Source organism: Leptonotus elevatus, chromosome 20, assembly GCF_054856555.1.
Source record: "Leptonotus elevatus isolate MCC_2025b chromosome 20, RoL_Lele_1.0, whole genome shotgun sequence".
NCBI classification, from domain to species: domain Eukaryota; kingdom Metazoa; phylum Chordata; class Actinopteri; order Syngnathiformes; family Syngnathidae; genus Leptonotus; species Leptonotus elevatus.
Genome location: NC_141258.1, coordinates 5,275,395 through 5,837,629, shown reverse-complemented (window position 1 = coordinate 5,837,629; position 562,235 = coordinate 5,275,395). Strand labels below are relative to the sequence as shown.

The 562,235-nt window shown below is 40.5% G+C and overlaps 44 protein-coding genes and 3 long non-coding RNA genes across 100 annotated transcripts in view; 27 read left to right on the top strand and 20 right to left on the bottom strand.

The window, feature by feature from the left end:
* The window catches only part of LOC147156621 (myosin-binding protein C, fast-type-like), a 28,102-nt gene extending 7,508 nt beyond the window's left edge, over positions 1-20,594 (bottom strand). The window contains exons 1-17 of one of the 2 annotated variants that reach the window (XM_086064096.1): positions 20,374-20,594; positions 15,330-15,347; positions 8,252-8,314; positions 8,017-8,165; positions 7,802-7,919; positions 7,663-7,711; positions 7,431-7,490; positions 6,356-6,516; positions 6,116-6,248; positions 4,921-5,045; positions 4,720-4,825; positions 4,448-4,617; positions 3,254-3,419; positions 3,065-3,171; positions 2,944-2,973; positions 2,681-2,823; positions 204-363 (exon numbers count right to left, since the gene is read on the bottom strand). In XM_086064096.1, coding sequence (XP_085920222.1) covers positions 204-363; positions 2,681-2,823; positions 2,944-2,973; positions 3,065-3,171; positions 3,254-3,419; positions 4,448-4,617; positions 4,720-4,825; positions 4,921-5,045; positions 6,116-6,248; positions 6,356-6,516; positions 7,431-7,490; positions 7,663-7,711; positions 7,802-7,919; positions 8,017-8,165; positions 8,252-8,314; positions 15,330-15,347; positions 20,374-20,395 — 1,780 coding nt within the window. In that variant the 5' untranslated portion in view covers positions 20,396-20,594. Of the gene's footprint in view, positions 1-203; positions 364-2,680; positions 2,824-2,943; positions 2,974-3,064; positions 3,172-3,253; positions 3,420-4,447; positions 4,618-4,719; positions 4,826-4,920; positions 5,046-6,115; positions 6,249-6,355; positions 6,517-7,430; positions 7,491-7,662; positions 7,712-7,801; positions 7,920-8,016; positions 8,166-8,251; positions 8,315-9,892; positions 10,219-15,329; positions 15,348-20,373 lie in introns of those variants that run through there. The other variant, XM_086064097.1, reaches the window with a different exon arrangement.
* Positions 10,518-36,664, top strand: LOC147156619 (tripartite motif-containing protein 16-like). 5 transcript variants are annotated; one of them, XM_086064099.1, is made up of 7 exons: positions 10,518-10,754; positions 12,373-12,580; positions 23,736-23,840; positions 26,292-26,481; positions 34,534-34,596; positions 34,697-34,839; positions 34,996-36,664. In XM_086064099.1, exons 4-7 carry the CDS (start codon positions 26,403-26,405, stop codon positions 35,401-35,403), a joined length of 693 nt encoding a protein of 230 aa, XP_085920225.1. In that variant the 5' UTR covers positions 10,518-10,754; positions 12,373-12,580; positions 23,736-23,840; positions 26,292-26,402; the 3' UTR covers positions 35,404-36,664. The 5 variants fall into 5 exon arrangements, with proteins under 5 accessions (XP_085920225.1, XP_085920226.1, XP_085920227.1 ...); XM_086064100.1 differs by having other exon boundaries at positions 12,373-12,584; XM_086064101.1 differs by lacking the exon at positions 12,373-12,580.
* On the bottom strand, positions 24,083-26,498 carry LOC147156620 (stonustoxin subunit beta-like). The gene is made up of 5 exons (XM_086064098.1): positions 26,289-26,498; positions 26,170-26,211; positions 26,034-26,096; positions 25,810-25,952; positions 24,083-24,846 (listed from the first exon to the last, which is right to left on the bottom strand). Exons 1-5 carry the CDS (start codon positions 26,338-26,340, stop codon positions 24,430-24,432), a joined length of 717 nt encoding a protein of 238 aa, XP_085920224.1. The 5' UTR covers positions 26,341-26,498; the 3' UTR covers positions 24,083-24,429.
* Positions 36,665-38,971: 2,307 nt separating the features above from the next.
* On the top strand, positions 38,972-53,618 carry plekha4 (pleckstrin homology domain containing A4). 6 transcript variants are annotated; one of them, XM_086065118.1, is made up of 25 exons: positions 38,972-39,073; positions 39,144-39,205; positions 41,949-42,018; positions 42,098-42,196; positions 42,283-42,355; positions 42,443-42,543; positions 43,624-43,742; positions 43,808-44,002; positions 44,062-44,329; positions 45,126-45,185; positions 45,257-45,361; positions 46,181-46,231; positions 46,326-46,406; positions 46,486-46,638; positions 46,720-46,818; positions 47,494-47,602; positions 47,699-47,775; positions 48,621-48,731; positions 48,798-48,879; positions 48,975-49,030; positions 49,430-49,561; positions 50,489-50,830; positions 50,968-51,089; positions 51,590-51,657; positions 51,749-53,618. In XM_086065118.1, exons 3-25 carry the CDS (start codon positions 41,950-41,952, stop codon positions 52,615-52,617), a joined length of 3,441 nt encoding a protein of 1,146 aa, XP_085921244.1. In that variant the 5' UTR covers positions 38,972-39,073; positions 39,144-39,205; position 41,949; the 3' UTR covers positions 52,618-53,618. The 6 variants fall into 6 exon arrangements, with proteins under 6 accessions (XP_085921244.1, XP_085921247.1, XP_085921246.1 ...); XM_086065121.1 differs by having other exon boundaries at positions 39,014-39,205; positions 42,288-42,355; XM_086065120.1 differs by having other exon boundaries at positions 39,014-39,205; positions 48,624-48,731.
* On the bottom strand, positions 42,702-49,248 carry LOC147156618 (uncharacterized). Its single transcript, XR_015091833.1, has 3 exons — positions 47,688-49,248; positions 47,484-47,580; positions 42,702-44,297 (listed from the first exon to the last, which is right to left on the bottom strand). It is a non-coding gene; the product is annotated as an uncharacterized LOC147156618 (long non-coding RNA).
* A 904-nt stretch (positions 53,619-54,522) lies between the features above and the next one.
* On the top strand, positions 54,523-73,721 carry LOC147156616 (liprin-alpha-3-like). 3 transcript variants are annotated; one of them, XM_086064709.1, is made up of 31 exons: positions 54,526-54,740; positions 58,657-59,407; positions 64,311-64,412; positions 65,281-65,445; positions 65,601-65,675; positions 65,787-65,846; positions 66,012-66,140; positions 66,398-66,490; positions 66,717-66,769; positions 67,199-67,427; positions 67,562-67,645; positions 67,743-67,874; positions 68,209-68,271; positions 68,393-68,472; positions 68,558-68,744; positions 68,834-69,024; positions 69,119-69,362; positions 69,434-69,573; positions 69,652-69,800; positions 69,879-69,975; positions 70,076-70,157; positions 70,237-70,437; positions 70,533-70,595; positions 71,581-71,607; positions 71,731-71,906; positions 71,986-72,083; positions 72,172-72,347; positions 72,450-72,518; positions 72,780-72,942; positions 73,269-73,338; positions 73,431-73,721. In XM_086064709.1, exons 2-30 carry the CDS (start codon positions 59,054-59,056, stop codon positions 73,319-73,321), a joined length of 3,735 nt encoding a protein of 1,244 aa, XP_085920835.1. In that variant the 5' UTR covers positions 54,526-54,740; positions 58,657-59,053; the 3' UTR covers positions 73,322-73,338; positions 73,431-73,721. The 3 variants fall into 3 exon arrangements, with proteins under 3 accessions (XP_085920837.1, XP_085920835.1, XP_085920836.1); XM_086064710.1 differs by lacking the exon at positions 65,787-65,846; XM_086064711.1 differs by lacking the exons at positions 71,986-72,083; positions 72,172-72,347; positions 72,450-72,518; ... (1 more) ...; positions 73,269-73,338; positions 73,431-73,721 and having other exon boundaries at positions 54,523-54,740; positions 71,349-71,607; positions 71,731-71,890.
* Positions 73,722-76,441: 2,720 nt separating this feature from the next.
* On the top strand, positions 76,442-78,673 carry fgf21 (fibroblast growth factor 21). Its single transcript, XM_086064828.1, has 4 exons — positions 76,442-76,780; positions 76,871-76,948; positions 78,075-78,178; positions 78,303-78,673. Exons 1-4 carry the CDS (start codon positions 76,639-76,641, stop codon positions 78,591-78,593), a joined length of 615 nt encoding a protein of 204 aa, XP_085920954.1. The 5' UTR covers positions 76,442-76,638; the 3' UTR covers positions 78,594-78,673.
* A 640-nt stretch (positions 78,674-79,313) lies between these two features.
* Positions 79,314-84,166, bottom strand: LOC147156614 (potassium voltage-gated channel subfamily A member 7-like). Its single transcript, XM_086064587.1, has 3 exons — positions 83,919-84,166; positions 83,036-83,734; positions 79,314-80,613 (listed from the first exon to the last, which is right to left on the bottom strand). The coding sequence occupies exons 2-3, from the start codon at positions 83,669-83,671 to the stop codon at positions 79,717-79,719; spliced, it is 1,533 nt and encodes a 510-aa protein (XP_085920713.1). The 5' UTR covers positions 83,672-83,734; positions 83,919-84,166; the 3' UTR covers positions 79,314-79,716.
* On the top strand, positions 81,042-139,659 carry pigp (phosphatidylinositol glycan anchor biosynthesis, class P). 2 transcript variants are annotated; one of them, XM_086064589.1, is made up of 9 exons: positions 81,042-81,100; positions 84,225-84,447; positions 88,543-88,602; positions 95,372-95,534; positions 114,547-114,600; positions 138,915-138,999; positions 139,102-139,174; positions 139,257-139,375; positions 139,472-139,659. In XM_086064589.1, exons 5-9 carry the CDS (start codon positions 114,577-114,579, stop codon positions 139,585-139,587), a joined length of 417 nt encoding a protein of 138 aa, XP_085920715.1. In that variant the 5' UTR covers positions 81,042-81,100; positions 84,225-84,447; positions 88,543-88,602; positions 95,372-95,534; positions 114,547-114,576; the 3' UTR covers positions 139,588-139,659. The 2 variants fall into 2 exon arrangements, with proteins under 2 accessions (XP_085920715.1, XP_085920716.1); XM_086064590.1 differs by lacking the exons at positions 81,042-81,100; positions 84,225-84,447; positions 88,543-88,602; positions 95,372-95,534; positions 114,547-114,600 and adding an exon at positions 138,454-138,709.
* Positions 86,403-130,493, bottom strand: LOC147156613 (voltage-gated potassium channel KCNC1-like). Of its 5 annotated transcripts, none has more exons than XM_086064582.1 (6): positions 129,926-130,493; positions 122,706-123,422; positions 105,205-106,186; positions 102,980-103,174; positions 100,951-100,971; positions 86,403-94,788 (listed from the first exon to the last, which is right to left on the bottom strand). In XM_086064582.1, the coding sequence occupies exons 2-6, from the start codon at positions 123,324-123,326 to the stop codon at positions 94,634-94,636; spliced, it is 1,974 nt and encodes a 657-aa protein (XP_085920708.1). In that variant the 5' UTR covers positions 123,327-123,422; positions 129,926-130,493; the 3' UTR covers positions 86,403-94,633. The 5 variants fall into 5 exon arrangements, with proteins under 5 accessions (XP_085920708.1, XP_085920710.1, XP_085920709.1 ...); XM_086064584.1 differs by lacking the exon at positions 100,951-100,971 and adding an exon at positions 102,079-102,207 and having other exon boundaries at positions 86,403-91,808; positions 129,926-130,491; XM_086064585.1 differs by lacking the exon at positions 100,951-100,971 and adding an exon at positions 102,079-102,207 and having other exon boundaries at positions 94,693-94,788; positions 129,926-130,492.
* rexo4 (RNA exonuclease 4) lies at positions 134,821-138,452 on the bottom strand. Its single transcript, XM_086064588.1, has 8 exons — positions 137,976-138,452; positions 137,512-137,819; positions 137,294-137,437; positions 137,018-137,211; positions 135,886-135,974; positions 135,728-135,802; positions 135,573-135,647; positions 134,821-135,391 (listed from the first exon to the last, which is right to left on the bottom strand). Exons 1-8 carry the CDS (start codon positions 138,171-138,173, stop codon positions 135,236-135,238), a joined length of 1,239 nt encoding a protein of 412 aa, XP_085920714.1. The 5' UTR covers positions 138,174-138,452; the 3' UTR covers positions 134,821-135,235.
* A 771-nt stretch (positions 139,660-140,430) lies between the features above and the next one.
* Positions 140,431-142,441, top strand: LOC147156610 (putative nuclease HARBI1). The gene is made up of 2 exons (XM_086064257.1): positions 140,431-141,231; positions 141,324-142,441. The coding sequence occupies exons 1-2, from the start codon at positions 140,568-140,570 to the stop codon at positions 141,698-141,700; spliced, it is 1,041 nt and encodes a 346-aa protein (XP_085920383.1). The 5' UTR covers positions 140,431-140,567; the 3' UTR covers positions 141,701-142,441.
* Positions 141,872-150,547, bottom strand: LOC147156609 (receptor-type tyrosine-protein phosphatase H-like). The gene is made up of 16 exons (XM_086064258.1): positions 150,160-150,547; positions 149,630-149,738; positions 148,957-149,544; positions 147,559-147,810; positions 147,247-147,477; positions 146,902-147,165; positions 146,730-146,823; positions 146,588-146,638; positions 145,009-145,090; positions 144,839-144,929; positions 144,691-144,761; positions 143,517-143,651; positions 143,313-143,435; positions 143,068-143,231; positions 142,794-142,929; positions 141,872-142,732 (listed from the first exon to the last, which is right to left on the bottom strand). Exons 1-16 carry the CDS (start codon positions 150,226-150,228, stop codon positions 142,592-142,594), a joined length of 2,601 nt encoding a protein of 866 aa, XP_085920384.1. The 5' UTR covers positions 150,229-150,547; the 3' UTR covers positions 141,872-142,591.
* Positions 150,548-151,058: 511 nt separating this feature from the next.
* LOC147156608 (ferritin, lower subunit) lies at positions 151,059-152,585 on the top strand. The gene is made up of 5 exons (XM_086064362.1): positions 151,059-151,247; positions 151,347-151,451; positions 151,692-151,838; positions 151,924-152,049; positions 152,242-152,585. The coding sequence occupies exons 2-5, from the start codon at positions 151,350-151,352 to the stop codon at positions 152,386-152,388; spliced, it is 522 nt and encodes a 173-aa protein (XP_085920488.1). The 5' UTR covers positions 151,059-151,247; positions 151,347-151,349; the 3' UTR covers positions 152,389-152,585.
* A 2,353-nt stretch (positions 152,586-154,938) lies between these two features.
* Positions 154,939-160,367, top strand: syt5b (synaptotagmin Vb). Its single transcript, XM_086064256.1, has 9 exons — positions 154,939-155,106; positions 156,139-156,342; positions 157,141-157,316; positions 157,378-157,476; positions 157,563-157,730; positions 158,473-158,640; positions 158,723-158,837; positions 159,011-159,144; positions 159,383-160,367. Exons 2-9 carry the CDS (start codon positions 156,144-156,146, stop codon positions 159,590-159,592), a joined length of 1,269 nt encoding a protein of 422 aa, XP_085920382.1. The 5' UTR covers positions 154,939-155,106; positions 156,139-156,143; the 3' UTR covers positions 159,593-160,367.
* Positions 160,368-160,734: 367 nt separating this feature from the next.
* On the top strand, positions 160,735-163,918 carry dnaaf3l (dynein axonemal assembly factor 3 like). Of its 2 annotated transcripts, none has more exons than XM_086064611.1 (9): positions 160,735-160,979; positions 161,450-161,556; positions 161,643-161,736; positions 161,798-161,952; positions 162,009-162,191; positions 162,271-162,661; positions 162,728-162,842; positions 163,497-163,571; positions 163,684-163,918. In XM_086064611.1, exons 1-9 carry the CDS (start codon positions 160,898-160,900, stop codon positions 163,826-163,828), a joined length of 1,347 nt encoding a protein of 448 aa, XP_085920737.1. In that variant the 5' UTR covers positions 160,735-160,897; the 3' UTR covers positions 163,829-163,918. The 2 variants fall into 2 exon arrangements, with proteins under 2 accessions (XP_085920737.1, XP_085920738.1); XM_086064612.1 differs by lacking the exon at positions 160,735-160,979 and adding an exon at positions 161,216-161,387.
* A 348-nt stretch (positions 163,919-164,266) lies between these two features.
* On the bottom strand, positions 164,267-169,177 carry LOC147156605 (troponin T, slow skeletal muscle-like). 2 transcript variants are annotated; one of them, XM_086064094.1, is made up of 13 exons: positions 168,987-169,177; positions 166,448-166,477; positions 166,348-166,361; positions 166,244-166,266; positions 166,110-166,144; positions 165,860-165,920; positions 165,632-165,748; positions 165,476-165,553; positions 165,279-165,392; positions 164,868-164,977; positions 164,618-164,708; positions 164,488-164,528; positions 164,267-164,405 (listed from the first exon to the last, which is right to left on the bottom strand). In XM_086064094.1, exons 2-13 carry the CDS (start codon positions 166,468-166,470, stop codon positions 164,360-164,362), a joined length of 753 nt encoding a protein of 250 aa, XP_085920220.1. In that variant the 5' UTR covers positions 166,471-166,477; positions 168,987-169,177; the 3' UTR covers positions 164,267-164,359. The 2 variants fall into 2 exon arrangements, with proteins under 2 accessions (XP_085920220.1, XP_085920221.1); XM_086064095.1 differs by having other exon boundaries at positions 166,110-166,128; positions 166,243-166,266; positions 168,987-169,172.
* Positions 169,178-169,349: 172 nt separating this feature from the next.
* On the bottom strand, positions 169,350-181,166 carry LOC147156604 (carnitine O-palmitoyltransferase 1, liver isoform). Of its 2 annotated transcripts, none has more exons than XM_086064960.1 (19): positions 180,999-181,166; positions 178,836-178,988; positions 177,748-177,887; positions 177,490-177,661; positions 177,287-177,388; positions 176,838-176,975; positions 176,601-176,678; positions 176,258-176,365; positions 175,833-175,920; positions 173,918-174,113; positions 173,645-173,833; positions 173,401-173,506; positions 173,191-173,307; positions 171,890-172,054; positions 171,673-171,801; positions 171,453-171,608; positions 170,519-170,632; positions 170,350-170,442; positions 169,350-170,250 (listed from the first exon to the last, which is right to left on the bottom strand). In XM_086064960.1, exons 2-19 carry the CDS (start codon positions 178,974-178,976, stop codon positions 170,125-170,127), a joined length of 2,358 nt encoding a protein of 785 aa, XP_085921086.1. In that variant the 5' UTR covers positions 178,977-178,988; positions 180,999-181,166; the 3' UTR covers positions 169,350-170,124. The 2 variants fall into 2 exon arrangements, with proteins under 2 accessions (XP_085921086.1, XP_085921087.1); XM_086064961.1 differs by lacking the exon at positions 175,833-175,920 and adding an exon at positions 175,385-175,469 and having other exon boundaries at positions 180,999-181,156.
* Positions 181,009-183,187, top strand: LOC147156603 (uncharacterized). The gene is made up of 2 exons (XR_015091802.1): positions 181,009-181,185; positions 182,810-183,187. It is a non-coding gene; the product is annotated as an uncharacterized LOC147156603 (long non-coding RNA).
* Positions 181,829-197,657, bottom strand: brsk1a (BR serine/threonine kinase 1a). 9 transcript variants are annotated; one of them, XM_086064954.1, is made up of 24 exons: positions 194,938-197,654; positions 194,084-194,179; positions 193,856-193,934; positions 193,593-193,653; positions 192,345-192,939; positions 191,774-192,299; positions 191,593-191,687; positions 191,243-191,328; positions 190,853-190,993; positions 190,093-190,209; positions 189,923-189,956; positions 189,758-189,826; positions 189,523-189,669; positions 189,097-189,128; positions 188,823-188,987; positions 188,021-188,118; positions 187,727-187,874; positions 187,581-187,641; positions 186,306-186,939; positions 186,120-186,168; positions 185,915-186,038; positions 185,368-185,578; positions 185,154-185,240; positions 181,829-184,073 (listed from the first exon to the last, which is right to left on the bottom strand). In XM_086064954.1, exons 6-24 carry the CDS (start codon positions 191,856-191,858, stop codon positions 183,859-183,861), a joined length of 2,598 nt encoding a protein of 865 aa, XP_085921080.1. In that variant the 5' UTR covers positions 191,859-192,299; positions 192,345-192,939; positions 193,593-193,653; positions 193,856-193,934; positions 194,084-194,179; positions 194,938-197,654; the 3' UTR covers positions 181,829-183,858. The 9 variants fall into 9 exon arrangements, with proteins under 9 accessions (XP_085921080.1, XP_085921078.1, XP_085921082.1 ...); XM_086064952.1 differs by having other exon boundaries at positions 191,774-192,939; positions 194,938-195,070; positions 196,653-197,654; XM_086064956.1 differs by adding an exon at positions 187,285-187,311 and having other exon boundaries at positions 186,306-186,582; positions 191,774-192,939; positions 194,938-197,640.
* prr12a (proline rich 12a) lies at positions 196,777-212,971 on the top strand. The gene is made up of 15 exons (XM_086064949.1): positions 196,777-197,869; positions 199,391-199,548; positions 200,318-200,479; positions 200,729-205,350; positions 205,681-205,902; positions 206,024-206,690; positions 207,780-208,312; positions 208,659-208,775; positions 208,846-208,979; positions 209,293-209,738; positions 209,819-209,938; positions 210,337-210,434; positions 210,763-210,894; positions 211,483-211,578; positions 211,662-212,971. Exons 1-15 carry the CDS (start codon positions 197,787-197,789, stop codon positions 211,794-211,796), a joined length of 7,725 nt encoding a protein of 2,574 aa, XP_085921075.1. The 5' UTR covers positions 196,777-197,786; the 3' UTR covers positions 211,797-212,971.
* On the bottom strand, positions 199,211-212,347 carry LOC147156601 (uncharacterized). The gene is made up of 3 exons (XR_015091803.1): positions 211,624-212,347; positions 207,227-207,428; positions 199,211-199,649 (listed from the first exon to the last, which is right to left on the bottom strand). It is a non-coding gene; the product is annotated as an uncharacterized LOC147156601 (long non-coding RNA).
* A 118-nt stretch (positions 212,972-213,089) lies between the features above and the next one.
* irf3 (interferon regulatory factor 3) lies at positions 213,090-217,816 on the top strand. Its single transcript, XM_086064965.1, has 11 exons — positions 213,090-213,259; positions 213,953-214,119; positions 214,957-215,128; positions 215,483-215,550; positions 215,626-215,674; positions 215,752-215,817; positions 215,984-216,226; positions 216,400-216,490; positions 216,604-216,890; positions 216,962-217,086; positions 217,246-217,816. Exons 2-11 carry the CDS (start codon positions 213,955-213,957, stop codon positions 217,354-217,356), a joined length of 1,377 nt encoding a protein of 458 aa, XP_085921091.1. The 5' UTR covers positions 213,090-213,259; positions 213,953-213,954; the 3' UTR covers positions 217,357-217,816.
* On the bottom strand, positions 217,508-250,630 carry LOC147156596 (chaperone Ric-8A). Of its 3 annotated transcripts, XM_086064962.1 has the most exons (22): positions 250,558-250,630; positions 248,797-249,032; positions 247,184-247,254; positions 240,960-241,086; positions 239,679-240,495; positions 235,857-236,018; positions 233,582-233,813; positions 233,103-233,213; positions 224,658-224,838; positions 224,347-224,441; positions 224,225-224,272; positions 223,830-223,847; positions 223,166-223,255; positions 221,957-222,519; positions 221,705-221,840; positions 221,190-221,378; positions 220,914-221,008; positions 220,572-220,722; positions 219,996-220,091; positions 219,776-219,920; positions 219,298-219,577; positions 217,508-218,834 (listed from the first exon to the last, which is right to left on the bottom strand). In XM_086064962.1, exons 10-22 carry the CDS (start codon positions 224,434-224,436, stop codon positions 218,702-218,704), a joined length of 2,034 nt encoding a protein of 677 aa, XP_085921088.1. In that variant the 5' UTR covers positions 224,437-224,441; positions 224,658-224,838; positions 233,103-233,213; positions 233,582-233,813; positions 235,857-236,018; positions 239,679-240,495; positions 240,960-241,086; positions 247,184-247,254; positions 248,797-249,032; positions 250,558-250,630; the 3' UTR covers positions 217,508-218,701. The 3 variants fall into 3 exon arrangements, with proteins under 3 accessions (XP_085921088.1, XP_085921089.1, XP_085921090.1); XM_086064963.1 differs by lacking the exons at positions 233,103-233,213; positions 233,582-233,813; positions 235,857-236,018; ... (3 more) ...; positions 248,797-249,032; positions 250,558-250,630 and adding an exon at positions 226,909-226,982; XM_086064964.1 differs by lacking the exons at positions 223,830-223,847; positions 233,103-233,213; positions 233,582-233,813; ... (4 more) ...; positions 248,797-249,032; positions 250,558-250,630.
* On the top strand, positions 228,935-230,396 carry LOC147156598 (uncharacterized). The gene is made up of 4 exons (XM_086064969.1): positions 228,935-229,057; positions 229,137-229,218; positions 229,301-229,453; positions 229,990-230,396. Exons 1-4 carry the CDS (start codon positions 229,012-229,014, stop codon positions 230,150-230,152), a joined length of 444 nt encoding a protein of 147 aa, XP_085921095.1. The 5' UTR covers positions 228,935-229,011; the 3' UTR covers positions 230,153-230,396.
* Positions 230,588-248,050, top strand: LOC147156597 (transient receptor potential cation channel subfamily M member 4-like). The gene is made up of 28 exons (XM_086064950.1): positions 230,588-230,851; positions 232,480-232,541; positions 232,619-232,796; positions 233,022-233,202; positions 233,624-233,793; positions 234,232-234,409; positions 235,695-235,759; positions 235,860-236,093; positions 238,385-238,487; positions 238,575-238,696; positions 238,777-239,058; positions 239,141-239,242; positions 239,698-239,826; positions 239,933-240,062; positions 240,260-240,405; positions 240,479-240,591; positions 240,994-241,107; positions 241,588-241,637; positions 241,731-241,969; positions 242,424-242,539; positions 244,058-244,190; positions 244,287-244,461; positions 245,158-245,323; positions 245,430-245,611; positions 245,695-245,827; positions 246,494-246,566; positions 247,399-247,492; positions 247,606-248,050. The coding sequence occupies exons 1-28, from the start codon at positions 230,789-230,791 to the stop codon at positions 247,626-247,628; spliced, it is 3,756 nt and encodes a 1,251-aa protein (XP_085921076.1). The 5' UTR covers positions 230,588-230,788; the 3' UTR covers positions 247,629-248,050.
* Positions 248,156-252,701, top strand: LOC147156595 (uncharacterized). 3 transcript variants are annotated; one of them, XM_086064967.1, is made up of 7 exons: positions 248,156-249,062; positions 249,436-249,981; positions 251,630-251,733; positions 251,808-251,879; positions 252,015-252,069; positions 252,176-252,212; positions 252,333-252,701. In XM_086064967.1, the coding sequence occupies exons 1-7, from the start codon at positions 248,924-248,926 to the stop codon at positions 252,352-252,354; spliced, it is 975 nt and encodes a 324-aa protein (XP_085921093.1). In that variant the 5' UTR covers positions 248,156-248,923; the 3' UTR covers positions 252,355-252,701. The 3 variants fall into 3 exon arrangements, with proteins under 3 accessions (XP_085921093.1, XP_085921092.1, XP_085921094.1); XM_086064966.1 differs by having other exon boundaries at positions 251,627-251,733; XM_086064968.1 differs by having other exon boundaries at positions 251,627-251,733; positions 252,176-252,257.
* Positions 252,702-258,556: 5,855 nt separating this feature from the next.
* Positions 258,557-269,470, top strand: LOC147156594 (carbonic anhydrase 15-like). 3 transcript variants are annotated; one of them, XM_086065293.1, is made up of 17 exons: positions 258,557-258,683; positions 259,020-259,068; positions 259,609-259,647; positions 259,730-259,906; positions 260,138-260,289; positions 261,020-261,109; positions 261,178-261,244; positions 261,428-261,591; positions 263,051-263,156; positions 263,947-263,976; positions 264,087-264,263; positions 265,354-265,508; positions 265,595-265,684; positions 266,651-266,698; positions 266,812-266,902; positions 267,505-267,668; positions 269,035-269,470. In XM_086065293.1, the coding sequence occupies exons 1-17, from the start codon at positions 258,672-258,674 to the stop codon at positions 269,188-269,190; spliced, it is 1,767 nt and encodes a 588-aa protein (XP_085921419.1). In that variant the 5' UTR covers positions 258,557-258,671; the 3' UTR covers positions 269,191-269,470. The 3 variants fall into 3 exon arrangements, with proteins under 3 accessions (XP_085921419.1, XP_085921420.1, XP_085921421.1); XM_086065294.1 differs by lacking the exon at positions 259,730-259,906; XM_086065295.1 differs by lacking the exons at positions 259,609-259,647; positions 259,730-259,906.
* Positions 269,471-272,384: 2,914 nt separating this feature from the next.
* On the top strand, positions 272,385-275,450 carry LOC147156593 (carbonic anhydrase 4-like). Its single transcript, XM_086064185.1, has 9 exons — positions 272,385-272,511; positions 272,823-272,898; positions 273,225-273,251; positions 273,339-273,509; positions 273,816-273,964; positions 274,034-274,129; positions 274,213-274,288; positions 274,369-274,532; positions 274,620-275,450. The coding sequence occupies exons 2-9, from the start codon at positions 272,823-272,825 to the stop codon at positions 274,821-274,823; spliced, it is 963 nt and encodes a 320-aa protein (XP_085920311.1). The 5' UTR covers positions 272,385-272,511; the 3' UTR covers positions 274,824-275,450.
* Positions 275,451-275,487: 37 nt separating this feature from the next.
* mmp25b (matrix metallopeptidase 25b) lies at positions 275,488-282,645 on the bottom strand. The gene is made up of 11 exons (XM_086064173.1): positions 282,579-282,645; positions 282,393-282,475; positions 281,584-281,716; positions 280,963-281,104; positions 280,470-280,774; positions 279,516-279,698; positions 278,740-278,824; positions 278,070-278,152; positions 277,840-277,992; positions 277,463-277,756; positions 275,488-276,356 (listed from the first exon to the last, which is right to left on the bottom strand). Exons 2-11 carry the CDS (start codon positions 282,465-282,467, stop codon positions 276,097-276,099), a joined length of 1,713 nt encoding a protein of 570 aa, XP_085920299.1. The 5' UTR covers positions 282,468-282,475; positions 282,579-282,645; the 3' UTR covers positions 275,488-276,096.
* A 1,366-nt stretch (positions 282,646-284,011) lies between these two features.
* Positions 284,012-293,386, bottom strand: pax10 (paired box 10). Its single transcript, XM_086064175.1, has 8 exons — positions 293,220-293,386; positions 292,476-292,704; positions 292,095-292,322; positions 288,373-288,455; positions 287,828-287,984; positions 287,577-287,650; positions 286,411-286,543; positions 284,012-285,168 (listed from the first exon to the last, which is right to left on the bottom strand). The coding sequence occupies exons 2-8, from the start codon at positions 292,579-292,581 to the stop codon at positions 285,068-285,070; spliced, it is 882 nt and encodes a 293-aa protein (XP_085920301.1). The 5' UTR covers positions 292,582-292,704; positions 293,220-293,386; the 3' UTR covers positions 284,012-285,067.
* Positions 285,323-303,001, top strand: LOC147156590 (prostasin). Of its 2 annotated transcripts, XM_086064187.1 has the most exons (10): positions 285,323-285,529; positions 286,367-286,551; positions 287,525-287,674; positions 293,111-293,197; positions 295,102-295,172; positions 300,657-300,769; positions 300,981-301,057; positions 301,843-302,114; positions 302,229-302,380; positions 302,503-303,001. In XM_086064187.1, the coding sequence occupies exons 6-10, from the start codon at positions 300,725-300,727 to the stop codon at positions 302,758-302,760; spliced, it is 804 nt and encodes a 267-aa protein (XP_085920313.1). In that variant the 5' UTR covers positions 285,323-285,529; positions 286,367-286,551; positions 287,525-287,674; positions 293,111-293,197; positions 295,102-295,172; positions 300,657-300,724; the 3' UTR covers positions 302,761-303,001. The 2 variants fall into 2 exon arrangements, with proteins under 2 accessions (XP_085920313.1, XP_085920312.1); XM_086064186.1 differs by lacking the exons at positions 285,323-285,529; positions 286,367-286,551; positions 287,525-287,674; positions 293,111-293,197; positions 295,102-295,172 and adding an exon at positions 299,889-300,331.
* A 180-nt stretch (positions 303,002-303,181) lies between these two features.
* On the bottom strand, positions 303,182-308,936 carry mapk7 (mitogen-activated protein kinase 7). The gene is made up of 7 exons (XM_086064163.1): positions 308,590-308,936; positions 307,735-308,009; positions 307,161-307,326; positions 305,051-306,468; positions 303,805-304,889; positions 303,587-303,717; positions 303,182-303,487 (listed from the first exon to the last, which is right to left on the bottom strand). The coding sequence occupies exons 2-7, from the start codon at positions 308,003-308,005 to the stop codon at positions 303,340-303,342; spliced, it is 3,219 nt and encodes a 1,072-aa protein (XP_085920289.1). The 5' UTR covers positions 308,006-308,009; positions 308,590-308,936; the 3' UTR covers positions 303,182-303,339.
* A 574-nt stretch (positions 308,937-309,510) lies between these two features.
* Positions 309,511-311,272, top strand: vkorc1 (vitamin K epoxide reductase complex, subunit 1). The gene is made up of 3 exons (XM_086064190.1): positions 309,511-309,772; positions 310,475-310,584; positions 310,847-311,272. Exons 1-3 carry the CDS (start codon positions 309,588-309,590, stop codon positions 311,056-311,058), a joined length of 507 nt encoding a protein of 168 aa, XP_085920316.1. The 5' UTR covers positions 309,511-309,587; the 3' UTR covers positions 311,059-311,272.
* Positions 311,273-313,438: 2,166 nt separating this feature from the next.
* On the top strand, positions 313,439-327,674 carry LOC147156587 (uncharacterized). The gene is made up of 37 exons (XM_086065176.1): positions 313,439-313,493; positions 314,461-314,481; positions 314,568-314,730; positions 314,800-315,068; positions 315,151-315,296; positions 315,377-315,671; positions 315,762-315,924; positions 316,002-316,270; positions 316,361-316,506; positions 316,586-316,835; positions 317,608-317,770; positions 317,851-318,119; positions 318,214-318,359; positions 318,457-318,911; positions 318,990-319,258; positions 319,362-319,507; positions 319,583-319,877; positions 320,222-320,384; positions 320,455-320,723; positions 320,818-320,960; positions 321,024-321,318; positions 322,360-322,522; positions 322,603-322,871; positions 322,966-323,111; positions 323,209-323,663; positions 323,742-324,010; positions 324,114-324,259; positions 324,335-324,594; positions 324,760-324,791; positions 325,136-325,298; positions 325,377-325,645; positions 325,744-325,889; positions 325,969-326,257; positions 326,434-326,596; positions 326,675-326,943; positions 327,032-327,177; positions 327,264-327,674. The coding sequence occupies exons 1-37, from the start codon at positions 313,439-313,441 to the stop codon at positions 327,672-327,674; spliced, it is 7,986 nt and encodes a 2,661-aa protein (XP_085921302.1).
* A 55-nt stretch (positions 327,675-327,729) lies between these two features.
* Positions 327,730-336,770, bottom strand: LOC147156586 (integrin alpha-M-like). The gene is given in 31 exon segments (XM_086064162.1): positions 327,730-328,022; positions 328,025-328,105; positions 328,188-328,298; positions 328,362-328,475; positions 328,556-328,666; positions 328,743-328,823; positions 328,901-328,999; positions 329,082-329,151; positions 329,223-329,309; positions 329,391-329,470; positions 329,712-329,810; positions 330,590-330,731; positions 330,799-330,872; positions 330,937-331,062; positions 331,124-331,278; positions 331,349-331,491; positions 331,579-331,712; positions 331,834-332,043; positions 332,128-332,274; positions 332,370-332,506; positions 333,260-333,371; positions 333,454-333,530; positions 333,744-333,894; positions 333,975-334,125; positions 334,222-334,364; positions 334,436-334,563; positions 335,879-335,993; positions 336,059-336,129; positions 336,205-336,302; positions 336,383-336,485; positions 336,603-336,770. Coding segments are annotated over 31 exon segments (3,429 nt in total). The 5' UTR covers positions 336,640-336,770; the 3' UTR covers positions 327,730-327,980.
* A 2,799-nt stretch (positions 336,771-339,569) lies between these two features.
* aldoab (aldolase a, fructose-bisphosphate, b) lies at positions 339,570-344,703 on the top strand. Its single transcript, XM_086064179.1, has 7 exons — positions 339,570-339,671; positions 340,443-340,561; positions 341,618-341,884; positions 342,034-342,194; positions 342,826-343,084; positions 343,567-343,766; positions 344,330-344,703. The coding sequence occupies exons 2-7, from the start codon at positions 340,450-340,452 to the stop codon at positions 344,420-344,422; spliced, it is 1,092 nt and encodes a 363-aa protein (XP_085920305.1). The 5' UTR covers positions 339,570-339,671; positions 340,443-340,449; the 3' UTR covers positions 344,423-344,703.
* Positions 344,704-345,810: 1,107 nt separating this feature from the next.
* Positions 345,811-349,442, bottom strand: LOC147156584 (serine protease 28). Its single transcript, XM_086064183.1, has 6 exons — positions 349,348-349,442; positions 348,635-348,652; positions 348,395-348,557; positions 347,400-347,668; positions 346,518-346,666; positions 345,811-346,441 (listed from the first exon to the last, which is right to left on the bottom strand). The coding sequence occupies exons 1-6, from the start codon at positions 349,400-349,402 to the stop codon at positions 346,112-346,114; spliced, it is 984 nt and encodes a 327-aa protein (XP_085920309.1). The 5' UTR covers positions 349,403-349,442; the 3' UTR covers positions 345,811-346,111.
* Positions 349,443-354,803: 5,361 nt separating this feature from the next.
* On the top strand, positions 354,804-366,511 carry LOC147156583 (uncharacterized). 2 transcript variants are annotated; one of them, XM_086064168.1, is made up of 13 exons: positions 354,804-354,949; positions 356,623-356,928; positions 358,546-358,839; positions 360,244-360,549; positions 361,080-361,190; positions 361,831-361,992; positions 362,259-362,573; positions 362,655-362,705; positions 363,541-363,795; positions 363,871-364,215; positions 365,363-365,623; positions 365,698-365,988; positions 366,124-366,511. In XM_086064168.1, the coding sequence occupies exons 1-13, from the start codon at positions 354,898-354,900 to the stop codon at positions 366,150-366,152; spliced, it is 2,778 nt and encodes a 925-aa protein (XP_085920294.1). In that variant the 5' UTR covers positions 354,804-354,897; the 3' UTR covers positions 366,153-366,511. The 2 variants fall into 2 exon arrangements, with proteins under 2 accessions (XP_085920294.1, XP_085920295.1); XM_086064169.1 differs by having other exon boundaries at positions 362,343-362,573; positions 366,124-366,510.
* Positions 366,512-367,356: 845 nt separating this feature from the next.
* Positions 367,357-372,295, top strand: LOC147156582 (uncharacterized). 2 transcript variants are annotated; one of them, XM_086064172.1, is made up of 6 exons: positions 367,357-367,525; positions 369,393-370,862; positions 371,528-371,729; positions 371,815-371,858; positions 371,946-372,037; positions 372,107-372,295. In XM_086064172.1, exons 1-6 carry the CDS (start codon positions 367,394-367,396, stop codon positions 372,165-372,167), a joined length of 2,001 nt encoding a protein of 666 aa, XP_085920298.1. In that variant the 5' UTR covers positions 367,357-367,393; the 3' UTR covers positions 372,168-372,295. The 2 variants fall into 2 exon arrangements, with proteins under 2 accessions (XP_085920298.1, XP_085920297.1); XM_086064171.1 differs by having other exon boundaries at positions 371,940-372,037.
* A 385-nt stretch (positions 372,296-372,680) lies between these two features.
* LOC147156581 (lymphoid enhancer-binding factor 1-like) lies at positions 372,681-376,746 on the top strand. 2 transcript variants are annotated; one of them, XM_086064188.1, is made up of 8 exons: positions 372,681-372,797; positions 373,632-373,948; positions 374,028-374,072; positions 374,242-374,300; positions 375,242-375,404; positions 375,482-375,589; positions 376,122-376,164; positions 376,572-376,746. In XM_086064188.1, exons 2-8 carry the CDS (start codon positions 373,664-373,666, stop codon positions 376,697-376,699), a joined length of 831 nt encoding a protein of 276 aa, XP_085920314.1. In that variant the 5' UTR covers positions 372,681-372,797; positions 373,632-373,663; the 3' UTR covers positions 376,700-376,746. The 2 variants fall into 2 exon arrangements, with proteins under 2 accessions (XP_085920314.1, XP_085920315.1); XM_086064189.1 differs by having other exon boundaries at positions 372,700-372,797; positions 373,635-373,948.
* Positions 376,747-377,848: 1,102 nt separating this feature from the next.
* Positions 377,849-383,733, top strand: LOC147156580 (uncharacterized). 4 transcript variants are annotated; one of them, XM_086064167.1, is made up of 10 exons: positions 377,855-377,992; positions 378,311-378,409; positions 378,813-381,520; positions 381,710-381,755; positions 381,845-381,988; positions 382,728-382,814; positions 382,904-383,026; positions 383,140-383,238; positions 383,458-383,529; positions 383,608-383,733. In XM_086064167.1, the coding sequence occupies exons 3-10, from the start codon at positions 378,911-378,913 to the stop codon at positions 383,640-383,642; spliced, it is 3,216 nt and encodes a 1,071-aa protein (XP_085920293.1). In that variant the 5' UTR covers positions 377,855-377,992; positions 378,311-378,409; positions 378,813-378,910; the 3' UTR covers positions 383,643-383,733. The 4 variants fall into 4 exon arrangements, with proteins under 4 accessions (XP_085920291.1, XP_085920293.1, XP_085920292.1 ...); XM_086064166.1 differs by having other exon boundaries at positions 377,855-378,006; XM_086064165.1 differs by lacking the exon at positions 378,311-378,409 and having other exon boundaries at positions 377,849-377,992.
* A 302-nt stretch (positions 383,734-384,035) lies between these two features.
* On the top strand, positions 384,036-391,603 carry eif3c (eukaryotic translation initiation factor 3, subunit C). Its single transcript, XM_086064170.1, has 23 exons — positions 384,036-384,182; positions 384,770-384,887; positions 384,965-385,030; positions 385,123-385,312; positions 385,509-385,634; positions 385,806-385,857; positions 386,006-386,124; positions 386,276-386,406; positions 386,531-386,678; positions 386,750-386,853; positions 387,405-387,546; positions 387,649-387,771; positions 387,857-387,950; positions 388,027-388,214; positions 388,346-388,570; positions 389,029-389,220; positions 389,291-389,462; positions 389,531-389,690; positions 389,772-389,837; positions 390,703-390,790; positions 390,914-391,079; positions 391,253-391,294; positions 391,370-391,603. The coding sequence occupies exons 2-23, from the start codon at positions 384,790-384,792 to the stop codon at positions 391,447-391,449; spliced, it is 2,772 nt and encodes a 923-aa protein (XP_085920296.1). The 5' UTR covers positions 384,036-384,182; positions 384,770-384,789; the 3' UTR covers positions 391,450-391,603.
* A 191-nt stretch (positions 391,604-391,794) lies between these two features.
* On the bottom strand, positions 391,795-396,823 carry prodh2 (proline dehydrogenase 2). Its single transcript, XM_086064174.1, has 10 exons — positions 396,728-396,823; positions 396,246-396,648; positions 395,056-395,246; positions 394,805-394,931; positions 394,516-394,668; positions 393,583-393,726; positions 393,312-393,478; positions 392,608-392,718; positions 392,310-392,398; positions 391,795-392,240 (listed from the first exon to the last, which is right to left on the bottom strand). The coding sequence occupies exons 2-10, from the start codon at positions 396,489-396,491 to the stop codon at positions 392,044-392,046; spliced, it is 1,425 nt and encodes a 474-aa protein (XP_085920300.1). The 5' UTR covers positions 396,492-396,648; positions 396,728-396,823; the 3' UTR covers positions 391,795-392,043.
* Positions 396,824-398,589: 1,766 nt separating this feature from the next.
* On the bottom strand, positions 398,590-401,990 carry tbx6 (T-box transcription factor 6). The gene is made up of 8 exons (XM_086065175.1): positions 401,921-401,990; positions 401,251-401,470; positions 400,904-401,171; positions 400,316-400,459; positions 400,162-400,232; positions 400,018-400,076; positions 399,616-399,913; positions 398,590-399,526 (listed from the first exon to the last, which is right to left on the bottom strand). Exons 1-8 carry the CDS (start codon positions 401,988-401,990, stop codon positions 398,590-398,592), a joined length of 2,067 nt encoding a protein of 688 aa, XP_085921301.1.
* A 2,111-nt stretch (positions 401,991-404,101) lies between these two features.
* On the top strand, positions 404,102-500,819 carry fbxl15 (F-box and leucine-rich repeat protein 15). Of its 11 annotated transcripts, none has more exons than XR_015091640.1 (10): positions 404,102-404,165; positions 404,493-404,646; positions 405,012-405,514; positions 405,752-405,929; positions 414,376-414,474; positions 424,568-424,733; positions 437,730-437,782; positions 451,262-451,350; positions 489,788-489,919; positions 500,694-500,819. XR_015091640.1 is itself a non-coding variant. In XM_086064180.1 (5 exons), the coding sequence occupies exons 1-5, from the start codon at positions 404,107-404,109 to the stop codon at positions 413,325-413,327; spliced, it is 984 nt and encodes a 327-aa protein (XP_085920306.1). In that variant the 5' UTR covers positions 404,102-404,106; the 3' UTR covers positions 413,328-413,500. The 11 variants fall into 11 exon arrangements, 3 of the variants coding, with proteins under 3 accessions (XP_085920306.1, XP_085920308.1, XP_085920307.1); XR_015091639.1 differs by having other exon boundaries at positions 451,256-451,350; XR_015091641.1 differs by having other exon boundaries at positions 404,137-404,165; positions 404,490-404,646; positions 451,256-451,350.
* LOC147156576 (paired box protein Pax-2a-like) lies at positions 434,826-462,903 on the bottom strand. Of its 3 annotated transcripts, none has more exons than XM_086064177.1 (10): positions 462,455-462,903; positions 461,508-461,673; positions 460,506-460,703; positions 457,890-457,969; positions 457,628-457,747; positions 448,817-448,992; positions 445,396-445,510; positions 438,086-438,187; positions 437,098-437,184; positions 434,827-436,135 (listed from the first exon to the last, which is right to left on the bottom strand). In XM_086064177.1, exons 1-10 carry the CDS (start codon positions 462,495-462,497, stop codon positions 436,023-436,025), a joined length of 1,200 nt encoding a protein of 399 aa, XP_085920303.1. In that variant the 5' UTR covers positions 462,498-462,903; the 3' UTR covers positions 434,827-436,022. The 3 variants fall into 3 exon arrangements, with proteins under 3 accessions (XP_085920302.1, XP_085920303.1, XP_085920304.1); XM_086064178.1 differs by having other exon boundaries at positions 434,828-436,154; XM_086064176.1 differs by lacking the exon at positions 462,455-462,903 and having other exon boundaries at positions 434,826-436,135; positions 461,508-461,719.
* Positions 500,820-562,235: the final 61,416 nt, after the last annotated feature.

Sequence of the window (562,235 nt, the reverse complement as noted above, 5' to 3'; positions counted from 1 at the left end):
TGTGATGTCATAATGCGCGCGACCTCGTGTTGACAAATGATGCATTGTGGTGACATAGCAGTCGCCAGTGTGGGCTTTCTTTATTGTGTCTCCCCAAAATGTTACCCTCGTGTCTCACTCACAAGTTTGAATCAATTGAAAAATGCCTTAGAACAGAAAAAGTGTAAAAAAAAAAAAAAGAAGCAAATATTGCATTTACTTACCAATGACCTTTATATTGAGCACAGCCTTGTCTTGACCGGCGGGGTTGGTGACGACGATGGTGTAGTTGCCCTCATCCTCCCGCTCTGCGCCCTCAATGACGAAGCAACTCAAGTCCTTCCTGTTCTCTACCCTCACGCGCCCAGACGTCTCTGTGATTGGCTAACGTACAGGAAATAACACTGAAAAGGTTACCTTTATTTTCATCATTATATATATATATATATTAGGGGTGTTCTGCAATATATCGTGATATTACAGCGCACAATTCTCGTATTGATTCAATATGCAGCCGAATCGATTTTTAAAGATCAATTTTTGATGGAAATACTCAACAAAATCTCTTAATTAGAGTTAGGGTTCACACTTTACGCATGGAAGAATGTTATATTAATGGAACATTAAGCCTTAAAATTTGATTTGATTGTTTGTTAAATACGGCGGACCACAGTTTATAAGCCTGAAGTACATTTTCATACAAATCTTACAGTGTACATGAACAAGTTTATTGATTAGTATTTTCTAAATTTGAGTTTAAAAAAAAAATCACAATAATTGACTTACAGATTCGTATCGGGATTAATCGGTATTGAATCAAATCGTGACCTATGAATCGTTATACAGATGGAATTGCAAGCTAATAGGCAATTTACACCCCTAATATATATATATATATATTTGTATTTACATTTTTGTAAATTAATTTTTACTGTCATTCATTTATTTAGTCATTTATTCATTTTCATTTTTGGCAGTTTTGGTCCTCCATAGTAATGGATGCAGTTCTACATTCAGCAGAACTGCATCCATTCTATTTAGTACAGGCAGACATGATCACTATTGAGTTTCTGGTAGTCTCTGACGGAGACGAGTGAAAATACCATTTGTAAGGTTAGAAGCGGGGCTCATGTTTTCTCCTAAAGCTATTTCAGAGCGGCTAACCAAAAAAGCTGGAGGGCAGATCAACTTTGTGTTTATGAAAACTGAATTCGCTTTGCCCTGACCCGCTGGCAGGTTCGGTTACACAAGCTGTCCATGTAAGCAGTGTGAGAATCAGATGTAAGGCTTAAAAGTGTTGCAGGACATACTGTAAAGGCAAACTACTGTATGTTTGCAAAAAAAAAAATTGCATCATATCCATAATCGATAGACTAATCTAAGAAAAAAGAAAAAGAAACTCGGGCTGCAGCTATCAAATATTTTAGACTTGATTATGCTACCGATTATCCCATCGATTAATGGAGTAATCGAGTAGGAATTAATACTACATTATCAAAATGTGTATCTGAGGTGCCGCACCCAATAAGAAAGAAGTTGGCAGAGCGATTTCAGAGTGCTAACGGCGGAATTGTACAATAAACGACATGGAGAAAATCGAGGAAGTCATTTGGGACACAAAAGAAATAGGATTCATACGGTCTAATTCATGTCAAGGCCTTGAGTGTGTGTCGCTTTAAAAGGTGAGGCCCGGTCTGGTGAGTGACGTGGGTGTCAGCGTCAGAGAGCGTACACTTGGCTTGTTCTGTGGTCAAGTGAGCGGCTGGCAGCTAAATGGCTAACTGTTAACCAGCCTGCGTGTTGAATGAGTGCTTGTGCGTCGGTTGTGGCCTGAGCAGTTTATTTTGTTTCCGTTTGTTCAATAGTTCCTGGCAGCTGTGTCTTTACTTGACGAAATACAAAAGACTCTAGCGTCGGTAGGATATACTATTAGCTAACATCGGTACCTTGTGTTGGCAATCAGACTTGTTATTGTGGAACGTTAGATATGTTATGCAGTAGCACACAATACATGTTTTTAAAGGATATTCTCTCTTTCTTACATTCTTACTTCCTAGCTCGCCGCTATCACGCTAATGCTAAAGTTTCTTTTATTTTATTTTTTTGGGGGACCGAATCAATCAATTAATCACCCTATGGAGGGAAACCTCGACATGATTCAATGCAACTCTACACTTCTGTAGACTATGATGCCAAAATTAATCGATGAGTAATCGATTATCAAATTAATCGGCAACTATTTTAATAATCGAGTAAACGTTTGGAGCCATTTTTTTAATTTGAAATGGTCCAAATCTTCTGATTTCAGCATATCAATAGTAATTGTTCTGTAGTCCTTCACATGTTTAATCAAAATAAGACATTTGCAAACATCTGTTTTTATTTGGGAAAACAATGACCAAAGCGGTAACATAGTATAACATCAATCCCCACTTTTGTTTTGTTTTGTTCACTATACGAATACGAAGTACGAAATAACCACCAATAACTGGTTAATAAACATGAGTCCGTTCTTGTAATACACTTGAATGGAAAATGAAAATGAATCAGATGAGTCGATTAATCGCTTGAATAATCGATAGATTAATCGATTTTAAAAAATATTCGATGGTCACAGCACTACTATGACCAATGATTCAGTATCTTCTGAAATGAATACGGGACCTAATGTTTTTACCAGCGTGACCTGTCACATCCTTACCTTGTCTGCTTTGGACCAGACCACTGTTGGCGCTGGTTCTCCAGTGATCTCCACGTCCAGTCTCAGCTTGTTGCCAGCCACCAAAATGATGGTGTTTTGTGAAACCATGTTTCCGGTGGTGTCCAGGTGGATCTTTGGAGGATCTTAAAGGGTTTGTTTGGAGAAAGCAAATCTTTTTGTTTTTTTACAATGCGATCTATGCATGAGAGTCGTAAAAAGCTTTTCCGATGACTTAGAAGGAGAGGTAACTAAAGTTTATTTACCCTGCCTGGGCACATAGTCGATCTTGATTTCTGTATCAAGAGAGAAAAAGAGAAGGTTTAATGCTGTCTACTGATGATGAATGTTTCCACATCACCACAGTAATGTTTCTGTTTCCCTCACCCAGGAAGTTGAGTTTGGCCGAAAGCGACAGAGCGTATCCATCAGGAATGAAAGTGTAGTCTCCGGCATCCTCTGGCTTCACATCGTTAATGACCAGACGATGAAACCTGAAACGAGCCGCAGAGACGCGCCGATGGAAGGAAAATTCTTTTGAGGTGCGCTTTTTCTTTTCACATCTTTACGCTCTACCTTCCGACGTGTGTCATTTTGATGCGGTCGCTGGCCATCACTTCCACTCCGTCCTTGAACCACTTGCCTGTGACCTTGTCATCAGACACCTCGCACTTGAACAAAGCCTGGTCGCTTGCCTTCACCGTCAGATCGGCGATGTCCTGCAGCACCAGCAGTTGCTTTTCTGGACGCAGTGGAAGTCGCGTGGAAAATGTTTAGGACCATATGAAAACAGTTGTTAACACTTTATAACATAATATCCGTTATAACTAGTTAATAGATCATTAGTAAACTGTTAATTAATGAGTTATTTACTAACAGTTAATGAGGAATAGCTGCAACTTAAGAATAATGTTCCAATAACTTTCCAAGTCACTAGTAAATTACTAATAGCTTGTTTATGATCTATTACTCATTTAGTAGGTGATAGTTATGAACCATTGACTATAACTCATTACCTAACAGTTGATTAATGATATATTAACTATCTACAAGCATCATTAGAAATCCTTAAACTATTAACTCAAGTGCTCCCAAAAACGCATAAATAGGTTCTATTTTAAATATGATCATGCTCCCAAAGACGTATTTATAAGCTTTAATGTTGTTGCTGTTTTTTTTTATGCTAGAGCATACAGAAGGGTTTGATGTAGCCTCTCAACTGAAAAGAATGCTTGAAGCATGCTGGTAGTTATTACAAAAACGGCCAGCAGGTGGCAGCAGAGTATAAGAGATCAGCCAGGGCCATGTTGCAACAAGCTCTTTCCCCCACTGTTTAAAACAGATTTGTGAATAATAATGAAATTTAGCTATATTCTAATGCTAATTGCTGCAAAACGGAAACAGATAGAAATATATATTTTTTTCCTCATGAAAGAAGAGACTTTAATCTTTATTTTGGTAGGTTCCATGTTTTTATAGCAATAGAACAGAATATTCTGTGGGCCTTGCAAAAATCTGTCAAAATCCAGCAAAACAGCCGGGAGCGATGGGGGTTGCTTCAGTGAAAATGTCTGGAAGCGAATGAGTTAACACACATGTCATTAATGATTCATTAACAGTTTACTAATGATCTATTAACTAGTTATAACAGATAGTGGATCATGTCCGGCAACATAGTGGTCTTGAGTCACTGCCCAGTGGGTCCACTAGTGTAGATTATACTTTTGAAAGAACTCCGAAGAAATCAAGTGAACATTTTCCCTTTCGTACCTTCCACCTCCAGCTCTCCCTTGGTATGTCCCCCATTTGTCCAAGCATGGTACATTCCAATGTCCTCGAGCGTGGCTTCCTGGATGATGAACGTGTGCTTCTTCCCGTCTTTCTTGAAGCGATATTTTGTGGATGCCGATTCTTTTACAATTTCCTCATCCCCGTAGAACCTTGAAGAACATAACAATACGATAATAATGTCAGAAATTAAACAGCGCCAATAAACAGTATATGATCAAATTCATCCTCCCAACTCGTATCAAGCTACTGACCACATCACATGGGCGCCCTCCTCCGAAACCTCAATCTCAAACTCCACTCTCTCCCCGACCACCACGTGGTAGTCATCCATAAGCTTGGTGATGGTGATGGGCGGCTCTGGGTGTAAACAAGAGAGTTTTGAGCTTCGACGTGGATCTTAAGAGTCAACAAGGATTGCCGTTTTTTTTGACGAGAAGGCAACGTCGACGTACCTTTGACGAAAACCTCAGTGAAGCACTTGTCTTCGCCAATCACACACTCGTATGCAGAGTCATCAGCCAGGGTGGTCTTGTTGATGGTCAGCGTTCTGATGTTCCCGTTGGTCTCCATCACGTACCTTGAAAATAACACGGTCGGTATGTTATTCGTAGTGGTGTGCCTGGAGGCCTACTCAAGAAGATTTTTCAGGTTTTTCGTATATATATATATATATATATATATATATATATATATATATATATATATACGTATATATATATATATATATATATACGTATATATATATATATATATATATATATACGTATATATATATATGTATATATATATATATATATATACGTATATATATATATATATATATATATATACGTATATATATATATGTATATATATACGTATATATATATATATATATACGTATATAAATATATATATACACATATATACGTATATATATATATATATATACGTATATAAATATATATATATACACACACACACATTATTGAAGTCATGCGATTAATTACGATTATAAATTTTAATTGCCTGACACCCCTAGTTTTATGCCAGCCTAAAAACCAAAAACTTTTGAAATGTATTAATTATTCATCCAATCTGAAAAATCTTGTCTTGTGCTAGCGTTAGCATTGGAGCTAACGGTATTAACGACAGTTTACTGTTAAACCGGACATTTAAAAAAATGTGTTAAACGTTAAACAGATGTCATGCAAGCTTATTGGTTACAAATGTTACCGTTTAACAGAGCCACTGATCGCCGAACCTCGACAATATTGACGAGAACGTTCTTATCGCGTGCATTTTCTTCATGCGTTCAAGGCTAAATGTTGAATTGCAGGTCTTATTTTCTCAGCATTAGCCTACATAAAGGCATAAATGTCTTGGCAGTGTGACTTATTGAGCCCTGCGGGAGACTTCTTACGATGGCCTAAAAATAAAATGTGTGGATGGCAGCATCGGTCCAAACTTTGACTTTGCGGAGTCGATAATTTTAGCTGCGCATTTTTCAAACGCTCTCTATCATCCGAGCTCAGTGGCTAATTTACAACCTAATTTTGCTGTCCGTCTCTGAGTATATTTCCTGCTCAGTCTAAAAAAAAAAAAAATGGGACTAATAAAAAAAGGCATACAACACGATTGAGTGCGTTGGCGCTTTTATGTATGTACTTGGCAGAGGGTTTGATCTCTTGGCCGTTCTTCAACCATTTGACCTGGGCGTTGGGATCCATCACCTCACACTTAAGAACGATTCTCTTGCCTTTGTCCACCGTGTAGCAAGATTCCAGCTTTGTCAGGAAAGCTGGGAAGAAGCGGAAAATGGGAATTCAATTCTCTAAGTTTCTCCTCCGGCTGTCCTTCATGGTATTGCGCCTACTTCAGGTGCTCTCGTCGCGCCACCCGACTCACCCTCGGTGTGCTTGGGCTCCACCTTCATCTTTTTCAGACGTTTCAGCATGCCCCGCAGGTCGGTAATGCCGTACTTGAAAGCGATTTTCTCATATTCGCTCGGGTGGGCAGCCTTCAGCAATTCCCATACGTCGATCTCCTCCACCTTTTCAGTTTTCCTTCTGTCAGTCATAGGAAAAAAAAGGCATTTTAATAAAAACAATTGTATAGAATGTGGGGATGCGCTTGCTAGTGTAAGCAAAGATTATTTTACAGAAACGCGCTATTCGTGTCGTTTTTGGATGTGGATACAGAGACCACACTAATCCAATATTCATACTTAACTGAAAACGTTCAAATAAAATGAATTGATGGAGTTTAACCGCCTTAAAATAATTTACAAAGCACATCATGAAATCTTACCAATTACAAAAAAAAATAAAAAAATACAAATGAACTCATTTACTGCCATTGACGGCTATAGACGTCAAAAATTCATTTGAACTATTTCTATTAGTTTAACATTTTTTTCCTACTTTTGTTAACAAGAGTATGAAAACTTAGGAAAAAAAATATTGTACATTTAGACCAGATATAAAATTTGTGAGTAATCGTGAGTTAACTATTGAAGTCATGCGATTAATTACAATTAAAACTAAAACTAAACGAATTAATTGTTCTGATTAATCTTGATTAATCACAAATTTATATCTGTTCTAAATGTATATTAAAAACTTTTTTCTAGCTTTTCATACTCTTGTTAAAAAAGTGGAAAAAATGTTAAACTAATAGAAATAGTTCAAATTAATTTTTGACGTCTAAAGCCGTCAATGGCAGTGAATGAGTTAAGAGGAACAGATATTAGATATAGGTGTCAGTTTGTGGAACAATCTGGATTATGAAACTAAATCATCTCAGTCTGTTTGTATGTGTTTTAAAAATGTATAAAAGCACAATTACTGGAAAAATATATTTAGCACAAGGTAATTAGGAATTATTTTTGTTTAATTAATTAATTAATTTATTTATTTTTCTTTTAAAGAATGAATTATTATTTTTTGAATGGAATTGAATTGAATTGAATTGATGTTCTCACTTCTTGGCAGCTTTGAGAAGAGCGCTGAAATCCAGGTCACCATCATCCTCGCCGGCATCCCTGCGTGGAAGGAATACTCTCATAACGGTGGACTTGAGTCACATGACTTAAGTCGATTCAAATGAAGTCGCCAATTTTCAGACTTAGCTAAAACTCGACACAACAACTTTGACTTTGACTTTGTATTCATGAGATTCGACTTCATTAGACGTGACGTGTGAAATGCACTTACGATCTCTTGAAGGTAGACAAAATGTCCACATGCTCGTCCTGCTGGGAGGCTGAAATGAGAGAAGTTGCCGAGTTGGCACATTACAGCCGGATCAAACCAGAACATCAGCGTACGTGGTCCCGTCTCGGCTTTCGCTCACCCTCCACGGACATCTCAAAGCTGGAGCTGTCACATTTGTCTTTGGACGTCACCTCGCACCTGTAGCCGCCGGCGTCTCCAGGGACCACTTTGGTGACCAGCATCTCATAAGTGTAGATCTTTTAAGGGTAAATAAAACAAAGATGGAAAGGCTCTATAATCATTGTATGGTGCAAACTAAACGTTTTTTTTTTTTTGTTCATATCTCTGACGCACCTTTGTATCCCTGTCATAGGTTTCTTTGAACTGCATGTGTTTCCCAGCCTTGCTGCTCAAGTCCAGCCATTTTCCCTTCAGCCATTTCATGGTAGGTTTCTTTGCCAGGGCGCTTGAGTCAACCTTTGCGACGAGAATCAAATCCGTTCCTGTCGTCAACAAAGCCCAGTCAGTAGTGTCAACATGGGACAATATGCTCTGCAGTGGGTTCTAGTCATCCGTTTGCAGGTCGAACCTGTGACAGCGGTCACTTGATCTGGCGGCTTCTCCAGGAAGAGCCCGGCGAGCTCTGTCGCCTCTGAAAAAAACCAAAAACATTATTTTATATGATTACAGATAGAGATGTCAAACTTAATCGATTAATCGACAAGTAATCGATTATCAAATTAGTCGGCAACTATTTTAATAATCGAGTAATCGTTTGGAGCCATTTTATTATTTAAAATTGTCCAAATCCTCTGATTTCAGCATATCAATAGCAATTGTTCACATATTTTTGTAGTCCTTCATGAAAGAAGACTGCAGGTTATAATCAAAATAAGACATTTGCAAACATCTGTTTTTACTTTGAAAAAAAAAAAAAAAGACCAAACCGGTAACATACCACAACATAAAAAAAATCATTATTTTTTTTATCACTATACGAATGCGAAGTACGAAATAAACACTGGTTAATAAACAGTAATCAGGGAATAAATTAGTTGATTAAACAATTGAACAATCGATAGATAAATCAATTCTAAAAATATTCGATAATCACAGCACTAGTTACAAATGTACTGTATATGGACTATGGAAACACAAACCCCTGAGAAGACAACACTAACATTGGCGATGACCACACTGTGTGCAACAATCCAAAGTGCAGCAAAAAGGACCAAAAACACAATTACAACATTAAAACTGAACATCTGATAGAAAGCACAACATAGATAGTTACAGAACATATAATGACATAATTAGCAGCATTTCATCTTATATGCTGTTCTACCACTTCACTATAGGCAGTTTTACTTTATTTTCTTTTTTTTAAACAAATATTACAGGACTGGTTCTGTGTAATAGTAGAGATATGTCGATAAAGGCAGACAGTATAATTTAATATCAATCATGGGCTGCAGTGTTTAACTAACCAATTATGATGGAAAATTTTGCGATTTAAGTTGGGAACAAGTTCCTTGGTCTTGATTAGCGATGTAAAAAAAAAAAAAAGATGAAACGTGCACAAAATAGAACATTTCGTTTGGAAGCATTCAGGATTAAAGTTCAACAACTCACACGACATATTTAACATTGAAATAAAACACAATCCACGTGTAGACGCCACCTGTGCAACATAAAACATTGGATGAAGATGCTTAAAAAGAAAAAGGAAAAAAAAAAAGGGCATTTGCATGCGCTGATAATGTAACAATGCAAGTGTACCCTCCCCAACAGCGTTCACGTTAGCTGGGAGAGAAACAATTTGCAGTTATACCAGCGCTAAGAGGAAGTGTGACATTTTATGAGTGAATGCACCACACAGTGACAGCTAACCCCGTCACAAACATAAATAAATAAAGATGTGTGCTCTTGGAGGCAATCATGACTGTTACAGGTCAGAACACAAAGGAATCAAGCAGGTTTCATTTTCTACGCTTTCTAATCATCACATTTGGGATAAAACATGTATTTGAAATGACCTTGAATACTTCTGTCGGACTGAGGTTGGTAGCTGAGCCTGTAGCATTACTAGCAGTTGTTTATTTGCATAGTGAATCAGTTATAGCGCAAACTGTACGTTTTAATTTGAGCTTAAATAAGTTGGCAGTTGCTTCCTGCTTCATTAGCCAAACCGTGGTTAAGAATAATATAACCTCTCAACTCACATACTTACACTTTAGCCCCGCGGGAAAAGCTTTAAACAACCTTGGTATGTAAGGACTTCCAACTGTCCGCCCTGAGGAACACAAGCACTGACGGCTGGTGCAATTACTACTATGGAGATCAAACAAACGTAGCACAAGATGGGGAAATCCTCCTACGTGGAGCGTCGAGAGTGACGAAAGAACATCTCCCTGACATCAAGCTACATTTATATATTTAAAAAAAAAAATCTATTTGAAGTGCCGCAAAAGTTAGACACAGTTGTCACTGGCTCAGCCAGCTCTTTCCAATTGCTGCTGTCATTCAGCTTTCATACCATTTCACTCAGAATACGTTAACATGTACACTATTGGACATATGGTCAGAAAATTATTATTTATCTATCACAAATAATGCATATTTGTTCATTTCGGATTGGTTGGTGTGTGTGGGCGGGGACAAATACAAAGTGCCCATTCACAGTCGATAACATTCTGAGATAACATGTCAAGGAAGCTGAAACATACTCAACGTAACAGGCTAAAAGTAACTTCAGAATAAAGTTGACCAAATACAGTAATACATTGACGGCGAAGCAAATAGCCTTAGTATACTTTTATTTTGAAGTTGGCCGACGTCGTGACATAATGGCTAGCTTGACTTCCCTTTTAGCCATTTCTTTATCGTAGCTGATTGACATGGTTGTTGCGACTAACATCAACACAAGACAAAGCTATCCCGAACTCATGTTCAATCGCTACTTTAGGACGCTAAAGAAACTGCTAAAGAACGTAATTAATTACGCCTTCATTGTATGAAACGGCAGAAGTCTCCGAAGTAAGTGGCTAGCGGCTAGCTGTTAGCATGACCAACAAGTGTCTGGCTGCCGGCTGGTAAGTTTGACAGCTGATTTACTTTAATTGTTTTTCAATTTTCTGCACCAAGGCTATTTTGTAACTCACTCTCCATGTTTAAAGGAAGGGAATGTGGTTTAAATTGCACGTTGAGGTATTTTCATTATTTAAAAAAAGAAGATAAATAGAACTTTGTCTTCATTTATTTTATAAAACACTTTTGCCCATTAAAAAAGAAAAACATTCAACTCAAAATGTCAAACCTAGCTGTTTAGATTATAGGAAAACAACTTTAAGACATCAATATCTTGTTATTTTACACATGAACCATGTTAAAATAAGAATGTTTTAAAAGTTGTGTTTCTAAATCATACACGGCTTTATTTGACATTTTGAATAGTTTTTTTTTAATTTAATGAAAAAGTCGCTTTACAAAATAAATGAAAGCAAAGTACTTTTTATATTTCTTTCTTTTCCTTTTTTTTTTTGCTGATCAAAAAACGATCCGATCCGTGACTCAAATCCATGATCCGATCCGAACCGTGACTTTTGTGATCCGTTGCACTACTACTGTAGACAGACCGTTCAAATTTATTTGTAAAGTCGTTCGAATATCTTGAAACTTGTCTGTAAAACGTAGGCTAAATGCTAAAAACATTTTCAGTACGTTCAAACAACGTTATCAAAACGTTTGTATGACTTTGCAGTACGTTCGAACGACAGCCCAGTCAAAACGGTTTACTCCCCACTGGCAGTTCCACGCTACCGTAAAAGTAAAGTCAAATGAGATTATTTTCAATAAATGTTGGGAAACATTGTTCTAGACCAGCAAACTCGGTCCTCGAGGGCCATGACATGAATATTGCTATATTGGTTAACAAAAACACTTTTCCAGAGACGCTCTATTTCCCAAAGCAAGACAAGGTTGGCAACACACCGAAGCACCCCCCCCCCCCCTCGTTAAGCGGCGAATGCCACTTCTTGGGTTTCGCTTGTAAAACCTGAACTGAGCACGTTTGAGATGTCTGACTTAGCGCAGCTTGCCTGCAACTCACAGTAGCAAGTGTCTACTTTATGTCTCGTCTTCTTGGCCTTTGGAGCGCAGACAGAAGGACACAGAAAAACAACGCGTCTGATGTTCTGGGAGTGATTCTCAGGAGCACTCGGCTTCCTGAGGAGTTTATTAATAGGCCGTAATGTTCAATTGAGGGCAAAGTTGGGATATCAAATGGCGCCGTGTCTACTGGCAGCACCTGTTATTTGTTCAACAAGTGAGTCTTAGCTGCGCTTCAACTCTTTATTATTTAAATTGCCAAAGCAGCAGAAATGAAACGAGATGGTGATATTCCTCAAGTCTTGTCAACCCCCCCCCAAAAATGTTTTGTAGCGCAATACACAACATAGTTTGGCTTGAGCTCATGTTACAGCACAACTTTATTATTACAGTCCAAATAGAAGTATTACGATTTTTCAAATCACTAAATACCCAAAAGTCGTACTATCTAATATCTATTGTAGACCAGAGTCGGCTCAAAGCATATGCAAACAATTTATTTTTTTTCGCATTAAATTTTTTGTTTTTTTTACAAAAAAAACAAAACAATGGCACATATACTATAAATCCATAGTATACTTGTTTTATTTTTGTTACTTCTAGTGCTTTATCATTCGGCCCCATGGAGGTGTGAGCCGACTCTGACTACGAGAGACCTCAAGAAGAAAAAGTAACGTTCCAAACAACCATCCCAGTAGCATCGACGAATCGACGAGTTCTTTTCCTTACCATCCCAGTTGGGAGTCGGAATCTGCCGCAGACAAAGCGAGAAGCAGGAGTGAACGCAACAAAAAACGACAAGGAAGCAAAAGCACGTATGCTGCGCAACAGTTGACACACGCGCGAGCTCTTTTCATGCTCATAATACACAACTTGCCTCATTTTCAGACAAAAGAATATATGACCAAAATGAGCAAACGGCAATAGGCACAAGATTCTGGACACTTCATTAGGCACACCTGCACAATATAATCAAATATGAGCGATGATAAATTCTTCCTTTTTGAGTGACGTTGAGAAGTAGTAATTTATCAATGTTTATTAATGTGATTGCCTGTTAAACTCATTCACTGCCATTGACGGCTAAAGACGTCAAAAATTAATTTGAAATATTTCTATTAGTTTAACATTTTTTTCCACTTTTGTTAACAAGAGTATGAAAACCTAGAATTGTTTTATTGTACATTTAGAACCGATATAAAATTTGTGATTAATTGTGAGTTAACTAGTGAAGTCATGCGATTCAATTACGATTAAAATTTGTTATCACCTGACGCACATAATTTTTAATAAGCTTTTCTTTTTTTAAATCGCGTCAGGCGATTAAATTTTTTAATTGTAATTAATTGCATGACTTCAATAGTTAACTCACGATTAATCACAAATTTTATATCTGTTCTTAATGTACAATATTTTTTTCTAGGTTTTCATACTCTTGTTAAGAAAAGTGGGGAAAAAATGTTAAACTAATAGAAATAGCTCAAATGAATTTTTGACGTCTATAGCTGTCAATGGCAGTGAATGAGTTAATATTCAGGCAACCTCAACATTAAACATATTTGAACGTGACAGATTGAGTAAGGTGGTGTACGTAATGATATGCATTGTAGACTCTTCTGAGAAAATAAATTTATAAATAAAAATGCAGACACTGTGGGGAAACAAGTCAAAATATCCAGGGAACATATTCATTTGGTGACTTTAGCGAATCATCTGTGGCACACCTGCAAACAAGTGATCACGGGCACACGTCATGCTGAGAGAATCATCATTTCCACACGGAGAGGCCCATGTATGCACTTCTATGTGAATACATTAACAGGCTTACGTGGACGGGCATAAGGAACGGTCATGTACTGTACATACCTCCATTTGCGGGGGGTACGTCTATAGAAAACGAACGAGAATTAGCCAACGCGTATTCTGTTATCTTGTACTGTATGTGGCCAGAATTTTAAAAAAGCTGCGAGAAAACGTGTCATTATGTTTTTCCTGGAACGTGCCGACCATCTGCTTCCTGCTGTGGGGCGGCTGTGTAAACAAAGACGATGGTTATAAGGAAACAAGTGTATGGTGAGAACTACTCGACAGTAAAAAGTATTTATAATTAATATGAAAAAATAGATGTATAAATAATATTAAAAAACAAACATTTGCAATTTCTGGAGAAATTGCGTGTGAAGGCTTAAAGGCTAAATTAAAAAACATTGTATCATATGGAATAATTTGGAATGATATTGAATGACATGGAATGAGCTGAATATGTTGGGATGGTTTTAATCTGTCAATATATGTGGAAACTGGAGGTGAATATTGTAAATATTTGGAATTTGGGGCTTTAGAAATGTTGAAAAATGTTCATAAAGGGAATTCAGCAAAATGATTTCAATTTCAAATGGAAACCTGTTATTTGGAAAGTGCCAATGGAAATGAACGGTAAATAAGTATTGGGGGACGTTCAGCCTTAATTGGAATGAATGAGTCATGGGAAAAACATAACATTTTTGAATGAAGAAATAAAAGCCCCTATAATGTGATTTTTAAAAATATGTTGAAATGAGAATCATATGACTCGGATGAATTACGTGGAAGGAGAAGCCCGTCAAAAAAAAAGTGGCCTTCAGCCCTCACACCATAATTCCTTACATGCCTGCAATGAATGACAACAATGCAGTGAGAGGATAAGAAGAAACTCCACCCAAATATTTTTATATTCGCCTCTGCTTCATTCCTCTGTATTGCAAGCATGCTAAAAAATAAAATAAAAATAAATGATGCAAAGTGAAGACAATACAACACAATGGGATAATAACAGAAATCGTGCAAGCAGTCGACGCGCTCAGAAATGCAAACATGCGGAACCAAAGTGGCACCGTCGCTGTATTATCCCCTTCAGCGGCAAAGGGAGCGATTGACCTTTGCCTCTACGCTCTGTAATTTACTCAACTTATCGGCATTATTCAAAATAATTACCGTGACTGATTAGTTCAAATGCTTTTGGAGCACTCGATGCGTCTCAAATATGAATACCTCTCACTCATGTTGTACAGAAAAAGAAACAAAAAAAAATAACAGGCCCTCACCCTCTTCGGCTGGTTCCTGTGGGGCTAAAATGAGCAGATTATTATAAAAAATTTTTTTAGTAAACACCGCAATGCAAAGCAATGTGGAAAACACAAGTTAAGAGGCTACAACAGCTGAGCAAATAGTAGTAATAGTACAAGGAGAACACGCACACAAAAATAAATAGAACATCTCGCCAAGTATCACACGAGGCTTAGCAACATTTGTGTCACTGGGCCGACTGTTTTGCTACCGCCACATTATGATACTTATGTCTTTAAAGTCTGACAGATTCACTGAACAGGAGGAATAAAACCACGAGCGCGGACATAAACAACATTGGTGGCAGTCAATTAATGCGGTCAGAGGCCACCGATGCGGCCGTGGTGACAAAAGTGCAAAAGTGAAAATGTGCGAGAGATAATCGAGCGACGGCGTGATAATGGGAAAGGCACACAAAAGGTCAGGAGGTCAATGGAGGCGTGCGGCTCACTTACCGTGCACCTCCGCTGGCGCTACGGGAGGAGAAACAGAGGCGACGCATGATTAGAAAGCAGTGTTTATGCACGCTAATGCTATAAAATGACAACAAAGGCAAATCATTTTTAGTAGCTTTCATACAAAGCAAACCAATTCCATTTTGGATGCCCAATTACAAATGGGAAGAATCTTTAATTGTCTCCCACTCCCCAAAAAATATTTGTATTAACCTATAAATGCCACAAGATGGCGACAGGGCTCTTTTTTTCCTATTAGACATGGCCATGTCCTGACTCAATAAAGCTTCTCCGTACGCTGTCCTGGTTCCAAGATGGCACAAAATGGCGCCACAGCTTTTCAGACATGGCTTGAGCACATAAAGGCAATAAATAAACACATATATATATATAATCCAACTGATTTGTAATTGGTTATGCTAACACAGATCTGTTTATATTTTGTTCCACTTTACCCAAGAGAGCCAATGCCATCCTAAATCGGATATGCCGGTTTCTCAAGGTTTGACATGTTCATATCTTGAATAATGTGACGCTCAAATGAACGCTGACATGGTATACGCCTGTAAATCCAGTGGACATTCTATAAAATGTTCACTTTTCATAGCGTCTTAACCTTTGACACGAATCTATACAACGGCTCGTCGTGAACTGGGCTCCCGTGACTTGAGGATTTTGGGCGCTATCCTTTTAACGCATTAAACGCGTAACAGTCCATTGCAACACGGCGGGCGCGACTGTCGAGGCTTAAGTAAGCTGGAATTGGAAACATATTAAATACCAAAGTCCCCTCTGAGGGGTCAGAGCAGCAGCCGTAAAGGTCAGGGACGGTGTCTCATGACTTCCCTAAAGACAAGCTGCGCTTATTTTTTTTTTGGACCGTTTCTTTAAATAGCCGCACAAGTTTGAATTCGCTCACGCTTAAATTTAAATTTACGCCTTTGCGGTTTGCAAAATGGCCGAAGTGAATTTGAACTATGCCGATCGCCTGCCGTCATGTTTCAGGTGGAGCAGCTGCTTGTCATACTGATGTGCAGAATGTTCTCCTTTGGGGCGCATGTGTTTGTATTAATGGAAGAAAGAGAGAAAGAAAAAGTGCTGTGTTTGGAGACAAATTTAAGAAGAGCAAATATTTTCCATTTTCTTGCATAGCGTGTTAGCATGAAGCTGAAATGACTTGTTAGCATGAAGCTGACTTCCTGGTTGTTTTAAGTGCACATCTAATTGTCTCTGTTTAATGTCTTGTTTGACAGTGAACTTGAGCTTGAAGCCGCTTTTTTTGAGAAAGTGTTCACTATTTGCTAACCTGCTGTTTGTTGCGAAGTGAGATAAGCTCACTGCCGCCATACCATGTTCGTTTCTCAAAATGAGTTATAAGAGGGTGAAAAAGCAACATGACACTGCTTTAGTGTTCTTTCTTTTTTTTTGCATTGTTTGTTAGCATTTAGCAAGCTAAAATGACTAGTTAGCCGACGTTAGCTCGGTGTTTTTTTTAAATACACATCTAACTGTTTTTTTATGTTTCGTTTAACGTTAAACTTGCGCTTGAAACTGCTTTTGTTCGTTCACATTTTAAGGCGCCACCTTATTTTTCTTTTTTTGGGGTGGTTGGTGTTTAATATGCTACATTTAAATTAGCTAGCTTTTCTGCCTATGCCTTTGTTCTAATACTGTAATCTTTGTCCTTTTCTCCGCCCCAATTAAAATGAATAAGCATTGTATTTAGAAAATATTTTATGCCTATGTGAACGCAACATTAGCAACAATGATAGCTACAATAAAAGATTTGGAGTTGTATATTACCGTATGTACAGTATAGTGTGGTGTTACTTTATGAAGGGAAGCCCATTGTACCACACTTCATGAAACCGCCGCAAAGTTTCCCACAAACAATTCTTATCCTGTCAGGATGTGAATGTGCTCAACAGATATTAAAACCTCACTCTTGTTATGATGCATAGAGTCCATCTCTTATTTTAATGTGCCCTTTCTGAATTGTATGGAAATGCTACAACCATTCATGCAGATTTTTTTTTTTTTTTGTCGTTGTGGGCCTTGAAGGTCGCTTTTATACCTCGGCGACATATTTTGTCTTTATTTAGTGAGACCGTCAAGGCTTTAGCTTTTATTCCTGTTTATGAATATGTTTGCTAAAAATAACAAAGCATTCCTAAGATTTTTAAATAACCAGATTTATAATACTGTTCATTTGTTAAAACTTGATATGCTATTTAAATGCATTACAAAAAAATTGATTCGAATAGAAACACTGTAAATTTAAATGTTTTGGGTTGATCGGATGAACGGACTTTACTTGCAGTGTATTGAGCGTAAAGGGACCTGCTGATAGTTGACTGGAATTATTAAATAGGAGTTAATTGCCTTTCTATTTATGCCTCATTTTGAAGTACGGCCAATTTAAGGCTCAGCTGCGGGCGACGCTTTGTGGACTAAACAAATGAAGGCGCTAATGCAATTTGACATTGTGGGGCTTAATGTGAGAAAATGAATTTCACTTAAAATGATCTTCTTAATCATCTAAATATAGATTTACATCCAACGCTGGCTTGAGTGTGGCAAGCGGGAAAGTGTTTCCATTCTCTTATATGTTCTACTTGGTTAAGTATAACAGCAATTTTTTTGCGCGCTTTTATGTAGCGCACATTTCTGAAAGTTGAATAATTATTTAACGAGGGATGAATTCAAGCCCTGTTGAGCTCGACGGGAAACTTCCGAGCCGAGAATGATATTTTACATCCTGATTTATCTCAGCCGTGAGTGCGCAAGTGCTACAGTAGCTAATACGCTGGCGTGTGTGAAACTCTATCAACTTAAGAGGACGGCGAGGGAGGAAAAGGTCACGGGTTACTGGGGATTATTTTTGGTCGCGCCTTGAGGGTCGGAGCTGGCTGCAAAAGGAAGGAAGCAAAAAAAAAAAAAGAAGAAGAAAAAAAAAAGTGAAACATGATACAATTCTCATACTAATTAAGCTAATCTTTTGGTTGAATATCACATTTAGTGCATATGTAAAACATGCATGTGGGAATCAAACATTGGCTCTTGATCGGTGGGCGGTGCACGTGTGCAATCAGCTAAATTCAAACTCACTTGGCTCGACGTGGTTAGTAAAAGCGCATGCTTATATTTCCGAGATCATTATCAAACGAAATGTATCAAGATTACAGGAAAGTCCAGGGGGAAATAATGTGTGAAGTCCATTATCATAGCGGAGCGGATGTGGAGGGATTAGATTTGAAGGAGGGGCGGGGGCGGGGGGGGGGGGGGGGGGGGGGCTCGGGCGGTGTTAAAGCAACCTTGGCCTGTAAAACTGGCATCATACCCCACTTGACGATTTCTCATATTGGATGATTTAGATTCTCTTTGGGTCAAAGTGCTGGCGGCCGCAATAAGGCGAAGGACAACAGATGACACTTTGAGAAAGTAGCCCTTGTCCTAGGAAGCGTCGGAGAATATGTCCTTTACGCACTTAACTACAATATCAGAAACTTGCTGTCCCCCCCCCCCCAAAAAAAATTCTAGAACTATATATATATATCGCAATTTTCCTTTAAAATTGCACGATATTTACTCCTAAATTCTGAAAATAAGTATTCTGACATTTCTTAAAACTCATTCACTGCCAATGACAGCAATAGACGTCTAAAATTTATTTGAACTATTTTGATTAGCTTAACATTTTTTTTTCCATTTTTGTTAACAAGAGTTTGAAAGCCTAGAATTTCTTTTTTTTTGTACATTTAGAACAGATATAAAATTTGTGATTAATCGTGAGTTAACTAGTGAAGTCATGCGATTAATTATGATTACAAATTTTAATCACCTGATTCCCCTAATTTTTACTAATCTTTTCTTAATTTTTTTTTTAATCTTTTTTTTTTTTTTTTTTAAGAAAAGATTAGTAAAAAATTAGGGCCGTTAGACGATTTAAAAATTTTAATCGCATGACTGCACTAGTTAACTCACGATTAATCACAAATTATATCTGTTCTAATGCAATAAAAAAAAATCTAGGTATTCATACTCTTGTTAGCAAAAGTGGGGGAAAAATGTTTAACTAATAGAAATAGTTCAAATGAATTTTTGACGTCTATAGCCGTCGATGGCAGTGAATGAGTTAACAAAACAAGTGCAAATTTTTTGCATCTAATCCAGGAACAACCAAATTTCAAAATATAATTTAAGTGGTCGTCAATGCGCCCTCCAGTGGACAAAATTAGTAACAATACTTCATTTGAATAAAAAACTGCAGTTTGTGTTCTGTCTTAACGAGCCAGATTGGACCCACCTAAGGGCTGGTTCTGGCCCACGGGCTATATGTTTGACCACCCCCTGCTCTATAGCATTAAGCAGAATCAAATATAGAATTAAATATGGCTGGTTTCACTCTCAGATTATTAACTTTGCATCCTGTATATGTAAACATCTACAATAATTAGCATTGCAGGAATTAGTCTGTAAAACGCAATATGTTGGATCTAACTTGATTAGACGCCAATTAATTTAAGTCATTTTGTTATTATCATGCTATTAATGCTTAATATACAATACTTTTTTTCTTTTTTCTTTTTACAATTCATGCCAGCATTTAATACACTTTTTCACCAAATTAGAAATGGGCTTCCTACCATACTCAACAAAAATACTATTCTCATAACCTAAACATGAACTAATGCTCAGCAACACAGAAGACACGACTCCACTCCAACTAAACATCACTCACAAGTCACTTGCATTTGTGTTTTCTGATCCATAAAATTCCTTACAAAAATGTATTCTGACAATCAGCTATAAAAAAATCGACCTATTTTGGGCCCCAAGCCCAAGTTTGGGAAACACTAATTAATTTCATGGCAGCAGTACATTTTTGCTACCAAAACACTTAAATGTACTTTTATACGTTAATATGATTGTGCTGACTTAAAAAAAAGTTTACAGCAACAACCTGCAATATTCAAAGTTAATAACTTCCCAAAAGCATCTCAGACACCCAAAATGTAAGCAAAGATTCTGCACGTCGGCGTACCTGCAGGGACCGGCTTAGGCATGGTTTATTCCTGTGTCTTCTCTTTGCTGCCGGAAGACTGGACGCGGGCGGCTAGCTTTATTCCTTTTTATTTGTCCCCCCTCGCGCTGTTATTCAAAGCTCTCGTGGCACTTGAGTCACCCACACCCCCACGCTGTAAGTGAGAAGCGAGGAGCAAGGAGGCTGGCGTCACCTAAAGCACTTTCAAGTGGAGACGCGCTCAGACGGAGAGCACAGGAAAGGTGCGCTGAAAAAGGGGGGGCTGAGGGTTGACTGCGGAACGGGGGGGGGGGGGTGGAGGCTGAGGGGGTACTCGAGCAAAGTCCTCAAATCTGTCAAGAGGTTCAGACCAAAGTTTATGGACTTAATTATTTAAAACCGCAAATTCAAAAATGTTTTCCTAACCCACTTGTTGGGTTGGATTTGGAGCAGATTGGGTTTACTTTTATCCAAGTTTGGGTTACACTCTAAAAACGGTTGGGTCTAAAATAACCCAACTATGGATCAAAAATGGACTGATCCTCTACTTAGGTCAAATTGACCCAACTTTCTGGGTTTTATACAAAATGTTTTATACAAAATGACCCAATATCTAGGAGTTGTTTTACACAAAAAAAAAACATTTCTTGACTCAAAGTTGGGTCAAATTGACCCATAAAGTGGATCGGTCCATTTTTTATCCATAATTGGGTTACTCTTGACCAGACTGTTTTTAGAGTGTAGTTATTTTTGAACCAGCAGAAAACAACCCAATTTTGGACGTTTGCATGTACAAAAAATAATAATAAAATAATATTTTGAAGTGGAGGATTTACACAAAAAAAATAAACCCAGAAATTTGGGTCAAATTGACCCAAGTAGCAGGTTCATACTTTTTTTTTTTTAAGTCTATATTGAAGTATTTTTGACCCATCAGTTTAAAAATTTAGAAAATGTTGGTGGCCAATGGATGGGTTGTGTATAACCAAATACAGTCCACCTTTAAAATAAAAAAAAATCATTTGCTCTACAAATATGACCATCATGATCAGAATTAAAAGTAGAGGAGGCTTAAAGAGTACTGTAAAAATAGGCGGGTTAAAAAAATGATCCAATTTATGTCAAAATGGTGACCACTCGAGTCAATTTTCATGTACATTCTGGGTTGTTTTACACAAAACAACTTTAAAAAATTGAATAATTTTGTACAAAAGGAACCAGGAAGTAGGTCAGTCACTCCCTTTTTGACCTAAATTGGGTGATCTTTGACCAAACTGCTTTTAGAGTGTTTATTCCTAATATAATTATTTTGTGTCATTGGAAGCCACGTTAGCAATTTGCATAACATAATTTCTTGAAAATGGGCCGACTATAGGAACACCTGCCGCCCTGTATATATTGGGAAACTTGTCATGTCAGCCATCTCCTGCTGCCTCTCTTCATTACCTTTTGTCGTCCCCTCTTTACTTGTCACAAATGTGCACGTGTCAACAGTCCAAGTGGGAGACAAGCAGCCTGACACCGGAGGGGTCAGAGGTCAGAGTGTGAACCTGTGAAAGAGGACGAGCGTGTCACATGCAATACAGTCCGTCAATATGTCACGAGTGACTCGAGATTGGACAATTGGGGGAATTTGTACTCCTAAACAATTGGCCAGCTTGTAAACTCTTCCTTTGGACAGCAAAGTACAAATACACTAATTATATAGATGTTTGTTTATATGCTCATAATTTTTGACATTGGGGGGGGAAAAAGCGCATTCTTGAGTTGTCTATTTATGTGTACATGGATCCTACTGAGATTTTATTGTTCCATAGTCAACAGTAAAAATACAATTTATCACGCTCGCAGGCGTTCACGTTTTTTTTTTCTTCTTTCACAAGGAGACTTGACCAAGCAAGGTGTTCGGGCCCTTATTGACACGGCGCAATAAATTGCCGTGCTTTACAGCCTGCTTACAAATCCGTGCCATCATCTGATAAGGATGTTGAATTGGAGGACAACTATAAATATCCAGGGACTTTTACAGATAGCAAATGTAAGAGGCAGACAGAGATAATTTGTAGCCAAGTGCAGCATTTTGTTTTGCCCACAGTAGCAATAATCTACACGTTGACCTTGTTTTCACAGGTTTTACTGTCAGGCATCTTGGCTTTCTGTCTGCGCTGAGCTATATTTAAATCAGGCGGTGAAATGTAACTTTAATAAACTGATATTATTACTAGATTGACAGTGTATTTTGCACCCTGAATTCTCTGAAATGATTTAAAAATATATATCATTTTAAACATTTTCCTGCAAATATTATATGTACTTTTCTTTTTTTTATCTAGAAAGTGTAATAACGCTGCAAAGGCATCTTTTAGAAATAACAATATAACCACATCAATGCATTATTTTATGTGGGAAGACGGTAACGTCTTCTTCTCCAGAGCCATGATTTTAATATCTGACGTTATGCTTCCCTCTAGTGGTTGTATATATTTATTACATGAGTTATAATTTGTACAATGAGTCCTCAGTTAACGATGGAATTTCGTTCCTGCGTTGGCGTCTTTGATGGAATTCACGTATGTCGGAACCCTCGTTAAACCTGATGACCATAACAACTAATACAATATTTGCCAATGCTAGATGAATGAATGAATAAGTCCAGTTCAATCATGAATTTACTTTTGATTGGACTGGATTTGCAACACATGCATGTTATTGTAAAGATAGACAGCAGGGGGAGACAAAGACCATATCACGTCTCACAGACGATTGAGGTTGAAAGTGAAATTGTTTTTAATTGTAGTAAAGATGCTTAATTTAAAACACGCACACACACACACACACATCTATGGTTCATTGATATCGTGTGTGCGTGCGCGCGCGTTATTTCAGTAGACTGACTGGTCCGATCCTTTTGTATATGGCAAATAGCTTTTAAAAAAGAAAAGAAAAAAAAAAGCTATTGTGTCTATTACATTGTGTTTTTGTTGGTGTCTTTCTTTAAAGAGGTAATATTTGAGTGTTGAACAAAACTCGTTTTTATCACTAGCTTTATATTTAGCTCCATTGTATCAGTATGCTAAGCTAATAGCTTCAAAGTTTGCAGCGGAAAAATACTAAATAGGTCTAAATAGGTTGAAATAACTAAGTTTTCCGTTAAATCTACCTTTGCTACATGCTAAGCTAATAGCCTCGGAGCTGGTACGTATTGGAGAAAGAGTCAATATTTGACCTCATAATAACAGTGGCACCAATTGCAGGTTTCCATAAAAATCTCTATACATTTCTACAAATGCAAAGAATAATTTGTATGTCATGAAGTTTTGATCTGCAGTTTTTTTTTTTATTAGAGTTTTTAATTCTTCATTTCTCACTTCATTGTTTTGCAGTATGAAGTTTGTTGCCAGCAGCCTAATCCTGCGGGCACCCACTGACCGCCCATGTGAATCTTTAACTGGATAAAGTCACCAATAAAAGTTGGAGAGCAGCTGGAGGTAAAGTGTGATGGATTCAAAATGCCTCATATGACACTGATGGATCACTTGTCGTCTTTATAAAGCACCGCTTATCACCTCGGCGTTACACAAGCGCAGCGTTGCAAATGCTGCTTTAATGTTTAAGGCATGTTTGGCATGCATGATTAGCTCATTTATTAATACAGAAAAGCAAACAAACAAGTGAAATAGTCTTTAGTAAAGAGTGATCATTTTATTGTCGCATAAAATAAACAATGTCGCCATAAAATACAATCCAAATGTACTTTTTTGCTGTTTAATTGGTGTGAAACACAAATCATGTAAAAACACACTGACGAAAATAAAACAAAACCAGTTATTTTATGCGCTTACAAAAACACAAATAGCTTCTTGATTGATATACATTTGTATTTACAACCTTTTGAATGAATCTACATTTTTCTGCATTCTAACTAAATTGTATCAAATGCTAAATATACATTAATCTTGAATCAGTATTCAATGTGTTTACAGCTTATACAAGTATATACAAGGTTTTACACGTTTTAGCATTCATCCCCAATTATTGTAGACTGAAACGTATGAAAATGAGACCCTGATGAGTTCCTCATTCCTTCAAAGTGAGCGTGCATGAGGACTTTTGTCCAACCCAGAAACCAGGCATCATCCTCCCCTTAAAGGAGCTTTTAACCCGCCACAGGAGTCTCACCTCCCGCCTGCCCTCGCACCCCTCCGCCTCCTCGACGGCGTAAAAGTTGACCACCCCCGCCGGCTGGTCCAGGTACACGCCGATGGTGCTGGACTGGGGGATGTCCCAGATTTCATTATTGATGCCGTTGAACCACACCTGGTAGTGGGATCCTCCCCAGCCGAGACCCCAGGACTGGTCGTTCTCCCCCAGGCCGCAGGGTCCGTCGTGTCCCCTCCGCCCGGCCCCTTCGTGGGTGACCCCGGCCACCACCCAGCCGGAATACTTGATCTCCCAGTATGCTCGGAATCCTAAGATTCCTTCTTTGCAAAGAACCTTAGGTTGGGAAAACAACGCTATTATGTCAATCTTAGCATTAAGCTAACACGTGCGATTCTTTTTGATTCATCTGACAGTTTAAGTCTTAAAATTTAATTTCTTAAAATTGTTCACTATGTGACAAACTGATACTTGTGAAGTGAGTTGAGTTTGTTGACACCATGAGTTTGCTCGTATGTATCAATTATGCTAGGAAATCATAGCGAAAACAACTCCAAGGCTCCACCACGGGACGTCCCGTTTGAGCCTTGTGTCCCTTGTTCCAGCGGATTTTACCAGCCCCACTTTTACGCAGGTCCCATTCCAGCGTCTCAATTTTTTTTTTCCTTTTTAAGTCCAGTCTGCAAGCCAATTGTTAAGGCCATGTGTATGTCAAATCAATCTTGAACTGTCAACCAAGATAGCATTTAGCATTAGCTAAAGTAATACTGCAACCACCGGTCACCAGATTGACTAGCAATTCAACTTTTGTTATCAATGTTATACTGTTATAAATAGTCTTTGGTGATAATTTATTATTTATTTGATTTTCAGTGAAATGGAAGTGTCCCGATTTTTTATTTTGAAAATCTGGTCACCCAAAACCACCATACAAAAAAATTTAATAAATAAATGAAGCATGGAATACAATCTAACAGATTGGAGCAAATAAAATAGTTTAAAAACACAAAAATTTGCAAGTTAATCTAAAATCATTTAGCATAGTAGCTAAAGCTGCTAGTAAGTACAATACAGTTGTATTAAAAAAAAAGAAAAAAAAAGTAGAATTTTAATTTCACAATATTATACCTTTTAACTAAATCATTATTTTAAATTCAGTTTTTTAAACTTTCCTATATTTAATGCAATATTTTAATGCATTAAAAATGAAATACTGGATTAAATAAATATAAAAAAACAAACAAATAATACATACATTTAATAAATATATTGTCATATTGTCAAAGTGTTCAAACCAACCTGCGGTGTATGTTCATATCTCTCTGGCCTGTCGAGTACCGGACAAGTGACATCATCAGTCATTCGGGACACTTTGGAGCCTCCCTCTGTTATCCACAACATCTTATTGGCTGTCTTATCCTCAAAAGAAAGTTTGATCCAGTCTGCGGGAGTACATACAAACTTCCCAAATTAAAAGCAGATTTTTAAACCATCATCGTCCTTGCTTAGAGGATCATTCTTACATTTAAGGAGCTCGTCTCGACATGTTGGTTCCAAGATGTTTGGGTCGTAGTCAGGAATTTTGTCTGAGAAATAAAAACGCTCATATAAGAAGAAGAGGAAATAAAAAAAAAAGAAAGCCTTTTGTTGCAAACTCACCTTGAAGAGCAGCCACATTTTTAGGCTTCTTCCCTATTTTCTCTATCAAAAAATAAACCAACACAAACCAGTTTATTATCCCGGCGCATTACTAATGATATTGCGTGTGGTCTAATTACCAGGTCTGCGGGCTACGCGCAGGATTCTCGTACTTGGCGTGCCGGTTGGCATCTTGAAGGCCTCTGGCTGCTGCGTTAACTACCTTCACGTCTGTCAGCGGCGCTCTTATATACATGCAGGACAACACTCCCTCTCCGGAAAGACACTTTTGCTGGGCTCCCTGGGGGGTCTCCAGGCTGACATTTTGGGAAGGTATGTCCAGATAATGAGGTCACTAAGCGTGCGTGTCACACGCACTGCCAAGGCGGGATCATCACGTCAACGCCGACGCCTGGCCTGATGACCCATATTTATCTGATTAGGCTGTCACGCGCATCTCTTTGAATCTTGGAAAGTGGGTGTAGTGCATAATAAGTGGGTGCAAATAAACTTTGAGGCTTCTTTGGACAAATGTGCTGTAGCATAATAATAGCGCGTCATGATCAATCATCAGACGGGAAATTATCCACATTTTCTTCAATTGGGCTCCAGATGATTATTTATTTACTGTTACTATGCCACTAAATACATCGTGATGATATCAGCATATACTTTTTGTGACATTTGTTTGGAGGTATGCCGTAAAGGTTGGGAAACACTGCACAAAACTCCTGCATATATTTTAACCCAGTTGCTAACCAAAACAGCAACTCCTACTGTTTCAAGCGTGTGATCGAAAAATCTCACAAATTTGAGTAAAATTGGGTCATTTATAACAGCACAGTAGTTGGAAAAGACTGCCCAATATGACACACAACCCCTAGGGGGCGTAATAGATTACATTACGAGTACATTTCTAGAGGCGCAACAATTACTTGATTACTTGTTGATTATCAAATGAATCCACAACTATTTTTGATAATCAATCATTATTAAGCTACATTTTTTTAAATTATTTTTGTAGTCCTCCATGAAAGCGGACTGATTGTTTAATTTTGGTTCAAAACAAAGATGGTCGCTTTTACTTTGGAAAACAGTGATAGACATTTTTGCAGATTTTCCTCACAAAAAACACACCAACCCAGTCACTTTATCCAACGTAAATTTTGACGTAGACGTGTCTTCTGGAATTCCCCCAGTACAGGTTTTCCATGTAAGGGAGCGGTCATTAATTGCGCGTAAAAAAAAAGAAGAGGAACTTTAAATTAACTCAAAATGAACGCACTCATTTTGATCTTTCTATACCAGTGATGTATACTGACAGGCAGAACAATTAACTCATTTACTGCCAAGAATTCATTAAAAAAAAAGATAATTAAAAATTAAAGGCAAAAGGGGATACCATTTTTTTACTTGTATTTAATCGCATTACTTCACTAGTTAACTCACGATTAATCACAAATTTTACATCTGTTCTAAATGTACAATAAAAAAAGTCTAGGTTTTCATACTCTTGTTAACAAAAGTGGGAATTTTTTTTTAACTAATTCAAATAGTTCAAATGAATTTTTGACGTTTATAGCCGTCAACGGCAATGAATGAATAAAAATAAAAATAAAAGATTATTAAAAATTCGGGGCGTCAGGCGATTAAAGTTTTTAATCGTAATTAATCGCATTACTTCACTAGTTAACTCGCGATTAATCACAAATTTTATATCTGTTCTGAATGTACAATAAAAACAAATCTAGGTTTTATACAATTGTTAACAAAAGTGGAAAACAATTTAAACTAATAAAAATAGTTCAAATGAATTTTTCACGTTTATAGCCGTCAATTGCAGTGAATGAGTTAAACACCAAAACAGCGTAATAGCAAAACTGATCAGATTATTTCATCGTTGACTCATTTAAAGGCATTCATTTCAAGTGATGATATCGATTCCAAAGTCCTGGCCTTCACCACCCCGAGCAGCAAGAAAGCAGGTCAAAGCGTTTGATCCCGGATCACCTCAACTGTCAACAGCGCTTCAAAAAGTGCGTGTGCTCTCCCGAGCAACCTATAAAAGGAATAAACCCACATCGGAACACATGCTTTCCTGCTGTTAAAACATTCCTGCGAGCTCAGCTTTGCATGTCATGTTTAGCATGCTGCTGTCATGTGCGCATCCTGAGCCCGGGCCGGCCTCGGAGGCGCAGGCCGGCCTTGACTGTCAACGTGCCAAAGCTGTAATAGGGCCGGCCAGCGCAACCTAAAGAGGAGCGTTTACGACCGGGGCGCGTGTTCCTCGTGCGCTCGGGGGGGGACATGAAAGCGGCGGGACCATAAACGGCTGACGTGATTATGTAGGTCGAGATCTCGTCACTTTTTTTGTCGTGTGACTCGCGCTTTGTGACGACGAGTTTTTGGGTGATGTAGATCACGCATCTTACATGCACATGGATGGAGTCAGATATACTGGACAGTAAAACCTTGGCTATACTTACTGTATGTGGGGGGTTATTTTATTTATTTATTTTTGAAGAATTACCTGTCCAATATAGAGTCATGGTTGATGGAAATGAACCTGACAGTTATGTTTTCAGATTGAGGGAGTAAACCCACATAGGTAGTGATTTATTTAATTACTTATTTATTTGTTACCTTTCCTGCTATTCATTGAAAATCTCATCTATTTCCTGTTTTGGTTTTTGCTTATTTGTATTGCTTTATTGGTGGCGTCTGGTGGCATCTTTTTGCCAAGCAACTACTTTTTAGGGATGTTCGATACCACTTTTTTTTGTAGACCAATACCTACAAGTACAAGTACTCAACTCTTGAGTAGTCACATATAATTTTGGAGAAAGACCTATATTTCCCATTATAGCAGTTTTTCATTAACTCTTGCCTGCCAACACATTTTAAATATATTTTGGACGTGTATAACCGTTATTGGCAGTGAATGAGTTAAACTTTCTATTATATATTTTTTTCCATTTCTTAATAAAATACATATTTTATATAGAATATACAATAACAATAATCAATTAATAAATAAACAAAATGAAACTAATAATCCATTGACCAGAAAAAGTACCAATCAAAATTTGTGGTTACTGCAAGTACCAATACCTTGAAATAAGGCCGAGTATCGGCCCGATGTGAGTTGAGGAGCTTTGTTTACGATAGAATAAAGTACTCCTTCGTGGCATTTAAAGACAATTATAGAATAGTGCAAACCTTAGTGGCAATTAATTACTGGCAGATTTTCGTTTTTCGCAGCCCTCTTTCGAAATTCTACACAGAACTTGCCATGATGAAAAAATTATTTATTTATTTATTTTTTATGATCAAAATGATTACAAGTAAAGAACAAAAAAAAAATCAATGCAATTCAATTTAATTGACAATTTACTATTTGTAAGGAATATTTATTAAAAAAAACCACTTTATATTATAAATAGCTTTAAGACGTCATTGTGGAGTGAAGTCAACAAGTAAACTGGTCGAAAGTCACTTCCCAATCCCTCCATTGATGTTGAATGGAATTCAAATCTGGCCTTTGGCTGGGCTACTCAAGGACACTCACTTGTCCTGAAGCCACTCCTTTGGTATGTTGGCTTTCGTTGTTTTGCTGAAATCCGAACCGCCTCCGCAGTCTGAGGTCAAGCAGCCCGTCGGACACCTTTTTATCCAGGACATCCAGTGTTGCTACAGTAACCTTTAAAAAGTAATTGAGTTACTTGCTTTAAAAAGTAACTGAGTTAGATTACAAGTTACTTTATTTAGCAGATAATAATAATGCATCAGATTTATATAGCGCTTTTCTGGACACTCAAAGACGCTTTACATCGGATACATTATTCATGCACTCACACATCACCCTGCTTAGCATAAAAATGACACCCAATTTGGCACCCAGTTTTTAACAGTGATGTTTATTAAAAACGTTTGTTTTTATTAAGAATAAAACAAACACAGTAACCTTTTCGACTTATAATAATTTTTTATTAATTATAAAAAATAATTAGTCTTTTGAGGATTTCACTTAAAACATTTGCTACTTATTTTGGATAAAAAATCAATCAATCAAAGTACAGTCTTTCTAGACTTTCACTTTTCTATAATAAAGGTGTTATTTTATATTTAAGTATTAATGTTTTAGTAGAACTCAACATTCATAATGTACATTGTTTATCAGGGCCCGAGCAGTGACTTCTGCGAGGTCCCTATTGTTTTTGTTAGAATTATTATTATTATTATTATTATTATTATCATTATTATGGCCCAAGTAGCGAACGCTGCAAGTACCCCAAAGTGGCCCGGGCTGCTAGGGCCCATTATAGCTGCTCGCAGCTCTAGTTATTATTATTCTTTTACGTAGTGTTATTTTACCTATGTAGAAAACTGTGCAACAAACCTTAATATTTTCGGTTTTTAGCCGCTGCAAACTCAAAATAGTGACTGTAATCGCTAACATCTTGAAAAGGCCAATTTTCCTTCCGTCCTTGCTGTTTGTGAACATTCGGGTCACACTGCGCTGAAAACGATGACGTCACTCTCTCAGACGTGAATGTTAATTTGAATACTCCCACATAGTTGTACATAGCACTTTGCGTGAGCAGTGTGCTGTTCATTTAGGGCCAATTGTCAATTCTTTCTCATTAGCGCCTCTCGCAGGCAGCTAAGTGTAACTACATGTGGTACCAAAAAGTGTCACTCTCAAATACTGATGTTACTTACATATAGAAGCAAATGTATTGATCAAAGTAACTTACAATGATATCAAAAGAGTAACTATAGTCTGATGACTTGACTGGAAATAGTAACTAATGCGATAAATTAGTCGTTACTTAAAAATGTCCACATTTTAGAGTAACGCGTTACTTCGTGCCGGCATTACTGAGGACATTGCGGCATTCACTTTCCCTGTAATCCTACAGTCTCCCAGTTCGTTCACCGCACAGCGTGACGCTGTCAACACCGTCACGGCCGAGCTGAAGTCTATCCCAGATGACTTTGGGGGAGAGGCGGGGCACACCACGGACTGGTTGCCGAACCACTTCAGAAAAAATAATGAAAATGTGACTAAATAATCAAACACATCTTACTGTTTGTATTTGGTTGTGTGTTTATGTTTTGTTTGTGTCGTCGGGTGCTCTCACGCGTACCGAAGTCATCCCCCTTGCGTTCGTGCTGATCGAGTGCCACGTTTAAAGGTCGGTGATGCAGCAAAGCGCGGCTCGGCCGCGTCGGGTATTTTGGCCCGGCACAACGGGATGCCCTCACATCCAAGCATCCGTGTTTCCGTTTTAAGAAAACCACATTAAAACCCCGATCCGGTTACACGCCTCTCGGTATTATTCCCAATTCTGATTATAAGTCCGCACCGCCAACCGTGACTGCGTGGCCTGTGTTGGCGCTTTAAAGGTATATAAGACCTGTCACTCAGCGTAGACCACGGACACGGACGGTCAGGATGCCTACCACTGACACAATCATGTCAGACAACTGGAGGTCAGGCAGTGGTGAGCTGGATTTTCTGCTTTTCACATGATTTTAAAGACTATTTATCACAGGTTGATTTCATGCTTGTCATTGTGAGGACGACCTAATGCTTTCCTTTACTGGCCGTATCATGCATATGCTGAAAGGATTTGGCAACAAAAAAAAAAAGAGAGAGAAAGAAATTCCACAATGTAACATTATATTTGGTTGTTTTAGAGCGTTTTTTGCAATATATATATATATATTAGAGCTATTAAAAACATTTTTTTTATCAGATTAATCACATCTTAGAATTTTGATTAATCATGATTATTCGCTTAATTAAAAAGGCTTTTTTTTTTAAATCAACATTTTTTTGAAGAGCACCTCTTATCTGTTAATTTTTTTGACATTTAGTTTTATGAGGACGTCTTCAACATTTTTTGATCCACCGCACCACTCGCACTCCTCTTTTTCTAATCAGTTAATTACTTGCATAATTTAAAATGGGGGGGGGGGATGACCCCGATAGTTTGACATGATATAATATTCTGAATGTCATACGCCAAATATTTATTAAATTATTTTCTTCAATTAATTAATGAAACGCACAATATTCTGTGATTGATCGTGTTTTTTACTACTATTTTCTACTAAGCTTCTTACAGATATTTGCTTTAGTAAAATTTTGGAATTCATGTAAAATCATCAAGTCCTTGACAAAAAAAAAAAATTCCAATGAGTTTAATACAAGAGCTTATTATGAAGTATCAGTTGGATTTAAAGTATAAATACTATACTGAGAGACGAGTCTTATGTGACTGTAACGAGTAAAATACATTCAAAGCGGCTCATGCGTGGATAACGACAATCACAATATAAACGATCAAAGTGTGTTCATCGGAACTGAGGCGGAATATTTGCTATCGTATTGATTTCCTTTCCTTATTTCCATTTCATTTCATTTATTCATCCATTAGATTGTGAATGTGTTCTGTTGACGTTTTAAATGAAGTCGGATCGTTTCATCGTCACTCGGTGACCAGAAGGCGCCTGCCGCGGTTCATGCGAGGACAACCTCAAGTTATTCTCATCGCTTTGACAGCAAACAGGTGTCTTGCAAGATAAATATCAGCTCGCACATGCGTTCCGTAAAAGAAAAAAGAAAAAACGATAGAAAATGATGAGGAGGTTATTCATGTTGGCTCAGACCGCGACTCTCGTCTTTTTATCATCGTGAGTCATATTTATTTTTTTCCTGGAATCACTGCTCAGAGCTGGTGTGAATGTTGGGACACTTCATATTGGATGCCGCGGCGTGAGCTGGTATAAATACAATTTATTGTCGATGTTGACATCTTAATACTGTCGGGATTATATGTCTCCGCTTCTTAATCTCCCATCAACAGAAAAACGGGGCTGCGAAAGCACTTGATTACGAAACCGTTATTAGCACGGAGCTCCTTGCGTAACATTGTATAAATCTTATCGTGAATGTCATCAGGCATAATATGATCCCTTTTTATATTAAATTATGGGATTAACACTTGCATGGTCCTTGGAATATTATATTAAAACATTTTGATTCACAAATGAAAATAATTCTACTAACCTCGATAGAAAAGTATTTGACTAATTTCCCATCATCAACAAACACAAAAATGTGTCGCGGCGTGTCATAAAATAATTGCTGGCAGCCATCAAAAATGGGCTCCGCTTATAAATGTAGTGGATGTGTTGATGTGACACAGACAGATGGCATTTTGTAAGCATACATTGGCTCACCTTCCGCCATCTGTTGCGATATCAAACCAAATGATTCTTCGAGCCAAGTATATTGACCTTAAGCGACTCTCAGGGTGAGTCGTATCTTCAAATAACCCCGCGGTGCCTGAGAATCCTTTTGGGATGGTACGTCGTCATCGCCATGACAGCCACATATCAGCAATTTTTTGCTGAACATGTACTCGCATTCCGTATTTAAGGAGAAGTACACATTACGTGTGTAAACTAAATAATATACTGGTGTCTTGTATGCTATCAAAATAACATTTCCGTAGCTTTGCTAGCACTGTGAACTGACTAACCAACGATGCTAAATTAGCTAACGGCAGAACCAGTTTTTAAGACGGCACAAGACGCAATAAATTTGCCACAAATCATTCTTGGAAGTAAAGCTGACAATGACAAACAGTTAAAAAAAAAAAAAAAAAAAACTCACAACCCCCTTGGGAAAATCTTGCTTCTTCAAATGTGTTGTGTTATCATTGATCATTGTTAATACTCCCAGTTTTTTTTTACGCCTTAAAAGTCTCCAAGATCCATTAAGAGATCATGTTTATGATCAAATCAGGAGAAAGAGAAGAAAAGTTTGTAACTCAAAGATAAGAGACGTAACGACTACGAAATTTAGCTCCATCCATCTTTGTAAAACCCACAGACTGGTTAGCTATGCTAACCTCAGAGTTTTGCTAACAGATATGGTAGCCCGCCAAACATTACGCTTCATGCTGGTTATTTATTTATTTTTTGTAATAAAAAAAAAAAAAATAATAATAATCTTGGCAAAACAGTAAAGACAAATACAGAGACTGGGTTTGGAAACATTAAGAAGTTATGTGATTACGCATGTATTAGTGCAGCTAGCTAACGCATGTACAGAGTACAGTTTAGCTAACCATTAGCTGGTTAAACATGAACCCTGGCATTTTGGTTAGATTATTTTGTTTATTTAAAAACAAAAATTGAGAAAACAATAATGACAATACAGAGACTGATTTTGAAAGCATTAAAAAAAAACTGTGAATGCATCAGTACAGCTAACTATCATAAGTAGCTAATGTGACTGAGCAATATTTTGCAATTTTGACAATATGTGAATAAAAATAAGGATGTCTTCTCTGTAACGTCCCCTCTCAGAAAAGACCCCAGCCTCCGAGCCCGATATGCCCGAGCCAAAGAGCAGAGCTGATCTCATCAAACGTAGGGACATTTTTTATTTTTATTTTTTTAATTCCAAAAACGATTTTTTATTTTTTTTTTTACTTGACAATGACAACAAAGTATTTTCTGTATCTGACAGACTGGATCAACCTTTCGTTCGATGCACGGACGGCCAACAAGATGCTGTGGGTAGCGCAGGGGGGCGCTATGGTGTCTCGCAAAACCGATGACGTCACTTGTCCCGTCTTGGATGGACCGGAGAGATTTGAGTACATGCCGCAGGTACTTGGCTGTCATGGCCAAAACTGCTCAAATGTCACCAGCTGAAGCCAAAGACCTTTAATTTGTTACTAAAAGTGGATTGATGAACGTGCCATGATTCCAAAACACATGCAGCAGATTTATTTTTATTTTTATTTATTTCCCGCGTTCCAAAAGGTGCTTTGCAAAGAGGGCATCCTGGGTTCCCGGGCCTACTACGAGGTGCAATGTTCCGGCTGGGTGGTGGTCGGGCTGGCCAGCGAAGGCGCCGGCAGGAGGAACAAAGATGGCTCCTGCGGCCTCGGGGACAACGAAGACTCGTGGTGCCTGGGCTGGAGCGGTACCAGTTATCACGCCTGGCACGACGGTCACATATCGGAAATCCGAGACGTTCCCAAGTCTTCGGTGTTAGGCGTGTACGTCGACCACCCCGCCGGTATTCTCAATTTCTACGCCGTGGGGGAGGAGGAGGAGGAGGAGGAGGTGACTCTCCTGCAGCAGATTAAGAGTCCTTTTTATGAGAAAATGATGCCAGGTGTCTGGTTGGGGATGAATTCAGACTGCGTCATCCGAAGCTGTAACTGACTTGACGGATTAAAAAAAGACAGTTGTTGTCTTACTCTACTCGCAAAGAGTTTAGGGATGGTCGGCTTGCAGGCGACATTTCAGGATAAACTAAAAACCCGTTTGAGGAAAAATACACAGTTCATTCTGTACAGTAAATTTGACTCTATTTAGAGCCGGACCAAATAGACTCCGTTTTAGGGTAATATTTACACTTGGAAGAGAATTGGAAAAAATAAAAAAAATTAAAGTCACTCAAGGGTTGAGGAACAAACTCACGACCTTCTGAAGGTTGTGATTTACACCTAACAACAGCTGTTCATACCGATATATAAATACCTACTCAATTTGCAGTCATTGTGAAAACGTGACTGCAGAACATGACTACTGTATGTGACGAGCACGAGCCAACATTACAAAAATTGCATATCACAGGAATTATTATCAGTAGAATTAATCATTTAAAACACTGATTCTAACCGCTGGGGATTGGATCTAAAATAATTATCTATAAATGATGCATCTTTGCTCATCGGTCTCTGCCAGTTTACAAGTACACTCCAAAAACAGTTGGCTGAAAAGTAACCCAATTATGGATAAAAAATGAACCGATCAACTTTATAGTTCAATTTGACTCAACTTTCTGGGTTGTTTTATACAAAATATCCCAATGTATGACCCAAATTTAGGTCAAATTAACCCAAGTATAGAGGCTCTTACCCAACTTTATGGGCTGCTATATACAAAATGACTTGTGTTTTTTACGCAAAGTTGGGTCAAATTGATCCAAGTAGAAGATAAAACCCAACTTTCTGGGCTTTTTAATAAAAATTTAAAAAAGACCCAATTTTTGCCCCAAAGTTGGGTCAAATTGACCAAAGTAGAGGATCTGTCCATTTTCGACCCATAATAGGATTATTTTATATAGATTAATATCACAATTAGTTGCCATTATAGTCACAAAATGGTGGCGTTCCACAAGGCTCACTACTCAGTCCCCTATATTTTTGTCTTTCTTTAATTACTGTAATTATGACTTTGCTATTGCATTTTTATACCATAATGGTAGATTTGGGTTTTACGGAATATTTGCGAGTAACTTTAGATGAGCTAATCATTTCAGTATACTGTATAAAATGTTTGTTTAGAAGGTGTGAACCATGAGATTTTACTCATGGTACAATAACGTTTGCAATACAATCATCTAAAAAAATGAACGTACATGATGATCTTGTATTGGGAATTTGTGGAATATGAATAAAGATGATCAATCAAGTGTTCACATTATTGTTTTGCGTATCAATGTTTCAAGCCAACACAAGCTTGATGACTTTGATTCAATGGCTGGTTTTGAAATGACATCTTTCCGCTATGTGCTCCTCCTGTGTGTGTTGTTATTATTCCCATCTTGGCCAACAGCATCCCTGATTGGCAGCCTCATTAATCCTGACACCTTTGGTTTACTGTCAGGAATACAAAGTCAACCATTTTTCTTTGCCTTTTTGAGTATGTGCATCCAATTTAATTATTCAGGTATTTTTGAAAATTTCCCAAACATTTATTCCACATGTTTTGGTGCTTGTCACTTTCGATAATAACTTTTTCTGCAACAAAAAAGAGTGTATTTCTGTTTTGATAATAAGTCATGCTTGCATTTTAATAGCCTCTGTCATATGCTGACAGCCTAAACTTGAACCACAACTATTAAATGGCTCCCCCTGCTGGAAATTTAAACTGTCACAGCCAACACGAATGTGGTATATAATGCACCACTTTTATAATAATAATAATGATAAAGTTATTTGTTTATTATCTATTAGTTATCTTCAAAAAATATTAAGTTATTTATTTACATATGTATGTATTTATTTATGCATCTATCTATTTTTGAATCTGTTTATTTAGTTGGCGGTGGTGTATAACTGCACTTCATCACACTGATAAGTGATGGGAGTTATGATGATTAAAAAAAACTACATTACCCATGAGCGCCATGGGCTGGCTTCCTGATTGAGAACGCCAAACACATGCTGTGCAAAAAAAAGCATCCGAGAGGCAGCAATGCAGCTGTCAGTCAACATGCTGATTGTGGCAAATGTTAACAAGGCAGGAGCGGGTCATAAATATCGAGAGAGGGAGAGAGAGAGAGAGAGAGAGAGAGAGAGAGAGAGAGAGAGAGAGCGAGAGAGAGAGAGAGAGAGAGAGAGAGAGAGAGAGAGAGAGAGAGAGAGAGAGAGAGAGAGAGAGAGAGAGAGAGAGAGAGAGAGAGAGGTTTTCCCGACCCGCTGAGGTCGTAACCTGTCTGCCCCAAAACCAAATGGCCCGGACATGTGAGCCACTAATTACAAGACGACATGGTAACTAAATTTTGTGGCTTTTTAACAGGATGACGGTGCACCGGTGTGGCTAAATTTAGCATTGGCGTCATCTTATCTAAGCACTTAGAATGCCTTTGATAGCTTCCTCTTGTACGACAATGACAGCAGCTCTCCGGGGAATATAACAGCACACGACGAGAATCAACTTTCAATTTAATACTACAAGATCTCTCGTACTGGTTCAAAAATGCTGCCGCTTGCTTCTTAACCGGAAGACGTAAGAGGCAGCGCTTAATTCACATTCTGGGCTCCCTCTGTGCACTTTTAGAGTTCGTTTTAGGATTCTGGTCCCAAACTATGTGATGTCCTACACTTTTAATTCCTTGGCGTTCCACACAGCATGAGACGTGAGCCCTTATATTTGTGCCTATTTTGTTTTCATTGTTTTTAACTTTTATTATCTTCTGTTTAATGTTTTATTTTGAGATGACCACATTGTTAAAATTTTGAAACGGTTTTCTTTACTAATGTTATTGTGTCATCTATGAATAGATGAATGTTTCATGTTGTCATATTTACTTACTATTTATTTTTTATTTATTCAATGAATCAAGCTGAACCTGTGGGTTGGCCTTTGGGTTTGTCGAAGAATTTCCTCTCCGGTACTGTATGTATGAAATGTTTTGGTGGGTTTTCTTCAGTAATTTAGCAAAACGTGGTGGCTAGCCTGCTAGCTAACAGGTGTACATTATATTAAAGCACACTATACATTTTTTGCATCAAAAGAGCACTTTGATGCCATTAATCTGAAGAATAGAAGAGTCAATTATTAGTTAGTCAGTCACTTAACGACCTTCACAGTGTCTGAATGGCCTTGGCCACCTGGGGGCAGTATAAGACAGATGACTATAGAGTTCATTGAGAAATAACTCTACTAAAATCATCAGTACGGTGCTAATAATAGTTTTCTATGCAGAGGATAAAGAACATATGACTGTGAGTTCACAATGATTAATGTCATTAAACTTCAGTTGGGAGCAAAAAAAAAAATGCTTGAAGCCTCTTTTTTTGAAGAATTGTTCGCTATTTGCCAAACTGCTGCACAGTGAGTTCTCCATGGAAGCTCCAAGATGACAGTTCAACAAAGCAACAGGCCCCAAGAGCGGACCGACCAGCTGTTTTTTTTGTTTTTTTTTCTTCTTCGCCCATAAATTCCTCAGTCACAAGCCCACGCTCCGCAAAAGACAAGAGAGGCTGTGGCCGGGCATGCCGGGAGGGTTGGAGAAGCCCGAGAAGGGGTAGTAGGGGAGGGCAAAGGAGGAAAGTGCTGGCAGCGTGTCGAGAGCGAGGAGAGATGAACAGACGCCACGCAGGTAGAACGCGCAGCCAGGGAGTTTGTACGTAAAGACAGATTACGCAGTGTGTTTTGTTGGACAAAAACAGGAAGTGGACCAGCTCAACGTGGGATGCTGTGAGTGCGCCTGCCAAGTGGCCCCATTAGTCAGGTACGACAATATGGCATTTTTTATTTTCATTTTATACTATTTTTTATTATATATTTTATTATTATTTTTTGTTTTTTAATGGATATTTTATATAATAATTTTTGGAGCAATTAAGTGAATTTATGATAATTCACCTTTACACAAGAGTTAGACTACATTTGACTAATTCTTAATACTGTACTTTTGTTTACGTTTAACTATAGTGAAGCTTTACGTCACATTCACGACGCACAATGTAGATTGTTTTCGCGGTTATCCATAGTTTGGCCAATGAAGGTCAAATGCGCAATGATGCTTGACTTGACTGTAAATGTCGGCGCAGCGTGTAGGAGACATGCAAATGTTTCCAAGTTCACAAAGCTCACTCTGTGTGGCGCGCACACTCGACGTTTGTCCTCCCCTCCATCGACGCCATCATCATCATCTGGCTTTTGCATTTCAAGTCGTCTCTCCCACGCCAGCATTTTGACCCCATCGTTTCGCTTCTTCTCCTCACTCGTTATCAAGAAGATGCCGCAAAACTCCAACAATAACACCCCCAGAAGGGTTGGGAGGGGTGGGGGTGATGTTGGAGATGATTCTCATCTCTTTGACTTGACAAAGATGTGATTGTTGGCATTCATTTAGTCCGTGACTGACTTGAAAGGAGGTTGTGGTTGGCGATCAGCTGGTATGGGAAGTAGGGAGGCTGACGCTCAGATTTTTCCTTCGGGCTCATCTTTTTCATCTGCTGTTTAAACAAGGTCAATAGTGCAGGAATAGATGTATACTGATCATCAGTATAGGAAGAGAGCAATGTGGAATGTATGAAAGCCATTGAGCAACTGAACAAAGACTCATTGAAATTGCCACATGAATAATAATAATGTAAGTTTTTTTTTCCTTTTTCTTTTTTATAGTCATGATGTATAAGGACTTTCTTAAAATGGGGAAATGCAGTTTATGCTTGCATGCATATATATTTATAAATAAAAAATGTAGAAAGCCATGATGTATAGTAAGGTTTTTTTTTGTTATTAAAATAGTCATGATGTATAGTACAGCTTTTTTTTTTTTTTCAAATAAAAAAATAAACTATGTATAGTCAAGCTTTTTTTTTTAAGCCATGATTTATATAAGGATTTTTTTAAATTGGGAAATGCAGTTTATGCTTGCATGCATATATATATTTATAAATACAAAATGTAGAAAGCCATGATGTATAAGGTTGTTTTTTTATTATTAAAATAGTCATGATGTATAGTACAGCTTTTTTTTATTTTCAAATAAAAAAATAAACTATGTATAGTCAAGCTTTTTTTTTTTAAGCCATGATTTATATAAGGATTTTTTTAAATTGGGAAATGCAGTTTATGCTTGCATGCATATATATATTTATAAATACAAAATGTAGAAAGCCATGATGTATAAGGTTGTTTTATTATTATTAAAATAGTCATGATGTATAGTACAGGGGTTTTAAAAATAAAATTAAATAAAAAAACAAAACAGCCATGATGTATACTAAGGTTGTTTTATTATTATTAAAAAAGCCAGGATGTATAGTACAGCTTTTTTTTTTCAAAATACAAAACCAATGATGTATAGTCACGGTTTATTTTTTTTTTATTTTTATTTTTTTTTTTTAAAGCCATGATGTATATATAGACTTTTTTAAATTGGGAAATGCAGTTTATACTTGCATGCATATATATTTATAAATACAAAATGTAGAAAGCCATGATGTATACTAAGGCTTTTTTTATTTTTATTAAAATAGTCATGATGTATATAGTACAGGGGTTTTATATATATATAAAAACATTATTGTATAAGTAAGGATTTTTTTGTATAATTAAAAAAGCCAGGATTTATAGTACAGCTTTTTTTTTTTCAAATTTAAAAAATCAATGATGTATAGTCAAACTATTTTTTTTCTTCTTTTTTTTTTTAAAGCCATGATGTATATAAGAATTATTGTTTAATTGGGAAATGCATTTTATGCTTGCATGCATATATATTTATAAATAAGCTTTTTATAAATAAAAAAAAACAAATGTATAAGTAAGTATTTTTTATATACAATTTAAAAAGCCATGATGTATGTATAGTCAAGCTTTTTTTTTTTTTTTTTTTTTTTTTTTTTTTTTAAAGCCATGATGTATATAGGGACTTTTTTTTTTTTTAATTGGGAAATTCAGTTTATGCTTGCATGTGTCGGCAGAAACAAATGTGGTGACTGGTTACACATTTGTCTCCTCCATCTTTAGTTGGAATTTGATTCCTCAGCACTCCCCGTCCGCATTCCTTCAGTTTAGGACACATATTCCTTGTCGTCCCATGCCGGGCGACCATTCGCCTGCCACTGCCAGATTGTTTTTTTGTTTTGTTTTTCAAGCACTCCCAGCCACCATGCAGCCATGCAGCCATGCAGCTGTCACCTGTCACTTCTGCAGTCATAGTGGACATGCTGGGTGGCCCAGAATAGAATAAGAGGGAGAATGTCGCTGCAAGTGGGTGAGGGCAAATGAAAAGTTGACATGGGAGGAGGAAGGGCAAGACATAAGGGAATTCGGCCGGCGTGTTCGGAGGCTTCGGGGGTGTTGAGCGTGGGAATGATTCCGCGTAGCGAGGTTGTGGTAAGGCCAGGCACACTTGATAATGAATAGTGTTCATTCATTTGAATGCAATATTAAACATAGATCGAGGCTACAGTTGAGTACGCTGTTTTTTTTTGTTTTTTTTCATTAAATGTCCTCTGCAGGATGGATGAGCAGGACCGAGTAAGCCAAGCATCCAGCGTGGCCACCATTTCATACTTTCCTGTCAGAAGGGTTGGTTTGAATCTATTTGCTTATTATTGTAGTATTTATCCATTTCAAAATGCAACTTTGTTATCATCAAACTGTGCAGGAAAGCGATGGCAAGTTGCAAACATTTGGCAAAAGATGTCAGGCAGCCAAGAGAGACCCCAACCGCCCCGTGGTCATCAGAGGATGGCTCAACAAAAAAGTTGTTAACGTCTTTTTAAAATATATAAATTAATCATTGCTATTACCAAAAGGCATTCATCTTTATTTATCATCGTTCCACAATAGGACAGCTCCGGTTTGAAATTGTGGAAGCGAAGATGGTTCGTCCTCTCCAACTACTGTTTGTTCTACTATAAGGGTAAACATTTGTTATCAGCGCTAGACTTTCTTATTTTTCTCCATGAATCTCGTTGGCTTTTGTTGACTTGTTTTGCGTCCCAATCAGACAGCAGAGAAGAACCCGCGCTGGGGAGCATTCCGCTGCCCAGCTACAAAATCTTATTCTGCACGCCGAGAGAATGCAAGAACAGGAAGTTCACCTTCAAGGTACCTTTATTATTATTTTTAATTGCTCTTTTGCGTATATGTGTTGATTTAAAAATAATAATAATAATACATAAATAAATAGTGCACCGTGGATATAAAAAGTCTACACACCTCTGTTCAAATGCAAGGTTAGCAAAGAAAATTATATTATGCTCACTAAAAATTTTCACTATTAATGTAACTTGTAACCTGTATTCTTTTTTCAACTATATTCTTTTTCAGAGGGTGAATAAAAATAAACAGTTAAAAAGGGTGTGCACACTTGTGCAACCACATTATATCAAAGATGTAACTTTGTTCAAATTTAACCAAAACCACATTCAATCTCATGTTAAATGGGAGTCACAACGCTTATAAAGTGTCTCTGATTAACCTCAAATCAATTTCAGATGTTCTAGTAGGCTTTTCCTGAAAATTTTCAACTTTATTGGACCACAACACATTTTTTCCTAAATGCATATCAAGATTGATGAGATTGAAACCTTCAGGCTTCACTTAGAATTAGGGATAGGTGAGTATATCGGTATTGGGCCGATACTGGCCTTATTTGAAGTTATCGGGTACTCATAGAGGCTGCTGATACCAGCCACCGACACTTAAGGCAAAGATACAAAGCCATTGTGTCAAATGAAATTTTATTTATCAAAAGTACTAGAGGTATCGGTACTCAAGGAGTAAATACTTGTATTGGTCTGGGGGATAAAAAAAAGTGGTACTGTACATTCCTAGTTAAAATAAAAATATTAGGAAAAGTCCACTTGAACAGCTGAACTTTCTTTTGGGTTAATCAGAGGCACCTTAAATAGTGGCAATTTTGTGCTAACTCACTTTTAATATGAGTGCGAATGAACACATCCACATCACAGTTAAAAAGGGTGTGCACACTTGTACAACCATATTATTTTTCTCAAAAATATGTTTTTTTTTCAATTGAGGTTATCGTTCATGAGTTTGAAAATGATTTATTTGGGGCTCATTGTTTATACCACAAAAATCTGGCATTTAAACAGGGGTGTGTAGACTTTTTATAACCATCACAACTCACAACATTAACACTGGGTGGTGTTATTCATGAACAAGGTAGTGCACCAGGGGATGCGGTCTTATTACTTCAGCGCCGACACTCAGGAGGACATGCTGGGTTGGGTCCGAGCGCTCAGTCAGTCTGCTTCCATGGAGACGGACGGTTCTATGCAAAGGTATGTGACGGTCTCACAAAAGGTAGATATCATTGTGGAAATTTTCCAATTCCAATCTTTCGCAGGCGCTGCTCAAGCTACCAAGATTTCACTCAGATAGGCGGCAGCACCGAGTCGGTGGACCTCCCCGAGGAGACGTGTCCAAAACCGAGACACGTCAGCAGAACTCTCAGCGAGCAGACTCATCTGAGCGGAGGAAGGATTGTGACGTCGAACCCGGAGCTGAGAGGCAGGAAGGGCGCTCGTCAGAGGAACTCAAGGTTTGTTTCCAAAGACTCCCTCCTGCTTCCGTAGTTTCACTCGTTTTGCTTTTGCGCAGCCCACCAGCTCGAACCCCTAGCCCTTGGGGTCCGAACCGGGAGGCGGATTCTCTCCCTTTCATCGCATCGCATGCGGAAATCATCGGCGCGGGTTCTTTGACCTCCCGGAGTCAGCTGGGGTCTCGCTCTCACACGCCGTTGGGAAGGGTTGACATTCGACCCCAGGATGGCTCGGGCACGCTGTACTACACACCTGCCTCACCCAAGATGGAGTTCAAATCCACTCCCGCCAGTCCTGTCACAGAGAGGTGGCCGAACATCGCCAAGGTTAGCGTAGCGTTTTTTTCTTCCAATTGCATGAAATGAATGGTCCTTTTCTACGCTTCCAATGTCTGATGGCTAATTCCTGATCGTAAAATGGCCACAAGAGGTTAAAGAGGGGGCGGAGTTTTATGACACTTCTTCGACAGTTCAACTGTCCAAGAGATTTGTTGTCATTCTTTTTTCTTCTTTTTTTTTACACTTTGACGCATGTAAGTGGCAGATGACGTGGGGGCAGACCAAAAGTATCCATTTGTGAAAAATGTGAAATTGACCATATTTGGACATATCATATAATAACTATTATACAATCAAAATTTGATGTGGTTCTGTGGTCCCTCTGTACAATTTTTAAGTATTTTAATTAGCGTTGCCAAGTCAAGTAGCTTTTATCTGCCCTAAAAGTCACTAGAAGTTGCTAAATGATGTCATCGCCTAATTTGCATAATTGGCAATTTGCATGTAATTGTAATGGGTGCTGTGTGAGAGAGGAATAACATTGAAAACAAAAAACACACTAAATATGTTTAGAACTACAAATGAGCTTTGATTTGTCGCTTTTGACACGCACACACAAAAGTCGCCAAGAATCTATTTGTAAATCCGCTACACTAAATTGACAAATGTAATTAGTGGTGATGAAGTGCTGCATCAACCAGTGAAAATACACCATGGTATAATTGACATCTTTTGAATTGGATATTTTGCAAATACATGTTGAATATGTCAGTATGTAAAGTGTATAATTAAATTGGACTTTGACAAGCATCTTATATGACATATATCACATCTGTGTTTGTAGCCCACGCCGATATATGGATCTGTACGTCACGCCCCCACTGGGCGAAGACCTTTAGGAAAGGTGATTGCGAAATGCATACAAACCTGCTTTTTAATGTCTTCTGATTTATTTAACGTTGCCTCTTTCTTTAGAGCTACTCGACAGGGGCCCACTCGGACCTGCTGCCCCCTTTGCCGCCCTCATCCAGGGTTGCACATGGGCACCAAACCCAAAACCAGCACCGCAGCCACTTATCTGTCAGTATCCCAACAATATTGAGTTTCTATAGTATATACGGAGAAGTTGTGTGTGTTGGTTGATTTGTATATTGTTGTTTAAATGCAAAAATGTGTTGTGATGTCATAAATTCATTTTTTTTTTGGGCAGCACAAATGATTATACTTAAACAGTGAGAGTTATGTAACAATCTGATCTGAACACAATTTATAATTTTTCGTTGGTTTGTGATGCAAATTTGTTATTGCCATGGCAACCGATCAGCGTTCTAAAATTGGGATGGCCCCGCCTGGACATCTCTGGTGTTTTGTTAGCACATGTTAGCAACAGGGTTATATAGTTTGTAGATTTTCCATGATAATTAGTTTTTATTTAGTTCTGAATTTAGTTTATTATTATTATTATTATTATTATTATTATTATTATTATTATTTTATTGAGTTAGTTTGAATTTGTTTATATAATACGGTTGTTATATGCTTTGTTTTAGTTTCGATTTTATTAGATTTAGTATTAATTTATTGTTTTTTTAAATATATATATATATGGAGTATTTGTTGGGTATAAGATAATTTAAAAAAAGTAAATAAATATATTTAAAATAAACCCCGAAAGCTCATGTGTGAAAAGAAGAAAATGACAGACATTTTCACTATAATTATAGTTAGTTTAATTAATATCATCTAATAATAAAAATATTTTTTTTTTAAATGATTTCACATATATATTTTTTTATATTAATATATTTAAAAAAATCATCTTCACTTCCACATATATTTTCTTTGGTGGTGCGCCGCAAGATTTTTCTGATATAATCCTCCATCATTTGGATTTTCCAGCCTCCAAAGTCTGACCCAAGGCCAATCAGACCTCTAGAAAGTGACGCGGACGTAAGTAGCTTCAATACGTGAACGGCGCTATACGAGCAGCGATAACGTGCGTCCTTCTCAGCTCAGATTGTCATTTTTTTTTTCTCATTTCCAGGCTGTGTTGACAAGGTTGTGTGGGTGCGACAAGCTTCTGCAGTCTTTGTCCGTTGAACTCTCGCAACTCCAAATGGAAAAGGTCGCTAGCGCAATAGTTGCTAACGGGAACACATTTCTATGATAAATATATTTTTTTAGAGTGAATTTTCTCTTCACAGGAGAGTGTCCAGTGTGCTTTAGAGGTGTTGAGGCTGCAGCTCGAGGACTGGAGCAGCCAGGGACCCCGAGCTCAGGAAGAGGCTCTGACCCAGAAGGTTTTGCTGCAGGAGGAACTGGTCACAATCCGGGCCAGGATGTGCGACGTGTCATTGGTATGCAAAAAGTTTAGGGAAGCAGGATTGCAATTATAATTTCATCTCACATTTATAGTCGCCTCTATATTTGTCTTTTAGGAAATGGAGGTTGTGTGGAGTCAGTATGAGAGAATGGAAAGTGAACTTTGCGTTTTTCGCTCGCACCTGCAGCACGTTTGCCACTTTGGAATGCCGCAGGTATGTTTGCATAAAACAAAGGCAATTACAAGTTAAGCTTTGATAATTATGTTTAGCTTCATGCTAGCAAACTTCATAGAAGGGCTAACGAAGAGCTTCAATGGCATATATTATTTATCCTCTGACAAGCTTCATGTATATCAACTTGTCTATTATACTGCCCCCAAGTGGCCAAGGTGCATATGTACAGTACAACATATGCAATTATTAACTCATTCACTGTCATAAATTCATAAAAAAACAAAAACATTCTAGGTTTTCATACTCTTGTTAGCAAAAGTGGGAATTTTTTTTTAATCAAATAGAAATTGTTCAAATGATTTTTTGACGTTTATAGCCGTCAATGGCAGTGAATAAATAAAAATAAATAAATAAATAAAGATTATTAAAAATTTGGGGCATCAGGTGATTAAAATTGAAATCGTAATGAATCGCATGACTTCACTAGTTAACTCACGATTAATCACAAATTTCATATCTGTTCTAAATGTACAGTAAAATAAATTCTAGCTTTTCTTACTCTTGTTAACAAATAAGGAAAACAAATGTTAAACTAATAGAAATAGTTCAAATGAATTTTTGACGTTTTTAGCCGTCACTGGCAGTGAATGAGTTAAACACACCCCCAAAAAAATTCTTCTTTTTTTCTTTCTGTCTTTCCTTACTTGCTTCCAGGAGCAGTCTCAGGCCCAGAGGGAGCTCTGGATGATGGAGGACATTCTCGCAGGGTTAAAGGTGAACAGGGACCACTTCCGCTTCCTGCTGGGATTACACAAACGCCACAGTTAGTATCTGTGCCTCTCCAACATATTATCTACAACTTAGTTTTGTCATTTTGCGAAATTAAACTGACCTAACTTCAAGCTTACCTTGTGTTCAGGGTTCGAGTCCTCAGGCCCGCATCCTGGATCTCCTGGTTCTCCTGGTTCTGCCACAGAGATTCCTCACGTGCCAATAGTAAGGCCACTGTGTTTCTGTCAACTGTCCGGCTTTCTATGAGAGTATTTTTCTGTCAATCTGCTCAACAATGAAAAATTAAGATTCAAGGAGAACTAAGTGGTCATGTGCCTTAAACCGTAATCTGAAACCCAAACCATTGTTTAAAACCCTTAAAATCCTCATTTGAAATCCTGGTCCTAGTTTAAAAACCCTATTTTGAAACCCGAGCCCCAAATTTAAAACACACCTCGTGTCTGAAATTAGGGTTTTTAAACAAGACCTCAAATGAGACTATAGGTCTTGTTTAATAAACGCTATTTTGAAACCCTAACTCTAGTTTAAAACACTCAGATGAGACCCTACATTTTATTTAGAACCCTGATATGAGACATTAGGCCTTTTTTTTAAATCCTACTTTGAACCCCTAAAACTAACACCAGTTTAAAATGCTACTTTGAAACCCTAACTTTAGCTTAAACCCCTAACATAAGATCCATAGATCTTATTTAAAACCGCAATCTGAGACTGTAGGTCTGCTTTCGAACCCTATCTCTAGTCTAAAATTCCATTTTGAAACCATGGCCGTAGTTTAAAACCCTCATTTGAAGCCCAAGCCATGGTTCAAAACCCTACCTTGAAACATAGCGTGCCCTAATTTGAACCCCTACTTACACATTCCGAGGGTTGCATCCCTCATCCATAACTCGAACCGCTGTTATAAACTGAGACTATTTTGAAACTTGAAATTGGAAACCCAAACCACAGCACAGTGGATCCCAGTTCTGATGCCAAAACCCGAGTCGCGTTACTTATGTGCGAAATTAAGGGATATATGACGGCCATGTCACATGTTTGAACCCCAGCAGAATGTGGAACAAGAGCCACCGCCAGTCCGCCCTCCTTTACCTCGGGAGTTGCTGGAAAGCATTCCGAGCAGGAGCCAGGACCTCGGCTGGACCGATTCCTCGTATGATGTGAGGATAAAACGTTTCGCAAGCCAATTGGACACTTTTTGATGAAAATCTGTTGTCGCCTTTCAGGGGATCTACGCTGATCACAAACACAGAAGAGGCAAAAGTCAACCTGACCTCCTCCTCGCGCAACCGCACCAGGACGCATCTGGTTTGCGCTGATTCCCGTTGAAAATAATGACACCTTCTCCTCACTTTAATGCCTCTTCTTTTTATACCATTTGTCATGTTTATTTACCTCGCTAGCATCTCAGGGGATGACGAAGGGGAACGCGGCCGATACAACGTCCCAATTAACCAAGGTTGGACTCCTCTTATTTTCCACTGCGCTGGTTTTTACCCCGGCTAATGTGTTCCCAAACACGCAGCCAAATATAGATCCGCTCCAAAACTGATTTTTTACCTCTTTGCTATCGCAGCCAAATGAAAAAAGTCTTTGATTCTGTCATCTTCCCTGCAATTAGGGCATGTTGCATTACTCGCTTTGGCCGACAGGGGAGAGCAGGAGCTCACGCCTCAGTCGAGCAGCACCCCCCCCTCACTCCCCCCCCCCTATCCCCTTCTGGCACCTATCATACTTTTCTCACATGCATGCACACATGGATACATTCGCACGCATGCACAATCACATGCTAACGCGGGAATATCTGCACTAACAAGTGTGATGTTCTAAGTCGCCCCGTGTCGCCTTTTTTTTTTAGAAGATGAAGATGAGCGAGGAGGAGCAGATGGAGAGGATGAAGAGGAACCAGGAGAGGATGACTAATAGGAAGAAACCTCCCATACGCTCTCCAGCTGCCAACACCCAAAGTCAAAGTTCAGAAACGCAAGAGGTTTGTAGGCTGATCGCAAAACAAATCTGATTTTGTGTCGGTGCGCAAGCGCACGCTCCGATAAATGCTCTCATAAAGCGGAACCTCAATTTTAACGGTGTGACTGGAGGAACGAGTCGTCCATTTTAGCTGATTGTCCACAAAACACCCAATACAGAACAAAGATCATTGTAAATAAATAAATAAATAAATAAATACAAATCTTGAAAATTATTTTAAAAAAAAGTTGACCCAAACTTATCTGAGCCACGATGTTAGCGCTTTCAAAAAATAGCATTTTTTGAGAGGAGTGTGTAACTAGCGGCTGATTTAAAAACAGCCATAGATATGAACAGGTAGATACGAAAGCTCCTTTTTTGAGCTGCGTGCGTACACGATGCTAAGCTATATGTCCATGCTTCCCGTTACTCTTAAAGTCAACCTTAAACATTTCTTGACAATAATATGTCATATGTGACCTCACTCGTCTAAACATGACGTTCTGATTAATATTCCATTTGTGGAATGTGAGTCATGCTGCAAAATCCAGCATTTTTATCCATCTCAGGCGGCGGCCATTTTGTCACTTGCCGTCGACTTCAGATGACATCACAGCTAACCTGTTTAATGAAGCTGAGCTGTGATTGGTTGTTACCTGAGACCTTACGCTACAGCAAGTGGCTAAATGGCCGCCTTCTGATATTGATTAAAATAAAATAAAAAAGCTTGATTTTGCTGCTTAACTCATATTCCACTAACAATAATAACCAAAATAGACGAGAGGGGCTGCATAGAACATACTATTGTCAATAATTTTACCTTTTAATGGGAACATCGCCACTGCTAACATGGCCGCTACCTTTTAGCCTGCTCTACTATAAATCTGTGACTCAAAACTATTTTCTGTCCGTTGAATCCAACTGTATATTTATTTACTCTCTTCCTCAGGCCCCCTTTCCTTTAAGGGTGACGCGAGTGGTTACCGCTGTGCTGCCGTCTTCCCTGGTGGCCCGGCGTGTTTCCGTGGAGGATCCCCCGCCGGAGCTCGAAGCCCCGCTGCCTGAACAGGTCTCGTCTGAGGCGCAGCGACGGCTGCCGGAGCCCGGCGAAAAATCCAGGCCGACTCAATTCTCGGCAGAGAAGCCCCGGGAGCATCTTGTTATGAAGGCAAGCCGACGAGCAGCCAGGAGCTCTGAAATGGACTCGGACGTCAGCAGAGCTGCTTCCGCAGAGATTTCGGGGACGCAGCCAACGGAAGCTCTCACAGATGGTCTCGGCTCTGAAATTAAGGTTATTTGAGTTAATGGCGGGATTAAAATATAATATTCTGGATTATTGCTTCAAAACTGTCAAAAGTAACCCAAATTAGTTGAAATGGCTAACCCAAGCAAATGCCATTTGCCCTCTCATTGCAAATGCGCGCACAGGCTGTCGAAGAGCCTTCTTCCCACTTGACCACTGACATGGAGCCTAACCTCTGTATGACCCCTGAGCAGCGCGAGGCCAAACTCAGACGTGTGGAACGCATCCGGCAGCGAGTCATACAAAGGTACAATATCATATAGTACAGCGTGTTTTATTACAGTACAGTAAAAAAAGAAAAAAAGAAGAATAAAAAAAAAGAACAAAAGTCTAAGGCTACCGAGATTTGATTTAGGCTGATCCCTTTTCATAACATTTAGATTTTAAATGATGTGAAAGGGATCATTTAGAGTCTGAATTATGGGATTCGACTAAATAGAAGCTTGGAGTAGTGACCCTTAGATTTGTTTTTATTTTTATTAAATAATGCGAAGAAAAAAAAAAGTTTTTAGCTAGCTAGCTACTTAGCTATCTAGCTATCTAGCTAATTAGCTAGCAACAATATTGATACACTTTCTCTATTTCTGTTATTTAGCTAGCTCACAATTTACCAAGCTAAATGCAAACTAGTCATTCCATTCTACAGTATTGTAACACCTAGTATAAAAAAAATACAATTTTATATATATATATATATATATATATATATATATACACAGTATATTTATCTATCTATCTATTTGTCAGTGCCATTACACCGGTCAAGCGGGAGGATCGTCTCCATGACACATCAGGAAAGCAAAGAGCAACATCGGGTAGGCCTACTTATTTCGTATCTTGCTATTTTGTTGCAGATGAATTGATATTCCTCTCCAGTTTGATGAACGGTCATTTCTGTTCTTTTAGATCATGAATCGAACGGCCCAGAGAAGACCTTCAGAACTTCTCTGAGCTGTGTTCCTCCGGATTCTCCGATCTCCGATGCGACCTCGCAAGTTGAAAACAAACAAAAACAGCACGCAAAGGGTCCCATAAAGTTCGGGAGCAGAACGCAGCATAAAAGTTACAGTCGCAGGGCAGGCGTTGCCACTAAAATCAAACGGCCGCCGTCGCCGCATCACGTCACGTCGATGACAGTCTATCAGAAAGATGGAGGGTGGATGGAGGATGGAGACAAGCGAGAGCTTCACGAATCTGACGACAGGCATAATCCATCTTCCGATTTGAGATCCAAGTGGTTCCTCTCCACCAACCACCGTCTTGAATTCCGACCACTGCACATCCCTGATATTGACATCAAGGACGACCGCCCCGCTTGTTCCGATGAAGGCGGCGAGTCCGGTATGATGTCGTCCGCCGTCATTCAGAGCTTGGAAAAAATGAAAGAAAACCACTCGCTGTTCTATAAGATCGCCTGCGACATCAGCATCTCCGACACGGACATCGCCAAGAATGACGGCCATTCGCGAGAGGAGCTCGCCATCGCCGAATCTGTGGTCAGAAGCGCATCTGACACTGAAACGGACCAACTGGTAGCTAACACGGTGGACGCACTCAGGTTGTACATCGAAGAATCGAAACACGGAGATCCAGCTCAACACACGGCTTACGATCAGGCCTTGGAACGTGACCGAGAGGAGGACGGTGGGACCAAGAAGTCCGAGGAAAGGAGTTTGGGCCAAGACGGAGCAGAGGACCAGGGAAACTCGAAGAGCGTCAGTCGGACCGCATCTCTCCAAAAGCCGAAAGTAACCGTTTTCAGGACCAGTTTGTAGGAGGAACCGTTGCTTGAATGATCTTATTTGTCAAAGTGACTGAAGTGAAAAATATCTGTTGGACCAGAACTTTTCAACACACGGGGTCTCGGGCCACCATTAGATTTATAATAGTACGCTCACCAAACTTCAGAGTACCTAACTATTGAGGGTAGACCACCTTTATTGACAATTTTTTTGTTCATGGTGGCCAGTAGAAAATGTACAGTTGATGCCGGCGACTTTCCTGACATTTTCATGTGGATGCAGTATCCTTAGAGCTCGCTGGATACTCTGACACAATTCATTCATATTAACTATATAATTAAACAGTCAATTTCAAATTGATTTGAAAGCAAATAAAAAATTTAAAAAAGTTTAGAAAATAGCGTTTTTTTACTTACATTTTTTACTTACACACAAGCAAGCAACATTTACCATACCATCCACAGGATATAAAATACACACATAGCCAGAACGATCTAGTTCTCAACAAACGAAGTAAAAAGCAGCATTTAGAATTGGGAAGAATGAAGACATTTTTGTGTCTGTGCTTTTTAGTTTTGATGTGAATGAATGGGGGGCGGGGGGGGGTGTTTATGTAGTAAATTGAAATCAGCAAAATGTTGCTTTTCACTCAGACTTGATTTTTCTTGTATTATGGGTGTGTTGAGCAAAGTTTTGGATATGTATAGTTCATGAAACCATGATAAACAACGACCTCACCAGCCTCATCACCTTACGAGCTTGCTAAGGCCACCCCACTGAAAGTTTTCTAGCTACGCCCCTGCTCAGGTTTTTTTTTTCCAGAGATTAAAAAAACATGTTTATTAAAAAAATTTTTTTTTTAAACATTACTGTGTACATGCAAGATGCACACATGCAAATTGTTCTTGTGACCCTGAGGATAACAAATGAATGGATGGATATAACTGTCGGCAAATGACAAAATGCTCCTGTGTTTTGTATCTTAAACATCCTCATTAATAAAGATGCCGTGCTCGACATGGAAAGCCCCTCCAGCTCCTGATTCATTTGCACATTATATCTTTTTTTTTTTTTTTTTTTTAATTTAAAGGACGTCCCCGGGTGCTTCTGCTGCTCTCTGAAAATACCTGACGCAGAATTTAGACGGAGCCCCACAAAAAAAAAAAAAAATAATAAAATGCCTTTGTCACTTTAAATCCTTGCCGAGTCTTAGTCGATGACATCATTGTCTGCGAACACATTACATCATCCCTTCCCAGGCTTGCTCTCTTAAAGACAACGCCACCTTATGTTTACCCAGCCGCACACATAAAGTCGCACCAAAATGATAACAACATCAGCATATTGAGAGCCGGCGTGAGGTTATTAATAGATCGTTTGCACGCGCCGGGATTTCTTTTTGAACATTCGAAGAGATTAAAAAAAAAAAAAGGGGAGGATTCAATATAGCTACATTTTTACATGTGATTTCTATTATTAAATATAATTGTGGATCATTTTGAATACAACTCTCAAATGGAGACCTACGCGAAAAGAAATAGCCTTTAAAGCGGGATTGTTGACACTATTCAAACAGTTATAATGAATATTATGGGATTGCAACACCACATTATTTTACAACCCCCCGTCCCCCCGCCCACCCCCGTCATAGTGTTTTAATGGGGTTGTGCACAGGGCGCCCCACTGCAATGCATTATCGTTTGTTTGCAAATAAAATGTCTGTCACTCAATTTGCCCCCCCCCTCCACCCCTCACCCAACCCTCTACGCCGCATCAGCATCGGCGTGCGCGTGGTTGGCCCACGCGTGCACGCGCATAAATCACAGAGATGCGGAGAATGCTGAGAGAATGTTTCTTTAAGACCCATTACCTTCCAATCCCACCGAGAGGGGGGGGGGGGGGGGGGGTCTGTGCTAAGGTGGCGTAACGTCACTCTCCCTCCCTCCCTCCCTCCTTCCCCGCTCCTCTTCCTCGTCGTCGTTTACATGTGGAAAAAAAGAGAAGAGGAGGGAGGGGGGGGAATACACACGCACACGCACACACATACACACACGTTAAGAAGAGTAGGGCTTTTCTCGGATCCGGATGAGGGGCGCCGACCCACGCAAAAATGGACCCGAGGACTATTTAACGCCAAACTAAACACGGCGGCGATGGTAAGGATGCAACTTTGCAGCGAGAGACAAAACAATGGATGCATGCAAAAGGCAGGAAGGAAGACTATACCTAGCGTGCGTGTGTGTGTGTGTGTGTGTGTGTGTGCTGTCACCAAACCAGTGACAGGTGTGCTGTGTGCACGCTTTTTGCGTGTTAACAGCCAGCCAAAAGCTACTTAAATGATAAGCAGCTAATATATAGCAATTGTGTTTGGAGAGTGGTTGAAAGCCGGCTTGAATGCTGGTATAAAAAAAAAATTCGCGACATATCAATTGAGGCTGTGGCTTTTGGTAACATGAAATTAAATGCATTGTAATTTTTATTTTTTATGCATTTTTGGGCCACCTCGTGACGCGCGGAGCAGGATGCACGACATGCATGCATGCATGCTTTTATCGTGTCATGTTTGCCATAAAACGCTCGTTTAAACACCCCCACGCACACATTGGATGTTTTACTAGAAGAATGCATTCGAGGGCTGCTTCCTCCATTTATCCATACAACGACTGAGATCATCGTCGACCTGTCATATCGTCATTTTTTCCCCCCATTAGTGCGTGCATGGCCGTGGATTCCAGTGGAAATGTTTATTTAATTTTTTTATTTTTTTCAAAAAAGGCGTGTTTGGTTCGGTTCCGGATGTTTTCATCCCCGCAAAGCAGCTGCCGACAGTCACTTATCGATTCCAATGATGCGTTTCTTCACCCACGGGTGGAGGGAGTGGGGGTGGAGATGGGGAGGGGGGGGGGCGTTTAATGGCATTAAAAGTGGACTAAAGGGGGTTCGTTACTAGTTGTTGTCATTTAGGCTACTGGTAGTGGTCATCTTGTTGGCTCTGGCAGATTGTAAACCCCCCCCCCCCCCCCCCCCCCCACACACACACCTCAATGTTTACTGAGCATCCCCACCTCTTCTGTCTTGTAGAATTTTCCCAAACATTTCACCGTACAGTCCATTTGTAGGCCATTTAAAAAAATATATTCTTACTTAATGATGAGTACTGTACTGTACGTTACTGTAGGATACTGTACTTTGCACACTGCAGCTTGAAATGGAGTTGTATGCTTAGATAAAAGTACAGACAGAATTGGCAACCCTCAAATATTCTGCTTTTTTACAGTTGATTTTTACAACTTGGCAACATAAGCTGTGCATGGCTAACTTTATGTACGATTGCTATGCCAACTTGCCAATACAGTTATACACAATAAGAGGAGGAAATTATCCTATCCCGTAATTGTTTGGAAATGTGTTTATTTTATTAATTATTTGTTTAATTATATTTTTAATGGTGGGCCTATATTTTACATGAAAACTACAAAATAAAATACAATAAAAACGGGAATAAATATTATATATATATATATATATATATATATATATATATATATATATATATATATTTATATATTAAACTACAATATAAAATAAAAATAAATATTTTTAAAATAAAATAAAAACAAAAATAAATATATTTTATATATATTTAACTACAAAATAAAATGAAAAATATTTGTATTTTAGTTTATTTTGTAGTTTTCATGTAAAATATAGGCCATGGCTCAATAAAGACTGGAAAACACAATAATAATAAAAAAGGCTAATTAGTGACTACCATTCCCTTCCAGTAGGGGTGTGAATTGCCTAGTACCTGGCAATTCGATTCGTATCACGATTCATAGGTCCCAATTCGATTCAATGCCGATTAATCCCGATGCGAATCTATAAATTGATTATTGCGATTTTATTTTTTACTCAAATTTAGAAAATACTAATCAGTAAACTTGTATGAAAATGTATTTATTTATCTGAAAATTCAGGCTTATAACTGAGCCACTGCATTTAACAAACAGGTTGGAGTCAGTTTCATGTGTGAACAGCCCTGAAATAAAATATCATGGCTTAATGTTCCATTAACATAGCATTCTTCCATGCCTAATGTGTGAATCCTAACCCTAAGCAAAACGTTTTGTTGAATATTCCCATTAAAAAAAAAATCGGCCGCATATCGAATCGATTCGAGAATTGCGCGCTGTAAAATCGCGATATATTGCCGAATCGATTTTTTTATAACACCCCTACCTTCCAGGACTAAAAAGGTACAGGTTATGTTCCCAAAAGACAAGAATCAACAGGGATATGACCCAATAAGACACAATAAGATAAACAGCATTGTATGTTTGAAACACATGAAACATAACACCCCTAAAGTAGGAAAAGTACGAAAAGAAAATGGCATCCAATCTACTTTTCGATGAAGACTGGGTTTGAGATCAGGTTTCCTTTATGAACATTGCTTTGAAAAAAGGCTCTGCCCTAAACAATTCCCACAATCAGTCATCGAGGTCACCGTAATCCACCAAAGTCGAATTGGGACAACTGGACGGAAAGACGTTTCCCCTTTAAACCTAAAAAAGCTTCTTCGGTTCTAAATTTGAGGTGTTTCCCGGCGTGGCGAAAGGTGAAATACTGTCCTGCATTGCAATCAGCTGCTCACTTGCCTGCTGGCAAAACAGCTGGTTGGGGCGACTCCTCCTCTGGAATGAGACAAACGGGAGGGATGTCACAAAACTTCCTCCTCTCTTTCGAGACAACTTTTCTCGTTTGGCATAGATGGCTTCTTTTCCAACCAAAATGCGGACATCATTGCTCTTCAATGTCCTTCTTCTTGAAGTGCAATTGAAGTAAATGCAGCCAATGCAAGCTCTGTTTTGCACCCGTGACCATCCATCACTGGGACGTACAGTGAAGATGCCAAGTACTGTTAGCAAGCGCACCAGCATGAGAAGCTAGTAACCGATGAACAGTTCTGGTCTTCTGATGTTGGTTGGCGAGTGCCGACCAGGCGGGGGGGGGGGGGGGGGGGGTCTAGAAAATGGATTGGACGCTGAATAAGTAGAACGGTCTCGTGGATGAGACAGTGAAATATAAGAGAGGAAAGAATAACACAGTCCATTAATGTGCAATCTATTGCATTTTTTGGCCGCGGGTTCGCACGGTGACACGGAGGCCGTAATCAGCGAGAGAGGAAATTCAAGATGGGAGCAATACGCAAGTACTGTAAGTCACAACAGCAGCGCTGATTAAATGAAGATAAGTGGAGTGAGATCGCGTTTTCAAAGCCCTTACGTCAGATTTTTCATTTCTTGTCAAGAGGAAAATGGGAAGATCAATAGCGTTCTAATGTCTGGCCACGGCTAATATACAGTATGAGGCGGCAGGTTAGCTTAGCTTAGCACAAAAGAGGCAGAGGGGAAGCGCATGCCGTCTGCCTGGGATAGTTGAAGAAACGGACACTGCATTAGGTACACCGGTCAAATCGAACGAGACTTAAAAAAAAAACATTGTGGTTTGCAGTAAGCAGAGCTGCAGCGCATAAGTGACTTATTTTGCTAGCATAGTAATAAAGGCTAAGTGACTAAAAATGAGCATTGATATTAAATAGACTTTACACCAATTGGATTGGCTGGATCGGGATCAGACGATTTTGTGCAAAATTGGTGATTGGCTGTACTGTAATGTATTTGCTAGAGTGATCAATCATGTCATTGATCGGCTCCACGAAATAAGACATTACATGTTACAGTCTATAAAAATTGCACATAACAACGGCAAAAATTGAGACATTTTGTGTAAAATAACCCTAAAAATTGGGTCGTTTTGAACAAAAAGCAACCCAAAAAGTTGGGTCATATTGACCCAAGTAGTGGATCCGGGTTATTTTGAGTGTATATTTAATATTTCTCAGTATTTTTTTAATTAACATTTTTTCACCTGCATTTCAATTTGACCTCACATTTTCGCTATTCGGTCGACTGTGTGAGTAAATATAACAGTTGTTGCTAAAAGTTAGCATGTGATCATTGCAGCATGTTGTTACTTGTGTCTGACATCATACATTTTCTTCTTTTGCAGCCATTGCGCAATGCTGTGAGAAGTGCTACCTTGTGGAAACAGTCAAGGAGCGCATCCCCGCATCCCCGCACCCGCCTTCCGCCCATCCCAGCCGCCCACAGAATGGCTTCCCCGTAGAAACAGCCCTCATAAGCATTCTGATCACTTGCCGTGCAGATTGGGACTTTTTGAAGGAAGAACCCGGCGACGAGTGCAGGTGTGAGGTCTGAGGAGGCGAGGGGGGGCAAAAAAGCAATAACAACAGGGAAATATGCTCACCAAAGGGATTATATTTCAGAAATGTAAAGTTTTACATTTTGAGCATCATATTAGAATTGTACGTACAATCTTGTAGAACCCAAGACTTTTTTTTTTTTTTTTGCAAGCCTTCTATATTTGACACTCGCCCACCGGTCTCATGATGATGTGCGAGGTGATGCCCACCATTTCTGAGGATGGGCGAAGCGGCACGGCCGGGGGCTCCTCCTCTCCCGCCGGGACCGGGGCGGGAGGCCCGGGCGGTGCCGTGGGAGCCGGAGGAGGAGGGGGCGGAGGGGGCTTCGGCGGGAGGGATATCCGAAGCGGGGGGGACGAAGGGGGCAGCACGGGCAACCTGGAGTCTCTGATGGTCAACATGCTGACGGAGAGGGAGCGGCTGCTGGAGAACCTGAGGGAGACGCAGGATTGTCTGGGAACGGCGCAGCTCCGCTTACGCGAGCTCAGCCACGAGAAGGAGTCTCTTCAGAGGCAACTCTCGATTGCCCTGCCACAGGTACGACACATCATTATAATAGGACTGGAAAGTGGGTTTCCAATTAATGAGGGTACGATGCAATTACTTTTCACTACAATATTTCATTTTTTGCCAATATTTCAAAGCGGAACAATTCGATTCTGTTCCAAGTTGAGTGCGGAAGAAGGTCTAATCTATTCAAAATAGTCTCTACTCTTATACCGTCTTGGTCGCCCGCCCACGTGGGGGGACGGTGCAGCCTAGCCCATGTGAAAATGTGTGACCTGATAGTCTGAACTGGTTTCAATTGGATAAGTCGGCCAGAATGCAGAAAGATAAAAAGGCGCCAAGCCAGGACAGGTCAGAGCGGCACAATCATTAAGAGCCCTAATTTAACAATGCACACGACGTATCTATTAAATGAAAACAAAAAAAAATATTATTAAATAAATTCAGTGAGTAAGTGCAGTCCATATCACGTTTCCATTTGTTTGTATTATTGTTGTAATCTGATTTACGACGTACTGACGGTTTACGCCACACTTGTTTAGTATAATTTTTTTTTTTAAGTTTTCATGGTGAATGCATTGTCTGATTTCTCAATTGTTTGGGAAAGCATTTATTTTATTTTATTTTATTTTATTTTGTCTGGTAGTTTTCATGTGAAAATATTTGCCTTGGCTCAATAAAGACCATTTTAAAAAATTATTAGTGCTTTAAAAAAAAAAAGCTTTTACCCTTCCAGGACAATAAAAAGTTTTTTTTATAGTGAATGCATACAGTAAAAGACTGCAAGTCAAATTGTTTTCATATTAATTCATAGTTCATTTTCCTTAGTTTTTAGCGTAAGACTAAAGTATAAAACCAAAGCATTTAAGTATAATAAATCAAATTGTGTTTATTGTAGTACAGATTAATTTATTGTTTGTGTTTTAAAAAAAATTAAGAGGACCTTGAAAAAATAGTCGCATATTAAAATCGCAATCGGAATATTCAGGACACGGAATCGCTATTACATAATTTTTCATGGTCCGATTGTTTATTCTTTCTTTGTTTTTTTAACCTTTCCGCTTCTTTGACTTGTTCTTTTTACATTTGTTATGATTTGAAATGGAGAACACGATTTGCTGTATGGTAGTGTACTATTTTTGAGTCATGACATGAACGACAAAAAAATGACAAATTAAAAAAAGCAAACAGAATTCGCTAGTTGTATTATGCGACACTTTTGCAATAATAAAGTTTTGTAGGCGGACTGTAGCAAATCGTTTCTTTCTTTTTGGAGCGGGACATTATTCCAGCAATGTCTTTGCGTTACTCTTGGCTCGTGCTGTCACTATCGAATATTTATAGAATGGATTAATTAATCTATCGATTATTCAATCGATTAATCGACTAATCAAAATCAATCTAGTTTTTGCATGAAAGCGTATTAAAAAAAACAATTTTCCCCCTGATTACTGTTTATTAACCAGTGATCGGTGTTTATTTAGTTTTTTCGTTATTCGTATAGTGATTTAGGAAAAAAGGGGCGGGGTTGATCTTGTCCTATGTTCCCGGTTTGGTCATTGTTCTCCAAAGCAAAAACAGATGTTTGCTAATGTCTTATTTTGATCAAACACAGAAGATAATCGGTCTTCTTTCGGAAGATTTCTTTAGAAATCAGTGAACAATATTTTTCTAATAGGTTTTTGGTGAGCTAACAAATACATGCACGCACGCACGCACGCACGCACATACACATACTCACCCACATACAAAATATATATATATATATATAAATAAAATAAAAAGCAATGATGATGACATTTCCGAATGAACAATACTTAGCTCTTTAAAAAAAAAGAGAAAAAAAAAAGAAAAAAAAAGAAATCAGTGAACAATTACTGTTGATATGCTGAAATCAGAGGATTTTCACCATTTCAAATTCAAAGATGGCTCCAAACGAGTACTCGATTATTAAAATAGCTGTCGATGAATTGGATCATCGAATACTCGTCGATTAATCGATTAACTTGGACAACTTTAACCTTTTCAAAAAAAGTCCAACCGATAAGTGTTTAGGCTGTGAAAAAAAAAATGTATTAGTGGAATTTGATGACTAATAGTTGTTAGGTTATAAAAACAAATCTCATTCTATTGTGCAGGTGTACCTAATTAGATTGATGGGTACTTTTTGTGTGGATGCCTAAAGGGAGCTCACACCCTGTGAGGTAACTGTTGCTGCCATGTCCTATCACAGTCGAGTGGTGTGTGAGCACTTGGCTGTGAAGTGAGCTCATGAGACAGTAAGCCTTTGCAGTGACAGTTCAAGCAGCAGCGAGCAGCACGCTAAGCGAATGCTAAAAATCCTCCCTGCACCCTCTCCCTAATGTTTCTCTACCGTTAGAGCAGGTTTTGTGTTCATATCCTCTGATTTGCCCCCTTGTTGTGTAATCAGGTGATAAAAAAAACGCCGGGAGATATTTGCTAAATGGTGGAAGCCCAATTTGAATGAATAGTTGATAGTCGAGGAATCCTCCTTAGGTACGCTGGGAGGATTTGCTGATTAATAATGAGTGTTATTTGCGGATTTCCTCCTCCAGCTATGATGAACAGCTTTGGCATTTTCCTCCGGGATCAATCCCCACTTCTGGCTGTGTGTGAGGCGCTTTACAGGCATGTTTACTTTTGCTGTCACACTCTGCTGTCTTCTCAGCTGTAATGCAGAGAAATCCCGCCAAGGTCCACAGAGAGAAACGTGTGAGCACAAGATAGCTCGATCCAGAGTCTTCATCTGCGAGCTGCCAGATTCAAATGCCATATTTGCGTTGTCGATGCTCATTCACTCCCAGCCATTTTCACCGAAGTAACCCCCTTCGCTCCCGGCTGTTTTACTGGATTTTGGACAGATTTTCCAAGGCCCACAGAATTTTGTGTTCTATTGCTATCAAAACAAAAAAAGATTAGAGTCTCTTCTTTCATCAGGAAAAAAAAACACGGTATTTTTAACTATTTCCGTTTTGCAGCAATCAGCATTAGAATATAGCTAAGTTTCATCATTATTCACAAATCTGTTTAGAACTGTGGGTAAATCAGCTTGTTTGCAAAATGGCCCTGGTTAAGCTCTTATACTCTGCTGCCGCCTGCTGGCCGATATTTGTAATAACTACCATTGCTTCATGCGTTCTCTGCAGTTCAGTTCAGTTCATCAAAGCCTTCTGTATGCTATAGCATAAAAAAACGTTTTTAAAAAAAGTATAAATACGTCTTTGGGAGCATGGTACTATTTAAAATAGAACACATTTATACGTTTTTGGGAGCAAATTAATTAAAAAGTTCAAAAACAGATATCTTCATTTTTTGTGAATTTAGTCAAATACATTTTCTTTATTTCTGTAAAAAAAAAAAATTTGGGTTAATGTAAATGTAGATGTTTAATGGAGTAGGGCTGAGCAAATAATCAAATTAAATTGGACATCACAATGTAATAGAATGCAATTATCAAATCACAAAGGCTGCAAAATTTAGTGTAAATTCATTTCAGTTGGTCAATAGGCGTATTTATTTATTTATTAAATTTATGTATTTATTTATTTTTATTTATTGATTTATTTAGTGCCATTGTTTCATGAAACATGAAAAGCTGAAGCCGATAAAGCTCAAACTTGTGATGTGACTTGTGACAAGGGTAGGTAGAAAGTTCCATTTGCGCCGTTGTGGGAGTGCACATTGACAGCTTACTTCCCGACCAATGAAAGCGGCTCCATTCATTCCCTTTAAATGCAGCGCAGGAGAGGCACGCACAGACTTTCGAATTGCGGAAGTAGACGCGTGGGCTCACTGGAGTCCATGCAGAAGATCAAAAACGCTTTATAGGGAACTGCAAGTAGACCTCTACGGGTGGTTGATGTTTAGTTAGCAATAGTGATCAGATCACCGCGGTTGTAGTGTCCATACGTGATAATAAAATAATGTGAGAAATAATCACATAGTAATTGCAATCGTGATATTGAGGACATTTTTTTTTAATGTGTTTTCTACTATTTATAGTATTTTTTCACTTAGTATACAAAAAAAGAGCAAGCCTGCAATTCCCTCCACCATGTTTGCTATTTATCACAGATCGAGCCACGGATCATGTTTGAGTTCACCTATAAAAAAAAAAAGATAGCATGAGATGGAAAAAGACAAAAAAAAAGAACAAGGAGGGCCAACTGAGAATCTGCCCGTCGTCCAAAGCAGAAAACAATCCCATCAGTCCCGAAGACCCACTGTGTCGCCATCTGCAGCCACCTCGCTTTGGCTCCTTTCTCTCTTCTCTCATTGAGCCATCGCTTCTGTCTCCGCTTTCCAAGCACAAAGGATGGAAAACGTCAGATATCACACATAACGCGGCCTTGGATTTTTCCTTTTTTTTTCTTTCTTTTTTTTTTTTACAGCAACATCACTACATTGAGAGATTCATTAATCAAACTGAACAAAATAGATTGCGGTTGCACAAGTTCGCTATGGTTTGTTGTGCGTGATAAGACACAGTGTCCTGTTTCAAAGCTGCTAATGTTTCCTCAATGGTGTTGTAAAATGACACATCGGCACTGTGTTTGTCGGGTTTATATTTGAGGGGTCGGGGAGGGGTGGGGAGGGGGGGGGGGGTCTCTCGTGTATTCCAGTGTCGGGCCATTGTGTAACTCTGTGATGTAATGCATCCATGTGTTCTCAAGGCAAGTGGCGAAAAAGTGTGTCAGTGATTTGCATGATTATTATCTTTTACATCACAGCCTTCCTCCCGGTCGCAGCTGGGCTTTATTTCTCTTATGTTTTTGTGTGTATATCGAACAGAATCGGAATGATATTTTTTACGTTTGGCCCGGGTTGTCTTCATCCCCTAAAACACACATCCAAGCACCGTTGAGATGGTTTTGTTTCGTCGGCCCTTGAACGCGTCTCTTGTGTTCTGCAGGAGTTTGCCGTGTTGACGAAAGAGCTCAACGTTTGCCGGGAGCAGCTTCTGGAGAGGGAGGAGGAGATTGCTGAGCTCAAGGCGGAGAGAAACAACACACGTGTAAGATGGTTTAGCAGCCATTTTGCTACACTCTAAAACAGTTGGGTGAAAAAAAGGGATAGACTGACACTTGGGTCACACTTGGGTCATTAAATTGGGTTATTCGGTTGGGCTGTTCACCCAACCTTTTGGACTACATGCATAACCCAGTATGTAATATCTGATTAGAGGATCAGATCTACACATATATTTATAAAATGTAACTGGGTAACCCAATAACTCAACAGCGGGTTAACTTGACCCAACAATTTTATTACTCACAAAAAAATTTATACAAAAAATATCACACAATACAGGAATTTATGGGTTTGCCATATAAACCCATAAATGGTTCATTTGACCAAACAAATTTGACCCCAAAAATACGACCCAACACAGTCCACACAGGAATTGGGTTAGCATATTAGCCATTCATTCCAAGAAATTTGACCCAAGAAATTTCTCTCTCGGAAGTTTTGACCCAAAAGTAAGACACAACACAGGAAGTAGGTTAACATTTTAGCCATATAAAGCAATAAATGGTTCATTTAACCCAACAATTTGGGTACACAAACATCACAGGAAGTTGGTTAACATTTTAGCCAGACAAATCAATAAATGGTCCATTCGACACAACAATTTGGTCATACTCACAAATAACCCCAAAATTGGACCCAACACAAAAAGCCCATGAATTGGGTTGATGAAATAATGCATCAGCACATTGAGAATTTCAGCGTCATATACCTCACCCTTTGTGATCTTCCATGTTGGCGGGACGCTTAATCACTTTGCTCGCTCTTGTCCCTTTTCTGTTCTCCGTACTTTAATCCGTATCTTCTCCCCTCCTAAACATCTCCTCTCCTTACAACCGCCTCACTCCCGGCAGTTGTTACTGGAGCACCTGGAATGCCTGGTGTCCCGTCACGAACGCAGTCTGAGGATGACGGTGGTCAAAAGGCAAGCCCAGTCGCCAGCGGGGGTCTCGAGTGAGGTGGAAGTCCTCAAGGCCCTCAAGTCTCTGTTTGAGCACCACAAGGCTCTGGATGAGAAGGTGGCTCAAAACACTGCCGTCGTTTTTTTTGTCAATTAAACAAACGATATTTATGTTTACAGTGCTCTCACTGTATAAAAAAAAAAAAAAAAAAAGACTTAGTCACAAACCAAAATTATGACCTCGTTGGCACCATCCCTGTCCCTCTCCTGCAGGTTCGAGAGCGTCTCCGAGTGGCCCTCGAGAGGGTGTCCATGTTGGAGGATCAACTCGCAGCGTCCTCTCAAGAGGTAATGTCTGTCATGCCAATTTGTCTCCATAACTAATCTATATCCCCCCCTGTGACAAACTCATGTTGATTCGTACCCTCTGATGGCCTGCTTTTGTGTCCTTCTTTCTAGGTAATCTCTTTAAGAGACCAAATTAAAAGGCGTCAACAAGGGGTGGACGGCGGGAAAGATGTAAGGGAGGGTTTTATGCATGTTGGTTCCAGTTGTTTTGTTTTGTGTTAGCGACCAAAAAGTCAAGTAGAAACGTAGATGTGTTTTCTACTTCTTATCAAACCTTGCGTTCCCCCCGCACTCACATTTCTTCTTATTTATTTTTTTTTTTTATCGCCACTTCAGCGACTACCCAACGGTCCCGCCTCCGGCCTGGAGGACAGCGAGCTGGAAAGACAGCGGGAAGTAGAAATAGAGCGTCAGAGAGCCGAACTCTCCCAGCTGAAAGAGAGGCTGGCGCTCATGTGCCGGCAGGTGAGTGCTGTTTTTTTTTTTTCATACGCCGTTCAGTCACACTAAGGAATGGAGTCTTCGACAGAAATGCGGGTCTCGCTAACCCAATAAAGTGATCGACTTTACGAATCGACATCTTTTGATCCCGCTCAAGTCAGCTTGTTAAGCTCATACCACTGACCACTATGTGTAAATAACGAATCACTGCCACGATTTATTTACACACGCTGACTCACCTCGGTTATCCGTCCCGGGTCCGTTTTGTGGCGTCTCGTCAGGTTGGCGAAATAGAGGAACAGCTTGCGGCCGCCAGGAGGGAGGTGACAAAGTCGGAGGAGGCCAATCAGAAGCTCCAACGGGAAGTGAAAGAGGTCTGTTGGGCCAGACTGTCCTGTGCTGGCCAAAATCCTGAGCTCCTTTTCACTGCGGGGGTTCCCGATATATACGTACCTGAAAATAATGGGCAGATTGAGAATATCATTCTGTGCATTTTATTCACAGTTAAAAATGTTTGTCATTTGTCTTAAATGAATAACTATTTGATCTGTTGGTATCAATAGATCCATGTTTTTTAAAGATGCATCTATTGCTTTTTAGGCCCTTTGCCAAAGGGAGGACATGGAGGAAAGGATTACAACACTAGAACGCAGGTAACCATCCATTATTGACATCAAATGTGACAGTCAAATGAAAAACAATGACTAACAGAGGGAGACAGGACAGGAAGGACTCAATATAAAGCACCCCAAAATCTTAGAAGGGAGGACGCGAGGGGAGGAGGGGAAAAAAAGACAAGGTTCGAGCCATGTCCCTAAAAGGAGGGGGGCACAGTGTAAGCCTGGAAAAAAAAACATCGCACATGTAGCACATACGGACATTACAACAAATCTCATGATTTGGACATGAAACAGAAAGTTGTCTTCTGCAAACCGTTCCCACAAAATTGTAAGCATAGAATTGTCCAAAATGTTTTGATAAGGTCCAGAAAGGGACTAAGGGGTTTGAGCCACTAATTGAAGAATTGATAGCTCCCAATATTTTGGTCCACATGATCCAATATCATCTGGTGTGGCGTGCAGGTACCTCAGCGCCCAAAGGGAGGCCACGTCCCTCCACGATATCAAGGACAAGCTGGAAAACGAGCTGGCCAGCAAGGAGTCCCTCCATCGGCAGAGCGAAGAGAAGAACCGACAACTGCAGGATCGTCTGGACGAAGCCAAGCAGAAGCTCCAGCAAACCCTGCAAAGAGCCGAGACGCTGCCTGAGATCGAAGCGCAGCTGGCGCAAAGGGTTGCCGCTCTCAACAAGGTGGGAACCATTTTTTTTTTACGTTTAAACTGCTCTTAGATATTTTGTCACAAAAGTCTCGTCACTGGTGTCATAGCAATCCTTTGAAACGAGATTTGGGAACAAATGGTTTTCTGACTGAAATTTTCTTTTAGGCAGAAGAGCGCCACGGTAACTTTGAGGAGCGACTACGGCAAATGGAAGCTCAACTCGAAGAGAAGAACCAAGAGCTACAGAGAGTACATAACATTTCCCTTTTTTTTTTTGTTGGTTTAAGACAATTGAGAATTGTTTCCTGTCCAGTAACTTACAGTTTCTTACTCTGGTCCAATCAAGGCAAGGCAGAGAGAAAAAATGAATGATGAACACAACAAACGACTCTCAGATACCGTAGACAAACTTCTATCAGAGTCCAACGAGAGACTTCAGCTGCACCTTAAAGAGAGGATGGCGGCGCTTGAAGAAAAGGTAACTTCAGCAACGAGGCCAGCCAGTTAAAATGGATATTTCACGTCTATAGCCGTCAATGGCAGTGAATGAGTTTGAAAGGGACAAACTTTATTCATAGAAACATACCCAAAAAAACACACACACACATCTGAAGAAGGTTAAGAGGGGTGTAGAATTATTATTTTTTTTTTTGAAAATAATTAAATATAGCAGATAATTAATTGGTCAATATGGGTGGGGGGGGGTAATCTATCCTAGAGGGGTATAATGTGTCCTAGGGGGTTAATCTGTCCTGTTACCTGTTTGTAGCATTTAGAAGTACCAAATTTGTATTTCACTCTTTACTTTCTAGAATGCTCTCTCAGAAGAACTGGCCAATATGAAGAAAATCCAGGATGACCTTCTTGCTAATAAGGTATTCAGCTGTCATGTTTGAGGCGTTTTTCCTAATCCTAACCAGACTTTCAACATTCTCGCTGAGAAAGAAACATGAAATCGACAAGGTGATATCTACTACTTTCTCCTCTGTATTCCAGGAGCAGCTCCTCGCTGAGCTGGAACGGATCCAACTGGAGCTGGACCAGCTGAGGGGCAGGCCCGGCTCATCGTATTCCAGGTTTGTCATTGTGAACGAGCGGCGAGAAGCGTTTGTCATTTATGAGTATGACGGAATAACAAGATCCTTCTTGGTCTCGCTGCAGGGCGGGCAGCGTCAGCTCACTCCCGTCCACCTTGTTCCGAAGATCTCTTCCGGGGAGCGCCTCAGAGCTGCGGTACCCGCAGGGTGGGGGCTCGCTCCCGACTGGCTACAGCAGCTCCTCCGGCGGGGTGGTGGTCAGGCGGACTCACCGCGGCCGCTGGGGGCAAGCTCGGGACGACTGCAACAAGGTGGTCGTCTCGCGCCGAGACGATGACATCGTGACACAGTCACAGTTGTTTTTTTACTCCTCGCTTCACTTTGCGTTCTCTCTTTCCAGTACGGCGAATGGGATGCTGGTAATATGATGGGTCCCGGGTTTGAGGGCGTGGAGGGAGTCTGCTCTGACGACGAAGATGATAGGGAGACTCTGTTTGGGTCGGAGCTGCTGTCGCCAAGCGGGCAGACGGATGTACAGACTTTAGCCATTATGCTACAGGAGCAACTGGAGGCCATCAACAAGGAGATTAAGTATGCAGGTTTAATTGCACTTAAGGGGAATGTTGAGAAATGCCAGTGCTATTTGGGGACATTTTATAATTGCTCTTTCTGATTGCTCTCTCAGGCTCATCCAGGAGGAAAAGGAGAGCACAGAGTTGCGAGCGGAGGAGATTGAGAGTCGGGTTAGCAGCGTGGCCCTGGACGCGCCCTCAATTCTGCCGTCTTCGCTCGGTGGACGGGACAGTGTCGGTCGGGGATACATGACCCCTTCCATCACCTCCTCCACGTTGGCGTCTCCCTCTCCGCCGAGCTCTGGTCACTCCACCCCCCGCCTGCCACATTCTCCTGCCAGGGAGAATGACAGACAGGTACGAAGCTCGCCGAATCACATTTTCGCAAATGCGGCGGAGAATCCGAACGATCTGTTGCCCCAACGCAGAACAGCAAAGATGGCGAAGAATGCCGAGCGCTAGCCTTGATCGATTCGAACCCTCCCGCTGTACCTCGAGCGCTGCGACTGGACCGGATGACACACACTCACCCGGGAGCAGGCCTCGACGATCACAGGGAATTTCGCAGGTAAGAAATGTGCTTGCCTCCCAAGAAACAGAATGCGGTGGGTTGTTCCTTTCACGCCGCTGCCGTGTTTGCCCGTAGTCTATCTGCTGATGGCGCCATCACCGCGAGCCAGGATTCCCTCCACAAAGCCAGCAAAAAGAAAAGCATTAAGTCCTCTATTGGGCGTCTCTTTGGAAAAAAGGAAAAGGGGAGGATCGGTGCACCTGGACGCGAGTCTACCTCTTTGGGTGTGTGTGTCTTCATTGAAAATGTTTTTGGGTTTTTTTGGTTTTCGCAACTGAACATTATATCTGGAAACGATCCAGCCTCAACTCCGTCAGACGACTTGGGCCCAGCAGACCCATTGGGACTGGCTAAACTCGGTACAGGAACAGTAGAAAAAGACCGTCGGAGCAAAAAGAAGTGAGTTTTTTTCCCCCCCAATTCACCAAAATCACATTATCATCGAAAATTGTTGTGATTATTTTTATATTCCACTATTAACGTTCAACTCCCTCGCCAGGCACGACCTTCTCGAAGAGGCTTGCCGTCAGGGCTTGCCTTTTGCCTCATGGGATGGTCCGACGGTTGTGACATGGCTTGAGGTATGGCTTCCATGTTATGTTTGTTTTTGTCACCCAACAGTTTGCGTGGCCTACAAAACGTTTGCGCTGTTTTACGCAGTTGTGGGTAGGAATGCCGGCATGGTACGTTGCAGCGTGTCGCGCCAACGTGAAAAGCGGCGCCATTATGGCCAACCTTTCCGACACAGAGATCCAGAGAGAGATTGGCATCAGCAACCCACTGCACAGGCTCAAACTTCGCCTCGCCATCCAGGAAATGGTTTCCCTCACCAGCCCATCTGCGCCGGCGAGCACGCGCTCTGTAAGACTTCCGGAAACCCAACATTATTGTTTATCTAAAAACTCAACTGGGTTGTCAAGAGAATGAAGACTCATTTTGAATCCTATCATTTACAGTCGACCAGTAACATCTGGATGACGCACGCTGAGATGGAGTCACTTGCTGCTACCACTAAGCCAGTAGGACTGATTTTATTTTAATGTTGTCATTAGTGTATAAAAAAATAATAATAATCCAAGGACTGAGCTAATTAGGTTTCTCTAACACTCTAAAAATAGTTTGGGCAAAAACAAACCAGATTGGATAAAAAATGAACTGAGCCAATTGTTTTTAGTTATTTAACCCAAAAAGTTGGGTCAAATGAATAACCCACAAAACAACCCAGAAAAATGGGTTGTTTTGTGGGTTATTCATTTGACCCAACTTTTTGGGTTATTTTTTGGGGTCAAATTAAATAACACACCAAGCAACCGAATTTTCTGGGTTGTTTTGTGGGTTATTCATTTGCCCCAACTTTTTGGGTTAATTGAATATCCCAATTAAATTAGCTAAAAAAAAAGAAAAGAAAAGGGTTTTGTGGGTTATTCATTTGACTCAATTTCTTGGGGTTAATTGAATAACCCAATTGTATTGGGTCAAAAATGAACCAGCCCAACTTTTCGAGCTATTTAACCCAAAATGTCGTGTCAAATTACATTAATAACCCAAAAAGAAACCCGTTTTGGGGTTGTTTTGTGGGTTATGCATTTGACCCATCTTTTTGGGTTAATTGAATGACCTACAAAGTTGAGTTGGTCCCTTTTTGACCCAATTTCTGTCAATTTCGATCTAAGTGTTTTTAGAGTGACAGCATTCTATAATAATATCTTCAACCATTTTGATGTTTCATCGACTTGACATGTTTTTTTTTCTTTTTCTTTGTCTTTTATTAGGCCTGTTTGGCTACGCCTTTCCCTTACTGTTCCCTTAAAATCTGTGCAGATGTAGGCTTTTTTTTCCAACTAATTCTCACTAACAAATACTTTTCCTTCTTCTGCCTTCCCTCTCCTCAAATCGTTTCCACCATAACACACACACACACACACTTATACAAATACACACTTTTCCTCTATGTGCACCTTTCCATCTCTCTTTTCTGTCACTGTTTCCCTCTCAAACCACAAGGAGCAGAAAGAGTTCAGCTGGGATCAGGTGAGTTCAAGAGGTCAATGTTTATAGGCTGCCATTGTTTTACTTGTTGCTATATGCTATGATGTGTGTAAAATTCAAGGTACTCGTTTTAGAACTGTAGTTCTTGCTGTTTCCCACTTACAGATCCTGGCTTATGGTGATATGAACCATGAGTGGGTGGGTAATGAGTGGCTGCCCAGTTTAGGTTTACCCCAGTATCGCTCTTACTTTATGGAGTCGCTGGTGGACGCCCGAATGCTCGATCACCTCACCAAGAAAGAGTTGAGGGGCCAGCTGAAGATGGTGGACAGTTTCCACAGGTTAGATTATTGTTGACATTTTCATCTGCAGATTCTTCTCGGTCACTTCTTCACCCGCACACTCTGAATTTTTCCGTAGGGTGAGTCTTCATTACGGTATCATGTGCTTGAAGCGCTTGAACTATGACAGGAAGGAGCTGGAGAGGAGAAGGGAGGATAGTCATCATCAGAACCAAGGTGATGACAACTTTTCTCTTTAGAAAATCGGATTTCATACACCGCATGTCTATTTGGACTTCCTCAGTGTGTGCCTCCCCCCCCTCAGATGTGATGGTTTGGTCCAATGAGCGAGTGATGTGTTGGGTGCAGTCCATCGGCCTCAAAGAGTTTGCGGACAACCTGTTAGAAAGCGGAGTTCACGGGGCCCTGCTGGCTCTCGATGACACCTTCGACTACACCGACTTGGCCCTTCTTCTGCAGATACCCAATCAGAACACGCAGGTATTCGTAAAAACCCGAACTCTATTGAAAGCTTATCCATCTCATCTGCGAGAGGGAGGCTCTGCAGTTACATGATCTAAATCGTTTTTTTTTGGTTTGCAGGCAAGACAACTCTTGGAAAAGGAGTACAATGCTCTCATCTCCATGGGAACAGAGCGGAGGCCAGATGAGGTACTGCCAGTGAATAATCAATTGAGATGATGTGTTGATTTTCAATCCCTCCTTTCTTCTGGTGGCGAAATATCTCTTGGCCTCGCCCTTGTTTGCGTCAGCCATGTTCGCGTCACTTCGAATTGCCAAATCACAGCGTGTCAAATTTGAACCACTGGCGGCGCGTTGTCACAACAAACACCACTTAATCCAGCCTCGCCACGCGACGGAGGCGGCCGTTACAGTTAAATGACTGCCATTACCACTTTGTGTCTTCCGTAGGACGGCACCAAAACGTTCACACGGTCACCCTCGTGGAGAAAGATGTTCCGAGAGAAAGACCTCCGAGGCGTCACCTCCGACTCGTCGGAAACGCTGCCGGCCAACTTTCGTGCCTCTGCAATCTCTACCCCTTCTGTCACCCTGAGGAAAGTCCAGAGTGAAGGTAAGGGGGAGGGACTTTTAGGTTTAGAAAATGTGCTCGCTTGGCAAAGCACAAAAGTAGCTTGGTATTTAATTAGTGTAGAACAGCAATTTATAACATTGAGAGTTTTTTTTATATATTTTGGGTTACCTTATTGAGTTATGTGAGAGGATTAATTGTATATACAGTATATATAAAAAAAAAAAATAGATGCAGTGCAATTCTGGCAATAGACGTTGCTTAACATGCGAGGTCAAATCAGCATTTAAAGTTGTCAGCTTCAATTACAGTCAAAAGAGACTGGCCAGATGGTTGATAAATAACATAATTACCTTCTCGCCCGTTAGTGAACTCGGGTCAAAGAGGAGAGTTGGCGTCGGTGAGAACATATTCCTGCTAAGACAAAAAGCACATCAGGTGAGAGAGTATTCTTTGTCATTTTTAAACACCACCAACAGAAGCTAAGCTTACACTGTAACGTCACCGGTGTGATCAATGTCGCTTTGCAGACCTCTATACCGCCATCCAGACCTGAGAAAAAAACGACACAAATGAAGCCCAGGAAGTGACAAACGACATTCGAGTCAGACATCTCAAAGAATCAAAGACTCTGAGTGAATGAGGTCAAAAGATATTATAATGAATGGATGGCGTTTTAATCATCTCTCTGTCTTTATCTCTCGATCCATTGTTGTGGCATGATGCTGTTTGATTCTGTAGAAAGTGACCAACGCCTATTGTGAAATCGACTTCTGTTTTTGAGTGTGCAATGGCAATACTGACACGTTGAATTTATAGTTTTGTGGGGGGGGGGGGGGGGGGGGGTTGGGGGGGGGGACACTCCTGTTTAGAACAGTGCTCACATTATTTCAGGTGAATTGGATGATAATTTGATCATTGATTACCACCTCTTAGTAACATCACAGTTCAGGACAGATTTTGGTGATAACATGTATGTTCTGAAGCCATAAAAAATAGATGCGAGAGGCACAAATGTGAACAGGAGAGGACAATGAAACAATAAGCTAAGTGCTTTATGACCCTTTGAAAACCGGAGAATAAGAGATAACGCATTTGTGTTCATATGCATGCCAAAATCGACCTTTTTAGAGTGAACGTCAGTCATCTAATGATGTGGAAGCTTGGGTATAAAAACTTTGTAAAATGTGTGTATTTTATTTTTATCATTTTTTTATGACAATTGCTATTGTATGTATGTACAGTATGTATGTGTGTAAACTATATGTTCATTTCATACTTAGTTTTAAGATGGATGGTAATTTCATTTTTAGCTTAACAAAAAGAAATATGTTTTAAATGATGGACAGTCAAGATATGCTACTTGTATGTGTACATTTTGGAAAAACAAATTGTCGTATGGCTTAAGTTGATATTACTGGAGAATAGTGATGATAATTGAATATAATATGATAACAATAATGATCATGATTGTAAAAGCTGTAATTAAAAACAAACAAACCTGTATGACGCTTTTGAAAGTTATTTTAATTTCAAGCTTGAGTTAATGGCTAACAATAAGTGTCCATTTTGGAGAAAATACCATGCATTAAAACATACAGTATACTTAACTTCGAATATTTTTTCTCGACTATTATATTGTTTTTCTGTTAACTACAAATTGTATTGTATTTTTTTTAGCAACTAGCATGTTAGTCGGAAAGGGACATGACTGCTGGAGTTAGCATTCTTAAGCTAACTAGCTTCGAAGCGACTTATGGGTATGGGAAAGGATACTTAGTCATCAGAGAAGGAAATAAATATTTGTGACACTTAACATTTTATTGGACACAAAGTTAGTATACACCCCTGTGAGGGCAGAATGGGTCTTAAAACTGTCTTCCAGAATCTTCGGTAAATCTCTGGAACAACACTGTGGTCATTGTAACATGATAAAAAGCGTTTTAACGATAACGTCACGTCACCAATATACCGGTAGTCACTATTCCTTCTCGGAACTAAGCTTTATATTAACAATTCACTCACAACTCCAAAAACCCATTAAAGAGCTCAGGTCTTTAATGAGCTCTAACCTTAAGAACCTGATACACGCATTTGCAGTAGAGGGAATTTGATAGCTTTCCTGCCTTATGAAATCATGTTTAAAACAATGATGTACGTGACCATTATGGCACAAAATGATTGAATATACAATATTGTAATTTGGAACAGACTTCAGAACCGAAAGGGAACATTGTGTTCTATGGAAGGTTTAATTTAATTAAATTGTGCTTTATGTTAGCACCATCTAATGGCCGAAACACTTACTACCAATATTAAAATACAGTAGTGTAGTAGACTTGAATGTCAAAAACAAGCAGATGTTTTATTTCTATGAAGTAGACTCTAGTCAAAAGTTTGGAGACAATTCTTCATTCAATAATAAGAAAAATTATCATTATTGTAAGTGTTTATTATTCACAGTTTGAACAATAACACTGCGCTTAAAAATAAAAAAATTATAATGTATTGCATGTACACGGTAATTAAAACAGTGTTGTTAAATATCAATTTAAATACGAGCTTTTTTTTAAAAAAATTAATAGAATAAACACAAACTATTGTACTAAAAAGTTAAACACAACTGAAATGTACCTGGGCCACTTTTCTTTCATGTACCACCAGTCGTACTAGTAAGAAAAAACAATCCAGAGTTATTGAACAATGGGCTAATTTGACGTAAAACTAAATGTTTCTTTGAAATACGACACGATAGCAATGAGTCATTTCACATCATTTTCAAATCTACGTGCATCACGGCACATTCATCTTGTAATCTTTGTTCATTCGGGTTTTTTTGCATGGAGGTGAAGGTTTACACAAAAGTCCATTTACCAGCAGACCTGCAAGTCATTGCACAGCTGCACTCACGTAAACACAGAGTGCTCTTGCACTCATGAATCCTTTCGCCCACTCTTCCTCTCGTCATTCTCTAAAACAAACACCCATCAAACTAAGATAAACGGGCGTGAAGTTATAAATGCCATTCGACGTCTTGTAATTGATGCAGCGGATGACGCAGTGGGATGCGTTTGTTTTTCAACAATTTCTTTTCAAGAGAAATACAGGAAACATAAGTTGGTTTCCAATAAATTAGGTGTCTCCTGACTGGACACGGAAAAGGGAACAAAATATGGCGTCTCAGACTTGATTCATGTATGATGATGATGTAGTAAAAAATGGGTAACGAATAGTTAAACAATTATTACTTAATTTCTTTCATTCATCATAGTCAAAATATCATGGATTGGATTCATCTGAAGGAATGCAATAATCAGAAAATGTACAAATAGTGAGCATTCCTAAGTTTTGTTATTTATTCCTACTTTAGAAAAGTGGGAGGAAAGAATGAAAACAGTGAGACGTTACTGGGAATTCTACTTTTTTGAAAGTCTTAAAAAAAAAAAAAAAAAAAAAAAAAAACAAGGAAGCGGGCCATATATAGTAGGAGAAATTCCGCTCACACTTTAAATGCCTGAGTCATGAAGAAGACCCTCCTTCCCTGGCGCCTTTATAAAGGCGCAAACTTCTTTCGAATTATCAGAAAACAACTTGCTTTGCAGGAGCCAAAGCATCTCTTATTTAATTATTTTTGCCCTTTCTTTTGTAATTTATTAATTAATTATTTTTCTATTTATTATTATTATATTTATCAGGTATCTGTCTAAAATATCTTGAACATTTTCTTTTTGTCTCCAAATGTTTTGGTTAGCAAACAGCAATTTTTTGTGCTCTTTTCTCCTCACAATCCTACTTCCTGTCTCTCTGTCTTTCTATCTTGCTGACTCCAACCCAATTTTAGCATTTAGCAGTCAAGTCAGGGAGGGGCATCTTTACACAGGTACAGTATTTCAGATTAGATATCCAAGTCCAATTGAATACACATCAAGCATGTTTATTTGCTGTTTGTTTTTATGTATTCATTTTTCAGAAAATCACAGACGAGGGATATACCTGCAGATCAGCCAGGATGGAAGCGTGTCCGGAAGCGACGTTCAGACCCCTTACAGTGAGTGTTTTGCTGAGAATCTCAACTGGCAGTATGGTTAGCTAGTGGTTGGCACGTTTGCCTCACAGCTCAGCAGTTCAGGGTTTGAAAACTTTGCTCCGGCCTTCTCTTGCGGAGTTGATTAATGTTCATCTCTCTGCTTAACTTCCACATCCCAAAAACATGCATGTTAGATTCACTGATGGGCTTTACTTTGTTTAATAGTATGAATGTGAGTGGAAGTGGTTGTGTAGTGTGTGCCCTGAGATTGTCTCGCGACCAATCAAGGATGTACCTGACCTCTCACAAGTCAGCTGGGATAGTAAGCTAACTCATGACCCTAATAGCAAGTGCGGAAAAGTATTAAATCTGATTTTACACTCTTAAAGCTGCTGGTTTAAAACTAACCCAAATTTTGTGAAAAAGCTAACCCAACGCTGTGGGCGAAAGGGTTATTTCTACCCAGCACATTTAACCCGGCACGTTGGGTAAAGATTTTAATCTAACAAGGGGCAAACAACTACATAAAATTTGCTTAATGCATAACAACCCATATGTGACCAAAATGGCGATGAGTTTAAGCTCTTCAACCCAATCTGATGGGTCAAAAATAATGAATCCTACCTTGGGTAAATATATCTCAATCTGCACAGAATCCACACACCCTTAAAACTGTTGGGTCAAAAATTGGACCAGCCCACTAATTTAAGCCATTTAGACCCAACGTTGGGTCATTTTGTACAAAACAACCCAACTTTGGGTAATTTGTGTATTGTACAAAACAACCTAGAAAGTTGGGTCAAATTAACCCAAGTTAGCAGGTTGGTCAAATGTTGTACCCAAATTGGGTTGTTTTTCACCCAGCAATTTAAAGAGCGTAGGTTAGGAAAATAACCCAGCATTTGTTAGTATAAATTGTGAGATAAGAATGGAAAATTTAAATTAATGTATACAAGAATACAGTAATGTGTTATATTACTTAACTGCTGTACCTACAGTTTAAAAGTATTTAGTGAAATAATGGCATGCATTAATTACTTTGGGGGAAAAAAACAATTTTTATTTGAAAATGTGAAGGAACCCCATAATAAGGATAAATACTATACAAAGGCCTTCACGTTCATTATTGTGTGTGAATTATTTACAGGTGTGCTACAGTTACAGTCGGTGCAACCGGGCCACATCGCCATTAAGGGTCAGAGGTCGTCTCTGTTCCTGTGCGCCGACAGCGGGGGCTCTCTGAGGGGGCAGGTAAGCCAAGGACGGCGTCTGTCTTGAGCAGATTCATCCGGGGTCATCCGCAAAAAGATAAACTCATTGCATGGTCAAACTACCGCTCACACATTTGACATCTGCGGCGTTGTCTCTCACACAGACACACTTCTCAGAGGACGACTGCACCTTCCGAGAGCTGCTGCTGGCAGACGGATACACCCGCTTCCTGTCCCCGCGTCACGGATTTGCCGTGTCGCTGGCTTCCAGGCGTTCCCCGGATCGGCACGCCGTCCCCTTCACTCGGTTCCTGCCACTCAAGGATACCCTGCCGAGGGACACCGCGACCGAGCACGCGCCGGTGAGGGAGACCTACTTCAACCTGGACTCTGATGACCTTCTTGGAATGTCTCAGGATTCCATGCTCAGTCCTCAGTTCTCAGCGGAAAAGTGAAGGGAAGGAAGTGAATTTTTAAGTTAAAACATTCAAAAATGCTACATTTGCCAAACTTCATTTGCAGACAGTGGGCATATTTTGCCGGACTATCATTGAATAGAATAAGCAGTATAGAAAATGGATGGATGGAGTAAAACATGTGAAATGTTTGATCATATTCAACCCATTTTTCTTTGTTGTATGTTTGAAGGTAAATGTTATTGTAGTTTATTTATTTAAGTGTTTGTTTAAAATGTATTTATGAAGGATAAATGTAAAAATTACAGAATGATGTGTTTGTACTGCTCAGGCATTTTGTCAGACTGGAAAACATTTGAGTGAAAATAAACTATTTTTATAACTTTTTGGGGGAAGTCTTTTCGATTCATTTTAATCACTGGCAACTGAGTGACTATATATTCAGTGGCGCCTTGAGAAACCAGTTTAACCATGCGATTGCGAGTGCGACAGTGGCAAACCAGTGCACATGCCTTCCATGGGTCATCACTCTCATACTATGGAAAGAAAGGCTTCAGTGTTCCAGGAAAATGGAGGATAAAAACAGCTGCAGCGCTGGAGCCGTGTGGAAGGTCAGTCATAAAGATGTCACTTAGGGTGTAACTAATAAAGTGGCTGATCAATGTATAATGTATAATTTAACAAAAACCACTGCTTCATTGTAGGTATTTAGTAAAATATATAATTTATTAAGCACATAACAGTAGCATTCACGTCTTCAACAAATCACAAATCTGCTTCATGTCGCATCACAGCACGATGAGGTCAATTAACTCGGGTCACACGGGCCAAAAAAAACGGCATCACTGTGTATGACTGAAAGAATGCCGAGAATGTCAACTTTAGTTTTAACGAGCGGTCTCAATGTGTTTGCAACGTGACCTTTTTCGAAATACAGTTAGAGAACGTCTCAATGTTTCCAGTTGAAAATATGCAAAGTAGCAAAGTAAGACGTCACAGTGGCACATTGTCAAAGTCAAGCAAAAATAAAAAGCTTATTGTATGAGGGAACTTGAGAATATACAAATTCTACACGTTCTAAGACATTTTTTCTGAATTTTAATGATCAAGTAAACATTTTTTCACTTCTTCTTATTTATTTTTGGGGGGGAGAAACTCCTTTTCACACCTGGGTGACCAGCGGTTCCCTTAAATGCATATTTGCTTCAAATTCTGCACTTTGCCCCAGGTTACCGAGAACAGTCCCATTAAGATTGTTATAGGTACCTCCAATGGCATAATAATCCCCCTCAGGATCCAGGTTGCCCTCTTGTGCCTCTTCCCCCTCTGGGTCCTCGTCCTCCCACGGCAAGCTTGTGACATGCTGGTACCGGGATCGATCCTCACATTCCGTCTCCCGGTGGTAGAAGTAGCTGAAGTTGGACACTATGACTGGCACAGGTAGGGAAATGGTAAGTACGCCAGCAATGGCGCACATAGAGCCCACCAGTTTACCCCACACCGTCTCTGGGTACATATCTCCATAGCCCACTGTTGTCATGGTGACCACAGCCCACCAGAAAGCATGCGGTATGCTGACAAAGGCCGTGTCGGTGTGGTCGGCCTCGGCGAAGTAGATGGCGCTGGAGAAAAGAATGACGCCGATAAAAAGGAAAAAAATGAGAAGGCCGAGTTCACGCATGCTTGCCTTCAGCGTCTGACCGAGAATCTGAAGACCTTTGGAGTGACGAGACAGCTTGAAGATCCTGAACACCCTCACAAGACGGATGACTCTGATAATCGCCAAGGATGTGGCTGGGCTGGTTTCGTTTTCTTTGGCTAGCTCTGTTCCCAGAGTGACAAAATAGGGCAAAATGGCGCTGAAGTCGATGATATTCATGACATCTTTGAAGAAGTGCATCTTGCTGGGACAGCAACAAAGGCGCACGATGAGCTCAAAAGAGAACCAGAATATACACACGGTCTCCACTATGAAGAAGGGGTCGTTGAAAATATTGGGGGGTGGAGGCAGGGTCTCGGACATGTTCTTTTCCTGGCCATGGTGCTTGGATAAATATTCCTGAGATGGCAGAAAAAAACACAAATGGGAAACATTGTGAACATACCTTTGAATAGACATTAATTGCTACCAATAAAACAAAATTCTACACACTTTAAAACATAATGGGTCATTTTAGACTACTTTCTTCTAACACTTAAATCACCAGAATTTTTAATAATGATGAACAGACAAAACTTTGAACAAAGGAAATATAGTGAAAATGTTTTAAAGCAAGGTTGCCTGTACCTGAACACACTAAACAATATTTTGCAATCAAATTTCTAATATGTTTTTTTAATAGTAATAATAATAATAATAATAATAATAATAATAATAATAATAATAATAATAATAATAATAATAATAATAAAAATAATAAAAAAAATATATAATAAATAATAAAAATAATAACAACAACAACTTTGAGACGTCATATGTAAAGGCAGGGCAGTAATGTTAGCACTAGCAGGAGTAGTTGCTAACGGCTAGCTAAAACGAGAGACAGGTAAGGGTTATTACTTCAAGGCACTTTCCTCTAAAAAACGCTTCAGTTGAGTAGTATACTCCATCTTTAATGCTCAGAATATGATGTAAATGTAAATATCCTACAAGCTATGTATCAGTTTTTGTGGAAGAGGTGTTTGTATATTATTTCAGGAGAACAGCTAACCTTAGTTAGCTTTAGCAAGTTAAGAGCATATGTCAAACTTTGCTTACGGTACAAACAAATTGTAAAATAAATAAACTCAAACAAATAACACCACAACAAATTGAAAGGCAAACAAAACAGGCAGTTATGGGTTTAAATTATTTTCTAGATGAAACTAATGAAAGACTTGAAAATTTGTACCACTATAGCTTACAATTTTATAACCTGATATGACAAGATAAGCTAGTGTAGGTCACCTTCTCGTCTGACTCGTACCCAGAAATCGAATAAACACGTTTGGCAAAATATTAGATCGTTTCAAAAGCTTGGCTTAGTCGTCTATATTTAAATCCATTTTACACACATCCCCCCGGGAGATCCCTTTTTCTCAGTATTCCGATAACCATAACTTCAATATGTTGTTCACCATCTCATTGGCTGTCACTTTTGGCAGCCATCATAAACCAGTTGACATTTGTGGCTTTACATATCAATCATAGCTGCCCCGATCTCTCTTGCAGTGCACCTGTCTTTCCATTTTGCACGACAGTTAGCGTCACATTCGTGGAAAGTGGCAATTTACATTTAATAATAGGGCCTTAAAATGAACAAGGGAAGTAGATGTATATTTAATATAAGCCAGGATGGTTGTGTGTTTGATACTACTTTACATGCAGTTTGGATAAATGTTTTTCTAAATGACATTCAGTAGTAGGTCAGCGACAGTGTTTATTACTAAAGGTGCGTATCGGGCCTACAGTATGTGGTCATCGCCTCTGAGGGCTCTCCTCAAACTAAATATAACCTTGCGAGATGTCTGAAGAGAAATCCGAGAGTGTCTCGCTCTACCACTTCCCATCCATCTCTACATTCATCGCCATCCCATAGCCCTGACTGCCAGTACGGTTCAGTGGGCGTCTAACTTGGACTGGACAAAGTTACAGTACTTTCCTGGCAGCTCACGCGCACAGGGGCGAGCGGCCTAACGCTGAAGCCCTGAAAGAATGTATTCACGTGACCCGATGCATTCTACTCGTCCTGTGAGACCTTTTAAGCTTCTGCCTAAGCCGGCAGAAGACTTTGGCGGTGCTTCACCTATGTGTCTGGTCACCGTGTGTGACTTTTTTCTGTGTAAACCTAACCCTGCGTATAACTCATCTCCTTTTCGTTGCATCCGGGCCTCACCCTTCTCTCCTTTTACAATTCCTGATTTCAAACATAAATGTAACATCGGTGAGGTATATATGCACAAGTCCAATAGATGTGTCACTATTTTACTCTCACAGAGGAATAAACTCACAATTTATATGTAGAAACAAGAATTTAGTTGCACTACCTTTGGTAGTTTATCATAAAAGTATGATTATGTATAAAATGGTGTGAAAAAGTAGCATTTTTTAAATCTCTTACAGTCCAGGTAAAATTAAAATAAATGTCTACTACGGCTCAATGATAAAATGTATACTACTTTGTTTAGTAGCTTTCATCTCTACATGTTTGAGCCACGTATAAAATATTTGCTTAAAGTCTCCGGTGGATGCAATTTCGGGGTGTTAGCATACCTAGCTAGCTAATTTCACACTGTCGTGGTAGAAAAGGTCCTACAGAATACTGCATTACCACTGATGTGAATCTAGGCACTCAAGTTCTTATATAGCGGGAGAGTGGCAACTAATGCCAAATGCATTCTGCGTTCACTTTGCTTTAACTCAACGCTTCAAGGTCAAATGTCATTAGAGATGTAGCGCACCTATTCATCATCATCATTCTATTTCCATTCACATTCCGTACCTCTCGTGTCTCTTTCTCAACACGGAAGTCCGGCAGCGTCTCCAGGCAGAAGATGAGGATGGACACCACAATGACCATAACGCTGATGATGGCTATGATGCGAGCGGCGGACGAGGATTCCGGGTGTTCAAACAGCATCCAAAGTCTTTTCTGCATTTCGTTGGAGGGCAACGGCCTCTCTTCCTCTTTCGAAAATCCTTCGTCGTCCTTGAAGCGTTCCATGACTTCCTCTCCCAGTTCGTAGAACAATAGCTCATCCATGAATATGTCCAAGGGGATGTTGGCAGGCCTCCGAAGCCTGCCGCCTGACTGGTAAAAGTAGAGGATAGCATCAAAGCAGGCCCGATTTCGGTCCAAAAAGAGTTCATTTCGCATTGGGTCAAAGTAGCGTGACCTTCTTTGGGGGTCACCAAGCATGGAGTCTGGGAACTGGGCTAAGGTGCGAAGTTGGGTTTCATACCGCATCCCCGAGACGTTAATGGCCAGTCTCTCACTCAAAGCCCATCCGCGCCTTTTCTTCTCTTTTTCATTTGTTTTAATCTCCGTCACACCTTTTTCCACGATGTTCAGCTGGTTTTTCATCTCTTTATCTTTCTCTCCTCCTTTTTCCTCATCCTGTTGATCACTGCTGTCCATCCCGTTCGTAGTCGCAAGTTTTAGTCTCTTCTGTGGAACTGCTTAACAGCAAGACTAAATTGCCTGAAAGCAGAGTGATAGTCCCGTGAGTGGATGCGGTTAATTAGCATCGCTAATGACTTTAGAAGTAGAAAAGGAGATGCTGCAACAGAGGGACTTTGTCTATAGTTAAAAAAATATATATATATATATACACACAGACGATTTATTTTGTTATTCATTTGATAGTAGGAACGTTTGTACTCACTGAAATGAAAAATGAACTATCACATTGTTCATCTGTTGTTTGTCCGTCACTCTGTCACCAAGTCCTTCAAATCATTGTCGATCTGTCCTCAATGGAGAACGCCCTGAAGGGTACACTCAGCCCTGCTAAACTCTGACCAGGTTCCCGCGCCGACTCCAGCACCACTTGTTTGCTCAGGGAACATCCACAATCTTGTCCGTCCGTGTTGCCTCATGTTTGTCCAGTCTTGAAATTTTTCGGGAATGCTGTTCTGAGGAAATTCAATCTAAGGTCAACCCCTCCCTTTTCTTTCCCCCCCCATTTTAGCAATGGAGCAACGCAACCTTCCGTCTCCGCTATCGAATGTCAAGTCTGCATGGGACCCCTTGGTGTTGGCTTCACTAACAAGCTCAATACTCTGGCTGGGGTCCCTCACAGCCTTCCTATGGAATCCCCTCCGGATCCCTGGCAGTTTGTTGGCGCTCACTTCCACGCGCCTTCTGATCGTCCCTCAACATGCCTTCCTCAACCTCAACTTCAAGAGTATTAGGTAAAGCATCATGTGTCAGTAGTTGTGAAGTCTTCTTGTACCAGTTCACTGACATCATTGACTACAAAAAAACGATACATTTGTTCAACTAAGTCAATCCAAATAGTTTAGTTTACTGACAACACTCCAAAAACTATTTTTTATTCAAGTGAAAGACAATATTTTGTTGGATTTTTCCATTTCAAGATTTGTCTGTGACACGAACAGCCGTAAAAGAAGTATTCATATATGAATTAAAAATCTTCGGATATCATTAACACTTTCATAAATAAAAATATTACTATCAGTGTAATAAATGCTACTCAGTTAGCATACCATTAATGTCGTTAATAATAGTAACAGTGCTCACTGGGTAAAATAATGAAACCCAGTCTGCAGGCACTATTTGTAATGATACTATGTATTGCAGTGGAGTAAATTTAGTGTCGGTGTGTAAAACATACCTTACAGTCTCTTCATCCCCCTTGAACTCACCTCTGCACACAATTTATGACCACTAGAGGGAGATAGTGTTTTAGATCAAAAGGAGGGAGGGGGGGTGGCTGTGCCAACATTTGCTGCATTTAGTCACAGAAAGAAAAAAAACATTGCAAAATGGGCTGTTGCATTTTATCTTCCATGTCCATACACTTAAATGAAGGTGCTTATACACTAATAGATACGTTTCGTGTAATGGCCGTACTTATGAGGGCTAAAGGTGCATCTGTGTGCTTAAAATGGCTCTAAGAGATGTAATGTTTAGCAAAGCAATGATGAGATATTGTGATTTCATATTATATATCATGGAGTTATTCCCATGATGAAGATATATACGACTCATCAGACCGCAATGCTGCCTAATGTCCTTATCAGGGACATAAAACAGTGACATAGGGATTTGTTGTCATGTCCATTGTTTCTCATTCAAAAAATATTCCCCTTGTCGTAAAAACATGCCATTTAGGATTTGATGTGACAACAGATATGAAAAGTCTACACACCCCTGTTCAAATGCCAACATCGAGACAAATCACTTCCAACTTTTTCCCTCAATGTCACCTATAACCTGTATAACCAAATTGACTTTTTTTATTTATTTCTTTGTTTGAGCCGTTTATTTTGCCCTCACTCCGCTACACAATTCAGTTGTACAGATTATACGTCACTTAATAGTGGAAACAATTTGGAGATGACGTTATTTTTCCACACCCGAAAAACCTGACATTTGAAAAGAAGTATGCTTGTAAAGCAAGTGTATATGTTTAGCCCTACAGTCAATATATAAATACCTTCTCCGTATCGATTTCAAAATGTCATATTGGAATGGTAGCCGGCATCCGGTGTCCATGATATCACTTGCTTCACTTCATCATTCTCAGATATCGTTAGGCAAGTTACAATAAAATCATAAATCAGCGTCACGTGACGTCTTCGGTTTTCAGGCGCTAAAAGGCCCAAATGTGTCTCTGGCTAAAACAGGAGGTCACGCTACAGTAGAAGCTTCTTGGAAATACTGTCATCCGACCGCATTACGCCGTATCCTTTGACTCCCAATTGAATGTGTCATCTTTCACTTTCTTCAAGGACTTCTCATTGTGTTCTCACTTCAAGTCGGATTACATCCATCACCGTGCGTTGGGATCGTGTACCCGACTGGAACGCTTGCTGTCAGCACGCTCACACGTGCCGCAGAATGTGCTCTCACGAGAATTTAGTAGGACGTTTAAGCACTAAATGATTAGTAATTTATGCCTTTTGCCGCAATATTAAGGGTCACTGCACCAGTGAAGCAACATATTTCACAAAAATGTCTGAAATGTTCCACAAAGATGGATAATATGACAGAAATCTGCAGTATTTTAGTAGTGAGGGAGATCAAGCATATAATGTTCTTTCATTTAAGGTCAGCATTATTGTGATATATTTTTGAACAAGGCTTTTCCAGCGGGTCACAAACAAAAGTGGCACAAAGGTCATCAAATTTTCCCCATTTATTTAAGTTCATCTCAATGATTCGAAGCAATTTTCAACGTCTCTGAAAAAAGAAAAGCATCTCATGACTTATAACCAGTTAATTCATTCAAGCTGCTATGGAGATTGGTTTCACATTAGTTCGTATTGACATTCATACATTTTTAAGTCTCAGTAGTAGAAATATGTTAAATTATGACACTTTTATTGATATGTTTCTATTTTCTCACTCTCTCTTCAAAATATAAAAAGATAGATCATGAACATTCCGTTGAAATATACTTTATACAGTTCTCGATGTGTTACGATATTTCAAAAATAAAATCCGGATACCCCAGTGACCACCTTGTCTTCCTATTCCTCCCCCCGCAGATGGGAAACTCTCAGTCCAGTTTCAACTACTAAACAATGAACATACATTTTTTTATCTTTGGAAGTCTTATGTGGATGCATGATGCCGGTCTGCAATAACCCATGTGCGATGTCTGATAGAGAAATCTGTGATTCGATTTCTCTGGGCGCTTTATAATGTAAAATAGACCATAAAGCCAAGACACACAGTCCCAAATATCTGCATCCTAAAGAGCATTACAGTAAGTGTCAATCAGTGGCATTCCTGGTGCAGATTGCATACAGTGTCTTCAAGTGAACAAATCAGAAACAGTTCAATCCAAACAGGCACATAACAAAAAACAGGAATTGTGTGGTTTTCGAGAACATGTTATCATATTCTGAACTTAACATTGTAAAGCATACATAAAAGAAAAATAGCCCATGGCATTCTGTTTGACTTTACAAAAACAAAAAGGTACTGTAGTTATGAAAAAGAAAGACATCTTTTTTTTCCTGGGACCTGGCATTGTTAGAGTGTGACGATATGTTATGGACAAATGTGATGTTAAATAAGAAACAATTCTTGGCCTTAAAACACAAACACACCTGGGTGACGAGTTTCTGCATGCACCATTTTGACCTCTGACACAGTCTTTGACCTCCGTAGCTATAACTGTCTTTTGAGATGGAAACTGTAAAAACAAAACAAAAAAAAACATTAAGTGACACTTAAATAGTGCTTTTCGGACACCCAATGTCCGCTTTTTTTGTTGCAATCAGACCCTGTAACGCCAGCGTAGACTCGTCGAGGTCTACGTGGACACTTGTGAGTGCCGCACACTGGCCAGCCTTCCAACTTGCAACAATATTACAACAGGAATGCAAAGAAGCAGCATTCAGCTACTCGAACTGCATGAGCCCTGAACCAGCAGGGCTGACATGGAAGTCACTCAGAAAATAAATACCAAGGATTAGATCATCAATCAATCCATCCATCTCATCTTGGTGGACACTGGGATCGCCTATCTTCATCTAAACACCACCTGACTGACATCATTTTTGGAAGCTCTGGGTCTCTTTTGACTGTGCTGCGTGTAACAAGTCGATTGGGATGCTGGATGTTCCATGGATGATGCAAGACCGCCTTAAAAAAATATAAAACGATACAAAATAAGACGAGCTACCTTTACACACTGTGAGTGTGTTGCCATTTGCCTCTGGGAGGAAGACGTTTCTGCTCTACGACACAGCACAGTGGTCATCGTTTTTTTTTTGTTTTTTTTGTTTTTTAAGGATTCATGACTAACAGCGGCGGCGAAGAGGCTATGTCAAAACTGTCCCCTTCCTATCCCGCTTTAAGATTATCAGGTCATTATGCATGCGTTTTTTTTTTCTCTACACATCACTGTGGGGTGTTCACATTATTACTAAAATGTATCATGTCAGAAATAAAAGAGCTTAACACCTACTGCACGTCCACACACGCCATCAACACAACCTGAGTCCTTAAAACCAAACTTTGGAATGACAGTTGGTTCCATGCAAACCTGAAATCTCGCCTGACATCTCTTATGATTAAACTGGTGTATACGCAGAGGAACCTCAAAGGCCAAAAAATTCTGACACCAAACATTGTGTGACGACACGCAAGATGTAACGCATCAAAGGACTGATATACTAGATCACAATGTTGGAATGCTATGAAATAATTTATCCTGGTCTAAATTTGTAAAATTGCAACAACAAAAAAACGATTTTTATATCCACTGTATCGTCTCCTGACTGATAAGGATCCTTCTCTGTTGATTTTAGGCTGACTACCAGAAATCTTCAAAGATGCACCACTCTTGGGGGCCAACGTAGGACAAAACTGTAAGTATTCTATCCGAGAATGTGTGCCATTAGTAACAGCCGGTCAGAACTGAGACTGCTTCAATTGTTTTAAATACATATTGACTTTGTACTGGATTTCAATCAATATTTGAAGTTGAACATATGATTTCAATATACTGTATAATGATAAGTTCATCGACAGACGTACGTCTGCGATATAGCGAGAGAAAGGTAGGTAAACATCGACATAATGGGGGAACACTGTCCAGTTCACTGTAAAAAGACAAACAAACAAAAAACACCCCCGAGTAATATTCACTTGAAAAAAAAAAGTTAAGTTTTTTTCACTCGGAAATAGTACATTTTACCAGTTAAAAAAAATAAAGATACTCAAGAGTTAAGGAACAAATCCACAACCTTCAGGTTGGGAGATACCGACTCTACCACCTGAGCCATGCAGCTCCTGCAGGGTGTCAGGCGGATTCCTTTTCCGTATCAAGACCCGTTTTTGGTCTCATTTTGGACACACCAGCATTGCAGTACAATGCCAAACAGCAAGAGTTGCATGGCTCAGGTGGTAGAGTGGCTGTCTCCCAAGCTAAAGGTCATGAGTTCATTTCTTTAGAACTATTAAAAAAAAATGCTCAAATGTACTCAAAATCTCCTTGTAAAATTTACTTTGAATTTCTGAGTGAAAAGCTACTAGGTTTTTTCATTTTAATCTTTTATCTTTTTTTTTTATACAGTGATTGTGATGGGAACAATAGACCGAGAGTGACCCTCTAATGAACAAAATCCCATTTCTCCACTCATTATCTATACCAAAATAGTTTTACGACGCAAATAATTCGGATGTCGACCAGCGTCCCGGATTTGGTTTGGCCTTAAAGGTTACCACTATATACACATCCATCTTTCTCTTTCCGCCAAGTGGAACAGAACCGAGCCTACGAAGAGACTCCAAAGGAATGAAATCTTGAAAGCTACGTCCATTGATCCATGCTACAGTCATGTTTCAACTTCTCTTGTATTATTGCCAAAGAAAAAATGATAACGCAAACTATGAGTGTTACTCAAGCAGTCGAAGTGCAGAGAGCTTTTTTTTGTTTTGAATTTCTGCTGCTGCTGCTGCTGCTGCTGCTGCTGCTGCTACGGTCATTGTGCAAACGGTTCGACTTTGCACGCAAGCTAGCGGTCGGCAAAGTCTCGAATGATGATGACGTTTAATGAGATGTTAGGAAAATATAGCATGTCAAAGTATGGATGCAAAACCCTGGAATGAGGAAAGTAGGGCAGTAGAAGCAGAGAGATTTCATCGAACAAAACAGAGTTCAGGGTGTACGTTGCAAACATACGTTTCAATATTCACATTTTTTTTTAACTTTTAAAAACAAAATATATCTTCTCTTTCATTAGAATCTTTTTTTTTTTTTAAACATGAATTGCATATAACATTTTTTTTTAAATTCATTTTATATATATATGTTTTTGTATCTCTAGCACCCTTGTCTTCAACTAAGGGTTTGCAGAAAAGACAGTCATGCAAAGTAGTCATGCTGGTAAACAAAGTTACAAAAATGCATCATCTTTTTTTCCCTCCCGCCGCCCCTCATTTGGTGAACTTGGGGGTCCATCCGTTCCCCTTGATGCATGAGTATGTCTTTGCTCTGTCTCTCCACTCAGTGCATGTGGCCAACTTAAGTCAGCCACCCTTGCCATTTTTTTCCCGCCGGGATTCTTTGTTTTTTCATGGCAATTTTTCACATTTTTGCATCTGATATTTTTCCTCTCATTCCATCCTGGACCAGCTTCCTCTGCCATACCTAGATTTGTTTTATCAAAATATAGATTTTTTTTTTTTTGTACACTTATTCTATACTTGGTCCGCTTCTGCTCCGCCTGCCGGGCCGTCCTCATTGTGACATCGCCTCGCCAGTGAAGCAGCCCGATGGCAGCAAGAGGTACCACAGAGAAATTTTGGGCAGTATTCATCTGGGGGTTCTTGTGCCTTGTTGGCAGTGTAGGCCTTTGTGTGTGTTAGGGGTTTATTAATCTGATTGGTCCCTTTCAAATTCATCCTTTCCTGCTAATGGGTGTAAAAAGTGTCCTCGTGGCAGGGAACGGGCAGTGTAGAGGGGGAGGGGAGTGCCGTCCATTCTCCTTTTCATTATAATTTAGGCAGACTTGTGATTGGACCAAAGACTGACAAGTTGTCTCCAGCTTCCGTCTCCTTGAGTCTATTTTCCGCTCCAGCCAGAATAGTTCTAATTTTGCTTCAATGTGCTTCACTTAAAAGGCTAGCGGATGCAAGTGGCAGTTGAACCCCAAGTGGACTCATTTCTGTTAATCTAGATGACATCACAGAAGGTCATTCAGCAGGATCCTCCCTTCCCTGACCCCCTCCCCTTTTTGCGGTACATGAGAGAAAAAGTCTTGTAACGTCAGGGCGGCCTGAAGGTCAAACCACGTCGAATGCGGATGCTACAAGGGCTCTATTTAGTCGTAGTAGCTTTTAGGTGATCGCGTTTTATCGATGTGAATGGAAGACAAAGTTTCAGAGGCATGTGCTAAACTTGATCTTTATGCGGGGTCATTCATTTGAATGTAATTCTCCATGAAGGTTAAGACCTATGTCTCTCATGTACTGTCGGGGTGTTTTACTTCTTCACTGGAAAGGATATCAGGAGGACCGTGAGCTCTAAACTGCATCACTCTTCTGTCAGGTCAAGTCGGTTCCCAGCCAACGGATGCTACAGTGTTAGCAGAGATGCTACATTGTTCATTCAGTCCCTTGTGCAGACAAGTTTTGTTTTTTTTTGTTCCACAAACATGTTGATGGCACGGAACAGGTGATGTTTTCGAAGTGATGTCATCTGGAATGTGTCATCGGGAGTCCTTTTTTTTTCCTCCCAAAGTGTGTCAGTGCAATGCTCAGTCAATTGGCCCAAAAAAGGGGTGGAAAAAAGAAGGGGGGATGTCTGTCAGACAGATGTCAAAAAATGTGGTCGTCGGAGTTCCGAGAGGCTACTTTGGTAACGACGTGAGCAGGAGCAGACCGTGTGAATTTTCGGAATTCATGATTAAACGTGAGGCCTCTCGTTCTTTTTCTCTCGTCACCCCAAAGATCTCCTTTAAAACGTCCATCCACGTCACACTCGCCGCCTATGTGGCTCCCGCCGCAAATATGTGTTAACCGCTTAATGACTCCTCGTTACAGAGAGAAGGCCAACGCTAGAAACTTAACACTGTGAAGACAAGAACAGAGAATCATGAATAAGCACACTCAGATAACAGTCAATCGATCATTATAAGAGCAGAAATGTGAAACATTCAAATTACAGGTTGTTAGGTTGGTTTATAGCAGTGTTCAACTAATATAAACCAACCACTGGTTATTTTTTGCCAATTGCAATTTTCACATTGATTTTTTTTTTTTTTGCATGTCAATCAAATAGGGAAGTAATTAGCATTACCTGTGTATACTGCCGTTTAACTGTCAGAATAAAATGCAACAATTTGAAAACTAGGGAAGGGCATCCAGCAAAGTGTAAACTCGGTAACTTGAACAACAACAACACAAACAAACAAACAAACAGTGACAATACATCTGAAGTAACACAATGCTCTCCATTCAGCTATCACCAATAAATTATGTTAACATACAAAACTTTCCTGGAATGTGTGTGTTAGTGGTGGGGGGGGTGTACAAGTGCATATATTTACATTTGAGCGATATTATGAAACATGTTTTCCTGACAGACGGACACACAAATACATGTGATGTTGGTCATGGGCACATAAAAAAAAATCAATTACAAAAAAAAAGATCTTGTGAGATTAAATGTCACCAAATGCAATGACAGGATTCTTAACGTCCCTGCTGAAGATAATAATTACATAAGAGCATGCTTTTTTATAGCGTACAAGGCATGCTTTGTTTACACCGAGATTAAATACGTCTGTAACATTTGTACAATTGATCAAGTCACTATTCATTATTTTCTTATAAACATAATGTATACAATTTGGTCGGTCTTCTTTTCTTTGACTTCGTCTTCTGCCAACGTCGTCTTTGAGGAAAATCTGCTTGGAAAATGCATTCGACCTTGTTGGACAATGGAAGAGTTGACCCCAAGTATATTTCTTTGTACTCATCGTATATTTCTTTGTACTCATCAATTGACTCAAGTTGGTCTGAACTATTTATGGAAAATAAAAAGTAAGTACTGAGAAAAACATTTCAATCCAAAATTTCCAACACATACAATGTGTACATCAAATATATTTCATATGACTTTAATGTAGTCACATGTGTAGATACAGATGTGAACATGATGAATACTACCTACCAGTGTGGTGAGTGTCACTTTGAAAGTACAGTACATATAACGTAGCTAGTTAAATCTAGCTAATTAGTATGAACTCCTAAAATGACATCAGAGCCTCGAGGAGCCTCATAGAGGCACTTACTGTACAACATCTGTCTGTTTTGTTTTGTAGTCACATTTCCCCGCTTTACCAACACAATTCATTTGTCAGCAAATACAAGATCTCTGCAAAAACAAAGTTTCCGTAAAACAAAAACAAGTACAGTAAAAGACACAGGGATATTTCGTTTGACTGCAACATAAACATAAAAAAAAAAAAAGGAACAACAGTGTCACATCCACATTGTGGAAAAAGGGAGTGTTTGTGTGCTAGAACGTTTACAGAGGCTTTTATCCACTGAGAGCAAGCGAGTATTATGTACTGGACTAACAAGGGCATTGAAGCATGGACCCATAGTGCCCATTAGTAGAGTACATTCTTCGTTTTTTTCTGTAACTTAAATCAAATTTGGAAACTTTGCCCCCCCCCCAGAATTTCCTTCCTTTTAGTGTGTGGTGCATCACGTAGCGGATCATGCTTGAACTGCAGAAAGCAGCACTGAGTTTTGTTTTGTTTTCTCTCACGATGATTGTAGACAAAACTAAAACCTGTACATATTTACAATCCTCAGTGATCATACAACTCAGGCATGCATTACTACTAAACGTTCTAAATGGCAAAGTACAACGTTTATTTTGGAAGCACATTGATTTGTCATTTTTTCTAAAACTAAATGCTTGAAATGTAAATATCATCGAACATCGAAAATACCAAATAGAAGACATAAGAAGAGATAATTGGCTCTTTTTTTTTTTACTCTTAACACTGATTTTTAAGTCTGTGCATTTTTTTTAAGATTAAAAAAAGGCATATTTACAAATGTACTTTATGTGCACACATTCTCCAGCATAAAAGAATATTGCACGTTTCTTGCATATGTAAAAGAGTCAATGATTTGACAGTAAATAAACCTGAATGCATTCATATATTTATTATAAAATATAATCTATATTTAATGACCATTTATTGCACTTTCTGAGAGATTTTAGAGATTAATGTCATATTTCATTTGCACGGTTGACTTGTTTAGTTGGTCAAGCGGCCCTATTTTCATCAACGGTGTGCGTCGGAGGCGAGTTCGACCGATATTGCTAAATTCGTGGACAAGCGCATTCCTTTTGAATGTGGCGCAATTGAGAGTCACACAACCCTTGCATTTGAACAGGGGTGTGTAGACTTTTGATACAGAAAGCACGTAATTAATGTGTATCTACTTTTCGTGGTATTTTGGTTTTGTGGCGTGCCATGATATTTTTCTAATGTGCAATAACAACAAAAATTTAGCAAACACTGGTCTCACGTATGCATTTATGTATTCTGTTTGTATGTTTGTCCTCTGTTACGATCTATTTAGTCCACAGTGAACAATAAATCCTTTTTCAGGATGTGATACAATTCCATTGTCCAAACAAAGCGTTTACATTTAGTCTAATAATAAATATAACTTATCCTTAACTTTTTTTTTTAAATCTATTTGCTAACCCGACGCATGCATCAAACCATTAGAATCACAAGACACGAGGTCATTTTGTCTACATTCATTTTCACGTGATCTTATTGCTATCAGTTTTGATCGGAGACTTTTAACGCCAGCCGGGCTCCACGGCCATCTTTTAGCATCCGATCTTGTGCAGCCTTGCCGCTACAAAATGGAGGGGATGGGGGAACGACAACGGCGCATGGGGCCCGGTGCCTCGTAGGTTTCGAAAGGTGGGCTCGTGATGGGTGCCAGCCGCAGAGACGAGCCAGACAACCCTGTTACGTTCGTGAGACTGCGAGATTTCTCGTAGCTTGTAGCTACATTTTACAACATGGGTTTACAACGTGTTTGTGTATGGGAGTGTTTTGACACAAACAAAATAGATGTTGCAATTGAGCATGTTTGGAGAACATTTTCCATAGTCAGTGGTTTTCACACAAGATTTCAACATGAAAAGAAGCACGTTAGCAAAAAGGAAGACAGTAAATTCAACATGTCACGAAATCATAAAGACCCACGAAAGGACAGACAGACACAGACAAGACAGACAAGACAAAACAAGAAAATGCGAGTTATGATATGTCTTTTTTTTCCCAAAACAGAAAAGCATACGAGTTTAATCTAATAGCATTAAAAGGCCCATTGAATAAAGCACCCATCATTGCATTGCATGTATAATGTACAGATGCTTTAGACAACACCGGGCCAAGACAATAGAAAATTGACCACATGAAGTTTCAAGGTAAATACAATCTTTGCCACAAGAACGGGTATTTTTCCCAACTTCTGTTTTTTATTCGCTGTCATTCATAAAAATCCTAAAATACTGACCTTGTTTACATGAGTGTACTTTCTATTCTGTACTATATTCACCAATTGCATTAATATTTCTTTAAATAGAGGTCAGTGATGACGCAGCATCAAGAGCAACTGTGAGTTCAGTATCTTGCTCAAGGACGCGTCAACAAGTATACCAGGGAAGCAGGGATCGAACCCACAGCCGCTGGGTTGGGAGACGACCATCCTACCAGTTAGCCATGCCACCCCAATGCTGAGGTGTAAAGTAAGTAATACTTTAAATTATATATAAAACATGAACTACAATATGTTTCTAGAACATAGGAGGACACCATGCTGCTTATCTTCAGAACAGTGTTTGACTCATTGTCTGTTAATTAAAAAAAAAAAAAGGACATTAAACAAATGGAGCCAACATTTTGCAGTTAGCAATAGCTTAAACTACATTTTGGTATCAGTGCCACTAGCTTACTGGTAACATGGGCTCTCTCTAGTGGTACGAGAAATAATCACTAAATTAAATACAAATAAAATTGACAACATTTAAAACATGCAACATAATCAAACATTTTAGAATGAAGCTTGTTGCTATGGATAATTTTAAATACAATACAATACATTTATTCTTTTTGAACCATTTGATTTTAAACATTGGAGTAAATGTTAAATGAAGCAATTAAGTACCTTTTTGTCTTTATTTGTGCAGTGTTAATGTTCAAACTGTGCATAATGTCACAATATTAAATATACTTAATAAAAAAAAAAATACCCATGTCCGTGTAGCCTCAGATTACAAAATACCACTAAATCTAACCATAGCAATCATTCAACATTTAACTTTTCGATATTGTAAACTTCACGTGGTCAACATTAAACTGAAAACAAAAACAAAAAATACTTCTCACAACATTTAAAACGCATCGAATTCTGGAGAGAATCTGTTACATGGATTATTTTTCACAGGTAAAGTGAAGAACGTCATTGGTACATTGGTAGCCAACCTGGTCTGCGCTAATAAATGAGCCTCAGTGACTGGAGTTCAGTCTTATTTGTAAATGCCTGCTGATATGTATCCTTAGTTCTAATTTAAAGAAAGAAAGAAAAAACGCCATAAAAGTCAACTACAAAAAGTTTTCTCCCAAAAATAAGTCATAGTGTTTTCCGCACTGCAAGACAAAAACAACCACTAGTGCAGCCTCGAGCCCTTCAATGACGCTTTGCTTGACCCGAACAAAAATAAAAGCCCTTTATTTTCTTTTTTAACTCCTTCTTGCTCAAACACATTAGCCAAATGGTGACTCGGTAAAATATTGATGATGCATTTTTTAGGGCTGAACTTTTTTAAATAAATAAAAGCTGTTGCAGGAAGATTTTTGGAACCGCAAGTAGTGACAAAAGGGTACATGTGCATATAAAATATCTACCAGAGTTTTCTATTTTATGCTTCTTCTTTTTTGAAGGTGTGCAGCTGGTTCAACAGTTTAAAATTAAACTGAAAGGTTCGAAGGTTAATTTAGCTCAGGTTTAATTTAAGGAATTGCATTATTCTGTATGCGTTCCAATTATGATGTTGAATTTGAAACACTTGTCAAGTGTGAATCAATGAGGAGTCATATGCGAAACATGAAATAGATGAAGAATGAGGTTGTGAGTGTTTTTACATATACATACATAAATAATTACAGTATTGAATCGTAGTTTCCCAGTGTAAATTAGGACTCAAAGATGGTCCTTCAATGTTTTTATGTATGTATAACGGTATTGGTTAGTGACCAGAAAAGAAGACAACAAAAGTGCTCATCGTGTTACTCAGCCACTGCAGTCTGTCACAGTCAACCCATCACCATGGTTACGAGTGTATTTACTCAGAAACGTCAACACTTCGGTACTTTGGGCTTCTTTATCAGGGGAAATAGTCGCATGTGGCTCATTAACGACGTGACGGCTCAACCCACAGTCACACTGCACTTTACACTAAGGAGGGGAGTGCACGTACCTACCTACAGTCAGACTTTTAAGATACACTTGCACTGCAGTGGCGGCCTGGAGATGGGATGGAAGAATGAGCGTTAATCACGGAAGGTGAAGCTGATGGAGGAGGGAGCACACAGAGGAACAAAAGAGAGGGAAACACTGCAAATAATCTGACCAGACTCATATGCAAAAAAAAAAATTATAATAATCCAGTAGTTCTAAAAGAAATGATACAAATGTCCTAAAACAGCACAGCAGCACGTTCATTTACTTGACTGCATTTCTATTACAATGGCTACTCTGTGTATGACTTTTTTTCCCCAGGCATTTACAAGATTGCCTATTCTGCACCCAATAAAGTCCTATAATTTAGTATGTATGTATGTAAGTATGTGCTTGCTGTTTAAGTCTACTGCAGCGAGGGCCACAAGCTATATCATTCTTACACCAAATCAATTGCCTTTTAAAGATGGTGCAACTCCTGTTACCAATAATTAAAGCAATTGATTTAACCGTGCCCACAATCACAGTCATTGGGTATAATCCAGAGCAGGAAATGAGACCGGTTTATTTGGCACGCCTCACCTGCAATTCAATACTCTGCTGACAAAGCATGGTTCAGTTGTTGACGCTGCCCTAGAGGTCATATTGAAAGTTCATCATATAGGGTTACAGTAGCTGGATGACTTGCATTGAAAAGTACCTGATTTAAAAAAAAATACATTTTGTAGTACAGTAGGTGGACCAATACGTTAAAATGAAAGATTTGTCATAATAAATTGGTTGGATTGGTGAGATGTGCTTTGTAATTGTACTTGGGTTGAATTTTCAGGAATAGTATCTGTACATGACTTGAGCGTTTGTTTTTCAAATTACTTTTTACTTTTACTCCCTACATTGTAATATAGCTCTGCTTGTTCAAACTTTATTTACATTAACAGTAACATTTGTACTGAAGCACACAGAGATTGTGGACACAAAATCATAAAATAATCATATAATGTAGTAGAATAGCATATAAGCTACACTGCTACAGTATGTTGTTTACTTTTTACACGTGTCAATCAAAACTGAACATTACTGTCACAAAATTATTGTATTGGGTCACACACAGATTGAAGATTGAATCGACGCTACTTTTATTTAGCATATTGCTAATTATTGTTGAAATCAACTAAATCTGGCTCAGAAAAAGTAATATTTGCAGTTTGTCATGATGAGGTGATATGACAATGGAGACAAGTGTTATCACTTTAAAATATGTATCATTTACACTTTAAATAAAAAATACTGCATTTGGTTGGTGACTGTTAACATGAACCACTATTGAAACCATGATTTATAATTTACCGAGACTAGATACTACAGAGACCAATAACAACATGGGTCTTAAAGAAAACAACGTAAAAATCTATATATAGTATTGGCTGGCTAACTGGTAAAAATAGACTGTAATATAGAACATATCAAAGTGGAGTTATTTAATACCGTCATATACAGGATTACTGGGAGAGAGAAAAAATGGTGCTCAAGTGGTGCTAAAACTCAAATAAGGACACAAAAAGTGTCTGCACAAAACTCAAGAGTTCAACCAGACAGTAAATAACACCAAAAATAAATATAACTTAGACCTGTAAAAACCTACAAGAAACACATTTAAAAAAAAAAACTACAAATAAAACACCATACAACAACCACGGTAAAAAAAACACACACACACAAAAACAAAATTAAGTTACACACAACTTGTACACAAAATTTAAATAAACATTTTAAAAAAGCAAATAGAAGATAAAATGACATAGACTGCACAGAGAGAGAATTAACGAGATGGAGCTCCTTGTTGTAGAAGGTCTCCAGTAGCCCACTGTATAAAGTTAGCCATGCATATACTGTATTGCACAGGAAGCCAGATGGCACACAATCAAAATTGAAGGAACATGTAAAGCTTTCCAAAAGAACTTGGCAAAGACACCTGAAGCGTTTATCTAGGAAATAAATCATACCTGCAGCACATAAGAATAACTTGGAATCCCTCTTTAAAAACAGGAAGACTCCTCGTAGAATTTTTTCGATTGCATTTACAGTGAACCCTCGCATAGCCGTGGTTTGGCATTCACAAATTTAGAGTTGAATAAAAAAAAAAAAAAAAATTAAAGCTCACAAGAATGTTTGGAAAGTGTTTGTTTTTTTTATTAAGGAAAAATAGTACTGTATAATATTTTACTTGATAAAAACATAATAACGTCAATCGATGCTAATCATTAGCCTGTCCATTGTGTGTTAGCATTAAGCTAGCGGAGGACTTGTGTGGTTGTTAAAAATAATAGTCATTCTCAAGCAGGGTTCACTGTACTGTACTTTTGTTTTGTTTTTACTCAACGAAGACAAAAAATTGTTTTCAAATTTAGTGTTATCAAATCCTGATTTGCTTTAAAGAGGGATTTATTTGCGCTCATGTGTTAATTTTTTTATTTTTACAGAAGAATCATCCAAACGTGTAGCATTGTCTGCGACCTACTGCTTACCTTGTTGCCACTTTTTTTTTCTTTTTCTTTTTTTTCTACCTGCCTGCGTTTCTACTCTTGGACTGTATTGTGCAAAGTCTTTCAGTTACCAAGTGTAGCTTTAAGCTGTATTTCATCGCATTTCTTTCAAGCTGGCAGCACAGGAAGCAAAGAGTTATGAAGCTTTGGGCTACACTTGGCACTGAAAGCTCAGTCGCACGGTCTCGGGAATAGTATTTCCGAAGCATTAAGCGCCAGCGACACCGTGTTCGATCTTCTACATGATGATGATGATGATGATGACGGCAGGAACCTGATTGATGGAGGTCATAAAGCACAAAGCTGAGGTCTTACACTGAATGCATTTAGCTTGTCGTCAGCGTGGCGTCGTTTGCAGAAGTACTATCCCTTTTGACCTTAATGTCTCCCCCTTACCCCAGTGACCTTGGGCCTTGGAAAAATTATACTTTTGAACAACAGAATGCACTTGGAAAGACTAATCAATCGTACATTGTATGGACAAAGGTCCTTGGGCACACTTGATCAGTTAATTAAGGAATCAAGAGTTCTGGAATGTTGCAGAAAGTCTCAGGGGAAGGAAATGGAGTAAACAATGCCATATTTTCATTTTTTAATTCCCGTACAATCTTAAGATGTCCACTGTATATATATATATATATATATATTACCTTTACATTAGTGTTTGTCAAAATGAAAGCTCTTGGGGGGTCAAAACAAGAAAACTAGTAGTGACCTAATGCCAGGTGTCCCAATACTTTTGTCTCTATACTGTACGTTCTATGTAAACGTTTGTTCTAAATAAATACATTTTTGGACTAAATTTTGCAACTATGCACACAAATAACTTGTTTGTTTTTAAGGCACAAATATTGCAAAGTTGCAGTGTGTTTTTCCTGAGGCTGAGGCCCGTGGGGGGAGGGGAGTCACATCGCGAAACACATTGTCGGGGGAAAAATAGGCTTAAGAACCAAAAGTAAGCCACACACGACAACACGAACACAACACTCAGACGGCATTGAGACAGTGTGTGTGTGTGTGTGTGTGTGTGTGTGTGTGTGTGTGTGTGTGTGTGTGTGTGTGTGTGTGTGTGTGTGTGTGTGTGTGTGTGTGTGTGTGTGTGTGTGTGTGTGTGTGTGTGTGTGTGTGTGTGTGTGTGTAACGTGTAGGAAGCCCACATACACACGCGTGATATGACACAACCTGAAGGGAGAGACAACAACAACAACAACAGAGGCACGTCAGACGACAACAATGTGAACCGCTATTTCCCATTTCTTCAAGAGTATGTTTTCCTTTTTCTTTTTTCTTTCCAGACACAGGACAACTTGGGGGGTTTGTGCTATTGCTCTAATGAGTGCAGGGGCGTAACTATCGTTTCAGAAGGGGAGGAGGGGGGGCACAAACAAACTTTTAGGAGCTAATTTTTCATCATTTAATATTTAACTGACCCTCTCTCCATACTGGCCAAAGAACCATAACTGTCAAACTGTGGCTGAGTTAAGTGTTAGCATTAAGCTAGCAGGCTTTTTTAAGTTAAAGTTAATGTGGTTTGGCTAAATAAATCCGACTGGGAGCCACCATTTAATGCTCGGAATTTTAATATTTTACTTGAAACTCAAGGCAACAAAAATAAGCCAAGTAAAGTTACTTGTATGTCAAGATGGTACCATGGTATAACGTTCTTGCGTGCAAGCTTATTGACAAAAAATAAAAGAAAACAAAAAACAACATTTGCTTAACCCTCCATGAAAGCTAAGCATTCAGGACATCAAAATCCTTCCCTATGTTCTGTTTTGAATCACTGTATTCAGAAAGTTGGAGGGACATGCCCCCCGTCCCCTCTGCCAACTACGCCCATGCATTGCATAGACACACATGTGATACCAAAACTGTGCTCTGTTATGGAAAACAAACAAACAATGGATGTGTACTGTATCGGTGTAGTTCACAAGGAGAGCAAACCAGCCATGAGATTGGGCTGAGGTTAGGTTCGATATGGTGAACAATTCAAGGCAACTAATCGACCGGAGTGCGCCCTAACCTCAGCTCAAGAACCTGCACATTTAAGGACACGGGGGACGTCTCATGAGTGAATTCACGGACAAAACCAATGTGTGCACGTGTGATTGCAGGTGTGTGTTGTATGCAAGTGGTGCTGTGCTGCTGCTATAGTTGACATCACTGCAATAGCATGCTACATGATGGAGAGCCAGATGGGGTTGAATGGACACTTGAAGCCGAACCTGTAGCTTAGGGCTCTTTGACTTTTGTATTGATTGATCGATTTGTTTGATTTTGTATTGTTACCTCTGGTCTATGGTTTGATCCAGGAGGAGGTGGAGTTTGCATTGAGGTCCTGCTGTAACAGAGACCCTTCCATCTTATACCAATCCTCAGTCAGAGGGGAGTCTGGGCTGGGTGCCAGGGCTGCTGCCTCTAGTTTGTTGTCAACAAGGGGGGTGTTGAAAAGTTTGGAGGGAGTGCGAGGGAGTGTTCGGGTGCAGGTTGGCGGCAGCGGTGGTTTGATTGCGATGAGTGGCGGGTGGATGGATGGGTGAAGGTGTTAGGTTGTCATGAGCACAAAGATGATGGTCGAAATTAAAAGTGTGTGGGGGGGAGGGGAGGGGGGTTGATGTGGCACAAAGGAGAAAAGGGGATGGAATATGTGGGGCATGGATTTATCCCAGGGAAGGGAAGGGAAGGGAAGGAGGAAGGGCAATGAGGGGAAAGGATAAGGTAGGGTAAAATGACAAAATAAGGGGGGGGAGAGAGAGAGAGAGAGAGAGAGGGAGAGAAACAGAAGTGACGAGAAGTAAATTAATGCATGGTCAACTGTCTGAGTCCAGAAGACAGAGAAAGACTGTTTATGAGCATGGATGGATGCCACAGTACATACAACCAAACGCACGGACACTATGGACAGATGGAGCAAGTCAAACAAGAAGCAAAAACAACAAAATCAAGGACGCACAGAAACCTTCGCGATCAGACATGAATAATCAAACCAAGCGGTGACGACACACGGACAACATTGATGTAAAGAGGCGCTAACAAACAAGAGCAGAGCACAAGAGCTGAGTGTGCATGTGAGTCTGTGATCGGATCTTCCACTTAGTGTGCGCTTTCCTGTCTAAAGCATCCCTGCCAAATGTTGACTGAATGTACACACAACATGTTTGCGTCAGTGGTTTCCGGATGCCAGACGTACCTTTCCGCACATTGCCATCCGTGGCTCGGAATTCCCTGGTGTTTAGCAGGAAGCAGGCCCGGTCCTGCTGGTAGCGTTCCCGGGTGGGACCCCGCCCGATGGGGCTCCTCTCGTCAGGGCTGAGCACCTGGTCGATGGTCGGGCAGTCTTCGTTGGCCAGCGCGGCCGAGGCTGCGTCACCGTTCTGCTTGGAATCTGCACAGGGAAGGGAAGTGTGGGCACAAAATGGATATGCTACATTTTCCAGTACGACTGCATTTTTTACACCGTTAACGATACAATGCAGTCAAGATTATTACAGGCACACAAATGAAAGGCTCTCGCTCTACACACTAATGAAACGCTCTCATGTGCACAACTGAAATGCTCCCACGCAACTATTGCAACGCTCTCACACTCAACTGAGACACTCTCATACACCATTGAAATGCTCACACAAAAACTGAAACACATAAACACACTACAAACCATATCATATAAACAATAACACTCTCAGTACCACGACTGAAATGTTCTCACACACTACTGAAAAACTCTCACACACACACACACTAAGGAAACACTCTCACACAACTGAAAGGCTCTCGCTCTAATGCACATAACTGCAACACTCTCAAATACAACTGAAATCCTCCTACACACTACTGAAATAGGCGTACTCTCATTCACACTACTACATCTCTCACACACTACGTAAACACTTACACAGTACGGAATTTCACACTCACCAGCACTCACCACTCTTATTCACACTAGTGAAACACGTGTCATACGTCCCCGTGAGAGCGTTTCAGTATGTGTGAGGATTTCAGTTGTAAGTGATTGAGGTAATTATGAATGATGTTTAAATTTCAAGCAACAATATATGACAATATATGACAACGTAAGGATGTTTTAAAAATCCTGTGGAATCTTGTACAAGGAGAAACTGTCCTCACCTGGACCGCCAATTTCTACATTTATTTAGCTTATTTTGATTTGTTTGTTTGTTTGTTTGTCAGTTTGCAAATTCAACACATTTTGTGGCTAAAAACTGTATTAGTCTACAGAACAGTAGGGAGGACCTAGTAATTAGTCAAATGCAGTCAAATCCCGATATCCTGTCTAAATAGCTCCTGAATCAGGAAACAAGATTTTTGATGATGCACAGAAAAGCAAAGCAGACAAAATGTCATAAAACGGCTGACGAGGGCAATATTTTTCCGCTCTCTGATGACCAACGTGATGCATTAAAGGCGCACCGACATGTAAAAGGCAATCAAAGATCCAAATTGCCTCCCTTCCTGGTTTTATTGGTGAAACCACAGAGAAAAAATGCGAAGTCAGCGCAATTTGAAAGGCATTAAGCTGTCTTAATAGATAATTGACTTCACTCCCACCAACCATTACATAGCGTTTGTTTGTTCCTGGCTGGCAGATGGGTGCCTGAAGGCAAGCGTGGACCTACCCAGTTGATAATAAATTACACATGAGTTCTGATGGGCCTGGTGATTTCTCCAGGGTGGATCCAGAATCTACTATGCATCACTTCTTGATATTGGACCACCAACTCTGGTGACATTGTGACAAGAATGCACATTAAATCCTGTAGAATAATTTGGACTCTCTTTAGAGTGGGACCAAATAGACTCCGTTTTAGAGTAGGCTAATAATTACACTGGGAAGAGAGTAAAATAAAGAATTGGGGGGGGCGGGGTGGAAACTCACTCAAGGGTTGAGGAACGAACTCACAACCTTCAGCTTGGGAGGCTGCCACACTACCATCTGAGCTATGCTCCACCTGCTGTTTGCTTATCACCAAAAGACCAAAAACATAGTTTTAGCTCTTGGAGTTAGAAAGTTTACATCTGACACGAGTGATATACTAACACACAGCAGGAACTGCTTGGCTCAGGGGGTAGATTGGCTGTCTCCCAAGCTGAGGGTCGTGAGTTTGTTCCTCAACCCTTGAGTGAGTTATTTTTTTCCAATTCTTTATTTTACTCTCTTCCAAGTGTAAATATTACTCTAAAACTGAGTCTATTTGGTCCCACTCTAAATAGTCAAAATTACTCTACAGAATTTAAATGTTTGTGCTTAAGGGTCGATCTTAAAAACGGACAGATGAGCCACCTCTGTTCTAACCCCGTCATCCTGTTAATCTCGTCAGCTGTGCTTGAAAACCGCAAACCGGAAGAACTTTCCGAGAAGTTAATTCTTAAAGAAGAAAAAAAGAAACAGCTCACCTCTGTTGATCTCTATAATTTCTTCCTGGGCGAGAGGGCAGTCACCCCCGAGGCCTCCAGAGCCCATCACTCCACCTAGGACATTTCCCAAGAGCCTTTGCGGTGAAGCAGTAGCCATGGCCAGAGCGTCCGGCTTGCAGTAGTTGGGGGACCCCGGCTGAGGCGCCCTGGGAATGTGTTTGTTCTTCTTTTTGGGCAACTTTTGTTTGGCCATGGCCAGCGAGTAGTACATGCCGAAGTTGTTGACGATGACGGGAACGGGCATAGCGATGGTCAGCACGCCGGCCAAGGCACACAGCGCCCCCACCAGCATCCCCGACCACGTCACCGGGTACATATCTCCATAGCCAAGTGTGGTCATGGTCACCACGGCCCACCAGAAACCGATGGGGATGTTCTTGAAGTTGGTGTGGGCGTTCGCCGCCGGGTCGTCCGGGTGGGCGCCGATCCTCTCCGCGTAGTAAATCATTGTGGCAAAGATGAGGACGCCGAGTGCCAAGAAGATGATGAGCAGGAGAAATTCATTGGTGCTAGCGCGGAGGGTGTGGCCGAGGACTCGCAGACCCACAAAGTGGCGCGTCAGCTTGAAGATTCGGAGTATGCGGACGAATCGCACGACGCGGAGGAATCCCAGCACATCCTTGGCAGCTTTGGAGGAGAGCCCGCTCAAGCCCACCTCCAGATAGAAGGGCAGGATGGCAACAAAGTCGATGATGTTGAGGGTACTTTTGAAGAACTCGACCTTGTCGGGGCAGAAGATGACTCGCAGGAGGACCTCGATGGTGAACCAGATGACGCACACGCCCTCCACGTACGTCAGCCAGCTGTCCGTCACCACCTCGTAGACGATCTCCTCGCGCGTCTGGTTGCCCACCGTCACGTTCTCCGTCTTGTTGAGGATGGTGTTGAAGGCCTCATGCGTCTCCATGCAGAAAGTGGAGATGGAGATGAGGATGAAGAATAGGGAGCCAAACGCCACATACTGGGAGGGGACAAACAAGAGAAAGAGCAAGAGATTACTTGCAAGTCCCAACTAGAGAAAGAAAAACACGCAATCCATATTGAAATTTATGAAAATGACGATTAAAGCAGAAGTCAAGTCAAACATTTTCTTTGTAACGACACGTTGTGTGTCCCAACTAGCCTAAAAACGGTGTTTTGATCAAGACTGTGTTGGAATAAGAACCCGCAGAACAGGTTTGCAATGCGAGCCCGAAGGCACTTTGAACCCAATTTCAGTCAAAATAGTCTAAACCATAAATATACCACAAACTATTACGCTAAAACACTTTATAATACTAATATTATTTCAATCTCTTTTGCGACATTAGCCTTAAAAATAAATCACTTAATAATAATGCATTTCAGCAGAACAAAAACATACATGTGGTGAAGACTCTCCGAAATTATCACCTACAAGCAAGGCTAAATTTAGCCTCTCCCAAACATCATCTTCTTTTCCTTTCGGCTTTTCCCTAAAAAGTGTCAAAATGTGTCACTTAGACTTCATTCGTAAACATCCATTGCTACTTTCCTAATAAGCTGTGTTTCTTTCTTCTTATTGTTCATCTTGGATCCTCCATGATGAGGATGTCTCTTTGTCGTAGCAGGGTTGTTGTTGTTTTTTTTGTCCTTTAGTTAAAATCTATTATTGGGAAAAGTCAACCAAAAATGTGGTGTTTGGGTCTCGTCAGACCACAAACACTCCCCGTCATCCTCTACCTGCCGATTCGACGAACATGGTTACGTTTAGGTGAAATTTTCAGTGAATAACGCAGAAATTCCTGCATATCATGATACAATCATTAGGACCCCCCAAACCCCCCCCCCACCCGATTTGTCAGTTTATATTACACACTTTCTACCCTCAAGAAAGTGAGACATCTCAGTTCACTTGACATGTGCATAAAAGCACTAAACTTGTCCAGGAGATAAGCCAAATCTTTGGACTTCAATTTAATTAGATCGCAGGTGTTGCCTGTGTTATGGTCCAGGGGGAGTGTGTGAAATGGAATTAAAAGAGCAAAATAGAGGTAGAATCGCTCCTAAATCTTTCCATATGCTTAAAGATATTTTTCATGTAATTAATAAGTAAAAAGTTAAAAACACATTTAAAGTAGCACTTTTAATAAAGTCAACAAAAAAAAAGTATTTCATTAGCACAGTTGAACCCCTATAAAGATCTCTTCCCTCCTCGAGAGTTTATTTTCCAAGCATGGAGACTTCTCCCATTACTCATTGAAGGCAATTTTCTGTGTAAACTGCGAGTACACTTTCTATATGTACCGAAGCAATTGTCAATGAATCAATTCCATTGTGTGAGTAGTTACCGCGCAATCTTTCCCTGGTGCAGTCCGTTCCAGTGGGCCGCAGTGTGTATTTATAGATGCAGTATACTTTGTGCTTCATCAAATAAATAATAAAACACAGACATGGCCCAAAGAGCAAAAAGAGAAAGGTAATTCATACTTGAGTGGAGCCCATATATAAGGAGCCTGAGTGCCCTTAGTGTATTGTGCGTGCCACTGTGTATTTTTGACATATCCAGAACAAACTTTCTTAAAAGAGACATAAGCTATTTCATTTTGTTCATTGGAAATCTTATAGACTCGTTTATTTAACGAACGCATGAGCTAACGTTCGTCCAAAAAGAGGTGCCCCTGCAGGAGAGTCGGCCAATGTCCAGTAAACATGGCCTGCAGGTGCAGATGCAGGAGCCCATTAACGTGGCAGTTAAAGGCCGCATTCATGCACGCATTAGTTCAAGTACACCACAATACTCCACTTTTGTAACCCAAAGAATTCCACTTCCTTTTCCCTCTCCATCTCTTTCCTGTACCTCTTTTCTCCTCTGCTATGTCTGACCTACTTTCTCAGATTGCTGCAGTGCTCTCCCCCCTCTATCGCCCAAACACACACACACACACACACACACACACACACACACACAGCTTCTCAATCACCCTCCTCCTACCACTACCCCCATGCCGGTGTGTGTCTCGGGGAAGCAGGATAGCACCAGCGGGACCTGCTCATTACGCGTCCTCATTGGCTGGGAATTTCATACGTACAAATAAGGCCAAGCAGAAGGAAAAGAAGAAAGACCCTGAAGTGCTATACTGTTATTTCTTATGATGACGTGTATGATGTAAGATGTACAGCCAGGTGTCATCTTGGCACAAATAGCACATACGTCAGTCCTTTTTACGTTTGTAACTTTTAGTGTCAGTTCCTTAGTTTGGGGTGCCATATGCCCAAATATGGTCAATTTAATGAAATTCACTTCATTGGTCCCCACACACACACACACACAAATTGACATTATTGCTCTGTGCCAACATTGTTGTTGTTGTTTTTAAACATTATTTCATAAATTTTAAAGTGTTGAAAATAACTTTCTGTGAAAAATGGTAAAACTCGCCGTGCAGCATTATGTCACCTCAAGATTGAAAGTCTGGATTTTTTTCCCCTAGACAATAACAAGTGGAAAATGGTTAGGTTAGATACATTTGCGTAAGTCTGTTTTGTTAAAAATGGACGGACTGCTTAGTCAGTTCACAGTTTTAGTTATTGGATGACCTTTGAACAAAAGTTGAGGAAGATTATAATGATGCTCTTTGTTTGGTTGGGAGTTGGAGTGAGCGTATACTTTTTCAGCGTATTAAATTAGTGATTGAACATGTTGATGTGAATATGATCACAATAGAGTATAGTACCAACTTTAAAAGTGCTGTATTTGGAAAGTCAAGCAAGATGGTGTTTACTTATTTATTTCTTCTTAAGTGGTTATGTAGGAGATGCAAGGAATCCGCGTGACTTATACGTTTATTTTATTCTATTTCACAAAAATACATGTCACATTTTTCTAGATATTATACCTTTTGATGGCTGAACACTTTGCTCCAATATAAAGTAATCAGTAGTTGTTGCCAACAAAAGTGAGTACACCCCTACGTGAAAATGTCAAGCACTGTCTGTCACTAAACATCACAGGCAGACAACTAAGTGAAATTGGATAATTTACTCTCTTAGTTTGTTTGAGTACAAAATTACAACCAAAAGTGAATCAGTTGAACTGCAATGTGTGCATTAGCGCATCTGCAAAAGCTCTTGCTGCAACACACTCGGACCCCACCGCCACAAATGCTATTAATATACAGTAAAATAAAACAAAGCCTTTTCAAGTAACGCCCAAAATAACACAGCTTTCTGCTAATTACAGAGCATTACTTTTTGTACCAAATCCCAACTGAATTCTCAGGAGAGCGGCCTCAACGCGCGCACAAAGGAGAAAAGCGGTGGCCAAGCTACAGTAACACACAAAAGAGAACATAGTGGCAAGGCTACAGTAGCGTCTTCTATGTGGGCTACGCAGGTGGAAGCACAGGAGGGGGCGGACAGGTGGGAGGGAGACCAGACGACGCTCGCGTGGAGATGCATGAAGGAGAAAGTTGACGGGGACAAAAATGCAGTATAAAAATGTGAGCGCGGTGAGGAAATGGAGCCAAAAAAGCTTCACTTGGTGAAAGCAAAGGATGGCGATGTAAAAGGAAAGTCGGCCAGGGGAGGGCAAATAGTGGCTTCAAGTTATTTTCTCACAGAGCGGAGGCGGACAATTAAAATCACTGGATGCTGCATTATTGTTTATGTTTTGAAATGGATGTTGTTTGAAGATGTCGCAGAAAGTTAGGAAATGGACACTGCCGCCAACTTCAGGACTGAACTGTTCATGGGGCTTGTTTAGTTGGAATTGATGAGCAAAAGTGAACAAAAAAAGTCAATTTGGAAGAATGAAATGTTTTTGATCTCATTTTAACAAGGTAGCAAAGCATAATGCTGAGTCAGTAGTTTATTAAATTTATGTAAAGTGCTTGAATGAATTAGGAAAGAAAACCACAGCAAAATTAGTTTCACCGATTTTTCTATTTATAAATATAATGTGAACAGTTCATGAGTTTTGAATGAGCACTTGATGGTATTATGTAAGAAGTATTTTGTTGAGGTTGCATTTGCTTACTTTTATGATATACTTGCTCTGTGTGTACTTGAATCAAATTTTGGGTACGACATGCGTAAGGACTGCTGACGAGCTCTTTGGTGTCAAAGAGGTTTTTACAAAGGTTCGATATGCATCTCGATACACGGGGGTACGATGCAATTCAACGATGGTACATTAGGAAGTGGAACGATTTATTTTTTGTTTGATTCGATGCACTCACATCCGTAAAAAGAAAGAGTTTCAGATTCAAATTGTTTTTTGTTTCACTCCTAGTATTTTGTATTGGTATTATGCATAAAGCTTTAAAATATTATCCAAATCAAGTTTACTATAGTTAATGAAAACTAACAACATAGAACTAAAATTGAAAAGCCATTTTTGTTAGCGGAATGAAAAATGCTCTTGAAAAAAATGAAACTACACGCTATGCGTCTAAAACAAACTACAATTTTAGCAAAAATGCCCTCCATTTTCCTCCTTGTCAATGAATATCACAGATGAGCTTTTAGGGTTTGTTTTAAGTTGATTTATTTCCATATTGTTGATGTCCTAATAGAAGAAGGAAGATCAAACACATAAAACTAATACTAAAACTAATAAAAACTTTAAGTAGCACTAAAGAACTTTTCAACTTTAATAGAATATTTTCATAACTCTTCTGATGAAAAATCGACTTAAAACTAGTTGAATGGTACCTTTGCCATGGCCTGAGGAGGTCTGTATCATTTTTACTGGCACTAAACAACTTTGAGTATGGTTGATGGTGATGACACAAAAAACTACAAATGTGCTGACTGCTTTATGGCATACCTCACTTCCCCCTTTACCCATTCGTGACAAAGACGGAAGTCAATTGGAATGTCGTGAGCTATAAAATGACGCAATGCGCTTGTCCTCATGAGAAACGTGGTCTTCCTTCAGGCATAACGTTACCGACTTTGTCCATATGGTGGCGCCATAATCAATTTAAAACTGAAAGTTTCGTAGTGTTGCTTTAAGTAAGTAAAATGAGGCCTTTTTGCTAAATGACTTTAAAAAGTGAAAAAGAAATAAACACTTTAATAATAAAAAAAAATACAAAAACAATCAAATATATGATCGCTATTGCAAGAGAGCCTGCTTGGAATGTAATCCGCACAATAAACAAGGAACTTTTCTACACCATTAAACAGACAAAACTTTAGAAACACAGGCAGCTCAACAACCTCCAAACTCCTTGCCAACCAGCTAATAATCCAATTGAATACAATTAGACTAGGATGCGATTACAAAGTACAAAATGTAGCAGCCGGTGAGTAGACGACATCCACCCACGCGCACGCAGGTGTTTATGGCTGCGGGCTCACGTAGGTGACCGACACAAGTCAAAACTCAGGACGCCAGCCGGACAAACGACGGTCAAGCGGTCGCCCGACACACACACGCGCACTCACACGAGTGCCGCATTGAGGGGACGGCGGCAAAAGAAAGAGTTGGAGGACGACGATAAAAAGGAGGAGTTGCAATCTGTCATACTTATTTATCCCCACCCCCCCCACCCCCACCACCGCCACCCCCCTCGCTGCGAGCATCCCTGCATCATGAGTGTGTGCATGTGCTGCTGTGAATATACGATCCGGTGGTGCACTAGAATACAGGCGGGGTGAAGCCTATAATGTGCTCAATTCCCAACAGTAAAGCCCGACGCGTGTGACACCTGCAGCCAGAATGACCTTCAAGGCCCGATGGAGTCTCCGTCGCTCGCTAGACTCTCAAATTAGATTCGGAGAGATCATCAACATAAATTTAAAAGGTTGAGAGTCGCAGAGAGAAAAAGAGAGAGAGAGAGAAGTTGATGGAGCGTTGATTGTGTTTGGATGGTGAAAGTGAAAGAGCGGAGGAGAAGGGGGATGGAGAACGCAGACAATGGCGCGCTTCTCGCCGATGTCATGCGAGAGAGGACAACAAAAGGGGGGTAAGCGGCGTTGAGGGTGTACGCGATATAGCCACGTCGAGATGGTCGCCGCTGATTTGCGCGCCGCGCTCTTCCTTAACGGGACCCTTGTGGTGCTGTGTTTACTGCGGCACTATCCAGAAGAGCTTTATCATTACAGTATTACACACAGCACACACACACACACACCCCATCTTCATCCCCATCCCCTGCCTGGCTCTCGGTCGCTATGGCAACCGCTGCGTTAGCCTCTGCTTTCAGGCACCAAGGACAGGACTGAGCCAAATAGTGGTCTAATGCAGCTGCAATGCCGAACCGGTTTGCATGTGCAAGAGCCAAATTAAGAGCCGCTCCCAACATGTCAAATACGAGTGACCTTGACAGAAATGCACATTGAAGACAAAATGACAAAGGAAAAAATGAGGAACATTTGACAATACAGTTTTAACTTGCTACGACAATATCAATAAAAATACATATGGTATTAGGTTGCTAAAAATGGAACGGCTTTATAGATTGTCGGTCATTCAGGTCATGGTAGTCCAAAAAGGTTTAATCGTGGCAACTGGACTCTTGCAGGTTGAATTTGTTGTGTTTTTTTTGGGGGGGGCTGTCAAAGTTAAAGTGTTAACTTTAATTTACATTTTATGAAGTGTTAAAAGAAAAAATAACAAAATGATCTCAATTGTATTTACTTTCTGTGGTAGCTGAGCTTAGAGGAGAATCACTGGCGCAAAGAGACAAATACTGACTTTAACGTACTTTGAATTTTAAAAAAGTTGCTCGACGGCTAATTGGAAAACTCAAAGATAATGTAAACTCTGTAAAGATGACTCCGTTTTGATGATTTAGTTCAACAGTTATTTTACAGGGAAAGAATCGTGTTCAGGAATCAAAGAAAGCTGTTAGAACAGAAAATACATTTTTTTTTGATAATTTTACATTAATTCCACAATTTTACTAAAATAAATATCCATTACCAGCTTGATAGAAAATAGTAGTTGAAAAATGCGATTAATTATGGAAAATTTTGCGATTAATTAGTAAAAAAATAAAATGATATTAAATATTGTTTTCCCAAAAATTTCAAATATGACATAAGAAACTATGCTATTAGGCTAACATTCCTTTAAACTAAACTCACAACAAGTAATAAAATCTCAATAACAATTTATAATACCTTTAGATAAGGATTAAGCAATGAAATGTTGGGAGCAAGTGAAGTATTAACAAATACCAAGCATATTTTGCCTTGATTTAAAATATTTCATCTTGATTCGATTTGAGTTTTTGCCGTGTATGATGCTGCGCAGAGATCAAATGACAATGACGACACAGCGGTGTGAAAAATGAACATTTAAATGATGTGTAATGGAGAAAGCACCCCGACAGCTTGAGGTAGACCGGGACTTTCTGATTCCTCGATTATTTAGGGGCAAACGACGGCATCGCTCACTGAGTCGGACACTTTCAAAGTAGCCTCGCATCTTGCGGCGGAAGTGTAAAGTGGGTTACCAAAATAGCCTTCCCTCACATCATCATCATCATCATCATCATCATCGGCTTCTTTATCCAAGAATAACACATTTACAAGACTAATGTTGAAATCAAGATGAGACCACAAAATAATAGAGGACAGGGGACATTTTAAAAGGAAGACAGGCTCCTTGAGGACGTAGCGTGCCGAGTGGACGAGCAGTGAACTTGAGAAAAGTGCACTGAATTCATATTTCACCGCCATATTTTAAATTATGAATGACAGCTTTTGGCCATTTACGTATCCAAATTGAGTATGAACTGGTAAGGTTCATAAAATACAACCAGCCTAAATTAAACTATAGTACAATTGAGAGTTCCGGGAAGTTGAAAACCATTCTCAGGACATTCAATTCAAACATTAATTTAAAAAAAGTCGTCAGTCGTCTTATTGACTGGCAAAACCAGTCCGGGTTCTACTTCACCTCTCACCCAAGGAAATGTCTCCGTTTTCTTGAAGGGACTATTTGCCCAAGCAATAACTATCGCATTCAACTCAAATTAGATTGCTCTTAGATTGTAGGAATGACATTGCTGACAGATTGTGTTGGCACTGGTATTTCCCCTTTGGCTAATCTTCACAGTCAGCCAAGATCACTTTGCCTTACGCATACAGTTGGTTTTGGACTCAAAATCCCACAATGCAGCCAGATAATAAGTGAATAAAACTACAAATAGACAACAATATTGATATTTGATGTCGGTATAACACAGTGCTGAATGAGATTAAAAAACACGTGGCCACATGGATATCCCCCCCCCCTTTCATTAAAAAAAAAAAAAGAAAATAATTTAGCAGATTCGGTATCTATCAAAAGTTAGTACATCACTCACATTCTGTATTTGTATTTCTTTTCATGTGGCAACACCGAAGAAATGACAGCTACTCAACACACAACCATTGATGTCTCACCCATTGGCAACAAAAGTGAGTACACCCCATAGTGAAAATGCCTGAATTGTGACCAAAGTATCAATATTTTGTGTGGCCACCATTATTGTCGTAAATATCTGTATTCTATCTGTAAATGTGACAACAGTGAAGAAATGACCATTTGCTACATCGCTAATTTACTAATCGCTCATGATTCAATACATAGCCATTAATCTGCTTTTGGTTGGCGCACCAGTCCAGGGTGACTCTGCCTCTTCCCCAAAATCAGATGGGATAGGCTCCAGCACACCCACAGACTTTTAATGAGGATAAGCGTTAGAGAAAATGGCAACAAAAATGAGTACACTCCTATGTGAAACTGCCGAAAATGAACATTTTGTGCTGCCACCATGATTTTCCAGCACTGCCTCTTAGCAAATAGAATGCAGAGCTTCACAGGTTGCCATGGTAACGGTGGATGGGGAGTCTCATAAAGTAAAAAAATAATGCTTAACTTTATTCGTCACTCTCTCTCTCTCTCTATATCTAAATTTGATGAGAAAACAAAAATATGTTTTTGCTGCTACCTGCTACATTGAAATCCCAACAACGCAGACTTCAGTTTCAGAGATTCCCTGAATGACTCAACTCCTTGACACGCTACGGCTGAATCGGCGAGCTCTCTCCCCCACACACACACACACACACACACACACACACACACACACACACACACACACACACACACACACACACACACACACACACACACACACACACACACACACACACACACATACCAGTGTATAACGTCACACTCTTATCAGCGCTGCAGTATTCACAAGCCCCCTCGTCCACCCCCACCCCCACCATTGCATTTGCACTGCAGTCCTGTCAAACATTCGTGAGAACAAATAGTAACAGTGAGATGCATGTGTCCTTTCCCTCTCTCGTCTGCTTTGTATTCAGCACATATTACTGCAGCATATTATGTGCACTTGTCCTTGCGACGCAGCCCCCCTCTTTCTCAGCCAATCCCTCCTTTTCTTTTTTAGCTCCATCTCGCTCGCTCGCTCTGCACCCTTCATCGTGTCCGACACACAACAGGAGAGTTTGGTTATGACATCTTCACAATGCTTTTTTTTTTTTTTTTTTTTTTTGGTCCTGTCTTTGTAATCTGTCTGATAGCCCACCGAAAACACAAATGCAGAACGCATGAGTAGCACATTTGTTTTTCAAGTAGGGCTGTCACGAACAAATCTTTTCAGAATAGATTTTCCTATCGATTATTCCGTCGAATACTCATCAAAGTCATAGTTTGGCGCAATCGTAAGTCCACGTACCACTGTAATTGGTGTCAAGGAAGTAAGTACAGACATTTAGTTTGTAATGGGAGTGGTAAAAATCCATCAGGAAAACACTTAACACAAGAAAATCTACTCAAGTACAATGAAGTATTTATTTGTATTTCCAACTACTTCCTGTTGGTTTCTCAGCGATCCATATACATAGGTGCTGAGCAAGCACTTAATTATTTATTAATTATTCCCAAAAAGGTTGAGTTAAGACTGACTTTGCGACTGAAAACCTCAAGATTGGATGCAGGTCAAAATGGTGAGTCATTGCCGTCCGCTTGGACAGGAGGCACAATCAAGAGAAAGCAGATGGCCGCACAGGAACTGACACACTGATGTCCTCCGACGTACTAAGCAATAACACACCCAATCGGAGGCCTTCTGCTTGAATAACAATTTGTAACCATGTTGTGCTACTTGTCCTAGTACAAAATTGACAAATATTCAGCGTGTGTTTTTAAATTTCATGACAAAATAGGACAATTTATTATATCCTACATGCATTTTTTTTTTTATAAATCAAACGTGAGTATTTATTAATGGTAAAGTGTAAAAAAAAAAAAAAAAAAAAAGTTCACCACTAGATGTCGCTATATCTTAGAAAGCAGCTGAAGTGACTACAGTAACTCAGAGACCAAACTTACCAATTATTATTTGGCGTGAGCGAACGAGCATCTTGGCGAGCGAGCCAGAGTTAGCCATAACAACTAACAAGAGCGGCTTGTGGCAGTTAGCCCGAACCATAGGCTGGATCGAGTGGCTAAAAAAAAAAAGCAGCTAGCGGGGGAGAAGGTAGTAGAAGCTTGTGAGAACAAAGCAGAGAGCGACAAGCGGCATGGCGTGAGCCCGAATCACGGGACTCAGAAACAACCACCCAGTTGTGGAAGGTAAGTGGCGGTCGACCCGTTGAGTCCGACACTAGCTACAAGCTAAGTTGTCCTTACGGCATTCATAGGAGGAAGATGGTGGCGAAAAATGTTAGCCTCTTGTAAGGTGAGGCTATGTAACATAACTAAAAATTACTTGAGAACTGTTTCTCATATTTTGGTTCAGCAAAATCATCTTTTATTATGATGCAAGGCAGTAATTGATCATGTTTTCTAACTTATTGTTTTAGCTAGCTAAATAGCTGTTGCGCTAGTTAGCTATAACTGTATCTATCTATCACTTTCTTTGTAACTCCACGGTGAGAGAATAAGAATGATGAAGAGCCCGGTTATTGTTACTCAGGAGCAGGTTACCTGTTGAAATGTCAAGTTGACTTGTCGCGAATAATTAAGAGAAAAGGGGGGGGAAGGGCTCGAATAAAAGGATTATTTGGGGAGTTGGTTAAAAGACTTGAGTTGGTAAACGGGCGCGCACCTATACGTGCGTGAGGGCGCTCCTCAGGGGTTACACGGGGAGGCGTGTCGAATGCACTGATTTATCCGCGCGCCGTAAACACCCGGCCCTCAGTCGAATGCTTTATGGGCCGCTCCACTTACATAGTACGGGCCAATGTGTAAAGGTGAGTGTACTGAGAAGGATTGATGTCCACTCGGGTGTTTGAAATGGTCAAAAGTGATATGTATTTTGTAATGGAAGAGGATAAATGTGTGTTTGTAGCACTTCAAATCCTTTAGTTACACTATAAGCCTGCATATTCCGCCTGCATAATTCATTGAAGCCAACATGGACCCAAATTCAAGTTTGGTTGAGTAGCAGTCAATGCACCTGCTCTAAGTGGAAACGGATTTTTCACCAGAATCCTAGATTCAGGGTTCCTTACAGGGGGGCACATTTTTCCAAGGGATCCTGAAAATCTTTACCCCTATCAAACTACCATGTGTACTCCAAAAATGTCATAGTGATAAATAAAAAAAAAATGGGCTGTTTTCAAGTTTATGGACCCGTCTTCACATATAACTTTTTAAATAACAGCCAATTATTTTTACTGAGTCCAGTTTGTGATTGGCTGATTTAGAAAACTCCCACCACTGCAATCCACTGTAGCTCCTCCAGGTCCCAAGAACATGGTCCCAATTGACTGCAAGCAGAAGGCTGAGTCAGCACTTAACCAGCAAGGCTAAATTGATCTCGGTGCAGAGGAGGAGGAAAGTACATAAAGATGACACGAGCAGAATTTTGAGTGACAGGAAGGCCAGTTTTTGTCTGAAAATGACTGCGATACTTTGGCGTTTTTTTTAACAGCTCCTTGTCAGGAATAAAAAATGAAATTTGATGTTCATCCGCATGAAAACAAAAGTGCAAAATTCACTTTTTTGTTGTTGTTGATTCAGAGTCTGAGCTTGTCTTACACGCTTAAAACAAAAGAATCGTTTTTGCCAGCCGAGACAGAAATGTAGGCTTCCTTTTCTTCCTTCCCTTTCGCTATGTTCACAAGCGGCCCACAGGGGAGAGGAGCGCGTGTGGGAGTGGGGAGGCATGCGGTCTTCTCAGCCGGGGTTTTCCAACAGGTACAACTGGGAAGCGCGAATACAAGCAAAGTAACCAGTGTTTAATTCCGCAACGCTCGAGCGCACTTCCGCGTCATTGCGGGGGACACTTGAGAGAGAAAGCCATGTTTGCACTCGTAAGAAGAGGAAAGCTGCTTTTTAGCTTCAGGTGGGTTGTTTACCTGCAGTGCAACGGGGGCACGCACAGATCCACAAAGCAATAGAGATCACACAATGTTTACCCCATTCACGGAGAGAGTCAACATACTGTATATGAACTACAGTACAACAACAAAAAGGTTAAATATATGCTTAGGCATGAAAGTATACTTACAGTGAACTCTTCCTCAAACTTGTTAGAAAATATTATAAATGTACTTGAAGTTGGCTGAAAAATCTACATATTGTTGTGTCTGTGTGTTAGATGTGTCTTTAGGAGGCGGGGCCTAGTGGGATGGGGTGTGAACATTTTGAAGCCTCGCAGTGAACATTTTTTCCACATGGACTAGTGTTACTGCAGAAATAAGTTGCCGACCCAACACCCAAATTTGCTAACTTGAGCTAACAACAGACACACTCATTCGTTGACACACACGTCACTCACCAGGCAGGGCCCGGGCCTTTTAAAGCCACAGGCATTCAATGTCACAGATACTACAGTGTAGACTGTGAAGATGGTGGCCCGAAGTGGATAAAAATAATACCTGTGCCTATCAAATGTAAAGTTCTGTATGGTAGTAACCAGCAGATGTGATTCAGACACAACTAATTTTTGCTGGCAAAAGAGGCGGCGATTACAGCTCACTGTTCCTTAAGGGGCATTTTCAACACAACAATGGCATTAAAACAAGTTCAGAACTACTACAAAAGGAAACTGGCAGATGCTCACTGACAAAATCATCAAAATCATCCTCATAACTGAACTGACGACGTGCTTATTTTAAATGCAATGTTTCCGTACGGACAATATTTACAATGTAAATGTTTCATTTTTTTCTTTTACCTTTTGAAAATGGTACAAATTGCACAGTCCATCCCTCATCTGCATGAAAATATATTTTTTTAAAGTATTTGCCAGACACAGTTGGATGTATTTAAACTCTCTTCCCCTCAAGCTGTGTTGACAAAATCCTCTCCAAGGTGATCTTGCTTTTCCCCTTGTCTCGCTGTTCACCTGCCAATGCATCTTTTTTGGGGGGTTCGGTCCACCGCGGTGGTTTTCTATCAGGGGACAGCACGTCCGGGCGTAGGCGTTCTGAGTCAAATTCGTGTTTATGGCAGCAATATGCGCTCCAACATTATGCAGCACAACACAAATAGGGACACAAACTGTTGCAATGATCGCTATGACCTTCAGGGAGTGAGGTCGGTGGCTCAAATGCTGAGATTACGGTGGCCGCTCGATTATTATTTTGGTGGTCATGATGATGATGATGATGATCGCCCTAAATCCTGATTAGCAGCAATCAGAATAGCTGAAGGTGGCAAGGCTAACCGCTATTCTCATCCACTCTGTTTATTTACGTCTCTCTGACTTCCGTATTTTGTCGCTGCTCCATTGAACATTAAAGTCCGGCGACGGCAGCAGATGGGCAAGTCGAGAATCCTTTCTAAACTGGCCGAATGGAAGACGAGTTTCCAAAACTGTGATTAGCAATTTGTAGACTTCAAGCTTTCAACATAATTGCGGAGCAGTAATGTCAACGCGTCGACTAATCGGCTAATGGCTAGCCGGCTAGCTAACGACAACTCGTGGACTAATTGGCTAATGACTACCCTGCTAGCTAACATTAACTCGTAAACTAATCAGCTAATGTTCACTCGCCTGCTAGCTAATGTCAATTTGTGGACTAATTGGCTAATGACTACCCTGCTAGCTAACATCAACTCGTTGACTAATCAGCTAACGATTAACTTGCTAGCTAATATCAATTCGTAAACTAATCGGCTAATGACCAGCCTGCTAACTAACGTCAACACGTGGACTAGTCGTCTAATGATACCCTGCTAGCTAACATCAACTCGTCGTCTAATCGGCTAAAGATTAGCCTGCTAGCTAACATCAGCTTTTTCAGCATCAAAAGAGAACGTCCATGCCATGAATCTGAGCAACAGAAAAGTCAATAAATTAGCTTATCTTTATTGACCCTATGTCTGAATTTGTGACATCTATTTTGAAATGAAATCACCTGGTGAAACCCTTCGAAGCGTGTAGCATCATCTTTTTCGACTGACACTTCAGGCATTCAAACCAGAAGCCAAAAATCATAATTTTGTTTTGTGATATCATCTAGCTATTGCTACTCTAAAGTACGTTTAAGCCAACGGGCGGGTGGCGGCGTGGTACCGTCACTTGCCTGCGATGCAGGTTGGCGTGGGTTCGCTTCCCCGCTTGGGAGACCATGTTTGTATGTGTGAGTGCAAAAAACAAAATAACTCAAAAGCCAATGATGAACAAGTCATGTTGTCGTTCTAAACAGGAGTGTGAATAAGTAACATTAGCGTACAAGGAAACATACACTGAATACACAAAAATACAACTTGTATTTTGGGGGGACAAAACAGTAATTTAAGTTGAATCAACTTTAACAATATAATTGATTGGCATTTATGGCAATAATGTTGGCACAACAAAGCATTTATGAGCAATTGTTGTCATTGGCTGACTCGGAGCAACCACCAAGTGGTTTAATGTATGCAAATCTGATGTGGCTCAATAAGTACATCCAATGCAAATGGCACTGAATTCAAGAGTAACATGGAAGGGTTTTTATTGTTGCAGTCTTTACGAACGTGCGTGTCTTTAAACACACCCACACAAAAAAAACGAGAGAAGATAATCAATGAAATATCAATCGATAAGCAAGCAGGCAAGAGAGCCGAGCTCAGGGGGGGGGATTGGATGGCTCCAGCCTTCAAAGATAATCGAAGATGCAAAGACGAGCCCCCGGCCCCGCCCCCAATCACGTTTGTCACATCCTCCCTTGCTTCCTACCAATTCGCCCCCTTCACTCCATTTTCCCACCGTCTCTCTCCTCTCTCTCACCCCTTCTCCATTTCCCTCTCGCTCTGCCTATCTGCTACCACCCCCCCACCCCCACCCCCACCAGCAGCACCCTCTGCACCTCTTTTCTCTTTCTCCAGTGCTCCCCCCTCCTCTCTCCGGCGTCTACTGCAGCAGAAAAGCCAGCATAGATACCAGCACCAGCATGTGTGTGCGCGCGCGCGCGCGCCGCTACGGTACATCGACGGAACATGAAACGAAGGAGGGGGGTGCGAGGACGTTGGGGGGGTTTAAATGAAGACGTTGATTTGTTTGATTCATCGCTTTTAAATCATTAGACCGATGTCTCGTCTGCTTATCATCTGTCCCTTCGTATCTCTAACATCTCTTCCTCTCCTCGCGTCATTTGCATCTCTCCGGACCAAGAAGGTTCTGTCGGGTCGGAATAGAACGAAGAGCTGGGACGAAACACACAAATGCATCCTGGGCGACGATACCTGCACTGCACTCTGCACAACCCCCCTCCCCAACTTCAATAGTTTTAGCCAATAGCTACACATTCAATATATAACCGAAACACTATAAAGTCTTACTATATGTAGCGAGTAACATCAATCCGATTTTATAGATTTTGTATACTTGAAAAGCTCCCATCAATTCCAGTTTCTATCTTATTTTCTAGCATTTCCCATAGTTGTGCTGCAACATTTAACAAGTGCAGAGGATGACAGTGAAGGCAAGCCACATAGAAGGTGGCTTGATTTGCATTAACTGCCCATCACAGCATCATAACTTCTTCCCTCTTAAAAGTGATCCGAGGCTGCGGCTATCCTAATCTACGTAATCCGTGTTAGACGCGGATTCGGGTGTCCTGGGTTGGGATGATCAAATTCACATTCTCACTCATCTTCACATGCACGATTCCATTTTTTCCCACACAATTATGTGTATTTGTATTGCATGTAAAAGTCACAGAGCCCGCGTGTAACAGTCATGTAGCGTTCAAATGGGACCGGGGGTGGTGGGGGGGGGCAAAATCAATCGAAGCAGCACCAAGGGCAAACGTGAGAAAAGATGAGAGCCGAATCTGCGTGTCGCAAAAGAGGACAAACGTGCGCCGATGATGCGCATTGAAATCGATGGCAGTGAAAACGGCCAATCGGAGCGAATGCGGCGTGAGGACTTTTTGATGTGTGCCATACATAAAGCAGCCTCTTCCTATCGATATGAATTATTCAGTAGCAGAAAGTCTATATCCTGCAATGCCATGCACGCTATACAGTGAGAGACAGGTAGCAACAGCGATGCAGCCCCGATGCGCATGCACAACTTTTGGAAAAAGTTGGTGATGGCGGTTCGACTCACCCGGGCGTATTTGGACGAGTAGGGGTCCTCGAAAAGCGCCCATATTTTGGGCTGCCAGGTTTTCCACCATCCCGCCCTCCTGGCGTCCTCCTGCATGCACAGTCGCTTCAGGTCCCCGTCGGCGCCCCCCAGGGCCGGGTCGTCGTCGGGCGCGTCGGGCTCGGGCGTCTCGAAGCTGTCCAGCGCCTCCTCGGCGTCCCGATGCTGGCGGTAGTTCATCCAGCAGCACGCCTCCACGTCCGTCTCGTCGATGCCCCAGAAGGCGAGCTCCTCCTCGAACAGGGGGCCGCACACGTCGTTGGGACAGTGCAGCTTGCCCGTGCGGTAGTAGTTGAGGATGAAGGAGAAGACGGACGGGTGGCGGTCGAAGAAGAACTCGTCCAATTTGGGGTCGTAGTCAAAGTTGCTGAAGGCGTCCGGCTCGGTGAGCCACGACAGGCGCGTGCCGGGCAAGGTCTTCAGGGTGCTCCGGTACGTCTCATGGCGCACCCCGCCGCAGTTTATCACGATTTTCTCGCTTTCCGACGGACAAGTCATGTCTGCGCTGTAACATGCTTTGTTGGACGACTTGTTCCCACCCTTGCGCCCTTTGAAAGAGGATACACACACCGAACTGAGCATAGAGGACCGGGGGTGGGGGGGTGGGAGGGGGAGGAGGAGGAGGAGGGAGGAGGAGGGAGAAGATGAGAGCAACCGGCGGGAGGCGGGAGGAGGAGTCTGCGGGAAGAGAGAGAGAGAGAGAGAGAGAGAGACGGGAGGGGGGGAGAAAGGGACGCCTTTTAGCCGAATAGGGATTCTCTACCATGTAAAGTAGCACGTTAGCATGGAAAAGGTCAACAAATAACCTTGTTACGTGCATCATGGTAACAAAAAGAGCTCCTCTATCATTTGATTTTTAAAGCCAGCACATCATTCATAGATGAGCTGGGGGGAAAATACATAAATAATAAACGCTACAGTTATAATAACTCCGTTTTACAGTTTACATACAGTGAATATAAGAAAGTCTACACACCCCTGTTCAAATGCTATTTTTTTGTGATATAAAGAAATGAGACCCAGAGATATCATTTTAAAACTTTTCCCACGCCATTAATGTGACTTAAACACAATTCAATTGAAAATAACAACACATTAAAAATAAATAAAAAGTGAGAGAGACATTGTGGTTGCACAAGTGTGCACCCCCTCACATTACTGGATATGTAGATGCATTCAGAATTTGCCAATCACAATCAAACTCATGTTAAAAATGAGTCAGAACACACCTGCCGCAATTTATAGTGCCTCTGACTAACCCAAATAAAGCTCAGATGTTCTAGTAGGCTTTTCCACCCGAAGGGGGGGGGGAAAACAAGGCATGATGCTGTCATCCTATAGCCAAAAAATTCAACCTTTGCTTTATAATTCTGCAAAAACAAGTAGAAAAACGTTCCCAATAACATGTGGAACAATGTTAAAGTGCATTTTGGATGTTCTAGTAAGCTTTTCCTGACACTATTTTTCAAGTAGAGGCCTGAAATGGAATTATGAGCAGTTCCAAATACCAGTCAGTGTTAGCACAAAACGTTCAGACTTCTGCTACACTGGAAAATGTCAGGAAAAGCCTACTAGAACGTCTGAACTTTAATTGAGGTTATCCAGAGGACACTTTCGACGGTGGCAGTTGTGTCATTTAACATGACTTTGAATGTGATTGGTTCATCCTGAGTATTTAGAAGGGGGCGTGCACACTTGTGCAACCACATTATCATTTCATTGTTTAATGAATACATTTTAAGCAATCATTATTAGGTGACAAATACTACACAACTCTTGATATTAAATGCTCGGTGGGCCCGATTAAAGAATAGAGCGGACCGTTTGAGGCCCCCGGACCATACTTGTGGCCCCCACCCTCTCTTCTCTATACATCCTTACGCGTTGCTAATGATGAAGGTCACTTAATTTCCCGGCTCTGTTATGTCTCCCCCTTTTCCCTCACTCATCCCGCAATCTCTAAATTGATCCGACTGATGCTCAAGTCGGTGCTCATTCAAATCCGCTCCCTAATTAGGCCACTGTGAGATGTGCACCCCCCCGCCACCCCCCCCCACCTGCACGGACACACTCGTGCGAGCCAGCAGGAGAAAAGACAACTGGGGAGGAAAAGGAGTGTGGAAAGTGGGGAGGGGTCCATCCCCCTCCATCCCCCATTTTGCCCCTGATCCCGAACGCATCTCTGACGTAAGGCGCCGCAGCACCATGTATGTGTACGGCAGTGTGTGTGTGTTAATTGCCTCGGAGGAGTGTGGCCATGTTTATGTTGTTACACACTTGACTTTAGATTCGTGCCATGCACAATTATCAGGTTAGAAGAAAAAGCTGCTTCGAGAACATGAGGAAAGGGGGGTAATGAAATGCATTTGGAGGGAGGGGAGGGGGTGGGGGGTGCAGTGAGATGCAGCATGGTGGATCTTATTGCTCAGTAATAGAAGGAGGACATGGAAGGGTGCGAGTGTGCCATAAACGTGAATGAGTTGAGCTGCAGTCAACACACACACACACACACACACACACACACACAGGTCACAGCTTGCACCCGCGAGCTGCATGCGTCGTCATTCATAAACAGAAGCGTGTTAACCTCCTCTATTCAAAAAAGAAAATGACCCCCAATCTACCCCCCCCCCCTCGGACCCTTTTTATGAACACCCCCTCCGCTTACTACTCTCTTCTGCACTCGCTCGCTCTCACATTCCGCACAAATGGAATCACCTTTAAGGAGTGAGAAGCAAGACTTCTTCTACTTACCCCACCCCCCAACACCCTGCGCTGTTTTTCTTCCTCATCATCATCATCATCATCCCCGCCGCCACTTTTTTGGGTCAACTTTCTTCTCATAAGGACACTGCAGCAAATCCGCGCTTATTTTTTTTTGTCTTGACGCGGAACAACTTCCGATTTAACAATTTTTACGACAAGTTCTTGGAGGAAAAGCCTAAAATCAGTATGTTGAGATACCTAACTACTAGCTAGCTTAACTAACTAGCGGCTCAAAGTTAAGAAGTAGAAAAGTGGTTTCAGCACCACGGACAGTTCCTCACTTTTCACTTTCAAACAGTCGAACCGTCAGTTGTTTTGGTTGGTCAACTGCTGAATATTTTATACACAGACAGCCACAAGTCTTGCTAAACGCCTTCCGTTCCCCTCCTGGTGTCATGTGTGGTCACTTTATGATTACTGCATGCAGTTCAGAGCATCGAAACAGCTAAATTTAGAGTTGCAAGTGAGTTAAGTGCATTTTTTTTTCCTGAGGTGGCAATTTTAGCTCAAAACGAGTGTGATGTGCACTTCAATGCAGAGGAAAAATTTAAGCTGAATGGGGGGGGGGGGTGTTATGAGCAGTAAAATGGAGGAAGGGTAAAAAAAAAAGCGCGAGGTGAGAAAGGAGGCGGAGTGTTCTACGCATTGGAAAGCGGCGCAAACTGGAGGTGGTGATGGTGATAGGGGGTGTTCTCTCCCTCTCTTTCTCTTTCTCTTTCTCCTGCAGCATTTCCTGACTTGGCCACCGTGTCCTGCCACCAGCCCCCCCCCCCCCATCCCCTCATCCTCACCCACCTCGGACCGAGTGGCACGCTCACCTGGCCCAACGCGCTAACAAACGCAGCCCTAGGTGGGAAGAAGAAGAATAAAAAGGTTCGGCGGAGGAGCGCAAACACTGCGGCGAGAAAAGAGGAATGGGTTGGTGCATATGTGTTGGGGGGGGGGGGGGGCATGGGATTATGGGATGCATTGCCTGCGAGGGGGAGGGGAGAGGAATTCGGAGGAGTGCTGACTATGCGGAACCAACCTGGCTGTTGGCAGGAAACGCAAAAAACAATCACAGAGGGAGGTGACAGGATAGAAGTGTTGGGGGGGGGGGGGGGGGCACATGAGAAGGAGAAAAGGACATTAGGGGATAATTGTGAAAAGGGGGGGGGGGGACTATGGATGATGATAAGTGATTAGAAAAGGGTGTAAAAGCAGGGAAATGTCATGCATGTATGCACGTGTATGAGATGTGTATGTGTGTGATGTTGCCATGCCCCCCACTTCCCTCGCACCCCCCCCCCCCTCACCGCCACCCGCTCCCTCATCAAAGGATGTAACCACAAGGCGTCATGCTGTTCCATCCACATCGCCCCTTTCCCTCCCTCCCTCCCTCCCTCCTCTTATCTGCATCATCACACTCAGTGCACAGGAGACATCTACAGGTTGAGGGAGGTACTGCAGCACTGCGGTCACCCCCCCCCCCCCTCCACTCTATCCCTCAATCCTCCTCCCTCCCCTCAAGTGAGGTGCCCCCTTTTGAATCCTAATGAAGCTTGTTGTTACAAAAAAAAAAATGGTACTCGTGCAAAAAGGGAGGATGTGAAAATCGTCACAATCATCGCAACCGAGCTCGCGCCCGTGGCCAATTCCCACCACATGAATGAAATAGGCAATCAATTAAGCAAGCAGAAAGGAAATGGCCTACTCCAGCCAGCGTGGCGCTCCCCGGGGGCCAACCAATCCAAACACATCATAGCATACAGACCCCGTGGCGAGGGGGTCTTAATCCTTGCGGTCAGCGCGGAGTAACTAAGTACTTCAGTCGATTATTTTCAGCTTTACTGGAGTCGGTATTTTCTGGTGACTTTTTTTTTACAAAATAGGTTTGTTATTTTTTTGCCACCTCAGCAAATGATGACTTCATGTTAGAAAGATATAAATATTGATAAGCACAAAAAACAGCTGAACCAACATTTAAAAGCTACCGTACGTTTGAATATCCAGAAGATCTTTTTTAGGCCAATTTTGATATCTGATATCATTTTTATTTGCCATTAAATTATCTGAGAATCATTAAATGTATATCTATGCCAATGGACAACTAAATAAAAATGAAATATGCGAGTAGAAGCCCAAAGTCAAAAAGTGAGTACATGTTTGGAGTCATAGAGCCACTATTCATATTAAGTAGAATGTATGGAGCATTTTTGTAACCTTAAGTATGTGTGGCTTTATTCCAATATATCAATTATGGTTGCTATCAAAAATTTGACACTAATCATACTGTGAGTTCCGAGATGTCTTGTATTCAGTTCAGGTTATGCAAGGATGACTTTTTTTGGGTAAATATAAGCAAAATTAATTAAAAAATGAATTTAAAAAAAAACGTATTAACCTCCTGCATATTTAAGATCTCTCTGAGGTGGTCTTGTAATTAACAATGGCCTTCCTACATGATTAAGTTCATTATGATCCACTGTTAAAGCATGAGGGGCCACATGCACAGTTGGGACAAGCGAAGAGTAACATTATTAGATTAGGAATTTGCTATTTACTATCCATCCCTCCATCTTCATAACAGCTTATTCCTTTTTTATTTATATTGAAAAAAAAATGATCTGTTGCTGTAAACCGTTTCATTGAGTACCAGCGGGGTTCAAAAATGTGGGACAGTGTGAATGTAAAATGGTTATTAAAAAAAAAAAAAAGTCTACACACCCTTGGCCAAATTCCATCTTTTTGTGGTTTCTAATTTAAAAAGAAAAAGAAAAAGACAAATCATTTCAACGTGTACAATTCAATTGAAAGAATATTTTTTCATCTTCTGTATTAACCAATCACATTCAAACTTCATCATCGTCTAAAGTGCCACGATTAACCGCAAATAAAGTTCAGATGTTCTAGTAGGCTTTCCTGGCTTTATTTTTTATCCATCTGTTATATTTTCTCACATGTTTGGGAGATTCTGATCATTTCTAATGTTTTTTTCTGTATTTTTTCTGCTGGGCCTGAGCCAAGATGGACGGCATTTCCAAATAGCAGTCAGTGTTGGCACAAAAACCTTCCCACAAAAATGTCAAGAAAAGCCTACTAGAACATCTGAATTGAAGTTGTGGTCAATCAGATGCACTCAATGGTGACATGAGTTTTGAATGTGATTGGTTAAAAGGTGAGCACAAGCACATCCCGTAGTTTTTTACTGCCCGATAGCACAGAGAGAATTTTTTACTTTTCTTTTTTTTGGGGGGGGGGGGGGTCCATTATCATTCAATAATTGGCCCTATAGGTTACATTAGTGCAGAATACACCTAAAGGGCTCCAAATGGACTTGTAATGTCGTCTATTTCTGACCGACAAGATAAAAAAAAAAGAAGGGTGCAAGGGAGAGATTAGTCAACAGGGGAGGAGTGATGGTTGGCAGGTGGGGGAGCGGTGAGAACGAACAAACGGGGATGAAAGGTTAACGTCAAGGTCAAGGGTTTGGACGTTTTTGAAGGTGCCGCGCGGACATAGCAGCAGCATGCGCCAACGTCCGCCTTCCATAATTCCGTCATTCGCCTCGAAAATAGAACCACTGGCTCTCTCTCATCCTTTTCAGACGCACCATCTCTACTGCCAGGTGGGCCTCTTTTGGGGTGGGGGTGGGGGGGGGGTGTTTTCTGGGTTACCCTCAGTCTAAAAATAGCACCAGCCGTAGATTTATAATGCAGGACCAGTGGAGAGTGTGTGCGTGTTTGTAAGAGAGCAAAGGGGTGGGGAGCAAATGGAGGAAAGAGAGGCGAGAGCGTTTACGGGAAAGAGAACGACGGAGCCAGTTGGCAGGCGGGAAGTGACGGAAGGAAGCGAGCGAGGGGCGTTATGAAACTGGAGACTTGGCGTGAATGTGTGTGCGTGTGTGTGTGTGTGTGTGATGCTGCGGAATGCAGAAGATGGAGCAAGTTGGCAGAGGTGGAGGTGATGCTGTGTGTGTGTGTGTGTGAGGAAGTCTAGACGTTGAACTGCCACTTTGTACTTCCTGGATGAGATCCCGGCCAATGACGGAGAGTATAGTCAAGTGTGTGCGCGTTTGTGGTACTATGATTCCTTTTATCAAGGCCCTAACACACACGCGTGCGCGTCAAAAAAAAAAGAGTGCAGGAAGCATGCAGGGAAACACCCACCATTAGTGACGTATATACACACTCAAATAAATACATACATATCAACATATAGGTGTGTGCATATATATACATAGAGCGAGAGAGAGACCACGTGACGGCTGTGCAACAGTGTGAGGGGGAAAATCGTGTGAATGGAGCACACGCAAGGACAAAACGCGACTTGTTGAATGTCTCGCCGCTCGTTAAATGGAGGCTGAAATAATAACGCTAATCGTCATCATCAATTGAACGCATGCACGCGCGATGCACGGAGACGTTCATACTCACTTGGCTGGTGCAGGTTGCGTGCGCCAAACCCGGAAAAAAAAAATAGGGATCAATCACCGCGTAGTTTTCTTTTCTTTGTTATCGGAGGATTTCACACAGTATCCAGTCGCTCGCACCCGGTCAGATGATTCATTTTGAGGGGGGGGGGATTTTTCCTTTTTTCTTTTTTTTTAAAGGGGATTTCCCAGAGATTAAGGAAAAAATTGCAGTTTAGATGGCAATGAAGCAGGGGGGTATAAACACAGCCTCCCTTTTTTTTTTAGCTATCACCTTTTTGTATGATTGCCTCGGGATAAATAAATAATAGCCTGCTAGCATTTGTCTGTCTGGTCAAATATATCAATGGAGATGCAGCCCAGCTTCTTTGCCTTGTCCCTCTCTGTGTTCCTTTAGAGGAGCGTCACCTCCTGCACTAGTTTTTTTTTTTTTTAACCCTCCCTCAGACGATACATGTGGGCGGATTAGACCCAAGACGGAAGGGTGGGAGGAACCTGCCCCTATACACGCGCGCTCGTATGGTCAACTTCATCAATACGCAAATTGATACATAAATGAAATGGGGGAAAACACACACGCCGCGGAGGCAGAGAAAGAGAGTCGAGTAAGGATCGTGTTGATTTATTGCCATCTGTTCAGTCGCTGCTTTCTCTTCGTCTCTCTCTCTCTCTCTCTCTCCGTGCCGGATGGATGCACAAACACCATTTTGTCGACAGGTTCCCAGCATTCACATCAACGGGGGGGTGACATCGAGCATAAATTAAAGCAAACATACGATTGTTCTTGGTCTGCTGAAATGGAGCTTTTGGCTTGCTTCAATCATTTAAAAAAAAAATAAACAGAGTTTGAACTCTTAATAAATAAATAAATAAATAAAAAGGCATTTTTTTCTTAAAATGATACGACCATGCAGTAGTAACAATAAATCCAAACTTTCTGGCCCCATCTTGTCCCACTAATTCCATTTTTAACAAAAAACAGCGCCCGAGGAAAAACGACCAATCGTAGAAAGAAGGTATGGCTGACGAGGTGTCAATCATGTATGTGCTGTTACGTTAGGTTCGAGGAGCTTTGCTGAAACTATTATGGAATATCCACCGCCAGTTGTGCGTATATGGTTGGGGAGGGGGGGGCACATAGCCCAGTCCCCAACTGTACATCATCAACTGGGTGTGAACTTCATGGCCCTGTTTTTGATGTCACTTATTAGACCACGCCCCCTTAAAGGCACCCTGTGACTTTCAGCTTCCAACTACTAACATATTACGGATGTTCAATACCATTTATTTTTTTCAAATGAATACCAGTATTCAACTCAAGTAGTCACCGATACTCAGTACCAATACCACTAGAACTTTTGATACATAAAATTTCCCCTCCACGGAAAATCATTGAGATCATTTTTCAAGAAAGACCTACAAAATAAATTGCATGATTTGTGATTTTTATTTCCTTGTCATAAAACGACCACAAGAGGGCGGCCAAAACCGCTATTGCGAGTGCAAAACATTGAAATAAGGCCAGATATCAGTCCGATCACCCATCACTGGTAATTATGCTTCTTTCTTCTTTTTTTTAAGTAGTTTATTTATTCACATTTTCTTCTATAATGTTTTTATAAAGTACATTTGGCAATTTTCCTTATTAAAACTCATTCACTGCCATTGACAGCAATAGACGTCAAAAATTTATTTGAACCTTTTCCATTAGTTTAACATATTTTTCCATTTTTGTTAACAAGAGTATGAAAGCCTAGATTTTTTTTTGTACATTTGGAACAGATATAACAATTTTGATTAATCGGGAGTTAACTTGTGAAATTATGCAATTAATTACGATTACAAATTTTAATCGCTTGATGCCCCTAATTTTTAATAATCTTTTAAAAACAAAAAACAAATGTGATTAAAAAATAAATAAGAAAAGATAATCACAAATTTTACATCTGTTCTGATAAAATAAAATCTATATTCATACTCTTAACAAAAGTGGGACATTTTTTAAATTAATAGAAATAGTTCAAATTAATTTTTGACGTCTATAGCCGTCGATGGCAGTGAAGGAGTTAAAAACATGTAACTTTTTTTGCAGTGGTGGAACAGTCTAATTAATAGAATTTCAAGTATTGATTTGCTAAAAATAAATAAATAAATGAATTGATCAACTTCACGTTGCAACAATGACATATGTGGCGGAAAGGTATTCCTAATATTTTGCTGAGGGTGAGAGCAAAATATTACAAACGCTCGCTGACGTATACATGACGTAAAATATCATAAACTAAATGCAACTCAGCTTTACAGAAGTCCAACAGTCAGCAAGGCTGCTAATGCATTTATTGACAGGAAAGTCCAAGAGTGAGTGCTTCAGATAATCTCATGAAAATTACAGTAGTTGTAAAAGGGGCAAAAGGCCTCGCTAGCATGCGCGTGCGGCCGCAAGTGCACCCGGAGTAAAGATGAGCCGAGGAGACGCCACCAGATCAGTCGGGTTGTGTGTTGACTCAATTAGTGCCAAGCAGCTTGCGTTCTTGTTAAATGAGGCCGTTTAAACAGCTTTGCTTGTACACGTGAAGTCTACAGCGAAAGCTCATTAGGAGAAAGTTGAGGGGGCGGGGCAAAAAGAGTTTGCCGTTGTTCAGTGCAGAACAAAACGGAACAGGTAAAAATGAGGTCAGGTAGATCATGAACGTTACCATATTTCTGTGAATAATGGCTCAATTAGAAGAATAAACCGTGGATGTCACAAAATGGCGGAGGACTATTTTATCTCCTTAATAGTGGCACAAGTTCACCTGTATTTTGCGCTGGTTGCCTAGCAACCAAATGGGAAGTAGCCTGGTTTGGATGTAAAGTAGGCCGCGGCTAGGCGGTACAAATTTGTCAACAACGCATTCCACTTTTGTTAAGAGTATGAAAACCTAGATTTAGAACCGAAATAAAATTTGTGATTGTGAGTTAACTAGTAAAGTCATGCGATTAATTACGATTAAAAACTTTAATCGCCTTACCCCCCACATTTTTTATCTTTTTTTTTTAATTCATTTACTGCTATTGACGGCTATAAACGTCAAAAAATCATTGTAACTATTTCTATTAGTTTAACATTTTTTTCCACTTTTGTTAACAAGAGTATGAAAACCTAGCATTTTTTATTGTACATTTAGAACCGATATAAAATTTGTGATTAATTGTGAGTTAACTAGTAAAGTCATGCGATTAATTACGATTAAAAACTTTAATCGCCTGACGCCCCGAATATTTAAAAAAAAAAAAATATTCATTCACTGCCATTGACATTTGTCATTTTAACTATTTCTATTAGTTTAACTTTTTTTTTTCACTTTGGTTAACAAGAGTATGAAAACCTAGAAAAATTTATTATTGTACATTTAGAACTGATATAAAATCTGTGTAATTTTTAATAATCTTGTTTTTTTATGAATTTATGGCAGCGAATGCGTTAATGGCCTAATTAGCACAACACTTTTTAAGGCCACGACGTTCACAGGAGGGATGTTCACCAGCACTTAGCGGAGGCAACGGCAGCGCTGCGAGTTAAGCAGCTGACTGCGTTTGTTCATCAAGCTCGCATAAATACTGAATGCTCAGCTGGCTTCTTACTCAAAGCGCCGACATTAGTCGACAGACACGCTGCAACTCACGCGCGAGGGAAGCGAACGAGCAGATGACGGCCCGAGCACGCTCACATTTTGGGTGGTCGAAAAATGAGTCTATGAAAATGAAAATAATTATAATATAACCATTTTTGAACACAGATGGAACCTCCTTGGAGGTAAAAAAAAATAATAAAAATGCATGTTTTAGTACCACATTTTGGATTCCTTACCAAAGTGGCGTTTGCTGAAAATGTTGTCACAAGAAGACACAATTTGACGTCATCCTCAAGGAAGCTCGTCGTCTTCTCAGACAAGCGCGTGAGGGAAATTAACACAAAATGGTGGATGCCCTCCATTGTTGTGCTTCTTCTTCTTGGCGGATCGCACAAAATACCAGCAGTACAATATAAATATAGCAGTGACATGAATAAATAGTAACAGGCTCAACATTCACAACTAAAAATGGTGTTGTGATATAGTTTGGGCTAAAAACAAAAGCAGAATTTTAAGTCAAGACTTTTTTTTTTCTGACAATTTGATCAAATTTTGGTGCGGGATTTAGTGCCATCTCGTGGTGAACTAATAGAATGCAATGATTTTGAAACGTGAACAAGCAAGTAGGCTAACTAACAAGAGCAGCTAGCGGACGAAGCTAGCAACAAGCGAGCTAGAGCAAAGCTGTGGAAGGTAAGCGGCGGTCAACCCACGCGATCTGCAAGCAGCGCCAGACGCTGACGAGGTTTGCAAAAGTTCTTCACTTTCAGGTATCCACAGCAAAAAGATGGCGGCAAAACATATCGGCTTCATGTGAAGCACGGCACGGCCATAATTAGCGATTACTAGACCTATGGTTATGCTTTAAAAAAATTAATAATGAGCAGTGGTATTATTGACATTAACTCATTCACTGCCATTGACGGCCATAGACGTCCAAAAATCATTTGAACTGTTTCTATGAGTTTAACATTTTTTCCACTTTTAACAAGAGTATGAAAACCTAGACATTTTTTTTTATCTTTGGGGGGGAAAAATATCAAAAATTAGGGGCGTCAGGCGATTACATTTTTTAATTGTAATTAATCGCATGACTTAACTCACGAATAATCACAAATTTGATATCTGTTCTAAATGTACAAAAAATATATATCGTTTTTTTTATACTCTTGTTAACAAAAGTGGAAAAAAATTCAACTAATAGAAATAGTATTAAATAATTGTGAATAATTGTAAAAGTGAATGAGTTAATTGTGACTTTTTAAAATAAACTAATTACAATATATTATGGATATTTTTGGTTTTCACTTTAATATTTGTCAGTGAGAAATGTATACATTTCAAAATTCAGTGGCGCATTTGGTGTACCGTAAATAATGATTTTATTCAAACTGTACAGATACTGTACAAGTCGAGGCAAGCAGGAAAAGAACACAACAAAACAGGTTTTACACACAAATGAGGGAAAAGCTGTCCCAAATCCACATACACTATTTAAAATGTGTTCATGTAAAAATTCCAGAAACAACGTATGAATATGAAACATATCCCAAAATGCCTTTTCTGTGCCTGCCATGCGTTTTTTGTTTGTCGTGTTTTCCTGAAGTCATCACTTATTTGCAGATTTATTGGAACCTCATCAGAAAATGTTCTTCCGGGTTCCAAGAAGGCAAAAATAAGACGTAAGAGCGTCTTTCGCGTCAGAACGACAAACCTGCGACACGAGGCCTGTTTGCCTGCTTGGGTGCTTTGCGCTTGCGCTTTCCGCGTTTGTCCTCCGTGCCGTTTTTGATGTCGGCCTCCCACCGTTTCTTCACCAGCGTGTACAGCCTCATGGTGGCCTGCGCATCCTGGACCTGGACGACGACAATGGCGGTCAGACTCGGGCGCAAACGTGACGACGAGACGCGGAACGTGGAATTTAAGTTTAACGCGCTACAAAATCGTTCCTATTTTGAGATCGAGCGGAATCGATTAAAATTCGAATAATTAAAAAACGGAAGATTTTCAGCATTGACGCAAAAGTTGACGACTCACCGAGGAATGTTCGCCATGCTGGACCTTGACGTTGAGAATTCGCTGACAAAGCACTTTCAGCGAGGGTCGTTTTCTCTGAAAGAAGTCAAAAAGAAAGAAACGGTCATCTGAGAATGTTTTTTTCATGTGGCGTGGATCGTGTGCACTGCTCGTACCATGACAATCTTCCGGAAGGGTTCATACTTCTGAGTGTCTCGGATTTTCTTTTTCGGGTGATCCAGTAGCAAGATCTTAAAATAAAAAAATGTAAACAAAAACATAAAAGGATGTTCTAAGAACACGGAAAGGATTTTGAAAAATATTCCTTGGCTACCTTCAAGTCATTATGTATCGCGTGGCCGATCAAAATTCTTCCATGCAGGATCTCAGCAACTTCCTTCTGCACGGTCGCTACGGCCTCGCCTGCAATCGGGAGACAAATAGTTATTTATCAAACGTTTTTGTAGATCCAAAATTATGTTTGCCTTTTTTTCTTCTTCTAAGGATGGGCCGATATTCAGCTTTTTGACGAATATCGGCGGCATCAACCATTTTGAAGAATCACACAGTCGCTAATAGATCCATTTAAATGTTCAGGGGAAAAAATATTTAGGGAACTAATTATTGCAATTGTCATTGATGCTTCTGATGCTTTGTTTGAAATTAAAACTAAGATAAGTAAAAAAAAAAAAAAATACTACAGATAGTTTGAAAAATAAACTTGATTTACTTAAGCAAACAACATTTATTTATATTTACTTTACTTAAAGACATGCTACTGCCCTTGGAAGATTTGTAAAACAAAGATGTCTATAGACTAAGATTTTTTTTTTAACACCAATATTTTGCAAACCCTAAACATTGTTCAATAAACATATGCTTAAACATTTAACTCATTCACTGCCATTGACGGCTATAGACGTCAAAAATGCATTTGAACTTTTTCTATTAGTTTAAAAGAATTTCCACTTTTGTAAACAGGAATATGAAAACCTAGAACATTTTTGATTTTTGTACATTTAAAACAGATATAAAATGTGTGATTAATCGAACTATTAAAGTCATGCGATTAATTATAATTAAAAAATGTAATCGCCTGATGCGACTTCAAGTTAATTAAAAATTCGGGGCGTCGGGCGGTTAAAATTTTTCGTCTTAATTAATTGCATGACTATTTTATATCTGTTCTAAATGTACAAAAAATATATATATATGGTTTCATACTATTGTTAACAAAAGTAGGGAAAAAAGTTTAACTAATAGAAATAGTTAAAATGAATTTTTGATGTCAATATTTTCCCTTTTAGGGAATACGAACATCAGCTCCAAATATCGGTTATCGGCGTCCTTGACTACTAATAATCGGTCTCCCGCTGTTTTTTTTTTATGTCTCTTGGACAACCATATTGAATCTCATCGCATCTTACTCGACAATGACAATCAAACGATTCTGATTCCGGACTCACCGTTTACGATGTCATGCGGTCGGATGCCGCTGAACGCCGTCCGGTAGTCCGTCACCGGCTCGCTGGGCTTCACGTACTTGTCATAGACGCACTTCCCAAAATGGTTGACGAGGGACACGCGCGCCAACATGCTGTCCTCCCCGCCGGGACCGACGCCGACCATCTCGCAGTCGATGGCGACGGCTCTGGTGAGGCTGAAGGCGAGCAAAAACGGTTGACGGTCATCTCAAAGTCACAGATACTGCAGCGTCGAATGTGAGGACGGTGACCTCTCACCCCTCAAAAGCTTTTTCCTTGACTAGAGCACTCTCGGTCTCTTTTGTTTGAACGCCATTCCTCTTCCTCATGATCTCCGCCGCCTCTGGACCCGCCGTCGCCTCAATGTCGTCGGGGTCCACGTCGTCAAACCAAAAGTCATCTCTGCAAGAGCGCAAAGCAATCATTAGAACAACGTTTGCATTTAAAGTCAAACCAACGCGTTGTTGTGTACTCACTCTGTAGGTTTGGACTCTTTCGCCTCGACTTTCTGCTTCTTGGCCGCGTCCCCGCCATTTGCTTTTAACTCGTTTTTCCGTTTTTTAACTGCAGCTGGCTGTTTTGCGTCCGACACGACAGGAATTTTAGCCTTGCGGTCAACATTTTTGTGTTTGGCTTTTTGTCCTGAATCAGTCTTAGTGGAGGAGGTATTGTGGCGATATGCACTTTTGAGTGGTTTGCCTTTCTTTTCTCGCGGAGCGCCATTGGGCTGTTGTTGGGACGTCGATGGCTCATTTGTCGTCCTAGCCTGCTCGGACTTTAATTGCTGTGGACGGCAATGGTAGTGTTGAATAGGACATATAGTATGTCAACACTGCTCATTTTCTATTCAATGTAAATTGATGTAAAACATGGTGGAAACGACAGTTCTCTGGAATAACAAAATATACGCATTTGATGGCATGCACACAACAAGGCGTACCTTTTCTAATGCTTTCCAGTTGGCAGAAAACAGTTTGGCATCTTGTGGTGGTTTGACCTGCCTTGGACCCTTTACTTCCTCCACGACTTTCTTCTTCAACTGTGTTTGTATCTTCCTGTGCTTCTCTTTGTTTTTCAAATAGTATTTGTGTTGATCGGAGGAGTGCTGCTTCTTTTTATTCGGCTTCATCTTAGACATTACTTTGACCGGAACACTTTGCAAACCAAGCTCGGTAAGAAGTTAGTTCGTGTCCACGCGGCTCTTGTCGTCCCTACGTCATGGGTAGATTTCTGTGTCACGCTGGTAAAATTGCTTCTGTCGTGTAAGATTACCGAGTGAACTTCAAAAGCGAATAAATTGTTCGAATAAGCGTGGTACGTGCGTGGACAGGCGCTCACTTACTAAAAACCATGCGCCAGACATGCAGAGAATGCGACTTCCGGTTGGTGTATCAGTCAAAAGTGTTCGGCGGAAACTAATCTGAGCTTTGCGAAGACAAACACGCCTCCAGCAATGTATAGCAGATAATAGCTATTCAAAGTTATTTGTAAAATAAAAATTGTAACGTATTTATATTAATTCGAAGTATTTTATTTACCTTTTAAATATAGAACTGTTTGTTGGTAACCGTTTCCCACCGTGTTAAGTATTAAACGGACAAATGTAGACAAAAGCAATCGAGCGACAATACTGAACTCCAGAAAACAAAATGACAACCATGTAAACGAAGACAGGTTTGTTCTGTTTTTTGCTTTGCTTTAAACAGTTTCTTCAATTCAGTTTGTCAATTATCATGTTACGGTTTGATTGATTTCGACTTTTGGGGGTTCATGTGTAAATACATAGCAAAGCGTCTTGGATTATTATCTTAATTCGTTTTATTGCAACGCTTTAAATTGATTTTTTTATCTTCCTTTGTTATTTTGATGTGTGTTTCAGATCATGGTGGAAAACACTCCCTCTCCTCTACCTGAGAGGGCCATCTATGGCTTTGTCCTGTTCCTCGGTTCACAGTTTGGCTTCGGTAAAGAAAATAAACTTCTTGTTCCTGTGTTAGATTTGAGTAGATCATCAAATTGTGTTCGTTATGTCTGTCATTTAATTATCCCAAATTTCCACCCAAAAGTTCTGTATTGCGTGTGGGCATACATACCGGAGGAGTGGCTTCATTCAATCGGACTCACATACTGGCCTCAAAAGTAAACAAGACATTTCATTTCAGTCATTTCTATGCCACATTTTTTTTCTTTTCTTCCCAACAACTTGCATCGTGTCTTGTAGATATTGGGCTCTCGCTGCGCCAATCTATCTGCTGGTCGCAATAACCGTCTCTGTCGTAATGCTATTTGGAATCAATCTGTACAATACGGCACCACTCGACTCTCTGGACAACGTTACAGGTACGAACCTTTTGTATTGAAGCTTTTAATTATGAATTAAAAAATATATATATATATATATCTATAATACATCATCCTCTCTCAACCATATTTTAGATGGGTTTGCACAAAGCCAGATGAGCGAAGTTGCCCGGAAGGGTCAAATACCAAGACTGAAGGATGTTGCTATCAGTGACGTCAATAAAATGTTCTACTTGTCACCCAAGTTGTAAACAAACCATTTGTTTTTAAATGAAAAATAGTAAACATGTGATAGCTCCGATTAAATGACTTTGATTGTGCAATGGTTGTTGTGTTGTTTTTGCTCATGTTGTCTTTTTAACATAAAATTGCTTGACAATTATTCCCGATAATTAGGGGGAAATAATAATTTTATACATTGCTTGGCCTAATTAAGGTCAGGGAATCAAGGTTAATGAATAATATATTTGGAATGTGGAAGGAGAAAAAACAAACAATTACAAAAGAACTTGAGAATTGTAAGACTTACATTTAATTCAAGTGCATGTATTGTGTATGTCACACGTTCTAGTTTGTGAAACAGGAATAGGAACATAGAATTAAAAATTATAAGGCTCATAATGTAAATATAAGAATGGAATTTTGTTGGTGTCCTTTTCGAATGCTGAAAAGCATTCAACATATTCAAGTGACTGTTTACTGCTCAATATTCACAGAAGATAAGTAATGTGCATAAATCCTTTTTACTTTTGTACTTATGACAAGTCCGTTTTTATATAGTTCTTAAGTTGTAGTTGAATCCGCATCTTTACTTTTCACCAAAGTCAGTACTTTTGCCACCTCCGATTTCAACCACAGGAGGGCGATAATGAGCATTTTCAAACGCAACTCTTGCCGACAAAGCGACAATTAAAACAATGATAACAAATATACTTACGAACATTTCGGTTAATACTTTTACTTAAGTAAAGGTGTTGAATTAGTACTTATTTCACCAGATAAAACAAGCACTGTATCTACTTCCACTGGTTGGTGCAAACGGTGCTTTTGCCACCGCTGTTCGCACTCCAGCCACGCAGGGGCGATAATGAGCATTTATAAGCGCAAGTTGCCGACGAAGGAGGTAAACAAAGCTGACATCCGGAACTCGCCGTTCCTGTCATAACCCTCACTTGGATTTTCTAAATGTGTCTTTTTAGTTCGTTCTTAAAGTTCTCTTAGCGGCGAAAAGATGTCGGACCCTCTGCCGGTGTGGTTCGCGGTCCAGGCGGAGCTCGTGGGCCACGACGAGGAGGTGGACTCGCAGTCCCGGAGCTGCTTCGACTGCTACGACGACGCCACTTTGTTCGAGGTGTTCCACCTCACGCGCGCTTGCCTGGAGTTCGTCGCCGACATCGTGCGCATCCGCATGAAGAAATTCCTGCTTACCTCCCTCTCCTTGGACGCGATGATCATGTTGACGCTCAACTTTTACGCGCGCGGCTCTCATTCCGCCGCCCTGAAGAATCGCTTCGACCTGAAGACCAACTGCGACGACATCGTGATCACCGTGTCCGAGGTGCTGGCCGGCCTGTCGGATCAGTTCATCACGTTACCGCTCACGCGCAGAGCCAAAATAGACATGGCCCACATGGTGGAGGACTTCTGCGGGATCCCGGACGTGCTGGGCCTGCTGGCTCCGGCTCACTTCAAGATCACCGAGGGGCCGCTCGAGTTGTACGTCAACTCGCTGGGCTTCACGTCCGTGGTGTGTCAAATCATTTGCGACCTGGATGGCAACATCCTGAGCGTGGAGCAATGTTGCGCGGGCGGCACTCACGAGCAAGATTTGTGGGGCACGTCGTTTAGAGGACGAGAGATCGAGGAAGAACTCTATGGACGATACTGGGTTATAGGTAAGGATGCTGAATGCTGCAGGTGGTTATATTACAGCATCAGTATTTCCGCCCTGAATTGTAATCGTCTTTTGTCCCCCGATGCTTGACAGGAGGCGAAGGCTACGACTTAAGCAAACGAGTCCTGACCCCCGTGCCCCACCCCGTAAACGAGGCGCAGATGAAGTTCAACGCGGCCCACGCCAAGATCCACGAGGTGGCGCGGACCATGGTGCGCTCCCTGAAATGGCGCTTCAGGTCCTTGACCGAACTCGGGTTCGAGCAGCACAAGTTGACGAACGTCATAAAGGCCTGCTGCGTCTTGCACAACATAGCCATGAAGTTCTCGGTCCCCCTGCCGCAAGGACACGAGATGTTTGAGGACCCCCAGCCGAGTAACCCGCGCAGCGAGTTGGCGGGGATTTCCTCGGATGCCCTGAAAGCTCGACAAGATATTATTGATTATAACTTCAGTGGTAGATTTAGTTAAAAAGGAACGAGAATGATGATGTCACATTGAATGGCAATGTTTGTTTGTTTTTCAATGCAGGAAGTAGGATGTTTCTTCTGGCCCATTTTATTCTACACTTATTAGTCACTAGGAGGGCTGGGCAAAAAAAATTACCCCCCCCCCCCCCCCCCCCCCAGTCATTCAGGATGTGTACGATTTGAAATTGATTTTAATCTAACTAACCCAACAAACATATATTTAAAGTTTTAATTTATTCAAAAATAACTCCTGTGCAAAATGTTCAGACCACAATAATGTATACAGATTCCAAATCAGTTTTTAACATAAACTTAACATTCATAGTTTGTGCTTAAATGCCACAATTAAGTATTTGGTAGCCATTTTGAAAACATGTCTTGTAAACCGGCATTCTGCTGACAATAACATTTGGATGTAACGGAACATAAGAGCGACAGCTTTTAATAATCAAGAAGACAAAACTCGATTTCACGATTTAGCAAATTTTAAACGAATTGATTTTTAAAAAATATTAATCGAATTGATTCGATTTATTGCCCGGCCCTACTTACCAGACAATTCATTCGGTACATCAAGATCCAATACAGGAATTTTTCTGCAGATGGTAAAATTATTATATTGGCTCTATCAGCCCCTTTGGTTTCTAATGGAACCTTAATTGTATTTATTATTATTTTTTACATTTTTTGAAAATGTGACCAAAGCTCATGTCATTGTCAATAGAATATTTTTTAAACATTATTGGTTGTCTGGTGTGTTATTTTAATTGAAGGATGGAAATCTCGAGTCAACCGTGCAGTGAATATACACATGGTTTCTTTTATATGACTTAAAAACAAATCACAAATTGATTTAAATAAGATGTCGTAGCAAAAACTGTACCATTCTGATTCAAATTGCCGTTTTGTTAAACTCTCGCAGTGCGGTGGCGTTGGCATAAATGACGTCCGCGTTCTGGTATACGTTTTCATCAGCCTCCTCTTGAGACTGCAGAGAGTCCATGATGCACCGGTGCAGGAAAACATACTGGGACTGGAAAGAGACCAGCGTCAGAATTTAGCACTCGGGTTCGAGGAGCATTAAGCGGCGTTACCTCCGTCTGCACCATGTGCGGCCGGCGCATTCTCATGCTGTGCACGAAGCTGTTGATGCCCACTTCCTTGTCTCCGTGCAGCTGCTGAAGCAGAACATCCAAGGCGATAATGGTGCCCGTCCTGCCCACTCCCGCGCTAAAAGACAAATAGGACACCACAGTAAAGTGCAGATAGGAAAACATATTCATGTCATTCCTCGGAAAATTGGGCACGTCTTCTCGACACAAGGCGAGGCAAGTGAGATTTTTGTGCGTCTTATTTTTGAAAGCATACCTGCAGTGAACCACAGTCGGCGGTGCTCTGGTCCCGTTGGCGTCCATGTGCTCCCTAATGAGTCCCCTGAACTGGATCAGGACGTGCGTGCACTGAGGGACTCCATGGTCGGGCCAGGCAGTGAAGTGGAAATGTTTTACCGTCCTCTCTTCGGTGCTGTTTTTCTATCAAATAATCAAATTGATTCAGAGTAAAAAAAAAAATTTTTTTACATTTGCCATTTTACTGCTAACGCTGCCGTTTACATGTTTCACTCGGAATTCCCTCAACGTCCAGTTGGTGTCTTGCTGTTCAGATGTGGTGGTGATGCTCAGCTCTTGATGAAGACAAGTCTCTCCGCGTGCAGGCCAGTAACGTTCGCATTTAGTCTGGGGAAAACATGACATCATTGGAAATACGTTTTTTGTTAAAAAAGTTAATCTGTGTGACCGTTCAGTGAGAAAACACACCCATCGTCCTTCTTTGCAGTTGGTTACCATGACGACGGCGTTGACTCTCAGCTCCCAGATCATCCTCCAGAAGTCGCCGACCGTGGACGGCAGAGGACCCTGAGTGGCGATGTACTCTCGGCTGTTGTTGTAACCCTGACGAGGTGAAGATGTGTCGTCGTCGGATCAAATGATGAGTTAGCCTTCCACATTGTATTCATGTGCCCCCCCCCCCCCCCCCAAGCCAATACTGTGCCCTTCCCTTATAGGAGCATAATTTGGGACTTAGTTTTCCTCCTTTGAAAATCAAAACCTAGCAGATTTAACAGGGGTGTGTAGACTTTTTATAGCCACTGTAGTGTCACACATTTTATTTAAATATTATATTATATAATTTAAAACCAACTAAAATAATAGAGTAAATAAAATACTAAAATACAAAAAAAATAAAAATGATTTAAAAACAAATTAACTCATTTACTGCCATTGACGGTTATAGACGTCAATAGTTCATTTGAACTATTTCTATTAGTTGAAATTTTTTCTCCCACTTTTGTTAACAAGAGTATGAAAACCTAGGGGGGGAAAATATTGTATATTTAGACCAGATATAAAATTTGTGATTAATCGTGAGTTAACTATTGAAGTCATGCGATTAATTACAATTAAAAAAATTGTAATCGCCCGACGCCCTAATTTTTAATAATCTTTTCATTTTTGAAAAGATTAAAAAAAAAAAGAAGAAAAGATTATTAAAAATTAGGTCGTCAGGCGATGAATTTTTTTAAAATTGTAATTAATTACATGACTTCACTAGTTAACTCACGATTAATCACAGCTTTTATATCTGTTCTAAATTTACAATTAAAAAAAAATTCTAGCTTTTCATACTCTTGTTAGCAAAAGTGGATTTTTTTCTTAAACTAATAGAAATAGTTAAAAATATTTTTTGACGTCTATAGCCGTCAATGGCAGTGAATGAGTTAAAAAAATAAAAAACATACATGATTTAAAAACAAATTAAAAAAGACCCCGAGGACCACCCAATTCACGCTAAAAACGTAAACCCAAGGAATAAACGTTATATGGATGAAAAGTAATAACAATTATGAATGCATTGCATTTATGTATGACAATAATTTCAATAATTGTGATGATCGTGAATTTGCGTTCATCAGTTAAAAGCAGCACCTACTGGCATGTACGAGGCATTTATGTAGGCCGAGTTGCCATTTGTGCTTTGCAGCTTCACTCTGCTCCAATCATCTGTCGCGAGCGAGGGAAAAACGTTACCGCAGCGCCACAAGGGTTGACATTTTGCTCAGCGGCCATCGCGCACTTACACGGCAGGACGTTGGTGAAGCGATTCTTCTCCATGTTTTCAGGCACCAGAGCGGCGTTCTGAGTGTGCTCGATGCCGACAACGGCGAGGCTCTGAATGAGAAGGTGGAAGGGTTACACGAGCTAAACACATTGACTGTGTTTGTTGCGGGGGTTGTTTTTTTTTGAACACCTCGTATTCCTCGCTGAAACCTCTGTTTTTATCCAAACTCAATTTGTGGAAGTGGCCGGGAAAATCCGCAAAGGAGACATCTCTGGAAGCAGAAGAGAACAAGCATTTCACTTTACTGTTGATCAAATAGGAGTAACGGGATCCCATGCAGCGACCATTCAATTGCATGCGAGTGCGAGCGCTGGCTAATGTGTTGCAAAAAGATCACAGCTATCCCCCGCATGTCTCTTAACATTACTAAGGCAAATTGGTTGAGCTTTGAGGCGATGCCATGACATCACTGCTTTTGCGTCCATGAGCTCACGATTGATCCTCAGGAGGGAAAATTGACAGCTTTTAATGGTCTTTTGTCACTGACTTTAAAAGCCAAATCAGAATAGTAATTTTGTACTTTAAAGTATATAATATTTCATTTTACTATTAAAAATTGTTAGGTTTTTTTATATATTGTAATGGCATGATTAAAAAAGTTGTGCACACTACACTACGGTACTTATTTTCCTGCCTAAATGCAGCAGCCAATCATATTGCAGCAGGGCGTGTCCTACTTTTTTTTCTTTATTTGGCTTTTAAATGTAGTAAAATCTTCTGTTGTTCGTTTTTCTTAAGCCTTAAATCATTTTGCCTTTATATGTTTGTTTTGTTTGTTTTCCCTTTAGATGTTGTAGTTTAACCATGGGAAGCAGATTGAGTTATCTTGTGTATGAAATGCACGATATAAATAAAGTTGCCTTTCCTGTGTTAGCATTAGTCTTAAGCTAGCAGGCTAAAAGATTGGCTCTGGGATTGTTTGAAATACACATGTAATTCGCTTTTGTGTTTAGTTTGAAAAAAATGACAGTAAACCTGAACTAAACCGCTTGAACACATTTTTTTATTTATTAATTATATCATAGGTGGGTTTCCTTCCACCTATTTGTATTCGAATTTTCAATAATTGCGAAAAAGAAACTGAATGGAAACGCCAGAAATTCGAAAAAAGGCCCAAAATTCGCAACAACAAAAAAATTACGCTTGGAGGGGTGTTTTTTGAAGCGTATCGAAAAAAGGAAAATGCGCATTTTGGCAATGGAAACAGGTTTTACGAATAAGCGACTACAAGACCGGATATACGTCGCACGTTTGTAGTCACAATAAATGGCGGGTGATAAAATAAGATATGTTTGGGGAGAAAAATAAACACGATTCTTTTTATAATTAATTAGAGAAAAAAAAGCATTAATGCTATTTTAGATGGCTTTACTAACATCAGCTCTCAATGTAACGGCACACTTCACTTACATGCGGGAGGGAAGCCAACAAGACTACTTCCGTTCAGTCCGTCAAAACCAACATTCCCACCTGGAACTCCCCATTGTCCCAAAGTTCCGTCGCTACAGCGTCATCTCGCGGCGCATATTCGCAAAAAAAAAGAGCGGATGGAAGCGGGCATAAGTCGCATGTCCGTTTTGCGCATTTTTACAAAATTCGCATAAACATGTTGAAACATTTGGATGGAAACCTGACTATTGCCACCATACAACATATGCAGCCTGGTCAAACTTTTCAATCTCAGAGTAAGATAATAATAATAACGTACTTGGATTCTTTTGTTGAAACTGTGCCGCCTCCAACTAATGACTTTTTCTTCCTTAAAATAAATAAATAAATAAATACAAATTAAAAAAAATAAAAAGCAAATCTTAGACATTCACACACACCGAGGACAAGCCGGCACCTACCTGATGATATTTTGTCTTTTTGTTAAAACAAATATTGCCAAACCCAACAGGACACTGAAAAGCAGGACGGCGACGACTGACCCTGCAATGACTCCTAGAAGGAACGAAAAACATCATCAAACGCGTTCATGACGACATATATTTGCGATCGCGCTGCAGCAGGCGAACTCACCACGAGGGTCGGTAGAGCACAGAAAAACGTACGGTTCGGACTTCCTCGCAGTCGCCGACAGCGACGACAGAGACACCTCGTACGTTCTCGCGGGTTGAAATCCGCCTATTTTGACATGTCCTTGTTCCATACCCGACACTGTGTGCGTCTGTCCGCTCACATTCACCTCTACGGCAGTCCAAATCCCGTCCGGCGTATCCCAGACGATAAAGACCGAGTAGCCTGAATCCCAGTACTCACAGTGAGCTGTTAAATCCGGCGGAACTAAACAAGTGGAAAGACGTACAGGGTTTTTTTTTTTTTAATGAATGAAGTGACACCCAACTAGATCTGGTCGGTACTTACTGGTTGTCAGTTTGAGCTGACATTGCAGAAAGTGAGCGGAATTTGTTCGGTATTCGAGCCAGACGTTGTAGGTGGCGCCCGGATAAAGGCCGGAAAACGACACGTTTTGACCTTCGGGACTCACGTGAGGGGACGAGCCATTCGAGGCGGTCGCATTTGTGAATAATCCCACAACTGTCCCTTGGATTGACGACGTCGTCACACGCCAGGTCACATTGGCGCAGTTTATGGCTGAAGAAAAAAAACCATTTGAAGATTTTCCTTAAAACGTTCATCTCACGAGACACCAACAGAAATGTCTTTTTCCGATACCTGTTACGAAGAAGCCTTTGTAAGCGGCGCTAGCCGAGCCAGAGAACAACGTAACGACAGTGAATGGATAATCCATTCCAGGTTGCAATATCAACAAACGGGTGACATTCGACGAGCCGTTCGGCGCCACTGTAACGTTTTGTCCGTCGATGTGAAGCAAGTAGCTCCAGTTTGGATTCGTCGTCTCCCACATGAGAGTCACGCTGGTCTCGGAACGCTCGGTCACGTGGACGACAGCCACCGTGGAGGGCACTAATGACAACAAAACAGATGAATAAGAAAATCAATAATAAATAAAATAAAAAAACTGTATTGTCTATTGTTTATCAAAATAGGCTTGTTGCTGGCTACAAAAGTGTGTGTGAATGTGTTATAGCTAAAAGCCACCAGCTTTCAAAATCTCTAAAAACATACTAGAATGTGTTTTTCAGTGGTTAGCTTGAGCTAAATTAGCATTTCATATCGCAAAAGCTATGAGACAACAATTATTTTGATAGTGTCAAAATTGAGCTAAGGCTAGCTCCAGCTCTTAAACAAGATGTGCTAAATGGTGTCATTTTTTGAGTGAGTTAATAAAAGAGGAAAACTATTGAGTGCTGAAAAGTTTTTGTTTGGTTACAGAAACGATTATTGTATATAATTGACAGTAGAGGTTCAACAATTATTTTTTATAGTTTAACATTATTTTGATAGCATAAAAGTAAAGCCAACGCTAGCTAGCTCTTAAACAACAAAATGTGCTGTGTGATGTAATTTTTTTGTGAGTTAATAAAAGAGGGAAAATATTTTGTGTGCAGACAAAGTTTTATTTTTTGTGGCAAGTTACTGAAACAGGTATTGTGTATAATTGACTGTAAAGGTTGAAGGTTTTCCGAATTTTTGTCATCAACGCTAATATGGTAACATATTAGTCAGCGCTAGCTAGCCCTTAAACAACATGTGATTCGTAATGTGATGTTTTTGTTGTTGTGTTGCGTGTAGAATTGTTTTAGTTTTGTTACTGAAACGGGTCATTTGTATAACTGACAGTAGGAGTTGAACAATTTCAGAATTGATGATTAGCAAAATGTTAATTTTATATCGCAAAAGCTAGGAGAATACATTATTTTGATAGCATAAAAGTTGAGCCAACGTTAGCTAGCTCTTAAACAACATGTGATATGTGATTTCTTTTTTTGTGTGAAACTGGTGTATAATTGACAGATTATTTTTTTTCACCAATTTTAGAATTTGATGATAGTCAAGATTATTAATGGATGATGTCATTGAATTTTTTTTTTTCAGATGCCAACTCTTTGTGCATGCTTTTGCCACCAAACACAAGTTCTTTACTTTTTTTTGTTTTTTTAAACATAAGTACCTGTACTTCCCCTTCTCGTATGCTAACTGACATCTTACCTGTGACAGCAACGAGGCTCCTCCCACTGCTGCGGATGTTCTCAAACACGGTGAAAAGCGTAAACGCATATTCGGTCCCGCTTGTGAGTCCTGTGACGGCGTGCGTCACTTCCTGCGCCTCGACGTCTGCCTCCATGTCATCGTACGCAATAGTATAATTGACATTTTCCACCTTTTCCCACTGCAAAGTTATACTGCTGGTATTTCTTTGAATGGATTTGAGGCCTTCTGCATTCGCAGGCGCTGCAATGTAAAAAGCAGACGTCACGAATGTTTGGACTTCCTGAGATTCCAATGAATCAACGAGAGATGACCTACCAGTGGGAGCAAAAAATACAAATCCAGAGCTGTTTGCTCCTTTAAACTCAGCGATGATCCGGAAACGATATTTTCTCCCAGCGGACAAGCGAGCGACCACATGCGTCGCGTACGTCTGATATGCGGAAGCGTTCACGCTCTCCTCCTTCTCACGACCATCGAGGTCGTATAATAGGAAGTATGTGGAGATATTGTTTACCTTATCCCACTTGAGTGTTATACTGGTTTCGTTTTGATCCTGCACAGTCACGTCATCAACATTTTCAGGAGCTAATGAGGGGGCGGGGGGGGGGGGGGGGGTCATAAGGTTAAAAAGGCCAAATATCACCGGTGAGAAACAGCAGCTCGTCCTTACGTTGGTTGGTGGTGATGAGGCTCGTCAAGGTGGGAGTAGAAAGCGAGGTGACGATTGCGTTGCTCACTGTTGTGTGCCATGTTGATGTTTCAAGTGAGTTGGAGGCACCCTGAGAACACAATGCGAGATGGGAATTCCCCGTAGTCACAAATGAGTACTGGATCAACTCATGTACATGTTAAAAAAAATATATATATACTTTTTTTATTATTATATACAATATAAATACAAATACTGTACCTGGAGAGAAAAAATTTACTCGAACAGTATGCAATAAAACATAAACCTCAATTGTAAAAATAAAAAATAAAAAAAATACTCAGGTGTATGTAGGATTTAAAAATAAAAGAAGCACAATAAATTCAGATAACGTACTGTACGTGTTTGTTACTTCCTCGTTTATCGCCTTCTTTCTGTGTCAAAAATATATTCTCAATTAATTGTTGAAATATTTTCAGCCTTATCTTTTTTTTTTTCCCCCCTCAATATAATACAGTATCAATGTTTACCAAAGTGGAAGTGGAACTCACCCAAAGCAGATTCAAGATAACACACAGCAACAGGTGAGCACGGTTTAAATTCTCCACAAACAAAGTCATTTTGTCTAAAGGCAAAACAAAAACTTTGCGGGGAGTTGTAAATAAAAATAAAAACTTAAGCAGCAATTAAGGCTGGCAGTGAGAGTGTCGGTCTTAACTTCATCGCAGCAGTGTTTACTTTTAATTCCGAACCGCGCCCTCCTCTGGTAACCTCTGGTCCCCTGTCACGTTTGCAAGCCTCTGCTTCTGCCCTTTTACAACCACCAAGACCTTTGGCCCGCCTGTTACTTCCTTATTAACGCAACGCACACGTCAAAATCGCTACAGTCTGATTTGTTTCACATCTTTATAGTCATATTGAGGAAATGTGAGCATTGTAAAAAAAAAAAAAAAAAAAAACCGGTTTATTATGTGATTTGATAATCACCGCCAAAGCGTTCAAAATCTGTTCTTCAAAGAGGCTTTTTTTTTTTTTTAAATAGATAGATAGAGTTCAAATTTAGTGTTGTATTGTCACTTGTGAAATAACTTCTTTTTTTTTTAACTACATAAAAATGAATGGATGGATAAGTCATCCTCAATTTTTTTGCGATTTTGTTTTTTTCATAATCAATCATTTGATAAAATAAATCAAACTACCTGTACAAAATGGGTAAAATTATATATATATATATATATATATATATATTTTTTTTTTTTTTTTTTTTTTTTCATACAATACAATACAAAATATGTGCAAAAGTTACCAGAGAAAGGTAAGTGTAGGATGCATTAAGCTTGAGACTGATAAATTTATATATATATATATATATATATATATATATATATAATCTTTATCTTCATCACAAGATGCAATGAGCCCCCCAATACAGCAGGTGGCAGTAGAAACTTACTCTTGAGCTAACCACCAGCTAGCTGCGCAAGGCTACCTGCTCATTTCTTCCCCCTTCCTTTTTGTGTTCGCTTTTAAAAGAAGGGCGAGTCTCACTTGCATTCACGGACCAAAAGGTGGACGCGACGGACGGAACGACGCCAAGCTAAAAGAAGTGAGGAAAAGGGCGAACTATTACAAGTTCTTGGTGAGCCTTTTTTCGATGACTGTATTGACCTTAAGATACGCGTGTTTACGCAAACGTCGATTTAAGCGTGTGTAGTTTTTTTTGTTGTTTTCTTTTTAGGAAATGCAGTCTGTGGTGAGGCAAAACTTCCACGCTGAGTGTGAAGGCGACATCAACAATCTTATCAACCTCAAGCTTCATGCATCCTACACTTACCTTTCTCTGGTAACTTTTGCACACATTTTGTATGAGAAAAATCGAGATGTTCGGCTATAGGCTGAAATATCAGGGGTGAACTTTGACCTTGTCCTAACATTTGAATGCACATGTCCTATTGTTCAACAATTCGGTACTTTTCTCCCAACTGTTAGAACAACAATGTGCAGATCGAGATTCCAGTTGGTGTAAATTCTCATTAAATCCGCACTGAGCTCATGAATCACTCTCTTCTGTTTTCTCTTACAGGGCATGTATTTTGACAGGGATGATGTAGCCCTCAATAAATTTTCCAGTTTTTTCTTGGAGCTCTCTGGGAAGGAACAAGAACATGCCGAGAAGCTGCTCGAGTATCAAAACATGAGAGGGGGGCGCATTTTGCTGCAGGCAGTTGCTGTAAGTTTTCATTTTGTTGTCAGTTTTCATTTTGTTGTCATGTGCGTCAAGTGATGTTTATTCACGTGTGACGCGTATGCTACAGAAACCAACCAAGGAGGATTGGAGAGGCGGCCTGGATGCCATGTCTTTCTCGTTGGACTACCAGAAGGCCATGAACACTTTTATTCTAGATGCGCACCGCAAGGCTGGCACCCATGTTGACGCCCATGTAAGTCCAACATGCTAAAAAAGATAAAGCCATTCTATGGAGTTTTGCATTGCTTGTTAGCATTAAGCTAAGTGGACTTTTCTAAACAACAAAATGATGTGGTTATTTTAAATACACATTTGACAATTTCAACTGGGATTGGGAGTAAAAATTTTGCACCCTCATCGACTCCCCCCTTTTTTTATTCCTTAGTTTTGTGACTTCCTCGAGCAGAACTTCCTCATCGACAGCCACGACACCATCAAGAAGTTGGGCGACTACATCAGCAGCCTGAAACGCGTCACAGCTTCCGAAAACCACGGCTTGGGAGAATACCTCTTTGACAAGCACACCTTGTAAAGTCCATCATCAACCCCGTTTTCCTGGATTTGTTCCGTCAAGAACGCTAAATATTTTTAATAAGTTGAAGGCAAAGTTGTAGCCAAGAATACCTCAAAACCTCGTTTACCAAAATTAGCTACGGTGCTCTGAAGTCACATTTTCTACTTTCCTATGGTCAAATATTGAATAAACTTCACCTATGCCAGCATCTCAAATTTTTTTGGTTGATATTTTTCTTCTCATGACTTTATGTTCAGAAATGTCATAATACGACCTGTTATAGAACACAGTAAAGATAACAAGCGGGACTTTGTTTCGTCACTATTGAGTTAGCCGAAAGTTGGACATTGGGCCGGCAGCACACAAGCCTGCGGTGAGTTTGAAAATCCTACAAAATGACATGTTTCAGCAAAGATAAGAAGGAGGAGGAAAGTCTTTCACAGCCGCACGTTGTAATCTAGTCATGCAAGCGCGCACACACCCTAAATGATGCGCAGACATATTCTACTTTAATACACAGGGAATTGTGCTTTGTCAAAAATACTTTTATTTCACCCACACTTGATGCAATAAATGCTCTATTTTTTTATGGGGGTTGAATAGCTAGCCTGTTTTTTTTCTTTCCATTTTCTTCAAATAAATGCTTGAAAATGACAAGTCAGACAAAAAATGTTCATATTACTTGAACATAAACAGATACTGCTATCAAATATGGCGCCCTCTTCTGGCTGTGATTTAATCTACCGTTGTTTTTATAACACGTTGACCAATTTAAGAGGAAAAACAACCTTTTAAAATGATTTGTTGTAGATTACCGTGCTTATAGAACATACAACTCATATTTTCTGATATTTGTTTTACGCTGCTGTCTGCAGCCTGGTTGGCTTTGCAAATTAGAATATGTTCCCTTGTCCGGATAAATAAAGGTTAGATAAATACAAAATTAGCAAATATGCAGATTAGATACAACTTTGTTATTGCTTCGAAATATTGATTAGCAGAATAGTAAATTCTGGTTAGTTTAATATGAACTGTAAAAACGAATAACTAGAGTTCAAAATGTCATATGCAAAGGGGTCAACATACATAATTGATTTGTAATTTGAATCGATATTAGGTTTGTTTGTTTCATTTGAAGAGTTAATAGTCATGCTTATCTTATAGAGGTGATTCCCCCCCCCCCCCCTCGATTTTGTGGCGCCCTCTGGTGGCCAACCAAAGAAAATGAAAGTTATTCGCTGGTCTCTTTTTTTTCCTCTCTCTTCGGAACTGGATGATTATATTATGTATACAGTACAGTATATCACAATATAACATTATAGACTGTTTCTTTCTTTCCTAGTGAGGATAAGTGACTCAGAGAATGGATTTTTCCAGAAAGCTTTTTTAGAAAGGGTCGGAAAAAAGGCGTCTACACCCCCTGGTGATTAAATTTGGCACAGCATCTAATGGAGCGGAGAGCAATATTTGAGGAAATAGTGTAGCATAAATACTCTGTGGCTCCAATATACATTAACTCATTCACTGCCATTGACGGCTATAGACGTCAAAAATTCATTTGAACTATTTCTATTAGTTTTACATTTTTTTCCACTTCTGTTAACAAGAGTATGAAAACATTTTTATTTTTGTACATTTAGAACAGATATAAATTTTGTGATTAACCGTGAGTTAACTAGTGAAGTCATGCGATTAATTACGATTAACAATTTTAATTGCCTGACGCCCCTAATTTTTAATAATCTTTTCTTTAAAAAAAGAAATGTAATAATTATTATTATTTTTAATTTTAAAAAATTAAGAAAATATTATTAAAAATGAGGAGCGTCAGGCGATTACAATTTTTTAAATTGTAATTAATCGCATGACTTCACTAGTTAACTCATGATTAATCACAAATTTTATATCTGTTCTAATACAATAAAAACAAATCTAGATTTGCATACTCTTGTTAACAAAAGTGGGAAAAAATGTTAGACTAATAGAAATAGTTCAAATAATTTTTTTCAATGGCAGTGAATAGCACAATCACCCGAGTCTATAAAGCTCATAATATTGGGCTTCTTTTGCGACAATTCATTGGCAATTTCAATTAACAGCTTTTTTTTCTTTTTTATCGTTTTATTACAGTTAAATGTCCCTCCGCTGCATGGTGGCCATTGAGATGTCCAGATGTGGCAACGCGCCACTGGATTACATCTCACACAGTTCTAAATGTAGGGATGTACGCAATGTCCAATCGGAATCAAAGTTGTTGTCGGATTGGCGCTCGAGCGCTTGCAAAGCTACGCTGAGGAGATTAGCGAAGGGCTTGGGTGCAATATGAGTGGTCAGTCTAATGGATGAACGCGACCCCAGTGTCATTTTAGGGATGTTTTCCACCTTTTGAGGAAAACAAAAATCATTCAGCGTGTGTGGTAAGAGTGGGGGGGAAAAGCGGAGACTTTACACATGACACATTCAATTGAACCTAAAGCAACAGATGTGTGGTCAGCAATTTTAATACGACAAGGAGGGGAAGTCGTGATGGGGAGGGAGGCGGGGGATTAAGTCCCAATACTGCTCGAGTGATTTGCCTGGGCTTTAGCTTTGATGCAAACGGGCGCGGGGAGTGTGCCAGTCGTGTCGAGGGAATGATGGGCATGTGAGGGCTTCCGCCACCAAAATACAACTTGAATCTCCAACACCCCCCCAAAAAAAAGTTGCATCAAGGGAATAAAGGAATCATTTCTGCAGGTAAAGTGGATTTTGTTTTGTTGTTGAGTTAATCGGGGAAAAAATGGCGAGTGGTTTAAAAGTATGTATCATCTTTAAAAAGTGCTTAATTTTCCAAGTACCACCGAATAGACTTTTGACTTTTATAGCCGTCATTGGCAGTGAATGAGATTAAATACAGGCTGATAAATTAGCATGCATCAAAAATGGATTGAAATAGGGCTGCTCGATTTATGAAGAAAATATTAATCACGATTATTTTGGTCATAAATGAAATCACGATTAGGACAATCTTTTATTTTTTGGTACAAAAAAAAGGAAATGTTTAAACGCAAATCATTTTTAAGACAAATACAATTCTTTGAAACACTATAATTATGCACGTTTTTTGGAATGAAAAATTTACCAAAAAAATTGCAAATGTATCAATTTAAACTCAACTTAAAATTAGTATTAATAATCTTTTTGTTGTTGCAATTATGCCGATTCTGTAATTGTGCATTGTAATAGTTGAAATTGTAATGGAATTTCAATTAGCGGTAATTGCGCAGCCCTCGATTGAAATTTAAGCAACTTAATGAGGCAACTACCACCACAAAAATAACAACATTGCATGACTACTTCTCTGACTGCCAGTCAAAACTCAGCATTATTTTCTTTCTTTTTTTTTCTTTTTTTTTTTAAATGCAAAATTTGGCTTTCAAATTGACGGTGAATAATGAAGGAAGTCAACTTTTCATCTACGCTTTCAGGGATCCAGCGTGTGGATTAATATTGCCAAGTTAAATCCATACGTGCATGCAGAGGGAGCACAAAAGCAGAGAAAACTAGAGGGAGATGTTAGAGGGAAAGTGTGTGTGTGTGTGTGTGTGTGTGTGTGTGTGTGTGTGTGTGTGTGTGTGTGTGTGTGCGTGCGTGCGTGTGTGCGTGTGTGAGGCAAACAGAGGGATTAGGGTCAGCCATGTCGAGCTTCTAGCTTAGAGATGTTCCATGCTCCAGACAGACGCAGGGATTACACCAGTGTACATACGCAGCTGTGCTGTATTTTGGCAGCTGGCATGAGGCTGCTGAGGAGCGCCGGCTTTCGGGCCCGGAGGGCCGCCGAGCAACCCGAGAAGGAGTCCGAGGAGGCCGCGGAGGAAGTTCACCACGAGCAACCCCCCCGCACGGAGCATCACGGCCACACGGAGCATCACCCCGGCCACGACTACAACCACATGAAGGACAAGTTCATGAACGAACTTCACCGACTTCCCAGTGAGCATCTGGCTGGAGTCAAGTCATGATTTACGATAAAAAAAAGTCTACACACCCCTAATTTCCAAATAGCAGCACAAAACTGTCAGACTCCCATTTAGATTGAGTTTGAATGTGATTGGCTAATTGGGAGCACAGCCACAGTCCATTTGGGGTGTGCACACTTTTATCACCTTTGTTCATTTTACTTCCTCTTTTGAAAAGATTTATAAAAAATAAAATAAAAACATCACTTTAGCCACTTAGCACTTCTGTACAAACGAGGTCTGTCACTATCACTACATTTTTAACAATTTATTTAGCAGTTAAAGTGGTTAACTAAACCATTCCGGCGGCCATTTTGCCACTTACCGACAAAATGACATCACAGCTGCTCAGGTGACGGCCAATGTCAGATGACCAAACTCAGAAAACAGGTGAGCCGCGATTGGCTGTTACCTGAGCGCCAAGGAGGTCATTTTCAGGCGACAGCGTGACAAAATGGCCGCCCCCTGAGATGGATAGAAATAGGTGGATTTTGCTGCTGAATTCAAATTCCCCAACTGCAATAGTATTAAAAAAAAGGTGCATAGAATGTATTATTGTAAAGAATATTTTTGTGTTGCCTTCCCCTGGCTATAACTTTTATTATTGTCGGTTGGAGGCGGAATATTTTTGTTTTGTTTCTTTGAAAGAAAAGATGTAAACAGATGGCGAGTGAACCGCTTCAAATTCACGGTTTGGATTTTTGCTGGCATGAATTAGGGGAATGGAAATTTATTGCTGATGGATTATTATTTTTGTTTTTTTGTAACGCAGTTCCCATGTGGGCAGTAGGAGCCATCGTCGTGGTGATCCTGGTGTTGGTGGCGTGCTTCATCTTTTGCGTTTTCAAAAAATGCGTTGGGAAGAAGAAGAAGCCAAAGAAAGTGCGGGAGAGGAAGACGGGCCGCCGCAGGAAGGCGAAGGAAGGCGAAGGCGAGGCAGGAGAGAAGGTACGACGCCGCGTTTTTACATTTCGGACGGCTACTCACTGTGATGGCGGCCTCCCGGCAGGAAGGGGAGGTGAAGAAGGAAGGCGAGGAAGAGGAGAAAGAGCAGGAAAAGTTGGGCAAGTTGGAGTTCTCGCTGGATTACAGCTTCACAGATTCTCAGGTGGCTCTCCTGTGACACAAACAAAATATCTGTCAAACGGAAGAATTCCTTAATAACCTGATGATTTGTTCTCTTTTGCCGTGAAGCTCATCGTGGGAATCCTTCAGGCTCAGGATTTGGCTGCTATGGACATGGGCGGCACCTCAGACCCTTACGTCAAAGTCTTCCTGTTGCCGGACAAAAAGAAGAAGTACGAAACCAAGGTTCAGCGCAAGAATTTGTGTCCCGTTTTCAACGAGACGTTCTTCTTCAAGGTATGGAGAGAGCTTGATTGATTTTTGCTGTTTTTCTTGTTTTCATGTTACTCATTACTAGGGATGTGCCCAAAAAAAAGTACCATTCAGAATCGATTTTAAATGTCCCCAAATCGGTTTTATTTAAATTATGTCTTGCCCTTGTTTGTGTGTGCCTTTATTGAGAGCGATGTTCATGTTGTACACGATTTGGCCACTTAGGGGCAGTGTAGTTCCGCGCATTCTGATACACTGTTAAGTTGTAGCCACATTAGAGTAGAAGGGAAAAAAAGTCACGATCAAGTTATGCAAATAAAAGTAATTTTTTTGCAGCGTAAGAAGAGCATAAGCCGGTAAGTAATGTTAAGATGCTTCTCTGTATACATTCCTGAAGCGTTTTGTATGAATAGCCTTCTTTTTGGGTGATAAAAGTTCCGCGAGGAGCGCGCTAATTAGCGTTAGCGAGTCAACGGCACTTTTCCTTTGTGCGTTAGCCTTGAGCTAGCTATGTTCCTGAAACAAGCTAAACAAACTGCATTTGCATTTAAGTGTGTAATTGTCTTCGTTTTGTGCGTTTAGTACATTTTAAATGTCTCCATTCGGCATTCTGTCTTGCAAAACCCGACTGGATCATCATCATCAATCATGACAATTCTATAAATTGAAGCAGAAATCATTGTCAACCAAATCAACAACAAAAATATCGGAAATCGAATCGCGAGAAGATCCCCATCCCTACTCATGACCATTTTAATCTCTCTAGATCCCATACGCAGAATTGGGAGGAAAGACGTTGGTGCTTCAGGTCTTCGATTTCGATCGCTTCTCCAAGCACGACATGATCGGCGACATCAAGATCCCGATGAACAGCGTCGATTTGGGCCAGCCCTTACAACAGTGGAGGGACTTGGAGAGTGTGGAAAAGGAAGAGGTGACACTATTGTTCCATTTCGTGTGCCTTCATCTTCATTTTTTTAGGAAACCTTCTCCTCGCGTGTGTTTTCTCTCGGCAGGAAAAACTGGGCGATGTCTGCATTTCTCTGAGGTACGTCCCCACCGCTGGGAAACTTACAGTAAACATCATGGAGGCGAAGAATTTGAAGAAAATGGATGTCGGGGGATTATCAGGTCATTTAAACATCTAACACTATTATTGTTCAAAATAAATGGTTGATAAATAAGTGGATTATGTGAGCACAAAAATGTGTTCACCTTAATAATAATACAGCAGGTTCGTTTTTTTTAAGTGACGAATACGAAGGAGATTTTATCGACTTGTTATCCGCCTCTTCCGTTTCAAGATCCCTTCGTGAAGATTGTCCTGCAGCAAAACGGAAAACGTATCAAGAAGAAAAAGACAACAGTCAAGAAAAACACGCTCAACCCTTACTTCAATGAGAGTTTCAGCTTTGAAGTCCCCTTCGAACAGATACAGGTACGGTTATGCACCTGACCATAAGTTTTGGTTCGAGAATGAGTTGATGATAGAAAATTAATATATCAAAAGCGGTGGCATGCATGACTCCAATTCTAGAGCAAATGAATATTTGATGTCTTAGAATGAATTAGTATGCAACTAATTAACATTTTGTGTATATGTTGTATGGATATTATTATTATTATTATTATTATTATAAAGACTGTAGAATTAACATTTATCTTGCCTGCTTCAGAAAGTACAAGTGGTGATCACAGTGTACGACTACGACAAACTGGGCAGCAACGACCCCATCGGGAAGACCTTCATGGGTTACGGGGCAACAGGCGTGGGCCTGCGCCACTGGTCAGAAATGCTGGCCAATCCCAGACGTCCGGTCGCCCAGTGGCACACGCTGTTGCCCGAGGAGGAAGTCGACGCGGCGCTCAAAGCCAAACCTCGCTGAAGAGAACTTGCTCGGTTTATTTGGTGTGTGTCTTCCGTATTATTTTTGCATGTTTGCGTTGCAAAAACTCAAATCGAATCAAGATTAAATGATGTATTTTTTTTTTTTTTCAGACCAGGCAAGGCAGTTTTTCAATAGGTAGTAAATACACTAATTTTAAGAGATCAATGGGTAAACTATGTGTACTTGTTTATAAAAAAAAAAAAAAAAAAACGTTTCCCAGGTCAATCCACGAAGAGTCCAGTTGCCTCAATTCAATTTTTGTTCAGATTACCATAGCTGGACGATTGACAATCCACACAGACATCTTGCCATGTCTAATATTCATGTTCTACTGGCAGATCATTTTGCTTAAATTAAGTAATATATTCTCATTACGTAACTTTTTTTCTGTTGTATTGTTTTCCATGTGAAATGTTTCTTTTATTTCTCAAGTGTAGATGTGAAATAATGATTATTTATATATATATATATATATATATATATATATATATACACACACACACACACACACACACACACACACACTTGCCATTAAGACCTTTTTAACCTTGTGTAGACCTGTATGTCAAACAAATATGTGATATTTTAATTTGTTTTACACTATGCCATAAGAATCTAATTTTAATTCTATAATAAAAAATATATATCTGTAAAGATTTCAGTAGTGTTTGGTGTTACTGTTTTTTAGTGGCCAATTTATGTAAATAAAGATAAAAACGTGGTGGCTTCACTTGAATTGCAAATAAAATTTCCAATGGACATTTTCTCTTGACGTGCTTCTTATGAAGGATTTTTTTTTTTAAAACAATATATATCATCATTTTATTCTAGATCTTACTCCTCCACTCTCCCTCCTATCTCCTACTAATAAAAATGCAATAAAAGTAAATGTGGAAATGGCCACATGGTAGTACATGAAATAACTGACTAAATACCCCTGATTCAATAGAACATACCCCATCAATTGCTTTTGTAATACTGTAAATATATTTTAACAGTAAAAAATAATTTGTTGACAGCCTGTACTAATAAAATGCGGAAAACATGATGACACGATGTCGTCATTCCCTTTTTAAAACACATTTACGCGTTTACTTCCTGGTACCAGACTGCGCATGTGTACAAAACACAGCAAACGGTTGCCCGGCAACGAAAGCATAACTGGAGTTGTGCTAGCGTGTAGGCTTTCTTGCAAGTTCAACTCGCTCCAACACACTCACCGTTGTTTAATTAGCGAGGGTGGCTTGGTCCACGGAGCTTCTGCTGTCACCGAACCTCCACCCGAAGTCTCCCAGGGAAACAATGAGCGCCGGGCGGCCGTCAGAAGGCGCGGGCTGCATCAACTGGTGGGGCTTCAGTCCAGCTCGAGACCTCATTAGTGCAGGTGAGCCTGTAACAACTTTGAAAACACTAACTCTATTTTTTTGTTAATATTTTTTACTCAGCCCCCAATCAGAAGTTTTTCAGAGGGATTTTGACCTGACTGTACAGTTTTATCAGTGTTTGTACAAGTTACTTGAAAAACAAAACAAAAAAACGCCGTCTGAAATCACGTGTGACCAACTGTTAGTGTCGCGATGAACTCTCGCGAGAGTGGGAAAATAAACATGGCGAATGTGATTTTAAAAACGTCAATAAACAAACAAATAAAATCAAGTGGAAACGGCCAGATTGATGAGTCTTCCATTAAAAAAAGTGATCTATATAAAAAAAACAATAAATGTCCTCATTAATTATAGTATTTACGCATGAAACGTACAAAAACAAAAACTCACTTCTAGTGTGTTTACTGGTAGGTGTCCCAATCCATTTCTCCATACAGTTGGACATTTGCAATCTCGCTCTTCTCAACAGGCCCCGTGAGACATGAAGGAGCAGTCAACGTTTTACTGGCCGGCAGTGGAGATCCGAGACATCTCCTGAAGACCGTGTCTGGTCTGAGGGACGAGGACGTCCTTAACGTGAGCCTAACGTCTTGAACCGTAACCCCCCCCCCCCCCCCCCCCCCGAAAGGGAGTGAAGCAAACATCTCTCTGCCTCATTGTAGGTATGGCTGTTTGAGAACCACATGGAGGTGGTCGCCAGACAGATGCTGCTGCTCTACATCGCATTGACGCCCCAGGAAATGATGGGACTCAACGGTGGGTGCACATTTACCCAACATATATTGCCGTGTTGAACGTGACCTTTCCCTGTCCTTAGAGAAAGCAGAGACGTTCCTGGAGGTGTTTGGCAACAGCCTGATCCGCAGTCAGACGGACGAGACGATGAAACGCGCGGCGTCGCAGCTTTTGCTCCACGTCAGCGACGTCCCAGAGGCGGACGCGCACCCCTGCCTCAACACGTCTCTCCTCAAGGTACGAGCATCAGCAGGACTCGTCCGCATAAGTCTCACTCGTTGGAATGCGTCCAGTTTAAGGAGCGGGACGAGCTGGCCAGGATTTTTAAATCGTGGATGCCGCATTCGTCTTCGACCGCGCCCGTCTCCATTTCCAGAGCTTGGGATTACCGCGTCAGGCAGCACCTCGGGACGCGGTACGACTCCAAGAGAGGCTGCTTTGACTGGGATCTTACTATGAAGCTACATGAAAAGGGGGTAAATAACAATAAACAACAACAACACACATCGTCATAAATAAATTCCCTCCTGGATGGTTTTTCTACTGTACCTCCAGTGCAGCGTCATTAACAAGCATCAATATGTCCGGTGGAGGGAGAGCGGCCTGGCCTTTGAACTGCGGGAAGGCGTCTACCAAATGAGCAACCCCAGCTTGCTGTCTTCTCGGGTGTTCAGCCAGAGAGGGGACAGGACGGCCCTGAGGGGCTACTGGGGGGACATCGTGTCCAGTCCTTACCTCGCCTTCGGTATTGAGACTGAAGACAAGAGCTTGCTCAAGACACAGAACGGCCACCACATGAAGACGGCGCAGGATATTTCCTTTGCAAACGTGCAGGAATTGTTCCAGTCCCTGTCCGGGAGACGGGAATGCCAAGCTGCTCCTCAGTCGAGCGCAGAGGAGGAAAATCCGTCCACAAATGTTGAGCAAAATTCGGTCCCAGTCAAAGGTAAGCGGAATCTCGTGCGATGACGACAACGGGACAGTTAAGTCGGGTTTCTTGTCTCGTTTTCAGACCTGATGCGGCTTAAAGGGGTCTCTGTCAACTTCCTGCCTCTGGATTCCCTTCAGAAACTGCCGGAAAAACGGAAATATGCCAATTTCTACGACATCGTCCATTTCTCAGCCAGGTGGCAAACAATAAATACGTTGATCGCTTTCCACTATTCGGTCTATCTTGGAGGTTTTCCAGTCAGGTTTTAAGATTACGCATAGCACAGAGTTAGCCCTCTTTAATGATATCCTCCTGGCAAACGGTGTTCCGCAGGGTTCTGTTTTGAGGCCCCTGCTGTTTTTTTTTTTTAATTGTATTTGCAAAAAGGACGCATTCTCATTAAGGCCACTTCTGTCCTGTCTTCTTATCTAAAGCCAACAGTCTTCGGACAGTGATTTTTTTTCGGGCAAATTGGTGCTGTTGTCAAATCCAGCTTGTTTCATGTTAGGCAGTTGACCAAGGTTAAGCCTCTCCTTATTTTATTACTTATATTTATAAAAAAATAAATAAATAAAATTGTTATTTTGTTTTACCTGTCTTTATTGCATGATTGATTTTGACTCCACGTGCAGCAGCAATGGTGCTTCATAAATTAAATTGAGTTTTTATTATTATTATTATTATTATTATTATTACAGTGGCCATATTGGGCCTCATTAGATTGCGAAGGGTCGGGAGTTCACGGTGTAAATCTGTTTTAATAATACGCAATGCCATCATTTGGATTGCCATCTGACACTGTATGTCGCTGATCATGTTTTTGTGGCCTCTTCTGTTAAACGGCGTGAAGCTGCGCGCACCATTTGGGCCCGAACATCCGGCAGATTGCAGCACCAGACGCTGTGCTCATCGTGGAGTTAGCCAAGTGAGTTTTTTTTTCATTTTGTTCAATTAAATATCATGAAGGCTTGTTTCCATGGTGACAACATAGCCGAATGTAATGTTGCTTTTGCCCCCCCCCCCCCCCCCGCCCCGAGGTACATTTTGGACCTGAACAATGAGCAAGAAGCTGGTTTTGTAGAGCGAGTGTCCACGATGTGCCAGGAAGCTGGATTCCAACCATGTTCTGAGGCGAAGAGTGATGACCTTCATGCTGTTTTTGAACCTCACAAGGACAAGTGACCCCTGTAGTCAAGTCAGTTTTTAGTGCACGGGACATTTTTGCGAGCAGCGGGGTTCAGTGACGGAACGGGTGTGAATGATCAGACCTGTTGACATGTTGTTGTTTTTAGGCTGATATTTGGCTTGAGTAAAATTCCAATAACCAAATAATCGTCTGCTTAAAAAAAAAAAAATAAAAAAACGAATATGAACGAAATGACTTTTTTTTCTTTTAACAATAAAGATACACTACTTTTTGTCCTATAGTATTTGTTTAACTTTAAAAAAAAATTGCCCATATTTTTGGTGATGCAATTTTTTTATGTGAACGGCCATTTTTTTGCCATTTTTTGGCCAATTAAATCTAATCTACTGATCTAAATTAAATCCCTAATTATGATATCCCTATATAAAAAAAATTCAACCGCAAATTTTCATGCAACACAGCAATTTATTCACGTCTGTTCCCAAGTCGTGCGACACCAGAAATGTGCTACTTTTTTTTTTCTTTGCCGCCTTTTTTTTTTTTTTCTGCCACTTGAGGTCGTCGACTTACTTCCAGCGACCTCCAACCTTCCCCTTCCCGTGGCCCTTTTTGCTGCTCCAACACAAGAGAAGATCTTTTGAGTATATTGCCACCGGTCGGTCGTACGTACGCTGCCGTGTGTCATTTAACTCACAACTTTTGAGCGTGTTGGATTCTGTTCAGGAGGACGGTGATCTGGAGTAGGCGGCGGAAAAAGTAAAGAATTTACGATGTGAAATTTGGCCATTTGCTGAAATTCAGTACTGCTTTTTATTTGGACTCACCTCGTACTTTTGCCTCTTCATCTTCTCGGCGAAGTCAAATTTCTCAGACTCTAGCTGGTAGATGCACTCCCACATCTCCCCAGCTCTTTTTCTAAATTTTTAAAAAATATATATTTATATATATAAATAATCAATCCAACTTGAGTAAAAGTAACCCAAAATTACGTCGGGTAATAATTGTCAAACCCGAAAAGTTCATCTCAGTACAAGAACACAAAAAATATATTCATGATTGTAAACATCAAGTGACCTGAGGGCGTCCTCTCTCAGATCTTTAATCGCTAGCGGCTGCTTCCTCTCCGACAGCGTCTTCTTCTTGATCTCCCTCGCCGTTTGCTTCTTGCCCCGCCTCTGCTCCACCTGCAACCATTCAGATTTGGATGACTTTATTGATCCTAAAAGAACAATTCCACCAATCGAAACCCGTCCCAAGAAACATGAAAAAAAAAATGGTGGGAAAAAAAAAAACCTTAAGGGGATTGAAAAAGTAAGGGCGCTTTAAAAAGGGGGGCACAGTGTGAACCTGGAAAGGAACAAAAATTAATACAGTCACATTAAATCACAAACAAAATACCAGCACAAAAAAATTTTTTATATTGCCCCTGATATCTCTTTTTTTTTTTTGTTCAATATTAATAATTTGTCAACAACCCCACCAGACCTTAGCCAGGAATCCTCCAAAGTGAGCCCCCATGTTTGAGAGCACTTTCTTCTTCTTGGCCTCGTCCTCCGCCCTCTTCTTGGCCTCCTCTTCCTCCTTCCTCTGCCTCTCCTCCTGCGGACGCCACAGTTAAGACTTCAACGCCGGGAGTTTTCCCAGGCGGCAACATGTCGAAAGCAAGTTGGTTAATTAATCACCGCAATTCTGGACTGTCGGTCACGCTCTTTTTCCGCCCTCACGCGCTGCTGCTCAGCCCTTTCTGCCCGGCGACCCTCCTATGGCGCAAAAAAACATATTTATCTGGGATTCTGGTTGTGTATTTTATCGTCTGCATGAAAAAAATATATATATACAATTCTTGATTTGAGCCCGATGAGCTCCTCCTCTTCTTTTTTTCTCTGCTCAAAGTGGACATCAATCAGGGTTTGAAGCTCCAGAAGATCTTTCTCCATACGCTTTCTGTGGATATCCTGATGAGAAACCGCAAAAAAAAAAAACAGCTTTTATTCTTCTAAACTTTTTTTTTTTTTTAATTACTAAGCTACAATCTTTTTAAAAATAAAACTATGAGCGGAACATACGTCAAAGTCAACTATTTCGCCTTCGGGGATCTTTGGGGGCGCAAGCTGTGTGGCCAACAGCCTGTAAAACAAAAAACAAAGTCATCGTGGGCCACTTCATTAGGTACACCCGCAGTCTCATCCAGCAATTATTGCATTGTTAAATATTCTTTGGCTTAAATAATGGGAGTGATAAAATCTGTATGGTATCGGATGTGCAGGGGTGCCTAATAAAAGGGATGAATGAACGTGACGCGTATGAGATACTCACTTGTGCTTGGGCCGTTCTCCTTCAACGTGTTCACCAAAACAGGGAAAAGATGGAAATGAATAAGTACAGAAAAGTCAAAAAGCAAAATTTTTTTTTTTTTTTTTTTGAAAGAAATCCTTAAATATATTCTTACCTCCTTCTTCCTGCTCATCTTCTTCTGTGGAGGACAAAGGGGTCAAGAGTGATAAATATTATTATTATTTTTTAATTATTTTCTTTTTTAATGGGCCCGACTTACCTTCCTGGTGCACTCTAGATGAAAACATTAGAAAATAAATAAAAAGTGGAAGATTATGTTTGGCGAACTTGTTGGAATTGAAAGAATGTCGGCTACTCACCCGTGATCTTCTAAATCAGACATTGTGACACTGAAAAAACACAAATAAGAAATTAAATACTGTTGAGAGTTAAAAACTGAGCATCTTAAGTGGTAAAAACAAAAAAACAAAAAAAACTGTCAGTTGGGGGCGGGGGGGGGTTATACAGATATACAGGACATGATGGCTGTGACTTTGTTCAAAGACAACACAGCAAGTCAAAGAGCATTTGTTGTGATTATGATCTAGGAATAGAAGAGAGTGTCACCCAGGGTAAGAAGAGCCCATCATTCTTGTTTAATTTGATTTACTCCAAAGGACGCGCGGCGGACGGCTTAGAACTGGCCGGCCGGCGACTGTTAACACCCACCGGCTCTCCTATTACCGTTTAATCTACTTGCATTGGGGCCGACCTGAGGGAAACTCACACGGTGAACACACTTTTGAGTTTGGAGAATTTCTTTTTTTTTATACAATTGCTGGTCACAACTTTGCTTCAGCAACTAATCCAATGGGATTGATTAATGAGTTTATTTGAGTCAGTGTGCTCATCAGACCTTTTTTTTTTTTTTTTTTGCAATGGAAGGGGCAGAGGAGCTGATGTTGTAGATGCACAGCCAAAATAGAGCTTCGGTACAATTGTAATGATGCACAATCGCCAGCAGATGGCAGCATTACAAAATAATGGAAAATGGTAGACTCAAACTTAAAAAAAAAAAAACACACACACAAAACTGCTGGCAGTATGAAGTAGTCTAGTGTTGATATTTATATATATATATATATATATATTTTTTTTTTTTTTAAACGGCATTCTTTTGTTTGTCACATAGTCCATGTTGACAGTGGTTGCCTAAACGATTAATAAGAGGGACGTATCCGGACACGAGCGCATTAACATGATGGATGAAGGCTCCCCGCATAGTTGAGAGCTTTGGCTAACCATGAAGCACATTCAGACCACGTCAATGAGAATGAACATGGCAAAAGGTCAACGCGCCAGAGCTTGGCCACGGAATTCCTCACGTTGCTCCACCGTTAGTATTTATGGCGCCGAAGTGAGCGATATAGTCATACAGTGGTGGCCTTGACTGAGGAACTTATTGATCTCAAATCATCATTCCCCATTGAAATGAATGGAAATGCCATTAATCCGTTACAGCCTCAATTTTTTTTTGCAACATATATTTTTTTTATACACCAGTATGGTATTGTACTGTATAAACTTACAGAATTAAACAGTTTGGGCATCATGATTTCTTGTATACCATTGTATAGCCCTTAATGATGGAGCACTGCCATTAGTATTAGCATTAGTTGACATAACTTTCACTTAACATGACGGCGTAATAAACACGTTACGCTCCAGTGTGAGTCGTGTGGTGCTAAAACTGTCCCACGAGGAGAAGCTGAAGTAAATAGAACGTTTATTATCACACCCTGACGGGAGAAGCGTGTGAGCAAGGGTGTCAAGCGTTAACGCATGAAGCACATAAGCTGTTAAAGTGGTATAGATGCTTAGTTTGGGGAGCCGCAAAATAACTTGGAATGAATGAATGAATCATTTAAATTCATTCGGTGTAGGGAGCCAAGGTCAATTAAGATCTGTTATCAATGGGAAATACATGAATTAAGTCTTTTTTTCAAATATCCGAAATCTCTCTTTGAAAATTTTTACTTGGAAAACTTGTTCTCATCCAATTGATTTTTTTTTCATTCAGACAAAACAAATCTGTCATCTGTCAAGTTATTTTTTTTTGTTGAAAAAAATATTCCTGCCTAAAATTGTTTTATTTTTTAAAGGCAAAATTTTGTCCTTAATTATTTTTTTTTAGCGATGTTGAATACCACTTTTTACTCAACTCTTGAATAGTCCCTGATACAGATATCCCAAAATACAATGTTTCCTTAAAATTGCATGCAATTCAAATTAGTGGCAATTTTCTATTCTTTAAATTTCCAGTTGCTGATTATAAAATGGCCACAAGAGGGCGACCAATACTGGTGTTGACTACCTACCATCTCGAGTACCGATACCTTAAAATAAGGCTGGAATGAGCACCAATACCGTATCTGAATTGTATTTGTCAAGGTAGTTGATACTTTTCACTATATTATTGTTGTTAAGAAACACTACTTTTACTCCATTACATTGAGCGACATCAGAATTCCAATTTGATATTTTTGCCTATTTGATGTTCATGCTCCAAAAAAACCCCTCCTCATCAGTTACTCCGTACTTAAGTACTTTTTTTGTTTACTGAATTACTTACAGGAGTACTTTTTGCTTTTACTTGAGTCATATTATTTTAAACAAAGTTAAAAAAAAAAAATTGTAGGGGACTTACAGGCAACCCTTAAATGTCACTTCAAATAAATATGCATCTCTCCATTCACTAAATTATGATTACGTCCTGTGTAAAAAAAAAAAAAGAAAAAAGAAAGGAAAAAGAAAATGAATGGAAAACATGCAGTTGCGAGTGCAAAAAAACAATTACAAATAAAGCGATTTAAAAACACACACGATGCATACAATCTAAAGAAAAGTCAGCGTACATACCAGTTTAGTGTCAGACGGACGTAATGAGCGGACTGTGTCGGGCGGTGGCTCTTTTATAAAAGGCTCCGGCGGGGGGGTGACAAGAAGGGGACGCGGAATAAAAATGAGCAAGCGGATTATTGTCGGCTTTTGGGAGCTGAAGCCCAAGTCTGGCAGAGCGGCTCGTGAGCGAGCGCTTCGTTGCTGAGCTCACAGCTGAAACGAGAAGACACAAAAAGACAGGTGGTGGCAGCGCACAACAAAAGAACCATTTTTTCCCTTTTCTTTTAACATCTCAATCTCGAGATCATCGCTGCACGATAGCTTTTTGGCAGTAGAACATGAAAACAAATTGTAAAAAAAACTAAAAAAGCACACAACAAGCACTTATTTCTGTTTATGTTTTTATGTTAACTTGTAACATTTCATTAAAAAGTCAGATAAAACTCAGTAAGCATGTGTGAGAACCAAGGAGCTTGTTTCCACGACACTAAATCCACAATCTGACCTGCACATGTTCAAAAACATATATTGCATTGTTATGGTGCTTGGAAAGAATTGGAAAGATAAAAAACAAACAAAAAAAAAAACACATTTCAAACATATTGATACATACAAGGAGTGGGCGTGCTTATTTAAAATGCCTGACTGGATTTGAAAAACAAAAGCCTTTGGCACATGACAACCATAACATTTTACTGTAGTGCTAATCAAATGTGCTAAATGTTTTAAGTGAAGGAATGTTTCAGGTGTCATATGTGTGTGCGTGTGTGTGTGTTGTCTGCACAACATCCAAGCAAACAGAAGCGCAAATACTAAAAGCGGTCATTGGTATCAAAACATAAACATGCCCCTGTACATCAACCGAAAAATAAATATGAATTTTTTATTTTATTATTATTTTTTTAAACAGGAAAAAATAGGAGTATTAATCCCTAGTGGAACTTTATGACACGTTATTCTGTGGTCAACCTCGGCGAATATATAAACCCACGTAGTAAAAACATCACTTATACCAGATTCCCTCAACTGAGCCGTCTTAGATTTGATTGGCTTATTTATTTCTCCTCAACACGAGAAACATGTCCAGACTTCCCTCAATCTCGTCACAATTTGGTGAAACGTCTTCCCCTTTCAAGGATCCCCTTTCTTTTCTCGTCTACAGGTTTTTCTTGACCCCGGGCCGGCTCTCCTCGCTTTTGCCGGGCTCTTTCTGGCCGGGGCTCATCAGCTCCAGCAGGTCGTGCAAGGCTTTTGCGATGTGAGCGCCGAACTTATGGGCGCCCTTGAAGTGACACACACACACAAAAAAAAAAAAAAAAAAAAGGGCAACTTTTATCATCCGCCTTAAAAGTGTGGATCTCACGCGAGGACGCGAACTCACGGTGTCGGGACAGGAGTGCTTGCAGGAGATGTGGAAGTTGATCAGGCTCTCTCCCACGATGTAGTACGACACTCCGTAACCGTCGTCGGCCACCTGAAAAAGGCAAATGGAAAAACTCACATCTTGATGAACTACTCGCAAATGCTAAGTTCCCAAAAGTAGCACTGACCGGACCAAAGCCTCCGCCGCAGGAAATGTATTCTGGGTGGTTCACAAAGTCAAACAGCTCCACCTGCTGGATGGATGTTTGACTGGTGGACAGCCTCCAGGGCTCTGACAACACCTGAAAGGATCAACAAGACTTTGGGATCTGTACGGTTGAGGAAGCAGATTGCAATGAGCAAAAAAAAAAGAAAAAAAGAGCTGCTTCTTTTAGTTTATTGATACAGTAATTTCACAGTAAGTTAATCATAAAGTTATTTGAAATATCTTACACTGTTAAAGAAGTGTGAAAAATTGAATTTGTGTTGAGGTGATTTTCTGCCTCTAGGTGGCATTAGTGTTTCATGTTGGACATTTGTGAGGCTTTTTTTTTTTGTAAATTAGAACAAGTGACAGTCACTAACCCCCACAAATACATATATGTTTATGACATTTATTATTGCTAAATTGTTTTGGAGTGGCTCCTTTGCACAACGTACGTCAAATAAAGCAAGAACGTTTTTTACATCAATTGGATTTACATTTTTAATTCTTCTGCACATCGGCATTTAAGGCCTTCATTTGAGCAAAATCAATTTATGGACCTGTAATGCTTTTTAAATGGGATCTTTGTGCAGTTTGTCACTTTTTTTTTTATTTTTTTAACTCGTGACTGCCACCTCTGGCCCAAAGCGCAACTGCAACATCTGTGTCAGGCTCGTGCATAGTGCGCGTGCGAGTACGTGCACGATCTTAAAGCGACAGCCACAATTGACAAATGAAGTAAGAAAAACTCCGCCCCTTCCCTCCCCAAAGAAACTGTGGCGTGTGAGGGTCCGCACACTATTATAAAGGGAAGATAAAAGCTGATAGGTGCAGTCAGAGTAAAACAGTCAGGGCTCTTCGTACTCATCTGGGCATTGGTGGAGCATGCATGATATATAATAAAAATTTTTTTTTACCTCTTTCAAGAAAGGCGACTCCACTCCGAGATACTGGGACACGACGTAGAGGCAAAAGAGGTGTCTGTCGATGCCGCCGCCGGTCATCGCCATGCGGCAAAGGTTCTGGTGCTTTTCCGATGCGGCGCGAAACAAACGCCTGCAAACGTCTGCTGACTGGCGGAGAGAAAGAGCAATTTTGAGTTGCATTAAAAACAGGGCTGAACGTTTACGATCTCACCTCTCCGCCCACAAGCGCTTTGACAAAGGCACTGCTCTCATTGCTGCAGGAGCGAATCGTCTCGGTCCTGCCTTCCCTGAACAGACGGGTCATGGAGGCCTCGTAGGTCAGGCAAAACGTTTTGCGATTCTGGAACATCATGACAAGAATCGCTTTGTAGCACACGTAACCCGCGGGGGTCCCCGAGACCCGTCGAGATTGCGGGGTGTTCCTTTACCCTGAAGTAGGCCAACTGAAGAGCCACCTGGATGAAGGCGTCCGGACCGACTCGGCACTTCTTGATCTTTCCCTTGCCGAAGTCTCGGAAAGAGATCACGTGGAAGTCGATGTCGTCGGCCAAGGCTTGGGCTACTGCCAGGGACTGAGAGATCTGCTCCTCGCACTGTGACATGCACATAAATATACAGGGGTCAACATTTGTTTTTTTATTCATCTACTACAAATATTGTATCGTCGTTTGTATACAGTATCTATGGCAGTAACTGAGTGACATCCAGAGTGAGAGCCAGAACCATTCAATTCTCCTCCACTAGAGGGCATAAAGTACAACGTATTCCCCTTTCTACTTCTATTTACTTGTTGCCATTCATACAACAGCATAATAGCTTTGTGTCAGACTCGCTCTCATTTCGGAGGCGGGGCAAACCTGAGAATGAACCAATGAGCGGACATGACGTCAGAAAAGCAACTCGGTGAAGTTTTTTTTAATATATTTTTTTTAAAGTAAAAATCCAAACATGGCTACTAGCCGAAGAGAGACAGTAGTGAATGACTTATGTCATTGTTGCAGGAAAAACTTGAAGAGTGACGTCACGCAAATAGACGAATTTGATTGGCCGGCGCCGAATCGCTGTCTATGGATGCCTCTCCAGACCCATTTCTTTTTCAAGAAAGTGGGTATGGCTTGCCAGACTAGGAGTTATGTGCCAGACCTAAATGCGAAGATATAGAGACCTTCATAAAACTTTTATAACAATAAATTAAGACATAACATAATACTCCCACATGCCGCAATGAATACTTTTACATCCAGATTAACTCATTCACTGCCATTGACGGCTATAGACGTCAAAAATTAATTTGAACTATTTCTATTAGTTTAAAAAAAATTCTACTTTTGTTAACAAGAGGATGAAAACCTATATTTTTAATTGTACATTTAGAACAGATATAAAATGTGTGATTACTTGTGAGTTAACTAGTGAAGTCATGTGATTAATTACAATTAAAAATTGTAATCGCCTGACGCCCCGAATTTTTCATCATCTTTAAGTCGCGTCAGGCGATTCATTAATTTTAATTAATCACACATTTTATATCTGTATTTCTAAATAAAAATTTTAGGTTTTCATACTCGTTAACAAAAGTGAAAAAAACCGTTAAACTAATAGAAATAGTTCAAATGATTTTTTGACGTTTTTAGATTATAGAATACATTGTAAACACATTTCAAAACCAAAGAAACCCCTGATAGATGAACTGCAAAATATTGTGGGATTATGTAAAAGCCCAACTAACCTCTGGAGGAATTTTCCAGGTGAGCTTCTGAGGTTCTGCGAGTGAAGGATCCACATCACCTTTGCAGTGACCTTCGCTGTTGTAACCGAGCTGGAAAGAGTCGGTGGCCAGGACGTACTGAAAAGACAGAAAAAAATAATAATTTCCCCAAAATTGTTGACATTCGGATCCATTGACGAGCAAGCGGCTCTTGGATGCTCCCGCGCTCACCTCCCACAGGTGCGCGATCACCGGCGCGTCGGCCCACGAGTGCTCCGCGTTGATCCCGTTCTTACCGTTCTTGAAGATGACCACTGAGAAAGACTTATCGAACCACCTGTGCGACAGAGAAAAGTTGGATGTTGTGAGGGGAAGAAACAACCCATAGGCCATTTGCATGTTATGTATACAAAAACTACAAAGTGGCGGATACAACATGGTTGCGCGTGCATAGTTGACTTTGGACTCCAACTACCTGTCGTAACATTTCCCGTGCAACAAGGATTTCGCGTAGCGATCCATAGTCCCCGACGGGTCGTCTCCCATCATGCCCTGCTCGTCGTCATCAAGGGCCACAAAGAACGCGGCTTTCTCGATGCAGTCCAGCGAGCGCTTGTTGATCCCGCTGCTGAAGTACTTGCTCCTGGCTTGCGCCCACGGAATTCTAGGTTGAAAAGCGACATTTGAAAGGAAAAATCGCGTTTGTCTTTGAGCTCAAAATAAAAGAGCAGTTGCTTGTCAGACAGACCTGTCGCCGGCGGTCAAGGCGCCAAGTTTGGCTTCTCCCGTGCAGGGCGGCGAAGCGTCGTCGAGGATCCTCTGAATCTGGAATTCGATCTCCCTGGGGGAGAGCAGGCGGCCCGCCTGGTAGACCCTGAGCCGAAAGTAGCGCCCTCTGTGGTATACGGCGACATAGTCGCTGTCCTGCCAGTGCTGCACGGTGTCTTCAAGGGGGGAAAAGCGGAAATGCGTTCTGTTTCTTGCATGCGTCATATGCAGCTCACTATCTTGAGAGGTGTTGCTTGCTTTTATTCAGCATTGTTGACGTTGAACATTCCGCATGGCTGGTTTGATTCAGCACACGCAGCTTTGGTGTGAATGAGCATCCCGCAGAAAAACGGCTGCAGTTTGCCAAAGCCACAAAGTGATTCAATTTACAGGGAACTCGCCTGCATCCAAATATGAAAGGCCAGTCGGGGGATTTCCCAGTAGAACTACAGCATATGTGAGAGAGAAGTCTACAAGAGGAAAGGGGAGGAGCACTGGGCCCGAGTTGAAAGGATGCAATTTGCACTTTGGGTTTCAAATGACATTTAAATAACAAAAAGTGAAAGTGAAATATGCGGTCCATTTTTAGCTATCCACTAAAGTGACACAAGGTTATAACTATACTCGTTAGGGGTCGTGTTCTACATCAGGGTATCTGCAGGTGTTAGCAAATCGAATTTAATGCTTTTTAATGGCATTTTTTAATGCAACTACGTCATAATGCAGATACACACGCACACATATACATACTCACAGTTTAAATATTACGGCTGTCAGTCGATTACAATTTGATTGAATGCAGGATTTCCGTAGTTAACTTGTACAATGTACAATATTTTTTTTTCTCAAGTATTTCACTTTTTTTTTTTAACATGCAAGTGGACAAATATGGTTATCACTGTTACAGTAATTTTATAGTAACTCATTTATTTGAATTTTAAAAAGTATACTTAATAGTTAAAAGGAGTGTGAAACATTGAGTTAAATTTGTGTTGTGGTAATTTTCTGCCACTAGGGGGCATTCGTGTTTCACGATAGACGTTGGTGACAGGAACAGCACATTTTTTCTTTTTCAATTCAGAACAACTGGTATACAATATGGAACAAGAAGCAACTCTTGGGACTCCAGGCCATTTTGTTCATTGTAAATTACAACTCGTCACCAGTCGCCGTAAATGCATATTTCTTAACACATTTATAATTACTATATTATGTCATAGAAACTTCTTTGCACAACATTGTAGGTGAAATAAAGCATTAACGAACAATGTTCTTACATCAATTGTATATAAATGTCTCTCGACATCGTATGCAATGTTGTTGTTTTTTAAGGCCTTCATTTGAGCAAAATCTATCTAATGCGTTTTAATCGCCTGCAGAAACCCTGTAAATCTAAAGCACTAAAATGAGAAACGATCCGGCTTGATAAAAAAAGTATAAACGCTACCTGTTAGCGTTCCGGGGATTCGACACGTGTCAAACATCCTCTCAAACTGATAGGAACAGCAAGGAACTGCAGACCTCAACAACCACTGAGTCGGAAGAAGAAGAAGAAGAAGAAGAAGAAGTGCGCACGGCAGCAACGCCAGTGAGAAAAAAAGATAGAAAACTCAAGAGAATGGAATGGAGAAAGAAACCGAGGGAAGATGAGAGAAGGTGACGTGTGGGCAGATAAGAAAACAGACGTTAGTTATTTAAGACAACGGCCTGACAGAGGTCAACGGGTCGAAAGGCGACAGGTGAGGGATGACAAGACTCACACACAACTTGAAATGCTAATTTTTTTCCCCCCCGACTTGAGCATTGTGGATCCAACATCTGGACAAGAGGCCATTTTGAGGGGATGTTGACACAAATATGTGTGCGTGTGTGTGTGTCCATGTCTGTCTCTTTACCCGTCTCCTCTCCAGGAGTGCGTGTGGTGTTGAACATCCTCTCACACTGAGCCGCACATAGAGGAATGACAGTGCCAGGTACGCGACTCTGAGGGGTGAGGAAGGGGGTGGGGGGTGGGGGGGGGGCAAAGGGAAGACATTTGCAATGAAGGAGTTGGAGGGTGGGGAATGAAGGGGGTAAAAAGAAATACAGTAAAATGGGGGGCGGGGGAGGAAAACGAGCATGATATGAGAACACGAGGGTCTTTGCATACGCATGAAAACAAAAAAAATAAGGACATGCACATTACATGCAATAAAACTCCACAGATGATTACAAAAACAGATATAACCCCCCCCCCCCCACCCGGATTGCATTCAAAACGAATCACAGTTCGCGTTGGCGCCACTCTTGTTGCCTTGGCGACAAGAGTGGCTAAACTCACAGGTTTGAGCTCTTCTCTGTTGAGCTTGCGGCGGTACAGGAGCATTGCGTGGATGGTGTTACCGGCTCTGGCTGCCTGGATAGGTGTGGGGGTCACGTACAGGAAGTCCTTGGGGGGGGTGAGACAGGAAGTTAGGAGATTCACACAAACTTTATGACAGTTGTGGTTAATACAAAAACGAGGGATGTTCGATACCACTTTTCAGATCAATACTAGTACGAAAACTCAATTCTTGAGTAGTCACCGATACAAAAATACAAAATACAAAAAACGACAGATACTTTCAACGAAAAACCTATATATATGAAGTGAAATATATTTGCATCAAAAGGGTAATAAATACCATGCCGTAATAGTTACTGTTGACCATAATGGGGCTCCTTCCTCGCAAATAGACGTATTCCTCCCACCAGTCGCTGACCTAAAAGATATTAAAAAACATTACAGTGAGGAAGCTGATAATATAGCCTGGCCGTGGCCTGCTGAGTCAGCATAAATAATTGATCACAGAAACTCTCAAAAGGCATACATTGTTAACGACATTTTCCAAAGTGGAAGTAGATTAACTGTGGTTACTCACGTAGTTGGAAGCCCAGAGAGATTTGAGTTTGAGGTACCACTGCAGGCGATTTCCAAGGCGGCTCTCAAATTCGCCGGCCAGCATGGTCATACGCTCGTACCGGGTGTCGTCCATCAGCGGACGCACGGACTCCAAAAACTGAACAGGAAAAACAGGCCAGAGAGAGTCATCGATTCGCGTTGAGGTAATTTTCTGCCACTAAGTGGCATTAGTGTTTCATGCTGGACACTAGACTAGATAGAATTTGTATTTGTAACATGAAGCAACTCGTAGACTCCACATTTATTATTGCTAAACTGTATTTCAATTTGTAACGCTTAATTAAGGCTTTTCATGACCGGCAAAGACCCCGTTTTTTTTTTTTTTAAACCGGCACAACTGACACCTAAAATGATAACAAAGCGATCTAAAGCCAGCCACCATTTCCTGTGCGTCACATGGCAACGTACCCCCTTGAGTGTGTCCTTGATGGCTGGCACGGGCAGGTTTGGCAATGAGCCCTGGTAACTGTAGAGCAGAGGCTTTCTGCCAGAGAAGATGCGCACCAGTGCCTGGCATATGGACACAAGTATGTGGTTAATAAAAAAAAAAAATAAAAAAAATGAAATTAAAGATACAAAAAGCACAGAAAATGGAGGAAACCAGCACTGACCACCCAGACTTTAGTGGTGGTGGACATCTTCCCGTGCTGCTCGAAGATCCAGCGGTGGTACGAGAGGAGCTGCTTGAGGCACAGGCGCATGGTGAAGATGAGCAGGAGCCACAATAAAGTACTGAAGAGCACCGCCGATACCACCGTCTGACACTGGGTGCTCATGGATTGGCTGTGAGAGGAGCAGAAACTGTTATTAAAGGAACATTTCATGATCCGAATCATCTACGATGGCAGGTGAGTGTGTTATTTCCTTACCTGACTGGCAGGTGCTCTTGTATCTTGGCTATGAGTCCCATGGAGGGGTCGGAGCGAGTGTACATGGTGGCCAGGATGGCGATGACCACGAAGAGCCAGGAGGACGGGCTGGCGGGATACACGCCTGTGATCACGCTGTTCTACTCGTCGGGGGGGGGGGGGGGGGGGGGGGAGACGACAGATTGATTGTTAATCCGATTCCATCCGCTTTTGGTGTCCACGGTTACAATATTTACATAATGAATAAATTACAATGTTTTCCAAATGTACTTTATGCGTGTATGATGGACATGAGCTGCAAAGTCGGAGTATAATATACACTCTTGGGTAAGTATGAGATGCAGTGTCATTTATTTATATTCTATTCGCAGAGGTAAGGCAATTGAAAACATATTTAAAACAATATTGCAGTTTTTCCATTTGTGGCAGGAGTCTCAAACATTTTGGGTCCAGGGACTAGTTTACAAAGGAACATAAACATGTGCACCCCTAAATGCTATAATAAAGTTGCCTATTTTCAAGGGGGGAACAATTATTGTGTCCCTATATGTAAGTATGCGCTTTTTCCACAATGATGCAACATAATAACTTACTGCATTTATATTTTGTTTTTTTAATCCCTTCAGACTCTCATTTTTTCTTTTTTTTTAAACTAATTTGGACTCTTTTTCCACATAAGAACAACAGGGGGAAAATTGGGGTTATCTCAATAGTATGGCTGTAACGTGTTGTAAACTCACCAAGCTTAAATGGAACATTTTTAACATGATCCTCATGCAAATCAACTTGCGATTGTGATTGGTTAGCGAGGATCCAATCGTGAACCAGAAGTGTTGACATCGTCCATATTATGCATTTTTATTGGTTTGATGTCACGCCCACTCCCTGCAATCCATCTATGGGTCCGAGGGGGCTAAGGCTAGCATAACCGGCTGCTTCATTGATTGACCGTGTCCACAAATGACAGAATGAATGTAAGAGTTCATATTTAGCACAAAGGTTTTATTTACTCTTCTACTCATTAACTTCTGCAGCCAGTAAGCCGGCGCGGCATGAATGACGATGACCTGCGGCGAGGCGAAAAATACCTTGAGTCGAATGATACGCTTCTTCCAGGAGCGGAGGCCCGAGCGGTAGATCTCGGTGAGGGCCTGATGGGACAGCTGCAGATCGATGCCCTCCGGGGTGACGGTGAACTGGAAGGCTACTGCCTGGTGGGCTTCCGCCATGATGACTGTGCACTGAAGAAGAGAGGAGGTTTAGGGCGAAGCTTCTGACAGCGATCACGCCGTGCCCTGGATCGCGACGCATGCAAATTTGACAGACAGAACAATAAACAAGGAGAAAAATGCGATCAGGGCTGAAGGCTGCAAGGTTGATGGTGACTTATCAATGATGTTATTGATTCTCAGTGGGTGAGGGTCTACCAGTCTTACAGGGTGGGAGTACTTTTGCAAGATCGGTCGGGCAACATAAAAGCCATAATATGCACTGCTGATTTTATTAACGACTCATTTCAAATGCAAAGCCAGCTTACTTGAGCTCCATCTAAAAAATGCTGACTGGCTGATGTTATTGTTATTTTCTGTATTGAACTCAGTTTCACCTCACGAATGGGATGGATTCATGTCCATAAATAGGCTATGACATCACTTCAAGCCCTGAGGTCCTGTTCCCATCAGGCAGCACCATAGCAAAAAGCTGTTTTTGGTTTATATACATTTTATCATGGGTTGAGATTAAATGAAGTCCAACTCCAAAAAAGATATCGTGGCGTACGTCCCTTCCTCAAGCACAATACAGAGTCAAACATCAGCGGTTACCACAAACATGATTGATTTTTATCCTGACTGCTCATCTTATGATCAAGTGATAAGAATTAGTGTTTTCATGTAATGGTTATAGGCCTTTAATTTTTTCAAACCCCAGAACAGTCATAAGATCGAACGAAGTACAGTACACACTTTTTTATAGAACAGTTTTTTGTTTAGTTTTTTTTTTTGTGCTCTAACGTCTTTAGGTGTGGCATAAGGAAAAAATTATTTTATAGGTGAGAACACTCCCTCTTTTGTTTGAGCAAATAAAACTACTGACAACCCTTGTGGCCTCCTCTGACATGATCATTACTTACGTTTGTGACAAGAATTTTGTCAGAAATATTATTTTATTCGCACGCTCTGGATACATTTGCAAAAATTTACATGCAAAAAACACAAATGATAAAAAAATAAAATCTTAACAACTCATTTAAAATTTTCTAAATGTGAAATTACAAAATCTGAGGTTCTATTGCATTACAGACAGGACTGCTTCTTTTTATATAATAATAATTCCTCCCAGGCCTACATATATATTTCTGTCCTCTGATTGGGAGTCTGTCTTATCTTGTTAAAGCTAATTTCAACAAACTATTCTTAGCAATCAGCACAAATTAATACTTAAAAAAAATAATTCTTAGATAAATACTATAATTAAATTGAACTGCTCCAGATGATGTTATATTGCATAATTTGTGACAAGATAGTGTTGGCATTAAGCTCCAAGTGGATTACGTGTAAATTCCCACTACATATATATTTATAGGCCCAAGTACCAAATGCACCCGCCCGTCACTGGTATGCAACCACTGTGCTACTTACTACTTAAATGTGTACCAAATAAAGATAATAGGTCAGCTCAAATGGAAAACACGAGTAGACCCCATTAGATTAATAATTTCTTTTTGTCCGTACATTTAAATGGGTCTCCACCTTTGCAGCAATCTTATGATTGAATCCAACGACACACAAAAACCTAAAAAGTTTGAAGTGAAGAATGAGTGACGTAGCAGAGCGAGTAGTGGCGATTTTGTGGGATTTCATAATGTTGCTGCTGGCCAACACTTTTTGAACGGCAAACATACGAAAATATGTTTATTTGCAGGTATGTTGTGCAAATTTCACACAGGCTTTAAATACGTTACTAACGAAAAGACATTTGACGTTAGCTAAAAGCTAGTTCCTGTTTTGCGCTGTGCTTTCCCTTCTTCCTCTCCATACGGACATTTCTATTTCCTCAACATTTCTATTGATGTATTTTACGAGGAATTGGTCAGAATGTAAGTGAGCTAAATGGAGAAAAACTGTGATCGTCATCGGTCAACGCCGAGTCCATTTGAAATGGAACTAGCCCCAGTACTGTGTAATGATAGCCACAGTCGTCACGTCAGCCTTACAGTAACACATTTATGACCACGCTTCGTGTTGTCATACCTTTTGGTCTTTACGGGGTAGAAAAGCGGAAACGCTGGATCAAATATTTCACTTAGAACATCGACAAAAGCCGTCGGTGTATCACAGTAGTCCAGTCGGCCCTCCTCGGCTGCAAACTGTACAACAGAACAGTTTGGACCTGATGATGCCTTCAAGAACTATCGGAAATGTCGACATCGTGTTATGGGTTAGTGAGTTCACTGTTGCCGGAGCCTCAAGTATCCTATACAACTACTTTATGTTTTTATGCTACTTACATAAGTGATCATTTTCAAATGTAAACACTGGCAGGTTTGTAGAAATATTGAAAAGTCATTATCGTGGCAAGTTTCTTCACATAATTCAATATCATTATTTATTAATAAATATACAAACATTATTAATAGCATTTCGAGCAATTCTTGTTATCGCAGATTCAGAAGTGTGTATCTAACTGGTCGCCCTGAGCATTAATCAGTAACGAAGTAGCGCTCAGCTTCAAAAAGGTTGGTGACCCCTGGGTTAATTACCTTCTGCCACCTAGCGGAAGAACATTTAACTGTTCCGCCTGTCACACGTCACTGGCATTGTTGAACAGAAAAGTACCTCAGAAATTAAATGACACACTAGTTTTCATGTAACACTCACCTGGCTTCGATGTAGGCAACAGTTCCCACCTTAGTGACAGTGTGAGTCTGTTGTGTCTTCTGTCTCTATGTGCCCTGTTAACTGGTGAACAGTCTCGGGTGTACTCTGCCTTTACCAAAAAAATCAGCTTGAATAACACTGAACAGGATAAGCAGTACAAAACGCATACATGGATAGACCCCAGAAATGATAGTAGCCACATACACAGATTTAGGGTTTATTATTGTAACCATAACAATAAGGTGGATCTCTCTTTATTTTGACCATCAATTCAATTATAATTGTACTTTTTTTTTTTTTTTTTAAATCACAGGCAATAGTTATAATAGTGCACTTTTTATATTTAAATTATGATACAGACATTTCTTTTTTTTTAACACCTTAGTCTACTGACCCTTATGTATGGAGAATAGTTTACAATCTTGGCCACAGTTGGGTCGATGACGTGATGAACGTGACGTGTAGAAGAGAAAGATGAATTGGATGACGGTGAGCAATCATAAAGTGAGTGCGCACATTGATGCGAACGACGGTTTCTCGCGTGCTGATGAAGGCTACACAACATGTGAGCGGCGGACAAACGGGTCAAAGAACGAAGGGAGGGAGGGGGGGATTAATCAAAAGATGGAGCAAATTGGCAAGTGTGAAGGGCAAAATGACATGCCTGTTAAGGTTCGGTTACGTTCCTACCGATTTGTCACACACACACAGGCTCTGTCTTAAAAGTTCAATCAGCTCATTGTTACTCTGCCATCGACCAATCTCCCACGCATACCAGTGGTAAGCGTGATGAATTAAATATCAGATAAACAAGTATTACTCTGTACTACTTTTAGCGTTTTAAAAAGTGCTAAAAGTAACGTATGGATGAGTTCAAGCAAATGGCGCAAATAAGCTAATACATGGCTGTATAATTAAATAAATATGTAAACAAAAACCTATTAGCACTCTGTTGGTCAACATCCTGCACATTTGTTGCATATTGTGCTGCATGGAAGACTGGTGATGTGAATCAGCTAGTCTATTAAGAGTACTTGAATAATACGACATGAAATGTGTGAGGGGGGGGCAGGATGAGAGACAATTTGCGTACTTCCCCTTTTAAAAAGTCCAGGTCAACCAGGAATGTGACATAGTGAGAAGTGAAATCATGAACAAGTGGATTTTGTGTGTCTGTCTTATAGGAATAGTCTGGCGACAGCAAAGAGAAAAAGTTTGACAAGATGAGGAGGCTTCGGTCTGAAGCTCCGCAGGCCAGGAATGTCATTTTTCAATGTGGGACAAACAGCTGTGATGAGGACATATTCACACATAGCTTTTTTTTTCTTTTCTCTCTCCATAGAGTAATGTTCATATTTCTGTTGAAATCAAAAAATAATTTCCCTCAGAGTAACAGGAGTCCAAATGCATTAGTTCGTCTTGTCTCTGAAGAGAAATGAAAATTAAGAGGCATAGCTTCCTCTTCCCCAGCACTGCCGCGTGGGCAGTCCTTGCTATCGCTGCACGTCCTCAAAGGAAATAAATAACAACCAAATAAAAAAATAAAATTTCACATTCACTTACATAGCTTACTTTGTTGGTTTTCTTTGAGTCAGGGTAGGACGCTGCCTTTCTGAGAAGATCAGGACCTTTTTTGCTCAGCTCGCGCCTGCTCAGTGAGGAGGACGCTTTCAGGTTTCATGTGCCACTGACATACACGATGTCTTTTCAGTCGTTACAGACTACTAGTACTCGCGTGTCACCCTGAGAGTGACATGAACACGCACTGGTTAATTTTCATTCTAATCAGGAGAGCCGTCACAACGCGCCTAATTCTTTTTGGTATCAGATGCTGTAGCACAATGCTTATGGTAGACGAGCTATCGGGTCTTGTCAGCATCCTTTAGCAGGCTGATTTGCTAACTGGCATGCACATTAGCACTTCAAAAATTCCTAGTTTTGAGTTTTGAGAAGCTGTATCTACGGCGGGATACCAAACTACTCATTCGCATGTTTTCATTAAAGGGCGATTCCGTCGCTCTCATCGAAGGGTTGAAATCCGGGTCATCCGAAGGTTCAAGACAATTGTTAAAAACAAAAGCATGATGGGGGAAGGCTCAATTCTTGCTATTATCAAAGCACCTCCGACTTAGTCGAGGAAGGAGCTCGTGGTTTGCAGGGATGCTTGAAGATGAAGTCAAAAGAGTGTGGATGTCGCTCAGGCATCCCCCGGCGCCGTTTTTCCCGTTCTAACCTACGGTTGCGATTGGGTTCCGTTGGTGGACAGCAGTCGGGTTCTCTCCTTTGCCGAGCCTCTGCGCTGCAGAACTCCCCCGCTGCCTCCGATGCCGCCGCCATCTGCTCGGTCGCCCCACTCGCACCTGTCGCCCCCACCCTCTGAGCGCCTGGAATTTTGGCGGGTGGGGGTCCTGTGGGGTCGGCCGTTCTTCTCGTCTGGGAAGGGATCAGGAGACGAGAATGGGGAAAGTCACTCTTACGCGAGACTTTCGGTGATGGGAGAGAATTGCATTTTAGGGATGTTTAAGGGGATAATAAAAATCCAAAGATGAACATGACAACATGGGCAAAAAACAAGTCGGCGTATTAGGGTATAAATATATACATATTTTCAAAGAGGGCTGTAAAATTTTGAAAAAAACCTCACAAATTTATGAGAAAAATTTTGAATATTTGCAACATTATAAAAAGACAAAATTGCAAGAAAAAAACGTATACATTTATGATTAATTTTTTTTTATATAAAATGGCAAATGTTCAAGAAAAAACAAAAAAAATTACGAAGAAAAACTCGCATATTTGTGATATAAAATAGCAAATTTGCAAGAAAAAAACTCACAAATTTATGAGAAAAAAACTCAAATATTTGCGACATTATAAAATGCCTAATTTGTGAGGAAAAAACTCACAAATTTATGAGAGAAAAAAACTCGAATAGTCACATTATAAAATGGCAAATTTGCAAGAAAAAACTCACAAATCTACAAGAAATATAGTCAAATTAAATATCGCAATTCCACATAACACGCCCACAAAATGTCACTTATATCTTGGTAGGGACCCTTCTACAATTACTACCATTAAGTATCTTACCTAATACAGAATGTGGGGAGTTTGTATGGTGCAGAAGCATACTGAATATGTATATATGTACTGTTACACCTCAAGTATAATTTAAGATGCATGCCTGTCAAAATAATGATATTTTTCAAATAAAAGGCAAGTCCAACATGTAATGTTTATGATGGAATTACGCACCTACGGTAGTGACGTAACCCCAAAATTATAAATCAGAACATGCTGTAGTCTACCACTAACCAGTGCTCAAAGTTATTAGTACAGTAACAAATTAAGTGAAAAACAGTATCTAGTGCCATAACTGTGTCATGTGACTACACATTTATATGCCACTGCGCTTAACAGTTCACCGAACAGAACACACCTACCTTCGTAATCTTCGTAACCCTCACCCCCTGTGCGTTTTTTTTCCCCTTTTCTATCTGTCCGCAACATCAATCCCAATCTTACCAGATAGGGCTTGCACCAGGGGTTGATCATGGGAGCTGAGAAGCTGGGCTTGAATCGTCTCCACCACTCGTCTGAACCTGCGACTCGGACCTGAGGATGCATGACGCATCATATTACCATGACCCACGTCCTCAAATAACGCCCGTTGCAATTAATTGCAGATGCATTTCCCGCATCAACAGATGGACGCAGCGTTTCGTATTTTTGTATAACGTACCCGATATGAGGGTGAACGTCACGCTGTAGATTCCCGTTTCCCTCCTGCCGTCCCTCTCGGTCCTCTCCCTGTCCCGCTCCCTCTCGCCCTCGGAGAAGGCAATATCCACCTGGAACTTGACGGGCTTCTGGAAGACGGAAGGGCCGCCGGAGGACTTGTATTCGGCCCTGAAGCTTGTCTGGGAGATGACGCTGTGACTGAGCGACGGGATCTGCGCGGCGGGAAGACAGAGAAGAAGCAGAGAGACCGACAGACTTACGAGGCGGGAGAGGCACGGGGAGGCCGACGTGAGTGCGGGGGAAGGACAAAAGGTGAGGGCGAGGGTGAGGACAAGAAAGAAAGAGAGTGAGCCACAGGCAAAAAAGCAAAAAAAGTGATTCATCAATGTGCCACCAGTGAGCATAACCGAAATAAAAGAGGACATAGAGATAACGACAGAAATGAAGTACGTACATCAAGAGAGTGAATGCGAGTTTGAACATGTGACCTGGAAACAAGCCCGTTGACCTTCGAGATGCATGGCAGACCGAGCGCAGCAGGTACTTACAGACAGGAAGGCGTGGACGATGTCGGCTTTGACAGAACTCAGAGGTTTGTCTCGGATCACCACAAAGATCTGCTCCTCTTTCTCCAGGCCGATGAAGTTCCCAAACCAGGACTTCTTAGCCAGCCTGCCGGAAGCGGACATTGAAGAGGGGCGAACTTTTCGGAGTGCATGGAACTTTTTTCTTAATGCGCAAATGATGACTTACTCAGGGCTGGATTCTGGCGTTAAACTGGACATGTCCTCTGATGTTGGAACTAAAAGAGACAACTACTAAGTAAATACGGTGGCTATTCTTTTTCTCCCTACATTCGATGGATGAACTCAATTTGACATCCTACCTTGTGCAGATATCGGCGCTGTTATGTGAACATCAACATCAACAGCGACTCACCTTGCAGTTTGCGACGATGGAACCGAGGCGAGCCCAACAAGTTGTTCTTAAAAGAATTGAGGCGAGTCCTCCAGTGGGCGGAGCTGCTGGCCGCAATCCCGCTTCCCCCTCCGGGGCTGGAGGGCGGGGTGAGCGACAGAGAGCCCACCCCGCCCCCTCCCTCTGCCCGCGAGGAGGATGAGGACGAGGAGGAGGAGGGCGGGGTGGAGGAAGGGTGGTGGGGGTGGTGGACAGGGGTGCCCAAGGGCGTGGGCAACGGAGAGCCCTGGGGAGTGACCTGCGGCACAGAGTGGGCAGAGTTTGGGTACAAGCTCTTAGTCACGGACTTTAGGACAGAGGACGAAGGGAAGAAGAAACGGGGAATGGGTGAGAGCAGCGGAGAAGGGGAGGGCGAGCGGGAGGATGGGTTGTGCAGAGGCAGGGATTTGATGGGCTGGAGGTGAAGCCGTTCGGCGGCGGGTCCCTTGGTGGGCAGGGTCTGGGTCTTTGGATGGGGGGGGGCTTTGGGTTTGTCGTGAGCCCGTGCTGAGCGAGGTGTCGTGGCGCTTCCCTGTTTGGGCTCCTTTGTTTGAGGGGTAGCGGCAGCCGAGGTGACGTCTGATTGGCTGAAAGTGAAAATGGGGCTTTGATAGGACTGGGGAGCGGGGGTTTTTTTTTGGGGTGGGGTGGGGGGGGGGGGCGTAAATGGAAAACAAGAAAGAGAAGGGATGGAACATGGAGAAAGAAGGATGGAAATGAATATCATGCTTCATGACAAAAGATTGCATCTTGTGAGTCGTGAACATGTCCAGTGAAAGCCAACATACGTGTGCCGAAACAGTCAGAACTTGTAGCGAACGTTAAATACGTGACAAGACACCAAAGTGCAATGATTCCTCTACTTTCCTCAATATCGATTATTGCGCACGCACGTCGCCCATGCAGGATGTGGAAGAGAAGTGACGTGAGGACAGTAAAGAAGTGAAAATGTCACACAAACCTGCCGCGTAAGGTTTACTCGGAGGAGCTTGATTTTGTGGTCATGTTAAAAAAAAAAATGATTAGAGGAGATGGATAAAAAGGATGTTTCTGGGAGTTATGACTGGTGGTTTGATATCTCATAGCACATCTTGGCATTTACCACAAAACACACCAATTGAATATTATTTTTTTGCCCGTAAAACAAATGAACTGTCGACTTTAATAACAAATAATTACAATGAGCAAATTATACCAATACAAGTCATAAATTTAATCTGTTATCGTGTAACTAAAGCAGCAACGGCTGTGTCTTACCCTGGGACTGCTGAGAGGGCTGGAGGAGAGGCCGGTGGAAGCCCCGCTCACCGAGCGAGACCTGGGAAATGTCAACGTCGGATAAAATTTCACTCATCAACATTATCACCGCAGTGCACAAATAAATGAGTTTGATTTTATTATACCTCTGGCTGTGTGCGGCGTCCAGAGCCCGGCGAGGAGGCGTGGGAGAGCCCTGTTCCGTGACGCTCAGCACCTCCAGGCTTTTCCTCTCCGGGCGGCAGCGACCGTGGCGCGTCAGCATGGGCGAGTCCACGCGCTTTCGAGGAGGATCTGCACATCGCCCGTCGGAAATTTAGGGAGTTACAAAAAGGATCTGTGCTTCCATTAAGCACTGATCGATCGATGTTTATGTTTGAAGCAGAAGCTTCAACTGCAGGCTCCCTCGAGTGAAGCTACGCTGCCACCTAATGACTGACCGGCGTCATTGCGTTGAGGCAAGTCCTCGTCCTCGTAGCTGGGGTAGCGCTCTTTCCTGTCCAGCAGTAGGTAATAAATCATCTTTTCCTGGTTTTCTCTGTGGAGCATGAAATGAACACAAGGAACAAAGTGGAAATGAAAATGTAGAAAGGACCAGAAAGCCCAAAATCAAATGTCAAAGCGTGACTTTTAGCATATTTTGAAGACAGCCATTTTGACTCAAAGACACAAATAGCAGCACCACCAATTGTGCCAGCACTTTCAATGTACAACCTGAAAAGATTTTTAATACCAGCGGCGTCTTCTTTCCCACTTTTTGGAACAGCCGCCTGACTCCAAACGGTCATTTATGGCCTCGCCTGTTTCTATCCAAGTCGACGGCTTCTTTTTATTAGCTATTATGTCGGACCGCTTGGCAGTCAGCGTTTTCTTGTGCCGGCTTGAAGCGCGTACTTCTCTTCATCTATAAAAATTCCTTAATCCTATAGAACATGACTGGAAATTAAAACCACAAATTAGCGAGATAGCTGGCGCTTGTAAACAATTCACCCTAGAATGGAATCGACCATAAACTCTGAGTTACGACCTTGGCTAAAGTCCATTGTAAAAAAAAAGAAAAAAAAGTGGTCTTAATGAAAACCAACTTATCAGTTTGGACCAGACCAAAGAAAAGCCAGTTGATTCCATTTGTCCCTGTGCCACACAAACCAAAAAGCATCCTAAAACAATTCATAAGGTCAGATTGGATTTAAAAAAAAAGACACATTTGTCATTTTAGGAGTAAGGGAAAGAAAGGCTTACTCTTCACATTGCAAATCACGTGTAAGCTTGACGCGATCCCTAAAACAGCCCAGTGAGTGCATGCTGTCCAACACATCCGGGTCCAGCTCAGTCAGGGATATGATTTGCCTCACACACACTCTTCTGGGGGGAGGCTGCTCAGGACAAGGCTCGTTACGGCCACCCCTGGACACACGCACACGCACACACACACACACAACGTATACTGTATATTATAAATGTGACTAAATATGATGTAGCATCGTACTCCACAAATGAGTGACGATATACTCACAGATACCAGGCATGTTTCTGAATGGTGTCCAGCTGTAGGACAGACAAAAATGAAAGGAAATTTAATGAGCTTTATTTCTTACTTATTCAACTTTATAGTCATTATCCAAATACAGTAAAAAAAAAAATTAATAATAATTTTTTTTAAGTGTGCCAGAAAACATGTGGTTTTACATTGGAAAAATCTCATAGCAGTAAAGTTAAATTGAATAATTGTAGTACTAATGATTGGAACTGAAAAGACATCAAGCTCATCATCAGTCATATCGTCGACTATTCAAGAGTTGAGTACTAGCACTGGTATCGGTCTGAATAAAGTGCTGTCAAACATCCCGTGTGGGAGTCAATGGGTACGTCTCACTACAGCACTTGAGTCCATATAGCAAATGCGCAGCACGTGAATGCCGGTGTGAGCTCCGCCTCGTACCGTGAGCCGCTTTTCGGGGTTGACATCAATCATGCCCTTGAGCAGGGACTGGCAGTCGGGGGGGATGAAGTGTGGCATGTGGAAGACGCCGCTCTTCACTTTTTCCAGGAGCTGGCGTAAATTGTCATGGTCGAACGGCAGGGCGCCCTGGCGAAGAAAGAGGGCGTATAAAAAAAACAAATGGTCAATAACAAGGGCAAAAAAGTCATCATCCTAGTCAAACTTAATTACTTACCACCAGCAGCGCAAAAAGAATGACCCCACAGCTCCATACATCTGCTCTCCTTCCATCATACTTCTCCCCCTTCCAAAGACAGAATCCCATATGTTCCAGAAAAATCAACATTTACTGGCTCATGTAGCGAAAATGTGTAAATATGATGAAATGCGGCCACTTTACCCGTATGACTTCCGGGCACGCGTAATGCGGTGATCTGAAACGAGAAGATAATCATGTTACATGCATTTCTTACGATTGACGGTTTCAAGGTCTCTGCGGTGAAGCAGTGGGAATTTTTTTTTTTTTTTTAAACATATGATGTGTTTGTGGGCAACACACGGGGCACTCACCCGCAGCTGGTCTCTAACAGGCTGTCGCCCACCTGGAGTGATGCCATGCCAAAGTCAGCGATACGGATGTTGTTCTTCTCATCCAGCAGCAGGTTCTCAGGCTTCAGGTCTCTGTGGCTGCATCAATGCATAAGTGATGATCATAAAATGCTTCCCAATGTATTTATGGGTGCGTAATTTTAAACAAGCCCTAATGAATTATTATTCAATTTACTCATATATATGTATACAGTATAGCTACCGTACTTCCTCATACAGTAGCCAGGACAGTGGCCAGGAGGCCGTTTATCTACTCAACTGCAGTGATACCAGGCATTTATAGATAAGATATCCACAAATAAATAATAGAACATTATCTTATTTCGCTCCCTGTGCATTTTTAAGCCCTTATATAGGTGTGGTGTTTTTAACTTTTATGTGCACATTTATTTTAATTGAATCATTATTTAAGTACTGCACCCCCCCCCCCATATTTTATAATATTGAAGCAGTGTTAATATTCAAATTATGTATAATGTTACAGTGGCTTAATATAATATATCATCAAACAGAGCCTTTTTTTAAGTGGCACATAATGTAAAAAAAAAATGCATTATAGTATTTTCATGTGCATATTTTTTACTCAAGTAGACAACGCACCCACTTTTTATCGAATGCATCTTACAGGACGCTGTCAGAGGAAATACAGCATAAATGATCAACTGTACAAATGACTCAAACCAAAGGCTGCAAGAATGAGCGCTTGGATGTAAGAACCAACCAGATGGAGTGACTGTGGCAGAAATCCAAGGCAGAAATGATCTGCCTGAAAAACTTCCTGGCTTCTTTGGGAGTCAGACGGCCTTTCTTTACCAGGTAGTCGAAGAGCTCTCCTCCTGACACATGCTCCAATACCAGGTATCTGTAGATGAACAGAGATCTGGCCTCAACAGCTAAAAATAAATAAATAAAAATGGTACACCTTTGCACACTAATGAGAGCTAATACAAGAGCTTGATGGAAAAAAAAATGCCCTCAAAAAAGTGAAAGTAAAGAGAAGCCAAAATTCCAGTAACAACTCACATTGTTTAATTAATGCCTCTCAGTATCATTAACTCGTACCTATTGTAAATCTCGTTTTTTTATAAGCGGATGTGCGGTGGGAACTCACAGGTACTTGTTATTCTCGTATACATCATGCAGCTTCAATACGTGCGGGTGCTCGATGAGTTTGAGGATGGCGATCTCCCTCTCAACCTGTTTCGGGCAGAGGCAAAACAACAGCCGTGAGTTGAAAATGAACTGTACAACTGTATAGTACAGTATAATATTGAAGTCAAATCGGGAAATCAAAATATTAGAACCAGGTCTAAATACCGTATGCTGCAGTGCGGTTTTGCACCACTTAAAAAAATTACACTACTCAACTTGCTTGCAAATTGTGTGTTTTTTTTTTTTATATGAGCAGATGTTTTGATATAGCTGAACACCCAGTAACAGTTTTGAAATTCATTAGTGTACCTTCATTAACACAGACTCGGACAGCTTCTCCCTGTTAACAATTTTGATGGCGACCTTCTGACCAGTGATGCAGTGGATGCCGAGCTTGACCAGTCCTAAAAGAGGAGGCAGAGAGGAATACTTTTTTGTGAAGCTAATTCTACAACGAATTATGATGTGAACATTTTCATTTTCTACTCACCTGTCTGTCCCTTTCCCAGCGTTTTTTCCAGCCGATAGGGCCCAACATATTGAGCGGACTGACTCAAAGACAGTTCTTTACTCATACTGCTCTTACTTGAGGAACACTAGACTACACGTACTGCGATTATTGCAATTACTGTAATATTATACAGTTTATCCAGATGTTATTGTGGCATAAACAGCACTCGCATTTGAAAATACTCAGCACACGGGGAGGGAAGTCAGTGAAAGCCTCCATTTAAACCTGACTAGTTAGTAATTCCTCGTCGTTTTTCTGCTTTACGAAAAAAGCTCAGTAGTGATTGAAAAAAAGCAATAAACATGACAAACGGATAAATTCAAACAGAGACTTTAGCTTATTTGCATAATAAACATCTTCTCACATTTGACTGTAGTTTTATAACGGTTAGTCAAAGAGAGGTGTTTTTTTTGTTGTTGTTGTTGTTGTTTAAATGCAGTGTGAATTTGAATGTTATTTCTCTCCCTGTCAGGCCTCACAGGTGCACCGACATGCTAAATGTAGCCTCGCCGCCTCTCTCTCCCACACAGCAGCGAGGCTAGCTTGTAGCTTTAGCTTCGGCGCCTTCACCCAGCGGCCGCCCTGTCAAAATAAGCCCCGCCGCCTCGACTTGTCGGCCACCGAGAAACGCTTGTAACACTGCTCCGACGGACGCCTCATTCTCTCGACGGGTGGATGGAGCGCGTAGCCGGCGTAAAAACAAGCTTTCCGGTGTCGTCTCCGAAGTCCTTCCTTCCTTCCTTCCTTCCTTCCGCCTGTCCTCCCTTCGCCCAGCGCTCGGCTCTACATCCCTGCGAGGAGGCAGCCGATATCACAGCAGCATCTTTTCCAAAGCAGGTGCACAAAAAAAAAAAAAGACAAGTATCCCCTTGTTTAGCGCTACCTCACCCCCCCCGGTTCCTTCTTTAGCTGTCGGTGGTAGTTGGCGCAGGGTTTCTAGGCCGGGTTGTATTACACTCCCTTTGGTTTTCTTGCCGTAAATCGATATTTTTTTTCTCTCTCTCGCTCCCTCTCCTCTTCCTTCGCATCACTCGCATCAGCATCCGGGTCCTTCTGCATCCTCGCGCCTCGCCTCCTCCCGCATCCAGGCTATAAACAGCCGCCACGGGCGGCCAATGGGAAGACGATGCTGAGGTGTTGCACATCTGCTAAGAGTGACAATGCAAAAAAAAAATTAAATTAAATAACACGGTGGATATAAAAAGTGTACACACCCCTGTTCAAACGCCAGGTTTTTGTGATATTAGAAAAGTCAGAGCAATGTTTCTTTTTTTTCTACCATTTACAAGCCAACTGGGCGGTATTATTAAAGTGAAATTACGTCGTTGCATACACCCTCTTATAACATAATGTGTTCGGAATTAACCAATCACATTCAAACTCATGTCAATGCTGTGCAAAAAAAAACAAAAACGTTTTCTCACATTTGTTAAATTCAGAATAAAGTTGATAGTATTACATTAGCAAAAGGATTTGTAAAATAAATAAATAAATAAAAAATAAATTATTGTCCCTGCGCCATTTTGTAGGTAACTCTAATTTGATTTATAATAATCCACAACGCCAGAGGAAGTACAACCAATCAGAGACACAAGGTGGGACCGACAAGGTGACCAGAACTGCAATTGAAGATGCAACAATAGTTCGGAAATTCATCTACATTGCAGATAATGTGAGCGATTCTGTGGTTGTATTAAAAAAAAAAAGTAGGACATTTGATGAATCATTTGGAAAGTGACTGTGCTAAGATCTCAATTTGAAATGTTTTGTATGGGCGGGTAATTCCCCAAAGCTTAACTGCAACTGTGCCAAGATGGGTGATTCTCATGCAGCCAGGATGATTTGCTTCAGTCATGCTGCTGAAATGGAAACAGGCAAGAGACAATTACTAAATTTTCCTCTTTTTTTCCCACCTCCAACCAGTCTGATACTGGCAGACTCCGTTGAAATCAATCAATAATAGAGTGTGTAATTTAAATGATTCAAGTTTATTGTAAAATAGGACCATACAAAGATAGCATTGACAGTCAGTCTATAATGAAATACAGCAAGAATATTTACAAAACACTGCCGGCATTGATGAATACACATGTCTTCCCCTCCAGTTTTTCAGATGGTTCAGTCCACTTCCTGCTGGAAGCTGTAAAAAAAAAAAAAAAAGGTTGAAGTTCACTATTTACCTATATTTTACTGCATTGTGACTAAAATGTGAGTGTACTTTGGAGTCAGCCAGCACACTAATTTTTTTTAAACCAAATTTTAATTTAAAAAAAATGCAGTATTACCCACATGTGTCATGATCAAGATCCTTCAGACAGGGTCTTTGCACAGGCATAAAAAGCGTCTACGAGATCTTTGCAGTCCACTGCTCCCTTCTCTCTGATACTAAAACACAAATCCAGATTACATACTAATCACATTTTAGATCATTTATGTTGTATGCGTCGCAGTATAATACAGCATGATACAAAAAAAAAAGCCCCAAAAATGTTGCATCAACAGAATTTACATCGGATCATCTCTTAAAATGAACCTAAATCGGCATCAAGGATTATTCCAAATCACTGTATTTTAATGTGCATAAAGTGATTACACGTGAGTAAACTGTACACCACTAATCACCTCAGCACGTGCGCATGCAACAAATGTCCCCGGCCCCTTATGTTCATGTACTGTAACACGAACCGGCAGCTTTGAATGTGCAGGGCAGGGTCACACGCGTCAAAGGCTATTTTAAACCTTTTAATACCTCTCAAGACATTTTTGCTACGTTAAGAGTGCAGTGTAAACAAGTGAATATGAATTGCTACATTTACAGTCAATGCAAGTTATAATGAATGGGACATACGGTTCACAATTTACTGTAAAAAAAAAAACTATACGAGATGAGTCATGCAGTGTATAATGTATGAAAACATATTCCTCCTTCCACAATTTAATTTCCCTCAGATTCATCTATGAATGTCTTTATTTAGCTACTCTTTAATAGAACACTGTGCTTTGGTTTGCATGCATAAATAATAACGATTGAAAATGATGCAAGTACAAACACGGCCACTCACAACTCACAAAAAGACTAAGCAAACATAGCAACAATAATGACGCATTCGTATGAACAACTTTTAGTAGTTATCAGAACTCACCACTTGCCGGCGTCCGCTTTGATAACCTGGCATGACGCCGGTGCCGCTTCGTCAGAGCTTGGCATGTTGACAGAACAGCTGCGGTGTGTCGAGCGTGTGCTCCTGCAAGACTTTACGGTCAAGTGCACATCTGCTGTACGAAGACACGAAGAAAGGAGAGACAGCATGGACTGGGTGGGGAGAGGGAAGGCAGACAGTTCTCAAGCGTGACAGTACTGTCAGTTTAGTAAGGGGGGGGGGGGGGGGGGATAATACAGTGGATTTAAAAAGTCTACACACCCCTGTTCAAATAACAGGTTTTTGTGATGTTATAAAAGTTGGACCAGGATTCAAATTTTTTGAATATTACAAAAAGCTTGAACAGGGGGTGTGTAAACTTTTTACATCCACTGTAGCTATACAGGTAAACATGTTTCAGTTTAATCTTCTATTTTGTCCATTTCCTCTCTTATTTATTATTTATCCTCACGCATGGGTACACCCACCCCTCTAATTGAAGGATTATTAAATACTTGAATTCCCATTCTTTTGTTTTGGGAATCTTCTTAATGAATATGCAGATAACAGGCCTTTTGAGGCAAACATTGTGCATTACAAAGGCCCCCTAACGCATCTAAAATACTCTCAGCAGGGGAGCTGACAAAGGGGCTTTTTTTCCTGAGATCGGACTGGAGATCCTGATTCTGTGTCACAGTGGTTTTGTTGGATTAGGATGTTTAAGCATTTGTTTAACCAACAGCCTTGTATTAGCATTGAATATAACATTACAAATGATGCAGCGCCTTTTCTTAAAGACAATGCCGTTTTTTTTAAATTCATGAATAAATATGCCGATTTAGTTTTGTCAGGTTTCTAACATGAGTTGACAATTACACTTGAATTTTCTATCAACTAGTGTTTCCTCTCCACCAGTAATGCAAATTGATTTGTCAAAAAGGCCTAACATGGAGATAGCATACAAGTATATTTTGTCATCAAGATTGCGTTTTTCCCAGACAGAGCCAACGTATGACAAAAACGCTACTGATTCAATAGATTGCAGAAATACCGTGTGTGTGTATTTCATTGATTGGGCAATATGAAAGTTAATAAGACAGATGACTCACCTAAATTAAATAAACAAAGGCAATTTGTCATGTCTAGCCGTTTTCATTTTGTTTCCCCAAAGCAGGAAAAATGATGTCCTAAATATTTCATTTACAATACTGAACAGTTAGGTGGCAACAATTACAATGATTTGATTTATAAAGATAAGGTATTGGATTGTTTATTTTTTGTGGCTGAGAGTCTCAGTTGTCTATGACTATAGCAACAGGTGAATAGATGTTATACTATTTTGACAGTGGTGAGCCGTGCATTTGGTACATGGTCCTTCAGTGGGTACAATTAATGAAGGTCAGTGCTTGTGCCTGAAATTAAGCAGTACTTGTATACTTAAATATTTAGTTGTCGCCCACTGACAGAAAAGACAGCTCTGGAATTGTCTCATATTTCTGCAGGCGTTCTTATTGTTTTGGCCAGTGAGTACAGTAGCTTGGCCGCGCTCCAGTGTGCCGCCTAGTGGCATACATATGAACTGCAAATAGAGTCTCGAAAATTAATGTGTAGTCGCCTGGGAGATACCGCTTCAGTACACTTTGCCCATTTTATGACCACTGTATTTATTAAATTGACCTCTTGTGGAATGTATTTGAGTTTTTGTCTTAACTACATACAAAATTGGATATGCACTCGCACAGATTTGTCCCGGTCCAAATGTTTACCACATCACCTCACATCTATCGTGTTTTGTCTTTAGCATCATTAGCCTAACAATGAGGCGAAAATGTGGAAAAGCATGCAGAGCTGGTTGGCAGACGTTTCGGCGAACGAAGGGGACGTCAGCTCAAACGCGGAGCGGAGTGAACCAGCGAGGAGGAGAGGCGACGATATTAAAAGGGGAGGACGAAGAGAGAGCCGCCTTCAAAAATGGCGTCTCCGGATGAAAATTTGTAAAGATGTATAAAAAAAAACGCGGCCTGCTTTAAAAAAAAAAATCTGCCTCGCTTGCTTTGTTGTTTGTAATGACTCCTGATGCTTCCTCCGTATGTTGTCGCTTTTATTCGAATAAAAGAAGGCTTAAACGCGGGCAGTTGGCATGTACTGAGGGCGGGATAAAGCCATTTTATTCGTATGCGTCGTTCCTGTCCTGACAGCTAGCATCTGCGGCTAGTTGTTAGCATCCAGGCAGAGGAGGAGGAGGAGGAGGAGGGGTGCTCAATGGCGGCGGATATTTGCATGAAAGGGGCAAACATTTAAATTAGCGATTTCTCCGCTCGTTGTGTGCGCGTGTGTACAGTGGACGCACTCGCGACCAATTTGGCCGATATTCCCCTGTCCTTTGACATATTTTTACATGGCGCTTGCAGCGTAGCCTGGGAAAAAAAACTAGCCTAAAGAAAGGGGAGGAGGCACCGTAGAGAGGAGAGAGAGAGAGAGAAAAAAGGGGGACGCGTTGGAAATCAAATGTTCATCAGCGTTTCGCCCATTGGCGGCCAAATCCGCGACATCTTCATCATGAGCGGGACTGGATTCGGACTACCATCGTGAAAAAGATAAACGTGGAAGGAGGAAAATGAGGAAGACTGTCTTTTTTCGATGTGGTTGGATTATAGCCCCGTAGACCCCCCTCTTTTTGCATCCAGCTTTCTCCTCCTCCCCTCCATTTCTCTTTCAATATGCTGTTTTCCACTCCGGAGGACTTGCTTATGAAACCGGGGAAAATAGCCTGAAAGGGAGCTCGGGAAAGACTGGATTTTTCCTCCCCGCCTTGCGACGTCGCTTTCGCACACGGTTGTCCCCCCACATAGATGGATAGAAATTACCCGGGAACAGGGTTCGGCGATTTGGGCGCTGGAGCAGGATGGAGTTACGAGAGATCGGCCAAAGCAAGGTAATCGGTACAAGCCAGACAATGTGCATGCACGCACGCACGCACGCATGCATCAGTGCCTACATAGCCAGGGCACCGTGTTGACCCGTGTAAACACATTGTCGCCATTGGCTTCACGCTACGCACTCGCAACGCCGATGCATTGTCATCCCAAAGAGTTGCATAGTAATAACATTATCAACAGCAATGGAGCGGTGTGCGTGTCGTGGGGGTGGGCGGGGTGGAGAAAGGAAAGGGTTGGGGGGGGATTTGATTATTGAATAGGATTGACAGGCAGACGGTGGATTTTGAGGTAGACCTGGATGTTGGGTGATGATGGATGGGAAGTGGTGGTGGCGTCTCCACAGGTTTTTCACTTTGCAGGCCTGGACATGCTCTGATAAATAAATAAATGGGTTCGAATGCTGCTGCTGCTGCTGCAAAAAAAAAAAAAAAGCTCACAGCAGCCCCCTCCTGACAGACATCAACAAGAATTGGAGGTGCATTTGTGAAGCCATCTTCAATGGTGCATCGTAAAGAAAAAATGAGGGGGGTTAGTTCGATTGCTCTGGAAGTGTCCCCGTTTTTTTTGCAACATTTGGCCCCAGACATGATTGGAGATGATTTGCGATGGGCTCATTTGCATAATGAAATCGTACCATTCCAACCACATTCGATTGTTTCAATAAATATAGCAAGGTCAAGGACACATCAGGATTTGATAATGATCATTATTAGTTTGATGACGACGTAGATTTAATGTGAAAAATGTTGGAATCGTTTACGAGACCTCGGCTACCTTTTACGTTAGCATGCGAGCTAGCTTTGCACGGAAGTCAATTGAGGCCTGCTAGCATCACTTGGCTAGCCGCTTCTAGCACATTTTCCCACCCAGCTACTCGAACTCTAAACACTATTGTGTCCATTTCTAGACCCGATGTTATGTCCAAATGATAGCATAGTTGCTGATGTTTGCAATTTTATACACGTCGATCGGTAGCAGCCGCTTGTTAGCCACACAATGTAGTAATCAATGAATAGCTCGCCTCCTATTAATCGAGATAGCTGTGACTAATCTGCTTTATTTTCACCCCAAAATGCCGACCTTGCACACACATAAGGCCGTGTGTCTACGTTGCGCTCATCGCTACTGTGCACGGTGCTCCCCGCAAACCAACAGTGTTAACATGTTAACAAACGGACAGCCATCAACCACTGCATGTTCTCCTAATGCATTTCATGAGTCACGTGCATTTTTCTTACGATACACCGCCATGATCTCTAGTACTCTTTTATGATACGACTAATGTTCCTCTCAGTGTCATTGACATTGAATGATTGATTGTCAGTACTGCAATGGAATCAGGTGTCTTAATGATTTAATGTGAGGATTTGAGATTTAAACACACACTTGAATGACATGAGATTCTGGAAGGAGGCTGTCACCCTTTATAGGTACCAGCTGATGTTTATGCAAATGTTCTCTGAAATTAATGACACTTCATCGTCCTCCACTCTTCCTCCTCCTCCTCCTCCTCCTAGTCTTGTATATGGGAGTTCCAGATCATCCCACCCTGACTCTGAGCTCCTCCACCGCCAAGCCTACGCCACCCCACACCCTCTGCAGGGCTATGCCACCAATCACCACCCAGGGAGCTCCGGTCAAGGCGGGGCTTGGGGAGCAGCTGGACGGAGTTTGGGTGAGATAAATGTCATACCTACCGTGTCCCCAACATTAGGGGCTGCAGGAATGAATTATGGTGTGGCTGACCGGCCGTGTAAGTCCTAGTCTAGACATGTGCTGGAACAAAGCGCACAACCATAATAAATTCAGATAGGATTCAAAACATAAATAAAAAAATTCAAATAGCAATGTACGTCTTCAATAGAAAACAATGGCAGTATTGCATATTTAATTAAATTAATTTCATGAAGTAATCATAACCGTGATTGTTGAGGTTGTCCAGGAAAATTATGGTAATAGATGTGATTTTCTGTTTCATCATGTCAATTTGTTGAACGATCCACTAAACGAACAGTGAAAATAATTCACTGCTGCTGAATCAGTTTGCAGGCTACAAGTGGGAGTAAAATCCATTACTGAGGCATTGACTTGATAAGTGTAAGTACTGTCCGCTTATAGTTAAAAATAGACAACGCAAAATGGATTGAGTCCGAGGACTAAATTTATCATAAGCTACCTTGTGGCAACAGTTCATTATCAAAGTAGGTGGAATTTCATCACGTAGTACTGTAGAGGAACCTTATGCAAGTATTAACAACTTATCATATCTTGGGCTTTTCTTGTTATGCTCACTCTTCTCTTTGCCCTAACAAAGTTGTAAAGCATAACCGCCAATAATTATGTGTTGATACAATATCTGGGAGAATTATATGGAATTTTTCCTCTTCAAAATATGCTAATCATTATAAAGGCATGTTTCATGGGTGTGTATTTCCTTCTTAAAGGTCTGTCGGGGCTGTTTGACACTGGCCTGCACCACGCCAGCCCCTCGGCCCCCGATGCCTCAGTCATGAATCTGATTTCGGCATTGGAGTCTCGGGGTCCCCAGGCTCCCCCTTCAGCCTCCTCCTTACTCTCCCAGTTCCGCACACCATCCTGGCAGACAGGTGGGACTGTGTTCGCTCTTCCCTTATGTGTTGACATTCAAACATGGCCCACTGTCAATATGACATTTAAGAAACCTCCAGTTGGTTCTATTATCATTCTGCTTGCATTGTGTTGTATGTTGTAATTGTGTATGTGTTTTTTGAATGTGAAGAACAAACAAAGGTTGGTCGGACATGATTCCAATTTGCATTAAGTGGACGACTAAACTAATTTCTCATTTGTTTGTTTTTTGTCCCCCTCTTGAACAGCGATGCACACACCTGCTCCTCCAGAATTATTCATTTCTGGAGCTCTTCCTGGCTCAGGCTCCTTCCCCTCCTCCTCTGCTCTCTCAGCCTATCAGCACCCAGCATCCTTTTCCAGCCGCTCCTTTCCCGGTGCCTCCCTTTCGCTCCAGGACACACCCACGTTTAGCCCCACATCCAATGGTCTGCTCTCCCCACATGACCCCTTACTACACATCAAAGCTCCCTCCCAGTCTAGTCTAGGCTTTGACAGACTCCTGTCCTCGCAAGGGGCTGCTGCAGCCGCCTATAGGGGCAGCCAAGACCCTACGGGAGCCTCATCAGCCCAGGCGTCCTCGGCTAGGCACCTGCAGTCTCACCAGTTTAACCTGCTGTCATCACAGCTCCAGGACCAGTCCTCCCAGCTATATAATGCATCAGTATTCTCTGCCCAGCCCCAAGCTCAGTCCCAGTCCAACTCGGCTCAGGAGCGAGCCGTGCCCAGACAAGACAGCGTTATCAAGCACTACCAGCGGCCCACACCATCGCAGCCGCAGCTCTCATCCTCCGCTGCCCACTCCCTACAGCACTACCTCAGCTGTGGAGGGGCAGGGTACCAACAAATCGCCACCCATCACAGGCATGCTGGACTCTCTTGCAGCCCGCTGGGCGACCAGAGCCCCTCATCCGACCACAAAGCCTCCTCTCGTACAGAGCAATATCGCCCAATCATCCAGCCTCCGTATTCTTCATCTTCGTCCTCCTCTTCTTCATCTGCTGGGAAAGGTACCAAAAGTAGCTCCAGCAGTGGCTACTCCTCTGCAAGTTCAGCATCGTCCTCAAGAACTCCTCTCACACCTCCTTCTGCATCCTCCACCTCTTCATCCTCCTCTTCTTCTTCTGCCACCCCCGGGGCTCACCCTTCCAACTCGATCCCCACCTCAAGCTCCAGTGCACCCCCCTCCAGGCAACAACCCCCCACTCAACCAGCGCCACCTCCCCCCGCCCCTCAGCAGCAACAGCCAACTCCCACCTCCACTTCAACACCTCAATCCCTCCCCAAATCCTGCCTCTCTGGCTATGGTTCTCCTGTGCCCCCTGTAAACCCCCCCACCTCTGCTCTTACTGGTCAGACCCCACCCCAACAGCAGACACAGTCATATTCTCCAAATCAGCCCCCTACTTCTCACCTAGCTCAGTCCTATGGAGGCTTCAGTTCCCCGCAAGCCCAGGACCTGAGCTCAGGAACTGGTGGAAAAGGCTATGGAAGTTTAGGCGGGCGTAGTCAATCATACCCCACTGACATATATGGAGCTGATTCTGCTTATGGATCACTTCCCTCTTCTCTGGGTGGAGCTGGAAGCCCGTCTTTGGGTTATGGTGCCCCAGGCCATTCCCCAGCGCTTTTAAGATCAAGTGGTTCATCGGGTAGTGGAGCATCTGGGGGAGGAAGCAGCAGTGGTACAGCAAGTGGAAACTCTGGGTCAGGAGGAAGTGCAGGAAATGGTATGGCAAGTGAGAGAGGTGGAGGAGGTAGTGGAGGAGGGTCTTATCATATTCCAGATTCTAGTCCCTCCCCATCTGGAAACTCTGGCATTATCCGCCCAGGGCTGCACTCCCCAGTGCCGGCATGTCCCACGCATTCTCCTGGAGGTGCTGGTTCTAATAAATACATCTCCTCTGTTCTCTCTCCTACTTTCCTAAGCTCCCCACAGGGCTACCCTGACACCAGAGGTCCTAGCTCCCAACCTCAGTCTTATCATGCTACCTCCTCCAAAACAAAGGCTGACACGTCAATGCTCGGAGTTGGTTCTCAGAGATCCCAAGAGGAAGTCGATGATGACGATGAGTTCTTGATCCAGCACTTGCTGCAGTCGCAAGCGAGCCCTGCACCCCAGGCTTCTCATCATCATTCCCAGCAGCAGCCTCAACAGACAACCCAGCAAACACAGCCTCAGTCGGGGCCACCAACTTCTGATGCTGGCAAAGGGCTTAGCTATGACATGGGAAAGTCCTCCGAAGAAAGATACCACCCCCAGAGTGTCATACGCACCCATAGTGCCACATCCTCTTCTGGGGTAGGTAATGCAAACTCTGGAGGGTCCATCTCCGGGTTGGACGGCCAACTGGAGATGTCATTGAAGAAACAGCAGCAACATCAACAACAACAGCAGCAGCAGCAACACCATCACCAACAACAACAAAGGAATGAGAGGCCTGTTGGGAGCAGTAGGAGTAGTGGGGGACGAGGCAGTGCTGAACAAGTGCACTCGCACCTTCTTCACCATGACAACTTAGGTTCAGTTGTCCACTATGGACGAGGGGACCCATACACACAACACTCCCTTCCTCCCCAACACTCCTCACATAACCAGCACGTGTCTTCACATTCGCAGATACCACCCCACACCCAGATGGAGCTACAGAAAAAGGAGCGTGCTGAAATCAATTATCCTCGTAAAACGCCGGAGGTCCAGCCACAACATTCACAGCCTCAAAGCACTGCGTCCCTCATGGACTCCCCCACAGATCAGTCCCACCAGTCACCACACCTCTTGCAGTCCGTGTTGTCCCATACGACTCGCAACAAATTGGAGCCTCATACACAGCACCACAAGCTGGACACGCATCAACAACATCAACAGCAACACCACAAAATGGACACACATCGGCAACACCAACAGCACCACAAGATGGACTCGCATCAGCAGCAGCACCACAAGATTGACTCTCACCCCCAACAGCAGCAGCACTCCATTGCTCAACAGCAAGCTGCGATGGAGAGCGCTAGTGCACGACTTGGCTCAACCAAACATCCGGCTCAAACGCAGTCGCAAACAACCCAGCTCCAGCTCCAACTCCAGTCGCAGGCTTTAGAGGTGGCAGCGGCTCATTACAACCATGGGCCCTCGTCACATCAACACGAACAAGGCCAAGTCAAACAAAGCTCAGTGGTTTCATCTTTGGACATGCTGGAGCGCTCTCTTTCCCAGACCTCCAGCACGGACGTTGCGATTGCAGAAGACAGACGTGGTGGACGGAGCGGAGGAAGCGGCGAACGCCACAGACAGCAACAGCAGGAGCAGCAGCAGAGGCAGCACCCATCTCACCATCATACGCAGCCACACTCGGCCCCTGAACTCCACTCCTTCCTCTCTGAGCCTGAAATCGCCATGCACCACCTTTCGCAGCACCACCCTCAGCAGCAACAGCAGCACCCCAGCTCTCAACATCAGCAAGCTCATTCTCACCACTCTCACGCCCAGCCACAGACCCCACACCCTCACCATATACCCCCTCCGTCTGCCCCAGCCCATCCCCAACCTCAGCCTGATCCGCAGCAGCCATTGCCATCCCAGCTCACCCCCCAGCAGAGTCAAATAGACCAACAGCGCTCAGAGCAGCACCAGTTTGACACGGTCAGCCCAGTAGAGAAAGCAGACCAAACCCAACAAAGCAATCGCTTCGTTCCTCTAACATCCATCTGCTTTCCTGACTCTCTTCTCCAGGATGAGGACCGCTCCTTTTTTCCAGGCATGGAAGATATGTTTTGTGCAGAGGACTATAAGTCAAGTTGTGCCGGTGGTGCAGGACCAGGGCAGGAGGAGATGAATGAAAGCCATACCGGGCAAGAAGGTATGGGCTCCATGAAAGCGGGACAGAGTGGCGGTGGACCAGGGGGAGGTAGCGGATCTGGCTATGATATGATGGGTCATCATGGAGATCAGGGTTATGAGCCATACTGTCATAGCTTGGAAGAGCCCAGTAACAACACAATGACTCTTGATCTTGACTCCCTTAAAACACACGAGCTGCCCTCCACTGTTAACACCGAACAGCTTGGTTTAATTCAGTCCCAGGGCCCAGCTATGGGTATGGGCCCTAATAACGCTGGACCTAACAACCCTGCTGCAAAGCTGTCCTCCGGGCCTGGAGGAACAAGTGCAGGAGCAGCTTCTGGAGGCCTCCAATCACCAATATTCTGCTCATCTCGTCCCAAGAAGCTCCTCAAGTCTAGTTCTTTCCACCTCTTAAAGGAGCGCAGAGATCCCAACACACTGCCTAAGAAAAGTTATGCTCAAGAGTACGAGTTTGAAGATGATGAGGATAAAGCTGACCAGCCTGCTGACATCAGGTTGAACAGCCGTAGGCTACCAGATCTTCTGCCAGATTTGGTGTCCAGCTGCAGGAAGGGAGGAGGAGGCAGTGGTTCTCTCAGCCCTATGATGGGTGACATTGACTTCTACCACGCCTCTGGCTACCCACCAATGGGTGCACACTCTCTTTTGCCTCAGGATGGCCCTAAGAAGAGAGGCCGAAAACCTACTAGGCCCAAGAGGGAGGGGCCCCCACGACCCAGAGGCAGGCCTCGCATTCGCCCAATGCCCGAGCCCTTCACACCGCGAGGAATGATGAGCGAGATGGGCGGAACAGCTGGCGGCGGCGGAGGGGGATTCAGTGTAGAGGGGCGAGGCAGGGGCCGAGGCCGTGGGAGCAGAGGAAGAGGAGGTCGGAGAGAGGATATGTACATGGAAATGAGCGGGAAGGAGCAGGAGCAGGTGCATCACCATCACCACCACCACCATCAGCAGCAACTCCATCATCAGTCCCAACAGCAACAGCATGAACCGATTCCACCCTTGAAGGTGAGTAGCTCTACATATCAATTTTTTGAATTTCAAAGGAGTCATTGGATGAGTATTCTTGTTTAGTTGGTATGCCATATTTACAGTAGGAATGCACAACAAAGTAGACATTTCAAATTACTGCAGAGTCCCAAGTTATAGCTTGCAGACTCCATTTTGAGAGCCACAGCTTTAAAAGGCTTAAGCTGTTTAAGTTAATTCAGTTCCATTGATGACCTTTGCAAATCTAAAAGAAAAGATCACCATTCAAGACTGATGAAAGAATTCAGTGCTCACTTGCCTAACATATGTCCAAATTAGTCATCATATTTGTTCTATTTTTTTTAATAGATCAAGTTGCCAATACCCATGTCCTCCTCTGATGCCTTGCTGAGGACCGACTCTCTGTCTGGCACAGACCCTGCTTTGTCTGATGGGTCAGTAGGCTCAGCCCCTTCACTTGGTCTCAGTCCTGGTCCTTGCAGCACTGAAAGCACCAGGGCGCAGGATAAAAACAAGCAGAAAAGCCAGATGATGAATGAAGGAATAGATGGGGACGGTCTGGAGGAAAGGGTAAGAGCTCCTGGTCAATAATGGCTATATTGATTTGAAACACATTTGTGTTGCAGTTGTTTATGCTACAAGTTGTTTTTGAGTAATTTAGGATGAGTAAATCTCGAATTTACTGTTCCAGGGTGATGAGAAGGATCCTGAGTCCAAGGCCGGCTTGGTTGCTTCTTTCTTGGACTTCCTTAAGACAGGGAAGAGACCCCCAGGTTTGGATATTTCCCCTGGAATGGAAGCTGACAATGGTGAAACCTCCCCCTGTAAATCAGGGTTGCGCCCGCTATCCCCAGTGCCTCCTCCACCCCCACCTCCATTTGGTGATGGTGAAGGTAATGGCGGTCTCGCCCTGGGCAGCTGCCCCAGTCCTAAGCGCTTGGAGGACGAGCTTAAGAGAAACCTGGAGACCCTGCCCTCGTTCTCCTCAGACGAGGAGGACTCGGTCGGAAAGAACCAAGACCTCCAGAAGAGCATCTCCTCCGCCATTTCCGCCCTGTACGACACTCCTCAACTGACCGCTAACATCCATCACTCATTACCGTCTCAGCCGCAGCCTTCTCCCTCCCCCCTGACACCCCCGTTGCAGCCCCCAACCCTTAGCCCTCAGACTGACATTCACACGCCCCATGCACTTCACCCCAATGAACCCTGCATCCTCCAGCAAGAAGACGAAAACATGGACGAGAACAAGGATGAGGAGAATGACGAGGAGAGGAGCACCAGAGGGGATGAGGAGAGCGATATGATGGAGGAGAGAGAACCGCAGCTGGAGACGCTAAGTGCCCCTAAGCTTGAAAGTAAGGCTACACACACTCGTACGCAACATGTTTTTCTGACATTCTTGGCATACGTTTTGCTTAAATGTAGCCTCTAACACGGCATTTTTGTTTAAAAATAAAACAGTGGCAGGACAACTGAAGTGATACATTATCACACCCGCGCTTACTTCTCCTTCCTCTGGACTATTGTTTAAAAAAAAAGTAATAATAAAGCAAAGACAATGGCAATGGCCGGTGCGTGCTTCGTGACAGGATCGCGGTTGGCTTGTTGAGCCAAATCAGTTTTTGCTCGCCCCTAACCGTCACTGCCTGAGCAGAATTTTCAGAAGCTTTAGTGTATTCATCTGTGTTTACTTTGAACTATCTCCACCGGCTGACATGGCTTCGACTCCAGTGCTACCTGCGTCGTAGTAGCGGAGCAGTTTTTCAAGTATGATTAGTACTAACTACAGTATCGGTACCGATAGGCACATCCTGAGATATTTATATTAAAACACTGGTAAAAGCAAAAGTGTGCTTGTACTGAGAAGAAAAAAAAAAAACCATTACGTTACCTGTTGTAGTTTAAGGTTTAGCCAGCATTGGCAGGACTTTCCAAACGATGTCTTGACATGACGTGCTAACAGCATCAAGCAATTCTCTTGAATAAAGCCATGGATGGGGAATCTAGCCTTTCCCAATCTGTTGCCGTCATCTCATCTGCTCCCTCGTTCACATTCTTCCATGTAGCTGCGGACTCTTGTGTGTTGTCGTCATCTGTGCAGTTTGAAAAAAGTAAAAAACTAACAAAACATCTGTTTTCCTGAAGAATGATATTCAACCATTCAATTAATATACATTTTACATAATTTTGAGTCCCATTATTCGTATTGAAATGAGGATTTGCTCAAATTAGCATTTTTAAGCAGCAGCAGATGCCATCTAATATTTACCACAAGGGTTTTGCATGCATTTACATCAAGAGTTGGCACATCATTACATTGCCAAGCCTGTATGTTTGTTAAACACACTGAATAATTATGTTCTTCATTTCTAAACAATACGGTGCTTGTACAGTTTTTCATTGCTCTACCAAATGGATCTCAGCCTTAATCTCTTTCCTTACAGTGTCCGTCCTGGAGATTCCTCCTCCTGCAGCCGCAACTCCCCAGCCTCCCTCTGTGCCTCCCTCTCCTGTCTCGTCTTCATCCTCATCTCTGCCTCCTTCCCCTCTTCCTCCTCTCTCTCTGCCCTCGCCTCCTCCTCCCCCAGAGGAAGGAGAAAACTCGAAGCCTTCCAGTCCCATTGCCGCCGAATCTCAGACACCGCCGCCTCCCTTGACTGCTACTCTCGCTCCGCCTCCCACTTCTCCTCCTCCTCCTCCTCCTCCTTCTTCTCCTCCTCCCAGCTCTTTAACCCCACCTCCTCCTGCTCAAGCTTCTCCTCAAAAGGAGTCTCCGACACCTTCCCCCGAGTCGGCCGCCTCTCCTGAAGAAGAGCGGCCACCTCCAAAGAACACGACCTTGCACCTGGCGCAGAAGCAGGAGGATGCGGCCATAGCGGGGGAGAGTGAGGAGGACGATAGCGAGAGCGGCGGAGAGGGCATCTTCAGAGAGAGGGACGAATTTGTGGTGCGGGTGGAGGACATCGGAACACTCAAGGTACATGTGTGTGTAATGTACTACAGTGAACCCCCGATTTTTCGTGGTTCACTATTCATGAATTTGTTTTTTTATTGCAATTTTAGTGCTGTTCATCTGACGCTCTTTCTACACATCTTTTATAGTGTACGGATATTTGCGCACAGATGCTAACAAGCTAGCACTTCACATTAGCACGCACAAGCTACTGTCACTCCCAAGCCCTGCTTTTAAAAAAATGGCATTGGGGTAAAAATTCAACAACTCTACTTGTGTTGTCTTATTGAAGGTTCTATCAATATCTATTCTGAACCTTCGTCACCTTCAGACTGACTTTGAATCCTAACGAAGCTGTGTTTTGCTCCAGTTGGCCTTGCAGACAGGCCGGGAGCCTCCGCCCATCTGGAGGGTGCAGAAAGCCCTGCTGCAGAAGTTCAGCCCAGAGATCAAAGATGGACAGAGACAGTTCTGTGCCACAAGCAACGTGAGTTTACCTCAGGAAGCTGCATCTTGTATGTTGGGACGAACTGATGCAAAATGTGCATCTTCCTCAGTATCTTGGCTACTTCGGAGATGCCAAAAGACGTTACCAGCGCATCTATGTCAAGTTCCTGGAGAACGTCAACAAGAAGGACTACGTCAGGGTCTGCTCTCGAAGACCGTGGCGCAGGGCCACGCCTGCCCTCAGGTACGCAGATTCGTCATTGTGACAATTCAACCGATTTGACTTTCTTCAGCTCACCTTGCAATTATGAATACCACAAGGGAGTAGATGAGAACTCGACTTTGACTTGGGAGGTAAAGACTCTGGACGTAACCTGATCTATTGTTGGAGGTGGCAAAAAGGAGTTCAGGGGGGTTTTTAGTTTTGGGAATGGAAATGCAAAAAAAAAAAGCGGCGTGGAACTTATGATCTTTGCTCACAATTTAATCACAAGCTTTTGTAGAATAGAGATAGCTAAATATTGGGTGTTTTAATACAATTCATCGATGTGTCATAGGCGCCAGTCCTTCCCCAGAATGGCTTCGCCCCCTACAAACCAAGCTCAACCAAAAGAGGAGAGATTGACTCCGTCCAGCCAGCGTGAGAAGGAACAGAAGGAGAAATCGAGAACGACCCCGCCAGCGGCAAAAGAACAACGAGAGAAAAAGGAATCCTCAGCTGCGGCGGCCAAGGCCAAAGAGAAGGAGAAAGAGCCAGTGGCGGACAAAGACAAGCGAGCGCAACCGGCTCAGGACAAAGCGGAGAAGCGCGCCGGCGAACGTGGGAGGGGCAAGGACGAGAGGAAAGCGCCGGAGAGGAAGGAGAAACCTGAGCGCCCGCCGAAGTCCAGACCAGCCAAGGTCAAGGCAGAGCCGCCCCCCAAGAAGAGAAAGAAGTGGCTGAAGGAAGCTCCTTCCTCTTCTGACTCGGACTCATCGGAAGATGCTGCTAGTGAGAATGAAAGTAAGCTCTTACTGATTTGCCAACATCGTCTCACTTTATGTACATTTTGCTGAAAATGACCTTCCGTCTCCTGCACCCAGTGCCCGTGAAAGGTGGCGTGAACAACCGAGCAATGAGGGAAATGTTCCGCAGCTACGTGGAAATGCTCGTCAGCACGGCTCTGGACCCCGACATGATCCAAGCCTTGGAGGACACGGACGGTGAGAATGCTACTCGCTGCCTCCTTAGAATAACACACAGTCGAAAAGATTCACCTTTACTGCTATGACCGCATATCATAAGGCAACAAAATACAGATTGTATCTAACCAGAAGTGTATAGGCAGTTATTAAAGCGTCCTGTACATATGTTATGTAAATGTGTCTATATTTACAGAAAAATCATGGTAACAAGCAAACACCAATGACAATACAGTACTGCATAATCTCCTTTGCGAAAGAGCTGTTATATTTATTGATGTGTGCGACCGAAATAGAATCTGTTGAAAGAATGAGGAGCGATAGAAGAGCCGCCACGGGTCAGCCCCGTGTTATTAAAGCGAGTGGCAGCTTGGCGTACGATGACTAATGACACCTCCTCTACCTTGACTGGCCGCCAGATGAGCTTTACCTCCCCCCCATGAGGAAGATCGACAGCATCCTCAGCGAACAGAAGCGGAGGTTGTTGAGGAGAGTCAGCATGAGCTCTCAGCATCAGGTAATCTGCGCTGGACTGTCCTTCAGGGTGTCTTGCAACGTGACGGCGTTGCTTCTGATAAAGTCAACGCGTGTTTAAACATTTGAAAAGCTCTCGATGTTGGGGTCCTGATGCTCAAAACATATTGAGGCCTCTGAAGTTTAGCATCTATTCAGTGGTTCTGAAACCTTTTACACCAAGTAGGAACTGGTGCAATGAAGTGTTCGCATGTTTAAATCAAGCAAATTGAATATTAAATGATGGGAATGCATGTACCCAGACGTGCAATTAAAACTTATCTCTCCAATGTGCTGCAACTGCTAACTTTTTGGTGCATCCTCTTCCTCAGGAGGTTGTGCATGCATACCCCCAGATCATCGTGGACCCCTTGGACTCGGGTGTGGTGAGGGTGCGGCTCAGCGGCGACGCTTACAACCGCAAGACCCTCAACAGAGTCAAGAAAACCCTGCCTAAACCACAGGTGTGTCATTGCTAATATTTCAAATTAGGGTACCTTAAACCCCCCACCCCCCACCCCCCCACCCATAAAGGTGCTTAGGTACCCATTTTTTTTATTGAATATATATTGGAATGGCGGCAAATTGGACCCCTTCACAGATGCATCTGCTTTTTTTGTTTTTTGTTTTGGCATTACATTTTACGTATTACTGTATTCAGTAAGGAATTAAGGAAACCTCCGATTTTACGGCTGCTTTTTCAAATTTACTATTATTGCTAATTCTTAGGAGTACATAATATTCCGGCCAATTGTCTCCCATTGCAATGAATGGAGATTTAGCTCATTTGTCACATGGTCAAAAACATCCTCACATTTTAACACTAAAATTCCTAAATTAAAAAGGTTTTAGTTTTTTGACATTTACCTCCGCCTTCCACATTGACGGATTCAAACCATTCCAACTTGAAGTCTCTCATTTCTTATTTCAACAATTCAATTAATAACGTTACAGTGGCTCACAATAATAATAATAATAAATAAAATAATAAAACCGTTAAAAATATTAAAGTATGAACCATCTTAATCTGATTCACTCTTCCTTTTCTCCAGGACCTTAAACTGTCATCTGACTCATATCGTATCTACAGTCTGTACCACTCCCTGCATCACTATAAATACCACACCTTCTTACAGTGCAAGAAAGAGGTAAGCTCAGACATGTCCCCTTGCAGAGCTAACCTGCACGCATACTTGAGTCTCAGGGTCTGTTTCTGCCTCCCCCTTTTAAGACCCACACGATCGAGCAGGCGGCCGAGGACCCCGGCCAGGAGGAAGTTGTGCAGCAGTGCATGGCCAACCAGGGCTGGCTGGACACACTCTTCGGCTCCTTCATCGAGCTGCTGACGCTCAGCACCAAAGCCTGAGAGGGATGAGATTAATTAAAGTCGGAGGATATGAAAATGGGGGGAAAAAAAAGAAAAAATTATGAACATGATGGATCCCGCTGTACAGACCCCTTCCTCCCAACCCATCAATTTTCTTCAAATCTCAAAGATCTGAGGATGTATTTTCAAGGCCCTTGATGAACTCGAGGGGGGTCAGGACAATGACCTCTTTTTTTTTTTTTCTTCTTCTTGAACAATGACTAAAGAAATGCGTTTCATTGTGAGGAGTGGGGACCCCACCGGATTAGGGGTCACTTGCGGGTCAAGAGGAATTTGAACACCCGTGTAAGGTTGGAAATTGAGGAGCAACACCAAGTCCACAGAGGAGCCACTAACATCTCGTTAACTGTGCGTCATTAAGACAATAGCTTGAAGAGAAATTATTACTGCTTAGTTTTTACATAAATTATTTTTTTGAAAAGACTAACATTAGCTGTTGGCTTTGGGAAAGACTGAAAGAGGGCGAGAATGCTTTTTAAACTGCGTATGGAGTGTGCCGTGAGCAGCGTCAACATGGACTCGAACCATTAGATGTGTTAATAAATGCTCTCTCTCATCCTGTGCTACGTGAAGGGCAGCACGACTCAGCCGTGTGATAATATATAAACACATTTTTATTATTTATATGAGGAGGTTTTTAACTTAACAAGCGCTGGATTGCTGCCCTAACATTTTAAATACTTTTTATTGTCCACACGTTCAGTATACAATCGTGACCCACATATCCAAGCTGTCTTCCCCTCTACACTTAAGAACAGACATTAAGACCGACATAATGTATCAAATACAGTGGGTGTAAAATAATAAGAATAATTAAAAAAAAATAGAAAGAGTGGGGGGAGTGTATTTGAAACTATACATTGTTGTGCTTCAGTTCAATCATCACTCATGCAGATGCAAAGAAAAAGAAGTAAACTGTCCATTTCCTGTCTGGGAAGAAGGAGTATAAATAAGTAATATTTAAAGAGGAAATAGTCATGTCATTTTTATCATTTTTGATGTATGTGCATACTTATTTTGAAAACAATCTAATTTTCCATAAAAAAAAGGAAAAAAGGCGTGTAAATATTGTACAGTTCTTGATGATATTCTTTGTCATTCTGTACATTAACTCTCCTGTATTTGAGAAACAAATAAAACCTGCAAAGATCAAACTGTTTCACTTCTCTGTCATCTTCTTATGTGAACTTTTAATTTATTATCATTTTATAAGTTTTTGATTTTTAGTTACCACACGTGTAGAGATCCAGTTGTGTGCTTGAGGGCTCAATGGCCAGGAAGTGGAAACTCCCTGTCGGCGTTTGGAAAACGAAACTGAAATCTGCCGAGTTGTTTCGAGTGAAATCACCAGCACTCCGCGCTATATTTAACGTCAGCAACTTAGCGGGCACTAGAAGAACGACGGACACATCTCATCGAAAGGTTGACCTGCAAATTTCCAGGTAAAACATATCGTAATTTAATAGTGGACGGGTATTTGCTATAATTTTATCGTTGGTAGGATTGCAGACAAGCTTTTAGTGTCAGTGCTATTCGAATATCGATATCAAGTTGTTTTCTGTCAACTTTAGCCGTTAGCTTTTAGTATACAGTAATATTTCTAAACGAATAAAAGTAAGCTTCACGACGTGGTTTACAGTTCGTCTTCGTTGCTTACGAATGTGTAATTGCAGTTGTGATATGTCAGTTTAGTTATAAAATCAAGTCACCTGGAGTTTAGAGGTTACGTTAGTCAAATTTGAACTGCGTGTACAGTGTATATAAAATTAGTGATTATTTTATTCTTTGTTGATTTAAAATCCATTTTGACGTCTATGCTACAATGTCGCCCTCTAGTGGTCAGGAATGTTTAGTGGTGTAACATGAAGTGGAAGGAAGATGGATGGTGTCAAAAGTTTATTTTAACAGGGGTGTGCAGACTTTTATTAGCCGCTGTATATAAGATCAGCTCCTTTTTTGTTCCTAGTTGACAGTTTTTTTTTTTTAATTAGAGCCATTTTAGCATACATGGCAGAAGATTAAAATTTTAAAACTATTGCGGATTTCTGTTGTAATGGCAGCTATTGAAACATCACAAAAAGCAACATGTCTGCTGTCCATGCTTTGTTTAAAATGTTGTTTCCTTGCTTTTTTAGAGATGGCTCATTCGAAACCTCTGCTCATCCAGTGGCTTCGGGCTCAGATTGACAGTGGCGCGTACCCTGGCGTCCACTGGACCAACCAGCAGAAAACGGAATTTTGCATCCCTTGGAAACACGCTTTGAGACAAGACGCTTCTGATACTGACATTCTCATCTTCAAGGTACTTACGTACGTCTGTCTGTCCGTCCATCTAGCTCTGTGGGTGTGCATTTATGAGTTTTTTTTTTTTTTTTAAAGATATATGTAATGATTGGATGTGCCTACCAAAATTGACAGATTGGCCAGGTCATTTGTAGTTATTTAAAAAAGAAAAAGAAAAAAAAAGTTTAAATGTGTACCAAAATATATTATTTTCACGAATATTTTTGAGTCATTAATTTTAATTTTAAATTAAAATATTTATAATTAATCTAATGGTAATTTATCAACCAATCAGTTAATAAATTAAATTAGAAATATTAAATGTGTAAGTAAAAGTGTTAATTTGACTAATATTGTTTTCTTTTTTTTTGTTTACAATGAATTAATTAACCAATTATTTGATTAGATAACTATATAAAAAATGAATGACTGCATAAAGTAATTTTTGTGGATGTAAAGTCTACACACCCCTGTTCAAATTACATTTTACATTTTCCCCCACGTCCAATGAAACCAAGGTTGAACTTTTTGGCTGTTATTCCAAAATGTGCTGGTACAAACGCTGCTCATCACCAAAACAACAACAACAACAACAACAAAACACCTTACTTGCAAGTGTGGTGGTGACAGCATCATGCTTTGGGGCTGTTTTTCTCCAGCAGCACCTGCAGACTTTGATAAGGTGAAGAGAATTATTAAAAGCACAAAACATTCAGGCTGGATAGCAAAAAAAAAAAAAAAGTCAGGAAAAGCCTACCAGAACAGATACACTTTAGCTTTTCCCTGTGATCCTGGTCCTGAAGCATAGTTTCTGTCTATTGGGATTGTTTGAATGCATGTCTGTTTCTGCACTTAGGCCTGGGCAAAGGTGAGTGGCAACAACCGCATCCAGGGAGAGTCTTTGGTGTGGAAAAGGAACTTCCGATGTGCGCTGCGAGCCAAAAAGTTTACTCTAATAGCGGACAAAAAGAACGACACGGCAAACCCTCACAAAGTGTTCCGCTGGCCAGACGAGTCGACTTCAGGAGGTGAGCCACGGTCACCGGTCGGTCTTAAATCACCACTCGCGACACTATTCCCCGACGGATGACGTTCCCTAAGCTACCTCCAGTCATCTTGATGCATTGCATGTTTTTTCTCCAACACTAAAAATACTGAGAGACACTGCGAAATTATTCAGCCAGTGAGATTCACTATTAATCTTAAGACAGGAGGGAGGGAGGCAGCGGTTATTAATATTCATTGAACTGCAAATCAAAACAATTCTACTTTGAATGGAGATCAACTTAATCTCAATCTATTTCATAACATTAGGGGCACCTGCATGGCTAATGAGAAACGAGCTGTGTCACTACAAATATTTGATTTATTTTTATTTTTAGACAACTCTTCTGCTGGACCGCCCAGCCAACACGATCTGGATCTCCACAACAGTCCCCCCATACAAGAAGTACATGACCGCGTTGTGTCTTTGCCTTCCTGAAAGACACATTCAAATATTAATGCGTGCATGTCTGCCTTTTAGAGCCACGTTGTCCCGTTCATGGACGAGGGTCTCTATTGTCCCATCCAAGGTGAACGTCTCTCATATTTCTAAGTCATACGACAGCCTCAGAATGCTTCCCTGTTCTCAACTCAAATTTGCTGACAGAATCCACCCCCAGGGAGGACATTCTGGAAACATGTTTGAAGCAGCTCAACATTCAGCCTCAAGCAGGTATTCGCAATTCATTCACCCTTAAAACTACTGCGTTAAAACAACCCAATACGGGTTGGAAAAAAAATCCCCCCAAATGCACCTTTTAGGTACAGCGAGTTTGGGCCTTATAAGGCACCTCACGCTGTAAACTTATTCGATTCCTCCCAACTTTTCCCCCCCGCAGAAGAATCGTCAGCCTTTGAGTTTCCTCCCGAGCAACAGGAGCTCCAGCATGAGCTCGTGATTGGTGGCCGCGCGTTGCCGTGGCAACAGCCGTATCCAGTAGCAGCGGAGGGTGCAGTCGGTGAACCCGGGTCGCCTGGGCAACCGGCGTATCCAATGGAGGGAGCCGTGGGTGGGGCGTGCGAGGGCCAATTAGCGAAGCAGTTTTTACACGACATCAAACAGACCAAAGATAATAATTTCAGTGAGTGAAATTCTATTCAGACTTCGCACTGAAGATGACAAGTGGAGAATTGTTATATAAATGAATAGCGCAAAGTTTAAATGAATCTATGATGACATATACTGCATTATTTACTGTATAGCATATTGTGACTATCAATTAAAGCAATGCAAATTCTCTTTTGCATTGTTCAGAGACCGAATTCAGGATAATTGTGTATTACCGAGGGAAGAAGGTGTCGGAGCAGCTGGTTGCCAACGAAGCTGGATTCCGCTTAGTTTACAGGTAATGTCGAAACAAAGCTCCCAGTAAATGAGGCACTTTAGCTTAACGCTAACACAGGATGGGAAACGCCACAGACGGCTAACGAATAGCATCTTTGTGAACATTTGCTCAAGGCCCGAACAGGCGGAGCCAGTGTTGGACCAGGAGTCGGGCCTGTCTCTGGTCTCCCTGCCGAGACCCGTCAACATCAAGGATCAAAAACAAGCCCAGCTGACCCAGTGCATCCTGGACAAGCTGGGCGAGGGCTTGGTCGTAGGCGCGTCGGGCGACATCGTTTACGGCCAGAGACGAGGCGAAATCAAAGCTTTTTGGAGCTTCTCCCATTTCGACCAGAGCGGACATCCGCAGGAGATCCCAAAACTGCCGCAGGCGCTTTATCCAATGAAGGACTTTTTCCATGGTAGGATTTTTTTTAGCCCCTCATCTCATGTGTGGCGTTTACTTGCCTCTAATATGTGTTGTCTCCTATAGGATTACTGGGTTTTATAGAACTTAAAAGCAAAGAGTGTGGTCCCTGCTCCTTTTTGCTCTGCCTGGGAGAGAAGTGGCCTGACCCACAGAAATCGCCTTGGACCAAGAAACTCATTATAGTGGAGGTGACGTCCGCAGTTACACCTAATACCTGACATTTTTTTCCAAATTCACCTTGATCAGTGTTTCTGAAATTACAACAAGATGCCGTCAAGTTTACTGTATTGAGTGAGAAATGAAGGAAATTGTCCACACCTTTGTCATGATTGGTTGTTTTCCTGCAGGTGGTACTCACGACGTTGGAGCACTTCAAGAACATGGCGATGGAGGGCGGCTCGTCCTCGTTGAAATCTGCTGACCTGCAAATATCGCTGGAAGAGATGATCATAGGATGACGCCAGGCTTTTCTTTCTTTTCTTTTTTTTTTTTTACACACTACACGCTCTTTGGTTGTATTTTACTTGGACTTTTCGCCTTACCTTTACTCGTGCCTCTGCAAATAACTGCTTCGTGCGAAAATGCAATGAAGAAGACTGACAGCCATCCTGTTCTTATCATTTGTTTAATCACTATAATTACACATCACATTTCAGACTTAATCAGATGATGAACGACTTTCGATACATTAACACATAGCGTTTGCTAATTATGGGGTGTGAAGACGCACCTAAAACTATAAAGTCACAACAGGTGTGCGCTGCATTTTCCATTCATCAATTAAGATGAGATCATCATTTCAGTATAAAGTATATAACTGTGTAACATTTCTGTTTGTTGGTGTGACAAGAGTTTTTATTATTATTATTATTAGTTTAAAATATGTGCCTTCCCGCAATAAAGTTTGGGAATCACTGCCATAGTGTACAGTTGTATATCTCCAATGTAATAGCTGAAATTTATAAAACAATAGATAAAGGTTGGTTCTTCTAAAGGGGAGGAAAACATTAAATTAAAAAGCCTAGATATTTAAGCATTAAAACAGGGGTTCTCAAACTTTTGGGGCCAGGGACCCCTCACAGGGGAGAAATATTTCCAAGGGGCCCCTTATGATTCTATCACCAACAAAACATACATACTACCACATGTACCCCCATGAATAAGAATTGTTACTAGTATTATTGTTATTTAAAGGGATATTTTTGTAATTTTATTTTTTACAAAAAATACATTTTGTTGGTATAAAAAGTAACTTTCTTACAAGAACAAAGTCAAAATTTTCTAAGATAAAATCATAATATTATTGATAACAAATTTTAACGAATTAAAGTCAAAACAAATGAATTCCCAAAATATAACTCTAATCTTGCAATACTATAACTTTTTTATTAGGAAAAGGATGCTTTTATACTCTACAATTGGACGATAAAATATCCATGAAAAAAATATCCCTTTGGTTGAAAAAAATAGCATTTCATTCTTTTAATAGCAGGCTACGCCTTTTATAAAACAAAAAAAACTAAACAAATTTATTCATGCAATAATGTCAGACGTATGTGATGATGTCATATATCAGGGCTTTTAATTGGTCCAATAGTAGAGAGCAGTATTTGGTTTATTTGTTTATTTGTGTGCTCATCCGCATATGTAGGCAAGAACCACACTTCATTTCCTAATTTAAAATTATTTTTGACAACCACCGAGTTACGGCTCACAGACCCCCGGGGATCCCCAGCCCTTACTTAGAGAACCACTGCATGAAAAGGATATTAAAAAAAGAAAAAAAGAAAAGAAAAAGGTACTTCATTTATTCTTCTCAACTTCATCTGCATCATTGTCTGAGGTCGATTCTTCGGTGAGGCTGTCCTCCCGCAGTCCTGCCATCGGGACCAGCTTCCCATCTGCGTCCACTCCCATTGGCTGAATGATGTTATCCCTACAGTCATTTGATGTGATTTAATGATACATACATTGAAACTGTCATGGACATTTACTGTATGTAATCTGACAAAAAAAATAAGGTTCCAAAATCCTCCCCACGAAGTGTTCCCCCGTCTGTCTGTGAATGCACTCAACCTCAAATTTGGGGGAGAACCAATCCTGTTATTAGTTGGTTTTATTGTTTTGTTTTTGCTGTTTCCTGAAATGCCCACATATGTCACAAGATGGCGCCAAAGCCATGTCAAATATAGAAATAGGGCTTTGGCATTATTTTGTGGCATATTGGTGGAAAGGAATTATATTGAAGTGAGTGCAAGAGCTTCCATTAGACAGACCAAAGCCCTGGCTGATATAAAAGTAGCACTTTGGCACCATATTTTTTAGGCATCTGTCGGCAATTATCAACGTTTTTCCTACCCCCTCGGAATTATCGGAGGATTTTTGTACTTCATGCAGACCTTGACAGCTTGTTGAAGATTCTAATGAGCCTCTTGGCCTCTTCCTCCTTCTCCTCCTCCGTCATGCCCTCCATGGGGTCCGGCAGCTCCGCTTCCACTCGCCCCGTCACCGGGTTGACGCGGTCTTTAACTTGACGGTATTCCTCGGTATCCGAGTCCGAGTCACTGGAGTAGCGGGTGTCGCTGCAGGAGGTTCTGGATGTCGGGCCGCCCAAAAGGCCTCTGGTGGCCAGCAGACCTGCCGCATTGCCGTAGCCTGTGTACTTGACAAAACGCCTGACTGGAAGGGAAAAGTTGTATATTATGTTATGTTCTCCACCAATTTTTGTATTTGCATTTTTTTTTTGATTTCCACAATTCTCAAGACCTCAAGACTGTTTGAACTTTCAAATACTCATAAAATTCTGGAAAATCAGGCTTGTATTTTTCATACTGGCACACACAGTGTCTTTTCCACATTCCAACATTCCGTAGTTACCATTTTCCTTGCAGAGGACAAAAATGAGGTCAGCGGCACAGTGTTTGAGGTCGGTGTCCAGGTGAGTCATGAGACGGATCAGGCGGCTCTTCACGGTGCAGCCGTCCTCCGGCCTCTGGGAAACATCTCTCAGGGGAGGCAGAACCTGCGGAGGTTGAGTTCATTCGTCAAAGTTTTTGTGTTTTGGTTACCGTTGCCATGATTTTGTCAGCCTTATTACATATTTCCTGATGTAGTGGCGTGTTTCTTTGTGTGCCCGGCAGCTCTCCGTCAGCAGATTGAGGATTGGCGTCAGTTTCTCTTTGATTTTATCTCCCTTTCGAAGAAGAAAAGCACAGTCATGTCACTGCCATCTACACAGCAAAAAAAAAAAGTACTTGAGGATAGAATACTTAACTAAAGCAAAATGATCTGCCAATATATTTTTTTTTAAAGCACCAATGCCTTATCAGTGTATATAAACAACCTGAAGCTAGTTTACGACTAATATTAAAAGAACTACCGCTTCCAGGCGTCGCTCCATAAACAGCAGCAGGGTTTGGTTTTGGTCATTATTGGTCAAAATGATTTTTTTTTTAAAAGCACCAAAGCCTTATCAGTGTATATAAACAACCTGAAGCTAGTTTACGACTAATATTAAAAGAACTACCGCTTCCAGGCGTCGCTCCATAAACAGCAGCAGGGTTTGGTTTTGGTCATTATTGGTCAAAATGATTTTTTTTTTAAAAGCACCAAAGCCTTATCAGTGTATATAAACAACCTGAAGCTAGTTTACGACTAATATTAAAAGAACTACCGCTTCCAGGCGTCGCTCCATAAACAGCAGCAGGGTTTGGACGCAGTCCATGTTGACGCCATGGCATTGCTCCGAGTCGGGCTCCGGCGGTACCAACAGGAGAACATCAAGACACTGGAGGGGCAGCGCTGACAACAGGTTGACTGTGTGACTATGCAACAAAAACAAAAAAAGGATTTTAGACTTGACACTTGACAGTAGAAGATCTCTGTGGGCTGGATTGCAGAATGAATTGGGCCACATACTTTGCTCATTCGCCTTTATTCGCCTATAACCACAGTCGTCATATGAATCTAGCGTACTTTGAGTAGAGACGAGAGGGAGAAAAAAAAAAGGTCTCACCTTTGCAGTTCATCTGTGTCCTCCGGCGTCACGCACTTTCGCATCATGCAGAGACGCAGGATGGCGACTAGGTGGCGGTAGAGAGCTGCATCAGCCTGAAGAGGGCACAACACACGTTCTCAATTAGTTCACGTTGAGTCAAAAGTCAAAGAAGGAATCCGTAGTTGACACATAAAAAAATTGCAAGGAGTGCAGTTCTCGATCTGATCGACATTGAGCGCAAAAACAAAGTGACGATAAATAGTACACGAATTCCCTGACAAGTTTCCAAGTCACCTCAGCAGGCGACTGCCTGTGGGATCTGTGTGTGACGTTGAAAAGGATTTTGAGGATCTCGATGATGCGCTGAGCGGCCTCCAGAGAAATAGGTGGCTCCGCGGGGTCCAGCACGCACTCGTACTGCTCCTTCCATTGCACCTGCAGGCAGCTCTCCAGGGCTGCTGAGAGGATGGAGACGCCTCCCTCCTGAAGGAGGAATTGATAGACAGTTTAAAAATAGAACGAGTGCACTCACTGTTCTAAAATTTTAAGTACAGTAACTCCTTTCTCTTCATTGTTATTTTAGAGCAGTGGTTCTCAGCCCTTTTAACCCGCATCAAGCAATACTAACCAACATTAAAATACAATAACACTAGCATTATGCAATTTGAACATTTAATGCAATGCATGTTGTGTACCATTAGAGGGAGCCTTTGCACCACACTTTGAGAATCATTTTAGTGTATTGATGGGCTTCCAGGCCATTCTTTCTTGAACGCCAAAGTCAAAGACAATAAACAGGTTTTAGTCACCTGTTGAAGCTGAGCGCTGAGCTCAGGTCGCAGTGCAGTAACGAGGAAGGTGAGTCGTAATTCGTAGAACTGAACACTGGAGGGGTCCGAGGAATTGACGTTGGAGGAGAGACGCTCTCTGAGGCCGCATATCAGGCTGAAACACGGAAGAGAAGCTACAGAGGAGCTGCGTGGCGTATGAAGACCACTTGCAGTTTGACATCGCTGACTTATAAATATATGAATATAAATAATAGTGAGGGTAGACCTCACCTCAGAGCGCTGAACCTCTCCTGTGCCCAAGTGCTGTTGTAAACCATATTACACAACACCTTCAGAGCTTCCTTCCTCTGCATCTCCTCTCCCGACCCGCCGTCCTCCTCCTCATCTTCGTCCTCAATTTTGCTCTCTCGGCGGTCTTTCCTCCCTTGCGCCAGCTCCTTGTGATGGATGCTACCTCTGTGCGCTTGGCCAACACTGGGCCTGATGCTGTCCGGATCGCTGCAGAGGTCACTCTTGCCATCGCACCCAAACGTCGAACATTCTTGGTTTGGGTCGTCGTCGTCATCGGCGCCCCCACAACACGGCGGTGTTTTGACCTCCTGGGCGAGGGAAGAGATGATGTTGTCGTAGAAATCTGAGTCAGGCTCGCTGTCATTTGGTTCACTCGTGCTCAGCCCGGCCACTTTGGCCAGAGTGAGGAGAGCGTCGTCGGTCACCAAGGGTCCCAGGACCCTCTTGTCTCTGGAGAGGATCCTCAGGGTACGCAAAGTGACTCGCAGCAGATGACATGGGATTTCTGTTCTTATGAACCTCGCCAGCACCACGGCCAAACTCTGAAGACAAATACATGTATACAGTCAACGCCAGCCTATTCATTAAACTATTCCCTTTTTTGTTTATATATTTGCTAAAAAAAAAAAACTAAACAAAAATAAAAAATAGAAATAGAACCACACACCTATTAGTGCGTTTTAAAAATAATTAATATAATATATATTTTTTTTAACCACACTAAAATAGCTGATTAGTTTGATTGATTATCCAGATGGCAGTGGTTCTCGACTTCCGCCTACATAGATAAATAAATAAGTAAGTAAGTAAGTAAATAAATAAATAAATAAATGTGACGTGACTCCGGACTCCCTTTGATTGACGGGCGAACAGACTTGTAGAATATGCATTTACTGCAATAGTATTGATCATCAACAACAACAATAAAGTGTAAGAACAAGTAAAATCAGTTATTTTAAATTCCAATCATCTGAAAGCTACTTATTTGTTTTAAATTATACTAAAAAAATATATATATATATATTTATAATTTAAACTATTAATATAGGCAATTATAAACACTTTTGGGGGAGTGTCAAATCACACCAGGGCTGATCGATTCCTTATTCACCATAAATAATGGGGGTTTACTGTACTTGTACTGACACCAACATCAAAGATTAAGCAAAAAGTGGGTGTGGTCCAGACCTGTCTGAGAAGGAGGCCTCGGTCTTCCTGGTCATCCTCATTGCAGTCAGAGTCGGAATCAGTGCTCTCCCTCACTTTATTCTTCCTGAACTGGTAAAACAATGAAAGGATTCAAACAACTAGCATTTTTTATACCAGTGGCGCTTTTACATGAACTGAATGGTTATGTAGGTTATACTGTAGGAAAACTACAAATATATAAATGTATTACTATATGTTAAAAAAAAAAAAAACTCATTCCCCTTTCAATAGCAATTTACAGACAATCAAGCTTAGTGTTTCTCTTTTCTGAACCAAGGCACATACATTATTTCAAAAAGTATGCTACCTGTAATAATGAGCATCTCAATTGAATTATCTCATAAACGACTTGGGTCGGTTGAGTTGAACACAAAGCCAATATGGTGAGCAGCAACAGGTGGATTACACAGATTACAAAATGCATCTTTTGCCATCTAGTGGAAGAGCATTGAATTGTTTTGCCAGACACATATTACGCCGCTGCCATAGATAACGGAATCCTTTTTGGACCAATCAAGTGAAATTGCATCATTTAGAGCGACACACCCGATGATGTATTATGGCATAGCGGCTGTGAATCACTGGTAAAATGAATAAATAAATAAATAAATAAATAACATTCTCAAACGTCACCCCTCTGTACCTCTTCTAGTTTTCTTTGCTTTAGACGAGCAGTCAGGCCGCACGTGCAAAGAAGCAGAAGAGAGAAGAAGAAAGAAAACAAGATCAATCAAAGACAGATATTCACACAGCTGAGTGCTGCTCAGCGGTTGCGAGTGACTGGAGAGCGTAGGAAAGATTATCAAGCTCAGACGGTTATGTGTCGGGGGTGCAATCTGCCTGAGCGTGCAAACGGAGAGGATCAGGGACAACTGATACAGCAGAATTACTAATCAGAGATGGAGTGTGGAGGATAGCTGCGGACGGGTTTGAGGAAGAAGGCTGGATGACGTACAGGAAAGGGACTAATAAACGGGAGTGACGTTTTACTGGCGGATGCGGAGACATACTGTAAAAAAAAAAAAAAAAAATGCTTACTTTCCTCCTGTCTCTCTCCTCTGCGTCAAAGAAGAAACACTGGGCGTACTGTTGGAACACAGCCACACGCAGCCATCATTATTATGCACGCTGTCAAATGAGCGTATGCGTGTTTACGTTACCTCTTTGTTGAATTCCTGCAGCTGGGTATGAACGACGTTCGCATCCCCGCGCCTGATGCACCGGATAATCCCCTCCACGTCCACGACCATGCTTCCTACACCAATAATTAAAATGGAAGTTACACAATAATCACAGCGGGGGAGGCGGAGATTATGCGTTAATGGATTGACAAATGGCTGCCGTGCATCTCCAATGTTAAGACAGAACTACTTCAATATGATATTGAAGTGCACGTTTATAGTCAAATGATTTTACTTTACACATAAATAACACATTTAGGCACTAGCATATGGAGTTCGCTTGAACCTACCTTGACGAGTTTTCTTGATCAAAAGAACGGTATTATTGAGGTGTAGTCGCGGCTGCAGAAACTCCCCGTTTTTCTTAGTCAACGTATGTCGTGTGCGGAGTTCGGCTGGGTTCTGTTCAGTTCCAGTGGAGCTCCACTTCCCCACTCAATCTCTCGCTCTCCCTCTTTCTCACTCTCTCTCCTGTTAATCCAAAAGAGATGAAGGGGCCACAGAGTTTATAATCCACTAATGGACTCCGAGTTTATATCTCTGATGACCGGCTAACCTTTTCTAGGTGTTTGCAGGCTCAAACTGCTCTACCTACCTGCCTGCCTACCTAATATCTGTGGAATCATCAAAACAACTATTAACTATTACTAATATCACCTGTTGCGTAATGGCACTATAACTTGAACAAAATTAATAAAACAATGGGGAAACATGAATTGGGAGACTATTATTTACAAAACATTCCAAAATGGATCCAAACATCGCACTAGTGGTTAGTACATCCGCCTCACAGTTCTGAGGTTCTCGGTTAGAATCTGGGTCAGTCAGTTGGGATAGGCTCCAGCACATCTGCGACCCGAAAGAGAAGAAAGAAAGAAGTGGTAGAGGATGGATGGATGGATATTTCAAACTCCCACCAGATGGAGCTATTTTCACAAACTGGGAAAGAAACCTTAGGACCATTCTTGGTTTATGCTTTTAAATATTGCCAGAAAGTGTCTCGTGGCATTATTTCACAGTGGTGCTCCGCCTGTTTACGGAAAACCGGGGAAGAAAAAAAAAAATCACAAGAAGAATTCAGTCGCCTTGATTAATCCTTTGTAGGTTACAATGACCAGGATTATTGAGAAAAATCATTATCATATTGTTTTTTTTTTCTGAAAAATGACTTGAGAAATTTTTCTTTCACCTGATGTGATCTAGGTTTGACAGATTTCAGCTCTCTGCAATCCTGAACATGATACACGGACTAGAAAATGGACGGATGGATGGATAAGGAATTAACCAATTATTCCATGAAAAATAAGATAAATACATGTGTATCAATATAATGTATTCTGTTTTAATTTATTTTATTTGCAATATGTCAACTAATTACTTAAATGAGACAAACGAATAAAGAGTTTGGAAAAATACTGCTAAATGATTGCATCAAACATTACAGGACATCATCAAATCATTTCCCATCAAATGTTCAATTAAGAGGATGTTTACATGTGTGCTCACGAAGGTGTCTTGAGAGCTCCTAAAATTGCCCCGAAAGAAGATAATAATATAAGTGTGAATGACAGGCTTTCCTGGCAGGATGCTCACTGTTGTGCCCAGTGGGTAGAGGAAGCAAGGCCGAGAGGTTCTCAAGTGTCCAACTGGTGCTTACAGCAACAACAGGATGTACACTACGTCAGGGAGAAATGGGAAAAAGGGGTAGACGGGTCCCCACCAAGTGCTCCCAATACATATTTCTTGAAAATGAATAGGACACTTGAGGCAGGATATCAACAAGTCAAAGTTAAAAAAGAGACGGATGACCCTGGGGAATCTTTGAAACAAGCGATGGACGATTTCTACTGATATGCTCCAGTAACACTTAATTTAATGCGAGATTGTGACCAACTGTCACAACACTGGGGACGCCATAATTCACAATGGAACTCCGCCGACCAATGAGATGATTTCAGGCTTCAATCAATTTGACTTACGTAATGTAGCTTTGTGTGGTTCTGTTAGCATTAGGTAATCCATCCATATAATTTCTATACCAATGTGCCAGCCATCTATCATCTTCCTATCTGCCCATCTATCTTCCTATTGACTGATCAATCAATCAACGAACCTAACTCCCTAAATCCACCCATCTATCTATCTTTCCAATGATCAATAAACCAACCAAACAGTAAAGGAAAAATCTGTGTATGTGTACTGTATTGTATTGTACTATAATTTTCGTACCAATCAGTAATCACTAGACTAGTGGTCGTTGGTGGGAATGTAAGTCAGAGTCCAAACTTGACAGTGTGCCGAGGCTTCATGGATCAGTTACACTAAGTGGAAAACTACAGGAAACTTCCTGTTTTTTTATGATGTATTGTTCTATTTTTTGGTAATCATAAACAAACACTCTCTACGGATCCATAATGTAGTGCAATGTTAAGTATCTAACATGTTTTAGTAGGAACATATTAAATTGCCAGATTGACCTGACTTGAACTAATTTATTGCCAAATGGATGAATTTTGTAAAATGTGCGTGTAAATTGCTCACTTTTCTGACAGGATCTGGTCAGCTGAAGAGGGATTCCTTGCATTTAGGCACGTAGCCCTTTCCCTTGCTCCAATGTGTCATCTTGTAAATGAGGAAATTACAGAATTCATAAAAAAACACACGTAATTCCTTCCCAATCATGCGACGTGAGCTTATTATGCTACCCCGTGATGGGGGCGATGACTCAGTGCTGTGACGACACGGCCGGACCAGATGCTACTCACGGTGGCGGTAAACAATAGATTCCCGAAGGGAAGTTGTGCACTGGAGAGATGAAAAGAGGCTGAGTGAAAATGAGTGTGGTAAATGGAAAATGCTGGAGTGCTTCCAGTGCAAAAGACGAATAGAAATATGGCATAGTTTTCTTAGGTGTTGCTATGAGTTCTGAAAAGTGATTTTTTAAATTATTATTATTATTATTATTTTTATTCACAGCTATAATAGTGCTAGAGGAGATTCAGTTAACCATTGTTTACCACAGGGGCTATGCTCAGTGCGACACAGGTACATTCAAAAAGTAACTTAGTTAGATTACCAGTTCCTTTAAGTTACTTAGCATATACTCGGAATATCGCTCACCAGTGATGGGACTTTGTGATTTTCTTGTAATATTGTAGAAGTGACCATTTGAAAATCTAAACACTGGCAGAGTTCTCTTGAAATAGTGTTGTATATTCATATTGACGTGTTTCATTTTCATTGTGAGAATCAGTGTCATCACACAAGTGGAGTTTTATCTTCTGCTGAATGGTCAGGATTTTCCTCTGGTGCCGAGGCTCATTTCCAGAATCTTTCGAACAAACAGAAAGCTTGGGGTGTGGGGGGGGGGGTCATCGTCGAGCTTAAAATGAAACAAAAAGTGTTCTATTACGTTATATTACCAGGCAGCCAATCACAGCCCAAAAGAATGACAATCCTGCACGAGTTCTTAAAGATTTCTTTGTTTTATACCCATATTGACTTTTTACTCCATTTTATCAATACAAGATGTCCCAAAAGCCAGTAGCAGCGCTGACAAATTTCTGCCTGGCAAAGGAGATTTCTGTCCATGACTGCAGGTCAGCACCAGTTTGAGAAGCTCCAAAGAGTCGTTTCAAAAAGTTTCTTGAAAGAGGATCTGTTCTTGGCAAACCAGGCGACAGAAGGCCTGCTACTGATAAAACACTGAACTCTTAGAGCAGGCATTTGCGCAAAGCTAGCAAGAGCCTAGTTGTTAGAGCGTCATAATCTGATGCTGTTCCAGTGCAGTCCTCTGGATAGACTTCTCCTTGGTTTGCGCGGATGCCTGCTCTAAGAGTTTGGTGTTTTTATCAGTGGTGGTATAGTAGCAGGTCTTCTGCCATGTTAGTTTGTCGACAACTGTTTCCCCCACGTCTGTGCAAATTAGACTTGAAATGAAATAGAAAAGTGGATAATGATTTTTGGGACCCCCAAATTTCCTTTTTTACGATTAGCGCGGGAACACCGTCATGCTATAAATGTAACGTTTGACAAAGGTGCGCAAGATCAAGAGGTTGTTTTTCTTCACACTGTATGTGGGGATCGGTGGGAGCGAAGGACGTTTCAGAAATAAACACGGTGAAGGCAAATGTGACTCAAGGGGAAAAGGCACAGGAAAAATAGGGCGATAAAGAAAAGCCCGCAGCTGCGAATCAGCGTTATTTTGGGCCCGTCAGCGCTTCCTGCAGGTGATGGAAAAGAAAGAAAGATTTGTGGAACAATTGCTCAGCAGCAAGTGGACTGAGAGTGGTGGGATGGAGGAGGATGTGGAGGAAAAGGGGGGAGGGGGGGGGCGTATATCGGGGAAAGGGGGGTGGCATTAGAATCAATGTAAACATCAAACAATGTACAAGGTCACTATGAGTATCATCATATGCTCTGGCTGTTACTAAAAGGTTGTTTACATTAACCCATGCAATAAATTAGGATGTAAACTCCTGAATGTCAACAGATGACGAGCATGGGAGTAGGTCTAGAATGACCACGACTGCAGTCCAGTCTGACACACCTCCTTCACCCTATAAAAGGCCCAAAGGGGCAAAAGCATGACAGACTTAAGCGACTTGACAATCACAAAGCGACGACACCACCACCTCTGGATTGATGGTTCACTCCAAAAGCAACAGCGGATTTCTTTATTTTCTTGGTGGTAAGTTTCACCCAGCAATGAAACTTTTGTAAAAGCCTTCTCTTGAAAATAACTTCACTCAATTGTTTCTCTACAACAGAGCACTGCGGTATGGAGATAGCTGTTCTGCTGCTACTGACTGTACCTTTGACCTCTGCCTCGCCACTTAGACCCGCTCTCAGGTGACTTGAAAAGACATCTGCACGCTACCCATCCTTGATCTTCTCTGGTTTTAATTGGGTACCTCATTTTACTGAATCACAGCTTAGACAAAGACGTCTCCATCACAGTGGACACGGTTGAGGCATCAGGGTTGGAAAAGTCAGAGGAGGCACAGGAGCAGCACATTCCATTCCTGAAGATTGTCCCTTTTGGCCCAAGAGACCAACATCTAGACATGGATGCAATCAAACGCAGGTATTAAACGACAATCGTTACTTGTTTTGCTACAGTACAGATTCTACACTACTTTCTGAATTATTTAAACTGTACATGTTACATCATATATGAAGTGGCTTTTTTCCCCAATCTAGTACAGTGCACGGTACAATTGCAATACATTTGCTTAAACAACAAAGCTACACAGTAGGCTACTGTAATAATAATAATAAAAAAGCTCAGTTAAATTGAATTATATCCCAATAGGACATGGGTGGCGAACCATTTCAGTTTTCATTATGAAACGATGTGCTAATATGAGCACATGTGGCTTGTGTTTTTGCTTTTTACATTTTTGATTGTGGATACTGTAAACTGGCTAGTTTCTTTTCATGCTGAACAAATTTGGTATGCTCAGATTTCAGCTCTTAAAAAATATGACATTAACTTTTTTCACAAATGTATGAATATGCTAGTTACGGCCGACCTACAGTTTAAATGTTTTAAACATTATTATTATTTTTACATTATATTCATGTCCCCCCCCCCCCCCCCCCCCCCCCTTTTGCCAACAGCTTAGCTGGAAGACTACTTCGTCAGAGGCGCGCGCCCCAGCCTGGATGCAAGTTCGGCACCTGCCACGTCCAAAATTTAGGAAACACTTTATACCACATCAGCAAAACGAGCGGAAAAGAAAAATCCAAGAATACGCATGACCCCCAGGGTTATGGCAGATAAAATGGACATTGGATGGAAGATATAACCAAATTCCTCTTTGTGTGTTCAGATGGACTGGTACTTGTTATGGATGTAAGCTATCTGCAAGTATATTTTAATCAAGCTTTAAATATACATATATATATATTATTTAATTGTATTTACAGTAATATATTTATGTTCTGATTAAATTCATGACAAAACATGACAGCTTCTGGTGCTGTGTGATTGTACTTCTGCATTTGCACTTTTCCTTCTCTCTACATGAAACCCAGGCTTGAGTGTGATATTTTTAGACCGTGTATTGGTGGTAGCAATTTTGCTCCAAGTTGCTCCTAAGGAGTGTGTTTAACATCAGAAGTGCACTATAATAAACTGAGCTCCCCGAGATCTAGGACCAGGTGTGACATTTGTGTTGCTGTGAGTGACCACTCCTATTTAGAGTTTGGAGGAGGTTCAGTATTTGCCTCTTCCAACCACACCCTCACCTGTGTGCTTTGCTTGCTCTGCACCTTCTTTCCTCCGTCTGGACTGACGGAGAAACTGTGATAAAATCGGAAGGGGAAATAGTCCGTAAATAATGGTTCGAAAAACCCCAAAGCTGGTTGTTTTTCCTGTCATCTTCCTCTGACTCGAGGGAGTGGAAGAAAAGAAACCATGAGAGACACTGGAGACGCGGCAGACGGCGGACACAAAAACATCAAATCTGAGAAGGACCAGGTGAGGGGGAGAAAGTTTTGCAATTGTTGTGGAGGAACTAGAAGTTGTGAAAGTTGGCGGAAAGTTGAGTCACAATGACGCGTCGTCCACGCCTCTGCTAGCATCCATCAAACTATCGGATTTGCACAATTACGTCTTCCTTATCAAACACAAGGGGCAATTTCGTCGTAAATATGTTCGGGCAGACGCTGGCGTTTGGCCAACATGCTTCCAAGTGACAGTTTCACGTTTATCGTGTAAAGCGGCGGAAGTTAGCAGATGGTAGTGTCACATGCTAGCTTAACAATAGCTATCGGAATGTACACGAAACAAAAGTGTTTGTTTTTTGGCCACTTTAATCTGACAACTTATTTCAATGTTGCGTGAGGTTTTCCCTGTAAGATGTCAAACATGGCATGGCGTCCAGTTTTGAATGGACTACATGTTAAAATCAGCGGAAAAAAGTTGACGCCGTGTAACATCAAAGTAAGGGGTAGCCTACAGTACAGTACCGGAGTGTATAATCACAGCGGTCGCGTTCCATGTTGCTTTGACAGGCTAGTTGCTCAGCTGTAGTGCATTGATGTCATCCTGATAGACTCATGTAAGCAACTAAATGGAACGCGGCCCTGTTTGTACTAGTTGTTACTGCACTCCTACTCGCAACATTTTTACACGATGACAATAATTGTTTTCATAACGATAATAATAACAATGATAATTGCTAATTATAATAGAAAATACATGTGTATTATTAATCTATTGTTTTTCTTCATAGCAACACGCACTACCTCACTAGAGTAGGCTATATTGTTACCATATCATGTTACTCATAGCCTTTACATACCTGTAGAAATAGACACGTATGCATGTACTTTTGCATGCCTAACCCGCTGAACATACTGCATGTGCAATTTAAGTAGTGCTTATGTTTTTCTGGTAAGATGCAGTCTACAACTTTTTACATTATTTATCCATCCATCCATCCATTCATTCATCTTTTATACCAATTATCCTCAGTAGGGTCATGGGTGTGCTGGAGCCTGTCCAAGCACTTTGGGCAAGAGGCATGGTGCATCCTGGACTAGGCAACTCGTCCAGGATGCCAATCGGAGGTCACATTTAGACCATCCATTCACACCTACCGACACTTTAGTTCTCAATTTTACTTGCATATATGTTTTTGGAAAACTCCAAACTCATGCAAGCCAGGAAAGAACATAAAACTCCACACAGGAAGGCCGAAGCCTAGATTTGAACTTGCAACTTTCAAACTGCGAGTCATATATGCTAACCACTATTTCACCATGACACAATTTGAAAATAAAAATAAATGATTGTTGATATTATTATATTTTGTAACTTTCCAGCTAAAAAGAGGTTTCTTTTGGAAATTTATAATGTGTTTAACACTTACACATCTCAAGCCTTCATGCTCTCGTCACATACACACACTGGGGCAAACGGCAGCACCTTGCTATAAATCACAGTCAAGTGTTTAAACCCTGCAGCATGCCTCACCAGTGTAATAGCAGCTATTTTCTAAGAACTAAAGCCAACGTGCTGGGGTTTGTCTTTCCATCTCCATCATGCTCAGAATTAAAAGTTTGGTCTGTATTTAAAATCTGAAAATATGATGTGTTTTCCAGAGCTGGATCCCCAAAATCTTCAAGAAAAGAATTTGCACCACCTTTGTGGAAGATTCTTTCAGGTACTGCGACATTAGTACTTTGTGCAGTCCCCATTGGTGCCTTTTTTTATTCACTTTAATTCATCTATTTGTCTTAGTAACGGCGCATTGTGCCAGTGCGGTGAGACAAGAGATACCCATGCCTCTGTGGCCCTCGGCGACTATTTCAGCACGGCCATTGTCAATCACTGGGACAGCGCCCAGCACTCCTCTGAGTACCCGACGGATGCCTTCGGAGAGTTGCAGTTTGCAGGCGCCAGCAAGAGGCACAGCTACGTGGGTCGTTTTCTATCATTCGGATCAGTACTATTACTTCATGAATGTGTCCTGTTTGGCCATTTTTAGGGGGGGGGGGGGGGGGGGGACATGTGTTTCAAAATGCGTTAAGGGCTGCAGAATTACTAACTAAAACATGGGACACTAATCTGTACCTAGCACTAAATTAATCATAACTACCATGTGTACCACTAAACCTTATTTTGTCCCTCATGTGGATTGCAGTTCTTGCGGCTGTCATGGGACACACCGCCGTCTATGGTCTACACCCTGATGACTACCCACTGGGGTCTGCCTGCTCCTAACCTGGTGGTGTCCGTAGTGGGTGGCGAAGGCAGGACCAAAGTGAAGACGTGGGTGCGGGAGGTCCTCAGGCAGGGTCTGGTAAAAGCCTCACAAAGCACAGGTAAAACCATTCTGCAAAACAAGGAAGTGGGGGACACTATAATCACTACTACCTTGAAGACTCATAGCTCAGACTTTTAACAATGCTTTTCCCAAAGATCATGTGAAAAGTGTTTTTTACACATGAAAAAAAAAAAGGCCATGCCAATAAAGTGAGAGCCTCCTTGAGGGTGTGAACCTAATTTTGGAACGACAATGGCCTTTGCTTCCTGACTCGTTTGCCAAGTGCAGGTGGCACGCGATGTTCTCCCGCAATCTGAGGTCATTTCTGTCAGCTTTCCTCTCGGAAGGCCTCAGATCAAAGCAGAAATAATAACACCCGTTCACACTCTTCACATGACACAGTTTTCTTTTATCTTTTTATGCACACTGCATCTTACTGTATGTTGCAAATCCTGAGTTCGTGGCTGAACATTTTTCAGGAGCTTGGATCTTGACAGCGGGCTTGCGTGAAGGAGTCGGCAGGTGCGTTGGCGAGGCGGTGAGGGATCACGCCACTGCAGCTTCTTCGGTCTCCCTCAACAAGGTGGTGGCTCTGGGTGTCACTCCCTGGGGTCTCGTCCACAACCGGCAGCAGCTGGTCAATGAACAGGTTGTCCTCTCGTGCCAAACCTTGTTTTGTATTTGTAAAAAAGTATAATTTAATGTCTTGATTCTTAATTTTCAGAGGTGGCACATCCAGGTCCAGAAAGTAAAAACCCTGCCACAGTTTGGCTTCAGCCTCAGGTGCTAGCTAGCTAGGTCCCTAGCTAGCTCCCATCGTGCTTGTTTACCTGCTAGGGAGCTAGCTAGCTAGCTAGCACCAAGGGCCAAAGACAAACTGTGGCAGGGTATTACTTTGTGGATCTGGATTTGCCACCTCTGTTTCACTTTTTACTACTCAAATATGTCCCCTGACAAACTCTGTTGATCTCAGTTTTCTCTGTCCCAATACCATGTTATCTATCTTGGGATCTACAAAATAGACGTTCTTGACCTTTAATCAAAGAACACCTGTCACAAACTTTTCCCTTGATTCTTCTTTTTGCAGGGCAGTTTTCCTGCCAAGTATTATGTCCACAACACAACCCGGGACTCGTGCTGCCTGGATAACAACTACCAGGCTTTCCTGCTGGTGGATGACGGCAGCATGGGACGCAGAGGTGGCGAGACGGGCTTCAGGGCCAAACTGGAGGACTACATCTCCCACCAGCGCACAGGCATTTGGGGTAACTGCTTTTGTTTGAAATGGGACCCATTGTGTAGGCTGATTTTACGTTCAGTCTGTGAGCTGAAGGTCAGCTGCCTCCATTGTTTGTCGTTTCCCCCATGCTGTTATTTTTGCGAGTATTTTTTTAAACGATACAACTTGAATTAAAAGAAAGCACGGATCTCACTCCCTGATGAATTGCGCCTTACAACCACAACATGTTATGCAGCATTTATTGAGCGCTGTTGTGTTGATTCCTGAGCTAAAGGCATGTGATGATCCTTTGGTATCTACTAGCAGCCATTGCATGCCCAGGCATGCATTTGACACATTGCTCTCGACATGTAAAGTCAAGATGAGTGCAGGGGGCAAAAATGAACAAGATTCCTAAACTGCTTTAACTCTTGCCTGACTAAAAATAAATTGATGCATTGATCATAATTTATAAATAGGACCCATAAGATAGATACAGATTGTTGTAAGACTTATATTGTAGTTTTTATTTTAATTTTTTATTTATCTGTTGGGTAAAGTGGCTATTTAATTGCTACTGGAAAACTGAAATTTATCAGGTACTGTAATCTGTAAATTGTTCATCCTCTTGGTGGAACTGTTCATAATTCCCTCCATTTGAACAAATTAAATTAAATTAAATTAAATAAGATTCAGCACACAAATGCACAATTTAAAGTGCTTTGGATCTGAATTGTGGCCAAAAAGTTCAACCTTGTTTTTATTGGACCATTTAACACATTTTGCCACATGCATTTGGGAGATTTGAAGTGTGTTTGGCAAATTTTGAAACAAATGGTTAAAAACTTCTTCTCTATATTTTTTAGGCAAATTGGAGGGAATTATCAACAGTTCAAAATAGCAGGCAGTGTTAGCACAAAACCTTCAGACTTCTCTAGAAAGGGAAAAAAAAAGCTTCAGGAAAAGCATACCAAACCATCTGAAATTTATTTGGGGTTAAAATGGTGGCAGGTATGTGCTGACTCACATTTAATGAGTTTTATTGTTTTTTATGAGGGTGTCCAGACTTTTGCAAACCCATTATTTTTGTTATTTTACTTTCGTAAAGATTAAATTAATGGCAAGAGAAAAAGCAATACCATATATTTTTCTCATTATGTGTATCATGAAAACCTGGCATTTGAATAGGGGTGTGTAGACTTTTATTACCACTGTTGATAGTTAGATATTTCCTGTGAGGGTCTCAGCAGTAATATTCTCACATGCACTTGTATTAATAAATTCAGAATATTCCTACTGTCTCTTTTTAATTTATTATTTGCTATTTTTAGGCAGCGGCAGTATCGACATCCCAGTTCTTTGCATGCTGGTCTCAGGGGACGCCACTCTACTGGAGGTAAAGCTTTGTCAAAATCGGATTGTGTCATTCACTTTAGTGAGCGGTACAAAGAACAACACACCCTCAAGAAATGTGTCCCGATTTCCTTTCATACCAGAGAGTTGATCTCTCTCTGAAGAGCTCCATGCCCTGGTTGGTGCTTGCGGGCTCAGGAGGCACGGCCGACTTCCTGAGTGACGTCGTGAAGAACCTGTCGTCAGCACCGGTCGTCCCGTCTTCCGGCGAGGGCGACGGTGAGGCGGGTCCCAGCGTGGACCTGAAAGACAGAGTGGCGGAACGGGTTCGCAAATACTTTCCCTCTGAAGCGGACACGGACAAACTTGTTGAGCGTGTAAGTTCAACACCTCTTGTCACACCTTTGTGTTTTTTTGACATGCAGCAAGCAGGAAGGCCCAGCAGTAAAGGTGTGACCCAGGGGTAGGCAAAATATGGCCCATGGGCCAAATAGTACACACATTCTTTGATCCAGCCCAGCGAGCGTTTACATTATTAAGACTCATATTTCTAGCAGTTTTTCCTAAAGTTGGTTAATGTATGTATTCGTGTTTTAGTCATTTATACAGTTAATTATTTACTGTATTTAAACTGGTTATTCTAAAAATTAAAAATGGTACTAAAACTTTATTATATATTGTATTTATAAATAAAAACACGGACAATTGATAATTTTATTCCCCAAAATGTTTTCCCATAAAATATTTATTCAAAATTGATTTAATTAAATAATTGTCTAAATTATAATTCAATTGATTGTGAATACAAATAAAAACAGATTGTTATTAAAATATAACAACAATGTAATAACAAATTAACATCAATCAGTCAAACTCATTCATAGTCTTTTTTTGTCATTTATAATTGATTTAATTTAATTTTAAATCATTTATTTAGTTTATTACAATTACTTTTACTTTAAATAATGAAATAAATATGAACATGGATCAAAATTAAATAGCCAGTTTTAATTACTTGTTTTTTATTTTACATAAAATTTAAAAAATATATAGTTAAATTTCTAATAATATTTAATACTGTTTTACTTATAATTAATTAATTAAAACAAAGTTTAATGTAATTGTGTGTAGTTTATTTATTGATCTGAATTGATTATAAATAAAATAAACAGATAATTTTATTATCAAAATAAACAATTTTACATAAAATACATATTAGTAAAACAAAGAGTTCTGCATTTTTTTAAATTTTAAATTCAAAATTATTATTGTTAAATAGCTTATTACCTAATTGATTGTAATTAGAATAATTAAAAAATGAGCGTCAATTATTGTTTTATTATTAAAATAACAATTTTAAATCTGTCCGCTTTAAGAATGAAAATTGTGATCCATGGGATGCAAAAAATTGCCCACCCTGTTGCAACCTTATGGGCTTACAATAGATGATCTCAGGGTTTTGGTTGACCTTTCTTTTAATGCCGCTGGGCTCAAAATTCCATCGGAGCACAGACAGGATATTCCATAACAGACATGGACCGTTGCCAAGTCATTTGCAGAGGGCATACACGCTCATAAGACGCCCCTCGGTACAATGGCCCCTTACATTTTTGTCTCATGTGCAACATCAGCCAATGAACACTGTTGCGTTTAGGCTATTGAAACAACAAACACTTTGTTAATGGAAATTTTTTTATGTAATTTCACTCCTAAGGATATCTGTACAAGCACATACGACTGTAGTTGGTACACCCAAAAAAGGGTGCAGTACTGATTATTTTGGTGCTCTTCGTGACTTTGTAACTTGGTTTTAGTTACTTGGCTGTAGTTACTTAGTAACAGTTACAAATATGGACTTTTTTTCTTTAGTTTCTGTTACTTAAAGTTACTCAGTTAAAGTTACTCTTCAGCACCCGCCTGCTGCCATTTAAAGTGCTTTTGAGTAACCCCAAATAAAGTTAAGCTATTTCAGACTTTTTATTTTTGTCTTAGTTTATTTTCCTTTAGTCACTTAGTGACAGTTACTTGATTACTGTTACTTGGTAACAGTTACAGAGTTACAAACTGGGGATGTGGCTATGTTCACAATTAACTAATCAAATTCAAGTCTGTTAACTCAATCATTCCCAGCCATTCTCACTGAAGCAATCACCTTCACTCCCGGCTGTTTTACTGGATTTTGACTGATTTCGCAAGGCCCACAGAATATTGTGTTCTATTGCTATAAAAAACAAACATGGAACCTACCAAAAGAAAGAGTGGAGTCTTCTTTAATCATGAAAAAAAAGGATATCTCTATATGTTTACGTTTTGCGGCAATTAGCATTAGAATAAAGCTAAATGTAATAATTTTTCACAAATCTTTCTAGAATTGTGATTACCGGTAATTGCACTTTTTTTTTCGACATGGCCCCGGTTGATCTCTTTTGCTCTGCTGCCTCTTTGCAGCTGAGAGGCTGCATCAAAGCCTTCTGTATGCTCTAGCATAAAAAAAACCCATAACAAATGTATAAGTACGTCTTTGGGACACTTAAAACATTTAAAATAAAACGTTTTTATAGAATACGTTTTTTGGGAGCAAATGAGTTAAGACTGTTAAAAGAAATATATTTCAGAATATTGTGCTCATACTGTGTGCCCCCTCTCTCCTCCATATTGACCTCTCCAGGCTCTGAGCATCTACCAAAACAAGGACTTGATCACCATCTACCACGGAGAGCAAGAGGGCCCCAACGACTTTGACACAGTGCTGCTCAAAGCTCTGGTGGAAGGTATAGTATAAATATTCAATCCACATTAAGAACTTTCGGCATTTTTTCCTCCGGCAGCGTAACTTAAGATGCCGTGTGACTTCTCAGCGTCCAAACAGCGCGTGTCAATCGACCACAGCCCGTACAACGAAGAGCTGAAGCTCGCAGTCACGTGGAACAGGGTGGACATCGCCAAGAGCGAACTCTTCAACGGAGATATCCAGTGGAGGGTGAGCCTCCAGTCAAGTCGAGTCTTTTCTAAGTTTTAGTCCTGAAATCGCTCACTTCCAACACACTCCAATGATTACAGTATGAAGACCTGGAGGACTCCATGACCGACGCCTTGATCAACGACAAGCCTCAGTTTGTGCGCCTCTTCACCGAGAATGGTCTGAACATCCTGGACTACCTGACCTATGGTCGGCTGGAAAGCCTCTACAGATCAGTGGCTGATGGGACACTTCTCTACCAGCTACTCCAGCGCCGCCTGCTGGAGAGACTTGGTACACCCTCGCACATGCGGGAGGCCCCCAGCAAAGGTGCAGCTGAGAACATTCACAGTGGACCAGTGACAGAGCTCAGTCTTTTTGAGGTGATTTTTTTTTTTAAACCCAATCAGGAAACTTTTAAATGTGTGGTGATCATCATTATCTTTTCTTTTCTTTTCTCCTCAGGTGTCAAGAGTACTAGAATTGTTAATGGGTGACATCTGCCAACCATTCTATTATGCACCCTTGGATTTGGACCAGATTATGTCCAAGAGGAGGGCAATTAGGGTATTCTTAAACGCCCTGCAATATTGTATGACGCATTGTATTGTTCAGTGTAAAGCAAAAATGTGATTGTTCATAGCGCTGATTTTTTTAAGGGGTTTTCCGTGTTTTTTTGCCATTAACATGAATATTGTAAATAATTGAAAACAAATATTTTTTAGACTTCATTAGAAGTCAATATATAAGGGAAATAGAATACTATAACACAATAACATAATTTAGTGAATTACTGCCATCTAGGGGAATTTACAGCATACAACACTTTATAAATACTATACAGTATTTTCTATACATTTTATGCTTACAAATTTTTGTGTGTTTCCGAATATGTTTACAAATTATTTTTATATGATCGTTATATTATGTTCTTTCATCTCTGTCTGGAACATAACCCACACGATAAACAGGGATTCACTGTATTCTCAAGTTTATCACCAACCTGTTTCCTCTCTTTCCAGCACGCCAGCAAGCTGCTGCGCGGAGACTGTTTGTATCGGGAGAAGCGCTGTCTCTACCCCTGGGCTTCGCTCTTCATCTGGGCCGTCCTCCAGAACCGAAACGAGATGGCTACTTTCTTCTGGGAGATGGTAGCTTTATAGATCGAGTTAAAAGATGGACTTGTCGAATTAACAAAACATTCTTGGAAATGTCAGTGTTTAATTTCAAGGACTTTTCTACTTTTTCCCATTCTAGGCAGGAGAGTCGGTGCTGAGCGCTCTGAGCGGCTGCAAGATATTAAGGGAACTTTCCAAACTGGAAGCTGAGACCGAAACCAAACTCTCGGTGAAAGACTTGGCTCAGAAATTTGAGAACCTGGCACATGGTAAAAGCCGGAATCTGGTCATACTAGGCTTACTATGCACTACTCACAAAAAGTTTGAGATGTTGAAATTTCAGGATGAAACTAAAATGATTTCAGCAGAACCTTTACCTTCTCTAATAACTGTTCACCTGAAAGCCAAATATCTAAAGTTTTTGTGATTATTGTATACTTTATATACCTTGTTTTCTGAATTTCAGACGTCTTCAGTTCGTGTTACCGTAGCAATGAAAGTCGCTCCTTCACTTTGCTGATTCGCAAATCTCCGGTCTGGGGCGGGACCACCTGCCTCCAAATGGGAATGGGTGCGGACGCCCGCCTTTTCTTCAGCCATGATGGAGTTCAGGTAGCTGGCTTTGTTTCCACGGCGCTCACTTTCAAATGATGCATGTAGTAAATGGCCTCTTTTCTCTCCACAGTCTCTGTTGTCCCAAATCTGGTGGGGTGACATGAAGAGGAACACAGAGGTGTGGAAACTGCTACTCGTTTTCTTCTGCCCTGTCCTCTGCTACACCAACTTGATCTCCTTCAGGTAACGTCAACTCAGTATTCTCATTAGCTACTACAAGATCAGTCTTCCAACAACATTAAATATGTCCAAGAACCTGGAATTTGACATGAACTTTCCAGAAAAATTGTCTGAAGACCAAGAACCAAAATACTCATCAGAATGAACACAATGAGATGGCACACCATTTTTTTTTTTTTTTTACTAAGATTACCAAACCTTACCATACCAAGTGTTAACTTTCACCATTACGGTGTCAGCTGCAGAATACGATGTCTATCTCCTTTGCAACAATCTGAATGGAATGGGAGGCACAGAAAAAAAAAAAAAAAAAAAAAAAACTTCTCCTCATTGAATTCATTGGTAAGTTTGTATGATCTCACACTACTTACTTATATATATCGGGATCTCCGCTCCGTCTTGCAGGGCACCAGAGGAGCACCAGCAGAAGAAAGATGTGAAGCCCAGTGAGGATGCCGTGGGCCGGGACGACAGCCTTTATGGCACCACCATCTTCTCCTTCTCCGACATCAAGCACATGTAATCATATATCTTCACTTATTTATCGCAAAAATCATAAAGAGTGAACCATGTGTATCTAGAGGTGCACAGTACACATTTTAACTCTTCGAGTTTTTGCTATTAGCCGTATCTTATAGTATCTTACTGCTACCAAATAATATTGTCCTTTCATTGTGAGGAAATCAATGCAAATTGATGGGGCTAGTTTGCCGGTGCCATCTAGTGGTGGGGGTATAAAGCACACTTGTACCTAAAATTTTTGCTTATCAAGAGAAATCTAAAAAAAATTCAGGTCACTTGTATCTGAAGGCACCACTGTATTAAAAATAAATAAATATATGTAATCCAAGAAACAAACAAAAAGTAACAGTACGTGAGTTCCACCCCAAAAATCTGGGCTGATACGGCGAGTGAAAGCTGTCGTCCTCATTTATCACGTTTGAGCTTTGTGTTGATAGCTTTCACATAACTGACCTCATGCTGTGGTTGCGCCCCCAGTGAAGAAGACACACAGGGAATGTACACTCCTAGGACTGCTACCATCAAAGGTGAGCCACTATTTCCCTTCCCGTACTGTAAATACTACCCAAAATGCTGAGTCAGGATGTGAGCTAATGGTGTCGTCATATCGTTTTATTCAGGCAGACCAATGTCGCCAAAACCTCCCGAGCGGCCGTTCATCGTGTTGAGATGGCGTCAGTTTTGGTTCGCGCCAGTCACGGCCTTTTTGGGCAACGTCCTCATGTACTTCCTATTTCTGCTGCTTTTCGCGTATGTGCTGCTGGTGGATTTCAAGCTGCCGCCCCCAGCAGGTCCTGCCATAACTGAGCTGGTGCTTTATTTCTGGGTGTTCACCATTGTGTGCGAGGAGATACGAGAGGTAAATGAGGAGAGACTATTCATATACTGTACATCAGGGGTGTCCAAAGTCTGGTCCGGTGGCCATTTACAGCCCGCTGCATATTTTTACAAGCCCGGCATATATTTTTATGCAGTGATGAGCCTCATGTGAAGGTAGTTTGTTAATGTTGATTAATTTATCAAGTAGTCATTTATGTAACATGGGTTCATCATTGTGTACATGCTATAAAAGTATGGTGTTGATGCTTTACGATCCACTCCATTTTGTTTTGTGGGTTCAATTATGGGCGGAGTTTTACTATTCGTAGCTTGATTTCCATATATATATATATATTAAAAAAAAAACTAAACCTGGCCTGTTTAAACGCTGAGCTTTTTCTATTTGTGACCCTTGGTAGAAAAACTTTGGACACCCCAAATATACAATTACAATTTACACATTGATTGTTCTTAATGTGGTTTTTCTTTCCAAGACTTTCTTTTTAGGGACGAGGACTTTGCGCCAGAGAGTCAGAGTGTACATTCAGGATGTGTGGCACAAGTGTGACCTCACCGCCATCATACTGTTCATAATTGGCCTAATTTGCAGGTAATGGATCATCCATGCGTTTGTACTGCAGCGTTTGACAACCTTGATTGAGCCAAGGAACATAATTTAGGTCAGAGAAAATATTTCACGGGCCACGCCGCCAAACAAAAAAAGTCACACCACTACACAGGGTAGTGAGATTTAAATGGTAGATTGTTTAGCACTTTGTGGTACAAAAGCTGCCTTATTAATTCTTTCCAAGTAATGCTGAGTTTTGATTGACACTGTCAGAAAGGTATACATTTAATACTGTTTATTAATGTAGTAGAAGAAAGCTGCCTTTTTATTAATTTTTTATTAATTTTTTTAGATGTTTCTAATATTTTCCCATTTGCTGTGATGACGCTGAATTATTGCCTTTCTATCTTATTTTTATATCCCTGCACACAGTTGTAATAATAGTGAAATCCTTTCCAACTCTGTCACTTTTAATGATTTCCCTGCCACACCAGTTGTTGGCAGCAACCATTTTCAGACTTGGTTCTCTTCCGTCTTGGCTTCGCACCAGTATGCCATTTTGACACCCGCCCTAACTTGGGTGTGATTTTAGTGAAGGATTAAGACAAGCAGACATAATCGTATGCCAGTCTTTTACAGTTCGCCTATGTTTTGCATTCGAAATAATTCAAAAACACATCACAAAAAAATCTAATAAAAATACGCTACACTTAAGGACATAATAGTGGATTATATAAGACGTTGAATTCTATTTAACTTTTACGTTTTTTTTGTTTTTTGTATCATTCACTGCCATTGACTAGTATACTTGTCAATTACGTCTTTTCAACGGGGATGGGTGGGGGAGCATCTGTTTCTGCTCCACTATACATTTCTAACTTTGAAACAACTTTACTGATGCACAACCACCAGTAGATGACATCATTGCCCCATTTTAGATATGAGATCAATGCAGTTAGAGAGTCCATAGGAGAATTTTATGCATTTTATGCAACCTACCCTTTTTCTACTTTTGATTATAAAAGAACGGAAAACAGCAGAAAGGAGAGAGTCTATTTTGTCATTTGGTAGATTCAGTGTATATATAATTATCGAACACAATATCGTATGGGTATTAAACATTTTAAAATGCTCTCAAGTAGCTGGAAGTGAATGAGTTAAACATTTACTTAGGTGCTATTTTTTAATTTAACTTTTGTGCAATACGTTTTCAATAATATAATCATTAATGATGTTGTTTTTTTAATAAGCGCAGTGTTAATGTTGAAACTATGCATAACATTTTGATGGCTTACAATAATATTAAATACACGTTTAGGAATTAAACCACTGCCTTGTTTTTGATGAACACTTGGATATTTGCTATTGGATTATGTTGGCCATTATGGTAGTACTTTGTAGTATTACGCAAATGTGAATAATTTTCCGCCACACACCTTTATGATCTCTCAAGGCACAGTGGTTGGTAATCACTGTGCTTGAAAAGCATGACAAACTTTAACTGAGCACTAGGAGGCGCCATTGCTACGTCTTTTTTAATACAGTCTACCTGTGTTTCAGGATGTTCCACTGGTCCTATGAATTTGGCCGAGATGTTATGTGTGTAGACTACATGGTCTTCACACTCCGCCTCATTCACATCTTTGCCATTCACAAACAGCTGGGACCCAAAATCATCATAGTGGGAAAGATGGTAAGAAAAAAAGTGACAAAACACATCTTGAAGCTACTAAATGAGTATTGAGTATTTCTCACTTTTTTTCTTCTTTTTTTGAAAAATGTTGTTCAGATGAAGGATGTCTTCTTCTTTCTCTTCTTCCTGGGAGTCTGGCTAATGGCTTATGGTGTGGCCAACCAGGCTTTGCTGTATTCCTACGATCCCCAACTTGATCGCATCTTTCGCCGGGTTTTCTATAGGCCGTACTTGCACATTTTTGGGCAGATCCCCGTCGAAGAAATGGACGGTAGGGGCACATATGTACATTGACTTTTATTGTAAAGTGGAAGTAAACCCCCCCCAATTTTTTTGTTGTTGACAAGATTATGTTCTGTGCAGCCCCATTAGTCTAAATATGTTATTCTGTTTTAATATTGCGTAAGTGGAATATGAGTTAAGCAGCAAAATCCAGCCATATTTATCCATCTCAGGGGGCGGCCATTTTGCCACTTGCTGTCGACTGAAGACGACATCAATGTTTCTCAGGTAACAGCCAATCACAGCGCAGCTTCAGAAAACAGGTGAGCTGTGATTGGTCTTTGCCTGAGACCTGAGCAACATTGATGTCATCTTCAGTCGACCGCAAATGGCAAAATAGCCGCCCCCTAAAATGGATAAAAACAGCTGGATTTTGCTTCATTACTCATATTCCGCAAATGTTAATCAGAATGTCATGTTTAGACTAGTAAGATCACGTATAACATATTATTGTCAAGAAATGTTGAAGTTTGACTTCTACTTTAACCCCCTCAACTGCGATCTGAATGTAGCATGTGAATGCATGGTTAGAAACTGTTCATTTGGTTTTAGCATTCCAAAAAAATGCTTTTATCTAATCTCAAGATTTTCTTCTTTTGGACCTGTGAGGAATTCTAGCAATTAGATCTCTTTCAGTGATGAGTTTCTCTGACTGCTTTTTGTCTTTCATCTGCATTCTTCCCAGTGGGGAAGGACTGGGACATGCCGTGCACCAACAACGTGACGCTGATCGATGGCGGTGCGGAGCCGTGTCGAATTACGTACAGCAACTGGCTGGTGGTCATCCTGCTGGTTGTTTATCTGCTGGTCACCAACATCCTGCTCATCAATCTTCTCATTGCTATGTTTAGGTAAATATGTTTTGATGTCTCATCAATCAGGGGTTCTCAAGCTTCATCAGGGGAGGCATTAGTAAATATTTATTTTCACAACCACTGATGTGCTTTGTCTGTGCAGTCACACCTTCTACCAGGTGCAGGAAAACAGTGACATTTACTGGAAGTTCCAGCGGTACAACCTCATCGTCCAGTACCACTCGCGCCCCTCGCTGGCGCCGCCCTTCATCATCCTCTCTCACATCAACCTCTTCATCAAGAGAAACATCCGCAAGGTCTCCTCTTTCAAGATCCACCACTTTGGTCAGTGTTTTCCCTCATTGTTTGAGCTGGGTTCTTGCATAGCTGGCACGGGTAAACGTCCGCTTGTGTTTGTGTCTCACCAGTATTGCAGCTCAAAGGCAAAGCAGCAAACAGACTTATGACGTGGGAAACCATTCAGAAGGAGGACTTCCTGACCGCTCTCAACAAGATCCAGAAGAGTAGCGACTCGGAGAGGCTCAAGCGCATGTCTGCCAAGTGAGGCCTAGCTTTTGGGAGTTGACATTACTAAAAATAATCTCGAGGAGACACTTTGGACACAATTTTGACATTTTTACCTAGGGGTGAACATTTGTTGTCAGTGTTTTAGATATTCAATCAATCCATGTCATGCTCATTCAAACCCCAAAACGTGTAAACATGTTTTTTAATGCTGTGCCCTTAACTCCCAAAAACGTATTTATATGTTTTTTTTTATTTTTTATGCAAGAGCATACAAAAGACTTTGATGCAGCTTCTGACATGAAGAGATGGCTTAAAGCAATGGTAGTTATTACAAAAAAGGCCAGCAGGTGGCAGCAGAATATGAGAGATCAGCCAGGGCCATGTTGCAACAAGCTCTTTTTGCCGGTGTTTTCACCAGGAATGTGAATATTGATGAAACTTAGCTATATTCTAATGCTAAATTGCTGCAAAACGGAAACAGATACAAATATATTTTTTTTTCTTGATGAAAGAAGAGACTATAATCTTTCTTTTGGTAGGTTCCAAGTTTTTATAGCAATAGAACACAATATTCTGTGGGCCTTGTAAAATCAGTAAAAGCCAGTAAAACAGCCAGGAGCGAAGGGGATTGCTTCAGTGAAAATGGCTGGAAGTAAATGAGTTGATTAAAATAGCTTTTTTTTTCTTTCTTTTTTTCAGGGTGGACGGTGTGATGAAACATCTGACTGAAAGCAGAGACTTCGACCACAGGCTCAGGACTTTGGAGAGTGAGGTAAAACTGCAATTAGGAAATGTATTAACTGGGAGTTGTTCCTCTCAATTAGACAGTAAGGAAATAAAACAATTAGAGTTGTGCACACACAAAAGTTAAGGGTATTTGGCTGAACTTAATTTCACTTTCTCTAAACGTTTTAAGTTTTTGCACAATTTGCTGTTCTCTGAAAAGGGGCTAAAAATTCACAACACAATTTTGAACCAATAAATTGTCAGTTCATTTATAAATAGCATCATGAGAACAAAGCAACACCTAACACTTTATTAACAGTACTGATGTCAGAAAAACAGCCAAATTTTGAGCTGAAAATCTGTCCAATTTTCCAATATCAAAAATGTCCCAAAGCCCTTTGAGTTGAAACCTTGTCAATTCTCACAGAAGAAAGAATTTTTTTTTTTAAATCCGGTCATAATGATATGTCTTGTCTTTCTAGGTTTGCTTCCTCATAGTGTTGTATGTAAAAACCAATTTGCTCGCTACAGCATGTGTGAGTCATTGTGTTGTCATGAATAATACTTACTTTCTTTGGCGCCTGATCAACTTTCTCACAAACATTGTCTTTGTTTCGAACAAGTGTAATTATCCTGCAATCCAAAAGTAAAATTGACACTTACCTTGCTGTGTTCTCAAAGCGACGTGGCCAATGAGCGTAGAGGTCATAGTGTCATCAACGGTTTGCAAGAGACTGGAAAAGTGACAGAAATGAAAGTCAAACTATTTTTTTTATGGCTCAGACACCTGTTGTGAATTTTGCTATTGAGCTCCTTGTTAGAGAACGTCAAGTTGATGGTATCTTGAGTAGCAATTCAGTTGTCTGTCTATCTCACAGATGGAATATTGCTCCAGCGCACTAAGCTGGATTGTCGATACTTTGGCGCAAGGCAGCTCATTTAAACCACCTCGGCCTCCCCCAAACCTGAGAGGTACTTCCTAAAATTTAACCACTCAATATTTATATATTACCGTCCTTTCTTACTGCACTTTAAAAACATATATATATATATATATATATATATATATTTTTTTTTTTACACAGATTCGTTTACACCATCTTCTTGATGCCGTGAGACCTTGACTTTGGGTGGTTACGACAAGACATTTTTACCTTGGCTGTTGCTATGCCAACTGTTTGCCAGACCATATTATGGCTGGCCTCAGGAGGAAAAGCAGCCGACACTAGATTGTTACAGTATTGAATACAGTACTTGTATATTTTTTTTGTTTTTTAAAGTGCAATGTTTGCTGTTCAAATGCCAAACTATATTTTAAGTCTACAACTGGTTAATGTATATATTTAACACTGTAACTAAATATGGTGTGACATGAGTGGGGGTTAAATGTTTTGCATGTTAATTCACATTTGATGCTGAATATGTACTATTTGATGTCACTTTATATTGTGCGACACACACTACCTGAGGAAAGGATTCTTTACTTTTACTGTTTCACTGCAGTTGTTTTATAATAAAATGATCAATTTACAGGTGTCTTTATACATGCCACAACTTTGTGGAATTTGGGCCGGTTTAGTTGAACACAAAGTCATTAATCTGTTCCATGAGTGGCAACAGGAGGGAGACAGGTTTATCGTATTTTCTGCCATCTACTGGAAAAACGGCTTGAAGGTGCTTTCCGGGCCAGTTCGTCACAGGTCGACTGAAGGTCGTAATTATAGGTGCCCGAAAGAGTCTTTACTGTAAATAGCCGACAGGGCCACTTGTCAGCCAAGATGTTCTTGTATTGAATAGAGAGAGGAGTTATTTTTAACCTTGTAGTCATTTTATGAAATATTTGTAATCCGCTCACATGCTTTTTTTTTTAATTATTTTACATTCGGCCTGCACATTGGTCTGTAATTTAAATATTTATTTTTAGAAGACAGAGAAAAGTAGCGCTAGCAATACTAAGCTAGCACTGTAAAGAAATCAACATTAACCACGGCGTTTACGTTGGATGCACAATACGACTAAATGCTATCAGTTTGAGAGGTGTTTTTTTTTTTTTTTTTTTAATGTAGAAATAACGTTGAACCTGTTTGACTGCCTTCAAGTTGTATTGCATAACATTGTAACTGAACCTCATTATCATATGTTCTCTGAGCGCACTTTTCTCTACCAGTTAAGCCCCCGGAAACCGCTATCAAGGTCAGCCCCCCACCTCATAAACACACAGGCCTACAGGCATCAGTAGCATTCTTCCATCCTGCACACATGCCCCTGTCACTCACCCGCTCACCCACTTATGTTGCCGCTGTGTCCTCTCGCTCAGTCACTTCTTCTACTTCACCTCCAGCTTTGACCACTTCTGTGGCTTTTAAGCGACCTTAGAGGTGGAATTCAAGTGGATGTGTCAAGATGACACCAGTAAAAAGCTGGGTGGGATGCTTGCTCCTGGTGCTGCTGCTGTTGTGTCCAGACCCGGCCAGGGCTCGAGACCTCGCGGAGACAGCCGCCATTGGCGGAGCTGTGGAAGAGCAGGCTGCGGATGAATGGGGTGATTGTAATGATATGCATTTTTAGACTTCTCAATTTGCACTCATTGTTAAAATGCGGCTTAATGATTAGCACATTTAAATTGTACTACTGTTCAATTTTGCAGTCGAACTATTATGTGGCCATATGCATATTAACAGCTTCATATTGTCAAAAATAATTCGTTTTTACTATCATAGACAATCAATAATACTATACATTGCACAAAGTCTATATTTATTACCACACCAACATCTTAATCTGTTCTTTGTTTTTGTTTAAAGTTCCTTTTAATTCCTTGTCAATGCTGCTCTTTGTTTGTTTTGTTCTGTCAATATTATTAATTTTAAATTCCTCTTACGGGATGAATAAAGTGTCTTGTCTTTGTATCTAAGAGGAGCAGGAGGTGGAAGCAGAGGGAGACTTAGATGATGGGGCTGAAAGGAATGGAAAAGAAGAAGAAGAGGAGCAGGGAGAAGATGAGGTTCAGAATGAAGACGAAGGGGCTGAGGAGCAGCAACCCACTGATGACAAGTCTGAGGATGAAGGCAGTGAGACCGAGGAGGAAGACGACGGGGCTGACGACAAAGATGGCTTGACCGAGGAGGAAGACGATGAGGACGAGGAAGAAGATGACGAGGCCCAGGACGAAGATGGCTTGACCGAGGAGGTAGAGGGCGACGAGGCCGAGGAAGAAGACAGTGAAGCTAAGGAGGAAGCCGCCTTTGCTGAAGAGAAAGATGACGGTGAGGCTGAGGAAGAAGGCATGGAAGAGGCTGATGAGACTGAGGATGAAGAAGCTGCTGACATTGTAAAAGAGGAAGAAACTGAAAATGAGGAGGGGAAGGCAGAAATGGTAGAAGAGACGCAGGAGGATCCCACTGATGAAGATGATGAAGAGCAGGAGCCTGACAAATTTGAGGAGGACATGAGTGATCAAGGTGAATCATGTGTGTACTGTAATCACAAACTGTGACCAACAAGTGTTATGGCTACTATTAGGACATTTCTGAATTGGAGGACAGTTTAGGCACCAATATATATTTTAAAGACTAACCATTTTTTTGGTCCGTTTTTGGTCCTGTTTTCAAGAAAAACAAACTAAACCATCATAATTTGATTTGTGCAGCTTAATGGTAAACCTTTTACATGGTACAGTGCAGTATACTAAGTCACCCCCCCCCCCCCACTAAAAAGAATGCTAAATAAATCCTTTATAATTTAATAAATAAAGGTAAATCTGATTTTTTAATGCTAATTTAATTTTAAGGTCACTCTAGCTACAGAAACAAGAAATGAAAATCAATGCTAACGTTTTTGCTCAGCAGTATAGACCTATATGCTAGCTATGTTAGCTGCTGTGCTAACTGGTCAGAACAAACTTAAAAAAAAAAAAGGAAAAAAACGTTAATATGTACTTTTACAATCAAAGGAGTACAGGTTTATGTTAGTATGAGTGACACACTCTTTTATGACTGGAAATATGGTAAAAATGAAAAATAGAAAAGAGGACTTACACAGTAGGTCTACCATCAGCACAATTAGCTTGTTGATGTCAATTCTGCTAAGGCTAGTAGCTTCACTTCTTCTGGATGGCTAAATATGTTTTACTAACAGAGTTGCATATGTTAAAAGACACAACTTCAAAGCATAATTATATTTAAAGTATGTCTATCATTTCTACTTTGTGACCCCCAACTTTTGAAAAGTGGTGTATATTGATAATCTTAATTTGTTTCTACATTCACATTGTAGTTATATTTTTGCAATGTAAAAAAAACAAAAAACTATTATCATTATTATTATTATTATTATTATTGTTGTTGTTATTATACAACTGCCTTTGGTACAAAAATATATATATATATACTATTATTATTATTATTATTGTTGTTGTTGTTATTATACAACTGCCTTTGGTCCATCTGTTTGTTTTCCAACCTTGACGTAAACAAAAGCCAGTTCAGGAATGTGGTCACACTCACACTCAGTCCTAAAATAAATTGGCTTGTCGTGAAGTCGTTGCCACTGAGTGTTATCTGAACCGTTCCAGGTTTTGCTAGAACCACTGGGATAAAGTGGATCAATGGTAGCCTACTGGAAGGATGTGCACTATACATTGGTGGTTTTCCATACAGCACAGTTAAAAGTCAGCAAATAGCACTTGTATAGCAGAGATGGTGAGTTATTGTGACTTCAAAATGAGGCACTGACTTGATGACATAATTTTTGGGGTGGGAGGGGAGAAATAATTAAAAAAAAAATACACAATACAAGGGCACAACTATGTATACATTAATCAACGATAAGTCGAAAGTTTTTTTTAACACCTACCACGTTTCCATTTCAAAAACCAAAACATTGGTCAAACAGGTTATAATAACCAATAGCAAGCGCAAATTACTTCATATTTTTTCTCTTGATTGTATTCACATTTTCTTTAATAGTATATGCTGTCCCATGATGTTCTATTGTGTATGTAATATTGTGTTCTGTCCAATGTTCATCTATTGTAATACTGACATCATCATTGCATCCATATCTACCATTTAGAACCTGTGTTATATAACTCTGCTGTTGTTTCAGTAGATGAAGATGATGACTCAGCACAACAGCAGAGTGAGGAGGAGGCTTCTAAAGACACACCCCACTTCCACGCTGGCTCTTTGTGCAGCGTTTGCTCCATCTGCGAGGTATACAAACAAAGCAATCATGGTCATAAAACTGTTTATTTATTTTCAAACAACATTTCGTGTCCTGTGTGTAGCACTGTTCTCGTGACTGTGACAAGTGTCCATGTGAGGATGGAGATGTGTCGGACCACTGTGAGATCTGCCAAGTAAGCGTTTAGATACAGTGGATTTAAAAAGTTTACACACCCGTCTTCAAACATCAGGTTTTTGTGATATATTTTATTTATTTATTTATTTTAACATTTCAAACCTCCTTTTTTGTGTGATTTCACATCTTCCAGGAATGCCCCTCCTGTTACCTTTGCCCTATACTGTGTGACACCATTTGCAAACCAGGTACAGGATTCCTTCTTAAAAACACATTCACATTCCAACACATTTGTGACATTTCAGACATTCCTTAACATTTTTAATGTAAACATACCTTTTTTGTTCTTTTCAGGTGGTCTCGTGGATGAGCTTACCGCTTCCATATTTCAGTAAGACTCCTCTCTAATCACTTGTATGCCAAAACAAACAGCTTGGTAAATATACTATACTGTACTGTACATACAATGCAAATCCCAGCTGAGGACTGAAGCTCTCTTGTGCCTTTGCAGGACGGTGGCCTCTTTGCTGTAAACACACTTGCCTGAGTGTTGACTGAGACATGTCACCCCACCCTGGGTGAAATCAGGCACAATTTGTAAAAGGATGGAGAGCATGCCTCACTCTTCATCCTCAACGTGAGCATTGATTATTTGTACAAGACCTCAACAACGGTTGTGACAAATGACACCTATTTAGGTCAGAAATCTTGTTCATATTCATATCTGCTGATTTGTTATTTTTTTAATGGAGTTGTGTAGCAGAAGAGAAATGTCTTTCTTTCTTTTTTTTTTTCTTTTTTTTTTTACACACATGTGTTTATGGATCCTGAAAGACTTGTATTTGAGTTATGACAATGCAAAATAAAAATTATAATGCTCGTTTTTTTATACTGCTTGAAGACAAGCTGTAGTACAAAATAAATTATTAGGGTCACACAGAAAGGAGAAAAATACATTTATAATGTCATAAAGGTAAAAGAAAAAAATCTGAATATTTCGCAAGTACTCTAACTAGATAAAATGGGATGTATATACGCATCAAGGTGAGAATTGTTGGAAATATTGCTAATATTTAATTTTCTTGAATGTATTGGCAGTGTTGCTATAACACTTGTGTAATTTGTAACCATTTTTGTTACTGTAGCTCCAACTATTTTATTTTTGTCAGAAAGAAAAGCAAAAAAGGGCGACAGCGGTCTGCTTTTCGGGGGGCTTTGGAAATTCCAAATTGTGATTAAAGTCAAAGTCAACCCTAAACATTTCGTGACAATAATATATGTGACCTCACTAGTCTAAACATGACATTCTGATAAATATTACATTTGTGGAATATGAGTTATGAAGCAAAATCCAGCCATTTATATCCATCTCAAGGGGCGGCCATTTTGCCACTTGCTGTCGACTGAAGATAAATAACATCAATGTTGCTCAGGAAACGACCAATCACAGCTCAACTGTTTTCTAAAGCTGAGCTGTGATTGGCTGTTACCTTAGACCTGCACATCATTGATGTCATTCATCTTCAGTTGACAAGTGGCAAAATGGCCGCCCCCTGAGATGGATTTTCCTGCTTAACTCATCATCCACTAACACAATATCCACAATATTTAGACTAATGGGGCTGCATAGAACATATTATTGTCAAAAAGAAAATAGGGGTTGACTTCCCCTTTAAAATGGGCACTGTGCTTAATACATGACATTTTGAGTTGAGAAGGCAGGCGCGGTTTAAAAAACAAAACGATTTTGTCTTTAAGCACCTTGATGCCGATGTGCGCAGAGATGCTGGCACTAATGCTTGAGTTAATCCCTACCATTAAAGGAAAATGCTAATTCATGGCCTGCCAAATCATGACCACGTTTGATCATCTGACGTTGGCAAATGAAACATTATATAACACGTTTGGTAATTGTACAAACCGGATAGACTTGTTGAGGCAAGGACAAAGAGGTTACACGCAATGACATCCTGCCTGCCATTTGCAAACTCCGCATCCTCCATCTCTGCTCTGGATATGTTCAAACCATCTCAGTCTGGCCTTTCTGACTTGATCTCCAAAGCCTCGAACATGTGCTGTCCCTCTGATGTACTCATTCCTGATTCTCTCCATCCTGGTCACTCCCAAAGAGAACCTCAGCATCTTCATCTCTGCCATCTCCAGCTGTGCCTCATGTCTTTTCCTCAGCGGCACTATCTCCCGACCAAACAACATGGCTGGTCTCACCACGGTTTTATCAACTTTTCCTTTCATTTGAGCTGAAACTCTTCTATCACACGTCACACCTGACACTTCCTGACCGTTCCAGCCTGCCTGCACACGCTTCTTCACTTCTTTTCCACCCTCTCCATTGCTCTGGACTGTTTTGTTTTTTTGTTTAAATCAAAATTTAAACCTGTTTTAGTTTGTGTGACAATGATTTGCTTTTCAGAGGTCTTGGGAAGATTCAAGCTTCCAATGAATTTATTGGACACGAAGGAATTTACGTTGTGATTTACGACATGACGTTTTCAGTTGAAAATTAGTTGAGTCGGCCATGCGAGGGCACATTGAACCGGTTTGTCGTAGTTAGTGCCTATGTACGTAAGCGATACTGGCACTACGGTTTGAGTACATTCTCATCATGAACTATGCGTCATTAAAAGGTAGGTGGTTCACATTGGCGATTAGCCTCCGGTCCAGTTTACAACGCCCTGTGTTTTCTGTGGTGAAAATTCTTCCAGTGGTTTTGCAAAAATGATAACCAACCAATTGTGGACTTGAAATCACCAACGAACCAGGCAGACCTGTTGATGAGAGGTACACCATGAATTGAGAACATTTTAATGAGTGAGAACATTTGAAGTTTTAATTTATCGTAAACAAGCATGGCAGAGTTTCAGTGACGTGATGACTACATTTGTACTAATTGGTTTCCACATTGTGATCAACAGTGGATACATGCTAACAAGTTCAACCTCATCAGCGTCTGTTCTTTGAGAACGAATTAGAAATTGATTCAGCTCCTTGCCGTGTCCTGTCCTAATAATATGCGTTATGGGCAACCAGTCAGTTAGCTTGTCAGTAGCACTTAGCTTGGGGGTGATGCCAGGGATCAGGTTTTTATATAATGTTTTTTTTTTTTAACAAAATAAAGTGTAATTAAATTGCACATTCACTACAGTAGTGGTGCTTTTATTGTCAGAGAGTGCGCCAAGAGAAAAAGCATGTATGGTGTGAGTTATACTGGCCCAAATACAGACATCGCGATCTTCGCAGCTGCATGCCAATCTCATAAAAAAAAAGGCAAATCCCATAAATGACTTGTAACAGGATGTGATGGTCAATGATTACCAGTGTCTTATTCATTCCCCTCCCCCTCTCAGACTTAAGTTCTTGATTTCAGTGTGTGTGTAAAAACAGAGGTTAGCTTGGCTATATTATGCACATTTCCAATCCATGATGTAGGCTATATGTGAAATTACAATCATCACCCCACTTGCTACCTGGTGTTTACAGTGGAAGAAAGTCGGCCTGCTCTAAAACGGTGTGTTCATTCAGAATATTTAAAACATATGAATGGCGTGAGAAGTGCTGACATGACCAAAAATGATTTACTGTTAAATAATTGAATAATGATTCTGCACAATCTGGCACACTCCCAGGAATGGAATGGAAGGTACAATCTGAGCTGTTTGTGACGTGAAAAACAAATCCCATTTGTTCCTTTTGATACACTCCCAGCAAAACATAAAAAAAGGTACAACCTTTTTTTAACCCTACCCAGTGTGTGTAATTTTGTGGGCACTGACTCACCTCTATGCACATTATTAAATTCCAGTGCTGGCCTACATACATGTCATTTAATTACTTAGGTCAGGTACAGTGCATCAACATTATTTCTCTTTTTCCACATGGTACATGCTTATTCCTATAGTTAAATAAAGGAGCATCATACCTTTGGTCAAATCTGACAATGTGCTCTATTACAAGTAAAATGAATGAATGAATGTAATGAACACATTTGCCTGTAATTTCTAACAAGGAAGATAAAGAGATCCATCTAACAATTTTTTTGTGTCTTCTCAGGAATGGAAAGATGCTTTAAAGTGTAGATAATAAATCATCTTTCCAATTGTTATCATGAAATAAAGTTCTTCTGTTGGGAATAAAGTTGATGCAATTCCTCTTACATTTTTAAATTTGTAATCTGTGAATTTAATTCTAATCCTTCTTTGTTGTTGTTCTAGTCTAATGGGTTCTGGTCTGATGAGTTCCAGACGTCATATTTGGAGATAACGAGGCGCCTCTAACAGTAGTTAAGGGATAGAGAAATATGTTGATGTCCTTGATTGAGCATCTTTGGCGAGATAAGAAATGGCAAACAAACAAACAAACAAACAAAACCTGAAAAAAGAAGGTCATGTTTCCTGTGTGCTCCTTAATCTAACGTAATGGAGTTTGACAGCTGTGCAATTGAATGGACAAAACCCGCCCAAATACAGGAGTGCCAACTTGTGGCGTCATTGCAAAACACTTGTGGCGGTAATTGCTGTCAAATGTGCACCAACAAAGTATTGTTAAAGAGTGTATTACTAATGTACAATTTGTTTTTCATTTTTATCCTTTTATTCGTATTTGCAATAAGTAGTAGACACCTTTCCTAAACAATGTGCCGTCTGGCTTCTTGGAGAAACTGCTAATTTTTCATCTTTGTTTGTTTCAATGTCTTTATTCTTTGTCTGCTACCGGTTCACATGTCACACTCGATGTGTTTTTAGCAACGCACAGGTAAATACGCACAGGACGTGCAGTGATGAGATGATTTGACTTTGCGTGACAGCCAGGCAAACCTGTTTAATTGGTGAATGTAAACAGCAAGTTCTCAACTCAACAAATTACCCTAGCATGATATCAGAAAAAAATGTCATCGCTATAATGTATGTGGCTGTTAGGAGTGTTAAACAAAATCGATTTGGCAATATATATCAATCTTACAGTTCATAAATTCTCGAATGGATTCTAAATGCGGCCGAATCGATTTTTGATGGAAATATTCAACAAAACGTCTTACTTTGGGTTAGGATTCACACTTTAAGCATGGAAGAATGTTCTATTAATGGAACATTAAGCCTACATATTTTATTTCAGGGCTGTTCAAACATGAAACAGAATGCAACCTGTTTGTTAAATACAGTAGCTCAGTTATAAGCCTGAAGTTTCAGATAAATAAATACATTTTCATACAAATCATACAGTGTACATGTACAAGTTTACTGATGAGTATTTTCTAAATTTGAGTTAAAATAAAGATTTTTTTTTTTTAGCAATAATCAATTTATAGATTTGTATGGGGATTAATCGGCATCGAATCAAATCGTGACCTATGAATCGTCAGGTACTAGGCAATTCACACCCCTAGTGGTTATCAAATGTTTTGTAAACAGAGATGATTGTGCAATGTTTGAAACATTGCGCCAGGATTGGGTTTTGAATGACAAAAATAATGAAGACCAAAAATCTGCTAATTCAAAGCATCAATAAATATTACTGGGCTCTTAATAAGGTAAATGTTTGGTTGTTGTTTTATTAGGTCCTTTTCTAATCGCAATGACATGATACAGAACACGGCCTCTTTTCTCAAATGACGCCTGTTATGTTGTTGGGCCTGTGCATAATCCCGAGAGTATCACTTTGCTTCTCAGGTGTCAGTTTACGAAAGAATTTAAAGAGTAGCCTTGTGTTCAAACATGGTCCAATGCACTGGAACACTCGGCTTTAGCGGGACTTCACTGTTTGTTTATGTGGGCTATTGTGGCCTCCTGCCTCAAAGGAAGCTATACCATGTCCTTTATTGTTGTGGTTTACAAAGTCTTTGTCGTTATTTTTGTAGACCACCAAACCGTAACCGGTCAAGTGAGTTTTTGTACAAAATGGAATTTCTAAGTACATTGTGAAACAAAACAAAAAAACCCCAACTGAGCCTACACACAGAGAAAAATGCTGCATCTGATTTTAAGATAAACTTACTTATAATCATTCATCAAAAGTGAAGTCAACCCTGAAAATTGTCTTTACAGTAATATGTCCTAAATAGCCCCACTAGTTAATACCGTTTGTGGAATAATAATTAAATAGCAAAATCCACCAGTTTTTGTCTATCACAGGGGGCGGCCATTTTGCCACTTGTTGTGGACTGAAAATTACATCACAGTTGCTCAAGGCTTAGGTAACGACCAATCACGTTTCACCAGTTTCCTGAGTCTGGTCATGTGACGTTCGCAAGCTGAGCTGTGATTGGTCGTTACCTTTGCCCTGAGCAACTCTGATGGCATTTTCACAAACACAGTATTAATCAGAATGCCGTTTAGACTAGTGGAGGTGGCACGTACAACATATTCTTGTAAAGAATTTTAAGGGGGGTTGACTGCTAGGTACGAATAAATATCTGGCAGATAAAAAAACAAGCAGATTTTGCCTTGTTTAAATGATCATTTTGCTTAACCTGGAATCTGGCTTCCTTCCTCAGATCTTATTTGACTCCTGTACGCAGATCGGCTATAGTTAATGTTTTGGCTACGACGTGTAATTCCATCTTGGGTCATTGTCTCACTTTAAAAAACACTTTATTCTGATAGCAAAGCTCTGGCCGAAAGAAAGAAACAAAATAAAAACCCTGGTCAAGTTTCATGTCTCCCCTATCCAATGTTGCCATTGTACACAGTGAAGGACCCCTCCCTTCAAAATCCCTCCCACTCTATATCACAACCTGTATTGTGACACATCTTCCATTTGGATTTGGATGTGTTTTAGTGTTAATGAATATATATATTATTCTCTATATATTTGTTTAACTATAGGGACTTGAGGCATGATTGTTAAGGTAAGGCGTTGCTCTCTTCAAAGCTTTCAAGTTATTTTTCAAATATAACAATCAGCGCAACAATTCTGATGCAGATTGAAATATTAGGTGTGTAGTGGAATTTCATTGATGGATTGTGTGAAAAAGAATGGGAAAAAAACTCATTGTATATATATATATATATATATATATATATATATATATATATATATATATATATATATATATATATATATATATATATATATATATTATTGATTATAAGCATGACTAAAGCAAGTGTAAAAAGGCTATAAGTGACAATGAATGTATTTTACTCGAATGTCATTCATCTTTCTCTTTCTCTTTCTCTTGAAGATGCACTTCTCCTTTATTGGGCTGTGCCTGAGCGCGGTAATAAATAATGGTGAGTGAAATCCATCTCCATTTAGTAGTTTTATGCAAGAACTTAAATGCATGTTCCATATATTATTCGATGACGTTTTGGGCTTTTTTGTGTGAAAATAACTATTAATGTGAGTTTAAAAAAAATATATTTTTTGCTTTGTGATCACTTGCAGGCAGTTTATGTAAATACAGTAGATTAGGTTCAACTTTCTTGTCATTACACAAGTATCAAATAAAGTATAGCATGAAGTAATATATACAAAAAAATCAGTCCTTTTTTTCTCTCCACCAATAACTGCAATTTCCAATGGCTTCTTTTGAAGTGTGTGTTATTTACAGGTTAAGCGAGCCTAATCATATGCTTTATACTGACAGCGTGCACAGTCTTTCTTTTTGTTTGTTTTGGAATATAACAGCTTTAGAGTATTGTACTGCATTGCAAACAAAGCCAACGCGAAGGCGAAAGAAGCCACATTTATTTTCAGTTACAAGCGGCAGGCAGTTAATGTATTTTCTGTTCTCCCCCCCCCCCCCCCCCACACACAACCCAATAAATCAGCTGCTGCAAATACAGATACATGGTGCTACACGGGCTGTGGTGAGTAAGTACTACTTTGTGACGGAGTAGTTAAAAGGGAAAAGTTTAATGGTTTTTGAATGGGTTCCCCGCCTTCAAACAGATCACACGCCCAACCACTGGCAAGAACTTAATAGCTCTTTCTGCGGGGGTCAAAGACAGTCCCCCGTCAACATACTGAGCAGCCACGTTGAGAGGGACGAAAAACTTGTCAGCTTCTCTTTCGTTAACTTCTCGTCTCAGAATACATTCAAGGCCATTATAAATAATGGACATACAGGTACCATAAAAGCTCGTATGATATTTAAATTTAGAAGGATTTTCAGTAAAAATGACAAATGTGATAAACCAGATGAGACTTCTGCAGTAAATGCACTGCATACTGGTTAATTACAGAAAATGGATGGCATTATATTGCTGGTTTAATTCAATAACCAATTGAAAGTTTATTAAAGTAAAAAAATAAAAATAAATACAATGGTCATGTCTTGCCCGTGCTTTTTTTGCCTAGCTAAATTTTTACTGAAGGACAGCATGGTCGAACTGAGTGGAGGTGGACTCAATGGTACATATTCCACCATCCAACTCCATTTCCATTGGGGCGACACAGAGCACCATCCCGGGTCAGAGCACACAGTCGACGGGCACAGATACCCAATGGAGGTATGTGGTGGTGGGTGGGTCCTTATTTAAATGATGTACACATTTTGTTTAAAAATTAGGGGTGTCAAAATGAGTGCGTTAATTTAAAGTTCCTTTTCCACAAAAAATTTTAACGCACAATTAATGACTGCCCCTTTCTTGGAAAGCCTGTGCTGGGTGAATTCCAGTCGCAACGCAGCAGACATGTCAAAATTTAGCAGGAATACATTTAATAATAATGCATCGATTTGTGGAAACTGGTGTCAGGTTGTATTTTACAATTTCAAAAATGTGCAGAATTTCACAAGTTACTTCATGTTAAAGATTAGATAGTTCTTAATAAGAAAAGAAAAATGCACTGAGCTGTCAGCAATGTCTTACAAATGCAATTATGCCATCTCGTGGCAGAAAAATGACCTCAACACAAATCAATATCACCCTCGCTTTTTACAATAGAGTACATATACATTTTAAATCAACTTAATGAATTATTAATATGAAATTACTGTATCAATGATTAAAAGATGCAGTCGTATTTATATTAGTTTGACATTTTTTTCCTTAGAAAAAAAATATTTTATTGTACATTTAGAACAGATATAAAATTTGCGATTATTAGTAAGTTATCTATTGAAGTCATGCGATTAATTACGATTAAAAATTGTAATCATCGCCTGACACCCCTATTAAAAATTAAATTAAAAAAACTCATATTGTATTGTGTAAAAAAAAAAACTCTGATCCCTTGCAGATGCACATTGTGAGCCTGAAGAAAGGTCTGTCAGTGGCGCAAGCCCTTGAAGATTCTACCGGCATCGCCGTTCTTGGCTTCTTCATCAGTGTATGTGCAGATAAACAGCAAAGTTGTGATTCGGACTCACTAAACTTACTGATGACCGTCCCTCCTAGGCGACTGAAAATGAAGTTTTGTCAAGTCCTTGGAGTGCCTTGACCTCATACCTTTTGAACAACACAGGTACAGCTCAGTGGCTTGAACATGTTGGGGACAAAATATTCATCCTTTTATGATAAAATAAAATGTACAGCTAATTATCTTTGCAAAGATATGGATATTGCAGGGCCATCATAACCAACAACAAAAGGAGGATCATTGTATTTAAAACCTGCCATTGTGTATTTTATTTGCCTTTCACCATAGGAACTGAAGTTAATGTCACACACGCCATCTCCATCAACGACCTCATCGGGGACGTGGACCTCACCAAATACTACCGCTACATGGGTTCACTGACCACCCCCTCCTGTAATGAAGTGGTAGCATGGACGGTATTTCAGGAGCCCATCACTGTAAATAAAATTTTGGTGAGTCAGGAAGACTGATTAGTTGGTCCAAATAAGATCCACTAATCAAGCTTTTAAGGGGATGTTTGCACCAGGGAGCGTGAAAACTGTAATTTTGAAAGTGTGATAAATGGTCACAGAGAACACATATCTAGCTTCAGCAAAGTAGCAGCGCCAGCAAAACTAAGCTAGCAATAGCGCTGTAAACAACCAGACGTTAGCCACAGCTGCTACGTTCATAACATGACCCTTTCAGAGTGGAATGTTAGTATGACAATACATTTTAATTGTTTGAAGTTTTTATTATTATTTTATTTTTTTTAAAGGAGGGGATATACGTACATGTCAAGCAAAAATGTTAATGCTAATTCTGCATTTAGGGTTAGGCTTCTTCAGCAACACGAGTTTCCTTTTTCTTTTTACTAATCTTATGCCAAATTGTTGCATAACAAATGATTGACACTTCAATAGTCACGTCTAATGTCTCTGATTGTTTTTTTTTGGGTGGGGTGGGGGGGGGGGGTGGTAAGGATAAATATCTTGGCAGACAAAGACCTAGCGTATTTTGTCTGACATATTCCATCTTGGTTACCTTTTTTTTTGTCTAGTGCAGTTTTCTTTGCATGCTGATTTTGCTAAGATTCCCATAAGGTGAACAACTCGTGATTGACAGCAAAATGTGGGTGTTTTGACCTCTGTGGGAATTCTTCCTTTTACCCTTAAGAGGCATTTTAAAAATTCCTGAGTTACAACTTTAATCAAAACTAGTCCACTCGCACAATTTGAAATTTCAATCCCAGTTTATTATTCATCTCCAAGAAGTTGCTAGCTTGGAGATGTTCTAATAGTTAGCTGCACACTAAATTCAGAAATTTTAAGATCAACAGGACACGGGAAATTTATTCACCTGCATCATTATGCTGCCTTCTCCGAATTCTCCAAATATTTTCAACCCATCTGGTTTGATCCAGCCCCTGAGAACATACAGTACAGACGCTGCATTAAAGTCAACCTTGATGAGCCGCTTTGACAATTGCTCATATTTATCTCAATAGACCTACTCTATTATGTGAGGATGTGGGTTGACTGTAAACAAAAAAAACAGCTCATTTGTTTATAGCGATACCAGGTGCGATCTTCCCCGTCATCTGATCGTGACGGCTACCTCGGCGTACATGATGCTTCCCTCACACGTGTTTAGGGGCTCGATGGGCACAGAGAAATGTGACCTAAACTGGTTTGACGCCTGCTGTAGCACGTGTTGGAAGCATGTCTGCGTCATAGACGAACAGACACTTTACATATCAAGGCACGGACATTTGTCTTGGGTATTTTGTTGCATTGTTGGATTGCACAGATTAGAATATATTTAAACGTCACAGTTTAGAGATCAGATCACCTGCATGTTACCTTGGGTTCTAATTAAAAAAAAATTGAGTTAAGTTTTATTTCCTCCCACCCCTCTCCCATCTGCTTTCAGCTCGAACAGTTCCCTTTCAAGACGAGTCTTACCAATGTGTATCGCCCGGTACAAGACCTCCATGGACGCCAAGTGTTTTCTTCACCTGCTGTTCTTTTACCTTCCAGTGAGTTGGAATACGTCATTTTTTATTTCCAACTAAAGCAGTTAATTCCAATGTTTAGTGCAGCCAGGGCACAGATTTTCAATTAGAAAATTATTACCACCAAATAGTGTCATAAAAAGACTCTAGACAAAAGAATATCAAATTCATAAAGCTGTTTACACTGTGAAATATTACATATCGACGCCTTCCTTATTAAAATAAGTAATTTTTTCAAATTTTCAGGAAACACAAAAAAATGACTTAGGCAATTATTTTAAGAGGGGCGACGATAAATCCTCTAGGATAAACCAATTGTACTCATATGGGTGTGCAATTACCTCGACATTTCATTAGGCACACCAGCACTTGTGGCACTTAATTAAAGACCCCGTAAAGTGAATGAAGATATTTTTTTTTATGTGAAAAAACAGAAAAAAACATGCAAAACTGAGAATTATGTATTGTAGTACTCATTTGTCGCGAGAGTGCGATTTGACCGGTAGCATGTGGACCGGGGCATTGGACTAGAACAGCCACTTTAGAGCGTCTCGTTGTTGGCCATGGGGAGAAGAAGGCAAAAGAGCAGGGTAATTAAAAAAAAATAATAATAATTGTTTTTTTTTAGAGTGCCTTTTTGTTCTAATCTATCAAATTTGGCAGAAATGTCAACAACACTCTTCTCTGTGGTGTGTGGAATTTAAAAGAACAATTAAGTGTAATTCGGTCATCACACATGATGATCTCTCATGGCACAAAAGTTGGGCATCACTGTTTTAAATACATGTACATGTACTGCTTTCTCTCTTTATAGGTCATGTATGGTGCTATGATGAAGACTGTGGTAAGCCGTCATTTACACTATTCTAATCTTTGATATTTGTGAGCCGAGTGCAAAATGGTCATATAATTAGGAATGTTCGTCATCCTCCAAACTCCCACACCCTTCCATAGAGTTCAGTCCTCCCAAGTGGCACCTTCTGCCCGACTCACATTGTGGCGGCGAGCGCCAGTCGCCGGTCAACATCGAGGCGAAGAACGCCGTGAAGGACGAGCACCTTGACGGCTTCGCTTTCACAAAGTTTGACGACAAACATGTCATCAAGTACATCACAAATACAGGGCATACAGGTTGGAAAATGCTAGTCCCGCTTACTTGAACGTTATGATGATGGTTTGAAAGTATGAAACGTAATTAGCGACAGTGAGGGAAGTGCTACTTTAAAAAAAAAAGTCACACTTTACAAAGATAAAAATTCATTAAAGGTTTAAGGTTCACTTGATTGTGTTTCAAATAAATGCAAGAGCAGTTATTTTAGTATTTTTAAAAATGTGTTTTTAACTAACTAACTAACTAACTAACTAACTAACTAACTAACTAACTAACTAGCTAACTGTTGTTTCCCTTCAAAGATGGCAAATCCAGGTCCGGAAAGTAAAAACCCTGCCACAGTTTGGCATCAGCCCCAAGTCACTGATCTGAACATATGACTGGATAGCCGATAGGCCAAGGCTTTTGAAGCTGAGAGGCCGCCATATTGCAAACATAGAAAAGAGGACTTCAGATATTTTACAACCTCCCTTAAATACGTGTATAAATTATATGCTTAATGATGTTTACAGGAGGAAACTTGTATATTTTTTATTAAAGAATTATAACTGTAATTCAACAAAAGGTGCCGCTGCCAAATCAAATATTGGGGTCTAAAGAACTGAGCGATAAAAGAAAAATAGGGTCTTCAAAGCAGGACATACCGTCCACTTGTTAATTAATTATTATTATTATTTATTTTTACTTGTTAAAAAATAGTGACCACCCCGACACAAACTCCCCACCCCGCCCCCCTGTCTTACTAGCTGCCTACAAGCTGTATATGTCTCATCTGTACGTATACCGTATAGTTTATACAGTAGTCTGCTTGCGAGATGTAATAGTAAGATGGCCGCCCTGTGACTTCAACGACTTGCACGGGCGTGTATGGGCTATCGGCTATCCAGTCATATATTCAGATCAGTGGCCCCAGGTGCTAGCTAGCTAGGGAGCTAGCTAGCTAGCTAGCTCCTCGAGTGCTTGTTTACCTGCTAGCTAGCTAGCATGAGGGGCTAAAGCCAAACTGTGGCAGGGTTTTTTACTTTCTGGACCTGGATTACAACCTCTGAAGGGAAACAACAGTTTATTTATTTATTTATTTTATTATCTGTTATCTGTTTCCCTTTTCAGTAAAGTTTGTACTGAATGAGGGGGTGATGGAGGTGTCCGGGGGCGGCCTGGGTCACGTCTACTCTACTCTCCAGTTCCACTTCCACTGGGGTTCCTTATCCCAGGACTCCAACGGTTCCGAGCACACGGTCGATTCTAAAAGATACCCTATGGAGGTGCTGGGAAATCTCATCATAAAAAATTGCTGCCGTTTATTGTTTTCTGAGATTTTATTTTATTATTTTTTTAACTTTCGTTTTAGGTGCATGTAGTAAACAAAAGGAAGGATTTAAGTCTGGATGAGGCCGTAAACACCACAAATGGCCTGGCAGTGTTGGGATTCTTTATTGAGGTAACATGAGTGTGATTAAAGAGTCTGTTAAACATGGGGGAAACAATAACATTTAACTATAATTGATTTAAAGGTCCTAGAATTTTTTTTTTATAGAATAGCTCTCAGTACAATGCACGGCAAACCACAATCTGAATAAAATCCGTGCCACAAAAGTAAATACACAATGACTACGATGTATAATTTTAATCAGATTATCAGTTTGTTTATAAATAATATTGGAGTAATTGTTTGCTAAGAAACGCGTGGAATTGGTATAAACAAAGTCATTAGAACGCTTTCCCTCCACTCCCCAGCTCCAACCCAGTCACACATTGCAATTGCAGAGTTACGAGCCAAAGGCTTGTTCCTGCAAATGTAATCCGTGCACATAACACAACGTGTTGTCGATAAGAAAGGCAGGTGGCTGACATAGTTTGAACCAGGCACCATTTAAGTTATTTGAAGCATCCTTTGATCAGATAAGAACGTTTGTGCAAAAGTCTTGTCATGCTTTTGACTGAGAAGACAATGATAGTGTAAGATAATTGCCATGACGCACAACATAAAAATAATAATCTTGGTAAGTTTTAACCGCACAAACTGCATTTTGCTTTTTGAGATTTATTCTTTAGCTTCTTTTTCTTCTAGCAGGTCCTCATTAGTCTTTCTGATAGGATTAAATGGCTTTTGTTCTGGGTAAGAGTTAGCTCAAACTAAATATATCACAAGTTTTACAGCTACTGTAGTCTTTTTATTGGGGGGTGAGATTTAAAAAAAATATTCATATACTAAAATTATGTTAATATTGATCAATATAAACCAGGGGTGTCGAACATATAGACCCCAGGAAACAACAACAACAAAATTCCGGCCCACCATAAGCTCAAACCACATGTATGTAATGTTTTTTTTTTAATGAAGTACAGTATTACAGAGTGGTATTTTTCTTCTACATATTTATTTCATGGCGTAATTTCTCTCTAGGCCGCAACAACTACCAAAAGTAGTGGTGATGCTGAGGAACATGGAGACGTGAGTCCAGAGTAACCATTTCTCCACCATATTGTATGACCAAGCCACTGAAAAGGACTACGTTAAAATAGTGTGATGTCTTTTTTTTTCTTAATATTTTTTTTCCAATATAGTCATCTGGCTCCTCTGATAACTCCTCTGATGATTCGAAGACTGGCACCTGGAAAGTACTGAGCAGTTACCTAGCAGAGATACAAAGCATCGGTGTGTATGTCTTTCTTCGGTTTTGTGTGTATAGCCCCTGACTAAAAACAACCTACTATGACTTCAGTTCTGCTATACCCGAGGGCATATTGGGCAATGACATATTTTAGAGAAGAGCGTTCTCAGCAGCCTTTGACAAATTAGAAAAATATCTTTATAAAGAATGTGTATATAAAATGAGGCTTCAAAATCACATCTCTACATGTTGAGTCGAGAAAATATATCCGCTAAGAGGAATATAGCCCTATCTCACTGGGCCACGACGAGAGGCGTTAGCCACTAGCTAGTTCGCAAGCTAGCTCAAGCTTAACTCAAGCTAACTCCTCTCGGCCGGCAGATGGGCACCGGGCTCAAAATGTGGTGTCACTTCCTTGCTAGGGAATTTAAATACTGACCCTGAGCCGCACTGTGAATTTTGCATACTAATGAAGACACATTTTGTGGTGGCTAGTGTTAACTTTGTTAACTCTGCTTCAATTTTGGTTGTAGAGTCAGTTGGGTGGCCATTCTTTGCATTCCTATTGTACTATTCCCTATCTAAAAATTGTAAAAGTAGTAAAAAAACAACAACAACAAAAACAATCATGCTTGCTGGAATACAGGTTCACAGGTGACCGTAACGAAGGAGATGTCTCTGGCTGAGCTGCTCGGCGATGTGGACCTCACCTCTTACTACCGCTACAATGGCTCCTTAACCACACCCTCGTGCAACGAAGCAGTGGTGTGGACCGTCTTTAAAGATTCTATTAAGGTTGAGCACCAACTGGTAAGTATGCCATGAAGGGTGTGGATTTGTTGTGTGGTAATGTGTAATGTGACTGGGAACAATTGATGCAATTATCGGATTAAATGTTAGCATGCCAAGCTGGGGTGTGAAACTCATATTAGCTCAAGGGCCACATGGAGGAAAATATATTACCAAGCGGGCAGGATCGGGCGCATTACGTTTGCGCATGCGTGAAAAGAAAAAAAAAAAAAAGGGAGGCTACCAACTAACTGTCATTTGAATGGCGGAGATTAGAGTGGTGACAGTTTTGCGTAACTGTACACCTTAAAGCTTGCAAGTCAACCCCCGAAGTCAGTAAACCACATGCTATGCATGTTTAAAATTCATTAAATAAAAAACAGTAACTTTCCAGCGGTTGAAATGTTAGAAATCAGAGCTCATTCCATTAGATCCAATTCATTTTCAATGACCGTATTGTAGTTTAGCCTACCCACAATGCACCACGCCGCTACCCATAATGCACCGTGCAGTCGAGATGCGCACTTCGCTTATTATACGCAAATTTTCACTATTTGTGGGTTAGCCCTACATTACAGGGCTCAAATTTAATGATATTGTTCTAAAAAATAAAATGAATGCAAATGGAATGGAATGGAAGTTCCCAGAATGCATTGTGTGGCACAGTTAATGACGTTATAAAGACGTCAATCCTTGTTATATGTGTTTATGTTACCAGTAATTGAATTTGTGTTGTATTTAACACGTTTATGATTTTATTTTATTTTTTTAAACAAACCGTAACTTTAGGTTGTGAGTAAAATAATGACATCCAGGGCAATTCCATGTACAAGTTGCATTGCTCATCTGAGAAATTATGAATTGATATGTTTTGATTGTGGTCAGCTGGTTAATTGGTCCGACTACTAATTTTTTTTAACTTTATAAAATCATCTTGCGGGCCGAATTAAACCCCTTTGCGGGCCTAATCCGGCCCACGGGCCGCATGTTTGGTATCCCTGCCTTAAAGCATGTGTCTTGATACCACTTACACGTGTAAAATGTTATTAATCTTTCTTCATAGCCAGTAATAAAATCTCAATAAGTTATACAATTTTTGAAGATAGAGCAAGTGAAATTCTCCACAAAAACTGGAAATAGTTTATTTTGGTTAGATTTTCGCTTCGCGAAGTGTAGGAGCCATCCGGACAGAATAGCTCATTACATATCTTTAGAAAGTCAGGTCTGACTGGTAAATCTAGTCCACTGCAGTCCCTTTTAAGTTTTCTAATCAACACCTTGAATATAATTAGGAACTTCTGACACTAAAGTGAAAATGTCTACCCTAATCAATATTTCAGAAAATAAACACGTTGACGGTCTCTCTATTTGTCATTCCCGCTTCCAGCTGACGATGTTCCCGAACCGGACCAGCTTCGGTGACGTTTTCCGGCCCACGCAGGCTCTTCGCGGCAGGAAGATTTACACCTCGGCTGGAGGCAGTGCGCTTGCACCCGCTGTAGTCTTCCTGTTGCTGGTTCAATTCTGTGGCTTTCTCCTGTGATTGCGAGCGCGAGCGTCGATCCTGCACTTTTTCTGATTATAGTATTAGAGTATTGCTACTAGGGTTTGTATGTATTCTGGCAGTCCATTTCATACTGCTGCTGGCATTCCATCAATCTAGTTGTGTCAAGATGTAGTGTAAATTATTGTGGCTGTTTGTGCACTTTCTCAAAGACGTCCAACCTGTAATTGTGACTGACCTTTATCAATCATCTGTGTGTGTGTGTGTGGGTTGGTGGACCAGAATCCATGAAATAAATTGCAATGTTGGAAACAAAGTACATATAATGGCAGGGTATTGCCATGTTAAATTTTTACTGTGTCATTTTTCTCTTGACTTCACTGCTTCTGGTTAGAGTTTTTGTCCAATCAGATTTATTCTTCTATGTGTTGCTATGTCAATCTAATCTGCCCAGGGCCTTCAGAATCACCAGTGTTAGCAACTTGACCCACCATAATGTTAAAAATTTTCTGTTTTATGATTACATCTTTTGCAATCTTCACACTTGAATACATTTAATAATCAGCATCTTTGATGAGAAAGATGTTCTATTATTAAGTCAAGTTTGCTAACCTGCACTCACATTAACGTAACAGGTGGATTAAGCGCGGGTTGATTGGTCATGCCTGCAGAGTGAGTCACAAGTTGTGTTACCGTTTTGCTACATTAGTGTATTGACGGAGGTAGCATAATAAGACACACATCAAAATAACAATATAAACGTCTCATCTCTAATCATCAGTTGTACCGCCCCCAACCATCTATTATTTTAATCCATGGTGAATCTCCAAATGAAAATGAAAATGTAGCCTATACAAATAAAGATGAATATCTAGCAGGCTTAACAGATCAGCTGTATTGTACTTTTTATTGAGTACAAAAATGTATCGATCAGTCAAAAGTTCCAGAAAATGAGTGAATCCATGAAGTAAACCAACTTCACGTCTTGTCTCGCAAAGCTGGCATCAGTAGGAGGTGGCTACATCTTCAAAATCCTTTAGCGAATTAAGGTTATTGTGTAGTGGATTTGATCACCTTTTTAGTGTTGCCTTTGTATCATGCCATTATGCAAAAGTAGGCCAGCAGACGTGAATGGTAAAAGCTGTTGTTTCAGTTCCTGTTGACTTGGATAATTAACTTTACAACCTGAGACTGGTGCTATTGGAGTTACTGTATATTCCTGCAAGTATGAAATAGATGAATCATAAATCAAGACAGGGACTAGTTGAAACCAACTAATGATGTTATTTTTCTCGACACAAGAATGTATTTCAGTACTTGATGCACTCATTGAAAGGGACTAACAAAGGAGCTGGAGGGACACAATAAAGGAAGAATATGAATCCTGTGTGTATACTACAAGTTTCTCTGTTACAGGCATGACCGGATTTCTGTTGACTAACACCTGCCTAGACATTAATTGGATTATGATTCATAAACGAAACAGCAAAACAGTGGTATTACAAATTCTGTCAATAGAGAATTCTACAAATATACATTGTAAAACTTTTTAACTATCTAGAGGAAGAGAAAAAAAAAGTAAGCTTGGTGACCATCGAGCTAATTGCTTTGAACAGAGACTTAAATCCTGTCTTCTGTTTTTCAGAATGGTTATTTTTCAATGTGTCACTGAAACCAATTAAACACTACATAAAAAGACATAGGTCTATCCTTTTTTCTTTTTGTAAGTCTGAATTAGGCTTGTAAATTGTAAAAAAAAATTAAAACGTTTTTTTTTTTACCATTATCCACTGAATGCTCTGAGACCGCATACTGCTAAACTGTCAGTCAAATACCAAACGACCTGAAAAAAAAAATTGATGCTACTTCATCTAGCATCTTTCTTACACATGCTAACATGCTCTCGCTGCAAAAAATATATCTACTTAAGTTGTATATGGCTGGAATATATCCCACCAAACGCTTTCCAAACTGAGATAATTGGTGCTAGCTAACAGCTAGCTTGCGCGTAACAGGCTTGGCGTAAGTAGTGACACACACAAATGCACCAGAAAACCACTGATGCATTTTTTTTTAAATATATATAGATATATAGATAAAATCCGCCGTTTTTTTATCCATCTCAGGGGGCTGCCGTAATGCCATGTAAATGACATCACAGTCCCAAGGGCTCAGCTTACGAACGTCACATGACCCAGAAAACAGGTGAGCCGCGAGGGTCGTTACCTGGAGTTTTCTACTTAACTCGTACAAACCCAATTCCAAAAAAAGTTGGGACACTCCACAAATTGTGAATAAAAACTGAATGCAATTATGTGGAAGTGCCAAATTTCAATATTTTGTTCAGAATAGAACATAGATGACAGGTCAAACGCAAACCGGAATGCTTACTGTAAGGGAAATCACAGAAAGGACTCAGCAATACTTCCAGAAAACATTTTCCACCGTGCCAGCCGCCGTTGCCAGATAAAACTCGACAGTACAAAGAAGAAGCCATTTCTAAAGCAGACCAAGACGCGCGGGCATTTCTCTGGTGATACATTTTCTCAGTTTGAACTTTTGACCTGTTCTCTATGTTCTATTCTGAATTAAATTTGGCACTTCCACATAATTGCATTCAGTTTTTATTCACAATTTGTATAGTGTCCCAACTTTTGGGGAATTGTGTTTGTATTGCACAACCATAATATTATTCAGAATATTGTGTTTAGATTAGTGGGGGTGCAAAAAACATATTGTACAGAAAATGATTAACTTGGCAAATTTAGCAAAGCTGTTAAAATATATGTAGGTGCCATGTTGTCTGTTCATTATCCTGTCAGAATTTGGCTTGCGTTAAATGATTTTTCTTTATAGCCCGAGCACAAGTTTATAAGAGAGGGAAACTACTGTGTGTGTGCAGGGAAGTTTTTTTTTCTTTCTAATTTAGTGTTTAATTTCCTTTAGTTAAAAAAGCAAGAAAAAAAGAATAGACCTAAATAAGTGAATAAATAATTAAATAAAACTTTTTTCTCCATTTTTTTAAACTCATCCTTACTTATATTTCTTTAAGCTCACTGCTGCAGGTACTTTCACCTCCTGAACTTTCGGACTGCATGTTATGTTATTAAGCTTGTAACATTTTAACAGTGACATTCAAAGCGTAGCACAGATTTGTATCTCTTGTTCTGGAATCTACATGCGATGCGAACAAAAAAAGGTGTGAGTAGATTCCGCTCGTGTCGAATACTTGTGGGATGGGTTAGGTGATAATAGAGGCGGGTTTTTTTCCCCTCGGCGATCCAAGCATATAAAAAGTGTGGAAGGAAAGATGAAAGGTACAAGTATTCTGGAACACACACGCGCACAGGTGCAGTAAAGGTGAGACGCTTGATGGATTGTTCATATTTGTATGCATTATTAGGTCGTTCGCCCAGTTATGTATAGGCATATTTTAGTTTAGCTGAGAGGGTTTCCTTTTTTATTTTTTATTTTTATTTTATACATTTATTTAGTTAGTTATTTTTGAACGATTTTTATTTCGAAGCGCCTCCAGCATTAACTTGAGTCGACGAGAAGCTGTTGATTTTCATGATCGTTTGGATGCTATATTGCCACTTACGTTCCTCTTTTTTGTCTATTTCTTTTTCTTTTTTTTTCTTTCTTTCTTTTTTTCTAAATCATTGTTTTAGATGAAGTGCAGATTCGTGGTTGCGTTTGCCGCTTGCATCCTCGCGGCGGGTGTCTACTGTGCCGATGACACAATACGTAAGCATTTCTTGACTTTTTTTTTGGTAGCCATCTTTCTTCAATTTTGAATCACTGCTTGTTAATTCACCCCTTACATTTCTATCCAAAAGTATGGTGACTTATCTGAAATCATTGACGCCAATTTGCCACGTTTTAGCACCCTACCAAACGTGCACAAGTGCATCGTTAGATGATGTAGTCATACTTCATGTTCTTTCACTCAATGGCAACTTTTTTTTAGCAACAAATAGCAACATCCCCTGATAGGAAAAAGGTTCCCCACCCATGTTACTTAATGAGTCACTAATTTAAGTCTGTCTATTTCCATTTCACCTTTTCCCCAGCCTGGTGTTATCATGAACCAACGTGCGGTAAGTAGCCAACATTATCTTTTGCTTCCTCATTGCTTCTTCATCGACGTTCATTGATAAGCCTCGACCTGTTGTTTCTGCTTCCAGATTACACCACATGGCCAACGATTGCTGCTCCGTTTTGCAACGGGACCAGGCAGTCGCCCATTAATATTGACACCACAGCGGTCACAGAAGATGAAAGCCTGAACGATTTCAGCTTCACAAACTACGGCAACGCTAACATATTCGACACTATAACTAATACTGGCAAAACTGGTGAGGACCTGACCTTTAACTGACATCCTAAAATGTTATATTTTCTCTATGAGATGATCCTAATTTATTCCCGAAAGCCTGTTGTCTTTATTCCGTAGTGTTTCACTTGGCTGCACTGCTTCCAATATGTTGTTATTTTTTTGACCAATCGGATTCCAGATTCCTGCTAGAGCAATTTAATCTACTCAGGGCCTTCAGAATCAGGAGTGCTAGTCGATATGTCATTGTTGTTGTTTTTTTTAACATGTGAGTACTCGATGAACCTGTTCAGACTTACTGTATTGATCTGATATCTCCCTCTTTCAGTCAAAGTGAACTTCTCGCCCGGGGTGCAGATTTCCGGGGGAGGTCTCAGTGAGTCCTATGACAGCCTGCAGTTCCACTTGCACTGGGGTAACCGCAGCAGCGTACCTGGTTCCGAGCACACCGTTAATGGAGTGCAATTCCCCATGGAGGTGAGCTCTATATTTTCTACACTTGTCTCCTCCCTGCGCAAGTGTGCTAAGTGTCGATTCTGCCCACAGTTACACATCGTGAACATCAAGTCCAGCTTTAATGGGAACACGACGTTAGCGATCGCTGACCCTCTTGGAGTTGCTGCTCTTGGCTTTCTCATTGAGGTGAGATGTGTTTGCAGTGTGATATCCCGATGTACTTTAGAATCCCATTTGATGTCATATTAAAAAAACAAAAACAAACGCAGGTAGACCCGGGCACTACTGATCAACCCGCCAGCTGGAAGACCCTCACCGATTACCTACGCAACATCACATTGGCTGGTAAGGAGACGCTCGACCCAAACTTGACTAAATTCTGCACGTTCCCTGCCAAGTTAGCAACTATCGACCTTTGTCATCAGATGATATTGTCTCTATGATGCCCGGGATCACTCTGGATGATTTGGTGGCTGGAGTGGATCGCACCCAGTATTATCGCTATCTCGGCTCTCTCACCACACCCGGCTGCTACGAAGCCGTGGTCTGGACTGTGTTTAAGAATCCCATTCGAGTCAGCGCAAACTTGGTGAGTTTTCATGGGATGAGCGAGAGGCAGAAAACACACTGCAATCAAACCTCCTAACTTGTCAACGGTTTCCCCCGTCCTTCCTAGATTGACATGTACAGCACATTGCTGCATATCGAAAATACTACCATGTCAGAAATCATGGTGAACGTGTTCAGGGGCGTCCAGAGGTCACAGCCCGTCACCACTCGTGCTTCGGACGACGACACCGACGACACCAGCGACGCTTCCAGCACTTGCGTCTCCCTGGGCCTGCTGGCTCTCAGCCTGGTACTGGCGAGCTGTTACTAAACCAGTTTGTGAACGTTTGCCTGCCCGCGCTGGCACATAATCAGCCCAACTTTTTTTTGTCCTCCAATGTGTGCGTGTCACCTAATCGACATTGAATGATACTGCCTCAATAATTCAGCATGTTTCGATGCGGGATGTACTCTCTTGTATGTATGTAAGCTCAAAATTAGCCAAAATGTAATTTTGGCGACGTTTGATACCACAGGCCTACATAAATTTTTAAAATAAAATAAAAATCAATGACGGATCATTTTAAAGAAAAACTATGTATCCAAAATGAAATGAATGGCAATAGAACATTTCTAGTAATTTATGTTTTTAGCTAAGCTAACATAACATACGAAGCTATTGTTGCATTTATATATTTTGATATTTATGATCTTAAGTTGATTTGGATCAAGTTTGTCCTGTCATGCACTACTTGCACATGTATCGGAACTGTTACAATATGTGAATCTGTGTGTGTTCACTGATACACAAATACAGGAAATAATGAAGGTTAAGGTCAACCACACACGCGTTAATGAAGTCAAATCGGAATCTACACTGAAGCTTTTTGATCATGTCTCAACTGTCAATAAATAATTGTGTGCTCGCAATCTGTGAATAAAAAAAATATGACTAGTATGTGTTTTGATTGGTCACACAGAAAATGGTGTTACTAGGAAATCAACAGTGTATTTATTTGTCGAATGAAGGGTTGAACTATAGAGAACTCTACCATCTTATTAAGCCATTTTGAAGTGGGAGGGACCAGCCTTTTAATGAGTTTCAGTTGTCATCTCATTCCAGTTTCATAAACCCAAATACTGCTTTTGGTTTGTATATATATATATATATTATTATATATATATATTAATCAGTGCTCCTCTCCTATCCAGCCTGCAAGTGAATGTCCTTCGCCAGCACCTTTTGTTAATTGAAGAAGATGTGACGCAGTTTAAAACCTGTTCCATTCTCCTTCAATGATAACATTCACGCTCGGGTTTACATAACTGAATGACATCCTAGAACAAGAGCGAAACAATTGCGGCGTCACAAAGATAATATTGCTCAGGTGTGATTGACACGGATCTATTTAACAATACTGTATGTACAAAATGTGATAATACAAGGGCAAAATATTCAAAATATGTTATATACAGTTGAGAAAAAATTATGAATTCGCCATTTTATGTGTTGCATACTTCTGCTATAGATCATTGTGACATTTTTTTTTCTTTTTAATATCAAATAGTTAACATTGTGGTGACTGAGGGACCCGCTCCAAAACTCAACTTCCTATTTTAAGAACAAATTCCTGAATGGCCAGTAAAACAGACAGCAGGAGGCAGTTGCTTGTTAGACGTGAAGACGATCCCGTTAGGTCGCATTTGCATTTGTGCGGGTCATCGGGATTGACCGGAACGGTCGGAGGCGGAACAGGACAACGGAGCCAGTCCACAGCGATGGATTTCGGATCTACGGCGTCTTGGTTCATGCCTCCGCTCTTGAGCACCCAGTAGTGGTTGTCCTTAAAGAAATAGGCATCGCCTAAGGAGAAAAGACAGCCCTTTGATTGGCTTGTTTGCAATTATATGTTGCATGCGCCCCCACTAGTCTAAACATGGCATTCTGATTAATATTGCGTATGTGGAATATGAGTTAAAGCAGCAAAATCCACCATTATTATTTTTTTAACCTTCGTCTTGTGTTAACTTTCTGTTACCATCTCTTATGTTAACGGGTCGGTTTCGACCCGTGTCTTAAATCAGCTGTAAAATACACTAAAAACAAGTAGATATCATCCAATTTATTTCTCATCTCTTGGTTGGCTTGTTAGGCTTCCTTATCCATGAAAATATTAGTTTGAATGTTTTTGGTGTGGGCTTCTGGGCCTTTTTTGTCAGTATACCCTTCGATTTCATTTTTAAAAAAAATGGTAAAATAAACACCTAGAGAATCATATAAATAAATAAAAGGTTGTTGTGTTACCTGACTATTACTGGGAACACATCTCTTAAATTAATTTGTTTTATTTATTTTTTTATTTAAATCCATCTCAGGGGGGCGGCCATTTTGCCACTTACTGTCGACTAAAAAAGGCATCACAGTGGCAAGAACCAATCAGGGCTCACCTGTGATGTCAAAATAACCGCCCACTGAAATAGATCAAATCGGCTGGATTTTGCTGTTGAACTCATATTCCATTAACACAATATTAATCAGAATGCAGTTTTTAGACTAGTGGGGGCACACACAACATATTATTGAATGTTATAAAAACAAGAAGACAAATTTCTGAGTTTGACCAGAAGGGAAAGGAAAATGGTCAAACAAATTAGGCCTGATATTATAATATATGTGATTTTTTTGTTTTGTTGAACTGCAAAATGTTCTTCCACATTCCATCTACATTATGTTAGCTATGTTGTTATCAGACGACTGGAATGTGATGGCGCAGAACAGACCGTCTTGATGCATAATAGAGGTTATCATTTCTTATCTCGACACCACAGTCAGATGGAAAGATTCCGTCTCAATACTGGTCACGTCTTGGCCATCGCGGCATCTGAATGTCACAAGGTACCCAGCAAAGAATTCCGCTACGCTAACACGGATGGGAACCACCGGTTTAGTCAGGCTGTCAGTGACGTTACCTTCTCCCCAGCTGATAATGTCATCCATGTGGGCGGGAACTCCGGTCCAGAGGCTGTTGTCACGCGGATAGCCCGACTCGGGCTGCGTGGTCCTCTGCTGACCTTTCCGACTCTCGTCGAACCTCCAAAACTCGCCTTGGCTGAACAGGTAGGTCTTGCCGTTATGAGCCCAGATGAAGGCGGCGTCCACTCTGTCCACTAGCACGCCGTTCTTCCGTTTCATACCCCACTCTGAGAGCGGGCGAGGAAAGCCTGTCATGGCCACTGTGTCCTTGAAGACCCAGTACTGAGATCCTGTTTGAGAGGGGATACAAATACTACAAATGTCCATACTTTTATTTAAGTCCCCGTCCTGTTTTTTTGGTCAGATTCCTCACCAATAAAAAAGATGATGGTGTTGTCACTCCTCCTCTCGTACACGGCATCAATCTTATTCGTCCCTGGAGGAAGTCCGATCCAGAAGTTTTTGATCTCAGCCGGATTAAGCGACACCAGCGTCTTGTCTCGTGTGGTCCTCCAGAAATTAGCACCTTTTCCCAGAAGACCACAAAGTGGGCATTGAAGTCACACTTGAGGACATTTTTGGAATTTGAGAGTTTATCTTCACCTTTGAAGAAGAAGACCTCCCCTCTGATGTTGGCCACTGCGTCGAAACCCCCCAGACAACGGTTGTGGATAGAAGGGTCAGACCTGGGACAGCAGAGGGTAAAATAAATCGCTCATGTTGCATTGGACGTAGTTTGAAAGACATCCATAAGAGGGCGCAAGAGACACAGTCAAAGCTACTTCAGGTTAAGAATTTAGTTGGTAGTAGTAATTCTTAGATAGATAGATGGATAGATAGATAGATAGATAGATAGATAGATAGATAGATAGATAGATAGATAGATAGATAGATAGATAGATAGATAGATAGATAGATGGATAGATAGATAGATAGATAGATAGATAGATAGATAGATAGATAGATAGATAGATAGATAGATAGATAGATAGATAGATAGATAGATAGATAGATAGATGGATAGATAGATAGATAGATAGATAGATAGATAGATAGATAGATAGATAGATAGATAGATAGATAGATAGATAGATAGATAGATAGATAGATAGATAGATAGATAGATAGACAGACAGACAGACAGACAGTCGGACAGACTATTCTTGTAGTATAAAGTGAAAAGTCAGGCCTAAATGCTAATTTCTACCAAGAGTAACAGTATGTTTTCACAAATGCAAATAGTTGTTATTGTGTTCACGGTTATTTAACTCACGGTTTTGTCCGTTTGGTCGGATTAGGGCTGGGCAAGCGAGGGAGGTTAGGGTCAACACCTCCTGGTCGTTCACCAACCTTGCTGCCTGTAAAAGAGCAATGTGGGCAAACGTGTTGTCACACAGGATATGCACACCTTGTCATTTCAAAAGTAAAGCGTGCTATAATTGTCTGCGATTTGTGCCCAGCAAAGTTTGACTTGAAGATGTCAATCCTTTCAGTCATACTAACAAGATTACCTATTTGCTTTAATAGGCCAGTAAAGTCATAAAAAGAATATGCTACATAAGCAAATATTTGCAGCTGGTGTATGAGGACCTTTCTAGTTGTGGAAAAATAATCACAAGGAGGCCAGTGAATCATCATGACGAAAGGTGGCAATAACACATGATCAAGATAACATTTGTGGTCATAAAATAGTGATTCAGCAATATTCTATACTTTGCGACACAATTCACAAAAGGGGCCACCGGAAACTTAATAGCTACACAAAGAGGAACTTATTCAGTGTATAGGGAACATATAAATCACCGGCGAGCAAACAGGATCAGCAACTAAGAAGAAAAATGCTGAAAGTGTAAAGAATGGCAATAAAACACGGACTGCCAGAGAATGCCTGACACCTGCAACACCTGCGGCAGCCCGAGCGCGTCTAGACAGGGCCACCTCATCATCGGATGATTCATCGGAATTAACTGGAGACCTCTAATAAAGGCATAGTGAAGAGAGAGCTAAAAAAAAAAAAGAAAAGAAGAGAAAACAAAACTGTTATCCAACCGTAAAGCTGCTGAATGGCCAGTTTGTCATCCAGCGCAAGCTGGTAGTGGAGGATGTCTCCCACGGGACCCTGGTAATACGGCCTCATAATTGAGGGGTCCGAGGAGGAATGAGACAGGCCCAGTGCGTGGCCAAACTCGTGCACTGCCACTGTGAACAAGTCGATGGTGCTGCCGCTGTCCCCTGCAGGCAGAATTATTATATTTATTACACACACACTATATATATATATAGTCATATCAGTGGTGTCAGGCGATTCCATTTTTAAACTGTAATTAATCACATGACTTCAATAGTTAACTCACAATTAATTGCAAATTTATATCTGTTCTAAATGTACAATAAAATGTACAATGAAATATATTTTTTAATTTTTCTTACTCTTGTTAACATGAAAGTGGGGAAAACCTGTTAAACTCATAGAAATATGGCTGCATCTTTTAGCCATTGATACAGTAATTTCATAATCATTCATAAAATTGAGTTAAAATAAAAAAGATGTACTCTACTATTAAAAAAAACGAGTGCGATATTGATTTGTGTTTAGATCACAAGATGGCAAAATTGCATCTGGAAGACGTTGGTGACAGCTCAGTGCATTTTTCTTCTCATATTAAGAGCAATCTAATCTTTAACATGAAGTAACGTGAAATTTAAAAGTGTAAAATATAACTTGACCCAAGTCTCCACAAATATATGCATTATGATTGAATTTATTACCGCTAAATTTTGACGTGGACGTGTTTGCTGAGTTGTGACTGGAATTCCCCCAGGGCATGTTTTCCAAGTAAGGGGCTGTCATTAATCGCGCATTTAAAGTATTAGTGAAAAAAATATATATATAAATAAATAAATAAATAAATAAATAAAGTATTAGTGGTGTTAAAGGAACTTTAAATTAACTCAAAATGAGCACACTAACTTTGACACCCCTATTACTGTACTATACTGTACCTCCATAGCTCCACGGCTCATGGTCATCAAAATGTGTGTCTCCCGACACGTCGTCCCTGCCTGGGAAGAAGGCATGGGCTAGGGTACCCCCTTGCCCGTCAAAGGGGTACCCGTCGTCATGCAGCAAGCGGTTGAAGGACACTCTGATGTCACCGCCGCTTGGTGCGCTCCTGCCGCCACTCTGCAGCTGTCGGAAAGTCAAAGGGGCCGCGTCACTCCAGGCTTTGAAGGCGTGCGTGAAGATGGTGTCCACCAAGTTGGAGGGCAGGTTGGGGGAGGCAGAGGGCGACGGGTAGCTGTGGACGCTGCAGATGGGACGGTTGATAGTGAGTTAGCATTAGGGGCAAGTTGGACAGTGCCCCACCAGATCCAGCAGGTGGCACTGTGGTCTAAAAAGCTTGTTACCTTCCTTCCAGTCGCAAGACATTACAAATACCATTTTGACTGAAATCGCTTCTTCAAACATGTCAACAGCTTCCCATGTCAAACACACCTCCATGTGAGATCGCTCTTGTGCCACTTAAGTCCCGACAGTGCATATCTTCTCCTCCTCCTCTTCTTCAACATGTCCTCGCTCCCGACAATATCGGGAAGGGAGCATCGCGGCGTCGACATGAGCTTAAGAGTTTCGGCATCTGCAGGTTGGGTAGATTTGGTAAGAATGAATACAGATGTTAGCACTGTACAGTTTTCCCGAGTTTTTTTTTTTTGGGGGGGGGGGGGCGTGGCTAAAACGGTTATTAGCAATATGCAGTTAGCTAGCTAGCTACAGCTAGTCTGCTGGCGTGGCCGCTATAGAGTGCCTCATTGTCGGCTGCAAGTAGGGGAAAAATAAGTCTGATCTGACAGTTAATGTTGGACACATGCTTGCGGATAGCGTAGCGCCATTTTATATTGGCCACTTATTGATTTAAAAAAAAAAAAATCATTCATATTTATTGACTGACGTATTTATTTTCACTTCACGGGAACATTAAGTCACTAGAATCCATAACTCTTTGACGTCAATATTTGCACCGAAGGGGAAGTGTGTTTGTTTCGTCCCATACCACATTAATCAGTAGCAACAGAAGCTAACAGGAAGTCAGAGGCCTCATTGCCAGCACCCTTTTACCAAGCACGCCGGTTTCCCGCACACCGCCGAATCTCTGCATCACCCGTATGGCTTTCTCGATGCCCTCCTTGGTCTGCAGCATGCTCGTCCGGGGGTCGGGCGGGGGGAGGTAGCCATACCTGCTTAACCAATCCTGAAGTGTACAAAACAAAGAAGAAGAAAAGAGGAACTGCCATCATGTGTGGTTTCCCCCCCAAACATGCAGACCACAGCAGAATACATGGAAAAACAACAATATGTGATTCCTAAACATGTGCATTATTTCACTTCCTTTCTTAAGGAAGTGAATCTTTCATGTGATTTAATGATGTTATCATACGGGTTAATATTGCATGAGCTGCTCAATATTGTGCCGTTGGCTTTCACCATAACCGAAATGAGCATAACGGATGCCCGGTGTGTGATGTGTTTGTAAATTTCAGTGTGATGTGTTCATGAATTTCTGTCAAAACAGGAAAGATGTGCATCTCTTATGAGTGATTTCGAAACATGCCCTTCCCCTTGCGGTGCCAGCACCAGCGTACATTTGAAAGGAAGCCACACAACCACAATGATATTGTTACAAATGACCATTGTCATATAGTCTATATAAGCACACTTTGATTGACACTTATTAACAATATCCCAGTGTTCAGTTACGTTACATTTTTGTTGTCATTCTGCTGGTTACATTATTTAAAAGTATCGGACGTACTTTGCAAATTAATTCTAATCTGACATAATTGAGCAGTGTTATCATTATGTAAATAAATATAATTTATGAGACCATACATCTCATAGTCCCATTCACATATTTGATCAAAACTCACCACTGCTCTGCTGTACTGCTCTGGCACAGCTGACGTGCAAGCAGCCAAAGTCAAAACCATCCAAATCAGTTCCATCACACCAGCTGCAACACAAAAGAAACTTAAATACTTTTTTTTTTGCCACATCTCATGATTGTTCCTTAAAAAAAACAACAACAAAAACAAGAGGCAAACAACAAAGCTCACCGTGGGGGTCTCCTCTGAAGCTTCAGTCTGCTCTCCTGAGACTAGGATGGGCTGATCAATAAAGCATCCCTCTCTCTCTCTCTCTCTCTCTCTCTCTCTCTCTCTCTCTCTCTCTCTCTCTCTCTCTCTCTCTCTCTCTCTCTCTCTCTCTCTCTCTCTCTCTCTCTGACTCAAATTCATCTGGGTTGGGACAACCCACCTCACCACCACAATCCACCCCACCCAAGTGTGCATCATCCAGAATTGTTCTCAGTATGATATAGCACAGATTTGCAAACTATTCATCACAATAATAAACACATTGTTAATACAGCACTCTCTCTGACGGTGCTCAACATAAAAAAGAATAAAAGCTCAAATATAATATTGAATAAGATGAAATGGTCACAGTCCTTATTTTGGCCGCCTGCAGTTCCACCAATGGCCTGTTGGCGGTCTCATGGTGTTCGCAGTCCTTGAAAAGCTCACTTTAATGTATTAAATTAGGTCAAACATTTAAGGAATTTAATCTTTATGCACCAAAATTACAATATTAAGAGTCCAACTTTGGACATGACTATTATGTAGACTGTTTTGTTTAGATATTTGTGGATATTTTTCCGTTAAAACTAAAAAACTATGCTTTACTTACTGCATTTTATTAGTCTTTCTTTTCTATTGTCATTGTGACCTTTTTTTCTTCTTGAAATGATGACAAGTTCTTGAAAAATACAAATCAGTTCTTGCGATTACTAAATACTTCTCATCAAAAATGTTCCCCTAAAAAGATGTGATTTTTTTTTTCCCCCCTTCCATTTTCAATTCCTGTTAGTGTACTGGACACATGTCCCACTATTTAAATCCATACATTGGCTAAGGTAAACTGATGACGCTGCATTAAGTGGAATGGCTCAGACCTCTCACATTCACATCTCAGAATCCCATTACTGTATGTTATCGGTGTTATCTCCCCTCCCCCCCATCCTCCTCATCTTTAATTCCTCCTCATCCTCAGGGGCCCGTGTGAGTCAAGCATGCCATTAGCACACGATACTGTGCCGCTAATGGTGCACCGGTTTCCGTCATGTCTGAATTAAGTTGACTAACTTGAGCAAGCATCTTAGTGAGAGGTTACTAAACTGTAGGTGAGAAGTTGCTGTCTAAAATGAACGTTTTTTACCTAATGACACTTTGTTTAAATTGTGTGTGTGTGTGTGGGGGGGGGGGGGGGGGGGGGGGTGAGCAAGCATCTTGACAAGAGGGTAATAAAAGAGACATTACAAGGGGTCATAAAGCACTTCACTAATAAATATTACATGAGAGGTTATCAACGATCCTTTGATGTAACGGACAAATTGCATTTCCATTCATTTCAATGGGGAGCGTGGTCTGACGAGTCCCAATTCCCACTTTTCACCATCACCGTGTCTTGTCACAAATAAAGAGCGTTGGACTCGCATGGATGACGCACAGTTTTATTCTCATTAAAGGGATCCAAGGCCTTCACAAAAGGGTTGACTCTTGGCAGCTAAACAGTTCTAACACAACACACACAGCAACAGAAACGACACCGAGGACCTGTGAAGTGAAAAGACAAATAAATAAGATTGCAAAGACAACGGCGCCAGAGCTCAAACTGAGTTGCATCCACAAAAGCCTGCAGTCAGAGGAGAGTGAGCGGCGCATTTTCCACACCAACATTTCCCGATGTGGCTGATTGTCTCATGGTTACGTTTGGTCATGCACGGTTTCTAATGTTGCCATTGCAGTGTTGCAGAATCATTTCACAGTATTTCCTCTCTGCCCTGCTTTGATTGTCAGCCTGAAGTGCACGCAGGCAGTCTCGATTGTCAGCAGCTCATATAAGCTTCACTAGTGATATAAAACGTTTTTTTCCCGTTTATCTGATTTATTTTTTGGTATAGAAATCCCTGCAACTTACTGTATTACATCTGCATATTTAGCGATATAGTTCATTTTGGATGAAGAAATTAGCAGTTATTAGTCCACAAAATGCTACATTCTTCCCTCCAGTAACATCTGACAAAAGTCCACACGTCATCATACACGGCTGTATGAACAGAAACACACACTCTGAGCAAAATGTTGGGATGGAATCTTCTTCTTTTTTTTTTTTTTTTTTTACAATTTTCAAATGACCTGAAGCCAAATTGGAATGTAGTTGTTACCACTGGAACAAGGAACTGAGATTCTACTTCACAATACACTACAGACATTTGCTGGCATTTACTTGCATCCTTCGGTCAAGTGTCCACACCTTGAATGAAATCCAATCCTAAACGATCTAATCCTACGCTGCCAGGCAAGTAAATACTAAGCAAACGGCAGTAGAGTATCACCAAGTGTAACCAAAGCTGCTCTTGGATATGTTTGTAAACATTTGATGCATATCAGGGTCTTCGGCTTATTTTGGAAAGCTCAGTCCTGTGTTATTCCTTATTTCTCTTTCGTCTTCTTTTGTGTTCTTCTTCTATTATGATGGTTGTCGTTCACTGTAATCTGGCCCAGTACTGGCCAAGGTTCTGGCTCATGCCCTGCGGCTCGGTTCCTGGAACCTGCACCGGCACCGAGACGCCGGGTGATATGAGGCCTGGTGGGGAAGGGGCACAGGAAGATGTGGTTAGTGTTCATGACGTCAGTGTGTGTGTGTGTGCGTGAGTCTGTCAAAACGCAACACTTGTTTAACTCTCATGACCACTAGGGGGCCCCCAAGAGCTAGCCAGTCAACAGAGCCCGGAGTATTGAACAAAAGGAATGTAACAGAAAAGTTATAAGGAGAATTTTTCAGGAGCTTTGCTGGAAATATTTCGTAATAAATGGCTAAAATAAAAAAAAATTGCCCATTCCTCATTTGCTAGCAACTGTTTAGACTAGCAAACAGAAGCCGAGCAAATAAGATAGCTGAGAGGATTCAGAAGCAATGTGGAATTATCAACATTTCTGCTTGACAGGTACGTTTATCATGTCTTGAATATTAACTGGTTGTACATTACAAAGAATAAAAGTTGAAACAATGACTGTAGTGTTATAGTAACACTTTATTATGAATAATTCTACCAACGTCGGCTGTCTACAGTGTTAATGCTAGCTCAGTATTGCTAGTTGGTAGCTGTTTTCAATTCAAAAACTTTATTTGTTCGGGCTATTGAAGCTACACAGAGCAGCAGGTAAAAGCAAGCAAACAAAAAAATAAAATAAAAATATGATCAATAATTGTTCATAAATCAGATCATAAATACATCACATTTTTCAACTTTATATTTGTTTCATAAAAATGTTTTTGTCACCAATCTCTGTTTATTTGTATTTGATTCACATCACTACAAATGAGATGTGCGCATTGCTGCTGTCTTTTTAACCGAAAATATTGAACCTGAGGACAGTTTTGCAGGGAATGCATGAATTCACTGTAAATAGTTTGGTCTGCTTTATTATAATAATATTTTTTTTACCTCATAGTCCGGCAAGTAGGCTACGTTTAAAAAATATATACTGACAAACTTTAAAATAAAACAGTGTGTAACATTACACATAGGTTCAACATTAACATTTCACTTAAATTTAGGGAAACAAACAGTTCTTAATTTTAAAGATGAAATACAAATAAACTGAACTTGTACTTAGGCAGTTATTCCTTTATGTACCACTAGAGGGAGCCATCACGTAATAAAAACTGCCAGTGCTGCACAGTTGAGTTTGTAGTAGGTCAGGTGTATGTATGGATGGTCGACAAATAACCATTATTTTATGGCAGAAATAGAGTGTCCAAAAACTGTATTTTTTCTTAGGGCCCGATGGAGGCGTGTATTGACAATCAATCAGAAGCACTCACCGGTGTTGGAGTTGGCCGAGGGCGCAGTCTGCAGGTGAGGTGAGGAGTATGCTGTTGAGTCAAAGCTGCGCGGGGCAGAAGGAGATGGAGGCAACATGCAAGAGTACGAGGAGGCCGACTGCGGAGGGATGGACTGAGAAGGTAAACAGCACAAGGAGAGGGAAGATACAATTAAGTCGCTATATTCTTTGGAAATAAAATCAGTCTTGTTCAATGAGTGGTTCCCTGCCAGTGGGAAATTATCCAATTTCACTTGATTGATCCAATAATTATTATTTATTTAAATTATGCATCTTTGTTCATAGTGACAGGAACAACAATTTAATGCCCTCCCACCAGATGGCAGAACATACAATTAACCTGTGCATTCACCTGTTGCTGTTTGTAAGTGAGTAAAGATAGGATCATCATTTATTTCAGTACTTTTTGTGACATTTTTGTTTGGTGGTGTGCAAATTATGTTTTTTTAATGCAAAATGTGGCAAAAAAAAGAGTTGGGAAACATTGTTTAGTTGATAGTTGTAGTGACACGGTTTTACCTGCCAGAGGGCGCTCGAGTAGCGTACATGGCATCAAGACTACAATACGAGTCACCTCACTTTTGCTATTTCAACCAACACAAGAGCGTCATTTAAAAACATAACTAAAATATGGCTGATTTAATATCTCTCATATTGTGCCACATTTTGTTTTGTTTTTTTCTCTCCATAAAAAGCTTTTGTATTGAATGTAATACAATTTTTGATAATGGTAATTTAATTAGTACTGTACACAGTGCTGGGTCAAAAATAACCTAATTTTGGTCAACAATTGGACCGACTCGCTACTTGGGTCAATTTGACCCAACTTTGGGTTGTTTTGATACATAACAAAATTGGGTCAATTGGACCCAATTTAGGGTTTTGGTTTGGGTCAAATTGAGCCTAATTCAGGTCAGTTTGACCCACCTTAGGGTCGTTACTTGTTATATAACCCAATTGTTCACCAAAATTGGGTTATTTTTGTCCCTGCAGTTCTAAAGGTGTATAGAACTTGATGACGATGATGATGATACCTCCTGTCAATCTCTCTCTCTCTCTCTCTCTCTCTCTCTCTCTCTCTCTCTCTAAACCAGGTGTGCTCTTTGATGATGTTGTGTGTTGCAAAAGTGCTGATGCAGGACTAACCTGGACTCCAGATGTGAAGACCGACAGTGAGCTATAGCTGGGTAGCGACGACTCAGCCTGACTCAACATGGACCCTACAGGAGAAGAGAAGCCAAAGAGTGAGCGCACAACCGCACACGCACACTCAGGGCTCTTTGTAAATATGGGTCAGAGGCCAAAGGTGTCATGCCATTCAAGTCAGGGCTGCACCCGCTCGACACAAGTATAACAGAGCGCTGTGCTTTTTACGTGCAAAGTGAATGAAAGCTTACCTGAACTGCTGCCGTGCTGTTGATGGTAGACAGACGTGTTAAAGGAAGTGGTCAGGGGGGCTTGACTCTGCGAACAGGAAGTCACCCCTGCCGACCTCCTTTGGTTGCGCAGCTTCTCCTCCCGCCTCCACTTGGCTCTTCGGTTGGAGAACCACACCTTGGTCGGGCAGAGGGTTCATCTCATCAGATGATTAACGCTATGATGATGATGATCATCATCATAAAGCTACACCTTAGATTGCTTCTTTTTTTTTTAACTATAATGCCATTTTTTTCATTTCTTAAAATATTCAGAATCAGATTTATTGTCACAACCCGTCTAAGAAACATGGAAAATAAAAATGACCAACAGAGGGAGACATCCCCGAATTTCTTAGATGAAAAAAAGGGAACATGTGGAAGGATGGAGAAAAAAATCAGAGGTGATAAGCACATTTTGGGGTGATCGGCAGCCCTGTAATCCACTAGAAAAAAATCCACCACTCTATTATCTTAGAAAAAATGAGAACCAAAACAAGAGAAAGTTAAGGTTCCGATCCGCTCACCTGTATCCTGGCCTCAGGTAAATCAATCTTATTGGCCAGTCTCTCCCTTGCAAAGACGTCTGGGTAATGCGTCCTTTCAAATTCTGCAGAGGGAATAAACATGTCATAGGGTGCTTTTATGCTTCTAGAAAGGAAATACATTTGTTTTGAAATTCTAATCACTCAGCATTCATCCACGCGGCATCTTTTTTAATTCCCCGCGTCATATCCGTGTTGACTAATTCCACTTTCTGTGGGAAACACAAATCAAGGAGGCTGAGAGATGTATCCTTACAACCATTTTTTAAATATTTATCTGTTGCACTTTATGTGAATTATTGATGGTGATGGAACACGCCGAAAGTTCAAACGAAAGGATTCATGTTGAGAAGCTGCCTAAGCATTTTTAGTTCAAAGTAGGCCGACTTGGCAATCCCCACAGGTTTGAGTTTTGTCGTCAACTTTTATTTACCAAAGTCAGGGTCCCAGATACAAGCGACGATGTATAATTCTTGATAATAAACATTTCCTCCCATATCAAACGCGTTTGCTACTGTATATGAGACCATGGTGACTTCATTCCAAATTGGCAAAGTGCTGACATTGTTGACAAATCCAAAGTGACAGGCTCCATAAGTGTCAAGTTTCAGGTTTGCTGCCATCACGGCCACATCATTAGGTACAGCAACACAATCTAATTAATAAATACGCATATATATATACGCAGTGCGGCATACTAAGAAATGTTTTTAATGTTCTGACCAGCAGATGTTGGCAAGAAAAATGTAATTGGATCTTATTAGTGTACCTAATTATGAAGGAAAAATGTGTTAGCTAGCTAACTAGGCAACGTTTTAGCGCTAGTAGGCTAACTGCGCTACATTGTGGGATGTGGCCGCCATTTTGGTTAGCTATATCTATGTTTAATGGAGACGATGTTGTTGTAGTCACGTGAGTAAAAAGAGCAAGTTAAAATATGAGCATGAAGGCAAGCGGATACCGGGTACCTATGCTAAGTGTCACTGATAAGAAAAGCGCAATATAAATTTGATTATTTTTATTACTTAAGTAGGAGATATTTCCAAAACTGCGCAGCGAGACCTCATACATCATTCTCATATTTAGCTTTACTCTCCTTTTTTTCAACAGTAATACATTTGGGCTAAACTATCACTAGCGGTATTTACTTTCCATGGTGCTTTGGTGAGTACTGTAGAGGAAAAAACAAAGATACTTGTAATATGTGACGCATGGATTAGTACTTGTAGGCTAAATGCTAAAAACTTAGCATTTTTTGCCATGCCACGGGGTATTATTGACTTGCGCATGCACAAGCACACAAAAATTATTATTTAATATTTTTACCATTTAGGCCTGATTATACCAATACATTTGAAAATTAGTTTAAAAAAAATGTTATTCATAATTTTAGGATTTATTATTATGTCTGGAGTACATGATTTCCTTTCATAATTTTTTTCCCCCCATAATGCCACGGGGTATAGACATGTGGAAGTAATACCCCGCAGCTTTCTGCGAAAAATGCTAAGTATTTAGCATTTCGCCGACAAGTACGTTGATTGTTGCTTTATGATTTATGAAACAAAAACAGCGGTCATTTTCCTTCACAAATTTAGTTCATAAACTGAATGGTACACCGAGTTTCCGCAATATTGTTATCATAGTTGAATACGATACTTTTAATGTAACAGATCCGTATTGATAGTAACACAAACCTGACGAATTAAAACTGTCTGGCAAATTGCTCTAATTGGCTTGGTTATAATTGGCGTGTGTGTCAACACATGATTGTTATTGTGCCATGGCCGTGCACTGAGGTCAGTGTACCTCATTAATGTCATTTGCACGGAGTGACCACAGTGATACACTTCCACTCGGCTGAGCAGTGGACATTGCGTCCTTATTTCGCTCAAGGGCCCACTGCAGCCATATTCAGTCAAGGGTGGCGTTCTGATGCCTCTGTGTGTGTGTGTGCGTGTGTGTGCGTGTGTGTGTGTGTGTGTGTGTGTGTGTGTGTGTGTGTGTGTGTGTGTGTGTGTGTGTGTGTGTGTGTGTGTGTGTGTGTGTGTGCGTGCGTGTGTGTGCAAAGCAGACTTATCTGACTGCATAATGCATGCACAATAATGATGCATTATCAAAACTCCACTGTTTATGCAGCCAGGGGCCCTTTTTTGGGATATAGTTGTGGTCTTAATTTGATTTCATCATCTGTGTATAGCAATCAGGGCTCACTGCTACAAAAGGAGGGGAAACACACTCACTGGACACTTTATTAGGTACACCTGTAAATCTAATGCCGTGAAATACAGAAAAAAATTTAATTGTCACTATTGAATATTTTTTTAGAATCAGTTATCGCATCGATTAATCGGATACGATTTTATTTTCACATTAAATTGGATTGCAAAACTATTTATTTACCAATTATTATTATTGATGATTCGGTCATTGCTTGTCAAAACAGATGTTTGCAAATTTCTTATTTTGTATTAAACACCAAATGTTAAGTTGACTGTTGAGAGGCTGAAATCAGAGGGTTGTAAGTAATTGTAAGTTAAGCAATGGCTCTAAATGATTACTCGATTTTTAAAATAGTTGTCAAATTGGTCATCGATTAGCTGTTGATGACTTGATTAATTTTGACACCGAAAGCTCACTTTTGTCTGACAGATGTTCTTTGAAAATAGTTTTAAGTGCACTGCCTTGGACTAAAGAAAAAATATATATAGATATATTTTTAATACTTTGATTGCCTTTATGAGCTACGGTGTAATGCAGTAAAGTTGTACACTACCGCAAAGTACGAAAGCGCTATATAAATAAAGATGACTTGACTTGACTTGGCATGTTATTATCACGATCCTTTTTCTTAACCACATAATTTTGTTAGTTCGGCATTGTACACCTTAATTTGTGTTCGTATTCATACTATAGCCAAATTTGGTGTGGCTACAAAAAGTCTGAATTTCAGAAATTAACTATACTGCAATCTAACTAATTTGCCATCTTAGTAAAGAAATAATAACTCCAGAGTTGTAATGATTCATGGATTACAAAATGAATTTATAATTACTTTTGATAATCGATTAATCATTTAGATACCTTTTTTAATTTTAATGTATGCAAATGTTTCGGAATTTTCAGCTTCTCAACAGTAAATATTGACCCAAGTGGACTGATTATCTTTGTTTTTTTTTAACTTTTACTTTGGTAAACAATGATCAACATTTTTGCCCATTTTCCACACTTTATAGACCACACGACTAACGGCAGTGCATCATAATTCACTCATTCAGTGCCATTGGCGGCTATAGACGTCAAAAATCCATTTTAACTGGACTGGCAGCAATTGAGTACATTTTTGTACGTGCACTGTTGATTTTGGGGAAAATAAAGTCCTATTTTTGAAAAAAATTGATGGAAATGTAATGTCCCCCCCCAATCCGATTAATCAAAAAAGTAATCGACAGATTAAAAAATGACTGAAATACTGGTTTTGCAGCCCTTCCCCATTTTTATTATTGTGTCATCACAAACATTTAATGTAAACTCCCTTCTGATTTCATCCATTTGAAATTTTTGAAACAGTCGTTACTGTACCTAATGAAGTGTCCATAATTGCCCAGCCCCCGCCATTGCCCTTAAACCGAGCCACCGGCCATTCAGCACTACGCGATGTCATGTGATCGCCAGCCTTCGCTTGCGTGCAGGCGCGCCCTGACCTTTCTCCAGCGCCTCGATCTGCTCCTGCGTGAAGCTGGTGCGGTTCCTCTGCAGCTTCCTCTTGAGCTGCAGCCTCAGCTGAGACTCCTCGCCCTCGTCCCGATCCACCGGCACGCCTCCCCCTCGGCCCGCGCCTCCTCTTCCTCCGCCTCCGCCTCCGCCGCCTCCTCTGACGACCGCATCTCTTCCCATGCCGCCCTCCGTGTCCAACAAGCAGCCCTCGGACACTGAGGTGATGTCGTAAAAAAGTCACAAGGAGCTTGAATGTGTGTGTTGTTGGGTTTTTTTTTCAACTCATTCGCTGCCATTGACGGCTATAGACGTCAAAGATGCATTTAAACTGGGCTGGCAGTGAATGTGTGGACAAAAAAAAATCTCACCTGTGCTGTGTTGAGTCTGTACACCAGTGGGATCATGGTACCAGTTGTTAGGCCCGCTCCAGTTGGAACCACTCTGCAGGTTCAGCATGGTTAACTTCTCATACATACTCCAAGAGTCCCAACCACCATGAAGACCAAAGCAGCAGTTCTGCTGTGTGCGTGCTCGCCCCTGTTTACTGTCACTTTGGGCTCCTCGCACCGCCGTCCTTCGATCCTCCACCTCTTCCTCCTAAGGGAAGGAGGAAAAGAAGGAGGGGTTCTTTATATCGCATGAGTTCACACATGGCCGGCATTGTGGCGAATTAGCCTCATGATGACAGACAGAAATGGAGTTAGTTACATGCCGGCTGTCGTGGTGTGTGTGTGTTATACATTGGAATGCTGGTATACCTTTGGGAGCCGAGGTACATTAGAAGCCACTCCGAGAGCCGCGGCATTTATTATGCTACTCGCTTTTAGCTTCGCCGATAACACACACATACAAGTATACATGGAGATGGTGAATTTGGACGCGGCGGAAGTTTGCGCTTTAACAATTTATGCCTGAATGAATACAGTGAGATCCGGAATGTGGTTTATCCTTTACAGTGTTTAATAAAGATTGAAAAATAATACAACTCTGCCATTGTCCTCAGGTCACAGGCCATCCCGACGTTGACCCCTTCGAGAACCGACATTGCATCCATCTCCAAATGTCAGCGACGCAAACAAACAAAAAAACAGTAAGAAAAGTTTTCAACTTACAGAGGTGCGTCGACGCCGGGGGTCCCTCGTTTCCCCCCTCGTCCTTGTTCTCCAGCTTTGTTGACAATACCGCGTAAAGACGAGTGCGGAGGAGAGGGATGGAGGGAGAGACAGAGAGAAAGAGGTGGTGTGTGTGTGTGTGTGTGTGTGGGAGGGGGGGATGCATGGGGGGGGTGCTCTAGAGAGAAATGCGTCTGCGGGCGCTCTTGTCCTCGGAGCGATGGCGAGAGAGAAAGAGAGAGAGAGAGAGAGAGAGAGAGAAGAAGAGGAGGGGAAGGGAGGTAGAGGGCCACAGAGGGGTGACAAAGTGAGTCAACATCAGTGTCAAGTTTGAACTTAATGCCAGGGAGAGGAGGAGGGGAGGCGCACACATACAGAGTCCAGCATGAGGCGCACATAATGGAGAGATGGAGACCATGATAAATACAGGATGGAATCCCGTTTTCAACATAGGAACGCGTGGCAATATTGACAGAGGAGATAATTAAGTTATTTGTTCAACGTCCATGTGTGGATTGCAGCCACTATGGAGTAACTAACTGAACATATAATAAATAATATCCATCGATTTATTAAACCACAAACAACCAAGAATTATTAAATGAACAGACTGTAAATATATTTTTTTTATTATGTAAAGGTCCGTATAACTTTAATTTCATTTTATCCAATTCACTTGAAAAGAACATGGCAAAACAAATCTACAAATTTGAAGGAATAATATGGGGGAATTTTTTTTTTAAAGAAAGCATGCAACAAAAAAAAAACTCTTGAAAAAAACTAATTTGAAAGAACATGCAAAACAAATTCCTACAAATTAAAAAAAAAAAAAAAAAAAAGTTCAATCAGCAGCCCAATACTGTACTGGTAAATAAAATGTTGAAACACACAGAAATATCTTGTGTGTGATCTGGTTCATAAATACAGCGCAGCGTGAGTTGAATTTGTATAATACAAATACATAAATGTACAAATCTACAAATTACATTTAAAAAAATGCACAAAAAAAACTCTGAACAAAAACATCTGAAAAAAAAACATGAAAAATAAACCCTCCAAACTTGAAACAAAAAAACAACATTGAAAAGAAAACATGCACACACAAAAAAGCCCCCAACAATTTTGAAAAAAAAAAACATGACAAAAATTGCTTTAAATTTTTTTTTTTAAAACATGTATTTCATCATCAGTCATTTAGAATTAATTTGTGATTATGAATATATTATATTGTAATCGTACATTCTATTGCGTGAATGGCAAATTAAAATAACTTTTTGTAAATGTGCTAAACATTTAGGACTCACTATCTAATCATTTTAGAGCCGATCCATTGATTAAGCGAATAATTGGATACAATTTTATTTTGCATTTAAGTGCGTTACAAGAAAATTCCCAATTACTTTATCTATTTCTTTATTAACCAATTATTGTTATTTATTTGGCTTCTTTTATTACTTTTTTTAAGCAACAACAATCAGTGAATAATTACAATTGAGAGGTTGAAATCAAAGGATTTGGACAATTTTAATTTAAACAATGGCTCTAAACGATTACTCAATGACTAAAATAGTAGTCAGATTAATTTTATTATCAATTAGTTGTCGATTAATTGATTAGTTTTGACACCTCTATGATAATTATATAATGTGATGGTAGCAATAATAATTGACAGTAAAATGACACTGTACCCAAAATCTAATATCACTACAGTATCTCGTTCATTAAATCTTCATTATCATTTGACATATTTTAATAAATTCACCAAAATGTGTTTTGTTCCAGTAGAACGGAATCATTGTGTAAATTACTCCCTACAATTAATTAATTGCATTATAACAACGGACACATGCAGTAATTACGTCCTTCCGTCTGTCTGCTTCAGGCCTTCATTGTGTGGAGTGTGTGGTGCGACTTCATTCAAATGATGAAAGCAGATGCAGCAGTGAAGTGCAGGTAAAGGTAATGTTTACATTAAAAAAAAATATATATTTTTTTTTTGTTAGTGCAGCCTACTGTGAGAATAAGCAAAGAAACTGTGTAACACACTAACATGTTTAGCAAGCAATTAAGGGACTCATTCTACACTGATGAGGATTTGGGTTTATGGTTTTTAAATGTAAAAAAATTTTTTTTTTACTTTAAAGGCCTTTTGCTATATTATTACTTCAATTGTACACACGCACACACAGTGCCACGTGAAGGCCTGTCATGAGGCGCGAGTAATGACGCAGGTATGACGGTCTGTATATGCGGCAGGAAGCGGCGTGGAAGCGCGGTTTAAATATATCTCTTTGCTGGAAGATGGAGGCAGAGGCTGGAGATGGAGGGAGTGAAGAGGAAGTATGTGACTTTGGGGTGGGTGCAGGGGCTCAGGGATGGGGAGGGTGCCAGCTTGTTTTATTTCCGGTTGACAAGACTTTGCGCTCCCTTTCTCTCTGTCGCTCCCTCTCTCTTTCATACTCGCCTATTCTTTCACCGCCTACCCCCCCCCGCTCATCCCCACCCCTCCCACCCCCCCAATCGTTGCTCTCTTCCACCTCTTTCTCACTTACTCTACTTAGTTAAATCACTCACAAATTATAAAATAAAATAAATATCTTAAGAAATCCAGACTGTGGCTACATTTGAATATTCTACGTCACTATTGCACTTTGTTAATTTATGCGAAATGTAAAGTAGACTAATGCACTAATACACCAAATATCGCCTCAGAAATACGTACCTCTCGTGCCACCGAGATTTTAGATGGAAATTATACAAAGCTTATCTACTTTACTGTTTTCTGTACGCTGTTAAAATTTCAGGGTTCAATTTTTGGACGTTGATTTTAACTCCTTGATGTGTCAATTTAACATTTTCGGAGTTAAATGGTACCCAGCGTAGGTTTTATTTTATATATTTGGTGGAGGTGTGATTAAGCTCTTCTTGGGAAATATTGACATTCAGACAAAATGCGTTTGGGCACAGAAGAGACGCTGGAGTGTTATTTTTGTATTTTCAACTCTGCCCGTGTTAATTTAACACATTCATTAGTTAATATTAGCATTTCTAGTTTTAATGAAAACAAGTTGTTTTGAGTGTTAAAAGTACAACACTACATGGTGTCATATTTTAATCCTACACACTAGTGCAGTGTAAAATCAACACTGACCAGGGTTGTTTTCACTCCATCTCAGTGTAAAAAAATTACATTTTCTAATTATTATTTTTTTTACTTTATTTAATGTGCAGCAGTATATATAGACACTTTTGAAGTGTTAAATTTAACACTGCAGATTTTGCTGTGAATTAGGTCAACGTTGTACATACATTCTCAGAAAACAAACATATACTGTAGATATCTGTATTTTTACTCTTTTTTTTTTTTTAGGCCTCACAGGGCTTTTGTTCCCCTGCCACTTGACTTTTCCAATTTGGGAATATACATGTACAATAATTAGCCCTATGGGATTGATGAGTGCAGATTGTACCTGACAGCTCTGGTTTTATGTGCTCAAAAAGCAGACTGACTCTTTTCAATGTGGTGTTCATATCACTGTTTGCTTCTTTGTTAGTAGGAAAATCGTTAGCCTTAGCATTAGCATAATTGTTAAATTAGTGTTACAAAAAAATACGAACGTGGTTGCTAATCATTGTGTTTTGATAATCCGCTATGGTTGAATCCAGGCAACTGGACTATCGTAGTTTATTGCTTTTTTTCTTCTTGTGCACGCTAAGCTAGCGACATGCAGACTGTGTAACTTTTGATCTTTAACCCCATCCCCTCCAATATTGGTAGTGGTACCGTCCATAAAATTGGGCAGGTCCAGAAATGTGTTTTACTTTTGTAACTTGTTCTCTTAATTCCTCACTAAACAACGAATGATAATGATAGCATTCAGGCATATACAGGAGGTGCGTGTCTATGACACACAGTTTGGTGCTGATCCGAATTAGCATTGTCCAGCCTTGGCGGAGGTCCACATACGAGCCGTGCCGCACAAATTACAGGACAAGCTGAGTTTTGATGCAATGTTGGACTGGAGTGTATTTGTTGATAACGTTAACATTTCCCATGTTAAGCAAGCTATCACACATAAAGAAAAAAACTTTTGTTTAAAGGGAGCTTGAGCTAAACACTTTCCTTTATTCTAAAACGATTGCTGCATCCTATTGTGTTCCAGTTGTTGGAATGTGGCCTAACCTATGTGATCCCTATGTGCTGAGTGCAATAATGTGTGAGCGTGTGAGTGTGTGTGACGGCGCGTGCTTCGCTGCAAAGATTCATGTAGCTCCGGGACATGCTTTTTTCTTTTTCTTTTTTTTTTTTTTTTTAGTGCATCTTGTTAGTTCATTCCTGTCACCTCTCTCTCTCTCTCTCCCTCGCCATCCCTTGCTTTTTCGGCGCTGAAGGGGGGATGCGGAAAGCGGGGTGGACACGGGGAGGGGAGGGGGGGCGGCGTGTGCGTGCGGAGGCAGTCGCCATGGTTACAATGCCACGACAAATATTCATCACGACGTTAAAATACAAACAAACGGGAGTGCATTATAATCGCGCTTACTGACTGGCTCCTGTAATGCATTCATATATAATGAGTGAGGCCAGCAGGTAGGAGGACCGTGTGTATGTGTGTGTGTTAGCGCGCTAACAGCTAACCTGCGGCCACGTGACACGCTCATTCCAACTTGTTGTGCTATTTACCTGTTTATGGAATTCCCTATGAGGACCTCCATGAGACTCTCTTTTCCTTTTGGTCAACCCCCCCCCCACCCCCCAATCCCACCCACCTCTATCTCTTGCTCTTCCGCTACTGTTGTGTAGCCCCAGGCCACAGTGTGATGTGTCCTCCCTCTGTCCCTCCCCTCCCTCTCCCTCTCTCTCTGTCCCTGTCACCTTCAATTGCTCTGTGAAACTAGACACACTGCCTGGGGGCACGAGAGAGCTGGCAAGTGAGGGAGCGGGGCAGGAGAGCAAAAGAGAGGGGGAGAGAGAGAGAGAGAGAGAGAGAGCTTTAAAGACAGACAGAAGGAATAAGTATTGGGTGTCATGTGAATAAAGGAAGTGACCCACAGAACAATTTGGAATAAAATCGGCAATATGTAGGTCTTCCTCGCAAAAAGCCCACCTGGAGAGATTTAGGATGCCGCAGTGCGACCTTGATTTACAAGCTGAAGTGCCATTAATCCGTTCCAGATGAAAAAGGACACCACCATTTTTTTTTTTGTTATGATCAATAATAACAAAAAATAGCTCTGTACAGTATTTTTTAAAGGGATACTTGACTCATTTAGCCATTTTTAGCAGCAAAAAAGTTTGATGATAATTAACGTGATAACTTCATTATTTTCCACATATAAATTAATACTTTTAAAAAACATATTTTGCCATTTGCTGCCAACTGAAAATTACATCACAGGTGCCCCGGTAACGACCAATCACTGCTCACCTCTTTCCTGGGTTTGGTCATGTGACGTTAGCAAACTGAGCCATGATTAGTTGAGACCTGTTTCCTGCGCACGTGGATGTCATTTTCAGGACATGAAAAATAATGAAGTTATCACGTTAATTATCGACAAAATACTATCTTCTTACTGCTGAAAATGGTTAATTGAGTCAAGTAACCCTTTAAAAATTGAATTGAATCATTACATTTAGAAATTACCGTCCTTGAATCGTGAATCAAGGCACCACTGTTAATTATTTGATATATATTTTTATTTTTTTATTTTTTTAAAGGTAACTTTCAGTCAATACATGCTGTGCAGGTTCCCACTCACATGGGGGGTTATACACCCTTACGACACAGGAAACATGAGAAGGGCATTTCGCCATTGTGAGAGGTTAACCTTTAACAAAAGTCACTTGACTAGCTTAGCGGCAATTTTATTTTATTTCAATTTTATGATCTGTAGCAATTCGACACCCAAAAGCATTTTGATTAAATGAAGTTATTTTTTTTTTTAATAAGTAAGTTGACTAAACATAAGCACTATTGCCAAGGCATAAAAAATCATTAATAAATCCATGGCCAATATCTTAATAAATGAAAGGAGGTAGCAATATGCAAAACGCAAGAAAAAAATACATATATATATTTTTAGTACTGCTAATCCTTATTCACACTCGCAATCACAGCTATAGAAAACGGTATCCAGATAAATAATAATAACCATTTTCTTAGTTACTTTCGATTTGTAAGCTAACTTTCTACTGTTTAGCAACTATATTTAGATTTTCTTTAAGTTATTATTATTATTATTATTTTACATAATTTGATATTTCACTATGACATGCTCAACTTATCAACACCCAACGACACACACATGATGAAAATGACAAAATATAACTTTGTGTAAATATTTATTCTACAACTAGCCACTGTCAGCCTCCAGTGAAGAAAGACAAAAATACTGGTTGTAAATTTTAATAGTAGTAAAAACATGAAAAGGTTTTTCTTAGTTACTCTATAACGACAGGGTGGAAAAACAATACAAATTTTAAAATGTTCAACATGATTATGAAAGAAGTATTTTTTATTTTATTTTGTCAAATTATTTTTTGTGGACATTAAAACCAAGTAAACATTTTGCTTTTAAATTTAGTATCTTTTAGCTACTTATCACGCAGACTGGCACTTTTTATATTGACCCAAATCTTTACTGGAACTTTGTTTCATTTCGGGGGAGGGGATTCCGCTTGCATTCCTCGAATTCCATTGGCTCAGGTGGACTCCCAAGGCGACTTTTTATTGGTCCTTAGCTCAAACAGGTAGACGATGCTTGACAATGAAGAGCTAGCGTTTCATTTTGGAATGTGGCCGAAACCGCTTCAGTCTGGACCCGTTACTCGATGTAACTACACCACGAGACAACACAAACGAAACGGGGATTCATCAATCATCTTTTTATTCTGTCTTTAAAACAAAAAGTTGCTCAATTTCTCGCTGAACGGTCACCAGGCGGGAAGGGTCGTCGTACACGAACGCCATTTGCCACGGATTTTTAACTCATTTTAATGCCTGTGATTTTTTGAGTTTTGCTTCCTTGTAAGCTGGGCTACGGTTTGTGACAAAAAAACACGAGGAAAATGTCACTCAAGTCTCAGTTTTTTGCCACTTTGTTGGGCGTTACAGGTGAGTGAACCGTATTTTCTTGGTCGTCGCCATTTCTGTTTCTTTGTCCCACTACCTTTATGCCCGCTCTTTAATAAACAAAAACGGAACAGTTTAACATTTGGAATAACAAATGTAACTTTTTTTTCGTATGAAAAGTATGATTATGCTATATATTTATGTTCCAATATCGTTATATGGTCACTGTTTCAGAAACACTATCGTAAAATGCTATAAGTACAGCACGGGCATATTTTATTACATTTTAAAGATCTATTTTATCTAGCTTATGTTATCTATCTATCTTATCTTCCCAGTTAAAAGTATCCTTGATATCATCATGTAGGTTTTTTGGTCTCCTACGCCCAAGACTGCGGGAGACCGACGTTGCAAGAGAACAGGATTGTGGGGGGGATGGACGCCTCCGACGGGGCGTGGCCGTGGCAGGTGTCTGTACAGGTGGGTCCCAGTAGACCAAGGTGCTCCTCTTCCTCCTAGGCCCCGCCCTCTTATTCTGTATACATACTGTACAGTATGCTGTGTTTCCAAGCGGTGTTAAAGTATCTTGTTTATCAAGCTGACTTGAGGAGAGAGGGATCTGTTTATGATGCTGAGGTGACTCACCGTGTGGGCGTGTGAGAGTTTTTATAATTTCCTCTTTGGCCCCCAGAAAGATAATGTTCACGTCTGCGGAGGCTCCATTATCACGGAGAACTGGATCCTATCAGCGGCTCACTGTTTTCCCAAGTAAGAACACACATGCACATATTTATCAAAAGTTTAGGGGTTCCTATGCAAATATGGAATTTAGTTTGATACAATTTTGGAAATGTGCTGTGTTGATTCCACGAGATAATTAATCCTTCAAAGATAGTACAGCATGTTTGAAAAGGTTCAAGACCTTGTTATAATAAGTTGCCATGCCTAGGTTTGGTCCTAATTTATTGTATGTGCTTGTATGGCCTATCTACAGTTTTCTGGAAATGTAGTGACATAATGGAATGCATATTCAGATTAATGAAAATAAGAGATTAACCTCATGATTGATTCATTCACATAATACACGTCTATTTACAGAAAAGTCACGTAAGTTTTTTTTTTTTTTTTAAGCAGTAGCCTGTTAATTGTTGTCTGGAGAAAGTATGACATTTTGACATTACAAATATGTAGGAAGTTGGAACCCGGGATCTTCACGCGACATCTGTGGCTATGTGTTGACGTCCCTTTTGGACAAGAAGAACATTTATTTAATTACAGGCCATTCATTGATTATCTCTAAAGACGTTTGACACTGATGTTCACCAGATGACAATCTTTCAATATAAAATGTGCACGACAAACAAGGTGCCAAGTCCTTGAAATACAGCCTTATGTTGTCTATTGATAAGAAACACACTGTAAACATAAAATGGCTTCTTTTTGGTTGTGTGACTTGGATGTTTTTGCTCAATAAAGGTCCAATCAAAATTGGTAGTAGCTTTATAAAAGCACGATTTTGGCTACAGTTCTTTACATTGCTAATCTCCTTTCAGTCCATCAGACGTGAGTTCGTACACCATCTACGCTGGCTGGCACTACCGGAACGGTTTCAACCCACACCAGTCAGTGCACCGCATCAACTACGTGGCGATCCCGTCCGGATATGACGAGCCTCGCAGCGGTAAGGATATAGCCCTGGTGCGCATCTCCGGCGCCCTGACCTGGTCCGATTGGATCCGCCCCGTTTGCTTGCCTGCCTCTGGTACCCTGTTTCCGGCCGGCATGCAATGCTACGTCACCGGCTGGGGGGACATCCGCAATAGCGGTGAGGCTCATTTATGTAATTGCATGGATCAGAAATAATACCGCACGTTTGTCATTGGAACAAACCTGTCATTTGAAATGTGATGAAAAGTCTCACATTTGCCTCTCTGCCCAGTCCCGCTGCCAGGGTTGGGGCCTCTGCAGGAGGTGAAGGTGCCGATCATCCCGCAGGATTTGTGTCGTCAGATGTACCAGATAGAGCAAGTGGCCATCTTGTATGATATGATCTGTGCCGGCTTCCAGGAGGGCGGCAAGGACTCTTGCCAGGTACGGTTGGATCAGCTCTTTCCGTTTACACAATTGGCTTCATGTACACTATACAGTAGCACCTTGAATTATGGTACTAGTATATATTTATTTTGACTTGTACCCCCACCCTCTCCCATCAGGGCGACTCGGGAGGGCCCCTCATCTGCCAGATGGTTAACGGGACCTGGGTGCAGGCGGGAGTGGTGAGTTTCGGGCTGGGCTGCGCTGAGGCCAACCAGCCAGGCGTGTACGCCAGGCTCACCAGCTACTCCAGTTTCATCAGCGACAACATACCGGAGGTCAGATTGTACGGCCGAGCTCATCGGCACCGGTTCGAGGGTGCGGCGGCGACGCTGCTCGGATGTTTGTCCGCCATGCTGGTCCTGCATTGGCTATAAGTAAGCTTTGACAAATCGATTTTTGGGGAGGTAAAACCCGGGCCAAATGAAGAAATTCCCTTTACTTGCAATTTGTATGATTATGAAGCAATATGCACCAAGGAATGTAATATAATTTTTTTTTTAATTTGCGGAAGTTGAGTGGAGTGTGGTTCAAAATGTATTTGATACGTTTGTACTTTAAATGGCAACTTGGAGCTGTATTCATGGTGTTTTTTGTAATAAATGTGATTCAATACTATGAGTCTTGTGGGCTAAAAAAAAATAATTTTCAAAGGAACAAAAATATTTAGCCCATACATTTTCATGTTTTTGACCATTACATGTTTCAAATACAGTCATGTTTTATATAGGAGGCAAAAAAATTTATTGTGTGGTGCTTTAAAAAAAAAAGACTTCTTTCTTTTTTTAAATAGAAAACTTAAATTTTAATCATTTATTAACATTCACAGGCTCACAGTTGATTTTGTGTTTTTAGGTCTAGCAGACCCACATAAAAATAAACCACGTAGTAATGCAGTTCATAAAAATAAACATTCAGTCAAAAACAACTACATTCAAACGTGCGCGGGCACTCAGTCAGGCATCGGGTGGAATGGAATCAGAGAGGATCATGGGAGAACCAAGCTGGAGCTCCTGCTGCAGCGATTCCAGGTCGGCCGGCGTCATCCGGTGAACCTCGCTCCAATCGGATAAGAGCGAGGCCGACAGCGGGGCAGAGTCGTAACTGTCGGAGGCGTTTTTAGGTTAAACCTGCTATTTTACCTGAATCCCAATATCCCAAACATTTTTGTGAGTAGCGTTCGGCAAGGATTTGGGAGCTCACCTGTCTCGGTCGCAGTGTTGCAGCTCCGTGAGCGACTGGGTAAGAAGATCGTCCAGGTCGAAGCCCACGCCGTAGCCCGCCCCGCTGCCTTTCGGGGTAACCGAGAACACCGGGGGCAACACGTCCTCAACCTGAGATGGCAGAATACACTCATTAAATTCAACTTTGACCTACTGAGCTGCCTCCCCCCCCCCCCCCCCTCCCCAAGTGAAACACACCTGAGACTTGGAGAGCTGTAGTGTTACTGTGTGGATGTCAGGGGCGATGGCGGGGCCCTGCTCGACCGTATCTGCGAACCCCAAACTGGGATGACCCTGCGAGGGGACCCCTAAAGCCCCGCAGATGGGGTTTGGCACCTGCGGCCTCGATTTGTCCCCGCCGGAGGAACACAGCTTCTCCGCGGGCCCGGCGTTAGCGGCCGAGGGCGTGACGTGATGGTTGAGGTGATTGTGGCCGCCGATTTCCCCGTTGGCGTCGCTGGTGCTAAGTGGGGTCGGGCCTTTGGTCAAAAAAGTCTCCAGCGGGAGCAGCTGCGTCTGCGAGTTGGCTAAGGCTTGACTTTGCGTCGGGAGGAAGTTCTGCTGTGGCGGCGTCCTGTGCGATTTTGCATGTTGTGATGGCCTGCTCTCTAATTGCTGTCCGCTCCAATTACCGAAGCAGTTGAACCCGCACGGGCCGCTGCTCTCGTCGTGAGGTTTGAGCGCGTTGTTCTTAACAAAGCCTCCAGAGACGGCCATCAGGTCCACGCAGCCGCTTACAGCAAGGACAATATCTGCTGGTTTCTTTTGGCTCATTGAAAAGAGTAATTGCTGGTTTTTGCCGGCAGGGTGGAGCAAACCGGACTGACTGGCTCGGACGTGAGAGATTAGCTGCTCGTGAGACTGAAACTTCGTTGTTTCCCTTTCAGGTTTGTTGTTGTTGGGTGATCCTTGAACGTTATCGCCCACAACAGCATTCACATTAAAGTCTTTATTTGTCCCTCCTTCGCAATTAGGCGTGTGCGATTTGTCGCTGCGGCTGTCCATCATCTTTGTCCAGCGCTGCAAGAGACTCTTGTCGTTATCGCTCAGCAGGACCCCGCCCAGCGAGTCCCCGGGCCTTCCCTCTCGTCTCTCTTTCTCCTTCAGTTTCTTCTCCCTCTCCCTGGCTCGTTCCTGCCTCTTCCGCCTTTTCTCCTCACGCTCTCGCTGGCGCTCCTGAGCGGTGACGGGGCGTCGTGAGTCTGGATTGGAAACGGCCGACGATGTTCCTCCTCCTCCTCCTCCAGTGGCCACCTCTGTCCCCAGTGCAGCGACACTTGCATCTGGATAGAAATTGTAAAGTTGTTGATGGTACGCACGTCGTTCCTATTTCAATGTCACAAACTACTATGTGGCCACAAATGTAATATTTTGTGCAAACATTCTACCTGTTTCGTGACAATAAAAAAAAAAACACTTTCAAAGGAAAGGAATAAAAACATACCACCCCTGGCTTTATTTCGGAATAAAGCTGCTTTCAGAGCTGCTTTGGTGTCTTCCGATATCGCCCCGTCTTTCCTGGGCCCCTCTGAGGCACCCTGGGGAGGCTTCTGGTTGGTCGCCAGGGACTGCGAGAGGCTTTGGGACAGCGACTGAGCTTGCGCAGCTGACAGCGACAGAGAAGGCACAGATCTGGGTAAAGTTGTGATGGAGGAAGGAGGCCGCCTTTCCTGCCCTTCGTTGTCCCGCATCGGCTCAGCGTCGTGACTGGACACGGGTGTGGTTAAATCGATGGTCTCCGGCTGGCCGCTGTCCGAGTTGGCGCTGGGCATGTCCACGTCGACCGGGCCGCTTTCGCTTTTCCTGAGGCACGGTAAACTGAGAGCATCTTTGTTACACGTGTCCATTTGATTTGTGAACGTACGGTTCACCTCAGCCGGTACTCGTTCCTGTGTCGACGTCGCCTCTCTTGATTGTGAGGATCTCAGGTTCTGTTCGCCGGGAATGTTTGTGGACTCGCTTAAGCTGGTCGAGGAAACCTGAGCAACACACTGACTGCTTTGCGACGCGGCTCCTCCTCCTCCGCCGCCGCCGCCATTCGCCCTCGCCAAGGGCCTGAACTGAAGCCTCTGACGTGAGCCCTGCTTGTTCCTATGAAAGTCCTGGATCTCCATCAGAATTTCCTCTTTGATCTGCTCCTTGCTCATCGTAAGCTTGTCAAATTCAAAGTCGAACGCCGGCACGCAGATGGGCTCATCGTCGGGATCGTGGTACTTGCCCAGGTACGGGTGCTCCAGTGCTTGAGTCACGCTGATTCGCTCACGTGGGTCAAAGCGAAGCATGGACGCGAGCAGGTCCAAAGCCCCCGGCTCAGCTTGGGGGTAAAGTTTGGCTAAGGGCACAGCAGATTGGGACGGAAGACTCTGAACGTACGAGCGCACCCTGTCGGCTCTAATGGCGCCGATTAGCCCCTTGGGAGGCGTGCCCAACACGAACAAAATCAACTGAAGCTGGTGGACGTAGTGCTTGCCGGGGAAAATCTGCTTTCGCCCCAACATTTCGGCAAAGATGCAGCCCACCGACCACATGTCGATGGCCAAAGTATAGTGATTCAGCGACAGCAGCAGCTCGGGAGCTCGATACCACCGGGTCGCCACATATTCGGTCATGAAGGAGTGCGATTCCTCGGGGTGGGAGCTCAAACCCCTGGCCATGCCGAAGTCGCCGATTTTTAGCTCGCAGTTCTCGTTCACCAGCAAGTTGGAGGGCTTGAGGTCCCGGTGGATGACATTGGCAGAGTGCACGTACTTAAGGCCGCGGAGGAGCTGGTACAGGAAGTAGCGAGTGTGCTCCGGGGTGAGCGCTTGGGCTGAGTGGATGATCTGGTGCAAGTCACTCTCCATGAGGTCCAGCACCACATACCTGCGAGAACAATGAGAAGAATAAGAGGGAGTGAACCGGAGCCATTTCATCTAACACTAGAAAGTGAAAAGTGAAAATTTACAGTGGTTGGAAGTAATAAACTAGAGGCATCTGTACAGTTTTTTTTTTAATCTGATGACTTTTGAAAAGAGATTTCTATACTTTCTACTCATTACTTTCTCAGAATACTAATTATTTTTTTCAGCCTCCGAATGGCGAAATAAGGATGTAAACAGAGTGATTTGAGATCTTGGATCTTGAAGGGTGGGAAAAATTGACCAGGTAACGTTAACAATGAGTTCAGTCGTCATCGGGAGCTAATTTAGCATTTTTTGTTAGCTGGCTCACATCATTAGCAAAGCTATGGAAATGCGTTTTGATGGCATAAGGCCAAGCTAATGCTAGCTAAATGTTTCCACATTTTTAGTACAAGCACTATGAATGGTATACGGTTTATCACTGTTCCAAGTTATGAAAGTTATGACTGTATTTTATTATTTGTATTTAAGTCTTTTTTTTTTCTTTTTCTTTTTTACTTAAGGAGTGGAATCAGTACTTGTAACTTTAACACGCACAAAGGAATGAGCATTGTGTAACGATATCTGTACTTCTACTTAAGTATGAGTACTTTTTGCCACCTCTGCGAATGCACATCCTTTACGCATTTGTGTCGGGATAACAACAGTACATACACAGACTTGAAGGCTGAGTGAGGAAGGTTAGGCTGCAGGATGTCTTTGATGGCGATGATGTTGTCATGCTTGAAGTGCTTGAGAATTTTCAGTTCCCTCAAGGTGCGCTTGGCGTTTGTCACCACTTCAAAGGCATTGGAGATCTTCTTTATCGCCACCTGCTGGCCTGAGGAACATTTAAAAAAAATAATAATAAAGTGAGTATAGGATTGCACACTTTTCTGACAGCACAAATGTCAATGAGCTTGTGGTAAAGTTGAAACCTTGATGATTTTTAATGAGTGAATTTGTAGAGTATACAGGCAAATCACATTTTAGAGTCAAGTTGACTATATGCCAGTGATATAAGTGTTTAAATACACACTGATTAATTACCTCTTGTTTTACAGTAAGCTTCCACTGGGAGTGACAAATAACCTAAAGCAAGCGTGTTTGGCCTCTCATTTGTAGAACTGTGCAAGCCAGAAAGTAGGTAAAGACCTAACTTTTAAAAGTTGGTTGAAGCTATCCTTCTGGTATAAATGAGTTAACTCACTGTACACACAAAATACATTTCAAATCAAATCAGCCCTACCGTTATCTCGTCTCCTGGCAGATGACACGACGCCATAGGCGCCGGTCCCGATGGTCTCAATGACATCGTACTCCTCGCCCACGTCAAACTTCACATCCAACGAGTGCTTTTTAAGCAAAGCCAAGTTTTTGGCAGTTGTGCTGGTATCTGTGCTGCCACTCATCGACTTGACCGCATGCTGGTTGTCGTCGCCTTTTCCGGTCGTCATTCTTTCAGACGCCACGGCCACAGGTTGACAGTTTTGGCCATCCCCATGCTCCTCAGATGACATATCTCTGTGGAAATGAGAGGGATACATTGTGATCAGAGGTCAAATGTGGATTACTGGCATGTTTCATTTGACTTAATTGTTGAGATTCCATATTTCACATCAAGTACATTTGTGAGTACATTGAGACGAGATCATTTCATGATATATACATTATGACATTTTGGTTTGGTGGTGTGCAGTGAGATGTTTGTAAGTGTAAAATGTGTGCCTTATGGGTAACTGCTTTTGAGCAAGTGCCCTTCTTGGCCTCAATAAGCAACTTTGCTCAGTGAAATGACAGACTGATCACGCTGATCGGGTATTCATTGACAGCAGTGGGGGGCGCACCTTCACATACAGCACGCTCTCGAAACTGAAATCCCCGTGCAAGCAAATGAAGTAAAACGACAAATTATTGTCCCAATGTAATGCTTAAGAACAAGCCAAAGATTGAATCGTCCTACAGTGCAGTATCTCCCCATCTCTCATGGCAGGGGCGTAGCCTAGTCAACGTGAAATCATGTAAGTCACTGTTGTTGTTTTTGTTTTTAATAAACATAATCAATCAAAGAGGTGTGTTTAAGCGTCATGGAGCGGTCGTTCACCTTGCGAGCTCGCCCAAACGTCAGTTAATTGACCCTTTTAATCCCTCGGTAACATGTCTGTTGTCTTGTTTTTGTCTGTCGTTTCCTTGTCTTTGTCTTCTTCTTCTGCGTCCCTTCGCGGCGGTCGCCAGCCATCAAGTTGCTCGACCGCCATCTGTCGGACAAAAAAGCACACTCCTGCGCTCAAAGCGACCGCCTTCGCCCTGTTTTGCGACATGGGCGATTTTATGACTTTAAACCACAACAGTACAGCCTGATTTAAAATCGCATCGTTGTCGCTGCAGAAAATCGTTGATAAAGTAAAGGATTGTTTTGTTTTGTTTTCAAAGGATAGCATCACGTCGAAGGCAAAAGTTGTGCGTGTCTGTCCGGTGCTGGGGAGGGGGAAAAAAACTCTCGTGGCATTATGATTGGCTTGTGAGGAGCCAATCAATGCTGTGTGAGCCATGCTACACTCTCCAATAGGAACAGGGAAGGCGGGGTTACCATTCTCATTCGATAGTTTTATTTGACAATTAAATAACAATGGAACTGTAACTAGTTTGGTTTGGGTCAACCACAACAGAAAAGTACAAGTAGCTAAATAATTAAATGTCCAATGGCAGCACTGAACACAAAATTATTATTGAAACCCCCAAATGGCTGTTGATGTGGAATGGACTAAATCTGTAATATGAATTTAAAATATTTTTATTGAACGATTGTTGTATTTGAACGAGTTGTATTTACACTTCATTGTGGACATAACTTGTATCTCACTAGATAAACAGCATTACGCCACTGTTGTCCACTGGTCAGGTCCAAAATCTGGCAAACCAATGAAAGGATGGGCCAGAACCCTTAGAGCCAATCAACAAGCGAAAAGGCGGAGCTTAAACCACAAGAGCCAATCAGCAATCGAATTATGTGGACGGACACATCCCAGCCCACGTTTACAAGAACATCCTTTTCTTCCCTGCTGCTGAAGCAGTGAACGTCGTTTTTGCGTGGATTTAGACATGGCAGCAGCAACAGTAGGCATGCCCAAGTGGGAGAGGACAGTGCGCGTGCTTTTGTGTATCTTTGGTTTGATTTTGTCAGTGTACGCGCTCCACGTGGAATTGTCTCGCGAGCACGACCCCGAGTACAGAGCGATGTGCGATCTGGGAGAGTCTGTCAGCTGCTCCAAAGTTTTCACATCAAGGTGTTGTTTGTTGTTTCTATTGCACTTTGTCGCGTATTACAAGATGGAATGTAGCCGCGGGCCAATGTGAAGTTGAATATGTTGGAGGTTTAACTCAATGGCCTCTTGTGGCCGGAATCCGCCTCCCCTTTTTTTCATTGCCACGTTTTACGGCCCCCACTCTCATGGGGGACATTTCACCTTAATTCAAATCATGCGTGGCACTCTTGTCACCCCCACCAAATATCCATAATTAGGATCTGTATGATTTTTGAAGGGGAAATGCCTTGTTTTTCTCTTTAGGTAGCAGAGCAGTGGACTCCATTGACCCCAATTGTGAAATGCACTTATGATTTGGTAGCTGGTTTGATAGACGTTTATTTTCTTTAATTAACTCTAAATCTGTATATGAATGTTTATGCATTTTATCTACGTGTAAAGCACTGGGTGAGCACTCTGTAAAAAAAAAAAAAAAAAAAAAAAAGTGCAGTCAGCACTTTGCACTCATTGTCCAACAGGCAATATAACAAAATAAAAAATCGAAGACGCATTCCACCATTGCTAGGTAGCTCGCAAGTTATCCATCTAGCTATCTTGCTGTCTTTAGCTCGGTATCTTTTATTTAGCTATGCAATGTAGCTATCTCCATATTCTATACGTAGCTATGACTTCATTTTGTATGCAATATTTTAAAAAGATGTCTATTCATTTATCTTTTTACAGATGGGGACGTGGTTTTGGCTTGGTCCAGTTCTTTGTTGCCCAAGATAGCCCTCTGAACCAGCCTAACAGTATTCTTGGAATCATATTTTACACGCTGCAGCTTGGCCTGGGTTAGTTTGCTTGCCTTCTCCAAATGACAGAGTACAGATATTGTGTGTGGTTTGTAAGCAACGACAAAAAGCGGAAACCGGAATGTTGGTCGGCATTCCAGTTGAATTCATTGTCCGATAGTTTGTATAGAAGTGAATGTTATGCTCTTTTTTTTTTTTACTGTGTTGGCATGCGCTTTTCCAAAAAATATGAACATTTATTTGAGACAATTTTTCCCAAAATGACTTCTTCATGTGTTTTTTTTTTTTTTTTTTTGTATAGGTCTTTCCCTGACCAAAAAGGCCGCTCTGCTCTTGGTGCTCTCCTCCTGGGTATCGGTGGCAGGCTCGTTCTACCTCGCCTCGATTCTGGCTTTTGTCTTGGGAGATTTCTGTATGGTGTGCGTGTCAACATACATCGTCAACTTTGCCTTGCTCTACACCAACCTCAAGCGAAGAAGTGCAATTGAAGGGAAGAAGAAGAAGACAAGATAATAATCATTCCAGACCAGAAAAAAAAAAGTGTTACATTCAACACCTTTCGCTCTCTCTCTCCTGGCTCAAAGTAAGATCTCTGGTGTTACTGCCTTATTTACTCCTGCTGAGACTTTTGAAAGAAAAACAGGATTTATCTCACTTTTTCAGTCATCTGTTTTAAAAACATTTGTGGCCTTTGATTTATACAGTATAATAAAGTTGACGGATGTTATTTTGTTTTGTGTGAATTACGCAATACTCAAACCAATCTTAAAAAAATCACAGCAGAAGATTAAACGAAATGAAAATTACACTTAAACATGGATTCACATTTTTCTTGTGCAACCTAATCTCAGCTGCTGATAGGTGTTTTTGTAATACCGTAAAATACCACAAGATGGCGTCAAAGCCCCGAAGGCAGCATTGGCAACAACGAACGACTCACTTTTAGTAAGGATTGTTTTGAGATTGGAAAAACAACCAACAACATGTCCAATGATCAAAACGAAATGAGAATAATTATAGACTTAAGTGGCACCTTTATTGTGAACCGACCCATATTTGATTCCCCTGTTCATTCACAGGGGAAATTAACTCCCCAATAACCCATACTGATTACACATACTGTTCTAATTGACCCCTTGAGGGCCACCGTACTATAATGTATGTAGTGGGATGTGTTGGAGACAAGTCTGAAATCCAGTGTGTAAAGTACACAATGTACTGCTAGTACACACTGAAATTTAAAGCAGCTCCAATAATTATGAGGGACTTCGCTAAGATGTATCACCAGAATGCACCCTAGCAAGATTTTGTTTGTCGGCTGCACCCACTGACAATACGGTAAAGTCTTGATTATTATTTTTTTTTTAACTGTGATGTTTCTTGTGTCTTTTCTTCTTTTTATTTTTTATTTTTTTACATACTGCTATATTCACCCCAAACAACTTGCACTGTTTGGCCAAACAACAAAATGATGCACAGCAACTAGTACACTACAAGGAAACTACTTTGTACCTCCAAAATGGTCACTTTTCAGGTAACCCAAAAACTGCATTTTTGTTCAACCATTGACGTTGCATCATCATCTTCAAGCTTTGCTTGAAGTGTTAAAACCCATAATGTTTTTTATTGAAAACATCACAAAATATTATAAAAATAAATGGTCAAATTTTAGAAAGTGAAATCACCCATATTCAAATTAGAAGTGTGAACCATTTTTCACATGGAGTCCATTTCAGTTTTTACTCAAAGGGCGCTAATATTTATTGAATGGAGAAAAAAAATATGCAAATAACCAAATATATGTTTTATGTTATGAGCGTTGGTTTGTTAAATGTCTAATATAACTTCTTCTGTGTTGTATTTTGTTTCCAGACTTGCTCGGTGGCGAGCAGGATCAAATGCTCTCATAGCTTCCCCACCACTGTGTGGAAAAAATATGCAAATTCCCCCAAGCGGAAGTTTGGCATTCTTAAGCATACCCTGACTTAGTGAAAAATAACTTGGAGAGGTCTGTCTGCATTTTCTTCTCAGCTACAATATTTTTTCTTAACACAAAACCGGTTACTGCCTCACATGCAATTTGCATATCGCCGTTGTTGCTTTTCACAGTGATGCCGACCATAAGAGGCGGCGAGAAAAAAGAAAAGTTAAAAAGTTAAGACAAAATGTGAACCAGTTCAAACCCTAGCAAAATGTATTTGTATATCATTGCAAGTATTCAATGGTTATTTTATTTGTGTATTTATTTATTTATATATTTATTGAGCTAAAACAGTGGCCTCGACTACACCCTGAAAATAAATCCTCCTCAAATGTAGTTTAGAGTTTTTCCTTCCGATCTTTGTCAACTGTGGGCCTCTTACGCGATTCAAGGCTATACAAGTCATTTTACCATGACTTTAGAGCGCCTCATTGTCACGGCATTGAAAAGCCCCGCAGAAAAAAAAACGATGAAAGAATGTGGAGGGAGAAAAAATAAAAACAAAAGTCCAACTTGATAGCCAACGTGTGGACCGGCGCTCCGTGCTGGTGTGGCTACTTTAGAGTGCCTCATTGTTCGCTGTGAGTGTACGCACATCCACGGAGAGAAGGATGCAAATGTGCAGGTACAATTGTGGCTGTCGAGACTGACATGTCAGCAGATAGTCATCAACTATAATTTTCAAATGGCTTGAAGGATGCACATTCTTTCTTGACAGAAAAAAACTCTGTGAGAAGTCAAATATTTGCAGTATTTACTTCAAGCATTTGGTAATTAAAAGGAAGGTAAGTGATAAAAATGGTGTCATCACAGGGGGGGTTGTGCAATTTGGGAGGGGCTCAGCTCATAGCAGGCGACATGTCTACTGAAGATTACTTGCAGTGAACCAAACAAGATTTGAGCATTTTCACAATGACGTGGAGGGAATGGCTCAACGTCATGGCTCTGGTCAGCTTTTTAACTGCAAGTAAGTCACACTGAAATTCTGGATTTGTGCATGTTATTATACTCATACACTATAATATATATATTTTTAAAACAGCTTTTATTGTATTATGAGTTCTATAAATTCATTTTTAGTAGTGCTGTCAAAGTTAAAACTTTAACTCCGCTTATCTCCAGAGTTAAAGCTTTAAAACCAGCTTTTTAAACTCAGAGTTAATGTTTTAAAGCTTTAACTTTGAAAACACAATTTTTTAGTTCTCTCTCTCTCTTTCTCTCTCTCTCTCTCTCTCTATATATATATATATATAATGAAATATTTGGTATTAAATAATTTCGTTGTATGCTCAAGTACATGGAAAGTGTTTCTCACTGTTAAGAGGTTTTACAAAACATTTTGTTGTGTAATTTATTGTGGTTTATTCTGGATATTATTCTTGACAAAAGAATATAGCTACTGTTGTGGTTTCAAATTTCTGTATTTTTTTATACGGTATAATGTGTTTTGTTTAATGTTTACAAAATGTTTTTAATCATCCAAATATAGATTTGAAAAAAAAATGGTGGAAAGGCTTAACTGTGGTTGAATGGTTTAATACGTTTAATATTTTTGCTGAAAATGAAGGCACTAATTGTAGTGTGTGTTTTAGTAAACGTCAATTAACGTTTTTGGTGGCATTCATTTGTATTTTTGTATACGTCATTAAAGGTCAAGTCCAAAGTTGGTGGTGATTTTGTCCCCAACCCCCCTCCTGTATTTTTCCATCTTGTTTTGCCATAAGAGGGATGTTTCTGGACGGCAATCACAAAGCAGGGGGGGCGTGAACGTTGAGCTAGATTGTGTTAAGTCATGGGAGGAGTCAGTTTTGAATTTGTTGAAACAGAAACGGTCAAAACTTTGGACTATACCTTTAAACGGTTTTTGGCGGTAATTAATGTCAACCGACCAATTTTGAACAAAAAATGATTTCCACGTGTGTATGTTTCCCCAGAGTCACATGCTCAACTGGATGGTAAGTTCAGATTCTAAATCTAAAGATTTGTCTGAATGAATCAACATTCTCCTCATGAATTTATCATAACCTCTTTTTTTCCGTAGCGTGTGGTAGACCGCCACTGAACACGAAGGTAGTTGGGGGTGGAGATGCTCGCGAAGGAAGTTGGCCCTGGCAGGCGAGTTTGCAGAGTTTGGGCATCCATGTTTGTGCTGGGTCCCTCGTCAACAAAGAATGGGTATTGTCTGCCGCCCACTGTTTCTCCGGGTAGGTCATCCTACAAGACGACATATTCTTCTATTTTCGCCATCTAACACTTGGCAATTTCTTTTGCAGCACAAGCACCTCTGGGTGGGAAATTTCTCTCGGCCGTCAGAACTTGCAAGGAAACAACCCAAATGAAGTGATCCGAACTGTTGACACCATCGTTTTGCATCCCGACTTCGACATGTTCAGCTTTGACAATGACATCGCTCTGCTCAGACTCGCCTCACCGGTTACATTCACAGACTACGTAAGACCCGTGTGTCTGGCTGCCAATAGCAGTGTGTTCAATAATGGTACTGACAGTTGGGTCATTGGTTGGGCAACAGTCCAGGAAGCAGGTGAGGAAGTGAACTTTCAATAACACTGAGGATTTCTTGAATAAAATGGTTCTACCTAATATGCTGCCATTGTGTTGTTTAGTGCCCCTCCCGTTCCCTGGAACGTTACAAGAAGTGGAAGTCCCAGTTTTGGGAAACAGACAGTGTAGCTGCCTAATCGGATCGGGTTTAGTCACAGACAATATGATCTGTGCGGGTTTTCTAGATGGAGGGAAAGACGCTTGTCAGGTTGGTTACTTATCCTTTCCTACTTGATTTTGTTTAAAGTAAAAAACGATTGCACTAAAAATTCCTCTTTACCTCCTCAGGGGGACGCAGGAGGTCCAATGGTGAGCGAGCAGGATTCTCTCTGGATCCAGTCTGGAATCATCAGTTTTGGATTTGGCTGTTCTCAAACCAAAAATCCGGGGGTTTATGTACGAGTGTCCCGCTACCAATCCTGGATCAACTCCCACATCAGCTCTAATCAACCAGGTTTTGTGCACTTCAACTCCAGTGGGTTGGATGCTGATAGCAACTACATTTGTACTGGTCTACCTCCTTCTGCTAAAGAAGGTCTGGCTACAACCACAGATCCGGTGCCCATCCTGTCAAGTGCTGAATGTGCGTCGCAATCAACCGTAGCATTGTCCAAATACATTACATTGCCATGATGAGACTCGGAGTTTTAATAATGAGACGGCATGTTTTCAGTGTGTGGTATACCGTCGCGGAAGCACAAGATAGTTGGAGGAGATGTTGTTTCAGAAGGAAGTTGGCCTTGGCAAGCTAGCGTGCAGAGTTTTGGTAGCCATGTTTGTGGTGGCACTCTCATCAACGAAGAGTGGGTACTGTCTTCTGCCCATTGTTTCACCAGGTGGGTCACCAAACCTGAAAACATACATGCACATGTCTTCTCATTTGACCATCTCATCTTTTGCGTTCTCTCCATAGCACAAGCACTCTTGGTTGGTCAGTGTCTCTTGGTCGAAGGAACCTGGAGGGCATCGAACCAAATGAAGTGACCAAGACTATTGACGCAATCATTTTGCATCCATTCTTTGACAGTTTAAATTTTGAGAATGACATTGCGTTGCTCAGACTCTCCTCTGTGGTCGAGTTCAACGCCTACGTCAGACCTGTGTGCCTAGCGGCCAATAGCAGCGTGTTTAACAATGGTACCGATAGCTGGGTCACCGGTTGGGGATCGATCCAGCAAGGCGGTAAGGGAGTAGCATAATACATTCCTAATATAAAGAAATCATAATTATATTTGTTGAATGTACCTCAGATATTTTCACTGTGCCTTTTAGCGCCCCTCCCCTCCCCCAAAACGTTACAACAAGTGGAAGTCCCAGTTGTGGGAAACAGTCAATGTAACTGCGCAATTGGAGTGGGTTTAGTCACAGATAATATGATCTGTGCTGGTTTTCTAGAAGGAGGGAAAGATGCTTGTCAGGTAGACTACTTTTCATATCCAACTTGGTTTTTAAATGTTAAATGATGTTTTAACGGACACTTTCCTTCCACACCCTCAGGGAGATTCAGGAAGTCCAATGGTGAGTGAGCAGGACTCCATCTGGATCCAGTCTGGAATTGTCAGTTATGGATATGGCTGTGCTCGGGCAAATAATCCAGGGGTTTATACAAGAGTGTCCCACTACCAGTCCTGGATCAACTCCCACATTACCTCCGATAAGCCAGGCTTTGTGCAGTTCAACTCCAGTGGGCCTGATGCTGATAGCAACTACACTTGCCCTCTACGTGCTGATCTGCCCAGTGCTGAATGTGGGGTTCACTATTATCTCGGTGCTTAGAACAGGGGTGGGCAAAAATCGGCCCTCGAGGGCCGGAGTCCTGCAGGTTTTGGAGGTTTCCCTCTTCCAACACAAGCTGATTCCAATCAACAGGATCGTTTTCAGGCTTATGCAGAGCTTGCTGATGAGCTGATAATATATCAGCTGTGTTGGAGAAGGGAAACATCCAAAACCCGTAGGACTCTGGCCATCGAGGACCGAGTTTGCCCATCCCTGGCATAGAACATACATTGCATGTAGATTTATATGGCTAGAACACAAGTTTTGTTGTTGTGCTTTCGTCACTGATTTTCAGAAGGTGGCCTATTTTGTTGTACCAACACTTTGATAGTATTCACGTTTGGAAGTATTCAAGTTATTAAAATGTAAATTCACAAAAACACCGTTTTGTACAGAGCTCAACTGTTCTCCTCGCAGAGGTGGCAAATCCAGGTCCAGAATGTAATAACCCTGCCACAGTTTGGCTTTAGCCACAGGTGCTTCTACTCAACGCGTAAACGAGCTCCCGGGGAACTAGCTAGGGAGCTAGCTAGCTAGCTAGCACCTGGGGCTAAAGACAAACTCTGGCAGCGTTTTTACATTCTGGACATATATTTGCCACCCTTGTCTCCTTGGTGGAAACAGTTTTTCTCTTGTGTAAAAGATGCTTGTCATCACTGTGGCATTACTTGTGCCCAATTCAACTTTTTCCTAGTCAATGTGTAACTACGTCCTTGGATTCTAATGGTGAAATCATTTTGCAGTGTGTGGCAACCCAACACTGAACACAAAGATTGTTGGGGGTGTAGATGCTCTAGAAGGAACTTGGCCCTGGCAGGCTAGTCTACAGTTTTTTGGTATCCATGTTTGTGGTGGTTCACTCATAAACAAAGAGTGGGTGATGTCTGCTGCCCACTGCTTCTCCAGGTGTGTAATCCTAGCATGAATCCATATACTATAAATGTCTTCTGCTTTGACCTGCTAGCCTTTTGTCATTGTCTCTATAGTACAAATACTTTTGGATGGGAGATTTCTCTTGGTCGTCAGAACCTGCATGGAAACAACCCAAATGAAGTGACCAAAACTGTCAACAGAATCATTTTGCATTCAGGCTTCAACATTTTCAGTTTGGACAATGACATCGCTCTGCTCAGACTCTCCACACCAGTCACGTTCACAGACTACATAAGACCTGTGTGTCTGGTAGCCAGTAGCAGTATGTTCAACACTGGTACTGATAGCTGGGTCACTGGTTGGGGAACAGTCCAGGAAGGAGGTGAGGCACTGAACCTCACGTAAAATAGTTTTCCTTCATAAATCGTTGGAATAAAATGAGAATATACCTGATACAGTGCCAATGTCTTGTTTAGTGCCCCTCCCCTTCCCTGCACCGCTACAAGAAGTGAATGTCCCAGTTGTGGGGAATAGACAATGTAACTGTCTAATCGGAGTGGGTATAGTCACAGACAATATGATTTGTGCTGGTTTTCTAGAAGGAGAAAAGGACGCTTGTCAGGTAGACTACGTCTCCTACTTTCTTTTTCTTTCTTTCTTTCTTCTTTTTTTTGAAAGAAAAATATGTTTTGACAGACAATTCCGCTTTACATCCTTAGGGGGACTCAGGAGGTCCAATGGTGAGCAAGCAGGGTCCTATTTGGATCCAATCTGGAATTGTTAGTTTTGGATTTGGCTGTGCTCGACCAAATAATCCGGGTGTTTATGCAAGAGTGGCCAGCTATCAGTCCTGGATCAACTCCCACATCAGCTCTGATAAGCCAGGCTTTGTACAGTTCAACTCATTTGGGCCAGATGCTGATAGTATCTACACTTGTCCTGGTCTGCCTCTTCCTGTTACTGAAGGTCCAGCTACAATCACAGATCCGGTGCCCAGCACGTCAAGTGCTGTGTGTGGCATCACACCACTAAGCACAAAGATTGTTGGGGGTGTCGATGCTCAAGAAGGAAGTTGGCCCTGGCAGGCTAGTCTGCAGTATCTGGGTGCCCATGTTTGTGGTGGTTCTCTCATAAACAGTGAGTGGGTGATGTCTGCTGCCCAGTGCTTCTCCAGGTGGGTCACTTAAATATGAAGACGAATACAATTCTTCTGCTTTGACCATCTAACATGGCATTGGCATTCTATCTGTAGCACAAGTCCCCTTGGATGGTCGGTGTCTCTTGGTCTTCAGAGCCTACAGGGAAACCATTCCAACAAAATGTCCAGAAATGTCACCACAATCATTTTACATTCAGGCTTCAACATTTTCAGCTTGGACAATGACATAGCTCTGCTAAGACTCTCTTCGCCAGTCACGTTCACAGACTACATCAGACCTGTGTGTCTTGCATCCAGTAACAGTGTGTTCAACAATGGTACTGAGAGCTGGGTCACTGGTTGGGGAACAATCCAGGAAGGAGGTGAGGCCCTTTTCTAGTAATAGGACATACTTTCCCAACAATATTGTTGTATTGCACAGTCATTTATGGAACATACCTGATACACGGACATTGTGTTATTTAGTGTCCCTCCCATTCCCTGGAACACTACAAGAAGTGGAAGTCCCGGTTTTGGGAAACAGGCAGTGTAACTGCCTGAATGGAGTAGGTTTAGTAACGGACAATATGATGTGTGCTGGTTTTCTAGAAGGAGGGAAAGACTCTTGTCTGGTACAGTACTTTTTTCTTCTTTGTGATTAAGTGTTGAATTAAGTTTTGACAGAAAGTTCATCTTCATATCCCCAGGGTGACTCAGGAGGTCCAATGGTGAGTAAGCAGGATTCCGTCTGGATCCAGTCTGGAATCATCAGTTTTGGATATGGCTGTGCTCAGCCTAATCTGCCCGGAGTCTACTCCAGAGTGTCCCGCTACCAGTCCTGGATCAACTCCTATACCACTTCTGATAAGCCAGGCTTTGTGCAGTTCAACTCCAGTGGGCCTGATGCTGATCGCAACTACACTTGTCCTGATCCGCCTCCTCCTGTTACTGAAGAACCAGCTACAACCGAAGATTCAGTGGCCAGCATGTCAAGTGCTGAATGTGTGTGACTATCATCACTTCAGTGTCAAAATACAAAGCATGTATATTCCTATGACAAGAATGGGAGTTTACTGCACTTTTATACTTCATGGTCTTTTGAAAACCAGTATTCTATATCCCTTTTGGTATGGTTCAGCTGTCAGAAGTGTAAGCTGGCAAAAAAGTGGTGCAAGAAACTCACAAAAATTGGGTATTCTCAGGGATTAATTGGACTGATTGCTGTTGTTAGAAAGACTTTTGAGTACTTGAATATATTTGTTTGCAATTACTATTGTAAAACAATGACAAAAGTCTAATATTTTCTGGGTTACGCACTGGATTATAATGCGATGGCATCTTTGCAGTGTGTGGAACGCCATCACAGAAAAACAGGATAGCTCGAGGTGATGTTGCTTCAGAGGGCAGTTGGCCCTGGCAAGCTAGTCTTCAGAGATTTGGTAGCCATGTTTGTGGTGGTTCTCTCATAACCAGAGAGTGGGTCATGTCTGCTGCCCACTGCTTCAACAGGTGGGTCACCCTAAAATAAAAATACATTTCTTCTGTTTTGACTATCTAACCATTGGCATTCTCTCAAAAGCACAAGTACCATTGGGTGGTCTGTTTTTCTTGGTCGTCAGAACTTTGAGGACGTAGACCCAAACGAGGTTACCAGGACTGTTGCCGCAATAATTTTGCACCCGTTCTTCGACACTTTAATTTTCGACAATGACATTGCTCTGCTCAGACTCTCCTCTGCAGTCATGTTCACAGACTACATCAGACCTGTGTGCCTGGCAACAAATAGCAGTGTGTTCAACAATGGTACTAACAGCTGGGTCACTGGTTGGGGATCAGTCCAGGAAGAAGGTTAGTAACTACTTGGGTAATAATGTAACGTTCCGAAAAAATAAACATCACAACAATCATTGTTGAATTGATATTCTTTTACTGTACCTTTTAGTGCTCCTCCCCTTGCCTAAACTACGACAAGTGGAAGTCCCAATTCTGGGAAACAGACAGTGTAACTGCTTGAATAGCACAAGTTTGATTACAGATAATATGATATGTGCCGGTTTTCTAGAAGAAGGAAAAGACACTTGTCAGGTAGCGGACTTCACCTTTCCGAATTGGTTTTCATGTTTTGACAGTTCTACACTACATTCACAGGGTGACTTAGGAGGTCCTCTGGTGAGCCATCAGAATTCTGTATGGATCCAATCTGGAATTATTAGATTTGGCTTTGACTGTGCTCAGCCGAATCAGCCTGGAGTCTACATCAGAGTGTCACACTACCAGTCCTGGATCAGCTCCCACATCAGCTCTGATAGGCCAGGCTTTGTGCAGTTCAACTCCAGTGGGCCTGATGCTGATCGCAACTACACTTGTCCTGATCCGCCTCCTCCTGTTACTGAAGAACCAGCTACAACCGAAGATCCAGTGGCCAGCATGTCAAGTGCTGAATGTGTGTAACTATCATCACTTCAGTGTCAAAATACAAAGCATGTATATTCCTATGACAAGAATGGGAGGTTACTGCACTTTTATACTTCATGGTATTTTGAAAACCAGTATTCTATATCCCTTTTGGTATGGTTCAGCTGTCAGAAGTGTAAGCTGGCAAAAAAGTGGTGCAAGAAACTCACAAAAATTGGGTATTCTCAGGGATTAATTGGACTGATTGCTGTTGTTAGAAAGACTTTTGAGTACTTGAATATATTTGTTTGCAATTACTATTGTAAAACAATGACAAAAGTCTAATATTTTCTGGGTTACGCACTGGATTATAATGCGATGGCATCTTTGCAGTGTGTGGAACGCCATCACAGAAAAACAGGATGGCTCGAGGTGATGTTGCTTCAGAGGGCAGTTGGCCCTGGCAGGCTAGTCTACAGGTTTTTGGTAGCCATATTTGTAGTGGTTCACTCATAAACAGAGAGTGGGCCCTCGAGGACCGAGTTTGCCCATCCCTGGCATAGAACATACATTGCATGTAGATTTATATGACTAGAACACAAGGTTTGTTGTTGTGCTTTCGTCACTGATTTTCAGAAGGTGGCTTATTTTGTTGTACCAACACTTTGGTAGTATTCACGTTTGGAAGTATTCAAGTTATTAAAATGTAAATTCACAAAAACACCGTTTTGTACAGAGCTCAACTGTTCTCCTCGCAGAGGTGGCAAATCCAGGTCCAGAATGTAATAACCCTGCCACAGTTTGGCTTTAGCCACAGGTGCTTCTACTCAACGCGTAAACGAGCTCCCGGGGAACTAGCTAGGGAGCTAGCTACCTAGCTAGCACCTGGGGCTAAAGACAAACTCTGGCAGCTTTTTTACATTCTGGACATATATTTGCCACCCTTGTCTCCTTGGTGGAAACAGTTTTTCTCTTGTGTAAAAGATGCTTGAGTTTGACATCACTGTGGCATTACTTGTGCCCAATTCAACTTTTTCCTAGTCAATGTGTAACTACGTCCTTAGATTCTAATGGTGATATCATTTTGCAGTGTGTGGCAACCCAACAGTGAACATAAAGATTGTTGGGGGTGTAGATGCTCTAGAAGGAACTTGGCCCTGGCAGGCTAGTCTACAGATTTTTGGTGTCCATGTTTGTGGTGGTTCACTCATAAACAAAGAGTGGGTGATGTCTGCTGCCCACTGCTTCTCCAGGTGTGTAATCCTAGCATGAATGCATATACTATACATTTCTTCTGCTTTGACCTGCTAACCTTTTGTCATTGTCACTATAGTACAAATACTTTTGGATGGGAGATTTCTCTTGGTCGTCAGAACCTGGATGGAAACAACACAAATGAAGTGACCAAAACTGTCAACAGAATCATTTTGCATTCACGCTTCAACATTTTCAGTTTCGACAATGACATCGCTCTGCTCAGACTCTCCACACCAGTCACGTTCACAGACTACATAAGACCTGTGTGTCTGGTAGCCAGTAGCAGTATGTTCAACACTGGTACTGATAGCTGGGTCACTGGTTGGGGAACAGTCCAGGAAGGAGGTGAGGCACTGAACCTCACGTAAAATAGTTTTCCTTCATAAATCGTTGGAATAAAATGAGAATATACCTGATACAGTGCCAATGTCTTGTTTAGTGCCCCTCCCCTTCCCTGCACCGCTACAAGAAGTGAATGTCCCAGTTGTGGGGAATAGACAATGTAACTGTCTAATCGGAGTGGGTATAGTCACAGACAATATGATTTGTGCTGGTTTTCTAGAAGGAGGAAAGGACGCTTGTCAGGTAGACTACGTCTCCTACTTTCTTTTTCTTTCTTTCTTTCTTCTTTTTTTTGAAAGAAAAATATGTTTTGACAGACAATTCCGCTTTACATCCTTAGGGGGACTCAGGAGGTCCAATGGTGAGCAAGCAGGGTCCTATTTGGATTCAATCTGGAATTGTTAGTTTTGGATTTGGCTGTGCTCGACCAAATAATCCGGGTGTTTATGCAAGAGTGGCCAGCTATCAGTCCTGGATCAACTCCCACATCAGCTCTGATAAACCAGGCTTTGTACAGTTCAACTCATTTGGGCCAAATGCTGATAGCAACTACACTTGTCCTGGTCTGCCTCTTCCTGTTACTGAAGGTCCAGCTACAACTGAAGATCCGGAGCCCAGCTTGTCAAGTGCTGTGTGTGGCATCACACCACTAAACACAAAGATTGTTGGGGGTGTCGATGCTCAAGAAGGAAGTTGGCCCTGGCAGGCTAGTCTGCAGTATCTGGGTGCCCATGTTTGTGGTGGTTCTCTCATAAACAGTGAGTGGGTGATGTCTGCTGCCCACTGCTTCTCCAGGTGGGTCACTCAAATATGAAGACGAATACAATTCTTCTGCTTTGACCATCTAACATGGCATTGGCATTCTATCTGTAGCACAAGTCCCCTTGGATGGTCGGTGTCTCTTGGTCTTCAGAGCCTACAGGGAAACCATTCCAACAAAATGTCCAGAAATGTCACCACAATCATTTTACATCCAGGCTTCAACATTTTCAGCTTGGACAATGACATAGCTCTGCTAAGACTCTCTTCGCCAGTCACGTTCACAGACTACATCAGACCTGTGTGTCTTGCATCCAGTAACAGTGTGTTCAACAATGGTACTGAGAGCTGGGTCACTGGTTGGGGAACAATCCAGGAAGGAGGTGAGGCCCTTTTCTAGTAATAGAACATACTTTCCCAACAATATTGTTGTATTGCACAGTCATTTATGGAACATACCTGATACACGGACATTGTGTTATTTAGTGTCCCTCCCATTCCCTGGAACACTACAAGAAGTGGAAGTCCCGGTTTTGGGAAACAGGCAGTGTAACTGCCTGAATGGAGTAGGTTTAGTAACGGACAATATGATGTGTGCTGGTTTTCTAGAAGGAGGGAAAGACTTTTGTCTGGTAGAGTACTTTTTTCTTCTTTGTGATTAAGTGTTGAATTAAGTTTTGACAGAAAGTTAATCTTCATATCCCCAGGGTGACTCAGGAGGTCCAATGGTGAGTAAGCAGGATTCCGTCTGGATCCAGTCTGGAATCATCAGTTTTGGATTTGGCTGTGCTCTGCCTAATCTGCCCGGAGTCTACTCCAGAGTGTCCCGCTACCAGTCCTGGATCAACTCCTATACCACTTCTGATAAACCTGGCTTTGTGCAGTTCAACTCCAGTGGGCCTGATGCTGATCGCAACTACACTTGTCCTGATCTGCCTCCTCCTGTTACTGAAGAACCAGCTACAACCGAAGAACCAGCTACAACCGAAGATCCAGCTACAACCGAAGAACCAGCTACAACCGAAGATCCAGCTACAACCGAAGAACCAGCTACAACCGAAGATCCAGCTACAACCGAAGATCCAGCTACAATCGAAGATCCAGCTACAACCGAAGATCCAGCTACAACCGAAGATCCAGTGGCCAGCATGTCAAGTGCTGAATGTGTGTGACTATCATCACTTCAGTGTCAAAATACAAAGCATGTATATTCCTATGACAAGAATGGGAGTTTACTGCACTTTTATACTTCATGGTATTTTGAAAACCAGTATTCTATATCCCTTTTGGTATGGTTCAGCTGTCAGAAGTGTAAGCTGGCAAAAAAGTGGTGCAAGAAACTCACAAAAATTGGGTATTCTCAGGGATTAATTGGACTGATTGCTGTTGTTAGAAAGACTTTTGAGTACTTGAATATATTTGTTTGTAATTACTATTGTAAAACAATGACAAAAGTCTAATATTTTCTGGGTTACGCACTGGATTATAATGCGATGGCATCTTTGCAGTGTGTGGAACGCCATCACAGAAAAACAGGATGGCTCGAGGTGATGTTGCTTCAGAGGGCAGTTGGCCCTGGCAGGCTAGTCTACAGGTTTTTGGTAGCCATATTTGTAGTGGTTCACTCATAAACAGAGAGTGGGTGATGTCTGCTGCCCAATGCTTTGTCAGGTGGGTAACCCAAACGTAAAACATACCGTATGCATTTTTTCTGCTTCGACAAATTAACGTTCGGCATTCTCTCTGTAGCACAAGTACCTTTGGATGGTCGATTTCTCTTGGCCGTCAGAACCTGCAGGGTGACAACCCAAACGAAATGTCCAGAACTGTTGATACAATCATCCGACATCCAAACTTCAACCATTCCAGCCATGACAATAACGTCGCTCTTCTTCGACTCTCCTCACCAGTCACATTCACAGACTACATCAGACCTGTGTGTCTGGCATCTAACAACAGTGTGTTCAACAATGGTACTGATAGCTGGGTCACTGGTTGGGGAACAATCCAGGAAGGAGGTGGGTTAACGAATCTTAAAATTGAGTTTTCTTTAACGAAACAGACCCAAAATGTGGGTTGCCTGATAACAGTGCCACTGTCTTTTTTTTTTTTTTAGTGCCTATCCCTTTCCCTGGAACGTTACAAGAAGTAGAAATCCCGGTTCTGGGAAACAGACAGTGTAGCTGTCTAACTGGAGCAGGCTTAGTCACAGACAATATGATCTGTGCTGGTTTTCTAAATGGAGGAAAAGACACTTGTCTGGTAGACTACTTATCCTTTCCTACTTGTTTCTTTTTTAAGGTTAAAATATTTTGCTGACAGGCACTTTCCACACCCCCAGGGAGATTCAGGAAGTCCAATGGTCAGTCAGCAGGATTTGAAATGGATCCAGTCTGGAATTGCCCATTTTGGATTTGGCTGTTCTCAGCCAATTAATCCAGGGGTTTATGTAAGAGTGTCCCTCTACCAGTCTTGGATCAACTCCCACATCACTTCTGATACACCAGGCTTTGTACAGTTCAACTCCAGTGGGCCTGATGCTGATAGCAACTACACTTGTCCTGACGCTCCTGTTACTGAAGGACTAGCTACAACTGAAGATCCAGTGCCCACCCTGTCAAGTGCTGAATGTGCGTCACTATCACCACTGCTTTGGCACAACATATATTCCTATAAAAAGAACAGTGGTTGTAATTGATTGTTGTCTTGTTATTTTGTGTGTGTCATCAGTTTGGCATTACCAGTTCCAACATTTTCTAGACAATGTGTAACTGCCTTGGATTCTAATGAGGTATCATTTTTGCAGCGTGTGGCAGCCCACTTCTCAACATGAACATTGTAAGTGGTGAAGATGCTCAAGTTGGAAGTTGGCCCTGGCAGGCTAGTCTACAGGTTTTTGGTACCCATATTTGTGGTGGTTCACTCATAAACAGAGAGTGGGTGATGTCTGCTGCCCAATGCTTCGTCAGGTGGGTAACCCAAACGTAAAACATACCGTATGCATTTTTTCTGCTTCGACAAATTAACGTTCGGCATTCTCTCTGTAGCACAAGTACCTTTGAATGGTCGATTTCTCTTGGCCGTCAGAACCTGCAGGGTGACAACCCAAACGAAGTATCCAGAACTGTTGATACAATCATCCTACATCCAAACTTCAACCATTCCAGCCATGACAATAACGTCGCTCTTCTTCGACTCTCCTCACCAGTCACATTCACAGACTACATCAGACCTGTGTGTCTGGCATCTAACAACAGTGTGTTCAACAATGGTACTGATAGCTGGGTCACTGGTTGGGGACCAGCCCAGGAAGGAGGTGAGACACTTCATTGGTAGTAAAGTAATATTTTCCCAATAACCTTTATTGAATGTTGAATATATATACTGCGACTGTACCTTTTCAGAGGCCGTCCCTTTTCCTAAAACACTGCAAGAATTGGAAGTCTCAGTTCTTGGAAACAGACGGTGTAATTGCATGAATGGAAATGGCCCAGTCACAGACAATATGATTTGTGCTGGGGTTCCAAAAGGAGGGAAAGACTTTTGTCAGGTAGACTAATAATTGCCATTCCCTTTTGGTTTTTGAATTTATTTTGCACTTTTTTAAAGTAACACAATTCCTCTCAACATCCTCAGGTGGACTCAGGAGGTCCAATGGTAAGCAAGCAGGATTCCAAATGGATCCAATCTGGAATTGTTAGTTCTGGATGCACACTGCATAATCAGACGGGAGTTTATGCAAGAGTGTCTCGTTACCAGTCCTGGATCAACTCCCACATTAGCTCTGATAAACCGGGCTTTGTACAGTTCATCTCCAGAGGAATGGATGCTGATAGCAACTACACTTGCCCTTTACCTCCCCCCGAAGTTACTCCTGAGCCAGAACCCACCTCCACAACTACAAGTACCTACACAACTACCTCCTCAGCAGGCGCTCCAGGTTCCTATCGATCATCGTTCCTTTCCTTCTTTGTGGCTTCGACCTCTCTCTACCTGGTGTGCATGTATCACGGAGAAGCTTGTAAGTTTTTATTGCTGCTCTTATAATACAATGGGGATACAACTTTAACCTATATATATATATATATATATCCCAAGTAAATGCAGTACCACCATTTTTATTATAATTTTTTCCTAAATAATTTTAACATAAAAATAAAATACATCATAACATACAAAAATGATAAACATATTCTAAATACCAATGTTTGTAAAATGATTGATGTCATACAAATGCAGCCATTGTTTAAGCTTATACACACAAAATAGTGCAAAAATATCATTCTTTATGTTCTCAACTGTGTCATATGGGCATCACCCTAGCGGACAACGATCCCAGTGTTTTTTGCAACATCAAGCAAAAGGCTGAAATGATTTAAGAAATGTTATTATCCTTCCGCGTGTGTGGCCTCGTCAAGCACCGGGCCGTCATCTGCATCATTAATCATCTCCTTGTATTTACTCTTGAAGAATCCAGCCTATCAATACAAAAAATGTTGGAATATTCTCAGGATGTATTTGTGTGATATATCCATTTCTTTCATGTACTTATTTCCTCACCTTATAAAGTACAGCTGACAGTATAACCAGGATAGCCAGACCACCTAAGGATCCTCCGACGATCTCCTTGGTAAAGTCCGGTTGTGGGTACACTTCCACCTCCGTTTCAATCTGAAATTCACAATATCACTTAAGTCGATACATTCGAGCTGTCCCATCTTAAAGCAAAATGACCTTGTAGACAGGAGGGTTGTTATTAGATGATGTTGAAAAGAAGATGTACTGGTTCTTGTCATACTCCAGACTGGCCGTGGTGGTAAAGATGAACTTGGCCTTTTCAAGTTCAATCTGTTTGAGAAATACAAGCACTGTGGGATGAGATGGGCTGTACAACTAAGCATCCGTTTACGCACGCATTTAGGCGCTACCTGCTGGATCCACGCTGAACTCATATTGGCTGATATTTTGTACCGTTTGCCCTCGAGCCTTCCCATAAAGCGAATGCACTTGAACACCCTGCACGTGGCCACCGAACAGTCCTGTGGGACATTCAAGCGCATTTTATGCAGGTGCATCTCATAAAGTGCCCAAAACAAATTGTTTTGCGTTTCTTACCACTATCTTATTTTTTTGCATCCGGCCAACCAAATCTGCGACATTAGCGCTTTCATCGTTGCTGTATTGGCAGTCTGGAATCTGAAATGGAGACGGTTATATCACAAGTTACAAGGGTCAAGGGTAAGGTGTGATCGAGTGACAATACGATGCGCTACCTGCAAAGAGCTCAGATTGGCCCAAATGTCCTTTTCGCCAAGCTTCACCGGCACCCTGATCACCACTGTCACGTTAAAGGCTCGGATGTTGTTGGAAACCTAACAAAGTCAACAGTGGCGCTTAAACCAAATAATAAAATCAACCTGAATATGTTTTTTTTTCTTTCAATAATGACTTTACCAGAACGGATTGCTCGACTGATTTCTGCACGTCATTCTTTCCATAGGTGAAATTGATGTAGCTCAGAGAACTAAAAAGAAATGTCTGATGAGAGGAAAGCTCAATTAATGCTCACGTTATCATTCCTGTCCAAATGCCCACCTTTCCATTGTAACGAAAATGCTGTATTTCACGCCAATGTCTTTCTTTTTGTAAAGTTGGCTTGAAGCCGAGTGTTGCTCGTTCCCACTAAAAAGAGAACGATAAAAGACAACAATTGAAGTGTGCGACTATTGATGGTGTCATTGCAGAATGATGGAAGAACTCTACCTTGTCACGTTTGCTGTGATAAAAACCCTGTTGTCCAGTCGGCTGTTGGTTTCGATGCCGTATGAAACTACAAAGACAGCCTGAAATGAAATCAAATTTGAGCGGATATATCTAGTATAGTTATCTCAGTCGTGCCAAAATGACTACTTAACTCATTCAGTGCCAGTCCAGTTAAAATGGGTTTTTGACGTGTATAGCCGTCAGTGGCAGTGAATGAGTTAAAAAGTACAGATAGGAAAGAGTAGAGACAGTTACAGCTTATTAATTTGTTCTACTTTACACAGCGATAGGTAGCCTCAGTTTTCATAGCACTGAACCAACCGTTGAGTTACTCCTGAAAATGGGCTTGTCAATGGTGCAGTCTGTCTTTCCCCGGGATAGACCACCTTCGCTGTCCAGAGAGTTGCACTCAATTCGTCCCTTTTACGGAGAAATGAAATCCAGAATCACGTCTGTGTAGGTTCTCAGTCAACCAGGTGATTCGCAAAGTCAACTGGTTTTACCTTTAATCCAAAAGGCTTCTTCAGTTCTAGATTTTAAGAATCAAATGACAGGGAAATTCCTTTGAGAAATTACTTGAGAAACCCCAAAATGTATAAATATGTTTTTTAATACTTTGTCATTCACTCCCAAAAACATATTTATACGTTGTTTTTTTTAATGCTAGAACATACAGAAGGCTTTGATGCAGCTTCTGACCTGAAGAGGTCGCTTAAAGCAATGGTAGTTATTACAAAAAAATGGCCAGCAGGTGGCATAAGAGTATACGAGATCAGCCAGGGCCATGTTGCAACAAGCTCTTTTTCCCACTGTTTTCAACAATTTTGTGAATAATGATGAAATCTAGCTATATTCTAATGCTAATTGCTGCAAAACGGACACTAATATACTTTTTTTCCTGATGAAAGAAGAGACTTGAATCTTTCTTTTGGTCGGTTCTATGTTTTATAGCAATAGAACACAATATTCTGTGGGCCTTGCAAAAATCAGTCAAAATCCAGTAAAATAGCCGGGAGCGAAGGGGGTTGCTTCAGTGAAAATGGCTGGGAGTGAAGCTTTTTGGATTAAAGGTGAAACATCTTCAACAAACAAAAAAAATAGTCCAGTAGCCTCCATTCAACCTTTGTGCCCCCCCCCCCCCCCAAAAAAAAAATCAACACAGCCAGAGAGGAAGAAATCTTGTTGGGGTTCTTCCCTACCTGCAGGGTAGTAAACTTCCGGTAGGAGAATTCGGCTGGGTACGTGAGAACAACAAGGGTGTTGTAGGAGTTTTCTCCCATGTTCTCCACCGATACGGTGACGTTCAAGAGCTCATCAATGCCCACTTTGACCTCCAAAGATCTGCTCCACGGTGAGAGAGGTTACACATCGCCGAAGAAGAACTTAAAAACCGCGATAAACGTCGAACCTGCTAAAGTTGAAATCCAGCTTGAGGTTATCTACGCATTTATTGTCGACACCGCAGTCGATCTCAAAGGCCAACTGTGGAGAACAGATGAAGGGTGAACACTTCAAAACACTGCGCAGATGAATGAAGCTTTCTCACCGGATAAATCGTGGCCGTCTGGGTCTGTTGGGCCAGACTCGGGCTCAGCTTATTGGCGGCGGGCAAACCTTCAAATGTGAATCTGAGCTCATTGTAAAGCGGATTCAAAGCGTCTTCTGGGCAGGGCTGTGAACATCAACATGGTGAGGAAGAGCACGTGAGCCTCGAACGGAGCTTTTGGTGTCACCTGGATGACGAAGTCGACGCGTAGGCATTGCGCCACCGCTAAATCGAGAACCATGGTGCCACTCTTCTCTCGGATTTTCCCACTGATGTAAGCTCGGTTGTTGGGCACCTTGCGGGTGGCGTCCAGCGTTAACGTATAATTAACTCTCGCTGCCGCTGTGACATGTTCAAGTTGAAACGTTAACGTGAAGCGTAGACATTGAATGACGCGTGGAGAATCGGGCACCTGTTTGCACGGGGGAGTATCTGACCATCACAAAGCAGATTTCCGCCATAAAGTTACTTGGATTGTTACAGTCGGCGTTTTTCGTCGAGACTTGTTTTGGGGTGTAGGACAGCATGTTTTCGACCAGTACTATGGGTTTGGATCTGGACAAATAATGTTTTGCGTCGTTATTTTCCTGGCTAAGACAAGCAAAAAAATCGTCATTTCCCAGATGAAGAACCAACGGAGACCTGAGTAAGATGACTGTTCCTTTCGAACCCACTGCAAAGTCCGGTAGGTTGTCCCTGCTGAGGTCCCCAGAGGACTGGCTGATGGACATGCCGAAGAACCTGAGTCCCGACTTGACTTCTGAGCCAGAAATCCTCTAAATGGGTGAAAAAGTGGAAAGCCATCATTTTTTCCTCTCTCTTTAAGTGCAGTGTGAGTACTTTTGCCGCCTCTGTCGTAAGTCCAGGGAAGAATCGGTGACCGACTTTGCAATTCACCTGTGAGAAAGTAGTCGAGATCCCCGTCCGCTCGCCATGGAATATGTAGACGCTGCCTTGTCCATCGTCCTCCAACGGCGCCCCGACCGCCACTTCATTAAGTCCATTGGAGTTGAGGTCAGGCAGTATAGCAAGCGAAGTGCCAAACCGCCCTCTGGGGGACTGGACTCCTCTGAGGACTACCGGCGAGTCAAACCGACACTCAACTTTCTGATGGGTACGTGAAGATGAGAGTCGGTGTTAAGAGGAATGATTTTCGAGTGGAAATAAAAATACATTTTAAGGCTTGCTCACCAAACCAATCATTTTGCAAATATAAACCCTCCCCTCTCTATCCTCCTCCACAAACATGGGGGCAGATATGAGGATGACATCCGTGATGGCGTCCTGATTTACATCCATGGCGCAGACCACCGCACCGAAATATTCACCGATCTGATACTGCAGCAACAACAACTGTTGTCAAGTTTTGGTTCTTTTTACATTTCGTTATTTTTATTTATTTTTTATTTTTGTGTGTGTCTGTGAGAGCACACCTGCCATTGGAGGGGATCTATTGTTTGTTCAAGCCTGTTTTGGGAAATCACCATCACAACTCCTCTGTGTTCATATCTCGGGGCACCAACGACCGTCACCGTCGCGGAGTGCGTTCGGGCAACTGTTATGGAATAACCTGAGATGGGAGATGAAGATGTGCAATGTGGCTCCACGTCCAGCAGATGGTGCTGTGTGTCTTTTGTTCCAATAGGTGTTTAGTATTTAATAGTGTTGAAGATGAATGAACACAGCTCAAACCCTTATGTTTATGTCATTACAGTAGTATGCCAATTCAGCTCAAATTGAGCACAATGAACTCTGCCTAGCAACAAGTGACAACAAGCAATACATTTTCCAGACTTGTTAATTAACTCATTCACTGCCATTGACGGCTATTGACGTCAAAAATTAATTTGAACTATTTCTATTAGTTTAATATTTTTGTTACCATGAGTGTGACAACCTAGAATTTTTTTATTGTACATTTAGAAAGGATATACAATTTGTGAGTAATCGTGAGTTAACTATTGAAGTCATACGATTAATTACAATTAAAAAATGTAATCGTCTGACAACCCTAATTTGTTATAATCTTTCCTTTTTTTTTTTTATTAGGGGCATCAGTCGAATATAATAATTAATCACATGACTTCACGAGTTAACTCAAGATAATCACAAATTTTATATCTGTTCTAAATGAACAATATTTTTTTTCTAAGTTTTCATACTCTTGTTAACAAAAGTGGAAAAAAATGTGAACCGACTAGAAATAGTTCAAATGAATTTTTTACGTCTATAGCCGTCAATGGCAGTGAATGAGTTAAAATCGAATAAGTTATTATTATTATTATTATTATTATTATTATTATTATTATTCTCACATTCATACCCAGATAGCTGTCAGGAGCAATGTTCGTTGGAAAATAGGAACTTCCCTGTCTTGTGTATGTTTGGAAGCCTCCCCTCCATTCGTTTGCCCCGACAGCCGCTATCTGCATTCCCTGGAAAGACCATAGAAATAAAAGGAACATAGTTTGAAAGCCAGAAAACGATTGCGCTTTTGCATATGTTCTGTTTCGATACCCCAGGCACAAAGGCAGCACTGAATCCCCGCTGAGCCATCTCCATTTTGAGGGTCGCGCCGCTCGATTGAGAGCCGCCTGCCATAATGACATAAACATGCATTATATCATTTTTTTCTTATACAGGTAATTACTTTGGAGTAATTACGTTCCTTTGATTTTGATTTTTTTTTTACTTTTAGAAACTCAATTTTTTTCTGATAATTTTTAGACTTTAATCCTATGAAATGAGTATTTATTTGAGTTGAGAATAAAAATGAGTTGGAAGAAAAAAAACGACTCCATCAGTACCTTCAATAGCAAAGATGCTATCCTGCAACGTCTGCCGAATTGCATCGAGCGCGGCGAAGCTCTCCACTTGAAACACATACTTAGCTGAGGGAGAAGATGCGATCTGGTTCAGCTCCTGTTTCGGCCTCGCACTGTAAAATGCACCGCCCACCTTACCAAAAAGAAATATGGCGACATTAAGAAATGCGAACTCCCAACTTCAAGTTGTGGTGTGTGTAAAATACAACTCACCCCAATAGCAAACCGAACTATATTTTTCCTGGCGGCTGCATTTATTGCTGATTGCAAGTTATTTCTGTCAGTGGATTCTCCATCTGTGATCACTATTAGAATCTTCTTCACATTGGGCCTGGAACCTGTTCTTACTACAAATACGTTATCCCTATACCAATACAAACACCACTTGTCAATGTATTTATTTATTTTCTGTTATAATGTATTCAGATTGCATAAGAGGATAGAGGGGATAAAAACATACACAACAGTTCGGATGGCCATGGCTGTGTTGGTCCCTGAACGTATCTGCTGTATTCCAGAAATGTCATTTCTCCAGGTGTTAATGTTGAAGTTATTAAAATAATTATGGATGATGACTCTGTTGGAGAACTGGACTATGGCAAACTTGGGAGGATAGAAAAAAGACATATATTTAAATGTATACAAAAATACAAAATAGTCTTAGTCACTCTCACCTTGGAATCTTTGGCCAAAAAAGAGCCGATGAGATTAATGACAAAAGTCTTCATTTTTGTAAAGTCGGCAGCGTCCACACTCCCCGAGCCATCCAGCAGAAATGCGATGTCTGCTTGACTTTGGCACTCTTGTCAAGAAAAAGAAGAGGTATTGTTGTTTTTTATTAATAACACTTAAAGGTATTCTGAATGTATAGGAGTTGGGGGGGGGGGGGGGGGATCAGGCCTCTCTGGCACCATCTTGTGGCTTTAATCTGTTTTGCGAGAAATCGCCACTCACTCGTCTTGTGTTTATCCAACTCCTTGAGTTGATGTCATAAACATTTATCATTGAACCGTAGTTACATACGTAATAAATAAGTGGGGACACGACTTGAAAGGGAATTATACAAAGATCAAACAGTAATAAAGTTGCCACAGTATGGTGCCTTTTAAGTAGATGCTTGGGGCATGACAAGGCGGTTAGCAAATTAGCTAGGTGGCTCCCAAGCTACATTTTTTATACATGGCTTGAACAAGATAAAATACTTTTTTATCCGGTGTTAACAGCCATTCTCAGCATCCAGCTGTAACATTTTCCAGGAAGAAGAGACCTGTTGAAATTCACTCACAAACAAAAGCAGAGTGAAGACACCTCAGACAGTTGAGAGACTTCGGTAGCATAGCAGCAGCAGAGCATTAGCTCAACGGGTACGTTTATCATTTCTTTTTGAATTTTAATTGATTGTACTGTGCACTCCAAAAAACTAAACTTCAAACGGAGAACATTTGGCATTATATTATTTGTAACTTGTTACAAAGCGTGGCTAGCATCGGGTTGTTCATAGTGCTACTGCTTAGTTTTGCTAGCATTAAGGTGGACAATATACTGTCTATTCATGGAGCGAAACATTATGGATGAATGGCCATGTTTGATTACATTACTACTTAACCCCATTCTCCTTTACATGTATTACACATTATTTTAACTCATACACTTCCATTGACATCAAAAATTCAATATTAATACTATTTCTATTAGTTTCACATTTTTTTCTACTTTTGTTAAGAGTATGAAAGCCTACAATATTTTTATTGTACACAATTTGCGATTAATCATGAGTTAACTATTGAAGTCATGTGATTAATTACAATAAAAAAAATCATCTGACGCCTCTAATTTTTAATAATCTTTGCTTTTCTTTTTTTAGATTAGGGTCATCAGGTGATTTTTTTTTTTTATTGTAATTAATCACATGACTTCACGAGTTAACTCACAATTAATCACAAATTTTATATCTGTTCTAAACGTACAATACATTTTTTTCCTAGGTTTTCATACTCTTGTTAACAAAAGTGGAAAAAAATGTGAAACTAAGAAATTGTTCAAATGAATTTTTGACGTCTATAGCCGTCAATGGCAGTGAATGAGTTAAAAAAAAGAAAAAAGAAAAAGTGAAGCACCGTCAAGAGAAGAAGGCACGGGAGGTCCAGAGCGATCAGAAGTGTCTATTGGCAAGCACACACCGTTGTACATGGTGATGCTTCCACAGTCTTTTGGGATGGTCGGACCACACGCCTGCGAGGGTCCAGTTCGTGATGAGAAGGAATTCACAACACACCGAAAAAATCCCCGCGACTCACCATGGCTACTCGTGTGGACGGATCAATTGTCATGGTCAAACCAAGAGACATGTTGACGGCAAAAGACGGCACTGTGAGGAAGAGTCGGTTAGCGCTCCCAATCTGATCCCTCAACGTTGAACGATTATCCAAAGCGTGCCGCTCACCTGACATTGCCAGCGCATTGCACGACTGCGTGGAGCATTTAAAGATTCTCCCTCTCCTGTCTGGTGCATACTGATCAAGGGGTGCGCTGACCAGCAAGCTGATCAAACGGAACCAGATCAGCGATCATCGTTAACGCGTCACAAAATAAACCATTTTGAATCCAATTCTTTCACTCACTCGGATTGTCTTTGCACTATCTGGTATCCAAAACTTTCTGCGGGGTTCCTTAAGGTCTTCCAAGCCACAGGGTCAATATTGAAACAAAGTGTGGTTTTAAATGCTGAGAAGAAATAAAACAGGAACCAAGTTGTGTAGTCGTGCTGGCGATGATATACTATGTGGGCCATATATGGAGACAAGACAGTGCAGACGCATCAAAAATAGATCCTTCTCTTACCTGCGATGAAAAGTGTATTCAAAGTGAGCCGGTCCATTTGTGTCACTCTCACAGCGTGCGCTGCAAAGACGCTGCTCGACACGAAGACGTTGAAGGCAAAAATGACGGAATCAATAACGTGACGGCTAAAAGCGGTAGTAAGAGGAACTCAGATAAGATGGCAATTTTTTTTCTCTCCATTCGGTGGGAGGGACACAAACAACTGCTTAGCTAGTATAATAGACCTCATTGAAACTCATTTTTATTTTATTTTAAATTTTTATCTTGACTGCCTGCCTGACTGACTTTACCACTTTAAAAAACAAACAATTACATAGTGTATGATCTTGCTGATACAGTACTGAATCATGATTCATTATTTAAAATATCCCAAAATAATTTGATGTATTTCTCCTTTTGCTTTTACTTCCTCAGTGTCATCTCATTCTTTTGTCGTAGCAGGAAGTTCCACATTGCACCAGCTGCATGAAAGGCAGACGTTTGTGCAATATCCCCCTTTTTCGCCCTCTGATTACCGAGTCAAACATATAAAATAGTATGGACAGCTTGTATATGAATGAGCTTTATGTGCGGTGACACATAGATAAAAGATGTTGTTACTAGTTAGCAGATGTGACAAAAGCAATCACAGATACTAGCGTTAAAAAAAGAAGAAGAAGAGACTGGGTAGAGTAGAAGTACAATTTTTTTTTTAATTTTTTTTTTACTGTTAATATATACAAAAAACTGCATACAAAATAGTAGTTCCCCCCCATTAGAATAATTTTCATGATACTTGTACTGAGAAGACATAAAACGCCAGATAGCGTTAGCATCAGACTTTTAAATGCTCCCATCGTTTTGCTAGCTTTGTAAATTGACGCACAAAAATGCTAAATTACTGCTAGCTAAATGCAACAATTGGAAGAAGAAAAAAAAGCACTTTGCTTGTATGTGTTTTTTTCAAATGACGCACCAAATGTTTACGTCGAGTGAATGATGCAAAAAGTAACAACGAAGCATATTTGAAAAGGGGGAGTAAAAAGTCCAAGTTGTTTTTAAATTTTGAGAAATCTACTGAAAAACAGTAAGCGGAATTGTACTTGGCCACTCTCAACCACTGATCAGTAGAGCACAGACCTCCACCTAGGCCTCAAGGGAAATACAATTATTATGGAGTGTTTTATTTGTTTTGGTTGCTTTTCTATTTCTGTTAGTTAGCAGTTACTTCCTGGTTCAGCAACTTCATAGTGATTCAAACGCATTCCTGTATCTGCGACTTTATCCAGATCCAAACCAAAATATTGTATTTTTCCCTCCCAAATACTATTTAAAATAGAACGTTGCTGGCTGTTCTTCTTCAACCGGTAAACAAGTTGAGGCATGAGCTCAACACTGCCCCTAGTGGTTATAGCTAAGTAGTACACTTTTTTTTTTTTTTTTTTTTACACAATTCATGTAGAATTTTAAAACAAAATGATTCATTATTATGTTGCTCTTTGATCTGTGGCTATGAAATGTTATTCAAACAGATGGGGCACATAATGGAAAATGTCAAGCACAATTACACGTCAAAGGAGAACTTGGCTTGTGGTTCTTGTCCTCAAAGTTATCAGCACTGTGCACCCTGATTTGTCAAGACCACAGCTACTTTTTGGGAAGTAGGACGTTCTGTCTTTTCTGCAACAGTGAGATGACATTTTTCCCCACCCTTGCGATCAAAGCGATACGGAAATATCATATCTTAGATACCAGATCTTTTCACTCAGTCTAAAGTCACAGAAAGAAAAAAAAACAATATCATTATCAGTGTTGCAAATGTGCAACTTTCTGCTCGACGACTGGGACGATCAAAGCTTGTGCAGCTGGACTGTATGCATGTGTGACCTTTACCGTGCGTGGCAGCTGACCCCCGACTTCCTCCCGCCGAGAAAAGGACGACAGGGAAAGGTCACAGAAAGGTCAAGGATCAGCTCGCGAGCGGGTTGGATTACGAAAGGATCGTTCAGTGTCTCGTATATAACGTTATGGCGCTGCTTTATAAACGCTGCGGATCTTCTTGCAAGCTTGTCAAATCTTTGCATGGGTTTGCAGTATAGAGCAGTGGTTCTCAAAGTAGGGTACGTGGACCTTTGTGGGGTCCACGAGTCGTAGCTTGGGGGGTCCAGAAAATGTTGAATACAAAAAAGTAAAAACCAATTAATACCGAAATATGGGAACCAGTGTACCAGTAAAACACATAACAAACTAATTGCGTATCTTTTTGAAATTAACTAAACTCCATTTCATTTATAGCGCACTTAATCTGCATAAATTAAAAATCAGGTTTTTTTTTTAAGACAAATGTGTTTTACAGAATTTTTTTAAAATTAAGAATAAAAGGTGTCGTTTTTCGAGTTTGGTCCTATTTTTTCGGAAATTCCTGCAAGCCTCTGGCCAATAGCTTTCAGACTGGATTCGGGTTCCAATTTCCCGCCCTCTGTCTGATGTCATGTTTCATTTTGCGGCTACAGGTGGCAGTAGTGATTCGAAATTCAACTTTCTGCGTTCAGTAGCTTTAAAATGACTTTTAATTTTAATTTTATTATTTAACTTAAATATTAATTGAATTTAAATGTACAGTATTGCACATCATTTTTTAAATCAAAATTTTTACCTTAAATAAATGTATTAGAAGACTTTTAACACTTTGTGGATCGCTTTTCGTTTAAAAATGCAGTTCTGTATGAGGCGCTCCCCAGTCCTTGAACCCAGAAAGTGAAAACCACTTCATCCAAAATGTTACAGGGAAGAAATAATTCCTTCCTGCATGTTCTCGTGCAGTTTTCTTCATTTCCTCCGTTTTGCACTCACTAGACCATTTGCCCTTTCGCTGGCCACCCGCCACCGCACCACTCCGGCCCGAGACGCGCTGAATGTCACGAGCGGTCTCCAGTTGCGTCCTGTTCTTTTTATAGCCGAGCAGCTGAAATGTGAAGGGTCACAATGGGAGGATAAATACGAGGGCCAGCGAGCCCAGAGGGTGTCGCAGACGAAGGCCACTTGTCTACCTCCCTCTTTCTTCTCCCAGCTCTCCTTCTGAACTCAAAGGTAAAAGGACAATTGTGGCATCGATTTTCGTCACTTTTGACGTATTTTGCATGTGTTAAAAGAATTCCACTTTGTCGTGTATGCGCAAAAAAGAAAAGAAAAAAGTCCCTCTTAAAAGTAGTAATGTGTGTGTTTTATAAACAGACTAGTAATGACGGTAAAATATCAAATATTGTAGCTAATAATATGTTGTGGCATGTTCAACAATTTTTGTTTTTCATTGTGAACTAATACCATGAATATATTGCAAGTAAAATTTTGCTAAATCTTTATGAAATGTTAAACTAACAATTTATAAACCATTTTGTATAATTGTTGCTACCGCGACTTTCTTAGTTTTGTATCATGCCATTGTGCGACGGTTTCATGCATCGACTGATGTCTTTTATGTAACACCCTAGTGCTAAGACATGCATTGCTGCGCTGTGTATATTTAGTTCAGTGTTGTTGGGGGGGGGGGGGGTTGAGGCAGGGCATGCGATGGGAGAGCTGGAAAGGTCACAGATAAGCGGGAAGAAAATGGAATAGGTCACACACATGCTTGTGGTAGTCACACGTGTAAGATTGTGGGTGGGGGTGGGGGTGGGGGGGTTGCTGAACATGTGAACAAACACACCGCCATTTGTTGGACAGGCAGGATGCTGTGCGGTTTAGCACCAGGCAGGGTCCTCTCCCACCACTTCCCTCACTATGTCGACCAAAAATGCACTTTGATAATATTTCGCTTTGACTCACAAAACCTATCCCCCCCACACCCCCCTCCCCGAACAGAGTCAAGATGCCTCACTCATACCCCTTCCTCACTCCTGAGCAGAAGAAGGAGCTCAGTGATATCGCTCACAAGATCGTCGCTCCCGGCAAGGGAATCCTCGCCGCCGATGAGTCTACCGGTAAAATGTTTGACGTGTATATCCGTCAATGGCAGTGAATGAGTTAAATCTAAGTGGTAATTAATTTTACCAAAAAAGATTTTGTACAATATAAGACATCCCAATAGAGGTTGCCCTATCCAATCCACTTTATTTGTATAGCACATTTTATAAATAAGCGTTTCCAAAGTGCTGCACATTGAGATCAGCACACTATCATGCACTTAAAGTCTAGTAAAACCAACTATAAAAATAAAAAGTCAAATACAATTCTTAAATACAATAAGTAAAATAAAGAAAGAAAATAAGAAATAAAAAAAAAATATATATATTTTTTATTTTTTTTTATTAAATATGGCACTGTTCTCTACAGAAGAGGATTAGGGCCGTTGAAGAGGGAAAAAAAAGTTGTCATGATTCTCACTTTATTAGTCAGAATTCTGACTAATCACAGACTTGTGACTTTAAAGTGAGAATTCTGACTTTAATTACAGAATTCTTACTTTAAAGTGAGAATTCTCACTTTATTCTCAGAATTCTGACTTCCCCCCACAATTCATATCTCCACGTCACAAAAGTCAGAATTCTCATTTTAAAGTCAGAGTTCTCACTTTAAAGTCAGAATTCTCACTTTATTACTTTAATCTCAGAATTCTTTATTATTTTCAGAACTCTGACTTTAAAATGAGATATCTGATTTCCCCCCACTATTCATATCTCTACGTCACAAAGCCAGAATTCTTATTTTAAAGTCAGAGTTCTTATTTTAAAGTCAGAGTTCTTATTTTAAAGTCAGAGTTCTGAGATTAAAGTCAGAATGCTGAGATTAAAGTCAGAATTCTCACTTTATTACTTTAATCTCAGAATTCTCTATTCATCTCAGAACTCTGACCTTAAAATGAGATATCTGATTTCCCCCCACAATTCATATCTCTACGTCACAAAGTCAGAATTCTTACTTTAAAGTCAGAGTTCTGAGATTAAAGTCAGAATTCTCACTTTAAAGTCACAATGCTGAGAATAAAGTCTGTACGTGCAATAGCCAAGTGTCCCAATACATTTGTCCGTCGTCTCCAGGCAGCGTTGCCAAGCGCTTCCAGAGCATCAACGCTGAGAACACTGAGGAGAACAGGAGGCTGTACCGCCAGCTCCTCTTCACCGCCGACGAGCGCGTCGCCCCATGCATCGGCGGCGTCATCCTCTTCCACGAGACCATGTACCAGAAGACCGACGGCGGCAAGGTCTTCACCCAGCACCTCAAAGAGAGAAACATGGTGGTGGGCATCAAGGTCGACAAAGGTGTCGTCCCCCTGGCCGGTACCAACGGCGAGACCACCACTCAGGGTGAGCCCCAATAACAAAAAGATTCAATTGAGCTACGGACAACTAGAGTGGGATGACTCCATTTGGGCAATTTAGAAGAAATGACTACACCTGTAGGAAATGTATTTGTTTTGATGAATACTAGTCTAAATGCTTTATACATGTTCCAGGTCTCGATGGTCTGTATGAGCGCTGCGCTCAGTACAAGAAGGACGGCGCCGACTTTGCCAAATGGCGTTGTGTGCTGAAGATCACCCCCACCACCCCCTCACATCTGGCCATCATTGAGAACGCCAACGTCCTGGCCCGCTATGCCAGCATCTGCCAGATGGTAAGGACAGGAGTCTGCTTAACCAAATTTTATAGCAAGTAGTGATTAGCTTCCGTCTTTAACTCATTCACTGCCATTGACGGCTATAGACGTCAAAAATTAATTTGGACTATTTCTATTAGTTGAAAATGTTTTCCACTTTTGTTAACAAGAGTATAACAACTTAGAAAAAAAATATTGTACATTTAGAACAGATATAAAATTTGCGATTCATTAATAATTAATAAAGTCATGCGATTAATTACGATTAAAAACTTTAATCGCCTGACGCTCCTAATTCTTAATAATCTTTTCTTCTTTTTTTTCTTTTTTAAAGAAATTATTATTATTATTTTTTTAATAAGCTTTTTTTTTTTTAAGATTCAAGATTAGGGGTGTCAGATGATTAAATTCTTTAATTGTAATTAATCGCATTACTTCAATCGTTAACTCGCGATTAATCATAAATTTTATATCTGTTCGAAATGTACAATAAAAAAATTCTAGGTTTTCATACTCTTGTTAACAAAAGTGGAAAAAAATAAAACTAGAAATAGTTCAAATGAATTTTTGACGTCTATAGCCGTCAATGGCAGTGAATGAGTTCAATGACCTCACATAATATTCCACGATCTTCTCCCGCATTCCTCAGCACGGCATCGTGCCCATCGTGGAGCCCGAGATCCTCCCCGATGGCGACCATGACCTGAAGCGCTGCCAGTACGTCACCGAGAAGGTCCTGGCTGCCGTTTACAAGGCTCTGTCCGACCACCACGTCTACCTGGAGGGCACTCTGCTCAAGCCCAACATGGTGACCGCCGGCCACTCCTGCTCCATGAAGTACAGCAACCAGGAGATCGCCATGGCTACCGTTACCGCCCTCCGCCGCACCGTGCCCCCAGCAGTCCCTGGTGCGACGAACCTCTCTTTTCTAAACCAGTGGTTCTCAAATTTGGTTATATGTTAGCGGTGTCAGTCGATAAAAAAAATTGGATCGTAATTAATCGCATGGTGTCAACAATTAACTCGCGATCAATTGCAAATTAATCACACATTTTATATTTGTTCTTAATAATGTACAATAAAATATTTTTGGGTAATTTTTCATACTCTTTTAATACAAAAGCATAAACATATGTTAACCCAATAGAAATACGGTTGCATATTTTAGGAATTTTGTAGTAATTCATAAAAGTGTTTAAAAGATGTATTGTACTGTACTGTAAAAAAGTGACATTGATTGGTGTTGAGGTCATTCATCTGCCACTAGATGGCATAATTGCGTTTGTTAGATATTGGTGACAGCTCAGTGCATTTTTCTTTTCATATTAAGAGCTGTCTAATCTCAAACATGAAAAAAAAAAATTACAACAAAGGTGTCTTTTTTTCTTAGGCATCACCTTCTTGTCCGGCGGTCAGAGTGAGGAGGAGGCCTCGGTCAACCTGAACGCCATGAACCAGTGCCCTCTGCACAGGCCCTGGGCCCTGACCTTCTCATACGGACGTGCCCTGCAGGCGTCGGCCCTCAAGGCATGGGGCGGCAAAAAGGAGAACGGAAAGGCATGCCAGGAGGAGTTAATCAAGAGAGCTCTGGTGCGTGTTGGATTCAACTCATTTAACTCATTCACTGCCATTGACGGCAATAGACGTCAAAAATTTATTTGAACTATTTCTATTAGTTTAATATTTTTTCTCATTTTTGTTAACAAGAGTATGAAAACCTAGAATTTTTAATGGTACATTTTGAAAATATATAAAATTTAGAGAGAGTTAACGAGTGAAGTCATGCGATTTTTTTAAATCGCCTGACACCCCTAATTTTTAATAATCTTTTCTTTTTCTTAAAAAAAAGATTATTAAAAACAAAAAATAAAAATAAGAAGAAAAGATTATTAAAAATTAGGGGCATCAGGCGATGACATTTTTTATATTTGATCTAAATGTACAATAATTTTTTTCTAGGTTTTCATACTCTTGTTAATAAAAATGGGGAAAAAATGTTAAACTAATAAAAATAGTTCAAATGAATTTTTGACATCTATAGCCGTCAATGGCAGTGAATGAGTTAATTTAGTACAAATAAACAAGTACAGATTGAGATGTGTGTTCAGGTCTAAAAGTAAAAAATTGATTTTTTTGTCTTTTGGCTCTTTCAGGCCAACAGCCAGGCGTGCCAGGGAAAATACGCTTCCTCTGCAACCAGCGCTGCTGGCGGAGACTCCCTGTTTGTGGCTAATCACGCTTATTAAAGCAAATCACCACATTCACCCTCTCACACTTATTACTCCGCCAGTCGCTTGATTGTGCTCGTCACCTCTCGGTTGAACGTGAGAGCGGAAAAGCTCCTCTCGGTTGTCGCAACCGGAAGATTTGCCTCCATTCCCTTGACCTTACGCCGAAGCACACCTTTTCTTAGGTGATTATTCCCACACAGTTTTTACACAAGTTGTACTGCTTTTCATTGGATCGATTCCATCATGCGCAGTGATGTAATTTAGAGCGGTTCAATGGAATAAAGTGTTTACCCTTCTATGTTGTTTGACTTCCTTTTTGGGATGTGTGTGTGTGTGTGTGTGTGTGTGGCCACCAGGTAGCGCTATAGCCAAGAACCGCTATTTAAAGTGTGCAGGTGGATTACAATTACGATGACAACTTAACTTTGGCATCTACGCGTTGACATTTGAAAACGACAACCGAGGTAATTGTGACGTAAGGATACAGCTCACCTCACTTGTTTCTAAATGATGATTGACACGCAAGTTATTTGGGCGTTAAGATTTGTTACATAAGTTGTGAGGCAGTAACCTTGGAATGCTATCCTTCATCACTGCGGTGAGTGCGACAATGACACCCTGGATTTAAATCAAATGTCTTTTGTTGACTCACTTGGCTCAAGGAAGATCTTTCCACTAGTAAATAACGACCTCATCTGTTAACAGAGTTCTGTCATGTGACATTTTCCAGTTGAGCCATGTTGGTTGTCACATGAGTTCTAAAACAACCGATGTCGTTTTAAGTCAACAGCAAGTGACAAAATGGCCGCCCCCTGGGATGGATGAAAATGGGTGTATTTTGCTGCTTGACTCACATTCCACAAAAAAAAATTAGCTCATTCACTGCCATTGACAACTCTAGACGTCAAAAATTCATTTGAACTATTAGTTTTTTTTATTAACGAGTATGAAAACCTAAAAAAAAATGTATTGTACCTTTAGAACAGATATAAAATTTGTGATTAATCGTGAATTAACTAGTGAAGTCATGCGATTAATTACGACGTTCTTTTTTTTTAAAGTGATTTTAATATTTTTTTAAAATGATCTTCTCTTTAAAAAAAAAGAAAAGAAAAGATTATTAAAAATTAGGGGTGTCAGGCGATTACATTTTTTAATCAAAATTAATCGCATGAGTTCACTAGTTAACTCACGGTTAATCACAAATTTTATATTTGTTCTAAATGTACAAAAAAAAAATTCTAGGTTTTCATACTCTTAAAAAAAGTGGGGAAACATTTTTTATCTAATAGAAATAGTTCAAATGAATTTTTGACGTCTATAGCCGTCAATGGCAGTGGATGAGTTAATCAGAATGTTGTGTTTAGACTAGTGGGGTAAAAAAATCCACATAAATGACCAAATTAGTGTTTATACTAAACACTTGTTCTTTATTTCAAAACAGTAAAATTATGGCTTTTATACAAAGCGTCATGTTGGATAGATTCGATGCTCATTAAGAATAAAACACACAACGCTTCAACCTTCACAGTAAATTGCTACAATTATTCGTATTCAGCATGTTGGCTTATGCCTTTTTCATGTCGGTTGTGGAATAGAATCATTGAATGCAAAGCTTGTAGAAAGAAATGCAATTGAATGTAATTCATAAAGAATAATATAAATAAAAAATGACAATGTTCCGTTCTGCATGGTTCGATTCAGTTAAGTTAAAAAAGCCTGAATGCACAGCAGGCAGAGCAAGATGCTAAGACTGAAAAGCGGCGGCGTGGCTGACGAGTTCGAGTCATCTCCGTCTTCACCTAAACTCCCCCGGCACACAAAGCTGTCGTCTTCGTCTGCGCCCGTGGAGGTGAAGGTGACAAAACTAATGGTGGCCCCTCCCACTTGCGCCGTAATCCATCGCTGGAAAAACGACACACGAGAGAAGACTTCGGGGAAAATCCCGGTGGCGCAAGGTATGCCGAAACTGGCGAGGCCCGCCTGGATCCACACTGAGCCTTGCTTGCACTGCACGGGTCCGCCGGAGTCACCCTGAAAACACATTTTTAAAATGACAAATGAAGCTCAAGCATGCGGGCGTCACATCATAATCGTTAATCGTACTAACCTGGCATATTCCTCTGCCCTCCTCTCCTGCACATATCATATTGCCGGTGATGTTTACGTTATCCACCGGGCTGTAGGAGCAGCTGCATTGTTTGTTTCCAATGATTGGAATTTCAACTTCTTGCAGTCTTTCAAAGGCCTGATTTGGTTCTGCGGGAGAAGGGAAAGTCATTTTCACCAGTTGACAAAACAGCATCCCCAACAATGATGAATTGGAATTCCACGGTGGGCCACTAGATGGTGGCATGCTATTTGGTTTGACACTAAATTGGAAAGAAGAAGAATGAAAACCGGAAGTATTTCAGGTCAGCCTAGTTTTTGCTGAGGATTATTGAATGTCAGATCCTCTTCAATCCTGCTTTTTATGCCTACAGAAAGCAGTAGCTGTAAGTTTATTTTATATCATGTTCATATTTGATTTATATTGTGAGATATTCAACACTTAGGGGAAATAAAGAAATAGAGGAATTAGTACACTTGTTTGTACATTAGTTAGTTTGTTCAAAATGTTTTTAAATGTGATTGAGTTTCACACTAAAGTGAAGTTTTGATGGACCAGCATACAAACTGCACTATATAAGCAAGAAGTTAGCTAGCTAGCTATGCCTTTATACACCAAAAATGCATTAGCTCTTTGGATGGTACACTTGCGTGGCTGCTGTAGAGTGCCTCGTTGTTGGCTGTGAGTGCGCGCATGCTTCTTTTCTGTCTCATCTGTAAGTCTTTTTCCGTTTTTGAAAAATGACTTCAAAAACATCGCAAAAAAAATTGATCATCTTTGCTAACCTGTGAGCTCACTTTTTTAGCGATCGTAACCGATTACCGGGGTCGATTCCTGTACATGTTAGCAAATATTCAAGACATGTGTGACAATAATACTCACGATCAGCCGCAAGTCTGCCCCATCCAGTGCCCCAGCACTTGGTGGCGTTGTTGAACTGGCTGGAGTTACTTGCCATGCAGATGGGCCTGATGTAGTTGTTGTAAGTGAGGGCGCTGCTCAGCCTCATGAGCGCGATGTCGTTTTGGAAGTTCGAGGCGTTGTAGTCGGGGTGAATGATGATTTGGGCCAAAGAGCGACTGATCTCGTTAGGAGCGATGGTACTTTGATTCTGTTTTCCAAAGTGCAGTAGCCAAACGCTAAGGTCAGTGCTACAATTGGAAAGGAAAAAAAAAAGAAGGTACATTTGTTATTGAAATTCCATTAATAGTTATAAGGGAGTTTAGCTTAACGTTAAAAAAAATTAATAATAATTAAAAAAAAATTACAGATGTAACTAAATAGTATGAATAAGAGTTTGATGTATTTTTATCTACACACATCAATAAGTCTTGCTAAGACAAATTTTCCTGTCGGGGTGAACAAAAATTTGAAAAAATAAATAATATATTCCTAACTTTTTTTCTTTTTTTTTCTGAATTTTTGCTGTAATGGCTGTAATGACATCACAAAGTTTTCACAATGAGACATTTGAACTTATCTCACGATCCGCTATCTGGAGCTGCACTGCAAATTTAGGATTTATATTATCAGCATTTTGGAGCCGATCACTCATCAGCAACTTAAAAAAAAAAAATTTAATCAGAGGATGTACCCACAAATAGCCCAAATTTGCGAATAATTGACACCCATTGATGCATTGAGGGTAGACCCCCCCCCCCCCCCCCCCCAGTAAACCCTAAAAACTAACTAATGGTTTGAGCCATTAACACAAGAGTAGGTAACCCTCAACAGCTAATCTAAACCATTTCAGTCCGAACTTATGGACTCAAAAGAGTTCGTTTAGTAGTACTACCAGTATTTGTACTACTCAAATACTTTTGCCACCTGTGACAATGAACGTGCAGTAAGCGCAGGTGGCGCGAAGGTAGCCTTACGTTACAATGCAATGGGCGGCCGTGAGCACCCATTCCACGCCGATCACGGTCCCTCCACATATGTGACTCCCATTCACGTGCAAGCTGACTTGCCAGGGCCACGAGCCCGGCGGGGCATCTTCACCGCCGACGATCCTTGGGTTGAGTGGGGCCGTTCCACATTCTGGGGGGGACCATGGACAAATGAATGAGTCAAATATACGGTACTGTGATGTCATATCGCCTTAATGCCGAACTTACCCTGAGCTTTCGAGCCACCTATAAGGAAAGAGATGAAGAAAATAATTAGTGTTAACGTTCCAGTGTTAATGATAGTTCAAAAAAAAAAAAACTTTTTTTTTTTTTTTTTTTTTTTGTCTAGTCATCCAGCTCATGATAATCCAAAACTGTACTTTTTCCCCCTTTTTTTTATTATTATCTTTTTTTTCTTTTGTCAACAAAAACATTCAAAAATGACTTGGGCAAATATGTTTTATTAAGCTAACAATATCCAATATTTACACTGATATAGTGAAATGGGCCAGAAAGTACCATTTCAGGTCTTTTGCTCTGGCATGCTTATCAGTTAAATTCAACTCGACTAACAGTGCCACAAAAGTCAAGTAAAAAATGTAATGATGGCTATCAAAACAAATTATGTAACTTTTTTGAACTCCCGGGGAAATATGATGCGTATATAAATTAATTAATTGAGCCAAATTTTAATTATTATTATTAATTTTAATTAAAATCAAATTATGTTCTTTTATGTGAAAAATGAATAAAAAATCTCATTCAAGCCACATTTTGGCAGATTTTTTTTTTTTTAAACATCGTTATCCCGGTGATCATCGTTAGGTTCTGTTTGCGTCATACAATATTTCCAAGGCAACCGTTGCGTGCAATATGACACCCAACAATTTAGCTTGACAACATTCTCAAAATGAAAACTGTACAGCCGTGTGTGTGCTCACCTTGAAATGTGAGAAATATGCCGAAAAGGAGAGCGCGCGTTGTCCGCAGCATCATGTTGTTCAAGTGCAGGAGTAAGCTGGTCTGCTTTGCTTTGCTGTCCTCGTGTGTTTACTTATGCAGTGGCCACTCCTACGAAACCAGTTTTGGTAATATTCCCTTACAATGGCGGCTGTTCTGCTGTAATAATTCTATTTTAGGAGCCCAATTTTGGAATGCGCTCCTACTGGTCTTGATAATCTGTCGTGAATGACATCAATCCGATTTGTACTTTGGCCACAGTGAACGGTGATTTTCTTTTCTCTAACAGGGCTGGCAGCACGGAAAAGAAAAGAAAAAAACATGGTAGAGTGGCTCGTCCATGGACTGACGGGTCACTGGTTCAAATCTCGAATTTACTTCTGCGCATCCTCAAAGTCAACAAATCGCTAATCATGCGCCGTGTACTCATTTTCCAATTGATTACTTTTATGACGCTCTGTGGATGAGTGAAATGTTCGTCCGACAACTACGAGGGTCAGAGAATGGAAAAAAAACAATGCTAGTTGTGGGTGATAATAGTGGTTAGTCTTGCTATCTGATTGCACCTAGTCGTGAAATATTTAGGCAAGCGGGATCAGGTTAATGTTATGTCGGCAGATATGGGTGCTAATGCTAACCAGTTTCCTGTGCGCATTCACCAAACCCTTCTTCAAACTCAACTCTATATTTATAGAGCACGGTTGCTTAAGATGGAATATAGAATGAAAACAGCATAGGCCCCAGAATTGAACCCTGTGGAACACCATACCTTCCGTTATACAATTCGTATAGCTCCGACCACTTTTTTCAGCCAAGCAGGACGTATCATCATAAATCCGAAGAACCCTCGAGACTGACTCACCTAATCCCTGTTGTTTCTTGTCATGCTACTGACCACACTGAAAACAATGCTCGCTTTGCTAACCCTAACCCTGATGTTATGTAGACGGCCAGCGTATGCTACAAGGGTGTGCAAATGTTTTACCAAAAATGAGAGTGGTAGCAGTCAGTTGCAAATCCTCAAATCAATAAAACCACAAGTGAAACATAAACAGTAAAACAGAGAAATTTTTGTTATTTATTTTTTATTTTAGCTTGGCTACAATGTCCTGTCTTACAACACGCTATGCTAAGGAACACGATTGGAGGCCAGCCAGCTCATTGCCACACAAATCACAACAACTACATTCAGTGTAATGTTGAATTGTATCTTTAAGAATGTATGTCATTTGTTTCTGTCAGTCTACGCCAAAATAGGTCTTCACCTGAAAGCCATCCATGGCCAAAAACGGTTGGGGACCGCTGTGCTAAAACATACCAGTGACGTCATCAATTGTCAATTATATTGACTGCAATAATCTTTTGTCGTTCAACCCCAAGCTCATTCAGAGAAGAAGAAAAAAATCGGACTCACTATCAAAATATGTTTCTATCACTTTGCTAGCATTGCGAACTGACAAAAAAAAAAAAAAGCTAACGATAGCCACGGAAATTGTTTTTGGGCAATTTGCCTGTGAAGTCTTCAATCTCAATTTGCAGGGCTAAGGTAATACAAAATGTCAAGTTAACAAAACAGCGCTCTTATATAATGTGTGTGTACACAGGCCAAATAAAGCAACGGCAAAGTGGGTGGTGTGCACTTTATGAATTCTGACAATAGCATTGGTTAGCTCACCTGCTGTTGTCTGTGTTGGAAAATCTCTTCATTGGACAAGTCTTAAAAATACACAAAAACATGAGAGAGTTGGAGTAATACTAGTACTTTTATAAAAAGGGCACTATATCGAAATATACATTTAGCGCATACAAAGTACAGAGTTATTGTTCAATACAGCTTGAATATTCATTCCACCTAATGAGGACAAGTGGTTAGGAAAACAAATTGAATTGAATTTCACAGTACGTTCCAAAGCTACAATAAAGAATGCAGTAATAATGGCGCTCCAGAGAATTGTATTTTTGTAGATGAAAGGAATTGTTTCAATTGGACTCACCCCACCCTAAAAAAGTGGGGTGGGGTGGGGTAAGTCCAAAATAATTGGACTCACTCCACCTAGGACAACACCTAATTCAGCTCATTTGCTCTGACATCCTGAGCTCCGCCTTTTGGCACATGATCAATGTAAACGTTACGTCTTATATGTTATGTTTAATTTGTGAATTTGTGTGCCAACAAGCTTATTGAAACATTCATATGCGCAATTATTTATGTCGTGTGGTGCAATTCCCATTTGTCAGATCTCATTACATATGCTGAATAAAATGTCAACGTCTTGCCTCAGCCGCCGACATCCAAACGTTTGCCTGTTTTACTTCCGCTTCTCTTTGTGCAGTGGCAAAAAATATATATATATATTTTCTTTAGATGGAAACTAGTGGTAGCAAATAATAATAATAAATATAATGAAAACAGCAGGGGCCCCGCAATAGAACCCTGTGGAACACCATACGACGTCTATCTATCTACTGCTACTGTATTTCCCTTTATCTCTCTCTCACTCGCTCTCAGATTTATTAATGCTCACTAAAGGTTGGGAAAAAATCTCTCTCAGCACTAAGCACTCTGATCTGTACAAATGACACAAAGGACCCAAAAAAAATACAAACAAACCACAGATCTAGAGTTGCAAACACTCTGAACCAGTATTTATTGTTATATAAAATGAATCGCACCCATGAACTTGTAGTCCTAGTTCTATCAGTCTGGTAATGAGCCTTGGTGGCCTATTATTGTCACTGTGGTTCTTTATCAAATTACTCAATGTGGAAGTGAGCCCAAAAAAATCTGCGTCTTTTCTTTTTTCTTTTTTATGAGAGTATGCGTAACTGTGTATTTATAATCCAATAATTGGGATATGCCTTGTGCTGCCGAAATAATATTTAAAACATTTTTCCCCTTCTACACGTCACACATTAGAGGCTAGTGAAAATAGGACATTGTGATTTTCCTGGTTGATCTTGAAGTGGAAAACAGAGATTATTTTTAATAGTAATAATAAAGTGCTGCATATTTAGATTTAGCCATTTTAAAATGTGTTAAATTATTGATGATAACGATTGAGAAATGTAAAATGTATTTATTCATTTTTTTAAATCTTTGACTTTAGCTAAAACCGTAATGAGGGACGATATCTTTGTAAAGGCGCATTTTACTGGCCCTCATGAGAAAATCTTCTCTTGAGTTTCTCGGTGTGGGATTAATTGTTTTCCACGGTTAATCCCACACATAATACACAGCAAACGTTGATGTCTCGCTCTCTCACTGCTATAGCTAACAGCTGCTAGCGGCTAACTGGCGGACAAGCTAATAGGGTATGAGGGTCAAAGTTTGTGGCATGTTTATGGTTTAAACTATTAATATAGGCGATTATAGACCTTTTGTTTTGGCTTTGTTTGTTTGTTTGTAAACCTTTGATTTATCTTTTCACTATTAGCGATTGCTGCACTTGCTCACAACCACAGCTAACTTTTTTTTTTACACATTTTATCCAGGTCTTTCCTTTGTCAACAGAGTTTCAAGGGTCAAGTCGCGTGGAATGTTTTCACAGATCAAGCGCTACAAAGATGACTGTGTTATTTTTGCCACTGGTAATATTGTCAAACGCTCAAGGGGTGTCCAAACTACGGTCCCAAATGTAATCTTACAACTGGGTTGTTTATGGTCAGCTTTTTCATTGCTGTAAATAATCGTTAAATGCTTGGCACGCCGCATGCAGTTAATCTCCTTCCCTTTCCACCATCAGTCCCTTTCCTTGTTGACTCACTATCGAGTATTCATCCCGATGAAAGGAACAGGAGTGTCAGAAGAAGAAAGGAGAGGAAAAAAACGAGATTGCGTCACAGCCTGGCATGCGAGCTCTGAAGTCGCACACGAGAGCCACTTGAAACTCCTCTGAGTTGCGCGCGTTCAATGCAAAAGTGGAGCAAGTGAAAGCATAACTGTCATCTTGTGCTTAGACTAATTAGTGCTGTAAAGGTGATTAATGTTATTGCACGTGTGTGTGTGTGTTTTTTTTTTTAAGTGCTTTAAATTGAGCTGAAGTGAGGTGAGGTTTAACTCATTCACTGCCATTGACGGCTAGAGACGTCAAAAATTAATTTGAACAATTTCTATAAGTTTAACTTTTTTTTCCCCACTTTTGCTAACAAGAGTATGAAAACCTAGATTTTTTTTTTTATTGTACATTCAGAACAGATAAAAAATTTTGATTAATGGTGAGTTAACTAGTGAAGTCATGTGATTAATTACAATTTAAAAAATTGAATCGCCTGACGCCCATAATAAAAAATAATAATAATACAAATAAGGAGCGTCAGACGATTTAAATTTGTATTCGTAATTAATCTCATGACTTCAATAGATGACTCACGATTAATCACAAGTTTTATATCTGTTATAAATCTACAATTAAACTAACTATAATTATAGTAAAAATATCCATGATGTTTGTCTTTGTCAATTAAATTCACACATGAGCTTTTGGGGTTAATTTTAGATGTATTTATTTCAAAATTACAAAATAAAGTTGAACAGTCGTTTAGGAATTGTAGTTTACTTAACTTTATTAAACTATATTAGGTGAGGTTTTTTTATTATCTTGCACTCAACAAATACTCCATATATTTAAAAATAAATAAATGAATAAATAATAATAATAATAATAATAATAATAATGCAAACTAAATTAAAACAAGGAATTTTTGAAAAAGTAAAAACTAACAAACCCACTCTAAAAACTGATTTCAGGTATCGGGATGGTCACAATGGTGCTGTTTTGCAAACAGGAACTAGAAATTAGAAGATTGGAATTCATTTTATGCAATTTGAAGGGAAAATGCCGTATTGGGATCTATACTGGAGGTCTTTATTCACAATTATCTGAAATCGTTTTTCAGGGAAGAAATGTTATTTATCAAAAGTAATAGTGGCATTCGTACTTGGTATCGGTATCGATGACTACTCTAGAATTGAGTACTCTTACTGGTATCGGTCCGGGGAAAAAAAGTGGTATCAAACATATCTACTAAAAACGACTTAAAACTTACTGCAGACGATGAAAAATCTATTAAACGAGTAATCCAGTACAAAAGAGAAAATCTCTGTTTTTTTTTTTTTTTTGGGGGGCTAAGAAAGCAGTTGCAGTCTCGCAAGAGTGTTTGCCCACATAAGCTCAGCAGGATTACGTTTTGTTCATGGCAACACTGCGCCAATGTAAAGTAGGCCCAAAACCTTGGCCCACCGCCACCGTGAATTTTAAGTGAGCACTTTCTGCACTTGACTTGTCTCTCGCTGCACATCTCCCTTTTCCTCACCGCATCACTCCACTGGGGACATCTACACATATCACAGGGCCTCCTTTTTTTTTTTTTTGCTGCCCGGGTGTGAGGAGGGGGGGGGGGGGTGGGGGGGGTGGCTATATTTCCTCTTTCCCATGCGGCAAGTCAAGCCCACCCCCTGTCAGCTAACAGCTCTATATAAGACAGCGAGAGGGCCCCGATGATAAGAAGCTGTACTCAAGACAAGCCTGGCCATGCAGTGTAAAGTCCTCGTCTATGTGGTCTTGTTGCACCTCATAAACAATGGTGAGTATTGTGAGCGCGCATAAAGGCTGCCCTTTGTTGCTTTATTTTGCGCTGCAGCAAACTCCATTGAAGTGAGCAGGTAACATCTGACATCAAAAGGCGGACTTTTTCATGTGATTTCTCTTGCGGTTGTGTTTTTTTCCGACGGTGTGATAAGTCTTGATGAACCGGTTTCCTGATCCGGTTTTGTTTGTTTTTTTTGGATTAATAATCTGTTCGAAAGTGTTAATGGTTCAAGTTTAGGAATCTGTATTGGCGCTACTTATTGATATGCTGTCGTTACATCTCTTAATGTTGATCATTTTATTGACATTTATTTTAGTTGATATTATAGGACGATAGAATTATGTGCAAAAATTATTCCTAAAATACCCCATAATGATATAATAATATAATATATTAATAAATAAATAAGCTTCAAAACATGCACACTTTGTCAAGAATTTATGTATTTATTTATTTATATGTTGTTTTTTCCGGTTGCGGGTGTACCTAATGTTCTGGCTGCCAATCCATCAACCATCTGTGACAGTGTGCATGGATCTCTTATCTTAAGTCAATCAAAGACAATGGGGGGGGGGGGGGGGGGGATAATTAAGCAATGTAGTACAGCAAGTGCCTTGAGATACAATTTTTCACAAAGGATCAAGAATATATGCCTGTAAGCATCGTTTGTCTTAAAAGACGTTAAGCAGCTCAAACAAACTAATTATAAATGAGTCAACGCCCCAAGGTAACACCGTGTACTAACTTGATGATGATAATTATGCTGATGTGACGCGACCGGCTAATAATTGTAATTAATGCCTACGTTTAACCGCATCAGGAAGCGCGTTTAATGAGTCATAAAAGAAGCATTTTGATTGAGGTGTCCTCACCTGAAGTATTTGCGGACAAGCGCGGGCCTTTTAAAAAGTGAAACAACATTCGTCTCGGAGGTCTCAGCTGTCTTCATTGGCAAACAATTAGCTCACGGGACATAATAAACTTTTCCACTGCACGCTTTTATGTTTGCTGACAGGTATTTATTGTGCTAGTTACTAATTAAGCTCGTCAACGGGAAAAGGTGACTGAAGGGCTTTGTGTTCACTCAAGAATGGGTACTCGTACGGGATCAAAAGAAAGAACTTACGAAATTGCTCTGCGTTGAATGGGCACACCCTCGAGATGTTTTTGTTTATATTTATTCACCAGCCACTTCATCGGGTACACCTAAGTATGGCCTTTACAAAGATTAACAATGGCAGTGTCAGAAAAGTATTCATTTGATTTATGTTTTTTATTGTCAATGTGGTTGGTTGGCATTAGTGTCAAAGTACTATTTAGTTACGTGATTCTTTTTTGGTTTCAGTCTTGATTATTTTCCAACGATAATTACTTTAGGCAAAGCTTGTTTTGGCAGGTGTACAGAATAAAGTGGTGAGGGGGGGGGGGGGGGGGGAGTATTAAATAAGACTAAGAATTTGGGACGCTGATAGTGAGCCGTCAGGCTTCCTGTTCTATTTGGATGGGTTGTGACTGTGAAGACAAATTTCTTTTGTGTTTTTTAGATTCAATATTGTAAAAAAATAATTAAGTAAATATTAAAAATGAGCATGCCAACAGCATACCACCACTGCTAAATGTCTTTTTGCTTATTTTTTTTACTCCAAAATGTCCTTTGTTTTGCACAGCATCCTCTGTTGACATCCAAGCCAGACCGAATACAAACGCCAGCCTTCCTTGCAACGTGACCCAGAAGTTGGACGAGGCGCTGGTGGAAGTCGACTGGGTGAGCAACGGCTCAAGCGTTGCTTCGTTCAAGAATGCGACCGCGTGGATAAAAGATGGCTTCTTTTGGACAACGGACCATTTCCTCATTGGGGACTTTTCAGTAACCGTCCTCGACGTGGGCCTTAGTCTGCAGGGGGCGTATGAGTGCACGGTCCGCTACAAGTCCACAATGCTGCTCTCAAGCACGGTTACACTCAGCATTATCGGTATGTTGATTTTTCCATTTTGCTTTTTTTTTTCTTAACTCATTCACTGCCATTGACGGTTATAAACGTCAAATATTCATTTGAACTATTTCTATTAGTTTAACATTTTTTGCCGACTTTTGTTAGCAAGAGTAAGAAAACCTAGAATTGTTTTTATTGTAAATTTAGAACAGATATAAAATTTGTGATTAATCATGAGTTAACTCGCCCGACGCTCCTAATTTTTTATTGTAATTAATCGCATGACTTCAGTAGTTAACTCACGATTAATAATAAATGTGATATCTGTTCTAAATGTACAATAAAAAAAATCTAAAATCTAAAAACTCTTGTTAACAAAAGTGGAAAAAGTAAAAGAAATAGTTCAAATGAATTTTTGACGTCAATAGCCGTCAATGGCAGTGAATGAGTTAATTAACATTCTCTACTGTCTGGAAGTTATTTCACAGGCAACACAGTTTTTTTAATATTGAAATATATACATATATATAGTATAAATCAAGCAGCATTAGAGGTAATGCATCGTTTGAAGGTATCTGTCAGAAAAAGGGTCACAAAAATCATTTCCAAGGTCAAAATTGATGAAAAGGAGGAGAAAACTGGGCAGGGTGTCTGCCAAGAGACTGACAGCAAAATTGAAGGAGAGGCAGGAATTTCTGGCAAGTGCTGGATGTCTGGGTATGTCTGGGCTATGGGTTAAGGGTGGCAAGACGGGAGACCTTTATTCTGAAAAAATAAATAAAAACATACAAGCCCAGCTACATTTTCAAAAAACACTTGGAATGTGTTGTAATTCAATGCTGCAATTGGGGCCTTAGTCCAAGTGCAGGGAATTATAACCAGTTCCTAATAGCAGTCATTGCTAGCTTGCACAAAACCTTCAGGGTTCTGCTAGAAAGACAAAAAAAATGTCAGGAAAAGCCTACCCGAACATCTGAGCTTTTGAAGGGTAATTCAGAGTTTTAATGGTGGCAGATGTGTGCTTACTTCCATTTAACTTTAGATTGTAAATGTAACTAGATCAGTAACTAACTGTAACCATAAATTAGTAACTGTAACTAAGTAATAAGTAAAAGTTTTTTAAAAAGTATGTGGGGGGGGGAAGTCAGAAAAAGCCTACTAGAACATCTTAAAGTTATTTGAGGTTAATTATAGACGCTTTATATGTTAGCAGATGCGTGCTGACTCCCATTTAACATCAGTTTGTAACTAACAAAATTAGTAAGTACTGACAGCACAGTAAAGTAAGCAAAAAATATCACGAAAAGCCTACTAGAACATCTGAAAGTTATTTGGAGTGAATCAGAGGCACTTAAAATGGCGACTCCTCATTAACTTGAGCTTGAATGTGTTATTTTGGGCGTCAGCAGTTTGTTTCTATATGACAAAAAAATATGTCATTTAAACAGGGGTGTGTAGACTTTTTATATCCATTATTGCTTGCTCTGAGAACCCAATCTTTGGAAAACAAGTGTTGCAATTGGCTACTAAAGTCCGAATGTAGTCATTCTAACCCAATTATTCCTTGCCAGTGGACTGAATTTCCCTGCCCAAAGTAGAAAAACAAAGCACAACTTTTCAGCTCTGCTGTCATCTGCCTCCTTTCTCCTCCTGAAGCGGCCCCATCTGTATCCGTCCCGCCACAATGGCTGTTGTTGGGGGCGGAGGGCCAGCTGGAATGCCGCGCCGATGGCTTCTACCCTCCGCCTGTGGCATTCACCTGGACCAGAGACGGCCAAGTCATTCAGTCCAGCAACCCGCTTGATGGGGAGAAAACGCCCGATGGCTTCTACCGAGCTGACGCCAACCTCACCTACTACCCAACTCGGTGGGACCAGAACACCACCTTCGGCTGCAAAGTCAGCCACAACGGCACCAACCACGAGCTCAATTTTCTACTCAACATCACCCGTGAGTGCAGTCTTCGATTCTTAACCCAAAAAAATCGTTTAATTCTTCGCAATTCTAAACGCTGCTTTTTACTTAGATTTGCTCCCGTTTACATTCCAAACATCACGGTACAATATTATCACGATATCGAGGTCACCAAACAATAATTATCACGATATAGTGCGGAGGTTGGCGATGCAAAAAATTGTACCAAAAAAAAAACGAGCTCATATTTTTTTTTAAACACCCAATATTGTGCTTTTTTACATTACAGCAATGAAAAATATTATAAATATTATACATAAAAATATATAAATATAATATATATATATATATTGAGGCACTTGAGTTCCTATATATACTGACTGTGTTCACAAGCATATTATGTTCTCCTTCATCTGACCATTAACGTGGATTGTAAACATAAAAGGGCCAAAACATGCCTTGTGCAAATTAAACTGCACTAAAAAAAAAACTAGCAGATGTGCTACTTTTATTAATATCGCGACATGATTTTTTAATATTGCGATATCACGATATTGCCAATATCGTTACATCAGTCACCAAAAATTCCTCCTTGCTGCTGTTTTGCTTAGCAAGAGAGTTCAAAGAAAAACAGCTGTTAGACCCTTTAAAGTGAAATTAGAAATGGTTTCTAAATACATTATACGTGTTTTTCAGTGTTGCCAACTCCCTCGTAAGGAAAGTAGCTATTGGCTGTTCTATAAGCCGCTCGAAGTCGCTCAATGACGTCATTGCCTAATTTGCATAGGCTAATGGACAATTTGCATGTAATTGTAATGGACGCTGTAGGAGAGAGGAATAATGATGTGGGAGAGGCAAAAAAAATGTGAGTAAAAGCTAGATTTGTTGCAAGTTACTTTTAACAACAAAAAATTTCGCCAAGAAGCTTTGGAAAGATTTAACGCCAGATTTAGTGAGAAAGTCGCCAAGTTGGCAACGCTGGTGTTTTTAGATAATGGTTGAAAATGTGTAAAAAAAAAAAAAAGGCTAAAACACATTATACAAATACTTACGCACCTTTATTAAGTGCTTATCCGGTGCAATTGTGACGTTCGTTTTGGCTTGCTAGCCATTTTAGAGCGCCTCGTTGTCATGCCATGAGTGCTCGCAAGCCACGCAGAGAAAGACGAAAGAGCAAGGAGGAGGAAAATCATTTTTCAAAAGTCTGATTTGAAAGCCACCATGCGGATCTTTGGAGCTTTGGACCAGTGAAGCTGCTTTAGAGTGCCTCGTCGTTGTGCCACGGAAAAGCCGTAATCATATTTCTGAACCACAAGAGTTAATTAAAAGTACTCATAATAAACACAGATAAATTGTTCAAATAAACCTCAAATGTTTCCTTTCCTCTTTGTCATTGTATTCTGATCAATGATGCGTTCACGTGTGCCCCCCCCCTCTCAGACACCCCCACTCTCAGACTCTCAGCCGTCCCCGCGCCTTCCGCCAACAGTCCTCTCACCCTCTCCTGCCACGTGGAGAGCTTCTACCCGGAGGAGATGTCCGTCTCCTGGCTGCAAAACGGCACCGTCCTACCGGATCCGCCCGGCACCGAGCAGAATCCGGATGGGACGTTCAGAACCTCGCACTACTTCACTTTAAGCCATGAGCAGCGGCAGAGAGGCGGAGAGGTGCAGTGCGCTGTCAACCAGCCCGGAGTGGTGCAGCCCGCCCGGGTTTCAGCATACATGGAAGAACTGGATCCACAAGGTGACATCTTGTATTGTAAATCCTGGACCAGCCCTTTCAATAGCTCACAGTGGGAAAAAAATATTTACATATGTAGGCTTACTTATTGAAAAGACTCGGCCATAAACCAAAACATCGACCCGTCCATTATATTGATAGCCATCGATGTCAAATATCCATTTTAACTCATTCAGTGCCATTGACGGCTATCGACGGCGAAAATTCATTTGAACTATTTCTATTAGTTTAACATATTTTTCCACTTTTGTTAACAAGAGTATGAAAACCTTTTTTACGCTTTTTGCGTCACCTGGATCGCGTGACTTTCCTAACAAGGTGTTGAAAGGCCATATTGACAACAGGTGTTTGAACAAACAAAAACCAGCAGGCGCAGTCGTACCTGCAACTCATCTCACATTAACAATGAGCGGACCTTATCATAAAATCAAGTATTTTGTTGGTCAGTTAACACCTGAAGCACGAGTACAGTACATTCCGGACTATAAGCCGCGCGAGCTCAATTTTCCTGATTACTTCCTGTTCTTCCGCAGATGAAGCGCCAGTGCTCACGAAATCTGCGAAGGCATCCGTGGCGTTGATGTGTATCTCGCTGGTGCTTGTCTTCCTGTTGTGCTTTGGCTTTTCTTGGAGGCGAAGAGATGGTGAGCATTTTCATTTTTGATGAATCGATTCATCTGTCGGTGTTTTTGTCTCCGTGCCTTTAATGAAACACACGACATTATTTCAAATTGCCCTAAATAATTATATATTATATTAAAATTTAGATACTGGTTTGGTTTGTGACATGTCAGAAAAGAGACAAAAATGTTGATCATTTTTTCGCAAAGTGAAAGCAAAGATATGTATTTATTTATTTATTTATTTTTATTTTATTTTATTTTTTTACTTTTGGCTGCACGTTTTTTCTTTTTTTTTCTTTTTACCTTTCTTTTCTTCCATTTCTTTTTTCTTCTCTTTTTTTGGTTTCTTTTTACCATTTATCCAGCGGAAACCCATTTTCCCAAATGTTTTTCCTTTTTTTTCCTTTTCTTTCTTTTTTTTTTTTCTTTTTTTTTTACAATTTTAAGAAACAATTATAAAATAAAAGGTTTATCTTGTAACATTCAACTCTTCTTTTTTTTTTAAACGGTGATATATTTCAAACCTTTTCTCACAACCCCGCTATTTTTGGCTAAGTTCATATTTATGATCACAAAACAAAATTGGCCAATATAAATCTGATTTAAAAGTAAGTCACTAGTTGATATGTGTCATGTCTCTATTTTCTCCGCTGTCAATCAGAGAAGCAGAAGTCTCTGGCGGTCTCAGGAATCATCCTCCCTCCTCGCATCGTGGTGGGTCAAAAGGGCAGAGTGAGCGTGAGCATCGAAGGCAGGAGGGTGGACCGGGTCCAGACCGCGTGGTTCCTCAATGACACGCCGATCTCCGACACCTCCCTCACAGGTAGGAAAGTCGCGCGAGGAGAGTTGACTGTTGCCAAACAGCATTCGGACAATGCCTCTTTTCTGGCATAAGGGCGAAGTACCTCAATTGATAGACACTATTGTGAACCGCTGGTTGTCGTGTTGTACGTGATGACTGCACTTATTTTGAACCTTTTATTTATCACGTGCTATGATCATGCTTGTAACTATTCTTGACTGACATGCTATACGCTTTTTTTTTTTTTACTATTCACCTTCATTCCGCTAACAAATGTGCAACTGTAGGGACCTCCAGAGCAAACTTTAACTGCCTCTATAACCCCCTAACCACCATCCATCTGCCCTACGGCCTAACTCTCACCTCCCCAGCGCCGGAGAAAGGTCCTTTGCTGTCCTCTAGAGGAGAGATGGGTTACTACAAGCTGCATTGCCAGGGGCCTCTGCATTCAACAGGAAGTGGAGTCCAGCAGCTGGTCTCGTCGCTGACCTTCATCCCGCAGATCTCCATCCACAAGGGGGCAGTGTTCAAGTGCCAGGTGTCCTACGCAGGCAAAGACAAGATTGTGATGGAGAGAGCGTCAGAGAGGTTCACAGTTCTGTGTAAGGAGTTTGTAGTCATTGGTTCGCGCACACTTTTTTGAAGAAATTCCGCTAATTTTGTTTGTGTATCTCCCACTTCAGCTGCGCCAGAGGTTTCTGAAATTCAGCTGGCAGAAACGCCAGACAACTCAGGTGAGGCAGACGTTTACTACACGTATTAATGGGACCCCTGTGGTTGACTGACAATACTGTACTATAATATTATACATATAAAATTTGGGGTCATATAGAATGAAAATATAACATTAAATTAATCGTAGCATTCAAGTCGTAATTTTACATTTATTAGATTCATTTATCTGTTGCCTTCTGTTATGATGTGGGTCAAATTGGTCCATGTCATGGTTTAAAAATCTAGGAAAAATATTTTTACAAGTTTAAAAAAATATATATATTGATTAAATAAAAATAAATAAATACAATTTCACCTTTTTGTTATGTATATTAATTGTTTTTACATTAAATTGGAGATAAAATATAATGACCCAGGTGTGACACAAGGTGCAAAAAAGGAGGTAGTCCATCTGTCAATTTAAATAAAAATAAACATAAATCTGTGGCCCTTTGAGGCTTCAAGTTTGCCCACCACTGGTTTAGACTAGTTAACATGGTAATTAAGTTACAGTCACTTATTTTTTTATTTGTTGTTTACAGTCTATATCGTTACCCTCTTAATATAACTGTCATTTAAAAAACTTTTTTTTTTTTGCCTAAATCATGATGCAAATGGTTACATTTAAAAAATCTGAAAAAATAGACTTAGGCAATTATTTTAAGAAGGCTCCCACTGTACAATTTTTTTTCCAGGCTTACACTGTGCTCCCCTTTGGGAGCATTGCTCAAGACCTCAGACCTTCCTGTCCTGTCTCCATCTGTTTTTGTTTTTCATCTTTCTTGGACGATTTGTGTGAAATTTTGTGGCAACCGTTCCTAAACTTTGATTTTAAATGCAATTCCTGTTCTGCAGACGTCATCAGCATGACCGTGCGAGCGTCCCATTTCCACCCGGACGTCATCACCTTTCGCTGGTTCTGCCAGGGGGGAGAACTGAGCCCAGTGGCGTCCCAGGCCTCAACCTCCCCTCGACCCAATTCCGAGGGCTTCTTTTCGGCGTCCAGTCAGTGCAAACTGCCCCGAATTGAATTAGAACAGGGGGGCACCAGAGTGTGGGTCAGCATCCATCACATCGCCCTCAAGCAGCCGGTCACTCGGGAGACCAGAGGTCAGAGAGGAGACTGAGCACGACGTTCGCTGTTAAACATAAATATCAACATCCTATTTTTTTTTTCCCACGCAGGCTTCATCAAACAGCCACGCGTGTCCGACATCTCATCCGCCACTTCAGCATCCGACCAGATGCTGACCCTGGGGTGCGAGATCACCGATTTCTACCCGCCGGACATTACGGTCACGTGGCTGAAGGTGAGAGGGGGCGAGCGAGATGACAGCGAGGACCAGGTGATGGAGGGCGGTGAGCTGTGGGGTCCCGTGGAGGTTCACCCCAGACTCCACAGGACCACGGCCACTTTGATGACCGCCAACAACCGTGAGAAAAGACAGCGAGGGGGAGGGATTAAATGCAGAGTCGAGCACCTTTCCCTACAAGAACCCATTGAGAGGCTTTGGAGAAATGTTGATATTGGTAAGAAAGAATCACTCGCTCTTTTCTTTTTCTTTATACCGTTATTTATTCAAGGAGTGGCGATGACGCTCTGATTACGAACAATTCATTAATGCAATATAATTGCGGTGTGTGAACATGGAGCGGAATTACAAAACGAGCGATTTCAAAAGGTTTAATAAAGGCTTTAAATTGTCTATAAGTTATGTTTTAAAAGATAACTTAAGATAGATTTAACAGTTTTTGATACCAACAGTGAAATCAATATTAAGAAAATAATAGTGGTTCTTCATTAGACCCTTGTGGCACCCCAAAACAGATATTCAAATTGTTTGATCAGTAACCATCACGCAGAAGTATTCACACTGAGTACTTAAATACATATGTTTAAAAAAAAAAAAAGACTTGGAAAAAATAGAAGTACAGACTTCTAGAAAAGTGCTTATCCTATATACGTAATAAGGAACGAGCTCCACCTCGCTTATAGATGCCACAAGATAGCACCAAAGTACATTTGTTTACATGCCTGACTAAATAAAACTCCTCCCCTCAGTTCAACATAGTTGCTTGGCAACAATATGCCACCTGATGGCGCCAAATCACCATTTTTATGCCTACTGTGGCTATTTGCGACTCTCCGCTTGTTTTGTTCTCTTTTGTAATGCCATATGATGCCACAAGGTGGTGCCAAAGCACATCAATGAATAAAATAGTAATGGTCAAGATACTGTATACTTACATCGGCAAAAGGCGACTAACACGGTACATTTTTTATAGCTTAACTCCTCTGTAAGTCATTCATTTTTTAGTGTAATGTACGGTGAGTTTAAAATTATATTCTGGATCATAGTTTGTGGTATATTTACCATTTAAACTCTTAATATTAATTATTTTTTAAATTTTAATTAATTTACATTTTTTTAATAATTAATTGATTTATTCATTATAAGCATTTTTAGAGGGGCATCAACTATCACTAAAATTAAATTATAAATTTCACTGAACTCACTGCTGTGTTCATTATAAAATACATGCTAAAAAGAAACAGCACCACCTAGTGGACTCAGTGCAGACTGCAGATGTATTCCTCTTTTACTTTTTGCGTTAGATTACAATAGCAAACCTTTTTTCACTGACTTAAGCACTTTTTTTTTGTTCCACGCTCAAGTTGCTCCCAGCATCCCTTCATCCATTTCGGTGTGTTGGAGCAGCGAAGGAGTGGGCGTATTCTCTCTCCTGTTGAAGGGAGGTCACCCTAAGGTCAAGTTACTGTGGACGGCGGGGGGGACCACCCTCTCGCCGCTGGAGTCCAGTGAGACGGAGGAGATAGGAGACGATGGCCAGAGGGAGCTTAAAAGTGTGTGCGCCCTCGAAAGGTCTACACAAGCGCCCAGTCGGAGCAAGAAACAGAGGAATGGACGTGGAATAAGTAACGTTACATCCCTCTATCCAATGACATACCTAATATTGTGTCCAGGTCTTATCTTGACGTTTCCATTCCAGAAACCAAAGCAGCTGTCACATATCCGGACACCGAAGAGATAGCGTACATCGACGAGAAAGTGGAGGGAGAGAACAATAACAACGACGAGGAAAAATACGAGGAAACAAAGTCATCAGATGGAGACGAGGGCAGTGTTGACGACGATGAACCAGAGTCGGACTCCGGAGCTTTATACATCAACAAAGTTAATTTGACCAAGGGGAGCAAAGAAAGCGAGAGAGCTCGCCTGAGAGTTCTTGTGGAGCTCACACACCCTGCACTCAAAATTCCCGTTCACAGAAGCTGGACAGGTAAGACGACGCAGGCCCACAGTTTGTTCTTCTTGCAAGATAGATTTTTGCAGCAATAGTTTATTAAATTGCAATAATTTCCGTGTCACTATAATCAATGTGTTCTTATTTTCTTCACATTGTCCTGTCTTTCAGAGCCCAATGAGGAAATGTCTTCCATGTGAAAATCCTGACAGTTACAAGAAGCATTGAAGTATCTCAATTTAAATATTTTGTACACTTTTTAGGAAGTAATATTTAGTCTTTTTTTTTTTGTATTTGTCATTGAGAAAGTTGTTGCTTCCGGTAGTTTAGGTGTTTATTTATTATGTTTCTTTCAGCTGCTCGATGATTTGCAAATGTCTGTATTTTTGTACAAATATATTTTACCATAAAATCCCATGATGTGAATTACTATCAAATTCATCAAATAAAGTCTGACTTCAAATTGGAGCGGAAGTAAGTCTACTACTGTTTTTTTTTTTAAAGATTAGAAAAAAAATGGAAATAAGTCACTATTCAAAACCTGATGTTGGCCATTGAGTTACTTCCCATTTCAAATTAAACTGTTATTTTTTGTGATACATGATCGCAGTGCATTTCACAGCGGTCAAAATACAGGCTTTAAGTTCCTCTTGTGCAAAGGCTGATTGTGGAAAGGTAAGTTACACACTAGGATGTGGTAAAGCGCATCAGTGTTCTTGAGAAACAAACTCACAGGCCACTACATTAGGTACGCCCGAGAAAGTGAAACCGTTTTTCTATTTTGTCCCTCATCAACCGCCAGGTGGCGGTGCGTCACTGTCATTATTCGTGCTTATTTTATTTTGATTATTATTCATTGCCAAATCCTGTCTACAATATGTTTGTAAGCGAACCATTTCTCAATTAGTATGGGATCATTGGATGTGGAATGTGTTATATTTATGGTTTAAACTATTAAAACAGGAAATGAAAATCCCTTTTTGTGAAAACTCAGTATTTGTTTTTTTATTCATCTAATGATTAGTCTTGATATCTTGATTTGTTGAAAGTAAAATATTACGAAATATTTTGTATTTGTTTGGTTTAGTTTATTGAACATGCAAGACAAAATATAAAATAAAAGTGAAAGAAAATAACAGACGAAAATGAAAATAATTATCAGCAAAACTGAATTCATATGTTTAAAGGGAGTAGGAAATATATAATACATTATATAATAAAGAAAAAAACTTTTTGAAATGAACATTTACATTTACACACACTAACGAAATCTTTCAATAAAGGGTTGAGTCTTTTATTATATTATTCTCTCAATTCAGAAAGAAAACACAAAACTTCTCAGCTGTGTTTAATCACGCTCCTCATTGACCGGAAGGGTTTACATTATGAGGAACTGATGAGCACAAACATTTTGACGCCGTTTGATGCGGATGCGAACCTCATGCCAGGCAGCAGAACATTTGTGCTTTTATTGTGGCTCATTGAAACGAGCAAAAAAGTTTTATTCGGTTGCATAGCGTCGTTTTCAACGATGGATCCAGCCAGAATCGAGGGGACGCTGTGGAATGTTTTGGTGAGCTGCCGCAATGGATTCTCATGTGTTTATTTGAATTTGGAATTACCCGTAGCATCGGTTGAAAGAATGAAAGCTTTTTATTGGTGACGTAAGGTTGTTATGTCTTATTACTCCCAACACAAACGCCTGACACCCAGAGCGAGAAAATAAACAAACATAAAACAATTTTAGTAGTTGACTTTTAGAATTTAGCGACATAAAGTGAGGGTATCATAAATGAAACACAATTTATCACTATAAATGTAGACGCACGTATATATTTTACCTTAACGTCACTTTATTTCATCTTTATAACGCTGTTTAATGTTTAACTTCCGTGTAACATCAAGTCAGACGTTTTCCTCTTTTCGCATCTCTTCCAAATTCAACTTCCGCCACAACAGAAAGTGCCAAAATAAAATGATCTCGACTCGTAGTAACGTATCTAATAAAACGCTTGCTGTTGTCATTTACAATTGCTTCCTTGGCTAAATCTTTACTTTGATGTGCTGACTGTATCTTCGTTTTAAAGACACCTTTCGCCTCTCTTTGTTTTTGTTGTGAGTTGACGTCCGTGCTCGCGCGTGTGCGTGTGTCATTAGTGCGTCACGCTGGTTGGCGCAGGTGCTGACCCGTCATCCCTGCAGGTCTGCGCACTCATTTCATTGTGCGTTGAAAAACGAATGGTTCTCTTTTTTTTCCCCACGTTCTTTTTCCGTTTTGGCGTACATGTCACATCATCGCTCTTTGTTCCCGGATTTAACCGCAAATGTCCAATGTGTGCGGCAAAAACTTGTCTGTTGAAAAATACGGGACCGTTTCCTCAAGGCTCAAGGTGAGATCTTTTGAGAGAAGCAATGATGTCATAATGACGTCACTGCAAGATTAAAGCACTGGCAAAAACGCTCATTTGGAGTACTGCTTACTCACAGGTTTTGTGGCTCTGAGATTAAACAGATCAAATATAGTTTTTATATTTCAAACTTTTTTTTACATAACAAATACAAAATGGCTTTGTTTACAGATTGTCATTTGGAAATGATCAAATGAGTCGTCAACCCTGTTAAGATTAACTCCTCCCCAACGCACAAAGTTGAGCTGTATCACTTCCTTTTCAAAACAAAATAACTTGTAAGTCATTCATGTTTGTAGGTAATGCAATATGAATTTGAAGTAATCATTTTTGGGGTTATGTTTAGGCTTCAAACTATTAATATAGGCAATTGCAAAGATTTTTTTGGGGTGACGTCAACTATAGTAACGTAACACAACTCCCTCGTTTGTGGCTAAAGGACCTTACAGTTGCCGATGCTCTTCAGTTGCTTTATTGCCACAAACGGTAACAAAATCGACATTCCGGCCACGGCTCACACACAGCAATACTGACTGCCTCACTTAAGGCAACCTTCAAGCTTACATACTGCAGCACTCCTACCCTTAAGACAAAGCAAATAAAGAGCAACTTTTAACTTAACACAGCTGCAATCTTATACAGCTACTTACGAGCATGCTGGGAATTGCGTGACTTATCCATCGCTACAATCACGCTAAGTTTTGCAAATCGTTCACAGACGCTCGTCATTAAAGCGAACATTAAAGCGTTCGATCTGCGCACACCTGAGCACATGGACATAATCTCAAAGGAATTAAAAGTGTTTAGTCTTAGGCACAAGTTGTGAGTTCTCTCGCTTTATTTATTAAAGTGCTGGCGCATTTCATACACAATGTGCATCACATTTAAAAGCGTTTAGAAGCAAAAAGACTTAAGACATGATTGTGATATTTGTGTGCCTGATCGATGTGACTTACTTGTTCCTGTGGGAAAGAAAAAGTATAAATGAAATAAGGTCATTAATTAGCTTGTTCTCTGTTCCTTATTTGTCAGTACTATTTCGCCGGAGCTGTGAACAGATTCCTCAGGGCAGAACCTTCTGATATCATCAGCAATGATCCACTTCAAGAATCCGCCGCTGAAAGCGATTCCGGCGGCGATGCGCGCCACTGCAAGGATCCGTCTGACAAGGCGGTGCGTCACCTGACCGCGTCGCCACCTGCCTGGGACGGTGACGGAAAACAAAACGCTGCCGTCAAAGAACCGGAGCAATTGAATGACTCTGCGGAAGAATCTGTGGCAACGTTGTGCAGTGCCGCCCATTTGAATCTAACAGAGAAGACGACAGCGAGCGTAGAAAATTCAAGCAGGCCGAAGATGCAAGACGCGAGCTCCGATAGAGCAGGAAAACTTCGCACTGAAGATCAGCTCGAGGTCGGAACGCGGCCCGAGGGATGTGAGGATAACTCGTCTGCAGCCAATGCCAATGGGCGATCCGGTGCGATGGCGGGTGAACTTTCAAAGCAAGTGGCAAAAGTGGAGGAGGAGCTTCTCAGAGTGGATAAGAATGACGGCTGCAAGGAAGTGGCCTCTGCGCTGCCGGTAAAGACGCCCTTGAGTGTATGCGATGTCGCGCAACAGCCACGCACTCCAACGAGTGAGGAGCCACTTCCTGTGCACAACAATGAGGCTTTTCCAGATGGGAAGAAAACACAAGGGTTCCTGGAAGCTGAGGTTTCGGAGCATTTACAAGAAGAGGCGCAAAGCAAAGAGCAGGAGATCCTCGACAATAGCGGCGCTGCCAAACACGAGATCGTCCTTGCCGAAGAAACGACGGCCACCTGCGCAAGTGCAAAGATGGGAGCCAAACGGCCAGGACGGGAATCGGACGACCTTGAGCAGGGGATTGAGGTGGTTGAATTTGAGCAAGCGCTGTGGTTGGGCAATGCGGCGGGAGATCACAACGAGGCCAGAAGAGAAACCAAAGAGTGGATTTTGGTGGCTGCTGACGTGGAAGGCGACCTCGCAGGACCGCCAACGGGCAAAGAAGAGATGAAGCCGAATGATACAGAAGAAGAGCGAGAGCGCGAAACCGATGAAGTGGCGGAGAAGGTCAACGAGATGTCAAAAGGCGCGGGAACCCCTTTGGATCTCATGGCAGCTCGTAAAACGGAGGGAACGGCGCTCGGCTCAGTCAGTCGGCATCAAGATGCGACTCCTGAGACTTCATTAGAAGACGACCTTGACTCCAAGCAAAACAAGATGGCAAATGAGTCTTTAGAAAAGCAGTACGACACGGAAAGCTTCATAGAAATATCCACGCTGGAATTGGGCTTCTCGGACGAGTCCTTTGAGGAAGCCCAGGCGGCGGCGAAAGCGTCGGAAATCCTAAAGACGGATTCCGAGTTGCGTGGAAGTGGCTCGGAGGCGTCGCTGCAGGAACTGTCGAAGTATTCTGGCGAACCTCTCAAGACGAAGACTCAATCAGTGGACAAGGTGGAGAACCCCGAGTCGGAAGCTGAGGTGCGATTCCTTTTCTTTGGTTAATCATTAATCAATCGTGCTCTGATGCCCTTTGACACTCTTTTCTGATTAGGCACTATATTAGGGATAAATCGATTATTGGCCGGGCCAATAATTTGGCCTTTTTACAAATTTGAAGCCGGTATCTCCCCCGAGCTGTGAATGCTTGTGAACGTAACGAATTTAGGGTTTTCCTCAGGATTTGTAAGACGTTCGCAGAAAGTTTTTACTCGTCATCGCAGAATACATTTTGAAACATTTGACGTTTTTCACTGTCTGCGCAGATCTTTTGAAAACTTTTACGAAAACCCCAAATGAGTTGCATTTCAATGAGATACTTTTCATTTATGGATTCATTTACGCGTACATTTTCACTGATACATTTTTTTTCTTTTAAAAAATCAATTAAATTATGTGAAATTTTGGGAAACAAAGCTGTCAATTCTTTATATATTTTTTTTAATTAAAAGAAAAGGGTTTTAATGTTGACGCTAATATTTTCCCTTTTACTGCAAATGAATATCGGCTCAAAATATCTGTTGGTATCGGCCTTGAAAAAAACATTGGTCTGTCACTACACTATAAATAAACTTGACCTTAGGCTACTTACACCTCCCTTAAAAATAGAACCATAACTAAGACTCAAAATTCCTATTTCGTTGCAGGTGAGCAGCTTTGTGTTGAACTTTGCCCCTCAGAAGTCAAGAATCGCTGTGAAAAACCCTCGTGCGAGGCCACCAAAAGATCGCCACTCGCTCCTCCTAAGGCCCTCAGTGGAGCCTGTTTGCGCTCCAACCCCGCTCGCACCCAAAATCCCTGTAGGGGTTCATATGTTGGGAGGCTTGGGATTTGGATTCAAACTGCCTGGTAGGCTTCTTGCAATCGAGAAACACAGCAAAGTGGTTACATTTATTAAAATTGGTCAATAATATCACTTTGTTGGTGTTTTAAGGGCTTGGTTCAGGGTTTCCCGTTGTAAAAAAGTTACCAAAGATGGTAAGTGATAGTCATTCTCAGTATTGGGGGGGGGGGGGCATTGTTGTTGGTTTAAATGTTTGATATGTATTTGTTTAAAAGCAACAGGAAGCACAGCTCAAACCGGTGCCAAAGGTCGAGGAGACCAAAGAAGCTGAGGCGTCTCAAAAACCAAAATGGATGCCACCAAGACAAACGGGGTGAAGTATTTTGATTTTATTGCAGGCTTAAAAGCAGCGCATATATTAAAATGTCATATTTGTTTTTAGATTTGGAAATCCATTCATATCAGAGCTCAAGACCAAATTGAAGAAAGCCACCAAAAACTGAGATGAACTCTGTTTGTTTGTTTTTTCTTTATGAATAGCAAGATATTATTATGAAACATTGTTTGTGTGAAGTTGAATATAATTGTTACATTTTGTTGAAATTTTGTAATAAACTTAAGTCTAAAACAACTTTTTTTCCAGGCCTTTTCTCAACTGAAGCACGATTGTCTTGTGACATCATAAATGTCTTGCAAAGTCCAAAATATACAATTGTTACAACTTTTATAATGCAACTTATTCGCGTTTAACATAAATACATCTGTGTCTTAATTATTGCAACTTTTTGAGCATATATTCTGTATATATAAGTTCTTCCTCGAGGCTGTTGATAACCTCAAAGCGATGTAACGGAACGCTAAGGAAATGCTACGATTGTCCGATTCCCTCACTATTCCTTTCCCGCAACGATCTTAATGTTTCATCCTTTTGAGTAACAGGCCAATATTATTCTGGGTTAGAAGGTCCCCACTGTAACACACAAAAAAAAAATGTTGTTGCCATGGTGATTGTAGTGAATGCTGATGTCATAAAGAGACCAAAGAGTTGAAAGACACTATAGCAGGTGGGTTGGTTCAGCATGTGCTAGCAAAGTCTTCCAAGATCCATCTCATTAACAGCTGAGTTTTTGTCGGTGAGTACCCCCCAAAAAAAATTCTGTCTTGAAAGCATACTATTGTTTAGTTTATTATTCAGTTTGTTTATCTCAATGTATTTGAAGTCTTTAAAATGCGCCTAAGTCTGAATTTCAAAAGTAATGAAATTGAATTCACATGAATATAGTTTAAATATGGCGAGCTGTGGATTAGCCCAAATGAGTCTGTTTAAATTTCATGAAAATGTTTTAACGTATAATAAGCACGTGGCCTACTCTTCACATTGCCAGCAATTTAATGTAACCTGTTATGTTAGTCAATGGCATTTAAAATTCAGGATATTTCCTTTTTTTTGTTACTATTATTTTTTTATAGCCTATAATTTTTATTCTAATCCGGACATAACCTGGAATGGTAATGCCTCCTACTCTCTGTGACAAAGGCGCTGGCGGCCATCTTGCGTTGCACTCACAAACTAATCGAATACATTTTTTTCTCCGCAATGTTTCCATTATTTTCTGTCCCCGCTGCGAAAATACCGTGTGTGGCGTACAGTCCCATAGTGTCCCTGCCAACTTCCTGTATTTCTAATCTTTGTATAATACTTGGGTTACAGGTCAAAGGCAAATAAATCTGAATATCTGGTTTGACACTTTACAGCATTTCTTGAAAATATTTAGGACCCAAACCATTCACTGATCTATAGACCAATAGCAGAATTTTGAAATCGAATCTACAGCTGACTGGGAGCCGCTTGCAGCAAATACAATGCAAACATCAGGGCCCCCAAAATGTAACCCTGTGGAACACCATGCAACAGGGGCTATGCAGCACATTAAGACAAGACGTTGCGTTCTGACTATTTATCACAGCAGGCTTCTTCATTCAACATCTGTGCCGTCCAATGGATCAAGATGAGTTCTCAGATGAGCTGGTCATCGATTGCCAACCGGACATGATGGGCGACACGCCCAACCTCTCGTCATCCCCCAATTTTTCTTGGCTCCGTGACCCGCCGGAAGAAAGCATCTACACGGAGCTTCGGACTGTAGAAGGCGAGGTGGACGGCTCGGGTGTCTGGTTCCCCCTTGGGAAGACGTTGGAGGTTCCAACTGCAACGATGACAATGACTCCCGCTTTGGAGCCACCATGCTGTCCTGGTTTGATGCTTCCGTATAGCCAAGGCCTGGTGAGATCAAATATTGATATATTGATAGCTCTGAGGAAAGAGAAAGAAATGAATTGTTGGCTCTGCTCTTCTTCCCCAGTCTTTCCCCTATGAATGGTCTGCAAGTTCTTTTGATTCGCAACTGGTAAGACGCGCACTAACTTGTCAACGTTTGCTTGTTGGGTCACTTCTCACATCATCACTAACGGAAGTTATCATTTGAAATGACTGAAACGTTTAGCCTAACCGATCCCTAGAGGTTGCATTGTGAACTGCATGAGAGGAAATAAAAAAACTTTTTTTTTTGACTCCAGGAGGAAGAGCCAGCAATGACGCAACCCGTGGATGTGGACTTGAGTACAATTGGACATGTGTAAGTGAAAAGAGGCACATATATGGTGCCACTTCCGGCATCATTTCATTATTGTATTAGCCATTTATTAACTCATTCACTGCCATTGACGGCTATAGATGTCAAAAATTAATTTGAACTATTTCTAGGTTTTTTTTTTCACTTTTGTTAACAAGAGTTTGAAAACCTAGAATTTTTTTTTATTGTACAATTAGAACGGATATAAAATTTATGATTAATCGTGAGTTAACTATTGAAGTCATGCGATTATTATTATTTATTTTTATTGTTTATTAGGAGCATCGGGCGATGACATTTTTTTTATTGTAAATAATCACATGACTTAAATAATAAAAATAAAAAAAAGTGAAACTATTAGAAATTGTCCAAATGAATTGTTATTGTTGACGTCTATAGCCATCAATGGCAGTGAATGAGTTAACCTATATTTTTAAGGGGTCTCCTCTCAAAATAAGAACAGAAATATTTCCTGCCCCATCATCAAATTCCCGATCACTGAGCTTACTTTTTGAATTTTTGTTAAAAATGTATACACTGTAATCCAAGTAATTGCCTATAATAAGAGTTAAATATTGTTGACAAGGATGCCAAATGGTTTATTTCAAACTCAACTTACATCTTTGGAATACTAATACCAAGCCATTTCCATACATGTCATTTATCTTTTCAAACGGGTTCATTTCCTTATCGAATTAAAGTTTGTAGTCATTCCATTGAAGAAATCTGCAAGTTAATACAGCGTCACCAACTACAGACCATGATTTAGGCGCCATCTTGTGGTATTTTAGAGCATTAAAGACTACAAAGAAAAAGAATGTCAGTGAGTAAAGGAGGACAGGTTAAAAAAAAAACACGTCACGATACTGTTTATTCATTTTGAAGTGAACGATCTGCATTTCATTCTGATCTCATTCTATTTTTTAAATGTGCTGTTCCCGTAGGAAAGGGGACCGTGAAGAGCAAGGGGATGAAAATAAAAGTGGAACGTACGTCAAGAAGCCACTAAACGCCTTCATGCTGTTCCGCCAGGAGCAGAGGCCCAAGGTTGTCGCTCTGCTCAACATTCGAAACAGCGCTGATGTCAACAAAGTGGTCGGACAGATGGTGAGCGTGCCACGCAACGCTCCTAAAAATCATATTGAAATATAACATTGTGCTAATACAATATTGCATCACTGCAGTGGAAGTCACTATCAAAAAAAGAGCAGAGGAAATACTATGAGCTCGCAGACTCTGCGAAACTTCTCCACACCCAGCAACATCCTGATTGGTCCTGCACTGACAACTATGTAAGTCTTACATGCTGACACTCGAACCGTTTCTGTCAAAAACATACATACATACATGGGGAGAGGTTACGTGAACCCAGTTGGAAACTTGGGACAACAATGACATTATCAAAACGGGTTTATTTATTTTAGCACAGTTAACTCGTTCACTGCCATTGACGGCTATAGACGTCAAAAATGTATTTGATCTGTTTATAGTTTAAAAAAATTTCCCCACATTTGTTAACAAAAGTATAAAAACCTAGAATTGTTTTTGTATTAGAACAGATATAAAAATTTTGATTAATTGTGAGTTAACTAGTGAAGTCATGCGATTAATTACGTTTAAAAATTGTAATTGCCCAACGCCCCTAATTTTTAATAACCTTTTCTTTAAAAAAAAAAATGTATTAAAAAAAAAAACTAGTAGGCGACTAGTAGGGTTGCATACAACATTGAGAAAAGTTTTGGGTTTGACTTCCCCTTTAAGTACAGACTGAACACTTGACAGCTCTGCTGAAAACTGATGGAAATGTTTGTGTGTGTTTTTCAGGGTAAAAAGCGGAAGAGGCAAAGGGTCAAAGTTAAGGACAACGGTAGAAAAATCTCATCAATTTATTTTGTCCAGTTCAGCATTTTTGTCTCTAGACACGGATGATATTGGTTAGCCCACTCTATGGAGTCTTTAATTGTTTGTTAGCAATAAGCTACACAGATTTATCTAATGGAAAGCTATGTAGGTGTTTGAAATAAAACAAGTCATTCTCTTTAATATTTGTATTTGACTGAAATTGACTTAAAAGTTCCCTCTGGCTCGCATTGCAAACGTGTGACCAAACCCCAAAAATGCAAGCCTGGGGGCACTTTGGTGAAGAGCTGGGGAATAAATCAATATCATTATTAACCGGGATGGACAAAATGTTAAAAAAACAAAAAAAAAACACTGCATAATAATTGAATCCTCATTTCTGCTTTTTCTTTCTATTTTGTTTATCACCTGTAGAGGACTCTTGCGAGGCCGCGAGCTCAGACATCTCAAGATGCAAAATGCATTCAATAAAGCAAGAAAGTCAACACACATCGGCCAAGACCCAAAAGCAGCTGCGAATGATGCTGGAGTTTATGCTTTAACTTTCTTGTTTCTTCAAGATTCAATAAAAAACATTTGGAGTAACACATTTGGTTGTTGTTTTGGAAAGTAGTTCCGGACGTGATAAATCTACCTGGTTTGCATATATATTGTTCCCAGAATGCATTGTGTGGCGCAATTAATGAAGTTATAAGGATGTTAATCCTTGTCATGTGTATTTAAATTACCAGTAATTGAATTTTTGTCATATTTAACACAGTTTTGTCGTCTATGATTTTATTTGCAATTTCTTTTTAAACAAACCAACTTTGGATTGCTTTTGAAATTACGAATTTGTATGTTTTGATTGTGGCTGGCTGATTAATTGGTCCGACATTACTTAAAACTAAATAAATAAATACTTGCCGGATTAAACCCCTGTACGGGCCTAATCCGGCTTGCGAGATGATTTTGTGAAGTAAATTTTGTTCGGGCCGTATGTTTGACAATACTACACTGTCACTGACACATGTCTGTCTCAGTTGTCCGAAGCATTTCAGAGGGTTGGGGGGCCCATGGGTGGGGGTGCGAGTGTTGGAACGCGGCCATCAGTGGCCGCAAACGACGCTGATTTGTGGAACCCGGAAGTCGGAAGTCCGTGGCAGCTACCCCATTAGGCAGATTCTCAAACAATGGGTTAATTGTATTTTTATTAATTTATTTTTGCACTAAACGTGTTTAATATGAATAAAATACATTACATTTATTTTCATTTATTTAATAATTCATGTACATGTATTATATTTTTAATTTTTATTTTTACTGCAAAATAATACATTAAAAAAAAGATAATGCGTGTATTTGTAAGCGCCTTTCAAGGCACTCGAGTTTATTTTAATTGACCTTTTTTTATTTGAAGTTAATTAAAACGAATATATGTAAATGTTACATTTGGATTCGCTTTTACTAACTTTTATTTGATCAATTAAATAACTTGTTATTGATGTATTGCATAAAATAAATACATAAATATTTAACGTTTTACTTTTCATGTGTTCAGTCGTTTTTAAATGTATTAGGTAACTTTGCTCCACCCCATGCATCTTCTCCACCAAGGCAGATGGGGGCGGTGTAGGCAGACTCTGTACATTCACGAAGAAGATACTCGCTGCTGTGATTGGTTGGAATGTTTATAATCATTTAAAACTCGAGCGGCATCGACTATTTCGTGATATGTGGTTTAGAACCCCGAAAGTAATTTCTGCTTGTTTTGGCTTTTGTGGATGCTGTCGACGGTTACGAATACATGGTTTTGATATTTGACAAGTCACCGTGACGGTGATCAACTTAAAGGCGTAAGTTGTTTCGGGTAGGTTATTAGTTTTTGTCAACTGACATTCCAAAGCTTCTGTTTTTAACGATGAGAATTTGTATGTTTTGAGTGATATACAGCAGGTGCACTTAAAAAATAATATCATGAAAAAGCGAACGATTGTCACTCATTTCAGAAGTCCACTAGTTATATTTTTGCCGAGATCGGTAACTCTTATGCTAGCGTTATTTAGCCGTGAATTGCTCTGATTGGTCAATCACCAGGCCGAGTCATGCATTGGGAGTTGTTCCTGCCTCGCTTCACCCCCTTCTGTGTCTTTTCAAGTTTTCATTTTGTTTAGCTGTTACCGGCATTACCAGCCTTACCCTGTCAACTGGGTTATCAGGAAGTAGCGCACACTTTGCCTCGTTTCAAGTGGAGCAATCGTGTCAATAAACAGGTGATTAAAAACGGCTCGTTTGCAACACCCGAATTCTTTCTCAATTTACGGCAAAATAACGCAAGAAAATATTTTTTTAAAAGCCTGAAATATTTAATTCGGTCAAAGTCATCTATATAATAGTGGGTTTCACATCTGAAATATGTGTAACAAATAAATACTTTAGTTAATGATAGTCTTACTTTGTTGTTGTTTATAATTGTATTATATAAAGTTAAATATATTTGCATTTGTATCATTACCAAAACAAAGCGGACTTTGGATTTTTTTCTGTCATCTATACATTGTGGATCAATTTTGTGACTCTAAGCTATTTCCATCATAGATATGACAATAGCTGGTTGATAATGCAAATTTTGATGAATTTAAGATAATCTATCAAACTTGTACTTTTCATCCATAGGTTGCAGATACGTGAAGAGAAGAAGCAGCTGCCATTTGATCAGTCCTGTCAGGGCAACTCAATCTAGTGAAGTCTTTCACAATAGCAAGAAGTTCACTATGGCTGATTTGGCAGGGTGTTCTTCATCTCATGTGGAAAATCCAGAAGTGGAGGAAATGAGAGAAAACATCCCTCCAGGAGCAACAACACCTTCGAAAAGACAGTATTTGTGTGAGGAATACTTCCCAGATATCAGTCTCCTTGATAGCACGTGTAGTCTCGACATGCATCAGACTATGGATGAGTTATCTCTACGTAAAAATATGCCAACAACGCCTCTGACCGCAAGTACATTGGGCAGAACGCCCGATTGGATGCGGGAAATCATAAACAACAACTCTAAATTGTCTTCCATTCGGAGACCAATGGTCAAAGCAAAGGGCAGTCAACCTCGCAACTTGGATGCAGACGCTTCTATAGTTTTATTGCGTGATGAGTGCTTGCCGGACATTACTAATTGCTCACTTGACTCCACAATGCAGCGGAGTATAAACTTTACTATAAACATATCTCCTTCTGACATGCAATTACTTAACAGTGCACAGAAGGCGCCCATTGAGTCTGATTTAGAACGTGCTTTTACTTTTGATGAATCCACCAGCCAAACTTGCAATCCTTCCCCTTTAACTGCATCCCAAAGAAGCCTCCCTCAAAATAAAGAACAGCATATGCCAACATCCAATGAAGGTCCCACCTTGGGGAGTGGCCCTACAGAACAGGATGACCCGCCATCTGGAAACCCAACCGATTGTAAAACCAGTGTGACAAGTGACAGCAGCACAATTACCAGGTCGACAGAAAGTAGCCTAAATGATGGCCACCACAATACCTTTGACGCAAATTCGCTCTCTCTGTCCAATGCCGCGTCAGAAAGCAATTCTAGTGGCAGTCACCACAACACCTTTGATGCAAATCCTCACACTCTGTCCCATGTATTGTCAGAAAGCAATTCCAGCGGCAGTCACCGCAATACCTTCGATGCGAAACCTCCGTCTCGGGCCAATGGAACATTAACTTTATCAGACAGCTGTTCCAGCGACCGTCATCACAATACCTTCGATGCAAATCCTCCCTCTCAGTCCAATGGCGCGTTATCGATGTCAGAACATGGCTGTAATGACAGTCACCGCAACGCCTTGGATACTAAACCGCCCTGTCAGTCCAATGGACAAACACAGACATCGGAAAGCAGTTCCAGTGACTGTCACCACAACACCTTTGATGCCAAACCTCCGCCTCGGGCCGATGGAACTTTATTCGACGGCAGTTCTAGTGACTGTCACCGCGACACTTTTGACGCTAAACTTCCCTCTCAGTCCAGTGGAGAAGTTACATCACAAAGCAGGCTGAGCAACGGTCACCACGATACCTTCGATGCAAATCCCCCGTCTCGGTCCAATAGTGCTTTATCCATGTCAGAAAGCTGCTCGAATGACAGTCACCACAACACCTTTGATGTTCAACCGGCGCCCAAGTCCGACGGAAGCACATCGGAAAGTGACCGTCACCGCAATACCTTCGACGCGAATCCGCCCCCTCAGTCCAATAGCACTCTATCAATGCCAGAACATGGCTCCGATGACAGTCACCGCAACGCCTTGGACACGAAACCTCCCTGCCAGTCCAATGGAAAAACAAAGACACCCCAAAGCAGCTCCACTGACAGTCACCACAATACATTCGATGCAAATCCGCTCTCTCAGTCCAAAATGACTTCGCTCGCGCCAGAAGGGGGCTCTAATGACAGTCTCCGTGGTACCTTTGATGCTCAACCTCCTCAATCCAGCAGCAAAATAACCTCGCCCGAAAGAACCTCGAATGACGGTCACTGCAACACCTTTGATACAAACCCCCCCCCAAAGAACAATGGCACAGTAACCACGCCAGAAAGCCACTCAAGCGACGGCACATTTGATGCCAAACCTCCTCAGTCCAGTGGGGAAAAAGCCACATCAGAGAGCCAGTCGAGGGACCGTCACCAAAACAGCTTTGACGCTACGCCAAAGCCCAACAGAACAATGAGCATGTCCGAAAACCACCCGAGTGACGCTCGCCACAGCACATTTGATGCCAAGGCCGATGGCGCCAAAAATATGCCAGAAAGCTGTTGTAGCGACAGTCACCCAAACACCGTGGACTCGAAACCTCCCTCCCACCCCGGCGGCACAGACCCCAATGCTGATGCCGATGCCCGCGAGACCAACCTCGGTGAAGCATCAGCATCCGTAGCGAGCCATTGTGAGGCGACGGATCACTCGCAATCGCTGACACATGACCGAAGCTTGTGTCCAGACGACAACAGCAAAGCTTTTAATTTAGACGACACCCTCGAATTAAGGCGCGGAAATTTTGCCACCTCGACGCCGTTGACTACCGCTAATTGTAAAATGGCCTTCTCCAGCCCCAGGACAGACGAAAGCAAACTGCTGGCGTTGCAGCAAAATCTTGACCTTGACACTGCCAGTAAGCCAGAGGGTCGGGCAACGTCCGACGCTGCGGCGGACGTCTGTGGTCCGAAGGTTTTATTTCAATCTCAACCACCTGCTAAATCGCTGCTGCCTTCCTTGAAAGCTCCGTCGCTGTCGCTGATGGTCAAGCAGTCAACGTTGCCTCCGGGGCGAGGTCTCACCTTGGTGAAACGAAGTTTGATTCCTCACACACTTAAAGAGGTAAGTAAAAGCAGCTGAAAATAAAAAACGGTGGGAGTACCATAAGTCACAGACGGTATGTGCACGTCATAAGTTTCAAAATCAACACATTTCTGCTAGCGTCTGATGTCGCTAATACTACGTCTTTGCAAATTTGAAGAATCCTATTCAAGAATGCCTTCCTTTTTTTTTTTTTTGTCCTTTTTAAAGAGTTCAGCAGTATCCAACTTGTACAACCTCCGACCAACAACCATAGGTAAGTAGACTAAATTCTCATCACTTGTGCTACTGGTAGTTTTTTTTATTTTTTTTTTATTACAACCTCACCTTCGCATGTGACACCAGCATCGAGGCCAAACACGCACCAGCCAAAGCCTGGAGTGGAGAAGCCACAGCTCGGTGGAAGACTATCAAGCATCCCCAGAGGGCCCCCACTTCTCAAGCCGCCATTGAGAAGCAGCACGCTGGCTTCAAGTGCTGATAAGAAATGTAATTAAGATGATGTTGTGTTGCACACACACACACACTCACACACACACATAGACACAATTTAATAAGTAGTTATAGAGTTTGAATGGGATCGCCCGTCTTCGTTTTCGTGGAGATCTCCATCATTAGTACTAGCTTTGCATTAGCAAGTATAGCATGAGCAAAGATGAAACTACTAGCGTAACATTAGCGAACGTAGAATTTGCGTGGACGAATTCTACGAGCCGAGCATTAGTGAGCTCAGCATTAGCGAGGATGAAGATACAAGCTAACTCTCATGCAACAAATAAAAGAGGCTTTGCAAGCGTGAATGCTGGCCGCCACTCCCGCTTAGCATTAGCACTAGCTTTGCATTAGCAAGTATAGCATTAGCAAAGCTGAAACTACTAGCGTAACATTAGCGAACGTAGAATTTGCGTGGACTAATTCTACGAGCCGAGCATTAGTGAGCTTAGCATTAGCGAGGCTGAAGATGCTAGCGTAGCATTAGCGATCTTAGCATTAGAGAGGACGGCGCTACAGCAAGCTAGTACACATGACGCAGATGGCTTTAATCCTGGTGCTTAAAGGAAGTTATTTAAATTTGAGTCATGTCCGTGGCCAGTGTCGTCTTCGACAACTCAATATTTTTGAATGAGATAAGTGAACTGATAGTTCAATAAAAGCTTGTTTCTGTTAACCTTATTTAGAATGAATGGCATTTCAAATTTAATTTTTTTTATTTATTTTCCTCCTTTAGCCTCTAATGCTGCAGTCAACATTCCCCAAACCAGGAAGCGTGACTTAAGCAGAGATGCGCAATTAGTAGTGAAGAAGACAAAGATTGGTAAAAAAAAATTATAATAATTCAATTTCCGTGCAGTATTTTAGACGGCTATGATAATGACCGCGCGGCTGCTGTTTGTGCTGTTTCAGATGTCCCCACATCATCCAGCAACATTGTTATACCAGGGCCTTCCACGCATGCAATAAGTGCCATGAGAAGCTCGAGGCCGGCGCCACCAAGGCACACGCCGATGGCTAAAACCGCAAAAGACGGTGGGTTGGATTTGATCAAACTGGCCAAAATGTGCACCTTCCCGCTATCTCACAAGTTCATTGACCTTGAAATTAATTTGATGACCCCGTCCCCTTCATGTCATTTTCTTCAGATGCTGCAGTGTCCTCAGCAGCCTGTGATGCCGTCACCAGACCCAAAAGTCTAAAACCACCTGTGAAGAGTCAGAGAAATCCGTTGCCCAAGGCTTCAGGTAGGTTAAAAAGGTGGCACAAGTATAGTTGGGGTCAGAAACTTTTCATGAAAATAAATAAACCACAAATCTACACAATTGAGGGTTGACTTAATGAAGTTCTGCTTAAAATGGAATCTGTTGATGAAGTTTACTGGACATTATCCAACTGTTTTGCAAGCCGAAGCGCAGTATAAAGTCAAGATTGTCATTTGATTTATGCTGATTCTTTTGTTACAGGTTGTGTTAAATGTATTATGCTGGAACGGCAGCTTCAAATGCAAACGGAAGAACTCCAGAGACTGAAAGAAGGTATGACTGAATCTTTGTAGAAAACCCTGCTTCATTTAAAAATAAATAAAATGTTATAATACCCTGTTTTGTTTACAGAGCTGCAGAAGCACAAGAATGAAAAGGATATGTGAAACTGCAGCAAAATCCATTTATTGTTACCATTGTGGCACTGTAAATTTTCTTGTATTTTTAAAATTCTACAGTAATAAAACTTGTGCGTTACTTGCTGAGGTCAGTTTTTTTCTGAACATCGGTGTGTTTTATTGCAGATACCCCACTAGTATTGCTTTCAGCATTCACACTTAGATTTAGTTGTTATGGAGCCATTTTGGAGCGACTCTCTGACAACATGACAACAAATAAGTATGACCCGAAATAACATATTTACGCAAGTAAAGTAAGGTTTTGCTTAAATCGTTTATAAAAAGTGTGGTTTCTGCTGGAGAATACTGTTTTACTTTCGCCGATAGAGGGCACTGCCGCCCTTGTTTGAATAAAAGTGTCAGCCTGCTCAAAGCGCCTCACTTCCGCCCGTCACTTCCTTTCCCGGCGCGAGTGACCAACACTGAACGTCGCACGTTTTCTCCGTGTCAACGTAAACAGCAAAACTGGATTTTATAAACTCTCAAGCAAGACAGAAGCAACGCAGATCACACTTTACAAGGACGTAGGTGAGTTTCGGTTAGAAATGTGTTCGCCACTGGTTGACTCTTGTTCGCTTTCGTCCTTGTAAGGCCCGAGTGCTAGCGGAAGATTATCTTAGCGTTAGCTCCGCGACACGTTAGCTACTTTTAGTCAACTTCAGAACACATTGACATACGCTTTGTCAAATTAGGAATTACCCCGTGAGTTGTAGAGCTACCATTGTCATTTTCTGATGTATTATTATTCAACTAGAAAATGAAAGTCAAGCAAAAGTATCAAATTGGATTGGATCATTGTAAAATATTGTCAACAATGTCACGTTAACACATTAAATTTAAACGATATGGTTTACCCTTCTTTGATTACACTTTTAAAATGGCACAATTGGCTCACCTGGCATAGATTACAGCAATGGTTTTTTTCTGAAGTTCAAAGTAGACATTTTCCGGCAGACCTCGATAACGCATCATGTAGCTGTTCTCGTCTTTAAGGCAAAGAGAGAACTGCACTAGACACGACTGGCTGCATGCTTGATAAGGCACTGCTTAAATTGTTTTATTGTATGATTACAATAATCTGTATTACCACTTTTTTTTTCTTTTTTTTTTTGCAGATTGAGCCCTTTCTTCAACAATGTCTCGTTTCTTTGCCACCGGGTCTGACAGCGAGTCAGAGGAGTCCTCATCAGCAGATGAGATCACCCCCAAAGCACCCGGGGCCACGCTCAAGCAGTCAGTGCAGTCATTGCATCACTCCAGCGTTCCACTTAGATTTGAACCAGTCTCACACTGCATGTTTGACTCCACAGGTCGCTACTGGTCAGTGATGATGAGGAGGACACCAAAAGAATTGTGCGCAGTGCCAAAGACAAAAGGTTGGCCGGTTTTGATTAAGATAAACACGGAATTTGGTTCCCTTAGCAACATGCATTAACCATGTTGCTTGAATGTCTTCCTGCGTCGATAGGTTTGAGGAGTTGACCAATCTCACTAAGACTATCCGCAATGCCATGAAGATCCGCGACATGGCCAAGTGTCTGGAGGAGTTTGAGCAGTTATGTCGAGCTTTCCTCAAAAGCAAGAATATAGTAGACAAAGAGGGAGTTCCATCTTTCTACATCCGTCTTTTGGCTGACCTGGAGGACTACCTGAATCAGGTCAGGGGTTTAATTTTCTCCTCCTTGAAATTCTGTAATGCTTGAATCACCATTGAATTTTCATGGTTTGAAATGTGCTTGAAGTCAATACAGACAATATATCTGGCTGAATTTCTACTCTTACTGTTGTTGTGAATAATATATATATATTTATATATATATATATTTTAATGTTTTGAAATTGATTATGTTTCAGCTTTGGGAGGACAAAGAGGGCAAGAAGAAGATGAACAAGAACAACGCGAAAGCTCTCAGTACACTGCGACAGAAGATCCGCAAGTACAATCGGGATTACGAGACGGAAATCACGTCTTACAAGGAGGTGAGAAACTGGCATAATGCCACACATTCACTTTTAAAATGATGATCTTGGGGCATAAGCGCGGCTGTGTCCATCACTCAACTTTGTACCTTTTTAAGCGAACAGCATTAGCTGTGATTGTCGTGTGTCTCGCTGGTGGAGAACATTAACCTCTCAATGTTCTTGTCATAGAATCCTCAAGAGTCTGCAGATGAAGAGGACGACAAAGGCGCAGATGATTCAGGTAAGCCACAAAAAAAATTCTTACTCTCTTACTAGTTTGCATTAAGGTATCACCGTTGATGTTAAGAAAGTCTTATGAGAAGACGACGATTAATAGTACTTTACTTTTGATTAATATTGCCTTTTTTTTTTTGCTTTTTTTCCGTCAGCTTCATCCTCTGACAGTGATGGGGATGATGATGGTGTGTCAGCTAAAGCCTTCTTGAAAAAAAAGCCTGAGGCCGTGCCAGAAGCTAGCAAGTTCCTCAAGCCTGCCAAAGGATCCGGGGTAAGGAGTTGGAAAATAACTGTCACTGTTAATAACTAAACTAAAGCTTGGAGGAGTCGAAGCTAACAGTTCAGACTCTATTGGACCTTTTGGAAGTGGTTTGTATGATTGACATGTTGTAGTTATACAGGTGGTTTGTCCCTTTTGACAGGACGACTCATCCTCTAGTGACGAAGACGATGATGATGAAGACTGGGGCTCTGACACCGTGGACAGCGGCAGCGATAGCTCTGATGACGGAGAGGGGAAGAGTGCGTCTCTCGCCATGGTCTTCCTCAAGAAGTGAGTTGCCGCCAGTTCACGATTCATTCCGTCCCCACATCATTGGATAGTAGTACTTGAGTGTTTCAAATGTGATGGCATGAGTCAGGCGTTCCCTCTTAAACCGTGGCCGTAACACATTCAGGGCTCACGGGCCCGACAAGGGCAGCGAAAAGATGAAGAAGAAGAAGATAAGGAAGAAAGAGAAGCTGGAGGAAGAGGCTGAGGAAGAGGGCGGCGAGGAGGTTGAGGGAGGCTGGGAGAAGGTGAAGGGAGGCGTCCCTCTCGTCAAGGTAAGGGCGACTTGTATACAGACGTTGTCAACGAAACAACCTTTACATTTATCTTCAATTGAAACCATCAGGAGAAGCCCAAGATGTTTGCCAAGGGTACTGAGATCAACACAACCGTGGTGGTGAAGAAGCTCCATGAGATCCTGCAAGCCAGAGGCAAAAAGAGCACCGACCGGTATTCATTTAGTGCACACTCAACATCTTGAAGTAACAAATTAGAATTGTACACATCATCTCCATCAATCAAGATCTCAAATATTATTTCCCTGGTTGATCTAATTTACGAATGAATATGGCTCACAGCTGACACCGGGTCGCTCAACATGCAAGACTGGCTTACGGTTAAAAAGTTAACAGCCAGCTGCTAACTACAGAACTAAAGTCACATATACAAAGCACTTCTATGTGTCGGTGAATTGTTGTTCAAAGGGGAAGTCAACCCCAAAATATTCTTTGCAATAATACATTCTATGCATTATATATTCAATTTATTAGATGAAATAATCAGAGTCCTCTGTTCTAAAATTTTTTGACATGTGTCACCAAATCCACATTTGTACTGTCTAAGAATGAGCAGATTTTACGTTATTAAATACAACGTTCGGTACACCTGTGCGATCTAATGAGATGTATATTTAAAAAAAATAAAATAAAAAAATCAGATTAACCCAGGAATGAGAGTTTGAATTGTATGTTGAATAATAAATGCAAACTCCTCTCTGCCAGGACGGGCCAGATTGAACTGCTCCACGCCCTCGCTGGCATCTCTGCAGAGCATAACCTGGGTGAGGGCGTCCTGGTGAAAATTAAATTCAACATCGTTGCTTCGCTGTATGATTACAACCCCAATATGGCAACTTTCATGAAGGTAAGAAACTCTTTTATGCAGATAAGACGCTCTAGATTCGATTGATGTCTCTTGACGTGCTTTTTTTTTTTTTTTTTTTTTTTTTTTTTTTGGTCACATCAGCCGGAAATGTGGAAGAAGTGTCTGGACTGCATAGATGAGCTGCTGGACGTCCTGTACAACAATGACATATTCATTGGGGATAACATTGCAGAGGACAGCGAGAACTTGAACGTCTCAGATCAGGTTTATTCTCTCTCCCATCCTTAACTGTTTGCCTAGTTTGCACACATTACAGCAATCATTTTCTTTTCCTCTCGCGTGTGTTCAGCCTTTCAGGGTTCGTGGCTGCATGTTAACTTTGGTGGAGAGGATGGATGAAGAGTTCACGAAGATCATGCAGAACACCGATCCGCATTCGCAAGGTAAGCGCACACTTTTGAGATCATGTAAACATGAGTCAGGATTAGGCAATTGTAATGGTGCAATTTCTCTCCGTAGAATATGTGGATAATCTCAAAGACGAAGGGCACGTGTGCGGCATCATGGACCGCCTGCTCACGTACTTGGAGAACAAAGGCACCACGGAGGAGATTTGCCGCATCTACCTGCGCAGGATCATGCACACCTACTACAAGTTTGATTACAAGGCTCACCGGCGCAGCCTTGGCATCCAGGCAGAAACAAAGGTGAGGAAAGTCGCATGTTAATTTCTGGCACAGGAAATTCAGCTTTTTTCAGGGTTCACCAGAACAGTCAGGTGTCAGACGAGCTCAACAATAAAAAAAAAAAAATGCTTACACGTCCACGTGTGGCGTAGTCCCAACAGGACCAGGAGGAGAGCGAAGGCGAGGACAGCGCCATCATCATGGACCGCCTGTGCAAGTTCATCTACGCCAAGGACCGCACCGACCGCATCCGTACGTGCGCCATCCTCTGCCACATCTACCACCACGCGCTGCACTCGCGCTGGTACCAGGCCCGCGACCTGATGCTCATGAGCCACCTGCAGGACAACATCCAGCACGCCGACCCACCCGTTCAGGTGCGCACGCCAGCGCCTCGGGCCAAACCACTGTCGTGCTGACTTGATTGACATTAACCCCAAAAAATTCTTGACAATATGTTCTATGCAGTCCTAATAGTTTGAATATAGTATTCTGGTTAATATTGTGTTAGTGGAATTTGAGTTAAGCAGCGAAATCCGGCAGTTTTAATCCATCTCAGGGGGCGGCCATTTTGCCACTTGCTGTCGACTGAAGATGACATCACAGTTGCTCAGGGCAATGACCAATCACAGCTCACCTGTTTTCTGAAGCCGAGCTGTGATTGGTTGTTACGCGAGACCTGAGCAACATCAATGTCATCTTCAGTTGACCGCAAGTTGCAAAATGGCCGCCCCGAAATGGATGAAAATGGCTGGATTTTGCTTCATAACTCATATTCCATAAATGTAATATTAACTGTTGACTTCCACTTAAAACATTTGCTTTCCTTTCCTAGATCTTGTACAACAGAACCATGGTCCAGCTGGGAATCTGTGCCTTCCGCCAAGGCATGATCAAAGACGCCCACAACGCCTTGCTGGACATCCAATCCTCGGGCCGTGCCAAGGAGCTTCTGGGTCAGGGTTTACTCATGAGGAACATGCAGGAGAGGAACGCCGAGCAGGAGAAGATCGAGAAGAGAAGACAAGTCGGTCATCACAGTGCACGCGCGTTTGCAGCCATTTGAGTCAAACTAAGCAGCTGCGCGTCCGTCACAGGTGCCCTTCCACATGCACATCAACCTCGAGCTGCTGGAGTGCGTGTACTTGGTGTCGGCCATGTTGCTGGAAATCCCTTACATGGCCGCCCACGAGTTTGACGCCCGTCGCCGCATGATCAGCAAGCAGTTCCACCATCAGCTGCGAGTGGGAGAGAGGCAGCCATTACTCGGTACGTAAAGAATTGGAATGTCATCGTTAGTCCAATATCTTCACGTTCTAATTTTGCTTCCTTTCCAGGCCCTCCAGAGAGCATGCGCGAGCACGTGGTGGCGGCCAGCAAGGCCATGAAGATGGGCGACTGGCGCACCTGCCACTCCTTCATCATCAACGAGAAAATGAACAGCAAAGTTTGGGACCTGTTCCCCGAAACGCAGCGAGTGCGCGAGATGCTCGTCAGGTTGGCCTCCTTTTAATATCCCGTCCTGTGCCGTTAAGAAATGGGCGTGTTGGTCAGCCACTGATGCGTTGGTTTGTGTAGGAAAATCCAAGAGGAGTCGTTGAGGACGTACCTGTTCACATACAGCAGCGTGTACGACTCCATCAGGTCAGCTTCTTGACTAATATAAATTGAGTTTTTTTTCATGTTATAGTAATAAGATGGAAATATATATATTTTTTTAAATATCTTGGAAATGTATACTTGTATCATTATTTGAAACATAAATGCACCATTATGTATGTCCGTTTTATATGATATATTAATGAGTAATTTTTTTTAAATTTTTAATTTCACTATCAATATAACAAAATTTAAACAGCCACAAAATTTGACAATCAATTTATCTGAGAGGAAACAATGGGGATTGAGCAAGTAACCGATCCCCCATAAAAGTGGTTTCAATTGCCTTTATTAATGTGATAATTTGATTTCTAAAAAGAAATAAACTGCAACTGCGCATGTTGCGTGCATTATGGAGAGAAAACTCGCTTTAATGCAAGCAAACCAAACTTAGTGGGAATCAATTTCAGCTAATTGCTTTCAAGGTGAGGGGAAAAAATAAGGATTAAGATAGAAAAAAGATAACTGGGACAAATAGAATGTGCTTTTTTTTCTTTCTTTTTTTTTCTTAATCTATTGCTCAGGTATCAGATCAGAACTCACTATTGAGACACGGGACTCAAGTGCAAAAAAAAGTTGATTGGAGCGTCACTCATTTCAGCAAAACTTCCTTGATACCAATTTCTACTTTACAATTCGCCAGGGCTTTGGCGCCATCTTGTGGTGTCTTAGTTACAGAAAACATACAAAAATGCAAAAAATTAAATAAAAAGTCAGTAACCGGGAATTAAAAGTATATACTTATATGATAATAAAATATAAAAGACTTCTTTGTACATTTCTGATGCTCAACTTTCTGCAACCCACCCACCTGTTGATTCAGATCTTTGTTTTTTGTTTTTTTTTCTAGCATGGCGACACTCTCTGACATGTTTGAATTGGAGATACCCACCGTTCACAGCATCATCAGCAAAATGATCATCAACGAGGAGCTCATGGTGACGTTGCATGGCTCCTGCTAGTGAAAATGTTCCTTTAAATTTTAATGCATTTATTTAAAAAAATTTTTTTTTATATATATATATATATTTATATTAATGTCACCATCCACCGACCGACAGGCCTCTCTGGACCAGCCCACGCAGACGGTGGTGATGCATCGCACGGAGCCCACCTCCCTGCAGAACATGGCCCTGCAGCTGGCCGAGAAACTGGGCAGCTTGGTGGAGAACAACGAGCGCGTCTTCGACCTCAAGCAGGGCGTCTACGGCGGATACTTCAACAGAGGTAAAAGATCTGGCTGCTTGATTTTGGAACGTTCACGTGACATTTGAAATACTCTTTAAAAAATAAAAAAAATACATAAATAAATAAAAAGGGGGGGGAGAAAAAAAACGCTTTTCACACATTTCCATGGGGAAAAATATTCCATTGCTAATTGGTTGCCCCTTCCATAACAGATCAGAAAGGCGGATATCAACAGAAACAGTCATACCAGAGAGGTACGTAGAGCGCATTGTTTTCATTTTTTTTTGATTTGTTCATGATTAATTGTTGACTATGTGCCCCTTACACAGACGGAGGGAAGGGCGGTTACCAGTCCAAACAGGGGGGCTACCAACGAGGTTACAGGAATCAGAACCAAGGCAACTATTGATTTTGGAAAGGTCACATTCCGTTTTGATGTTAAGCACCACCTGGCTGGAAGCTCTTTTGGCTGATCCTAAATCAGTTCATTTTGAACAAGCAGTATGTTTGAATTGAACTTGCTTTGTGTGATCAGTTATGATAATAAACATTCTTCAATAGTGCTTAGTGACTCTTGCTACCTTTTTACTTTTTTTTTTTTTAACACATCACACCACCGAACAAAAAGTGCAATTAACTGAAATTAGATCATTTCCGGCAGCACACATGATGATTTTTCGTGACAGTCGGTCACAGTGTTTGGAAATGACTTCCCTGAGGTGAGTATCTTGATTGTAAAGTAGTACAGAACACACAATATTTACACCTTTTTATTAAACAGCAAAAAAAAAAAAAAGGCAATACAGAAAACTAAAGTGCTCATAGTCCGCACGTTCAGACTTTTAACCATGAATTGCTACATTTGCCAAATAACGGGAGTCCCTAATATAAATATTTGTTGGCCATTGCTTAATTTGTTTTTATTTTGATTTAGATGTTTAATGATATAGATACAAATATGAGTTAAATTCAAGAAAATAACAAAATGCTTTCCGAGTTTGCGTTATCCCTTGACCACCACGCCTTTCGAGCGCGTTCTTAACTTGAGTCTCCTGTGGAGCTCTTGCCTGAGCAGGTCTCGCTCCTTGCGGATGCCCTTCAACACCGTCTGGTTCTCCTGGGCCCGGCGCACCAGGTAGGGCAGGGTGTCGTCCACGGAGCCGTACGGGACCGACTTGTACACGGCGTAACCCTCCTTGGCTGTGGAGGAGAGAGAAGTTACGGTTGCTATGACAACCACTGTTAAATTTAGAAATGGTGGTATCTTACCTAAAGTGAGAGAAACGTGATCACACATCCCCAGAAGCTGACCAAAACACACACAGCCGCTTGCTTTGTCTATGCCCAGTTCCTCAACCCTGATGAGTACATTTTATTTATATAGCACCTTTCACAGACAAAAAAAGTGCTTCAAAGGTAAAAATTGATCACACGGATAAAAACATATACAAAAAGTAAAACACAGGTTCAAATTCATTAAGTACACTGCATTAAAAACAAGGTCAAACGATTAACTCTCACATTCTACTTTTAAATGATGTATGTAACATGTTTACTGTCGACTCACCATTTGGCCGCCCGCCTCACAGATTCTTCATTGTGTGTGGCGACTATGATCCTGTAACGTTGCGGGTCCTGGGCGATGAGCCTTAGCATCACATCCAGTAAGCTGTTATAACTGTAAAAAAAGGAAGTATTAAAGAAATTAGATTTAATGAGAAACTATATGACCGATTTAATAGCGTTAAAAAGAGAATTGTTAAGAAAAAATTTAACAATTTTTGCCAGCAAGTCTTATTTGCTGCCCTGAACACAATCAGGACTGACCTATATTTACAATTTAAATCCTAATATTCGTTCCGTAACACGTAAGAGATTAGGTTTTTTTTTGTCCAATCAGATTTCAGCCTTGGTGTGTTGCTATGTCAATCTAATCTGCCCAGAGTGCCGTCTCCAGTTTGCTGCCCTCTGATTGGTTGGTTAGAGTAAAAAAGGTTTACTAGCAAGACGTGTATAGCAATCTGCGCACTATTTAATAACCAGCACCTCTGCTAAGTACGATGTGTTTTATTTACATTTATAATGTTTTCTAATGTTTTTAGATTCATAATTTATTCCGAGCTATGATGTACTGTAACAAATGTAAATTTTTGTGCAGTATTGATGTTGGTGGTATGAAATACAGAGGAGGAAATACAGTTCGTCAAAACAAATGAAAATGTACAATTTGATGTAAATAGGCTCCCTGGCGCAGGTAACAAATGTCTTAACTTGTCATTTGTGTCCTCCCAGCAGTCATGGACGGGGTCCGGGCGATCTTCCTTTTCCGCCAGCTTCCTCTCTTTGTCCATGTAGGCCCCTCGCACCAGCTTGACCCCCAAACAGAACCCTCCTTCCTGGGACTGACTGATCGCCTCCAGCAGGAGCGTCCTGGTCTCCTGAGAGCGAGTATTTCCAAACAAAACGACTTTATTTCCTCTTATGGCCCACATAGAGTAATGAGGCAGCTTGGATTTGGGTGCCCTGATTGTTGAATGTTTACCTTCAGGTAACACTGGTATGTGTTCCAGATCCAGGCGCCATCTTTGTTAAACTTCTTCATCATTGCCATGGTAACAAGGGACAGGGCGGGGTTCATGTAGGTGTACTCGGCATCGACCAGGACCCGCACTTTGTTCACACTAGCCTAAGGGATGCAAGGACCATGTTGAACACGTTTTCTCTGCTTCTGCTTGATGTGTGTGCGCGTGTAATATATATCATACATTTTTAGACTTTTCTGCCTTTCTAAAAAAATTCTGACATTTTTGGCAATTTTAAAAACATATTATAGTCATTTTCTGCTCTACTTCATTTTTTTTCTTTTGACATTTTGTGGCTAATTTTTTAACCATTTTTTTCAGCATATTTGGATATTTTATGGTAATTTTTTCTTTTGTTTCTGGACATTTTATAGTTACTTTTTGAATATTTTATTTTCTCTCTTTTAAAAAACTTTTATTTAAATACATTTTCTGCCTTATTTTGGCAATTCCCTAAAATATTTTGGGGTAATTTTCTGCCTTTCTTGACATTTTAGGAGACTTTTTGAAAAATTGTTTTGCTTTTTTTTATTCACTTCTCTGTTATTTTTGGCAATCTCATGGCCATTTTATGGTAAATTTCTGCTTTTGCTTTTCTTTTTTGGACATTTTGTGATCACTTTTAGGAAATTTTTAGGTAATTTAAAAAAACAACTTAAAAATGTGGACTGACATTTTTTGTCTAACCATTAATTCATTTAAAGAATATTTGATCAAAAATTATAAATATGTAATAATAATAATAATAATACGAATTTATACTTCTAGTAATTTTTATTTTTATTTTTTTAAGAGATCCACAGATCTCCAGAGCCGCAGTTTGCTATGTTGACTGTTAATTGTTTTTGGCGCCCCCTAGTAGATACCACACACACTACATGGTACAATGGTACCTCGGCTATCCTGTTGAGTCTCCGCAGGCTGCAGTGGAAATGCGCTGCCTCGCTTTCCTCCAAACCGGGGAACTTCACGTCCTCGCCATCCATAGCTTTGACGAGAAGGTCCAAGTCGTATGCTTGTTTAGAAGTGACCTTGGTGAGTTTGACCTTGATAGAAATAACGAATCACAACTTTAAATAGTTTAATAGTTCAATTGTATAATAGATGGAATATTTATTTATTTAGTTAGTGAGTTTTAACCAGTATAGTGTTAAAGGTCGAAGGTGAAGCAGCCAAACTTACACAGAGCTCAGGACTGATCAGGGCTGTGACCTTCAGTTGCATCATGGGATCTTTGCTCCAAGCATTGCTGTGCGACATTCGAACGCATTCCAACATGGCGTCCATGTTCTCATTATATCTCTTTTCTCTGAAGGTGACACATACGGAGCAGTTAAGAATCATTGGTGTTGACTCTTAATAAAAAAAATAAAAAAAAAGATATGATTTTTATGTGAGAAATGTTTGTTATCTTAACGTTTTTCACTCCTGACCCTGTGCTCTCTCCCAGGTCCTCCTCGATGGGAACCGCCAACATGGGCCTCAGACCCAGTATGTTCATCTTCTCCATAGACTCAGAAATCTCCTTCTTGTTCTCTCCAGCCACAAACTGAGCGTACACTGTTGATCTCATCAGCGAAGAGAACACGCGCCTGCCCAAAATGCTGCGCGCCGCTGACATCAGCTGCCAAGACGCACATCATGACCAGGTTCTTCTGTCATTACAGTTTTCAATGTACTGCATATGATACAAGATGGCTTTTAGTTTGGTTAGGAGAATTGAAGCAGAAGCCAGAGTTGTGGTCTGATTGACATGGGAAAAGATCACTTTAAATGGTGGCATGTGTGTGCTGACTGACTGACTAATTCTGGACACCCAGTTATCAGAGGGTGTGTAGACTTGTGCAACCACATTATTTTAGTTATTTATTTTTACATCCACTCTCTCTCTCTCTCTCTCTCTCTCTCTCTCTCTCTCTCTCTCTCTCTCTCTCTCTCTCTCTCTCTCTCTCTCTATATACATATATATATATATATATTTTTTTAAAAAGTCTACAGGTTATATTACCGGTACATTCCATTCCATTTCAACAGGGGTGTGTTGACTTTTGTATCCATTGCATTTTAGTTTGTAATTACATAGCAAATTGATTCCTCAAACTTTATGCTTTCATGAACAGAACAGAGCTTTGGACAGGTCGCTGTCATTATAAAGTGTTGACATTTTAGCGCCCAATGTTTCTGGTCATGCTTTATTCTTCTTCAGGCTTTCACGTCAACATAATTAACATTTTAGATGAACAAATTTTCTTTAAATACTCGAAACATGACAATTTGACATCAGTAAACAGCTAGACAAGGCATATTGATTAATTATGTTAATTTTAAACCCAGCCCTACAAGGCAAAATTGATGGTGAGCAGGCGTACTTTTTGCCTGAAAAAACAAAATATAGATTTTTTTTTTTATACTGAAATCATTCGTTTTCTTCCACCAGGGTGAACGTGTAAAAACAAGTTGCACGCTGCTCAGTAGGTCAATCACAATAGCAGAGCATAAACTAGGAACGTTGCTGCCAGTTCCACACCTCTTAAAATGTGCAGTCACACGTGCGATCAGCTGATCCATCTCCTAAATAATAAACATACTTCCAAAAAAATACAAATCTGATCGCGTGTCTCACCTTGTTGCAGTTGTTGACTAGCACGGGGAAGGAGCAGAATTGAAACACAGCCAACGCACGACACAACTCTCTCAGGCTCTTCACCCGGAACGCGCTCGGATCCTCAAAGGCCAACGAGGCGGCCGGGAGGTTCGGCGGCTTGTCTGCAGCGGCAGCCTGCGCCGCCATCCTGGGGGAGGCGGCGGTGGACATGAGTCTCGTGGAGAGCAGGTAGAGGCGCGAAGAACTCAGGCCAGTGCACATCATCTTCCCCGTGTGGATTTCCTTGCAAGATTCACTATAAAGTTCACGTTGGGTGTTCCCCGTTCACAGTTTTTTTTTTTAGGTGTGTTTCAACATCAACACGCATGCGGGTTCAAGAAAATTATGCGGCTTGTCAAAACCGGTCCTATCAAAACTGGTCCTGTCAGGAAAAAAAAAGATTGTTTTCATTCTATTTAGTGACGCTGATTATGGATTAACTTAGCCTTGGGCCGCCTTACCTCTGGTTCATGTGAACTTGGACAGCTGAGCAAGTTTTGCAGAATCAGACCAAAAAATGTCATCTTTCCAGTTTCCACCCACTTAGTAGTTAATGAGTGACTGTGGAAATTAGAGCAAAGACCAAGTTGACCCTTGGCATTGTCCAAAAAGCGTACCCTTTCTAACATTAGCTCAAGAAACAGACGAGAGTATTTAGAGATACTTGCAGGAATTGAAGAAAGACACACAGAGTTCTTAAGTAAATATTTTCAGAGCAATTATTTAAAATTCAATTATTCACACCTGATGTGGCACAATGGTTGGGATCCAATCTATGAGACCACCTGTCCCTCTTTATCTTAGAAACTGTCCAACATCATGACGTGCTTTCATTCTTGACAGTTTTAAACAAGATTGAGTATTTTCTGCATTTTTATAGCCAAATTTGAGTCAACTCACTGGAAGTTTAATCCAAACAAAAAGATTATTCAATTTTATTTGTTCAGGAATATGAGTAAATGATACCCAACGATAAACTATAATTGGACATCTTAATCAAGATATATATATTTTAAAAAAAGCAGATAAAACACTAATAGAACTACATACAATTTGGATTTAAAAAAAATCCAAATACAAAAATAAGTTGTTTTTGTAATTACCAGTGCTGCCGTTAAATTAGATTAGCTGTTGCATAAACCTTGCATGTTGTTGTTCTCTAAACTTGTTAGGACCTCAAGTTTTAAGGTTAATTGTCAACACTTGATGTTTGGGTTGAGTTACATATTGAGAGGGTGACACTTCAAATGTCTGAGGGAAAGCCAATCAATAAGCCTGCAGGGGAAATGATTAACCATGCAGCCGCGTCATGTCTGTGAAGTGGCTTACACAATTTTTTGGAGCGTGACATGCATTTGTTGGGGGGGGGGGGGAGGTTTGTTGCGCAACCAGGCGTGCAAATACAGTATAACAGTACAGTGTGGCTAGCTTTTATAAATGGGCGACATATATTCAATTTAATGTATCAATATGTTGATTTTTGATGTCACAGTAGCAATTTCACATTTGTTGCGATGTTATCATGTTTGCTATTTTAGTGGCGTAAAATGTTGGCGCTCATTTTGTTAGCGTTTCATGCTAGTGTTACTGGTACAGTATTGCATTGTTGTACACACATTAATGCACAATAAAATGGTTGGTTCATGATGTTTTAATTAAGTTATATGAACAGAGGATATGTCTCTTGATAAGTTTTATGAACAGAGAATGTCTGTCTGTCTGTCTGTCTGTCTATCTATCTATCTATCTATCTATCTATCTATCTATCTATCTATCTATCTATCTATCTATCTATCTATCTATCTATCTATCTATCTATCTATCTATCTATCTATCTATCTATCTATCTATCTATCTATCTATCTATCTATCTATCTATCTATCTATCTATCTATCTATCTATCTATCTATCTATCTATCTATCTATCTTAGCTAGTCTGTCTCTAGCTATCTAGCGGCTATCTAGCGAGCTACTTTAGATACCTAGCTAGCTACTTTAGCTATCTAGTTAGCTATCTACCATAGCTATCTGTCGTCTGTAGCTACCCAGCTATCTTTCTGGCTAAACATATTTTTACAGTGCAATCATATAAAATACATATACATCTTGGAAAAGATATGAATAACAAAGTTTTAATTCCATATTCTGCAATGGCTATTTCAACCAAAGCACTATTTACAAATCATTGTTTTCTCTTTGAGTTTCTCTGAGAACACATGCTGAAAGATCACAATTAACTACCTCAATGCTGCACATGATTCATTTCTCCCTAGAAGCGCTATGAAACCGAAAACAATTCAGCATCAAAACATCCCTTTTGTTTTAGAACACGGCCCTGGTGCTCATATCCAGAAAGGACCCTTGGGCGTGGGTGTGCTGGTGTCTGTATAGGGGCCTGAGTGGGATGGTGAGAGATGGGTGAGGGTCCTGGCGTAGCCGGAGTGGGTAGGAGGAAAAGGCCGGGTAGATGCTCGGGGTGGCAGGTGGGATAGGGAGGGGCGGCTCCAGCTGGGGGAGCAGGGTGGGGTGCAGCATCATGTCCGAGCGGTAGGAGCCGGCAGTGGGGAACTGGGGGGCGGCGCCCAGCTCCACTGAGGAGTATGAGGGGGCCACGTTGTTCAAGTTTTGAGTGTGAGGAGTGGAGTGGAAGCAAGAGGAGGGTTGGAAAGATGGGTGGGGGAAGGTGGCGGAAAGGCCGGGGGCTTGACTTTGCGGAGTCAGATTGGAGAGGTGAAGGGCCTGGCTTGGGAAGGACAGATTTTGCATGGGTGGTGGAAAAGTCATGGGTGCTGAAGGGGCACCCAATGCGGCCTGGAGCTCAGGGTTAGAAGCGAAGATATTCTGATAAATGAAGGCTTCCGGAGTTTGTTTAGCGGTTGCGTTGTGGCCCCTGGAAAGACTGTCGTCTTGTTGCATGAGCAGGGACATTTGGTCTTGGGACTGACACGGAGGGAAAGAGGTGTCGGTTTCCGGGTTGGATGACGGTATCGTGTGATAAGAGGGTGAAGAAGAAGAAGAGGAGGAGGAGGATGGTGGTGGAGTGGGGAAGGTGAAGGCTGTTTGTTGCAAAGAAGGTGAGGTAGTGGAGGGGGTGGTGGAGAGGGTGGGGGAGGAGGAGAGGATGGTCGGGTAGTTCATGGGAGGGTCGGATGGGTTTGAAGGGAAGGTGGTGGGCTGAGGGAGAGGAACGAAGGAGGGGGAGCTGCTCTGAGTTGCGGGGAAGGTGGCGGCGAACGCTGCCTCACTCAGGGAGTCGGAACTGTGGGGAGAACACACGTAACAGATTACATGTTGATGCTAACCGCTAAACCTTATCAGAAGCCCTGATATAATTTTACAACTTTTTACCTTTCAATTATAGTATTTGTGACCTCACTTCCTGCCGTTTCCTGCATCCCAGCACTCATGGTGAGACTTATGTCTGGGATCTGGGAGGCCATAAAGGCCTCGTCAAGGTCCAGAGGCTGCTCTGGTCCGAGACTGTCCTGGAAGGGGGTGTCGTCTGGTGTAAACCCACATGCCGGGTCAGCTGACAGAGGGGGCAGAGAGGCCAAAGCGAGGGCCTGCAAGTCTGCTCCGGTAATACTGGGGCCGGCGGCGGGGACAGTGGGAAGGTGTTGAGTGGAGTCACATGGATCGCAGTTCTCTGTGGAGGACACGGGGCATGCTTGACATATGGCAATAGGAGAAATATCCTATGTAGTTAAAAATGGTTCTCAGTCTAGACCCTGGTCTAGGTTACCCACTGACCTAGAGCCCCGGTTTCTGTCATATCCGCTAGTTTCCGCTTCTGTCTTGCATCTCGTTGTCTGTCGAGGAAAAAGAAAAACATATAAAGAGTTTGAAACAGTGTATGTGCTCTGACATGAAGCACTGCCTTTTATCGTGAATTACTTTTTGCTATTCATGCCTTCCTCCCGGAATCCTTTAGCAAAGGGGTTGGAGTTGATCTTCAGTTCTGTGATCTGCAAACAAAAGATATAATGATAAATAATAGTTTATTTTGAGGAACCAATAGGGTTCCCTGCAAAAAAAAGTACAAAAGTACTTTGCTGTTCTGGTAGGCAGTGACTGTGATAAACTGGGTCTCAGGGAAGACAAAAGAGTGCTGCCCTCCGCCCCAACTCAGCATGTCCCTGGCCTCGATCACGTGCACTCTCGGCTGGTAGCGATGAAGTGAGTGAAGGATGATCTGGAAATAAGAAGAAAGGTCGGAATTTTAAAACCATCTCGATCATGTTTCATACCAATAACTCTCCATTGTGTGAGAGCAAAACTTCCTGAACATTGTATTTTTACCCGTCTATCAGTCTACGGCAAGGGTGGCAAACAGGTTTTTAGAGGTTTCCCTACTCCAACTGCAGCTGATTCCAATTACCAGGGACCGTTATCAGGCTAATGCAGAGCTGGCTGATGAGCTGATCATGAATCAGCTGTGTTGGAGAAGGGTAACGTCCAGAGCTTTCCACCCCTACCAATCCACCATTCCACCAATTGATCTACCTACCAGTTCCGTCAGTATCTACCAAATCTCAAGTAATCTACCTACCTACAGGTCTTCTTCACCTATCTCTACCAATCTACCTACCGACTGCTCGAAACATTCTCGCTTCCTAGAAAGTTGTGCGCTACCTACATGTCCCTGTGAATCCAGTGTGTTGTTGGTGAGCTTGGCATAGTGAAAGGAAATGGCGCGGCTCTGCCAGTGAGCACCAGTGGCGGGGGAATCCGGGTGGATGAACACGCGGTCCGGTAGCCTGGCTTCGGCTCCGCCCACCGCTTGCCATCCGCCTCCTTGGAAGCGATAGCGGGAGTTGTCCATAGGAATGATGTCCAGGAGGAGGATGTAGCGTAGGGACGGGTTTAGGCCCGACAGCTTCAACTTCATACCGGGAAACATCCGTCTAGGAAGAGAGGTGAAGGGATGGGGGAGGGGTTAAGGGAAGATGGGTGTTAGGTCGAGATGTAATTCATGTCACTCACCTGCCCTTTTTGGTGATGATCATCTCCGTTCCCACTGAGCTGAACTGCTTCCACAGGGACGAGTTCTCCAGGTGCAACTTCACGTCGTCTTTTTGTGCTTGGGCCGTCGGCTCACAGTGGAGGACGGCTGGGGGCGCCAAAAGCCTCGCAGGGGGCAGGGCTTTGGCCACCCCGTCGTTTGGGGAAGGGAACAGCGGCATGTGGGTGGCGGGCTCCCGATCTTTGGGAATTGCGGAGAAATGTTGGGAATGAGCATCAATTGTTAAAAAAATTGTGCTGCTCGCCTCTAAACTGGAACACGAAAGAGGGAACACATAACTCCTGTTCTGGTCTCCCTCCATTGGCTACAATTTAGAAGTTGATTTTAAGATGATGCTATTTGTGTTCAAATCTTTAAATGGGCACGCCCCACCTTACCTCACTGGGTAGCTCCGTCCCAACGCTCCTGTCCCGGTACCTACAGCTGACCAGCTGCTCTAGAGATGCTGAAGTCTAAGTAAAAGCTTTGCGACGATGCGGCTTTTTCTATTGCAGCTCCCAAATGTTCAATTGTCTTCTTTTTTTTTTTAGTTTCTATATGTGCGGCACTTTAGTTCTGCTACAGTTGTTTTATAAGTACTCTCTACATAAAACGGAGTCATGTCGGGTTTGGATGCGCAGACCCTCTCACCTCTGTAGAAGCGGTCTCCAATCCTCTGAGGTCCCAGAGCCAAACCGGGGTACACGTCCACGCCGAGCATAATGCGCCTCTGTGCTCTTCAGCTGGGGGAAAAGTTGTAGTAGTCGTACCTCTCCCCACGGCTTTTTTCCCCGTTTATTATAATGTCCTTTTTGCTTCTGCTCCAGTTTGTCTGATGGTCTGGCTTTCAACAAATGCCTTCAGCCTGATTGTGCTCTGTTATATAGGTGTGTGGCTATTAACACGTGGAGGCCAAATGGCCAGATTTTCACACCAAACTCCTTGACACCCTGCATTCCACCTAATCTATCTATCCATTTATCCATCTCACCAATTGACCCCTGTAATTATGAAGGTCTCCTGTCCTTTGAGATCAATAAATATCACATGTTAGTGTATTCTAAAAGTCACCTACTGTTCATGATCTTACAAAAATAACATTTTAAATCATATTACGCATAATAATCCCTATTCACCATTTTCATGGGTCAATGTGTAACGCTAACATTTAATCACCTAAAAATATGACATAACGCAATGCAATGCAGTTAAAAATTAAAAACAGAGGCCAGCAGACCAGGTGTAAACCATTTTTGGTTTGTTTATTCTTGATTTTCCAAACGGGTCAATTTGACCCAAAACATAACAGGAGGGTAAAAAAAACATAGTGTAAAAACATAGACAATGAAAAATATATTGAATGACTTATTTGCCAAATTATGTATGAAAAAAAGTACACATGTGAAGCAGATCAAATCCACACTTGTGTTTGTGGTATTTTGTTTTATTTATTTATTTATTTATTTTTTAACCCGCCACAACAGCATTTTATAAACTAATGCATCCTCATCATCACATTTCAGGTACTGTATACAGTATGAGTGACAGTTTCGAAACATAGTCCGAACTACCTTTGTGAAATACAATAATACTTCTAATGTGTTGTCGTCCAGTTTTGAAGAGACAGGACAGATGATGAAGAAGAAAAAAAACTTTGTTTACAAGCAGATCCCCTGCAGCTCACTGATGGCCTGATGACACGTTTCTTCCTCTCAGCAGTGTGTCTGTTTAGTCGTCCGTGGGGAGTCTTTGGATGTTAGTAGGAGAGGAAGCCAGTTGGGCAGGTGGTTGCAATTTGGCCACACGAACACAAACATCACCATTGAGAAGTTGATTGTTGACGTCCGAGTGTTTAAAATGGGAGAAAAAGTTTCATTCTAATCACATTCTAGTTTGACTGGTGCATATTGCATCGAGAGCCATCTAAAACTTTGCTTTTAATAAGATAGTAATGCTCACTTTGGGGGTTTTGATCCAACAACCATAGTGCACAGTGGTATATCATTGTATCATACTGAGAGCCAATCATAAACTCATATTTAATTGGAGCCAGTCACCAATCAGCACAAGGCTGTCATTGTTTTAAGCTTTTAGCAAAAACAAAACAAAAAACATTACAGTTGCGAGATAAATCCAACAAACTGTTGTTGCTATGTGCACCAGTGACAACTGGAGTCAGGTTAGCAGCCAGGAGAGTAAATGTTGTTCTAGTTGTTGTTTTCTTTGTCCATTTGTGTATGTTTAAAGACTAGCTTGAGGGGAAGTTGAGGTGTAAGTGTCTTCTCTTAATGCTTTTACAAACTAACAGGTGGGTCCATGTAACAGCCAATAATGAGGGTGCAACTTGTGTTGTTGTCTTAATGAAGCTTGCATAGGGAGAAAAGAGGGGTGAGAGTGGTGTTGTTGTTGAGTGTGTGTGTGTGTGTGTGTGTGTGTGTGTGGGGGGGGGGGGGTTACAGTGCATTAAGCATTAGCACTATCCTGCTCCTTGACATGTAAGTGCTAAGTAGTTTGAAGTACATATTTTGTTTGATTAATGAGGTCTAAAGGTCATTACACTAAAACACACTGCTCTGAATGAGTGGAATCATACATGAAGAAATGAGTCCCATGATTCAAAAGTTTTACCACTTTTCGTTTTCTGCAAATACGTATGTCATTAGTTGATAATAATAATGATAAAGAATAAAACAATAATGTTTATTTCACTCAAACAGGCCGATACCAAAAGCAGATGAATATTTTTTATTTTATTGTATTAGGCCCACTAGCTGGCACTGTAATGATGTAGTTGCGGACGCCGAACTACAGGTGGCGGTAATACAACAATAATCAGGATGTTAATTATCAAAGAAGAATATGGAGGAAACATGGAGGACGGGGCACAAAACACAACGTAAGACGTGATTTGTTTGTACTTTTTGAACCATTTTGAGTTGGGTCTCTTAATATTTTGTGCTCACACTGTACGTGATAAGCAAACTCCTGTGTAAACAAAATGTAAACGGAGAAGTACTAACGCAAATCCTCTAAGTAAAAAGAAAGTACAAATGTAAGTGAAAAGTAACTATATCTATTTTGTACCATCAGTTGTATAACTACAATCCCGCTATTCAATACTATTTTCCATCTTTGATGTAGTTTTTGTGTCGTGTTTCATTACATGGAGTTCAAAGTTCAGCAGTACATTTCAGTACTGTACTTACGGCTATTTCTACAGCAGGTGTCGCCTCTTGACGTTACCATGGGAGGACGTACTGATCGCTCGTATTTTATCGCATTTACCTTTGAGACAGCTGGTCGCCCTGCAAAGAGTGAGCAAGCAATTCCGCATGCTCATCCGACTCTTCTTGAACAAATGCCCGAGTTTTGAGCTCGTAAGTGTTTATTCATGATATAATTTTTTCTCTGTGTCTGTGTGACTGTCTAGCTCTCGCAGGTGTGGACATACTGGTGCTCAAGGGCCACGTTTGTTTGTCTGTTTGTTTTGTAGCAATACTAAACTTATGTATTCCATTTGCAGCCGTTAAAACGTAAACAAAATAAATATAATTTTATAACATGCAGGGAATGTTTGACTGTCATTATCTTTGTCTTATGTGGCCATGTGTTTAAAAAATAAATAAATTAAATAAGACAGCCCTTTTTAAGAGGACTATTATCATCCGATTACCGGTAACAGGTCGAGCCCTGCATGGCTCTACTATATTGCTCAATGGATATTCTTTTAAATCATGCACAGGTTGGACTATGTATTCCAAAGGAGGCTTTTCACTCTCTGGTGAAGGACAACATTGTTCTCCGCAAGCTATCACTTGAGAGCTGCTCCTCCTGGCTGACGGACGATGAGCTGCTGCCGTTGCTCGGCCGGAACCAGCGTCTGCTGACAGTGGACCTGAGCGGCTGCATGGGCCTTACGCGCCACTCCCTGGTGGCCTTGTCTTTGACCTGCATACACCTGCGACACCTCGCAGTGGCTCGTTGCGACTTTGTGGACTGCCCGTCGCTGCGCAGCCTGGCCGACCATTGCAGGGCGCTGCGCTCGCTCGACCTGAGCGGCTGCTGCCGGCTGAAGGACAACGCCATCTGCTACTTGGCCAAGAAGTGTGTACGGTTAACCTTTCTGTCTTTGGCTGTCAATGAAAATATTACAAGCGAGTCAGTGGAGGAGGTGGCCAAGAACTGCAGGGGCCTTGAGCAGCTGGATCTGAGTTGCTGCCTGAGGGTTAGGGACCAGGCCATCAGGTATTGCATTTTTTTTTTTTTAAACAACACACACACACATCATTAAGAAGTTACTTGACATGCCATTTGAAGTCTGTTGCTGACCAAAACAGCAGCTCATTCCATTGGACATAAACAGTGTCTTGAGATTAATAAAAGTTTGGAGTCTTACCTTATGTTGTTAAAATAATTTTACGTAATGGGGAGGTTAAAACGATTGAGTTCCTCCGCATTCTGAAAATGTATTGCTTTTCGCAGGACAGTTGCCGAATACTGCCCCAAGCTGCGGTCCTTGAAGGTGAAACACTGCCACCATGTGAGCGAGTCCAGCCTGGAGCCTCTACGCAAGCGCAACGTGCTCGTGGACGTTGATCCACCACCCGGGATGGAGCGGCTTTCCCTCGCCGTGCACTGTGGTCCTTATGTCAATATCCAGGTATAAGCCATTTTTAAACTGGTTGAAAAAAAAAAAAAGAAGCTTGATTTTGTTTGGCCTTTTGCCAACATTTTTGCACATTTTAAGGGACTGAAAAGAGCCCACTCTTTTCTGCCTTTTCCGCAAATGACTTGTGACTTAAGATGCTCTAAAATGACCATACTTGACAACAAATGTGTTTTATGTGTACAGAAATCTTTTATCTTTAAACAATCTATACATATTAGACTAGCTGAAATTGTACTACAAGGGAAGCATGGTGATGAGAGCATCTGTCCCACAATCGACAGGTTGTGGGTTTGAATCTTGGCAGTCCGGCTTCCTCCCACATTTTGAAACACTGCTTTTGGGGTTAATTGAAAACGTTTGATTCACTATATGTGCCCTGCGAATGACTATCAACCAGTCCTGGGTGTGCCCCACCTCTCGCTCAATGTTTACTGTGATTGGCTATAGCTAAATGAAGACAAGCGCAAGATGGAAGAATGGCATCATGATATTTATACATATATCACTCAGCCATGTGTGTTAACTTATGTTGGTTTACAGTCATGACATTAATAAGAGTGATTTTATCTTGTATTTGATTTGACACAAAATGATCTACTACTAGTTAATTTCAGTGATCTTTTATTTAAAATAATTTATTGTGGATATATGACCCTGCATTCTGTTCCGTTTGCACTCTGACTTTGTGCCAACATAAAAATGGTGCATTAAAACAACCCTGCTGCACTTAAACAAATAGGAGGCAATGTTTAGTCTAATGGGATGAACCCATTCGATGAGCTTTTTGTGTTGCAAAAAACGTACAGATTCCAATATTGTACATAGCCTTTTGATACACATTCACTCATAATAAACAAAATGCAGATAATTACCTTTGAGATTTATGAGTTTTTTTCTGCGCCTCCTTCAATCGCTTGCAAGAAAGGAGTTGTTGGATTGAAAACATCCCAGTTTATATTCATCATACAGCAACGTAATTAGCATTGATCTGGCAGGGATGGGGGCTGGGGGGTGGGAAGAAACATCAGTGTGTTATCTAGCATGCAATGATTTCTTTTTGAGTGATTCGAGTTGGGGAGCCCGCGTTTGTATTTTTGTATCAAAAAGCTGCCATTTTGTTTCCTAAATTATTATTCAGCATAGTAGCTGATCTTTTTTCATACCTAAACAATTTTTAAAAAAAATATATTCTGTATACAGCTATAGCTCTAAATACAATTTTAGTAATACACATTATAATGTCTGAATTCCCCAATTGTGTCTCAAACTATTTACATTTAGGCTCCAGCTCGCTCGCAACCTTTGTGATGAGGATAAGTGATATACAAAGCGGTTGCATGGGTAGAATATTCACTACAACGATAATTTGCCCTCCAACTGAACGACATGATTCATCGTCCCATATGAAGTTATACAAAAATTAAGATTATGTTCATAGCAGCACCGAAACAGCCCTATTTTGCTACAAAAGGTTATTTCACGTCTAAAATGCCCAAAATAAATTTTAAAAGTTCAACTGCCTTTGCTTTTGTAATTTGTACAAAATCCAACTAAATACAGAGTCAATAGTTGAACTGGTGCCCTGCTGCCAGCAGAGGTCAGCATTGAGCTATAATGACACAGTTATGATGCTTCCGTCATTCACTTAATAGAGGATCTTACTCATGACAAATGATGCTTGCAATTAAACATAGTTCCTCCTTACTTTTGCAATTTATTGATAGTCAACAAAATCCAAAGGCAATATGCCATCTGTCATTTTGTACTTCACCTCCAAGAAACGTCGAGCCACAAAAGACAACAGAGTGGCCGTCCACCTGAGCTTTAATGACATTAACGAAGTTTCCATTAACGTGGTGATAGGGGGAGACGGAGGCGTCCGTGCGTAAATCCACATGACGGAGTCGCTGATAAGACAAAATGAAACACATCTCCACAGGCCAAGAGGGTCCAGGAGACGCCAGTCCAAATTAGTTCTCAGCCCAATTTGTTGTTACTTCATTAACCGAGAAGCCTTTGCGCGCGGGTGGGAGGTTGCGACCCCTCCCATCACGCTCTCTTAAAGAAAGTTTCCTATGTGGAATAGCTGTGGGGGCTAAAGATCCTTCTGGAAAAGCGTCCTGAATAGGAGCGGTTTTGCTATCTCTGGATCAGAGGGGATTCCAAGTGGAAGTGCAATATCCTGCTCATGGAACGAGCCTGTCTGCGATGGCCTTTCCTCAACAGCCCGCTAATATCCACAGGGGATCAACCGCCAGCCACAGCTTTGAGCCGCTGAAAGCCGTTCACCAACATTGGACAACAGATAAGACTGAGTGGATCATGGGGACTTGAGATATGGACGCCTCAGTTTTGTGTGCCTGTTTGCTGTGCAGTCAATCTTTTTGGATAGTCTATGTCGATTCTCAGCCATCTTAGGTCGTACAGTGGCATAGAAGGCGGTTGGACCTCTTGGGAGACAGTTCACTTTGAACCCAAACGGCGAAGAAGATCTATTTGGATTGCCCACAATCAAAAGTATCTCGTGAAATTATTCAGCAATCTTTGTTGGAAGCCTTGAGGACATGGTGATCAGTTCCATCCTACAAACTTGACTCTGGAACGCAAGAACGCAGTACCGCATCTAGCCAGCCAAGGACGGGCTTTCCTCAAACTTTCAGTGTCCTGCAGGTTTTAGATTTCGCCAAACGAGCACACCTGATTCATATAATCAGCTCATTGGCATGCCTGATAATGATCCTGATCTTTAGTATCAGGTGTGTTGGTAGGCAGAAACATATAAAACCTGCAGGACTCCAGACCTCGAGGACCGGAATTGGTGAAACCTGTTCAACAGTATGAGAATATGTTTAGGTTTTACTCACTACTGCTTTGTGACAGCTAAGGCTGGCTAAGCGCTATATAAATAAAGATGACTGGACCGATAGTGTGATATGATCATACCTCTTACGGGTATAACCGGGGTTGTAATGCTCAATGGTAGGCTTTGGACCCTTGACTTGTAAAAACTAGCCTTATTGGTGTCAAAAGGGATGGTGAGGATTTCTTTTCCCATGCATTTGGCTTAGGAATGTATTTTGGAATGACCAGAACTCCGTCATGACCCAACTAAAAGACCTCCATGAAACAAACTACATTACGGATGGTTTTCCGTGCTGAAAGGTGGTCCACCTTAAAAGACCTTGAGCTCCCTGCCAATGTGCCCAGGGTTTGTCAATTAAGAAAACACAGGACAATCTGTGGCTGCTGAAAGAGATCCTCTGGGCCGGCTCCCAGGGCCGAGAGACGGTCTTTTGTTCCTTGGCATGTTTCGCATAGTTTCGGAGGCCCGATAAGCACGGGCTGCATGAAGCCCCGCATTATGTTTGCCCACTGTAAGGTCTCAGATGGGACGGGGGGAGGGGGGGGGGGGGAGTATGGAGGAAGCACTGCCATCTAAAGGGTAATACCCCTCCTCGCTGCAGGTTAGGTGGTCCTGGGGCCAGGCCAGGGCAAGTTTGTTGAGTGATCCCCATGCATGTGCCTTAGTCCCGCACCCTCTTTTCTCTCATACCCACAGCTTAAATTGCTCTGTTTCGGCCATTTCTTGAAATCTGATCAGAAGGCACTCCATGGCATTTTAAGAGTGGCTGTTTTGGCAGGACCTCCCACAGGTCAGCAGTGGGGGAAATACAAGTTGAGGAAATTGGAAATTCGGTGCCAGGGTGGTCCAAAGCGAATAGCCTGTCAGCTTTAAAATGAAATATGAGTGGAATACATCCGTCATTGTTCACAAGCTACCTGATTCTGATTGAATTTGTATCAAATTTGTATTGAAAACAGTCTCTGTCGCAGTGTTTAAAACATTGGTTACAGATGGACTCTTATCGGTATTTGTTGGCTATTCTTGGTCAATCAACCACCAGACTAGAGTGCATGGATCAGGGAGTCTCCCAAGCTAAAGGTCGTGAATTTGTTCCTCAACCCTTGAGTGACTTAGATTTTTTTCCAATTCTTTATTTTACTCTCTTCCAAGTGTAAATATTACTCTAAAACGGAGTCTATTTGATCCCACTCTAAATAGAGTCAATTTTACTCTACATAATTTACTGTGTACCTGTAGTTCTTCCCTTCTGGTACCAGGGTACAGAATCCCGACAAGAAGTGCTACTGATCATTTATTGAAGTTCCTGTTGCAACTTTACATTACGGGAAACTAAATTGAAAAATAAAAATCCTTACCAAATTGCGCTCTACTGCAGTTTGGCGGAAGCTTTGTGGTGCTTTTTATGTCTAGCCTGCGTGTACACTTCCATTAGACAGCTTTAAGAGCATGCCGAGTGCTCTTGAAAATTAGTTTCTTGTGGCAGCCTCCTCGGATGCACCACGGACTCCCCATCAGGCCACCAGGGCTTTGTCAAGACGGCGTGCTCTCGCTGCTTTAAGCCCGCCGCCTCTCAAGCCCCCCCCCCCCCCCCATTATGCCGTACCCAGTCGGGCAGAAAGTAAAAGAACCTCTTCTGCAGTCATGAGGCCGCACTGGTGCAACACGGTTCAGTGTTAGATATTTGTGAGTCATATAAACAGAAGGGAGGGCACTGAGCTTTCACGAGAGAACAAAATATAATTGGGGGATTATATAAGTGTCCAAATCCTCCATTAAGGATTGGATTTTATTTCAGTTGTGTGTTTTGGAAAGACCTCACAGCAGAAGTGACAATCAGTCACTATAGGACACTTTTGAAGCCTGAAGTCAACTTCCTTTGTTTAGATATTTGCATAATCATCTGTCTCGCTTCCCTCGGATCTTCGCCGTGTATGTTTTGTGGGCATTTGTGTGAGCTCCCATTGGCCCAGATGCTGAGGTGTGCACAGTGTGCAAATGCAGGACTTGGCCAGGTTGCTCAGGCATGACCCGGACCCTGTCGGGCCTCGTCTTTTGGGTACCAACCAGCAGCGTCTCCACTTCTCATCTCTGACCAGCCATTTTCCCCATCACAGATTTAGGTAATCTGAACCAACTACTAGGAAGCGGAATTTCTTCACAAACTAATTTTAAAACCCTAAAAATCAGCTTGTCCGTAAACACTTTGCAGATTTTAATGGAAAGTGCATGCTAAAACCAAAATTCAGTGGGCAACGCATTTAATAATCACACTTTCTATCTCTGTTGTTGGAAACAAGAAGTATGCATTTGCGACTGCTCCGAAGTCAAATATCTTACTGATGACTTCTACTCTCAAGGTGTATCAGTCAAATAAACAAAAATGGAGGATGGTCACAATTGAGCACGATTTGCTTTGTTTACGGAAAGCTAATTTGATTGCACAAAACACTAACAGTTTGTGTTTAATGGTAAGTTAGTGTATACAAGTGCATTTAATGCACGTAAATATCTTATGTGTATTTTTTTGTGCCTTTGTCCTTCGATTTATGAATATCTGATGTCAAGGAACAAAGATCTGCCGTTCCAACACGTTTCTTCAATTTTCTTCTAAATCAGAAGTCATGATTTTCAGACTTTCAGTCTAGGCAGTGAGGTAGACTTGTAATGGTTAATTGCTAGCGGTAGCTCTAAGCTAGCTACTTATCATCAGTTGCATTTGGTGGGTGACTTTTATAGATTTTTTTTTGTAGGTGAGAATTGATTTTGAGCAGCATTCCACTTTGGCACTTTTCCCAGTAGAAGTAAAAAAAAAAATCTGAATTTCCTGGTTTTCTGTAACATAGCCAGCAGTGGGGTTTGACAGCTAATGCTAGCCGCTACCCTCATCGACTACTCGCAAAAAAGGGCAACGTCAGGGAGGTTAAGGTAACTTTGGGGCAAAATGGTACCTTTACAATGATGCTAATGCTCAGTTTTTATAAATGTTAAAAACAAAGACACATCCCTCCCCATTTTATCTGATTGTATTTATTTATTGGGAGCTTAGACAAGCTCCTCCACCGCAACAAATAACACCAGCGGTGCACTTAAGGGAGCAGAGTTCAACATTTACACAGCGTTGCTGAAATCAGATTATGTATGGGCTCAATTGACTTAATGCATTTAAAGAGACTAGATCCTATTAATGAACAGGCCGCCCTCGGGCGCCGGCCCGACCCGAGAGCAAGCTAATCTGGCATGCAAATTAAATCCTGCCTCCGTGTGTGTGTGTGTGTGTGTGCGTGCCCGCCAGTTTAATGCGATCCATTACAGTGTTTCCACTTATTTATATATACTATTATAAAAGAATCGCCTCTGAAACAAACATAGGGAGGGGCTTTCGCTCTCATATGGTGCCTTGCAAGCGTTTTCTTCCTTTGAAATGTTGCCCCACGGACAGGAGGCGGAGCAGGCATTCATTGGCGCGCAGCCTTGCCAAACTTTTTAAGCCATGCGGCCCCTCAACATGCAGACAGGCACAAACCTTCGCTGCATACGCAAGAATTAAAAGGAACTTTGAGTCGAGCCAGTTTTGCATGCTTAGGGCTGTGGGTACCAGTAGCTTATTGATTTTACGTCATTTGGGGCATCGTTTCTTCGATAAAACTTTATTTGAACTATGTTTGGGGTTAAACATCTTCTACAGGGAATTATGTTAAAGTGATACATCTCCACTCTGAGTGCCAATCTTCACATTCCAGGGCGGAGCTAAGTTTAGCCTGGGTTAAGTGGAAGATTAAAGAGACTTGGTACATTTTGTTTTTAAGTCAAATTGTCTGTAGGTCATTTATTTTTTGCGCTAATCTTTTAAAATGAGTTTAAATGTTATTAAAATTTATATGTAACTAATTGTAAAAAATATTTTTTTATGGGGGGGAGCAGTCTAATATCTAGTGTTAGTTTTATTGTGAGTCTTTTTCCTCGAATTTAACTATAATTTATTCTTCAAATGAGCGCTGAATGTTGACGCTCCTTTTATGGCTTGCCGTTTTCCTGAGGCGGCAATATTTATACCCTTAAAAAGTTTGGCAAAGACTTCTGAAAAAAATCCAGTCATCTGGTGTGTGAGCCAACTTAAAGTTGGATCCAATCGAGATTAAATGACTCCAGTTTTTTGTTTTTTTGTGAATTGAATATTTTCCGTTTATCTGTCACAAGGGGTTCCCTGACAAATATAAATAAATAAAACCTTGCAGGCGCAGGTATGCTTGAGTATGTGCACCTCATTTCAAGCACAATTAACTTGAAATGGAGTGCTGCAGGATCAATAGTCCCCATTTGATCCAGGAGGGGGTTGTTGGGGTGGATGTCACTCTATGGAAATGGCACACATATGGTAATGCCGCCAGTTTAACAACAACTCGGAGAATTTACTGTTACCGCTTTTTTTCCAGGGCGGCGGGAATAACAAACAGCGGGACGCACTTGGGAGCCATCTTCTCTTATCCCGGCTTCAATTAATCTTAAAGAGAGACGGCATTTAAAGCTAATGAGCAGGGAGTAAAACTAATGCGTGTTGATACTCAGAGGATGCAGAGGACTTGCTGTATGTTGCGGAATTTGCCGCTTTTTGACTGCAGCGGCTCGCCTTACGACGCAACATAAAAAGATAAATGAACAGCCGCTGACCCCCGCGCAGCCCTGTTCCTTCGTCATATAAACAACAAAAAACAGAGCGAATCAAAGCCAATTCCCCGGCGGGTGCTTATATGAAATGCAACTTTCAGGCGTCAAACCCCCACCACCACCACCACCACCACCACCAACCTTCCTCCGGCTCCGAATGTGGCATTTATTTGCAGGACTCAGTTTCAATTTAAAAGGAATGGCAGCCGAAGGAGGCACAAGGGACAGTGTCTCATCACTGCCACTTACCACTCTTATAGGCCTGCTGGCGGAGGAGGGAAACCTCAGCAGGCAGCCCCCCCCCCCCCCTCCCCCGCTTAAACAGTGAAGACCTCCACCAGTCAATGTCATGGATGGCCCTCTGATAGCCTCGTATTCCCAGACCCTTTTGGGGTGTGCACGCATCTTGACAGGTTCATAGTGTCTTGAAGAACGCGTCATTTAAGATCAGTTTTCGAATGGCAGCTTCAACACAAAGTTCATTTTTCTTGTACTAATACACTATATTCATTTAATGTATACTCTAAAAATAGTTGGGTGAAAAGTAACCCGATTATGGATCAAAAATGGAGCGATCCACTTTATGGGTCCATTTGACCCAATTTTCTGGGTTGTTTTATAGTAAAGGAACTGACCAATATTTATGAGTTGTTTTACACTAAAAGACCCACTTCCTGACTCAAAGATGGGTCAAATTGACCCAAGTAGAGGGTTGGTCCATTTTTGGCCCATATTTGGGTTATTTTTTACCCAAATGTGTTTAGAGCGTAGTATATCATTTGCACGTATAATTTGTTTTGTTGTAATAGCATGGCAGAAATCACTGTTCTCAAACAAAGTTCGAGCAATAAATCCACCCAATAAATGAAGTATTGTTCATCCTTCTATTAATTTTCAATTCATTAGGTGAGCTGGAGCCTATCCCAGTCTATGTTGAGTCCGAGGCGGGGCACACTGCTGGTGAAATGCACGAGTGTTGTCGTTGGATGGAACAGCCTTTAAAAGGTCAACACTTTCACTGATTCTTCTTTGTTGTATTATAATTGAGCTGTGTTGTTTGTGGTTCAAACAGTACACAGTGTATGTGGCGCGTCAAAATGTGTTGTTTGGACAAGAACAACAGAGGTCGCAATTTTCCCGTTGCAGTGAATTTGTAGGGTGAGGATGTGGTAGGGAGTCGTTGAATGTATTTTTATTTTGTGACTCTCCGCTTCAATCTGCATTGTGCTGTTTGCAGCCGGCCGAATAGGAAAGTAGTCATTTTGATTTTGATCAGTTTGATCAGTGTTTGTTTTTGCTGCTGCATTTTTGAAAATCTGTTAGCGTAATATTGTAAAATGTATTTGAAATGACATTTAAGTATTCTTAGATCATAGTTTGTGGTTTAAATTACGATAAGCGATTATAAACATTTTGGGGCAAGCATTTTAGCCACCTGGAGAAAGTAAATTCCCGGAAAGGTCACAAGTCTGTTCGTTATGAATAAAAATAAAAATTATTAAAACTTAAGTCAGATTCTGTAGGTCATGTTCTCTGTTTTTAAAGCAGACAAAATTATTATATCAATTAATGACGCTAATGCTTAATATGGAGCCACGGAGAAAACAACCTGACCTCAAAACAGCGTGACTTTCCCGCTCAAGGACGTTCCCCGCAACACTCTCGAAAAGACGACATACGGACATTCCTCGCCTAAAGGGTTAATCGTTGACGGAAGGCAAACAAACAAGTCCCAAAATAGCTACCATACTTTTTTCGCAATTGGCTCATTTGGAATTCAGCATCGTGCCCGTACTGGGCTGACGATGGGGGGTAAATTAGTGCTCGGAGATGAATTACTGAGCCAAAGGGAAGTCACACGTGGAACTGGCATTTTATGAGTGGAAAATATACTAAATGGGCAAAAGTATTGGGACACATTGTCATACAGGAGGATGGAAGAAAGTAGGCCGTTTATTTCGTAGGTTTTGATCTTCAGAGAAGAGCTGCAAGAGTTCTGGAAGGATTGTAGGATGCAGTTTGCGTCAGTGAAAGTAGGGAGTCACACTTTCAGTGATTCGTAAACAAAAACAGTGCAGCTCAGCCTCTGGATAGCGAAATACTAAATTATCGATGTTGCAATTTATTAATTTTTTTTTTACATGAACATTTTGTTTCATTTTAAATGTATTCCAGTTTATACAAAACAAAAATGTGATTTTTTTTGTGTCATACTGTAACATACCTACCCACTTTTTGTGCCTTCAAAAAAACTAAACAAATCTAATTATGATAATACATCATTTTCCAGTGAGACCAGTAAAATGGCGACACCTCCACATCGCTCCTCCACCAGCCTGCTCCCCGTTTTCCTTCCGAGCGCCATTCATTTTGATTTCAATTAAAGATCCTGAGTGTGACTGTTGGAGAGAAATTGCCTGCCTTTTTAATTAGCTAGTCTAAGTTGGTGGAAGCAATTGTGTTTTTTTTTTTTCTTTTTTTCCCCCTTAGCACTTTCCGTTTGATGAGCCCACGACTGCCATTTTATAGCCATTCGTGAATATGCTTTTTTTGGTACTGATAACACACGCACATGCACACGCCCCCCCCCCCCCCCCACCACCAAAAAAACATCTTGTGTTTGTCATTAGTCGCTATGCGAATATTATACTGTCACTTTTCTGCAGGTGGGCTTTTTCCTGCACTGGCGATGAAGAGGTCAATGCAGGTTTAGGACCACATGGTGCGGTGCAGGCCGCTGCCCGCCAGTCAATAATCTATTACGAAGCCCCCCCCCCCCCCATCCCCACTACAACCCCCCACTGGTCCCCCATCCCCAGTGTGACTAATGCACTGCACAGAGATGGCCTCCCTGAGGTTAATGCTGCACCGCTGACCCTGTTCCCCCTTCTGACAAACTCTGTCAGCGCTTGATCGGGAAAAGATGCTCCTCAGCCCAAAAGGAAGGGGTGCATACATCGCAGCATATCGTAGCGGTCCCTAGATATCAAGACAATTAATGCCCCCAAGTGGCTGCTAGCTGTGTAGACATACAGTGACAAGGGACAAGAGATAGACTATCTTTTTTTCAAAGCCGATACGATACCGATAATTAATAGCAAAGGAGGCCAATGACCGATATTTGGAGCCAATATTCATTTTTATGAGAAAAAAAAATACAAATTCCAGTTCTTAACTTGAATTTATTGAACAACTTTTCAGATTTGCAAAATGTTATTTTTTTTTATTCTTTAATTATAAAATACACATATTTGTTTTAAAATTCTAACAAAAAGTTCAGGGAATTCCCAGGGTCATCAGCATATCTTTGAAAACTTAAATAAATAGCTCTGTATTAATTTCTCCAGTAAATAAAGTTTTCCAAAATTTTGAAATATCTGAAATGTTAATTTTTTTTTACTCATCTTTGTTATAGTTTCAAACAATCAATCACAAAAGGTGCAGAGCGTTCCCAGGGACAGAAAACTGAAAATTTAGTTTAGTTTAAAATAGATCTTTTATCCGCCGTCAAAATGCTGAAAATCGACACCGATAACCGGCCCGGCCGATAATCGGTCTATCCCTACAAGGGACCAAGTCCTGACGCGAATAGTGATCAGTTGCGAGTAATTGATTCCACCCTAAAAAAAATTTTAATTGACTATATTAGTTGTAATACCCTTAAAAGCCACCATACAGGTTTGTAACACTATCTAGTAGTGAATGTATCCATATTTTTGGAAGACACTAATTTAGTAATTCCTCATGTATTTCAAACGAACTGTCGACTGTTCTTGTAGTGGCATTTTTGGGTTAAAAAAGGCATTTCAATTTTTGGCATTTTGGGTGAAAAAGGCGTCTCTAAGCAAACTAAGCAGATGGGTTTATCTTGAAAATTTCACATTTCATATATAAATCATATAATCTTGCTTCCTAATTTAGCAGACAATTTCTTGACCTTACCAGGATCCTCTCTTTCTTCTTTGCTGCTGGGGTTGGAGGCGCTGGTAAGCGATGTCTGCCATCTAGTGGTCAACACAGCTTAAATACACATTTCCGCCACCATTTGTTATTGTCCTCCCACAGCAAGGAAACCAATGCGAGTTGATGGTGCACTTTCATCTCAATGCATCAATTACATGCTTTTTCACAGAATGAATTTCACTGATATGACAAGGTACCACTGTAGTTCAGAACTTCATGTTAAAGGGACGCTTTACAGTGCCCGCCCAAGTCATTTACATGCGAGGATACTTGCACTCTAGTTATGAGTCTCGTAAATGAATCGGTGCCACATGGAATGGAATAAGAATCCACGCCATTAAAACCACATCTCTTTGTGTCACCGTGGCGTTGCAATAATAAATCACCGGCCTCCTCCTCCGCAGAGAGACGCTCGTCATTTGAAATTCTAGCAGCGGCCCCGGTTTGAGGGTGGGCGGGGCTTCGCCGAGCAGACGGAAATTAGCCGCACCTGAATGACAAGGCAAAAAAGCTGCCGCCCCCAAAGGGACTGTGATCTACACACAAACTCCCTTTTAATAGACTTACACCTCATTTGGCCTCTAAAGCTTGTTGAAGGGTCCCAAAGGACCAGAAGGAGGGGAGGGAGGGGGGTTTGGAAGGCGGGGCCCCTCAGAGGTCAGAGCCGCCGCTCGCTGTAAAGCAGCTGCAGTGAAAGTGGGAGCTTGATTAGACGGCCATTCACGCCCAGAAGGGGACCGCCGTGCGGGGACAATGCTGCGGTTTCCCTTGCAAAACAACAGCCACCATTTTGGCTGGCCTGTGGAGAGCAATATGGGTTCCACGGAGGAAACCATTACCACCAAGGCAGAATTTGCTGTAACAGGAAACCAGGATTTGGGCATTAGAATTTGGATTCAAGACCAGTTAGAGACTTAATATGTCAAGCTTCACCAGCCACAACAATTGGTACAAAATAATCAGATCCAGTGCAAAAGTTACTGTATTAAAACCATTGTAAAGGAATGAACCGCTAAATTTGAATTACTTCTTAACCGAGCCATGGGCACACATGCTCCCAAAAACATATTTATATGTTCTATTTTAAATGTTTAAAGTTTCCCAAAGACGTATTTATACGTTAAAAAAACAAACAAACAAAAAAAAAAAATATATATATATATATATTTTTTTTAAATTTATGCTAGAGCACACAGGTGGCAGCAGAGTATAGGAAATGAACCAGGACCATGTGGAAAAAACCCTCAATTACTCAAAATTCTAAATAGATTTGTAAATAATGATGACACTTAGCTATATTCTAATGCTAATTACTGCAAATCGGAAAAATATACTTTTTTTCCTGATGAAAGAAGAGACTTGAATCTTTCTTTTGGTAGGTTTCATGTTTTTATAGCGATAGAAGACAGTGTTCTGTGGGCTTTGCAAAATCAGTCAAAATCCAGTAAAACATCAAATCTGATCTGAAATTAGTCATACTCAAATTGGGGACAAATGTGGCTCTGATCTGGGTTGAAATGGTTAACAATAAGGTTTTAAAAATAGCGTATGTGTGTCCTGTGAGTTTAGGAAGTCTTGAAGAACCCCTGAATCCTTTAAACTTATTCTTATCTACTCCAATGACGCGAGTGCAGATCCAACACACCAATTAGTGAGCTGTGTTACAAGTTTTGAAAATGAACTTTTCCTTTCAATTCTGCAGCGTCAAGTAAATTGTAATCGGGTAAAAAAAAGAGTTATAAAAATGTGTGGTGTCAGTTTGAAGCTCTTTATTTCACTATTTTATGGAAATATTTACGAAGTAGACTTTTATTTTGACATTCCATCTTGAGGGGGGGGGGGGGGGGGCTTTCCCCTTTCCCGACTGCATCATGGATTTAATATGGATTTAAATCTTGGATTAATTAATGTTGTAAAATAGAGTCTGGCAACAATAAATGTCAACAAGCAAACATTCTCAAGGACACGCGGTGATAAACTGGGGATTCATTTCGTTTATATGCTTAGCTTGATGTTATCATCGCTACTTTATTTTTTTTATTTTTTTTCAATGACATGCCACAGCATTGATGGTTAATTATTTCTGAGGAGAGACCTCTTTGCATAGCTCCTCGTGTTAATTCCAAAAAAGTGCCCCCCCCCCCCCCTCTCCTCCGTGGAGGATGGGGTTGTAAAGTTTGCATTTTAAGTGAGGCGCGGGTGCGGCATCTTCACTTCCTGAGTTGAAGTGCAGTCGAGGTTAAGTGGTCCCTGGGCTCGCGCCACCTATCTCAGCCCAAACATGACAGCTGGGGACTTGACTGTTGCTATGGATATTGCAGCCCCTCCTCCTCCTCTTCATCTTCCTCTTGGGGGGGTGCTTGTTCATCCACCCCCAGTGCTTGCAAATGCCCCCCCGACTGCTCATTTGAGACCATACAAGTCCTCTGTGCTTGCTTCTTTTCCGTGTTAACACGTCAACTTTGGTGTTGTTCTGCCCCGTTTCAAAGTGCACGGAAAATGGCCCCGGGTGTACTCAGACGCTTAGCTCGGATTTGGAGCTGGAACATTTCCTAGAATGGGCTCCAGCGCGAAGGAAGTTGTGTGCCTTACCACGGTAAAAAAAAAAAGAAAAGAAAAAAAGATGAGCATATAATGTTTCTCGGTAACAAAACAGTGTGCTAACAATGACAACTATTTTTGGAATCTGTCGGATTGGAGTCACTTGCGTGTTCTTCATTTTTAATCGGTTACCTTTTCACTTAAATAGCCTGCATTGTTGTGATATTTCCAGCCAGAGAAGAAAAAAAAATCCACTCGTTTTTGTGTGCTTACTGCTCGTAGCTAACATTTGCACTTTTGTTACAACTTTCCACACCCCTAAAAAAAAAAAAAAACTTTCTTAAAACTTTAAATCGACGGCTTTGAGTTAGAGTTCTCCAAGCATCACCTCGTAACCTGTGATTCCCGGCTTACGCTCAAATTTGGGGCGGCGTAATGAAAGGATCATCGCAAGACAGCAAGTATGTGATGAATGTTTAAATTGGTTTAGCCGCAAGGCCGCCGCATCAGAGTACATCTCTCGGGCGGATGAGGCTGAGGGTCTTTTACGCTCATGACCGTAATCCCCCGCGAAAAATGGGCATTAAGTGAAAGTAATTGCTCTCATGAACATCTTGATTTAAAAAAAAAAAAATAATCTTTTCATCACACCTTCTGTTCACTACTTTCAACGGGGAAAGATCAACTGTAAGCTTTCAGTCAAATCGTCTATTTTTCACATTAAAAGAAAATGTTTAACAGCGAATGCACCATAAGTAATTGAACTGATTTTACACTTGAAATGTAAATGTTGTACAAGTCAGTTTCTAGCTAGCTTGCTAGCGTACCATTACACACCTAGCATTATACACGCGGTTTTACCGTATAACCAGCCCGTGAAGGCAACCGTAACAACGATGTGGTTCAAAGTTTGGCCCATCTGTTTCAACCCATTAAAGGGCCTGGCACAACATGCCTGTAAAACCTATGCCGAAAAGGTTTTCCTGGAAATTTAACAATATTGTCAATGCCTACTAAATAATTGATATCTCAGCTCCTGAAGAAGATAGAAACATAATTTTAAAACCATTACAGAGCTTACACCTAAGCTTACTTTTAGGCTATAAACCGGCTTTTTTTTTTTTAAAAATTAACAAACAACTGTGTCGCATCTGCGGGTATATTTACCTACCGGAGCACAGTTGTAATAACCTCGGGGGATCGATTGGTTAATTAGTTGTCCATTGTTTATAAACATTTCTTTCAACATGTGACTTTCGAAGTCCTGCCGCGCCATCATCAATCGCGTCATTTATTTCATCACTCCCGCAAATGCTCGAATAAAATTCCGAGACATGCTACGAGGCCCACGTCACCCTCTCCTGTATATAGCATTTCATCGGCTAAGAGACCAAGAATTGGTCAAAACAAAACAAAATGACGTATCCGCTCTCCCGGCTTTAAAGGTAGAAGAGCGCTAGAGCGCTCCCGGCTCGAATGGTAGAAACGCGGTACTGCACTCCCGGGCTTAATGGGTTAAATCATCAGGGTTGGAAACGGGAAATCACAGGTTTAGAGGTTAAATGTACACCACTAACACTCTGTGACGCAAAGTTTTAAAGTCAATCTGAAAAGTTGGCATACTTGGCAATTAATCTCCGTCCAATAAGAGCCTTTAAAGTTGTGAAAGTTGCACCGCCATGTGCGTGCCAGCCCTTATCCGCCGAGCTCCTTTCTCCGGGGCAGATCGCCGGCCTGCTGAGGGCACACATGAGCAGTCCACCAAAGGGCCCCAATCCCTCGAAACATCAGCCGCAACCCCCGTAAAACCTCGCCCCCCCCGCCACCGTCCCACCTGCTGACATTGCATCCATCTTGCCGTGTGTTGGCACCGCGCAGCAGCAGCTCGCCTTCCCTCCGGAGCCTGTAGACCATCACGCTCCGATTAGAGGGAATTTGTACCTCAATATTGTCAACCTCCCGCTTTCCGTTGCCTGCGCCTGCACAGAAGGCAGGGGCAGACATTTGGGCGGCGGCCAAGGCTTCCCGACCACATGTGTCGATCTCGGCCCCCCCGCCGACGCTCCTTTCCAGCTTTATGGCCCTCCCGACTGATGGGACAAATGCCGGGTGGCGGAAAATCAACTTATCTCATTTGGATGACAACACGTTGCCTCAGGTTATAATGTTGCACCATTCCCGGCGAGGTGGACGGGGTCAATTGTACGTTTTCGAGCTCAACCAGGGAGTTTTCAACTGCGAAAATGCCTGGCAGTGAATTTGGAACAATTTGCCGCATTGACTCCCTTTAGTGTAAAATATCAGGCTCGTATGACACCGCAGTTTGTATGTATTAGGGAAAAATACGGAGGAGGCGGTAGTTTATATGTCGGTGTTTTCTGTTAGCTTTTCCCGCCAGAGTGGTAGATGCTCGACATGATTGATGGCCTCGGTAGATGATCTCCAATACAAAAGTCATTATTGAACAGCAGGGCTGCCGTTGTGTGTCTCCCTTTGATTTAAGTAGTATATTTTCATGATCTATAAAGAGGCCAGCTGGAGAGAAAATGGTTTGCTCTCAAACATTTAGTGTCTATAAGCCATCGCGCTCATGATTGGGGAAATGATTGCTACCCCTTTTTTTACGCCTTTTTCTTTCGTCACGGTCGCATCCGTTGCGCCGAGCAAATTGGTAATAACCGGCGAGATTAACCCCAATACAATGCTGATTAACATTAGCTTGCTCGACTAAATAAATTCTGCAGGGGGTGTAATTGAACTTATCGGGAATATTTAAGCACGACTGTAATCTTTCTCCAATTGTGTGCGCGTTGGGTTGTGTAAATGCAGTCGCGGCAAAAGTGTTAATCACGCCTTCGTTTTGGGCACAAGCACGCCGACCGACGTCGTGCGCAATCGTCGTTTACGTTGTAAAAACAGCATCGGAAGGAGTCGTTTAATAAGCACGTCCCATAATGTGTAGCTCTTTGATCATTAAAAATTCACCATCGCAATGAATCACAAATTGCACTAAATGACTAATAACGTCAGAACTGACTAAAAATTGACACGTGCAAAAGACATCCGGGCAGACAAGGAGCTCATTGGTTGGACACCAAAGAAAGTAGGGCGGGGCTGAAGCTTACTTGGAGCAAAACACTGAAACGCTTCCATTCAAGAACCATCCCTCCCTCTTCAAGCGACATGTTCAGTTTCCATCGCTGTGTCAAGACAAGAGTGGTCCGCGCAATGGAGCGGCGGAAATAAAAAGTGACAAAATAGAACATGAATGAATTCCATCCTTCTGCCCACTTCTTTGGCTCCACCATTGGAACGTCTTAATTGCTTAATTGCCCTGGCTTCATTCTTTAACATTTAACTCGAGTGCCACAAGATTGGGGGTGTAAAGGTGGCCTGTCCTTGACGTAATAGACGGTGCTGGCTGAGGATACACCCTCCAAATTGGAAAAGGCCCGACAATAGATTAACACAAAGAGGAACATCATTAACCAGGGACGGCTAAACCATTTCCCCTCTACTCGTGTGTTTTACAAGCCATACCGGTAGCTGGTCTGCAGTTTTGTTTCATTGATTGCTTGTCACTGTGTCATACTTTTACTAAGTAAAGCTTATCGTTCATTATCTTACCTTTTTGGTCTATTATGAGTATTCTTATTCTATCCAACTTGTGATTGGATTAAACCGAAATTCAATAATGATTGCTAACGTCCGCTATAGCTAAGCTAAGAACACTCCCCAGTCCTTTTCACGCAGCAGAATATAAACAGACCAGTATTTTGGCCACCTCAGGTTTTGAGTGTGGGTGACATAATATTCACAAAAAAGGGGGGGAGTGGTAAAATTAAACTATTTAAACTGTCCAAAATTTTCTGTTATAACTGACCAAGTGAAGATTAGCATTTGTTAGCATGTCTTTTTCTGGTTCATTCCCTTTGTTTCGTGACCGCAGTAAACTACACGTTACAGCATGAAAGTTGAATATAATGAAACTTGAGAACTACAGAATTGTTTAATGTAACCAATTAGAGGGAAGTGCAGTTGTCACTGATGTTACATGAACACGAATTAGTGGTTATGGCGTTGTCATTCGGATGCACATGTTGCTTTGGTTGAAACGCCTCGCTGTTTCCTAGCAGCGGTTTTCCTCTTGACATCCAAGCAGACATCTGCAGACATGAATCTGTTCACTGATCTTGATCAGCAAAGTCTGTTCTCGCATTTCTGTACGGCGTCATGTGGAAGTGAATGACAGGTGCATACAGTAAAAAAAAAAAAAAAAAAACGTCCCTCAACACAGAGGGCTTGCGTTTTAATTAAAAATGTATGTGGTGCCGTGCTACGTGTTTAGCATTTATCCGTTTCTTTCTGCAAAGCTTTGTTTAGTTAAAACTCCACTTCATGTTTCCTTTCTGCCCGAGTCAGCCAAAGTCTTCCTGCGTCAGGTTAATCAGGTGTAATTTAAAATCCAAAATTCCTGACAGGACATTTTCGGATCGGCTATTGGCGGGAATGTTCTGCATGGCTGTTTGGATCAAAGACTGGTTATCTCTTTTATTGAGCTGTTCTAACCTCTGTCCACTCTCATTACGGACAGGAGGCAGTGAATTTCCCGGCCAATCAAGACTAACGGCGGCAGACAGGCGCGGGGCCGCGGCGCTTTAACGAGGCGCAATGCAAAGGCGCAGATAACACGGAATTGCAGCTGGTCCACCCGAGTCAGTGGATGAGCTGCTAACCTTAAGAAAATCTTTTGGAAAAAGGTAAGCCCTACATTAGAACTTCAGGATTACATCGGAATGCAGTTCTTAAGGTCGTATTATACATTTGCACCTCTTGTTTGGTCGTAGTAGTTAGTAGGGCTAGGTATCGATTTTAATTTCCACAATCGATCACAAGAGTTCAGTTCGACTCTATTTCGATTCGATGTTGATTAATTATGGACCATCAATTCTTCTTAAATATCAAGGACATGATTAAAAAAAACTCTACAAACATTACATTCCAAATACAATTTTGTGGAGGCAGTACATAATTCTAATGCAATAATTGTAAATATAAATTAGAAGATACATTTTAAATAAATGTAAATTTATATTTTATTGTTAATTTATTGGGGTAAAAAGAGATATTAAAATCATTGATTTATGGTTTTATGAATCAATATCACGCTCAAGAAGGAAAATCGATTCAATATCGATTATTTTTTAAACCCATCCCAAGTAGTTAGTGCTGTCACCATCGAATCCTTTTCAAATCAATTATGAGTGCATATAAGTACTCATAATTGATTATCTTCTATACATATGCATTATTAAACACCAACAAAATTAGCCTATGCTAACGGTTAGAAATCACGATTAGCGTACACTTAAACCATTTAGTTCACACATACATCGTTATATCTACATTACACATGTAATAGTGTCTTAGAAGTCCCTTACAGACGATGCTTTAACATTATTTAAAAAACAAGGGTATTAACCTATGCTAAATGATTAGCAATCGCGATTAGCATTACCACACGATTGGTGCACTCACAGAAGAAGCAAAGATCAAATCACACACCAGTGCAATTCTGCATGCGTCTGCAAAAAACACATTCTTCTTTGTAAGCATTTCTAAGATTCCAATGTGCACTACCTCCATCTACAGGACATTTGTGGAACATCATCAACCCAAAGGTGCAATTAATTGCGTGTGGGAATTAAGACCCGTTAAAAAGTGAGGTTGCGAGGTGAGGCTAAATCCGAGCGTTCTGGCTCTGAGTCGCACCAGCTGTGTTTATGGATTCGCACTGCACCTGCTGGGGTTACTGAGCGAGTGCGGTGAGGGATTAAGCGCAGGGGCACCAGGGGGGTAGGAGGGTGGGGGCGCCAGGAGATGTGGAAACACGGAAGAACGACTTGGTGTGAAGGAAGCATGTCCAGCACCTCCCTGGTGTCTCCGCAAGGTTTTACGTCGTCGATTTGTAGATTTGGGAAAAAGTTGCCAGCGGAAGACAAAAGTTGCGATTTTGGGGTGCGTTTTGCTGGCGCGTGCTCGTTCTTGATTACGATGTTGACATTTTACTTGGGAATGAAGCTGATTAATGTCGGCGAGCGTAGAAACGCAGCGCTCAGCAGTTCTCGTGATCACCGGAGATGGATTAGGAAAGAAGGCTTTCAAATTGAATGTACCTCTCCCCGCTCGGCCCGCTAATTGTGCCATTTACCACCACTTGAGTCAGTGACCGCCGCTATTTAGTCAAACTAATGATGATGCACAGTCAGAGTCATCCCCTGATAATTAAACCCGGGCTCCATCTCTTCTTCGGTATTAGTGTTTTTTTTTTTCCCCTTCCCTTTTTTTATTTAGCCGAATTAACAGTCGTGCGGGAGAACAAATTGAGTCACTTAGTTCCTTTAAATTACTCGTGGCGTTGTTAGCTGGAAATGACCCCACCCGTCCAAAATCCATTTCCTGTCACTTGTTATTGATTATGCAAACTTGACATCCTTATTTTGAGGGTTCGGGTAGGTGAGCTCATCGCCACAGTCTTGTAGTGTAAAAGTTCAACAGGATGTTTTTTGTTTTTTTTTAAATAAAGTTTTTTATTTGTGGCCTTTACTTCCATATCAATACTTTTTGTATTTGTTACTACTACTACGCTAGCATAAGTTTGTCTGTTTGCTTTATGTTTATGGACCCAGTCCAATTGTTACAGTACCATCAGAAAACTGCGGGGGCAGTGTTGCAATTGGCTGCTTTGCTCTTTTTTTTTAAATGTAGTTTTTCAAACAGTTGATCAACGTAGTTCAAGATATGCTAAGAAAAGAAGAAATGTGCAACATGATCTTCTTTTGAGGGAACAAGTTTCCTTCCTATCCTGATATCCACTCCCAAAATAAAACATTCCCGCTGGTCCCTGAAAATGCCCCGCATTTGTTCCACGACGCAGCGCCCGTGCCGAGCGGCGGGCGTAAGTAAATGAATAAATCGGCTGATGTTGAATTTTCCCCTCACTTGGCTCCACTGACACAAATAGGATCTACAGTAATTTATAATGCTGTTAGTGGAGGCGGCTCTCGCTGCAAGCGAGGTGCCTGTCACCTCTCGGAGGACCTGCGGGGCTCCCGACATCCCGCTTTGCTATTCTACTCGCACCCTCCTGAAAGGCTAAGTGACATCAAGCCTCGTTATTATCATCACATGCCACATTTGTAAGTGGTTAGCCTGCAAATTGTGATGAAATAGGCTGAAGCCCCTTCTGAGCTGGAATTTGTCAAATGTTGGATGCCAAGAAGGAAGGAAAAAGAGGGCCGTAGGGCGATGCTTTTACATCTTAAAACTCCATTCTGTTGCTTTAGAGATGTTTTGGAACCCTTCTGGACGTACATGAAGGCTTTTGCTGAATATACATGAGTTAAAAAAAAATAAAAATCGAGAACCAGAAGGTTTAGAAGATAACTAGGCTTTAATCTGATAACAAATTCATGCTATAATGTGCAATTTTGAACTTTGAACTTTTTTTTCAGCTGGTGTGGCAGCAATACATGTGCATATATCTCAACTATACTTTTTAGTTGGGATGTTCAATGCCACTTTTTTTTTCAGACTGATACCAGTATGACTACTCAAGTCTTGAGTAGTGACCAATACCAATACTACTTGTACTTTCGATACTTAAAATTTGCAACAAAATTAATGACAGATAATTTTAAAGAATGACCTATATATCCCAATATAACATTTTCCTTAAAACTGCATGAAATGAATGGCAATTTTCTAGTTTTCTAGTTCCTGATAGAAGACAGCCACAAGAGGGCGGCCGATACCTTGAAATAAGATCTGGTATCGGCCTGATACGGCCTAATACTGATACCTGTTATCGATACTCGCCCATCTCTTTTCCACCAGACACATGGTCCACAGGAAGTCATTCAGATCTACTGCAGGCCATGGAAAAGCCAAAGAAAGTTAATTATTTACTCTTTTTATTCCTTTTTTTGTGGTGTGGAGAGGTGAAGGGTTAAAATCTCAACACAGTTACATTATCTCAAGTATTAATTTGTTATTTGTTTATGTTTAAAATACAATCACTGTAATGTGCTTTGTGTCAACATGCTATTAGCATAAATGCTATCACTCTCATTTGCTAATGCTATGCTAAAAACTCAGTCCTGTTATTTTCAGACTTGTTGAGTTTCAGTACAATAAAACAATGACATAAAAAAAAGTTTCCTGAGACGTGTCACTGTCAATATCGGGTAGTTCACTATGTGCATTAACAGAAAAAACCCCGGACATTTAGATTTACTTAAGGAATTTGGTGGAATGGCTTATAGACGACGTAGCCTACACCAAAAACAAAATGGCAAATTATTAAATAAATTACTGAGAGAAAATGCGTGCCATTATACTCTTGACTGAGGACAGACACTTCAGTTTGATCTTGAGTCCTCGCAATACAAAACATAAACAAAAAAGCATCACATGGTGACCGAGAGTGAACACGGTCACGAGGTCAACCCCCCCCCCCCCCCCCCCCCACACACACACTCGCACATATAATGAGGAGGAAATTCCCTTGTTGGCATCAGTGTCAAATTGGGGAAACTCAAGTTTCAAACAAAAGGACCGACATCCCCCCCTCCTCCTCTCCAAGCTAGCCCCCCCTCCTCACCCCCCCCCTTTCTTCCATGATGTCCTGGTCTACTGTTTCTCTGTCACGTCAATTCCTCAGAGGGTTCATGTGACAAAACACTTGAAAGTTGCTTTGTCCCTCCTCCTTGTCACGTTACACTCCTTACTCCTCCTCCTCCTCCTCCAATTTTTCCTCCTGTTGTCTGCGCTGTCAACCCATAGCCTGGCACCTGCTCTCATGTTCCTAATTAGTCGCGTTTAATTAATTATGTGTGCCGTCTTATAGCTGGAGACGTCTTCGGATGAACAGCCAGTTCATTAGGTACACCTGCACAATAAATATCATATAAATATATATAAAGAAAAATAATTATTTTCAGAATTCGTCCGATTGGATTCAATGCAGGTGTACCTAATGTTGTGACTAGCGAGATTGACTTTGAGTCGACCATTTTATCGGCCGCTTTTCAGTCATGGTAAAGGGACACCTGACGTCACTGTAGCTGCATACCAGCTGCTCCGGCATCCTCCTGTTACGTCGGGATGCGCGGGGGACGCCAAACAAAAGCTTCCATCAAATATTTACCGACCCGGTCGGCATAACACGGGTGGGGAAAGATCAAGCTTGATTGACTTGATTAGGTCAACCCGAACGCTCATCGAGTTTCCAGCAGAAAAGATAAAAGTACCAAGTGGACTAAAAATATTGTCAGTGAAAAACATAGATCTACGTTTTGTTTGATTTTTGTTGAATAGCTTCAACCATACATTCTACTTTTGGACAGAATTATAATAATTACTAGTTTTAAAGAGGAAGTGCAAATTACCCATTAATATGTTCTATGCCGCCTCGCTAGTCTAAATACGGTATTCTAGTTATTCTTGTGTTAGGGAAATATGAGTTAAGCAGCAAAATCCAGAAGGCGGCCATTTTGCCACTTGCTGTCAACTAAAAATGACATCACAGTTGCTCAGGTCAACAACCAATCACAGCTCAGCTTCAGTAAACAGGTGCGCTGTGATTGGCCGTTGCCTGAGCCCTGAGCAACTGTGATGTCATCCTCAGTCGAAAGCAAGCGGCAAAATGGCCGCCGCCTGACATGGATTTTGCTGCATAATTCCACAAATGTAATATTAATCAGAATGCCATGTTTAGACTTTTGAGGTCACATATAACATATTATTGTCAAGAAATGTTTAATGTTGACTTCCCCTCATAACAGTATGTGCATAAAAATAGTTTCCAAGACAAGACCTGTGAAAGTTTGTGTAATAAACCCAAGCGCAAAGCCACTGGAGTTGTTTTGGGAGGCGTCGGCGTGACAACTGATTGCAAACAAAAATATTTGTCCTGGCCTCGCATAATTACATCCTCTCCCGCTTTGACTCGGCTTGCTTCCTGGAGGACCTGTTTGCGGCGACTCAATGACAAGAAGTCGAGTTGACAGGCCCGGAGTGAGACAGTTAAATGCCCCCTCGCCGCTCTGGATAATTAATAAATAAAGTACCAGGGGAGTCCTGTCATGGCTTCCTCTATGACAGGGGGCTGTCTCCAGTGCGCTAAAGCATTAAATGACCAATTCCTGTCAGACGAACTTCCACCGCACTCCCCCGGCGCCCTGGTTCTCATCGCCGCCTTCGCCCCGTGCACACGCGCCCGTATCGCTTTCTTTCCGACGAGAGGCGCTTTGCCGCTAGTTTTTTCTGCGACTGATGGCTCTAGTTCATTTCTGCCGAATTAATTGGTCCCTGAATGAATTGCGTTGACAGGGCAATTCATCATGTGTTTGGCCTGACAGTGAGCGCGGCGGAGGAAGGTGGGGGCGCGAGGAAGGAGGAAGTCTGGGGGTTACGTGGGGAAGAAGATGGGGGTTGATGATTCTGCCCCACACCCTCAACACGCTCCCGTGTCTCTCTCGGAATATTTCCCAGCTGTCCTTGCTTGCGAGCGCCTAACGCCGGGGCTGACAGCTGATTAGAGGGCCGCCTCTGTCTGTTTTGGAGGGTATACCCTCCCCATTTACTGGCCAGTCAGGTAGTAATCGCGGGACCACCGGCGGGCCGACATGTTCGCTAACCATAGCCATTAGGCTAATTATTTACTGGCAAAGAAACTGATGTTGGTTGTTCATCTGACCTCTAACTGATCCACTTTTATACAACGTGAACCAAACATTAGTTTTTTTTTTGATTGTTTTTTTTTTTTAAGTTCAGGATGTAAAGCTATTTTTTTTTCTGAGCAACGTAAAAGTTTTTCGGTTTTACTATATGCGACTGTTTTTATTAATTTATTTTAGGGGTGTCAAAATTAGTGCGTTAATTTTGATTTCACTTAAAGTTCCTTTAATGCCACAAATTTTATTAACGCGCGATTAATGACCGCCCCTCACTTGGAAAGCATGTACTGGGGGAATTCCAGTCGCAACGCAGCAGATACGTCCATGTCCAAATTTAGTAGTAATAAATAATAATTAAATAATAATACATATATTTGTGGAGACTGGGGTCAAGTTGTACTTTACAATTTAAAAAATGTGCAGAATTTCCCAAGGTACTTCATGTTAAAGATTAGATAGCTTTAATATGAAAAGAAGAATGCACTGAGCTGTCACCAATGTCTTGCAAATGCAATTATGCCATCTAGTGACAGAAAAATGACAAATCAATATCACTCGTTTTTTTACAGTACAGTGCATCTTTTTTATTTTAACTCAGTTTTATGAATTATTATGAAATAACTGCATCAAAATATGCAGCCTTAACAAGAGTATGAAAACCTTATTGTACATTTAGAACAGGTATAACAATTTGCGATTAATCGTGAGTTAACTGTTAAAGCCATGCGATTAATTATGATGAAAAAAAGAATATCGCCTGATGCCCTTTATTTATTTATTTATTTATTTATTTATTTGATTTGGTTGATTTATTTAGCACAATTTGAAAACAGTGTAAGAAGGGAATTTTATTTATTTTTTTATTTCAACAGTCAGAAATTTGTCATCAATCTGAACAAGCAAATCGGAACTCCATCCATGTAGACCTTTAATTGGGTAAGGAAATCTAGTCGCCTATCCACCACCGTGCATTTCATTCTTTTTCCTGTCTTATTTCTCACGCTAGCTTGTCAAGCACTTATCCGGCCAATCAATGCTCACTCATTAGGAACCTCCCCTCAAGTGTCCCGCCGATGTCCTCACACCGAGTGGAGAATCACCTCATAATTGGTGCTCAGGCATCATAACAAGCTAGGCTGCCCCGCTGACACGTCCGTACAAACAGGTCTAACGCGCCGATTGATGGATAGCGGAGAATCGTATTACATATTGCCACATCCAATTAGATACAGCACATAAAGCAGCACATCCTTCCCACCCAACAGCCGCTCGAGGAATATGAAGATGTGAAATGCATTTTCATATTTCCACGCCGTCGTCTCGCCGTGTCACCGGCAAGCAAAAAAAAAAAAAAAAAGATAACATCCCGAGGATTTATTGTGCATTTGACACGCCACTAACCAAATTAGCATTTGGCCGTCGCAGCATATTCATAGCGTACTCTAGTACACGCGGCGTGTGCAGTCAGCAGTTAGAAAGGTCAACAACGGTTCTGACGTCGTCCTACATGAGTCAAGTACACGGGTCCTAAACTTGCTTCCATGTCACCTACGGTATATTTGAGTAACACTCAACAAAAGTGTCAAACTTAGAGTTAATTACAAATAAGCGCAACAATAATAAAAGGCTAAGAACCAGGGATGTGCCTCCACCTTATCTCCTCCTGTTGTACTTTTAATTTGCCAATGATCATAATAGCAGCTTAGATTTTTGTGTAAATAGCACCATTCACATATGCTTACTACGCTTGTTTGGAACCAATGACATATTTCCGAACCGGTCTCGTATACAGTACACCAAATACTGTATATTTATATGTCCGTTGTCATGCAGTGCAGTCGAGTCGAGCATGATTGACAGTTACATCCTGGTTCAGACTTTACTGCTTTCACAGGAGAGAGACGCCAATTTAGACACGGAAAAGTTTCTAAATAGGATAAATCTGCTTTGGGAATTCTGAGCCTTTTTCTCCCCTGCCCCCTTTTCCTTTTTTCATAACAAGGGCTGTGAATGACAAACTCCTGGCACTCCACCGGGGTGCTATGAAATAAACAACATTGTAGAATAGGCAACAACTAGCTAAAATCACAAACCCCAAAATTGGCTTTAAATAGACAGCGTGTAGATCTTTTTTATTTTTCAATGTTCATTAATATAATTTTTTTTTAAATTCAATAATAGGCAAAAAAAAAAAAATGTATATATATATATATATATATATATATATATATATATATATATATATAGTAGGTCTAGTAGCTGTTAGCACATTAGCTGCTTAAAGTTACATTCAGTGATCCCTAGCACCATCTAGTGGTGAACTAATAATTCATTCATTTTAAAAACCGACTGTAGTATGCTAATAGTATGCCAAAAATATCTTGTAGCGCATAGGTCTAGTAATCGCTAATTATATGACATGGCTGTAGTCTCACCTTACTACAACTGTCATGTTTCGCCGCCATCTTCCTGCTACGGATGACCAAAGGATAACTTTGCGAATGTAGTTAGGCCCGGGTGGTGCTTGCATCGAGTGTCGGACCCAATGCGTCGACCACAACTTACCTGCAGGTGGTCGTCACTAACTCCCGTGATTCGGGCCCGTCACTTGTCACTTTCTGCTTTGCTCTTGCAAGCTTTTACTAGCTGTTTTTTTTTTTACTAGCTCCTCCGGCTAGCTGCTCTTGTTAGCCAATCCAGCCTATGGCTCCGACGCTCTTGTTAGCTACTCCGGTTAATTCCGGCTCGCTCGGTCTTTTGGCGTCGCTTGCCGGGCTTTTCAAACGGCTGCCAAGTCGCCGTCACTTGCAAAATGTGGTCTCTCTGAGCCACCGTAGTGCTATTCTATGACCACTAGATGGCGATAAGAACTACACACTGGGTCTTTAAATGCTGACATTACGCTACTGTCTTGAGGTCATACTAGTTTTCGAAAGCTTGAGGGCCTGAGCATCAGTAACTAAGCGGTAGGTGGGATTTAGTGACGGGTCACTTACCTCTAATGTCTGTGTGGTTTTTGAGGGCTAGAAAATGAACTCTTACTGTACGCTTATTTTCCAACAGCGCACTAAACGTCCCATTACCACCCCCCCCCCCCCCCCCTCCCCCGACGTGCTGTCACATGTACGCAGTGCTTTTTATCGCGCGCCCAAATCCTTCGCCAATTGCACACGGCTAATCGAGACGGTGTCCGCCGGCTGTAAATCAATAACGACGTAACTAAGTCGTACCAGGCGAAGGGATTACGGTGAGAAGAAAAGAGTGAAAATAAGCTTCCAGAGAGAGAGAGAGAGAGAGAGAGTGAGAGGAAGAGGGGGTGGTTGAGGAGGGATTTCACGCATAAATCTAGCGGCGGCTGCAACTTAAGCGCAAATTGAATTCCGAGGCGACGAGAGAGAGGAAAAAAATTAATTCAACTTTACAAAGCGGTGAGAGGGAGAGAGAGAAAGAGAGAGAGAGAGAGAGAGAGAGAGAGAGAGAGAGGGGTTAAACACTTTATGCGCTGCTCGCTGATCCGAATCGGAGAAAACATTCTGCGGCTCCCGCCTCTAAGGCACGTGATCGTGGTTACACCTGAGAAGTCGCTTCATTTTTCTCTAAACAGGCTCGTTAGTAGGAGACATTCATACAAAATTTTTCATTGTTATACTTTAAAAGAAGGAAATAAATCATGTCTGCATTTTTGCACCCTAATATTAGGGTTGGGCAAGCAACTGCGTGCGGGCGATATATGGACCACCGGAGCATTTGATGCGGCCCGACATGACATTCGAAAAACCTCAGAGGGAACAGCTATAAAAAGCCAAAACATAATGAATTCATGTTTTTAAACACCATGTAAAGTATAAATATACATTTGTTTATAAATCCATTTTGTTTAAAGATAAAGACGGAAAACTCTGCAGTATTTAATTGTGGTGCGTAGAGCTTTTTTTTGTTTTATCATTTCAGTTTTTTGGGGTCCTCATTTACCAGGGCCTGAAACCAATATAGTTTTTGCCTAAAATAAAAAAATAAAAAATAATTGTTTAAATAACAGCCATGTCTATGGTAAAAGATTTCAGACACGTTTTTTTTTATTTTTTATTATTATTATACAATTGTGACCAGCATTAATGAAAGAGATAATACCCATGAACATGAAAGACAGTTCTTACTGTATTTACATGAAGTGTTTTGTCACACACGCAGACACACACACACACACGCTCCTACAAATGAACATTAAATAAACTCCACCCACTGCACCTTTTTTAACAGCTTCAAATGCATATGATGACCATCTGCACTGCATAGAATGTATACATTTAGACTTCCTCCTGAAGCATGTGGCTTGTCCCTAATAATATTAATAACAACCAAATGAAAATAATATTAATAACACTGATCTCAATGATAGGCTGCTGTAAATAAACAACAAAAAGTCTTTGGCAAATGTGAATTACATTCAGTCAAAAAAACAAAAACAAAACTATGGCTGAAATTATGACGCGTTTTTTTTTTTAAGGCATTGACCTGATTTTTGACTCCAAGGCCTTTAATAATGAATTTCAATTTTTTGTTTTTTATTCTCGACATAGGGGGATGGCTGTTGGATCCTGTCCTGCCAAAGACTTGATCAACTCAAATGAAAACATCCAGCAGTAGTGCATGTTGTCGAGACGCGTCGCTTTAAGTGCCAAACCTAAAGCACATATGCATAAAGAATTCCTGCATATATAATAACGCTCCAGTGTTGCAAACCTTTGAAAATAGTGCAAAATCAACAACAAAAGTAAGAAAAAAAAGGACACAAAATGTTGCCTTTCAAATCCTGACACAGCAGTTTAGTCCTTTAAATTATTTGGGGGGAAAAACTGAAATAAAAAATATTATTAAGATACATCCACTTGCTTTCATGGCAACGCACTGCACTTTTTTTTTTTTTTTTTTAAACATGTTGATTGTGTATCACAGAGTCCTAATCTTCTCACGGCATTCCGCCATGCTGGATGATGGATGAAAATGCAGCCGGCTCATCTCGCGGCGTTCCCGTTTTGCTTGAGTATTTAAGGGAGGAGAAATAGGAAAATAAAAGGCCGCTGCTACATTTTGAAGCCCCAAACAGTCCCTGCTGAGAGCTGCCAAGCAAAGGAATGTACAGTATTGATCCACAATGGCTGATTTTAGTTTTTTTTTTCTTTTTCTTCTTCTCACTTTTCCACAACCGTCTACTGTTCATCAAGTTGGAGACATCTTGAACAGCCACTAACACCCCAACCCGCCCAAAAAGTGGCCTCATTGTGTGAGCTCTGTGTTCCTCACACGTGCTCAAATATGGAGGCTGAGGCGGTGGTCCTGCAGGTTGATTTGGTTTCCATGGTAACTAGTGGCGATCATAGGCAGCGGCAGCAGTGGGTGGGACGGAGCCTCTCGACGCGGCACTATAATAATAAGGGGAACCTGAAAGTTAACAGAAGAACGCACCATTTGAAACAATGAGTAACGGCATTTTTTTCCTTGAAATTTATATTGTCAGCAATTCTCACTCTCGCAAATGTTTACGTCATGTAGAAATATGAGGACATTTTCAGCTACGTTTTGTAAATACTGTACACCATTAAAACTACATAAAAAGCAATAGAAACTAATATTATAGTGATAACTTCTGAATATATTTAGAACAAAATCAGCATTAATTCAATAAAAAATTTAGTTCAGAATATAATTTTTTATTTTTTTTATATTGTGGATGTAAAATCACTGTTTATTTGATTTGTTAATTTAGCCTGGCACTTCAATATGCTCTTGACAATAGGCCAACAGTACCTTTCATTTATTAGTTATTGCACTGATTAAATAGGGGCATATGTTAATGAATAGATGATAAATAACATTATATTAAATATTTTTTTATCTGTTTCTAATATTGTCATCAACAACGTAACCCACAATAACTTCCAATTCTGTCTTCATAGTAAAATATAGCATTCTGGAGTTGGGCATGTCAGCCATCTTTGTGGATACTGACTCCACAGTTGTGAAAAAATGTAAAAGTGTTGTCACATTTTTCTATTAAAGATTAGCCAATGTTGTGATGTGGCAGTAGATTAGCAAGCTTGTTAGCGGCTAGTTAGCGGCTAATCTAATGTAAGTGAAATGAAATAAGATATTCTTTGATACTTTACATCCAGTATGCTATTAATTTGTAGACTTGTTCTTTTAATGAAATACATATTTCCTGAAAAGAAAATGGTGACATTTCTGTTTAATTTTCAACTAATCAGTAGTTAATTACCTGGAAAAATAAAGCTAGCTAAGGATTGGAAATAGTAGTAGGCTAGCATGTGGAAATAGTAGTAGGCTAGCAAGTGAGTTAGCAGGCTAAGCTAGCCGCAGTACTCACTTAGTAATGCCGGATTGCTGAATCGCCAAGCTTCATTGTAGGTGGTGTACTGTGGATGACTGTATGGGTTCCCCGAAAACTCACTCCCTGCAAAACAAGACAACAAACAATACAAATTTCAATGCCTTGGGGAAAAAAATCACATTTTTCGTACCCCAGCCGCCATTTCTCACGGCAGTCGAGGAGGTGGGGGGGAAAAAAACGATAGTCATGGACGTGTGACCGTTCAGGCACGTAATTTATTTCTTTTTCATTTGGCTTAAGTTATGCAACAGTGAACAATACAGGAGGTGACGCTGAGGCCGCCTTTCCACGTCCCATTTATGGATATCTACCCATTCTTCTTCCCCCGTTTTTAATTCCGAGCCGGTCTACTAATAAATGGCAAGTGTTATTAATAAACTGCTCCATGCATACATTTTGCATTCAGCGCCATAAATCTTGCTTTGAGCTTTTAGCCACAGAATTTCACGGGAGAAAGGGGAAGTGTCGGCGAGCGCGGCAGCGACGGTTCGACACCTTTGCTTCCTTTACGAGACAATAAAGGCCGTAATTTATATGAAGCCGCTGAGGAATGGCTTTGCTTTAACAGTGTTTGGCGCCCGACACTAAATCTCATTCTTTGTGTGCAGGGTGAACGGTCTGGAACATCGCACGACAACTGGAGTGAGGCGAGAAAGTCCAGGTACGTTTGTCTTGGGGAATTTGCACCTGAACATTTTTATTTGTCAAACTCCTGGAAATCCAATTCACGACGTCGCTACTTCCAATTTATTTATTTATTTATTAACGACGTGATCTCATGGTCATTTTATGTAGGAAAAATAATAGTCATTCTCATTTTATGTTGATTTCCTTCGTTAAACTTTTCAATGACAAGCAAAACTTTCATGCTAGTTTTTTTTTTTTTAATCGGGCATTAGACCCTCAACAAAGGGGGTTCATGTCAGCAAATAGAGTAGACGTCAAGTTTGCAATTGGCGCTTACCAGGAACCATTCCAGCGAGCGTAGAAGTCGGGTAGCTGCCCTGGCCTGTGGGGGGAACGTGAGGGGGGTAGCCGGGTAATGTTGTGTTGGCCATGTCCCGACCTGAGCAGACAAACATGACAAAAGAACCAGACATGCTTTGGTAATACTGAAGACAATAGCAATAAAGTTTTGCTATTTGAATGGTAACAAATGTAAGATATAATCCCTTTATCTTTAAGTTTGACTTTTTATTTTTGGGGAGAAACCAACTAAAATGACTCCAAAACTTTTTCTTCTTCACTTTTTTTGCATAAAAAAAAAAGAAGTCTGTTTTAATCTTTCTTTTCAAAAGCAAATCAAGAATTTAGTAGTATTTCATACAAATAGTTTGAGAATTTTCTTACGGTTATTTAAACAAAAAAGTATTTTTTTTTAATAAGCCTCATGTTGCTTATATCGTGAATGTTCTTAATTGGCAAACAATGATTTGAATGCCATCATATACAATTTTTTTTATATTTTTTAGGAAACTTAAGTAGATTAATTCAAAGTGCTCTTGAATAGATTGAAATGTTCAGTACTGTTTTTTTCTGGGCCGATGCCGATTATTAGTAGTCAAGGAGGCCGATATTCATTTTCAGTAAAAAAAAAAAAGGGGGGGGGGGATATTGGCGTCAACATTTTTAAAAATACAAATGTCAATCTTGACTTTGTTGCAATGTCTTAAAGCACGAATGCTTATTGAACAATTTGTCAGATGTTTTTTTTTCATTAAAAAAAAAACAAATCTTAGACAATATACTTCATTTTAAATGTCTAAAAAAATGTCCAGGATGCTCCCAAGGTTATCAGTACGTCTTAAAAAGTTAAATGGACACTTAAAGAAGTAAATACCGTAGCTCTGTTTTTTTCTAAATGAAAAAAATCCCTGAAATCTTAAACTTTAACATTTCTTTGTTTTAATGTCGAACAAAAACAAAAGGTTCAGGAGGTTCCCAGGGTTTTATCTGTACCTTTTATCGGCCGTCAGATTTTGGAAAAAAAGGCCTATACACATGCAAAAACTGTTCAGCGTCATGAGAATTTCATAGCTGTTCATACAGAAATTGTAATTAGCATTTTTGATTGTTTTTATCAGTGAACGTAATCACAACAATAAGCTCTGACTACTGAAAACTGGAAACTGACCAACGGGATGAATTTAGTTCATTCATATCATGGTACACGTTTCATATGTGCAACATGTTGCACTCTTTTGCTGATTCAGCTCTGTTGCGCCGTAGCCTTCAGAGGGATTGAGCCCGCGGGCCCCCTCTGCGGAGCGCCACCAGCGCGTCTTGCACATATTCAGCTCCGTAATTGAGAGTGACGGTTCGGGTCGTCCTCGCTGGCCCGCGGGGATGTTTTTTGGAGCGCGGCACGTAACCTCAATCTGCACAGGCGCCATTGTGGACCAGTGGCCCCGCTATATTGTGGCGGCGAGGGCTCCAAAGGGGGGAACAAGAAAAAAAAAACGACTCTCTCGATGGAACTTTAATGAGGACAAGATGCCACAAAAAAAGGGTTGTCTTTGTGTGAAGCGTTGGCGTAGACGTGTGGAAGAATATTTGAAATCAGGGAGATGCAGCAGCATGGCCTGTTGGAGACATTGTTGAGCTACTACATCATCAGATATAATTTACTTTGCTAAAAAGTAGTGAGTAGAGTTACACTACTACCTAAATACGCTGCTGGGACAACTACAGAAATGACTGGATTTCTGACAAATGTTATTGCTTATTTTGTAATAAATAAACATATAATTAGAATCTCCATTTGAAAAAGGTGGTCAAGCGCATGCCAAAGCAACAGGTGGCGCTATAACCCCTAGAGCTCTTGATCAACATTTCTAATAAGTGGATTAAATAAAGTTAAAATAGAATACAAAATACTGGCTACGAGGTATGGAGATCATTTTATTTAAAAAAAAATTAATTCATTTATTAGTTTAATAAAGAGACTACAGATAAAAAATACAATAAAAAGTGTGTCAAAAAAAAAGAGAAGCTTTTTTGTTTTTGTTTTTTTAGAGACCAGTCTGGTAAATGTGCCTAAGCAGGAGGCCATTTTAGGCCCACAAAAAGAATTAGTTTGCCACAAGCCAGTGCACTCGCGTCAAAGGGAGCCGTGGGAGTGCTGAGGGTGGGTGGAGTGTTTTGCTTCGCCAGCGGTGAGGCCTATTGTGCGCCCGTGTGTATTTGAGACACACTGGTCACAATTGTCGCAAGTAACCCAACCATGTCTTTGTATGATGGCAAGCAGATGCTTCTAGCTGAGAATCACGTTCTCAAGTGAAACCGCGACTGAGATTTGAGAGTATTTGCATCAGACGTGAGCAGCCGATGCCAGATCAATGCTAACCGCGCTACCGATCCGAAGTTTGACCGGGATATCAATGCAGTCCTTCTTGGTTAACCCTTCATTGGGAAATTTGATTGCTCCTCTAACCTTTAAAAGAGGAAGTCAATCCAGTCTGTAGTCGTTGAATACCTCCGCCAAGGAAAGATTTGAGTCACTGAAGGCATTTGTTGCTTCTTTTTCCGGCGAATTCGAGTTGGCGCTCGCCGACTGTTGCTTTATGTCCTCCAGTTTGCGGGGCGGGCACCAGTTGGGGAAACAGTGTTTACGGCCATGATAGCCTCATTAGCTGCGTCCTCGCCTTTTGTTGCCTCCTCAACAGAGATTCTCATTAAAAGATGGGCTTCTTTATATTATTGTTGCCGCCTTTTTGACAGTCCTTTTAGATTGAATGCCAGCGAATCGAGCTATGGTTGATTTGATCTACTGAGCAACAACGTGACATTTGCAGCCTGTAGCATGTAGTGCAATCTTGTATCTGCACCAAAATTTGTGTCCAACTTTCCACACAATATTTTGTAGACAAATACAAATTTTCTTGGTAGAAAACAACTGCTGATAATCCCGAAAACACAGTCAGGACGTTAGCTACTTAAAAATCTGACAATTCTTTCTTTGGCATGGACCTTAATTATCGACTTCCAATCGTAACACTGCCCCCCCATGGTTTATGATAGTACTGCAACATGTGGCGCTTTTACGCCAGCTCTCCCTGGATCTTCAGACTAACTAAATGCCATTACAATTCCTTCATAGGAGAAAAAGAAAAGATTTCTTTGGCAAAGACAAAACAATCCCGGAAAGTTTTGAGCATGACAACAAGAAGCGCAACAGCAAAACTTCATCTTCATTTGGCAGCGGCGCGAGGCCATTAGCGACTGCCTCTTTAGCTCGATGCAGTCTAGCATGACAGGGACACCTTCATGTTCGCCGCAACAACCGCAAATCTTTGACCTCCATCTTTGAGGCGTTCACAAGCCAAAAAGAAAGGAGGGGTGAAAAATCCCGGCATCCTAATTAATTACAAGGGAGTAAAGAATGTTTGGCGAGCCAAATTGCTTTAAATCCCCAAACACTGGCTGAAAGTCGCTCATTATCAAACGTGCGCTCAAAGGTTAGTTTGTGATTGTGATAGCAGACTTATAATTCATCTCCAAGGGTGTGTTGACATGGACACAGCTACGTTCAAAACCGCGTGCACAGCAAAGCAACAGGTGGTGCTATAACCTGTAATGAAAAAGATGAGCAACCAAACGTTCCACTCCAGTCCTCTAGGTGGCAGTAATGCACTTTACAACCTTAATGCAGCAAGTTCGTTTCAATGCATGTTTGTGCGCTGGGTGTCATTGCCTCATTTGGCCCTGATGCAAGTGGAATGTAACAGAAATGTGAGAATAAAATTCCAAATAAATGGTTTATCCACATCTGTCATGAGATCGTCTTTTGCTCATTTACCATGTTTATTAGGACTGAACAACCAGCAAAACATGGGTCTTAAAAGCAACAATGTCGAATTGGGCAAAAGTGGAGTTAGTCTTCAATATTGCGCTTTAAAATAACACCAAAAAGTTTTAGTGGCCTACCCAAAGAAAACCCAAATAAAAATATTTTTTCAGAAGAAATTAATTTTTTTTCTTGTGATGTTCTACTTTTCTTACAGGAAAAAAAAACTGCTGTATTTTTCTAAGGTGAGGCAATTTTCTGCACTGGAAAAAAATGTGACTTTGTGAATTCAATTTTATAATTTTTTTCATGAAAACCTGTAAAACTTAAATTATTTAGTTTTTTTGGTGGAAATGACTATAATTAATGTATCTTTAATCTATAAAATTCTCTTATCAAGAATATTTTTTTCTCTCGCAATATTCCGCCCGCTCTTACTAAAAAAAATGACTAATCCATCTGGAATTTCTTTTATCCTCTAAATACAAATCTTTTATAAACATAAAATCTCACAATATAATCACATCATATCATCCTCTTGTTATTGGAGAAATCCCTTGACTAATAACTTTTCTGGACAAACTTTGTGGGGTTTTTTTTCCCCAGACAAACGTTTGTGTAAAGCAATTGTGGTGAGTGTCATTGACACGTGCTTTAAAGGCCTTTTGAGGCCTCCATTAGCGGGCCCAGTAGGGAATAACACGCGCTCACTTTGTCAGTATGCACAGTAGAGAAGTGCCAAACTCCCATTGATAGACCAGAAGAAAAACACCTCCGCTCGGGAACTCTCAATAGAACGAGTGGACAATCGGCCGTATCGAAACCATCTCGCCGTTGACTAGTTGGAAATACACACACACACACACACACACACACAAAGTTCTTCACAAATGGAGTCTATTTGAATTTTAAGCAGAAGACGGCACGGCGCACCTCGGATGGGATTCATCAAATAAAATGACTTCCCATATCAACAATAGAAATTACCTGACAATGTTCAATTATCCTAGCCACATATTCATGGAGCCTTTTCGGGGGTAAGAGGGACTATTTAGCAGGTTAATGTGCTTTAATGTGGAGGAAAGGGAGAGAGAGAGAGAAGACCTCGCCTCTGAATTTCGATGCTTCGCACAATGCCCTTAAATCCTTTCTTAGTGGAGCCTGCTGCTTTTCAAGCGCCTAATAGGATAGGCAGAGGACACAAAAGATGTCTATCGGTTGCTGTCACAATCCCGTTTTCTGGCCGTGACTTCATGAATCAAGTCTAATAGATTATGCAAATTCCGCGAGTAGGAAATCAACGTGATCAATGACTTTAGTTGGGAAAACTGATGCGAAATCTTAAGTTTCCTCCTCGTTAACGCACAATTAATTTGAAATTGGATCCCGGCCTAAATATTAAGCATCATTTAGCTGCTTTTTTTTTTTTTGCTTACAATTGCCCTTCCAGGCGTTTGTATCACTGGTAAATAACACAAAGCCACGAGAGACATTCATATTTGGCACAACAGGAGCTTCATTACTTTGACCTCTAAATGTTTATTTTCCTGCCAAGAAGCAGTGAACAACCGACATTATGAAACACATTAAATGATTGTAGTGTATGTCTCTCAACAAAGGATCATTTCATTCAGTTGCCAATATTATGTGGGGTGTGAAAGGATTCAAGGATTTGAAAATACTCGATTCGGTTGGTCTCAGATGGATTACGATTCAATTCAGGTACAGTACAGCTTGATTCCAGGGGTACTGTACATTTGCTGTTTCCTTCTAAGCTATTTCTACATATCTCGATATATTTCAAAATGGAAATCCAAAAACGATTTTCCGGTTCAAACCAGTTTTTGTTGCACCTGTATAAAGTTAATGGCCTTCCTAAGGAGCTCCAAAAAATTACAGGTGTCAACTTTCTTCTCAATGGGCAATTATTAGTGATAGACGATATGTTTTTTTTTAAGGCCGATGCCGATACCGAATATTAGTAGTCAAGAAGACGGATAACCAATATTTGGAGCTGATATTCAGTTGCAGTAAAAGAGAAAATATTAGCGTCAAAATTATATATATATATATACATAAATAACATTTTTCTTGTAATTGTAAACATATACAGAATTGACAGCTTTGTTTAAAAATTATAACAAAAATTGCAAGGATCTTCCGGGGTCATCAGCATGTGTTAAGTTAAATTAAAAACTTAGTAAGTAAATAATTCCCTAAAGTTTTCTTCTGTAAATAGTTTTCCAAACTTTCAACCAAATTTTCGAATTTATTAAAAAAAAATGTTTTTCAAAAATAAAAAGTATAGGGAGTTCCCAGTGTCAGCATCAATTTTTTTTATACAGTGTAGATTTAAATAAATACATAAATAAAAAGTTCCCTTTATCTCACTGAGCGACAAATGCATGCAAATGTGGCTAATTTGTTTTTTTTGCCAGGGTTCGTAAAAGGTTTCAAAAGATCTCTGCAGACTGTGAACACTTGTCTGAATTTGTTCTAAATGTCTTTGGACAAGTAAAAAGTGTCTGTGAACATCTCACAAATCCTAATACAAACCCTTAATTTGCTCCGTTCACAAACGTTCGACAATCAGTGAGATACCAGCTTTATCGGCCTTCAGATTCGTAAAAAAGGCCGATTCCGATATTTGCCAATCGGCCCGTCCGATAATCGGTTCATCCCTAGTAATTATTGGAGTTCGTCTACGTTCAGACAGAATAACTCAACTGTATTATGCATGATGTTAAATAGCTACGAATGTAAGTTTTTATGGCATTTCAAGGCAGCAAAAATTGGGCATCGACAAAGCCCCGAGACCAGCCCCACATTTATTTTTTTTACTTGTACAGTATATAGCCGGTAAGGCAAATCATGTGCATGTAGCCTGCTCCATATTTGGTGTTAAAATCTGCATCAAAATTGTATACATTTTTGTTATCAAACTATTTTGACTCTTTCAAAGTCAATATTTCAATTAACCGGGCAATCATTAACTGTGACAAGGAGGAGAAGTAGGCTGCGAGATTGGGCGGAGGGGGGGGGGGGGGGTGTTGCAGTGGTGAAGGTGGGGTTGAGTGGTGCTGTTTGTAGGGTGACACAGGAGGGTGGAGTAAATGATCACGGTGTTAGAGTGAGGCGGCGGAGGTGCCAGAGCGTATTTACCGAGGCGCATTACTCGTGTTCCAAGACGCACAAACTACCCCCACCCCCCCCTCCTCCAGGTGACAAAGTGAACAAATCACAGAGGCAGCCAACCAGCAGTCGCTCCCCGCCCTGATGAATCTGATCTAGTGACACCCAAAGGACCTTGTCACCCGTGCCCCAATTTCCGAGCTGCTCGCTCAGCAAAACAACGCTCGGACGACAGATGCTAAACGCTCCGAGCGAGACGACGTTAAAAAAGCCTTCACACTTGACTTGTTTGGTTTGACTTTTTAATGTTCACACATTCCCGTACAGCGCTCTCGGAACCCGGGGCTTGATCTTACCTACGGGGTAGCTTTGCGATACGCTGGGGCCCAGCTCCGGGTTGGCGTTGGACGACAAACTGGGCTTGACTTCGTCCAGGCTGGAATTGAGGCCAGGCAGCGAGTACTCATTAGCCTGAGGGGAGCGGACAACGGAGGGGTTACGCAAGCAGGCAATTCCTTGATGCCAGCGCCGGGCTCCAGTATACGTTTGTATGAGAGCATTGTGCGAGTGGAGGCCGCGGTGGAAGCATATCATGAATGTGTTTGGGTATTGTTTGAGAGGAAGTGGGCTTTTCGTCGGATTTGCATGGGAAGCCGAGGCGTCAGCTGGCCTTTTGTGCCGGCGAGTTTTCGTCTTGAGCGGATCCGCTTTGTTGCACGCGCGCCATGTGGCCACCCACCTTTTTAACTTTGGACCGACCTCCCTAAAACCGACGTACACGTTTTGTAACGCTTAAGTCACGCTTAAGGTTACATGAATACAAAAAAAGTGTGTTAAAAATCTTTATGATATGTTCTCTAAACACGGCGCACTCTAAAAACAGTTGGGTAAAAAATGGACAGATCCTCTACTGAGTCAATAAATGGCTCTTTTAATGTAAAACATAAACATAAATATTGGTCAGATCCTTTACTTGGGAAAAATAATTGGGTCATTTTGTAAAAAAAAAAAAAAAACATAAAGTGGATCGGTCCATTTTTGATCCATAATTGGTCAAAAGGTTTAGCACATCTATTTTTCCTTTTTTTTTCTTCTTAAAATTGGATGTCAAGCAGTTTAAGTCTAATGTATAGCTTGAAATGATACAATGGTAAATGGTGAACTGCCAATGTTAAAAAAAAAACAAGCACCCCAAACTGATTTTTATATCTACTTAAGGTGGCTACTTTTTATTACTGTTATTCATTTTTTGTTGTTCTGTGCATTCATTTCAGAGTCCAATTAGACATTGAACTGATAAAAAAAACAACTACTGACTGTATTAGAGCACACTAAAAAAAAAATCTTTATAAACGAGATTTACTATTTTTGGGGTAACATTACTGTATTATATTAAAGGTTAAAAATTCAGATTTTTTTTGCCAAATATATAAAAAAAACAAAAAAACGTTATAATTATTTTGCATTTTTACTCAGTTTCCATTGAGATCTTAAATCCAATACAAAATAAAAACTGTCTTTTTTTTTTTTTTGCGGTGATGGCAGCTGTTAGCATGTTTTTTTTATTTTTATATCTCCTTAATGAGATGAGACTTCCGGAGTGGGACAATATTTGTCCGAGGCCCGGTGCGAGTTCAGCGGCCATGGGTTTGTCTCTGTGGGCCCCGCTCCCATGAGGTGGGGGGGGGGGGGACGGCGGGGCCACGCCTGTGACCCCACTCTTGTCTGCTTCTATCGCCGATAAACTCTAATTGTCTGCTACAACTGTTGGCTGGCACAAGGTCGGATGTTTGGCTCTATTGGGCAGACGTTTTCTCATGCAGATGGGAGGCCGCGCCGTGAAAGGGATGACCACATGGCAGGCAGAAGTGTGGGAGGGCTCCGTCCATTGAGAGCCGCGTCGCCAGAATGGCTTTTTAATGCGTCACTACAGCGTCCAGACACTTGGCTAATAGGGCCACATTTTGCACAGGAAGAGGGGGGGGGGGGAGAAAAAGTGAGAGGCCCCCATGAAAGGGAAAGTGGTCTGATTAATATTGCATTAAATTAAAACTGATTTTTCTGGACGGTTCCTTTTTTAAGTCCGACCGCCCCCTCAGGCCCCTCCTTTTTCTTCATGCCGAGCCTTTTAATACTCTCCCTGACGCTCTTTGTGATTGCAAGTCATTTCCAATTGGTTTTGGTATTGATCTTCCAGTAGAAATCAGTTTTGTAATTAGCTGCAAATTAGGCCCTCTTCTGGAGGTGAGGCCTGTCCCACTGATTTATCACCTGACTAATTTGGCCCGATTGCACAGAAATTAAAATGAACTCAATTAGGCCACTGCTTTTTTTTGCTTTTTATGGCGCCGACTTGTAGTTTGCAGGGAGAAATTAATAGTCTCTTGTTGTTTAATCGTATAATGAATGTAAATAAAGGTTATCCGTTGTAATAAAGCCACCGTTTTTTAATAAGCAGCATCGGGGGAGGGGGACTCGCTGCCATCCGAGTCCTCATCCTGGAAGGATGTTCATTCATCTATTCATTCAAAAAAAATGTACCGCAGATTCCAACTGCCTGGTGACAAACATTTAGTAGGAATTTTTGTGTGTTGACAAATGATTGACACCTCTGAAGTTACGCCTTGTCAAGCTTCAGTTAAGCTTTGTGGTTTCTTATACAATCAAATATAGAGCCACAGGCGACTTATTTTTCACAGGTCATATTTTTAATTTACTGTCAAGTTATAATTACTGTTGAACAAATATGTCTTTTTTTTTATTTATTTTTTATTGCTGCAGTAATTCTCCCTTTGATCAGGTGGCGTCCCATTAGCCTTTAACATAATGGCAGCAGAATTTGACCTTTCACCTGCAAATGCTTAAGGTGTGGTTCATTACAACTTTTCTCGTAAAATTTGACTTCATGTTTCTTGTAAAATTGCCGCTTTTTCACGTAACTATGCCATTTCCCTCGTGAAATTGTGGCGTTTTGTTTTCAAATGGCAATTTTTAAAAAATATGACTAATTTGATCAAATTTGACTTTTTCATGTCGTTGTCATTTTCTCGTTATTGTGCCCTTTTCTCACACTATTACAAATTTTAATAAAAAAAAAAAATCCTAAATTTGACTTAAATAGAATTTAACTTTTTGCTTGTAAGTATGACTTTTGAATTAAAATTTTTTAAAATTCTTATTGACTTGTATTTTTACAACCTTTTTTTCTCGCAAAAGGCATTTGTTTTTAAAATTACGACTATTTTGTTCTATTTGCCATTTCCTTGTCATATTGTTTCTTAGTTCAAGTGATTATGACTTTTTCTTCCATTATAGACTCATTGCTTAAAAACAAATTCTATTTTTTCTTCTTTTAAAAAAAAAAAAAGGTTTTTTTTTGTATGATATTAATGTCATTATATATCAATAGAAAAATGTTAGGTTATCAATCGGCAAATTTTTCATGAACTAAAAAGCCAGTGACCTTTTTCGTATCACATCATATTAAATTCCTCATGTCACATATAGCTGGCAAATCAAGGCAAGAGGCAGTTTTTATTTGTATTAATTTCCCGTTGATGTACTGTTGTTCTCAATTATGGGCCATGCAAGGAATGTGTTTTTCACCGCAAAATCAATAACGCGTGGGAGTTTTCCAGGCAATTCCCTCCTGCCGCCTTTCCTCTTGGTGTCCATCTCACCAGCTTTAATTAGCCTCTCGATATGGAGTATCAATGTTTTTTTTTGTGTGCGCTCAATTCAAAATATAAAGAAAACGAAAGAAACAGCTCCACTAACCTGCTCCGGTTTGACGTGCTCCGATGTCGGGAAGACGTCCGGGTACGAGGGGCGTTCAAAGACCCGGTCCAGCGCTTCCAGCTGCTGCTGGGTGAAGGCGTCGGCCCTCAGGTGTTTCCGTAAACTCTCCACACTACCCTGAGAATCACTGTGTGGACCAGAACCATCTGAACCATCTACAAGGAGAGAGAGCGACAGTCGACACGCTGACCCACCCGCCATGTTTGTCAAAACCGTAGTTTGCGCAAATACTGGCTGGTCATGTTTATTTACTCAAATGCAGATTGAAAATAAAATCTTAGATTCTTAAGATTAATCAATTGAAATTAATCGATAAAATAAATAAAATTGACCAACCCAAAGAGAGGGTGGTATTAATTTGTACAAATACATATTAAACAGTGTTATGCTATATTACAATTGACTGTGTCAAGAGACTTGAGGACTTTAATATTGAGGACTACAATGCATAAACTTCTTAACTCATTCACTGCCATTGACGGCTATAAACGTCAAAAATTCATTTTTAATGTTTCTATTAGTTTAAATTGTGTTCTACTTTTGTTAACAAGAGTATGAAAACCTAGAATTGTTTTTATTGTACATTTAGAAAACATATGAAATTTGTGATTAATCGCGAGTTAACTAGTGAAGTCATGCGATTAATTAACTTTTTCTTTTTTTTAATCGCCTCTTGCCCCTAATTTTTATTCATCTTTTTTTTTTTTTACTTTTTTTTAATGAATTCATGGCAGTGAATGAGTTAAAGACTGTATAACCTCATTGATAAAAACCTTAGTGCCATCAAAATCCACAATCTCACCGGCTGTTTGCGTATCTTGGTAGGCCCCTGCTGTTTTGATTAGCAAACAGTACGCAATGGCGTCTACATCATTACACCTACTAGCCGTGGCGGAAAAAGGGAGGCAGTGGTTGCCGATTTGTCCGCCGTTTGCGGCAATAAAGTACTGTACTTGAAAAAGCTTCACTTTTACACCCTAATATTGCTGGTCTCTGCTAACCAGAAAGCATGGACTACTTTACAAATCCGTCGTTCTAAATTTGCGGTAGATTATGTTCTCCCCTGCGGTGAGAGAGCGGTGATGTATGATATGCAAGCGCTCTATTGATTGTCTGATCTGGTGGCAAGAGGGAGCTGAAATGGACTCGAAATGAACATCCTGCCTCAACCCATTGCGCCTATAATACTCTACTTAATCCCACCTTTTTGCTCCCCCCCCTTACGGAATTCACTTGATCAATCATGTCAGCATGCTATTACCATTCCGGGAGGGTTATTGCTGAATGTTTTTTTTACACCGGCCAGAGGAGGAATCAAATGCACTAGTTGTGAGAAAGAAAACATCTTCAGTGGTTTTTTTTTTAAATTCCCCAATAAAAAACTAATTAGTCAGAAAATCTATTTGACAGTGTAAATTCTGTGTGTATTGTACCATTAAATAAAGCTAATTTGCTTTATGTACACAAATAAATGGCGTTAGTTGGCTGAAAACCTTCAAATCTTTGGTTTGTCACATTATATTGATGTCATTTTGCGGCTTCACATTATTTAATAATATAAGATTTAGAGCCAGCTATCTTGCTTTAGCTTAGCGCCAATATGCTAACTATCTAACAGCACAGTGGTGGGAACAAGATAATGAGGCAAAGTTTGGGCTTACCTTTTGGTTGCCGTTTGTTATTACTATTTACAATAAAAAGCTAGCTAGCTTAAGTTGGGCATCGATAGACTAAATACACTTGCTTGCTGTGAAAAGGATTTAATGAGCAAGCTAACAAGTAAAGTCCATGTTTACCTTTGGATTATCACTTGTAATGAGGATATTTACATGTTGCTTGATCAAGAATATGTGATTTAAAGCAAGCTATTTTTGTTGAACATAAAGTGCTGTCAAATGTGCAAATAGCGATGAAAATTCTAAACAAACAAGTTGCCGTGCTAATTTTGCTGTTTTAATACGTGGGGGGCTTATGACCCAAAATGGCCTTTGCCACCAAACAAAATTTTAACTTTCTATATCAAGCAAAACATACCTATTTACCGTACCTAAAAATGCTTTTCTCTTATCCTACAAATATTAGCCTGTAGAATAAATGTTTAGCTTTGATTTCGAAAAAAAAAAAAAGGCCAAAAGTGCAAGGATGCTCCATACCAGTCACTACTACTTTCTTACTAGCGATGACTCAATAATGCATATAGTTGATTGCAAATGACTATCTTTAGTTGCTTAGTTAGCCGTTTTTCAAATGATCATCTTGAGAAGTTTACCACCCGACTTTCACACTTCCGGGCATTTTGGATAGCATCTTCAAAAAGCGAATAGTTGGTCTAATTTGAGTGTTTGCAGTTTAAAGTCATTAGTTCATTGGATTCCAACACCTTGCCGGATCAATAACCTCCCTCGTATTTGTCACGAGCCACAGCGGGACGCACTTCCCACACTCTTCGGATCGACGACATCCCTCCCACAATCCTGATTCCCAGCTGACGGATCAACTCCAACGTTGTCATGGTAGGCGATTCTTCTAATTTTTTTTTTTTTTTACATGTGTTGAAGTGACTTTTAATAAATTGTTATTGTTACTACAAAAAGTTCCCAAGGTATTTATCGATCACGGCGGCAGTGGAGTCTATTCAAGTTGACATCCGTCCGTATTAACGAGGGAGCCCCCCCATCCCCCCCCGCCACCAGATTAGATAACACCCCGAGCAAGCAGACGCCTCTCTGCGGGTACACCACCAGACAGTCGCGACCCCCAGCAGGGGGGGTTCCAAGACGAATGGTAGATCCCGCCAAAAGTTAGGAAAAAAAAAAGGAAATGCGAACAGAGAGAGTAGCTTCTTCCTTCACATTGTAGCGAAGCACTTTCAGAGTAAAAGTGTTGACACAATAAAATAAGAGCTGCCACCTTAAGGTCACAACCCCTGCCCTTCGATGAATGGTTTGATCCTCGCAGCCGACTTCCTTGTTAAAATAACATGTCAACATGCATATGCTTGCCTACCCCCGATGTATTGTTGTCATTTTCCCGAACGGAAAATCAAATCAAAACTCATTTGCATCAAATTAGAAGAACTAGGTTGGCTTTTTTGTGTGTTTGCGCCGTCCTAATTGAACCCTTTGATGATGTAAACATGAATGAAATACACAATCTGTTTGTTCTGCATCAATCGATGTGTTGTTGTGAACGGATTAGGCAGGAATTAATAGTCAGGTTTGACTTCTAGGCATTTTTTTTTTCAAATGCTAAAATACATACCATGAATTACCATAACATCAACAGATACTCTCCATAGATTAACGGTAAATAACTTGAATACAACTAACATGAGTCAAAAATTCCTTCTTGATACTTTTGTCCGGCCAATCGGCGAGTGCTTTTTGGGCCCCCGAGCCACAGATTGGTCAACCTTAAGTTAAATGAATTGTTTTGATTTGCAATTTGATTTGTGATATTTCCATAAGGCTTCAATCAAGACAATAGTTTGCAATAGTGGCCCGCTCCATCGCTCATCCTCCACGCGGCACCTCATGACGCTCCCAGATGAGGAATAATGAATATCGCTGCATCCCGAACGAGGAATCTCATCCATCCATCCTCGCCGCCACTCGCCCGCCGACTTATTGAAATATGGCATGATCGCCTCGTTAAATGTATTGCCCTATTTTGCCCATAAATCACAAAATTGAGAAGCCAACACGAGTCTGATAGAGCAGTTTGTTGACCAGGAAGTTACTTATTTCAGTAGTGGGCACTCGTGCTGCAACTATTAAATGTGAATTATTTATTTTTTAATTTCTTAAAAATAGGGGTGTCAAGTTAGCCCAATTTTATTTTAGGTTAAGTTAATTTTGGATTCATTTAAAGTACGCCACTAGCATGTACTGGAAGAATTCCAGTCACAACGCAGCAGACACATCCATGTCGAAATGTTGCAGTAATACATTTAATAATAATGCATAGATTTGTGGAGATTGGTTGCATGTTATATTTTACAATTTTAAAAATGTGCAGAGTTTCACAAGTTACTTCATGTTAAAGATTAGATAGCTCTTAATATGAAAAGAAAAATGCATTGAGCTGTCACCGATGTCTTACAAATGCAATTATGCCATCTAGTGGCAGAAAAATGACCTCAACACAAATCAATACCACAGTACATTTTTTAAATTTCAATTCAATTTTATGAATTATGAAATTACTGTATCAATGACTAAAAGATGGAGCCATATTTCTCTTAGTTTAACCGTTTTTGCACTTTTATGTTAACAATAGTTTTTTTTATTGTACACTCAGAGCAGATATAAAATTTGCAATCAACCATGAGTTAACTATTGAATTCATGTGATTAATTACGATTTAAAATGTAATCGCTTGACACCCCTACTTAAAATATTACATATTTTTTTAGGATTTTTTAAAATATGTACAAGAAGATGTAATATAATGATGAAAATGTTTTGTTTGATATTTTATGACAATAACCTAACAAATTACAAAATAACCTAATAAATGATCAAATAATATTTTACAAATATTAAAAAGAACATGGGAAAATAAATTACAATAATCACAATAAATTATTTATATCATAACTCTATTTACAGCCTTTCCTTGATGAGCTGTTGTTTTGGTGTCTTTTCCCTGAATTCTTCCAACATCAAAACGGGCAAAGAATTCGGGGTCAGCAGTTCCACCTGTTGCTTTGGCACGCTACCGACTTTTTGGAGATCACATTGTATGCACAAAGACTTAAAGAAAGCATCTCCTTTGTCTTTACTGAAAACCTTCGAGCGCAGTAGGTGGGGGTTGTACATGGATGTTAATGTGTGCAGTAATAGCTTTTCTCTGCAGCGGTGCACATTCTAATATATGTCACTTAAGTGCAACGCCCGGACAGCCGCGGTCACCAAAGGAGCCATCTTCGGGGCTCCCTGCAACAATGGCTGCCAAGTGTAACATGCTACTTTTAATTTGCCGCAGCACAATGGCTGCCGATAATGGCTCTTATGACACCTGTGTCCCTGAAGCTCCTCTGGCCCGGCCCCAGTGTACATAAACGCGTGTCACAGCGCATTATCTCGACATGGCCGCCGTAATTTGGGACCTTTCTTTTTAGGGGCACTGCTGACTGGGAAACTTCCTTGGCAGAACGCCACGGGAACAAATACTCAGCCGCTCTGTTTCGCACTAACCCCGCCCCCTCCTTTGCCGCTCGTCCCTGAGTGTGTGTGTGTGTGTGTGTGTGTTTTTCCCCGAGCCTTGATAATGACTGCTTTCGCCATAATCATCACGCGGCTTACCGAGTTAAATGAGGCCTCGCTGCGAGGAAATGCGGTCGCGGCGTTTACTGACTGTGGACTACAGCCTAGCGAGCGGTGCACAATATGTACCAACTGCAAACGAGGCCGCGCAGAGACATTAGCTGACACGGAGTGGCGAGCAACCAGCAGCATTTGATGACAATGTGCTTCAAAGCAACATTCACGGAGTGCTGTTTATTGTGACTGATCATCATCAAGAAAAAATGACGAGGCTCTCGTGTATGGTTCTGTCTTTGGATTTTGCAAGAAACAAAAGTGGGACAATGTTCTAACATTTTCACAAGAACAGACCCTTGTTTCTCATGCTGCATTTTTCTGACAAGGTCCTCAACTGTTGAAGTTCTTTACAGTTAGCTGTGATTTGGTTCCTGCATGTTCTTCCAATGATATGCATACGAACAACATCAAATGTTTTTGTATTGAATGCGACAGAACTTGCTTCACTTGCCATGTTTTTGTCGGTAAGGTTCACAGATTATTTTTTTTTTTAATGATGACTACTCCTGAGCTTAGTGGCTCCAGTTCAGTACTAGAAACCAGCACCACTTAAGACCTTGACACTCACAAATGTAAAATGTTTCCAGCGAATGGTACGGTTCTGTTCACGACAGAGGTGGCAAATCCAGGTCCAGAAAGTAAAAAAACCCTGCCACAGTTTGCCTATAGCCCCTTGTGCTAGCTAGCTAGCTCCCTAGCAAGGTAACCGAGCACCCGGGGAGCTAGCTAGGGAGCTCGCTAGCTAGAGAGCTCGCTAGCTAGGGAGCTCGCTAGCTAGGGAGCTCGCTAGCTAGGGAGCTCGCTAGCTACCACCTGGGGCTAAAGACAAACTGTGGCAGGGTTTTTTACTTTCTGGAACTAGATTTGCCACCTCTGGTTAAGGAAAGGTAATCTGGACCATGCTAGCGTTGCTATGAAGATTGTGATTACTGACGAGACAGCGTTTCGTTCACCAACATAATGAAAAAAAGTGAACTGAAGCACCCCCAACCAATGGCACTGAGCACTGTGACAGTCATATTATGGGACCGATTACCGATGGAAATCTGCTGAACTGAGCCATGTTACAAGGCTTGACAAATCCCCCAAAATGGCGTCACATTAGGAGAATCAATTGAGAGCACAGAAGCACCTGGAGGACATTCCCTCAACAAGCTCAGCTCTTCCTCGGCACACCAGCTTCCTCTCTGTGCCCTTTAATATCATTTTGCCCTTCAGTAGCAATCTGCATGAAAATATGCACCTTCCATCATTGGAGACATTACGCTTAATATGAAGAGGTCCTGCGACGGCTCCAAATGAACTCTGGAAAACACCTGACGTTCGCATTATGTTCTCGCCACCGCATCTCTCCCCTTTGATTATGTCATTTGCCGTGCCCACGTCATGCTGGCTTTTATATCTCTGCCAGGAAATCTACCTTTGACAGGTCATTAGTCATCCGTGCCTTACCCACCCCCACCTCCGAGCACCACCCACCACCTCAAAACACACGCACATAAAAACATCAACCCCCCCCCCCCCCTCGATATCCCGCAAACGCCAGAACAAAGACGACGCTATGTCAACGACCGCCGCGCTGATTAGCTCTCATTCTGGAAAATAAGGCACTTCACATCATTCCAAAACACGCCTCACAACACCAGTGCGTCTCCTTAGCCATTCTTATCAGTTGCTCATGCATGCAGCGACATTAAGAAAGCCGCTTGCTTACAGAACCGATAATCTATTAAAAGCCTCGGGCCTTCTTCCAGCCATCGAAGGCACTTTTGTTTCAGGAGGGGGGAAGAGGGAAAAAAAAAACCCAGAGCTATAGCCGCTTTCTTGACTGACCCGGGTGGTCGGCTACATCATCTTGACATGTAATTATCTAAAGCCCTTTAATCACTTCCATAAAGATTAATTGCAGGAGACAACAGTGGAGGTCGTGCCTTCAAATCAAAAAGACTCCTCAGCGGATTGACACAGCAGTGTAGCCGAGTTCAGGTGTTTTATTAAGGGTCATCGCCTGGAACGGTGGCGCCTTTGAGAGCCGGAGTTGCAACTTCAGCACAGCGCGTAAAGAATGAGGCTTGCTTTTTTTTTTTTTTTTGGGGTGTCTTTTTTGGAGACATGAACCAATTCTGTGCTGTGGGAAATAGGACTGCAGGACAGGTTCATTTATTTCCCTCAAATCTACACGAATGTAGGTATAATGATCTTACTTTGAGGTCGCTAGACTGCTTTTAGGACGGATGACATCACAACCAAGCTGTGAAAGTGAATTGTCAAGGGTACGAGTGGAATCTTTGAGGAAGTCAAGAAATAGGAGCACACCAGAAGTCCCTCAAAGCAACACAAATTTTACCCCCTAAGAACAATTATTGGACTCTGAGAGAGCTGTATGGGTTGTTGTTGTTGTTGTTTTTTAGGCCCAATGGCATCACAACAAGTAAAGGGTCCATGAATAGGACCTTTCAGGATTCTTTTTGTTCCAAATAGAGACACAGTGTAGGATTCTGTGTCTGTCCGTCAAATCTACATGGATAACTACAGGACTGGAGAGTTTTTTTTTTAGGACCAACGGATTAGGACCAAGTCTGAAAGTCAAGAATGCAAGCCGAACCGTGGAGGGATGCCACCCTTAGTGACAAGCCGTTGTATCCCCGAAGCTAGCCACGCACTGAGCGACACGTCCGACACCAAATGAACGTCTCAAAGTGTTCGGGGTTGGCAAATAATTCATGGCAGTGATTTTGCTGTGGTAACAAATTTCAATCAACAATGTACGGTATGAGCCAATCAAAAGTGCACATGAGCGTTCCTGAAGGGTATCAAAGTAGAGAATCTTTCAGGATTATATATTTTTTTTAAATAGGGGTACAGGTAGATGGAGCTTTGGGGTGCATAATGAATGGACTGGATTTTCGAGTTTTTACCATCCATGAATCAAGACCAAGCTGGAAAACTCCAGGGGACAAAAAAAACGAACCTTTGAGGATGCCACCCCAGTGACAAACCATTGTCTCCCTAAGCGTACAACAATGTACCTCATTGTGGGGGAAAATGGCAGATGCCAGACTGTCAGATGTAGCGTTAGAGTAAGACTCTCTCAAAAACTATACCTACTGCACGTACTCTATAGGGATAATCTGCTAGACTCCAAGGTATGGTTTTTAAGATTAATGGATCATGACCAAGCTGGAAATGTCAAGGGTATAAAAGCAGAACCATTGAGGACACCGCCCCAGTGTGACAAGCCATTGTCTCCCTAAGGGAACAATGATGCATTTTGGGGGGGAAAAAATGCCGGACATCTCGCCGCAGGCTTACAGTAAGAGATAGCAGTGTAGCTTAAGGGGTAACTATTTGGAGACACAGTTTTGTTCCCAAGTTGTGAAAATGTCAAGGGAACAAAACAGACACCCCAGTGGCAAGGCTTGACTGCCCCTTTTTTTTTCTTTTTTTTTTGATAAACATATCCTACCTTCGTCTCTTTTCCTCTTTTCACCGTTGGATCGCGGAATACCCAGAATGCCGTTAATGGAGTAGGACCCCGCAGGGTCGTTGGAGGCGCTGGTTACTGGTGGAGACACTGTGTTTGGCACTAAGAGAAAAAGGCGGGTAAAAAAAAAAAAAAATCATCAAGACCTGCTGTGAGTCCATTTCAAGATCCCGCTGATGTCGCTGATAGCGGCGATGATGCTAATGGTCGCGGCGGTGGCGATGCTGCGAGAGTTGGTACCTACCTATGGTATGGCCTGGCGTCGACAGGGACGTCCCATCGGGCGACGGATGGAAGGGCTGCTGCACTTTTGTTCGGATGATCCTGGAAAACAGTCGAAGCGGCTCTTACTTCACTTTGGAAACGTCGGCATTTGGAATAAGCGCTCGAGCCTAAAGTTGCGAATGTCTGGATTTTGGAAAAAAAAACGTCCGCCCCGTTCCTTTCCGTACATCCGTTTTCTATACCGCTAGTCTTCAGGGACATTCAGGGATTTCCCGATTTTGGAGGTAGCACCAGCGTCTTTGTGAAAGGGAATAGTGGGACCGAAAGAAGGGCTAGGAAGTTGACTGCCCTTTCTTATTTTGTTGTGTCAAAAAGCAGTAGTCTGAGGGGGTACATTTCACATCGCACCAAACTCTGGGATTGATGTCACCTAATTGTCTAAATGCACGAGGCCGTATCAGCTAAGTGAAAGTGCACTTGCGGAAACCGTGTGTGAACCAGGCTGGAACCAGCATTTTGCCATCTGTGACTGCCTGGGATTCACTAACATCCTACTGGTAGCCCCCCCCCCCCCCCCCCCCCAGACCTCTGCAGTACCAGAGCCCCCCCTCCACCAACACCCTACCGCCCCAGCATGCTCATCCGCATCGATCGGAAAAGTCCGGGATTAGGCCACACGGGCAAAGAGATGCAAATGGAGAGCTATAAATTACATGTGGCAGGAAAGCAATAGTTCCTTATTGCCCCCCCCCCCCCTTCTTCTTCTGCTGCTAGCTGCCGTTAGATTTGTTCCGTCTGAGCGGCAGCCCTGGGGAGAAGGTGACCTGTCACCATCATTTGTAAACTCTCAAACTACTTATCAGTTCTTTTTTTCCCCTGTTTTTTTTGTAACTGACGTTTGCTTCGCTTTGTTTGACTTCAGTCTTCTAAAAACAATTTCTGCAAGACATTTTTTAATCGCTTTGTTTCTGAATCAGTAGTATTGAAACTTGACATTTAAGACATAGTTTGGATAATCTGAGATCGGCAGCCTGTCGTTAGCCTATTAGCATAGTTGCCTAAATCATTACTTACTGTCATTAAAAAAAAAGAAGTCAATATACTTTGCTAAAAAAATAAGTGCTTCTTTGTCTATGGATTGTATCGAGACAACTGGAGTCTTCTTGTTTATTGAATGTTTTGTATTTTTACCATTTGTTTTCCGAAAACATTCCAAAATGACTTACTTGACGATTACGCTATTAGGCTAACGCTATATAACAACCTGAAACATTTACCTGCAAATACCACATAATAAATGCCACCATTTGACTCAAACCTGATAGGAATTGACGGTGTGTGGAATTAAAACCCTTCTCAATTCAATTTCATAAACAAAAAAAAGGGTCCAGCTAGAACTATTTAATTGGAATTAAAAAAGTAGAGTAAAGACTTTTTTTCTCTTTTTTTTAATGGCATTAATACATGCGTTTTGGCTTTATCGCACATGCACGTGTCTCGGTCGCCTTTTTAAGCGAGCACAGAGCATGAAATGAATTTTCTTCAGCCCTTTCTTATTTAAAAGATGTGTGTGCGTGCGTGTGTGCGTGCGTGTGTGCGTGTGTGTGCGTGTGTGTGTGTCCACACACTCGCCCATCAGCTCATTAAAATGTAATGCCTCTATGGAACAGTGCGTCTTAACCAAAGTTCATCACTAGGGGTGGGTGTGTGCGTGCGTGTGTGTGCGCGCGCGTGTTCGGAAAATACATCAGTTTGTGAGGAAAAGTACAGTTTATTAATATTCAGCAGTATTATCTAATTATTTTTAAAATGAGCATTATGATCCTAATATTATAACATCAAAATTTCATAATCAAAATGATACCTTGAATGCAGCACCACAAAAAAAAAAAAAGACTACATGTTATTTTATTTTATGACATTCATTCCAAGGCGCCACCCCTTTTTTTTTCTTGTTTTTAAATCTTACAGACAGGCCTGCAGTGGTGGCCCCGCCCCCTTCCGCCACTGCACGCATGCTCAGAAAGCCAATTGGCTTGCTTTATGGCGCCAAAAGGCATGTGGTCACCCTTAATATTGATCTGTGATTGCTTGAGGGACCGCCACCACCAGCGCCGAGTGGACGCGTTGCAGCGCTGTAAGGCCACTTCATTAGGTACACCCGAACGAGCTCGTTCAAGCCTTTACAAAAATATGATGTCATATTTATGATCACAATTTTTCTAGCAGACTGACGTGGTCAAAATTTTTGCAACATTTACTCAAAACGATCTGCCTTTTTTAAAACAATAAAATAAAAATAATGTCGATTGCACTTGCATCATATTGCGAGCTTTTCCTATTATTTTGACCCTCAATACGAATGCTCCGTTTTTGATGGATGCTTCCAGGTGTTCCTAATGTGACTTTATTTTTAAGCAAAACGAAAGGGTCAAAATATTAGGAACACCAATAAGCATAATAATAGCCCTATTTTAAAAGTAACAATATAAATTGTAGCCTATAGAACATTTTGCATAGCCTATTATTGCTTCTTGTTAATGCATCCTAATTGTTTTATATGCAAAATGTTGTTTATTTTGCATGACGTATTTATATCTAACAACAAAAACAAATGACCCTGCAGCCATTTTACCGGTTAATGGACGAGACGCTGGGCACGGTGTCGTTGTCGCAGATGCCCTCAGCCAGGAGCCTGTCGCGAATCTCCCACGCGAACATGGTGGGGTTCTGCCTCTTGTAGTCCGCGATCTTGTCCACCACCTTCGGCGTGGCCACTTTGGGCTTCGAGCCCCCGATCACGCCTGGTTTGATGCTACCAGTCTCATAGTACCTGCACCCATAGAGGGAAAAAAGAAAAAGAAAAATTTGAGTGTAGGCTGTATTTTATAGTATTTTTTATTTTTTTTATTAATTTGATGTGAAACGATTTTTTACGGCCATTTTCACACACAAAAAAAAGAGTTCTTATATATAGTTGACAGGGGGCGTAAAGAAGGTAAATCATCCAGGGGCAAGTCAACCATGCACTGCTATGCACCCCTTTCTAGAATTGTTGATTACATTGCAAGCACATACATTGTGTTTTGCAAAAAATAAAAATAATACAGTCACCCTAACATGGAGGGTGTCGATTTTTACACATTTATGCTCGTTTGTTTGCAGAATTTTCACAAAAACGGAAATTTTCTTTTTCACAAAACTGCCATAGGAACATTTTTGAATTGTTTAAAAAAATAAATATAAAATTGAATTTTTTTCAGACATTTACAAATCCCAATAAGTTAAAAATGCATAAAACCGGACCACTACCATTTTTTGCAAGTTTAAAATGCTTTGGTTTGTGTAATAATAATAATAATAATAATAATAACCAATTATTTGACTAAAATTTATTTACTAGGAAGTTGAACATAAATAAAATATTTCACATGTATTAATTCGTTTGTGCAAAATTTCAAGAACTGCAGAAAAATGAGAAAATCAAGTTTGCTTTAAAAAAAAAAAAAAAATTATAGAAAAAAAATATATAGTGCATTTTCCCTACATTTTTGCTCAACCTCCCAGCAGTGAAAATATGTCAATCAGCCTCGTGCAGATAATGATGCCATCCAGTCCAAAGTGAATCTTTCAGTACCTGCCGAGGATCTTGCTAACGCAGCCGTGGCTGACGCGCAGCTGCCGGGAGATGTCGCACGGTCGAACCCCCTGGTGGGCCAGCTCCACGATGCGCTGGCGCACCACGTCCGGGAGGGGCCTTCCGTTGACGAACACCCCGCCGAGCTGGTTCACACCCCCGTGCCCTACGTGGGAGACAACAGCAACACACACACACCGGCAGCCTAACATTACATAAAGCCGTAAATGCCAACAAAATCACAAGATGAGACGTGACACACTATTAGCACAATATATTTGTCCCTTTAAAAAACTCAATTTACATCACTTTGTGCTATTCTAAATCAGCAGTTTAAGAAAGCAGGGTTTTTTTTCAAGCTTAGTGCACATTATTAAAGACTATAGTGAATTAATTGACATTATAGGAAGTAGGCCAGTGTTCTCAAATAGTCCCAGAAAAAAAAGCCAACGGTTTTAGTCCACAAAAGGCCTATCTCGTCATATAAATCCAATTAAAAAATATTTTTGTACATCAAACCACAAAAATAAATCAAATTAAAGTGAATTTAATAAACATAAAAAAAAAAAAAAAAAGTTCCCCTCAGTGCACATGTAGCAGCATCCCTGCTCATACATATTAGGTTCCCTTGCTTTCACAGCTTAATGTTAAATAATTGATCGAGCTTCAATAACTCATATTACCGTGCTTATTATTTTTGCTGAATGAGGGGAGCACAAAAAGCATCAATTATTGACTCGAATCAAATCATATCAAGTTGCACGTGCGAGTAGGCTCATAACGTTGCACATTAAAAAAAAAAATCCACTTGAATTAGACACATTTTGACTACACACTGAAATGACTCTATGCAAGTACACGTTTTTTTTTTAAGCATATTGCTGCACGTGTTTACGCGATAATAATCATCGTCAAAATCGGAATGAAAGTGGCGTTGTGCTACTTACGGTGCATGGCCGCGAAGGGGTCCCCCTTGCAGTGAATATCCATCGGATAGCAAAGGAAAGAAAACAAATCAACCCAAGCCGCCGTGTCGCCTGCTTACAATGTCAAGGAATACAAAAAAAAAAAAAAAAAAATCACGATGCGTTCGTCGCGCCCCCCCCGCCCCAGCGCCGCCGCAAACAGTCGCGCATATGAGGGCCAACTTTGCGACCCCCTCCTCGGAAAGAAAAGAGACCGCAAAAGTTGCCTGGCTTGTGGGGTGCAGTCCGGCCGAGGGGCTGGCAGGTGCGTCGCCCCCCCCACCTCTTCGGGTTCAGCGCGGCAAACCGAGCGGGAAGCTCATCGCGGTAAGGCTCCGGTGTGCGTTGAGAAGCTCGGTTCGGCTATAGCTCCCCACTATCCGTGCGCGGCGGCAGGGCCCCCCCACCAAGTGCAGCTGTGATGTGCTCGCGTGGAGGTTTTGCACCGGGAATGAAGCCCGTTTCGGTGTGTGCGAGCCTCTAAAAGCGACAAGCATACACACACACACACTACTAGTACCCCCTCCCTCCTTCTCTGTACACCCCCCCACCCCCCATGCTTGACTTGTCAGACAAAGGCAGTACATGCCAACACACACACACACACACACACGAAAAAAAAAAAAAAAAAAGTCCAGATGAGGTGGTCTGACTAATTTACAGGAAGTGCATGTCCAAATAAGGAACATCAGCCTGTGTTCATGACATTGACATTAAATGTGTAAATCTAAATTAATTGTATGAATTGAAGAAGGGGGAAAAAATCATGCTAACAAGATGTTAATATTTTGCATTTTTATGCCACTTCTTAAGTAAAGAAATTCAAATGCGGTAATATTATCAGGTATTATATATAAAATTTTTCTTGTAATTGACTTTTTAGATCAGTTCATGTAGGCCTATACTTGTACAGTTTATAGAGTGTACATTTTGTTTTATCACTTTGTTTGTAGACGCTATTGCAATACATTTTTTTATTTTATTTTAGTGTCATGGTAAGGAACCAAAAATAAAGAATAATGTGTGTTATGTAAACATTTAAAAGTATGATTGAAAAATTCACCTATGATTTACAAAAATATATAAAATACAACTTAAATATTTCAAAATATGACACAAACATCCCCAAATTATTCCAGAAATATTACATAAATGTTTTTGAGGAAAAAATGCACACAAGTGTAACAAAATAGAACTATAACTTCCATTATACATGAAATAAATATCCCTAAACATGAAAAAACCCATACTGTAAACATTCTTTAATCAATTTTCCCTAAATACAAAGTAAATAAGACAAACAAACAAAACAAGTATATGATACAAGTATTACAAAATGACTTCAATATTCCACAATCCAAGACATAAATATTACCTGAAGATGACAAAAAACAAATATTATTTTGAACTTCAAACAAAATTTAAAAAAAATACATACATGCTGTATGAAAATGAAATATGAAAAATAACATATTCATTCCAAAAATATTTAAGCATTCCACAAAATGACACAAAAATTCCCTAAAAACATGCATGGCATACATCATCCCAAAATACTTCCTTATTATTTCAAACTAATGTGACCAAAATATGACCTCGTCATTGTTCCCTTGAACTGAAATGAAATAATTCCATTTAATTTTTTCAAATGCTAACTTTCCATGTACGCCATTAAGAGCAAACTAATTGTGTGATGAAGACAAGAAGTGATGAGGGATGATGCCGCAGTACCATCCTTCCTCTGTAGATGGCGCTGTAGAGTTTCACAAGCACTCACTTTGCTCCCAAAAGTCCAAACTTATTGCAGGTAATATACTACCCCACCCCCCCTTTTTTTCCCCCCCAAACTATTTTATCAGCACACATTATATAAATACATACACATATATTAACAAATCATAATCATAAATATTGCAAACTAAAATGCCAAATGTTCATGCTGATAAAGCTGTGCTTGTATTAAATGATGTACAGTATTTAATATGCGAATTAGGGAGGAATAAAAAATAATAAAATTAAACACAATGCAATTGCCAATACAATCCAAATACATATACAATGATTTGACATTTTCTGCTCTCTTACTATTAATATTTTAATACGGAATTGTGGGGGGAGGGGGTAAATACCACCTCTTGGTGAGGTTTGAGGATGTTATTATTATTATTATTTCATTGTTAGTATTTTTGGACAGAGCTTGTGGTACAATATGTTGCACTATAGGCTGTAATTTCACGGCCGGTTGCACATTTCCCTTAAAGCAACATCCTTTTTTTAAATTCTAGTCAGACCCCCTCTCACCCCCTCCCTTCCTGAGGAACTCCCTTCTCTTGCAGCCCCCTTCCCACACACACGCTCTAGGACCCCCCCCCCCCCCCCCAAAAAAAACGTTTCAGTTGATGTTATTGTTATGATATTTTGATTTGAGGAAGAATCTGTGAGGGTGGGGAACAGGTATTATTAATAACTTCATATCCCCCTGCCCCCACCCCACTGTCCTGATGACATCATTAATCGATAAGAGATTTCACACGGCTTTGAAGCTTATGTGAAAATATCAATATTCTATTCTATTAATAAATTCCCCAAATACCACATGCTTATTCTAACAATATCACATAAACGTTTCAAAAATATACTCCAAATATTGATAAAAAAATAAGACTTTACCAAAGCACTACAAATTTTTTGCAAAGTTACTGCATAATAATAAAAAAAACTATTTCCTTAAATACTCTTTAATGAGAACATTTTGATTAAAAATATTCCACAATATTACTTGAAATTAATGTCATTAATAAAAAAAAAACCATAAATATTCAAATGTAATAATAATAATAATAATATAAACAGAAACATAAAATCACTATCAATATTGTAAAATATTATATGAATAAATTAACATTCCCATTTTTTTTTAAATAGCCACAAAATAGGACGCAGGTCCCCATATTTCAAGATTCCAAAGTGCATAAATAATCAAAAAAATACAACATGAACATTTAAAAAAATTCCTACCACATACCAACAATACACCATTAATATTCCAAACATAATAAACAAATTATAAAGCATACACAAAACATAGTGTAAATATTCCAAATGAATACATCAATGTTTCAAAAACAGTACAATAACATTCCAGAAACAACACATAAATATTCCTAAATATGACCCACATATTCCAAAATGACTTCATAATTAAAGCAAAACATACTGATAAAGTTTTTTCAGTATTCCAAAAGTATTGCATAAACATTCTAGAATATTCCGCAAATCCGAGAATCTTTTTGATGCATGTTTGCAAGACATGATAATGATATTCCAGTAAAAAAATTGAGTACACAGCATTAAAAAAAAGAAATTACCATTGTAAAAATAAAAATAAATTAAACTACCACGACTTTGATGAGAAACCACTTTATTAAACGACCTTTTGCACTCTGAGTACAGTCACTTTTTGAGTTTAGGCTGCCCCGGGTGGAGCCAATCACGAGGCGAATTTACATCTCATTTGCATATGAACATGAATAAACATAATGTACGCGTCTCCAAATCTATAGTTCAGCTTTACATGACATAACCTGATGAAATCCCTCTAAAGCACCTGAATTAAATGACTTAAAAGCACCTTAAGACCTAAAAGTCCCCTTCTGCCTTCATTCATTATGCAGATTTGCACCTAATTATTAAATGTGCCCTGCAGTGCTGGATTAAAAATAGGACTGTTTCCTGTCAAAAAGCAAGTCTTCTTTATGTACAGTAGGAGTTGTTCATACTGCAGGGAATGGAATTTGAACCCTTTCCACATGGATAGTTTCAACTTGTGCACCCCTTTTATAGTTTAGTGTTTTTTTGTGTGTCAATGTCACATACGTGGAACATCTCCATTTTTAACTCATAAGAATGATATACATGGCGGCAGGAGGGCTGCTGCAGCTGCCCCCCCCCCCCCCCCCCCCGCACATGGCAGGTCCTGCCTGGCTGTTGGAGAATGGCGTCCCACTGTGGATGAGCCCGGGGGTGGGGGGTGTCCCAGCCTGCCGCCCGCCAGCCGCCTGCGTCCCGAGCAGACAGCCAACAGCTTCCACTCGCATGTCGGCAATATGGGAAACAGAGCTCGTGTCCATGTGGGTGCATAATAAAGACGCAGGGGGGCTTTGAACCCGCTAAATGTTACTACTCGGCCCAGCTTTCCTATTCCTTTGTCTCCATTGAGGTATTCATTAAACCCCAAACCCCAAACCCCCAGAAAGAAAGAAAAAAATACAAATACAGTGCTGTGTATTCTTTTAATTTATTCATTTAAATAAATAAAAAAATTCAAAGTATTAAAACATTTTCTAAGCTACTGTTACATTATGCACAGTTTCAACATTACCACTGTGCTTTAATGTTAAAAAAAAGTACTTCTATAATATCATAAGTTTAAATGAAAAAAAATTGTACAAAAATGTGTTTAAAAGTTAAATACAACTCAACTGTACTTAACAAACGTACTGTCCTGGATTTAAAAACAAAACAAAAACAAATTGTTTACGTAACGCATCCTTCAGTGATTCTTTCACGTACCACTAGAGGGAGCCACGAGTGCGAGGGCCATCAACGTGGTGCCCGTGGGCCTGTTCCAAAAATAGTTCACCAGTGTTGGGACATTGTGACCGTCTAGGATTGTTGTTTAAATGATCATTTTGAAAATGGAAACAATAGAAGAGCGTTAAAGTGTTTTGGATATTATTATTATTTTTTCATAATTATTGTGAGAAATCGTTAACATGATCTTTGTCCTTGCATAAATTGTCATTATTTTTTTTATTTAGAATTGATTATCCTAGTAATTGTTTATTCCATCGATTATTATGGGGAAAAGACAATATACACATGAACTCATTCAATCACGAAAATGTGTAAAATCGTTTTAAAATACTTTGCCGTTGACTCCCAAATATGTACATACAGAAGGTGTTGATGCAGCTTCTGACATGAAGAAGTGGCTTAAAGCAATGGTAGTAATAATAATAAAAAAGAAAAGGAAAAAAACGCCAGCAGGTGGCACCAGAGTATAAGAGATCATCCAGGGCCATGTTGCAACAAGCTCTTTTTGTTAGTGTTTTCACCAGGAATGTGATTATTGATGAAACTTAGCTCTATTTGAATGCTAATTGCTGCAAAATGGAAACAGACACAAATATATATATTTTTTTTTTCTGAAAGAAGAGACTCCAATCTTTTTATTTGGTATGTTCCATGTTTTTATAGCAACAGAACACAATTGTCCGTGGGCCTTGCAAAATCAGTCCAAATCCAGTACAACAGCCGGGAGCGAGTGGGCAGTATTTTATTTTGAAATTGCTTGGTCAGAACCATCAAAATGCCCAAAACGGGTCACAAAACCGTCTAGGGGTTAATCACAAAAAAAACAAGGCAATATTTCCCATCGGTAATAATCTCAATCCAACTAATCCCCATCAGGTGGATGCTCCGCCCCCTCCGCCCCCACTTCTGCACGCCACTGCGAGTCCAGCTAGCATCATGTTCGAAACGGCGACATATCTGATGGTTTCCAATCAACGCCGAGCATTATGACGACAATAAAGGGAGCCCTTTTCTTTATTGTGAGGATGATGTTGCAGTTATACGGCCGCGCGAAGCTCCCGATCACTCCCCTAAATGCGTCTTGTCACCTTCAGCGGCGTCAGCGTCATGAAAATGGCGACCTTGATGCACAGCCAAGTGAGGCTGGGCTCTCCTCCCACGCGCTCCCCCTCTCGAAGGGATTGTTTAGTGCTCGTAAAGAAGCCGGTACTTTGGAACTGTGCTCTCCTCTCATATATATGTGTGTGCGTGTGTGTGTGTGTGTGCGTGTGCATTGTGGGTTGCTTGTCCTCAGGCGGGCGAGCGAGCAGAGCAGACTTGATTGTCTGGCGGCCCCATAAGAGTGTTTAGTGCACGGGGACGCTGATGTTATGTGGCGCGCTTATCATGTAAGGTTGAACTTTAAAAAATCCCCTCCGAGCCACCGTGATGTTATTGCCACCTCTCCGTGTCTGTTACTGCTTTATTGTCATTGCTTACTTCTTGCGCTCGAAAAGGCCGAGGACATAAAAAATATCTATAGTTTCATGGGGTTGAAAAAGAATGGCGTTGTTTGCTCTTCTTCCTTGAGGAAAGTGCGCAGAATGCATCGTTTTTATTTGCGGAACAAGCTAATGGACCGTCAACTGCGAACATAGGAGACTAACCCTGACCATGTTGGCAACATGTTGCTAGGCAGAATTCATTGGGAACCGTCATTTGTGTCCCCCCCAAAAGAGCTAGCATATCACTTACGTTTTGTTTTTAAACTAAACATAAGGATAATGAGCATCAGCTACAACAGTAATAGTCTTTAATAGGGGTGTCGGGCGATTACAGTTTTAATCGTGATTAATCGCATGACTTCCAGAGTTAACTCACGATTAATCGCACATTTTTACAAATATGTTCTAAATGTACAATAAATTATTTGTATTCGTTTTTATACTCTTGTTAACATAAAAGTAAAAATTTTTTTTAACTAATAGAAATATGGGTGCATCTTTTAGTCATTGTAACAGTCATTTCATCATAATTCATAACATTTAGTTAAAATTAAAAACGTACTGTACAGTAAAAAATGAATGTGATATTGATTTGTGTTGAGGTCATTTTTCTGCCACTCGATGGCATTATTGCATTTGTAAGACGTTGGTGACAGCTCAGTGCATTTTTCTTTTCATAAAATGTCATCTTTAACATGAAGTCACTTGTGAAATTCTTTACATTTTTAAAATTGTAAATAAAATACAACTTGACCCCAGTCCAAGTAAGGGGCGGTCATTAATCGCGTGTTAAAACAATTTGTGGCATTAAAAGAACTTTAAAACAACTTAAAATTAACGCATTCATTTTAACACCCCTAGTCTTTAAACATACCAGAAATAGTATCAAAAATAATATCACACGGACACATGGACATTCTAGAACAAAAAAAACAAAACAACAAAAACACAAATTTCCCTAAAATACTGTGTACAAGCAAAAATACGACTTTTTTTAAATTACGTAAATAATCCAAAATAATATTCGAACCAACGCCATCTGTCGGATGCGAATTTTACAATTTACAGTGCGATTTGTTTGGCACAAGTGCAACCTTCCCTGCCCCGCCATTCGAATCCTCATTTTAATCTGCTTTTTTTTTCTTTCTTTCTTTTTTTTTGCGCCACGTTGTTTACGACGGCACCCTCGCCAGCTTTTCATATTCAAACGAGCAAAGGTTTAATTACCAAATGATGACGGTGTCATATGGCGCCGTGATGGCGCCGGGGCGGCTAATGAATGCGAGGAGGGGAATGCGAGTGCGGCATTTGAGCGACGGCGGGATCCAAAGAAAGGAGAGAAAGAGCAAAAGAGAGAAGAGGGGAGGGAAAAAAAGAGGGCAAGACAGTAAAACATGTTTAATTTGTGATGTTCCGTGGCTGCTCATGGATTAAGAATTTTCAAGTGTTGTCTGCCAGATGGAAGGAGGCAGGAGGGGGCGACATATTTACATCTGTATATTATCAATCACAGAACGCCATTTCATTTTTACTCCTTCTTCAAAAAGTAATTTGATGAATTATGGGAAGTCTTCATCTATAAGACGGTTTGGAAATGCTAGCTAATTTAACGTCTGATAACGGGACGTGGAAGAGACGTAGAAGCTTAACCAGGCATGAGGCCGAATGACGTTGTATTTATGGGCGCGTTTCACATCAACACTTTTGTCTTTACAATTTGGCCTTGCAGTTTTTCATTTGATGGGTTTCTCTCTTATCAGTCCCAAAAACTTTTTTGGGGTAACTTTTGGTTTTTAATACTTTGTCATTCACTCCCAAAAACATATTTATACGTTTTTTTTTAGAAAAAAATTTTTTTTTAAATGCTAGAACATACAGAAGGCTTTGATGCAGCTTCTGACCTGAAGAGGTCGCTTAAAGCAATAGTAATTATTACAAAAAATGGCCAGCGGGTGGTATCAGAGTATAAGAGATCAGCCAGGGCCATGTTGCAACTAGCTTTTTTTGACAGTGTTTTCAACAGATTTTGTGAATAATGTTGAAACTTAGCTATATTCTAATGCAAATTGCTGCTAAACGGAAACCGATATATGAAAGAAGAGACTCTAATCTGTTTTTTTTGGTAGGTTCCATGTTTTTATAGCAATAAAACAGAATATTCTGTGGGCCTTGCAAAAATCAGTCAAAATCAAGTAAAACAACCGGAAGCGAAGGGGTTGCTTCAGTGAAAATGGCTGGGAGTGAATGAGTTAATCGGCTATTGGAATTTTATTCTGCCAAATATCGGAAATGCCATATTGGTCAGGCCCTAGTTTTAACAATAACAAGGAAAATGGATTTGAATGAAAGTTTGTAGTGGAGAACATTACATAATACGTCAAATCTGTGCAGATGCAAGAAGTCGTTTTGCACCGTTACAGTCCACTTGCATCGGAGGTTAGCAGAGTGCAACAGTCGATAATCGATGTTGCTAAACAAGGAGGCTCAGGTGTTGTCGTGCCAAACACACAAACATGGGCCCCTCTGACTGCATGGCGTCGGTCCCGTGGCTTCCCTCCCCAGGACGGGGAACATCTGTCACGGCGGCTGCCATCTTCCTCGGCGGTCACGGCGTCATGCGAAGGTGGTGAGCGAGCGCGGCGACACGGCACACATGGGCACCCCCGACAACAGCGCTCATTAACAGGCAAATGGAGCCGGAGCGTGCTGGCAAATTGAGCCAGATCGCACGGGCGGCCAAAAGCCTCGAAAATGCCAGTCTCTGTCCCTTTCCAAAAAGAAAAAAAAAAAATTAACATTTCTAATCATGTGCCCGGCTAAACATTATTCTTCATGATTCTGATCATCCATGCTTGGAGTATCTCTGCTGTGCTTGGGTCCAGAGCAGCCAGCCTTGGACGCGCTGCTCGGCCTTTTGTGACCTTCTTTGGGCCAGTGGCGAATCCATTCGGAAATCATCAGCCGTGAGCAAGTCGCACGCAGAGACCAGTGGGGCAGATAGGAAATGGAAAGCAGGAAAACAGAGAGGCAGAACCCCTGAGTACAATTTAGCTACCGCGGTGAAATTTGACCCACATTGGCATGCAGTATTAAAACACTCCATGAAGTAATCCAGCTTTAATGTGGATTCTTTCAATCATCTGCTTTGCCATTTAGAAAAAGAATAAGGAATTTCAAATGACAGTACATTCACCTTTTCGACTCGGGTTTTCGCTAGTCAGAAAAAAATTACCATAAAAACACTACCTGACATCATTGAGTGCTTTAATGCGGACTCTTGCGATTTGAGTGGCTTATTCATAGTTATACAATTTTTAACAAGAATGAGGAATTTCAAAGTGAATTCCCCTTTTAAAGACTCAACTTTGTGGTAGTGAGAAACAATTTGTCATAAAGAGACCACTTGGCACTATGGAATGCTTTAATGAGGATTCTTTCAATTCCAGTGAGTTCTTTTATTTTCTATGTGTTATTTTGAACATGAATGAGCCATTTCAAACCAGTTTTATCTTTTTAGCACCAAATATTAGCCGGTTGGATGTGAATTGTCTTGTAGACTACCCAGCATCATTGAGTACTTTATTGCGCATTCTTTCAGTTCCAGTGATTTCTTACGGTTTCAGTGTGTTCTTGATCATTTTGTCATTTTGAACATGAATGAGACATTTCAAACCAGTTTCATCTTTTTAGAGCCAAATATAAGCCAGTTGGACATGAATTGTCAAGCAGAGACTACCCAGCATCATCAAGTACTTTATTGCGGATTCTTTCAGTTCCAGTGAGCTTTTTTTGTTTTATAATTTTTAACAGGAATTAGTCATTTCAAAGTGAATTCACTTTCTATACTCAATTGCATACCAGTCAGAAATAATCATCCTAAAAAGTCCATAATGGGGCGCTTAAATGCGTACCCTTTTCAATTTCAGTGAACAGTTAGTCCTTTTCAACAGGAATGAACGATTTCCGAACCCTTTTAGTGCCAAATTTGAGCCAGTCAGACATGAATTGTCACACAAAAGCCATCCAGCGTCATAGAGTGCTTTAATGTGGTCCCTTTCATTTTGAGTATCAATTACATTCAGGTTTACTAAGCATTACAAAAACCTTCAAATGGATGTTGGTAAATACCAAATTGTGACTGCATTTACATTGAAGGGCAGCTGTGTCGTAAACTTTATATTTAGGTCTGATGACTCGCCCCAAAAAAGGTCGCCAAGGAACAGGAAGCTTGACACATTGAATTAATTAGCGGGTTTTGTTTACAGACGTGCTCCGATGTTAATTAATCCGACGAATCCGTGCGCGAGGTACTTTCACGGCAGGTGAAGTGGACGTCTCGTCGGGTTTCCGTCAACAACTCTGAGCTACGCGCGGGGCGAGGGTGTTCGACATGATTGCTGATTAATAACGCCAATTAGAAGTTTCAGTCAGGCGTGATTGAGAAAAGAGGGAGGCCGCGAACAGGAATCGGAGCCGCATTTATTTGCTCGTATAGGACTCCGAGGGCCAAACGCTGCCGCCGCCTGCCTGAAAGTACAAAAACGACAAGCAAAGTTGGTCCTCCAAGTGCTTACTCGCAACTCAGTCAGTAACAAAGGTCTCGGGAGGCCTCTTGCTTGGGACAATGATGTATTTAAGGCCCTCTAGAGGTCACATGGACTTTGTCCACAGCATCACCGACAATCAATAGCGTTGATGCACACTCAAGTGGGAGGGGGGGGGCTGAAAACCCACAAGGAGGAGAACTGCTAAAACCAGCAGAAGAACGACTGGACAGTGTGGGAATAAAGTCAGTCAGGCTTTTTTTTATTTTTTTTATCAGTATTGAAGGTCATTAATTGAGTGTCATAACAAGGTACAGTTAATTTAATATAAAGACAAACAGATTAGTGGCATTGCTTTCATTTACTGTAAATGATAACGTCTCACTCATCGTTTTCTATACATCAAAATGTATTTTCCAGATTATAAGAGGGTTTATAAATGACGGGTGGGTACACTCAGTTCTTTAAATCGGCCCACTGAGTATTAACATGATCAAGTGTCTTGTTGCATTCATTTTGCAATCCCCCAAGAACTAAAAGAAAAACATTATGAAGGGGAAGGATTAAAAAAACAGCCCCAGATTAAAAATCAGGATGGATTTGGGGGGGGGGGGGGGGGGGGCGCAGCAAACCGGCACACATCGAGAAACAAGTATTTCTCATTAATTTGTTTATTGTAAACAATCTGATTCAAAATTTGTATATAATTAAATTGTAAATGATAGCATAAATGTTCTATTATTAAAATGAACTCTTTTTTTTTTACGCTTTTAACGTATTCATTTTTTTCCTTAACCTCATCTGATCTGACCCAACGCTCCATTATTTTTTATTTACATTTTTCTTATTTAGAGCTCAGTAGTTTTACCGATTTGACATGTCGTCATCATTGCTCTCTCTCTTTTTTTAACTTTTTTTTTAAACTTTTTTATTTTATTTTGTATGTGCATGCGTGTGTGTGTGCAACGCTCCATTCTAAAAAATCAATGTGGCCCTTGAGTGCAAAAGTTTGCTCACCCCTGACATAAGGTGTAATGTGTCATTGTATGACAATGAATGAATAATTATTGAATATAAATTATTGGATTATGAATTGATTAAATATTGAATGCATAATTACAAATACGTGGACATAGAAAACCACTACTTACCTCTCTGGATATAATATATTTATATATTGGATTGTATATCCGATACATGTAACAATTTACCGTGTATCCACTCAATGAATGTGCATTTTAGGGGTTTTTTCCCCAACATTTTTCTTTCTCCTTTCGGACATGTTATTTAAACAGATTTCACCAACCACGTCATTTGCAACATCAACCTTTTTCTTCTTTACTTCGGCAGCCATTTTTATATTTATATTTTATGATTACTGTCACCTACGCTTCCTTTTTCAAAAAAAAAGAAAAAAAGACAATGTCTGCACAATTGAAGAAGGCCCTACCAACTTTAGCCAATGTTTGGATCCCAGGCCATTTTTGACATGCAAACTTTAAATCCAAATAAAATTGTGTTTTCTGCGCACAAAATAAATCCCAATTTAAAATCAAATGCAACTCCCCTTCCAATGTATTTGTTTTATTTCAGCCTACATTGTAATTCTGCGTCCCAAGTAGCCCGTGTTCCATCACGCCTGGGTGATCTCGAGGCCCAACAAAAGCGATGAATGCGGAGGGTGTCTTTTTTTTTGAAGAATGCTCTCAGTCATTTCGACAACACCTCGCATCCTTCACAAACAAATGGAGGCCTCCTTCGCCGGCTGCAAAGTGAAATTGATCACGTTTTGAGAGCACAGAACAGTGAGATTGTGAATATTAAAAAGAAAAAAAGAAAAAAAAGCTTCCTTCTGTGAATATAATCCTTCCCCCACCCCTTTTGGAGTTCGTCATCAATATTCACTCGTTCGTCATTGACGCTGGCAGCAAATTCTTGGATGGATGTTCTCCTTTTGTCACTGCGAGTGAGTGCCTGGAATGGAATTTTAAATGAGAACAATTCCCACTCACTTTTTTTTTTATGGACTCTGCTCACATGTCACCTTAATGATGGAGAACTTTTCAATTTACCCCACGTGGCTCTTCGCCACTATCCAGCCATTAAATAGGTCAGGGATGAATGTGCATGGTTTACCCTCGACTCCATGAAACAGATGGGGGGAAGCCGGCGTCGTGTTGATAAAACCCGCCGACGCATAATCAATAAGAATAAAAAAACAAAAAAAAAATGCATTAGGCTCGATGTGCCAAACAAAATTTACCAATGGGTGTGATGAAGACATCTCAGGTAGCGTTCAAAGCCAGTGAACCCGCTAAGTGCGGGTCGTAGGCGGGAGCGGCCGCCCTTCCGCCTCGTCGCTGACCCGCGTCGGATGCGAGCGTGGGTCGACGACACCGGCGGAACCCTGTGACGGCGCCGCCGCCAATCTGGTGTCAGCGCGTGTCGAAAACGGGCCTATTACGGCGCCATTAGCGTGACAAACAAGCTGCAGTGTAATTTGATTAGTGCTTGTGCATAACAAAGAAGATATATTCCGTTTGGCCATTAGGGGGCGCCACGAAGGCTGGCCAATTAATCGAGTTTTGAGTTTTAGTGATTTTTCCGACAACAAATTTTTTTTCAAAAAAAGTGAATAGAATCAGAGTCAATTGTGCTGAATATCGCTGAATACATGGTGCCCATTTTCATTTCTTGCCACCAATATGACACAAGATGCGCAAGTACTACTTTTATATTTGACCGTTTTTATATTAGATATTTCAGACACAGAAAAAATAAAATAAATAACAATGAATAACAAAGGATATGGTATGTTTTGTAATGTTTATTCACAGAAAATTTTTTCAATTTGCGTCTTCGGGCCCTTTTTTTTTGCGTAGTAATAATCCATGAATAAAGTCCCGCCCCAAATGTTTATGATTATTGCCCCAAGATGGCGGCAAAGTAAAAAAATTGCAAATAAATGAAAAAAAAAGTATTTCTGTGGATTTTTCATATATTGTCACCCTCTTAAAGTAATTGTTTTTATGGCAACAATTATTATTATTATTATTTAAATTAAATAATCTCCTCATGATGCAATTGGTTAAATTTTTTGTGTTTACTGAAAAAATCGTGAAAAAAATTATTTAGGCGATTATTTTAAGTAGGCGTCAATATTTCAACGCTTGTTTGCTATCATTATAAATCAAATTCCAGCTTATTAATTACAAAAAAGAAAATAAAAATAAATCAAATCCCAGGACGAAAATGTCAAAGCCAAAATTTATTTTGAATAATATTAATGTGTATTTTCTGTTAGTGATTGTGAAAAATTCAATGTTTGATTCAATGTTTTAATTTTTAGGTCTTATCACCCAGCCTTAGGTGCCACTAAATTCAATATAAACATTAGTTGGGTTTCCATCCACCTATTTTATTCGAATTTTCAAGAAATGCGCAAATAAAATGAAATGGAAACGCTAGAAATTCGAAAAAGGGCCTAAAATTTGCTAAAACGTTTTTACGCTTAGAGGGGGTGGAGTTTGCTCTGTCGCATACTTGTTGTGCTTAGTGTTTCTTTTCAGTCGTGACACTGCCTCCTAGTGGCCTGGCATGTAGATTCCCCGCCACTGTGTGTGTCATTCAAACCTTTAATTCCAAGTTGTTGACATAAATACAAAGATAATTTTGTCATAAAAATGCTAATGAGCGTGAGGCGTTGACCTCCCTTCGGGCGTCAGCTGAGGTGAGGGCGTTTGTCGCCGCTCAATGGCGCTCGGGCTAAACACTGGCGCAATGTTGTCGCTCTTTTGTCTGCATTCATATCAAAATGAAGTTCTCCGAGGCCCACGCTGATCAATCACGGCGGGGCTCCAGCTGTTCGCCACTCTTTGGCCCGACTTCAACAGCCGGCCTTACAAATTGTCCCTGAATGGTGTCGAACGACCCAGCCGCCCCCCCCACCCCCCGCCCCCTCCATCCCAGACGAATGCCTCCTTGCCGCCTTCTGCTCGCCGCTATCAGATGGCCTGCTTTGCATTGTCGCGTGCAACTCACCAGGATGCGCTCCATCTTGGATGCACGCCGGCTTTTATCGCGCGCTCCGTGATGGCCTGTGTCCAAAAGTGCTCAGCGCACTTTGCCGTCAAATGGGATTATTATGCTAAACCGCTAACATCCTAGTTAGGCCTCTCTCCCTACTAAACCAGGATGATGATGATGATGATGATGATGATGATGATGATGAGAATGGCAGAATCATGGCTGTTGTTTAAAAGTAATGCACTGTTTCTGGTTTGTAGTGAAGCAATTGCTGTGAGTAGCGTGATAGAAATGTAAACTAAGACAACTATATTACTGGCAGAAGTGGTTTGCGTTTGAATGCGTGAATGTTTTGGTCAATCTAATCAATCCTTGTAGCTAAAATGTCAGACTTTATGAAACAAGAAAATTGGCAATGAACGTTTCTAGCTGTTTCTAATAGTCCAATCAGATGACAGCTGATGCCAGAATCAAGAATTTTACATCTTAACTGTGGGTTGTTTTTTCAGTTGTGCAAAGTTTTGTGACAGCGTTGTGAGAATATTTTAGCATTCAATTCTGGCAGTACAATTATTATTTTTTTTAACCTTCTTTCACATTAGTACTTTTTGTAGTGTTTGACTTTGGGATGTTGCTAGGCAGATTTTGTTACGTCATTGTGACATTTGTGGCATTCATTTTCTGTCATTCAAAACTAAAAATATTTTTGCCTCAAATTGTCTCCAGTATTCCCATTTATGCTAATTAATGCCTCCACAAAATCAAGTAATGACCTTTTTTTTTTATTTTAAATTAGTGTTTACCATTAATAACAGCACTACAGTTAAACATTTTTTTGTAATGTTATTTCTTATCCTCATATCATTTTCCAAGTTTTTGGAAAACAGCGCAACAAATTCAACAACTGAAAAGTCCTGTAGCCTTGATTCAACATTTCCGCATTACCAAAACCAAAAAATAAATCATTTTAATAAGCATTTTTTTATATATATATATTGTGACAATAAGTTAAAAATGACTAACAAAATATTCGCCATGTTTGGGATGATTGCACTTTTATTTATTTATTTTTCCACAAACTGAGCTATCAAACGTTTTAGTGAAGGAATAAAACGTGTGAAATCACGGATTTAACGATATGTATTTATTTTTGTTTCAAATTATTATAATGCTATTTATTCTTTGTGTGACACTGAACAGCAGCTGAACCAAAAGCAAAATTATTGTTATATCCCTTCGAATCATTTCAAAATGCACAGAAATTAATCAAAGAATTGTGGCGAGCGCTTGATTGGGGTCAATGGCACAGCAGTGTACGAAGGCAGTGCCGAGTCCCGCCGTGATTTATTACCGGGCCAGCCGCACATATTTATTGAAATGAGTTTATTAGTTTCAGAGCGAGTGTGACAAGCTCCATCGAACTACATGAACGCCTAATTTGCTTCTGCGGAAAACATTCCAAGAGCAGCAATAGTGAATAATTACAACCCTTGCGCGATCATGATGTTGCAGTATTCAAGGTTTTTTTGTTTGTTTGTTTGTTTGTTGTTGTTTTTTTGTAGCATTTGCCATCACAGAAGAATGCGAACTAAGCAATAGTGCTGTTACCGTGTTCAGCGATGAGAGTCTTTATTCAAGATTTGGGCTATATTAGCCACATGACAAAATGGCTAGCAGTAAGTTAGCATGTATAGGTTGTGGTTAGCTAATGTCAGAGGATATTTTGTGGAAGGAATTAATGTATTTTATGATTGTAACAAGATAAAATAGCATCTACGTCAAGCTAAGTGATTTAGCTTTATTAAAGATTTGGGCTACATTAGCCACATGAGAAAATGGCTAGCAGTAAGTTAGCATAGGTTGTTGTTAGCTAATGTCAGAGGATATTTTGTGGAAGGAATTAATGTATTTTATGATTGTAACAAGATCAAATTGCATCTACGTCAAGCTAAGCTATTTAGCTTTAATTAGAGATTTGGGCTACATTAGCCAGAAAAGGGCTAGCAGAAAATTAGCGTGTGTCGTTTGTAGTTAGCTCATGTTTGAGGATATTTTGTGGAAGAAATTAATGCATTTTATGATTATGACAATATAAAACAGCAGCTATGTCTTAGTTTTAGTTCAAAATGAGAAAAAAACAGACAGAATTGAGATTTTCTGTCGGAACGATTCTCTACCGTTTAGCTGTCGCTGCTAGCACTTTAGACGGCAAGTAGACATAATAGTGCAACATTATAGTGTGGAGTTTCACTTCTTTTCTCATTTGGGCACAAATTGAAAGTGCCTGTTTGAAATGACAGCGGCATTAGTAGGATAAATATTCCATTTTTACCTGCTAACGCGGCCGACATTAAAGATCTTTCTCCTCCTCCTTCTGAAACAAAAGCGCGATCAACATCCAAGGGCTGCTGCTTGTCAGCCACATATATATAAAGATAAATGATATTATGGTGAATCCCACTTAATGATGCACTTTTAATTTTCCGAACACGGCCATTTTTTGGCTTGCGAATCAAGTGCAAGGAGCTAATTATGGATAGGAGGAAAAAAAGAAAAGAAAAATGCTCATTTTCAGGGATAATGGAAGAGAAATGTTGTAGATTAATGGCGCTATTTATCTTTTTTAAATTTCTATCTCCCCCCCCCCCCCCCAGTGTTGGTGACAGTGCTCCCCAAGGAAAATATTCATAAAATGGAATTGAAGTGTAATAGGTTAGCACTTCTTCTTAAATTGAATTTTAGCCCATACAGTTTTCAGTTTTATTCTTTTTTTTTTGCACCAGAGAAGGATCATGTATCTTTGTCATGACATATACTCTATTCTCATTTCAAATTATTTAAAATCAAAACCAAAAAAAAACACAAAAAAAAGCATGTCCCTCTGTCTGCTGACAACACCGCCAAGTGTCAGCCATGTGTTTCCATTAGAGGCCCCGGGGCCGTCCAGGGGTTTGTTCGTCCTATTATTTTCCATTTCAGTCTTTTATCTTGATTTAACGTGAGCTTTCCTGAACATTCCCAACCAACCAGCCCCATCGTCCTCGCTCCCTCCTCCTTCTGCCGCTGTTCAATTCCCCTTTTAGGCAGTCAGAAATGCTGCGGTGGCGTAGGCGGGCGGGGGTGGCGGGTGTGCCTCGGGGGATGCCGTGTAGAGCAGTTCAAGGTGGAAGAACTATCTTTAGACGTGCAGCATGTTTGGAAATATATATAAAAAAAAAAAAACCTGGAAAAAGGACAAAGTACAAAAATAGATTAGAACTTCCCAAATGGGGTCTTAAAGTCTTGTTGTTACACAGTTACATAAAAATAAAACGAAATGTTTTTGAAAAAGTTGATGACTATATCTATTTGTGTTAAAGTTGTTTAAAAAGTCTCAATCAATGAATCTGGCAATTATGTTGTCGATGAATCGGATTTTAACACTACGCATTTCAATTTCCATCTCGTCATTCAAGAATATTACATTTCAAATTGACAGTGCAGAAAATGAACAAACATACATTTATTATGATTTAATTGCTGGTTTGGTCTGTAACATGTCAGAAAATAAGCAAAGTTTTTCAAAGTTAATGCAAATATTTTATTTGGATTCAACACAAACATAATCAGTTTGCTTTGATGAAGGATTACAGGTACGGGTATTTACTGCTTAGATAATAAAATTCTGACGACTTGGACAATTTAATATTAAAGAAGGTATCTGTACAATTAGTTATCAAAAATACTAATTGATTTGATAATCAATTAATTGTTGATTATATATATATATATATATATATAACTATATTCTATATAAATCAAAATTGAAAATACATAATGGATGTAATGTGAAATATTTTTGTCGAATTTGTTCAAACTATTTAAAAAAAAAAATTTGGGGTAGAAAAACAAATTCATAATCTATATAAATCTAAAAACCAAGAAGTTACAGAGTCTGTTCTCAAATGTTATTTATCATACAAATAAATATATAAATGTTTTTTTTTTTAAATGCATGTGCACTTTCAGAAACTCTCAGCAATATTTTGGTGAAATTATTTAGTGCTGCGAGAGCTCCAAAGACAGTTTCAGAAATTCACAAATTTTACAAATTCAAGCTTTATAAGGAATTTGTTTTTGTTTTTTTGTAGTAATACAACCATTTAAATTCATGTTAATGTGCATTTCTTCTATAATAATAATAGTTCAATGAAAGTAAAAGTCATCTTTTTAGTAGCTTAACTCTGGAAAAAAACATGCTTCTTTTAGGAGCTGTGTTTTGATGAGTCCGGCTCGCTTGTTGTTGGTTCATATGAATGACACCAAACAATCAAAACGTAATTCGATTTCCGCCGAGCTGTGCATGTTTACACCCGAAACTCATCATTACATGTTAAAACGACTTTGTGTCCTGTCGTTACTTGTAAAACAATATCGACAGAAATATGATTGGATTCTTCTCTCAATAAGAACATAAAGAAGCTTGTCAGTCTCCACTTGCGTGTTATTACTTAAACTCGTAGAAATTGGGATATTCCGCTCTGCACCCACTTCGGAATTGATGACATTTCGCTCGGACACGGCGCAAAATGTATCATTTTCTGCCGAGGATCCCCTCAAGGATTGTCCCCATTTTTTTTTTTCTTTTCCTTCCCTGCCTCAGATTCCTATTTAGAAATTCTATGAGCTGCAAACCTTAAAGAATATATAACACACAGGGACGCTCTCCCCAATCCTGACCTGTTTATGCCGAGTGCAGAAGATGATAGGCTGTCAGGCCCCCCAGCGAGAAAAGGCCCCCGGAATGAGGCAAGCTATCCTTTAAATTGCCAGGGTGATAGTTGCAGATAATACCAGAAATAAATCAGACCGCGGCGGCGGAATATTTCATTTGTTATCCATATTCCTTATGGGCAAATCGTAGTGGGGGTGATAGCAAAATGTAAAAGCGGCCATTTTTTTTCTTCCTTTCGCCCCTGTGGAATTGAAGCACTTGAGATGCTGATTTTCACGTGTGAAGACAAAGTGCAATGCTCGCTGCCAGCCTGCCACAGATAAATCCAGCAGGCACAGACAATTACTGCTTGTAATCTTGCACTATTTTTATTTAATTTTTTTCTGTCAGGCCTTCAAGCTAACAGATACAACGGTTTCCAACCACTACTGTCCTTTAAATTCTAACTACAGTGTAAATATGAAGATTACTTAGGATTCAAATATTTAAGGCAGTATTACAATTTATAATATTTTGTACAGAAACTCTTGACAGCTTGTAAGAATTGTAGTCAGAATCAGACTTGTAGTCACTCTAATACTCAAAGACACTATAACAAAATACACAATTAGGACTTACTGTAATACACGAATGTCCAAAGTACACAACAATGAAAATTATGAAAAGTCTTTGCAGGTAACAATAAAAAAAAAAATCCTTCACTTTTTCTCAGATCTTCTACTATTTCCTGTTATTTGCAGTGTACAATTAGAATAGCATCATAAAAGAGAACAAAAGAAAAAAATAAAGGAATAAATACGTTTTTATTTAAGTTATGAGATTAGCCTTGAAACAGTAATGACCAGATGTCGCTAGCAAAGGTTGTTAAACAAATCGTTATTTTATTTGATCATCATTCCCAAACAATTGTTAGTGGTTGAGTAAAGCATACCATTGTGTTAATAACTTTAATTATTTCATTAATAATATAATTGACCTTTCGCGATTCAGAAAAGGCATATGGGGGGGGGGGTTCTCTTATTTCCCCCCAGAATTTATTTGTACTTTTTTTTTGTGTGCAAAATGTACATTTAATTTTTATCAGCATTTCTTTGATCCTTCCTCGGGTCTCCTGACAACCTCACGAGTCTAGCTGGATTCTGAAGTATTTGGTTTAGGTGAACGGTATGAGATTTTTAATAGGTTTTAGGTGAATTAATGAGTACACACTCACACGCACACACACATACATGCACATACTCACGCACATGCAAAATAAAAATAAAAAAAAAGAGAGAGAGAAATGATGATGATGTCGAATCGGTAAAATTACCGACTGAACAATACTGAGCTCTCTCAGGAAAAAAGGAAAAAAAAAGAAAAAAAAAGCCTTTTTGGAAGAATTTTTGGGATTTGAAAAAAAAAATCCCATTGCATTTCAATGGGTATCAATTATACGCATATTTTTGCTATTCCGTTCTGTCTCCCGTGAATAACGGGGGGCAACTGTAATTCCAAAAAAGCTTCGTCAAGCAAGCCAAAGACTTTTTTTTTGATTGAATTTGAGTGAGATCAGCCTTAAATTGTATCGATTTATTAATGATTACTGTATTAAAATTAGCGTAGCTTACCAGTTAATAAATGCTGAAAAATCGCTACATTGTTCATTCACTTTTTTTTTTTTCTTCGTTAGCCTTGCTGCCCTATTTTAATAGATCTACAATTAAATTTTATAATAACCCAATGATGTTTATTAATACAACTTTTTAGGTCAGTTGTATCCTTACTTTTTGTCCTACTACTAAATTCTCAGCCGAGCGGTCCCGTCGTTTCCCGCCGCCCCGTTATTTTATCAATAAGTTGTTTAGGTGGCACGCCAAGGTCCTGTTGTGGCATGGCCGTACATTATGTTAGCGAGATGACACCTCAGACCCCCCCACCCCCACCCCCCCTGTCCGCGATGGCACTTTTAATCTTTATTTCGCGGCGTTCATCCTCCCCAGACCTCTCGTATGCGCGCTCATTTCTCCTTTGCCCATTTTCGGCTAATTTCGCCGCCATCTGCCCCGAGCATCTGTCGGCCATGGGCGGAAGAAAAAGAGAGAGGGGTTGGGGGGTTAGGGGGGGGGGAAGAAAGAAAAGAAAATGTAGCTTTTATTCTTCTTTAAACTTTCTTCTTAGGTCGCCGCCCCTCTCTAAGCCCTTTTAAGTCTAATTCTACATGTAAACCTCCGACCTGCTTTATCCTCCCCCTGAACACGCACGAAAGGGGGGGGGGGGGGGGGTCATATCCTTTCCATGTCCAACCGCTTAGTCAATAAGCACTGTCAACAGGAGTGCACAAAAGATCAGAAAAGTGCAATTGTAATTTTTGGACAATGGCAGCCAGCTCTCATAAGGCGAAAAAAAAGGCGACCCCCCCCCCCCACTTTCCCTACCCCTGCCGACCCCACCCCCCTCCAAAAAACATTTGAAAGGCTGGCAGATTACAGACATTCTTCAACAGGGCCGCAGTTACCACAGAGAGCTCCTCACAGACCCCCCCTTCCCCCAAACTCCCCCCTCCCTCGCCCTTCCCCATCTTTGTGTTTGCCGTGTTTGACCGACACAGAACCCGTCATAATCTCTTCCCCCGCAGGGACCCGCGCCATTTGTTTGGCAGCCTCTACAAATACATCGAACCCCTCTCCTCCCTCGCCTTGTCTGCGCCGCTGTAGCCTTTTGGCCGGCGTCTAATTAATGCTTTTCATCGCCACTTCCTGTTCATTGTTCGAGCCGCCACCTCCCACCGGTTTTAATCCCAGATTTAAAGCGGAAAAGTCAGCCTCCCTCTGTTTGAGTGGCTATATAGGGATTAAAATAGCAGATGATGACTTTTGTACATATTCATTGCTTTAGAGAAGTTCTTCTCCCGTCGAGTATATCCAGCATCATGCACTTGGAGAGGTCAGTCGGGATGTTTACAGTGAACTCCTACGGCAGCGGTCACCAACATGGTACCCGCCAAGGACCACATGAGTTTCGTTGCGGGTGTGTTCTAAAAATAGCTCTCCAGTCAGATGCAATTTTCGTTCTTTGTGTTGCTATTCTAAAAATTTTTTTAAAACAGTGCTACTTAGCAGTGAGCTCAATCTAAAGTTTTTGAAGCTATTCTTTTAAAAATCATCCTTGCATTGGTGTAAATTTGTGAAATTTTGTGTAAATGACTATATATTAGTTTGTGTGTTGTTGTAGTTTTTACCATGTTAGCTAGCTATACATTACATACATCTACTTTCGCAAATCTTTCCATAAAAAACTTAGTAACTAGTCACTGAAAAACTTCATGATTTATGTAACAGAGTAGATCTGAAAAGCACAATTATGTCAAAACTATTTCATGGTTTTGTATTGTTTTTATACCACGTGGGCTAGCTATGCAATGAACCCCTGCGGATTTTGCGATTTTTCTGGAGAACTCAAGTAACAACCAGTCGCCGAAACACCTCATCTTCTATCACATTTTCTGTTACAAAGTAGAGGACAAAGTTAGTTTGAAAAGTAGAACATAAAACAACAACATCGTGGTTAGCTTCTATTGTTTATTACTGTTAGCTAGCTAGCTGTTAGCTAGCTATACAATGAACACGCATGATTCACCTTGAACAAATGTTTATGTAGAACCTAACAATTACTAGCTGAAAAATAATTGAATAATATTTTTCTGTCGAAGCTAGCTATATCTGTATTTTACGGGTGGCTATTTGTTGTTGTTGTGCTGCCCTAACGCCGAGCTCCTTCTTGGTTGGACTTAGACAACAACGACTGGTGTGGGTTTTAAATAATTGCTATGTTGTTTTCCCACAAAAATTTGTTTAGCTTTTAGTTGACTCGGAATTAAACCAGGAATTGTCACAGCACGGCACGATAAAATTAGCCACTTCCTCGTTCTTGTTTAGAACTTTGTTAGTGTTTTGTCACGCTCGGCGCTTTTTACTGTATAGCCTTCATGTAAGGGAAGGCCGTTTGCGTTAATGACACGCGCAGAGCACATCTCCATAAGGACTGATCTACGGCCACCATGGCCAACTATAGCAGCTATTTATGGCCCCTCCCTCTGCGAAGGCGCCGTAATTGGTTCTCCTGCCGTGCTCCCTCCCCCGGTGGGCTCCACAGGGAGCGCTCTGATGATAACTCGCCGCATTATATGCGCTAACTTTTCGACAACGGCTAACGCGCTCTCGTCTTTATTGCGCCGCCTCATAATGGCCATCTTTGAGTGCCGCCTCTGGCAAATAAATAGAAGCTGACATAGTAATTTACTCAAATCTTCTCTACTGTTTTTTTTTTTTTTTTTTTTTACCAGTTTCCCCTCTTGAGATTTCCCCTCCCTGGAACAACAATTATTCCAAAACGTGCAAGCTTTGTGCCTGCAGGGAATGAACATAAAATCTTGGTGAAAATTTAAATATTTAAAGCTTTTGGAAGTGCTTGCTTGGCGAAAGACATTAAAAGCTTATCGCACTTCCTCCACAAATTAACCTTTCTCTAATAGGGCCAATGGCTCTCATTTAGAGAGACGACACGCAATTCCCTACAGTCTCGGAATTTTGTCATCACAACCAAAATGCCGACACGCGATCTCGTGCAACCTTTAAGGTCAAACACAATCTGTTCTGAGATTTTTCCATTTGCTTAATTTTCATGTAAAGTTAACCAATGTTAATATAAAACGATAAAGACTTAAATGATCAATTGATAAACATTTAGAAGATCATACTTTGGTGCGATGCTCCACCCACATTAGGCGCCATAAAACCAAAATGGCCGAATTTCTGGCATGGGTTCTTCACACTTTTTCTTGCATCCATTTGTGATAGATATGTCCACCAAATTCCATGTAGATCAGGAAATTTTGTGAAAATTGTTTCAAACTTTCCATCGGACGCTACTGAGTGAGATTGGGTGGGGGGGGGGGGGGGGGGGGTTGTGTTAGGGACAAATAAAAACCAACAAACAAACCAGCTAACTACCACCATCTACCAGATACTTAATCACTTACTGTACCTACCTACCAGCTACCAACCACATTCAAAATGACTGTACCTACTTACATTAGGTGCGAGATACTTACCTGCCTACCTACCTATCCACCAATCCTTCTACAATTCATATAAATTCATAAAAGCTCCCGGTGACCCAAGACTTTTGCACAGTGCAGTATATTTGAGCTATAATGGGTCATTTCAACTGCATCTACCTTTGGATTGTATATGACCTCAATGGTCGCATCATATTTTTTCATCCATTTGGTACGGCCTTCGGGAGGACTATTTTTTTTTCTAAAAACTGGAATGGATTTGGATTCAGGCCCCCGAAATGCACCCAAAAGTGTCCCAGATTGCTGAATATTGCACTGCTGGCCCACTTTGTTGATGGGCTCCATTCTGCCTGACATAAATACTCCCTCACAGACACACAAATGAGAATTGCCCCCACGGGATCCAATGAGTCTATCATACTTTGGCTAAACATAGACTGGGAATTAGTTGACTGGATAATCAATTTGACGGAGTGCCTCGCAGCAAGGGGGTGAGTGAAAAGCACAGACGTGAACAAAAAAAACAAAAAAAAACAACAACTTGTAGTCTCAAACAAAATAAAACTGGTTGTGGATAAAAGAAAACTTAGGCGCCAACAAGACAAACTATACCTATTTTTTTTTTTGTATTATAATTTTTTTTTCGTGTGTGTGGGGTTTGTAACAGCGAAGCAGGTCAATGCTGAGCACCTCCGAAGCAAAAATGACTTGGGAATAATTACTTACTATAAACTCCGGCCTCTCCAGGGAGCAATTTGCCGAGCCCAGATGGCCACCAAAATAGGATTTAGGTGCCACGCGCCGCTCACAAAGGGATAATCAATTACCCAAATATCAATCGTGGCGCAAATGGCAGAGAAGGCGTCTTGGAGGAGGACATTTGAAAGCTGATGTTTCTTCATCATTTTGTCTCTTTGTCACATTTGAGAGGGTCAACGTGATTAAAAACAGTCAACGCTATTTTTATTTTTTTAATTACTTCTGTGCTGTTTGTGTGTAATAATTTATCATAATTATTAGCTAATTGTATGTCAAACCATGCTAGCTGCCATTTAAGCGGTAAAATGTTAGAATGTTAGCCAAACTGGTTGGAAAAGTCGCTCATATTTACATTGGTTTATTTGTTGTGTATTTGTTTAGGTTGTTTTTTTGTTTTGTTTTTTTCCATTACTGTTATTGTCAGCACTACTAATAATACACTCGCTGCATAAGAATAAGATGTGTTTAAACTTCATCCCGGGCTTTATATTTAAAATGACTCTTTTTGTCAGTTCCTTTAACTTTTTAGTCATAGCAGGAATGCTAATGAGCAATAAGAAGCAAATAAATAAGTAAAGGTGAAAAAATTAAAGTACATAATATTGCCTTAACATGTATGCTAGCATGGGCCCAAATAATAATAATAATAATAATAATAATAATAATGATAATAATAATACATTAGATAATGTGCTGGCCGAAGAAGAACCTGCATAAAGGAAAGCACACAAGCTAAATATATTGTAATTTAGCATATTTTAAGGTGACAGATAATACTATTCCTTATATAAATCATAAATATAATTTGTATTATAATATTCCCATGTTTTTATCGTATCTGTTTAGTTTTAGTTGATAGGTTTTCCACTAAATCTTTCACCTGAAAAGTTTTTAATTTCCAATCTTTTTTTTTTTTTTTTTTTAAGGCTTACAAGTAATTAAGAAGTCAGGAAATGTAAATGAAACGTCTCGGTAAGTTTCCATGACAGTGATTTATAATTCATAGATCATCTTCCTCTTTTTCTTGACTTGTTCTGACTTGCTAATTAATCTAAAAATGCACAAACAAGTAACCTTTGCAATTAGCACACGGCTTTATCTCCTTCAGCAGACTCGATGAGAATTTGGAAGCTTAGAATTTGTTACAGGACTCTAAATAACTCATTTGCATTTCCGTGTTAGTTTAGCACAGTCTCTGCAACATAGAAAATTGTTTGACATCATTTTAAACAGTGTAATATGTTTTATTATACAGCATTTTCCCTTGTATCCAAGTTTGTTATATTGAACGCACTAGTTTCCATGCAAAGTGAAGAGGGGAAAAAAAGCTTTAAAAAAAATAATAATAATAATCCTGCCTAATGATAACAAATGATAATGTTAATGAGTTGTCCAAACATAACAAATGGAAAGAATTACGGCCTCCGAGGCATGCTTGCGTCATTAATGCATGATAACAAGGAAACGATGTGGGGAAATAACTTGGGAGAGAATAAAAGAGCTTCTGGTCAATATTGATCAAATATTTGTGTGCATCCAAGTGTAAAATTTTAATATTCATTTGAGCACTTGAAATAGGTCAGACCATCTGAAGATTATCCCATTTAGGAGGGCAAAATAATAACACATTAGAATTGGATTGGTTCATTGTGAACACAGCCACATTTCCAGTTATAAGAGGGGTGTGCAAACTTGTGCAACTGTCTATTATCTCAGTTATTTCTTTTTACTTCCTCTCCTGAAAACCTTTTCAGATGAGTTGTACAGGTTATGAGGTCACATTAATGGTGCACAAAGTTTTGCAATCATTTATCTTGGTATATATATATATATTTTTTTATAATTCAAAAACCTTGCATTATATCAGGGGTGTGTAGACTTTTTATATTGTCCTGTTTATTAAACACTCCCTGTCAAAATTTACTGTAAAACTGATACATAAAACAAAAGAGAATGAAACATCAGATATTTAAACACGAAAACCAAATAAGTCTGTTAGCTTAATGCTAACCACATGTGAAACGTCATAGGCATGCTAGAATAGATATAATGTTGTTGTTTTTAACTTGCTAGTTTAACACATATGGAGAGCATGCAATATACTCACAGACATACATTCTCTCTGCCCTGTAGAAACGGATACGGGAAGTTTAGTTGGGGACCTTCTCTGCCTCTTCTTCATGCTACTAAATTACGCTGAATGCCGGATGAGCTTCAGCGACCTCAGTGCTGCTGTTGTGGCACAACGTGGTACTACACTGAACGGTGAGCAACTCTCAAATCAATTCAGACTTGCCTGTAAACTGTAAAAATATAATAATAATAATAATAAAATAAATAAATAAATAAAAAGGGAACACTGCACTTAACTTTTTGCTTGCTTCATCCGTCTCACCACAATCTTACTCCCCACGCAACTTTTAATCCATTTTGCGGCAGCCTTGCTCGGGAACTCCGGGATTATACGCCGAGGCCAGTTTCTCTCTCTCTGTCTCTCTCTCTCTCCACTATGTCGACCTTGTCTGCTACTGTTAACCCTCGGCCCTGAGCACTCCCAACACACACTCAATCACACACACACACACACACACACTACCGCACCCCCTGTAACCACACGGACCGCCACTGCTGCCACTATCTCAATTTGTATTTCATCTCAGACTTGACGGAGAAGAAGGGAGGATTTGTCTTGATCGTCCATTCTCCCTTGAGGAGGTAAATCTTGGGACTGCATGACGGGCTAGCCTTAACCACACGTAACGTATGATTCATGTTACTGTACAAACACACACACACACAAAAATAAATAAATAAATAAATAAAGGCCATACTGGGCAAAGCCTCTGGATTTTCCCGCGAGTCTGCCGTATCTCGCTGCCATCGGTGTCACGTTTCAGTCTCCCGTATTCCACTCGATTTGTGGCGATGGCATTTGTTTCGATTTAGAGATTGTAGCAGCGGCGACCCGTCGAGGCTCAGTTTCAGTTTCGAGACTACATTTATACTAGTTAGAGGCGCAGCTGACATGAAAACCAGAGAGTTGTCTATGGGCGGAAAAAACAGGAAGTCCGTAACTTATCATTTATACAGTGACAGGGGACAAGGTTAAGAAAGTGCTTTGGGCATCGCAGACATTCACGTGCGTCCTGTAGTATTTATATGTACAGTAGGTTTTGCATTTGCGAGTTGTTTAAAGTCGGCTAGCTTAATGCTAACACATAATAGGAAATGCCATTGACAGGCTAACGTGTAACACTTTAAGCAGCTTACTGAGTCCCTTACAGTACTTGTGATACTCTTCTTCAATTGTATCTGCATGACTGTATTATACTACCCCCTGGTGGCCAAGTGGCGCACACCAGCAGGGGCTGCAATGAATTAATCATGAAAATATCAAAATGTGTTTTTCCATCTCTGCATTCGTACGAAATGCGTTCTCTGTGTTTCCTTGGCCAGCTAACCGGTGACTCTGGCGCACGCTCTTCGCGGCGATGATGCACCGTAATGGCCGAGCATGTATTAGCCAAAGTGGGAGGCTGAAAGTTGTAAATATAAAAAGCGCTCCAAAAAACCATGCGGCCTCCTAAATCACGGTGTAATCGGCCCTCCGCGCACGAAGCATCCATGCATGTTGGACGCCTGTCCTGGAGAGCAGAATGCTCCGGATGACCCCAGCTGTACCCCGTTTTTGCATTATCCCCCGCCGCACTCCTCTACCATAAAAAACACAAAGACCTTAATGATTGCTTTTGTTTTGTTGCAAAGCAAACGACAACAACAAATCCATCAAACTTAGCAGCGGCGAGCACATCAGCACTTTTTTTTTTTTTTTGTCCGGCTCACCAGAGGCCTCAAATGCACATATTGCATCGCACCTCCCCCCCACCTTTGCCTGCCTCCTTCACCACCGAGAAGCAGTCCCTCCGAGGCCGCGGCCGACTTGATAAATGGCCAGAGCGGAATTTCCTGAAAGGGGAGTGGCCAACGCGAAGCTACTTAATCTGAGCGGTATCATTCTTTAGTTTTCTGCAACTGCCGCACACTTTGCACATTTTAATTGGAATGGTGCACTGTGTTAACCTCATGTATCTCGCGTCCTTGTTTTTATTGTTGTGTTGGTTTTTACAGTATTAAGTAACCAATAGCCAAATTTATAAAAGTTCCAAATTGCGAGCTGTCGATTGGTTGTTTTTTTAAATTCATTTATTTATTTTTGCCTTGTTTTTTAGAGCAATTTTTTTTTATTTGCAACTAACTGTGAACTTCATAAGATCCGTCCACCGTCAAACGTCACACACCACACCACCAAGTCCCGCCTCTTAACTCATTCCCCGCCATTTTCACTGAAGCAACCCCCTTCGCTCCCAGCTGTTTTACTGGATTTTGACTGATTTTGCAAGGCCCACAGAATATTGTGTTCTATTACTATTAATATATGGAACCTACCAAAAAAAAGATGAGTCTCTTCTTTCATCAGGAAAAAAAAGGATATTTGTATCTGTTTCCGTTTTGCAGCAATCAGCATTAGAATATAGCTAAGTTTCATTATTATTCACAAATCTGTTTAAAACTGTGGGCAAATGAGCTTTTTGCAACATGGCCCTGGTTGATCTCTTTTATTCTGCTGCCACCTGTTGGTCTCTTCAGTTCAGAGGCTGCATCAAAGTCTTCTGTATGCTCTAGCATAAAAAAAAACATAAAACGTATAAATACGTCTTTGGGAACATGGTAATGTTATTTGTAGAATGTAATAGTAAATAATGTAGAACGTATTTATACATTTTTTGGAGTAAATAAGTTAAATGCATCATTTATTTATGTCAAGACAAAAATTATGATTTAAAAAAAGATTCTCACAATAATTCGTAAACAGATCAATATCAATATCTATAGCACTTTATTTGTTAATTTATTTATTTATTTATTGTAAATCGTTTTTAAATGATCACTTCTACAGCGTTCCTAGAAAATCACAATGTCCCATCACTGCCGAGCACATTGGTTCTTTTTTTAAAAATGTATTTATTAATTTTGCCTTGTGTTGCGGGCAAAAAAAATTTTTGCAAATAAGTGTGAACGTCACACGCCACACCACAAAGTCCTGCATCTTTAAAAACATCATTCATTTATGTGAAGACAACAATCATGATTAAAAAAAATCTCACAATATTTCGGAGACTGATCAATATGCAGCACTTCATCACATCTACAGCGTTCCTAGATAACAATAATACGAACATGTCAAAGAAAATGTGTGTAAAAACATTCATAGGTTGTCATGTGCATGCCAGAACAATAGGTGGTGCTATGACCGTGAAAGTAAAGTCTTTAAAATGTAGTTTTTCTGACTCCACTAATAGAAATACTCAAAGTCAGTTTTCAATGTATTAAAACCCAACACGCTTCACTTCCTGCCAACGCGGCTGCTCGAGGAGGAAGAAGAAGAAGAAAACGCTAATGAGACCTGAAGCACTTGTGAGCAAATGAATGTTGCTTTTGGTCGCGAGCGTCACATTCAGACAGCTGATCAAGAGCAACATGATGTATGCAAGTATGTAATGTATGTAATCATATTTATCACACAACGCTTATGGCAGAAAGCTATTAATTTACACCCCACACCCCCCCCCCCCCCTCCCTCTCTGCCTGCCTCGTAACACTTGAACATAATGCATCACCTGCCTCTCGCAAATGACTATTCCTGCATTGACAGAGCATTATTTTCCTTGTTATTTTCCCAAACTTTCTCGGCGACGAGTAAATGGCCTCGACTGGAAATTTTGCCGGAGAAGAATTAAGCCAAAGTGCGTGTTTAATGGGAAAAATAATTGCACGTCAGGTGAAACAAAGCATGCGGACGGACGCAATTACGCACCTTTGTTTGCCTTTTTTTTTTTTCATTTTCGCAATTTCCCAAAGAACACTGAACCTTTTTGCCATTTTAATGCTTGACTTTTTCATATAGTGGGAGATAATTATTTCAACGTTGAGCTCAAGTTAACATTGAGTTTGATGCAGATGTCCAGATGGCAACATTCCGTGATGACGGCCGTGGTTCTTTGCCTTCTTCTGTGCTAGTTTTAATTAAAACGCCTTGTCAAAAATGACAATTTAGGCTAAACGGATGGTACGCGCGCCGCTATTAATATGCCGTCGCTGACACTGCTGTTAATTAGCCTGTTGAGTTGTTATCACACACACACACACACATCATTATTAACATTAGGACGGGGATGGCCTTAACTGTTGCAGTTTAGTCAACTTTGGTGGAACTTCCTGTTTGCTAACTTCCCATTTATAGTTCTTGCTATAGCCGCCAACTTCCTGTTCACAGTTCTTGATATCATCATCAAGATCTGTTTTACACTCTTTGATGCATTTTCACTAGCTTCGGATTTACAGTTTACAGTAGACATGAACTTCCGATTTGCACTTTTTGCTAAAGTCACCTACTTCCTGTTTGCACTTCTTGCTCAAGCTTAGGAAGCTTAGAGACTGTATCAGAAAGTGTGAATAGAAAGCTGCTTTTTACACTTTTTTTATAACGTCAGTGAGCCGTCACTAGCTTCCTTTTTACACTTTTGATATGTACACTAACTTTCAGAGGTGGCAAATCCAAGTCCAGAAAGTAAAAACTCTGCCACAGTTTGGCTTTAGCCATTGATACTAGCAAGCGAGCTAGCTCCCTAGCAGGTAAACAAGCACCATGGGAGCTAGCTAGCTAGCACTTGGGGCTAAAGCCAAACTGTGGCAGGGTTTTTACTTTCTGGACCTGGATTTGCCACCTCTGCTTGCTGTTTGCCCCCAGTTTACACTTCCTGTTTATCCTTTTTCTTATCGTTTCATACAACTTCCTGGTTACACTACAAACTTCACGATAATGTTAAGAGCTTGACATCAATTAGTTGGTAATCACTTAAATCAGGGGTGTCCAAACTTTTTCGTTTGAGGGCCACATACAGAAAATCAGAAGGATGTTTAGTCCTAATTTATTTTATTTTTTTTACAAATAATGTATTTGTGTTTATCTAGAAAAATGTTTAAGTATATAAACCATTTTTTTTGTAATAGTGGCACCTATTTTTTTCGACACCTTCCCTTCTTTTTTTGACCATCTACAAACATTTTAACTTCAACTTTTCTTTTTTTATTGTATCAAATAAAATTTTTAGTATATGGGGGGGGGGGGCAATAATGACAATTTGGGTCAAAAATAGTAATTAATAAATTTTTACACAAAATTTCCAGAAATTCTTATACTGTCAGAGGTCAGAGGAGACTTTCTGAAGGCAAAATTATTACTGTAAAATACATGAAAGATCAGAATACATTGGTCATTGGCAATAAAGTCCATTTGGTTTGCTATAAGGCTATGAGGTCTGCAGTTGTCCGCTTCATGCGTTTCTCACAGTGACAGCGTAGCCATCTTCATTGTCTTTGTCCTTACTTTGGGCCAAGAGGTGATAAATAAAGCGCCACTTGTCCTCTTCGACTGAGTAATGTCCGACGCTTCGGTCTCGGCTTGATAAGATGACTTATATCCTGATTCCAGGGGAGTGGACATTTCAATTTTTTCTCTAATGCAGACCTTTTATGACGCGGTCGCGTGTGATTCCACCCCACTGGTTTGTACATCTACAAATTTGTACCGATTTTGCTCTTAATGTTCCTGGTGGCTAAAACAACTAAATTACCTGTTTTGTCTGGATTTTAAAAAAAATAAGCACTGCATCTTTAGTTTTAGATTTACAATCCATTTTCAGCGTGGAACAAACCACACGCTTTCATTCACGGGGCGCGGGGTGGGGGGGGGGGGGGGGGTTATGTTAATTGTCGTAGTTTACGAGTGTTTGTCCACACTGTTATCCTTTGTTTTATGGGCGCAAAGCGCGTGCAAGCTCAAAGTCAAAGTCAATATGATGAGGTATTAGCCTCGGCAGCCATTGTGCTCACGCGTGTCAAGGTCGGGTCACCGCGGGCGGGATCGTCTCTCTCTGGCGGCTGTGTCTTCCCGCCGTCAGGGGGGCTGGTGGTTTGGGGGCGCGAACATTATTTGTGCTCACCTCATCACTGCTCAGATGGTCTGTGCAGGGCTAGTAGTAATAGCCTCTTTAACCTTCTAAATGATGACGATTGTGGGTGAAAACAGTAAGCTTTTCCCGCAGCTGCTAACGCGAGAGCATCGTGCTGCTTTTAATCAAATTTAAACGCTCAGATAAGGAAATGTCACTTGAAATTAGTGCAGAAAAAGAACCCTAACCATTTTAAATATTACCATGCTCCCAAAGACGTATTTATTCGTTTTTATGTCAGAGCATACAGAAGGCTTTGATGAAGTCTCAGAATTGAAGAGAATGCTTGAAGCAATGGTAGTTATTACAAAAACGGCCAGCAAGTGGCAGCAGAGTATAAGAAATCAACCAGGGTCATGTTGCATTTCCCCCCACAGTTTTAAACAGATTTGTGAATAATGATGAAACATAGCTATATGCTAATGCTAATTGCTGCAAAACAAAAACAGAAATATATGTTTTTCTCCTGATGAAAGAAGATACTACAATCTTTCTTTTGGTAGGTTCCATGTTTTTATAGCACACAATATCCTGTGTCAAAATCCAGTAAAACAGCCCGGAGCAAAGGGGGTTGCTTCAGTGAAAATGGCTGGAAATTTTAACTGATTCAAAAAAGAGGAGGATGAGAGTGTGCAAAGGACCAAAAATTGTTGACGACGTCCTCATCACATTAAATGACGAAATAATTAACATATAACAGGTGCTCTTCAAATTTGGCGGGCAAAAAATTTGATAAAAATACTTTTTAATTAATTGTGATTAATCAAAATTTTAAGATGTGACTAATCTGTTTTAAAAATGTAACCATTTGACAGCTCTAATTGAAATCAAACTTCTAAGATCAGTAACGTAGCCTTTTGTGCACTGAATTATAAAGTTTGGTTTGTAAACTTTGTAGAATACGCCAAGTCGAGGTTTACCAGATTTTCAAAATGTAAAACACTACAATAGAATAAAAATCAAATATTAAAAAATTCTCATCAGGAATTATTCATAACAAATTTAATTGCTGGTGGTTGTGTTATTACTTAAGCTAATGCTAAATGCTATCTTGGTTGACAGTTCAAAAGATGTAAACAAGACAATGCACCCGCCATTATCCAACCTTTTTTAACTCGGTCCCGATGTTGTCGCGGTCCCACATTGTAACATTAGAAACACAATGCCAGAAACGCTGAGCTCGCAAATGTGAATGTAGATACACACAAAAATTCAGAGCCGACAAAGCTATGCTGTCCGTCCGATCCAAAGAACGCCGCGTGCTGGAAACGAGCCTTAGCTAATCTTAAAATAAATGATTGAGGTCAACGGAAGTTCACACACTCGACGGCCATGATTTTTAGTCAATGTTTGACTTTTAGCTCGGACCTTGTGGACTCCAAGTGTGGTATTTCCTACTTCCACTGATGAGTCCTCCCACTTGCTTAATGTACTTGTACTCGAAGGGCAGCCATGTTGTTTACTCGGGGGCGAGCCAAGGAGGGAAAGGGACGGGGATGCATTTGTCCCAAGGTGAGAAGCGCACTCCCCGACGTTAAATAAACACTCGCAGACCTCTGGCTAGCGCAACCCCGGCCGCAGTGAAATGCCATTGGCGTGTCCAAATGATGGAGGGCTATTGTTATCTATCGCCCCTGCACTCTGCTGAGGCCAGCCGGGAGGTCGCTATAGGCTCGCCCACTCCCACTGGCTTATACCTCGGCACGAAATAAAAATCTGCAGACTTTTTTTCCTCATAACAACATTTGATCTAGAGGAAGGGTGGAGGAGAAAAATTAGCCAATGAGAGGCAGCGTCAACAACTATTCCAACTTAGTGCGCACGCTACACTAAGCGGCGATGTGTATTTCTGCGGGATGGTTCAATCGATAGCATTTTTGACAAGACTTGTTGGAACATGCCTCTTTATTTGACGCCGTTGCTTCCCGTCGGACGGAGCGCATTCATCAAGCTGTCACCCGATGGAGATTGTGCTTTAGTGGTGCGCTTGATAGAGGGCGGCCATTATGATGCATGTCGATAGTTTGCAGAGGTATCGACGCAACAAAGCGCGGGCCCTCGCGGCTGGTTAGCTTCTCCCTTAAAGTGGCCAAGCGAACGTGCGTTTTGCTTTTGTGGCCGAGTGAGAGTTTGAACAATCAGAATGTGTGTTTGACGCCTTTTTAAGTGGCTGTCAATTACTCGTGAATTTCTCATATTTGCGGCAGGACTAGCTTTTGAGATCTCGACATTTTGGACAATTGATGGATGTTTAATGTGCTTTGACGGTTTAAAAAAAAAAAAAGTATCACGCGAGGTGCGGAATATGAAGAAATGTCTTTATTTGCAAAATAAGTAACAACAGAGAGCAGGGCTGGATTCAAGATTGAAGAAAACACTTGACGGAGAAACCTTAACCAAGTAAATAAGTGTGACTAGACAAAATAAGAGTGACAATTACATCATTGTCAAGGGGCATAGCAACAGCATAGCAATGACAAATACCACAAGGGACATAGCAACTGACAACATCATCATAAGGGACATAGCAATTTCAAAATAAGTGTGACTAGACAAAATAAGACAAAATAATAACTACATCATTCTTAAAGGACATAGCAACAACAAATATCACAAGAGACATAGCAACTGACAGCACCATCATCATAAGGGACATAGCAACTGCAAAATAAGTGTGACTAGACAAAATAAGCGTGACAACTATTGCATTGTCATAAAGGGCATATCAACTGCATAGCAACTACAAATATCACAAGGGGCATAGCAACTGCATAGCAATGAAAAACCTCGTCATCATCATAAGGAACACAGCAACTGCATAGTAACTTCAAAATAAGTGTGACAAAACAAAATAAGAGTGACAACTTTATTCTCATAAAGAACATAGTAACAGCATAGCAACTACAAATATAACCGCTTTTGTAATAACTACCATTTCTGCAGTTGAGAGGCTTCATCAAACCCTTCTGTATGCTCTAGCATAAAAAATGTAAACATATAAATACGTCTTTGGACATTTAAAGCATTTAAAATCGAACATATTTATACGTTTTTGGGAGCAAATGAGTTTTTGATAGCAGCAAATAAGAATGTTGTTGTTTAGTTTAGTTATGTTCTACAGAAAATGGTCATTTGCAACTCAGCGGGGGGTTTACCATACCAGTCCTCAGTTTATCTACTACGATGTTGGGCGAAAACAGCGGCCGGCGTCTTCCTCCAGCAATTTCTCGTTCATATTTGGACTTCTTCGCTTTGGAGAACAAAGACTTCGTAGCCTGCATGCCACGATAATGAGCTGAGAGGATAAAAGCTGAAACAAATGATGAGCTCCACCTTTTAAATTTGATCGCGTGATTGCAGCGTCTTGAAAGTGCATTCGACTGTGACCAAACACGAAGAACTATAATACGTCAGTGATTATATACCCCCCCACCCCGACCCCCTCCCTGGAAAGTTTTGTCCAACTTGCCGTTTTGGGTTTCACCGTCCCCAATTATTCCCTCTTGTGCATACAAGCAGGCACGCGCACATAATTTATGACTGCCTCTGGTCTTGATGACAGATTATTAAAAGTAGAATTAGTTTTTTTTTTTTTTCTTCTTCTTCAGCTGTGGGATCTCTCCGGCGGGAATTGGTGGAAGGGTCTCTCGCGAGGTCTCCGCCGCTAATAGAAGTTTCAGGGAGACTAATGATTTGAATCTGGTGTGGCGTGAGCGGAGCGGTTACCCGTGTCTGCCCGCGGAGAGCTTTATTGGATTGTTTAGCAGCAGAAAAATCACGTTTTTTTTTTTGTCCTCAAAACGGACAGAAAGCCGCTTCTGTAAAAGCCACGCGTAGACGACGACGTCGGCGGCGTCGGCGGCGTTCACCTGATGGCCGTCGGGCGCGTGTACTCCCAGCATGCCTCGGCGGCGGCGTGCACCAGAGGGGAGTCGCAGCGCAGCTGAGAGCCTCGGCTTAATCTTATGCATCATTAAGCACTCAGCGGCAAGCCGGCGCTGTTCATATACATCATCCACGCTTAATAAACATAATGATGACATAAGATGTAATTCTAGATGAATTTTCATTTTATAGGGAAATGGAGAATTCCCGTTGAAAAGGAAGAGAGAGAGAGAGAGAGAGAGAGAGAGAGAGAGAGAGAGAGAGAGAGAGAGAGAGAGAGAGAGAGAGAGAGAGAGAGCGAGAAGGGGAGTGGGCTCGGGAGCAAATTATCTGGGAAGTACGAAATAAATGATGTTTTGCTCCAGATTTCCTAAATGGATGAGGGTGGGGTGGGGGGGGGGTGTTTTATTTCATTCCTAATGATGAGAAGTGATTGACAGGCAAGCGGGCCTGGAGTGAAGCTTGCAGAATTTCAAAAAGGAAAGCGGCCCAAAAGATTCATTTTACACCTGTTTTGACTTTAAATATTTCTGTACCGCTTATCCTCATTAGGGTTTTGTGTACTGTATGTTGGAGATGACGTCAGGGACTGGATTCCAAATCGCTACTTTTCAGGAAAATAAAAAAATAAAAAATTCCAATCTTTTTTGTCTAATAAACATACATATTTTCAATCTTGAGTGAAGAGGGGAAATGATATGATACTTCTGTGACTTCTCTTTCAAAGTGTCCAAAAGAAAGGGTTGATTTGCTCTCAATTTTTATTTTCCACACTTTTGATGGCTTAATAATATACTCAGCCATCGTTATGGTTAAATTAATCAGTGCTGGCTTTGCGCAAGGTAAGCAGAACTGCACTTTTTAATGGTTTTATTGGTAAAGCCGTCGACGCGATGGAGGTTGATTAGATAAAGGCTTAATATTTGACTTGGGTTAAGGGTACCAAAATGGAACCTTACAGCGGTACAGTAACACCCCCCCCCCCCCCCAGCAAGCACAAAAAAGGCTAGGGAAAAAAATTGAGCTCAGACTTAAGATACAGAGGAATCAATAACTTCTCCTTTTCTTTCTTTTTTTTACAGTGCACTTGCATTGGGGCGGAGTCAGCCATTGACTTGCCAGCTCCTCCAAATGGCTCTTTATGTATGCTTACCACCACCCACAGGCCTGGAGTGGAATAGCATGTTCATGATTATTTTTATTTTTTTTATCCCAACAAATTGAAGACAACATGATGAACATTTTCCAGCCTTTGTGGACATCTGCACCAGACGGAGTAAATACTGACATTATGATTAACAATCACATTTATTCTAGCTCTCGTCTCTGCTGGTATTTTAAACAGAATTGTTAATTTTAGGCCTTTCGCGTGTTAGCAGCTGGCGGATTGCGCTTCATTATAGACATAATCCACCTCGAGTAATAGTCCAAGAACGAGCTTTAGAACCCGCATGCATGCAAAGTGACAAATGGATTGGAACACAATGTAGAATAATGGAGCCGTGGAGCTAATTAGGCCGAGTAGAGGCGAGCTGTGCTTAAATGTAAATGGATTGAAGCCGAGAGAATGATGAGCTCCTTGCTTGCAATCAATAGCAAAGCAAACAGAATCTATGGGAGCTACAGGGAAGGGGGGGGGGGGGGGTATTATCTATTACAGGAGTCAGGTAAACACTCGGTGGACACTACATTAGGTACGCCTGGATTTTCCTATGAGAGCCAAATCAAGTGATGTGTAAAATGAATAAATGAAAACTGATAAATAAATACATAATAAATACAAAGTTAAATAAATAAACAGTTAAATAAAGCCCAAATAAAAATACATAAAAATTAAGATTTAGATTCAAATCAATAGAAACAAAACAGACAAAAACTACACCATCCTCAACATAAAATATAATAAATAAAATAAAATATAATAAGTAAAACTAAATCAAATAAAAATATAATAAATATATATAATAAAATCTGATATTAAAATATGACTAAAAAATAAGAAAAATTACATTTTAAAACAAACTAGACACAAATTAAAATACAATAACATTAAATGTATAAAAATTAAACAAAATTGTAAAATAATACAATTAACTGCAAAATTAAATTCACGAAATAGAAAATGTACATTTTAAAATAAGAATATTTACAATCAAAAGAAGATATAAACAAAACAGACCCCCCAAAAATTACATTGTCCATGAAATTAAATACAATAATAATTCCAACAATTAATAAAATAATAAATATAACAAAAATTCCAACATTTTAAGACAAGACACATAAAGTACAATAAGAACAAAAATTAAATGAACAAATAATATGATCAAATTACGAAAAGGTGTATCGCTGCCACAACAGAAAAAATGTCAGTGTCTCATAATATGATACATTTTAAAGTAAATTAATTATTAAAATGCAAACATTTTAAAATAGAAACCAAGAGATCATCATTAACTAACCAAATTTGTATATCTTAGTTAGTCTGACTACAAACTTGCCCCCCTCATCAGACAGAATTTGTGCAGAATTGCAAATGGAGCGGCCCAATAAAATTCGTCATTGCCTCCTCTGGTCATTTTTTTTCTGCTGAAGTAAGAAACGATCTCATGGCGAATTTACAACACCACTTGCATACGTAATTAGCTTGTGGCGGAAGGTTAAGATGAGCATTACGTCCTGATGAGCTTCCCCTGCCAGGCAGCTTTCCGTCATTCAGCTCAGCCATTGGTGGCCTGCTGGATGTAAACACTGATTACAGGCAGGAAATGAAGCCCTCACTTTGTCCTCCCGTGTCAGGGCGCAGCGCGGCGACCGTTGTTGTTTGTCCACTTCTTTCCACCTGAACACACCGTTAGCTCATCTTTACGGGCGCCATTTAGATAGCCACACGATGACATGCTCCCCCCCCCCACCCCCTCCTTCACGACGCTTTTTGACTGATGTGGGACGACAGGAGCCACATTGCGCAACTTCCTGTATGGCCTTTTAAGGGGGATGGGAACCATGTTTGGTAACTTGAGTAAAATGGATGCCTTACTATGAGGCAGTGATTCTTAAATTGTGGGTTGGGACCCAAAAGTGGGTCACGGACAGGTTGTAAAAAAATATATCGCATAATTAGTCTTTGCAATTTTTAGCTTATTGCTGCAAATTGTGAAATGCCTAACTTATTAAAGTACATTTTATTTACTTGTATATTTACCTACTTTTCTTATTCAGTTTCACTTGTCTTTACTGCATGACAGATTTCTATTCCACAAACAGCACTTCGTATGCAACTATGCTTTATGAAATAAAGTTGAGTTGAGTTCAGCACAATGTCCGTTGGATTAATGCAAAAAAATGTGGCAAAACAGTTGAATTTTTTACATTCTGCGTAGTCTGTATTTATAAAGTAAAATACTATAGGGTTCTATTTTGTGATTTAAAAACGCACTACTGAATGTTTTGTTGTTATTTTTGATTAATGGCATTTCAATATATTTTGTGTGGGACAATTAGCATATTTAAAATATATCGTTGTCACACTGTATTTGCTGTGAAATACTGTAAAAAATAAAATAATAACAATAAGTTTTTTAATGTTTTTTTTACAATAAAGCATACAAAAGGCTTTGATGCAGCCTCTAAACTGAAGAGTATGCTTGAAGCAATGGTAGTTATTACAAAAACGGCCAGCAGGTGGCAGCAGAGTATAATAGATCAGCCAGGACATTGTTGTGAAAAGCTCTTTTCGCCATTGTTTTAAACAAATTTATGAATAATGATGAAACTTAGCTATATTCTAATGCTAATTGCTGCAAAACGGAAACAGACACAAATATTCTTTTTTTCCTTTGTTTTTGGTCAAAATCCAGTGTTTTTTTTTTTAAACGGGAGTGAATGGGGGTTGCTTCGGTGAAAATGGCTGGGAGTGAATGAGTTAATAAGAATCAAAAATTGGCAGTACCTGGGGGTTGTAAATAATAAAATAATTGTAAAAATAAAATTAAAAAAAGATCATATATATATATATATATATATATAAGCTTTTTAAGGATGATTTTGTGAGGGGGAGGCGTAATATTTACGGGTGCATGTTTTTCACGGGATCTTACGATAATATTTTTGACCCTGCAGTGACACAGTAGTTAAACATGCATGCAGCGGGTCACAATGATCCGCGATTTTTGGTGCACTCAAACAAACAAAGTGCCCTCGAAAGGGTTAAAGGAAGCACAGCATTGCTATATGTTGACTTGAGCAGAATACACAAATAAGTCATTTGTCTATATGCTAACGAATGTACGTGTTACATCTCATATGTTGCATTATTTATCATACCTGCAAAGTTCACAATGGCCCCCGCTACTTTCCAGCGGCGGAAATTGCGACAAACTGCTCAATTCCAACGACGACCAATCCACTCGGGCGCACGCCGCCGAGCATTTTTCTTACTTTGCGTGAGGAAAAATGAAGTGTCAACATTTAATGATAGATATTTGCATTGTGATACAAATGGCGTCCTTGGCCCTAAACATAAGATATAGATCCATTTTCTAATGAATTCAGATAAAGCGTCCTTTTTTGCATTTTTGGGAGTTGCGGCGGCGGCGCCAGTGACCCTGACGCAATCGACTGGATGATCAAGACATCTGTCATCTATCATTTCCTGACACTTTCTAGATGTTGCTTAGGTTATCCAACCCCCCCCCCCCCACCCCCATTCTCACCCCAACCCGCCTCCTAAATGTACGTGCAACTTCTGCAAGTTATCACACTTTATTGTTTTGCGAGAAAACACAGATCGGAGAGAGCGAGGGGCAAAAAGACATTAGAGATGATGTGCTAGCCGCATGTGGTCCAGGCCAAGTATTTATAGCCCCGCTGGAAGCTCGCTGTGCGCCGCTGATAGCAGAGATAATGGCGGCGAATGGGAGGCGGCGAGCTGTTCTAATGACGCCCCCAACGAGACAAAGCGAGCAGCGAGGATAAATAAATGTTAGCGCCGTCCCCCCCCCCCCACTCATCCGCCACCGTCGTTTGCGTTTTTCTTGACTTGATGAGGTCACTTAGAGAAACACACACGCACACACACACACACACAAACAATGCGAGTAAAATTAGTGCTTGTTTTTAATTTTTAGCTACTTTAAAAATCTTGCTTGGATGCGTTTGCGAACCAGATTTCACGTCATTACACACACAAATATACAGGTCGTTAAACGCGCACAGCATTCTGTGCAGAAATCGTCAGTGAAGACATTTCATCTGTCGGCCAAAGTACTCGCACCAGGAAATGTCGAAGTCCAGATACTATTTTTTATAACTTATATTGATATTTTGAATTTGATAGCTTTGATGCTATCAAAATAATCTGTCGAAATAGCTTTGCTAACGGCGTGAGTGCCAAAAAAAGAAGAAGCAAAATTGGCTAATGCTAATAAGCTAATTGGAGAAAATGCAACTTCCCGTGTGTGTCTTTCCAGAATTGACTGAGAATTTTTAAACACCACAGGCAGCAATTCTGTTAAAGCGTTATTTAGGAAATACAAAAACAATAATATGTTGTGTTAGCATGTTTAACTAAATAAATGTTAGCTTAAAATAAAATATAGCATAGCCTCACATGCTTCACTTGTTTTTCCTCGTCATTATAAGCAATCAAGCGTTGAAACTACTACTACCAAACCAGCGGGGAAACTACGGAGGGCCAAAAGTGCCAAAATTCAAAAACATTAAATGACTAAATAAATGGCCAAAAGGGAAAATAAAAACTCATATAAAAAATATAATTCAAAAATTAAATCCCAAAAAATAAATATAAATGGAAATAAAAACAACTACAATTTTATATATACATATATATATATACATATACACATAAATAAATAAATACATTTGTATTTAATGTTTTAATTCTATATTTTTTATATCCATTTTATTTTCACTTTTGCTGCCAGGTCGAAATGTTATTCAAATAATAAAAAGTCATCTGATGAATAAATACTCTAGTATACCTGAAAAATCTACTCAAGTACTTTCCACCACTGCTTTGAAGATAGCAATGCAGTAGTCCAACCACCTTACATAATCATTTGAGAATCAATCTACAGTTTTTTTATGCTTGCCTTTAAATATTCTTCAAACCGTTCTCTTTTACAAAAAAAAAAAAAGGTTGTTTTTATTTTACAGGCATTGCTTATTTACAAAATAACATTGGTCAGCATTTCAAAAGTCTTACAAAAAAAAAATAATAATAATTCTACCTGATTTGAAAGCATGCCGGTCGACTAGCTGAGCGGGCCATTAGCGAAACCTCGGGGTCCTGTTTCCCCCGCCTCCATCGGGAGAAAGCGGGGGGTCTGACGACCGGCAAACAGCCCCGTCAGCAGCGGGTGCGAGTGCTCCGTTTTATGGGCGACGGCGTGTCCCGCGTTAACACCGATGTCACCGTTTTAGAGCTCCTGTGTTTTAGCACCAGCCTGCTAATTGAGACGACAACGGCCATAACAATGACATTGTTAGCCAAACGGCCCGTTCTCGACTCACGTCTGGCTCCAGTCAAGGACGTCCGACGGGGACGTCGGGGGCAACCTTGGATTTTAAGACACAGTGGGGGGTCCTGAGATTCCTTTTAGCAGCCCGTGCGTCTGGTACCACCGTTTAATACCACCGCTACAACGTCGCAATTAAAATAAAAATCAATTCAACCCAGAAACCGATTTCTCTCCCCGTAAAAGTCGACTAATGCTTTTATTCCTTTCTATGTCGATTCATCGTAATAAAGTAGTGTTATGCTAAAAAAATACCTGACATCATCGATTAATCGACTACGACATTCAACATTACTTCCAAAAAACTTTAGTTGTGCTTAGTGCTGTCAACAGTGAATATTTTTAGAGTTGATTAATCTATTGATTATTCAATCTATCGTATTCATTTTAAATTTGCATTAAAGTGTATTATAAAAGCATTTTTTCCCTGATTAATGTGATTGGGGCTTGTTTCATACTTATTTGTATAGTGATTTTTTTTTTTTTAAGCGGCGGGGTTGATGCTGTACTATGTTACCAGTTTGGTTATTGTTTTCTAAAGTGAAAATAGATATTTGCAAATATATAACATAATTGGTCTTTTTTCATGAGGGATTACATAAATAAGTGAACAATTACTGTAACTGCTGAATTTGAATTTTTAAATACAAAAAATGGCTCCAAACGATTATTCGAGTATATTCACTGAAGCAACCCCCTTCGCTCCCGGCTGTTTTACTGTATTTTGACTGATTTTGCAAGGTCCACAGAATATTCTGTTCTATTGCAATATATAAAAACATGGAACCTATCAAAAGATTTGTATCAATTTTTTCATCAGGGAAAAAAAGTATATTTCTATCTTGTTTCCTTTTTGCAGAAATCAGCATTAGCATTTAGCTTCAAGTTTCATCATTATTCATAAACTTGTTCAAAACACTGGGGAAAAGAGCTTATTGCAACATGACCCTGGTTGAGCCCTTACACTCTGCTGCCACCTGCTGGCCATTTTTTGTAATTACTACCATTGTTTTAAGCGACCTCTTCATCAAAGCCCTTTGTATGCTCTAAAACAAAAAACATATACATACATTTTTGGGACCATTTCAATATTTAAAATAGAACGTTTTTATACATTTTTGGGAGCAATTGAGTTCAAATAGTTGTCGATTATTTTGATAATCGATTACTTGTCGATTAAGCTCGAGTTGTTTTGCGCTTGTTTGACCACACACCAAAAATCAAGTTAGATTAGCGCCTTTGTCATTTACACTCCTTGTTTACACGTGGCCGCCATCGCACATATATAAACACGTTTAACAAGATACATAAACAAGAGCAGCTGTTGAAATGGCCGCCGCCATGCCCGAAACTGCCTTTCGCCATCAATTAACGCTCGCACGTAGCGAGCGAGCGCGTTGTTTTCCACTCGCACTCCAATAATCGTAACGCATACGGCGAGCGTTTGGATTAACATAATGGGAAAAAATAGCCGACGTGATTGATCATCTAAGTCCGAGCCAGATTGGAGCCTGAGGACTCAATCCACCTCAACATATGCCGCCATCGGTCGTCGGAACGCCGAGCGTCTCGCAGCCTCGTTCCCGTTGATATTTATCGAAAAACATTTGACTTTATGAGCGGCGTACTTAATGAGCGCCTATCGACGGCGGTGGCGGCGGCGGCGGCGCGCCGGCAGATGACGCCGTAACTCTACATCCTAAGCATCGCGGCGGTGCGCACGTGGGCTCGTTATGTTGGCCTCTAATTGGGATTTACTCTCATTCCTCTCCGTCAATCTCGGCCCGCTGCCGGCAAAGTTTGATCACGATCGACGTTTATTCCCCATTAGGGTTAAAATCATTTTTCAGTGCTTCGCATTAGCTGTATTTTTTTCCGCGCAGGGCAATAAAGAATGGGAGGGATGGACGTGGCAGCTGGCCAGCTTGATAACGAGAGTGGGACAAGCCACACCTGAAACAAGCTCGTTTGATTATTTGGCAAACTGAGTGAATAAAATGTCGGGGTTTTTTTGTTTTTTTGTTTTTACATTTTTACCATTACTTAAAATGTGCGCATTAATTTTGAGTTAATTCACAGTTCCTGTCACACGACTAATTCATTTTAACGCGCTATTAATGGGATTAACCCCTTACTTGCAAAGCCGGTACTGAGGGAATTCCACGTCAAAATGTAGTCGGCTTAAATTGAATCATAATGCATATATTTGTGGAGATTGGGTTCAAGTTGTATTTTACAATTTTAAAAATGTGCAGAATTTCACAAGTTACCTCATGTTAAAGGTTAGATAGCTCTTAATGTGAAGAGAAAAATGTACTGAGCTGTCACCGTCTTACAAATGTGATTATGCCATCTAGTGGCAGACAAATGACCTCAACACAAATCAATGTCACACTCGTTTTTATGAATTATGAAATTACTGTAGTTAACTATTGAAGTCAGGTGATTAATTATGATAAAAAAATTTGAATCGCCTGACACCCCTAAATTTTTACACAAAATAGAAAGTGCATATTTTTGTATTGACAAAATTATCATAGATCTAGAAAGCCCCCATTAGGCTTTTAATATGACATATGACTTGATGTGGGGGTTTTTTTCAAATAGATTTTTGACCTTCCATACAGGTAACGTGTTTTAAATAAGAAAACACTATATTGTGCTTTAAAAAAAAAAAACATGTGTGATAATATGGCTCAAATGTGAAGAATTAAACATGATTTTTGCTAAAGGTTTATATACCGTGCCACAACACCAATGCTATTTGTTAGCCTATTTGTGGAGTTTTGCGTTGTTAGCATTATGCTAGCATACAATTCTATGGCAAATCGGGGTGGTTGTTTGAAATACACAATCTTTGATATATATTTGAAAAGCAAATTTTCAAATTTGAGCAGCAATAAACTTTTTTGGGGGAGGGGCAGTTGTAGAAATGGTTAATCTGTGTGTTTTTGTGCTGATTTGTGACTTTGAAAAGTAAACAGTCCTCCAAACACACAAAGCGCCGTATCGTTCCGTGTTTGCACCGTGGCCAAATAAAAATCCTGCGCTTTTTTCGACAAGACGAAAGAGGTACAAACATCATTCCCACACATTGCCTTGCTTATCTACCCCGAACAAAACCTAGCAACTAAATGTCGTTCATATATTTCCCCGAAACCAGACGTGCTGTTGCCACTTAACTCCGGTAGTCCATCGGTTTTGTCCGAGTGATTCCCTCCCCGCGTCGGAAGCCAGTTAGATACACTCTACCAATTGTCTCCCAGCGAGGAAAAAAAAAAAAATCCATCTGGGAGCATCCTGGCGGCTGCGGGACCTTTTTATTGACATATCAGATGGGACATTGGAGGAGAAATTGGCCTCATTTGTTTCTCATGTCACCTTAATGGCGGATCTCTTTCCAGGGGGGGGGGGGCGAAGAATTGACGCCGGGACAGTCGAAACTGTTCTATCGGTTTCCTCTTGCTTGAACGTGAAGTAGATGCACGTACATGTCCTTCATCCTAAATCGAACTTTACTCCAGGCTGGTGTGCATTGTTCTAATTTCCAAATTCAGTGTCCGGATTTCAACAGGCCGCGTGATCGGAACGCGACGGCGCTTAAGATGATTTTAGACCGATGCGCTATGTACTGAAAATGCGCAAAACGGACGTGCGACTTAAGCCCGTTTCCATCTGTTCTTCTTTTGCGAATATTGAAAGGGGACTCGGCTTCTTGTTTTTAAATTTTGGGGATGATAATAGACAGTTCCGACATTTTCTCATTTTTCTTTTTCTTTTTGTTCGTACAGTTACGTTTCTTCGTTTGGATAGTTACAATTTTTTTTTTATCAGATTTGTTTTATTTCTGTGATTTTCGGTCATTTTCTTGAGTTTACATTGTTTAAATTTTATTTTATTTTTTTATTTCAGTGACGATCAATAGCTTTGCAGTTTTTCTCGTTTGGCTTCTGTGACAACATTTTATTGTATTTGTTTTATTTCTGTGATTTTCGGCCATTTAACTTTTCTTTCTTGGGTCATCATCCTCGACATGCTAAATACATAATGCACCTCGAGATGGCTTCTGTTTGTGCAATATTAACTCATTCACTGCCATTGATGGCTATAAAGGTCAAAAATTCATTTGGACTATTTCTATTAGTTTAAAAAAAAAATCCCCACTTTTGCTAACAAGAGTATGAAACCTAGAAAAAAATATTGTACATTTAGAAGAGATGTAAAATGTGGGATTAATCGTGAGTTAACTAGTGAAGTCATGTGATTAATTACACTTTTAAAAAATGAATCGCCTGATGAGATTATTAAAAATTAGGGGCGTCAGGCGATAACATTTTTTAATCGTAATTAATCGCATGACTTCAATAGTTCACTTTTATATCTGTTCTAAACGTACAATAACCAATTCTAGGTTTTCATACTCTTGTTAACAAAAGTAGAAAAAAAATGTTAAACTATTAAAAATAGTTCAAAAGATTTTTTTTGTTTGACGTTCATCCGTCAATGGCAGTGAATGAATTAATTGAAGTGAATACTTTTGTAGCTTTAGTGTTTGTTATGGGCTACTCTAATGTATTTGATCGGCTCTGATTTGATGCGTTACGCAACTCGTTCCAAACATTTTTCAAGTTGCATAAAAAAAGAAAATGTCTTCTAAGAACAGCGCAAATAAGTTGAGATGTGCATGTTGGCAAGTCACGACTTGAAGCTTTCTCACCAGTTATCCCCCGTCGTTGTCAATCGTTCATTTCGACTTTTTTTTCTGCGGCATTGAGCGAATCTCGTCGTCCCTTCTTGACTCAAGTTTCTGCCGACTTGAACAGGTGTCAAGCTGGCGCAGATGGCAGCATAATTAGCATTGATTCTGGCAGCCGCGCACGCCGGGCCCGAGGTCTAGATGGCCGTGACGACCAACTAACCTCCCCACCTCTCGATGGGCCTCCGCCGGGACCGATCGAAGCTCATTTGACTCAGGAAAGGACTTCCTCACCGGTGAGGAAGAGGGAAACTGCTCATTGTTGTTCAATAATGATAGACGACAACATTGCATGATCGGTAGATTTTTTTTTGAGAGAGAGAGAGAGAGAGAGAGAGAGAGAGAGAGAGAGAGAGAGAGAGAGAGAGAGAGAGAGAGAGAGAGAGAGAGAGAGAGAGAGAGAGAGAGAGAGAGGTCAGTATTATTCATTCGGCAGCCTTCCCAAGTCAACATGTCATCATCATCGCTCTCCTTTTTTTTTTTTTTTTAAACCTGAAACCCTTCACCTTAACCGGAGACTTACCAGAGGAAGGATCAAAGGAAGGAAAGATGCAGCAGAGCCGACCAGGCATCTCCTTCCACCCACAGAGTTACAAATCCAGAATCTTTCATCAACCCCAGATACATTTGAATTCCAACAGGATTAGGGAGATATCAAGAGACCAGAGGAAGGACTAAAGGAAGGAAGGATAGATGATCTGTAGATAATTTCCCCCCCCACGTCACCAGTCACCTTTCAAAGTCTGCCTGTTTTATGCAGCCAGCAAACTGAAACAGATAAATTTTTTATGATTTTTACTTTGGCCCGACTGATATTAGTTCTTTATAATCTGCCAAAAACTTTTTTTTGTTTTCACGTTAAAACAGCAGCTATTTTTTGTAGCATGAACCATTTTACATGCTTAGTCCCGAGATTGTGCTGTTGTCACTTGCAAGCATGTTTGTTTTCGTATTCACATAGGCACCATCTATTGCATTTTCTGACACGCCGGAGAGTTTTTTATTTAAATTTTTTATAACAATCCCTTGTGGATTAATTATGGACTCACAGAAATACAAACGTCTTGATTCTATTATACTCGTATTATCGTAGCAATGGTGAACATGTATAGTTTTGCTGCAACAATGTGACGCTGGTCAGGTGTCAGCGTTCATTATATTTGGCCGGGGGGATTTGCATAATGCAAGAGGCATCAAATTAAATTTGCATAATTTCTTTGATTACACTTGTTATTAAATGTGAGTGACATTGATTTACAAAATGGCCCCATATAAGGTTAATGGCGGATGTCACCTCTTTGCGCCTCTCTCTTTTCTCAATTAGCGTTAAGCTTTGTTTGGTCTGTCATATATTTCCCATGTCCTTAACCGTCACCTCTGCTCGGCTACCTTCTTATGGGGGGGGGGGTTCGGGAGGGGGTCCTGTAATTATGTAAGGCAGAGGAATAGTTTTGACGGGATGAACGACCATAACATTGGTGGGCCCGGACCCGTTTACGCACATTCAGGTGGGCTTTTATTGACAGGCGGGCTAAGTGTCGTTTGTCAAGGGGGCAGCTCTCGGAAAGGGGGGGGGGGGGGGATTTCAATGACGCTCAATCAAAGCTGCTTTACGCTTATAAGAGCGCGCTGTTGTTTTGCGTGAAAAGGAGCCATTTTCCATCAGTCTTTGGAAGCATCGGCAGAAGGGCTTCAATCTCTTTTCCCATTTCATCCTGATGGCTCTGCCTTTTATTACACGGCGACAGCAATGTTACCCGAGGTAACAAAAAAAGGAAGGAGCGCAACATTGTGGAGATATTGTCGGAGGTTCGCAGCCATTTCCGCCGGCGTAATGCGTTATTCCGTTCAAGCAATGATCAGGTGGTGTCGGGATGAATGGGAGCTGTTCAGCACCATTACAGCCCCGGCATTATTACATTATCGCTGCTCTTTAGCGGGAGATTGGCTGTGTGACCGCGTTCTGAATACACTCATCCCGCTCTCGCTGGCGCCAATTGCTGATTGGCTCATTGACTTCAATGATAAAATTGCCAGTGGGAAAAAGGGAGAACGCGGACTGCTACTGAGGTTATTCCTCGGATGTTGAAACTCTTCCATCTTCGGGAAGTAGAGTCCTGCGCGGCATTAGGGAAAGTGCCAATTAGACGCGAAAAAAATTATTTTGCGTTTTATTTTTGCAAATCTTCTTTTTGACGCCTTTTTTGGGCAAATCTTTTATTTACCTCCATTTTTTTGTCTTGTAATGTTTTTTAGAGGGGAAATTTTGCAAATCATCTTATTTGTTGCTTTTGTTTTATTTCCAAAGATTTGGTGGGTAAAAACATCTAAATCTTCTTTGGTGTTTTTTGTTTTTCTCCGTTTTTTTGTTTTTTGTCTTGTAATGTTTCTGTGTGGAATTTTTATTTTTTAATTTTATTTATATTTTTATAAAACACCAGCAAATCATCTTTTTTGTTGGCTGCATTTATTTATGAAAAAAACCCATTAAAATCCTGTTTTTGGCTTTTATTACCTGCATATATATATATATATATATATATATATATATATATATATATATATATATATATATATATATATATATATATATATAGGGTTTTTTTGGTCTTATCATTTTTTTGTGGTGGGAAAAAAACCACCAGCAAATTTGCTTTTTTTTTTTTTTTTTTTTTTTTTAAACACACATCCAAACCCTGTTTTTTATGGGTGTTTTTTTGTTTTTCTTTGAATGTTTTGTGTGGGAAAACACCTGCAAATCATCTTTTAATTTTTTTTTCTGTAATGTTTTTGGTGCATTTGGGTTGAAACTGAACAAAGCCTTAAACAAATCTGCATATTTGTGGAAATTTGGGGGAGCGGGGGTGGTTTGTACCACCAAATCATTAAAAGAAACAAAGAAAAACACCCACCAAAATTTTTTTTTTTGTCTTTTTCTTAAAATAAAAAAAACACACACATTCACACAAAGTTGATTTTTAGTTGTTTTTCCCCACCAAAAAATGTAAAGAAAAACAACAATCACCTTCAAATTTGACTTTTGCAGATGCCACCCACCCACCAAAATATATGCAGGAAAAAAATGTGGATGGAAGTACAAAGAAAAAAATTCCCACCCACCGAAACCTGTGAAAAAGAGGCAGACGTTACCACCACCAGCTCCAAAACATGAAAAAAAAACCTCCTTGTCTTTTGTTTGATTGTTTTATTTTCATGCTTTGGTGACTAAAACAAAAACCATGCCTCGTTTTTGCTGTCTACGCAATTCAGGGCTCTTAAAAGTCAACATATTTGAACATAGCTGCAATTAAACATCACAATATACTCTGAGTGCTTCCTGGCTGCTCTGTAATTGTGTAATGCATCAAGCAACCATGAAGTGTATTCTGCATGAGCCGTAATGCGGGGGGGGAGAAAAAAAAATAAGAAGAAAATTCCGCTTATTAGCTGTAGGCAGGTTGTGGTGTAAACGAATACAGCTAATGTTATTTTGCTCGACACCCCACAAAAGGCATTAATCCCGGATAATTACCTCGGAAGGAAGCAAATAAAGACAAACTAATGGCGGGCCCGACCATCAATTGCCCAACATCGGAGTGGGCTGGCCTACATTCTCATGCAGGAAGCGTCCAGTTTGCTCCGCTTTCTTGCCCGGAATGCCTTTTTAAGTGTATATTATCCTGTCCTTGACTGGGAGAAATCATTAAGGCAAATTAGACTATTAACATCCTAAAGAGCATTCATCTTGTGGATCAATATGCTCTCATCTTTTTTAGAGGACCCTTCGGTGTCCTAAAGCCATTATGAGACGGATTATGGGGAACGGTCAATTCATTACATGCAGATAGCAGAATAATTATTGACACTGGAGCTCCAGCTAATAGCCTGAGGTGAAACTTTCCGGCTTTTCCAAGCAAAAGAAAAAGGGTTAAGACAGCACCTTTACAGACAGCTTTTCTATACAATTGTCAAGATGAGCGACGTTTTTCGGGAGTCAAAATGCTAACGGTGCGAGTATGTGTAGTTGCTATACAAACACAGGAAGCCTCAACGTCATAATTCCTAACCTTAAGGAAGGATTTGTTTTAATAGAAACGATACGAAATGAAAAAAATAAAATAAAATCTGTACCCCTTATTAACTCATTAACTGCCATTGACGGCTATCAACGTCAACAATTCATTTGAACTATTTGTATTAAATATGTGTGATCGATCGCAAGTTAACTCGGGAAGTCATGCGATTAATTACAATTAAATACTTTAATCGCCTGACGCCCCAAATTTTTAACAATATTTTCTTTCTTTTTTTTTATACATTCACTGCCATCGACGGCTATTGACGTCAAAAATTCATTTGAACTATTTCTATAGAATTTGTGATTAATCGTGAGTTAACTAGTGAAGTCATGTGATTAATTACAATTAAAAACATTTAATCGCCTCTTGCCCCTAATTTTTAAATAATCGTTTTTTTAATGAATTTATGGCAGTGAATGAGTTAATGTTGCACTTTCCTAAAAATTCCCCCCCAAAAAACAAAGGCAGATACTTTTAAAGAAACACACACACATATTAATTAACACATTCATTTATTTTTCCTGATGGTAAAACAGCCACTTTTAAACCAACCTATGTAAAGCAACCCTGATGTTCATATGTGCAATCAAGTTTGCAACTGTTTTTGCAAATCTTTCAGATGTCATGGCTAGTCGTATATTTTAGGGGTGTCAGGCGATAACAATTCTTATCGTAATTAATCGCATGACTTCAGTAGTTAACTCATCTGTCCTAAATGTACAATAAAATGTTTTTTTTTCAAAGTTTTCATAATCTTGTTAACATAAAAGTGGGAAACAAATGTTAAACTATTATGTCATTGATACAGTAATTTCATAATGATTCATAAAATTGAGCTAAAATTTTAAAAACATTTACTGTACGGTAAGCTATTGATTTGCGTTGAAGTCATTTTTTTGCCACTAGATGGCATAATTGCATTTGTAAGAAGTTGGTGAGAGCTATTAAGAGCTATATAGTCTTTAACATGAAGTAACTTGTGAAATTTTGCAAATTTTTAAAATTGTAAAATACAACTTGATCCCAGTCTCCACAAATATATGCATTATGATTACATTTATTACTGCTAAATTTTGACGATGACGTGTCTGCTGCGTTGCGACTGGAATTCCCCGAGTACAGGCTTTCCATGTAAGGAACTGTCATTAATTGCACGTAAAAAAAAAATGAGTGGCATTAAAGGAACTTTAAATTAACGCATTCATTTTGACACCCCTAGTATATTTATAATAAACACATTCCACAAAATGCAACGATTCCCGCTTGAAGTTAGTACCTACTTCCCAAACTTTTCTTATTCCACCCCCCTTAGAAAGCGTCAATATATTTTGCAGCCCACTACAAGTGTAAGATTGCGTCGCGTCTCTCTATTGTGCGTCCAGGAAGAATAATGGCAGCATGACACGGCGGCCCCGGGAGGCCGGCTGACATAATGTTGATTTGATGAACACGACGTCGCACCATTATCTCGCCGTGAGCCTTCGTCTGCGTGTTGACTTTTGTTCAAAGGCCATAAATCTCCTCCTCCTTACGTCGTGCACATAAATGACTCGCCCCCGCGCGCGTCGCTTGTTATGCTAAAAACGCCAACCTCAGAGTGACCGCCCGGCGGGAATAATAAGCTGTGCCCCAAAAGAAGCGAGCGGGACATCCTTCTGTTCCCCATATGGCCCCATTGTCTTGGTAATGGGGTGCAATGACAGTCCCCAGCCCCCCCCCCCCCCACCCCCGGACTCAACCATCATCCAGAGCTCACAAAATACACTCTTTGCACACAAGAATGGAAAATTTGGGGCGAATATCAAAAGTCTACACACCCCTGTTCAAATGCCAAGTGTTAATAATGAAACCAAGTATAAACCATCATAAATGTGAACGTTGACCTACACAACTTATTGGAAAAAGAAATCTTCTGACAAACAACTTGGGAGTCAGCACACACCTGCCGCCATTTAAAACGTTTTTGATGAACTCATTTGCTCCCAAAAATGTATAAATATGTTTTATTTTAAATATTACCATGGTCCCAAAAACGTCTTTTTTTTTATGGGGTGTTATGCTAGAGCACACAGAAGGCTTTGATGCAGCCTCTGAACTGAAGAGCCAGCAGGTGGCAGCAGAGTATAAGAGATCAACCAGGGCCATGTTGCAACAAGCTCTTTTTGACAGTGTTTTCACCAAGAATGTGAATAATGATGACATTTTGCTTTGTTCTAATACACAATAACAGTGTAAAACAGTTCGGGAGCGAAGGGGGTTGCTTCAGTGACAAGGGCTGTGAGTGAATGAGTTAACTGTAAATAAGCCCAATTGTTGGAAAAAAATTAAATAAATACAAATTCATCCCTAATTCTCATCCCTCGTTTCGGTCGTGGCGTTCCCTCGTTTGAATCTCAATGAACGCGACGGCCCCTCTTATTGCAATTACAACTTTGTCAATGACAAATAACGTGTCGGCGTACGACAAACTCGCTCGTATCATTTTGTGGAGGACACGGGGACATTTTCAGCATGGCTGCCCCGCGCACTCGCCCCACAGCCGTCCCGCGTGCGTGTGCGTGCGTGTGCGGAAAAAGGCGCTTTGTTTGACCCGAAGGAGCCAAGCAAGCCAGCAGCGTTTGTTTCATCTGCTGAGCCATAGATTGAAACCGAGGGAGGAGGCGTGGGGTCGACGATGGTGGGGGGTGGGGGGGTCGTCAATTATTTCCTGATATGTGACACACTCTTGTACCTATTTTAGTGACCACAACTGCTTTCTGCCTGGTTGGGTCGTGTCTCTTTTATCAGCCCATTACCGATGGAAGCGCAGGAAGTGAACCTGTAAGAGGTCACGTGATCAACAAAACATCATTCATTCGTTCATTTGTTTGTTGTGTTGTAGGGCTGCGCAATTAATCGAAATCCAATTACAATCTCCACCGTTACGAAATTTGCATAATCGTGAACAAAAATTGAAGATGATTAATACAAATTTTGAGTTGTTTTAAATGTATATATTTGCACATATTTTTATTTTTAAATCATTCATTTGGTCCAAAAAGAAACTTGTTTCCACTAAATGTATTTGTCTTCATATTTTTTACGTTTAAACAAATGATCGTCCTAATCGTGGTTTCTATTATTGCCAAATTAATCGTGAATAATAATTTCTGTTGCACACATAACTTGATTAAATAATAGATTTTTTTTATTTAATTATCCAGTAAATTGACATGTCTAATGGGAATCTGAAAGAACTCTTTTTGGAGCAAACAAAGTCCTACATTATTTAATTTTTTTAATGTTTTTTGTTTTCATTCATGGGTAAATGTGGACGCAGCATTCCGCTGCCGATGATTTATGGCGCGGGGCAGCCACAAATGGACTTGTATGCAAGAAACGTAAATGGAATCCGGGATGTGTGATGGAGAAGCTCATTTCCGCACCTAAATGTCTTAAATTAGCCACACAAACTCACGTGGATAAATAAGTGTTGATGGACTTTTTTTTTATTTTTTTTATTTTTTTTATTTTTTTTAACCCCTCGTGTCACATTTGGGTCTCATTAAATGTGCAGTATAGTCTTATTATATATATATTTAGGGCTGTCAAAATTAATTCATTAACTCTGGAGATTAATTTAAATTTATGAAAGCCTTTTAAAAAATTAACTCAGTTGAGTTAACTCAGTGTGTCACTGGCGGTAAGATGAAAAAACATGGGCCGTAGGTCGTTTGACTTTCTCATTAACTTGCTTGATGCTTGTTGGAGAACTTTAAAGTAATTTTGTGCACTTTTCAGAGCCAAATTCAAAAAGCATAATAGTTGTAAGAATTTGGCGTGTCGTCTCAGAGCAAAATTCCTCCAGGGGGCCTCGCAAAAGCAATGCTGCTGGAGTGTAGTGATCATGAGCGGAACTAAATCTGTACGCGAAAAAGCTCTGGGAATTGTTTGAGTCCATTTTGACCGTTTTGTTTAACAGTTTTATTTTACAAGTATTTTATTCAAGGCTCAAATAATGCTATTAGGACAGACTTTGATTCTGAATATACTTTCTATTTGATGATTTTACATTCATTCCAATATTGATTAACTCATTTGCTCCCAAAAACATATAAATACGTTCTATTTTAAATGTTTTAAGTGTCCCAAAGATGTATTTAAAAAAAAAAAAATTTTTTTTTTTATGCTAGATCATACAAAATGCTTTTGATGCAGCTTCTGAACTGCAGGGAACAAGTGAAGCAATAGTAGTCGTTACAAAAACGGCCAGCAGGTGGCAGCAGAGTATAAGAGATCAACCAGGGCCATGTTGCAAACAAGCTCATTTACCCACAGTTCTAAACAGATCTGTGAATAAGGATGAAACTTAGCTATATTCTGATGCGAATTGCTGCAAAACGGAAACAGAAATATCATTTTCTTTCCTGATAAAAGAAGACACTCTAATCGTTATTTTGGTAGGTTCCATGTTTTTATAGCAATAGAACACAACATTCAGTGGGCCTTGCAAAATCTGTCAAAATTCGGTAAAACAGCCAGGAGCGAAGGGGGTTGCTTCTGTGAAATGACTGGGAGTGAATGAGTTAATTGGGAATTTGTGTGATTAATTAGTTAGAAAATTAAATTGTTTGGCAGCACAAATATATATATATATATTCCATACAGAATTAATTTTAGGACAGTCACATAACATGAGGCCATACTCTGGTATATCTCGGTGAAAATTAATTTATTTTAGGGACCCGGTTATGACCCTTGTGGAACGTTAGAACAAATCCATGAAAGTCTCAAGTGAGTTTCAAGAAATGCCTTTAAATTTGATCTGCAGTCCATCCGGAGCGAAATAAATCCATTTTATCCATGCATTTATGCGTCTTTCTTCTCCCTCACGCTCCGTTGTCGTCCGTGTTCAGCGCAAGTGGCCAACAGGGAGAGTTTGTTTCCTAATAACATGAGCCGGCGCTCCCCCGAGGGACAATTACAACGTTGTCAGAGTGAAAGGCGCTTTCAAGCTGTTCCTTCTTTTTTTTTTTTTTTTTTTCTTTCTTTCTTTTCCTCCCCTAACGCTATCATGTTTGCCCCCGAGCGAGGCCCGCGGCGCTCGCCACGTCGCCGGCTTTTCATTCCTCTCTATCGCTATTGATTGAGGGCCCATTTATAATCACAGCAGGAGGCGCTCGATTATGAGTGTGAGCCGCCGGAGTGGCCAAATAGGGCTAAGTGGTAACAGGGGGGCAATACCTCAGCCACGGGGCTCAGGGCCGTTTAACATTCTGCGCCATATTCATACACAGCCGGCGATGCCAGGAAGAAATATGGCAAGTGTGGAAAAATGATAATTGCACACTTTTTACATTTCGCCATGGTTGTACGTGAACTTTTTTTCCCCGTGTATTATATTAGTGCTACCGTCTTCTTTTAGATGTTAGAATCCAATCTGATGTTTTTTTTATGGAAGAATTCCTACTGCCGATACCACTAGTGATTTTGATACATGAACAAAAACCGATGAAATATCATTTTAAAGAAATACCTGCATACTCCAATTTAGCGTTTTCCCTTAAAATTGCATGAACTTAATAGCAATTTTATTTATAATTTCTAGCTTCTGATCATAAACGGCCACAAGAGGGCGGCCGTTGCGAGTATCGATACCTGGTATCGGTACTCGCCCATCCCCATTTAAAAGCATTTAAAAACAAAGTCGATTTCAAAACAGTACAGAAAAAAAGACTAAAATTAATAAAACATCAAGTGCGAACAAAATAATGATAACTGCTTTAAGAGAGCTCCAGCAAAAGCATAAGAGTAAAATAAGAGTTTGTTTGCTTTAGTAGAAAATTTTAATAATAATTTTCAGAGAATTTTTACTTTTTTGTTTTAAAAAAAATCACAATACTTTAAAAAAAATTCACCTAGTTTTTTAATTATTTATTTATTAAATATTATTGTTAGTCAGTAATATTTTTTTTCTAAATGTATGTACTGAAAAAATAATATATTTTGAAATAACGACAAAAATATACCATCGGACAAAATAGGCCTTCCTACTTGATCTGCTGAATGTCACGCATCAGCAATTTGTTGCGTGATTATTATTTTTTTTCTTTCCTTTGTCTTTTTTTTTTTTTTCCGGATAGCCACCATAACAAATAAGGTATTATTGGAGCTTTTGGGTGGAAAGCATATTCGTAAAATTGTCCTTTGTGACAACTCATCATGTTCCTTTGTTGGATTCTTCAATTTGAGCTCCTGTCTTTAAAAAAAATCAACTCCTTCTTCTTGCTTTTACCGCCCGACTTTCGAAGGGCATTTGGGTTCAAGGCTTTTGAGTGCGCGCGATGGAGTCGGGCCACCGTGGTTGAAGCGTCCCCGCGGTGGCCCGGCTCGTCGGCCTCGGGATCCGGCAGGCCCGCGACAAGTGCGCATTGTGTCCCTCCTTTATTTTGTGGACTCTTTCTTCCTGCTCGAAACCGCTCAGCCGTGGCTTTGCGCGGTTTGTTGTGGCCTCAAGATCAGAAGGAGGAAGCTGAATAATGTCTTGCTATTCTTTGAGGGGGAGGAGCACGCTTGGCTGATTAGAGAACAGCTTTGACAGGCCGCCCTATGAGCGATGGCTTTTGTCCGGTTCCACGCACAAAGAAAGGTTCGGAAAGAGCTCGGCGAGGCGGATGTTTGACTGCGTTGCCTCATCCTAAGCTTGCAATCATTTTCCACCCGCAATTTTGACTTTATTCAACTTTTTGCTACTTTTTACTCCCCTTTGAGAAATGAGCATTCCATTTGGCGCACCGAGCTCCAATACGTTTTCCAGAAGTGCCGCCATATTGAAACACAAACAGAGCTGCAGGGCCCTGTGAAAGGGGGTTTCCGCGTTGGCGGGATGACGACTCCGGGGACCTCCGCGGCCTATTTGTTCGGCAGAATGTGTTATTCTGTCACAGCAGGCCTGTCACAAGTGAAATCATTGAAATGGCCCAATCCTGTATTTAAGCCAACTGTGTGGGCAGTTGGGCCCGCTGGAGCAGTTGTCCTGTGGGAGCTGATTTAGGCAACTCGAGAAGTGTCTGTTGGAACGAGTGCTAGTCCTCATTGGAAATTCAAATTTGGCTTATTAACAAGTGAGACGTCGGGTTCTTAGTGTGGTTTTAACTTAAATCATAGTGAATTTGCGACATTAAACCGACATGAATATTGATGTCGCAAAAAAAAGAGGAAAGTTACGACAGGGAACACTAATAATGGCCACCGCCAGAGAGACTAGCATGGTCCACTTTCGGTCTTCAATGCTTCTTGTGTCAGAAGAAGTCCGAGGAGTAGAACCCTTGACCCGGGACTATTGGCTTGAAAACCCTTTCTGGCTGGAAACATTACGGATGACAATGAGCCTAAAATGCGACTGTTGGGTGTATCAGGTAGGGTTGGGTTTAAAAAAAATGGAGTAATCGATATTGAATCGATTGTCCTTTTTGAGCCTGATATCAATTCATAAAACCATTTTTTATATCTCTTTTCCCTATAAATTCATAATAGAATTTTAAAGGCCGAACTTATTGCACTTTAACTCATTCACTGCCATTGACAGCCATTGACGTCAAAAATTCATTTGAACTATTTCTTATTAGTTTAACATATTTTTCCCATTTTTGTTAACAAGAGTATGAAAACCTAGATTTTTTTGTACATTTAGAACAGATATAAAATTTGTGAAGTCATGCGATTAATTGCGATTACAAAATTTAATTGCCTGATGCCCTAATTTTTTATCTTTTCTTTTTCTTTTTTTTTATATATATATATATTTTTTTTTTTTTATGTGGAAAAAAACATATAAATACGTTTTTTAATATGTTATCCTTCACTCCCAAAAACACATTTATAATTATTTAATACATATTTTGGGGTTTAAATGAGTTAAATAGACCACGATTTGTTTGTTAGATTTCCGATCAGATCCTAATGGCGGCAAAGTGCGAGCCGCTGACAACCTCCCGCCATCCCCTCCCTCTGTATTTCTTAGCACTTCCTTTGTAAACAAACCGCAAAGAGAATTAGGAAAGTGCCATCGTGTGTCGTTCCCAAGAGATGAGCATTAAGCAAAAGGCAGAATTGCCGCGTTTCTTTATATCCCTCCCAGCCATAAAAGCCCCCCCCCCCCTCTGCGATTATTATTAGCCGCGATCGGCGGGAATGTCATATTAGCAACGGATGCCCGCTAGTGAGCGAGATTGTCCTGAGCGCGAGCCTGGCAGGGGGCTCTCTTTAACTCTAATTCACATTAGGATCCCATCGCCCCGCTAAGACCTCATCAGCTTTACGAGCGCTCGGCCCAGCCGGTCTGGCCGTGTGCGTCCCATTGAGCCAGGCGGGCCTCCGCCATCACGCGCCGCCATTAACCGCTCCTCCTTTTCATTTCCTACCCTGCCCGGCTTATGGGGAGCGGTCGGGGGGCTCGAGATAACTTGTTTGCAAAGTATACTGGTTGTTTTTCATCAAATCCTCAACCCACCGTATTTATTTTATTATTTTGTATAGCAGAAAGGAGTCCTGTGAAATAATAGTACGTATGACTTGTTTATGCCCAATTTTGAGCCTATTTAGTTGCCCGTAAAGCACCGGCAACAATATGGCTTAAGGAATGACAGGCTCGCGTATAAGAATTCACATTTCAGATGAATTGGACAAGCTCAGAGAACGTCTTGATGGCAAATGTGATAGAGCAATGGGCCGTGGTGGCACTGAACACGGGCTTACATCGATAAAATATATATATATATATATATATATATATATATATATATATATATATATATATATATATATATATATATTTATATATTTATATATATATATATATATATATATATATATATATATATATTTATATATTTATATATATATATATTTATATATTTATATATATATTTATATATATATATATATATATATATATATATATATATATATATTTATATATTTATATACATATGCATCCAACAAGATGCGCATTCAGTCAACCCCATTAAAACTCCAGAGAAAACCCCTATAGCGCAAATGAAATTGTTGTACATACTCAGTGGGCCTTGACCGACAAAATGGAGTGCAAATGTTAAGTACTGGCAGGATGTAAAGTACAAACACATTATGGGGCAGGTATTAGCTTATAAAACATAAAAGAGAATGTGAACAATCTTCACTCTTGTCAGCCCAGAATGTTAGAAAACAAGTCGTCCCGGGGAGGGAGCGGTGGAAAAATAAAAGGTTAAGCATGTCGTGGTCACCGCCTTTAACTTTTTCTCAATCCGTGCAGGGGCATGCGGTCCGACGAAGATGTAGAATCGCCGCTTTCTGACGATTTTGACATGTTGTGTGGATCATCAAAATAAAAGTAATGATTTCATAATACGCTTCTTCACTGATACGTTCCAGACCCATTCAAAAGAAATGCACTTTTCAATTAACATCTGAAAAGTGCTTGCTCTCCTTTCCCACACATGAGAGGGCATTACAGTAAGAAAGTATACTGTAAACGTAAATACAATAAAAAAGTTGAAACGAGCAAAAAAAAAAAATCATTGTTTATTTAATTTAATGATATTAAGGTATAACAATAAAAAGATATGCATAGAAAAATATATCTAATATTAAGAATAAAACATAAATAACAATGAAAATAACACATATTAAATAACTCAATTCTTCTATCATTAAAAGTAGAGATAGGTGAGTACAGATACTCGCTATCCGTGTTGGTGCCTCATTTTTAGGTATCAGTACTCGTGATAATGATCGATACTAGTATCGGCCGTCCTTGTGGCCATTTTATGATAACTAGGAATTAGAAAAATAAGCAATTGCCATTAATTTCGTATAAATTTAACGAAAAAATATCATATTGTGATGTATTTTCTTAATCTATCATTGTTTTTTTGGGGAGAAAATTGACGTATCAAAAGTACTAGTGGTATCGATACTTAGTATCGGTATCAGTGACTACTGAGTCGAGTACTCGCCTTGGTATCGATCTGGGAAAAACAAGTGCTATCGAACATCTTTAGGTAAAAGTGATTGTGCAAGGAAACCCACTGACCACCAACAGAGACATTTTTTAAAAATTCAACACCAGACTCAAATAATGAAGACAAAAATCCGGCATTTAGGCAAAAAAAAACAAAAAACACTATGTACATACTGTGAAACATTCTATGGCTACTTTGCTACATTCAGCGCAATAGTATAGTGTTAAGGCGAAATTAAACACCTAACCCTCATTATAAACACGGTGCTCTTTGATTTCCATGCAAAATGGCGTGCAAAGTGTAAGCGGGCACAAACAACTTTGGATCACTTTCCAAGTTGGAAATGTTGAGGGGCGAACGCTGGCTGATTTGTCGCCACTCAGCAGTACTTTTCCCTCTTAATGCATTTTTAATATCCTTAATGACAGCAGAAGAATGATGTCATTAAGAGTTGATGTTGGGGACTTGAACTCTTCTCGAGAACCTTCTCTCTTTTTTTTCTCTTTTTTCTTGGTAATAATTTAATATAGATTAACGCCCCGTGGTAATGAGCAAGGCCGCCACTAAAAGTAAGATCAGGAAATGTTCTTAATAAAGCAAGCGTCCATTTTAAGGCCACAAAAGACACGAGGATTAAGATTGTGTCCCTCCTGGTAATTTACCTACTGGACCTTGTGTGCCGCTCGGGTGTGAAACAATTTGTAAAGGATAGTTAAATTTCTATAACAACCTCCCCTTTCTTCACACTTGACGATCCCACATCAGCTATTAAAAAAGAAAATGTAAAAAAAAAAAAAAAAAAAAAAAAAAAGCCGTCTTATGAAGATGATCAAGAAGAAGGCCACTGGCTTGGGGATGATAAAACGAATGGCTGCGCCCAACGGACTGACCTCCCTTCCTGTGTTACCGTGCATGTGTGACAAGCATAGAGACGCATAAACAGGCGTGGAATTTAAAATGAATAAAACAAGAAGGGGGGGGGGGGTAGTGCTAAGACACTGATATCCCTTGGCAAAACTGTTTTATCATATTCAGCAAAGGAAGAGCCTTTATTTTATTGATTTAGAGGGGATGGGGGGGGGGGGGGATCCCAGAGGCACTAAAAGGAACAGGCAATGATTAATGTCCCTCTCAGAAGGAGAAATTATATGGAATAAATTAAACTAGTGCGGCAGCAAATTGAAAAATAAGGATGTAAATGAGGTCTGAATGCTTAATATCTTATCAGGAGAAATAGTCAATGAGGCCCAAAAATGATGAGGGATGGCCAAAGAAACGCGATATTAAGTCTAATGAGCGAAACTACTGTCAAAATACACCTGTCAGATGGGATTCCACTGAAAAATGAGCCGTTTTCAAGCAGTTGCCGGAAACAACACTGCAGGGAGACTCTGGACTGGAGTTGATGTATTTCCGTTTACTATCAAAGTAGAAACAGTAAGTCAATGATTTTTGCCCAATTTTCTGCCTTTCTCATTCCTTTTTTTGGACATTTTCTTGCTCTATTTGGACTTTTTTTTCTGCCTTTTTTGCTATCAATTTTCTGACCGTTTTTGCACGTTTTGGGACATGTTATGGTCATTTTCAGGATTTCTTATTTTGTTTTTGGACTTATTACAGTTACTTTTGAACATTTTCTTTTATGCCTTTATTTCAAAAATCTATTTTCTGACTTTTTTTGGCAACTCCAAAGACAATTTATGGGCATTTTGTGGTTACTTTTTGATTTTTTTTTAATTATTATTCCTTTATACTGGTAAGACTTGTATCAAAGTAGAAACAGTAAGTTAATAATTTTTGCTGAATTTTCTGCATCTTTTTGGGCGTTAAGACTTTTTTTTTTTTTTTGCTATTAATTTTTTGGTGGACAATTTATGGTATTTTTGAGGATTCCTTATTTTATTTTGGGACATTTTATAGTTACTTTTTTACTTTTTCTTTTCTGCCTTAAAAAAAAAATATTTCCAAAGACATTTTATAGTCATTTTCTGCCTTCTTTTTTTGGGGACATTTTATATTTATGGTTACTTTTTGAACATTTTCTTTTCTGCCTTTTTCTTTTCTTATTCAATTCTTTGACATATTTAACAATTTCATGGACATTTTTATTGTCATTTTCTGCTTTTCTTGTTCCTTTTTGGACATTTTATTGTCACTTTTTAGCCATTTTTCTGACAACTCAAAATGTTGGAAATTTTTTGAACATTATAATAATATAAATAATAATATTTTAACTAAAAAAGTAAAAATTAAAAAAATTAAAATAATTATATATATTTAAAAAAAATTTTTAGAGCTCCACAAAAGGGCCACATGTGGCTCCAGAACCACATATTGCAGACCCCTGGACTAGCCAAAGCCAGCGAGGCTAACTGCTATTCTCATCCACGACCACGCTTGAACCTGCACAGATGTATGAAGACTGTGACTTTGTTCGCTGGACATTTTACTGCCCCAATGGCAGCAGACGGGTCAAAGGGTAAATTTCCTCTGCAAATTGGCTAATTGGAAGACGAGGTGTCAAAAACACATGATTAGCGATGACTAAATTAGCCTCAGGCTAGGCGACGCGGCTAAAAACGTCAACGTGAAGTAGCAAAGTCGATTGGTCAACGAATCAGTTCAACCCTTTGTAGGTCGGAAAAAAATAAAAACACAGCTAAATGACAGATCCTGGATTAATCTACAAAGTATTTCTATTCCGTTATTTTCCCACCACCAGGAATAGGAATCCACGTAGCGCTGAGCATGCGAAGTTCCCTTTTGACGGTCTATTTTGGAATCGTCAGCATCGTCCGTCGTCGTCGGGCTGGGCATCATTTTGACGGTGGGAGGGGCCCCGGCGTTTATCACGGCCGCCGGCTCATTTTCATATCGACGCAAACGCGCCGCGCTTCATTCGTCCCTCGCGATTTGTCTTAAAAAGGTCAAGCTGCTGCGAGAGCGCTACTACAATATTTGTCAACGCGACTCGTCTGCGTTGCAATTAATTCGTCATCGCGCCCGCCTCTTGTTTTGGTTCATTCACATTCGGCTGTCGCTTCACTTCTAAAGGCTTCCAAATCCTCGCTCGGTCCGAGGATTTGGACTTGAGGATTTGATTCCATTGGTGTATTTCTAAGCTTTTAGTTCAAACAATTAGCTTCTCATGGCTTACTTTTAAGGGTCTGGTTTCAAGATTTGGGTTCTCAGGACTTGGTTCTGAGGATTTTTTTCAAAGGACTTTGTTCTAAAATGGGGTTTTAATGACTTGGTTCTATGGATTTGGGTCAAAGACCAGTGTCTAGCACAATTTTTTCTGTTGGTTCTAAGAAATGTGTTCTAGGGCTTTTGTTCGAAGAATTTGGTTTTGATCATTTGGTTCCATTGAAATTTTCTTAAGAATTTGGTCCAAATGTTTATGGTTCTGATGACTTGGTTCTTAGGATCTGGTTTCAAGGCATTAGTTCTAAATCTCTGGTTTTAGGGATTAGTAAGGTCTTGGTTCTAAAGATTTGGTTTGAGAGACTTGGTTCTAAAAATGTATTTCTTAGGACTTGGTTCCAAGGATTTGTTCTAGGAATTTGGTTCAAATGAGTTAGATTTCAAAATTTGGCTACATGGACTTTGTTCCTAGGATTTCGAGGATTCAAATTCAAGGTTTGGGGTTTTTAGAATTTGGATACATTGACTTGTTTCTATGAATTTGGTTCAAATGATTAGGTTCCAACAACTTGGTCTCAAGATTTGGTTCTGAAAGCTTGGGTACAAACCCAAAGAATTTGATTTTGGGGTCTTGGTCTTGATTCCACTGACTTCCAGGATCGGAGTCCTGCAGGTCTTGGATATTTCCCTTTTTCACTTTCTCTAAAACCTGCAGGACTCCGGCCATCCCTGTTCTAAAGACTTGGTTCCAAGGACTTGTCTCTACGGATTCGGTTCTAACATAGATGTAAAACCCCCTCCTCACTGTTCAGGTCTGGCCCGCCTAGCCGCCCCTCACAACATATGTCCCCTTATAAGGACAATTAAAATCAGTAATGAGTATAAAATGTTTAATTCCCCTAGTGGGACATTTCAAGGACTCGTGTTCTTCGCATTATGCTCGGAACCCGGGCCGCACCTTCCACTGATATCGGTTTCTTTTAAACATTTTTCTTGGTGCTTGAGGCTTGCTTTTAATTTTGATTTTGTTTATTTTGGGGTATTTTTAACAACTGCCCGGCAGGCCGTAATCTGGCTCACGGTCCGGCCTTTGCAGCCCCCCCCCCCCCCCCACCCCCCCTCCCTGCTCGCCGTTTACATTTGACAGCCTTTTCCTCTGGTCTGAAGGGTAAGCATCATCACCTTGCCTGCCTCAGTGCACGCCTCATAAAACTAAAGAAGCCACATCTGCTCGACTGACGCTCAAAATATTAGGTACGCCCGCATTCCATCGAAATGACCACAGAAAAAAAAAAAGTCTGCTTCCGGTCAGCAAAACTTTTTTTTTTGCTCCACTCCGCACCGTCAACACGCTTAAATGCGCATTGACCGTCGTAATTGTATTTACACGAGCGGTTATATCGGCAAGGTCATAAAACGGGGTCGCCGGCTTGGATTTCTCCACACGATGCCGGCGGCGCCCTCATATCCCGGCTGATTTTATCATGCATTAAGCATCTAATTGGTCGCTGCTTACACGCCGCTGCGCTGCCACGCGCACGCACGCGAACGTATATATACAGTCTGCAGAGGTGTGATGGTACGGTATATGGCCCACAGAGTATTTGTGTCAATGTCAAGTCAGGTTGCCACACTCTAAAGTGCGGGATACGCTGACGCGGAAGCCATTTGGCTCAATCTATAAGCCTCGCCCGAGTGACCATGTGTGCGCGTGGACGGATAACGCGTTGGCCGCGATACGGCGGACTCAAACAAAACGCACGTTTTTGGCTGATTCTTACACTGTTCGTAACGTCCTCAAGCCGCGGCGCGGAATTTGCTCGCCCTACGAAAGTACTTGGTTAATGATTTTTGATGCATGTCATGTTGCGTCCAGTTCCAGTCGTGCTGGGTTCTCGTTCCGGGGTCCCGCTATTAAGCCGTGTCTAATGCACGGCGGCGGAATAGAAACGTAACAGCGGCGTGCATTAAGCATATTGTAACATTCATCACTGTCAAGCGGAGAGTTTGTAAAGATTTAAATGCACTCAAGCGCGCACAAAAGACCCCCCCCCTCCCCCCCCCTCTCTTTTTTTCTTTGTTTGTGGGTGGGAGGACACACTGGCCAGTTTATTAGGTACACTTGGATTATAACCATCAAGTGTTCGGCCAAGCGCTTTCAATTAAAGTTCAATTCCCGGGTCAAATTTGGCGAGATGTTGTAACATCAGCAGCTCGTTTCAAAGAGTTTAAAGGCAATCGGAGTGCGAATGTGGCGTCTGGCACTTTAAGCATTGAAACAAATTGCCTAACCTTTCCAACAAGCACTGACAAAAAAAAGAGAGTGGGGGGGGGGTAAATGAAAGATAATGTTTTATTACTCGTCGCGCGATCCTACGCGGGAGTAATGAAATCATCAATAACGCGGCATAAGGGAGTTGCTTGTTTTGCGTGGTCAGGATCACTTTCGTCTGTAATATGAAACGCTGAGTCATTGATTCGTAAAAAGTGTCGTTCAAGTGGTGACGAAGCTCCCTCTGGTGGTACCCAAAAGAATTGATGCTTAAATAAAAAAAATTATTTAATTTTCAGCCATATCTCCCAGGCTTAATATTGCGTTTGTGGAATATGAATTACGCAGCAAAATCCACCCATTGTCCAATCTCAGGAGGCGGCCATTTTGTCACTTGCTGTCGACTGAAAATGACATCACTGTACCTTAGATTGCGAACGTCACATGAACAAACCCAAAAAGCAGAAGTTTTTTATGGGTGTCAGGGGATTTTTTTTTAATCATAATTAATGCATAACTTCAATAGTTAACTCATGATTAATCGCAAATGTTATATCTGTTCTAAATGTACAATAAACATTTTTTTTACGTTTTCATGCTCGTATGTTCACATTAAAGTGGAAAAAAATGTTAAATATGGTTGCATCTTTTAGTCATTTATCCAATCATTTCATAATAATTTATACAATTGAATTAAAAAGATGTACCGTACTGTAAAAAAAAAAACGTGTGCTATTGATTTGTGTTGAGGTCATTTTTCTGCCACTAGATGGCAAAATTGCATTTGTAAGACATTGGTGACTGCTCAGTGCATTTTTCTTTTTATATTAAGAGCTATCTAATCTTTATCATGAAGTAACTTGTGAAGTTCTGCACATTTTTAAAAATGTCAAATACAACTTGACCCCTGTCTCCACAAATATATGCATTATTATTACATTTATTACTGCTAAATTTTGACGTGGACGTGTCTGCTGCGTTGCGACTGGAATTCCCCCAGTACAAACTCATTCGCTGCCATTAACGGCTATAGACCTCAAAAATTAATTTAAACAATTTCTATTAGTTTAACATTTTTTCACTTTTATTAACGAGAGTATGAAATCCTAGAAAAAAATATTGGTCATTTGGAACATATATAAAATGTGTGATTAATCGTGAGTTAACTCGTGAAGTCATGCGATTAATTAAGAAAAGAAAAAAAGTTTAATCGCCTGACACCCCTAATTTGTAATCATCTTTTTCTTTAAAAAATAAAATAAAAAAATGTTATATCTGTTCTAAATGTAAATAATTTTTTTCTAGGTTTTCATACTCTGGTTAACAAAAGTGGAAAAAAAAATTCAACTAAGAGAAATAGTTCAAATAAATTTTTGACGTCTATAGCCGTCAATGGCAGTTAATGAGTTAATCGTGCATTAAAAAAAAATTGTGCCGTTAAAGAAACCTTAAATTAACTCAAAGTTAACACACTCATTTTGACACCCCTAGTTTTATTTTTATTTTTTTTCCAGGGCTACCCTGGCAGGTATGAATTGTAACTTAATACTAAATACAAACGGTTGCTAGTACAAATATAGACGGATGCATACTCCTTAAAACGTGTTTTCATATTTAAGTGCGCAACGTTCTTCTCACGGCTTTCAGTCTACGGCCTAAATGGCCGCAAGATTTACGGAAACCGTGCCTGACAAACGCCGTAAACATCATAACGCCTTCAGCGGGTGACGGCGCTCGATCTCCACGGCCCGGTGCCCGCCTCCTCCCGCCGATGTGAACCGCTTGCAGACGGCGAGTGAGCGGCGCGGGCGGCCATGTGGGGAGGTGTGTACGAGGCAATCGACAGAACAAATGAGGGCAGCGGCGCCTGTCGCGTCGCACATTTCCCGCGCTCTAAATAAGACAAAAGCCCCTTGCGGGGCAGGTGAGCAGAAAGCTCTTAGGAGGCGGCGAACATCTGGAGAGCGTTGCACCTCCGCTGCACTGTGACCCTCGCCGCCATCAATCAACCCGGAAAGTGATTATGATGAGGGCAAAGTGATCAAGCAAAGGAAATATCGGAGCGTTTTTTTTTTTTTTTTGCATAGAAGCCGGTCAAGGGGAGGTGGCTTTTATGGCTCCTGCTCCACTAGCAGCGTACCCGCAACGTGTGCAATATGTGCAACGCTGTGCTATGAATATTTAACACACACTGATTTGACATCAAAAGTAGACGAGAAGTCATAACATGTCCATGCAGTAGTTTTTTAAAGTTTGTGTTGAAATTTTTTTTTTGTTTTTTATGTTTTAGCTTATGAAGTGACGGTTAGGGTTTTGTTTTGTTCTCGTAACTTTTTTCTGATATTCGGACTTTATTTTCATAATGTTACGACATTTATGCGCATTATTCCGACTTTATTCTTTTAAAATTGTGAATGAAAAAGATGTCTTTTTTTTCAAGATGTTATTTGATTTTTTAAATCTCTTAACATTCGTACCTATTCCACATTTGATCGAATTAATTCTGGCTAAATCCTCAAAACAGTGTTTTTATCTGCTATACCAAGAGGAATTTTTCTCAACGTTTCTGTAAAATCGTTGCTCTTTTTTGGCTCGCAATATTTCAACTTTACTCGTAGCATTTGCATTTGTGCTCACATTTTTTTCTCGCAATACTTTCTCACAACTTTTCTTATGCAACATTGGTCTCAAGTCTTATGACTTTTTAACATTAGGCCTTTTATCTCACAGTATCAAAAAAAAAAATTGGGGGGGGGGGTAATACTATTATACATATGACTAAGCTTTTCCCAAAATATTTCCATGTTATTGTAACATTAAGACTTTTAACATCCTAAACTCAAGCAATGTAAATTGACGACAACTTCATCTGATCGGTCGTTCTGCAGACGCCACGACGTTGCCATGTTTCCACTCCAGTCAGTCGATTGCACCCGTCCCCCTCTTGTGTCCATGTCGCGATGATCTGAGCATGATAACTGGATCAATACAAGCAGTGGCGTGGACCGCCAAAGAGGGGGGGGGGGGGCTTTTGGGGAGTGAGCACCACCTGCACCGCTTCCACTCTGAAAAGGAAAATAGTCACAATAAGCATATGTGGCGCTCGTAAATGGGAAATATGGGAATTTTATGAAGTGTAAATTAGCACTCTTCCATGGGTGGTTAATTTAATGTAAAAATATATTAAATAAAAAAGAAAGGAACGTCTTCTTGTCCTCTTGTAGAAGCTTGGTTTAATTAAAAAAAAAAAAAAATCAAATGTATGAAAATATGATATGAAATATGTGACAGAGGAACACCCAGCGAGATGTTCCTTGTAGTGGAAAGGAATTGCTTAATAGAAAGGCAGACGGCTAATAACAATGTCCTCCGTGGCGGTGACAAAGACAAAGTGCTTGCGTTGGGGTGACGTCTGAAAGGTAGCGTTTGAATTTCACGTCCAGGAAGAGGCAGGCCGTCATTAAAAAAAAAAAAAAAAAACTCTCATTTCTGTGTCAGGTGGACTTACAGGTAATCGATCATCTTGTCGCACCCGTTTAATTTGTTATTTTTTCTCTTTCAAAGTGAATCCCACTTCTTTACCATTAAACTTGACGCTTGGGGAGGGAAAAGGAAAAATGTCTGTGGGTTTTGGAGGCTCGTTTTGCCGTGTTTCGCTTCGGGTCGTCGGTATCAACGACGGCAAGGGAAGAATGAAATCTGCTCATTTGCAAATCACGTCCGACACAAGTTGGAGAATTACCAGGAAGAAGATATAAGAATAAGAGAAATTCAGTGATTTTTTTTTTTTTTTTTGCAAGACAAATGGTCATCATGTGACTAAAATAAGTCAGAATTGTAAAATAATAAAGTGGTGATATCAAAAAAAAATATATATATATATAAATAAATAAATAATGTTGCAAATTAAAGATACAGTACAAACTTCGAAAAGGCTTCTCTTGTTGAATATTTTAGTATTTTATCTTTTATATTTCGTTTTGAACTTTGACATTCGACATTGGCCGCCGTCCGTGGGTGTTTTGGGGATTTTCCAACCCCATTCACAAAGCAGCCCTGCACAGCCCAGTGAGATATAAAGTGGGCGTGTCCTTCATGTCAATTGACATTTTTGGCGGTAAAAATGAGTTAGGCAAATTTCCAATTAAAATATTTAAATACATTTAAAAGCAAATGAAGGAAATCAAAAGTAGCTTTCTGAAATTACTAAAAAGACTGTAGAGTGAAGTTGATTTTTTTTTTTTTAATACCTAAAAGGCCTTCATCAAAGGAATGGGGGGGGGGCAGTTTAAAAAGTTTTTAACCTGGATTCAAAAGCAGTACCAATAGCAGCTTTTTCCTCATTGGCGTGCAGCATCACAGCTAAATGCTGCTTCACCATGTTTGCTTCACTAATAGACCCCGAGTCTGCAGCCCTAAATATGAATTTGTTATCTTAATGATATGACTTTTTCCGACGTTGATATTTAGGACCCCCCCCCCCCCCCCGCGTGACCTAAAAAGTTTGCCAAGTCCCGTCTTAAAAGACGCCCTGAGTGTTCGGTGTGAGCGCCGCTGCCCCTTAGCCCGCAGCCTTTCTCGGGCCTGAGTTGCCATGGCAGCGGATAAAAAAAAAGAAAAAAAGAAGAAGACAGTTGCCCGCAGACTGCGGCGTTGATTAGCAGGCCGCCGTCCCAGCATGCCTCGCTGTGACAAATGACTGACTTGGAACAATATCTAAGGCGATCAGGACAAAGCGGCGAGCGTTTCAAGCCTCAGCGAGATTGTAATTCTCATTAGACTTTGAGAACAAAAAAAAAAAAAAAAAGGAAAAAGTTCCAGTTGGCATTTTGTCCCATCAAGTGTTTCGTCCATGGGCGAAATAAAAGCAATAAGGGAAAATGATTCAAGTGATAACAAAGGCACGGCGTCTAAATCACTGTGGCGCCGCGTCTGCGATCTATATGTCAGCGAGCTGCCATTTTCCCCCTCTTTCTTCATTCTCTCTGCATGAGAGGCCAGAGAAAAAAGAGAGAGAGTGGCATTAAAAAAAGGTAGAAAGCGAGGACGCAAATAGGCCTTCAGCTTTAGCGTTATTAATGACTCCTCAAAAAACGCCCGACTTTTCCAATCTCTGCGAGAAGCGCATGAGGGAGTCTACAGATGAAGCTGACCTTCACAATGTTCTCTGGTCTTTAGTTAAGAAATTCACTCGCCATTATGGCGTCATTAAGGAAACAAGGATAAAATTACTCCATGCTTAATGGCCTATAGGATTCCCCGGCAAAATTTGCTTCGGATCTCATAAAAAGAAAGAAAAGAAGAAAAAAAAAGTGCGACCGGCACGCCGGGATGAATGATGAGCGCCGTAACGCAGGCCGTTAAAATGTGGGAAATTGATATTGGGCAGCGAGGAGGACTCAACTTTTTCCTCACTCGGAATTTACACGAGGCTTTTCTGCCCGATAAATTCCGACGTGTCTCCATTGGGGTGGCCGAACTCGTGATTGGCGTTTTGCCTCCGACAAACAGCGACGCCTGTTCGCTAAAAGGTTGTTTTTGTTCAACTGCAACAAATCAGCTCCAACGCCATCCGATGAGATCCATCGCAACATTTTGCCTTCGCAAACATTACGGCGCCTAAAATCAGAGTTGGCTGCAGACTTTGGTTTCAAGGTCACGCTTCAGTTAGCCAAGTACTGTAAATGCTAACCAGGGAATTGCTTTGCTTTTGTGTATTTACGAGCACATTTGTTGACATTTCAAATGAACCGCAAAAAAAATGCAGACTGGCAGCAGCGTCTTCTCCAGGAATTCTCCGTTAAACACAATATATTAAATACTTTGCTGTATATATGACAGTTTTAGGAAAAATAAAAATTATTGTTCAATAAATAAAATATTCTCAAATAAACAGAATATTAAAATATAGATTGTATAACAGCCGATATTTTCTTTTGTGGAAATTGTACCATCATAAAACATAAAAAAAAAAAAAAATAACTGCAAAGATTTAGCAGTAAATTGTCTAAAAATAATCAAATATTGTCTAATAACCAAAATATTTAAATGAAGAAATATTCTCAAATAAACAGAATGTTAAAATATATATTGTATAACGGCAGATATAACGTCTTCAATCTTTTCTTTTTAGGAAATTGTACCATCGTAAAACTGTAAAGTGCTAGCAGTAAATTTCCCCCCCCCCCCCCCCCCCAAAACACAACCAAATATTTTCTAATAACCGAAATATTTCAATGCAAAAATATTCTCAGATTAACAGAATATTAAAATATTTATTGTTTTTATAACCGATATAGTGTCTTCAATCTTTTCTTTTGGGGAAATTGTACCATTGTAAAACTTTTTCTTTTTTTTAACCAAAAAAAACTGCTAGCACTAAATTGTCACAAAAAAATCTAATAATGTCTAATAACAAAATATTTAAATGTAAAAAATATTCTCAAATTAACAGAATATAAAAATATATATCGCATAAAAGCCGTTATAACGTCTCCAATCTTTTCTTTTTTGGGAAATTGTACCATTGTAAAACTTTTTTTTACCAAAAAAAAACTGCAAAGTGCTAGAAGTAAATTGTCAAAAAAAATCGAATATTGTCTAATAACTAAAATATTTAAATGTCAAAATTTGGAACGGGTGAGTCAAACAAACACGGAGCTCCAACTACAGGTTATGATGCCACTCACTAGGCCACGCCCATTAAAGAAACATCCACTTTCCATTCTCTTTTCTACAATGCACTGCAATGTATCTTTATTCCAACACTAGGGGGCGCTGGAACGGACGACTCGCATTTCATTTCATTTCAACGGCAGTTAAATTCTGGAAAGCCGACGCAGGGGGGTCGGCTTCATCGCGCGTCTGCGGACGAAGAAAAATGTCATCGGGGCTTTTCATGGCCGCACTTTGCCCAGCTGCACCTCGCTCTCATTTGCGCCACTTATTACCTGCTGTCGCAACGCCAGCCCGATGCCGCGCAAAGATCCAGACTTGTCGTAAAAAAGGTGGAGGATGGTGCCGCAGAGAGGCGCCGTGTGTTTGTGTGTGTGCGCGTGCGCGCGGGCGCGCGTGCGTGCGCGCGCTAATGGCATTTGCTCTCTTTAAACTTTAATCTTTCCTATTAATTCGCTGCAACTGGAGAATGTACGAGAGTTAATGTCCCGTGAACGTGTTTCTCACTCCGCAATCTCTTCAAGCTAATTACCTTCAGGTGCTAAATGGTGGGAAATTGCCATCCATTTGGATGAGAAAAAATTTCACCCCCTGCTCCCTAGCGAAACATTTTTTCTTGCCGGGCACATTAAGGAGAAGGAAGTGGCGACGGGGCAGACCTCCACCAAGGTAAACAGACCTCATAAAAGTAACTCTTCCTGGGCTGCTTCTTTTTTTTTTTCTCTCTTAAGTTTTTACTTTCACCATGCTGGGCCTCGGTGGAGGTCGGGCGGAGGTCGGCAGGTGCGCCTCTTGATAAAGCCGCGCTGCCGAACAGATGTTTGATTGGCATGAATCATCTAAACAAGCCGTTAGGAAGTTATGATGTGAAAGGATGCCAGCGCAGCGTGCCCGGGACACTTTTTAATTCTTGCAACTTGCACGGCCATTAAACTCGCAAACTTTGGACAACTCTTGGAAATGGCAAAACTTCTATCTCGCTATCATGGAAGTGGAAAACTTCCAAATGTTTATTGAGCACACATTTCACATTGGAATACGCAAAACGTTTACGAGAAATATTTAGTAAATGAATATAGCAACAGGTTCATTGCACCTACTGCCATCTAGTGGAAGAATATTTAATTGTCCTGCCTGTCACTATACGTCGCTGGCATAAATAAATGGACAAAGCAATATCAAATATTATTTAAGTAAAATTAGATCATTTCTGCACAATCTCCTGCCTTAGACAAGTACAAAAATATGAGTCTGGATTTTATTACCTTGTCTAACATTTAGTAATCTTACATATTAAATGTGCCGGGGCATATATCCTATATAATAATAATAATAATAATAATAATAATAATATAAAATGAATAAATAAATAAATAAATATTTTCATTTACTTTTACAACATTTTAATTATTTTTGTATTTGTCATATTTTATTTATTTAGGTATTTTAAATAAAATAAATAAAAACATATTAGATTATTATATAAATTTGATATTGCCATAGTACAGGTAATGAGTCTATTTTTTATTTATTTAGTATATTTATTTATTATGTATTTTAAATTTAAAAATATTTTATTTGTTTTTAATTATTGAATAATTATATACATTTTGTATTGTCATCGTACAGGTATTTTTAGTCTCTTTTTTTTTTCTTACTTTCTTTTCAGACCAGAGGTGTATGTACAGAGTTCTCACGCATACATTGCATACAAATACAGTGTAGCTCAACTTCTGGCTGGTGATAAGAGGAAAGTGTGCCAAACTTTTTAAACTCTTTTGAAAAGCCATCACACCAATTGTTACTATTTGTGCATGTCTTTGTTTTTCTCAATTTGTTTTTATTTTGATCACGTTTTATTTTAGGGGTCAAAGGTTCACAAGAAAGTAGGATTATATTATATAGGAGAACAAAAAAAAATGTTTTATTATATTTTGAATCCAGAAAATGCACTAACTCCCGTGATCTCAGTCGTATATGTATATTTGCAGATTTAAATATTTAAAAAATAATAATGTTTAAATATATATATATTTTTTTTTATCTTGTATTTATTAATAAATAAATAAATTTTATTTTTATTATAAACAAAAATTTCTCAATTTCTGTGAATTGCGCTTCTCAAAAGTTTTTGGAAGATTTTTTTTTTATTGTTTTTTTGTTTGGGTTTATTTATTTATTTATTTATTTTGCCTTATTTTATTTATTGATATGCTTGTTTGCTTGTTTTACAAGGTCCGACATTAAAGACCACCATGCGACTGTGTCAGACCACCTCAATTCACTGATGCTGGCCCAACTGGGCACACCAGTACAAATTTCATAAATCATTTAAATAAAAAATAAAATAAAATAAATAATAATTTTGTTGTTTCGGCACGGTTGCCATTCATGTTGTCAAGTTAATTCCTACTTCGGAGCCCTCGCTGGCTTGCTCGCCCGCTCTGGGGAAGAGTGTGGAAAGATGCATCATGGGAGGGGAGTAAAAAGGCCAGCTGGGATGGGTGGGCCGCGTTGTGATCACTCACCTTCATCCCTGATTTGTAGTCATTATAGCGACCAGCGTTTGAAGATCAAAAACAAGGACAGGGAGAGTGATCGGGGACAGCACAAGAGAGAGAGAGAGAGAGAGAGAGAGAGAATGTTTCGGGGCGGGAGGGGGGGGTGCTGTGTCCCAGTCGTGGAAGGCGGTGGCAGGTTGGCGAGTGGGTGGGGTCGGGAGGAGGGTGGATAAGGGTGATAGCGCCCTAAAACCAACCAAGCTGCAAAAGCAATGAATATTAAATCCCGGCCAGTCTAAATAGCTGCAGCGTCTACGTGAAGCATTACTGTATTATAATTTCAGATTTTGTCAACAGGGCGCGTCCGAGCGATAAAGTGATAATCCCGTCGTAAAAAAAAAAAAAAAGAAAAAAATCCAGCGCTTTTGCAATTGGACAAATGCAAATGAGAGCGTCTTTTATTGTGATAAGACGGCCCCGAAAGCGGAGTGTAAATGTTTGGAGGCCCGACATAAATGAGCCCAAACGCTCACTGTGCCCAAATCCAACCCCGACTGTTTCCCTCCCTTCTTTTTTTTTTTTTTTTTTAGATTTAATTATCTTTTGTTGTTCTTTTTATCTACCTTCAAGGATTGTCCTCGGTGGGGGGTTAAAGGAATGGGAAGTGGAAAAGACGAGGGGGCGTCTGAGAGCGAGCGCGGGGCGAGCTCGTCCTCCGTCTTTCGATCCGAGCGCTTGCGACGGCACAGCGGGAACTGCGATTTCCAAATGAACGCCGCGCTGAAATAAAGACAAGAAAGACAAAAAACGGGGGAGAAAACAACAACGTTGGCTCCGTTCCAAATGAAGTGAAAGTCTTTAACGGCCCCGCCGAGGAAAGCGTCTCTTTAGTTCAGCTTAGTTGAGGTCGTTTTGGCTTCATTTAAACACCCGTGTTTGATGATTTCTAATAAAATCCTCATTTCGAACCAGTTAGCCCGCAAATGTATGCAGACTCGGAGCGTGGCCGTTAAAGGCAACAGCGCCAAGACTTTGTCGCGTTGTTGGCGGGGGCCATGATGAGGGGAGGGGGGGGGGGGGGAATTTTAAAGCAACACTGTAACAACATGGCCTGCAAAATAGCAGCTTCAAATGCTGTTTATCACACAAAAAAAAAACACATGACATCACTCCCAGCCATTTTCACTGAAGCAACCCCCTTTGCTCACGGCTGTTTTACTGGATTTTGACCGATTTTTGCAAGGCTCACGGAATATTGTGTTCTATTGCTATATATAAAAAAACATGGAAGAAGGAAAAAGAGCTTTTTTGCAACATGGCCCTGGATGATCTTTTATACTCTGCTGCCACCTGCTGCCCGTTTTTTTAATAACTACCATTGCTTAAAGCAACCTCTTCAGGTCAGAGGCTGCATCAAAGTCTTCTGTATGCTCTAGCATAAAAAATAAAATTTAAAAAACATAAAAAACGTATAAATATGTTGTTGGTAGTGAAGGACAAAGTATATATATTTTTTAAACATATTTTTGGGTTTGAATGAGCTAAATAGTGTGCAAATACTTAAATGTATTTGCCACAGGTCAATGGACACTGTGTGGCTTCTTCTCAGTAAATTGGAACAATTCTAGTTGGCATAGATAGATAGAAAAAGATTCATTTCATAATTTTGTGTTATTTATTTATTTATTTTTTACTTGTATTTATATTTGTTTATGTTGTAGATTTTGTGGATTTAATAAATGAACGATTTTTCAGAACAATTAGGTGAAAACGGCACCCCTGATGAGCTCTCAGGCAGTTAGCGTGTTAGCTTAGTTAGCTTGCCTTGACAACATTTGCCATTTAAAAATATGGAAAGTGTACACTTTGTATTCCTATTTTTCATTTGGCAATATTTCTATTCTGGCTACGAGCTCTGACGTGCAAACAAAAGTCCGATTTGAACTTTTGGAAAGAAAAGTGACGGCGCTAAAACACGGCGGCGGCGGCGGCGGCGCCGGCGACGCTTCGCCTGCCGCGCTGCCAAACTTGTCACCATTTAGGCGGCGATAACGCCGGGGCGGTAATTGCGTTTCCGGGAGAGCGCCAGCAGATGAAACATGCGGTGGGGCAGATATCGCCGGCACGCCGCTCCCTTCTCTTGGAAAATTTCATTTTTCCACAAGGAAGCCATGAATGCGACGGCTGAATCCAAATCCTGTTTTTCTCTCTCTCTCTCTCTCTCTCTGCACTTTTATCAGTGTGTGGCCCACCAAGTGGGGAGATGGAGGTAATTCATTCAGCTGAGACTCACCACCCTAATCCAATTTCCAGCCTCCCCCAGCAAGAGATAATTACAAGTATTAAAGCTGTTAGGACCAGAGGGGGGGCCTTCTCTGCAACTCTGCTGCAGGCCCTTGCAAGTATCCACGGAGAAAGGGAAAAAAAAAAAAAAAGTGTGTGCGTCGGCTCAGATGGGAGACGCCAAGCTAAGGTATTGTTCGAAACTAAGAAAGTGTGTTAACTAATGAGGCAAAGGGGCTCTCGAGGTCTAAAAGGACACCCGTAGCCTCGTGTCATAACACACCGCAGGAGCTCTTCTTCTTAAGCCGGCGCCAACAATCGCTCATTTCATGTGTAAAGACAAACGGAGGGGGGGGGGGTGCGGGGGGGGGCGTCTTGCGCGCTCACCGTGCGTTTAAGAGCCTTTGGAATGTCCGCTTTGAACGGGGAGATGCAACCTCGCTTATTAAATATGCTAAACGGAGTCGTCGCAAGCTGAAATGTTTGCGGCTCTATCGGTTTTTAGAAGACGCTTCGATGCGAACCTTACGGGTTTTGCGATTGAACGCAGAAATTTGAAAAGGAGCGTCCGTCATCGTGATTAAAAAAAAAAAAAAAGTGAGACAATGTCATGACTGAAAAACAAGAAAAATGTTCTTCCTGTGAATGTTCGCAGAAGTAAGAAAAAGTGAGAGACTGTTGTTATTAGGGCGATTCGATTCGTATCACAATTCTTAGGTCACGATTCGATTCCGATTTATCCCGATACGAATCTTTAAAAATATATATATTTTTTTTTACTCAAATTTAGAAAATACAAATCAGTAAACTTGTATAAAAATGTATTTATTTATCTGAAAATTCCGGCTTATAACTGAGCCACTGCATTTAACAAACAGGTTGCAGTCTGTTTCATGTTTGAACAGGCTTAATGTTCCATTAATATAACATTCTTCCATGCTTAATGTGTGAATCCAAACCCTAAGTAAGACGTTTTGTTGAATATTTTCATTAAAAAAATTGATGTTTAAAAATCGATTCGGCCGCATATCGAATCGATTCGAGAATTGCGCGCCGTAAAATCGCGATATATTGCCGAATCGATTTTTTCCAACACCCCTAGTTGTCATCATCATGATAACAAAATTCAACAAATTGTCTTAATTTTGAACAATAGAAATGAAAGTGGAGAAAACGGAAATTTTAGCTTCATAGAAATAAAACGAGACAACTGAAAAGAAGAAATAAACTCATCCCAGAAATAAAATGAGAAAACGTAACTAACTGTCATCACTGGAATACTTTTTAAAATGTCGCAACAAGCAGAACTCAAATGAGAAAACATAGTAACTGTCCATCATCACAAAATACATAAAAACAAGAAAACGTAACACACACAACGGGGGGGGCATTGTTTTGTAACTGTCCACTCTCAGAGAAGTAAAACGCAACAAACGTCATAACTGTCCAGTAAATAACAAAAGAGAGGGTCTCGTAACTGTCCGTCGTCATCACCGCAAAAGTAAAAAGAAGAAACGTAACTGTCGCAGAAATCAAACATAACAAGAAACGGTCCCGATCATTATCCAAGAATTCAAATGAGAAAATGTCATAACTGCCTCATCATTCATGACGATAACTTGAGCTACTTTCGGCAAAACCCCTCCAAGCAAATGACTCGCGACTCAACGATTGCGGAAACAGGAGTTCAGAACATTCATTACGGCACATTCCGCCTTTTCATCATCTCTCTTTTGATTTTTTTTTCTTCTTCCCAATCAACCAAGTTTGACTCCTGGAGACGCAATCCGCTCTAATTAACGGAAGCGGACGCGGCGCTCTCCCGTTGAGCTCCCATTCAGCACTTCCACAATCGAACCTTCCGTCAAGCACGACCACCAGCAGCAACATGCGAGGGAATGAATGGACTCCGGTCAATAAGAGGACCAACTTCTCAAACTGAGTTTTTTTTTTTTTTTTTTTTTAAATCATCTTTTCTGTTTCTGTTGACGGTCCAATAACACACAGCATGTCATCATCTGAATATGCTCAGGCCACGCCCCCATCCATATACTTTGCATCTGATTAAAATTTTGTTGAAATGAATCAATCTCAAACGACTTTGCCGCCATTTAGCATTTTAGCTTCTTTTTTTGCTTCGTAGCAAAAATTCATAACGTTTAAATGGAGATTTTTGTTTTGAATGATGCATGATTGCCAAAGTTTATGTTCATAGCAATTTAGTAGGATTGTGTGCTAAAAGTATGACAAAATTAACGCAAAATTTACATATATATATTTTTTTAAGGTTGCTTTAAAAATCTGTTTTGTTTTGTTTTCTCCTCACTAAATAAATAAATAAATAAATACTATAAACGAATACAGCACAAAATATCCAATTTGCAGTTGATTCCAATTCAAGTAATAAATGTGCAGATCGTTTCAAATAAATCGACGAAATTATTGATGATTGCTCGTTTGTGTTTCTGACGCTCGCCGTGTCTTTAAATAATCCTTCATTTATCAAACGTGGACTTTTGGGGATTTGCGTTTTTCGCCGTCGGACACTTAAAGGAATCATTTGCACTAGAAAAAAAATAAAATAAAGAAATAAAAAAACAATGATGATGTTTGTCTGACCATCGAAAATAGTTCCGTAAAAACATATTGCGTAAAGTTTTATGTACGATTTTAGACTCGATTCCAGTGAAAATATCAGAATCCACTTTCCACCAAAGAGGTCCACTTCGCGTCCCGCCATCAGCAAGTTTGAAGGGGCCCCATCCTTCGTTTTCTCTCTCTCTCTCTCTCTCATTTTGCAACAGGGGAACGACCAGGAACAGGAGGTGGGACGCTTCGCTCCCGAAAAAAAATGGCGGTAAGTATTTATGCGCTGTTACGCGTCTTTAGAGTGGACTTCATCTGTTGTGTGTTTCAGGTGGAAGTGAAGGCAGTGCAATATATCTTCTTCAAAAAAGGATTTACAATGCAGCCTGCGATGATGTGCAGTCAATATACGAGTGTGACCCCCCCCCCCCCACACACACACACACACAATAAAGACCTCGGCCTTCTTTTGGCCGTGTGATTTATCGAGGAGGCTCAGCGACCGCTCGGTATTTTCGAGCCTGCGCCAGTTCAATCCTGGTTGCAGTAGGACTTAAAAAATACTAAAAAAAATATATAAAAATAAAAATATCTAATGAATGGAAAACTTTTTCGGTGTCGAATTTTTAGATTTGACAAAGCGGTCAACATTTTTCTAGATATTTTTTTATTTACAGACATTTCATATCAAATGTTTTTCATCCGGTCTGCACTATTGCAAAACTCTCAAAAAATATAGCAAAATTTATATCTATTTTTAAAAAGTAGCAAAATGCACAACAAATATATCATTTTGTTATTAAAATAAATGCCATAAAGCAGGCTTATTAAATGGCGACATTTTAATGAGCGAATGTCTCCTTTTATGGGCGGCGTGTTGTCGAAATGCCGGCTTTTAAAAAAAAAAGAAAAAAAAAGAAATGCTGGCTTTTTTTTACAACTTGACTCCCGTCTGCTGCTTGAACCGACCTTTTCAGTCGCATTCAAGTTTGCGTGGGAAAGTTGGGATAGCGAGGACCTGACCGGACCGTCATTAAAATGTGCTGACAGCCAAGGGAGGATCGTGAGATTGCGCCCACCTTTCTTCTTCTTTTTTCTCATGAAGCGATGACAGAAGCTCGCTTTCCGATGTGACATCATCCTCATCCTCCACCTTCATCTTCATCTTTTGCTTTTCCCCACAACTCTGGTTCATCGTGACATCATCTGTAAGGAGTTAGGAACTTGAGGGTGACAATTTGAGCCTGTGCAACTCGATAAAAACGAATGAAATTGAAGTATTAAAAGTATTAAAAGTCTCGAAATACAATACATGCATTTTACACTGCGAAATGATTTTAAAAGTAGAAAGAAAAATTACATATCTTTTACAAATGATAAGCTATATAGTTATTGTTATTAATTATTTTTTTATTATTATTATTACTACATATTAAGAACCTAAATTAAATTTTGTCAGTCAAGATATTGTTTTCAACTTTTGCAAAATGATGTACACGTTCACATTTAGTCTTTAAGGACGGTTTGTTTTTAAATTTTTATCTAAGTGTAATATTCATTTAATTTTCATGTGCAATGCATTTTAACAAAATAATTGCATGAGTTTTTTGGGGTTCTTTTCCTGTATCTAAAGCTACAGTGCATAGCAACTGGCGCCCCCTAGGCTGGAGTCCAATATTGCAACAACAAAGATGTCCGCTTCTTTTCATAGAAAATGTTAATAATAATAAATGTCATACGTCATGCATTTTATGTTTTAGCAATCTCAAAGTGCTGCAAAGTAAAAAATAAAAAAATATATATATATTTTTTTTTTAATGCATATATTCGGTTTTAACAGCATTGTGTCATTTCCTCTATAGTGTTTGACTCCCTCAACAAAATACAAAAAAGTTACATACTGCAGCTTTAAGTGCACAGTGTCACAGGCTTATAAAAGTAACTAAAGTTTTAGGCATATAAATTATTTTAATATTAAGTGTTTTCATGTTGGTATGATAAAGAGCCAATTTTTTTTAGGCACTACTTAGTGTAAAACGTTTTAGAATCATCGCTCTAATTTATATCACATAAAATAAATGTAATAATAAAGTAGGAAATTAGATAACATAGTAAAAAAAAAATAGTATTTGAATAGTCAATTTAAGGTGGACAGTAAAATATATATTTTTAATCTATAAAATAATGAAACGTTGACAAATTAAAATATTACTAATAAATTATCAAATATATAGATCTATTTCTAATAATAATACTTGTAAAATCCATCATTTATTTGTATCTACATTTCCAATGATATATTTTAGTGGTGGATGCTTGTCAATTAAAGTTCCCACCCCAAGTCGACTAATTTACTAGTCTACTGCTGCCCTCTAGCGGTCAAAAGGAGCTGGCTTTCCATCATACTCCCCTTTCCTTGTGCCAAATGTATCATAGGTCTTCATGAAGCATTTTATTTTTCACCTGATCGCAGAAACGGCATCAAAAGGCTTCTTCTTCGAATGAAGCGGGTTACTGTATCACCATGGCAACGGTCGAACGATCCACAAAATCAAGTCCAAGCCCAAATGTCGCGAACATCTGCTTCCTTTTGTGTTACGTCGACGAAGCAGAGAGACATTTTGTACTTGCTGCGGGGAAATTATTGCCTTATCTGCAACTGTCAAAATGATAAATGCCCCTGAGAGTGGCCACAATTGACTGATGGAATTGGGGGGGGGGGGGGGGGGGCTCCAATCCCTGATCTGAACACTTTGTATAATACATGATCTCCCTCCTTTGCAGTGCGTTTGTATGGACTTCAAATCAATTGAACGGACGATCAATAAGCATCAATAACCGACGCGTTTTGTTTTATGACAAGAGCAAAAGGTTGACAACAATATGATCATTTTATTCCACAAAGTATAAACGCACAACCGAGACATGCCTTGCGTCTTTCTCAAGTTTCAGGTCAAGTTCTTGTAGGGCTGAAATGCACGTAACCTCACTTGGGTCCCAGGTGCATTTGATTAGGTATTAGATCATTGCAAATAACGTCACATCCTCTAAATTAATCACATATCTTAAATGAGGTGGAAGGAGACACCTGCAACAGGTGAACGACCTCCCGCTTTTGACATCATTTCACATCGTCGCCAGACGCTAAATGCATATGAATTATGAATTGTTGTCCCAAAAAGTGATTAAAAATTGAGAAATTTCACTTGACCTTATCTCAGCTTGGGAAAGCGTCGAATCTCAAAAAAAAATAAAAATACTCTGAGACTGTGCGTAAATATTGAAACAGGACAACAAAAACATCTGGAAATGAGCAATCAAAGTGTTTTGAGGAATGATCTCTTCTTATTAATAATACACACGCTGGCGTGCACCTTGCCAGAGGTTTTGAAAATGGCTGACATTTAAATAATAAATCATTGCAATCATTGCAATCATTGCTAAATGAGAGCAAAGCAGCCGGCGAAAGAGTCTTGCGGCCTCCCCCAAGGCTCCTCGGCATCTGCTCAACACGCGTCAGCAACAGCCGCGTTAGTTATTCATCCTGATTCATTGATTAAATATTCCACTTTTACGTTCATCTGCATGTTTGTACTTTTTGTCACCAGTGAAGAGATGAGCTGTTAAAAAAAAATGTTTTTCAATTCTATCTTTAGGTCTTATTTTTGGTATCAAAGAATAAAAATTTTGGAAATTTGAGATTTCATGCATTTTTTTTGGACCACTAGAAGGCGCTCATCCTTTCTGCCAGTCCTTTGAAAAATCATAAAATAATTGAGAATACAGTATATTGAAGTAAAATGTTTTCTACATGTTAGCTAATTTTGAGGACAAAATTATACATTGAAATTACACAATAGAAAGTTGTTGTTTTTTAATGGAAACAAAACAAAATGCAAAAAAAGTCAGGAAAAAGGGGAAAAGATAAAAAAAAAAAACTAGAAAAAAAATTAATTAACAAGATGAAGAAAAAATATATACAGCTAATGTAAAAAAAAAAATCTTATCGCGTCTCAAAAGGTCCTCATGCGATTAATGTGGGTTTGGCGCCCCCTGGCGGCCAATTGCGTCAACAGGTCAAATTGCTCATTTAACTCCTTTGACGCTACACGCACATTTTGAGGGGAATAGAAAAAACACAAATACATACAACGTATGTTAAGTTAACCTGTGATCAGTTCATGTTTCATAGATAGATAGATAGATGGATAGATAGATAGATAGATAGATGGATGGATCTTTGCTTGCTGTGTGTTATTTCAGTGTAATGTTTACTTTTATTGTTTGTGGCGTGTTTGGCTGTTGCTTTTGTTTTTGATTGCAGTGGTTGTTGTGCATCGATTTCCGGCCTAATTGACTTCCAATTGACTGCACCTGTGGCGTCTGGCCCTTCCAACAGGAATCCAAACTACCCAATTGGGGGACGAGGTCTACGTCGCTTCAGCCAATCGGACGCTCACAGGGGTTGGACCCAACATCTTAAGGACAGAGGAAGGCGAACGACAGAACCAAACACGAGGAGCAGACGAGTGTCGACTGGTTCCGGGTCACTGTGATGTCCTGAGGCAGTGGATAACCTTCATGTTTTGGTGGCGTCTAGACTGGTCACAACACTCTCCTTCTTAGTGATTGTAATAGTTTAGTTTTATTTAGCTTTTATTTTAGCTTTGATAATTTTAGTGGGTTTTAACTCCATTATCGTTTGTACTCATTTTATTTACGTATTTACCTACCTGCGGACTGGTCACGATAAACAAAAAAAAATTGGCACCTCGTACATCATGGTTGCCTCCAGATATAGTTTGCCATTAGTCAAGACAGGCAATTGCTTGGGGCCCCTTAGCCAGCAGGGGGCCCCAGAGGGCCAACAAATTTGATACAACCCGCGTATCCTTCACATTAGTCACTGTGCATCAATGACAATTGACCGTCTCAAATTTTTTATGGGTGTCAGGGGATTTTTTTTTAATCATAATTAATGCATAATGCATAACTTCAATAGTTAACTCATGATTAATCGCAAATGTTATATCTGTTCTAAATGTACAATAAACATTTTTTTTACGTTTTCATGCTCGTATGTTCACATTAAAGTGGAAAAAAATGTTAAATATGGTTGCATCTTTTAGTCATTTATCCAATCATTTCATAATAATTTATACAATTGAATTAAAAAGATGTACCGTACTGTAAAAAAAAAAACGTGTGCTATTGATTTGTGTTGAGGTCATTTTTCTGCCACTAGATGGCAAAATTGCATTTGTAAGACATTGGTGACTGCTCAGTGCATTTTTCTTTTTATATTAAGAGCTATCTAATCTTTATCATGAAGTAACTTGTGAAGTTCTGCACATTTTTAAAAATGTCAAATACAACTTGACCCCTGTCTCCACAAATATATGCATTATTATTACATTTATTACTGCTAAATTTTGACGTGGACGTGTCTGCTGCGTTGCGACTGGAATTCCCCCAGTACAAACTCATTCGCTGCCATTAACGGCTATAGACCTCAAAAATTAATTTAAACAATTTCTATTAGTTTAACATTTTTTCACTTTTATTAACGAGAGTATGAAATCCTAGAAAAAAATATTGGTCATTTGGAACATATATAAAATGTGTGATTAATCGTGAGTTAACTCGTGAAGTCATGCGATTAATTAAGAAAAGAAAAAAAGTTTAATCGCCTGACACCCCTAATTTGTAATCATCTTTTTCTTTAAAAAATAAAATAAAAAAATGTTATATCTGTTCTAAATGTAAATAATTTTTTTCTAGGTTTTCATACTCTGGTTAACAAAAGTGGAAAAAAAAATTCAACTAAGAGAAATAGTTCAAATAAATTTTTGACGTCTATAGCCGTCAATGGCAGTTAATGAGTTAATCGTGCATTAAAAAAAAATTGTGCCGTTAAAGAAACCTTAAATTAACTCAAAGTTAACACACTCATTTTGACACCCCTAGTTTTATTTTTATTTTTTTTCCAGGGCTACCCTGGCAGGTATGAATTGTAACTTAATACTAAATACAAACGGTTGCTAGTACAAATATAGACGGATGCATACTCCTTAAAACGTGTTTTCATATTTAAGTGCGCAACGTTCTTCTCACGGCTTTCAGTCTACGGCCTAAATGGCCGCAAGATTTACGGAAACCGTGCCTGACAAACGCCGTAAACATCATAACGCCTTCAGCGGGTGACGGCGCTCGATCTCCACGGCCCGGTGCCCGCCTCCTCCCGCCGATGTGAACCGCTTGCAGACGGCGAGTGAGCGGCGCGGGCGGCCATGTGGGGAGGTGTGTACGAGGCAATCGACAGAACAAATGAGGGCAGCGGCGCCTGTCGCGTCGCACATTTCCCGCGCTCTAAATAAGACAAAAGCCCCTTGCGGGGCAGGTGAGCAGAAAGCTCTTAGGAGGCGGCGAACATCTGGAGAGCGTTGCACCTCCGCTGCACTGTGACCCTCGCCGCCATCAATCAACCCGGAAAGTGATTATGATGAGGGCAAAGTGATCAAGCAAAGGAAATATCGGAGCGTTTTTTTTTTTTTTTTGCATAGAAGCCGGTCAAGGGGAGGTGGCTTTTATGGCTCCTGCTCCACTAGCAGCGTACCCGCAACGTGTGCAATATGTGCAACGCTGTGCTATGAATATTTAACACACACTGATTTGACATCAAAAGTAGACGAGAAGTCATAACATGTCCATGCAGTAGTTTTTTAAAGTTTGTGTTGAAATTTTTTTTTTGTTTTTTATGTTTTAGCTTATGAAGTGACGGTTAGGGTTTTGTTTTGTTCTCGTAACTTTTTTCTGATATTCGGACTTTATTTTCATAATGTTACGACATTTATGCGCATTATTCCGACTTTATTCTTTTAAAATTGTGAATGAAAAAGATGTCTTTTTTTTCAAGATGTTATTTGATTTTTTAAATCTCTTAACATTCGTACCTATTCCACATTTGATCGAATTAATTCTGGCTAAATCCTCAAAACAGTGTTTTTATCTGCTATACCAAGAGGAATTTTTCTCAACGTTTCTGTAAAATCGTTGCTCTTTTTTGGCTCGCAATATTTCAACTTTACTCGTAGCATTTGCATTTGTGCTCACATTTTTTTCTCGCAATACTTTCTCACAACTTTTCTTATGCAACATTGGTCTCAAGTCTTATGACTTTTTAACATTAGGCCTTTTATCTCACAGTATCAAAAAAAAAAATTGGGGGGGGGGGTAATACTATTATACATATGACTAAGCTTTTCCCAAAATATTTCCATGTTATTGTAACATTAAGACTTTTAACATCCTAAACTCAAGCAATGTAAATTGACGACAACTTCATCTGATCGGTCGTTCTGCAGACGCCACGACGTTGCCATGTTTCCACTCCAGTCAGTCGATTGCACCCGTCCCCCTCTTGTGTCCATGTCGCGATGATCTGAGCATGATAACTGGATCAATACAAGCAGTGGCGTGGACCGCCAAAGAGGGGGGGGGGGGGCTTTTGGGGAGTGAGCACCACCTGCACCGCTTCCACTCTGAAAAGGAAAATAGTCACAATAAGCATATGTGGCGCTCGTAAATGGGAAATATGGGAATTTTATGAAGTGTAAATTAGCACTCTTCCATGGGTGGTTAATTTAATGTAAAAATATATTAAATAAAAAAGAAAGGAACGTCTTCTTGTCCTCTTGTAGAAGCTTGGTTTAATTAAAAAAAAAAAAAAATCAAATGTATGAAAATATGATATGAAATATGTGACAGAGGAACACCCAGCGAGATGTTCCTTGTAGTGGAAAGGAATTGCTTAATAGAAAGGCAGACGGCTAATAACAATGTCCTCCGTGGCGGTGACAAAGACAAAGTGCTTGCGTTGGGGTGACGTCTGAAAGGTAGCGTTTGAATTTCACGTCCAGGAAGAGGCAGGCCGTCATTAAAAAAAAAAAAAAAAAACTCTCATTTCTGTGTCAGGTGGACTTACAGGTAATCGATCATCTTGTCGCACCCGTTTAATTTGTTATTTTTTCTCTTTCAAAGTGAATCCCACTTCTTTACCATTAAACTTGACGCTTGGGGAGGGAAAAGGAAAAATGTCTGTGGGTTTTGGAGGCTCGTTTTGCCGTGTTTCGCTTCGGGTCGTCGGTATCAACGACGGCAAGGGAAGAATGAAATCTGCTCATTTGCAAATCACGTCCGACACAAGTTGGAGAATTACCAGGAAGAAGATATAAGAATAAGAGAAATTCAGTGATTTTTTTTTTTTTTTTTGCAAGACAAATGGTCATCATGTGACTAAAATAAGTCAGAATTGTAAAATAATAAAGTGGTGATATCAAAAAAAAATATATATATATATAAATAAATAAATAATGTTGCAAATTAAAGATACAGTACAAACTTCGAAAAGGCTTCTCTTGTTGAATATTTTAGTATTTTATCTTTTATATTTCGTTTTGAACTTTGACATTCGACATTGGCCGCCGTCCGTGGGTGTTTTGGGGATTTTCCAACCCCATTCACAAAGCAGCCCTGCACAGCCCAGTGAGATATAAAGTGGGCGTGTCCTTCATGTCAATTGACATTTTTGGCGGTAAAAATGAGTTAGGCAAATTTCCAATTAAAATATTTAAATACATTTAAAAGCAAATGAAGGAAATCAAAAGTAGCTTTCTGAAATTACTAAAAAGACTGTAGAGTGAAGTTGATTTTTTTTTTTTTAATACCTAAAAGGCCTTCATCAAAGGAATGGGGGGGGGGCAGTTTAAAAAGTTTTTAACCTGGATTCAAAAGCAGTACCAATAGCAGCTTTTTCCTCATTGGCGTGCAGCATCACAGCTAAATGCTGCTTCACCATGTTTGCTTCACTAATAGACCCCGAGTCTGCAGCCCTAAATATGAATTTGTTATCTTAATGATATGACTTTTTCCGACGTTGATATTTAGGACCCCCCCCCCCCCCCCGCGTGACCTAAAAAGTTTGCCAAGTCCCGTCTTAAAAGACGCCCTGAGTGTTCGGTGTGAGCGCCGCTGCCCCTTAGCCCGCAGCCTTTCTCGGGCCTGAGTTGCCATGGCAGCGGATAAAAAAAAAGAAAAAAAGAAGAAGACAGTTGCCCGCAGACTGCGGCGTTGATTAGCAGGCCGCCGTCCCAGCATGCCTCGCTGTGACAAATGACTGACTTGGAACAATATCTAAGGCGATCAGGACAAAGCGGCGAGCGTTTCAAGCCTCAGCGAGATTGTAATTCTCATTAGACTTTGAGAACAAAAAAAAAAAAAAAAAGGAAAAAGTTCCAGTTGGCATTTTGTCCCATCAAGTGTTTCGTCCATGGGCGAAATAAAAGCAATAAGGGAAAATGATTCAAGTGATAACAAAGGCACGGCGTCTAAATCACTGTGGCGCCGCGTCTGCGATCTATATGTCAGCGAGCTGCCATTTTCCCCCTCTTTCTTCATTCTCTCTGCATGAGAGGCCAGAGAAAAAAGAGAGAGAGTGGCATTAAAAAAAGGTAGAAAGCGAGGACGCAAATAGGCCTTCAGCTTTAGCGTTATTAATGACTCCTCAAAAAACGCCCGACTTTTCCAATCTCTGCGAGAAGCGCATGAGGGAGTCTACAGATGAAGCTGACCTTCACAATGTTCTCTGGTCTTTAGTTAAGAAATTCACTCGCCATTATGGCGTCATTAAGGAAACAAGGATAAAATTACTCCATGCTTAATGGCCTATAGGATTCCCCGGCAAAATTTGCTTCGGATCTCATAAAAAGAAAGAAAAGAAGAAAAAAAAAGTGCGACCGGCACGCCGGGATGAATGATGAGCGCCGTAACGCAGGCCGTTAAAATGTGGGAAATTGATATTGGGCAGCGAGGAGGACTCAACTTTTTCCTCACTCGGAATTTACACGAGGCTTTTCTGCCCGATAAATTCCGACGTGTCTCCATTGGGGTGGCCGAACTCGTGATTGGCGTTTTGCCTCCGACAAACAGCGACGCCTGTTCGCTAAAAGGTTGTTTTTGTTCAACTGCAACAAATCAGCTCCAACGCCATCCGATGAGATCCATCGCAACATTTTGCCTTCGCAAACATTACGGCGCCTAAAATCAGAGTTGGCTGCAGACTTTGGTTTCAAGGTCACGCTTCAGTTAGCCAAGTACTGTAAATGCTAACCAGGGAATTGCTTTGCTTTTGTGTATTTACGAGCACATTTGTTGACATTTCAAATGAACCGCAAAAAAAATGCAGACTGGCAGCAGCGTCTTCTCCAGGAATTCTCCGTTAAACACAATATATTAAATACTTTGCTGTATATATGACAGTTTTAGGAAAAATAAAAATTATTGTTCAATAAATAAAATATTCTCAAATAAACAGAATATTAAAATATAGATTGTATAACAGCCGATATTTTCTTTTGTGGAAATTGTACCATCATAAAACATAAAAAAAAAAAAAAATAACTGCAAAGATTTAGCAGTAAATTGTCTAAAAATAATCAAATATTGTCTAATAACCAAAATATTTAAATGAAGAAATATTCTCAAATAAACAGAATGTTAAAATATATATTGTATAACGGCAGATATAACGTCTTCAATCTTTTCTTTTTAGGAAATTGTACCATCGTAAAACTGTAAAGTGCTAGCAGTAAATTTCCCCCCCCCCCCCCCCCCCAAAACACAACCAAATATTTTCTAATAACCGAAATATTTCAATGCAAAAATATTCTCAGATTAACAGAATATTAAAATATTTATTGTTTTTATAACCGATATAGTGTCTTCAATCTTTTCTTTTGGGGAAATTGTACCATTGTAAAACTTTTTCTTTTTTTTAACCAAAAAAAACTGCTAGCACTAAATTGTCACAAAAAAATCTAATAATGTCTAATAACAAAATATTTAAATGTAAAAAATATTCTCAAATTAACAGAATATAAAAATATATATCGCATAAAAGCCGTTATAACGTCTCCAATCTTTTCTTTTTTGGGAAATTGTACCATTGTAAAACTTTTTTTTACCAAAAAAAAACTGCAAAGTGCTAGAAGTAAATTGTCAAAAAAAATCGAATATTGTCTAATAACTAAAATATTTAAATGTCAAAATTTGGAACGGGTGAGTCAAACAAACACGGAGCTCCAACTACAGGTTATGATGCCACTCACTAGGCCACGCCCATTAAAGAAACATCCACTTTCCATTCTCTTTTCTACAATGCACTGCAATGTATCTTTATTCCAACACTAGGGGGCGCTGGAACGGACGACTCGCATTTCATTTCATTTCAACGGCAGTTAAATTCTGGAAAGCCGACGCAGGGGGGTCGGCTTCATCGCGCGTCTGCGGACGAAGAAAAATGTCATCGGGGCTTTTCATGGCCGCACTTTGCCCAGCTGCACCTCGCTCTCATTTGCGCCACTTATTACCTGCTGTCGCAACGCCAGCCCGATGCCGCGCAAAGATCCAGACTTGTCGTAAAAAAGGTGGAGGATGGTGCCGCAGAGAGGCGCCGTGTGTTTGTGTGTGTGCGCGTGCGCGCGGGCGCGCGTGCGTGCGCGCGCTAATGGCATTTGCTCTCTTTAAACTTTAATCTTTCCTATTAATTCGCTGCAACTGGAGAATGTACGAGAGTTAATGTCCCGTGAACGTGTTTCTCACTCCGCAATCTCTTCAAGCTAATTACCTTCAGGTGCTAAATGGTGGGAAATTGCCATCCATTTGGATGAGAAAAAATTTCACCCCCTGCTCCCTAGCGAAACATTTTTTCTTGCCGGGCACATTAAGGAGAAGGAAGTGGCGACGGGGCAGACCTCCACCAAGGTAAACAGACCTCATAAAAGTAACTCTTCCTGGGCTGCTTCTTTTTTTTTTTCTCTCTTAAGTTTTTACTTTCACCATGCTGGGCCTCGGTGGAGGTCGGGCGGAGGTCGGCAGGTGCGCCTCTTGATAAAGCCGCGCTGCCGAACAGATGTTTGATTGGCATGAATCATCTAAACAAGCCGTTAGGAAGTTATGATGTGAAAGGATGCCAGCGCAGCGTGCCCGGGACACTTTTTAATTCTTGCAACTTGCACGGCCATTAAACTCGCAAACTTTGGACAACTCTTGGAAATGGCAAAACTTCTATCTCGCTATCATGGAAGTGGAAAACTTCCAAATGTTTATTGAGCACACATTTCACATTGGAATACGCAAAACGTTTACGAGAAATATTTAGTAAATGAATATAGCAACAGGTTCATTGCACCTACTGCCATCTAGTGGAAGAATATTTAATTGTCCTGCCTGTCACTATACGTCGCTGGCATAAATAAATGGACAAAGCAATATCAAATATTATTTAAGTAAAATTAGATCATTTCTGCACAATCTCCTGCCTTAGACAAGTACAAAAATATGAGTCTGGATTTTATTACCTTGTCTAACATTTAGTAATCTTACATATTAAATGTGCCGGGGCATATATCCTATATAATAATAATAATAATAATAATAATAATAATATAAAATGAATAAATAAATAAATAAATATTTTCATTTACTTTTACAACATTTTAATTATTTTTGTATTTGTCATATTTTATTTATTTAGGTATTTTAAATAAAATAAATAAAAACATATTAGATTATTATATAAATTTGATATTGCCATAGTACAGGTAATGAGTCTATTTTTTATTTATTTAGTATATTTATTTATTATGTATTTTAAATTTAAAAATATTTTATTTGTTTTTAATTATTGAATAATTATATACATTTTGTATTGTCATCGTACAGGTATTTTTAGTCTCTTTTTTTTTTCTTACTTTCTTTTCAGACCAGAGGTGTATGTACAGAGTTCTCACGCATACATTGCATACAAATACAGTGTAGCTCAACTTCTGGCTGGTGATAAGAGGAAAGTGTGCCAAACTTTTTAAACTCTTTTGAAAAGCCATCACACCAATTGTTACTATTTGTGCATGTCTTTGTTTTTCTCAATTTGTTTTTATTTTGATCACGTTTTATTTTAGGGGTCAAAGGTTCACAAGAAAGTAGGATTATATTATATAGGAGAACAAAAAAAAATGTTTTATTATATTTTGAATCCAGAAAATGCACTAACTCCCGTGATCTCAGTCGTATATGTATATTTGCAGATTTAAATATTTAAAAAATAATAATGTTTAAATATATATATATTTTTTTTTATCTTGTATTTATTAATAAATAAATAAATTTTATTTTTATTATAAACAAAAATTTCTCAATTTCTGTGAATTGCGCTTCTCAAAAGTTTTTGGAAGATTTTTTTTTTATTGTTTTTTTGTTTGGGTTTATTTATTTATTTATTTATTTTGCCTTATTTTATTTATTGATATGCTTGTTTGCTTGTTTTACAAGGTCCGACATTAAAGACCACCATGCGACTGTGTCAGACCACCTCAATTCACTGATGCTGGCCCAACTGGGCACACCAGTACAAATTTCATAAATCATTTAAATAAAAAATAAAATAAAATAAATAATAATTTTGTTGTTTCGGCACGGTTGCCATTCATGTTGTCAAGTTAATTCCTACTTCGGAGCCCTCGCTGGCTTGCTCGCCCGCTCTGGGGAAGAGTGTGGAAAGATGCATCATGGGAGGGGAGTAAAAAGGCCAGCTGGGATGGGTGGGCCGCGTTGTGATCACTCACCTTCATCCCTGATTTGTAGTCATTATAGCGACCAGCGTTTGAAGATCAAAAACAAGGACAGGGAGAGTGATCGGGGACAGCACAAGAGAGAGAGAGAGAGAGAGAGAGAGAGAATGTTTCGGGGCGGGAGGGGGGGGTGCTGTGTCCCAGTCGTGGAAGGCGGTGGCAGGTTGGCGAGTGGGTGGGGTCGGGAGGAGGGTGGATAAGGGTGATAGCGCCCTAAAACCAACCAAGCTGCAAAAGCAATGAATATTAAATCCCGGCCAGTCTAAATAGCTGCAGCGTCTACGTGAAGCATTACTGTATTATAATTTCAGATTTTGTCAACAGGGCGCGTCCGAGCGATAAAGTGATAATCCCGTCGTAAAAAAAAAAAAAAAGAAAAAAATCCAGCGCTTTTGCAATTGGACAAATGCAAATGAGAGCGTCTTTTATTGTGATAAGACGGCCCCGAAAGCGGAGTGTAAATGTTTGGAGGCCCGACATAAATGAGCCCAAACGCTCACTGTGCCCAAATCCAACCCCGACTGTTTCCCTCCCTTCTTTTTTTTTTTTTTTTTTAGATTTAATTATCTTTTGTTGTTCTTTTTATCTACCTTCAAGGATTGTCCTCGGTGGGGGGTTAAAGGAATGGGAAGTGGAAAAGACGAGGGGGCGTCTGAGAGCGAGCGCGGGGCGAGCTCGTCCTCCGTCTTTCGATCCGAGCGCTTGCGACGGCACAGCGGGAACTGCGATTTCCAAATGAACGCCGCGCTGAAATAAAGACAAGAAAGACAAAAAACGGGGGAGAAAACAACAACGTTGGCTCCGTTCCAAATGAAGTGAAAGTCTTTAACGGCCCCGCCGAGGAAAGCGTCTCTTTAGTTCAGCTTAGTTGAGGTCGTTTTGGCTTCATTTAAACACCCGTGTTTGATGATTTCTAATAAAATCCTCATTTCGAACCAGTTAGCCCGCAAATGTATGCAGACTCGGAGCGTGGCCGTTAAAGGCAACAGCGCCAAGACTTTGTCGCGTTGTTGGCGGGGGCCATGATGAGGGGAGGGGGGGGGGGGGGAATTTTAAAGCAACACTGTAACAACATGGCCTGCAAAATAGCAGCTTCAAATGCTGTTTATCACACAAAAAAAAAACACATGACATCACTCCCAGCCATTTTCACTGAAGCAACCCCCTTTGCTCACGGCTGTTTTACTGGATTTTGACCGATTTTTGCAAGGCTCACGGAATATTGTGTTCTATTGCTATATATAAAAAAACATGGAAGAAGGAAAAAGAGCTTTTTTGCAACATGGCCCTGGATGATCTTTTATACTCTGCTGCCACCTGCTGCCCGTTTTTTTAATAACTACCATTGCTTAAAGCAACCTCTTCAGGTCAGAGGCTGCATCAAAGTCTTCTGTATGCTCTAGCATAAAAAATAAAATTTAAAAAACATAAAAAACGTATAAATATGTTGTTGGTAGTGAAGGACAAAGTATATATATTTTTTAAACATATTTTTGGGTTTGAATGAGCTAAATAGTGTGCAAATACTTAAATGTATTTGCCACAGGTCAATGGACACTGTGTGGCTTCTTCTCAGTAAATTGGAACAATTCTAGTTGGCATAGATAGATAGAAAAAGATTCATTTCATAATTTTGTGTTATTTATTTATTTATTTTTTACTTGTATTTATATTTGTTTATGTTGTAGATTTTGTGGATTTAATAAATGAACGATTTTTCAGAACAATTAGGTGAAAACGGCACCCCTGATGAGCTCTCAGGCAGTTAGCGTGTTAGCTTAGTTAGCTTGCCTTGACAACATTTGCCATTTAAAAATATGGAAAGTGTACACTTTGTATTCCTATTTTTCATTTGGCAATATTTCTATTCTGGCTACGAGCTCTGACGTGCAAACAAAAGTCCGATTTGAACTTTTGGAAAGAAAAGTGACGGCGCTAAAACACGGCGGCGGCGGCGGCGGCGCCGGCGACGCTTCGCCTGCCGCGCTGCCAAACTTGTCACCATTTAGGCGGCGATAACGCCGGGGCGGTAATTGCGTTTCCGGGAGAGCGCCAGCAGATGAAACATGCGGTGGGGCAGATATCGCCGGCACGCCGCTCCCTTCTCTTGGAAAATTTCATTTTTCCACAAGGAAGCCATGAATGCGACGGCTGAATCCAAATCCTGTTTTTCTCTCTCTCTCTCTCTCTCTCTGCACTTTTATCAGTGTGTGGCCCACCAAGTGGGGAGATGGAGGTAATTCATTCAGCTGAGACTCACCACCCTAATCCAATTTCCAGCCTCCCCCAGCAAGAGATAATTACAAGTATTAAAGCTGTTAGGACCAGAGGGGGGGCCTTCTCTGCAACTCTGCTGCAGGCCCTTGCAAGTATCCACGGAGAAAGGGAAAAAAAAAAAAAAAGTGTGTGCGTCGGCTCAGATGGGAGACGCCAAGCTAAGGTATTGTTCGAAACTAAGAAAGTGTGTTAACTAATGAGGCAAAGGGGCTCTCGAGGTCTAAAAGGACACCCGTAGCCTCGTGTCATAACACACCGCAGGAGCTCTTCTTCTTAAGCCGGCGCCAACAATCGCTCATTTCATGTGTAAAGACAAACGGAGGGGGGGGGGGTGCGGGGGGGGGCGTCTTGCGCGCTCACCGTGCGTTTAAGAGCCTTTGGAATGTCCGCTTTGAACGGGGAGATGCAACCTCGCTTATTAAATATGCTAAACGGAGTCGTCGCAAGCTGAAATGTTTGCGGCTCTATCGGTTTTTAGAAGACGCTTCGATGCGAACCTTACGGGTTTTGCGATTGAACGCAGAAATTTGAAAAGGAGCGTCCGTCATCGTGATTAAAAAAAAAAAAAAAGTGAGACAATGTCATGACTGAAAAACAAGAAAAATGTTCTTCCTGTGAATGTTCGCAGAAGTAAGAAAAAGTGAGAGACTGTTGTTATTAGGGCGATTCGATTCGTATCACAATTCTTAGGTCACGATTCGATTCCGATTTATCCCGATACGAATCTTTAAAAATATATATATTTTTTTTTACTCAAATTTAGAAAATACAAATCAGTAAACTTGTATAAAAATGTATTTATTTATCTGAAAATTCCGGCTTATAACTGAGCCACTGCATTTAACAAACAGGTTGCAGTCTGTTTCATGTTTGAACAGGCTTAATGTTCCATTAATATAACATTCTTCCATGCTTAATGTGTGAATCCAAACCCTAAGTAAGACGTTTTGTTGAATATTTTCATTAAAAAAATTGATGTTTAAAAATCGATTCGGCCGCATATCGAATCGATTCGAGAATTGCGCGCCGTAAAATCGCGATATATTGCCGAATCGATTTTTTCCAACACCCCTAGTTGTCATCATCATGATAACAAAATTCAACAAATTGTCTTAATTTTGAACAATAGAAATGAAAGTGGAGAAAACGGAAATTTTAGCTTCATAGAAATAAAACGAGACAACTGAAAAGAAGAAATAAACTCATCCCAGAAATAAAATGAGAAAACGTAACTAACTGTCATCACTGGAATACTTTTTAAAATGTCGCAACAAGCAGAACTCAAATGAGAAAACATAGTAACTGTCCATCATCACAAAATACATAAAAACAAGAAAACGTAACACACACAACGGGGGGGGCATTGTTTTGTAACTGTCCACTCTCAGAGAAGTAAAACGCAACAAACGTCATAACTGTCCAGTAAATAACAAAAGAGAGGGTCTCGTAACTGTCCGTCGTCATCACCGCAAAAGTAAAAAGAAGAAACGTAACTGTCGCAGAAATCAAACATAACAAGAAACGGTCCCGATCATTATCCAAGAATTCAAATGAGAAAATGTCATAACTGCCTCATCATTCATGACGATAACTTGAGCTACTTTCGGCAAAACCCCTCCAAGCAAATGACTCGCGACTCAACGATTGCGGAAACAGGAGTTCAGAACATTCATTACGGCACATTCCGCCTTTTCATCATCTCTCTTTTGATTTTTATTTCTTCTTCCCAATCAACCAAGTTTGACTCCTGGAGACGCAATCCGCTCTAATTAACGGAAGCGGACGCGGCGCTCTCCCGTTGAGCTCCCATTCAGCACTTCCACAAT

Bases quoted from the DNA above. Each gene is read 5' to 3' on its own strand.
- LOC147156620 (XM_086064098.1), bottom strand. From the start codon at position 26,340: ATGCCAACCGGCACGCCAAGTACGAGAATCCTGCGCGTAGCCCGCAGA. The intron at 26,097-26,169 runs GTGAGTTTGCAA...TTTATTTCTCAG, and splicing joins AAATGTGGCTGCTCTTCAAG to ACAAAATTCCTGACTACGAC. The intron at 24,847-25,809 runs GTTGGTTTGAAC...TCCCAACCTAAG, and splicing joins GATATGAACATACACCGCAG to GTTCTTTGCAAAGAAGGAAT.
- LOC147156619 (XM_086064101.1), top strand. From the start codon at position 26,403: ATGCAGGACAACACTCCCTCTCCGGAAAGACACTTTTGCTGGGCTCCC. The intron at 34,597-34,696 runs GTAGGGACATTT...TGTATCTGACAG, and splicing joins CAGAGCTGATCTCATCAAAC to ACTGGATCAACCTTTCGTTC. The intron at 34,840-34,995 runs GTACTTGGCTGT...GCGTTCCAAAAG, and splicing joins GATTTGAGTACATGCCGCAG to GTGCTTTGCAAAGAGGGCAT.
- plekha4 (XM_086065118.1), top strand. From the start codon at position 41,950: ATGGATGAGCAGGACCGAGTAAGCCAAGCATCCAGCGTGGCCACCATT. The intron at 46,819-47,493 runs GTATGTTTGCAT...ACTTGCTTCCAG, and splicing joins GCCACTTTGGAATGCCGCAG to GAGCAGTCTCAGGCCCAGAG. The intron at 47,603-47,698 runs GTTAGTATCTGT...CCTTGTGTTCAG, and splicing joins GGGATTACACAAACGCCACA to GGTTCGAGTCCTCAGGCCCG.
- LOC147156616 (XM_086064709.1), top strand. From the start codon at position 59,054: ATGATGATGTGCGAGGTGATGCCCACCATTTCTGAGGATGGGCGAAGC. The intron at 66,770-67,198 runs GTAACCATCCAT...TGTGGCGTGCAG, and splicing joins ATTACAACACTAGAACGCAG to GTACCTCAGCGCCCAAAGGG. The intron at 70,158-70,236 runs GTATGGCTTCCA...TGTTTTACGCAG, and splicing joins CGGTTGTGACATGGCTTGAG to TTGTGGGTAGGAATGCCGGC.
- fgf21 (XM_086064828.1), top strand. From the start codon at position 76,639: ATGTTTTGGTTAGCAAACAGCAATTTTTTGTGCTCTTTTCTCCTCACA. The intron at 76,781-76,870 runs GTACAGTATTTC...TTCATTTTTCAG, and splicing joins GGAGGGGCATCTTTACACAG to AAAATCACAGACGAGGGATA. The intron at 78,179-78,302 runs GTAAGCCAAGGA...TCTCTCACACAG, and splicing joins GGGGCTCTCTGAGGGGGCAG to ACACACTTCTCAGAGGACGA.
- LOC147156614 (XM_086064587.1), bottom strand. From the start codon at position 83,671: ATGGACAGCAGTGATCAACAGGATGAGGAAAAAGGAGGAGAGAAAGAT. The intron at 80,614-83,035 runs GTACGGAATGTG...CTGCCATCTCAG, and splicing joins TTGAGAAAGAGACACGAGAG to GAATATTTATCCAAGCACCA.
- pigp (XM_086064589.1), top strand. From the start codon at position 114,577: ATGTCTCACCCATTGGCAACAAAA. The intron at 114,601-138,914 runs GTGAGTACACCC...TGTGTGTTTCAG, and splicing joins CTCACCCATTGGCAACAAAA to ATCATGGTGGAAAACACTCC. The intron at 139,000-139,101 runs GTAAAGAAAATA...TCCACCCAAAAG, and splicing joins CGGTTCACAGTTTGGCTTCG to TTCTGTATTGCGTGTGGGCA.
- LOC147156613 (XM_086064582.1), bottom strand. From the start codon at position 123,326: ATGCTCAGTTCGGTGTGTGTATCCTCTTTCAAAGGGCGCAAGGGTGGG. The intron at 103,175-105,204 runs GTGAGCTGTTTC...TTCCCTGTGCAG, and splicing joins AATTATAGAGATCAACAGAG to ATTCCAAGCAGAACGGTGAC. The intron at 94,789-100,950 runs GTATGTGGGCTT...TGTAAAATGTAG, and splicing joins TTGTGTCATATCACGCGTGT to CTACAAGCTACGAGAAATCT.
- rexo4 (XM_086064588.1), bottom strand. From the start codon at position 138,173: ATGTCTAAGATGAAGCCGAATAAAAAGAAGCAGCACTCCTCCGATCAA. The intron at 137,820-137,975 runs GTACGCCTTGTT...TGCCGTCCACAG, and splicing joins ACTGGAAAGCATTAGAAAAG to CAATTAAAGTCCGAGCAGGC. The intron at 135,803-135,885 runs GTAGCCAAGGAA...TTTTATTTTAAG, and splicing joins CGATACATAATGACTTGAAG to ATCTTGCTACTGGATCACCC.
- LOC147156610 (XM_086064257.1), top strand. From the start codon at position 140,568: ATGTCGGACCCTCTGCCGGTGTGGTTCGCGGTCCAGGCGGAGCTCGTG. The intron at 141,232-141,323 runs GTAAGGATGCTG...GATGCTTGACAG, and splicing joins TGGACGATACTGGGTTATAG to GAGGCGAAGGCTACGACTTA.
- LOC147156609 (XM_086064258.1), bottom strand. From the start codon at position 150,228: ATGACTTTGTTTGTGGAGAATTTAAACCGTGCTCACCTGTTGCTGTGT. The intron at 147,478-147,558 runs GTATCGGAAAAA...TTTTTTCTTCAG, and splicing joins CAAAGGCTTCTTCGTAACAG to CCATAAACTGCGCCAATGTG. The intron at 147,166-147,246 runs GTAAGTACCGAC...CCACTTGTTTAG, and splicing joins TCAGCTCAAACTGACAACCA to TTCCGCCGGATTTAACAGCT.
- LOC147156608 (XM_086064362.1), top strand. From the start codon at position 151,350: ATGCAGTCTGTGGTGAGGCAAAACTTCCACGCTGAGTGTGAAGGCGAC. The intron at 151,452-151,691 runs GTAACTTTTGCA...TTTCTCTTACAG, and splicing joins CCTACACTTACCTTTCTCTG to GGCATGTATTTTGACAGGGA. The intron at 152,050-152,241 runs GTAAGTCCAACA...TTTATTCCTTAG, and splicing joins GCACCCATGTTGACGCCCAT to TTTTGTGACTTCCTCGAGCA.
- syt5b (XM_086064256.1), top strand. From the start codon at position 156,144: ATGAGGCTGCTGAGGAGCGCCGGCTTTCGGGCCCGGAGGGCCGCCGAG. The intron at 156,343-157,140 runs GTGAGCATCTGG...TTTGTAACGCAG, and splicing joins CGAACTTCACCGACTTCCCA to TTCCCATGTGGGCAGTAGGA. The intron at 157,477-157,562 runs GTGGCTCTCCTG...TTTGCCGTGAAG, and splicing joins ACAGCTTCACAGATTCTCAG to CTCATCGTGGGAATCCTTCA.
- dnaaf3l (XM_086064611.1), top strand. From the start codon at position 160,898: ATGAGCGCCGGGCGGCCGTCAGAAGGCGCGGGCTGCATCAACTGGTGG. The intron at 161,737-161,797 runs GTGGGTGCACAT...CCCTGTCCTTAG, and splicing joins GGAAATGATGGGACTCAACG to AGAAAGCAGAGACGTTCCTG. The intron at 163,572-163,683 runs GTGAGTTTTTTT...CCCCGCCCCGAG, and splicing joins CTCATCGTGGAGTTAGCCAA to GTACATTTTGGACCTGAACA.
- LOC147156605 (XM_086064094.1), bottom strand. From the start codon at position 166,470: ATGTCTGATTTAGAAGATCACGG. The intron at 165,554-165,631 runs GTATATATATAT...TTTGCGCCATAG, and splicing joins TCGGGCTCAAATCAAGAATT to GAGGGTCGCCGGGCAGAAAG. The intron at 164,406-164,487 runs GTGAGTTAAATG...GTGTTGGAGCAG, and splicing joins ATCCAACACGCTCAAAAGTT to CAAAAAGGGCCACGGGAAGG.
- LOC147156604 (XM_086064960.1), bottom strand. From the start codon at position 178,976: ATGGCGGAAGCCCACCAGGCAGTAGCCTTCCAGTTCACCGTCACCCCG. The intron at 176,976-177,286 runs GTACGTTGCCAT...TTTCCTGTTCAG, and splicing joins TCAAGGACACACTCAAGGGG to TTTTTGGAGTCCGTGCGTCC. The intron at 173,507-173,644 runs GTAGTTGGAGTC...TCTGTCGCACAG, and splicing joins CACGGGAAATGTTACGACAG to GTGGTTCGATAAGTCTTTCT.
- brsk1a (XM_086064953.1), bottom strand. From the start codon at position 191,858: ATGAGTAAAGAACTGTCTTTGAGTCAGTCCGCTCAATATGTTGGGCCC. The intron at 189,827-189,922 runs GTAAAGTGGCCG...TGTCTTTGGAAG, and splicing joins CGTGCCCGGAAGTCATACGG to GGGGAGAAGTATGATGGAAG. The intron at 188,119-188,822 runs GTAAGCCTTTCT...CATGCTCCACAG, and splicing joins CGTGATTTGCAATGTGAAGA to AGAAAACCAGGAAAAGATGA.
- prr12a (XM_086064949.1), top strand. From the start codon at position 197,787: ATGGATAGAAATTACCCGGGAACAGGGTTCGGCGATTTGGGCGCTGGA. The intron at 208,313-208,658 runs GTACATGTGTGT...GTTTTGCTCCAG, and splicing joins AGGACATCGGAACACTCAAG to TTGGCCTTGCAGACAGGCCG. The intron at 209,739-209,818 runs GTAAGCTCTTAC...TCCTGCACCCAG, and splicing joins TGCTGCTAGTGAGAATGAAA to TGCCCGTGAAAGGTGGCGTG.
- irf3 (XM_086064965.1), top strand. From the start codon at position 213,955: ATGGCTCATTCGAAACCTCTGCTCATCCAGTGGCTTCGGGCTCAGATT. The intron at 214,120-214,956 runs GTACTTACGTAC...TTCTGCACTTAG, and splicing joins CTGACATTCTCATCTTCAAG to GCCTGGGCAAAGGTGAGTGG. The intron at 215,818-215,983 runs GTATTCGCAATT...TCCCCCCCGCAG, and splicing joins CAACATTCAGCCTCAAGCAG to AAGAATCGTCAGCCTTTGAG.
- LOC147156596 (XM_086064962.1), bottom strand. From the start codon at position 224,436: ATGGTCGTGGACGTGGAGGGGATTATCCGGTGCATCAGGCGCGGGGAT. The intron at 221,379-221,704 runs GTGACTAAAACC...TTCCTCCTTCAG, and splicing joins TCAGCGCTCAGCTTCAACAG to GAGGGAGGCGTCTCCATCCT. The intron at 218,835-219,297 runs GTCTGCATGAAG...AAATGACTGTAG, and splicing joins ATCTTCAACAAGCTGTCAAG to GGATAACATCATTCAGCCAA.
- LOC147156598 (XM_086064969.1), top strand. From the start codon at position 229,012: ATGGTTCACTCCAAAAGCAACAGCGGATTTCTTTATTTTCTTGGTG. The intron at 229,219-229,300 runs GTGACTTGAAAA...ACTGAATCACAG, and splicing joins CCACTTAGACCCGCTCTCAG to CTTAGACAAAGACGTCTCCA. The intron at 229,454-229,989 runs GTATTAAACGAC...TTTTGCCAACAG, and splicing joins ATGGATGCAATCAAACGCAG to CTTAGCTGGAAGACTACTTC.
- LOC147156597 (XM_086064950.1), top strand. From the start codon at position 230,789: ATGAGAGACACTGGAGACGCGGCAGACGGCGGACACAAAAACATCAAA. The intron at 239,827-239,932 runs GTAGCTTTATAG...TTCCCATTCTAG, and splicing joins CTACTTTCTTCTGGGAGATG to GCAGGAGAGTCGGTGCTGAG. The intron at 241,638-241,730 runs GTGAGCCACTAT...CGTTTTATTCAG, and splicing joins TAGGACTGCTACCATCAAAG to GCAGACCAATGTCGCCAAAA.
- LOC147156595 (XM_086064966.1), top strand. From the start codon at position 248,924: ATGACACCAGTAAAAAGCTGGGTGGGATGCTTGCTCCTGGTGCTGCTG. The intron at 249,063-249,435 runs GTGATTGTAATG...TTTGTATCTAAG, and splicing joins GCAGGCTGCGGATGAATGGG to AGGAGCAGGAGGTGGAAGCA. The intron at 249,982-251,626 runs GTGAATCATGTG...CTGTTGTTTCAG, and splicing joins GGAGGACATGAGTGATCAAG to TAGATGAAGATGATGACTCA.
- LOC147156594 (XM_086065293.1), top strand. The intron at 261,110-261,177 runs GTATGTGCAGAT...CGTCCCTCCTAG, and splicing joins TTCTTGGCTTCTTCATCAGT to GCGACTGAAAATGAAGTTTT. The intron at 267,669-269,034 runs GTAAGTATGCCA...TCCCGCTTCCAG, and splicing joins TTAAGGTTGAGCACCAACTG to CTGACGATGTTCCCGAACCG.
- LOC147156593 (XM_086064185.1), top strand. From the start codon at position 272,823: ATGAAGTGCAGATTCGTGGTTGCGTTTGCCGCTTGCATCCTCGCGGCG. The intron at 274,130-274,212 runs GTGAGATGTGTT...AAACAAACGCAG, and splicing joins CTCTTGGCTTTCTCATTGAG to GTAGACCCGGGCACTACTGA. The intron at 274,289-274,368 runs GTAAGGAGACGC...CTTTGTCATCAG, and splicing joins ACGCAACATCACATTGGCTG to ATGATATTGTCTCTATGATG.
- mmp25b (XM_086064173.1), bottom strand. From the start codon at position 282,467: ATGGAACTGATTTGGATGGTTTTGACTTTGGCTGCTTGCACGTCAGCT. The intron at 280,775-280,962 runs GTGTGTTTGACA...TCCCATCTGCAG, and splicing joins AAGAGCGATCTCACATGGAG to CGTCCACAGCTACCCGTCGC. The intron at 278,153-278,739 runs GTGAGTTAAATA...CTGCTGTCCCAG, and splicing joins CCGACCAAACGGACAAAACC to GTCTGACCCTTCTATCCACA.
- pax10 (XM_086064175.1), bottom strand. From the start codon at position 292,581: ATGTATGAGAAGTTAACCATGCTGAACCTGCAGAGTGGTTCCAACTGG. The intron at 292,323-292,475 runs GTGAGATTTTTT...ACATCACCTCAG, and splicing joins ACAGACTCAACACAGCACAG to TGTCCGAGGGCTGCTTGTTG. The intron at 287,985-288,372 runs GTGAGCGGATCG...TGCCCGACCAAG, and splicing joins TACCTGAGGCCAGGATACAG to GTGTGGTTCTCCAACCGAAG.
- LOC147156590 (XM_086064186.1), top strand. From the start codon at position 300,286: ATGTCACTCAAGTCTCAGTTTTTTGCCACTTTGTTGGGCGTTACAG. The intron at 300,770-300,980 runs GTGGGTCCCAGT...TTTGGCCCCCAG, and splicing joins CGTGGCAGGTGTCTGTACAG to AAAGATAATGTTCACGTCTG. The intron at 301,058-301,842 runs GTAAGAACACAC...ATCTCCTTTCAG, and splicing joins GCGGCTCACTGTTTTCCCAA to TCCATCAGACGTGAGTTCGT.
- mapk7 (XM_086064163.1), bottom strand. From the start codon at position 308,005: ATGTCATCTGAGGAGCATGGGGATGGCCAAAACTGTCAACCTGTGGCC. The intron at 306,469-307,160 runs GTATGTACTGTT...TTGTTCTCGCAG, and splicing joins CACTCAGCCTTCAAGTCTGT to GTATGTGGTGCTGGACCTCA. The intron at 303,488-303,586 runs GTGAGCTCCCAA...CGCCTCCGACAG, and splicing joins CAACACTGCGACCGAGACAG to TTACGACTCTGCCCCGCTGT.
- vkorc1 (XM_086064190.1), top strand. From the start codon at position 309,588: ATGGCAGCAGCAACAGTAGGCATGCCCAAGTGGGAGAGGACAGTGCGC. The intron at 309,773-310,474 runs GTGTTGTTTGTT...ATCTTTTTACAG, and splicing joins TCCAAAGTTTTCACATCAAG to ATGGGGACGTGGTTTTGGCT. The intron at 310,585-310,846 runs GTTAGTTTGCTT...TTTTTTGTATAG, and splicing joins CACGCTGCAGCTTGGCCTGG to GTCTTTCCCTGACCAAAAAG.
- LOC147156587 (XM_086065176.1), top strand. From the start codon at position 313,439: ATGACGTGGAGGGAATGGCTCAACGTCATGGCTCTGGTCAGCTTTTTA. The intron at 317,771-317,850 runs GTGTGTAATCCT...TTGTCTCTATAG, and splicing joins GCTGCCCACTGCTTCTCCAG to TACAAATACTTTTGGATGGG. The intron at 324,260-324,334 runs GTAGAGTACTTT...TCATATCCCCAG, and splicing joins GAGGGAAAGACTTTTGTCTG to GGTGACTCAGGAGGTCCAAT.
- aldoab (XM_086064179.1), top strand. From the start codon at position 340,450: ATGCCTCACTCATACCCCTTCCTCACTCCTGAGCAGAAGAAGGAGCTC. The intron at 342,195-342,825 runs GTAAGGACAGGA...CGCATTCCTCAG, and splicing joins ATGCCAGCATCTGCCAGATG to CACGGCATCGTGCCCATCGT. The intron at 343,085-343,566 runs GTGCGACGAACC...TTTTTTTCTTAG, and splicing joins CGTGCCCCCAGCAGTCCCTG to GCATCACCTTCTTGTCCGGC.
- LOC147156584 (XM_086064183.1), bottom strand. From the start codon at position 349,402: ATGATGCTGCGGACAACGCGCGCTCTCCTTTTCGGCATATTTCTCACA. The intron at 346,667-347,399 runs GTGAGTATTATT...CTTCTCCCGCAG, and splicing joins GGGCAGACTTGCGGCTGATC to AACCAAATCAGGCCTTTGAA. The intron at 346,442-346,517 runs GTTAGTACGATT...ATGTGTTTTCAG, and splicing joins AGGGCAGAGGAATATGCCAG to GGTGACTCCGGCGGACCCGT.
- LOC147156583 (XM_086064168.1), top strand. From the start codon at position 354,898: ATGCAGTGTAAAGTCCTCGTCTATGTGGTCTTGTTGCACCTCATAAAC. The intron at 356,929-358,545 runs GTATGTTGATTT...CTCCTCCTGAAG, and splicing joins GGTTACACTCAGCATTATCG to CGGCCCCATCTGTATCCGTC. The intron at 361,993-362,258 runs GTAGGAAAGTCG...GTGCAACTGTAG, and splicing joins CTCCGACACCTCCCTCACAG to GGACCTCCAGAGCAAACTTT.
- LOC147156582 (XM_086064171.1), top strand. From the start codon at position 367,394: ATGCCAGGCAGCAGAACATTTGTGCTTTTATTGTGGCTCATTGAAACG. The intron at 370,863-371,527 runs GTGCGATTCCTT...ATTTCGTTGCAG, and splicing joins ACCCCGAGTCGGAAGCTGAG to GTGAGCAGCTTTGTGTTGAA. The intron at 372,038-372,106 runs GTGAAGTATTTT...ATTTGTTTTTAG, and splicing joins ATGCCACCAAGACAAACGGG to ATTTGGAAATCCATTCATAT.
- LOC147156581 (XM_086064188.1), top strand. From the start codon at position 373,664: ATGGATCAAGATGAGTTCTCAGATGAGCTGGTCATCGATTGCCAACCG. The intron at 374,073-374,241 runs GTAAGACGCGCA...TTTTGACTCCAG, and splicing joins GTTCTTTTGATTCGCAACTG to GAGGAAGAGCCAGCAATGAC. The intron at 376,165-376,571 runs GTAGAAAAATCT...TATCACCTGTAG, and splicing joins GGTCAAAGTTAAGGACAACG to AGGACTCTTGCGAGGCCGCG.
- LOC147156580 (XM_086064165.1), top strand. From the start codon at position 378,911: ATGGCTGATTTGGCAGGGTGTTCTTCATCTCATGTGGAAAATCCAGAA. The intron at 381,989-382,727 runs GTAATTAAGATG...TTCCTCCTTTAG, and splicing joins TTCAAGTGCTGATAAGAAAT to CCTCTAATGCTGCAGTCAAC. The intron at 383,027-383,139 runs GTGGGTTGGATT...CATTTTCTTCAG, and splicing joins GGCTAAAACCGCAAAAGACG to ATGCTGCAGTGTCCTCAGCA.
- eif3c (XM_086064170.1), top strand. From the start codon at position 384,790: ATGTCTCGTTTCTTTGCCACCGGGTCTGACAGCGAGTCAGAGGAGTCC. The intron at 385,313-385,508 runs GTCAGGGGTTTA...ATTATGTTTCAG, and splicing joins TGGAGGACTACCTGAATCAG to CTTTGGGAGGACAAAGAGGG. The intron at 387,951-388,026 runs GTAAGCGCACAC...TTCTCTCCGTAG, and splicing joins CACCGATCCGCATTCGCAAG to AATATGTGGATAATCTCAAA.
- prodh2 (XM_086064174.1), bottom strand. From the start codon at position 396,491: ATGATGTGCACTGGCCTGAGTTCTTCGCGCCTCTACCTGCTCTCCACG. The intron at 393,727-394,515 runs GTACCATTGTAC...TGCATCCCTTAG, and splicing joins GACTCAACAGGATAGCCGAG to GCTAGTGTGAACAAAGTGCG. The intron at 392,399-392,607 runs GTGAGTCGACAG...TGTACTCATCAG, and splicing joins GTGAGGCGGGCGGCCAAATG to GGTTGAGGAACTGGGCATAG.
- tbx6 (XM_086065175.1), bottom strand. From the start codon at position 401,990: ATGCTCGGCGTGGACGTGTACCCCGGTTTGGCTCTGGGACCTCAGAGG. The intron at 401,471-401,920 runs GTGAGAGGGTCT...CAATTCCCAAAG, and splicing joins TGGAGACCGCTTCTACAGAG to ATCGGGAGCCCGCCACCCAC. The intron at 399,914-400,017 runs GTCAGTGGGTAA...TGTCCTCCACAG, and splicing joins GACAGAAACCGGGGCTCTAG to AGAACTGCGATCCATGTGAC.
- fbxl15 (XM_086064180.1), top strand. From the start codon at position 404,107: ATGTTAATTATCAAAGAAGAATATGGAGGAAACATGGAGGACGGGGCA. The intron at 404,166-404,492 runs GTAAGACGTGAT...TTTCTACAGCAG, and splicing joins GACGGGGCACAAAACACAAC to GTGTCGCCTCTTGACGTTAC. The intron at 404,647-405,011 runs GTAAGTGTTTAT...AATCATGCACAG, and splicing joins AATGCCCGAGTTTTGAGCTC to GTTGGACTATGTATTCCAAA.
- LOC147156576 (XM_086064176.1), bottom strand. From the start codon at position 461,719: ATGTTAGGCTGCCGGTGTGTGTGTGTTGCTGTTGTCTCCCACGTAGGG. The intron at 460,704-461,507 runs GTACTGAAAGAT...CTATGGGTGCAG, and splicing joins GTTAGCAAGATCCTCGGCAG to GTACTATGAGACTGGTAGCA. The intron at 438,188-445,395 runs GTAAGATCAAGC...TTGTCTGCTCAG, and splicing joins ATCGCAAAGCTACCCCGTAG to GTCGGGACATGGCCAACACA.